The sequence below is a fragment of the Elephas maximus genome, chromosome 9 (assembly GCF_024166365.1).
Source record: "Elephas maximus indicus isolate mEleMax1 chromosome 9, mEleMax1 primary haplotype, whole genome shotgun sequence".
Classification (NCBI taxonomy): Eukaryota; Metazoa; Chordata; class Mammalia; order Proboscidea; family Elephantidae; genus Elephas; species Elephas maximus.
This window is the reverse complement of record NC_064827.1, coordinates 25496467-26073182: the sequence shown is the minus strand read 5'-3', so window position 1 is coordinate 26073182 and position 576716 is coordinate 25496467. Positions and strand designations below refer to the sequence as shown.

Sequence of the window (576716 nt, the reverse complement as noted above, 5' to 3'; positions counted from 1 at the left end):
TGTAAACCCAGCTCATTGAGGGTTTCCCTAATTTTCACTGACCCTCTGCTTTACCAAACATGATGTCCTTTCTAGTATTTAGTCTTTCCTGATGATGTGTCCAAAGTAAGCAAGTTGAAGTCTGACCATCCTCCTTTCTAAAGAACATTCTTTGGGAAGGTAGAGGCCCCACATGCAATTTGATGCCCTTTGGGAATTCATGAGTAAATGAACTTCTGGGCAGGGTCTCAGAGAGTCTATGATCTTAGAATGAATGTGCTTTTGGAGTACAATACAAAAGTAGAGAAACAACTATACTGGGTGTTGCCACTAATGCTGGGTGTACTCATTAATGCCAGTCACACACGGGTGTAAGGGATGAGAAAGGTTGAAAACTGCTGACCCAGGGGACAAAAGACAATCAACCAGACTGATACACTGTGTGTCTGACTCAACCTAGATACTCCCAGCATATATGAATGATGGAATGAACAAGAAACTCATTGATCATTACTTAACATGATACTCTTCCAAGGATAAGTGTCTTTTAATAGCATTTCTGGAACTAAAACCAGGGAGGCAGTGCAGCACAGCAATTACGAATGTGGACTCCAGAATCAAACATTGCTGAGTCTGAATCCTGGCTCTGCCGCCTACTAGTTCTGTTATTTTTGGCAATCCATGAATCCTCTCTAGTCTCAGTTTCCTTGCCTGTAAATGAGGGTTAGACTAGTGGCCACTTAACGGAGTTGTAAGAATTAAAAGTGGTCACGTATATATGAAGAACTGTGCACAATTCCTGGCACAGTATGTGCTGGGTCAAAGTTTTCTCTCATTCACGTTAATTCCTTAAACAACAAAACTTTCACGGTAGAATTCCACGTGTGTAGACAATCTAAGGTCCCTGGGAAGCATAAATGATTTGTGATCCCCCCCTAACCTAAGGAGCTCTGGTGGGGCAGTGGCTAAGAGCTCAGCTGCTAACGAAAAAGTCAGCAGTTCGAATCTACCAGCCACTCCTTAGAAACTCTTTGAGGCAATTCTATCTGTCCAATAGGGCCGCTACGAGTCAGAATTGACTGAATGGCAAAGGGTTTTTTGTTTTTGTTTTTATACTAATCTAAAGGCTGGCAATTCAAACTCATGTATTGCATTGAGCAAATCCACCGCAAAGACCTCTTTAAAGTGTTTAAAAGCGAGGGTGTCACTTTGAGGACTAAGGTGCTCCTGACACAAGCCATGATATTTTCAATTGCCTCATATGCATGGGAAAGCTGGACAGTGAATAAGAAAGACCAAAGAAGAATTGATGCCTTTGAATTATGGTCTTGGTGAAAAAGACTGAATATCACGGACTGCCAGGAGAACGAACAAATCTGTCTTGGAATAAGTACAGCCGGAGTGTTCCTTAGCAGTGAGGATGGCGAGACTTCATCTCACATACTTTAGGCGTGTTATCAGGAGCGACCAGTCCCTAGGGCAGGACATCATCCTTGGTAAAATAGAGGGACAGCGAAAAAGAGGAAGCTCCTCAAGGATATGGATTGACACAGTGGCTGCAACCATGGGCTCCAATGTAGCAATGATTGTGAGGATGGCTCAGGACCAGGCATTGTATCGTTCTATTGTACATAGGGTTGCTATGAGTCAGAAACAAGTGGATGGCACCTAAGAACAACAGCAACAACATAGTCAATCTAAGGTCCGTGGGCAGCATAAATGATTTGCACTCCAAAAAAAAAAAAAAATTTTTTTTTTTTTACTAACCTAACTCATCTCCTAAAGGTTGGCAGTTTGAATTTACCCAGTGTTACCACAGAAGAAAAGCCTGGCAATCTGCTCCCATCAAGATTACAGCCAAGAAAACCCTATGGAGCAGTTCTACTCTGTGTAACACATGGGATCATCTGTGGGGATGTCCTGCATGATTATTAACACTGTGTGTCAACTTGGCTGGGCCATGATTTTCAGTGTTTTGGCTGTTGTATGACACTGTGGTCTCCTCGCTGTTGAAATATGATATGTGATCACCCCCATGATAGAATCTGCTGAGTGGTACCAGTGGGGGCAGGGCCTGTAGCAGCTCACCACCCCCTCAGCCTTCATCTCTCCACCCTCCATGGTCTACTTCCTTCCTGCTTGCCTTGCCAAGGCTTCTGGCTTGTTCTGGATTGAGCAGCTGCCTCTTGTCATCTGACCTCTGGTTCTTGGGACTTGAACTAGCAGTTATCAACCTTGGGATTCATCAGTCTTCACAGCCTCTGAGCAAGAGTTCTGCTCCCTGACCTGCTGATCTTGGTTCACCAGCCTCTGTAGCTACATGAATCAGGAGAAAGCTTTCAGTCTTCTCTGTCCATCTTGTGATTCATTGGCCTTTGCAGCCTGTGAACAGGGGCTCTGCTCTCCAACCTGTTGATCTTGGGTTCAGCTTCTGTGGCTGCATGAATTGGCACAGGCCTCTATCCTGATCCACGGGCTTGGGATGTTCCCGCCTCTACAATCTCATGAGCTGTTTCCTTGATATAAATCTCTCTGTGTATATATTTATACACTTTACTGGTTTTGCTTCTCTAGAGATCCTGGCCTAAGACATTTGGTACCGAAAGAGTGGGGTGCTGCTTTAACAGATACCTAAAATGTGAAAGTGGTTTTGAAATTGTGAATGGCTAGAGGAGCAGCAGCAGCAAAGAACCTGCCGTGGCAGAGAACCACCAGCAGCAGAACCAGGAGACCAGCACCAGACAGCGCTGGAACCAACCCACAGAGCAAGAGACCTGAGTGTCTGTGTGCAGGAGGCTTCCTGGCAGAGTAGGGTTCTTCTAAGCACTTATCAGTGGAGCTACAGAGCTTTGAAATACTTTCCCCAGTAGGGCAGATGCAGGCATGAGGCACAAGGGCTGAGAGGCCACAGGAAGCAGAAGCTGAAGGGACAACTAACACAAGAAGCCGAGCTGCCTCAGTCTCAAAAGGTATGGCCATGACCTCTGGTGTTTCAAAGTGTGGAACCCATGGCCTCTGGTGTTTCTAAGGGTGGAGTTGCCACTCAGATGGACTAGGAGAATGGTGCGCCTAAGGCCAAGGGAGCAGAATTGCTGTCCCAGTGGGCCTGAAAAGCAGAGCTGAAGCCCAGGATCAAGGGGCCTCTACTCAGAGTCTGGAGAGTGTAGCCAATACCTAGAGTCTGAAGGGCAGGGCCATTGTGTAAATTGTCTCAAGAACAGAGGATTATTTTCAAAGCTTTGAGGGCTAATATAATATGCTTTGCTGACTTGCTTGGTGCCTGTTATGCCTTCTTTCCTCCAGTTTCTCCCATTTGTAATGGAAATGTCTAGCTTGTGCCTGTTCTGCCATTGTACCATTGGAAGCAGATAACTTGTACTCTAAATTTCACAGATGAAGAGGAATGTTTGGATTTTAGACTTGGAGTTAAGACTTTTGCTATGTTATGATGGGGTGAACATGTTTTGCATGTTGCAAGGGTGTGATTTTGGGGGGCCAAAGGGTGGAATGTCATGGATTTAATCATATCTCCCCAAAATATGTGTCAGTTTGGTTCGGCCATGACTCCCAGTATTGTGTGGTTGTCCTCCATTTTGTGATTGTAATTTGATGTTAAAGAGGATTAGGATGGGATTGTAACACCCTCACTAGGGTCACACCCCGATCCAGTGTAAAGAGAATTTACCATGGTGTGGCATACACCACCTTTTATCTCTCAAGACATAAAAAGGAAAGGGATGTTAGCAGAGAGGGGGACATTGTACCACCAAGAAAGCAGTGCCGGAACAGAGCGTGTCCTTTGGACGGAAGGTCCCTGTGCAGAGAAGCTCCTACTCCAGAGGAAGGATGATGAGAAGGCTGACAGAGAGATAAAACATTCCCCTGGACCTAACACCCTGAATTTGGACTTTTAGCCTACTTTACTGTGAGGAGATAAATTTCTCTTTGTTAAATCTATCCACTTGTGGTATTTCTTCTACAGCAGCACTGGATAACCAAGACATCGTGTCTAGCTCTCATGGAGTAAGAATCAACTCAGTGGCAACGTGTTTAGTTTTTTGGTGTTATAGGGGATCTACTTCTCAAAATCAGCCTATGAAAACCCTACGGATCACAATACTATGATCAGCAACTGATTGTGTGGATGGCACAGGAACACGAAGTGTTTCATTCTGTTGTGCATGAGGTCGCCGTGAGTCGGAGAGCGACTCCAGAGGGGCTGACAACAAAAACAATATACTAAAGAAAGTTATTAGGGGGCTGGAGATTAGGAAGAATAGGGTCCCAGCTCATCAGCCCTGGCATGCAATTTCAGTAGCTGCCAGCACTAGAAGTGGAGCAGGGCTGAAGCCTGCTGCTTTGGAGTGTGAAGACTGGGCCCATAGCCTCCAGCTCACCTAGTCCTCCCACCCTGTGGCCTTGCAGCTCCTCTGCCCTCAGCAGGGAGATGATTTGCAGCTCAGGTTCCCTTGGCAGCTGCACTGGTGGGATGCTGGCTTTTCCCTCCCCATGGCTGCAGCCCAGGCTGCAGATGTTTTCTCTTGGCCTTTCTTCTTTTAGACACCTTTCCCTCTCTGACCCAAACTCCCAGCGAGGCTTTTGGTAAGCTATGCTTTTCCTCCAGTGTCTCTTTGACTCTGTTATCATCATTAAATCATCTGAAGCATTAGCTCAGTATGGAGCCACTAACACAGGGCAGAGACCCCAAGCTCACCCTTCTCTCCCACTTCCTCCCTGGGATCACGATTACAGTCAGGGAGTTGCAGAGAGGGGGACCCTACAGTGTTAAAACCAACTACAGTGACTTACTATCCCCTGTCCCCAGCCCAAAGAAGTCTGCATTTTCTTCCTTCCTGCCCACCTGCTCTCCTTGTTTTTCTGAGAGGAACCCAGCCCTGTAACTCACCCTCAACCTTGGTTGCACTTCATTCTGAATCTCTGCTCCTCTTTCCGGCTCTCTGAGTGCAACTCCAAACACTGGCCTGTCTATGTCTAAAAAAAAAAAAAATGTCTATAGGAGTAGAAATTCCCTTGTCAGGCTCCCTCAGTCACCTCATTGCCATGATCTGGGAGACATAGTATCTGAGTGTCTGAGTCTTGATAACTCAACTGTAGCCCCTAAAGGTGACTTCAAAAGCCACAGGCCCTTTAGGGGTTTGTCATGGATTGAAATAATGCCTTCCAAAAGTGTGTGTATCAACTTGGTTAGGCCATGATTCCCAGTATTCTTTGGTGGTCCTCCATTTTGTGGTTGTAATATTATGTTAAAAGGATTAGAGTGGGATTGTAACACCCTTACTAGGTCACATCCCTAATCCAATGTAAAGGGAGTTTCCCTGGGGTGTGGCCTGCACCACCTTTTATCTCCCAAGAGACAAAAGGAAAGGGAAATAAGCAGAGAGTTGGGGATCTCATACCACCAAGAAAGCAATACCAAGGCCAAAGTGGATCCTTTGGACCCAGGGTCCCTGCGCCTGAGAAGCTTCTCGATCATGGGAAGATTGAAGACAAGGACCTTTTTCCAGAGCTAACAGAGAAAGAAAGCCTTTCCCTGGAGCCGATGCCCTGAATTTGGACTTGTAACCTACTAGAACGTGAGAAAATAAATTCTTCTTTGTTAAAGCCATCCACTTATGGTATTTCTGTTATGGCAGCACTAGATGACTAAGACAGGGCTACAGTTGAATTATCAAGCCCGATGCCTATGAGCACCTTCAAAGTCCACTCACAGACCACAGGTTTTGATGGGCTCCAGTCAATCACCTAGCCCATCCACCTCCTTTGACAGAGGCAATGGCAAATGTCTAGAGGAGGGAAGAGCCTAAGTTGTCACTGTTAACTTGGAGACAAGTAGAGCGAGAACATGGGTCTTGTAAGTCCTACCCTCGAGCCCTGTACAGACTGTCTAGAACAGGCCATGGAGACGGTATTCACCTTGGCAATGGCCCAGCTATTGTCTATGAGGGTTATTGAGAAGTTGTCCAGTCAGAAACTAGAAGACAAGGCTCTATAGGTTGCTTGTGGAATTTGTATATACAGGGAAAGGAAAAGGAGAGGGAAGACGGGAATAATAGCCCCACATAGTTCCTCCATTACATCTGTTAGTTTTTATTCATTCGTTGATTCTTTCATATAGCCCTTTTTTTATTCCACTATGGGTCTATAGGGATGCCCTGCCTAGGTCCCACCAAACCATGCCACAGTTTCTACCTTGGAGATCTCCTGGCCCCTCTCCAGGCATGGGAGTTCTGGGTTCTGAGAATAGTGACAGCCTTCATTTACACACACACACACACACACACACACACACACACACACACACACACACACCCACACACCCCAAATGAGGTTTCGGTTGCTTGGCCAAACTGAAGGTCATACCATGAAGAAGAGGACATTAGATCTGAAGGGTCTACTGAGGTGATAGGGTCTTCCTTCTTCCCACAGATCTTGGATTCAGAGGCTGCTCTCTCTTTCTCTGGCTTTTCAGTGACTGCTAACCCTCGGAGCTCACTGGCTGAAGTGGCTGTGGCTTTCAGGGATCCTGCTGGACTCTGTGGGTGGGCAACAGCCCTACATGCTTCCTCTCTCCTCAGACCCACTCCTCAAGGCCTGACTATGTGACCTCTCCTCCTCTTGGCCATGTCCCCTCACCCCCACAGCTGTGCAAACTCATCCTGCCAAGTCTCCCAGAGTCACACAGATCTCACCACCACAGTGTAGGTGGTGAGGACATGGAGATGCAGGCAGCAATGTGGGAAGGCTGCTTCCAGGAGCCAATACTCTGAGGTCCAAGCCAACCCCACCCTTGAGTGATATTCTCAACAATTCCATGAGGAGCACTGGAAAGGATATTTGGCCAAAGGACCACCGTTCTTCACAGTTCTGCCTCTCAGAAACACCTCAGGGGTTCTCTGAAGAGCCCCAAAGGTCAGCGCGCAGGCTGAAGGGAAGCAGAAGCAAGGAGAAGAAGCCAAGGGCCCTGTGGACCCTGAGGATCTGGTGTTACTTGTAGTCAGTCCCTGTAGAGCCCATCTAAACAGAGAAAAAGAAGGGAAAAAGTGTTAGGAGGCTGTGGGTTTTTGCACAAAGAGCTTAGACTTGGGAGTTAGACAGCCTCTCACTGGCCTAGCATGGGGCATTGGTGGCTCAACGATAGAATTCTCACCTTCCGTGTGGGAGACCAGGTTCGATTCCTGGCCAATGCACTTCACGTGCAGCCACCACCCATCAGTCAGAGGAGGTTTGTGTGTTGCTATGATGCTGAACACAGTTCAGCAGAGTTTCCAGACTAAGACGGACTAAGAAGAAAGGCCTGGTGATCTACTTCCAAAAATCAGGACATGAAAACACTATGGATCACAATGGTGCAATCTTCAACCAATCATGGAGATGGCACAGGACTGAGCTGCATTTTGTTCTACTGAGCGTGAGATCACCATGAGTTGGGGACCTACTCAGCTAACAAGAACAACCTGCCTAGCTATGTGACCTTGGGCAAATCACTTCTCTGAGGCGAATCTCTAAAATGGAATAATAGTACTTCTCTTGCAGGGCTGATGTAAAGATTAGTGAAAATATACGTAAGGCAACAGGACTGTCCACTACCAGTCCGACAGTTTGTCGTACTGTGGTGGCTTGTGTGTTGCTGTGATACTGGAAGCTTTGCCACAGGTATTTCAAGTAACAGCAGGGTCAACCTTGGTGGACAGGTTTCATTGGAGTTTCTGAACTGAGACAGAGTGGGAAGAAGGACCTGGCAATACACTTCTGAAAAAATTGGCCAGTGAAAATCTTATGAACAGCAGTGGAATATTGTCTGATATAGTGCCAGATGATGGGCTCTCAAAAGATGACTGGGAAAGAGATACCTCCTCAAAGTAGAGTCAACCTTAATGATGTGGATGGAGTCAAACTTTCAGGACCATCATTTGCTGATGTGGCATGACTCAAAATGAGAAGAAAGAGCTGCAAATGTCCATTAATAATCAGAACATGGAATGTATAAAATATGAATCTAGGAACATTGGAAGCCATCCAAAATGAAAAGGAACACATAAACATCAATATCCTAGGCATTAGTGAGCAGAAATGGACTGGCATTGGCCATTTTGAATCAGACTATCACATGGTCTACTATGCCAGGAATGACAAATTGAAGGGGAATGGCATCCCATTCATTGTCAAAAAGAACATCTCAAGATCTATCTTGAAGGACAATGTTATCAGTGATAGGATACTATCCATATGCCTACAAAGAATACCAGTTACTACAAATATTATTCAAATTTTCTCACCAACCACTGAGGCCAATGATGAAGAAATTGAAGATTTTAACCTATTTCTGCAGTTTAAAATTGACCAAACATGCAATCAAGATGCACTGACAATTACTGGTGATTGGAATGTGAAAGTTGGAAACAAAGAAGAAGGATCAGTAGTTGAAAAACATGCCCTTGGTTATAGAAATGACAATGGAGATTGCATGATAGAATTTGCAAAACCAACTACTTCTTCATTGCAAATATTTTTTTTCAACAACATACACACTGACCTCACCAGGTAGAATATGCAGGAATCAAACTGACTACATCTGTGGAAAGAGACAATGGAAAAGCTTGATATCATCAGCCAGAACAAGGCCAGGGGCCAACTGCAGAACAGACCATCAATTGCTCCTATGCAAGTTCAAGCTGAAGCTGAAGACAATTCGGGCAAGTCCACGACAGCAAAAATGTGATCTTGAGTATATCCTACCTGAATTTAGAGACCACCTCAGGGATAGATTTGACACATTGAACTCTAATGACCGAAGACAGATGAGTTATGGAATAACATCAAGGACATCATACATGAAGAAAGCAAGAGGTTATTAAAAGGACAGGATAGAAAGAAAAGACAGAGAATCTGGAGCAAAACCTGTCAGTACCTCTGCTCACAAGATGTGCAGAAATGAAAGAAGTCACTGAAGAGTTGTTTCCCAAGAGTTGGTAGCTTGAAATTAGTGACGGTGGGAGTGTTTACACCACAGAAATGGGCAAACACTACAAATCACAGCTTTTTTCCTCCTAGAGAAATTGTTGTTAAATATTTATGAGAACATCATTAGTTGTTCTCATAAATGAGAACAAAATGGTGTCAGAAGAGACTCTGAAACTTGCTCTTGAACATACAGTAGCTAAAGCAAAGGAAGAAATGATGAAGTAAAAGAGCTGAACTGAAGATTTCGAAAGGAGGCTCTAGAAGACAAAGCAAAGTATTATAATGAAATGTGCAAAAACCTGGAGTTAGAAAATCAAAAGGATACAACATGCTCAGCATTTCTCAAGTTGAAAGAACTGAAGAAAAAATTCAAGCCTCAAGTAACAATATTGAACGATTCTACAGGGAAAATACTGAACGATGCAAGAAGTATCAAAAGTAGATGGAAGGAATACACGGAGTCACTGTACCCAAAAGAATTAGTTGAGGTTCAACCATTTCAAGAGGTAGCATATAATCAAGAACCGATGGTAGTGAAGGAAGTAGCCCGAGCTGCACTGAAGGCATTGGCGAAAAACAAGGCTCCAGGAATTGATGGAATACCAATTGAGATGTTTCAATGAATGGGTGCAGAGCTGGAGATGTTCACTCATCTATGCCAAGAAATTTGGAGGACAGATCCACCTGGCCAACCGAGTGGAAAAGATCGATACTTGTGCCTGTTCCAAAGAAAAGTGATCCAACAGAATGCAGAAATTATTGAACAATATCATTAATATCACATACAAGTAAAATCATGCTGAAGATCATTCAAAAGTGATTGCAGCAGTACATCCACAAGGGAACTACCGGATTCAGAAGAGAACATGGAACGGGGGTATCATTGCTGATGTCAGATGGATTTTGGCTGAAAGCAGAGAATACCAGAAAGAGGTTTACATGTGTTTTATTGACTGAAAAGGTGTTCAACTGTGTGTAGCATAACAAATTATGGACAACATGAGAAGAATAGAAATCTGAAAAGACTTAACTGTGCTCATGTGGAACCTGTACATAGGCCATTACAGGTACTAACACAGTCTGGGTCTCTGGATTTTTGGTTTAGCTTTACACCTTCCTCCAGAGACCTGAGGCCCTGCCTTCTTCCCACACGGGCAAGTGACTCAGAAGAGAGGATGCCAGGACATGAGTCACCACCCCTACTGTCTCCAAGCACCTAAGTCTCCTTGGGTGGACCCTCCAGCACCCAGTGATAAGATCCAGCCCTGCTCTGCTTATGTGATCAGAAGGTGGTATGGCCGGCAGCCATGAGAGAGTTCTTCTTTTTCCAAAGTATGTTTACTGTATAAACATAATCATAAAATTAAAGCCAAGTGTCGGGTTGGTGGGGTGGGAGCAAGAGTGGGGAAAGGCAGCGTTCCTGGCAGTTCCCAATTGCGCCAAGCCCAGCCCCAGCGGTCAGCATGGAGGAGGAGAGGCCCTGCATCCCATCAAGTTGTCAGGCTGCACAGACCCTACTTTCTCCAAACTTCTCTTGGCCGGAGCAGTTTACAGAGGGTCAGGGGAGAAGGCGGCAGCTGGGAGGAGGATGAGGGGGCAGGCAGGGAGTTATGTTTAACACCTCCCTCTCTCAGGCTCCACAGCCTTGCTGGTCTCAAAAATAATACAGCTTCCATGACTTGTCACTGGGTGCTTAAGATAGCCCACTGGGGCTGCACTGGTGTGATCCAGACTCAAAAGTAGAAGCACTGCCCATGGAGATAACTCTGCTATCAAGCAGCCTTAAGGATAAGTGGGTTCTCAGAGATCCTCTGGGTCTGTCGCCATGGGTAGAATAAAGTGGAAGACTAGTACTATGATTTTAGGCAACTCAAGCCCCTGAACCTCCAAAACACAAAGTAAAATGTAAAAACTACCATAAATCAGGAGACAGTAGGCATGACAACCTGAATTATCAAAACAGCTGTCTCAACTCTCCCTGTCACTTTGGTGAAGACATTCCATCTCTTACACCCTTCGCCCTGCTGGCTAATTCTTTCCTCCCCCATTCCTATTTCTATGACTTGTGGACCTTAAGAGCCCCACAAAATCCTTTCAAATTACCACCACTTCTGGCCACCCCACATTCAACCCCAGCACCTCTCCAGCTTGCCTAGAGAATATTAGCTCTTCAAGGAAGGTGGAAAGTTGGGGGAGGGGGCGAGAGGTCTGGAAAGGGTCTGCGAGGTTCAGCATCAAGTTCAGATGTATTGTACTCTGTCTGCTCCAAAGGAAAACTTATTACTCGCAGCTGCGTTGCAACAAGCACAGGGATGAAGCCATTGAGGGCCCCCGCATATTTTCTTTGGCCTTAACACAAGCTGTTGACATCATCTCAGGCTTTGCCATTCATCCACTGCTGTTTGGAGCTTGTAGCTGTGTGAGGCAGTGTTCCAAAGTCCGGAGAAGGTCTGATTGCAAATTGGGTGGTGGTGGTGGAGGTGGGGGTGGTCCCAATGACTTTTTAAAAACAAACAAACGCACCGAGCCATGCCTTCTCCCCACCAGAATGATGACTGAAGCTAACCCCTGCTCCCTTAGCCCAGCCCTCTCCTCCAGAGCAATCAGACCTACGCCAAGGCTAGCCCATAAAAAAAAAAAAAAAAGCTTTTGTTCTGTCCGCTCTATTTTGGGGAATGATGATGAATGTTCACTACAGGTAAGAAAAGCAAGGGTTCCAGTAGCAAATTCTATCACATCATTCCAGACATTACTTGGGCCGCTCTGGGCCCATCTGCATTCTCCTGCAAATCCTGGGTAGCAGGAAAGCCCTGTTAATGGTTCCCTGGGGTCTCAGAAAAGAAAATGGCAAAAGTAGGAAATGTTAAGATTAGGAAACATGGCATGTGCATAGGTACTTGCTGTGCATGATTAAAAATTATATTTAGAAGACAGCTCCTCTATGTGGGGATGTTGTAAAGGAGATCGTCTTTTAGCTGAGCTTACCCAACTCCTCCAAATCTCCCAACTCTGGTAGGATACAGTAGAATTGGGAAAGAGATCAAGAATGGGGGAATGAGGCAGGATTAGAGAGAGCAGGTGGAGAGTGGCTCTGATCTACCAGAGTGTTGCTTCCCATGTTGAGAATGTGAGAGGTATGTTTCCCACCATGGGCAAAGCTCTGAATTTTGTCCCTCAAGCAAAGTGTGGCCCGTCAAAAAGTACATAGCCCCTAGAGGCTGGCAGACTGGATTTGAATCCTAGTAGAGGCTACTCTGTTTTATAGTAACTAGAGCCTTCTCCTCTGGAAGGGTTTAAGAATAAATAGGATCCCTTAATTTCTCGAGTATCTTTTTCCCCAAAGTGTGTGAGGAGAGAGCTAAACCCCAGAAATGCCTATAAACTTAAAGCTGGAGGCAACTGGTGATGTTCTCATAAATATTTAACAACAATTTCCCTAGAAGGAAAAAAGCTATGATTTGTAGTGTTTGCCCATTTCTGTGGTGTAAACACTTCCACCATCACCAATTTCAAGCTACCAACTTCTGGGAGACAACTATTCATTTACTTCTTGCATTTCTGCACATATTGCGAGCAGAGGTACTGACAGGTTTTGTCCTGGATTCTCTGTTCAAGGATATTTGTACAGCTACAAGCCTTGGAAGATGGTGATAAAATCTCTCTCTGGAGCAGAGGGCAGGATTGTTTGTTGTTCAGAGTAATGAAGATGATGTTTCTCTCTAGAACAAAGGTTGAGCAGATTTTTTGCAGCCCATTATAAAAGATTGGGATTTCCTAAGCTCAGGGTTCCTCAGCTTTATGCAATCCACTGCATACACAAGGTTTATCTAGGTTATGCCCCACAGCCCCTGTGGTAATTGAGGGGCTAAGGGAACCAGGGCAGCCGTGGAGCTCATGCTGCTTGCTGGGCTGTAAGTAATGAAGTCTTTTGTCTCTGACCCCATAGACTCATGTCTTCTGCTAGCATCCATAAAACGGTGGCAGGCTAATTTGTTAGTTTGCAAGTTGGATGAAATCTCAGACCCTTCAAAGTTCTTGACATTAATATGATGTCTCCAAATGTGGAAAGAAATGTGCAATAGCACACTGTCATATAGTATTTCTACTGTACTGATATAAAAGATATAAGTAACCTCAAGAGTATGAATAATAGTAAAATGTAGTCAAATAATTAGGAACTTTTGACTTCTGAATGTTTATTACCTTTGTTTTTAAGATAATTTATTTGATTCTAAGTTTATGTAATGTAATTTTTAATAATGAATATGTTTAATAACCAGCTTGAAAAATTTCTAAAGATTTAGAAATTGACTCTCAATAAGTAAGTATGAGCTAGCTCCAGCATACCACTGCATACCACAGCATACCACTGCAGGAGACTCTCAATTCTCTATATGGGCTCCTTATCTTTCTTCAAGAAATGGAGAAAGAGGCCCAGGGAAGTGATGTGGCTGGCTTTCTAAGGTCACTCAGCTTCTTAGTAGCAGAGCTGGGACTAGTTCAGGGGTCTCCAGTTTTGCATTGTAACATCTTTCTCTTTTTTCCACCCAGTTTTCAAATTCATTAGCCTCTCAATTCTTTTTCTCTCTCATGATAGAAAACATAAGCTGAAGGAAGACCTTATGTCACTGACAAGGCTGCTGGGTCTTTATACTAATCAGGATATAAGTATAATTGAGATTCACTTGCATCTATGTTGTGCTCAACAATGAGCTAAGGACTCCACCTGGATCAGGTCATTTAGCCCTCACTAAATCCCTAACATACAGTACGTTGTTTCAGACTGCTAGTAATTTCTCATATTCAGTTCTCTTCTGCCTCTTAGGTACACAACTAAACTACATTTTCTGACAGCCAACCCCACCACCCCAACCCCATGAATTCTGGCCAATAGAATGTGCACAGAAATAATATGGATTGGATTATGTCGCCCAAAATGTTATGTTGAAGTCCTAACCCCTGTACCTGTAAATATGACCTGTTTGGAAATAGAGATTTTCTTCGGTTATTTTAATGAAGTCATGCCAGAGTAAGTGGGTCTTAAACCTAATCTTTCTCTTTCCCTTGCCCCCTCCAAGTGGAGTTAGAGACATAGGGCTCCAGGTCGGTATCCCTACAAGACAGGAGATGTGCACAGTAGAAGGAGCCCTGATCTCTGATTCATGTTCCAAAAAAGAGCCATCTGGGGCAGCTGCCAACCAAAAACCCTCACATTAGACTCTGCATGCATGAGAAATCACCTTTTTTTATGTTAACATATTGAGGGAGCCCTGGTGGCTCAGTAGTTAAGAGTTCAGCTATTAACCAAAAGGTTGGGGGTTCAAACCTATCAGCCACTCTGTGGGAGAAAGATGTGGCTACCTGCTTCTATAAACATTAACGGAACCAAAACCTTTGCTGTTGAATCGATTCTCACTCATAGAGACTCTATAAACCCAGAAACCCAGTGTCGTTGAGTCAATTCCAACTCATAGCGACCCTATAACCAACCCAGTGCTGTTGAGTTGATTCTGACTCATAGCGACCCTGTAAAGCGACCCTGTAGGACAGAGTAATTGCCCTATAAGTTTTCCAAGGCTGTAATCTTTCAGACTGCCACATCTTTCTCTCACAGAGGTGCTGGTGGGTTCCAACCACGAACCTTTTGGTTAGCAGCCGAGCTTTTAACCACTGAACCACCAGGGGCAATTCTACTCTGTCCTGTAGGGTTACTATGAGTCAAAATTGACTTGACAACAATGTTTACATTAAGATACTGAGATTTAAGATTGTTGGTTGTGGTATCTAACATTACTTACTCTGACTAACGTAAACGGTTAATTTATTATCTCCATTTACTCATGAGGAAACTGAGGCTTGGAGGTAAATGGATTAGGTCTCATTACCAGTAAATGGCAGAGCCAGGATTCAAACCACAGCCTGTCTGACGCCAAAGCTTTTTACTAGGTTGTGCTGACTTTTCATGATGAAGGCCAGTGTGTGACAAGGGTTATGATGTCCACATATTTGCCCATAGTAGAAACAGGTCTCCGTACCAGAGAAAGCCAGTTATCTCTGGAAATCCAGCCCACCCCCAGAGAAGTCTGGAAGGACGTTTGACCATCTGCAGCTTCCAAGAAGATTGATTCATCATGCCCAAGCCACTGCTGTTCAGGGCAGGGCAGGGATCCTCTGAAGAACTCTTAATCTGATGAGGATTACGCATGCAGGACAGCTGGTGGACTAAATGAGGGCCCCCTACGGCCACTGAGAGACCCCCGCCACCATGGGATTGCAAACACTGCAACAATTCAGTAGGAACTCTGATCACCACAAAATTGCTGACCACCCGTCATCTATAGTCAGATGGGAGCTCCTTAGGGCTCACAGCCAGGGTGACAAGGACCCTCGAAAGCAGCTGTCTGGTTTTATTTCTCAGACTCCCATGTGATTGAAGTTATGCAGCATTCAAAGCATTTATCGAGCACCTGCTGTGTACATACAACTGCAAATATGACTACTTATGAGATCCTGTTTCAGAGACTAAGAAAAATTGGTCGCTCTGAATTCTGGATTGGTTTAAAAGAAACATCTAACAAAGGTCCTGAAATAAGATCACATTTGATTTGACCTTTAATGAATCATCTTTGGTGAAAAGGGAAAAAAAATACATAAATTTAGGGCTGTCTTGGAAAATACAGGACATGGAAGTGCTGGTAGAAGACACAAAGGAAAAAGGAGATGGGAGGCAGGGCCTTATCTGTCTTGCCTATTTCTCTGCCCCGTGCCCAGTATAGAGCCAACACTCAGAAATTACCTATTGAACAGTCAGCTTAATAAACGAGAGTCTTCTCATCTGCCTTAGTAGTTTTTACATCTTGTCTAGGCCCTCAAGAAATCACTGAGGTTACCCTGCACACTAAGTCAGGATGCCATGGGGGCATTTCTGCCACGGTCTTTTCCAGTGTATTCGAGAAACACACCTGACTGCTCAGTAGTGGTCTAGGTGACCATTCACTTTCTGAGCCTGTGCCTGTAGCTTTCTGGAGACAGAGTACCCTCAACCTTCCTCACTTGCCCCCATCAACAGGCTTCCACCTGGTCACCACTGCCTGCTGCTACTCCCAGGTTCTGGGTGCTTCTGACGCTGACCGAAGAGCACAGCCTTAGGTGTGAGGGAATGAGCATAAAATGAGTAGCTGCAAGGCTGAGGGACTGTTTGCTGAGCTCTGGAAAATGCAAAATTCATCCACCCTTTCTTGCTCTGGATCGTCACCAGCTCCTCTCAAGCCTTGGCATTGCACAGTCCCAGGGTAGTAACAGTAACTAATAATAGAAAGCATTTCCACTAGCAACACATAACCTAATCATAGAGTCAGAGGGGTTAAAAATATATTCTGTATGAAAGAAACAGCTTGTTTCACGGTTCTACCTTTGGGAAACATGGTTTCTAGATGGCCAGCAGCCTCCCTGGGCTGGTCTTTGCATACGCGGTTGGGGAATTCCAGTCTGTGAGTAACTTATGGGGGCCCCTGCCCCTAATAAAACTTGTCTTCCTGCTCCCTCCCATCCTCCACACTGCTATCGTTTACTTTCCCAAAACATACACGTGAGCTTGTTTCTCTCCTGCTCAAAAGCCTCAGATGGCTCCCCATTATTAGGTAATAAAGTCCAAACTCCTTTGGCATTAAATGCCCAAACTCTGTACAGTCTTTATGCTACTGTATTTCACTCCTATTGCCCCTTCTAGGACCCCAAGTTCTAATCAAAACTGTCCATCCATTTTTTCCTCAACACACTCTTTTCTGTTTGGTTTCCACTAAAGTAAAATTTATGTACAGTGAAATGCACAAATTGTGCATGTACAATTTGATGAGTTTTGATAAATGTATACAACCTCATAATCACCTGTTCAACATTTTTATATTTCAGAAAGTTCCCTCATGTCCCTTCCAGTCATTCCTCGGCACCATAGGCAACCACTGTCCTGGATTCTACCACCGTAGATCAGTTTGCCTGCCTTAAACTGGATAGAAAAGAATCATATAGTTTTTACTCTACTTTTTTCTCTCAACATAATGTTTTTGATATTCATTCATGTTACATGTATCGTAATTCATTCTTTTTTTATTGCTGAATAGTATACCATAGTATGACCATACCGCAATGTTTTTTATCCATTCACCTGTTAGTGGACACCTGCTATGAACACTCTAGCACATCTTTTTGTGAATATACCTTTTTATTTATCTTGGGTAAGTACTTAAGAGTAGAATTTTTTAACTTTGTTTAAAAAGCCTATGAAATTTTTCAGAGAGGTTATATGACATCCTGGTGGTGTAGTGGTTAAGTACTACGGCAGTTAACTGAGAGGTCAGCAGTTCAAACCTGCCAGGCGCTCCTTGGAAACTCCATGGGACCGTTCTACTCTGTCCTACAGGGTCACTATGAGTCGGAATTGACTCAAAGGCAGTGGGTTTATACAAACAATGTAAGAGATTGAACATATTTTTTACTTTTTTGCCTCTGAGTCTTTGTTGTTCCCTCTGCTTGGAAAGTCCTCTGGCTACTATCTGGATCTTCTCCCATTAGCCATCTCTATTATGGTGGTGGCACAGTGGTTAAGCGTTCAACTGCCTACCTAAAGGTTGGCGGTTAGAACCTACCAGCTGCTCTGAGGGAGAAAGATGTGGTAGTCAGCTTCCATCAAGATTTACAGCCTTGGAAAGAAACCCTAGGAGGTAGCTCTACTCTGTCCTATAAGGTCGCTATGAGTTGGAATTGACTCAACGAAAGCAAAATTTAGGTTTTTTTTTTTTTTTAAGATAACCAAAATGTATACCTCAGATCCAATAGACAGTAACTTCTCATTCACATAGTGTTCAAGGTAGTTCCATGTCAGCGAGGTGTTGGGGGTGGGTGGGTTTGTTCCACAGAGTCATTTAGAAATCAGCCCACTGGTTGGCATTGCTGTCATCCTCAAAATAAGACTTAGAAGGCAACCGGAGCACTTACGTTTAGCCAATGGGTGGGAAATGAGAGGATGAAGAAATAACTTTTTCTTAACTGACTTGGCCTAGAAGTAACTATCACCCTTCTGGCTAACTTCACCTTTGAGAATTAGTCACGTGTCTCATTAGATGTAAGGAAGGCCGTGAAATGAAGTCTGGCTAGACAGCTTCTGACTAGCCACAGTCCGTTTAATTGGAGGGGAACACAAGGCTTCAGTGTATGGTTAGCCACCTCCACCTCACCAGAGGTTAAAGTCTTACCCTTCTTTCAAATCTAAGTGTGTCCATTGAAACCATCCCACAATCTGTGTGGAATTAATTCGTCCTTTTCTACTACAGCTCTCTCTACTATAGCACTGGATTCCTGGTGGTGCAGTGGTTAAGAGCTTGGCTGCCACCCGAAAAATCGGCAGCTTGAATCCACCAGTTGCTCCTTGGAAACCCTATGGGCAGTTCTACTCTGCCCTATAGGGTCACTATTAGTCGGTCTTGATTCGCCAGCAAGGGGTTTGGTTTGGTTTGGTTTTTTATTACAGTTACTTATGTGTTTTTTCCCCCACTAGATGGCGCCCTCTTGGAGGGCTCTGAGGGTCATCTTGGATTCCAGCATTTGGCACACAGTAAAGTCTCCTCAAGTGTTTGCTAAACTCACTGTGGTAGAGACATGCAGAGCTCATGAGCTCCTTCTCTTGGACACACCACTTGTCTCCATTCTCTCACTCCCTGGTATCTAGGTGAGGCCATGTGACCTGTTCTCACCAATGAAACATGAGCCCCAGCAACGTGGTCACCTCCAGGCTTGTGCAGTAAGGAGTGGGTATGCTTCCCAGCATTCTAGGTCTTTCTTCCCTCACCCACCCCCTGGCTGTAGGGGCTAAGTGAAGGACCCCAAAACCCGAGAAGCTGGCAGACCCCGTACCCTGAATACTGCATGGAGCAGTACTTGGAAGGTGGGTAGTATTGGGAGGCTCTGCTGCCCCTCACTGCTGAGATTTGGGCATTGTTTGTGAAATCAGTTAGCCTAGCCTGACTAACTCACTCATCTAGTGTGAACCAAAGCAGCTAACCTCAGAGAGGGACTACCCTTGTCTTTCCATTTCCTTTCATCACTTGCCACAAGCAGCCGATTTTATACTATCAGACCCCATGGGATGCAGTGTCTAGATAAAGAGTTCTCAAGGTATAAATTTAACTGTGACTTTGTAGCTAAGCCTACTAATGATTTCTTTTTTTTTTTAATTGTGCATTAGATGAAAGTTTACAGAGCAAATTAGATTTCTATTCAATAGTTTGTACATAAAGCGTTTCATAGCCTTAGTTTCATTCGCTGCAATGTGTCAGCACTCTCCCTCCTTGATTCCCTTTGTCCTGATTTTCTACCCCTCTCTGCCTTCTCATCTTTGCTTTTGGGCAAGTATTGCCTTTTTGATCTCGTGTAATTGATTCTTCTAAAGAGCACGTATCCTCTTGGGTGTCATTGTTTACTTTATGGGCCTGTCTATGGTTTGGCTGAACTGGGGATAGCATCAGTTCCAGTCCAAAAGGGTGTCTTAGGACCATAGTCTTGAGGGTTTCTCCAATCTCTGTCAGACCAGTAAGTCTGGGTTTTTTTTGTGAGTTTGATTTTTTTGTTCTACATTTTTCTCCTGCTCTGTCTAGCACCCTCTGTAGTGATCCCAGTCAGAGTGTTCAGTAGTGGTAGCCAGGCACCCTCTAGTTCTTCTGGTCTTGGGGTCATGTAGGCTGTGGTTCACGTGGTCCATTAGTCCTTTGAACTAATTGCTCCCTTGAGTCTTTGGTTTTCTTCACTCTCCTTTGCTCCAGATGGGAAGAGACCAATTGTTGTATCTTAGATGTCTGATCACAAGCTTTTAAGACCCCAGGCTCTACCCACCAAAGTAGAATGCAGAACATTGTCTTTATGAACTATGCTGTGTTAATTGACGTAGATGTTCCCCGAGTCTATGGTCCTTTGTATTCGAGTCTAGGAACTTCATCCCTTGAGGTGTTTTGTTATGTCTAAAAGGTTTCCCTGACTGGGCCCGTGGTTTGCTTTATTGTCTGTATTAATATATAAGGAGCACCTATAGTCATGTATATAGAAATATCTACCATCAAACCAATCTGTATCTTAAAATGTTATGTATTTCTTCTGTATGCCATTTGACTATAATCTCTTAAAAACCCAGTACTAGTTACTCCTCTGTGCCATAAGCCCATTGCTATTCTTTCATTTAGGAAATATCTGTTGAGTGCCTTCTATGCATCACCATCACCCATCTGTCATCTTGTACTCTGGTGACTCGTGTGCTGCTGTGATGCCGGAAGCTATACCACTGGTATTTCAAATACCAGCAGAGTTGCTCATGGTGTACTAGTTTCAGTGTAGACTAAGACAGACTAGGAGGAAAGGCCTGGCAATCTACTTCTGAAAATTCACCAGTGAAAACCTTATAGGTTACAACAGAACACTGTCCAGCTCACTGGCTTTGGCCACATCATCAAATCAATTGCTGGAGGAGGACATCATGTTGGTAGACGGTCAGAAATGACGAGTAAGACCCTTGGTGAGATGGATTGGCACAATAGTTGCAACGATGGACTCAAATATGCTGGCAGGCATAAGGATGAAGTAGGACCAGGAGAAATTTCATTCTGTTGTATACAAGGTTGCCATGAGTCAGAGCTGACTTGACAGTAGCTATCTATCAACTGTGCATCATTCACTATTCTAAGGCACTGGAGATGGAGCAATGAATTGAACAGACCAAGTTTGTCTCCCCAGGGAACTTACATTGTAGTGGTGGCTACAGATAACAAACAGATAAATGTGAAGTGTTGAAAGGACAGGAACAAGAGAAACCCCCCACTGAGTCACTCATGGAGCATCAGGCCCTTCTTCCCCAGAACCCACTGTGGGAGCATTTGTACCTTTATTTGGATCACCCACGGAACTGTGAGATCCAGGAGCCGGGGGCACCACCATGTCCCCAGCACCTAGCACAGTGCTGGCACATAACAAACCCAGTGCCATCGAGTCGATTCCGACTCATAGCGGCTCTATAGGACAGAGTGGAACTGCCCCATAGAGTTTCCAAGGAAGCACCTGGTGGATTCGAACTGCCGACCCTTTGGTTAGCAGCCGTAGCACTTAACCACTACGCTACCAGGGTTTCCGGCACATAACAAGCACCCCATAAATATATGGTGAATCAGAAGAACGCTTCAGGATTATAATATCTACTATGTGCTGAGAGCCAATTATTTTCCAGGCTTCATCCAAAGTGTTTGCATGCATTATCTCGCTTATCCCTTACATCACCCCTGCAAAGTAGACATTATCATCCCTGTTTTATCTGCGAGGGAACTGGGGTTCAGAGAGGTTAAGTGACTGGTCCAAGGTCACATGGCAAGCAGTAAGTGGCCAAGCTGACATTAGAATTCACACATGTTTATCAGGCCACATTATGACCCATAAAGAATACTTTTTACCATTCATATATTCTTTCTCAGAGTCCCTGGGTGGTGCAAATGGCTAGTGTACTCAGCTGCCAACTGAAAGATTCGAGGTTTGAGTCCATCCAGAGGCAACTTGGAAGAAAAGCCTGGCAATCTACTTCCAAAAGATCACAGCCATTGAAAACTCTATGGAGTACAATTCTACCCTGACACACACAAGGTTGCCATGAATCAGAATTAACTCGATGGCAACTGGTGACTGGTAATATTCTTTCTCAGCAATGAGGAGCGACCACAACGGGCCACCACGCCTGTAAGCTAGACTGTTCATCCCCCTCCGCCACTTGCCTGACCAGCCTGGGCCGCCCTCCCCAACAGATGCAAGATGTGCTTGTTGTAATTACAGACTGTGTTGTCCTTTTCATTTATGTCTTCACCATCCAGCTTGACATTGAGTCATAAAAGTTTATGTACTGTGTTCTCTCCGCTCCTTACTAATATTCTCTGGCATTCTCCCTGGCCATCCAGAATCAATACCATCGCTCCTCCCAATAAAGAAGGGAGCTGTGAACAAGGCCCAAATGTGCACGATGACTATTTGTAGCAATTAGACGTCACACTGAAAAATGGCTGTGCTGAAGGCGAGTAGGCAGGATCTAAGGACAGCTCATCGCTAATGGCCCTCACCAGGGACCCTGGAAACAGTACTGCTTACAAAATATTCTCTCTCCTCCTACCCCTTCTCTTTCTCACACTCTCTGTCTCTTTCTTTGTCGTAGGAGATAAAGAGAGAGAGGTGCATTCAAATTAGGGACGCCGACAATCGATTTTTACTTGCAGTTGGTGGAGTGTAATCAATGTTAATTAACCAGATTCTTTTTCAGCAAAGGTTGGGACAGGAGAATAACTGCACAATATTTTGACCAAGACAACAGATATTAATGGGCTTTGGTCAGTCAGAGGGTGGGAGGGAGAAAGGAAGATGGGGACAAGAGGCCCGGTAGAAGAGAAATATACACAGATATCAGGAAGAGGAGAGAGAAAAAATTTTAAGATGGTCTTATTACTGGACCCAGAGTCTTTGGATAGCACAAATGGTTAATTGCTGGGCTACTAACCAAAAGGTTGCAGTTTGAACCCATGCAGAGGCACCTCAAAAGAAAGGCCTGGCAATCTGCTTCCAAAAGGTCACGGCCATGAAAACCCTGTATAGCAATTCTACTCTGAAATCACGGAGTTGCCGTAAGTTGGAATCAACTTGACCGCAATTGGTAACTGGTATCTCTGGATCCTGGTAGATTTTTTTGGAGGCTGGAGCAGGAAGGCTCAGCTGTTTGCACATCCTTCACCAAAGAAAAGGCTTTCAGTCCCTAGGAAAGTGGGCTTCCTTAGGGGAGGCTTCTTTCATTGTCATCCAGGACAGTGGCATCTACCAGCAGGGTAAGAGGTGACTCAGGTCAAGCACCCTCCCGCGATACCAATGATCTGGAAGTCACTGTGGCACAATGGAAAGACGAGGTATTTGTCAACAGAAGATTTGGGTTTGAGCTTTAGGTGGTGCTTCATGGCTGTGGAACTGTGGGCAAGTTACATATCTCAGAGCTTCAATTCACTCACCTACCATGGATGCAATTCCAACAACAGACCTCTTGAGAGTTAACATAGAAACAAATACGAGATTATGTGGAGGCACATTGTAACATGCTACAGTGATGGTAGCGGCTACCATTATTATAAATAACAAAGACAAAGCTCTAGAGCCTCTGGTCTCGACCTCCCGGCATGTGAGACAGGACCTGAGGTTTCCTTCTGATAGTCAGTGATGTAGGAGGTTGTCTGAGCAGTTACCCATGCCAATTTTTATTTGGAGAAAATATTACCAGTTGCTGTTGGGTCTACTCCAACTTGGGGCAACGCCATGTGCATCAGAGTAGAACTGTGCTCTGCAGGGTTTTCAATGGCTGTGGTCTTTCGGAAGTAGATCTGCAGGCGTTTTTCCTGAGGCATCCTGGAATAGACTTAGACTTACAACCTTGCACCACCCAGGGACTCCAGAAAAAATATTACTCATCTCTAAATGTAAGTGTAGTATTGAAGAGAGGACTCTCAAATGTGTCGCTATTACTTTTTAGTATTCCAGGAGAGGGAAAATAGTTATAAGAGTTGGAAACATAAGAGAGCTGCCAGAAAATAAAACCAAAAGTTATACCTGTTGTGAAACAGTGCAGACATCACAAATTTTTGGTCAAGATAGAAAGTAAAAACAGAGACATCTGTGGACACCATCTCCTGGAGAGACCTACAAAGGCCAGGTTCTACAGCTTCCCCCAACACCATTTTGGTCAAGCAGCACCTCTGCCTCCACGTAAGGTTCCGGAAGCCTTCAGCCAAGACAAGGACACAACCATTTATCCTGTTCTTAAAGTGCGCTGGATGTCAGGAAGCATGCTGGGGACCACCTGTAGCAGGTGATATTGCCATGCAAGGAGAAGATTCCCAATTACCCCAGATGGCCCTCTGCCTCTGGAATGTGGGCCACCCAGCTCGGGTGCTATATACCAACTCCCCTTTCCCAGTCACCTTTAGGGATTTTCCACTCAGGAAGGAGAAAGAAATTAGGGAAGGAAAGAAGAAAGAAGAAGGAAGCATGAAAGTGAGAAGCAGAGGAGAAGCAGGGATGGATTACCCAAAAAGCAAGGTACCCACGGGCTTCCTTGTGCTTATTTACTAACCTTTAGTGCCCAATTTCACCTATCATCACATCTTTAAAATCCACGTGAAACTGTGTGCTACAGGTTAGTAAGTAAACTCAATTAAGCCCGTGTGTTCCTTGTTTACTGTAAACACCCATGAGTACCTTGCTGACTGGTGAATCCAACCCTGGGACACAGTCAGAGACTCAAAATTTCCATAGCTCATACTAAGCGTCTGTGATGAGGCAGGCTCTCCATCAGGAGTGGGGACTGAGAGGCAAGTGCTGTCTCTGTGCTCACAGAATACTGGGGGCAAGATGGGAGTAGGGCTGACTAAACCAAACCTGTTGCCATCAAGTCAATTCCAACTCATGGCAACCCCATGTGTGTCGGAGTAGAACTGCCCTATAGGGTTTTCTTGGCTGTAATCTTTACGGAAACAGATTGCCAGGCCCTTCTACTGAGGTGCCACTGCGTGGGTTCAAACTGCCAACCTTTAGGTTAGTTGTCGAGTACAAACCATTTCACCACCCAGTGGCCTGGAGGGAAACAACAAATAATCACCATGCAGTGCATGGGGAGCAAAGAGGAGGGTGCCTTCCCCACCCGGGACAACAGGGGCCTGGGGAAAAGGGGAAGACATTATCGGTGAAGAGAAGGATACAAGAGCAGGGAGGGGAAGGAGCAGAGGAAACTGAGCAGGAGGGAAAATCAGGAGCCAACAGGGAAACAAATGATTACCTCACCCCAGGATTTATATACTAAGCTCATATGCAAATCTGGTTTCATTGATCTCTGACTTCAGTGAATAAAACTGCCTTTTCTGGAGTCATTGATTGTGGAGTTCTGAGAAGGCCAGGACCAGGCCTAGGGAGAGAGCGCACAGTGGGTGGGCCTTCCACTCAATTACTAACCCACTGCCATCCAGTCAATTCTTACTCATAGTGACTCTATAGGGCAGAGTAGAACTGACTCCTGGGAAACCCTAGGAGCAGCTGATGGATTTAAACAGCCGGCATTTTGGTTAGCAGCCAAGCTCTTAACCACCCGTGCCAGCAGGGTGAAGAGCAATTACTGACAGTGACCAAAGGCGCATCCTTCAGGGGCAGAGGGGGAGTTAATCTCAAGCAGAATCCCTTTAGAAAACACTATAGTTTGAGAAATGAGGCCATGTTCACCACTCCAGGTCAAACCCTAAGATTTGTGAGGTCCAGGCCAAGGGGGCAAATGGAGGCCCAGGGATGATGTATCTAAATATTTTAAAGTTCTAAATTAGGCTATCGAACCAATAAAATCCATGCTGCCATCCTTCTTTGCAAAGAAACCTTCATTATAAAAAAAATTAAAGATATTTGTAAAGGTATATTTTTCTTTATGACAGAAAATTAGCAAAAGGTAAAAGTTGAATTTAATTATTATTGTACATGTCCAGGTACTCTGTTGATGGGCAGGTGAAGTTTGGATAAATAATAAAATAAAGAGAAAATTGTTTTTTCTTGACTTGATTTCAGCAAAATTGCTAATTATATTGTTATAATCGAGATTTTCCCCCCATGCATCTGCAACCATGAAGTTGTAAAGATTTCATTTTACTTGGATTCACAATCAATGCCCATGGAAGCAGCAGTTAAGAAATCAAATGTCACATAGCATTGGGCAAATCTGCTGCAAAAGATCTCTTGAAAGTGTTAAAAAGCAAAGGTGTCGCTTTAAGGACTAAGGTGCACCTTACCCAAGCCATGGTGTTTTCAATCGCCTTATATGCATTGGAAAGCTGGACAATGAATAAGAAAGACTGAAGAAGAATTGATGCCTTCAAATTATGGTGTTGGCATTTGAATTATGGTGTTGGAGAAGAATGGTGAATATACCATGGATTGCCAAAGGAACGAACAAATCTGTCTTGGAAAAATTATAACCAGATGCTCCTTGGAAGGGAGACTGACAAGACTACGTCTCACATACTTTGGACATGGTATCAGGAGGGACCAGTCCCTGGAGAAGGGTATCATGCTTGATAGAGTAGAGGATCAACGAAAAAGAGGAAGACCCTCAATGTGGTGAATTGACACAGTGGCTGCAACAACAGGCTCAAAGCATAGCAAAGATAGTGAGGATGGCACAGGACCCGACAGTGTTTCATTCTGTTGTACATAGGATCGCCCCTATGAGTCGGAACCGACTCGATGGCACCCAACAACAACAACAATCAAGATTTTCACGTATTTTGCCTTCTATTGGTAGCATAATGGTTAAGTGCTTGGATGCTCATTGAAAGGTTGGCAGTTGGAGCCCACTTTGTGGATCCGTGGGAGAAAGACCTGGCAATCTGCTTTCATAAAGATTACAGCCAAGATAACCTATGGGGCAGTTCTACCCTGAGTGTAAGAGTCGAAATTGACTTGACAGCACCCAACAACAACAGTAACAACAATTGACAGTAGAGAGCTAGAGTAGAGGTCAGTGAGCTCTCCTGTGGCCTATTCTTATGTGGCCTTTGAGCTAAGAATGGTTTTTACTTTTTATTATGGGTTTAAAAAAAAAAAGATGAATATGCAATAGAGAGAATATGATCTGCAAAGACTAAAACATTTACTATCTGGCCTGTCTTAGTCATCTAGTGCTGCTATAACACGAAATTACCACAAGCGGATGGCTTTAACAAAGAGAAGTTTATTCTCTCACAGTCCAGTAGGCTAGAAGTCTCAATTCAGGGCGCCAGCTCCAAGAGAAGGCTTTCCCTCTCTGTTGGCTCTGGAGGAAGGTCATCATCATCAGTCTTCTCCTAGTCTGGGAGCATTTCAGCTCAGGAACCTCAGGTCCAAAGGACACGCTCTGCTTCCGGCACTGCTTTCTTGGCGGAATGAGGTCCCCATGTCTCTCTGCTTGCTTTTCTCTTTTATATCTCAAAAGAGATTGGCTTAAGACACTATCTACTCTTGTAGAGCTCATCAATATAACTGCCACTAATCCATTTTATTACATCATAGTGATAGGATTTACAACACATAGGGAAATCACTTCAGAAGACAAAATGGTAGACATTCGTGAATACTGGGAATCATGACCTAGCCAAGTTGACAGATATTTTGGGAGGACACAATTCAATCCATGACACAGCTCTTTACAGAAAAAGTTTACTGACCCCTGATCTAAAAACAAACAAACAAAATCCATTGTCATAGAGTTGATTCCAACTCATAGTAACCCTATAGGACAGAGTAAAATTGTCCCATAGGGTTATCTTGGCTGTAATCTTTATGGAAGCAGATTGCCAGGTCTTTCTACCATGGAGCCTGGTGGATTTCAACTGTCAACCTTTTGGTTAGCAGCTGTAGCTCTTAACCACTACACAGCCAGGATTTCCACCCCTGATCTAGAGGACTAAAAACAAAACATAATTGTATTTAAAGTGCACAAAATTTGAATATATTTTTATCAAAGATACGAAGTGAATATTAAAATCATTTCATTTTCAAATTTTTATTTTTCTTCTAAAAGATTCAAATTATCCATTAAAATATAATTATTGGTGAATATCAATATTTTAAACCGAAATTATTTAATAAAGCTGAACTTTTTTTTTTTTTACTTCACTTGTTTGAAAATTTTATTAAGTTTTATCTAATATTTTTTAAAAATAAATCTTTTTGGAATTCCAGTGTTCAGTGTCCACCTAGCTCCCAGTAGAAAGAATTGGTATCGCGCTCCGTGCCTGTAAGCACGTAGATAGAATTGTTTAATATCACAAAATACTCCTTAGTGCATGTGTGCTGCAGTTGTGGAAACTGTACTAATTTGTGAGTTCTTCTGAACCACAAATTAGAACATAAAGAGAAGAAATAAAATGGACACTTGGCCTACGAGGAAATAACAGGTTATTGTGCAAGAATGTATTGCCTTCATGATATCTGAGAAGGATCTGAAAAGTAAATTAATTTGTCTTTTTCCCAACTTAAGCGTCTCTGCCACTCAACATTCTCCCTGCACTCCAAAGCAGTGTCCATCTCTGATGTCAGTGAAGGCACAGCCCTTCACAGCATTGGGGTGCAGTTGCCTTCTTTTAGAGGACACAGGGCAGGAGAAGTGGAGAAGTTGCCCCTGGAGCCTGAATGGTGTTCACCACAGAGAGGATGTTTAGGGTTGGGCAGTGCTGAGTGTGAGGTCTGAAACACCAGAGGCACCTATGTGTGCTTTAATTATTTTTTGTGTTTGTCATGTAAGGGACCCTCTCTAGCATGAAGCCCCAGAGCAAGGGCTCTTCGTGCCTACAGGGAGATGAATCCCCAGAAGCTAGCGGCATTCAGCATAGCAACTATGCTGGGCCTTGAGAATGAGCAAATCGGAACAGTGGGGGAAATGGGGTGTACATGTGTCCCTGTGTGGTTCCTGCGAGCAAAGGTGAAGGAAGAGATGACAATGCAGGAGGCCCCTTCAGGGCAGGGCCAAGACAGCAGCAAAGATTCCTGGAGCTTGGTTCAGACTGAAGAAGGCTGGGGACGTCAAGCTACGCAGGGAGATATAGCCTTAACACAACAAAGGTTTTTGAGAGGGAAACATGATGATGAAAATTCTGTCATACTCCTGTCAAAAGTTTTTCAATGGGAAGCCTACATCAGTTTTCAGATAATTCTCTCTTTACTCCTAAAAAAGGAAACACCCCAATTACACCTGATATTATTAATCTTGGGTGTAGATAGCCTCTATCTCCCTACCTCCTAAGGCTGATTGATGCAGAAATGTAAAGGTGACAACCACCCAGGTTGGCCCAGGTACTCCCGGTCTTAGAACTGAAAGTTCTGTGGCTTTGGACAAGCCTCAGCCCTGGGCAAACTGGCTCAGTCAGGTGTGACCACCTAGGCCCAACTTTGGGCTCCTCTGAAGGGCTACTCTAGCTCCAGTGAGGCTGTCGTGGGCCCACTTCATGGACTGAGTCTCTCTCTGCTCTACCCTGTTCCTCCCCATCCCTTCCTCAGGAGCTGACTCCAAAGATCCTCCCTAATAAATGCCCTGACCTCTGTCTCAGAGTCTTCATCCTAGAGAACTCAACTTCAATTGCAATTAAGTAATAATTATGAAGGTAAAGGAGGAGCCCTGGTGGCTTAGTGGTTAAAATGCTCAGCTGCTAACCAAAAGGTCAGCTGTTCAACCCCACCAGCTGCTCCGTAGGAGAAAGATGTGGCAGTCTGCTTCCATAAAGATTGCAGCCTTGGAAACCCTATGGGGCAACTCCACTCTGTCCTATAGGGTAGCTATGAGCCAGAATCAACTCGATGGCAGTGGGCTTTTTTTTTTTTTTTATGAAGGGAAAGAGGAAGAAGAAGGAAAAGGGGAGGAAGAGAAAGGAGAAAGAAGAAAGTCACAGAAACAAAGCAGCAGCAACAACTCCTGCTCCTTGTTTAAGCCTGGGGTTGCAGTTCCTTTCCTGGGAATAGAAAAGTCAAGCAGTCAGCCTGGTTCAAGAGAGGAAACCGTTCCAGTAAGCAGGAAAAACACCTGGGGCAGCAGAGTATCCATCCTGGAGATGGGGACCTGGGAGTCCTCCTGCAGCTGAGTTACAGCTGTGAAGCACACAAGTGCTGTGAGGGAGACAATATGGAAAGAGGGAAGCAGAGAGCTCAGAGCTAAAGCTTAAGGAGTCCTCCCATTCAAGGGTGGGCGAGAAAGAGGAACCAAAAGATGCAGAGAAGGGGCAAGCGGAAAGTAAGAAAAGGAGATCCTGAAGGGAAATAGGAGAGGAGAGAAACTCACACACATCAGAGCAGATAAGCTGAACAAGGACCAGGTAGATTCAGTGCTAATCCTCCCTCACAGGTCATCAAACAAAAACCAAACTCATTGCCATTGAGTTGATTCTGACTCATAGTGGCCCTATAGGACAGAGTAGAACTGCTCCATAGGGCTTCCAAGGCTGTAATCTTTTTGGAAGCAGATCGCCACATCTTTCTCCCACAGAGCACCTCATGGGTTTGAACCACTGACCTTTTGGTTAGCAGGTAAGCACTTAACCACTGCACCACCAGGGCTCCCTCCCACAGGGTCATCCAAACCAAAACCAAACCCGTTCTATCAAGTCAATTCTGACTCATAGAGACCCTACAGGACAGAGTAGAACTGCCCCAAAGAGTTTCCAAGGTGCACCTGGCAGTTTCGAACTGCTGACCCTTTGGTTAACAGCTGTAGCACTTAGCCACTATGCCATCAGGGTTCCCACAGGGTCATCGGTACTTCTTTATTAGGCATTGCACTAGAACATGTGAGTACAACATAGAGCAGAGTTGAACCTGTCCTCATGACGCTTGCAGTCTTGCAGAGGAGACAGATGAATTGTGGCAGACGGGGATCCTCAAACTCTCTGTGGTTGTTGCTTTCTTTGCTATCCATCACGTCCTGTCGATATCAAGTTTCTACAAAATGTTCTAAATGCTTACATTGCTGCACTAATCTCCTTACACACTGGCACAGAACTGCCTACCACATATTGAGTAGCTTGAGTGGCAGAGACTGTGGATTGCCTATCCAATGGCCACTCTCTCCTACATTACCAAGAGCATCCAATTTTTTTTTTTCCAGAGTGTCAAAGTTGTTTTGAGCACCCTGTATTTTACCAAGCATGATGTCCTTCTTCAGGGACAGGTCCCTCCTGATAACATGCCCAAAGTATAAGAGACAAAGTCTCACCATTCTTGCTTCTAATGAGCATTCTGGCTGTACTTCTTCCAAGACAGATCTGTTGTTTCTTCTAGCAGTCCATGGTATATTCGGTATTCTTCGCCAACACCATAATTCAAAGGCATCAATTCTTCTTCAGTCATCCTTATTCACTGTCCAGCTTTCACATACATATAGAGCATCTAAAAGACCACAATTACCAGCTAAGGATAGGTGATTAGGTGTCTTTTGGTTGAGGTTATAGGAAGGTTTCCTAAAGTGTGTGGACTCATCTGGGAAACACTTCCTTTGTCCCTGCCCCTTCCATGGGTGTGATGACTCGTACTTTACCAACCATCTGCAACCATGAGGCAACACTAAGCATAATGAAGTCCCTGATGGTCATAAAGCTACCACAGCAACTCTGGATAGCCTATCTCCAAACTTCATGTTACATGCAAGAAAATTAAGCCTTTATTTTGCTTAAGCCACTGGAATTTGGGGAATATCAAGTATTTTTCCAACCACTACGTAAGTAAACAGGCTTTTATCACACGGGTTGGTATTATCACAAAGTGAAAGTAGATTGCTATGGGATCCAAAAAATTGCCTTTAACCCAGTTTGGAGAGATGAGTCAGAGAAAACTATCTGGAGAAGAAATGACTAAAGGAAACCCAAAAAGAATAATAAGTTAGCTAGGGAAAGAGATTTACTAGGGAAAAGAGTTTTTCAAGCCAAAAACAAACAAAAACCCAGTTTATGCAAATACCAGGAGGTAAGAAGGTATGGCCCATGAGAAGAACTCAGATAGTTTAGTCTGGTTGGAACAAGAGTGTGAAGAAGAAGTTGTAAGAGAGAGATAACAGTGGTCTGCCTAAGAGCGGGGGCTGCCCATGGGTGGAGGGTGATTTCCCACATGAAGGAAGTCAGGCACTTGACCTTCCTCCTTTCTCCCTCCAAACTTGAGTAGATTTCCAGCTAGAAATCACCTAGAAGACATTGGTTTTGGTCTTATCTCTGAGGAATCATGTTTGGTTTAGCAGTCATTCACTTCTTTGGTTTTCCATATCCAAATCTGCAAATCAGACCTCATGTTGTCCCATGGACCTCACAAAGAGGTTGTGACCATAGGCTATGAAATTCCATAAATAAGGAATGTAAAAGCATTACATTCAACTATCTCATTTTATTGATAAGGAAACGAAGACCAAAGGAGTTGTCTCACCTAGATGGAGAAAGAGCTGAGCCTAGAGTTTAGCCCTCCCGACTCTCAGGCTGTAATTCTTTCCCCACGAATAGCTGCATGTTATGCACTTGAAATGGATGGTTATTGTTCGGGGTGGCTGCCAAATGGAACACAGCAGAGCGAGATGATAGAGTTTCTTATTTCAAGAAACCTAGTACTTGAAGGTGCTTTGAATAACACATACTTTTGAAACTAACTAAATATTTGGAGTGTATCTTCCCATCCTTCCTTTCCTCTCTAAAAGCAAAAACAAGTCCATGTCATTTGGGGGGGGTGGTGGAGGGCTAGGGGTGAGGGGTGGGAATTGAATTAGATCAAAGGGAAAATCTAACTCAGTAACCACAGATGTGAAAGTGCCCCAAAGTATTTAGACCAGATTCACATCTTTGGTGGTAACTCTTAAGTTTCCACTGAATCACTAAGAAAAAACAGCCAACTCCCTTAGGTGACTTCACAGTTGCTGTCTAAAAAGGTCATCGTAATCCATCCTCTTTATCCCATAAACTACCAACTCTGAAAAGTCCTGTTGGGAGAACCATTATTTGAGGGACTAAAGAGAAATTTCATAGCCAAATGAAATGATATTATAGTAGTAACGGTTACTTAATGTAAGTTTGCACATTATTGTACTCAAATTCGTAATGAATCCAGGGTGTGAGAATTGTACCCATTTTATAGGTGAGGAAATTGTGCCTCTACATTCCACTGACTTCTTTCACATCCAGTGAGTCACCACACCCTGTTGAACCATCCTTCATGACGTCTCTATCATGTGTCTTAGCTTTCCCAGGAAGCCTGGTACCTTCACTCTCTGACAGTTCCCATCCACCCAACACCTTTCATTCCCAGAAGAATGCTGAATATTTCTTCTTTGGTATCATAACATCACTACAAACTCAAAATGTCTAAACCTGAACATATGTTCCCTTGCCAACTACCCTTTGATCTTAAATCCCTTATTTTTGAGTCAATTGCCCAAGATGGAGCCACACAACCTACACTGCAGCCAAAGAGGTCCATTTACAGACCTCTGAATATACCTTGTACTTTTTCATCCTTGCTTATGCCATTCCCCCCTCTAGCATCTATTAAAATTCACTGAAATCTTCCCTGATCTCACCAAGCAAATGTTGGTTCGACAACTGCACAAAAATAAGTGAGCAAGGCTGTTCACTACAACACTGTTTCCAGTGGGGTAAAAAACTTCAGAGAACTAAGTTGTCCATCAGTAGGAGACATGTTTCCTGCACACAATGGAATATTATGCAGCCAGTGAGAAACAAAATGATGATAAGATGTGTCTATATGTACTGATACGGGTTAGAGAACAGTATTATAATATGACTCTATTGCATTAAGAATGTATATTTCTATATGTATAAACCACCATTCATCTGTCAGTTTGTCATACTATGGTGGCTTGTGTGTTGCTGATCTTGGAAGCTATGCCACTGGTATTTCAAATACCAGCAGGGTCACCTATGGTGGACAGGTTTCAGCAGAGCCTCCAGACTAAGACAAACTAGGAAAATTAGCCAATGAAAACCCTATAGATCACAACAGAATATTGTGTGATATAACCCTGGAAGATGAAATCCCTTGGTGGGAAGACACTTAAAATACACAGTGGCTGCAACAATGGCCTTGAGCAAACCGACAATCCTGAAGATGATGCTGAACCAGGCAACATTTCATTCTGTTGTAAATGGGGTCACCATGAGTCAGAGCTGACACATTGGCAACTAAAAATGACAATATATGCATAAAGATCTGAAAGGCTACAACGAAATTCTTGATAATGTCTGTCTCTGAAACTAAAGATGGGGAAGTGGAAATTTTACTCTCTTTACTTGATACATTTCTATTTTATATTAATTTTTATGACAAGGAATTATTTTTGTAATAAGAAAATTTTTCATTTTGAAAACAATAAAGTCTTATTTCTTCTTTTGAATTTCTTATACCCCAGAGTATACCTGGAAGGTCTGAATACGTCTTACACATCTTTGTACCCTTGAGGCCACGGAGCACCCTGCCTTCCATGTGGAAAGTTATCTGAAATTGGAATATTTTAATTGGTTATGAAGCACTGACATAAGAGATTAAATTTAAAAGTCCTGCTTTCTGGCATTCCTTCATATGAACACACACACAATTCACTACTGCCCATTCACACACACAGGTAAAAACTGAAAAAAGGCAAAGAATGTATAGCCATTTTTCAAAAGAAAAACCTGTTCCTCAGATTTGGAGAAAGAACCCAGGCCACTTCAGATAAATAAAATAAGGAGGAGGAAATGAGGACAGATTTGTTGACTCTTACCCAATCCCTCTTTTCTCTTGGTATTAAGGCTTTAAAGTGTTGCCTCTAAGAGGTACTGTATTATAACCAGGGTCAAAATCCATCACCGAGATAGGAGAAACTTCTGTTTAAAGTGGCAGTGAAAGAATGGAAATGCATAGTCCCCTATATTTACCTCTCCCTGGTCAGTTGTTTGTTGGGAGTTTGCGTAAATAATTTAAACTGCTGAGTTGTATTCTTGAAAATCATTCATGTGTAAGGTGTGAAACATGGCTGCTGGAGCATCTTGTCAGAGGACCTTCTTAAGGACAGAATCTAGGGTGCCAAGTGCCCTTTCAGCAAATAGTAGCTGGGAGCGCATGATTCTTTGGAGACCCAGAAAGACATACCTAAGGTGTTGAGCTTTTGGAAGTTGAGATGTTTGGTAGGTTGTTACCAAAGTGGGCTCCAGAACTGCCCATATATAACATCAAAGTGGTCTCGATGGTTGGACAAGAACATCGGTGCATGGTATCACTTACAATAACAGTGCCCCCCAGCACATACACACACGAAAAAATACAAAAAAAAAAAAACTGGTTTCACCAATGCCACACCAGTCCTTAAGAGGTTTAAGGTCATCAGAAGAGCCTTGTGCGATTGTGATTTGTAGAGTAACAGTGCCTTATATTCTCACCCAGTAATCACAGAATTTTTATTCATGTTGAGTCTGTTCCTGACAGGCATATAGAATAAAGAAGAAGGTGAGAACACCATCATCAAGGAACTGAGACAAACATGCAAGCATGGCCAGCACAAGAAGAAAGCACATATTTGTGAATTTGGGTATGGATTCAGTGCTGTGCAAGGTTTTGGTAAGGTAGCTCATTAGGCAGTTATTTAGATGCCTCTTACATGAGCCCTACAAATGCAGGGAGCCATGTGGAATATCACAGAAATATAAGAAGATTCAGAAGCTGTTCTCCAGGACCTTAGCATCTTGTTGAGGAATACAAGACTTACAATGAGAAACAACCTGAGAACAAAATACAGTATAAAATACTAAGTTGTGTGGCACGGAGATAAGTGATAAATTGCAGATTAATGGAAAAAGACATCAAAATGGTTGTTTTTGTTGTTGTTGTTAGGTACCGTCCAGTCGGTTCCAACTCATAGCGACCCTATGCACAACAGAACGGTCCTGCGCCATCCTTACAATCGTTGTTATGCTTGAGTTCATTGTTGCAGCCACTGTGTCAATCCACCTCTTTGACGGTCTTCATCTTTTCCACTGATCCTGTACTCTGCCAAGCATGATGTCCTTCTCCGGGGACTCATCCCTCCTGACAACATGTCCAAAGTATGTAAGATGTAGTCTCACCATCCTTGCCTCTAAGGAGCATTCTGGTTGCACTTCTTCCAAGACAGATTTGTTCGCTCTTCTGGCAGTCCATGGTATATTCAATATTCTTCGCCAACACCACAGTTCAAAGGCATCAATTCTTCTTTGGTCTTCCTTATTCATTGTCCAGCTTTCACATGCATATGATGTGATTGAAAATACCATGGCTTGGGTCAGGTGCACCTTAGTCTTCAGGGTGAAATCTTTGCTCTTCAACACTTTGAAGAGGTCCTTTGCAGCAGATTTGCCCAATGCAATGTGTCTTTTGATTTCTTGACTGCTGCTTCCATGGCTGTTGATTGTGGATCCAAGTAAAATGAAGCCCTTGACAACTTCAGTCTTTTCTCTGTTTATCATGATGTTGCTCATTGGTCCAGTTGTGAGGGTTTTTGTTTTCTTTATGTTGAGGTGTAATCCATACTGAAGGCTGTGGTCTTTGATCTTAATTAGTAAGTGCTTCAAGTCCTCTTCACTTTCAGCAAGCAGGGTTGTATCATCTGCATAACACAGGTTGTTAATGAGCCTTCCTCCAATCCTGATGCCCCGTTCTTCTTCATATAGTCCAGCTTCTCATATTATCTGTTCAGCATACAGATTGAATAGGTATGGTGAAAGAATACAACCCTGACGCATGCCTTTCCTGACTTTAAACCAATCAGTATCCCCTTGTTCTGTCTGAACAACCGCCTCTTGATCCATGTAAAGGTTCCTCATGAGCACAATTAAGTGTTCTGGAATTCTCATTCTTCGCAGTGTTATCCATAGTTTGTTATGATCCACACAGTTGAATGCCTTTGCATAGTCAATAAAACACAGGTAAACATCCTTCTGGTATTCTCTGCTTTCAGCCAAGATCCATCTGACATCAGCAATGATATCCCTGGTTCCATGTCCTCTTCTGAAACCAACCTGAATTTCTGTCAGTGTACTGCTGCAGTCGTTTTTGAATGATCTTCAGCAAAATTTTGCTTGCGTGTGATATTAATGACGTTGTTCTATAATTTCCACTTTCGGTTGGATCGCCTTTCTTGGGAATAGGCATAAATATGAATCTCTTCCAGTCAGTTGGCCAGGAAGCTGTCTTCCATATTTCCTGGCATAGAAGAGTGAGCACCTCCAGCGCTGCATCTGTTTGTTGAAATATCTCAATTGATATTCCATCAATTCCTGAAGGCTTGTTTTTCGCCAATGCCTTCAGAGCAGCTTGGACTTCTTCCTTCAGTACCATCGGTTCCTGATCATATGCCACCTCTTGAAATGGTTGAATATCGAATAATTCTTTTTGGTATAATGACTCTGTGTATTCCTTCTATCTTCTTTTGATACTTTCTGAGTCGTTTAATATTTTCCCCATGGAATCCTTCACTATTGCAACTCGAGGCTTGAATTTTTTCTTCAGTTCTTTCAGCTTGAGAAATGCTGAGCGTGTTCTTCCCTTTTGGTTTTCCATCTGCAGCTCTTTGCACATGTCATTATAATACTTTACTTTGTCTTCTCGAGAAGCCCTTTGAAATCTTCTGTTCAGTTCTTTTACTTCATCAATTCTTCCATTTGCTTTAGCTGCTCAATGCTCAAGAGCAAGTTTCAGAGTCTCCTCTGACATCCATCTTGGTCTTTTCTTTCTTTCCTGTCTTTTCAATGACCTCTTGCTTTCTTCATGGATGATGTCCTTGATGTCATTTCACGACTCGTCTGGTCTTCGGTCACTAGTGTTCAATGCATCAAATCTGTTATTCAGATGGTCTCTAAATTCAAGTGGGATATACTCAAGGTCATATTTTGGCTCTCGTGGACTTGCTCGGATTTTCTTCAGTTTCAGCTTGAACTTGCATATGAGCAATTGATGGTCTGTTCCACAGTCGGCCCCTGGTCTTGTTCTGACTGATGATATTGAGCTTTTCCATAGCCTCTTTCCACAGATGTAGTCAATTTGATTTCGGTGTGTTCCATCTGGCGAGGTCCATGTGTATAGTCGTTTATGTTGGTGAAAGAAGGTATTTGCAATGAAGAAATCGTTGGTGTTGCAAAATTCTATCACTCAATCTCCGGCATTGTTTCCACCACCAAGGCCATATTTTCCAACTACTGATGCTTCTTCTTTATTTCCAACTTTCGCATTCCAATTGCCAGTAATTATCAATGCATCTTGATTGCATGTTCAATCAATTTCAGACTGCAGCAGCTGATTAAAATCTTCTATATCTTCATCTTTGGCCCTAGTGGTTGGTGCGTAAATTTGAATAATAGTTGTATTAACTGGTCTTCCTTGTAGGCGTATGGATATTATCCTATCACTGACGGCATTGTACTTCAGGATAGACCTTGAAACATTCTTTTTGATGATGAATGCAACACCATTCCTCTTCCAGTTGTCATTCCCAGCATAGTAGACTATATGATTGTCTGATTCAAAATGGCCAATACCAGTCCATTTCAGCTCACTAATGCCTAGGATATTGATGTTTATGTGTTCCATTTCATTTTTGATGATTTCCAATTTTCGTAGATTCATACTTTGTACATTCCAGGTTCTGATTATTAACAGATGTTTGCAGCTGTTTCTTCTCATTTTGAGTCGTGCCACATCAGCAAATGAAGGTCCCGAAAGCTCTACTCCATCCACATCATTAAGGTCAACTCTACTTTGAGGAGGCAGCTCTTCCCCAGTCATCTTTTGACTGCCTTCCAACCTGGGGGCTCATCTTCCAGCACTATATCAGACAGTGTTTCACTACTATTCATAAGGTTTTCACTGACTAATGCTTTTCAGAAGTAGACTGCCTGGTCCTTCTTCCCGGTCTGTCTTAGTTTGGAAGCTCAGCTGAAACCTGTCCTCCATGGGTGACCCTGCTGGTATCTGAATAGTGGTGGCATAGTTTCCAGCATCACAGCAACACACAAGCCCCCACAGTATGACGAACTGACAGACACGTGGGGGATCAAAGTGGTAGAAGACTTCAATTCCATTCAGTTCAATTCTAGCAACATTTATGGAACTCCTTACTACGTAGCAAGCATTGGGAGCCCTGATGGTACAGTGGTTAAGAGCTCGGCTGCTAACCAAAAGGTTGGTGGTTCAAATCCACCAGCCACTCCTTGGAAACTGTATAGGACAGTTCTACTCTATCCAATAGGGTTGCTATGAGTTGGAATCAACTCGACGGTAACAGATTTGGTTTAGTTTTGCTATGTAGCAAGCATTAACATTCAGACAAGTTTGGACACAATAGATTTTCTCCCCTCAAAAAGCCTATAGTTTTTAACAGGACAGATAAGACGTGTAAATAAATACAATTAATACCAGATGCTGTCAATTAGACTCAGGTGCTGGTCCTATGCATTCAGTCCACTGAAAGACAGTAACTGAGCTCTGAATCAGTTAGGAAGATTTGGGCAGCAAAAGAAAAAGGAGGAGGAGGAGGAAAAGAAAAGGAGACGGGGAAAAAAAGGAAAGGAGGGGAAGGGAGGAGAGGGGAGGAGACCTTTACTCAGAGTGTCTTAAATGGTAGGAAATTTGCTGTTCTCATAACTTCAAGTCCAGAGGTAGGGTGATCTCAGATGGAGGTTCCTCCCATCTCTCTGCCCTGCTGCCCTCACAACACCAGCTTCATTCTAAAGCTAGTTCCACTTGGACAGCAAGATGGCTGCAGCAGTTCCAGGGATCACTTCCAGATACAACATCTAGAGAAAATAAGGGCCAGTCACTTTTAGAGATTTCTCTCCCAAAATCCTCTGGCAGACTTTTCACATCTCATTGGCCAAAGCCAATAGTAGCAGGGAAACCACTACAGTAACCTACCTTGTACTGGGCCCTATACTAGGTGCTGGGGATAAAAATATGAGTTAGACAAAGTCCCTTCCCTCAAAAACTCATGGGTTTAGAAGGCAAATAGATAACACCCAATTATAGCACCATGTACTATTGGAGCACTCCGTTTGGGCAGGATGGGAAGGATGAAGAAGGAGATAACTCTTGGACCTGTAGAACTGGTTGGCGAAAGAGGTAAGCAGGGAGTTATAGGCAAAGAAAGAAGTAAGTTAGGGACAGAGGCAGCTCCCACAGGTCTTGATTTTATCATCTTCTAGGCAGTGCCAGGAGTGATGTATTACCAGCACCTGGTGTACTGGCTGCAATAAATAAATACCAGTTTGATATCTGAACAAATGAATGAATTAATGAGCAATTGGTATAAAGCATGGAATGTAACAAATAGGAGGAAGTTTAGTATGGCTGGTGGAATAGACAGGGGCCTATCTTGCTGTGCTAAGGAGTTTGAATTTTATTGTGAAGTCCATGAGAAGACCCTTTGCCATTAAGTCAATTTTGACTCATAGCAACCCAACAGGACAGAGTAGAACTTCCCCATAGAGTTTTCAAGGAACAGTTGGTAGCTGCCAACATTTTTTTCTTTGGTTAGGATGTTTTAAGTACAGGAGAGCATGATCAGATTTGTGCTTTTTTCAAAAATTCTTGCTGTAGAACAGTGAAAGAAAGACCAGATGCAGTGACACAGACTAGAAGAGTCTTTCACAATAATGAAGGCAAAAGAGGACTAGAGACTAATAATTGTCACCCAGTGTGAGCCTACCACATAGAAAAACTTTGAGAATCAAACACTTGGATCTTTCTTCTTGATCCATCCATTTTACAGAAAAACCTTAGAATCATCTCTCAGAGACACCTGACAGAGAATTTTTGCCCGAGGCCAATGGAACTACAATTTGGAAGAAGCAATACTTCTTATCTGGCCATTAAATTGCTTAGATGGACTTGCAATGATATTTTTACACTCATTACTTAGGATGACACAGTAGCATCCTATTCCTTGTCTTCTACACAGGAGACCTTGTTCAATTCCTGGCCAATGCACCACCCACCTGTCAGTGGAAGTCCATGTGTTGCTATGATGCTGAACAGGTTTCAGCAGAGCTTCCTGACTAAGGCAGACTGGGAAGAAAGGCCTGGTGATCTGCTTTAAGAAATAAGTCAATGAAAACCTTATGAATCACAATGGCCTGATCTGCAACCAACCACGGGGATTAGTCCTGTTGTGCCCAGGGCCGTCATGAGTGGGGTGATTTGATGGTAGCTTACAAAAAATTTTATTATTTTTTTTACAACAATATGAGTTGGAATCCACTGAGAGCAATGGGTTTTGTTTGTTTGTTTGTTTGTTTAACAACAACAAAGTAACGAACCCCTTACTAGTTAAAATAGACCAAAAAAACTATCAATTGACTAGCTGCTAGGGCAAGATATTAGATATACCAGGACTTTTAAAATTGTTGTGGTCTCTTTTGTGGCTACAGAGATTGGACATGGGGCTAGCCTAGAGTGTGTCTGCCTCAATAAAGGACTCCACCAAAGCCAGCATTCTTCTGCCTGCTTCCTGTTAACCCAGCTCAATCACAGAGACCAATTGCTCTGGGCTTTCATTTCCTCATCTACTGTGAAAAAAAAAAAAAAAAAAAAGTGGGAGGGGATCAAAATCTGACTCTGCCTGGGGGAGTTGTCGAGGGTGAAGAACATCCTGTCTGCTAGGTGCTTTGAGCTCTTCAAAAGAGCAAAGGAGGAGGTGTATTATTCATGCAAGACATTGCTTCCAGTGTGCTCGCTGGGGAGGCCGTCAGTAGGGAATGGAGAAGATGGAGCGCGGTCCCCCCACACCTTCTCCCCATGCTCTCTCCCCAAGTCTGGCTTCCGGGAGGCTCCAGGGGAGAATAAATCACCTGTAGCGCAGCCCTGGGAGAGAGAAGCAGGGCCGCAGGTGTGTGGTAGGCAGTCCTGGGAGACAGCCCGGCCCAGGGCCAGCAGGGATCTGGTACCGGCTCAGAGCTGCCTGCTCCCTCCGCCCTGCAGACCCGGCAGCCGCCGCCCTCTCCATCTTCACGCAAGCCCATCTCCAACCCCCAGTCAAAACTGGAGCCTCATGAATAATGGATCACTAGGACTTGAATTCAATTCAGCCAATGCACATTTGTCGGGGTAATAATCAAGGTTTTCATCCACCCTGCGTGCTGGCCCGTTTTCCCTTTTTGCTACAGTCACCACCTGAACAGGATTAGAGAAAGCAAAATATTGCAATTCACTGGAGATCGCATTTCCCTTTCCTCAACCTCTGCCTCCACTTGCTGCTGAAAAACAGAGAACCAGAAATGTGCTGCAGTGGAGGCGGCGGCTGACCGAGGAGGCCCGTGAGGCAGTGACAGGCCTCCACCAGGCCCAGTTCCACCTGCTCAGGCCTCAGGCATCTCTGGCTGGGCGTCTAGGCACTCCTCTGCTACATAATCCCTCACACTTAGATCAACTATCGACATGGCCGAACGAGGCTTTTCATAGTCCAAAAGGCCTGTGCAGGGCCAGAGGTGTCCATGTAAGACAGAGAACAGTGGAGTGTAAGACAGAGAACAGAGGGGCCCCCAAATCTGCAAACAAAGTAACAAGAAATGGGCCAGGGTGCAGAAACAAAGCCATTCCCCAGAATAACGGGGCAGGGTATCTAAAAATAGCCCTCAAACGTCTTTAAAGTTGCCTTTCAGAAGCAACTGGAGAAAACCAGCCCCAGGGACGTTGGCAGAACATCCACCTGTGACTGCTGTGTGACCTTCCACCAGGGGCAGTGAGGGTCTACAGCCCCAGCCAGGGAATCGAACCTGGGAAGCGAGAGACTGCGCAGGCATGACACCCCGTAATAAGTCCTGCTATGAATCCCAGAGGCCTCCGGGACAGGGGCCACCTTGGAAAGCTTCTGTGCTTGCACCTTAGTTAACATATCCCCACCTGTGTGTATGAATAAACATGAATCTTTTCCCTGCCTAAGAACTTTTAAAAACCCAGGCCCATCTTTTGTTCTGTGAGAGGAGGGTAAGCGTTGTTCTAGGCCCTCCTCGTCTCCGCTTGCAAGCCCCTTCAGTAAAGTTTTTCTCGTGTGGGAAACTCTACGTGCCTTACCTGCTCATCCTAGACCAGTGAGAGGCAAGAACCTTATCCCGGTAACACATGTTTTTACCCTGAGGTAAAGACCTCTGGCTGGAATATGCCCTTAGAGAGAACTTAGGCTGTGTCTTGTGTTTTTACAGGGGTGAGCAAAAGGTTCAAGAGTACTCACCTATTCTGATAAGGGGACAGTGGGTTCCCAGGGCCAGGATGAGCAGCTCCCCCCCTCCCCCGCCCTTTCCATCACTCTCTCTTTCCATCTCTCTCTATCGCTGTCTCTCTCACACACACACCCTATTCCCTGCCTTCCTGATTAGAGAGCGGAATTTGATGTTCTGTTTTTGTGGCCGCCCCATAACCATTTGGGGCATTTACCAGTTTGTTTCTTCTCCAGGACAATTGTTGGATCTGCTTGGTTAGGGAGCCTTGATGGGACATTCGATATCACGCATCTGTTGCTGTAAAAATACCAGTGCCCCAGCAAGAGAAGGTCATGTACTTCTTACTGGCATATGTCCCCCTGTGTGGTGTTTTCTTTGTCTTGGAGAATCATTTAGGTTTAATGGGTGTTGCATACGAAGAATGACAGGAATTCGGTGATCATTAAAATAAGAGAGAGAGAAGAGAAATCAAACAAAACAGGCATCCTCTGTGCTTGTACAGGACTCTGGAAAACCACTTGGAGAAATGCTCATCCCTCCCTCAGGAATAGCCTTTTGTGGTACCAGAGGATTTCTGGGTGCCCCACGGGAGGCATCTGGTATCACAAACCCCTTCACTAATGCGAAGGTTCTCCTTTTCTTTCCGTGGACCACATGAGTGATTTCACCCCATCTCTCCCATAGGCCCCCTTCTGCCCCTAACCAATCCCATTCCTCAGTCCTTTGAACTCTGGGAAGTGGTTTTTATGTAGTCATTTCCTGGGTAACCCCAAAAGATACAGGAATCTCATTCCGGGGTGTTTTCCCCTAATAAATCCTGGCTGATTCTCACACCTCAAGGTCCCTGGATGACGCAGTTTATACTCGATTACTCACCTAAAGGTTGGTGGTTTGAACCCACCCAGTAGCACTGTGGAAGAAAGACCTGGAGATTTGTTCCTATAAAGATTACAGACAAGAAAATCCTGTGGAACAGTTCTGCTTCTGTAACACATGGGGTTGCCATGTGTTGGAATTGACTAGGCAACAATGGGTTGGTTTTTTGGCTTTTTTTTTTCTTTTCTTTTCTTGATGTTCTCACACCTCAGTAAGTCAAATTAAATTTAAAAAACAAATAAAAAACAAAAATCAGACAAATTCTTATCTAAATAGAAGAGTAGGGTGTTCCTAATGGCCACTGATATCTTCTCCCTGAGGTAGCTTGGGTATATTTCATTGATGCCAGCTTCTGGGCATAGCCAACTGTGATGGGAGAATTCCACCCATAACTTTGAGAGAAAACCAATGACTGATCCTTAAATGCCCTGGGTATTGCACCTCTAGCTTTAATTTGCTCACGCAATCCATACTTCAACCAGAAGTTTTTTTTTTTTTTAATCATTTCTGCTGACTTTTTGAGACAGTTCTTGAGGCATACCCCTCAGCAAGATCTGAGCTCTCTAAGGGAAAGGGTCTGGTCTTGTTCACCTCTACATTTCTAGTGATTTGGCATACAGTAAACATAATAGTAGTAGCAAACATTTAGAGCCACCACCCATTTGTCAGTTTGTCATAATGTGGTGGCTTGCATGTTGCTCTCGTGTTGAAAGCTATGCCACTGGTATGTCAAGTACCGGCAGGGTCACCCACAGTGGACACGTTTTAGCAGAGCTTCCGGGCTAGCAGGAAAATAGGCCTGACGATCTACTTCTAAAAATTGTTGTTGTTCATCAAGTTGGTTCCAACTCACAGTGGCTGTATGCAAAACAGAAAGAAACGTTTCTCACTCCTGTGCCATCTTCACAATAGTAGGTATGTTTGAGCCCAGTGTTGCAGGCACTGTGTCAATCCATCTTGTCGAGGATCTTCCTCTTTTTCACTGACCCTCTACTATATCAAGTATGATGTCCTTCTCCAGGGATTGGGCCTGCCAGATAACATATCCAAAGTAAGCAAGATGAACTTGTGCCATCCTCACTTCTAAGGAGCACTATGGCTGGACTCCTTCCAAGATAGATTTGTTCGTTCTTCTGGCAGTCCCTGGTATATTCAATATTCTTCACCAGCACCATAATTCAAGTGCATCAATTCTTCTTTGGTCTTCCTTTTTCAATGCCCAGCTTTAGGATGCATATGAGGCAATTAAAAATACCATGGGTTGGCTCAGGTGCACCTTAGTTATCAAAGTGACATCTTTGCTTTATAAGGTTTTAAAGAGGTCTTGTGCAGCAGCAGGTTTGCCCAATGCAATGCATCATTTGATTTCTTGACTGCTGCTTCCATGGGTGTTGATTGTGGATCCAAGTTAAATGAAATTTTTGACAACTTCAGTATTTTGTCTGATTGCCATGATGTTGGAAACCCTGGTAGCATAGTGGTTAAGAGCTGTGGCTGCTAACCAAAAGCCCAGCAGTGTGAATCCACCAGCTGCTCCTTAGAAACTCTGTGGAGCAGTTCTACTCTATCCTATAGGGTTACTATGAGTTGGAATCCACTCAACAGCAATGGTTTGTTTTTTGTTTTTTAAATCATGATGTTGCTTACTGGTCCAGTTGTAAAGATTTTTTTTCTTTATGTTGAGGTGTAATCCATACTGAAAGCTATAGTCTTTGATCTTCATCAGTAAGTGCTTTAGTCTTCACTTTTGGCAAGCAAGGTTGTGTCATCTGTACATCACAGGTTGTTAATAAGTCTTCCTCCAATTCTGATGCCACATTCTTCTTCATATAGTCCAGCTTCTCAGATTATTTGCTCAGCACACAGATTGAATAATACAGTATGGTGAAAGGATACAACCCTGCTGCACACCTTTTACAGTTTTAAACCACACAGTATCCCCTTGTTCTTTTTGTACAGCTGCCTCTTGGTCTATGTACAGGTTCCTCATGAGCACAATTAAATGTTCTGGAATTCCCTTTTTTTTTTTTAATTTTTATTGTACTTTAAGTGAAAGTTTACAAATCAAGTCAGTCTCTCATACAAAAATTTATATATATACACCTTGCTATTTTTTTTTTATATAATCCCAGTTGCTCTCCCCCTAATGAGACAGCATGCTCCTTCCCCCCACTCTATTTTCGTGTCCATTCAGCCAGCTTCTGACCCCTTTGCCCTCACATCTTCCCTCCAAACAGGAGCTGCCCACATAGTCTCATGTGTCTACTTGATCCAAGGAGCTCATTCTTCCCCAGTATCATTTTCTACCCCATACTCCAGTCCAATCCCTGTCTTAAGAGTTGGCTTTGGAAATGGTTCCAGTCTTGGGCTAACAGAAGGTCTGGGGACCATGACTTCCGGGGTCCTTCTAGTCTCAGTCAGACTATTAAGTCTGATCTTTTTATGAGAATTTGTGGTCTGCATCCCACTGCTCTCCTGCTCCCTCGGGGGTTCTCTGTTTTGTTCCCCATCAGGGCAGTCATCAGTTGTAGCCAGGCACCATCTAGTTCTTCTGGTCTCAGGCTGATGTAGTCTCTGGTTTATGTGGCCCTTTCTGTCTCTCGGGCTCATAATTACCTTGTGTCTTTGGTGTCCTTCATTCTCCTTTGCTCCAGGTGGGTTGAGACCAGTTGATGCACCTTCGATGGCCGCTTGCTAGCATTTAAGACCCCAGATGCCACTCTCCAAAGTGGGATCCAGAATGTTTTCTTAATAGATTTTATTATGCCAATTGACTTAGTTGTCTCCTGAAACCATGGTCCACAAACCCCTGCCCCTAATACACTAGCCTTCAAAATGTTCAGTTTATTTAGGAAACTTCTTTGCTTTTGGTTTAGTCCAGTTGTGCTGTCCTCTCCTATATTGTGTGTTGTCTTTCCATTCACCTAAAATAGTTCTTATCTACTGTCTAATTAGTGAAAACCCCTCTCCCTCCCTCCCTCCCTCCCTCTCACCCCACTCTTGTAACCATCAAATAATATTTTCTTCTCTGTTTAAACTATTTTTTGATTTGTTTTAATAGTGGTCTCATACAATATTTGTCCTTTTGCAAATGACTAATTTCACTCAGTGTAATGCCTTCCAGATTCCTCCCTGTTATGAAAAGATTCACGGATTCATCATTGTTCTTTATCAATGTGTAGTATTCCATTGTGTGAATATACCATAATTATTTATCCATTCATCCATTGATGGGCACCTTGGTTGCTTCCATCTTTTTGCTATTGTAAACAGTGCTGCAATAAACATGGGTGTGCATATATCTGTTCGTGTAAAGGCTCTTATTTCTCTAGGATATATTCCGAGGAGTGGGATTGCTGGATCGTAAGGTACTTCTATTTCTAGCTTTTTAAGGAAGCACCAAATCGATTTCCAAAGTGGTTGTACCATTTTACATTCCCAGCAGCAGTGTATAAGTGTTCCAATCTCTCCACAGCCACTCCAACATTTATTATTTTGTGTTTTTGGATTAATGCCAGCCTTGTTGGAGTGAGATGGAATCTCATTTTAGTTTTGATTTGCATTTCTCTAATGGCTAATGATCGTGAGCATTTCCTCATGTATCTGTTAGCTACCTGAATGTCTTCTTTTTTTTTTTTTATTAAGCTTCAAGTGAACGTTTACAAATCCAATCAGTCTGTCACATATAAGTTTACATACATCTCACTCCCTACTCCAACTTGCTCTCCCCCTCTTGAGTCAGCCCTTTCAGTCTCTCCTTTCGTGACAATTTTGCTGGCTTCTCTCTCTCTATCCTCCAATCCCCCCTCCAGACAAGAGTTGCCAACACAATCTCAAGTGTCCACCTGATATAATTAGCTCACTCTTCATCAGCATCTCTCTCCCACCCGCTGACCAGTCCCTTTCATGTCTGATGAGTTGTCTTCGGGGATGGTTCCTGTCCTGTGCCAACAGAAGGTCTGGGGACCATGGCCGCCGGGATTCCTCTAGTCTCAGTCAGACCATTAAGTTTGGTCTTTTTATGAGAATTTGGGGTCTGTATCCCACTGATCTCCTGCTCCCTCAGGGGTCCTCTGCTGTGGTCCCTGTCAGGGCAGTCATCGATTGTGGCCGGGCACCAACTAGTTCTTCTGGTCTCAGGATGATGTAGGTCTCTGGTTCATGTGGCCCTTTCTGTCTCTTGGGCTCTTAGTTGTCGTGTGGCCTTGGTGTTCTTCATTTTCCTTTGCTCCAGGTGGGTTGAGACCAATTGATGCATCTTAGATGGCCGCTTGTTAGCATTTAAGACCCCAGACGCCACATTTCAAAGTGAGATGCAGAATGATTTCATAATAGAATTATTTGCCAATTGACTTAGAAGTCCCCGCAAACCATGTTCCCCAGACCCCCGCCCTTGCTCCGCTGACCTTTGAAGCATTCATTTCATCCCGGAAACTTCTTTGCTTTTGGTCCAGTCCAATTGAGCTGACCTTCCATGTATTGAGTGTTGTCTTTCCCTTCACCTAAAGCATTTCTTATCTACTGAATAATCAATAAAAAACCCTCTCCCACCCTCCCTCCCCCCCCTCGTAACCACAAAAGTATGTGTTCTCAGGTTTACTATTACTCAAGATCTTATAATAGTGGTCTTATACAATATTTGTCCTTTTGCCTCTGACTAATTTCGCTCAGCATAATGCCTTCCAGGTTCCTCCATGTTATGAAATGTTTCAGAGATTCATCACTGTTCTTTATCGATGCGTAGTATTCCATTGTGTGAATATACCACAATTTATTTACCCATTCATCCGTTGATGGACACCTTGGTTGCTTCCAACTTTTTGCTATTGTAAACAGAGCTGCAATAAACATGGGTGTGCACATATCTGTTTGTATGAAGGCTCTTGTATCTCTAGGGTATATTCCCAGAAGTGGGATTTCTGGGTTGTATGGTAGTTCTATTTCTAACTGTTTAAGATAACGCCAGATAGATTTCCAAAGTGGTTGTACCATTTTAAATTCCCACCAGCAGTGTATAAGAGTTCCAATCTCTCCGCAGCCTCTCCAACATTTATTATTTTGTGTTTTTTGGATTAATGCCAGCCTTGCTGGTGTGAGATGGAATCTCATCGTAGTTTTAATTTGCATTTCTCTAATGGCTAATGATCGTGAGCATTTTCTCATGTATCTGTTGGCTGCCTGAATATCTTCTTTAGTGAAATGTGTGTTCATATCCTTTGCCCACTTTTTGATTGGGTTGTTTGTCTTTTTGTGGTTGAGTTTTGACAGAATCATGTAGATTTTAGAGATCAGGCGCTGGTTGGAGGTGTCATAGCTGAAAATTCTTTCCCAGTCTGTAGGTGGTCTTTTTACTCTTTTGGTGAAGTCTTTAGATGAGCATAGGTGTTTGATTTTTAGGAGCTCCCAGTTATCGGGTTTCTCTTCATCATTTTTGGTAATGTTTTGTATCCTGTTTATGCCTTGTATTAGGGCTCCTAGGGTTGTCCCTATTTTTTCTTCCATGATCTTTATCGTTTTAGTCTTTATGTGTAGGTCTTTGATCCACTTGGAGTTAGTTTTTGTGCATGGTGTAAGGTATGGGTCCTGTTTCATTTTTTTGCAAATGAATATCCAGTTATGCCAGCACCATTTGTTAAAAAGGCTTTCTTTTCCCCAATTAATTGACACTGGTCCTTTGTCAAATATCAGCTGCTCATACGTGGATGGATCTATGTCTGGGTTCTCAATTCTGTTCCATTGGTCTATGTGCCTGTTGTTGTACCAGTACCAGGCTGTTTTGACTACTGTGGCTGTATAATAGGTTCTGAAATCAGGTAAAGTGAGGCCTCCCACTTTCTTCTTCTTTTTCAGTAGTGCTTTGCTTATCTGGGGCTTCTTTCCCTTCCATATGAAATTGGTGATTTGTTTCTCTATCCCCTTAAAATATGACATTGGAATTTGGATTGGAAGTGCGTTAAATGTATAGATGGCTTTTGGTAGAATAGACATCTTTACTATGTTAAGTCTTCCTATCCATGAGCAAGGTATGTTTTTCCACTTAAGTATGTCCTTTTGAATTTCTTGTAGTAGAGCTTTGTAGTTTTCTTTGTATAGGTCTTTTACATCCTTGGTAAGATTTATTCCTAAGTATCTTATCTTCTTGGGGGCTACTGTGAATGGTATTGATTTGGTTATTTCCTCTTCGATGTTCTTTTTGTTGATGTAGAGGAATCCAAGTGATTTTTGTATGTTTATTTTATAACCTGAGACTCTGCCAAACTCTTCTATTAGTTTCAGTAGTTTTCTGGAGGATTCCTTAGGGTTTTCTGTGTATATAATCATGTCATCTGCAAATAGTGATAACTTTACTTCTTCCTTGCCAATCCGGATACCTTTTATTTCTTTGTCTAGCCTAATTGCCCTGGCTAGGACTTCCAGCACGATGTTGAATAAGAGCGGTGATAAAGGGCATCCTTGTCTGGTTCCCGTTCTCAGGGGAAATGCTTTCAGGTTCTCTCCATTTAGAGTGATATTGGCTGTTGGCTTTGCATAGATGCCCTTTATTATGTTGAGGAATTTTCCTTCAATTCCTATTTTGGTGAGAGTTTTTATCATAAATGGGTGTTGGACTTTGTCAAATGCCTTTTCTGCATCAATTGATAAGATCCTGTGGTTTTTGTCTTTTGTTTTATTTATGTGATGGATTACATTAATGGTTTTTCTGATATTAAACCAGCCTTGCATACCTGGTATAAATCCCACTTGATCAGGGTGAGTTATTTTTTTGATGTGTTGTTGGATTCTATTGGCTAGAATTTTGTTGAGGATTTTTGCATCTATGTTCATGAGGGATATAGGTCTATAATTTTCTTTTTTTGTAATGTCTTTACCTGGTTTTGGTATCAGGGAGATGGTGGCTTCATAGAATGAGTTGGGTAGTATTCTGTCATTTTCTATGCTTTGGAATACCTTCAGAAGTAGTGGTGTTAACTCTTCTCTGAAAGTTTGGTAGAACTCTGCAGTGAAGCCGTCCGGGCCAGGGCTTTTTTTTGTTGGGAGTTTTTTGATTACCGTTTCAATCTCTTTTTTTGTTATGGGTCTATTTAGTTGTTCTACTTCTGAATGTGTTAGTTTATGTAGGTAGTGTTTTTCCAGGAATTTATCCATTTCTTCTAGGTTTTCAAATTTGTTAGAGTACAATTTTTCATAATAATCTGAAATGATTCTTTTAATTTCATTTGGTTCTGTTGTGATGTGGTCCTTCTCATTTCTTATTCGGGTTATTTGTTTCCTTTCCTGTATTTCTTTAGTCAGTCTAGCCGATGATTTATCAATTTTGTTAATTTTTTCAAAGAACCAGCTTTTGGCTTTGTTAATTCTTTCAATTGTTTTTCTGTTCTCTAATTCATTTAGTTCAGCTCTAATTTTTATTATTTGTTTTCTTCTGGTGCCTGATGGATTCTTTTGTTGCTCAGTTTCTATTTGTTCAAGTTGTAGGGACAGTTCTCTGATTTGGGCTCTTTCTTCTTTTTGTATGTGTGCATTTATCGATATAAATTGGCCTCTGAGCACTGCTTTTGCTGTGTCCCAGAGGTTTTGATAGGAAGTATTTTCATTCTCGTTGCTTTCTAAGAATTTCCTTATTCCCTCTTTGATGTCTTCTATAACCCAGTCTTTTTTCAGCAGGGTATTGTTCAGTTTCCAAGTATTTGATTTCTTTTCCCTAATTTTTCTGTTATTGATCTCTAGTTTTATTGCCTTGTGGTCTGAGAAGATGCTTTGTAATATTTCGATGTTTTGGACTCTGCAAAGGTTTCTTTTATGACCTAATATGTGGTCTATTCTAGAGAATGTTCCATGTGCGCTAGAAAAAAAAGTATATTTTGCAGCAGTTGGGTGGAGAATTCTGTATAAGTCAATGAGGTCAAGTTGGTTGATTGTTGTAATTAGATCTTCCATGTCTCTGTTGAGCTTCTTACTGGATGTCCTGTCCTTCTCTGAAAGTGGTGTGTTGAAGTCTCCTACTATAATTGTGGAGGTGTCTATCTCACTTTTCAATTCTGTTAAAATTTGATTTATGTATCTTGCAGCCCTGTCATTGGGTGCATAAATATTTAATATGGTTATGTCTTCCTGATCAATTGTCCCTTTTATCGTTATATAGTGTCCTTCTTTATCCTTTGTGGTGGATTTAAGTCTAAAGTCTATTTTGTCAGAAATTAATATTGCTACTCCTCTTCTTTTTTGCTTATTGTTTGCTTGATATACTTTTTTCCATCCTTTGAGTTTTAGTTTGTTTGTGTCTCTAAGTCTAAGGTATGTCTCTTGTAGGCAGCATATAGATGGATCGTGTTTCTTTATCCAGTCTGTGACTCTCTGTCTCTTTATTGGTGCATTTAGTCCATTTACATTCAGGGTAATTATAGATAAATAAGTTTTTAGTGCTGTCATTCTGATGCCTTTTTATGTGTGTTGTTGACAATTTCATTTTTCCACATACTTTTTTGTGCTGAGGCGTTTTTCTTAGTAAATTGTGAGATCCTCATTTTCATAGTGTTTGACTTTATGTTAGTTGAGTCGTTACATTTTTCTTGGCTTTTATCTTGAGTTATAGAGTTGTTATACCTTTTTGTGGTTACCTTATTATTTACCCCTATTTTTCTAAGTAAAAACCTAACTTGTATTGTTCTATATCGCCTTGTATCACTCTCCATATGGCAGTTCAATGCCTCCTGTATTTAGTCCCTCTTTTTGATTATTGTGATCTTTTACCTATTGACTTCCATGATTCCCTGTTATGTGTATTTTTTTGTTAATTAATCTTAATTTGTTTGTTTTTGTGATTTCCCTATTTGAGTTGATATCAGGACGTTCTGTTTTGTGACCTTGTGTTGTGCTGGTATCTGATATTATTGGTTTTCTGACCAAACAATATCCTTTAGTATTTCTTGTAGCTTTGGTTTGGTTTTTGCAAATTCTCTAAACTTGTGTTTCTCTGTAAATATCTTAATTTCGCCTTCATATTTCAGAGAGAGTTTTGCTGGCTATATGATCCTTGGTTGGCCGTTTTTCTCCTTCAGTGTTCTGTATATGTCGTCCCATTCCCTTCTTGCCTGCATGGTTTCTGCTGAGTAGTCAGAACTTATTCTTATTGATTCTCCCTTGAAGGAAACCTTTCTTTTCTCCCTGGCTGCTTTTAAAATTTTCTCTTTATCTTTGGTTTTGGCGAGTTTGATGATAATATGTTTTGGTGTTTTTCTTTTTGGATCAGTCTTAAATGGGGTTCGATGAGCATCTTGGATAGATATCCTTTCGTCTTTCATGATGTCAGGGAAGTTTTCTGTCAGGAGTTCTTCAATTATTTTCTCTGTGTTTTCTGTCCCCCCTCCCTGTTCTGGGACTCCAATCACCCGCAGGTTATCCTTCTTGATAGAGTCCCACATGATTCTTAGGGTTTCTTCATTTTTTTTAATTCTTTTATCTGATTTTTTTTTTTCAGCTATGTTGGTGTTGATTCCCTGGTCCTCCAGATGTCCCAGTCTGCATTCTAATTGCTCGAGTCTGCTCCTCTGACTTCCTATTGTGTTGTCTAATTCTGTAATTTTATTGTTAATCTTTTGGATTTCTACGTGCTGTCTCTCTATGGATTCTTGCAACTTATTAATTTTTCCACTATGTTCTTGAATAATCTTTCTGAGTTCTTCAACAGTTTTATCAGTGTGTTCCTTGGCTTTTTCTGCAGTTTGCCTTATTTCATTTGTGATGTCTTAAAGCATTCTGTAAATTAGTTTTTTATATTCTGTATCTGATAATTCCAGGATTGTATCTTCATTTGGGAAAGATTTTGATTCTTTTGTTTGGGGAGTTGGAGAAGCTGTCATGGTCTGCTTCTTTAAGTGGTTTGATATGGATTGTTGTCTCCGAGCCATCACTGGGAAACTAGTTTTTCCAGAAAATCCGCTAAAAAAAAAATGCAGTCAGATCCCTATCAGAGTTCTCCCTCTGGCTCAGGCTATTCGGATGTTAATGAAGCTGCCTGGGGAGGGTGGGGGAGGGAACAGAGAGATAGGAGAGTAGCACCTCAGAATATAGCCAGAGTTGCTTGTCTTGCTTGGAATGACTATTATATCTGAGATTCCCGCGGGGCACGTCGCCTATGTGTGCTGGCTGTGTGGAGATTGCCCCCGGGGGGTCTGGCCCACTGGAGTCACGGTCAGATCCTCCGCTTCCAGCTCCACGCCCAGCATCAAGGCTCCCCTACTGGGACGGTGCACTCTCGACTCCAAAATCAGTCGCTGCCTCCCGGGGACTTCTCGTCCCTCCAGCCGCGTTGCTGTGCTGCTCCCGCGAACCCGTTGGGCCGCCTCCCGGGGTTAGTTCAGGTGGGTGGAGCAGCTCCCCGTGCTTGTGCCGTGACCGAGTGTCCCAGCTGGGACGCTGTTCTCCCCGCTCCAATACCAGTCGCTGCCTCCCGGGGACTTCTCCTACCGGCTGCGTCCCACGCCGCCCGCGCGACCCAACTGGGCCCCCTCCCGGGGTTAGTTCAGGGGGGTGGAGCAGCTCTCCGTGTTTATGTCGTACCTGCGTCCAGTCCAAATCCCAGTGGGATGGTTCCCTGGCTGGGATGCTGCTCTCCCCGTTCCAAGACCAGTCACTGCCTCCCGGGGACTTGTCCTACCGGCTGCGTCCCACGCCGCCTGCGCGACCCAACTGGGCCCCCTCCTGGGGTTAGTTCAGGGGGGTGGAGCAGCTCTCTGTGCTTGTGCCGTACCTGACTGGTACGCTGGCTCCAGGCTCTGAAAACAATCGCTGCTTCCCCGTATTAGTTCGTTCTCCATCTCTAAATCTGTGTTTGTTGTTCAGGGTTCGTAGATTGTTATGTATGTGATCGATTCACTTGTTTTTCCGTGTCTTTGTTGTAAGAGGGATCCGAGGTAGCATCTGCCTAGTCCGCCATCTTGGCTCCGCCTCCCTGAATGTCTTCTTTAGTGAAGTACTTGTTCATATCCTTAGTCCACTTTTTAATTGGGTTATTTGTCTTTTTGTAGTTGAGCTTTTGTAGTACCACGTAGATTTAGAGATCAGACGCTGATCGGAAATGCCAGAGCTAAAAACTTTTTCCCAGTTGGTAGGTAGTCTTTTTACTCCTTTGGTGAAGTCTTTGGATGAGCATACATGTTTGATTCTTAGGAGCTCCCAGTTTTCTAGTTTCTCTACTGCGTTGTTAGCAATGGTTTGTATACTGTTTATACCATGTATCAGGGCTCCTAACATTGTCCCTATTTTTTTCTTCCATGATCTTTATCGTTTTAGATTTTATATTTAGGTCTTTGATCCATTTTGAGTTCATTTCTGTGCATGGTGTGAGGTATGGGTCTTGTTTCAGTTTTTTGCAGATGGATATCCAGTTATGCCAGCACCGTTTGTTAAAGAGACTGTCTTTTCCCCCATTTAACTGACTTTGGGCCTTTGTCAAAGATCAGCGGCTCATATGTGGATGAATTTATGTTTGGATTCTCAGTTCTGTTCCATTGGTCTATGTATCTGTTGTTGTACCAGTACCAGGCTGTTTTGAGTACTGTGGTGGTACAATAGGTTCTAAAATTAGGCAGAATGACGCCTCCCACTTTGTTCTTCTTTTTCTATAATGCTTTACCTGCCCAGGGCCTCTTTCCCTTCCATATGAAGTTGGTGATTTGTTTCTCCATCTCATTAAAAAAAATGTTGTTGGAATTTGGATCGGAATTGCATTGTATCTGTAGATGGCTTTTGGCAGAATAGACATTTTTACAATGTTAAGTCTTCCTATCCGTGAGCAAGGTATGTTTTTCCACTTATGTAGGTCTCTTCTACTTTCTTGCAGCTGTGTCTTGTAGTTTTCTATGTATAGGTCTTTTACATCTCTGGTAAGATTTATTCCTAAGTATTTTACCTTCTTGGGGGCTACTGTAAATGGTATTGATTTGGTGATTTCTTCTTTGATGTTCTTATTGTTGGTATAGAGGAATCCAACTGATTTTTGTATATTTATCTTGTATCCTGATACTTTGCAGAACTCTTCCATTCGTTTCGGTAGTTTTCTGGAGGATTCCTTAGAGTTTTCTGTGTATAATATCATGTCATCTGCAAACAGAAATATTTTTACTTCTTCCTTACCACATCTGGATGCCCTTTATTTCTTTATCTAGTCTAATTGCTCTGGCTAGGACCTCCAGCACAATGTTGAATAAGCGTGGTGGTAAAGGGCATCCTTGTGGTTCCTGATCTCAAAGGGAATGCTTTCAGGCTCGCTCCATTTAGGATGATGTTGGCTCTTGGCTTTGTATAAATGCCCTTTATTGTGTTAAGGAATTTTCCTTCTGTTCTTATTTTTCTGAGTTCTTACCATGAATCAGTGTTGAACTTTGTCAAATGCCTTTTCTGCATCAATTGATAAAGTCATGTGATTCTTGTCTTTTGTTTTATTTGCATGAGGGATTACATTAATTGTTTTTCTAATGTTGAACCATCCCTGCATGCCTGGTATGAATCCCACTTGGTCATGGTGAATTATTTTTTTGATAAGTTGTTTAATCCCATTGGCTAGAATTTTGTTGAGGATTTTTGCATCTACGTTCATGAGAGATATAGGTCTGTAATTTTCTTTTTTTGTGGTGTCTTTACCTGGTTTTGGTATCTGGGATATGCTGGCTTCATAGAATGAGTTTGGGAGTATTCTGTCCTTTTCTATGCTCTGAAATGCCTTTAGTAGTAGCGGTGTTATCTCTTCTCTAAGAGTTTGGTAGAACTTTGCTGTGAAGCCATCCAGGCCAGGGCTTTTTTTGTTGTTGTTGGGAGTTTTTCGGTAACCTTTTCAATCTCTTCTTTTCTTACGTGATTATTTAGTTGTTCTACCTCTGTTTGTGTTAGCTTAGGTAGGTAATGTGTTTCTAGTAATTCATCCATTTCTTCTAGGTTTTCAAATTTGTTGGGGTACAATTTTTCATACTAATCTAATATGATTCTTTTAATTTCAGTTGGTTCTGTTGTAATATTGCCCATCTCATTTCTTATTTGGGTTATTTGCTTCCTCTCCTGTTTTTCTTTAGTCAGTTTGGCCAATGGCTTATCGATTTTGTTAATTTTTTTCAAAGAACCAGGTTTTAGTCTTGTTAACTCAATTGTTTTTCTGTTCTCTATCTCACTTAATTCTGCTCAAATTTTTATTATTTGCTTTCTTCTGGTGCCTGAGGGTTTCTTTTGTTGCTCTCTTTTTTTTCTATTTCTTCAAGTTTTAGGGATAATTCTTTGCTTTTGGCCTTTTCTGGTTTTTGTATGTGTGCAGTTATTGCTATAATTTGACCTCTGAGCACTCCTTTTGTTGTGTCCCAAAGGTTCTGATAGGAAGTGTTTTCATTCTCATTGGATTCTATGAATTTCTTTATTCCATCCTTAATGTCTTCTATAATCCAGTCTTTTTTGAGCATGGTATTGTTCAGTTTCCAAGTGTTTGATTACTTTTCCCTGCTTTTCCTGTTACTGATGTCTTCTTTTATGGCTTTATGATCAGAGAAGATGCTTTGTAATGTTTCAGTGTTTTTGGATTCTGCTAAGGCTTGCTTTATGACCTGATATGCTGTCTATTCTAGAGAATGTTCCATGGTCACAAGGAAAGAAAGTACACTTGGCTGCTTTTGGGTGGAGTGTTCTGAATATGTCTATGAGGTCAACTTGGTTGATTGTGGCATTTAGATCTTCTGTGTCTTTATTGAGCTTCTTCCTGGGTGTTCTGTCCTTCACCAAAAATGGTGTGTTGAAGTCTCCTACTGCAATTGTGAACCTGTCTATCTCACTTTTCAATGCTGTTAGAGTTTGTTTTATGTATCTTGCAGCCCTGTCATTGGATGCATAAATATTTAATATGGTTATATCCTCCTGGTATATTGTCACTTTAATCATTATATGGCGTCCTCTATTATCCTTTGTAGTGGATTTAACTTTAAAGTCTATTTTGTCAGAAATTAATATCGCTACTCCTGCTCTTTTTTGATTGTGGTTTGCTTGATATGTTTTTTTTCTATCCTTTGAGTTTTAGTTTGTTTGTGTCTCCAAGTCCAAGATGTGTCTCTGGTAGGCAGCATATACACAGATTGTGTTTTCGTATCCATTCTGCCGCTCTCTGCCTCTTTATTGGTACATTTAGCCCATTTACATTCAATGTATTTATGGATAGGTATGAGTTTAGTGGTGTCATTTTGATATTTTTGTGTGTGTGTTGTTGACAGTTTCTTTTTCCCACTCAATTTTTTGTGCTGTGTAGTTTATATACTGTCTTTTCTTCTTATTCGTTGCTGTTCATTTTGTTTCCGCTGACTCTCTTTTTTTTTCTTTTATTTTGATGAGTAGGATTTAGTCTTCTTTGTGGTTTCCTTAATATTTACTGCTATCTTTCTAAGTTTAAACCTGACTTTTATTTCTTTATATCACCTTGTCTTCCTCTCCATATGGAAGACCTATGACTACATTTCTTAGTCCCTCTTTACTGTTTTAATGTTGTCTTCTTTTACATAATAACATCGCTGTTTCCCTGTTTTGAGCATTTTTTTTATCTTGATTTATTTTTGTGATTTCCATGTCTGGGTTGACTTCTGGTTGCTCTGCCCAGTGTTCTAGTCTTGGGTTTATACCTGATATTATTGATTTTCTAACCAAAGAACTCCCTTTAGTATTTCTTGCAGTTTTGGTTTGGTTTTTATGAATTCCCTAAATTTCTGCTTATCTGGAAATGTCCTAATTTCACCTTCATATTTGAGAGATGGTTTTGCTGGATATGCGATTCTTGGCTGGCAATATTTTTCCATCAATGCTTTATATAAGTCATCCCATTGCCTTCTTGCTGGCATAGTTTCTGCCAAGTAGTCTGAGCTTATTCTTATAGTTGCTCTTAAAATTCTCTCTTTATCTTTGGTTTTGGCAAGTTTGATTATAATATGTCTTGGTGACTTTCTTTTAACATCTACCTTATGTGGAGTTCGATGAGGATATTGGATAGATATCTTCTCATCTTTCACAATATCAGAGAAGTTTTCTGCCAACAAATCTTCAACAATTTTCTCTGTATTTTCTGTTATCCCTCCGTGTTCTGGTACCCCAGTCACTCCTAGGTTATTTCTCTTGATAGTGTCCCACTTGATTCTTAGGATTTCTTCTTTTTTTTTTATTCTTTTACCTGATTTTTCTTCAAATATGTTAGTGCCAAGTGCTTTATCTTCAATCTCACCAATTCTACCTTCCACTTGCTCAATTCTGCTCCTCTGACTTTCTATCGAGTTGTCTAATTCTGCAATTTTATTGTTAATCTTCTGAATTTCTGATTGTTGTCTGTCTATGGATTCTTGCAGCTTATTAAATTTTTCATTATATTCTTGAATAAACTTTTTAATTCCTTCAACTGTTTTATCTGTGTGTTCCTTGGCTTGTTCTTCATATTGGCTGATCTCCTTCCTGATGTCTTGAAGAGTTCTGTATATTAATCTTTTGTATTTTGCATCTGGTCATTCCGGGAAGGTACATTCATCCAGAAGATCCCTTGATTTTTTGTTTTGCAAGCTTGTTGAAGCAATCATGATCTGCTTCTTTATGTGATTTGATATTGACTGTTGTCTCCAAGCCATCTATAAGTTATTGCATTAGTTTATTTTAGATTTGCTTACTCTATCCTAGATTCTTGCTTTGTTTTCTTTTGATATGCCCAAATACATTGCTTGAGTGAGCTATCTTGATTATTTTCGTCTTTGAATTCTGACATCCTGTCACCAGATGGCTAGAGATATTATCAGGTATATCAGCCTAGAAGTCCATTCACTTTTCTTATACAGATTCAGCTCAGGTGTCCAGGTAGCTGATCATCAAATGTGTGGTACAGGCTCTGTCTTACAGTCTTCGAGGGGCAGGGGTGATTAGGGTAGGGACCGGTATCTGGTTGCAGCAGGGGGCCATGCTCTGAAGAAGGCAGGGGGCTGACAACCATCCCCCAAGTGCCTGTGAGGAAAGCGCATCCGTGTTCCCTAAAGCACACAGGTGCATGGGTTCTGCAGATGGACCCTGGGCACCCAATGCTTTTGGTTGTGAGGACTGGGAGGTACCAGTTATCCTTGGACCTCTGTCGCGGTTGGCTGGGTAACCTGAGTGGAGCCACCAGTCCTTAGGCCCTGGATGTGGGTAGGTGAGGATGCTGTTTAATAGGCAAAGTGGTGTCAAACATCAAACCCACCTCTCCACCGCACAGCTAAAACAGTTGCAGTTGCCAACAAGGGCCTATCCTCCTGAAATAGGCCCACACAAGTCCATGCGGAGGGGAGGGGAGGGGAAGTATTCAAATTCCGAGGATCATTTATGCCTGGACAGGGGCCACTTCTGTCCTGAGCTCGAGCTGGCAAATTAGCTTTTCCCCCAGTTGTGAATTTATTCCTTCTCCAAGGTGGGGAGAATGGCTCAGAGTGCTCAGTGGGACCTATCTCAGGCCCAGGGATATCAGCAGCCACTGAAACCAGCTTGAGGGTGGGGGGAGCAGTAAAATATATAGAAGTACATAGCTTTTGCCGATCGCTGTTCTTCTCTGGTTCCAGAGGTGTGAGCAGGCTGCATGGCTGGCTGTTTCTCCCTGAGGAAACTGCAGCTGCAAGCTACCACCAGCCCACCACAGCCACTCCTGGGAATGGTACCTGAGGGATCCCAGTGATTCAGGTCCGGTACCTCCTCTCCGCTTCTGAACTGTCTCTCTCTCCCACTGCTGCTCAGTCCATTTTCTAATTTTGCCTTTGATGTTCAGGACTCCTATCTTGCCATAAATATAATCATTTCACTTGTTTTTTCAGGTCTTTGTTGTAAGAGGGATCACCGGAAGCATCTGGCTACTCTGCCGTCTTGTCCCCACCTCTGGAATTCCCATTTTTTGCAATGTTATCCATAGTTTGTTATGATCCACACAGTTGAATGTCTTTGTATAGCCAATAAAACACAGTTTTTTTTTTTAAACATCTTCCTGGTATTCTCTGCTTTCAGTCAAGGTCCACCTGACATGAGCAATGACATTCCTCATTCCACATCCTCTTCTGAATCTGGTTTGAATTTCTGGCAGTTCCCTGCTGATGTACAGCTACAACTGTTTTTGAATTATCTTCAGCAAAATTTTGCTTGTATGTGATATTAATGATAGTATTTGATAATTTCTGCATTCTGTTGGATCACCTTTCTTTGGAATGGGCACAAATAAGGGCCTCTTGCAGTTGGTTAGCTAGGTAGCTATCTTCCAAATTTTTGGCATAGAACTAGTGAGTGCTTCCAGCATTACATCCATTTGTTGAAGCATCTGAATTGGTATTCTAGCAATTTCTGAAGCCTTGTTTTTTGTGAATGTCTTCAGTGCAGCTCAGACTTCTTCCTTCAGTACCTTCAGTTCTTGATTATACACTACGTCCTGAGATGGTTGAACACTGACCAATTCTTCTTGGTGCAGTGGCTCTGTGTATTCCTTCCATCTTCTCTGTGCTCTGCTCTGAAAATTATTGCCACCTTGGTCTCCTTAACCTCCGATCTCTATCTCCTTAACTCAGCGAGACTACCTTGCTCTATTTTGGTTCCTTGTTCCTTGTGCTATCATCATACAGAAATTGCCCACAGGCAAAAAGTTGGGGTTGTCATAAAGACTACCTTACTTATTTCTTTTTCCCTTAGTGATTAGTCTTGCACTGGCATTTTTCAGTTGTTGCTTCATATATTTACATGTATTCATATATTAAATATTGTTTAATATTTTGTCCAGTTTTCTAGTTGTTTATGGTGAGAAAGTAAGTCCAGAAGCAGAAGTAGCCATTATATTATTCATCAAGAAAAGCTCTGCTCTAGCTATTGACCCCTAGAGATTCAGAACACCAGTGCATTGGATATCAGATGACTGTGCTACCAGACTGCCCAGCAATGAACTGGGTAATATCTAATCCACAAAACCATATGCACAAGCATTCCAATATCAAATGAAAGTGCATATATGAGGGTAAGATCAAGCAGGATTTGGACATATCATTGCTCCTTCTTTATCCACATCTGTGTTCTTTGGGAATTTCCTATGACTAAAAGTTGACAGAAGAGACAAAACAAAAGGATGTCTAGTTGACACATGGCTCTGAGCAATATGCTTTCACCAGCTTGAAATCAGTAGCCATGATGTTATAGCTTCAATTAGGGGTGGTCCTGAAGGACAATGAAGAATCCTCCCAGAGGGCAGAAGTTTGAACAGTATATGCTGTGCTCTACTTTGACTGGAAGGATCGTCAATGGACTTAGGTGCAGAACTACACTGTTTATGAGAAGTGGCTTCAGGTTTGGCTAGGAGATTGAGGACTTGGAAGAAACAAACTATAGAATTGGTGGTGACAAGGGAGTCAGAAAAGATGAGTGGGTATGGTCTTCTCGTGAATGGTGCCAGAGTGTGAGGATGATTTTGTCCCATGTGATTGCTTCAGAGGAAGTCCTTAATCATCAGGGTGTTTTCAACAGCAGACACCATTCTGAGCCCCAAATATACAATCATACCCAAAGAGGTAGGATTGTGACAGCTTCATTACACTGGACCCTGTTTATCACAGAGAAGGAAGTGATTTCTCCTCAGCAAATGGAGACATTCTGGATGTATATTTGCCTTTCAAGTTAGGGACAGAGAATAACTGCTTGAACTTCCTGCATTTGTAGAATGCTTTATTTACTTCAGGTAAATCCACCCAAACCCTGGCCCTGGACCTACACAGTTCAGAGACATTCACTGTCTGAGGGATCATTATCTCCCTAAAATGATTGTTTGTGTCTCTCTCAAAACGGAAGAACATTCTGAGAGGTTTTAATCAGCCAGGTTCTTGGTGTCTTCTTTTGCTGTATCCTATAAATCTAAACATTTAAAATTTCAAAGAAAACTGAATTTACCACAGGGAGGATTCTTTAGAGCCATGTGCATTTTAAGTGAGTTATGGAATATTATATATGAATAGGCTAGCATTGTTATACATTATTTTATTCATTGTTATAAATTATTTTTACAATGAACCTATTGGGACCCATTTTGCCCTAAACATGAGTGGGGCTATAAGGGAGTCAGATACAGGATGGCTATCTTTCAATGGAAAGAGGGTTTGGAAAAAGCCTAAGGCACAGGACACTACTATTATTAAAAACAAACCAAACCCAGTGTCATCGAGTGGATTCCAACAGATAGTGGCCCTATATTACCCATCCCAACCCATTGCCATCGAGTTGCCCTATATTAGGAAGGTAAAAAGCCTAGTTGTGGGGGAAGAAAAGGGAGTCTGGGTATGCCATAATGGTAGTGGGCATATGGGGCCATGGAAGGGAGTATCCAAAAGGAGGCATGAAAGGAAGATAAATGCCCCACAATACTGGGCCCCCTCTATTAAGGAACAGTGTAATCTGATAGAAACTTCACAGATACCTGAGTTAGGAAAGAAGGTCCCTGCCCCAACTCTGCCGGATCTTCAAGGAGAACTCACAGAGCCACTGCTGCATTCAATTAGATACTATTTTTCTCATCATCAAAATGGGGAAATGAGAAATGGATGAGGACACCTATCCTGTTTCTTAGTCTCAAGGGTTTAATATGATACCTAGTTGGGCCCTTTGATCATCTCAAAGGTACATGAAATATTTAAATTCACGCAGAATATTTCTTTTGAAGAAGTGGAAACAAAACATATTCTTATCCCATTAACCTTCAAACTTTCTAATGAGGGAATTAAAGGGAAAAAAAAAAAAGAAGCATCTACCTCCCAGATTAGAAGGTAAACCTGGATTTTCATTTTAGCTCTGCCAGTAACTTGCACTGTGATCTTAACCAAGTCACTTCTTTTACGAAAACAAAACAAACAACAATGAAACCCACTGCCATTAAGTCAATTCCAACTCATAGCAATGCCATAGGTTTCCCAAGGCTGTAAATCTCTACAGAAGCAGACTGCCACATCTTTCTCCCAGGGTGCTACCGGTAGTTTCACACCACCGATCTTTTGGTTACCAGTTGATCGCTTTAACCACTGCGCCACCAGGGCTCCTTACTTCTATTACCAGGGACTTTATTTTTGCCGGCAAAACTACAGGATGAGATGCTAATATTTGGAGACTCCAAGTACAGGATATATAGCGTGCATTCTCCTCAGAGATAATATCACACTCAAAGGAATGAACATCGGTTCTTGGAGGCAAAAACTCACTCTTTTAATGCACAAAGCGCAGATATACGTAGAGTACATAAACAGATACAGAGTATACCCATTGCCGTCGAGTCAATTCCGACTTACAGCAACCCTATAGGACAGAGTAGAACTGCCCCATAGAGTTTCCAAGAAGCACTAGGTGGATTCAAACTGCCAACTTTTTGGTTAGGAGCCATGCACTACGCCACAAGGGTTTCCAGTATAGAGTATATCTACAGTATTAAAATTTCATGGTGAGGGGGGCAATTAGGAAAAAAATGCCTAGAAAAGCTCCTGGAGAGGGAGCACTAATGAATAAAAGGTTGGGAACACTGGCATACAGCAATTCTTTATACTCCTTTTGCAACTTTTCTTTATTTCAAAATAAAAGTTTAAAAATTGCAATGTGGCAGTGCTAGAAGGATTGCAGGCAATGCTACCCTAATTCTGCTAGGGTAGGGGAGGGTGTGCGGGGTCAAGATCTACAGACATCCTCACCAGGAAGGTGACATTTGCCCCAAGTCTTGAAGGAGAGTCGTGAGTGTGCTGGGCAGATAAGGACACGGCCTAATCCCAGTGAGCCCCAGAGGAAGATTAAATTCTGTATCATTTAGTTTTATTGGTTAGCATATTTTACCATATTCTAATGAGATTCAAATTGATAAGCCATATCTTTTCTAAAGGATGGCTCTCAAATAATAATCCTTTGTTAGGCAGAAGATCTGACTTTGAAACTTTCTAAGGAAATGGGAGCTCAAGGGAAAACTGCCTTCTTTTCTCTAGGATTCACTGTTTACCCAAACATCTTGTCCTGAAGAGAATGATGCTTCTTTTTTTGTTTTTTGTTTTTCTACAGTGTCCTCCCTTGCCTCGGTCATGTTTTGCTGACTTCCCCTGTATTGTGTATGGCCTTTCCCTTCACCAATATTAACACATGTCTTCTATTTGGTAATAGAAGGGAATGTTTCTTGACTCGTGGTTTACGGGCTTGGGGAATCCTTTGGGATTTTGGAGAGGGGAGGTTCCATCCTGTGAAAGTGGCCTTTAACTCTGACGTCTGGCTGGATCAGGAGGCCTGAGAGAGGCAGGAGGTGGCTGTAACATTGGGAGCATTCCTGCAGGCTGGAAATCCGATCCTGAGCTCTGGAAAGGCAGAGTCAGGAAGCATGCTGTGAGAAGGGGCGCAGAAAGGGGCAAACACTGGAAACATTGGACCTTTCTCCCCAGGACAGCTGCCTTTTGTTTGGGCAAATAATTTGAGGAAAGAACAAAAAGGCAGTTGTTTGCTTAATGCCAAGCCACAAAAACATAAGGCCTTTCTGGACGCCTGGGAGAAAACTCCTTGCCCCATGCGTTCCTGATGACTGGTCCTCTGGCGCTGCAGACCAAGGTGACAGAGAAATCACCCACGGTCCCCAGAGTCTCTTTCACTGGGTAGAGACCACCTTGTTCATTCTCAACTCAGTAGAGCAGGGGTACAGAGAGGCCAGAGAGCTCACTGTTAGACTGAGGCGAGCCAAAGGGTGGCTGGGGTGGGGTGAGGTGGCCTGAAAGCAAGTTGTCAATGCTCTCGATCCCCTGTCTGCCAGTTGCCTGTTTATTTGGCCAGAGCATCTGCAGAAAGAGCACAAAACCTTGTGCTCAAAAGCTTTGGAGTTTGTAACATATACAGACTCAGACACACATGCACACATGCCCAGAAATAAACAAACTGCTTGTGATACATACATTTGGTGCCAACATAAACAAGGCCTTGGCCAAAAACAGTGTTGGTTAGCGACTGGCCAATGAAGCATTTAAAGAAAGAGGCCAACAGAAAAACCCAAACACTGGTATTTTTCCTAATCTTGAAGTCATCAGTCGGTATTGCTTTTCCTTCACAGAATGATTTTCTAATGTCTTCACTCAGGAAAGATCCTGTCTGCAAAGAGGCCCGTGACAGGTTTGTTATTAGGTGAGTTCATTACCATAAACCCATCCAAGGCGAGTTCCAATAACAATTAGGAGACCATCGAGCCATGAAACCCAATGGCCGCTTTGAATTTGTGACCAGTGAGGGTGGAAGGGAGGAGGGAGGTGCTGGGCTTTTAGAACTGCCTGGTCTCCAATGTCTGTGGAAGTACCGAGGTCTCAGAGGGGGAAGGAGCAGCTTGTGGAACTAGCCAGCTGATACCTGGAAGAGAGATTGGGGGAAAGGTGTGCACTGTCTCCCCCAGCCTTCCGAGATCAACCCTTCAACAATGTAAAGTGAACACTGTCATCCTAGATGCCCAGACACCTCTAGAGATGACCCTTTCCCCACACGTCTCCTGCCTTCAAGCGTTAAATGCCTCCCCCAACCCCTAATAAGCCTGCTCCCAGGAAAGGATGGCGGTCCATTATTTACTCCTTAGTCAGACTATGGAGTCCCTGGGTAGTGCCAATGATTAAGCGCTCAACTGCTAACCAAAAGTTTGAAGGTTTGAGTCTACCCAGAAGTGTCTTGGAAGAAAGTTCTGGATTTCTACTTCTGAAAACTCAGCCACTGAAAACCCTACAGAGCACAGTTCTACTGTCACACATGGGTCACCACAAGTCAGAACTAACTCTATCGCAACTAAAAAAATGTTAAGTGCCGTCGAATCAGTGCTGTAGAGTCCGTTCGGACTCATAGCGACCCTGTGTACAGCAGAACCAAACACTGCCCGGTACTGCACCATCCTCATAATCCTCGTTATGCTTGAGCCCATTGCTGCAGCCTCTGTGTCAATCCATCTCCTTGAGGGTCTTCCTCTTTCTCACTGGCCCTCTACTTTACCAAGCATGAGTCCTTCTCCAGGGACTGATCCCTCCTGATAACATGTCTAAAGTATGTGAGACAGAGTCTCACCATCTTTGCTTCTAAGGAGCATTCTGGTTGTACTTCTTCCAAGACAGATTTGTTCCTTCTTTTGGCAGTCTATGGTATTTTCAATATTTTTCACCAATACCCACAATTCAAAGGTGTCAATTCTTCAGTCTTCCTTATTCATTGTCCAGCTTTCACATGCATATGAGGCAGTGGAAAACACCATGGCTTGGGTCAGGCACACCTTAGTCCTCAAGGTGACATCTTTGCTTTTCAACACTTTAAAGACATCTTTTCAGCAGATTTGCCCAATGCAGTGTGTCTTTTGATTTCTTGACTGCTGCTTCCCTGGGTGTTGATTATGGATCCAAGTAAAATGAAATCCTTGACAACTTCAATCTTTTCTCCATTTATCATGATGTTGCTTATTGGTCCAGTTGTGAGGATTTTTGTTTTCTTTATGTTGAGGTGTAACCCATACTGAAGACTAAAAAAAAAGTCTCAATATATTTAAATCACTGTTACATCTCACAGGATGTGTTGCTTTTAAACTCTGTGGCCTAATGGCCTAGATTTCTGCTGGAATGACTAGAGTCCTTGGCTGGCAAATGGGAGAAGATCTGGTAAGGAAGAGGAGGGGTGGACTTTCCTCGACAGCTGTGCCTGCTATCCACATGTTCTTCCCTCCCAGACAAAGATCTCAGTCTGACTGTCCCTTCCTAAGTGGGTCAAATCCCCAGATGAGATAGTCTCTTAGTACCACCTACCTCTCCTTAACACTTACTAAAGTTGCAATTTTCGTATTTTGCTATGTGATTATTTATGTTGGACTCTCCATCGGGCAGGACCCATGTCTGCATTTGATCATCATTCTCTCAAGTGCCTAGTCCAGTGCCTGGTACATAGCACATGCTCTGCAAAGGTTTGTTGAACAAATAAATCAGTGAAGGATAAATAAAGGTTGAGTGGATGAAGAGCTGGATGGATGGAGGATGGGTAGATGAAGGATGGGCGTATGGATGGGTGGATGATTGATGGATGATGGAATTGCAACACAGAGAACAGTCCACTCCATCCAGTCCGGTCCATCTTCCTAAACTCCTGCCTCCTCAAGAACTCTGTTGCTTCAGTGCAGCTCAAAGAAGCCCAGTCAATAGGTGATGGTGTTACTGGATGCTCATGATAAATTGCAGCAGTAGCAGCTGAGAAAGGCCAAGAGGGCAACCAAAGAGAAAGGTAGGGAAGATAAAAGGCAGAGAGGGGAAAATAGAGAGGTTGAGAGGTGTGCAAAAAAACAGACCATGGGCTGGAGGAGAAAGGTGGAAGCTTTGGGGCCTGAAGCCAAAACAGGGAAAAGGGACGTGGAGACTAGGGGTGAGGAGAGGGGGGTAGCTCAGAGGGGGAATCTTGGGAAGAGTCCTTTCATCAGGAAAACAAAAATGATAGGGGCTTCTCTAATAGGACTTAAGGGAGGTGAAAGTTCAAAGTAGAAGGTTTGTAAGAGGAAGAGGGAAATTTTTAACCAGAAAAAAAATTTAAGTAGCAGAGAAAGAGGGAAACAGGAAGAGAAAAAATTGGCCCCTGAAAGCTACAGAAGGGGTACCCGGAGTGAGAGCGCCAAGCCACAACTGCTGGGAGAGGAAGGAAATCTTAGGAGACCCACCCAGCCAGGATCGTGACGTCTCAGGCTTTTTCCACCTTGTGAGCTGTAAATTAATCTATTCAGTTCAAGGAACCTGGTTTTTACTGAGTAGTTTCCGCGGAACGACCTCCAGTTTTGAAAATATCCCCAAACTTCTCCGACCTTCCCCCTTTCCCAAGTCCCTGCGTCAATGCCCCGTCAATCGTGGGGAGTTAGACCCCCTGTCCCGTGGCAGTCCCCTTGACTAATCCTGATAGGGCTTGGTGCAGAGACTTCCAATCTGTGTGTGCTCGGAGTCAGTTCCCAGCATGCCCCTCGCAGGGCTTGGTGCAGAGACCCCAAATCTGTGCACACTGGGAGTCAGATCCCAGCATGCCCCTAGTAGGGCTTGGTGCAGAGACCTCAAATCTGTGTGTGCTTGGAGTCAGTTCCCAGCATGCTCCTCCCAGGGCTTGGTGCAGAGACCTCAGATCTGTGTGTGCTGGGGGTCACTTCCCAGCATGCCCGTCGGCGGAACACACCTCCCAGCAGCAGCCCCGGAGCCACCCGCCTCAGAAAGGATTTCCAGCCACGTCCTCCGCCTGGCCTCAGATATCAAGGAAATCTCCCCATTTTTCTTCTTAATCTTGAAATGGGGCCTCTTGCAAATGGAAACAAGAGGCTCTTTATGGGAAGCATCGCCCATCATTTGCTTTCACATTGCATCTTTTATGCCAGTATCCCTCAAAGCGTTTCCACAGACAAGTGCCATTGTCTTCACACTTACAGATGGCACCGAGAGGAAAATACAGAAAGTTAAGTGGTTCAACCGAGGTCGCTTGAAGTGTCAGAGCAGAGGTAGGAACAGAACCCCCAACCCCCTGCTCCCAGGCCTGTCACCTGCCCACTCCCAGGCCTTGCTATAAACAGCTGGTGTCTGTGAGCACCCTTCCCACACCCCAGCAGCTGTCAGGCCCCCCCTCATCTCTGCTACTTAATGCTCAGAACTGAAATCCCATCTTCCTAGCCAGGATTGCACAGATCTTTGGATAGAAGGGACCATTTTGTAAAATCAATTGAAGGCCGATGAACTTGCCAAGATCCAAAAGGGCGGGTGGGGGCCTGCGGGCCCCTCAGGAGGTGAGATGCAGGCGTCAGGCCCAGAGAGCAATTGCATTACCTGTGTGGCTGAGGTTTTACTGCCTGCTCAATCTGAAAGTTAGCGAAGTAGTAATCAATGAAAAGGAAATATAATTGAGAAGATTAAAAGCTGAGGGTGGCTATGGACTGGGGAGGGAAGTGATTGCTAAAGAGGTCCATTTGTATAATTCAAAGGTCGATGCCTCTCATTAAACTCGCATCTCCAGACACTCAGGGGATGAAAGAGAACCTCTTCAAGCTGACTGGCTGACACCTAAGAGTTTCCTCTGGCCACTTTCAAGGGCAGCATGAGGCCAGGGGGACAGAAGAAGCTGTTGGAAAGAGAGTTTAGGGGAATCCGTAAGTTAAAGAACACTTGAAGAATGGAAAAACAAAACCAGGTCTTCTGACCCTTTTAAAAAAGATATCCAAGTTTCTATTAGACTCTGAGGGCTTGTTTGCACGATCAGAACAAAACCTGAATCCATGCCCAGGAAAGTTCTAGACTGGCAGAGCCTCACCTTCTGTTTATATTCATACCTGTCCACCACCCCGCCCCAACACACACACACACACACACACACACACACAGGTTTATCCTTACGTGGAGCACATATGTTTCTACAACTTTGGTGCAGTATGGGCTCTGGCCAATACCACATGCTTATTTGCTGAACTAGCAACTGCATCTGTCTCCAAGACAAGCCTGCAAGCTTGTCTTCCACACTCCTCCCTGGAAAGGAAGGTGGGTAGGAGAGCATGTCCATGTGTGTGCATGTCTCCACAGGTCTAAACAGACATGTTGGGGCTCTAGGGCTTGGGAGGTGAGGTCAACCCTACCTGCCAGGAATGTGGGTGCTGGAGTAGCCAGTATTAAGATTTGCCTTCTTGTCCTTGCTGAGAGTATGTCCAGTATATCTGAGCCTCCCTTGTCCCTTCAGTTCATCTCCTGTCCTTGCCTACAGGAGGAACCCCTACAAGTGTATCTCAAATGCATAGGATACAGATAAGGCAGCTGGTTTAGCAAATGTGTTAGTTTTCTATTGCTGTGCAACCAATTTCCGCAAATTTAGCAGCTTAAAAACAATGTGTGTCTAGTGCATAGACATTGTTTATTTCAGGGTCGGGAGCTGGGCCTGCTGTGGCCGGTCAGGGTCTCACACAGTGGAAAGCAAGGTGCCAACTGGGGCTGAGATCAGAGGCTCAGAGGCTCAGAGGCTCAGAGTCCTCTATCCAGCTCATTCGGGTTGTGGGCAGAATTCAGTTCATTGTGGTGGTAGGACTGAGGTCCCTGTTCCCTTGCTGGCAGTCAGCTAGGAGCCCTTTGCAGCTCCTAGAGGGTGCTCACCATTCCCTGCCACGTGGTCCTCTCTACAACATGGAAGTTTGTTCCTTCAAGGCCAACAGAAGAATGTCTCTGCTGCTTCAAATCTCTGACTTCCACTGTGCCTGACCTCTAGACCCTTAGTGGCTCTTGTGGCTAGGACAGGTCCACCCTGATCATGTCCTTTTTTATTAACTCAAAGTCAACTGATTAGTATCCTTCCTTAATTACATCTGGAAAAATCCTTTTTTATATAATCACGGGGCAATATCCCAGCCTATTCACTCTACCCTCAGAGTCCCTAAGTAGTGCAAAATCCAGTCCACTGGTAACTGAAAGGTTGGATGTTTGAGTCTACCCAGAGGTGCCTTGGAAGAAAGGCCTGACAATCTACTTCCAAAAAATTAGCGCTTGAAAATCTTGTGGAGCACAGGTCTACTCTGAGACACATGAAGTTGCCGTGATTTGGAATGGACTCAACTGGTTTTTTTCAAGAAGGGTAGATTATACAAGGGTGAGGCTCATTGGGGCAGGCATCTTTGAATTCTGCACAAAACAGCAAAAAAATTATAGGATGCCTGGCTAGACTTGAATTTCAAATAAACAACAAATAATGTTTAGTATAATCATGTACCGTGCAAAGTTAGGGACATACTTATACTAAAAAATTACTAGTTGCTAACCTGAAATTCAGATTAACTGGGCATCCTGCATTTGATCTGGCAACATAGATGCAGAGCCCAAGGGTCTGTGCTGCCCATAAAGGCCCAGACTGGCCCCTGGTATGCGAAGGCATTTCCTTTGGAACAAAGCAGCAGTAGAACTTTCTTCAGCTGGGGCCCTTTGGTGATAAGAGAAGGCCTCTGTGGCCTCATTTCTGCAACATCACTTTCTCTGCTTCCCTCTCCAGCTCCCTTGGCCCAAGCCTGTCAACACCCTGCAAACTCATGGAGAGCTATTGCTGTCGCTCCCAAGCCCTGTGCAGAAAAGGAGCCCGGAGGTCAGCCTCAGAGTCTCACTTGCCTAGAACCTCAGAACCTGGTGGGTGGAGCAGGGAATCTGGTAAGGGGCTCTTGAAGGGTAGGGAGAGGCAGAAACCAGCCCAGGCTCTCTCCCATCTGCCCCAAGTGGGTCTCCTGCCCCAGAGGTGGGTCAGACAGGCTCTCTGGGCCAGGGAAAGCTCTCCTGAACCGGCAGGAGACTTTTCCTCAGGAGCAACGCTTGGCTGTCCTGACGGCTGCTCCCAATCCTTGCCAGCAACACTTCAAACTCTGGCCAGCCCAGTGTTACATTTTCACAGGCCAGGCCCTATTAGCCTGATTCTGGGATAGGTTATTCTTTCCAGTTTTCACTAACAAAAATCCCCCTTTTATTTGGACACTCAAGTGACCTCTAGGAACATGGCTTTCATAAGTTGCCAGATGTTCGGATGCGGCAACATTTGTGTGTGTGGCCACTTACATCTGTACCTCTGGGGCTGATCCCACAGGACTCTCAGGCAATATTCCTCCGAACTTCAGCAGACTCCCCTCCCTTTTTCCTCAGCTCTATCTGCAAGAGACAGCCCTGGGCAGCTGGAGGTAGGCTTGTGCGTGAAGTTTTAACTCTTATGAAATCAATCTAAGTGGAGAGAGTGATTTATATGAGCACTAGTCAAAGCATTATTAGAATTAATATCATTGTTGTGCTGCTTCCCTTTTTAGGTTTGTCCTCTCATAAATCAATTTGGTTCGATAAGATTGGGCTGAGTTTTGGCTGCACACAGACTAAAGTGTTCTGTGCTGTGGGAGCAAAGGACTGTTTGATGAACTGGGACAATGCCCCCATTGTTTCCTGATGTATTGAAAGCTCAGGTTTTGCTAGTATTACATGCACTCGCTGATGTTTTTTAAAGCAGGGATTAGTTAGATTTTTTTGGCCCGAAAGCTATCTCTTCACGGGGCTGGTTTCTCAGAGTTTCTAGTTGTTGTAAGTTGTCCTTTGCCTCAGCCAAGTAATGGCCACTTAGAGGGTGGGTAGGTGTTTTTATAATCTGTCTTTCCATCTCAGACTTGGCCAACACATACTAACTTCTCTCATGTCTGCTCTGAGTTTCCTAACTGCTTGCAGAAGAAAATCTGTTGAGGGAGGTGGTGGTTGTTGTTTTTTTAAACATCTTGGTTGTGCCCTCCGCCTTTCTTGTTGGTGTTATCCTATTGTCCGTCCACCAGCGCAGGCTATCGCCTCCCATGACAAGCTCACGAATACAGCCACCTTTGGCACTCTCTCGGGAGTTTTGGTGACCCCTTTCCATTCGCCTCTTCCTGCACCTCATACAAAGCTGCCCTCACTACCTGCTTCTCAGAAGCTTCTTGCAAAAGAAGTCACCAGAATTGCCAGGGATGTTTTTCTTTTGAAAAGGACAACACCAGGAATGCTTAGCAATTGGTCTGCACCAGGGGATCGGAAACAGCCGATCTATCTTCAGGTGCAGTCATGCTGAGATTGCCCTTCATCTCTTTCACCTGCCACATCTTCCCCCTTGCATTTCCACCCACCTGCTCCCTGGAGCCTTCCCAGAATTCCAAGCAATGATTTTTCCCTTCCAAGTTCATTGCCCAGGGGAGGGGAGCTTCCCCTGCCCCTATTTTCTGAAAATTAAATTTAGGAACATAAACCTCAGACAGGGGAATAGGGTGTCTCCCAGCTGGCAATGCTGGAGCTCCTGAGAGCAGTTCTGATGCTAACCCCTCTAAAGGTTGTGTTGTGTTTTATTAAATTCTTTTTTATTTGTTTTATTAAATCATGAGAACCTAACAAGAATTTGGTGTTTTAAATAAACCTTAAAGAAACGGGGTTTCCAAACCCAGATCTTACACGTAACAATCCTACACTGGACAGTTGTTGAACCAACTGGATTTGATATTGATTAGGTTTTTCTGGTTTAAGAGAAATTATTAAAAACCTCCCCCAGGAGAGGCAGGTGGCGGGGGGAAGTACTGTGCTATCTCATCAGAGGGAGAGCAATTAGGAGTGTATAGCAAGGTGTATGTAAATTTTTGTATGAGAGACTGACCTGATTTGTAAACTTTCACTTAAAGCACAGTAAAAAAAAATAATAATAATAATAAATAAATGAAATAAAAAACTTCCCCCAAATGAGAATTTTCCCAAATAAGGGTCTATTATTATATCCTAGTCGGTGTTTCAAAATGAATGCTCCCTGCCCAGTATTTGAAGCTGGGAATTCTGGGAGCAGCCTCGATTTTACGTGTAACATAACATGCCTATTACATGTGTGCACAGCAGGCTGCACTATTATTGCTCCCTCATTTCTAGTTACACACCTTCTCTGGCTAACACTTGTAAGTCTGTTCCTTCCAAGCGGGAACATTGCAAAGGAAAATGAAGCAAGAAATTGCTTTTGGGAACCGAAAAGAAGTCTTTAAAATGTTGGTTCTGAACACCCACGTTTGAGATGGCAATTGAAGGTGTCAAAAACTTGTGTTAGAAGTCAAAAACTCTCCTACTACCTTGTAATTCCATGTTCTGAGGTGCTAGGAGGTTGCCTGGGTGGTATAAATGGTTAAGTGCTCAGCTGCTAAACTGAAAGTTTGGTGGTTCAAATCCACTCAGAGGTGCCTTGGAAGAAAGGCCTAGCGATCTACTTATAAAAGATCAGCCACTCTAAACCCCATGGAGCACAATTCTACGCTGAAACACATGGGGTCGCCATGAGTCAGAAGCGATTCAATGGCAACCGATTTTTGTTTTTTTGTTTTAAGGTACTAGGTTTCATTTTATCTACTTTATTAGCCTCATTTTAGAGATGCAAAAATTGAAACTCAAGGAAATTAGATGACTTACCGTGAGACTCAAGTGTATGGATCAAAACCAGCTTTCTTTTTTTCTTTTGAGAAACAGCGTTCAAATGATAATATTTTTCTAAATAGCAGCTCTTACCCACATATCCCCCCAACTAGGTTGTGAAGTCCTTGATGACGATGACAACAACAATGGGGACTATTTATTTTGACCCACTCTATTTCAAGGACTGCCCAAAAACCTCGTTGCCAGAGGATTGTTTCTGACTCATAGTGACCCTGTAGGATAGATAAGAACTGCCCCACAGGGTTTCCAAGGCTGAAATCTTTATGGAAACAGACCGCCACATCTTTCTTCTGTGGAGCAGCTGGTGGGTTCGAACCACCAACGTTTTGGCTAGCAGCAGAGTGCTTCATCACTGCACCATCAGGACTCCTTTTAAGCTCTGTATTAAGTACTTTAAATATATGACTGAATGTAATTTAATCTTCAAAATGATCCTGTAAGTTAGGGTAATAATATTAGCCTCATTTTATTAATTAGTTGGAAAAAGGCTCAGAGATATTAACTAGTCCAAAGTCACACAACTAAAAGATGGCAAACTCGAATGTGGCTTCTGCTCTAGGTGTTCTCAGTAACTGTTGGATTGCACTGAAGAGAATACTTGATTCCAAAGGCTAGGCTGACTGTTTTCATGCCTCTTTCCCTTTAAAACTCAGACTTTCTTGCCCCTCATTTCTGACACTAGGCATTTCCAACTGCTAGCCCCATGTACCACTTTCTAATGTGAAACTGCCTGGTACCAACACACAGTTGACCATCTGGATCGCAGTGCATGGAGTACAAAGGCAGAGAAAATGCAAAGTTCTCCCTCATTCTCTTCCTCCTGCCCCTCCTTCTCACGAGCAAGGTAGATCAGGTCCACTAAAGGAGAGCCACTTATTTACTTCAGTGAGCCTCCTTGTAATTGGTGTACCTTATATATAATGCAGTCTTAGCAAGGCTTGTTCAGAAAAAACTACTGGAATATAGATAGCGTATACTAATGCCTCAACTACTGAAAATGTTCGTGGATCATTCTGGATATGGGTTCATCCTTTTTGGGGATCATACGTTTGCTTGGTGATGTCAGAAAGGCTACATTCAGTTCCTGCCTCTGAAACACACTAGCTATATAGCTTCAGGCAAATTACTTCATTTCATTGCACATGCTTCCTCCGCTATAAAATGCAGATAATGCTATAGTGCTTTCAGACTGCTATGAGATGTTTCCCTGTGTTTTATTGACTGTGCAAAGGCAGTCGACCATATGGGTCATAACAAGTTATGGATAACATTGAAAAGAATGAGAATTCCAGAACACTTAATTGTGTTCATGAGCAACCTGTACATAGACCAAGAGGCAGTCATTCAAATGGAACAACGGGATACTGTGAGGTTTAAAATCAGGAAAGGTGTGTCAGGGTTGTATCCTTTCACCATACTTCTTCAATCTGCATGCTGAGCAAATAATCCAAGAAGTGGGACTATATGAAGAAGAATGGGGCATCAGGGTTGGAGGAAGACTTATCAACAACCTGTGATATGCAGATGACACAACCTTGCTGAAAAGAGGACTTGAAGCACTTACTGATGAAGATCAAAGACTACAAGCCTTCAGTATGGATTACACCTCAACATAAAGGAAACAAAAATCCTTACAACTGGACCAATAAGCAACATCACGACAAATGGAGAAAAGATTGAAGTTGTCAAGAATTTCATTTTACTTGGATCCACAATCAACATCCACAGAAGCAGCAGTCAAGAAATCAAACAATGTATTGCATTAGGCATATCTGCTGCAAAAGACCTCTTTAAAATGTTAAAAAGCACAAGATGTCACTTTGAGAACTAAGGTGTGCCTGACACAAGGCAAGGCATTTTCAATCGCCTCATATGCATGCGAAAGTTGGACAATGAATAAGGAAGACAGAAGAAGAATGCATTTGAATTGTGGTGTTGGCAAAGAACATTGAATATACCGTGTATGTCTGGAAGAACAAACAAATCTGTCTTGGAAGAAGTGCAGCCAGAATGCTCCTTAGAAGCAAGGATAGTGAGACTTCATCTCATGTATTTTGGATCTGTTTTCAGAAGGGACCAGTCCCAGGAGAAGGACATCATGCTTGGTAAAATAGTTAGTGAAAAAGAGGATGACACTCAATGAAATCTGATGATACAGTGGCTAGAACAATGGGCTCAAACATAGCAACAGTTGTGAAGATGGCACAGGACCTGGCAATGTTTCGTTGTGTTGTACATAGGGTTGCTATGAGTCAGAACCAACTGGAGGGTACCTAACAACAACAACATGAAGATTAAATAAGATTATATACATGAAAATGCGCTTGTTTTGGCAAGTAGACCCTCAACAATATTAATTTCTCTTTTTGAAATATATGGAATATAATCTTGCCTTATTGCCAATCACTTATTGTTAGATTATATGAACTGTAACCATCAACTACTTGACTGTGTCTTAATACAGTGAAGTCCTCAGAGGTCACTAACTTAAGCTGGTGTGTGGAAGCATGATGGAGGCTCCCAGGCTACACCACATATCCACCTTGCTGATGTTACCCCATTAGGTATCTTGCATTCTCTTCTTCTCTGTTCTCCATTGATACCTTTCATTACCCTCCTGCCCCTCTTCTTTCTGATTTTCTGTTTTCTCCTTATGTCTTCCTCCCATCAGTTTTCTCAGCCTTGGGCACCAGTGAAATTTGACTGATACCACTGCTAACTATATCATTCAGGGTCCGAGCTGGAAACAGGTGGCACACTCAAATTAGAGGAGCTGTAGAAGGATTTAATAAAAGGGCTATTTACAAATGGGGGCAGAGTATACCATGCAAGGAATGTCACTGTACCCTGTTCTAAAAACAAGGGAGCTGTTAAGGGCTCTAAGCCCTAAAGGATGAGGGGAGAACCTGGAAGGAGAGTACAATGGGGAGAGACCCTACTGGAGAGGCACAGTAACCTTCACTTGAAGGAACCAAAGGAATAAATACCCCAAGCCTTCTCTCCTCCCTCCTGCCCATACCCTGCTAGGGTTTTCCAGTGGCCAAGCCCACCTAGTAGCCAAACAGCAGGCCTTTCAGGGCACAGAGAAGGGTGGAGAAGGGTAAAGGAATGTGGAGGAGTGTACCAACCAAGGAGACCTTCCTTGTTTTTACCCAGGAACCCAGCAATCACATGGTATCTTCTGTAGTCCTTCCATCTTCAACTTTCTGTCACAGATTCCATCCTCTTTTGGACTAACTATCCTCTGGACTCACCACTGTTTGAGACAGCTGGAATTCCGGGTATGTGATAATGAGGGCGTGGCTGCCATCTTATGCAGACTTACAGGCAAAGCTGTGTTTTCAAACCTCATTCCATTTTCCTTCCTCTCTTTAATCTACCATGGCCTGGCTACATTTTATGGAGGTATCTTAAGCATACACAAGAGACTTTCTTGCCATACACAGGGAACAATCAGTATTCTCATTTAATAATTCATTCTTTCATTAAATGCCCCACATAATTAAATAAAACATGGATAAATTCCACACTGATGTTTGCTGAAGTTTTGTTTCTAGAGATTTTATCTGTTGGAGTACATGCTAGGACCATTATTTCTTATGACAAACAATGAAACTGGGACACCTTCACAGTGTATAGTCACGTATTTGCTAATCTCATTATAACATTTATCAAACGCCTGCAGACATCATCTCCAAAAACGGGGAGCACTCTTTCTGGGTGTGAGCTATTACTAATCAGGCAGCCATACCAAGAGTTATCCGTTATACTTCCTGTGTTGGGAGGATGGGTTCTATGTCCACAGGTAAGGGTAGCACATAGGACCCAGGTGCCCCTGAGGTGTGTCTGACAACTGGGAGGGGCTGAGGCAGGATAACTCACCTATTGTGTAACTAACATGCTTTTCTTGCTATTTACCATACAGAAAAACATAATTCTTTGCTAGTTCTTTGTGGCTCTTGATAACTCAACCATAAGTTATCATGTACACCCTTAGAAGAGAGAGCAGAGGGTCAAAGGTGGAAATGGTAGACAACATCAGAGAAAAGAGGGACCGGAAATCAGTGCCCTTCTTGTTAAATTGCTATTCTTTTCTCCTTTCTTCACTGGAACCACCCATTAGAATACCACGTGAGATTCAAGGAGAATAGCATGTTTCAAATATTATTTAGTGGCAGAAGCCTTTCTTCAAAAGAAATTTTGGTGGCCCTATATTAAATGACTCAAGATACAAGGGGGGCTGGTTAAGGAGCAGGGGCTGAGAGCCCAGCGCTGCCTGCCCAAATCCCCCTTTGTCCCTGCCTCGCCCACCTCCAGAGCTGCCTCCGGGCACCTCCAGAGCTGGAGCACAATCTTAAAGCTCCTGGACAAGACCAGCAATGGGGAAGTTCTGCCCACCAGAGAAGAATGAATCACAACCAAATCGGAAGTACAGGCGAGGCAGGGCGAAGCAGGTCTTGTTACAACCTCAGGTTTACTTCTCCGTATTTGCTTCTCATCAAAGAATTCCAAGCAAGCTGTTTTTCTTTTACCTTTGCAGGTCCCTTATTTAAGACAAGAAAATGGCTGCACCATTTGTGGCCCGCGTGTGTTTTGTCTACTTCCCGTGGTTTGTTTTCCTGCTTTGAAAACGAAACTGTTCATGGCTCAGAGATGGAAAGCAGACCACGTTTTGTCAGCGAAGCCATTCGTCATGGCCCCCAGGAGGGGCCGTGAACTCCCGCAGCCTTGCACTCTGCCAGTGTGCCGACCACCCACATTGCGGCCTTGGAGGGCGGCCGGGCGCACAGGGCTACCCGGGCACCAGGCTCTGCTCCTCAGGTGGCCGAGGCCTCTGCCAGCTCCCACCCACCCAGGGACACAGGTCTGAAATCTGCCAGTGTGATGCTCCATGGCCCAGATTCCTCCTGGAAGTCCAGGTCTCCTGGGTGGGGGGTGGGGGCGGGGTGGGGAGGCGGGGGGAAGCTGAGAGGTGGGCCTGGGGAAACTTGCAAATGGGTCCTAAGTGAACTGAGCTGCTCAGATCAGCTTCAGAGCAGGGCCCAGTGAGGAAATCACTTTACTGCTCCGTTAAAAGTTGTTTGGCTACGTTTAAGTTGAACTCTTGTTTTTTACTGTTATGCAGAAAGCTAGTTGTAAAACGCTTTGACATAGAGCAAAGAGCTTCTGTTCACGAACGTCCGCACCTGCTGGGTGGGGGGACCTGTAGGTGGAAGTGATGCGGAGGCATTGCAAAAAGAAGGTCCCGTCGCAGCTGGCCCACGAAGGCCAGCGTTTTTCAGCAACTGTCAGACTCCCCTGGAAGCTTACTGAAGAGGCAGAGTCGGGGGCCCAGCCCAGCTTTTGGGGCTGGCAGCCTCCCAGGTGATTGTTATGTGAACTAATTGGAGAGCCAAGACACTGGGGCAATGCTGAGTACAGGACTCTGGGGAATGTCTGTGGAGTCCCTCGGTGATGCAAAATGGTACTCTGCTACTAACTGAAAGGTTGGAGGTTCCAGTCCACCTAGAGGCACCTTTGGAAGAAAGGCCTGGCAATCTACTTCCAAAAACGCAGCCATTGAGAACCCTATGGAACTCAGTTCTACTCTGACACACATGGGGTCACCATGAGTCAGAATCCACTGGAGAGCAACTGGTTTGGGGCGGAGGGTGTCAGCAATGTGTCTCCATGAGAGCCCAGAGGTTGCTCTGAACTCCAGAGAAACAGAGGTAGCCTGGGCTAGGCCCCAGAACCCATTAGCTAGGCCAAGGATGAGGATCCTGTTGGCTCTGCCAAGTTGTGTCGAGCCTGGACAGACAGAATGAACTTAGAGCTCAAGCCTTCTGAATCTATAAATGGGCTGGTATAAATATGCCACTTAGTCCAGGAACAACAGCATAAGATAGGGCCTGAGCTGACTCTAATTGGGCTCAGTGAAGAACAAGTTGATCCCAGAGCTTATATTTAAAACCATGTTCTATCTGATGTCTTTGTTCATTTTTTGTAAAAAGTGATGACTGCTTCACATTGTAATTCCAATAAAGATGTAGCTGTAATAGAAAAAGCGTATGAGGACAGAAGTGTGTGCTTTCTCACTTGCTCTCGTTTGATCCTGTTGGGCATCCTATCTTAATGTGTCTTAGGTATAAATATCCAAGATATTCTACCATTCACCCAGGGTAGACTCCAGGTGCCCAGGAAGACTCAAGAGCATCGACAGGGCTTACCTTGCAAATGCTTTCCTTTGGGTTTGGAGTCCAAACCCACAGTCAAATTGATTCTAGCCCTGAATAGATCTGACCCTTCAGGTTTCCCCCAGAACATGCTAGAAGCAGTCCCATCTCCCCAGGCTCCTCCGACTGACCCCTGCCTGGAAATGCCCTCAGACCAGGCCTGAGCTCCAGGAATTGGCTAGGTTACCAGTTGTCCCACACTGCTTTGTCAGCTCCCACACTGGATGGTGACTCCTGAGTCAGATTTCCTGACTTCATGACTTCACCATGTGTGGCCAAAGGGACTGAGTGGTCATGCTCTCCACAACATCTGGCACGTTCTACCTCTTGGGCCTCATCTTGCAAATTTCCTTAGGAAAAAATTCTAATTATCTCACTTCTTTCCCACTGGGCACAATGGTGAGTTGTGGGGAGGAGGCAGTGCTGGAGAAAAAGGCCCTTATCTCTTTCTCTGCGTTATCTGCATTTGAAATCCCAGGATAGAGATGTGTGTGGGAGGGAGTAGGGCTCTGGACGGAGGAGGCATTCCGTAACCTACTGGCCTGAGCAGTCCACCCGTCCCATGTTATCCACAGATGATTTATATTAATACAATTAGGATTCCCAGGTGGGAGATGACCATCACTGGTTATGGCCAAGTCTCCTTGGAAAAACACACAAAAGGAAGAACAAATGGCAGAAGGGGGTGAGGCGAGGAAGGGATTGGAGAGCAAGAAGTAATGAAATGAGGGTGAAAAAAAGAAATGATCAGAGGGAGAAACCAAGACATAACTCTCTACTTTCCAAAATGTGTTTTCTCTATTCCCTGATTATCCCTGTTTTACTTTAACAAAAGAAAACAAAAAGGAATTTTTCTTCCTTGTATTAATCCCCAGAAAGTACTTCACTTCACTAGACGTCTTGTGAATTGTTTCCCTTTGTATCGGAATATGGCTCCTACTCTTAGCTGATGTTTGAAACTCATCAGGCATGATAAAGGCTCAATAAGTAACTGAAATAACTAATCTGAATTTAAAAATATATATTCACCTTCATTGGTGAGAAGTTGTATGCTTTGGGGGCAGACAGGTAGATTAAAATGAGGCCATCATTGGTTTCCATCTCTCTTTATTTTTATTCCCCTACTTCTTGGCTAAATTAGCAATTTTTGATGATGATAAAGGCTACCAAATTCCAATTGCATTCACATCTGTATTTGTGATCACCTAGGAGAGCACTGAGGGTGGCACAAATGGTTTGCGCTCAACTACTAACCAAAAGGTTTCAGTTTAAACTCACCCAGAAGTACCATAGAAGAAAGGCCCGGCAAGCTGCTTCCATAGAGATTACAGCCAAGAAAACCCTATGGAGCTCAGTTCTGTTCTGTAACACATGGGGTCACCATAAGTCAGAATTGACTGGATGGCAACAGGTTTGGTTTTTGGTTTTAGAAGAGCCGTTAGGATGGAGCCTTGGTATCATTCTTTCTTGTATCTTGCAGCAGTGTTTTGCATGTAGTAAGGATTGAAACAATGTTTTAAAAATGAATATGGGCAACATCCTTGGTTATATAGGCTGATAACTGGCATCAGCACCATCTCCTACAACATTCTCCTCTGCATCACCAGGGAGGAGAACGTAAGCACATTTCTCAGAAATCTTCCCCCATGTGGTTATGGGTTAGAGTTTTTCTCTGTGAGGCCCTTGCACAAGATTTGGAAGGCAGTGTTATGCAGCATCAGTTCTAGGCAGATGTGTGGTCAGATGCTGGGGTTTCAGCAAGCTCTTGGGAATCACTGATTTCAAGGCTGAAGGTCAGTGGTATTGGCTTCCTAGAGACTCTTGAAATTCACAGTAACTCCCAAGAAAGCTTTTGAGCATTAGTCATTTCAGTGCTGCATGCAGCTGAGATCAACAGTCGGAACACCCCTAATCTTACTCCGCCAGCGCTTCCAACAGTTTGGTAAACTTCTAATTCTCTGCACTAAAACCAGTACCACATAGAGTAGTATAGTGACTTCTGTTTTCCTGACAAAACTCCGACTAATACAACAAGCCATTGGAACAGAATAAGATTGCTGCTGGTGGAAACCCCAGGTTTTGCTCAGTGCGACTTGTCACAGTCAATAAAAAGAGGCTGAGGTAGGAGATGAGAAAGGCACCCTTATTTCATTGTACAAGGAAAGGAACAGTCAGGGCTGCTGCCTCCAAGACTGTTCACAGGCAGCTTGAGGAGGGTGGCTTTTACAGAGAGTAGACAAGGAAATGTAAATTTATCATGAATATTCAGGATCAACCTTCAAGCAGGCTACAGAGTTTGGGGGTAACTATGCATTTTCTTTAGATAAAGGTTCGATTCTCTGGGATGGAGGAAGAGATTAATTTTCCTTCATTAGTATGTTAAGTATCCACCCAGAGGCAAGGTACTTATATGTATTTTGCACTTAATGAGCTAATAGGTCACTTAAAGTGCCAAGACGGCATTGAAAACCTGCTAAAACTGGTTGAGGCCAGCTAGGCCCATTCTGTGGTTATCTTGTCAGGGACAATTTCAGAAAAATGGGTGGCCTATTAAAAAAAAAAAAAAAAAAAATTTTTTTTTTTATTCTGCTCTGTGCAGGAGGATAAGCCAGAGCAGGTTATTCTAAGAAAAAGCTGAGCTCTGAGGTTGCCTGTCTCAAGATCACTTAGGGAGGGAATGTAGATGCAGAAAAGAAGAGGATCAGGGCCCAATAAGCTACTTCTTCCTATGCCAAAGAGAGCCCACCTGGCATAGTTTGACATATTATCCTCCAGCTCTGTGGGGACACTCACAGGATTCAAGTGAGGTGGCTAGTAGACTGCCATTTAACCTTAGGCCAGTTAAACAATAATAGGTGTCAGCTATTAAAACCTGCCACAGGCAGGCACGGCATACACATAGTTTTGTAGGTGTCGAGATCTTTATTTCATAACCAATGAAATAGATGCTCAAAGAGATTAAGAGACTTGGCCAAAGCCAATTTAGCTAGTTACCAGTTTGAGCCAGGACTTGAACCAGAGCTATCGTGAAATTCCATGTTTATTCTGCCGTGCTGCCTTACTTCACCAGTCCCATGTCCACCCCCTTACTCAGTTTTCCCATGTGTTAAATGAAGGTATGAAGTTAGATGACATCTGACACCATTCTTGGATCTAATTTCCTGTGACGTTGTAAATGAAATGAGTCTATGTCAAGTTTAGCTTCAGAGGCTGCCAAGGCAAGGCAGCCCTTAACATGCTCGTTGTAAATGGGCATGGGCAGTGAGAGTAGACATGGCAGATTGAAAAGAGAATAATCTGAGTTCAAACTTTGTAGTTATGTAATGGTGCGCTGATTGCAAAAATTTATGAACCTCGGTATCCTCATTAGTAGTAACACAAGGGTTTAATAAATTGATGTTGTTTTTGTTGTGTTCAAGCTTGGACTGGATATGAAGCAGAGAGGAAAACCAGGAATGCTGGGATGGGGAGCTGGGAAGGCCAAGTTGGAATAGGAAAACAAGAAAGGTAGCAAGTTATATAGGCCTGAGAGAGAGAGTTCTGGGGTGTGTAAGGTACAGAAAAGGTAGGCAGAGAGAGAGAGGGAAAGGGAAAGAAAGAGATATATATTAAATGGGTAAAGTATCCGTGGATGAGAAAAGTGAGCAGCCAGACAACAAGGCGTGCTCCTCAGAGTTAAACAAAAAATGGCACCTAGACCAAAAGATGTTCTTTCCCAATTTAAAGAAACAGACTTTACTGCTTTACAGATTTCAATAAGTTAATAACAAAACTTCTGGAATATATTCATTTGGGTCTAAAAGGAACCGCCTATACCCAACATTTACTCAATGGAAATATTCTGTAACAGCAGAGTAACTCAAGTAGAAAACCAACATTTCACTCTCTAAAATTCCACCACTTATCTTAGGAAAATTGACTTTTTGTTTCCGAATACAGTTCCTATAAATGATAACACATGATGAAGTCACTGAAGAATGGGGCTTAGTACCACCAGGATATAACAGACTCTCAAAAACTAATGAGTTCTTAAAATCACAACATGAAATTCTAGGAGATATGGTTATCAGGACAAAGTAATATCTCTTAGATGCAGAAAGAGCATTGAAACTTTTTAACTCTTTCTACATGGAGCTATTCTTTCCATGGAAAGAATATGCAGAGTAACTGTACCAAAAAGAATTGGGTGACATTCAACCATGTAAGGAGGTAGCATATGATCAAGAACTAACGATATCAAAGGGAGAAATCCAAGCTGCACTGAAGGCATGGTAAAAAAAAAAAAAAAAAAAAAAAAACAGGCTGTTGACAGAATACTAATTGAGATGTCTCAACAAACAGATGCAGCGCTGGAAGTGCTCACTCATCTATGCCAGGAAAATTGGAAGACAGCTACTTGGCCAATGGACAGGAAGAGATCCATATTTATGCCTATTCCAAAGAAAGGTGATCCAACTAAATGCAGAAATTATCAAATGATATCATTAATATCACAGGCAAGTAAACTTTTGCTGAAGATCATTCAAAAGCAGTTAGAGCATCATCAGGGAACTGCCAGAAATTCAAGCCGGATTCAGAAGAGGATGTACAACTAGGGATATCATTCCTGATATCAAATGGATCCTGGCTAAAAGCAGAGAATACCAGAAAGATGTTTACATGTGTTTTATTGACTATGCAAAGGCATTCAACTATGTGGATCATAAAAAGTTATGGATAATATTGCGAAGAATGAAAATTCCAGAATGCTTAATTGTTCTCTTGAGGAACCTGTACATGAACCAAGAGGCAGTCGTTCAAACAGCAAAGGATACTGCGTCATTTAAAATCAGGAAAGATGTGCATCAGGATTGTATCCCTCCATCATACTTATTCAGTATATATGCTGGGCAAATAATCCAAGACACTGGACTATATGAAGAAGAACAGGGCATCAGGATTGGAGGAAGACTCATTAACAACGTGCAATACGCAGATGACGCAACCTTGCTTACTGAAAGCAAAGAGGACTTGAAGCACTTACTGATGAAGATCAAAGACCACAGCCTTCAGCATGGGTTACACCTCAACATAAAGAAAACAACTGGACCAATAAACAACATCATGGTAAATGGAGAAAAGAATGAAGTTGTCAAGGATTTCATTTTACTTGGATCCACAACCAACGCCCATGGAAGCAAGAATCAAAAAATCAAATGACACATTGCATTGGGCAAATCTGATGCAAAAAAAAAAAAAAGAACAAAAAAAAAACCTCTTTAAAGTGTTGAAAAGGACAGATGTTACTTTGAGGACTAAGGTGCACCTGACCCAAGCCACAATATTTTCAATCACTTCTCATGCATGTGAAAGCTGCACAATGAATAAGGAAGACCAAAGAAGAATCAATGCCTTTGAATTATGGTGTTGGGGAAGAATATTGAATATGCCATGGACTGCCAGAAGAACGAATAAGTCTGTCTTGGAAGAAGTACAGTCAGAGTACTCCTTAGAAGTGAGGATGGCGAGACTTCGTCTCACATACTTGGGACATGTTATCAGGAGGGACCAGACCCTGGAAAAGGACATCGTGCTTGGAGAAGTAGAGGCTCAAAGAAAAAGAGGAAGACCCTCCACAAGATGGATTGACACAATGGCTGCAACAATGGGCTCAAATGTAGCAATGATTGGAGGATAGTGCAGGACTGGGCCGTGTTTTGTTCTGTTATACATAAGGTCACTATGAGTTGGAACCAACTGGATAATACCTAACAACAACAACAGGTGGAGCTAACCTAAAGAGGCTCCACCCCCACAGACTATGAATTTCTGGATCCTTAATAAGGAAAGGGATGTAAGGCTATGTCTTTCTAGAACTAGAAGTATTTAACAATACAGAATTTAACAGGCACGCCAGCCAGGATACCCAAATAAACAGTTCCATTTTCCAACAAAGGGGGCTATTTAAAATCTCCATAGAAATCTTAAACCATCAATGTCAAGAACAACAGTGGCAATATTTTGGACATGATCTCAGAGCACTGTTTCAAATTTTCAGTCTCCGCGTGGTGAAAAGAGTTAGAACTGAGAAACTCTGAGTCTGAACCCTAAGATAGGCTGCTTTTAATCGAGCAACCATGGGAAAAATCCCTTTGCTTCCTTGAGCTGCCTTTCCTCATATACAAAACGTGGCTGATGGCATGTGCCCTACTGACCCCCCCAGGATTGCTCAGATTTTAGGTTACCGCTCTTTTAATGACAAAATAAAAACCCTTGGTAGTCAATTCCTCTGCCATGAGAGTAGATAGTGATTCTACTTACTACTAAACAGTAAGTCTGCAACCACAGAAAGTTGCCATTACACACACGTACTCACGAATACAACCCTGATGCACACCTTTCCTGACTTTAAACTAATCAGTATCCCCTTGTTCTGTCTGAACAACTGCCTCTTGATCTATGTAAAGGTTCCTCATGAGCACAATTAAGTGTTCTGGAATTCCAGTTCTTAGCAATGTTATCCATAGTTTGTTATGATCCACACAGTTGAATGCCTTTGCATAGTGAATAAAACACAGGTAAACATCCTTCTGGTATTCTCTGCTTTCAGCCAGGATCCATCTGACATCAGCAATGATATCCCTGGTTCCACATCCTCTTCTGAAACCGGCCTGAATTTCTGGCAGTTCCCTGTTGATATACTGCTGCAGCCGCTTTTGAATGATCTAATGATATTGTTCTATAATTTCGACATTCGTTTGGATCACCTTTCTTGGGAATAGGCATAAATATGGATCTCTTCCAGTCAGTTGGCCAGGAAGCTGTCTTCCATATCTCTTGGCATAGACGAGTGAGCACCTCCAGCGCTGCATCTGTTTGTTGAAATATCTCAATTGATATTCCATCAATTCCTGAAGCCTTGTTTTTCACCAATGCCTTCAGAGCAGCTTGAACTTCTTCCTTCAGTACCATCGGTTCCTGATCATATGCCACCTCTTGAAATGGTTGAACATCGACCAATTCTTTTTGGTATAATGACTCTGTGTATTCCTTCTATCTTCTTTTGATACTTTCTGTGTCGTTTAATATTTTCCCATGGAATCCTTCACTACTGCAACTCGAGGCTTGAACTTTTTCTTCAGTTCTTTCAGCTTGAGAAACGCCAAGCGTGTTTTTCCCTTTTGGTTTTCCATCTCCAGCTCTTTGCACATATCATTATAATACTTTATCTTCTCGAGAAGCCCTTTGAAATCTTCTGTTCAGTTCTTTTACTTCATCAATTCTTCCTTTTGCTTTAGCTGCTTGATGCTCAAGAGCAAGTTTCAGACTCTCCTCTGACATCCGTCTTGGTCTTTTCTTTCTTTCCTGTCTTTTCAATGACCTCTTGCTTTCTTCATGGATGATGTCCTTGATGTCATTTCACGACTCGTCTGGTCTTCGGTCACTAGTGTTCAACGCATCAAATCTGTTATTCAGATGGTCTCTAAATTCAGGTGGGATGTTCTCAAGGTCATATTTTGGTTCTCATGGACTTGCTCTGATTTTCTTCAGTTTCAGCTTGAACTTGAATATGAGCAATTGATGGCCTGTTCCACAGTCGGCCCCTGGCCTTGTTCTGACGGATGATATTGAGCTTTTCCATAGTCTCTTTCCACAGATGTAGTCAATTTGATTTCTGTGTGTTCCATCTGGCAAGGTCCATGTGTTTAGTCGCCATTTATGTTGGTGAAAGAAGGTATCTGCAATGAAGTCGTTGGCCTTGCAAAATTCTATCATTCGATCTCTAGCATTGTTTCTATTACCAAGGCCATATTTTCCAACTACTGATCCTTCTTCTTTGTTTCCAACTTTTGCATTCCAATCGCCAGTAATTATCAATGCATCTTGATTGCATGTTCGATCAATTTCAGACTACAGCAGCTGATTAAAATCTTCTATTTCTTTATCTTTGGCCCTAGTGGTTGGTGGGTAAATTTGAATAATAGCCGTATTAACTGGTCTTCCTTGTAGGCGTATGGATATTATCCTATCACTGACAGCATTGTACTTCAGGATAGATCTTGAAAAATTCTTTTTGACGATGAATGCAACACAATTCCTCTTCCAGTTGTCATTCCCAGCATAGTAGACTATATGATTGTCTGATTCAAAATGGCCAATACCAGTCCATTTCAGCTCACTAATGCCTAGGATATTGATGTTTATGCATTCCATTTCATTTCTGACAATTTCCAATTTTCCTAGATTCATACTTTGTACATTCCAGGTTCTGATTATTAATGGATTTTTGCAGCTGTTTCTTCTCACTTTGAGTCGTGCCACATCAGCAAATGAAGATCCCGAAAGCTTTACTCCATCCACGTCATTAAGATCGACTCTACTTTGAGGAGGCAGCTCTTCCCCAGTCATCTTTTGAGTGCCTTCCAACCTGGGGGGCTCATCTTCCAGCACTATATCAGACAATGTTCCACTGCTATCCATAAGGTTTTCACTGACTAATGCTTTTCAGAAGTAGACTGCCTGGTCCTTCTTCCTAGTCTGTCTTAGTCTGGAAGCTCAGCTGAAACCTGTCCTCCATGGGTGAGCCTGCTGGTATCTGAATAGTGGTGGCATAGCTTCCAGCATCACAGCAACACACAAGCCCCCACAGTACGACAAACTGACAGACACGTGGGGTGCGCATCAGGGTTGTATTCTTTCACCATACCTATTTAATCTGTATGCTGAACAAATGATACGAGAAGCTGGACTATATGAAGAAGAACGGGGCATCAGGATTGGAGGAAGACTCATTAATAACCTGCATTATGCAGATGACACAACCTTGCTTGCTGAAAGTGAAGAGGACCTGAAACACTTACTAATGAAGATCAAAGACCACAGCCTTCAGTATGGATTCCACCTCAACATAAAGAAAACAAAAATCCTCACAACTGGACCAATGAGCAACATCATGATAAACAGAGAAAAGATTGAAGTTGTCAAGGATTTCATTTTACTTGGATCCACAATCAATAGCCATGGAAGCAGCAGTCAAGAAATCAAAAGACGCGTTGCATTGGGCAAATCTGCTGCAAAGGACCTTTTCAAAGTGTTGAAGAGCAAAGATGTCACCCTGAAGACTAAGGTGCGCCTGACCCAAGCCATGGTATTTTCAATCACATCACGCGCATGTGAAAGCTGGACAATGAATAAAGAAGACCAAAGAAGAGTTGACGCCTTTGAATTGTGGTGTTGGCGAAGAGTATTGAATATACCATGGACTGCCAGAAGAATGAACAAATCTGTCTTGGAAGAAGTGCGGCCAGAATGCTCCTTAGAGGCAAGGATGGCGAAACTGCATCTTACATACTTTGGACATGTTGTCAGGAGGGATGAGTCCCTGGAGAAGGACATCATGCTTGGCAGAGTACAGGGTCAGCGGAAATGAGGAAGATCATCAGTGAGGTGGATTGACACAGTGGCTGCAACAATGAGCTCAAGCATAACAATGATTGTAAGGATGGCGCAGGACCGGGCAGTGTTTGGTTCTGTTGTGCATAGGGTCTCTATAAGTCAGAACCAACTTGACGGCACCTAACAACAACAACAACAACTCACAAATAGGAAAGGCCACAGCAAAACTGGTATGGCAACAGCTGGACTGTGAATATGAGATTGGAGTGGACCATGTCCTCCCTAATAAATGTCAGCTTGATTTCAATTACTTGCTTTAGCACACCTTAGACAGAGCCAAAAAGAAAAACCAAAGCTTTCTCGATTAAATGGGATCCCAAAACATAAATAAAAAATTCCACCTGAGAAGGATGATTTATTATCTCTCACTCATGAAAGGGATGTGCAGTCCATTCTATGTGACCACATCTCTTAAGTTGTTTGTTACTGGTTTATAAAAAGCTTATGCATGTGTACACACACACGCCAAATTCATAAGCTTTGCTAAAAGAAAGCCCAGAGGTTATAGATGGGTTCCTGGAAATGAAACTAGAAAAGTTTATTCTTTTCAAGAACTGACACTTCACAGCCCTAAAAATCATATTACCCCATGACCAGGTCAGAAATATTGAAGAAGGTTTACATCTACCAAACAGAACTTGGAATTCAGGAAACCCCTGGTTACCTATTCTTTGGCATTGAAATAAGGCTGTCGAGAAGGCAAGAGAATGAATGTCATAACTAGCATGAAGACATGAATGAATGTACTCTGTATCAAACCACCATCCACCATATATGATTCACTTCCTTATCAGCAATTTGATTAGAAACACAGGAAATAATCCTTCTGCAACACAAAGCCTCTCATTCTCCAAGTTCTCCAAGTCACCAGAGATGTGACATACTACAAAGAATGTTGGCAGTTTTGTGAGAAGGACACCAAATACCTCTCCTAAGAATAGCCATCTAGAAATGAAAGGCCATAACATATTCATTCATTTCTTTCTCTCTTTCTTTTTACTTATCTAATTTTCTTTAGTCATACATCAACTAAATGTCTAGGGACCTAAATGTCCAATTATATTGGAAGTAAATTCCAATGTAATTTAGACAGTTTTACAAAATCAACAGGTTTTTTAGGGTTTCTTAAGGTTCTTACACCATGGTGGTAAAAATGGTAAGGCATCTGACTGCTAACCAAAAGGCTGGAGGCTCAAGTCCACCCAGAGGCACCTTGCAAGAAAGTCCTGGCAATCTACTTCTAAAAAATCAGCCATTGAAAACCCTATGGTGCACAGTTCTACTCTGATACACATGGGGTCACCATGAGTCCGAGTAAACTGAGCAGCAACTAGTATGGTACTAGTAAGCTTGTTATAGTTTATGTAAGTTCTTATAAGAAGTAACCAGCTTATCAAGTGATCATCCTTATCCTGTAGTTAAGATAAGTGGAATATTTAGGATAAAATATTGAATCAGTAGAGAATAAATCATTTCAGCATTCAGTGAGCATCTCTGTCTTGGATTAAAAAAAAAACTAATCAACAAAAAGCAAACATTTCAGTTGCACTATATAAACATAAAAAAAAAAACAAAAAACATAGCCCACATTTTTCAACGTTTAAAACCTAAGGGTCTTCTACAGGCAAACTCATCTCAAGAGCGCTATCATATATAGCAGACCTCCAGATTCCTATTTTCTTAAAAAAAGAAAAATTAAGGACTTGTCAATTAGGTGTAAACATTAAGAGGCATAAACAATAAAGAAATGTATTGTATACCTCACGTATCAGAAAGGCCAGGCACACCATGACCCAAGCTCTGTCACTCTCAAATTCTCTTGGCTCCACCCTCCCACATATGTTGGCTTTGTCTTTGGCCTGGCTTCCTTCAAGATTACAAGATGACTGCCAACAGCACCTTGGGCTACGTTTTTTCTTATTCATGTTCACTGAGCAAGAGAGAAAACCTCTCCCCCAAGGGGGATAAAAATTCTTCTCTTCAGTCTTATTTAGCCAATTTATGTCCCACATCCACCTCTGGATAAATAAACTGGTTCCAGAGGCAATGACCAGCAAGAAAGATGGTGCTATTATGACTGGCTTGGACAAATCGAGATCAGCCCCTTATATCAGAGACTAAGTTAACCTCCCTTGAGTTATGGGGCTATATTGGAGGTGGGGGTTGAATATCTTTTAGAAAATCAAGGTTTTGTTAGAAAGCAAGAAAGAGATAATGGATGCTAGAAAACAACCAACAACGTCTACCTTAGAACCCAATGGGCTTCGAAAGAGAAGTGGTGAGAATTTTGGCTCTGACGGTATGACTGCAATTTATGTGTGATAATTTTCCACTGTCAGTAGAAGGTGGTGTTTCTAAGTGTAACTCTGCAAGCTCTTGGTGAAACATTCGCAATCTCCTGGGAAAATGGATTCTAAGTACTCAGAGAGGGCTGTAAATAAATATAAACAGCCAGATGAAAATTCATTGGAGCCTATTATAAAAATTGGAAACCCTCGTGGCATAGTGGTTAAGTGCTATGGCTGCTAACCAAAGGGTTGGCAGCTCCAATCTACCAGGCTCTCCCGGGAAACTCTATGGGGCAGTTCTACTCTGTCCTATAGGGTTGCTATGAGTTGGAATCGACTCGATGGCACTGGATTTGTTTGTTTTTGTTTTTTTTTGGTATTGTAAAAACTAGGGGTATTGGTGGTTCAGTGGTAGAATTCTCACCTTCCATGCAAGAGATCCTGGGTTGGACTCTCAACTAATATACCTCATACACGGCCACCACTCATCTGTCAATGGAAGCTTGTGTGTTGCTACGATGCTGAAGAGGTTTCAGCAGAGCCTCCAGACTAAGACAGGCTAGGAAGAAGACCTGGTGATCTACTTCCAAAATAAGCCCATGAAAACCCTATGGATCACAACAGTCCAATCCACAACCTATCATGGGGATGGTGCACGACGAGGCAGGCTTTGATTCCATTGTGCATGAGTTTACTGTGAGTCAGGGGTCAACTTAACGGCATGTAACAACAACATAACAACAATATTATAAAAGCTGTACAATCAGGAAAAGCAAAGACATTCCCCACATCAGCAAAAGCAGAAGTAACAGCTACTGACTGGGATGGCAAGATGTGGAGTGGACAGATGTAGCAGGAGAGAGCCCAAAATTTTCAAGGAAACAGAATTCACCCACCACGGAAAAGAAGATTTGGGGAGGCTTTAGAACTCATTGTTTCTACTAGATAAGGCCTCAGAGCCAAATATATGGAGATAATTCCAGAGTCCTTGGTTAACTGCTAAGAACACCTGTTTAGTCCTCCTTTCTCTTTCAGGCTGGAGAACAATGTTTCTCATAAAGGAAGATCTTCCAAGATCTCCATAAAGGTGAGCAGCTTGGAATTCTTGATTTGCTCCATCTCCATAGAAAGGTCACAGAGAGGGAGACCTAATAGGGCTTATCTTGGATAGATAAGCCTGGAGCAAGGTATGGCCTTTTAATGAGTACGTTTCAGTATTCTATTTTGGAGACAGAAAGAAAAAGGTAGGAAACAAGACGTTTACAAAAGTCAGAGAAAACAATGGACAAATCAAGTTTTAAAATTGGAATGTAATGTATAGACAAATTATATGCACACACACATACATAACTCTTGCCTGAAATTTTCACATAATTAAGACCAAAGTACCTGCTTGGCTTCAATCCTCTTGAATTAGGTAGAAATGATAGAACTGCCAGAAGACTAGCTTGTCACAATACACCCCAATGAAGAAATCTACCATACATGATAAACGGCCATGAATTATAGAATCAAATACTCCTGACGGTCAAAATGTTAAGGAAAAAACAACAAAATGATTACAGACAAATGCAAAGTCCATTACTTAGGCTGAAAGAATCAACTGTATAGACTGGGGGTGGGGGGGAATACCTGCTTAATGGCTATGAGTGTAAAAGATTAGGACTATTAGTTGACCACAAGTTTTAATATGTGATCATTAGTGTAATGTAAGTTCTTAAAAAAAAATCAATATAATATTTAGATCAGGGAAAGTGATAACTCCACCATTTTCTAATCCAATCAGACTATATCTGAAGATCTGCTTGGTTCTAGAGAACTGTGGTCAGTTAATGGTGATATTAATAAAGTAGAGCGTGTTCAGAGAAGGGTGCCTGGGAGACTGAAGACTCTGGAAACCATAACATAAATGTAGCTGAAAGGCTGTCCTTTAGGAATGGAAATGAAGTCCTTTTGTGTTACTCCAGATGGCAGACCTGAGACAATGGCCACACAATCCAGCTCTCTACAAGAACAAGCTGACAACCATTAGAACTGCCCTACATCACATGCATGGAAGGCAAGAGCACAGACTCTGGAGCCAACCTGGGTTCTTATCCTGGCTCTGCCACATATTGACTCTGTATTCTTGGCCAGGCTATTGAACCTCTCTGGACCTCAGTTTCCTCATTTGCAAAATGGGGACATTATGAGCAGTTCTCTCATAGGTTTGCTGTGAGAATATATGAGTTAATATACGTGCCTAGAACAGTGCCTGGTGAATTGTAAGTACTGTATAAGTCTTTGCTGTTAATACAAGGAACCTGCTTTTTCATAAACATGTCACTGGGGATCTTCAAGAAGAGGCCAGATGGCCTGTGATGACAGATGTTGCTGGTTTTAGTCCTGCAATGTAGCCACTTAAAGACAGGACTTTTTAAAAATAATTATAGGTCAAATCAGGACTCCCAGTATGAAATTTAGGGCATACTAAAAAGTTCGATTTCATGTGGTAGACCTATAACCGAGGGGCCTGACTTGACCTCGCAAATTAATGTGGTACAAGGACAGAGCAATTGCTATTACCTCCTTGATCCATTTTCTTGTGGAGACCATGGGGAAAATGTCTTGTTATAATCTCTTTAAGGCTGAGCTTTGCCCTGAATTACCTTCATTGCTGCTTTAGCTTTCTTATTTGCTCCACAAATACAAAGCCCCAATACAGCAGTTGTTGAGTGCTTTTGAATCGATTCCAACTCATAGAGACCCCGTGTGACAGACTTGAATTGCCCCACAAGGTTTTCTAGGCTGTAATCTTTACAGAAGCGGATCACGTAGTCTTCCTCCCATGCAACCACTGGATAAGTTTGGACCTCCAACCTTCTGGTTAGCAGCCAAATGCTTAACTATTGCTCCACTCACCCCATTGCTGTTGAACCAATTCCAACTCATAGCGTCCCTACAGTCCAGAGTAGAACTGCCCCATAGAGTTTCCAGGGAGTGGCTGGTAGATTCGGACTGCCGAACTTTTGGTTAGCAGCTGTAGCTCTTAACTACTGCTCTACCCGGGCTCCGTTGCTCCACCAAGGCTCCTTAATACACCAGTATCTATGGGGAAATAATATTCTATCACTTCTGGAGCACTGCAGACTTTCCCCACTTTCATCTCATCCTACCTTCCCAGCAATGGTGGAGGTTAGGGAATCAAATAGTTTTCTACTGATCTCTACGTGAGGGAACTGAGAGGTTGAGGTTTTAGTCAGGGGTTGTGTAATTAATTAATGGCAGCGCTGTGATTAGGTCAAGATTTCTAGATAATCTATCAATTACAAGTCAATTTATTGAGCATCTCCTGTATGTTCAGCACTGTGCTAAATATTGAAGTATAAGACCTGGTATCAGTCAAATAAAATCACTGCAACTTGCAGCATTGAATTGGAAGTCACATCAATTGAGGCAAAGTGGACTCCTGTTCACCATTAACTAAACCATGATCACAAGAGCTTTTGGGGAGTTGGTTTTTCCTTTTTTTTTTTTTTTTCTTGGCACATTAAATAAAGATCTCCCAAATGCCTTCACTTTGACCTCCCACTGTAAGCAATATTTTGAATTGTTTTCTCCCCTGCCCTTCACTAGAACCTTCAATTCTTCTGTTACCTCAGCAGTACTGGAGACAGGGCCTCCACTCACACCTCAAGACCCCTACCTTGGAGAGGGTAGTACTGCCCTTTAGACTGGTCATCTTGCCACAGAAAACATTGAGACCACATCCACTTCTTAAAAGTCAGGTCTCAAGCTAGAAAAGAACAGGGTAGCTCTGTAAAGGTGAGTGCATCAGTCAGGTTTGCTGTACAACAAACAACCACAAAACCTCAGTGGAAATCAACAAGAAGCTTGGTGGGCTTTGTGTTTTTGTCTGCTCACACATCTGTGAGTAGACAGGAGTTTGGTTGATGACTCCAACCTGTGGATTGAGTTTACATCTCTTCCAAGTGTCCCTCATCTTCCCTGCACCAGCACTTACCTGAGGTATGTTCTTCCCGTGACAAACGGCAGGAGCACAAGAGGGCAAGCCTGATTTTTCAAGTATATTTCAAGCCTCTACGCATATCACGTCTGCTAACTTCCCATTGGCCAAAGCAAATCAAATGGCCAAGCCTAAAGCCCAAGGATGGAGAAGTATGCTCCACCCACCCTGAGGCCATGGCAAGGGTGTGTGGGTGGAATACCACTACAAAGAAGTGAAGAATCGGGATGAATAATTTGATCTACTCCTGTAAGGCAAGAGCCCAATTCCTTGGTGGCACATAGATGATGCCTAGGTACCTGCCCTGACAGTTGAGCTCTTCAGTCACCTCCTTTTCTCCCCAAATTCCAGGACACCACCTCTCCAAAGGCAGCTCCTCCCTCCTCATGCAGTTTTATTAAAAGCTTTCTCCCAAGCCGAGAAGTTGAGGAATCCCATCTGCATTTAATATACAATAACTTACTAATGTAACCCAGCACTGTTTGCTTTTTTTCTCAGTCTGTTGCCTGCCTATTGCATTGTTGTTGGCCAAGTTCCAGAAATCATAATAGAAAAAAAAAACTATTTAGAAGATGATTATCCAAATATCTGAGCCATTCTCCAGGTAATGAATCTATGTTGCCTGAGACTAGCACTTGCAACAATAATGTAAAATGGAAAGAAAAGTGAAAAATTCCCATCAGAGTAAATCGGTCCTACAAGTCTATCTTTGCAGGCCCACAATATGGAGCCTAATAGATTTAGTCGTTCATACCTCTCCCATATTTTCAGAGCCATTAACCAGGGTGGACTTGTCAGGGTTTCAACAATGTAATTGTTTAGCTATAAATTTCCCTGCTGGCTGAGGCCTGAGGTTTCCAATAATCACAGGCAAAGGCGGAAGTCAAAATAGACAGTTCATGGGGGAAGAGAGAGAAACCCAGCATGAGGATGTACTGAGGTGGAGGGTCTGGGGTAGGGTGGAGAGAGGACAAAGCCTGCCAGAGACCTAGGACGCCTGGGGCATGGCCAAGGACCCGGACCACTCCTAGTGTAGATCACAGGGAAGGTATCTGGTTCCCGACAAGATGAAAACAAACCTGGGCTGCTAGCTCCCTCCCACATAATCAACCTGGAAGAATCACAGAAGTGAGAAGGAAGGCTGGATATGGGGACTAACATAAAAACCATGGGAGCACTTTGGTGGACTAAATACACGGTGAGGGACCAACCTGGGTTGGGAAGTACTAGGTGCAGTGATGGAGAACAGGTGAAGGAAAGTTCTTAAGTCCTGCCCTTGCCCATGGTAACTTTGGAGGATAATTCCCTGCCCGATAACACGTAACCAAACCAAACCCATTCCCATCAAATTGATTCCTACTCATAGCGACCCTACAGGACAGAGTAGAACTGCCCCATAGGATTTCCAAGGAGTGGCTGGTGAATTCGAACTGCTGACCTTTTGGTTAGCAGCCAAGCTCTTAACCACTGCTCCACCAGAGCCCTACCTGCCCCATGGTCACTGTGAAAAAGATAGCAGCAGCACCAGTCAGGTGGGAGGCATGGACAGGGTAAAACCAGGGGAGTGCCAAAACCCTACAGGGCAAAGAGTTGATGAAAAAAGTAGACTGGTCACTGGCCTTGAGCATTCACCCCTTTACCTCCTCCATGTCCCTCACCCGCAGACCCTCGGAATTGGTGGATCACAGTCTAAAGCAGGACCCTACAACTGGTTTTGACCTCTACTCATAATGAGGAATACATCTTACATGGTGGCTCAATACACACAGCCCTCTATGAATGAAAGTTTCACACACACACACACACAAAAAAAACCTTAGCTAGTGTGATGCCTTCTGTATTTTTCATCCTATTCTCTTCTGTTCTTTTTTCTTCCTTTCTTTCTTATACTAGCTGACTCACTAAATGATATCATGAGTTGCCACCCAGAGCCTGAAAAACTGATCTAAAGAGATTGTTTCCTTCTCAACTTGCTTCTTGCAGAGCATTTAAAGGAAAATCCTGATCAAAGTTCTGACCTAATGAAGGAGCAAAAATTTGGGGTGGTGGGTTATAGTTCAGCAGGACCTGGAATGCTCTGCCTTGGGGCTCATCCCCATCCCTCTTTTATGGGCTGTATTTGATCAATACAGATCAATACAGATAACTGGACATGGTAGCTGATACCCGAAAGGAACCTGAGTTCAGAAGCCCAAATCCTAGCACCCAGAAAGTTCAATCACTAGAAAGGAAAGACAACAAACTAAAAATCTATATTATGTGAAACAGATTTACAAATATCCTCAAAGGGGTAAGACAATATGTTAGTAAATCAAAAGGGCAAGAAATCAGGGGACCAAAATGGCTAACTAGGTAGAAGTTTCTGCTGAACCCTCTTGCAACAAAGACACCAAAAAACAAGTGTATCAATTACGTATATGACAATCTACGAACGCTGGCCATCAAACACAGAACTAAGGAATCAACCTGAGTGACAGGGGAGTGAGAGACCGTGCAGAAGCGCAACTAGTTGTCAAGCCCGCACAGTGCCTCAGCTCTGATTCCTTGGAGCTGTTCTTTGGTGTGAATGCGGTGGGGCCGATGGTAGTTCCCTTAGACATGGCAAGCACAGGACACAGCCCTAACCCCCTGGGATGATCTCAGCGGGGACCCAGCCAGCGCACACAGGTTACGCACACCTCTGGAATCTGAGATAAAACAGCACTCTGGACACAAGATAAGTGATTTTGTCTATTTTACTGCCCTAATCTCTCCTATCTATTTAATCTCTTATCAGATCCCTCCCCTCCCTGCCCCATCCAGCTTCGTTAACATTCGAATTCCCTGGCTCTGAGATTGAAGCACCGTGCTTTTTCTGACCCACTCTTCTGGCCTGGGAGAACTACCAAATTAACAAACAGGGGAAAAATACTTTCTTGACTCCCCTAAACTGGAAGATCAGAGCAGAAGCAGCTCCAGTCCAGGCATAAGAGCTCCACAGCCTTTGGCTTTCCATCCTACATGGAACCAGGTCGCTATTATAATGCAAAGGCAAATCTGTTAGAGGTCTGACTATAATTGTTTCAGCTGAGCAGTGGAGAGGCAGGTTTTGGAGGCCTGATGCCACTCTACCTATTAAACAGAGCCCTCACCTACCCACAACAGGGACTTGAGGGCTGAGGCTCCATCCACACCACATAAAATAGCCACCCATAAAAGCGGTCTGAGGATAGTGGTTCCTACCAGTCTTTACAGGTATAAGCATTGGGCGCCTAAGGTACAGCTGCAGAGCCCACCCACCAGAGTGCTCTAGAGAACAGAGATGCTCCCTCCTCACTGGCACCTGGGGGGAGGCTGTCAGCACCCTGCTCTTCTCAGAGTGTGACTCCTTGCCGCTACCAGAAACCAGTGCATACAACCATCACGTCTACTCCTCTAAGATAGTAGGTGAGAACCTACTCCACACACTAGATGACCAACTAACAGGATACCTGAGCTGATTCTATTGAAAAATAGTAAATGGACTCACAGGCTCATATACCTGGTGACAGCTCTAACCATCTGGTAACAGGACATTAGTGCTTCAAAGACCCCAATAATCAAGTTAGCACACTGTAGTAGCCTATCTGGGTATACTAAAACAAAACAAAACAAGAAAAAATTACAATAATTTATAGATGGCTCAGAGACAGCAGTCGATATGAAATAGCATAAAGAAGCAGACCATGATTGCTTCTACAAACCTTCAAAACAGAAAATCAAGATCTCTCCCAAATGAAGATATATTCCTGGAATTTCCAGATGTAGAATACAAAAGATTAATGTACGGAACGCTTCAAGACATCAGGGACATCAAAAAGGAAATCAGGCAATGTATAGAAAAAGCCAGGGAACACACAGATAAAGGAGCTGAAGTAATTACAAAGATTATTCAAGAACACAATGAAAAATTCAATAAGTTTCAAGAATCCATAGAGAGACAGCATTCAGAAATTAAAAAGATTAACATTAAAATTACAGAGTTAGACAACTCAATAGGAAGTCGGAGGTGCAGAATTAAGGAACTGGAATGCAGAATAGGGGATATGGAGGATAAGGCAATTGTCACCAATATATTTGAAGAAAAATCAGATAAAAGAATTTTAAAAAATGAAGAAAGCCTAAGAATCATGTGGAACTCTATCAAGAAAAATAACTTGCATGTGAATGGAATTCCAGAACAAGGAGGAATAACAGAAAATACAGAGAGAATTGTTGAAGATTTGTTGGCCGAACACTTCCCTGACATTGTGAAAGATGAAAGGATATCTGTCCAAGATGCTCATTGAACACTATACAAGGTAGATCCCAAAAGAAAATCACCAAGACATGTTATCATCAAGCTTGTCAAAACCAAAGATAAAGAGAAAATTTTAAAAGCTGCCGGGGATAAATGAAAAATCACCTACAAAGGAGAATCAATAAGTACGGACTATTTGGAAGAAACCATGCAGGCAAGAAAGCAATGGGATGACATATATAGAGCACTAAAAAAAACTAAAGGAGAAAAATTTCAAGCCAAGAATCATATATCCAGCAAAACTCTCTCTCAAATGCGAAGGTGAAATTAAGTCATTTACAGATAAACACAAGCTTAGAGAAATTGCAAAAACCAAACCAAAGCTACAAGAATTACTAAAGGAAATTCTTTGATTAGGAAATCAATAATATTAGATATCAGCACAACACAGGGACACAGAACAGAGGATCCTAATATCAACTCAGGTAGGGAAATCACAAAAATAAAATAAGATTAAAAGAACAAGGAATCAAAAGAAAGAAAAGAATGGTTATTTAAGTACGAAAAATTTAACTGTTAAAATAAGAAACATCATAGAGGAGGAGGCAGAGCCAATATGGCAGAATAGACAGACCCTTCTAGTGAGCCCTCTTTACAACAAAGACCCGAAAAAACAAGTGAAACGAGTATATTTGTGACAAGCTCTGAGCTTCGAAGGCAAGCTTAGAAAATGAACTGAGGGGCAGCGGGAGGAAGAGACCGTTCAGAAGCGGAGAGGAGTTATGGGACCTGAATTGCAGGCAGCACTCAGGCACCATTACCGGAGCCACGGCGGTGGGCTTGTACTAGCATTCGGCCACAGTTTCCTCAGGGAGAAGCAGCCAGCCACACGGCCTACTCACACCTCCAGAACCTAAGAATGGCGTTCTTGGCAAAAGCTAAGTACTTGCATATATTTTACTGTGCCCCCCCCCGCCACCCCTAAGCCAGCTTCAGTGGCTGAATTCCCTGGGCCTGAGATAGGCACTATAGGGCACCTGGCCTTGGGGAAGGAAAAAATTCACAACTGGGGGAAAAGATAATTTGCTAGCTCCACTAACCAGGAGAGCTCAGGACAGAAGCGGCTCCTCTCCAGGCATAAACCATCTGTGGACTTTGAGTACATTTTCCTTCTGCATGGACCTGTGTGGGCCCATTTCGGGAGAATAGGCCCTTGCTGGTAGACTCCAACTGTTTCAGCTGTGCAGTGGAGAGGTGGGCATTTGATGTTTGACATTGCTTTGCCTATTAAACAAGGAACTCACCTACCCACATCAGGGACCTAAGGACTGGTAGATCCACTCAGGTCACCCAGCCACCCATGACAGGGGTCCAAAGATAAGTGGTACCTCCCAGTCCTTACAACCAAAAACTTTGGGTGCCCATGGTCCATCTGCAGAACCCACCCACCTGCACGCTGTAGGGAACAGGGACATGCTTTCCTTAGAGAAAATCGGGGGTCAGTTCACAGCCCCCTGCCTGGCCCTCTGCTGCAATCAGATACTGATATACATGCCAATCACCCCTCCCCCTCTAAGACTGTAGGACAGAGCCTATACCACACACTTGATATCAGCTACCTGGAAACCTTAAATGAATTCATACAAAAAACCTGAATGGACTCCTAGACTGATATACCTGATGACACCTCTAGCCAGCTGGGGACAGGACACCAGAGCTCCAAAGGCAAAAATAATCAAGATAGCTCACTCAAGCAACCCATAGGTGTATACCAAAACAAAACAAAGCAAGCAGCTACGACACAGTAAGCAAGCATAAACTAATGCAATAACTTATAGATGGCTTGGAGACAACAGTCAATATCAAGTCACATAAAGAAACAGACCATGATCACCTCGACAGGCTCTCAAAAAAAGAATCCAGGGATCTCCTAGATGAAAGTGCATTCCTGGAATTACCAGAGCCAGAATACAAAAGTTTAATATACAGAACCCTTCAAGACATCAGGAAGGAAATGAGGCAATATGCAGACCAAGCCAAGGAACACACAGATAGAGCAACTGAAGAAATTAGAAAGATGATTCAGGAACATAAAAGAAGACAACATTAGAAAAATAAAGAGGGACTAAGAAATGTAATCATACACCTTCCATATGGAGAGGAAGATAAGGCAATACAAAGAATAAAAGTTAGGTTTAAGTTTAGAAAAATAGGGGTAAATAATAAGGTAACCACAAAGGAGACAAACTATCCTACTCATCAAAATAAAATACAAGAAAAAAATAGAGACTCAGCAAAAAAAAAATCAACAACAACAAATATGAGGAAAAGACAATATATAAAGATAAGCTACTCAGCACATAAAATTAAGTGGGAAAAAGAAACTGTCAACAACACACAAAAAAAGACATCAAAATGATAGCACTGAATTCATACCTATCCATAATTACCCTGAATGTAAATGGACTAAATGTATCAATAAAGAGACAGAGTGTGGCAGAATGGGTCAAAAAACAAGATCTGTCTATATGCCTACAAGAGACACGTCTTAGACTTAGAGACAGAAACAAACTAAAACTCAAAGGATATAAAAAAATACATCAAGCAAACAATCAAAAAAGAGCAGGAGGGCAATATTAATTTCTGACAAAATAGACTTTAAAGTTAAATCCATCAAAAAGGATAAGGAAGGACACTACATAATGATTAAAGAGACAATACACCAAGAAGATATAACCATATTAAATATTTATGCACCCAGTGACAGGGCTGCAAGATACATAAAACAAACTCTATCGGCATGGAAAAGGGAGATAAACAGCTCCATAATAATAGTAGGAGACTTCAACACACCACTTCCGGTGAAGGACAGGACATCCAGAAAGAAACTCAATAAAGACACGGAAGATCTAAATGCCACTATCAACCAACTTGACCTCGTAGACATATACAGAACACTCCACCGAACAGCAGCCAAATATACTTTCTTTCTTGTGGACATGGAACATTCTCTAGAATAGACAGCATATTAGGTCATAAAGCAAGCCTTAGGAGAATCCAAAACATTGAAATATTACAAAGGATCTTCTCTGACCATAAAGCCATAAAAGTGGAAATCAGTAACAAGAAAAGCAGGGAAAAGAAATCAAACATTTGGAAACTGAACAATACCCTGCTCAAAAAAGACTGGATTATAGAAGACAGTAAGAATGGAATAAAGAAATTCATAAAATCCAATGAGAATGAAAACACTTCTAATCAGAACCTTTGGGACACAGCAAAAGCGGTGCTCAGAGGCCAATTTATATCAATAAATGCACACATACAAAAAGAAGAAAGGGCCAAAATCAAAGCATTATCCCTACAACTTCAACAAATAGAAAGAGAGCAACAAAGAAGCACCAGAAGAAAACAATTAATAAATATTAGAACTAAATGAAATAGAAAACAGACAAACAATTGAAAGAATTAACAAGACCAAAAGCTGATTTTTTGAAAAAAATCAACAAAATTGATATACCACTGGCCAAACTGACAAAACAAAAGCAGAAGGGTAAACAAATAACCTGAATAAGAAATGTGATGGGCGATATTACAACAGACCCAACTGAAATCAAAAGAAGCATATTAGATTACTAGGAAAAATTGTACTCTAACAAATTCGAAAACCTAGAAGAAATGGATGAATTCCTAGAAACACACTACCTACCTAAACTAACACAAACAGAGGTAGAACAACTAAATAGACCCATAACAAAAGAAGAGATTGAAAAGGTAATCAAAAAGCTCCCAACAAAAAAAAAGCCCTGGTCCGGACAGCTTCACTGCAGAGTTCTACCAAACTTTCTTAACATCACTACTACTAAAGGTATTTCAGAGCATAGAAAAGGACAGAATACTACCAAGCTCATTCTATGAAGCCACTATATCCCTGATACCAAAACCAGGTAAAGACACCACACAAAAAAGAAAATTATAGACCTATATCCCTCATGAATGTAGATGCAAAAATCCTCAACAAAATTCTAGCCAATAGAATTCATCAACATATCAAAAAACTAATTCACCGTGACCAAGTGGGATTCATACCAGGTCTGCAGGGATGATTCAACATTAGAAAAACAATTAATGTAATCTACCACATAAATAAAACAAAAGACAAGAATCACATGATTTTATCAATTGATGCAGAAAAGGCATTTGACAAAGCTCAACACCCATTCATGATCAAAGCTCTCAGCAAAATAGGAACAAACTGAAAATTCCTTAACATAATAAAGGGCATTTATACAAAACCAACAGCCAATATCACCCTAAATGGAGAGAGCCTGAAAGCATTCCCATTGAGATCCAGAACCAGACAAGGATGTCCTTTATCACTGTGCTTATTCAATATTGTGCTGGAGGTCCTAGCCAGAGCAATTAAACTAGATAATGAAATAAAGGGCATCCAGATTGGCCAGAAAGAAGTAAAAGTATCTCTATTTGCAGATCACATGATCTTATACACAGAAGGCCCTGAGGAATCCTCAAGAAAACTACTTAAACTAATAGAAGAGTTCAGCAGAGTATCGGGATACAAGATAAACATACAAAAATCAGTTCAATTACTCTACACCAACAAAAAGAACATCAAAGAGGAAATCACCAAATCAATACCACTTACAGTAGCCCCCAAGAAGATAAAATACTTAGGAATAAATCTTACCAGAGATATAAAAGACTTATACAAAGAAAACTACAGTACACTTCTGCAAGAAACCAAAAGAGACTTACATAATTGGAAAAACATACCTTGTTCATGGATAGGAAGGCTTAACATTATTAAAATGTCTATTCTACCAAAAGTAATCTATACATTTAAGGCAATTCCAATCCAAATCCCAATGACATTCTTTAATGAGTTGGAGAAAAAAATCACCTACTTCATATGGAAGGGAAAGAGGGCCCGGATAAATAAGGCATTACTGAAAAAGAAGAACAAAGTAGGAGGTGTCACTCTACCTGCTTTTAGAACCTATTATACTGCCACAGTTGCCAAAACAGCCTGGTACTGGTAGGACAACAGATACATAGACCAATGGAACAGAATTGAGAATCCAGACATAAATCCATCCACATATGAGCATTTGATATTTGACAAAGGCCCCGAAATAGTTAAATGGGGGAAAAGACAGTCTTTTTAACAAATGGTGCTGGCATAACTGGATAAAAAAAAATATCCATCTGCAAAAAAACGAAACAAGACCCATACCTCACTCCACACACAAAAACGAGCTCAAAATGGATCAAAGACTTAAATATAAAATCTAAAACAATAAAGATCATGGAAGAAAAAATAGGGACAATGTTAGGCGCCCTAATACATGGCATAAACAGTATACAAAACATTATTATGAATGCAGAAGAAAAACTAGATAACTGGGAGCTTCTAAAAATCAAACACCTGTACTCATCCAAAGACTTCACCAAAAGAGTAAAAAGACTACCTACAAACTGGGAAAAAGTTTTTAGCAATGACATTTCTGATCAGTGCCTGATCTACAAAATCTACATACTGCAAAAACTCAACTACAAAAAGACAAATAACCCAATTAAAAAATGGACTAAGGATATGAACAAGTACTTCACTAAAGAAGACATTCAGGTAGCTAACAGATACATGAGGAAATGTTCACGATCATTAACCATTAGAGAAATGCAAATCAGAACTACAATGAGATTCCATCTCACTCCAACAAGGCTGGCATTAATCCAAAAAACATAAAATAATAAATGTTGAAGAGGCTGTGGACAGATTGGAAGACTTATACACTGCTGGTGGGAATATCAAATAGTACAACCACTTTGGAAATCAACTTGGCGCTTCTATAAAAAGCTAGAAATAGAATTACCATACGATCCAGCAATCCCACTCCTTGGAATATATCCTAGAGAAATAAGAGCCTTTACACGAACAGATATATGCACAGACATGTTTATTGCAGCACTGTTTACAGCAGCAAAAAGATGGAAGCAACCAAGGTGCCCATCAAGAGATGAATGGATAAATAAATCATTGTATATTCACACAATGGAATATTACCCATTGATAAAGAGTAGTGAAGAATCTGTGAAACATTTCATAACATGGAGGAACCTGGGAAGCATTATGCTGAATGAAATTAGTCAGTTGCAAAAGGACAAATATTGTATAAGACCACTATTATAAAAAAACTTGAGAAATTGTTTAAACTGAGAAGAAAACATTCTTTCATGGTTATGAGATGGGGGAGGGAGGGGGGTGGGAGAGGGGTATTCACTAATTAGATAGTAGATAAGAACTACTTTAGGTGAAGGGAAAGACAACACACAATACAGGGGAGGTCAGCACAACTGGACTATACCAAAAACAATGAAGTTTCCTGAATAAACTGAAAGCTTCGAAGGCCAGTGTAGGAGGGGCAGGGGTTTGGGGACCATGGTTTCAGGGGACATCTAAGTCAATTGGCATAATAAAATCTATTAAGAGAACATCCTGCATCCCACTTTGACGAGTGGTGTCTGGGGTCTTAAACGCTAGCAAGCAGCCATCTAAGATGCATCAATTGGTCTCAACCCACCTGGATCATAGGAGAATGAAGAACACCAAGGACACAAGGTAATTACGAGCCCACGAGACAGAAAGGGCCACATGAACCAGAGACTACATTATCCTGAAACCAGAAGAACTAGATGGGGCCCAGCTACAACTGATGACTGCCCTGACAGGGAACACAACAGAAAGCCCCTGAGGGGGCAGGAGAGCAGTGGGATGCAGAGCCTAAATTCTCATGAAAAGACCAGACTTAATGGTCGGACTGAGACTGGAAGGACCCAGGTGGTCATGGCCCCCAGAACTTCTGTTGGCCCAGGACAGGAACCATTCCCGAAGCCAACTCTTCAGACAAGGTTTGGACTGGACAATGTGTTGGAGAGGGATGCTGGTGAAGAGTGAGCTTCTTGGATCAGGTGGACACTTGAGACTGTGTTGGCACCTCCTCCCTGGAAGGGAGATGAGAGGGTAGAGGGGGTTAGAGGTTGGCAAAATGGACACGAAAAGAGAGAGTGGAGGAAGAGAGCAGGCTGTCTCATCAGGGGGAGAGTAATTGGGAGTATGTAGCAAGGTGTATATAAGTTTTCATGTGAGAGACTGACTTGATTTGTAAACTTTCACTTAAAGCACAATAAAAATTATATACAAAAAAAAGAAACACCATAGATGAAAAAACAACAGAATCAATTACTGTGCTGAAATGTGAGGAATTCTCACAGAAGATAGTAGGAAGAGACAAAGAGAAAAATTACAGAAATCCTAAGAGATATGGAGGATAAAAGTAAAGTGCCCACATCTGGATAATAGTGGTGTAAGAAGAAGAGGTAAAAAGGCAGTCATTGTGGAGAAAATGTTTGAAGAAATGATGATAATGAATTTCTCATAATTAAAAATTGAAAGGACTAACAGAGTCTCAAATAAGATAGATGAGAAAAGTCAACCCTTTTACACTTTAAAATATTTTGAACATCAAAGATGAAGAAAAAAATCTAGAAGATGCCAAAGAGTAGGTAATATTCAAAGTGTCTAGAAGCATAAACCCCATCCCCTCATTCAACCCAGTCATTGCAACCAACTGACCTTTCCTACTCACAGCAGAAGATGAGAGGTTTGCTCTGTGGCTACATTGCTCCAGAAGGGCTCCTGACTCAGAGGCATCAGACAAAACAGAGAGTCAGGGTGAAATGGTAGAATGAAAACAGGAAGACTAAGAGAATTTTGAAATCCCTCTTCCCAGTCCCCTTCCCCACTTTTTTTGCCCTGCCCGAGACAGGAGATTGAAAGATTTATTTTAGCAGAAACTGAAAAATCCAATAGAAAAGACTCACACAGGGTTCCCATCAAATCAACAGCCAGATCACAATTTGGTGATGCCCACTATCTAATAGTCCCATCCATGCTCATGGATTTTCCAATTAACTTTTGGTTCCAAATTCTTAAATATAAGTACATATACATGGTTTCTACTCTTAGCATCTGAGGAAACGCACTAACATGAGAGGAAGAAATCAAAAGGAATTCACAGGAAACAGAGACAAGGTACAGCATAGAAAAAATGTCAAAACAACGTAATTAATATTCTAAAAGAATAAGAGAAAATTCTTCATCCATGAAACAAGAACAGGGTACTTGTAAAAAGAATTATCGGCAAATAAGTAAGAGCTTTTGGAATTTAAAAAATGTAATTGACAGCTTCCCTGTGGGTGGGACAGAATAATATGTATCAAAATATGCTGTCTCACCCAAAATTGTGACCTTTGTTAACCTTCACCCAGGGCTCCTGAACCAAACCTGAGCATGTAGATGCTTTTCTGTGCAAGGTGTGCCATCTGGGAGGGGAGAAGGCAACCTTGATCCTGCTCATCCACTGACCCCAGTTCCTTGTTTGTAATCTCGGTTCTATGTGCTGTCTTCAGCTTCAATCTGTGTAACCACTGATATTCCCATCAGGTCCTCAGGAAAATAGAGATAGACTATTTGTACCCATGAAACAGACCTTACTAGAAAATAATGCACAGGTTTAGAGAGGTAAAATGAGTCTCCCAAGAGTATGTGACTAAGTGGCAGAGACACTGAATCCCATGTCTCCTAATACCTCCTATTCATTCTTCCTTTCTTTCATTTAAGAAATATTATAGCAGGGAAAACAAAGATGATTAGTTCGTGTACTTGAGGCCCTCACAATCTCATGGACAGAGAGATAAGTAAGCATGTTGTTCCAATTGATGCTAAGAGGAAGTTCTACTCAGGGGGCTATGGTAGGTATGGCCAAGGAGGATATCATGACTTATTTGAGTCTTAATGAGTAAAGTGAAGAAAAGGAGGAGAGTTGGGGAGGGCATCATGTCCCAAGTCAGAGATGAGAGAGAACACTGTGCTTTGGGGGCACTACAGTGGGTCTTGAAGTTTGGATAGCAAAGATCAATGGGAGGTCACATGGAAAGTTAAGACTAAAGCATTAGGCAGGGACCAGATCGAGAAAAATCTGCTGTGCCATGGTAAGGACTTCATCCCACAACCAGACAAGAGGGAGCCATTTGAGGTATTTGAGCAAGGGAGTGACTCTAGTCTAGTATATAATCCGTTTATTGGTATGGATTCCAAAGGCTATGCAAGGTAAGAAAGGGAGAGACCACTGTGAGCTGGTGATTAAGCCTGAGAGAAGACAATGATTTGGGATGATGCAAAGGAGTAGGGAGATAGTTTGGGATATGGGAGAGTGGCATGAAAGCGTGTTGGGAATGAGACAAGGAGACAAGAAGAAGGGTAGGAAAGAGAAGGCCTGTTGAAGTAGAAACCAAATTGAGGACCGGATTCAACATGCTGGTGCTTCTTCAACTTTTTTCCTAGTGGAGGAGAAAAAGGAAGCCCAAAACTCTGGGATGGTAGCTAGAGTGAAACTCTAAAATCTCAAAACTGCTTTGAAATTTGTGTTAAATCTTTAAAATTCATATGCATTCTGCTTTACAAAAGACTGGTGTATTTTAATATAAATATATTTTTAATTTCTTTCTAGTTTAAATTTGAATACTTTCTAGTTAACGTCACATGTCTCAAGAAATATTGGAATAAACACAGTATTCCTGGAAGATGATCCTGTGGCTTCTAGTGCCTCATGAAATTCTGATATTTGAAGAGCATGAAGATGACAAAAAAAAGTGAGGAATTGTGTTTTTTTTAAGGTAAGAGTTATGGATTAATCGTGTCCCCCAAAAATACACAGTGAAGTTCTCGCTCCTGTACCTGCGGATGTGATCCTGTTTGGAAAGAGGGTTTTTGGTTTTTTGTTATGTTAATGAGGCCATGCCAGAGTAGGGTGTGTCCTAAACCTAATCACTTCTGAGTTACAAAAACAGCAGAATAGACACAGAAACACATACAGGGGGAAGAAAGATGCCTCATGAGGACCCATGTACAAGCAAAAAAACACCAACAACTGCTGGCAGACATGAGAAACTAGAAGAAAGGCTCACAGAAGGAATCGATATGGCCAAGACCCTGATTTGGACTTGTGGCCTCTAGAACCATGAAAAAATCATTTCTGTTCTTTAAAGCCACCAGCGTGTTGTATTTCTGTTATACTCAACTGTGAGGCGAAAGAGGTATTTGGGAAGTTAAATAAGTTAGAGGGTGCTAGATGGGTGGAACAATTTGAAATGGGTGTTAGAAAACCAGGTAAGAGGCTTTTGAAATGATCACGATGAGAGCTTAGACTAGAATGGTGGTAGGGAGGACGGAGATTAAAAAAACACACACAAGAGAAATATTTGAAGACTTGGTAGATGATTCAATAAGGGAGCAAGAAGGAATAGTCAACGAGATCTAAGAAACACGAATGTGAGCATAAAGGTCATTCTCACAGAGATTACAGTTGATGCCACAAGATGGATGGGAAGTCTGAGAGAGGAAGAGGAGAGAAGAAGACACAGAAGGTTGAGGACTCAACTTTGACAGAAAAACATAGATTTAGTAGCAGAAAGAGGAGAGGGGACTCCATGCAGGAAAGACAAAGAGGTGTATAGACATAACACTTTCAACTGCAGATAGCAGAAAAATTCACACTTGTTGAAGAAAAAAAGGAGGAAATTTCTTGGTTAACATAACTGAAGAGTCCAGGGGTAGATCCTGACCTCAGGTATGATTATATCTGGGTGTTCTCTACCCATCTCTTAGCTCTGCTTCCCTACCTAGTGGCTTCACTCTCAGACAGACATTTTCATCATAGAACCCCCTAGAAGCTCCAGGCTTTTATCCTCTCCTCTCATCAAGCCCAGATGAAAGAGAGCTTCTTCTTCCCAAAAGTGCCAACAGAACTTTCCAAGTGAAGTTCCAGGCTGGGCTCTGATTGCATCCACTTGGCTCACAAGCCCATCCTTAACCTAATCACCTGGCCAGTCCTGGGTCACATACCCCCAAATGTCCCCACCCAAACTTACACTAACCAAACACTGGTGAAGGGGGCTTCCTTAAGGGAAAAATGATCATGCAGTTTCCAGAAAAAAGGAAAGGAAGGCAGTCAGCGAAGCAGAGTGAGGGTCCAGTAAGAGAGAGGAAAATTTTAAGAAGTTGGAGTGGGGGATGGAGATAGGGTGGCCAACCATGTTAAATACCATAGAAAAGCCAAAGTACAGGTAATCGAGACCCCGTTGCACTTGACTGGAGAAGAAATAGGGCGTCTTCTCTCTCCTTTGTGTCTCCCTCTTGCCATAGGACAGGGAGTTTGAAGAGAGCCAAGCGCACCCCCAGCTTCCCTCTTTCCTGTATCCTCAGCCCTGGCGTGCCACTCTCTCCCTTCTCCTGTCAACACGCCCTTCCAGAGTCAGGCCAGAGCCACTTTTGCCGGGGCCCTCCTGGCCCCTCAGACAGTGAAAGTCCCTTCTGGCTCCTGAAAGCTGCCTCATAGTGTGAGAGCCAGGTCCTCCCTGGCTGGACTTCCCCATCACACACATCATACGATTCCTTCTTTCCCAGCAGGTAATTTTTCCAGTGAAAGAAGCACCCCTCCCCTGTCCTTTGCCTCTGACCCACCGATTGTTTGCTGAGGCAGGGCCAGTCCTGCTCCTTGGCTGGACTTCAGAGTTCCAGTTCAGCTGGGGGTGCGAGGCTGGGGTTTAACCGAGGCCCCCGAGGGGCTCATGTTATATGAATCATCTCCCCAGTGCGCCAAGACATCAAACCAGACTTCACCCCGCGCTCGCTCTTTCCCGGCCGCTTCAGCTCATTGGAGTTTAAAGCAACATCGCTGGCAGGAGCTCATCTGGAACGTCCTGGCGCACTCCCCTTTTCATGAGAGTGAACACCCTTTACCTCAGAGAGCGAGGCAGAGCCAGTCAGACAGACAGACAGATGGACAGGGAGAGGGGGAGCCCGGCAGCCGGACAGAATGAATATGAATTTTGTGTTTCTGCTGGGGAAAGGGAGCCATGGCAATCGCATCCAATGCTAAAATCCAGCTTGGGATGGGCCGACAGCAACTCCCCTTAGAAATCTGAGTGGGCTCTTTTTTGTGTGATTTTTTTTGAAACATGTCAGCATTCCTGGGCACTGTCAGCCTCCTCCAAATGACCTGAGTGGGGGTGTGAATAGCAAGCTCTCACTGCCTTGGGCTGTGCAGAGGGAAAGGCTGGGAATACTGTTACAGTGTTCATCTCATGGTAAAAACCAGGGCAGAAATGCCTCATCCTCAGCTCCCCAAATACCCTTGAAGATCAAGGACCAGATAAGCTAATCTATTAAAAATTCTAATGTAGCACAGTTCCCTGGCCAGAGCCTCTTCTCCTTTGGTGCCCCAAGCATCAGCCAATATTTCATCAAAACCAGCTCCCTTCCACAGGGCCACATCTGCTCCTCCCGCTCACCCGGTGAGGCTCTCACGCTGGCGCCTTCTCCATACATATGCTCTCCTCACACGCACACACAGACATACACACTCATACATACACATTCTCTCACACACACATACATGCTTACACGCATAGACACATACTCACACACGCAAAGCTGGACCCTGTCTTCTTCCTGATTTATGACACTACCTGGCCCAGCCTGGTTTCAAATGCTCATTTTTCACTCTCAGCATGTTTGAATCCCACAAAAGGATGCCCATAAACACAGAAATGGTAAGGCACACACGTACATATCATACACAACACCAAGGAGACGCAGAGCTTTTCCAGGAGATGCTTGTTTCTGAGAACTTGTCTTTTCTCCTGGATTTTGACCTAAGTGCTTGCTCCATTGCTCCTGGATTTTGACCTAAGTGCTTGCTCCATGTAAGCCTAAATCTCCAATCTAATAAAAGCATGTTTCAAGCCCAAGCAGTGACCCAGCCATTTATACAGGCTGCAGTGTCCATTTCTCAGCAGCCAGCAAGCCCACCTCAGCTGTATGGAGACCTCATGCGGGTCGCTTCAATTCCTACTGGATCTTAATCCTCCCTCCTATGAAACAGGTCTAACAACATCCCCAGGAATCAGGCTGGAGACTTGTGTGTTAACTTCTGCCAGACCTTTGGAAGCTGAAGACACTCTTATCACCATTGGGTCCCGGTGTGCTGAGCCAGGAGGAGGGCAGGGCTCAGCCTGACTGAGACCCTGTCTAGGTGAGCAATTTAAGGAGGCCTATTTTTTTTTTTTTTTTTTAGTCTACGGGAGGGTGTGAGCAAAGAAAATTCTCCCCTATCAAAACTGCGCTTCCTGAAGACTATACCAGGTTTCTATTTTTTTTTTTTTTTTTGATTGTACGTAATCAAACCACCAAAGGAGACACCACCACGGTGTTTACCTCTCCCCAGACCTGTGCTTTACATGGATCCACTTGTTTGCTTCTAGTAATGACCCTCTGAGGAAGGCACTATCAAGAAGCCCTATTTTACAGATGAGGAAATAAAGGTAGAAAAGTTAAATACGTCCAGGGTGATACACTTTGTAAGTGATGGAACCAGATTTTGAACCCAGACTGGCTCTAGAGTCTGTGCTTTTAACCAGTGTAATATACTATAGAGAGTGAGTGAGCAAGTGTGCAGAGAAAAGAGACTGGAAGAAAACACAGCACATTGTCACTCAGTTACAGGTATTACAGGCACAGGACTACAGATGATTTTTTTCTTTTGCTATAGTATCTGTGTTTTATTTTATTTTTTAAAAAATTTCTACAGTGAACCTGTATTTCTTTTATAATTATAGTTTCTTTTGAAAGAGCACCTCCCACTTCTGTTTCTAAGACCACCATGCCTTTTCACCTGAAGCAGCAGAGATAAGCAGAGGCCATGTTCATGCTATTGGGGCATTGGTGGTTCAGTGGTCAAATTCTCACCTTCCATGCAGAGGCCCGGGTTCCATTCTTGACCAACGCACAGCCACCACCTGTCTGTCAGTGGAGGCCTGTGTGTTACTACGACGCTAAGCAAGTTTCAGTGGAGCGTCCAGACTAAGGTGGTCTGGGAAGTAAGGCCTGATGACCTACTTCTGAAAATCAGCTGGTGAAAACCTTATGGACTACAGCAGTCATGAGGATGGCACAGGATGGGGCAATGTTTCATTCCACAGTGTGTGGGGTTGCCATGAGTCAGGACCCAAACTTAAAGGCAGCTAACAACAATAATGTTCACACAGTCAGGCAGGCTTAAGCCATTCGTTAGAGCCAGCCCACAACCAAGGCAGAATGACCTACAATGGGTTAGCCTGCAGTTGAGAAATCTTGTAATCGAGGAAGTGGAAGTAGCCCCATGCACTGTGAATCCACCTCTGGTCCCTATGTCCGTGGGTGTGCTACCCACATTGATGACTGAACAGCAAAGCCTGGAGCCTCAGGGAGACAGCGGGAGAGATGGAAATCACATCAGATCACAAAATGGTAGACGATCACACAATCCTGGGAATCATGGCCTAGCCAAGTTGATACATATTTTGGGGGGACACAATTCCATCCATGACAGCAGCTTCCTCACTTTTTGACCTCTGAGGACCTCCTAGATTGAAAATTGTCACTATAGATGCTGTGTGTGTGGTGGTCACTGTCCACACTCGTTACATGCCTTGTCTCATTTCACTGCAACAAAAAGCCCACGAAGTAGCTGTCTTACTCCCATTTCACAGATGAGAAAACTGAAGCTCAGAGATTAACTAACTTGATCAAGGTCACACAGCAGGTAAGCAACTGAACTCAGAAGCAAACCCACCTCTGACCCCAGATTTTGGAGTTCTTTTTGAGTTAATGATGTTGCCAGATCTCTAACTGCAACAGTCCCAAGACAAACACTTGGCCTAATCCTTTAACTCAAACAGTGTGTCAGGGTGATGCTGACATTGTAATTACTGCTTTTGGTGTTGAGTTTTAAGTAAAGTGCTCTCTAACTCTCACTCTACTTCAGCCCACCTTTACTCCCTCCAGTCCTATCCTCAAGGCTTGACAAATTCCTCCAGGGCCCCTCAAGCTTTCTAAGGTGAAGGGAGCCTGCTCATCAGAAAGAAAGCTCAGTTTGCTGGCACCCACAGAAACAACCTTGCATTAGCTCTTAGGTGCTGGTTCACAAGCTTTTCCCAGAAGGCACCAGAAGCAGCCGGGAGGAAGGGAGCCCACACTATACCTCTACAGGCAGGCAGCAATAATGGAGAACGTGATAAGCTGTCACTAGAAGCCGGCTCAGTTCTCTGAGACTTAATGGTAGAATAACACAATAGGGTCAGACTAAAAAGGTTCCCTTATGAAAATTTTATCAGCAACTTTGGTAAATGGCTATGGGAAAGGTGCTTTGCTCCCAGGCAGACCTGGGACCCGATTTTACAAGGTACAGGCAGCCTGCATTGCATCACCCCCACAAGATATTAAGGGCACTCAAATTGAATTAACACCAAATCAAGCCGGTGCACTTAACAATACAAATGCACTTAAGGGATGCCTCATGATGATTTGTGACTAAAGAAAGCAAAGAAGAAAACAGCCTGCAAGCCACAAGGGTGGTGTTGTGTGTCATATACAGGAAAGGCCATAAGTAGAACTTAGAATACCGGAAAACCATGAACTTCAGGGGCTCTCAAATACCTTAGACCCAGCTGTAAAGTAGAAGACCGCTTTTCTGGTATGCAGAAACAATTGATAAATAAATTACAGCCAATTTTCTTAGTGGCATGGTCTCCATTACCTCTGACAGCAGCGTAACTACTCTGCTAGGATGATAAGAGGCAAATAATGGCGTATCAGGTAGCGCCCCAGGAAATTCTTCGCCACTTGCCAGGCTCTTCGTGACAGCAGTGACACAGAGATCCTCAGTGAGAACTGAGTGATGGGGAGTGACAGCACGCCATGCAGACCATGACAGGTCCTAGGAGGAATCAGCTGAAATGTCCCTGGCAGACGGGACCCCGGAGTCAGGGCTGGCCCTTTGGTTTCTTTCCTTTTCCCTTCCACATTTGTCCATGCCCATTTTCTTCTCTCTCATCTTACTCCTTCCTCTCGGTCTCCCTCACCCTTTCCCCAGACCCCTCTCCTCGCCCCCTCGCCTTCTCTCACACGCACACATCCTGTCCACCGAGCTGGAAAACAATTTGGCCATCTTCATAGATGAATGGCTCTTCTGAGATAATCTGGGAAACTTGGATACGTTCTGGACTGGGGAGAATTCAGGGGGAAAAAAGGCCTCACTGGGGATTCCTTTCCATCAGCAAAAGACACACAGAAGCATGCTTTTGTTATCTGTTCAGGGAAGAGCGGCCTCCATGCAGGGTCTTATTCTGAAAATGGGTTCCATTTAGGTTAGAGGTGGCCTAATTTTGTCAGCGTTAAGGCAATTGCTCGCCAAGTCACGAGGTGGCAGGGAATCTGGGGCAGGCAGGTTCAATTTTTTACTGCAGAGAAAGGAGTTCTCAGACAGTAAGGAGGGCCGCTATTGTGTTTCAGCAGGAGCTTGCTCGCTCCAGGAAGTTGGCATTATCTTATGGAAAGACCAGGAGAGCAAGGTCTCTAAGTTTAGAATGAGCTACCTTGAGCCCTTGCTCTGCTAGAATTTAGCTGTATGACTTTGAGTGAGTCACTGATTTCTTTGAGCCTCGCTTTCCTCTTTAGTTAAACGAGACATTTGTATATTCTTTAATGTCCTCACAGGGTTGTTTTGAGAGTGCAGAGAAAGTAATTATGGAAAAAGTCTTTGGAAACTAGAAGGCATCTATGAATATTATGAAGAATATAACATACAAAATATATGTGCAGATGTACTTCATACAAACACGGCCCTAAACCCCAGTGAAGAATAACCAAACTCCCCCTGGTTTTCCATAACTTCTGCCTCCTCTCAGATAATCCGGGGAAGAGAAGAGCAAACAAGTGTGAATAACATCCATTAAAATCCCCAACTCCAGTACCACTTCTCCCATACTGAACTTTTCAACAAAAACTGTGAATTCTCTAATTCCTGGCATTCTCAATCTCATCAAATGCATCTGAAGTCTTGTGACAAGGCCTCCTGCTTCTCAGAGTGAGTCAGAGAATGGTCCCATCCTCAGATGATCCTTGGCACCACCATCCCCTACCCACACAAGAGGTGGCATTGTTTAGTATGTGCCCAGCAAGTATGAAGTGTCAAGGATATTGGGGTACAACATCCCTAACCCTAAGGAGCTTACTTTCTGCATCACTGTCCCTCTCTTGGCCCCATCTTTGCTTTCTTTGATTGACTCTAAAATGCAGAGAGCTAAGCTGAGGGTCAGTGAAAAAGAGCAAGATGCCCAATGAGATGGATTGACACAGTGGCTGCAATAATAGGCTGAAACATAGCAACGGTGGTGAGGATGGTGCTGGGCTGGACAACGTTTCATTCTGTTATACATTAGGTCACTATGAGTTGGAACCAACTCTAAGGCAGCTGAGAACACCAACAAGCTGAGCATAGCTCTCTCATGAGAAAAACCCTTCCATAAACTGGAAAGGAAGCAAAATATGCGTTGCCTGGAAGCCTCCATATATATGTGGCAAACTCTATCCTTCAAGGCTTGCTGGGCAAAATTAATTCCTCCACCTGAGTTTCCATAGATCCTTATAAATAGTTATATAACATGACATGTTCAATTATTTGTTTATATGTTTCTCTCATCCCAACACACATTGGGGTCTTTAGGTGTGGGCACCCTGCCCATCATACTCACGCCTATAGCCCAAGCACATACCATGAAGCTTGGTACCTAGCTGGTACTCAATAAGCTTTTGTGGAAAAAATGAATCAATGCACAAATGAATTTGTCACCTCCTCACTTTTCTGTCCACGATCATCTCCTCTTTTCGTTTCTTCTCTACCAGCCCCAGTCTATGATCCAGGCAGGCAGTGTACCTAGTGGTGACCAACACAGGCATTCTCTGGGGTGTGTTGGAGCTGACCCTTATTGGTTCTCATAAGCTGATATTTAAATATTCAGGAAATTTTTTTTTGAGATGGTTTTAAACTGTTGTTAGCTTAAAATCACGCATGGTGGGCATATTTACACCACAGAAATTGGCAAGTGCTAGAAATCAGGGTTTTGTTTTTTGTTTTAAAAGTCAGTTTGCCAGCACACCATTGCTCCTAGTTAGCCAGACCTGGATTTGTGGCCCAGCCCTGCCCCTCATAATTTGTGTGTCCTTGGACAAGTTGCTTGACCTCTCTAAGACTCAGTTTCCTCACTTGGACAGTGGGGATAATAACTATGGCTTCACAGAGCTATTGTGAGGATTAAGGACCTAATGTTTATAAAGTGCCTTGCACAGTTCCTCACACATAGATATTCAATAAAGCAGATTATTATTGTTAATCATTGGCTTTCGGCTAATGTATTCTTTCACCCAGTTATACTTTTTTCTTCTTCCACAAAGCATTTGTGACAATTCAAAAAACAAAAACAAAAAACCATTATACAGACAATACAAATAAAAAATCAGAATAAAATAAAAACCATAATACAAAGTCAAAATCACAGTGCTATCCCAATTGGATGGCATCTAATAGATTAGGCCTCACTGGAGTGTTAGCTGGAGATCTCGTTAAGGTGCTGCCAGCAGCCTCACAAAGTGGCAGAGCTGAAGGGGTCTCAGAGAACTTCTAGCCCAACCCTTCAGTTTACAGGTGGGACCCTGGTGTGGGCAGGCAGGAATCATTTCCTGAGCACTTACAAGCATGATGTAAGACACTTCATGGTTCCCATCCTCCCCACATCATCTCATTGTACAGGTGAAGCCACGGAGGCAAGGGAAATAGCAGGACTTGCCTAACGTCACCTGGTCGATAGCGGTAGAACTGGAACTGGAACCAGGACTTCTGTTTCCCAGTCTACTCCCTTCCTCCATTTTGTGATCATACCTTCCTAAAGATCAAAAAATCTTTCAAGACCCAGCAGAACGACTCGAATGGAGAAGCTGCTCGCCCTGTGATGGAAGGGAATTCCCAGGGAATTTTCTGGTCTAACTGTAACATGTGAAAGAGTGACAAACACAAACCCAGTTGCAAGAACAGCTGTTCTTGCATAAAACATCCTCATTTCAGGTTGGCTTTTGAGAAGAGAGCTGTTGTTAATTCACATTCATCTGTGGTTTGCTCTCAAGTTCAGGTCTTTCTCTACCATTCTTGTAACTAGAAATTTTTTTCTAATGTGTACCAACAATTTTAACTTCCTTCTCCACAAAACCTTCTGTTGGAGTGGTTAATAAGCACAGAAATCAAATCTCTTTTCCTTTGCTTTTCATCTGAAAGCAGCAGCAAAAGCGAGCCAGGGGGACCAAGAGGGAAGGGGAAGGAAGAGTTGTATAATCCAGTGAATGAATTCACCATTTACAGAGAGTTGACAGCAAAGTCTCATTTATGAGGCCACCACTCTGGTTTGGCAGCAAACAGGCCGGCGGCCCAGCCTGGGGGGTCCATTTTATGGGGATCATGTTATTGCCCTCAGAGCTGTAGCTGACCTCACACCAAATAAACACATCAGGCGGCTCCCAAGCCCCGGCTCCCAGGTGCAGCATGGGGGCATCACCCAAAGACCCTTACAGCCTTTGCTCCCTTTTCCTCCCCTCCACTCAGGAACACTGCTCACAGTCCCAGAGTCGGTGCTGACGACTCTATCCCCTCCCCCAAGTCATCTGCCGCTTCTGTCTGAGACCTCATGAGCTGGACCTGCATTGCCATGGGAGGGCAAGGTAAGCACTAACCTTCAGAGAATCACATGGCTATTAAAGGAAGCCCTGTAAAAGAGAAAAAGTAATACACATTTAAATAGAAATTGTGTATTTTATGACATGTCTAAATTAATTATGTATTATATGTACCCAGTTGCTGTCGTCTCTGACTCGTGGCGATCCCTGTGTATCAGAGTAGAACTGTGCTCTGTAGCTTTTTAATTGGTTATTTTTCCAAAGTAGATCTCCAGGCCTTTATTCTGAGGTACCTCTGGGGGGACTCAAACCTTCATCCTTTCAGTTAGCTGCAGAGCGTGTTAGCCATTTGCCCCACCCAGGGAAAGGGATGTTGAGTGTTTTTTATTATGTTTTTCTCGCCTCCCCCCCTTTTTTTTTTAAATCTGTTTTTCACACAGCAGAATTAACTGCTCCATACTTAATCCCATGTTGGCTTAACCACAAGCATACTTTTGGGTCCCCAGCACTCTGCTACCTGTTCAGGTGACATTGGGCAATACTGACTCATTTGTAAGGTTTTAAATGAGTCAGGCACGATTTTTAAAAAAGAGAGAAAGAGGGAGAGAGATCTGCTACCAAAAAGCAAACAAAAACCCCACAATCCATATGAAAGTTAGCTCTAACTATGATTTGCCTTATCCATTGTACGGAATCTCTCTCTGGAAAGTTTCTTTCTGGATATTACTGTTCTCACCTGGGGATGCCTTTAGTGGTTCCTACAGAACGTCCATGTGGAGTCCAGCTCCACTGCTCACCACCTCTGTAGCCTTAGGCAAGTCACATTGACTGTGGTCTTTAAGTGTGAAATGAGAATACTAATACCTGCCTTATGTACTTCACATAACAAATATAAATGTGCTTTTGAAACAATAATGTGTTAGAAAAACGGCAGCTGTTCTTCCTGTGATAAGATCAAAAGTGAGGACAAGCATGTGATTCATCAGATCAAACCTGGGACACTTGGATCTGGAAGCATTTCTTTTGGAGCCAGCAGTGGGGACGGCTGTGGAGACAGGAATAGACTGACCTGCCTCCATGTACATGGGGGAAAGCTCCATCTTGAGGTGGAGGGCAGTGGTGCATTGTGGGAAACCCACAGCTTGCCCATTGTCCACACAGCAGAGGTGAAACCCCACTCTTTAGAAAGTACTGCGTGCACACCCGGAACAATCAAGAACCCAAACACTTGGGCTTACTCTGGGATTATTTGTCCAGGGTCTATTTGGGTTTTTTTGGTTTTTATCCTGCCTTAGAACCTTGTTTAGGAGTTACCTTTCTCATTACTTAAGGGAAGTAAGAAGTTCAGCTGAGACCATTATAATTCCAGAGGCAAAACAGCAGCTTCAGTTTGGCCTGTGTTTTATTCCCACTTCTCCTTCAGGTTTTACCTGAAGTATCCCATGGGATACACAGCGGGGAGCTGGTATCTTTGTGGGTTTATTACATGGCCTTTCTGCTTCTGAAATTTCTGTGTCTGTAACTTGTGAAATACAACTTGCAAAGAGCCTCTTTAGGCAGTAAACCAAAACCAAGCCCATTGCCATTGAGTTGGTCCTAACTTATGGTGACCCCATGAGTTACAGAGTAAGAACTGCCCCATAGGGCAGAAGCAGGTTGCCAGGATTGTCTCTTGTGGAACCGTGGAACGATGGGTGCGTTCAAACCGCCAACCTTTATGTTAGGAGTCCAGCACAACAGTTTGCACCACCCAGGGACCTCTCTTGAGGCAGTTGTTGTGTTGTTGGGTGCCATCAAGTCAGTTCTGACTCATAGGGCCCTACAGGACAGAGTAGAATTGCCCCATAGTGTTTCCAAGGAGTGCCTGGTGGATTTGAACTGCCGACTTTTAGGTCAGCAGCCAAGCTCTTAACCACTACACCACCAGGGCTACCTTTAGGTAGCAACACCACTGACGTTCATTACCCATCCTCTGAGAACAAGAGAGAGGAGTATGCACCCACGTGGAGAAGGCCCTCACACTCTACACGCACAACTAATGCAGTGGCTCGTGAGGCCAGCCTGATGTGCCAGGGGGCTGGAAAATGGAGGGAGGAAAGAGGCCGACGAGTGTTCTCACGGTGGCCGGTGAGGGGAGAGTGGAAGGATGTGGTCATGGGGAGAGAGGAAAGAAAGATGAATGGGGCCTGAGTCAGTCATAGGCGAAAGCAAACAGGAAGGTTTTAAAGTGAGATTTGAGGAGAGGAAGTGGCTCTGAGCAAGGGAGGGAGAGAGTTCCAGAGATCTGTCTTGGAAAACAGCTACTCTTCATATTTTTGGATAGTCCTACTCATGTGAATATTTCTTGGCGGTACTGACAGACGAGTGAACCAATTTTTTATTATTATTTTTTTTAAATCACAATTGGCTCCAACCTTTCCTTAGAACTTGAACCAAAAAGGATTGGGACTTTAGGTCTGAAAACATTCAGTGGGTTCATTTGTGAGAAATTGCACTGCTGCCTGCTGCTCTTAGCAAACACTCGGGGCCACCCAGATGAAGGGAGCAAGGGGAAGCGTCTGGCCCGTTCAATCTGCGGTCCTCTTGCTAATACTGTGTCCACTGCAGTCCAGCTGACTGGGGAGCCATCCCAAGGAGGGCTCTGCGCCTTTATAAATCTTTCTAAATTGCCAGATGTGGAATTATGTAAAACCCATTGCCACTGAGTCGACCCCGACTCCTAGCAACCCTATGACTGGAATCACGTAGGGCTGGCTAATTCCAGAGTTCCTGGGTGGTACAAATAGTTGACAGGCTCAGCTGCTAACCGAAAGGCTAGAGGTTTGAGTCCATCCAGAGATGTCTTAGAAGAAAGTCCTGGAGATCTACTTCCAAAAAATCAGCAACTGAAAACCCTATGCTGTACACTTGCGTTCTGACACACATAGGGTTGCCATGAGTCAGGATCAGCTCAATGGCAGCTGGTTTGGTTTTGGATTCCCCACTTGGCAAGAAGAGTTGCAAGTGGTGAAGGGGAGGAAGGGGGATGGGCCTGTGAAGGTGGGGGTCTAGAGTAAACTTACATGAAAAGACGAGGGGTTTTTGGTTGGCATTCCCATGGAAAGCATAAAAACAGATCCAGCCAGATAAAGGGCAACCTTTGAGAGATGTGCAGCACCCTGTTTGGTGCAAATGAATCTTAAGACAGTTCTGGAAATTAAAAAAAAGAAAGAAAGAAAACCTAACAAAAGCCAGTTTCATAAAAGACTTAACCCAAAGACAATAAATCTTTCCAGTTGCTTGGGGAAGTCCCCTTCCCATGACAGCTTATCAGAAATTGTTCTTTCCATATTATGAAAGATAATAAAATCCTCTGAGCTTCAACAGCTAAGAGGCTTTGCTTTTGTTCCTTGTTGCATGACTTTGGGAACTGAACCTTCATGGCCCTCATTTTTCTCATTGGTAAAATGGAGAAGATAGGCTTTGCTCTAGCCTGAAGAGACATTACTCAAGTGGTTTGAACCCTTTGCATGAAAGTCGAGAATATTATTCAGGATAGCAAAATTTGTTGCAGACCAACTAATACAATAATACAAAGGTTATTGTTTGTTTCTTCCTAGTCGAAAACTGAACTCAGGGATGGGCAAGCTTAATGCCGGGTCACTTTTCATTGAGCTAGAAAATAAACTGTTAAAATAAAAACCCCACTGCTTTCTTGCACTGTGTCCATGTTCTCCATCATAAAGTCGAGACTAACTTCCACATCGTAATAAGATTTCAAACCTTGACATAGCAAACACATTTTATGTGCTTATGTTATTTTAGCAGCTTTATTGACATATAATTCACATTACTTTATGTTATTTTTTACACCTAAAACTGCACTGTCAAATAAGTAGTCACTAGCTTCATGTGGCTGCTGTTGTTGGGAGCCATCCAGTTGATTCCAACTCATAGCAACCCTATGTGACAGAGTAGAACTGCCCCATAGGGTGTCCTGGGCTGTAGTCTTTACAAAGAAGCCCTGGCAGCACAGTGGTTAAGAGCTATGGCTGCTAACCAAAAGCTGGCAGTTCAAATCCACCAGCTGCTCTTTGGAAACCCTGTGGGGCAGTTTTACTCTGTCCTATTATGATTGCTAAGAGTTGGAATCAACCCAACGGCAATGAGTTTGGTTTGTTTTTATTTTTTTCTTAATCTTTACAAGAGCAGATTACCGGGTCTTTTCTCCCACAGAGTGGCGGGGTGAGTTGAAGCACCAACCTTTTGGTTAGCAGCTGAGTGCTTAACCGTTGCACCACTGGGGCTCCTTCTCATGTGGCTATTGAAATTAAAATTAGTAAGATAACAATAATTTAATACAATTAAAAATTCAACTCCTCAGTCACACTAAGCACATTTCAAGTGCTCAAAGGCCATATGTGACTAGTGGCTATGGATTGGATGGTACAGATAAAGGCTATTCCCATCACTGTCTAAAGTTCTATTGGACAGCACTGACGTAAAATAATATATACACATTACAAAAATTTGGAAAATTACATAAAAGCAGGAAAAGGATAAATTTCCTATTTTCCCCCCACCCACTGAAAACTACTAATATTTTGGTAAATTCTTTACAATTTTTTTTCTGCACAGCTATTGTTTTAGACCACTTAATTACGATCTATTTAATATGCAATGCTCTAGTCTGCCTTTTTAACTTTAAAATATAAGCATTCTTCCATGTTATTATCTACTTTTCAGAAACATAGTTTTAATGGCTGCAGAGTATTTTATCAATAGAGGTACCACTACCCTATTGCTAGGCATGTAGAGAGCAGAAGTTTGAACTAAAAAATAAAAAAAGGTAAAATTTCAAATTTGATAGCATTTGCTAGGTTTAAAAAAGGCCAGCGAAATGGCTTCTTTCTACAGTAGTCTCTAATCAATTGCATTTTACTGGGAGCCGTCACAAATCCAGGGACATCAGACTAATCCCGAGGAATGATCCACTTGAACCAGTGATGGCTTCCTCTCCCCTCCTGAGCTCCTGCACATGGCAGAGGCAGCCATGTGTCATCACGCCTCATAACACCCATCCCCACGACTTTAGGGCTGTGCTTAGCAGATGCTAAGTAATGGCAACATGCTGCAAAATGAGGATAATCATCATGAAATTACACGTTTCATTTGCCAAAAGCTAAAGCAGAAGGGTTATGCTCTTGAAGAGCATTCTTTCTGCAATATTCCTTGTGCCTCACAGGGTTGATGTGAGTAGCTGATGAGATAATTTACCTGAAAGGGCCCCACACAGAGCCTGGCACACTCTCTCCAGTCAGCTTCCAGAACCTTCTCTCTGCTGGTTCTCCTTCTACCACGCTGGCTGCTCCCTCTTGGTCTCCTCAGCTAGACGCTCCTACCTTCCTGAATGCTGAATGCTGGGGATCCCAGGGCTCTGCCTTTGGACCACGCTTTCTAACATTCACTCCCCAGGTAATATCAGCAGCCTCTTAACAACCATGAAACCAAAAAAAACTGTTGCCATCCAGTCGATTCTGACTCACAGCAACCCTATAGGACAGAGTAGAACTACCCCATAGAGTTTCCAAGAAGTACCCGTTGGATTCAAACTGCTGACCTTTTGGTTAGCAGCCGTAGCTCTTAAGCACTACGCCGCCAGGGTTTCCAAAAACCATGAGGACCCCTGAATTTCTCTCTTCCTCCTGAACCTCTCTCTTGAACTCCAGACTCATGATTCCAACTCATAGTAACCCTATAGGACAGAGTGGAACTGCCCCATAGGGTTTCTAAGGCTGTAAATCTTTATAGAAGCAGACTGCCACATCTTTCTCCCTCATAGCTACTGGTGGTTCGAACCACTGACCTTTCTGTTAGCAGCCAAGCGCTTAACCCCTGTGCCACCAGGGTTCCTCCAACAATTCCTCTAGGCCTCCCAAAATTAAAATGTAACTTTTCCCCTACTTGTTAGAGAGCTCCTTGAGGCAGGGCAGTCTCCTCTCTTCATCCCCTCCAGCATTGGTTAGCTCTGTCAACGAAGCCTGTCTCAGAACCACCCTCCTCACCCAGGCTGGACCCTGGGCTCACAGGGTGGTCCCTGGAGAAGGACCACATCCCTACATGCACTTGAAGGTGCCAGGCCTCATAAGTGTACTTTGAAAAACTCCAATGGGCCCTGGAAAAAGAGGACGGGAAGTTGCAAAAGGCAGGAGAGGCCCTCAATTGACCAGGCTTCAGGTTCTGGGAACCAAGGTGACCCTCCCCTTCCATTGACTAGGATCACCTCAGCCCATGACTAAAAGAGAGTGATAACAGGGCAAGAAATTGAAAGTATCAATCTTATGAAAGGTAACCTGCCTGGGAGCGAGGAGGGGTGGGGTAGGGCAACCAGAATTACACTCATCTGTGCACCTTAGAGTAGTAGAACTGCCCCATAGGGTTTCCAAGGAGCGCCTGGTGGATTCGAACTGCTGACCTTTCCGTTAGCAGCTGTAGCATTTAACCACTACGCCACCAGGGTTGCTATGAGTCAGAATCGATTCAATGGCAACAGGTTCGGTTTTTTTTTTTTTTGCTGCACCTTAGAAGAAATACAACCGGAATGCTTAGAAGCAAAGTTGGTGAGACTTCAGTTTGCCTACTTTGAACATGTCATCAGGAAAGACCAATGCCTAGAAAAGGACTTATGTTTGGTAGAAGGCCAGCAAAAATGAGGGAAACCCTCAATGGGATGGACTGACAACAGCCGCAACAATGGACTCAAATATGTCAACCGTCGTGAAGATGGCAATGTTTTCTTCTGTTATACATAAGTTCAGGAGTCCCTGGGTGGCTCAAATGGCTAAGTGCTGAACTACTAACTAAAATGTAGGTGGTTCAAACCCACCCAGAGATACCCCAAAAGTAAGGCCTGGCCATCTGCTTCCAAAAGTTCACAGCCTTGAAAAGCCTATAGAGCAGTTCTCCTCTGACACTTGCAGTCGCCATGAGTTGGAAATGAATCAGTAGCAACTAACCACAACAACAAGGACCCCAGAGCTTACGGTGGAACAATTTGGAAACCTTGTCTTAAAAGCCGTCACTCTAAAAAGTCTGTGAAATGAAGACGCACCACCATGGTGAAGGAAGTAGCACCTCAGAGGCTGTTCAGGCGTTGAGGCCACACTAGGCGTTCTCTTGGGTCCAGCATGCTGCAGCATTGGGGATGCAGCCTTCATGACCAAGAGCTGCTGTCACAGTGGACGGTGAGAGTCTTCGTCAAGAGGGAAGCTGACTGGTGGATTGCTTTGGGGAAAGGCAAAGGAGCACGAGGGAGAGGGAAGGAGGCAATCACTTCATGACCTATATCTATACCGTGAACCTTCTAAGTCATTACGCTTTATTTCTCTTAATTCTCTAAACAAATCTATAATATGGAGAGGAAACTGAGGCTGGGACAGGTTCAGGAACTTACCCAAGGTCATAGAGCTGAGGTGTGAATGATAACTTGCCCCACCCCCCACCCCCCCACCCCCAGGTCCCTCTCTGTTCATTACATTCCTCCACGCCAGAGACTCTCAGGCAGGCACTTTGAGGAGGCAGGAAGGTGGGCAGAGATGCAAGATGCTTCAGGAAGGGGCTGGGCAAAGCCTGAGGGCCAGCAATCCTGGGTTCTGGCTCAGCTCGAGTTGGTAGGTGACTTCGCAGGACCCCTCACAGAAAATGGTGCCTATGGCAATTAGTTTTAAATTGCTGAATGATCTCTCACAGCTGGCGACGGAAACAGCAATGGCCAATAGAAACTGTTTATTAGCAGTCCCTTCTCAAGCAGTGCCCAGGACTCATGCCCTATCTGCCATACCTTAGTGACGCCTCAGACCCTGACCTCTACAGGCTTCAGGCTCCTCATCTGTCCAGGATGGAGCTGCCTGTGGGTCTCCAAGAGGCTTTCAGCTCTGAATATCTATGACCTTCGGACTTATATCCCTTGGTTAGGATTTGTCCACTTACAACTCTGAAAAGAATGATCCCCACGGATATGAGACTCAGAATGTTAAGACTTTGCAAATGTTACCCATTCAGCAACAATGTGTGCATAGAACATTCTTGGCCAGGGAGAGCGATGTTAGGGGAAGAGCGGAAGTCCGTCTGTCAGCAGTGGGCTTAAATGTGGCGGGATGGCGGGAGGAGTGATGGGAGAAGGGAATCTGGAAAGGCTCACGTTCTGTTTGAAAAGAAAAAACATTTTAATGGGACATGCTCACTCACTGTAGATCTTAACGACCTCTCATACTGTAACCGGGAGGGAAGGGGAAGAAAGAAAGAGGATTTGTGGAGTGAACAGGGAGAAGAAAGAGAAAGGGATAAAAACAGGACAAATTCCATAGTGGGGCTCCCAGAGCAGATCAAATGGGGGGCAGAGGGTACAACTGACCTAGCCTTTGGATATGAAGGCACAGAGATGACTTGAGGATACTTTAACACCAGAAAGTAGGTTAGAAAAGGAAACATTTCTTTTTTAAAATAAAACTTATTCCTTTATTTTTTTGTTGATTAGTTTATTTTGTTGCACAACTGATTTATATTTAATAGACCTTAGAGGGCACTGGGTTTACTGGGTTTATTTTTTAAAGCAGTTTTAGGTTAACAGAAACACTGCACCGAGAGGACAGAGAGCCCCCATAGATTCCCCACCGCCCCTGCAGTTTCTCCTATTATTGACGTCTTCCATTCATGTAGAACATTTGTCATATTGACGGACGGATATTGAGACTTTTAACTAAAGTCCGTAGCTTACTTTCGGGCTCACTCTTTGTGCTGTACAGTCCTATGGGTTTTGGCAAATGCATAGACTCAGGTATCCACCGTTACAGTATCACATAGTTTCACTGCCCTAAAAATGTCTAGCGCTCCACCTATTCAACCCTCTTCCCCTATCCCCTGAAAGCCCTGGCAAAATGTTTCATTTTGAAAATTAAATAGCTCTAATATACACAGTGCAGATCAGTTAGTTAACTCACTAGGCTTCGGTTTCCCCAGTCATGGTGGGAAAAAATCTCCACCTCATAAGGATTTTGTGAGAATAAAGCGAGACCACACCTGTGTAACCCAGCAGCATCCTTCATCTGGAAGTCCTGTCGCTCACTCAGTGACAGGAATCAGCCTTGAAGAGCAGAAGCCTTGTAGCAGCAGGAAACAAGGATGACACCGGACAGTGCTAGGCCAGGTCTCCACAGGGGCAGCACAGGGCGACGTGCTAGAGAAAGAGCAATGGAGTCAGGCCAGGAGAGGTCTCTGCAGAGCCTCCATTCCTCCCGGTGAGTGGTACCTGGAAGCCCACAGCCCCTCTGGACTGAGACAGCCAACCCAGAGGGATAGAGAGTGGTCAAGGGAAGCATGAGGTTTCTCTCCCAAGACTGAGGGGGCTCAGGTCAGTTGTAATCAGAAAATTAAAGGAGAAACAATGTCACTTGTATCCCAAGATGATGAGTATAGTGTAGTGGTTGAGAACTCCGGATTTGATTGCTGGGTAGGGTTTCTAGGTCCAGCATGGCAGGTTCAAGCTGGGTAAAAAGAAAAATTTAATAAAGGAATTTTTTATGAAGTTGTGGGCTGGGTTTAGGAAAGGCAACAAAGGATAGAGTGGTACTTTGGAGCCGGTCACAGCAGGGAGCTCTTGCCACCACTGGGTCTCCAGGAGCAAAAAGTGGGGTGGTAACTAGAACCACACATTGTTGTTGCTGTTCTTAGTTGTCATCGAGTCATCTCCAACTCAAGGCATCCCACATACAACAAAACAAAACATTGCCCAATCCCATGCCACCTTCAAGACTATTGGTATGTTTGAATCCATTGTTGCAGGTATTGTGTAGTACATTCCAACAAAGGGGGCTCACCATCCAGCACTTTACTGGACAATATTTTGTTATGATCCATTGGTTTTTAACTGGCTAATTTTCAGAAGTAGATCACCAGGCTTTTCTTCCTAGTCTGTCTTTATCTGGAAACTCCACTGAAACCTGTTCACCATGGGTGACCCTGCTGGTACTGGAAATACTAGCGGCATAGCTTCAACCGTTATAGCAACGCATGAGCTACCACAGTACAACAAACTGATCGAACCCATATAGAGAAAAGGAAAACCAGACCAAGTGAACCTAGACCATTGAGAAAGAAGGATGAGTGAAGACAGGAAGAAAGAGTCTTCCTGGAATAGGGGTACAGAACTGACACCTGGAACCCCCCTCCTGTAGACATATGTTGTCCAAACACTATTTGAAGGTAACAAATTGCAGTCAGAGGGGCTAAATGACATGGATAATTGGAGACACAGATGAGACCAGAGCCCAGCACTTCTCTCAGTCTAAATGCCTCCTGAATAATTGCTAATACTGCACCTACACAGCACTTCCATGTGCCAGGCACCAGTCTAAGTACCTTGCATACATTAACTCACTTAGCTCCTTATAACAACTATGTAATATACCATTATTATCCCCATTTTACAGGTGAGAAAACTGCGGCATAGAGCAATAAAGCAACTTGCCTAAGATTACACTGGCTAGTAAGTGGCAGTACTGAGGTTCAAACCCTGAAAATTTTTCTACAACATCAGTGTTCTTAATCACTAAGGGGTAAACCTCAAAGGGAGATGTTAAGGGGGACTGTCACCGTTACTAAGGAAACAGGACTCCAGATAGCCAACTGTCATTGGCCACAATATGGCATTTGCTGCCGCCACCCCCTTTCCTACCCAGTCCTTCCAGCTCACTCTCCAAGGCAGGCCCCTCCAAGAGGGCCTCCCGTTCTCCCTCTCACAGCAATCCTACTCTTCAGAGAGGCCTAGCAGAGGGGTCTGGAGCAGCACATGAGGGTACATGGAGGGATCATGTCAGCCAGCCAGCCTGTATCTTTTCCAGCCAGCCCAGCTGCCATGTGAAGTGCCATCTTTATACAATGAGGGCTCCACACATTAAATCACTCAGGCAGCGTGTCCTGGGAACACTCTAGACTCTTTAATTGTACTCCCAAAGAGGCTTACAGGACAGAGTGATGAATTCTTGGACAGGAGGCAGCTCAGGCTCAGCAGCCAATGTCAAAACTTGATAAGTCAATTGGTGCTTTGCCCAACTCATAAGAGCTCTTCACTGGACTCAGCCACAGACTCAACACTTTGTTCCTCATCTGGGTACCTTCCTCCTGTCCTTTGCCACAGGTGAACTACCTCCTGACCAACATGCCAATGCTGGCAATGTGCATATCCTTCCTGTGTCCCACTCGCTACCTAGCCCGAGCCAATGATTCTATGTCACAGATGAGGAAACCAGGATGATAATAAGTATTAAGAGGACTTATGGAGGGCTTCGCTCTTCCACAAATGCCATCTTACTTCACACCCATAACAACTTTGGAAGCCAGGCAATAATAATGACAGATAACATTTGTTGATCTCTGATTCTGTTAAAAGTGGTTTTTAGGGATTACTTATTCAAACACTGTTGATCCCTATTTTACGATAGAGGAGCTGAGGTTTAGAGAGGATAAGTCATTACCTGAAGTGCCAGAATTTGAATCCAGGTAGTACTGACTTGTAACCACCCTGATATTCTGCCACATCAGGTGACAAAGAACATGGTATCCCGACTAACCTATTTGGATTTCATCCTAAAAGTGGTGGGAATTATTAAAATATTTCAAATAGAACATGCTGCTAGTCCAATTTGCCTTTTAGAAAGAATAGGCCTAGGATGGATAATTGAAGAGTGAGGACCTGGAGACTTAGAGGCTATCATGATATTCCAAGGGATGAATAATGAAGACCCCCTGAACTAAAGCAGTAGGAGGTAGTGAAGAAGAAAGAGATCTAATGGGCATTGGAGGTAGAATGAGGCTTGTTGGGTAAGAGGTGGGCAGGAGGGTAGGGATTGAAAGGGAGAAGCTTAAGATTGCTTTCAGATTTCCAGTTTGAGAAGCTGGGTAGATAAATGGGTCACCAGTTGGAAAGAGATTACAGGAAGGGGGCAGATTTAGGGGTGCTTGAAGGGAGAATAATGGCTTCTATTTGGGACTTGTTGAGCTCAAGGTACCCACAGGACATTTCAGATGGAAAAGTCGCTCTAGCATGGTCTGAGCTATAGATCATAGTATTTGGAAGTCACTAGTCTTAAGTTCAAGAACCAAATACATTAAAGTTGTTGAGATCATCCAGGAAAATTGTGAGCGATAAAAATAAATAGCCAGGGGTTTATAGTCTTTATAGCCCAAGTTTAATGGTAAGCTGTGGGCGAAAAACCAGGCAAGGAGACCGAGAAAAAAATGGTTAGAGAAAAGAGACAGCAAGATGCCCAAGAAACCAAAGGAGATTATTTAGAGAAGGGAGTAGTTTAGTGTGTCAAATGTTAATGTCAAGTGGGAGGGTGGGAGGAAGTCAGAAATAGGTCCACTGGGCTTGGCCATTTTGAGGACCTTGGTGACCTTTGCCAGAAGTGGTATCAGTGGAATGGTGGAAATAAAAGTTATCCTACAGGAGGGCTGTTATGGATTAAATTTTGTCCCCCCAAAATGTGTGTCAATTTGGCTAGGCCCTAGTTCCTAGTATTGTGTGATTGTCCACCATTTTGTGATCTGAGGTGATTTTTCTTTGTGTTGTAAATCCTGCCTCTATGATGTTAATAAGGCAGGATTGGAGGCAGCTATGTTAATGAGCCAGGACTCAATCTACAAGATTAGGTTGTATTTTAAGCCAATCCCTTTTGAAATATAAAAGAAGCAAACAGAGAGACAAGGGGACTTCATTCACCGAGAAAACAAAGCTCGGAGAATAGTGTGTCCTTGGACCCAAGTTTCCCATGCTGAGAAGCTCCTAGATCAGGGGAAGATTGATGATAAGGACCTTTCTCCAGAGCCAACAGAGAGAGAAAGGCTTCCCCTGGAGCTGGCACCCTGAATTCAGACTTCTAGCCTCCCAGACTGTGAGAGAATAAATTTCTCTTTGTTAAAGCCATCCACCTGTGATATTTCTGTTATAGCAGCAGTAGGTAACCAAGACAAGGGCAAAGAGTAAGCAGAAAGAAAGTGAGGTCAGAGAGTGTATACATGTAATTTCCAACTGAGATCTGCTCTAGCTGAGGTCCTCAGAGTTAGTTCAAGGGTTACAAATCCATTAGTACACTAAAAATTATTCACAGATTAAATAATGTGTCTCACTTATATCATAAGCACATGCTATGATAATTCAAAAAAATTAGCAAAGTACAAATTAATTTAAAAGCATTTCTGGATTTATAGTATCTTTTGATCATTATTTCTTCAGTTGGCAGATATGAGAAGTAAAATTAATATACTGCAAGGGGCACAAAATATTTTGGTGTTAAAAAGATGTCCTCACACTATGCAAGCTTGGGAACCACAGGGATTCATTCAAAGAGCTTGGCAATAAAGAGAAGAAGAGAGCATTATCTAGAAGAGAGCTTTGGGTCAAAGGAAGGCAGTTAATTCGTTGGTTGGTTGGTTTGTTGGATGGCTGGTTTTAGCTTTTTAAGACGGGAGATTTACACCTACTCTCTAATGAGTGATGAGAGCTGGTAGAAAGTGTGAAGGTGGAGACACAGGAGAAGAAGGGGTAAATGGTGGAGGGAGGTTTCTGACAAGGCAGGAGAGTGGGATCTGGAGCCCACGTAGAAGAATTAACTTGAGAGGAGAAGGAACACCTTTTCCTCTGAGGAGAGGAATGAGTTACTCTGAGGGAAACTGCCATGTTCTCTGTGGATAAGGAGGCAATGTTGCCCCTGAGAGGGAAAAGAAGGGTGCTGGGATTAGAGGTTTGGTGAAATCTGAGATTAGAGGTCACTATTGTTGAAAACTGGTGGGGGAGAATGACTGGTGCCAAATAAAATAATTACTGCCCCCCCCACACACACACACTAATCAAGTGGCATCAATCCTCCATGTACTGATGTCGCAAAGACTTAGCTAATCCAGTGTTAGGCAAACACTTTTCCAAGGATGCAAGTTTCTCACAAATTTTTTAAGGTTTTCATCAAAAAGGGGGGGAGGGGGCAGAGTTATGGGGAAATATATTTGTGGATATTTGTATCCTTTTTTGGAAATTCATGATGCATATTAGTAGATTAAATTCTCTGAGATCTCTATTGTTGTGGGTGGGGGAGGACTTCTCAACATTGTTTAACACAGTATTTCTAAACTTAACCATGATGGCTTTTTTCCACAACCACAGAACCTGGCTTGGACCCCTGATCTCCTAATTCTGAGTCTTTGTCCCCAGGGCCGCCAGTTTCTCACTCTGCTTCCAGCAGGACCGCACCTATGCCACCCTCATTTGAGAGATATCCCCCTTTCCTTTCTATAAGACAAATATTTATTTAGCACCTGCTCTGTACCAGGAAGAAAACATGGACCCTACTCTTAAACACCTTACAGTCTAGAGGGAGAGTCAATATATAAAAGGTAATTTCCAAACAATAAGGACTTTGGCAGACAGGGACTTTATGTCTAGGGTGATAGCAGGAGAAGGATCAGTTTGACAACGATCAGTTTAAGCCCTTTCTCTGTACAATGGGAGTCCCTGGGCGATGAAATAGTTAACTCTCTTGGCTGCTGTCATGGATTGAATAGTGTCCCCCCAAAATATCTGTCAACTTGGCTAGGTCATGCTTCCCAGTATCTACTGTGATTTTCCTATGTGTTGTTAATTCTATCACTATGATGTAATGAGAGGGGTTAGTGGGAGTTATATTGATGAGATCTACAAGATTAGATAGTGTCTTAAGCCAATCTCTTTTGAGATATAAAAAAGAGAAGCAAGCAGAGAGACATGAAACCTCATACCACAAAGAAAGCAGAGCCAGGAACAAAGTGTGTCCTTTGGACCCAGGGTTTCTGCACAAAGAAGCTCCTGGATGTGGGGAGGATTGATGACAAGGACCTTCCTTCAGAGCTGACAGAGAGAAAGCCTTCCCCTGGAGCAGATGCCCTGAATTTGGACTTGTAATCCGCTAGACTGTGAAAGAATAAATTTTTCTTTGTTAAAATCATCCACTTGTGGTATTTCTGTTATAGCAGCACTAGATGACTAAGACAGCTGCTAACTAAAAGGTTAAAAGTTCAAGTCCACCAGAGACACCTCAGAAAAAGGCATGGGGATCTACTTCCAAACAATCAGCCATTGAAAACTGTACAGAGACACTTCTACTCTGACACGTATGGGGTCTCCAAGAGTCAGAATTGACTCAACAGCAACTGGTTATATACAGTGCTGGCTGCTAAACACACTGTTGTTGTTGTTGTCAAGTAGATTCGGACTTATAGCGACCTCATGTGACAGAGTAGAACTGGCCCATAGGGTTTTCTTGGCTGTAATCTTTACAGAATCCAATTGCCAGGTCTATTTCCCACAAAGTCACTGGGTGGATTTGAACTGCCAGCCTTACAGTGTCTAAATATTCTGCCCAAAGATCACATACACACACACACACACACACGCACACATCAGAATCCATCACACTATGGAGATTACAGATTAAACAGAGGACAAGACGAAAACACCTGGGAAGACTTCCTAGAGGAGGTTGGTCAGGAGATGAAGCAAGTAGGAGAGGGTGGCATACCCAGCAAAGGCACAGCCTGAGCCAAAGCCCACAGGTGGGGAGCAGCAGAGTATGTGTCAGAGGTACGCAGTGGAGTAGCTTAATATAGCCCAAGCATCCACCCGAGGCGGTGGAATGAGAGGGGACAGGCCAGCAAGGGCAGGTATAAAAGCAGTCATCCATGGTAACATCGCCTAATGCCTCCCAGCTCACTGTGCCCAACAGGAAGCTCCTGGTTGTAACGTAACCACTGCTTTCGTGATGATTCCATTTGTTCGGGCCTCAGAAGAAGGGAAAGCCACCACTGCTCCTTCCAAACCCTCAATTTCCCATGCTCAGGATCCCATTTCAACTCTCAGTTGGCTTCTTCAGCATTCATCCATGTATTGGAGCCTCCTAAAATGTTCCTCTTCAAAAATACTCTGCCCCCATCCTCACCAACACATCAGAAAAACAAACAAACAAACAAACAAAAAAAAACAGATGATCCATGTACTTTAGATGCAGGGATTGCTGAGGTGGAATCTGGACTTTGCCACTCAACAGCTATGTGACTCCAGTTGGTGATCCAGCCAGTGTGAAAAAGAACCAAATAAGACCTTTGTTGCAAGGTTGATTTGAGAATTAAACAAGATAGCCCATGGAAAACATCTCGCTCCCAACAGATTCCAGAAATATTGCTTTCCTTCAGCTCAAGTTCCCCAGGCCCTGAGGGTGCCTAGAGCCCAGTGAAGGGTGTCTAGGTTTATCTTACTTTTTCTTAGGATTTTATGGGGGTAAAGGATGAGCGGATGCCAGGTTCATGGTAGCTTAGGGAGTTAGGAAGGAGTCACCGGAAACAAATGTTTCCACCAGTTTTACCTCAGACCCACCTCGTCCCTGCAGCTGTCCACAGTCAGACACCAACACTGGGTGATGATGGCGTCTCACTCCTCGGCCTCACCAAGGCACTCTGACTCGAGAGGAGGACGCAGCAGTCATGTCTCCTCGCCTTTCCTACCTCAGTGTGCACCAGCCAGACCCCAGCAGCCAGCACCAGCCCCTTTTCCAGATTCCCCGTAGTTCTGTCACCAATGAGTTTGCCCACCAGGGGGTATCTGGCAATGTCTGGAGACATTTTTGATTGTCACAACTATGGGAGGGTGGTGGGAGGTACTACTGGCTTTTACTGAGTAGTGGGTAGGGTTGCTGCTAAACACCCTACCGTGCCCAGAACCGCTCCCACAATAGAGAATTGTCTGGCCCCAAAAGTCAGTAGTACTGAGGTTGAGAAATCTTCCCAGCAGTATTAAGATCCAGATGTCCGCAGTGAGCACTAGCTTGATGAGGCACATTTCCGTGGCCTCCTTCCCTTCCCTGTCTCACATCCCCACGCCCTACTGGGATTTCCTGGAATGCCCGCCCAAACTAACCTCTTCCACTCAAATCATTGTCTCCAGGTGTGCTTCTGGGGATTACCACAACTAGACACAACTCAAGCTATTTCTGGTCTGGTGAAACAGGTAGAACCTACCTCCTGTAGGTAAAAGTCCAAATGAATATGACACAAACAGCAGCCTCTTAGAACATACTATGTTGTTATTGTTAGCTGCCATCTAGTTGTCCCTTGCCTCATGGCAACCCCATGCACAGTGGAACAAAATGCTGCCCAGTCCTCTACTTGGTCCTGTGCCATCCCCATGACTGCTTGCAGATCAGACCGTTGTGATCCATAGAGTTTTCCCCGGCTGATTTTCAGGTAGATCACCAGGCCTTCTTCCTAGTCTGTCTTAGTCTAGAAGCTCCACTGAAACCTGTTGAGCATGATGGCAACACACAAGCCTCCACTGACAGATGGGTGGTGGCTGTACATGAAGTGCACTGGCCTGGAATTGAACCCGGGTCTCTGGCACAGAAGGCGAGAATTCTACCACTGAACCACCAGGGCCTCAGGATACACTATTTCTTAGAGAACACTAAAAGATGCACTATAGAGAACACTCAAAAGAGCAGGGACTGGGTTTGGGTAGAGACAACCCCAGCACGTCTCCTTGAGGTGGTGAGTTGGAAGCCAGGTTCAAAGTGATGAGTGGGGCAAACTGGCAGCAAGGAGAAAGGGCTTTCTGAGAAGAGAAAGTGCCCCTGTAGGTACTCCCCAGATTTCAGCCCCAGGTCGCCAGCACCCTGGGTTTCTCTCCCTTCCAAGAGAAGGCTCCCAGGACTCCCAGGGAACTGTAAAGGCAACCATGGAACATTACAGGAAGTGCATATCCTGTAATGGAGGGATATTCTGCATATCCAGAAGACCCCTCCATCATGTGCACTTCCACTCTGGGAGAGGGAACAAAATGGTTGCAAATGTCTCCAGTGTGAACGGAAATCTTTGCTGGTGTCACGGCAAGGGGATTACATCTGCCTAGAGTTACAGGATGTATCACCTGCACAGAATTCCTTCCACAACATACTCAACTCCCCCCCCAAAAAGTATTAAATAGCTGGATATATTCAATCTATATTTTTCATTCTGTTTTTTTTCTCCTGTGGTTTTTCACCAAAGTCCGCTTTGACATGCCATTAAAAGAAAACCCTATGTATATGAGCAAATAGATTTAAAAAGAAAAAAAAACTAATATATCGAACAACTGAACATACACAACTTGGAAGTAGTAACCGGATCCTCTGCTCTGGCAGGCTGTAAACTGGGCTAGGGAGGGACATTGTTTTCCTTTTGGTCATTCTGCCAAGTTAAAAAGGAAGTCGGAGATTAGAACGAAATATTTAAATCAAAAATGAATCCTTCAATGAAAGTTGCTTGATCCCCTTTGCTCACCCCCTGCCTCCCTTCCCCCTTATTGGAAGCATATTTCTCTTTGAAAAGAAGTAGTGTATTGTTGCTGAATTGAAGGGGGACAGCCCCCTGGGGAGACACATCGATCTCATCGTTTTAAAAGTGAGAGATAAATGACCTATGGTCTCTTCCCAATCAAATGCTGTTTCTGCACATTCTCAGAATAAATGGCACGGTTCTCCCTGGGGAGCAGCGAGCTTTCGCCTTAGCTGGGTTTGCCTAGGCTAACCATGTATCCTAGATCCTGGAAAGATGGTAAAATGCAACTGAAACGGACCATGCAAGTGATGCCAGGGTACCACATTGCTCTTTGAAACCCAAGCAAGACCTTGGCTTTTCCTAGTGTTGAACCTGTGGAACAGGCCTCGTATTAAGATTCAGTATTTTTGATTTCTTGCAGTCTCTCTCAAATTCACTGTAAGAGATGGGTAGATAGCTTTTGTTCTGCAAGTGAAATTGTAAAAAAAAAAAAAAAAAAAAAAGGTCCAAGCAAGGAGGAGTGAGGAACAGAGCCACATCTGGTATGTGAAGATATCCTCCAGCACTGTGCCTGCCAGGCCACTCCTCACAAGGTCTTTGAAGTGGCATGAGTAAATGGGACCCTCTTCATGCTGAGCCCACTTCACCAGGTGCTGTTGGGTCAACTCTGAATCATGGCGACCCCGGGTGTGTCAGAGTAGAACCGTGCACCACGGGGTTTTCAATGGCTGGTTTTTTGGAAGTAGGTTGCTGGGCCTTTGTTATGAGGTGCCTCTGGGTAGTTGTGAACCTTCAATCTTTCAATTAGCAGCTGAGCATGTTAACCATTTGCACCACCCAGGGACTCTTAGTCCACTTGATGCATGTGTAAAAGAACAATGCAAAACAAATAACGCGCTGGGACTTTCTGACACCAGGTCCTGCTTATTAGAAACACAGTACAAGTATCTACAGAGGAAGAAATCAGCAAGAATGTGATTCTGGGAGAGCCCAAGCCAGCAGGACAATTGAGAAAGATGTATTAAATGGGCTGTCGTCTTGGCAACTGATCTACTTCTACACATTTCAGTCCTTGCCCCAGGATTCTGCTATTCTGCTAAACCAACTTATCTATCATTCTTTAACACCGTATGTAAAAGTTGGTAATGTGGATCATCCATTTAAATCATGCTGTTGTTTTCAGATGCCGTCGAGTTGGTTCCAACTCAGCGACCCCATATACAACAGAACAAAACACTGCCCAGTCCTGCGCCATCCTCTAAATTGTTGTTATGCTTGAGCCCATTGTTGCAGTCACTGTGTCAATCCATCTTGTTGAGGGTCTTCCTCTTTTTTTGCTGACCTTCTACCAAGTATGATGTTCTTCTCCAGGGATTTCTCCCTCCTAATGACTTGTTCAAAGTATGTGAGACAAAGTCTCACCATCCTCGCTTTTTAGGAGCATTCTGGCTATACTTCTTACAAGACAGATTCGTTGGTTCTTCTGGCAGTCCACAGTATGTTCAATATTCTTCACCAACATCATAATTCAAAGGCATCAATTCTTCTTTGGTCTTCCTTATTCATTTTCTGGTTTTCACATGCATATGAGGTGATTGAAAACACCATGGCTTGGGTCAGCATATCTTAGTCCTTAAAGTGACATCTTTGTTTTTTAACACTTTAAATTATAAAAAAAAAAAAATTATAGTCACAATAAATTAACAACAGAATCAGTGCCACACCCCTAGCCATGGTGGCTTTTGTTTTGGTTGGTGGTAGTGCCATGCTTCTCTGGGACCAACATCCTCACAATCCTCTTCACAAAGGCTTTCTCTTTCTTCCTTCATTCCCAGTCATCTTGTCATCACCTCACACCGTTCTGGCTGCCACAGGCTCTCTGGTCCAATTTGGCAGTGACTATGGCTTTTTTTTTTTTTTATGGCTATACTGTCTGCTCCCCTAATCCACTGGACCCCTTGCTCTGCCAGCTCACTGTTCCAAAGACACTGCTGGATGCCCTCACACTCCCAAGAGTCCTGTTCCACCACTAACTAGCTGTGTGAGTCTGGGAAAGTCATCAAATCCTTTGATAGTTTCTTCACACTTATAATGGGCATAATAATTCCAGTCCTATCTCTGGAAGAAAACTGAAGTGGAGATCCAATGAATCTCAGGAAATGGCTTTGGGGGGCATGATTCTCATGGCAGATTTTGTTTCCAAACCCAGCGAACCAACCCAGTGCTGTTGACAGGCGCTAAATGCAAATTTTCATCCAAATTTGCCCAAAGTGTGGCAAAATCAGATTACCAATTTGTGCATGTAAATTCAATGCCAGATTTTTCCTCCAAAATGTCCCCCTCTTCTCTGCTTCCTACAAAGAATAAAAGTTGGTCAACCAACTTTTCCCTGCAAAACTTGAGTTCATAGTTAGTGTTCCAGAAGGTGTGGCTGAGGATTATATTCAGTAATAAGCTCTGCATTTCGCATCTGTGGAACCACCAGTAAGGAAACCTTTACAAGAAATCATATTTTTAGGACCCAGACCTCATGTTTAATTAATCCTAACTTCCTAGGTTGTCATATGATGACAATTCCCAGAGGTAGCTAAAGAAAACAATTAAGTTTTAGAAGCATAAAGTAGTGAAAATACTGGTTCCTAGACTGTGTGGACCAAAATAGTGACAATAATTTTCAGTGTTTCCCCTTTACCTATAAAACAGAAGCCTCCACTCGTCGGCCTGTCTTTTGCAGTCCACTCCCAGCCTCAGTCTACCTATCGCACCAGGAGTCCCTCTTTTGCTGTATGAACGAAGCATTTGCTCCAGATACTCTGGATTATTTGCATTCTTCCAGAAACCAATTCATTTTTTTCCCCTCTTTATTTTCCCTCGGACTTCGTCCCCCACTCCCTTTGACCTAGCCAAATCCAACTACAGTAAGACCTGTGAAAGCCAAAACCTATGAAAGGCAGAAACCTGTCAGAGAAGGAAAACTCAAATAGTTACCAACAAATAAGAGTGATAGAAAAGTGGTGACTGCACCCTGTCAAAGGCTGAAAACTTCGAGACCCAGAAAAACAAGGCAGTTCGTTCAAGTTCTGGCTGTCATAGTTTTCACTGTATTTTCTACTAAAACAAGCGGTGAACCAAAACCCAAACCTGTTGCTGTTGAGCCGATTCTGACTCACAGCAGCCTTATATCCATTGCCCTCAAGTTGATTTCGACTCATGACGACCCTATAGGACAGGGTAGAACTGCCCCATAGGGTTTCCAAGGAGCTGCTGGTGGATTTGAACTCCTGACCTTTTGGTTAGCAGCCTTAGCTCTATAAAACCAAAAACCAAACCCATTGCCTTCGAGTCAATTCTGACTCATAGCAACCCTATAGGACAGAGTAGAACTGCCCCATAGAGTTTCCAAGGAGCGCCTGGCGGATTTGAACTGCCGACCTTTTGGTTAGCAGCTGTAGTGCTTAACCACTACACCACCAGGGCTCCAAATGAGCGACAGAAAGGTGGTATAAGACTACAGTCTGTCAAAGGCAGAAAATTAGGGGGATCTGCAAAAACAAGGCAGTCTCATGGAGTTCCAGTTCTCACAGGTTTGTCTGTAGTTCAAACCTCTACTTCTTCCATGAAATTCATCCTGAACATCCCAGCCTGAAATGATAGCTCCCTCTGAGTACCTAAGGTGAGCTCACGTGCTAACTCAGTTGTGCTGCCTTCCCATACTTCTAGTCTCATCTTGACTAGCACTTCTTCCTATTCATATTTTAATGCTTGGTGCCCCAGTCTACTTGTTTACCCCAGTGCTAGCTTAGGTAGCATTTCACACAGAGTAGTAGCCTCTCATTGGAGCCTTGGTGGCGCAGTGGTTAAGAGCTTGGCTGCTAACCAATAGGATGACAGTTCGAATCCACCAGCAGCTCCTTGGAAACCCTACGGGGCAGTTCTACTCTGTCCGATAGGGTTGCTATGAGTCGTAGTTGACTCGATGGCAATGAGTACGGTTTGGGTTTTTCAGCCACTTATTAAAAACTTGATACTTAAATTTGACCCACATGCTTGCATAATACTCTGATGAAAAGAAAGATTCCTCATGCATAAAGCATCAGAATTATAGAAATACACTCCCATCAAATATTTTTGGCTAAAAAGGAAGGAGTATCTTTCCACAGTCTCAACAGAAACTGTGCCTGTGAATGTGTGTTTGGGGTACAGAAGTAGAGAGAGGCTTGTTAATTTTAAAGCCACATAACATGTTTGGCTAACACTGTGACTCCATTTGTGTATTTCAACCACGTAAAATACACCCTGGGATTCTGGCCTGAGAAAAATAGCCATATAAGGAGAAAACAAGGCATTCCCTATAGCTGCCCTTGTAAAACACTCCGTGATTTAACCCTCTGCTCGAGACAGATCCAAGCTCCTGCACTTTACAACTGCAAACAATCAGATTCCTGGGAGGAGCTCAGCATGTGACCTTCACCATTGGGCACCAATGATCACAAACAAAACCTGACAGGTCACACACAGGGCAGCCTGACCAAAGCGTTCCTCTCAGCGGTGGGCCATCCCAGCCAGAGCAGGCACTGAGAGGAGCTGCAGCCTAGAGACAACTCTAAGGAGCTCATCAATCCCTCTTTCCTTCAAGAACACAGGGATCTGGGGTCTGCCTCCACCATCCAGGTGACAGTTCATCAATCTGCAGAATCCCTCCACAGGGAAGGTGCAGGTGGGAGAGCGGAGATCAGGATAAAGAAAGAGGGACTCCAGGAGCAGCAGATGAGGCAAGAATTTTTGGCTGACAACCAGCACAGTGCCCATGGTCCTGTTGTGCAATATCTACCCAGCTGGGGGAACCCTGCTCTGTACAAGGGAGGAATTACAGAGCGAGGGGCCAACAGAGAGCCCTGCTGGCCCTCACTTACACTTTCTTCATCTTGATTGCTGTTAATAATGACTCTGTGAGATGCGTAAATCCTGGTGGCGTACTGGTTAAGAGCTACGGCTGCTAATCAAAAGCTTGGTAGTTCAAATCCACCAGATGTTCCTTGGAAACTCTATGGGGCAGTTCTACTCTGCCCTACAGGGTTGCTATGAGTCAGAATTGACTCGAAGGCAACTGGTTTGGCTTTGGCTTTTCTGTGAGATGTAGTTTTCTAGATGGTGAAACTGGGGTTCTGAAAGGTTCCAACATCACTCACATGTAATAAGTAGGGCCATAATTAGAAATAGTGCTTTTTTGCTGTGGTAAACACTGCTCATTTTTTCTGCTATCCAGTCAAATCTCCTTTCTTCTGGCAATGGAATGCCCTCGTCCCCCACCCTACACACACACACACACACACACACACACACACACTTTGAAGGATGAGGAAGATGGCTGCCCAGCTAGAGACAATATTTCCCAGACTCCCTTGCAGCTCAGAGTGATCATGTGACTATGTTCCGGGGAATGGCACAGGAATGGAGGTGATGGGTGCAAATTCTGTGTCACATCTTTAAGAAGGAACAGCTTACCCTTCCCACAGACCAGAATGTGGTTGTGAGAATGAAGATGAGAACAACACTCAGGGATAGTGGAGCAACAAAATAGAAGGCAGCTAGATGACCTCATGGAGCAGTGCCGCATACCTGCCCAGCACTACCAACCTATGTCTGGACTGCTGAGTGAGCCACTATATTTTTCAGTGTCTTTGCAACAGCAGTTTAGCCTGCAACCTAGCTGATACATGTAACTTTCTGCTGCTTCAGCTGTATGCAAAGAATGGTGAGGCAAGACTAGCTTGTACTAATTTAAAAAGCAGGGGGAAAATAGCGTAGCCAAGTTGTGTACCAGTCAGCAGTATTCACAAGCCAAAATTACTGCCTACTTGAGTCAAGGTTGGAATGGGCCTCATCTACACAAGCGAGTCCTGCACAGGTTTAAGTGAAGGTCACAGAATCTGGCATTCTCCTTCCCATAAAAGAGTATCCAGAGAAAAATTTGCCTCCACAAAAGAAACTCAGAGAGATGGTCCCATTGAGCTGAAACCAGAAGTATTATTTAGATGATTGTTTTCATTCCTGAAATGACTCATTCAAATCTTCTTTCTTACTAATTTTTAAAAATTTGCTTTATCTATCTGAAAGATATGTGTTAAAAGTCTCCTAGTATGATTGTATATTTGCCATTCCTCCTAGCAACTCTATTTTTCCTTTTTGTTTGAGGCTGTATTACTAGATGCATATTGAGATTGCTATATTTTTATGACAATCTTTAGCCATACTAATGAATTTTGTCCTAGAGTCTAATATGAAAGTAATTATATTCTGACATTTTTTTAAGCCTGACAAGTCTTTTTCCATTCTTTTACCTTTATTCTTTTCTCTGTCCTTATATTTTAGATGAATCTCTTCTAAACCACATAGATTTTTTTTATCCAAGTTAACAATCTTTGTCTTTTAACTGACAGGTTTAATCCATTTACATTTATTTTAGATTTATTTCTACCACCTTACTTTGTGCTTTGTACTTACCTTGCAACATATAATCTTTGCTTTCATTTTTCCTGCCTTTAATAGATTGGTCAAATTTTCTTTATTCCCTCTTTTCCTAGTCTGCTGATTTGGTAACTATACATCTCATTTCTATTCTCTCAGATGGGACCCTTAACATACTTACTAGACTTTGAAAGTATAAAATAAATCAGCATCTCTACTAACATAAAAAAAAAAAAAAAGATGTCTTCAGACCTCCAATCATCTCCCACCCTTCTTACATATTATTGTTGTCCTCTATTTCTGTTCCACATTGTTTTATACCTGTCTTAGGCTGGGGTCTCTAGAGAAGCAAAACCTGTAGTGCGTATAAATATATAGAGAGAGATGATATCAAGGAAACAGCTCACGCGATGGTAGGGGTTGGAATGTCCCAAGTCTTTGGATCAGGATAGAGTCCTTTCCCAATTCACAGAGCTGCAGAAGCTGGTGAGCCCAAGATGAGCAGATCAGAGAGCAGGACTCACACTCACAGACTGTGACGGCCGAGGAATCCTCAAGGTAGGCAGGCAAGACCACAAGGTTTCTCCTGAGTCACTTAGCTGCAGGGGCTGGCAGGTCAGGGAGCAGGACTCTTGCTGATAGGCTGTGAAGATCAGCGAATCCCAGGACGGACAGGTAAGCTGCTAGCTCAAGTCCCAAGAACCAGAGATCAGACAAGAGACAGTTGCTGGATCCAGAACAAGCCAACAACCTTTGCAAGTCAGGCAGGAAGGAAGTAGGTGGCAGAAGGTGAAGAGATGAAGGCTGAGGGGACAGTGAGCTGCCACAGGCCCCACCCACTGGTACTGCTCAGCAGATTCCATCATAAGGGTGATCACATATCAAATTTCAACAGGGAAATGATCATAACATTATACAACTGCCAAAACACTGAGGATCATGGCCCAGCCAAGTTGGCACACAATCTTAACCATCACAATACCCTTAAAATTTGTCAATATTATTAATATTTTCTACAGATAATATTTATATAGATTTAATTTCCCTTCTTGGATCTCACCCATTCCTTCTTGGTTCAATTACCTGAAATGAATCCCTTAGTAGTTCCTTCCTGAGAGTCTTTGGTAACTTTTTTAGAAAAGTCTTAATTTCATCTTTGTTGTTGAATAAGACCAGAGCCCTGGTCGCACAGTTGTTGAACACTTGGCTGCTTACCAAAAGGTTTCTCCACAGGAGAAAGATGTGGCAGTCTGCTTCTGTAAAGAATATAACCCTGGTTTTTTTTATCCCTAGGGGAGTTCTACTCTGTCCTACAGAGTCACTATGAGTTGAAATTAACTTGACAGCAATGTTTTTTTTGGGTTTGGTTTTTGAATAATTGTTAGCTGGATATAGAATTTCAGTTTGTCAGTTATTTTCTCTCAGTGTTTTGGAACTATCATTTTATTGATTTTTGGTTTCTATTTTTGCTGTTGGGAAGTCTGCGTCTATCTAGTCGTATTTCCTTTCTAGGAAATATATCTTTTCTCTGCGACTGTTTTAACAGTTTTTTGACTTTGGTGTTCTGAAATTTAGATGTAGGTTTGGACTTAAGGTTTGAATGTACATTTATTTATTCAGTTCATGGTTTGTGTGCTTCCTGAATCTTAGGACCTTTGTCTTTTAACTGTTGTAGCAAATCCCCAGGATTTTACTCCTTGATTATTTTTTCTCCTTCATCCTCTATTCCCTTTTTCTGAAATGCTTATTCTTTCTCATTCTGTCTTCTATATTTTCAATTACTCTTTCATATGATTATCTTTTTGTGATCCATTGTGAATTGGAATCAGATCTCTCTTTCAACTCACTAATTTTCTCTTTAGCTACAGCTAATCCATGAAAAAGAATGAATAAATTATTATTTCTAAAGCTGTACTTGTTTCTTCTGCAAATGTGTATTTTTCCCAAGGTATCTTATACATTTGTTATGTTTTCAGTTTCCTACTTTATGTCTCTAATCATTTTGAATATACTTATGATCTCTTACAAACGTATCTATATTATCTAAAGTTTTGGGGATCTGAACCTGATGTATGTTCTATCTATTGATTTTCTCTCATGGGGGATTGTTTCCCAATATGTTTTAAAATTTTGGACGCTGAGGTCATATTCAGTGGAACTTGATCTATGGGGATTCTGTGTGGCCTGGGTTAAGGGTATGACTCAATAGAGAGGTTTTATGTTTGGTAAGTCACGATGCTAGGACATCGTGACTTAGAGTAACATTTTTACATTACTATCTCATTTCAAATATTCCTGTGCCATATAAATAAAAAATACAGTATAAATTCAAACCCGAAACCCATTTAAGGCATTACACTCTTTGTTCAGAATTCCTGATTCATGGTTGAGAGGCATTTTTTCCTATTGAGATCCTTGGTTAAGACAGACAAATCCCCATGTTGCTTCCCTGTGCCAATGGCTTTTCTGGAAATGCCTGCATTTAGCCCATCATGGAGGCCCCAGAAAAGAGGTCTCAGCATTCACAACTACTTACTGTTCCAATTCAAGTTCCCTGGCCAACTAATGTCATCTCTGTGTCTCTAGACTAAGTATGACTGGCTCAGCTTCGTCTGGAATCCATGCCTAATGCAATCAGCTGTGGACAGGGACAGGGTCTTGTAGTACTTAGGTAATTCCCTTTTGGGCTGTGGAGAGAAATTCTTCAGCAAGAAGGTATAGAAGAAGGGAGAAAATTAATTACTATTGGAAAAAATAACATCTCTGCCACCAATTCTTTTTTCCAGCATCTCTCTTGTGTACAGAAAAGTCCTTAGTGATTGTGTGGCCCCCATTGCAGGCATGAAATCATTAGGAGAAAGAATCTGAGTAGCTGCAACCAGGGAGGAGTTTGGTAGTGTCTCACATGAAAGATCAGGGTGAGCATGTTCACGGCAAGGTGAACAGTGGAATTTATTTTCATCTCATATCAAATTTGGTAGTTACTCCTCCACACAGCACCTAGCGCTTTACCTGACATAGTAGCTATTCAATAAATATTTGTTGGAACAAAATGTAAAACACTCCCTTCACCCTGCAGTAAGGCCAGAATGCAGTGCACAGAACCAGCAGGCAGAACATGTCCAAAGAGAGACAGAAGGCTACAAGGCTATGCAAAAAGACAAGTCTCCTGGAGAAACAAGTAACTTGAAGCAGGCGGTTAGCAAAGAATGCTAGAGGAAAAGCAACCTCTTTTAAAAGTCATCTCAAAGGCTCTGGACTTTGAATTAGCACAGACACCAAGAAGGAGAGTTTTTTCAGTTCATAAATAAGAACCTTGTCACAAGGTGGTGACAGTCCACACAGCCATCACAGCAGCGGATCATCTGTGAACTTGGGTGTAACCTTAAGGTAAGGCACGCCCAACAAAAACAAAGACAATTTTCAGGCACATCTACACATCTATATAAGGGATTAAAAAAAAAAAAAGCGCCATTGAATTGACTGTGACTCATGGAGACCTGGGTGGTACAAATAATTACAAGCTCAGCTGCTAACTGAAAAGTTGGAGGTTCAAGTCACCTAGAGGAGCCTGGGATGAAAGTCCTGGTGACCTAATTCCAAAAAATCAGCCACTGAAAACCTCGTGGAGTACAGGTCTACTCTGATGCAGATGGGGTCGCCATAAAGGATTTGTTGTTGTTGTTGGGTGCTGTTGAGTCGGTTGCAACTCACAGAGACCCTCTGTACAACAGAATGCAACACTGCCTAGACCCGCTTCATCTTCACAATCATAAGAGATTTATGGACAAGAAATTAAAATTTTCTAAAGGGACCCGCATTTTAATTCTTATGTATAATAATGTCCATGTTAATTATGTATTAAAATATCTGTAGTTCAAGTCATCCTGTGGATTCTTTCTTAGTATTTTGTTTATTTTTGTTATTAAAACCCAAATTAAATGACTTCCCCGAATGCTATTATAAATAGATATTTGGATTAGCTCAGAGCTGCAGTCAAAATCTGGCAGCTAAGAAAGCAGTTTCCCTTGTAGGATCCTGCCTTACCCAGCATTGCTTTTTTCTAGAGTACCACTCATTAGATTCAGCCCACTATTGGGGTCTCCAAAATTTTTTAGAAAAGATCTCACCGTGCTCATTTGCTTGGAAGACGGAGGGTAGCAGACTTGCTTTGGAGCTGTGTTTGCATATCAGGTATGCTATATTTCCATTCAAATTGTGTATTTGTTAAGGTTGGTTTTAGGGGCAGGTTAGATCCCACTTCCCAAGCTAACTCTTGGCCCCACCATTCTGAGCCACAGAACCTGAAAATTTAAAGGTACGGTTCCACATATAAAAACTCTGAAGATTAAGAACCACAGTAAGAAAAAGATAATTGTAACACCAATTCAGGATCCAATGAAGCTTTTTCAGGCAAAGTTTCAAGGCATTTCTGACTTTTCAAAATACTGAAGCCACCTGTCGCCCAAAAGGGTGGTGTAGTTGCCATCACAATGGTGAGAATCAGACTCCCCGCCTGTTCAGATCCACAGAAGGCTTCTTTGGTGAGCGTTCAATAGAACTCAATTGTGGGACAGGCCCGGGAGCGTCTAACACCAACAATGACCTCAAAGTTGAACTCTGGGTTACATTCCCAACAGTAGCCCCTACAGTTGTTCTCAAATGAAATCAAATTACTGTGGAAAAATGTGTGAGATATATCTTGCTTCCCACAATAGGGTAAAAAAGGCAGCCTCTTGGGTTACTATCCGCTGAAAAAAAATCTCGCATGCTCACGGGTGGTGTTATTCAAGCACAAGAATGTGTGGAATGTGTCAAATGTGTGTGTCAAATTGGGTAGCCTTAAATCGTTGCATCTCGTTGTAAGGGTAGCTCACAGACTGGCTGTTGGGGAGAACCTGGCAACTTAACCACTGCTGTTGAGTGTCTTGGTGCAGATAGTGGCCCCAGGGGGTGATGGAGCCTTGTACCCGTCTGCACAGTTTACTTTCCTTTCCCAGGTAATGATTTCTGGAAATGCTACTGGGTGGCACATTTCCCCTCTTCCAGCATTCCTGAGAATGTCTAAGATGTGAGGGGAACACTCTGACTTCAAATTTACATGAAGAATTTTAATTAGCCGAAAAGACTCTATTGTGCATACACATATATATATATATTTGTTTTGTTTTGTTTTTTTAAATCAGCTGCCACCGAGTCGACTTCTACTCATGATGACCTCACGCGTGTCCGAGTAGAACTGTGCTCCATAGGGTTTTCAATAGCTGGTTTTTCAGAAGTAGATCACCAGGCCTTTCTTCCAAGGAGCCTCTGGGTGGACTCCAAACCTACAAACTTTCAGTTAGCAGCTGAGTGCGTTAACCATTTGCACCACCCAGAGGCACCATGGGTATACCAAGCATCCAGAATTCTGGGGCAGCTTCAGGGTGAAAAATGTCTTTCTGCTTCCTAACTCCCTCGAGCTCCCTGTGCGAGCCCCACAGATAACCTGGAGACACACTTGCTGTGGGTCTTAGCTCAGATGGTGAGACCAGGACAATTCACAGAACCTCTCGGTCACCTGTCTTGGGTGATTTTGAAAAGTAGATGAGATAATGTATGCAAAGTGTAAGCACAACGTCAGACACACACTAAACCCTCCGATCCTGTGACTCTGGTACCTGAGATAACACCTCATACTGGCTTTGTCAAAACCTTGTACAATGGACACTGGTGTTCTTGCTTGCCCAGCATCCATTCTTTCTTTTTTCTGATAACCAAAAAACCAAACCAAACCCACTGCTGTTGAGTTGATTCTGACTCATAGTGAGCCTAGAGGACAGAGTAGAACTGCCTTATAGGGTTTCCAAGGAGCAGCTAGTGGATTTGAACTGCCAACCTTTTAGTTAGCAGCCAAGCTCTTAACCACTGTACCACCACGGTTCCTCCCTTTTCTTCTGGGGACCTTCCTCCCATTGCTCATGGTTGCGGTGCCCTCCTCTGGCCAACTGCTGAGATGTGACCCAGGCTAGACCAACTGGAATTGCTCTGCTGGGAATGGGAATTTTGAGCAGGAGAAATACTGGGACAGACAACTTTAAGAGCTAATTAATCCTGAAATCCAGGCCCAAAATTGCCTGCCTTTTTTTGCTCCTATTTGGCTCAATCCCTGCAGCTGCCCTGATTCTCACCCCTTCCTCAGGTTTCGTATCCTTACAATAAATTCCATCTGCTTCTTGGAGCCACTATGGACTTCTGTACCTTGCAGCAATGTGTCTCTGTACATACACAATTCCCTGCACAGATGAGGAAACCAATTCCCCAGATCACATGAACTAGTGGTAGGGGTGGGACGAGAACTCAGGCCTCAGGGATGTCAGCCTGTGCTGGCTCCACTGCACTCCTCCCTGGAAATCTCTCCTTGGCTTCTTGCCAATGACTGGAGGCTCTTCTCCTCCCTGTTGGCTCTGAACATTGCTCTCTTGTGACCCATGTCATCCAGGCTTGCAAGCCCTCATCTATTTCAACTCTCAAGCCTCTTTTTCCTCTGGTACCAGGCTCTTTTCATAAATCTTTCATGTTAAAATAAATCTTGGTGTCTCTTTCACCACAACATTTCTAAAATTCATTCCTCTGCTCTAGCCCTCTGCCAGTGTGCTCATTCCAGAGGAGGGCCCTTCCCACTTGAATGTTGGCAGCCTGCTGCCCTCTTGGCTCTCTCTCCTGCCACCTTCCTCTCTCCCAGAGAGAAAATGAGGTTTGGACCTGGGCGGGTGGAAAGCCCATCCATGCATGCCGTGCATAACATTCCCTCCCCGGCACTGATGCATTAGGAGACAAAAAGGCCTTTGATAATATTTCTCTCAAATGGCCCATTTGGCGCCATTTTGTGAGTTGAGTAGCATGGGCTACATTTCCCTGCTGGAGAGGAAGGAATGATAACTGATGAAGGGCAAGCTCAGTCCCTGTCCCACTTCATGAGCTGCCTACACGGCAAGTCTTGGGAGTTGCCACATCCTCACAGAGCCAAGGGGTTGAGGGCATGGAACATGGTAGAGTATCTATTCCACCTAAACATGTTCCACTTAATTAAGTCTCATCAAAAATGGCCCTATCTGGCAGCGGGGGATCATACCCACCCATCAGGAAGTGGTTACACATTAGAATTCAGGGTACTCATTGCAGCTGGGAAACACATTCTTTGGCTGTCCTCAGGGGACCCATAAGGGATTCACACCTGTGATTAACTTAACTGGCCATCAGATTTCCCTAAAGCCCTATACAGATTCAGTTGAGAGAGCAGCTCTTTGGCAAGGAACGACTTAGGTTTTTAGAGAGAAATCAGAGTGCAACTGATTCAGGTCATTTAGCAGATCTCAATAAACACTGTGACTGTAGCTAAGCTAGATTGCTGCTGACATTTACAATGAAGAGTGGTCTGCTGATGAGTATATGTACAACCTAACACTATTAGATGTGTCTTTAATGTCTTTTTTTTTTTCAGTTTTCCTGGTGTGAAATTTTGAATTTACTATTCACTAGAAATTTCCCATGCTAAATGAGATTAATAATTGAGCTTTGTGCAGTATTTAGAAGTAGCACATTGTACAGCAGAAGGCCCACATATGTAGAACACGTGTTTGTATTCCATTTGTGAGAAATTATTTTCATGAGTGCAGGAGGAAAAACATTTTCCAATTAATGCTCATGAATTTAAAATTCATTGAAAGCTAAGCCCCTGACCACCATCGAAAAAGAACGGAACGTGGGCACAATTCAACAACTAATTTCACGGCATTAAGTGAGTTCTATAAATGATTTTGGAAACTCAAGTCTCTGGCCTCAAAACCAGTTTTGGTCCTCCTCCTCCTTGTTCCCAGTGTACCCTTCTGCCCCTGACAGCTGAGTTATGAGCAGAGGTTTCCAGTATTTTACTTCTGTCCCTGCTTTGAAGTCAATTAATCTTCATGTTGATTTTCCCTCCACCCTCTTGAAAAAATGTATGTGTCCCCAAGATGGAAAGCCAGGAGTTGGCACCCTGGGAGGGGATCACATGAAGCAGGAATGGGAGGAAAGGCAGGCTCCTTGCCAGTGTGGTGAGCCCCACCACAAACCATGGCCGGCAACTCAGGAAGGGAAGTGAGTCAGGTCCTCTGAATTCCACGGTAACCAACTCCAGAGCCTCTGTCACCCTCTTCCCTCCCTGTGGTGCACGCCTGACCAAGCCTGGGGCTTCCTGGTGTGAGGCCTAAAGGACAGATGTTCTTCTGTCCTTCACACACCCATGCCAACTGCTACTCTTGAATAGCAAGCATTGCTCATATTCTTAATCTAAACCCACTTTAAATCAGCACATTCTTTTTCCATCCAAATGTAGTCTCAATTTTTTTTTGAAGTGGCTTCAGAACAGATGAAACAACCATATACATATGAATACATAAAGAACAAACATGGAAATGACCACATATGAATCTGTGCATTTATCTATTCTTCCCAAACATTCCATCCAGATAAAAATACACACACAGGTACAACAGCCATAGAAAGTCAGTCAACCATTTCTCCTTATGTAACCAGTACCAGATGCTGTCAAGTCAATTCTGACTCATGGTGACCCCATGTGTATCAGAGTGGAACAGTGCTCCACAGGGTTTTCAATGGCTGGTTTTCCGGAAGTAGATCACTAGGCCTTTCTTCCAAGGTCGGTCTGTCTGTCTTTCTTTTGGTTAGCAGACAAGCACATTAACTATTTGCACCACCCAGGGATTCCTGCTCTTTTATGTAAAAAGCATAATGCTGGTATCTGAAGAGTAACCCCAAATACTAGTCCTGTTTGGCAAGGAGCAATAAACACACACGCACATCAGTCGTCATCCAGACCTGACATCTCAGAGTTATATCTGACTCTTCCCTCTCCTTTACCTTGTGCACTGATTGGTTCTCAAGTCTTTTTCATCCCAGCTCCAAAATCTCACTTTTACCTCCCTGTGTTTTCCTTACTCTATTTCAGTCCTTCCCGCCCCTTTCCCAGACTATGGCAATAGCCCCCTTTAGGACACAGGATGTTGTTTTTAAGAGTCAACCAAATGGGCAGGGCTGACAAATGCATGGCATTCATCCTACCACCCCTACTCTCTCAACCACAGCAGACCATGTTAGTCGATCACAGTGCTTTTTCCCCAGAGCCCAGAAAGAGTCACACGGCTTTCTAAGGTCGCTACCATTTATCAGTCCCCCTTGAAATACACTCTATTACCCAACTCCTGATCTAGCTCCTTTAAGCAATGCTCCTCAACCTGGAGTGAGCATCAGAGTCACAGATGCCTGAACAGCACCTAAGAATATAAAGCAGAATCATTGTGGGTGGACATGGTATATACATGCATTTTCTTTTAAGTACTATGCATGATTTCGATGTGCACTCTTCATTGAGGACTAAGCAAACCTAACCCAAACCAGACGAAGTTTGACCCTTTTCTCAACCTGCCCCCATCTCTTTCCTTTGGCACCTACTGACTTATAACCCTCACTGGTTCCTGTTTCATAGCTACAAATCTTGAACTTTCCCTATCTAGCTCCTGACATCTTCTATTTGGATACCAGTCGTGGTAATCCACCACCACCCATCTGTCAGTTTGTCACGGTGTGGTGGCTTGCATGTGGCTATGATGCGGAAAGCTATGCCACCAGTATTTCAAATACCAACAGATCACCCATGGTGGACAGTTTTCACTGGATCTTCCAAACTAAGACAGGTTAGGAATAAAAGCCTGGGGATCTACTTCTGAAAACTAGCCAATGAAAACCCTACAGCTCAGAACAGAATATTGTCCAATATACTGCTAGAAGATGAGCCCCCTAGCTTGGCAGGCACTCAAAACATGCAGTGGCTGCAATAATGGACTTGAACCTGACTCAAGCCATGGTGTTTTCAATTGCCTCATATGCATGTGAAAGCTGGACAATGAATAAGGAAGATGAAAGAATTGATGCCTTTGAGTTATGGCTTTGGTGAAGAATGTTGAATATACCATGGACTGCCAAAAGAATGAACAAATCTGTCTTGGAAGAAGTACAGCCAGAATGCTCCTTAGAAACGAGGATGACTTTGTCTCATGTACTTTGTACATGTTATCAGTAGGCACCAGTCCCTGGAGAAGGACATCATGCTTGGTAAAGTAGAGGGTCAGAAAAAAAAAAAAAAGGAAGATCCTCAAGTGGATAGATTGACACAGTGGCTATGACAATGGCATTAAGCATAACAATGATTGTGAGGATGGCACAGGACTGGGCAATGTTTCATTCTGTTGTACGTAGGGTCACTATGAGTTGGAAGTGACTCAACAGCACCTAACAACAACAGCAGCAGCAGTGACCCTTTCTATGACAGGCTTTATCCATGACAATCCTTCATCTTTTCAACTAGATCTGAGATTTGGCTGCAGATTCTTTAGTACTGTATTGCTGGGCAAGAGGCTAGCAGGTCTCTCCCTCCTCAGTCCTTCTCCTATCCAGTCATCCAACCTCCACATTTTTCCAGGTCAATCTACTGGAAACATTAGTCTGGTCATGCCAACCCCGTGCCCAAGAGCCTTCCAGTAGCTCCCATGGCTTTGAGAACAGATCTCAGGCTCCTCAGCTAACCTTGACAGCACCTGGGCTCCAGTCACCAACCTCCTGGTTATCAAGAGATACCCTGCAGTTCCACGCAGCCTGGTTTTGCTGATTCTGGCCCCTTCCCTGAAAGGTCCTCCCCAGAATGGCCTTCCCTCTGATCTCCACAATCACACTTGACCTAAGCTTCAGGGCTAGCTCCCACGCTATTTCCTCCCTAAAGAGAGATGCCATGCCCACCACTGCCCTGCCCAGAATCCTTTTCACCCGAAGACACAGAAAGGAGCTGAAATAATATGAAAAGATATAACTTGATATGCTTGGAATGCCGAGTTTTCTGTGAAAAGTGAATTTTAGCAAACAACGTTTTGGTAAGTTCCATGTGTGCCATTAATATCAACAGCACTTGTAAAACCAACAGGGTAAGTCTTGCTTTTAGCCCTGGTGCAGATGTTTAATTAATGAGAGCTGCCATCCTTGTCCGTCCTTGGCTGGGTTTCCATGATGATTACCCACTGGAAAACTCGGCCGTTTAATGCAAACAATGTCCTGATTAATGTTTTGTGCTAAGCAGCAGGTTTGGGGGAGCGGGTCCCTCATTAGTGAGTCAGCCCATACTCCAGTGTTCAGTCCTGAAAACTCAAACCTAATTTCACATATAATTCTTTCCATTTTCCTGTGTGTCAAACCTTTCCTTAACCCCCTTCCCTTCCTCCCAACTTGGTTGTTGCCTAAGGAAGTTTGCATCCAGTGAATATAAAATATTGAATTATTCTGACTTCAGCAAGGCTGTGGGATGACCTGGGTGCTGGAAAAGTCCTACACCAGACCACGTCACTGTCTCTCTGGAATCATGAGGTGTGCTATGTGCCTTCCTTTGCTGATGGTCACAGGCAATCCATCAGCCAGTCTCCTTCTCTCTTCCTCATGATAAAAGGGGGGAAAGTCAGAGGATGAAATGAAAACCTTTAAATAAAATATCATTCACACAAAGGAAAAGAACTTTCCTCTGGGTCATTATCGGTGGAAGCCCAGTGAAAAGATAATAAGCACAAGATTCCTGATTAATTAAACATTTGTGCTCATTGTATGCAATTATTCTGGGGAAAATCAACTCTGGGACATCTGTTTACTCAACCTTGGTCTGGGAAACCACCAAACTACCTCAGCCCTGCATCTCCAGGCACAATGTCAAGTCATAACACTGGTAGCTCTTCCATCTGAGAAATGTGCCCCTGAATTTTCTAGGTTGGAAACAGATGACCAGGTTACATAAGCAATAAATTATGAAGGCTGAGTTTACTCGTATAGGGTTAATTGGGGAAATCTAAAGTGACAACATATTAATATAATACATATTTACCAATATACATAATCATTTTAGGTTATAAAGCAATTAAATAGGGATGATAAACATTTTCATGAATGCTTCAGTGTTTACTGCTTTATACCCAGTGAAACCACATTTCTAGATTTTTCCTTTTCATCCAGTTAGGCCTCAGTTTCAATGATTTTGTGAAACCACTAACCACTTAATTGTCATCCCTATCTTCTCTCCCTCCCAGGCAGTTGGAGCCAGGTAAAGCCCATGCTCAGTTTTGTAGGAGTCCCAGGAATGGGCAGAAGGGGACACTTTTCACCTTGTCTGTTGATGAGCAACACCCAGATAATCTTCTATCTAAAGACCACATCAATATAAATCCCCTTTGCCATGTAAAGAAACATTCACAGATTCCATGGATTAGAATGTGGACATCTTTGGGGGCCATTATTCTGTCTACTACAGGCATATTTGAACACCAGTTCTCATTAGTGACAGTGATCGGGTGACCTCCACTGATACTGAGAAGGTCAGTTACTAGAACACACAAAACAACAACAACAACAAATCTGAATAAGCAGTTAGTGATGTCCAATAAACCCCAGAAATTCATGAACATCTTTGCTTGTTCTGGAGGTCTACCAGTGGAGGAGAGCTGGCTCCTTGAGGGAGTTTAGGCAAGAACATCTTGGCTGGACTGAACATGGCCCATGAATTCCATCTCTAGCTCTCTTGCCGCCAATTGTATTTCTCTGGACAAGGCCAGAGGTGGCGTTGCCCCAGTTCATGGGGAATAAATAGGACCGTCAGTGTTTCAAGGTACCTTGTTTCTCAGATGTTAATTTGCCGTAATGAAAATAGTTGATAGTTAAGTTCGAACTAATTTGAGAAAAAAACAGAATTAAGAGCCAACCTAGCTAAATCTCCTTGAGTCAAAGTGATTTTTTTCCCCCTTTGAGGACCTGTCAGAGCATTTAACATGCTAATAAGCAGTTATAATCATTGAAGGGGAAAAAGAGGATACAATGTATCCCAAAATGCTTTGACCTCAGAATCCTTAGTAACAGAGCACAAATTTATATCTTCCAGCACTTGGGCTCTGTGCAACAGAGTTTAGGAAACACTGAATTAAGTTATTAACTATTTAGATGATGATTTCCTGTCCACGGTATGATGAGGGTCCTGGTCATTAGCTGTATGGAAGGTTGTTGACCATTCATCAACCGCTGGATGTGAGTGAGATGCCAGCACCCCAAGTTTTTGCTCCACAAAAACCTATGCTACAAGGCAGGCAACTGACTCATCTGGTGGGACCAAGTGGACTCAGTGCTCTATCATTTTCCTTTTTTCACAAAGAACACATGGGCCTGGAAAGAGACACAAAGAGCCCAAAGAAGCTTTACTACAAATTCATGCCTTTCTCTTTAAAAAAGACCTCAATGTCAGGTTCACAAATGGGGTGTACTCACTTGGCAGGAAAATTGAGCAATGACTTTGTTCGAGGATCTGAAAACACTTCCAGTAGCAAATGCAGGAATGCAGACACTGGGCAGTGGTCCCTCTTTGGGGGATCCCTAGCTGAATCTGAAGAACAGAGAAGGTAAGGAGTGAGGCAGATTTCATGCATCACTCACTCATTGGTAAACCTAGTAGGCGATGACAGGGCATCCCCCAAACTGGGCACCCATGAGCAGGAGGTCTCTTCTGGCCCTCATACCAACAAGTCACCCAACCTGTGGTCCCCTCTCCACAGACATTAGCATAACATTTCCATCCGGTCAGTTTTAAGCAGAGGTAGGAGGTCTCCAGATTCCCTTAGTCTCCCTTGAGACTTTCCTGGAAATGAGCCAGCAAATTCAATACCATTGCAGATGAGTAACAATTTCCTTGTTTCAACCCCTGTTAGGATACGGGGTTCCATGCATATTTTACTGCCACTGCGAGAGTGTCCATCACCTTCCTCCTTCATGGCCACTTTGTCCCCAGCCCATGTGTTTACTTTGCCTTGGTCCAATGTATTATCCTTGAGCATCTAATTTTCTCTGGGCCTCTCCTGTGTCAGTCAGGATAGGCAGCCTATGTTGTAGTAACAAACAACCCCTACATTTCAGTGGCTTAAAATAGCCACACATTCTTATCTTGTTAGCAGAAGGCTCTAATCCATATTGTACTCACTCAGGGACTCAGGCTAAGAGAGCTATACCACCTGGAACATAGCTAGTTACATAATAGGAAGAAGGGGAAACAGCAAATCTTGCAGTGACCCTTGAAAACTCTAGCTCACATTTCATTATTAATATTTTTCATAGCAGCAGGAAATAACTTTACTGAATACATATGCTGGGTCAACCACCACCCAACTGTCAGTTTGTTACACTGTGGTGACTTACATGTTGCGATGATACTGATAGCTACACTGCTGGTATTTCAAATACCAGCAGGATCACTCATGGTGGACAGATTTCAGTGAAGCTTCCAGACCAAGACACCCTAGGAAGAAAGGCCTGGCAATATACTTCCAAAAATCAGCCAATGAAAATCCTATGGATCACACAATAGAATGTTGCCCAATATGGTACTGGAAGATGAGCTCCTGAGTTTGAAAGGCGCTCAAAATACACAATGGCCGAAACAACAGACTCAAGCATTGCAATGATCAAGAAGATAGCACAGGACAGGGCAATGTTTCATTCTATTGTACACGGGGTCACCATGAGTCAGAGCCAATGGCAACTAACAAAAACAACTCTGGGTTAAACACTTTACAAACATTAGCTCATTTAATCCCCATCACAACAAACTTATGAGATATTTATTTTCCCCATCTTTCAAATAAGAGAACTGAGTCTTAGAGACATTAAGTAACTTAACTGCACATCTAGCAAGTGGCAGTTGATTCCTGGTCCAAAAACTCCCAAAACCCTGCTTTTATCTAGCTTGCTTTCCTTGCTAGAAAATTTTCTCTGATTTCTGAACTTATTTATGTGAAAGATCTTACAAAAGCAGAACAACTAAATCATAGTTACATATTTAAAGAATTGTCATGTTAAAAAAGGAAAATTTAAATTAAAATGTAGAATACAGCAAAAAGTATGCAACAATTAGTGAAGTACTTGTACTCATCATGGTCATTCATCTACTGTTGAAGTTGCTACCACATTTCCCTACTCAGACCTATGAGAACTTCACTTGTTCAGTATTTATTTCCCTTTTTCCCCCAAAAAAACATCTCTTGACGAATCTGGGAGTGACTAATTTACATTTTAAAAGAGGTTTTTCAGTGCCAGTGCCCATCCATGACTTCTCTCATGCCCGGAAGCCACTCATCAGTGACATGGAGCTTTCCATCTGAGTTCCTTGAATTCATGCTCAAAACCAGGGGGATGAATCCACACATTTGTAATGCTTAATGACTTGATTCATTCAGTTTCCTCTTGTCAAAATATTTGCATCTTCAGAATATTTGGATGTTTTATGGGGATAATGAAAGCAAATATTTAAAATCCAGACTGTCCTAGAAAATCCAGAATGTTCAGTAACTGTGGATTGAAGCCTCTCCAAAACCACCCATAGTGCTAAAAAAGAGAGGAAGGAGAGAGAACTCCCTCCTCCTGGTATTTATCCCTTCTCAGCATAAATCAGCTGTCTTAGCATCTTCCAGGGAATTATTCCTTTTCCCACAAGAGGGATTACTTTAACCCTGTATCTCTCTCACCACCCCTTACCTAAACCGACATCAACCTTAAAGCTCAACTCATGCCCTTGGCTATAGGAAAGACGGGAAAAATACTTGAAAACACTGATAGCCTGGTGGCTTAAATTGGGAGTCCCTACCACAAGAAATTAAGGTCCCTGGTGGCACAAATTCGGCTCTATTTAGAACAGCCCCCTCATTCTATCACCTACAGAGCTCATCCAATTTACTTTCAGCAGGCACCAGATGGAAACCAATTCACCGAGATTTGCCCCCATCACCAGTGAACCAAGGGAACCTGCATTCTCGGAAGCATCTGAAGAGTGTTCATCTCAGGGACCCCCCGCTGGTTCTTAGAAAGGAGCAGCTGGAAGGAAGAGGTCAGAGCTCAGAATCTTTCCTTCAGGTGTTCAGGGCAATATGGTGCCGGTTGGTAAAAATCATGGATTAAGAGTCAGCTCCCAAAATAAAGCCTTTGGAGAGAAACTTTGAAAGGAAACTTAATTTTTGCCTCCACAATATATTTGCTCCCATTTTCTTAAATTAATCCACTACTCCCTTAGATTTAGGCAGTCTTCCAAAAAAGCCCTCAAAGTAAAAGCCTCTTATCCATAGGAACAATGGTTCAATTTTGTCTGTTAATTCAAATGACAAAAAAGGCACGATTAGAAAGGAATTTCTCTAGAGAAGAATGTTCCTGGACCTGGGTGATGCCTTTTGAGTCCACACCATTTCTGAAAAGAAGCCATTCTGGCTGAGAACCCAGCTCCTCATAACCCTCTGTAGCTCCCCTGGGGGTCAGCATCTTTCTAAATAACATTCTAAAAAGAAAGGTAGAATCAGTCCTCAAATGAATTGAGGAATTGACAGGGCCACTGCATCGGAGCACAACTCCAGGGGCACCATTCACATTACATTCCACGTGAGCGGTGATCCCTGGGGTTACGCAACAGAGCAGCCCTAGGAAGCAACCTAAGAATACGAAGCATTCTTTGATTTATTACTGATTATGCTTAAATGCTCATAATTTAGTCAGTAAAGAAACAAGTTGCTTGAGAAGCTAATGAATGAATGAATGAACGAGGTCCAAGCATTATCAGGAAGGGGAAAAATGATATTTTAATTACTATGCTGCTGCATTGAATACAAAAAAAAAAAAAAAAACTTCTTTTCCTGATGCTTAAGTATTGATATATTTACAAAGAAACTCACCCGAGCCCTCTAGAGCCCCCTGCCATGAAACAGCCAATGGAGTCATCTTCGGCCCTTTCTCCTCGCTTTTGCCTGGCCTCCAGTTTTGCCATAAACATTTTATAAATAATGACATCATGCTCTTTCTCATCACTGACAGCTTCTTTTAAAAGTTATACCAGAAAGGATACACAATTGACAATCCATTTAAGAGGAAATACAACAGGTTAACAAACATATCACAAACACATTGAACAATGGTGTGGGAATGTAGGAGACTAGCATCTAACATCCGTTCCAACCTCACTCGCTTGGGCCTGTTTTGTACTGTGTTGTTAGGAGACTTCTAGTCAGTTCTGGGAAACCCTGGTGGTGTAATGGCTAAGTGCTACGGCTGCTAACCAAAGGGTCGGCAGTTCGAATCCTCCAGGCGCTCCTTGGAAACTCTGTGGGGCAGTTCTACTCTGTCCTATAGGGTCGCTATGAGTCGGAATTGACTCGATGACACTGGGTAAGTCAGTTCTGACCCTTAGGGACCCCATATACAACAGAACAAAACACTGCCAGGTCCTGCACCATCTTCACAATCATTGTTATGCTTGAGCCCGTTGATGCAGCCACTGTGTCAGTCTATCTCATTGAGTGTCCTCCTCTCTTTTGCTGACCCTCTACTTTACCAAGCATGATGTCTTTCTCCAGGAACTAGTCCCTTCTGATAACATGTCTAAAGTATGTGAGACGAAGTGTCGCCATCCTCACTTCAAAGGCGCGTTCTGGCTATACTTCTTTCAAGACAGATTTTTCGTTCTTCTGACACTCCATGGTATATTCAATCTTCTGTCCAATACCATAATTCAAAGGCATCAATTCCTCACTGGTCTTCCTTATTCATTTTCTAGCTTTTGCATGCATGTGAAGCGATTGAAAACACCAGGGCTTGGGTCAGGAGCACTTTAGTCTTCAAGGTGACATCTTTGCTTTCTAACACTTTAAAGAGGTCATTTGCAGCAGATTTGCCCAATGAAAATCTCAAAACTATGTACATTGGATTCCTTTGCAGCTAGGATTCCAGATGTGGTTTAATTTGGAAGGTGGAAGGGAGATAAGCCCATGTTTTTTGCTCCCTCTGCCATTTCCACTGGCAAATGCTGTGATGGGCTGTCTGATTTTTCTGTAGGGACTTCCTGACTGTGGCAGGTTCCTGAGACAGGAGCAGTTCTTTCTGTGGTGCGGCTCTCAAAGTCGTATCTCAAAGCTCAGATTAGGCCTGTTTCTTTTGCAAATCATGTAATGAAATAAATCTTTGTCTCCTTAAAATAGAGCAGGTGAATTCTATTCTCCAATCCTAAGCCTGACTCATTCCAAGTCCACCCAACTTCAAATACAATCAAAGAAATGAAAATTGCCTCTTCAAGTAGCAAAATGCTTTAAAGGTAGTACTTAATATTGGTCTTGTGCAATGAAACAGGTATTCTCAATATTGCTGATTGAAAAACAAATAAATATAATCTCTTTGGAAAACAATTAGATATTAAGAATGAAGAACCTTGAAAACTTCGTTTCCTTTGGCCTATGAATCCTGCTTCTTAAAACCCCAATTTAAAAATATAGGAAAAAAACTGTGTACTATTTTTTTTATGATGTCCTCTATAGTATTGTCTATAATATTAAAAAGTAGAAACAAGCTAGAAGTACAATAATAAAAAAAAAAAAATAGGGAGTGTAAAATAATCACGGGTTGTCTATGTGATTTTACCTTTGGTATTATTTTCTCAGAGTTTATAATAACATTATAATTACATGGGGGCATGAAGTTTTAAAATCAAAATACTAAATTGTTTATGCAGTGTGATAAAAATTATGACACATAAAACAAGCAAACATACCAAGAAAACAAAGCCAGTACTGTACACCAAATGAAAATGGTATTCTCTAGGTGGGGAGTCTAGGCAGCATTTCTGTTTGTTTCTTTCACTTTTCTGGGCTTTTTCTCCCTTGAATTTCTTAAATTAAAGTATACATTTTTAAATTTAAAAATTAACTTAAACAAAAAAAGACCTCTAACCTACCAGGAAAAAACCTTCTGTAGTTAAGTTTCCACTTCTCAGATTCATTAGTTCCCCTCCGCATCATCCAATATTTATTAAGTAGGCTGTTTAACGTCACAAGACTCTAGTGCCCTGCATAGATTTTTATGATCTTACTGGAAAACTGCTAGGTGCATAGAAAGGTATTTGTGCATGGTGTCCGCACACACATCATATATCATTCCCAATTGCCAGACAGCAAAGGAAAAACACATAAACACTCATTTTTACTCCTCGATGGCTTAGTAATTTGCTAAATTTCCTTGTAATTGCTTCTAATTATTCATTACATTAGAGTAGAAGGTGGTGGCTATAAATTTTCAATGAAAACAAAACTTAAATACAATGCATCCAAAATGCCTCCACAGACCCAAGTGGCAACCTGTTTTCCTTATTAGGGAAATCTGACAGACACCAAGCAACACGTGCTGTGTCTTAACGTGACAGTGGAGACTGAGTCAAGGAAGCAACACTAAGAGTTGGATGCTAGCTGTGTGAAGCAGGCTGCAGAGGTGGCACGCCGACTTCATTCATGTCAGAAACCATTTCAGGAGCTGAGGCCTCCTGTGTGGGCAGTTTTCACTAGTCCCCTACATCCTCCCCTTGTGTGGTGTCAGCATCTCCTGCTAATTCCGAGCAAATCTGGCCGTTACTCCATCCATTCAGTCTTCCTTCTTCTCTTCCTTTCATTCATTCACAAAACACTTAATGAGCACCTGCTCTGAGTGAGGCAGTGGGGAAGCACAAAGAAGAATCTCCTGAAGGAAGAAGAAGAGGAGAGATGAACACGTGACCCGCCACAGGCAGGGGATTGTGCCCAATCATAATGCTTCAGGAGTTCTGGGGAGGAGACGTCTGTCTAGACCAGAACTTACAAGACTTCATGGAGGAGCTGACAACAGAACTGGTCCCTGGAAAACACTTTAGATTTGACAGTGTAGAGAAAAGAGGAAGAGCACTTGAGGCAGAGAAACGGCACAAGCCAAAGCACAAAGGTGGAAACGTGCGCTGTATTCAGGGAAGAGGGAGGAGACCAATTTGGCGGAAAGATATTGGAGGCAAACAATAACAGTAATAGCAACAGTAGTAACCACAAATATAACTTTTGTTGTCGTTAGCTGTGGTCAAGTTAGCCCCAACTCGTGGCAACTCCACGCCCAAGGGAACAAAGCACTGCCTGGCCATGTACCATCCCCATGATTGGTTGGGAATCAGATTAGGTTTCAGGGGGATGCACAGGCGTTTCATTGGCTGATTTTCGGAAGTAGATCACCAGCCTTTCCTCCTAATTTGTCTTAGTCTGAAAGCTTTTAAAGGGTGCTTATTATGTGCCAGGCCCAGGGCTATTTGTTTTGCAGCCATATCTTATTGAGTCTTCACAATATTCCATGAGATGGGTACTTTTATAATCCCAAAGTTAGAGCTGAGAAGTCTATGCGCTCAGAGAGGGTAAATAATTTGTAAAGCCAGGATCCGACCATGTTTGTCTGACTCCAGAGCCCAGACCATAGGCTCTGCCTCCGTAGGCAACGTGGAAGGAGAAGTGGGTTGGACCCTTGAATACCAGAGTAAGAACTTGGACCTTAATGAGTAAATAGAACAGATCCAGGAAAATGATTTTGAATAGGAGAATGACGTGATAAGAACGATGCTTTGGGAATATTAATCTGGCAGCTGAGAGTAGGAGAGACGAGATGCTGGAAGCTAGAGGGAAATGGTTGCAAATATCCAGGGAAGAAATAAATAATAATGACCTGAACTGGAGGGGCTGCAGTGGGAAGAGGGAAGACAGACAGAGACAGGGCGTATCTTCAAGGGTTTAAGAACAGGCTACATGAGGAGAATAATATCAACTCAGACATTATTCTGTGGTTTTTAAGACTGGGAAGATAGTGGAGCTATTATCAGAAATATGAAGCCTAGGGAGGAAAACAGGCTTCTGAAGGAAGAGAGTAAATTCTATTGCTGGCATATCTGACTGGTAAGATGTTCCTCAACTGTTGGAAAATGAAGGTGTCAGACTTTACCTTGAGAGCTTCAAGCACTCAAACAGGCCTGAAGCCTGAGGAGAGCTATGGCAGCTCGTGTGATGGCTGGGAGCCCAGGGCTGAAACCTACACGTTCAAGCATTTAGAGGTTCCCATAATGCTGGCTGGCCCTCTGCCTGCTCATTCTGCCAGTCAACACTCTCCATCCCACCATCAACACTTTGATCCCATCATTGTCCATGAGCAGATGGAAGGAACACCAAACCCTTGAAGAAATCCCCAAACATGCATAAGAAAGGGAAGGATACACTCACACACACACACACAAAAATGGCCCCAGAGAAACCAGAAATAATTTAGTAAACAGAAATAAATCTCATTAGTATTGTACGAGAGATTGGAGAAAAATTAATGTATCCCTGAAATGAGAACATGTTGCTATTATAAAAAAAACAACAAGCAATCCAGACAGAATTCTTTGAAATAAAAAAGTAATAGTGCTATAAAAACAAAATTTCAATAGAAAATTTGGACATAAAGTCAATGAAATATCTCAAAATGTAGACCTAGTAGTTGAGAAGATCTAGGACACTGTAAGAGAGAAGATGAGAGACCCAGGTTGCCAGTCCACGAGGGCCAACTGCTGACTAAGCAAAGAAATAGTGCAAGAATGACAGCTTCATGAGGCTACCTGTTAAATGAGTATATCAAGTTCCTAGCATAAGGAACAGAAGAACCATAGTTAGACACATCCCTGTAAAACTTTCGCACCAAGAATAAGATTCTTCTAGAATTAAAATGACAGGCCACTTTCACGGATCCATGTGGGCATGGGAGCAAAGCAAGCAGCAGGAGAGTGAGATACTCTCCAGGGGAAGTCTTCAGTTTGGAATGGCCTTCTTTGGGAAATGCAAAGGAAAGTCCCAGTCAGCTAGAATTTAATTCCCTCCTGTGCTTGCCCAACCTTCAGGAGAGGACTTCCTACTGCAGAGCAGCCTGTGTGGACACTGGCCCAATAGGGAGAAAGCTCTGAGTCACCAGGGCATCTGAGGGTCAGCAACCATGGAGATCCTGGAGAAGACAAGGAACTGAAACAGCCTTCTGATTGGGCATAATTCTAGATGAGCATGGAGAACCCCCTCCAAGAAGGGGAATACCTGAGTTTCAGCCACACTTTTCAGTCTATTGTAATTTCCGGTTAATCTGTCTCCTCAAAAAACATAGGAGAAGACCATCTTATTTAGCATTCTACTCCCTGCACTTAACCAGTCCTAGTGCATTTTTTTTTTTTTTTTTAGTGCATAGAAGTTCAACAAATGATGCTGAATGAGTGTGTGGACAGATGGAAGAATGAATGAATGTCTCCTTTTGTGACATAAGAAAGGTGACAGTGGCTGCCAGCCCTGCCTCATAAAAGTGTGCACATTCTGCTCCATTATTAAAAGAAACTGCATAATTGGGCTCTGTTGTCATGTCTAACAACAGAGAAGACCATTTTGCCTGTCATTCTTCAAAAAAAATTGTGAATAATAAGTTCATGGGCATTATTAAAACTTCATCTCTAAAAGAATTACACTGCAAAAAATTTAAAACATAGCATTTTTCATATTGCTACTATTTTTCAGGTTGCATCTTCCATTCCAACTTCCAAGACTATCTTCCTGCAACTGTTCCTCAATGTCTGCTAAAATTGCTTTCTTTGCTTGTTGCTTTTAAAATACATTGATTCGTTAAACACATTTAAAATACATTGACTCTGCTTGTGAGAGGGCTTGCTGTGAGACCCCACATGGTGACTCCTCTGACTAACTCACTTCCACCATTGTTTCGCACAGAGCCTACAATCTCACTCACCCATCCTTATTTGAAGCCCAAGATTCTGTCTATGATCCTTGCCCTAAGTCTTCTCCTCTCCTTGCCACCTCTTTTTCTAAATATGAATTAAGGTTGAGCCATTTCACAAAAAGCACCTGAAAAGATGATCAGTGTCATTAGTCATTGTGTGTGCTGTGTGCCATTGAGTAGATTTTAACTCATAGCGACCGTATAGCATAGAACTGCCCTTTAGGGTTTCCAAGGTTGTATATCTTTATGGAAGTAGACTGTCACATCTTTCTCCCTCAGAACAGCTGGTGGGTTTGGAACACTGATTTTTTGGTTACAGTTGAGCGTTTAACCACTGCCAGACCAGGGCTCCTCATTAGTCGTTAGGAAAATGTAAATCCAAACCACAATAAGATACCACTTCACACCTGCTATTATCAGACAAACAGAGAATAACAAATGTTGGCAAGAATGCAAAGAAATTGGAACGCTTATCCATTGCTGGTGGGAATGTAACATGATGCAATTGCTATGGAAAACAGTTTAGTGGTTCCTCAAAACATTAAAGATAGAATTAGAATATGACCCAGTGTGATCGTTAAGATTGTGTATCAACTTGGCTGGGCCATGAATCTCAGTGAATAGGCAGTTATGATGTAGTTTGGCAGTTGTATGATGATGTGATCACTTCCATGATGAGATCTGATATAATGTGATCACCTCCACAATGAGATCTGCTTTGAGGAGCCAATCAGTTGAAAGGGAGTTTCCTTGGGGGCGTGGCCTGCATCAAATATATAAGTGGACTTTCTAGCAAGACTTTGGATCCTGCAGCTGGCTTCTGTTCATCTGACCTCCTGTTCTTGGGACTTAAGGTAGCATCTCACCTGCCATCTTACCTGCTGATCCTGGGATTTGTCAATCTTCACAGCCTGTGAGCAAGAATTCTGCTGTCTGACCTGCCTATCTTGAGTTTGCCAGCCCCTGTGGCTATGTGAATCAAGAGAAACCTCTATCCTGACCCACACACTTAGGACATTCCAGTCTCTACAACCACATGAGCAATTTCCTTTATATAAATTTCTATATATATACTTGAAGCCCTGGTGGCACAGTGGTTAAGAGTTTGGCTTCTAACTTAAAATGTTGGCAGATCAAATCCACCAGCTATTCCTTGGGAACCCCATGGGGCAGGTCTACTCTGTCTTACAGGGTTGCTATTGGTCAGAATGGACTCAATGGCAATGGGTTTCAGTGGGTTATATATATATTTATATGCTTTACTGGTTTTGCTTCTCTAGAGAACCCAACCTAAGACACCCAGCAATTCCACTAGTAGGTATATATCCAAAAGACTTGAAAGCAGGGACTCAAACAGATACTTGTACACTAGCATTCATTGTAGCATTATTCACAACGGCCACAAGGTAGAAACAAATCAAATTGGATAAACAAAATGGAGTATATACATACAATGAAATATTAATCATAAAGAGAAATGAAGTTCTGATACATGCTACAACATGGATGAAGCTTGAAAACATTATGCTGAATCAAATGTCAGACACAAAATGACAAACATTTCATGATCTGATATGAGAAATTTCCAGAAAGGCAAATGCATAGAGACCAAAGTTTATTGCTGGCTACCAGGGTCTGAGCAGTGGAAGGAATGAGGAGTTATTGTTTAAGGTATACTGAGTTTCTGTTTAGAGTGATGGAAAACATTTGGAAATGGAAAGTGGTAATGGTTGCACAACATGGCAAATATAATTAATGTAACTGAATTGTACATTTAAAAGTGGTTAAAATGGCAAATGTCTTGTTATATATAGATTACTACATTTAAATTTCTTTCAAAGGTTGAGAAAATACAGGTGCTGTTCTCCATTTGCACTCTGTCACCTCTCCCCCCAATGCTCCTAGGAATCCCTGCTCAAGGTGAATGACATTTTGGGGGCTAGGATGCTAAGGACAGAGTAGACTCTTTCTTAGGACTCCTATCTCTCGGAAGTTTCCTTTTTTACCCAAGACCCTGGAGTAGTAAAATCGTGCAAGTGGACTAAATCAGTTCTGCTCTTAGGGGGGAAATCCTTGCTCTGTCTTGCTCTTCCTGTTACTAGCTTGGTCTAATGGCATCTTTTACATGGTCCATCCTGGATCCCTGGACTTTGAGATTAGGCTTTGATACCAAAAACAAAGTAACTTATTTGCCTTGATTTATCCTCTTTGCTTATATTCCCCTTAGGGGCCTCAAAAGGAGGTAAATGTCTAAGTAGAATTTGAATTTGAAGGTTCCATGTCTTGCTCATTCATGTCCATAGATATTCTTTGGCTTCCTATTCTCTCGTGACTTACCAACCGCTCAGGAAATTTCACCTCCTCATTCATCTGCTAGATGCGTGAACCTGCCATAACCATTCTTCCTATGTCACTCCAAATGTTATTTTCTCCTGTTTTTTTTTCCCTGCTAAAACGTACTTGTTCTTATCCATGACTTTAGCAATATATAATGAGACAAGGAATCTTTCTAGGTGGACCTCTCAGAGTTACAGCATATTTGTGGGAAGAAACCGAGAGAGTGGAGAGGGGAGATTATCACAGCCTAATCTCTGGTCCTTGGTCTGAAGATGATATTGGCTCATACAGAAATAATTGGCTGATTCACTGTCATCAAACTTGTAAAAGATTGCTGTATAAATCAGAGAGCCAGTGTATGAATATATAATGACCAGACAACTTTCTAGTGACTCAAAGGGTCATGTCTACTCTTGAGGGATCAACTTTCCCAGGACACAGTTGTCTGGAGAATCAAGGCAGGGATCAGCTGGTTGATTGAAAAGCATGTCATCAGAGCAAAGGGAGTTGGACAATCACGTGGCATATTTTGTCCCATTTCTCAAAAGGTCTGAGAGGTTATACCTGTACTTCTGAAAGAGCTTACTGATAGTGAGATGACTTGAGACCACTAAAGGCAGAGCCTCTTTCTTTCGAAGAAAACAAGATAGCACCCTCAACCTTGGGATGCCTAGGTCAATTTTTTCTGTTGTTGTTGTTGTTAGGTGCCACTGAGTTGGTTCTGACTCATAGCAATCCTACGTACAACAGAACAAAACTCCGCCCAGTTCTGCACCATCCTTAAAATCATTGTTATGTTTGAGCCCATTGTTGCAGCCACTGTATCAATCCATCTCATTGAAGAGCTTCCTCTTTTTCAATGACCCTCTACTTTACCAAGCATGATATCCTTCTCCAGGGACTGATCCCTCCTGGTAACAGGACCAAAGTAAGAGGCAAAGTCTACTATTCTCACTTCTAAGGAGCATTCTGGCTGTACTTCTTCCAAGACAGATTTGTTGGTTCTTCTGGCAGTCCATGGTGTATTCAATCTTCTTCGCCAACCCCATAATTCAAAGGCATCAATTCTTCTTCACTCTTTTCTTATTCATTGTCCAGCTCTCCCACACATGTGAAGCGATTGAAAATACCATGGCTTGGGTCAGGCACACCTTAGTCCTCAAAGTGACATCTTTGCTTTTTAACACTTTAAAGAAGTCTTTTGCGTCAGATTTGCCCACTGCGATACATCATTTGATTTCTTGACTCCTGCTTCCATGGGTGTTGATTGTGGATCCAAGTAAAATGAAATCCTTGACAACTTCGATCTTTTCTGTTTATCATGATGTTGCTTACTGGTCCAGTTGTGAGGATTTTTGTTTTCTTTATGCTGAAGTGTAATCCATACTGAAGGCTGTGGTCTTTGATCTTCATCAGTAAGTGTGTCAAGTCCTCTTCGATATCAGCAAGCTACTAGGTTGTGTCATCTGTATATCACACATTGTTAATAAGTCTTCCTCTAATTCTGATGCCACATTCTTCTTTATATAGTCCACTTTCTCAGATTATTTGCTCAGCATACAGACTAAATAAGTGTGGTGAAAGGATACAACCCTGACACACACCTTTCCTGATTTTAAACCACACAGTATCCCCTTGTTCTTTTTGAACGACTGCCTCTTGGTCCATGTACAGGCTTTGCATGAGCACAACTAAGTGTTCTGGAATTCCCACTCTTCGCAATGTGAATCATTGTTTTGATCCACACAGTCGAATGCCTTTGCATAGTCAATAAAACCCAGGTAAACATCTTTCTGACATTCTCTGCTTTCAGCTAAGATCCATCTGACATCAGCAATGATATCCCTCAGTTCAATTCTCTTCTGAATCTGCCCTGAATCTCTGGTAGTTCCCTCTCAATGTACTGCTACAACTTCTTTTGAATGATCTTCTGCAAAATTTTACTTGCATGTGATATTAATGGTTTTGTCCAATAATTTCTACATTCTATTGGATCACATATCTTTGGAATAGGCACAAATATGGATCTCTTCCAGTCAGTTGGCCAGGTAGCTGTCCTTCAAGTTTCTTGGCATAGATGAGTGAGTACATCCAACATTGCATCTGTTTGTTGAAACATCTCAGTTGGTATTCCATCAATTCCTGGAGCCTTGTTTTTTGCCAGTGTCTTCAGTGCAGCTTGGACTTCCTTCTATACCATCGGTTCTTGATTATATGGTATCTCCTGAAATGGTTGAACATCGATCAATTCTTTTTGTTACAGTGACTATGTTTATTCCTTCCATCTTCTTTTTTTTATTGTGCTTTATGAAAAAGTTTACAAATCAAGTCAGTCTCTCATATAAAAATTTATATACACCTTGCTATGCACTCCTAGCTGCTCTCCCCCTAATGAGACAGCACACTCCTACTCTCCATCCTATATTCCCCATGCCCATTCAGCCAGCTCCTGTCCCCCTCTGCCTTCTCATCTCACTTCCAGACAGGAGCTGCCCACATAGTCTCATGTGTCTACTTGAGCCAAGAAGCTCACTCACTCCTCACCAGCATCATTTTCTGTCTTATAGTCCAGTCCAATCCCTGTCTGAAGAGTTGGTTTTGGGAATGGTTCCAGTCTTGCACTAACAGAAGGTCCATGGACCATGACCTCCAGTGTCCTTCTATTCTCAGTCAGACCATTAAGTCTGGTCTTTTTATGGGAATTTGAGGTCTTCATCCCACTTTTCTCCTGCTCCATCAGGGACTCTCTGTTGTGTTCCCTGTCAGGGCAGTCATCAATTTTAGCAAGGCACCATCTAGTTCTTCTGGTCTCAGGCTGATATAGTCTCTGATTTATGTGGCCCTTTCTGTCTCTTGTGCTCATAATTACCTTGTGTCTTTGGTGTTCTTCATTCTCCTTTGCTCCAGGTAGGTTGAGACCAACTGAAGCATCTTAGATGGCTGCTTGCTAGCGTTTAAAGACCCCAGATGCCACTCACCAAAGTGGGATGCAGAATGTTTTCTTAATACATTTTGTTATGTCCCCTGAAACCACGGTCCTCAGACCCCTGCCCCTGCTACCCTGGCCTTCAAAGCATTCGGTTGTATTCAGGAAACTTCTTTGCTTTTGGTTTAGTCCAGTTGTGCTGACCTGTCCTGTATTGTTTGTTGTCTTTCCCTTCACCTAAAATAGCTCTTGTCTACTATCCCTTCCATCTTCTTTTGATGCTTCCTCCATTGTTTAGTATTTTCCCCTTAGAATCCTTCAATATTGCAACTCAAGGCTTGAATTTTTTCTACAGTTCTTCGGAACACGCTGAGCGTGTTCTTCCCTTTTGGTTTTCAAACTCCACGTCTTTGCACATTTCTTCATAATATTTTACTTTGTCTTCTCCAGCCACCCTGTGAAATCCTGTTCAGCATTTTTACTTCATCATTTCTTCCTTTCGCTTTAGCTACTTGACGTTCAAGAACAAGATTCAGAGTCTATTCTGACATCCATTTTGGTCTTTTCTTTCTTTCCTAGCTTTTTAATGACCCTTTGTTTTCTTCATGTATGATGCCCATAATGTCATCCCACACCTCGTCTGGTCCTGGGGCATTAGTGCTCAATGCATCAAATCTATTCTTGAGACGATCTCTAAATTCAGGTGGGATATACTCAAGGTCATGCTTTAGCTCTGGTGGATTTATTTTAATTTCTTCAGTTTCAAGTTGAATTTGCATATGAGCAACTGATGGTCTATTCTGCAGTCAGCCCCTGGCCTTGCTCTGACTGATGATAGGAAGCTTCTGCATAGTCTGTTTCCACAGGTGTAGTCAATTTGATTGCTGTATATTCCATCCGGCAAGGTTCACATGTATAGTTGCCATTTATGTTGTTGAAAACAGGTATTTGCAATGCAGAAGTCATTGGTCTAGCAAATTCTATCATGTGATCTCTGGCCTCATTTCCATCTCCATATTTTCCAATTACTGATCCATCTTCTTTGTTTTCAACTTTTGCATTCCAATCACCGGTAATTATCAATGCATCTTGATTGCATGTCTGATAAGTTTCAGACTGCAGAAGTTGATAAAAAGTCTTTAATTTCTTCATCTTTAGCATAATTGGTGCATAAATTTGGATAAGAGTTGTATTAACTGGTCTTCCTTGTAGGCATATAGATATTATCCTATCACTGTCGGCCTTGTATTTCAAGGTCGATCTTGAAATGTCCTTTTTGACAATGAATGCAATGCCATTCCTCTTCAATTTGTCATTCCCAACATTCTAGACTGTATGACTGTCTGATTCAAAATGACTTATAACAGTCCCTGTCAGCTCACTAATGCCTAGGATATCAATTTTTATGCATTCCATTTCATTTTTGATGATTTCCAATTTTCCTGGATTCTTATTTCATACATTCCATGTTCCGACTGTTAATGGATATTTGCAGCTGTTTCTTCTCTTTCTGAGTTGTGCCACATCAGCAAATGAAGGTCCTGAAAGCTCAACTCCATCCACGTCATTAAGGCCAACTCTACTTTGAGGAGGCAGCTTTTCCCCAGTTGTATTTTGGGTGCCTTCCAACCTGAGGGGCTCATCTTCCAGCACTATATCAATGTTCCACTGCTATTCATAAAGTTTTCACTAGCCTTTTTTTTTTTTTTTTTCAGAAGTAGACCACCAGTTCCTTCTTCCTAGTCTGCCTTAGTCTGGAAGCTCTGCTGAAACTTGTCCACCATGATTGACCTTGTTGGTATTTGAAATACTGGTGGCATAACTTCCAGCAACACAGTAATGTAAGCCACCACATTATGACAAACTGACAGGTGAGTAGTACCCTGCCCATATCACTAACCTCCTAATTACCTTAGTAAATTCATTCCTAGAGGGTTGTTTTCCTTATAGGTCCCTGGGTAGCACAAGTTGTCTGCAGCTGGCTACTAACCTAAAGGGTGGCAGTTCAAACCCATCCAGTGACACCATGGAAGAAGGGCCTAGTGATCTGCTTCCATAAAGATTACAGCCAAGGGAATTCTAGGGCAGGCAGTTCTACCCTATAACACATGGGGTCTCCATGAGCCATAATCAATTCAACAGCAGTAGGTTGTTTTTCAATAGCTAGATAAATAGTTAGACAGACATTGTGTGGAGGAGGGATGAGAGGATCTTCTATTCAATCACCTAATTCAAAGGTTTGCTAATATCTTCATATTTTACCATTTAAATGTTCATACTGCATGTTCACCACGTTCAGAAGCCCTGACATAATTTCTGTATCTGTTAGTGATTGTTAAAGAACAAAAACCTCCCAACTTCCCACATCTAGAGTTCTAGTCCTGGCTCTGACATTACTTCACTGTATGACTTTGAGTAAGTTGCATACCTTCTCGGTGTCTCCTGAATAATATCTGTGTTGAGGGTGATGGGACTACATGATTTCTAAGTCTCCTTCTAACTCTACAATTAAAGGATTTAACACCTGAGATCAGAGCTCTTCTCTTTCAAAAATCAAATGATTGCATAACACAATGGCTCCTTCATGTTTCCTGGACACACAGAAAATGGGAAATTGAAGAAGTTAGAAAAGCAGCAATGGGAAAATGTGTAAGTGTCACAGAGAGTCCTCTAGAAGAACAATTTTCTGGATTCATTTGCATTCTTACTCAGGTTCCCAGCTGATAACCTGGTGGCACAAACAGTTTGCACTCAACTACTAACCCAAAGATTGGCGGTTTGAACCCACACCATGGCCCATGGAAGAAAGACCTTGTGATCTGCTTCCATGAATATTATGGCCAAGAAAATCCTATGGAGCAGTTCTAGTCTGTAACACATGGAGTCACCAAGAGTCAGAATCAACTTGATGGCAATGAGTAACTGATAAGCTGTTGGGGAAAGGAGAGGTAAAAGTTATGAATATTGGAAAAGGCTTTAAAATACTTAGATGAAATGTACCTTACAAGGAGTAAATAATCTAACGGGGCTTTTTCTGTCTCATTATTGGACAATGAAACTAATCCTGATGCTCTCCAGATAACAGGTGAATTTAGAAATAGATTTCTACCCTCAGGGAAAATCCAAGCATTCACCCTTAAACAGCCATTGTGAGGGGCTATGTGTAGGAGAATTGGGGTGCTCCACTTTCCCTTACCAGAGAGTATCCCTTTGGAGCTCAGATTTCATCCTCAAAATGCACTTTGCTAAAATGTTTACCGAGGAATCAGGCCCTTGGGAAGGGATCTGGGGAGGTGAGGGCTGTGTGCAAACAAACAGCAGGGAGTCTGGATGGGTTTACAGTAAGCGCAAGTGCCCCACTGGGACTGCAGCCTTTTACCTCGCAGTGGGGGTTGGGGGTGTTGCCATTGACTGGGCAATGCAGCCCCAGAAATCAATTCAACACTAATGAGAGCTGCAGCTGGGAACAGAGAAGAGCAAGTGGGAGTTTGTGGATGATATAACCAGGGTATCTGAAGACATACACGAGGGAAGCACAAGAAATGATCAGCCACCATGTCTGTCCATTTTGGCTTGGAAAACTGCTCTCCCTCTCCCTGTGTTGCTGGTCCCCAGGCATAGACGCAGGACTCATCCCTGATCCCCAGAGGATAACTAAGACTATGCAGTAACCTTTAGAACAACTTTCCTGAAGACACACTGTTGGATCCTGGGTATCACTGCCCTGTGTCCCACCCACTCTACCCTTCCTTCCACGGGCAACTCCTGGATATATCCCCCTTGTGCCAGGCTAGGCAAACCTCCCCCAGATAAGCATACCCTGGACCAGTACAGGGTCCCCACTCTCCTTTTGCCTGAAAGAAATGAAAACATTTTCTTGCCCAAAGTCATCATCATTATAACTTTACAAAGATGTAACCCTGTTCGTGGCAAGGAGAACATTTTACATTATTGTGGAGAGGAATTTAGTTCATTTTTATCTGAAATGTTCAGTCCCAGAAAAAGACCTGGCTTTAACTTTGCACAAATGAACACCTCACAAAAATGTCCTTCCCTGGAGGTGGGGCCAAGATAGCAGAGTAGTCAGATGCTTCCAGTGGTCCCTCTTACAACGAAGACCCAATAAAACAAGTGAATCAATTATATACGACAAACTAGGAGCCCTGAACATGAAAGGCAAAGTTGAAGAGCCAGACTGAGTGGCAGGGGGAGGGACAGACAGTTCAGAAGCAGTGAGGGGTTGCCAGACCTGACCTGACAGGAATTGGCACCCTGCAGGCCAGAGCTGCTGGTACAAGCATGGTAGGACAAACTGTGGCATTTGGAACATGTTTTCCACATCAGGAGAGACCAAGTGGCAGAGAGTTCACTCACACCTCCAGAATTGGCAAAAAGCGGTGCTCTGGGCATAAGATAAGTACCTGTATCTAATCTACCATGTGGACCAAGAAACACCCCTTTGTAAAAAACTCACTCCCATTTAACTGACCCCTCCCCACTCTGCACCTGGTTCCGAGCTATCTTCAGTGATAGTTGTTTTCCCTGGGCTGAAGTAAGACCTGTCACATGCCCTGAACCATCCTCCCAGCCTTGGAGAATGAACAAATTAACAAATGGGGAGAAAATAATCTGTCAGCTCCCCTAAACTGCAAACTCAGGGCAGAAACAGCTCCTTTGCCTAGGCACAGGCATAAGAGGCCCACAAATTTTGAATGCCTTTCACCCCTGCATAGATCTGTGTAGGCCCATTTCAACAGCATAGGCCTTTATTAGGCACAGTACAACAGGGTATACACCTGAAGTCTAACTTCAACTGTTTCAGCTACATGGTGGAGAGGTAGCTTTGTGACATTTGATAACGCTCTGCCTGTTAAGCAGGGTCCTCACCTACCCACATTAGGGGCCTGAGGACTGGTGGCTTCACCCGTGCCATCTAGCCACCCTTGACAGGTGCCCAAAGATAAGTGGTGCCTCCCGGTCCTTACAGCCAGAAGCATTGGGTACCCATAGTTTGGCTACAAAACCCTCTCACCTAGGTGCTCGAGGGAACAGGGACATGCTTTCCTCACAGACACTCAGGGTTGGTTGTCAGTCCCCTGCTTTGCTCAGTGCATGACCCCCTACTGCAGCAAGACACCTGTGCCTATACCAATCACCTTTGCTTGTCTAAAACCGTAGGTGAGAACCTGTACCCCACACGTGGTGACTGATTACCTGGACACCTGAGCTGAATCCATACAAGAAAAGTAATTGGACTCCTGTATTCGTACACCTAATAACAGCTCTAACCACCTGGTGAAAGGACGTTAGAGCTTCAAAGGTGCCAATAATCAAACTAGCTCACTCAAGCAGCCTGTTTGGGCCTAACAAAACAAAACAAGAAGCTATTACACAGTAAGCAAACATAAAATAAATAAATAACTTATTGATGGCTCAGGAACAACAGTCAATATCAAATCACATAAAGAGGCAGACCATGATGGCTTCAGCAAGCTCCGAAAACAGAAAATCGAGAAATCTTCTAGATGAAGAAAACTTCCTGGAACTACCAGAGGTAGACTACAAAAGATTAATATACAGAACTCTTCAAGAGATCAATCAGGAAGGAGATCAGGTAAAACAAAAACCAAGCCAAGGAACACATAGACACAGCATTACAGGAACTTAAGAAGATTAGAGAAGAGCATAATGACAAATTTAATAGGTTGCATAGAGAGACAGCAAACAAAAATTCAGAAGATTAACAATAAAACTTCAGAATTAGACAACTCAATAGAAAGTCATAGAAGTGGAATTGAGGCAATGGAAGTCAGCATTAGTGAAACTGAAGATAAAGCACTTGACATCAACATATTTGAGGAAAAATCATATAAAAGAATTTTAAAAAATGAAGAAACCCTAAGAATTATGTGGCAGTCTATCAAGAGAAATAACCTACGAGTGATTGGAGTACCAGAACAGGGGGGATAACATAAAATATAGAGAGAATTGTTGAAGATTTGTTGGCAGAAAACTTCCCTGATATCATGAAAGATGAGAAGATATCTATCCAACATGCCCGTCAAACCCCACACAAGGTAGATCCCAAAAGAAAGTCACCAAGACATATTATAATCAAATTTGCCAAAACCGAAGATGAAGAGAGAATTTTAAGAGCAGCTAGGTATAAATGAAAAGTCACCTACAAAGGAGAGTCAACAAGGCTAAGCTTGGACTACTCAGCAGAAACCATGCAGGCAAGAAGGCAATGGGATGACATATATAAAGCCTTGAAGGAAAAAAATTGCCAGCTAAGAATTATATATCCAGCAAAACTGTCTCTCAAATATGAAGGCAAAATTAGGGCATTTCCAGATAAACAGAAGTTTAGGGAATTTCCAAAAACCAAACCAAAATTGTAAGAAATACTAAAGGCAGTCCTCCAGTCAGAAAATCAGTAACATCAGATAACAACCCAAGACTAGAACACAGGACAGAGCAACCAGATATCAACCCAGATAGGGAAATCACAAAAATAAATCAAATTAAAATGCTCAAAACCGGGAAACAGAGACATCATTATGTACAAGACGACAACAATAAATCAAAAAAGGGGGACTAAAAAATGTAGTCATAGATCTTTCATATGGAGATGATATAAAGAAATAAAAGTTTGATTTAAACTTAGAAAAATGGGGGTAAATATTAAGGTAACCACAAAGGAAACTAACAATCCTACACATCAAAATAAAAAACAAGAAAAGCATAAAGACTCAGCAAATAAAAAATCAACAACAATGAAAAAGAGGAAAAGACAATATATATAGAAAATTAAGTGGAAAAAAGAAACTGTCAACAACACACACACAAAAAAGACATCAAAATTACAGCACTAAACTCATAAAAAAAAAAAACTCATTCCTATCAATAATTAAGATGAATGTAAATGGACTAAATGCACCAATAAAGTAACAGAGATTGGCCAAATGGATTAAAAAAAAACACAATCTATCTATATGCTGCCTACAAGAGACACACCTTAGACTTAAAGACACAAACAAAAACTCAAAGGGTAGAAAAAAATAGATATATGCACACCCATGTTCATTACAGCACTGTTAACATTAGCAAAAAGATGGAAACAACCAAGGTGACCATCAACAGATAAATGGATAAACAAATTATGGTATATTCACACAATGAGATACCACACAATGATAAAGAACAACAATGAATCTGTGAAACAGCTCATAACGTGGAGGAATCTGGGAGGCATTATGCTGAGTGAAATTAGCTAGTCACAAAAGGACAAATATTGTATGAGACTATTGTAAGAGCTCAAGAAAAGGTTTAAACACAGAAGAAAACATTCTTTGATGGTTACGAGGGTGGGGAGGGAGGGAGAGGGATATTCACTAATTAGATAGTAAAAAAAAAGAGAGAATTATTTTAGGTGAACGGAAGGGCAACACAGAAAACAGGGGAAGTCAGCACAATGGACTAAACCAAAAGCTAAAAAGTTTCCTGAATACAGCCAAACACTTCAAGGGACAGAATAGCAGCAGTAGGGGTCTGGGAATCATGGTTTCAGGGGACATTTAGGTCAATTGGCATAACAAAGTATGTTAAGAAAACGTTCTGCATCCCACTTTGGTGAGTGGTGTCTGCAGTCTTAAAAGCTAGCAAGTGGCCATCGAAGATGCATCAATTGGTCTCAACCCACCTGGAGCAAAGAAGAATGAAGAACAACAAAGACACAAGGAAAATATGAGCCCGAGACAGAAAGAGCCACATAAACCAGAGACTACATGAGCCTGAGACTGGAAGATCTAGATGGGGCCTGGCTACCACCAATGACTGCCCTGACAGGGAAAACAACAGAGCATCCCTGATGGAGCAGGAGAAAAGTGGGATGCAGCCCTCAAATTCTAGTAAAAAGACCGGACTTAATGGTCTGATTGAGACTGGAGGGACCCCAGAGGTCATGGCCCTAGCACTCTCTGTTACCCCAAAACTAAAACCATTCCCAAAGCCAACTCTTCAGACAAAGATTAGACTGGACTATAAGACATAAAATGATACTGGTGAGGAGTGTGCTTATTAGCTCAAGTAGACACATGAAACTAAGTGGGCAGCTCCTGCCTGGATGCAAGTAGAGAAGGCAGAGGGGGACAGGAGCTGGTTGAATGCACACAGGAAAAACAGGGTGGAGAGAAGGAGTGTGCTGTCACATCATAGGGAGAGCAACTAGGGTCACATAACAATGTGTGTATAAGTTTTTGTATGAGAACCTGACGTGAATTGTAAACTTTCACTTAAAGCACACACACACACAACAATGTCCTGCCCTCACCAAAAGAGCAGTCTACCCTCAGATGGGAAGTCAGTACCAACTACTAGTTAAAAAAGAAACTTCTGCCCAGTTTGAAATTACAGATTCTCACCCTCCTATCGCTACTTTTGGACATCAGAGAGGGCATCAGTATTGGAGTATAGACTCAGGTTACCCTCTTACTGAACTTGGTATCACAATTGCTTCTACTTAGCTCTATTCTTGATTCTTCAGTTAGAAATATTCATAAAGTTTTTTTTTTTAATTGTGCTTTAGATGAAGGTTTACAGAACAAACTAGCTTCTCATTAAACAGTTAGTACATATATCGTTTTATGGCATCGGTTAACACCTCCACGACATGCTAACACTCTCCCTTCTTGACCTTGGGTTCCCTATTATCAGCTTTCCTGTCCCCTCCTGCCTTCGAGTCCTTGCCCCTGGGCTGGTGTGCCCCTTTAATCTGTTTTTGTTTGTTTGTTTTTGTTTGTTTGTTTTTGTTTTTTTGTTTTTAATGAAGAATGAGTTATATCTTATTTCCAATTTGGGCTTGAAGCAAATATGTTCTTATTTGGGGTATGTTATCTTTAAGCTTTTTGATCATTTCCCTTATGGTTCTTCCTGATAAGTAAATGAGAATCACTTTATAGTTCTTATATTGTCCTACCAAAGCAGAAAGGCAACCACATATATATCAATAGTCAAATTGGTAGGCAGTTGAGAATACCCGAATGCCCTTAACAAGAATGATGTGAGTATAAGTGACATGCATTCATTTTTTTTTTTTTAATCCAGATAAACTTCTGACTTATTTAGTCCAATATTATTTGGAAGGGAAATGGAACTAATTTTTAACAAAACACATTTTATTTGGGCTGCTATAAAAATAAATTTGAGGAAAAAAAATAAATCTTGAAAGTAGACAGTTAATGGTAATAATCTCCCAGATCTGAAACACGCATTACAGGCGAATTGAATGCTGGCAACTCTGTTAAAAATAAATAATGTTCTTTTTATTCCAAAACAAGAATTGAGCCTCCTCGTTCTTCATTATTAAAATTTAGAAAAAATAGAACTATTTCCTATTCCAAGTAATTTATATCCCTACTCCCCCAGTGCCTTAAATGAATACCCATCATAGGGTAGAAATTTAAACAAGAAATTATTGTATTAAATAGAATGGAAATTGCATATTCCCAGCTTGAGAGTGTGCATGCATGCTTTGCGGAAGGAGGAGGTTCCTGACCCCCCACCCACCCAGCTCCTCCACAGAGTAGGCCTTCATCTTCTTCCTGTTGATTTTATTTGCATGGTTCTCAGTGCCCAAACTTTATGCTATAATTCTGTAATGCTCAATAAACTAAACAACTTCTTGGACTGAATATTTTGAATACCCAGACTGCTTGCAAGATACTCCTGGCCAGCCAGGTTTTATAGAGATAGGCATGAAGATGTGTCACCAGGGAATGAATAAGAGGCAGCAAGGGCCTGTGGTGCCAGGATGGAGTCTCTCCCTGAACCAGTGAAGGAGACGGAAGCTGAGCAGCTGAGCCCTCTCACTCTCCCTCAGTGCTCCCAGACACCCAACACAGAAGCTCCCTCATAAAGGCATGGCTCCCTCTGCCCTTTTCCTGTCCATGCTTCTTCAGCCTCCCTAGCCCTGGCATTATTCTCATTCAAGCATTATTCCCTGAGCCCTGGCTCCATCCTAGGTGATGGGCACACAAACATGGACCTGCCTAGGCAAGCTTACAGTATAGGTTTCATTCAGGACGAAGGCCAACAGTCCGTCAAAAAAGCTCTGGTCAAGGAAGCATGGAGTATTGAAAAAGATGGGTTTGTAATCAGTAGTACATCATGGTATTGAAAGCCATGGACATGGGTGAATTTGCCTAAAAAGAATATAGAATGAGAAGAAAGGAAGGTTTTAGGATGCCGCCCCGAGGAACACCTATATCTGGCTGCCTTGTGGTACAGCCTGCTCATCACCCATTCTCCCTTCTTTAGTAACAGGGTCCTGACTTGTTCAGTGGAAAGACACTGTTTTCCACTTCTGTTACAGCTGGGAAGCCAATGGAATGTAAAACAATGGGTTGTATGGGGCTTACAAGAAGCTTCTTTTCTGACTCGCCTAGGAGGTGCAACATTTTTGCCCTCTGTGCCTTCCTTTTGCTGCCTTCTGGCATGTGGATGTGATGGCTTCCATTTTGGACCATAAGGTGGCCAGGAGGTGACCTTGAAGAAGCTAGGATGCTGAAACAGAAAGATAGATACTAAATCCTTGGGTGGCCTACATTTGACATCCATTGTTTATGAGAGAATTACTCTCCTATCTTATTTAAGGTGCTGTTATTTTTTGTTTCCGGTTAAATGCATCCAAATCCAATCCTGACTGAAAAAGTGAAGCAGAAAAGGATGTACCAAGAATGAAACAAATGAAGAAAAATCATTGAAGTAGAAGGGAAAACTAAGAGAGTGTTTATGTCACAGGAGCCAAAGGGGAAAAATGTTCCATGAAAGAGTAAATGTTCAAAAATGCCAAGTCCTCCTAAGAGATTAAATGAGGTAACACTAAAAAATGGCCCTAAAATTCCATTGGATTTAGTGACCTAGAAGTCACCAGTGACTTTTATGAGACTGTAGTACAGGGAGTGACTAAGGCATTCTGAAGTGGGTTGAGTAGTAAAAGGTGAGGAAAGGGAGACAATTAGTATGCACAAACCTCTTGAGAAGTTCAGCTGTGAAGGAGAGGCAAGAAATAGAGTGGTAGCTGTAAGTGGGGTTTAGAAACTATATTTTTAAGACTGGAGTAAACTTGAGCCAGTCTTAAAAGGAAGTTACTCTTAAAATCCACCACCCATCTGTCAGTTTTTTGTGCTGTGGTGGCTTGCGTGTTGCTGTGATGCTGGAAGCTACGCCATCAGTATTTCGAAAACCAGCACGGTCACCCAGAGTGGACAGGTTTTAGTGGGGTTTCCAGGCTCAGATAGAAGGGAAGAAAGGCCTGGTGATTGAGTTCGAAAAATTAGCCAGTGAAAACCTTAGGATCACAACAGAACATTGTCTGACTCACTTGCTTTGGACACATCATTAAAAAAAAAACCAAACCCAGTGCCTTCGAGTCGATTCTGACTCATAGCGACCCTGTAGGACAGAGTAAAACTGCCCCATAGAGTTTCCAAGAAGCGCCTGGCAGATTAGAACTACCGACCCTTGATTAAAAAAAAAAAAAAAAAAAGGAGGGATTAATTGCTGGAGGAGTATTTTGTGTTTAGAGAAGCAGAGGGCCAGCGAGGGCAATAGAAACCCCCAATGTGATGGATTATTGAAACAACAGACACAATGATGGACTTGAACATGTTGGTGATCATGAGGATGATGCAGGACCAGATGTTTCATTCTACTATAAGGTCTTCATGAGCTGGAGTTAATTTGATGACAGCTATCTAGCTTTCTACCCTTAAAATATATAAAGGGAGGGAGGTTATCAATCCTTGTCCAGCCTAGGTGATAAGGCCCATCATTATAATCACCTCCTCACAGACTCTCTATTCTCTTTCTGTTCTCGTCTTTTACCCTTGTATCTGGAGAAAACGCCATTCCAGAATGAACTTAACCATCTCTGTCCCTTCATTTGAGTAACTGTTGAAGAAAAATTACACAGCCGAGCTGACTGGCTTCATCTCAGAAGCATTCTTATCCACTCTCTGGGATGACTGTTTCACAAATTCTTTCCTCTCCTTAATCTCCACGCTCACTTCCCCTTCCTTGGACTGCTGATGGCTTTCACTTCAACTTTACTGGAAAATGGAAAGTACCAGACATGAATTTTGAAGTCTTAAATAATTTGTTGTTCACCCGCACTTCCTCAGCATAGACACCCATCTCATTTAGGCAAGCCAGGAGACAGGCATTGCCTCGAGGAGGGTTGTTATAGCAAAACAAAGGCAAGTAAAAAAGTCAATCCCTTGTTTTCAAAACTTATTTCAAAGTCAATAATCTCCAGAGAAAAGGCTTTTGGTTGAAGGTTTGCAGACTTTCTGAATTTCATAAATCTTAGCCATAGAACTAGTTAGATAAGTGTGTGTGCATGTTTTGAATGTCACATCATGGGGGATGAGGGGCTGGCAGGGCGTGTGAAATGACTGCCATGCAGTGAAGAATTGCCCTGCCCCAAAAGCCAATAGCATCCCTATTAAGAAGCACTTGTTTAAAGTCCTGAAGGACCAAGGGCATTATGCTTATGCCATAAATAATAGATTTTGGCAGAATAGTTACAGATCCTATCTAGCTTACCTCAACATTACATAAAAATCTCACAGGGTAGATGATGAAGAAGAGTCAGTAAAGGAGAAGAGATCTAAGATATTGGTGGATATCTGAGAAGCAGCCCTGAGCCCCTGCTACCAAGCTGAGTCTCAGGGTCTAGAGGGCATGATTAGCCACCTAAAATAAATTCTGGGATCTGAGGGCAGAGAAGAACTGTGTCTCAGTCCAGGAGGGGAGTGGGGAGCCACATAAAGAAGGAGAAGTGAGTGGAGGAGCAGTAGGCTAGAAGATGGCCACGGAGATTGCCCAGATTGAGGGGCAGAGGAGCCTCACAGACTTTCTTTGCAGCCCTGGCTGTGGGGGCAACAGAAGGATATTTTACAGTGCAGACCCTCATCAAGGCTGGCCGAGCTGGAGTGAGCTCAGGGGAAGACAAGGACTTCCCAGCATGGGGCCCATGAGTTGCAGGTACACCGCCATGCTCCAATGGCTCCATGTGAGGCCCTTTAGATGTTAGAACTCTGTGGTGGCAGAAGACCCTGAATGACAGATCAAGTTTATGTCTTTTGATGGTTAATTTTATGTGTCAGCATGGCTAGGCTATGGTGCTTTAGTCAAGCACTAGTCTAGATGTTGCTATGAAAGTACTTGTATCAGTTAACCTTAAGTAAAGCTAATAATGGTGGTAAAGAGCAAAAATGGAGGTTTCCTGAAGGAGAAGGATTCTGCCTCAAGACTAAACAGGCTTCTTGCCTACCACCGTGCCCACCAGTTTCTGACACAAGACAGCCCAGAGTTGCAAGCCAGTCAGCTGACCTACAGATTTTGGACTTGTCAACCCCCACAATCATGTAAGCCAATTCCTTAAAATAAATCTAGATAGATAGCTGATAGATAGATGGATGATAGGTGGACAGATAGATAGGCGATAGAGAGAGACAGACAGATGACATGGAGATCTTATTAGTTCTGTTTCTCTGGAGGCCCCTAAGACACAACTCATTTTAAAATAGGGCTCAAAATAGAAACTTAGTTCAGTTTCAGAAAAACAACTGTTATCTTTTGCCCACCTTGGTTTGGGGAATGAGAAATTCAAAGTTGCTGCAAAGGTCAGTGCTTTCTTTTCTCTCTCTCCTATTATGACAGCTGAAGAGTTTTGCAGAGGGGTGAGGAGTTTTGCTTCACTGCAATATGGAGGTCTGGGTGGGGGGCTTCCAGTACTGCCTTACAAACTCTTCAGTTGCTCCTCCCCATGGGAAGAGAAGTGGCTTATGTAACTTGTGAAACAGAGGGCCTCACGACAGTGCCTGTTTCTCTCTGCGCCTGTCTCTTTATCTCTCTATATATCTATGTCTCTTCCTCTGTCCCGGTCCTCCTATGTCTGTATGTCTGTCTTTCTGTCTGTCTCACTCTCTCTCTCCTGCCTGCCTCCATATCTTCCAGAGGCCCAAGGTCTTTTCTCAGCTCTCTGCGTCACAATTCGCTCCCCCCAACCGAGCTTTCCCCTCTGCAGTGGGAGCCTGGCAGCTCCCCAGTTGTAAAGTCTATGACTGGCGAGTGATTTCAGCTTCAGAGAAGGAGTATGAAGTTCCACCTTGGGTATAAGCCACATGTTATAATCAGCTTTATCATTAACAAAGGTAATCTGTTATCATCATTTGCTACTAGTTTCTTCTGTATCCCATTGACCTGACTTTAGAGAGGGTGACTTGATCTCTCATGAGCTTCTAAAATTTTCCTCTCTGTTAGAGACTAAGTCTCTCACTGTGCTCTAGGTCCTAGTCCCTCATTTTCTGCAAATGTTACTCCTTTGACAAAACTCTCTCTCCTGGATCATTACCAAGGGGTAAAGCAAAAGTGGCCCCACTTACCAGCAGGCCAATGATGGCACCTTCTGCATCCCATTGCCACACAGGGAACAAGTTAAAGGTACTGCAGGGTGGAGGTACTGATCCCCAAACGAGGCATACTCTTGCCAAAAAGCTCACAGCCAGGATGCCATTAAGCTACTAGCTATGGCTACTGCCTGGGTACTTTGAATTCCTTGTGTCCGGGGACCAGCAGGTAAGAAGAGTCACAGTCTTGGCAGGAGTGATGCTGCTGATGAGCAAAAAACCAAACCCATTGCCATCGAGTCGATCCCGACTCACAGTGACTCTATAGGACAGAGTAGAACTGCTCCATAGAGTTTCTAAGGAGCATCTCGTGGATTCGAACTGCCAACCCTTTGGTTAGCAGCTGTAGCACTTAACCACTATGCCACCAGCATTTCCCCTGATCAGCAAAGGGAGGTAGAAATTCTGTTACACAGTGGGACACATAACACCAGGGGAGGAATATATGTGGACCTCAGTGATCCTCTTGGGCACCTCTTAGAACTTCCTTGCCCTCTTTTGATCGTGAATAGACAAAGGCCTGAGAAGGGTATGGTTATCTGGAGCTCAGATCCTTCAGAAATGAGGATTTGGATAATACCAAGAGGTAAGCCACCAGGACCAGCAGAGGCGATAGCTGAGGGGCAAAGGGAATTTTAAATGGATAATGGAGAGAGGACCAGCACCATTTGCAGTCCTAAGACCGAGTGCAGAGACAGGGATTCTAGTTTGTCACACTGAGCTCCCTCTTCTAAATTTCTCCTCAGAAAGAGAGGCCCACTGGAACCCTGGAAGAGCTGCTCCCTGAATGTATTAAGTGGGTCTGGACTCAGGCAGTTAAGGAAGTGGGCCATTTGGATCTCCCTTCAAAAAAGTACTTGGAGTACAGCTAACTAACAGGTGCCACTACAGAATCTTCGGGATCCACAGCAAGGTGGAATCTGAGACATGTTCCTCTGGGCAGGCCCCAGCCAGCTGCTGAGCATAGAGGGGTCCCACCTCACACTGGGGTGGCTGAGATTTGATCTGCATTGTTACTGGAGTCTCTCTGCCCAATCCTACTTCCTTTCTTCACCTTTCACAGGTGTCAGAGCAGCGTCACAGTCTGAAGGTTTTTCCTCCCAGTCCTGCTTCCTCCCCTTGTCTTTCCCAGGCATTATTCCTCAATCAGCTCTTGTACCCCTTACTTTGTCTCCGTGTCTGCTTCCCAGAGGACCCAAACTGGCACAGCAACACACAAGCCCCTACGGTATGACAAGCTGACAGATGCATAGGGGAACCATTAGTATTCTTCCAGATTGATACACATTTTTTATATACAAATGGGATTATAGCAATATAAATGAGATTATAGTAAACAATGTTATGCAACCTGCTAGACTTTTTTTAACTTAAAATTATCATTTTGGACATATGAACATCTTTCCATATCAATATACGTTAACCTTACCTCATTCTTTTAACAGCTGTTATCATAATTTAGTTAACAAGTCACGTCATTGAAGAACATTTGTTTCCAGGATTTGGCTATTATAAACAAAGCTGCAGTGGATCTCCTTATATTTATTTTTCTGGGAATTGATATTCTATGTTCTTGTCTATTTTTTATTGGTGTGTTTATCTTTTTCATACAGATTTTAAAGAGTTCTTTAAATGTTACAGAAATTAGCTCATTTTCTGATATGTGAATTACAAATATTTTTCTTCAGTTTGTTGTTTATCTTTTGGCATTGCTTGTGCTGTTTTTATTTTAAAATTTATATTAGTCAAATTTATCAGTATTTTCTGTTATGAATTTGGGGTTTGGAGTCTTGCCTAGAAAGGCCTTCTCCATGCCAAATTAAAAAACACCAATCACCTATATAAATTTCTAGTACTTTCATAATTTTCATTTTTTTAATATCTAAATCTTTTATTTTCTGGAGTTTATTTCAGCATAAGTGACTTAGTTTTATTTTTTTTCTGAATGGCTTCCAGTAATTCTAATAAAAAAAAAAAATACCATGTATTAAATGATCCAGCTTTTCCCATTGATTTGAAATGCCACCTTTACCACACTCTAAATTCCCACAATATTTCTTAGTTACTAAGCTCCTCAGTTTTCACTGGATGGCACTGGGTGGGAAGCTCCTCAGTGCCTTAGGATCCTTACAGAACCTGTTAATCATTTACATGTAAAAACACAAATCAGATAAACAACAGAACGGAAATATTCACCTAAGTGTAAGACATAGAAAAGTTCCTCAAGGTCCTCTTTGCCTTTACAGAATGCTACTGGGGATGAGGGATGCCTAAAGTTGAATAAGATGGTCACAGCTTCTCAAGGGGATGTCAGGCAAACAACAAGAGGGCAATCTGGGTTCTTGTTGCCCTCTTAATATAAAACCCTTTCCATCAGAGTTCTTGGACTTCATGAGAGCATGGTAGGTTTTAATGAGTGCTTAACTCCAGAAAGGCTTTGCACTTCAAAGCCTGTTGCTAATACAACCACTGCATTGGGAAAGTAAGTCAGGGGATCAGGAGCACACACAGGAGCTTCAAGTGTCTTATGGTAACCCTCTGCAGCAAGACAGCCTTTCTGAAGGTGAATGCAGACAGACATGGTCTTGATCTTTGAAGTGTACTCAATGAAGAATCAATTCAGGAACTCACAGATACTGGTTACCAGCTTGTGTTTATTCACATCGCAGAGAAGGGTTTAATTAATGTAATACATATTGGTCAATTCTTTGCTTTTAAACTTTACCTTTTGCCCATCAGCAGATCAATACGTATTTTAATCTTCTTCTGTTTTAGAACTGGTTTTAAGGCTCACAGCAAAGAGGCCCCGATTTCACAATCATTAATTGCTATTATCAGTCCCTTTCATTTCCCACACATCAGCGGTTTCTGAAAATTCTGCTTTCATTCCTTTACTAAGTTATCCCTTCTTGTTCATCACTTGGTTCTGTAGTGTCTTTCAACCAAGTACAGAGTTTATAACCAGCCAATAATGCAAAGAAAAAAGAATGCCTTGAAATTCCCCATTGACCAACCAGTCTATCTGACTTCATCAACAACTGCACACAAAACAAGAAATAGTCTGGCCACTTCTTAATGGGTGCTATCAAACACTTCCAAGGATCCAGTGGGTCTGGCAGAAGCTAGAGGACACTATTATTTTTCTCTCTTTTAAATAAGTACTGAATTATCATTTTTGGGTGGTCAGTCATTCCACATATCACAGCATAACTAGTTTCTTCCTGAATTGTCAGTCTTTTCCAGAATATCAAAGGCTGTGGAGTCAAAAAGAATCTGCCATTCCTTCATGCCTAATTCAGGCAAGTCACTTAATCTCAGCCTTAATATCCTCATCTGTAAAATGGGAATACAATAGGGTATTTTTGGAAATTATATGAGCTAATCTAAATAATGTCTTTTGCACATAAGCCAGCTACCAGGACACACCAAAATGAGGGATTGTCCTTGTTAACCGTGTTGCTGTCATTTGTGTCTTATAGACTAAATAAATGGAGAAGGACGTCATGCTTGCTTGGTAAAGTAGAGGGTCAGGGAAAGACAGGAAGACCCTCAATGAGACGGACTGACACAGCGGCTGTAAGAATGGGCTCAAACACAGCAACGATGTGAGGATGGCACAGGACTGGGCGGTGTTTCGTTCTGTTGTATGTAAGGTCGCTATAAGTCAACCGACTCGATGGCACCTAACAACAACAGCTAAGTGGAAGGGAGTAATCTAAATTATCCTCTGTGCTAACACCTGAGAATGCATCTTTTACTTGGAACTTAGGAAGTAAAGGGATTTATTACAGGAAAATTAAAGCAGCATTACAGGAGAACTGCCAGATAGCTTACCCACATAAATCACAGAATGAGAGCCATAAGTGTACTACATTTAACCACCAGCTCTTAATCAATGAGAACTTTCCAAATTATTCTACCTACTATTCATTGCAAGCACAGCCTCGGTCCTCACCTTGGATATCCTTTGCATTGAGAGCATCTTTCCTTAAGAACAAGACAGACTTTAGAGAGAGATAAGGGTTCAAAGGTAGATCTGTCATTTATGAGCTGTCTTTCAGTTTCCCCTTCTGTAAAGTGGTGATGATAATACCTACCTCCTAGAGTTGTTGTGAGGCTCAAACAAGAGAATTATGCAAAGTGCCTAGTCCCCAAATCATAGTCCATGTGCAATAGATGACAGTCCTTTCTACCTTGTATTTCATCATCCTCACTACTGTCTTCTGCAGCAGTAGATGTGTCTCCAGCATCTGAGTTCCCTAGATTCCTTTGACATTCACCTTAGGGGTTTCAAAGATGCAGAGCTTTTACTTTTGCTGCTACTGTTTTTTAAAATTTTATTGTGATAAAAAAATAATAAAATTTTTCCATCTAAATCATTTCTAAGCATACAGTTCAGTGACATTAATTACACTTATTATGTTGTACTGGAAACCGTGGTAGCATAGTGGTTAAGAGCTAAAGGTCAACAGTTCAAATCCACCAGCCACTCCTTGGAAACCCTATGGGGCAGTTCTACTCTGTCCTATAGGGTCACTATGAGTCGGAACAGACTCGACAGCACCTAACAACAACCTGTTGTACTATCATCACCACTCTCCATTCCAAAAGCTTTTCATCACCCCAAAGAGAACTCAATACCCCTGGTAGCCAGGTTCTGTGCAAAATATATTAATAAGATTATCTCATATAACTTCCAAAAATACCTTACTGCTATTCCCACTTTACAGATGGGAATATTAAGACTCGGAGAGATTAACTGACTTGCCCCAGCCTCTGGTAACCACTAATAAACTTTGGTCTCTGTGCATTTGCCTATTCTAGATATTTCATTTAAGTGGGATCATACAATATTTGTCATTTTGTGTCTGACTTTTTTCACTCAATATAATGTTTTCAAGGTTCATCCATGTTGTAGCATGTATCAGAACTTCATTTCTCCTATAAAACCAAACAAACCAAACCCAGTGCCGTCAAGTCGATTCCAACTCATAGTGACCCTATAGGACAGGGTAGAACTGCCCCATAGAGTTTCCAAGGACCGCCTGGCGGACTCAAATTGCCAACCCTTTGGTTAGCAGCCGTAACACTTAACCACTACACCACCAGGAGGGTTCTCCTATAGATTAGTAATATTCTATTGTATGGATATTTTTTTATATACCACATTTTGTTTATCCATTCATCTATTGATAGGCACTTGGGTTGTTTCCATCTTTTGGCTACTGTGAATAATGCTGCAGTGAACATTGCTGTACAGTCCGTGGTTTCAAGACTCTTGAGTATATACCTAGGAGAAGTCATATGGTAATTCTATGTTTAACTTTTTTTTTTTAAATAATTTTTATTGTGCTTTAAGTGAAAGTTTACAAATCAAGTCAGTCTCTCACACAAAAACCCATACACAACTTTTACATACTCCCAATTACTTCCCCCCCATGGGACAGCCCACTCCCTCCTTCCGCTCTCTCTTTTCGTGACCATTTTGCCAGCTTCTGAGCCCCTCTACCCTTGCATCTCTCCTCCAGACAGCAGATGCCAACATTGTCTCAAGTGTCCACTCGAACCAAGTAGCTCACGCCTCGCCAGCATCTCTCTCCAACCTGTCGTCCAGTCCAATCCATGTCTGACGGGCTGGCTTAGGGGATGGCTCCTGTAGTGGGCCAACAGAAGGTCTGGGGGCCATGATCATTGGGACCCTTCCAGTCTCAGTCGGACCATTAAGTCTGGTCTTTTTATGAGAATTTGGGGTCTGCATCCCACTGCTCTCTTGTTCCCTCAGGGGTTCTCTGTTGTGTTCCCTGTCAGGGCAGTCATCGGTTGTGGCCGGGCACCATCTAGTTACTCTGGTCTCAGGACGACGTAGTCTCTGGTTCAAGTAGACCTTTCTGTCTCTTGGGCTCGTTATTATATTGTGTTCTTGGTGTTCTTCATTCTCCTTTGATCCAAGTGGGTTGAGACTCATTGATGCATCTTAGATGGCTGCTTGCTAGCATTTAAGACCCCAGATGCCACTCTTCAAAGTGGGATGCAGAGTGTTTTCTTAATAGATTTTATTATGCCAATTGACTTAGATGTCCCCTGAAACCATGGTCCCCAAACCCCTGCCCCTGCTTCACTGACCTTCGAAGCGTTCAGTTTATTCAGGAAACTGCTTTGCTTTGGTTTAGTCCAGTTGTGCTGACTTCCACTGTGTTGAGTGTTGTCCTTCCCTTCACCCAAAGCAGTTCTTGTTTACTATCTATTTATCTATTTAGTAAATACCCCTCTCTCACCCTCCCTCCCTCCCCCATCTCGTAACCACAAAAGAGTATGTTCTTCTCAGTTTAAACTATTTCCCAAGATCTTATAATAGTGGTCTTATACAATATTTGTCCTTTTGCAATTGACTAATTTCACTCAGCATAATGCCTTCCAGGTTTCTCCATGTTATGAAATGTTTCACCAATTAATCACTGTTCTTTATCGATGCATAGTATTCCATTGTATGGATATACCATAATTTATTTATCCATTCCTATGTTTAACTTTTTGTGGAACAACCAAGCTGTTTTCCAGAGTGGCTGCATCATTTTACATTCCCGCCAGCAATGCATGAGGGGTTTCAATTTGTCCACATCCTAGCTAACACTTGTAATTTTCCATTTTTCTGTTATTAGCCATTCTAGTGGGTGTCAAGTGCTATCTCATTGTGGTTTTAATTTGCATTTCCCTGATGACTAACGACATTGAGCAGCTTTTCATGTGCTATTTGTATACTTTCCTTGGAGAAATGTCTATTCAAGACAGTTGCTCATTTTTAAATTAGATTGTTTGTCTTTTCATTGTTGAGTTGTAGGATTTCTTTATACATTCTGTATATTAAGCCCTTAGCAAATATATAGTTCCCAATATTTTCTCCCATTCTGTAGGCTATCTTTTCTTTCTTGAGAAAGTCGTTTGATGTACAGAAATTGTTTTTATTTTGATGAAGTCCAATTTGTCTATTTTTTTTTTTCTTTTGTTACTTGTGCTTTTGGTGTCGTATCTAAGAATGCATTGTCAAAAAATAAGGTCTTGAGGCTTTACTCCTATGTTTTCTTCTCAGAGTTTTATGATTTTGGTTCTTATATTTAGGTCATTGATCCATTTTGAGTCTATTTTTGTATTTGGTATAAGATAGTGGTCCAACTTCATTCTTTTGTATGTGGAGATCCAGTTATCCCAGTATCATTTGTCTTTGAACTGACCCTCTGCACGATCAGTCGAGAAAAAGAAAAGTGTTTTTACTTGATGTATGGCATGAGTTCATGTAGACTATTTCCATTTACCACATAATTATGGAGCCTCCCTTCTTGTGTTGCACTTTGTACCCGCAAGGCAATGTTTCTGTATTATTTTTATTGTTCATTTTATTCTAAACCTAAAATCATACATGTTCATTGTAGAAATTGTGGAAACATATAAAGGTATGATGAAGAAAATATGAATTATCCACAATTCTATCACTGGTTATATTTTGGTGAGTTTTCTCCCCAATAGATACCAGTGTAGATATTTACATTATATGTAGAAACAAATCAAAATCATTTTGCATACAGAAGTACTTCTACTTATGAACAGATTTTGTTCCAAAATGCAAACCCATTTGTTTCTAATTTCATAGTGACTTTAAACTCAGCACAACATTTAATGGTGGTGGGCAAAATCAACCCCTTTTTGCTCTATTATGTGGCTTAGTACAGACCTGTGAAAATCAGTGAGTGGAAATTTCCTTAGGAAAGATTCCTTGATGGATCAAACTAATGAACTTATTTAAGAATTATGATATATATGACCAAGTGCTTTTCCAGAAAGATTGCTTTTATTTACATACCTACCAACATTGGCACCACCACTGGTACAAAAAGTTATGATTATTCTTAAAATCCTCTCTAATGTGACAGGCAGGAAGCTGGATCCATCCATTGTGTTGTGCTTTCTGAGCCCTGGAAGTTTGCACTTCTCATCGACCATGGCAGTTTTTAGGACTACAAATTAGCCCTAGTACTCACAGCTGAGGGTCCATGCTTCACTGACTTTATTTCTTTCTGGTTTTGTTGCCCACCTTGGCTCTATCTCAAAGCGACACTAACTAGTTCGTCATATGAGACAACAGTCTTTTTTAATCCAGAGGACAATCCAGAGGACTACAGATCCCCCCTGGTCTACACTCTACAGCATATTGGAAAGGGCTATTTATTCTGCTTCACTAGTTTTGGAAGAAATGGTTTCTGAGCAAAGTTTTCTGATTTCCCTACTTCGAATTTTCTCTTTAACCTTCAGTCGGAAGTAAAGTTGACACAGTAGTGCTTAGTTTCCAAAAACCAACACACACACACACACACACATTTTAGTTCTTGTCTGCCTACCTTGGGATGAATAAACATAAATAAAGTGATTATTACAGACTATTCTCATCTCAGACAACTGTATCCATCCCAAAGAGCAGATTATCATAACTCCTTACACAATTATCTGGCATCAGCCGAAGAGATTTCTCAAACAGTATTAAACACTCTTGCTTATCCTGGAACAATTGCCTGTGGGACTTTGGGAGCAGAACTAAGCATCCCTTAAAAAGGTGTTAAGTGCCCAGTAGTCACCTTCCTAGAAATTCCATATATACTTCAGAGATTCACACGCACACCAACATTTAGCACAAAATTCACAATACAAACTATATAGTATATAGGAAATATTGCTAGGTCTTGAAATGTAAAAAGAGAGTCTGGGAAATAAGCTTTTTAGAAAGAAAAGACACCTATTACTAGAAAATATAAGAGAAAAAAAGGAGAGGGTAAAAGGATTGTCATTCAGTAGGCAACTATTGTGTTCCAGGTACTTTGAGGTTAAGCTCACCAAGGGATACAAAAACGGGGAAAAGGCAGTAGACATGAAGATACAACTTTAAAAAGTGTTCAGTCTTTAAGCAGAAGGAAGATGAGGAATTAGAAAAGATGCTCGAGAAGAATCTATCAAACAAGTAGGAGGAGAACTAGGATCGTGTGTTTTTGTGGAAGCTAGAACAGAAATTTAGAGAAGCAGAGACAAGTCCATAGTTAAATGGTACATAGAAGTTGAGGATAAGAATTTATATAAGTTGGATTTACCAATAGGAGGTACCTTTCAAGAGAGAATAGAAGATAAAATTTCTTGAGTGACTTTTTATGGAACTGCCTATTATTTCCTCCTCACCCCATACCACCTTCTTATAAAACCTACCCAATATGCCCTCAGTGTGCTCCCATTGTGCCTGCTGAGAGGGTAGCAGCCCACAGGCCTCTAGCGCTCTGGACACAGCTGATTGCAGGGAGGTGGAGCACGAAGATTTAAGTGTCTCTTGCTAAGCTCTTTTAGGTTCTTAAACTGGAATAGTATGTGAATCAGAGCTATGGTAGCCATGCCTGGGGCAGGTGGAAATGGAGCTGAGAAAGCCAGTCTGAAGAGGGAAAGGAGAGGAAGTGGAAGCGCAGAGAGCAGCAGAGGTGAGAGAACAGGCAGCCCCAGAAACAGAGGAGAAAGATGCTGCTTTGCGAGAAACGGACTCTTTTCTCCCTCTGAAGACTCAGCTGTACTCCTTGCCCTTGGGTTCCATGAATTATCCCTCTTTGCTTCCAATAATTTTGAGTAGGATTTGGTCCCTCATAATCAAATTACCCCTGTCTGAGACAGTGACTACTATGTGCCATTTAACTGTGTGCTAAATAGTCTCTTACGCAATGCTCAGAAGAGCCCAGCAAAGACAATGTCATTATCTCCCTTTGCCCCCAGAGGAATCTGAAGTTCCTAGAGGTCAAATAACTTGCCTAAGCTCGCACAGCTGGTAAGTGAATTTGGTCATAAATTCTCACACCCCTCCCCTGTGCCACAAACACATTGCCAGTTCGATTATTGCTGATTGATGAAGCATCCTCGAAAGTATGGGAAGGCTATGTCTGTGCTATAATCTCTCCGCTTATATTATATTATGAATATTATCACCTTAATTTGCATTACTCAGACATCAGCATGCGGTATGCTCCACAAGAGAGGAAGAGTGTCAGAGAAAGCCAGAAGCTTCTCAAAAGAAGTTGGCGTTCTCCCAGTTCATGAAATAAACTACAACTACAATGTGAACTTTATCACAAGTTCTTAGAGACTCTAACAGAAGTATAAGCTTTTTCAGTTATTAAAAGAATTGAAAGCTTTTTATTGTGCATGAAAAAGACAAACTCCTCCCTTTCAAATTATTCCACTTTATAGTACAATTCCTTCTGGCTGGGAGGAGAACTTCAGACACTTTTTCAAATAACCCCAACCATTTAATCTGTACCTTTAGGAAGTCATGCTGAGAGTATATGGAAAAGAGACAGAAAGAGCGAGAAAGAGGAGGGTGGAGAAGGGAGGGGGTTAGGGAGAAGAAAAGGTAAGACATTGTTTCTGAAGTAATAAGAATCTCCTGGTTTTTCTGGCCTATTTTAAAATGAGCTGGGTATTTCTAACCACAAAGATCACCTAGCATTGTTTAGGTAGCTACAACTTAAAAACCTTCCACTTTTCTGCTCCAGACAGATCTTTCCACTAATTAGTCATCCCCATCATACATAAATCAGAACTAATTAAATACTTCACTAGAAATTAGGATGCTTTGAGCTATGATTATATATATACACATATACTACAACCAAGAATATCAGCCATACCATTATACAGGGTAAATATGCCTGCCCAAGTAGAATGATACATCTCAGACAAAGGCCAAGGACCTTCTAGAGTTTGGGAAATTCACAGAAAAGATCACTGGAGAATCCATTCTGGAAAGCATGGGTGTGGGGAATAGTGGTCTTACATGTTGCCTACTGTATTTGGAAAAGAATCTGAGACACTGAGGATGCTAAGAGGGAATGGGGAGATGAGTAGCTGCAACCCCTGGCAGGGCCATGTGCTAGGGAGACTGCTGGGGTAGGGGTAGCCCACGAGCCTCTTTGTCTTGAGTTTATTAAGAACTGGTTCTGGAACCTTTAAAATCTTGAAAATAACATCTAATTTTAGGAGTTGCTTATCCTTGTTTTTGGAAAACTACTTCAATAAATATTTTGGTCTACAAAGGTAAAGCCAAGATCTTAATTTGGAATAGAAAACTTCCAGAAAACATTAACTGCTTTGTATAATTATATCTAGACTTCTATTATGTGTGTGGCTTCACTTCAGTAGACTCTGGCTAAGAGGTAGATTGGGAGGAAAGCTGAGACTTTTTAAAATTTTCCTTCTTTGTAGGACTTGTTATATGATAGCATACCAGGCTCTGAGTAAAGGAGACATATGACAGAGCACACTTATTGTGAAGAGGTAAGTTGGCCTCTAAAACATGGCAGTAGGCCAGGAGAGTACCTGTGGAAGGGCTTCGCCTAAGGACATTGGGAGTGTTCATATTATTATCATTACTCAGGTTTAAAATTTTTCTTTTCTGTGACAAAATCCTGACCATTTATTCTCAAGTCTTCAGTAAGCTGTTCCCAAACACTACAACCTCTACTTAGCTAAACTTAGGGAATTAAGGCAAGGGCCAATGCCCATACTTTAAGCAGTAGGGGTAGTGTGGTAGCAAACTTATGGGTCATTAATGAGGTCCAGAACTGTGTGGCTGTGGCTTGGCACTAGGTGGCTGCCTAAAGTGACAAGCAATATCCAAGACGGATTTATGAAATATGTAAAACATTCATTAGGAAGCTACAGTAATACCTAGGAAGAGAAATCATGAAAATGACTGGATTTCCTGCAGTCAAATGGCATGGGGTATTACACTAATCCTTTCTGCAGTTATTAAAGGGAATTGTGACCCATAGAGGCTGCAAAAATCTTTTCAAGAAACGTGAGAGTGGAAGAAAGGCACAAAATGGTGGTAGTTTTGGGGAAAGTTATTTTTTTAGGCTACAGGAAAACCGAAGGCAAGAAAAATATTTTAAAAGTACAAGTGAGAAAACTTAATTGAGTTAGTAGAGTTTTGAAGGAGAAAGGAAAGGTTCAAGGCTACAGAAGGGATAGCCAGAGAAATAAAGAAAGAGAGTGAAAAAATAAGGGATTTTGAGGTTAAAGGAAAGAAACTAGAAAACTCACTTCAGGTAATATTGATTTTTTCCAGGAAAGTAAAAGATGGGGTCAAGTAGGAGGTTGGCTACTCTACCAAAACTAATGGGAACAAAAGAGGTGCTGAATTAATTTTCAGGGAGCCTGATTTAGAATCAGTAAGAGAAAGGGAAAAGGATGTTAAATAGTAGTGCCAACCAGCTCAAGTCTCTGACTTGTGCCAGTAAGTGTTCAATAAATTAGGAACACAGAAATCAGCCGGAGGCTTTTAACCAGGACTTGGGTTTGGCAGGTGGCAATAGTGATCAGTGAAGAGGGCAGAATCAGGCTTCAGAGGTGCAAGAATGGGGGTGATAAATTGTGGAGAGAAGATTTAATACCCTAATTTAGAATGACTAGCTGATTCTGTAGGCAAAAAAAGTGTGGGAGAGGGAGAAGAGAAAAGGATAGTAGAACTAGATTCTTTCCTGTGCTTACCATCAAAAATAGTAATGATATCTAGGTTTATACTTTCCTTGCCAAATAAAAGTATAGCTACATCTGCCTAGCTATATCATATGCATCTAAAAACCACTCAGCAGTCATTGTGCTTGATAATATTTGCTGGATAGGGAAGAGAAAGGAAATAAGATTTATTGAACTCCTCCTATATATAAGTTATGGCTCCTCCTTCAAAGAGCTTAGAATTCAGAAGGGGAGATATTAAGAGATAATTTGAAAACATCATAAAGGAAAGCACAGGGTGCTTGAGTGGACATCGGGGGAGCTACCTCAGACAGCCAGGGAGGGCTTCCGGGAAAGGGTGATCCCTGAACCAAGTCTGGAAGGATGGGTAAGAATGAGCCAGGCAAATATCATAGAAAAGATATTCAAAGCCCCGGAGTATAATGTGCAAAGCGACAAAGGAAAGAAAAAGCAATTTGAGTTCTAGAAGCTCAGGCTGTATAACTTCAACATGCCATGCTTATGACTTTTTAGTCTTGTTTCTCAGTACATAAAACTGGTTTTCTTTCTTGCAGTCAGAAATATGCATGTTAACCAAAAGTTGGTTGTTTTAAAAGATTAACAAAATTGACAAACTTTTAGCCAAATCCAAGAAAAACGGGAGAAGATCCAAATTACTAAAATCAGGAGGAAGGACATACTGACCTCACAGAAATAAAAAGGATTATTGTGTGCTGAAAATTAATGTAGATGAAATGGACAAATTCCTAGAAAGACATAAACTACTAAAATTGACTCGAGAAGAAACAAAAGATCTGAATAGACTTATTTGTAACCTGACCCTACAAATGCCAATATATTTCCATTAGTCCTTAGACTAGCCCAAGCCAGGTTTGGCCTGCCCCGTACGCGCAAAACAGCCAGCTAAGACCACTAATTGACTTCAACAGAGGACGAAGCAACAGGTGGAATGAATCAGAAGGAAATCATCACTTGGATCATGTCACCATCACAAGAATCATGTCACCTCCTGTTTCCTGGCTACCTTCTAGAATTTTCCATCCCCAGTACACGTGCGCCGCCACTATCTTGCTGCCCAAATCACATATAAACCCTGCTTCCCCATAACTCAGGGAGCCGGATCTGAGGAACTTCTCCTGGCTCCTTGCTCTGCACATTGCAATAAAGTTAGTTTCTCTTTCCCAAAGACCAGTGTCCAGATAATTGGCAAATCTGAGTGTGCCAGATAAGGACCCACCTTTCAGGATTCGGTAACATATTCAATAAAGAAACTGAATTAGTAAACAAAAAACAGCCCAAGAGAAAAGCCCAAGCCCAGATGGCTTTACTTGTAAATTCTACCAAACATTTAAAGAATTCACGCCGATCCTCACCAACTCCTGCAAAAAATAGAGGAGGAAGTAACTCTTCCCAATTCAGCTTATGAAGCCAGAATTATCCCGAGACAAAGTCATCACAAGAAAGAAAATTTTAGACCAATACAGACACAAAAATCTTCAACAGGACTTCCTGCCAGCATGGCACCATAGAAGCACCATGCCGTCCCTCTACAGCAAAGACCAGAAAAACTAAGTAAAACAGAGACAAACGTCATTCCTGGAACCTGAACTGTCAAATGAAGAGATAAAGAACTCAGCCAAGCACCGAATGGAATAAGAAACTGACAGAGGACAGAGAGTGAGGAGAGATACATGTGGAAGGCCCCACTGTTAATGCAGCATGCATCTGCCATCTTGGACTCCTGTTGGGGATCGGCAGACTGAACGCTTTCTCCTAAAATCAGGAACAAGGTAAGGATGTCCACTCTCATTACTTCTGTTCAACAGTGTACTAGAGGTTCTGGCCAAGGCAACTGGCAAGAAAGAGAAATAAAGGCTTTCAGAATGGAAAGAAAAGGATAAAACTGTCTCTATTTGTAGCTGACATGGTCTTATATATAGAAAACCATAATGAATCCACCAAAAAACTATTATAACTAAAAAATACGTTCAGCAAGATTACAGGATATAAGGTTAACATATAAAAGTCAATAATATTTCTAAACACTAGCAATGAACTAACCAAAAACGAAATTAAGAATACCATTCCATTTACAATAGCATCAAAGAGTAAAATACTAAGGAATACATTTAACGAAAAAGTACAAGACCTGTATACTGAAAATTATAAAACATCATTGAGAAGATTAAAGAAGACCTAAATAAATGGAAAGACGTATCATGTTCAAGACATAATATTGTCAAGATGGCAATACTCCCCAAATTGATCTAAAATTTTAAGCAATCCCTATCAAAATTGCAAATATTTTGCAGAAATTCATAAGCTGATCCTAAGATTCACATGGAAGTACAAGCATCCAAAAATAGCCAAAACAATCTTCAAAAGAACAAAGTTGTAGAATTCACACTTCTCAATTTCAAAACTTACTTCAAAGTGACAGTAATCAAGAGTGTTATACTGGCGTAAGGGTAAACATATAGATCAAAGGAAAAGGATTGAGAACTCAAAAATAAATTCCTACATTTATATTCAATTGATTTTGACAAGATTGCCAAGACAACTCAATGGAGAAAGAATTGTCTTTTCAATAAATGGTGCTGGAACAACTGAAAAACCACATGCAAAAGAATAAAGTTGGGGGAGGCGGAGCCAAGATGGCAGAATAGACAGACGCTTCCCTCGAGCCCTCTTTACAACAAAGACCCCAAAAAACAAGTGAAACGAGTGTATTTGTGACAAGCTGGGAGCCGTGAGCATCAAAGGCAAGTTTAGACAATGAACTGAAAGGCAGGGGAAGGAAGAGGCCGTTCAGAAGTGGAGAGGAGTTGCTGGCCCTGAATCACAGGGAACCCTCAGGCACCATTCCTGGAGCAGTGGCAGCAGCTGTGGGCTGGTACTAGCATTCGGCTGCAGTTTCCTCAGGGAGAAGCAGCCAGCCACACAGCCCCCTACACCTCTGGAGCCTGAGGAGAACGGTGCTGTCAGCAAAAGCTAAGTACTAGTGTATATTTTACCCTGCCCCCCCACCCCCATCCACAAGCTGCCTTCAGCGGCTGAATCCCTGGGCCTGAGATAGACCCTGGTGAGCACCTAGAGCCATCCTCCCAGCATTGGGGAAGGAAAAAATTCGCAACTTGGGGGAAAAGATAATTTGCTAGCTCCACTAACCGGGGAAGCTCAGGACAGAAGCGGCTCCTGTCTAGGCATAAACCATCCGTGGATCTTGAGCACCTTCCCTTCTGCATGGACCTGTGTGGGCCTATTTTGGGAGAATAGGCCCTTGTTGGCAAACTCCAACCATTTCAGCTGTGTGGTGGAGAGGTTGGTGTTTGACGTTTGACATTGGTTTGCCTATTAAACAAGGTCCTTACCTACCCACATCAGGGACCTAAGGACTGGTAGCTCCACTCACGTCACCCAGCCACCTGCGAAAGGGGTCCAAGGAGAACTGGTACCTCAAAGTCCTTACAACCAAAAACTTTGGATGCCCATGGTCCCTCTGCAGAACTCACCCACCAGCACACTTTAGGGAACAGAGGCACGTTTTCCTCAGAGACACTTGGGGCTTGGTTCTCAGCCCCCTGCCTTGTTCAGAGCATGACCACTGCTGCAATCAGATACTGGTATATACACCAATCACCCCTGCCCCTCTAAGACTGTAGGACAGAGCCTGTACCACACACTTGATATCAGCTACCTGGAAACCTGAGCTGAATTCACACAAGAAAACTGAATGGACTTCTAGACTGATATACCTGATAACAGCTCTAGCCAGGTGGGGACAGGACCCCAGAGCTCCAAAGGCAAAAATAATCAAGCTAGCTCACTCAAGCAACCCATAGGGGTATACCAAAACAAAACAAAGCAAGCAGCTACGACACAGTAAGCAAGCATAAACTAATACAATAACTTACATAGATGGCTCAGAGACAACAGTCAATATCAAGTCACATAAAGAAACAGACCGTGATCACCTCAACAGGCTCTCAAAACAAAGAATCCAGGGATCTTCTAGATGAAAGTGCATTCCTGGAATTACCAGATGCAGAATACAAAAGTTTAATATACAAGACCCTTCAAGACATCAGGAAGGAAATGAGGCAATATGCACAACAAGCCAAGGAACACACAGATAAAGCAACTGAAGAAATTAGGAAGATTATTCAGGAACAAAATGAAAAGTGTAATAAGCTGGAAAAAATCGTACACAGACAACAATCAGGAATTCAGAAGATTAACAATAAAATTACAGAATTAGATAACTCATTAGAAAGTCAGAGGAGCAGAACTGAGCAAGTAGAAGCTAGAATTTCTGAACTTGAAGATAAATCACTTGGCACTAATATATTTGAAGAAAAATCAGATAAAAGAATTTTAAAAAATTAAGAAACCTTAAGAATCATGTGGGACGCTATCAAGAGAAATAACCTACGAGTGACTGGAGTACCAGAAGAGGGAGGGATAACAGAAAATACAGAGAAAATTGTTGAAGATTTGTTGGCAGAAAACTTTCCTGATATTGTGAAAGATGAGAGGATATCTATCCAAAATGCTCATCAAACTCCAAATAAGCTGGATTTTAAAAAAAGAAAGTCACCAAGACATATTATAATCAAGCTTGCCAAAACCAAAGATAAAGAGACAATTATAAGAGCAGCGAGGGATAAAAGAAAAGTCACCTACAAAGGACAGCCAATAAAAGTAAGCTTGAACTACTTGGCAGAAACCATGCAGGCAAGAAGGCAATGGGATGACATATTTAAAAAATTGAAGGAAAAAAATTGCCTGCCAAGAATCATATAACCAGCAAAACTGTCTCTTAAATAAGAAGGTGAAATTAAGACATTTCCAGATAAACACAAGTTGAGGGAATTTGTAAAAACCAAACCAAAACTACAAGAAATACTAAAGGGAGTTCTTTGGTTAGAAAGTCAATAATATCGGGTATCAACCGAAGATTAGAACACTGGGCAGAACAACCAAAAGTCAACCCAGACAAGGAAATACAAAAAAACAAAGCAAGATTTTAAAAAAAAAAGCCCAACACAGGGTAACGGCGATGTTATTAGGGATTAAGAAATGCAATCATACACCTTCCATATGGAGAGGAAGATATGGTGATACAAAGAAATAAAAGTTAGGTTTAAATTTAGAAAAATGGGGGTAAATAATAAGGTAACCACAAAGGAGGCAAACTATCCTACTCATCAAAATAAAATACAAGGGAAAAATACAGACTCAGCAGAAACAAAATCAACAACAACAAATATGAGGAAAGGACAATATATACAGAAAATCTACTCAGCACGTGAAATCAAGTGGGAAAAAGAAACTGTCAACACACACAAAAAGACACCAAAATCATAGTACTAAATTCATACCTATCCATAATTACCTTGAATGTCAATGGACTAAATGCACCAATAAAGAGACAGAGAGTGGCAGAATGGATTAAAAAACAAGATCCATCTATATGCTCCCTAAAAGAGACACATCTTAGACTTAGAGACACAAACAAACTAAAACTCAAAGGATGGAAAAAAATATATCAAGCAAACAACAATCAAAAAAGAGCAGGAGTGGCAATATTAATTTCTGACAAAATAGACTTTAAAGTTAAATCCATCAAAAAGGATAAGGAAGGACACTATATAATGATTAAAGGGACAATACACCAAGAAGATATAACCATATTAAATATTTATGCACCCAATGACAGGGCTGTAAGACACATACAACAAACTCTATCAGCATTGAAAAGTGAGATAGACAGCTCCACAATACTAGTAGGAGACTTCAACACACCACTTTCAGTGAAGGACAGGACATCCAGAAAGAAGCTCAATAAGGACACGGAAGATCTAAATGCCACAATCAACCAACTTGACCTAGTAGACATATACAGAATACTCCACCCAACAGCAACCAAGTATACTTTCTTTTCTAGTGCACATGGAACATTCTCTAGAATAGACAGCATATTAGGTCATAAAGCAAGCCTTAGCAGAATCCAAAACATTGAAATATTACAAAGCATCTTCTCTGACCATAAGGCCATAAAAGTGGAAATCAATAACAGGAAAAGCAGGGAAAAGAAATCAAACACTTGGAAACTGAACATTACCATGCTCAAAAAAGACTGGATTATAGAAGACATTAAGGATGGAATAAAGAAATTCAGAGAATCCAATGGGAATGAAAACACTTCCTATCAGAACCTTTGAGACACAGCAAAAGCGGTGCTCAGAGGCCAATTTATATCAATAAATGCACACATCCAAAAAGAAGAAAGGGCTAAAATCAAATAATTATCCCTACAACTTGAGCAAATAGAAAGAGAGCAACAAAAGAAACCCACAGGCACCAGAAGGAAACAAGTAATAAGAATTAGAGCTGAACTAAATGAAATAGAAAACAGAAAAACAATTGAAAGAATTAACAAGACCAAAAGCTGTTTTTTTTAAAAAATCAACAAAATTGATAAACCACTGGCCAATCTGACAAAAGAAAAACAGGAGAGGAAGCAAATAACCTGAATAAGAAATGAGAGGGGCGATATTACAACAGACCCAACTGAAATTAAAAGAATCATATCAGATTACAATGAAAAATTATACTCAAATTTGACAACCTAGAAGAAATGGATAAATTCCTAGAAACAGACTGCCTACCTAAACTAACACAAACAGAGGTAGAACAACTAAATAGACCCATAACAAAAGAAGAGATTAAAAAGGTAATCAAAAAACTCCCAACAACTAAAAAAAAGCCCTGGTCCGGACAGCTTCACTGCAGAGTTCTACCAAACTTTCAGAGAAGAGTTAACATCACTACTACTAAGGGTATTTCAGAACACAGAAAAGGATGCAATACTGCCAAACTCATTCTATGAAGCCACCATATCCCTGATACCAAAACCAGGTAAAGACACCACAAGAAAAGAAAATTATAGACCTATATCCCTCATGAATGTAGATGCAAAAATCCTCAACAAAATTCTAGCCAATAGAATTCAACAAATTATCAAAAAAATAATTCACCATGACCAAGAGGGATTCACACCAGGTATGCAGAGATGGCTCAACATTAGAAAAACAATTAATGTACTCCACCACATAAATAAAACAAAAGACAAGAACCACATGATTTTATCAATTGATGCAGAAAAGGCATTTGACAAAGTTCAACACTTTCATGATAAAAACTCTCAGCAAAATAGGAATAGAAGGAAAATTCCTCAACATAATAAAAGGCATTTATATAATGCCAACAGCCAACAGCCAACATCACCCTAAATGGAGAAAGCCTGAAAACATTCCCACTGAGATCGGGAACCAGACAAGGATGCCCTTTATCACCGCTCTTATTCAACATTGCGCTGGAAGTCCTAGCCAGAGCAATTAGGCTAGATAAAGAAATAAATGGCATCCAGATTGGCAAGGAAGAAGTAAAAGTATCTCTATTTGCAGATCACATGATCTTATACACAGAAAGCCCTAAGGAATCCTCAAGAAAACTACTTAAACTAATAGACGAGTTCAGCAGAGTATTGGGATACAGGATAAACATAAAAAATCACTTGGATTCCTCTACACCAACAAAAAGAACATCGAAGACGAAATCACCAAATCAATGCCATTTACAGTAGCCCACGAGAAGATAAAATACTTAAGAATAAATCTTACCAGAGATGTAAAAGACTTATACAAAGAAAGCTACAGTACACTTCTCCAAGAAACCAAAAGAGGCTTACATAAGTGGAAGAACATACCTTGCTTGTGGATAGGAAGACAACATTATAAAAATGTCTATTCTACCAAAAGCGATCTATACATTTAATGCAATTCCAATCAAAATCCCAAGGACATTCTTTAAGGGGATAGAGAAACAAACCTTCAATTTCATATGGAAGGGAAAGAGGCCCCAAATAAGTAAGGCATTACTGAAAAAGAAGAACAAAGTGGGAGGCCTTACTTTACCTGATTTTAGAACCTATTATACCGCCACAGCCTGGTACTGGTACAACAACAGATACATGGACCAATGGAACAGAATTGAGAATCCAGACATAAATCCATCCACATATGAGCAGTTGATATTTGACAAAGGCCCCAAAACAGTTAAATGGGGAAAAGACAGCCTTTTTAACAAATGGTGCTGGCATAACTGGATATCCATCTGCAAAAAAATGAAACAAGACCCATGACTCACTCCATGCACAAAAACTAACTCAAAATGGATCAAAGACCTAAATATAAAATCTAAAATGATAAAGAGCATGGAAGAAAATAGGGACAATGTTAGGAGCCCTAATACATGGCATAAACAGTATACAAAACATTATTAAGAATGCGGAAGAAAAACTAGATAACTGGGAGCTCCTAAAAATCACACACCTATGCTCATCCAAAGACTTCACCAAAAGAGTAAAAAGACTACCTACAGACTGGGAAAAAGTTTTTAGCTATGACATTTCTGATCAGCACCTCATCTCTAAAATCTACATGATACTGCAAGAACTCAACTGCAAAAAGACAAATAACCCAATGAAAAAATGGGCAAAAGATATGAATAGACACTTCGCTAAAGAAGACATTCAGGTAGCTAACAGATACATGAGGAAATGTTCACGATCATTAGCCATTAGAGAAATGCAGATCAAAACTACAATGAAATTTCATCTCACTCCAACAAGGCTGGCATTAATCCAAAAAACACAAAATAATAAATGTTGGAGAGGCTGTGGAGAGATTGGAACACTTATACACTGCTGGTGGGAATGTCAAATGGTACAACCACTTTGGAAATCGATTTGGTGCTCCCTTAAAAAGCTAGAAATAGAACTACCATATGATCCAGCAATCCCACTCCTCGGAATATATCCTAGAGAAATAAGAGCCTTCACACGAACAGATATATGCACACCCACGTTTATTGCATCACTGTTTACAATAGCAAAAAGATGGAAGCAACCAAGGTGCCCATCAAGAGATGAATGGATAAATAAATTATGGTATATTCACACAATGGAATACTATGCATCGATAAAGAACAGTGGGGAATCTGTGAAACATTTCATAACATGGAGGAACCTGGAAGGCAGTATGGTGAGTGAAATTAGTCAGTTGCAAAAGGACAAATATTGTATAAAACCACTATTACAAGAACTTGAAAAACAGTTTAAACTGAGAAGAAAACATTCTTTCGTGGTTACGAGAAGGGGGAGGGAGGGAGGGTGGGAGAGGGGCATTACTAATTAGATAGTAGATAAGAACTACTTTAGTTGAAGGGAAAGACAGCACACAATACAGGGGAGGTCAGCACAATTGGACTAAACCAAAGGCAAAGAAGTTTCCTGAATAAACTGAATGCTTCGAAGGCCAGCATAGCAGGGGCAGGGGTCTGGGGACCATGGTTTCAGGGGACATCTAAGTCAATTGGCATAATAAAATCTATTAAGAAAACATTCTGCATCCCACTTTGAAGAGTGGTGTCTGGGGTCTTAAATGCTAGCAAGCAGCCATCTAAGATGCATCAATGGGTTTCAACCCACCTGGATCAAAGGAGAATAAAGAACACCAAGGACACAAGGTAATTATGAGCCCAAGAGACAGAAAGGGCCACATGAACCAGTGACTACATCATCCTGAGACCAGAAGAACTAGATGGTGCCCGGCTACAATCGATGACAGCCCTGACAGGGAACACAACAGAGAACCCCTGAGGGAGCAGGAGAGCAGTGGGATGCAAACCCCAAATTCTCTTAAGACCAGACTTAATGGTCTGACTGAGACTAGAAGGACCCCAGTGGTCATGGCCTCCAGACCTTCTGTTGGCCCAGGACAGGAACCATTCCCAAAGCCAACTCTTCAGACATGGATTGGACTGGACAATGGGTTGGACAGGGATGCTGGTGGACACTTGAGACTATGTTGGAATCTCCTGCCTGGAGGGGAGATGAGAGGGTGGAGGGGGTTAGAAGCTGGCAAAATGGACACGAAAAGAGAGAGGGGAGAGAGAGAGAGCGGGTTGTCTCATTAGGGGGAGAGTAATTGGGAGTGTGTAGCAAGGTGTATATGGGTTTTTGTGTGAGAGACTGACTTGATTTGTAAACTTTCACTTAAAGCACAATAAAAATTATTTTAAAAAAAGAAGAAAGCTGGACCCCCTATCTCACACAACACATAAAAACAAACTCAGAATGCATCACTGGCCTAAATGTAAGAGCTAAAACTATAAAATTCTTAGAAGAAAACAAAGGATAAATCTTTGTGACCTTGGGTTAAGCAACATTGTTGTTAGGTGCCATCACATCAGCTGTGACTCATAGTGAACTTATGGATAACAGAATGAAACTTTGCCAAGTCCTGCACCTTCCTCACAATTGTTCCTGTGTTTGAGCACATTGTTGCAGCCTTGTATGACGCCAAACGCACAAGCAACAAAAGAAAAACATAGATAAATTGGACTTCATCAAAATTATTATTTTTTTATTATCAAAGGACATGATGAAGTAAGTAAAAAGACAATCCGCATAACTGGAAAAATATTTGCAAATTATATATCTCATAAGAGTCCAATATCCAGAATACAGAAAGAATTCTTGTAACTCAAGAAAACAAACAAAAAAGGCAAAGGACATGAATAGGTATTTCTCCAAAAAAAGATATAAAAATGGCCAATAAATACATGAAAAGATGTTCAACATCATTAGTGACCGTGGAAATGCAAATCAAAGCCACAAGGAGATGTCATTTCACACCCACTAAGATAGCTAGAATCAAAAAGTCAGATAATAATAAGTGTTGGCAAGAATGTAGAGGAATTGGAACCCGCATATATTGCTGGTGGGAATGTAAAATGGTGCCATAGCTTTTGGCAGTTCTTCAAAAAGTTAAAAGCGGAGTTAACATATGATCCAGCAATTCTGCTTCTAGAAATGAAAATATACATCCCACACAAAACCTCGTACACCAGTGCTCATGACAGCACTATTTCCAATAGCCAAAAGGTGACAAAACCCAAATGTGCATCAACTGATTCAATAGGATATTAAACTAAATTACTAACCCCTTGCCATCGAGTTGATTCCAACTCATAGCAACCCTATAGGACAAAGTAGAACTGCCCCTACAGGGTTTCCAAGGAGTGGCTGGTGGATTCGAACTGCTGACCTTCTCCTTAGCAGCACTATTTCCAATAGCCAAAAGGTGACAAAACCCAAATGTGCATCAACTGATTCAATAGGATATTAAACTAAATTACTAACCCCTTGCCATCGAGTTGATTCCAACTCATAGCAACCCTATAGGACAAAGTAGAACTGCCCCTACAGGGTTTCCAAGGAGTGGCTGGTGGATTCGAACTGCTGACCTTCTCCTTAGCAGCCAAAAGATTAACCACTGCGCCGTCACCTAAATATTATTATTATTCAGTGATTAAAAAGGAATGAAGTACTGATACCTGCTTACAACTTAGATAAACTCTAAAAACATCATACATGATTCTATTTATAAGAAATGTCCATAATAGGGAAATCTATACAGATAGAAAGTAGATCAGTGGTTATCAAGGACTGGTTTGTGATGGGGTGGAAATGACTGCTAATGTGTAAGGAGTTTCTCTCTGGAGCGATAAAAATATTCTGGAATTAGATAGTGCTAATTTTTTTTTAATGAGTGCAGCCCCCATCCATCTGTCGGTTTGTTGTACTGTGGGGCTGGGGTATTGCTGTGAAACTGGAATCTATGTCACAAGTATTCAAATACCAGCAGTGTCACCCATGGCAGACAGGTTTCAGCTGAGCTTGCAGACTAAGACAGACTAGGAAGAAGGACCTGGTGTTCTACTTCTGAAAAGAATTAGCCAGTGAAAACCTTATGAATAGCAGCGGAACACTGTCTGATACAGTGCCAGAAGCTGAGCCCCTCAGGTTGGAAGGCCCTCAAAATATGACTGGGGAAGTGCTGCCTCCTCAAAGTAGAGTCGACCTTAATGACGTGAATGAAATCAAGCTTTCAGGACCTTCATGTGCTGATGTGGCATGACTCAAAATGAGAAGAAACAGCTGCAAACATCCATTAATAATCAGAACCTGGAATGTATGAAGTATGAATCTAGGAAAACTGGAAATCATCAAAAATGAAATGGAACACATAAAGATCGATATCCTAGGCATTAGCGAGCTGAAATGGACTGGTACTGGACATTTTGAATCAGATAATCATATGGTCTACTATGCCGGGAATGACAACTTGAAGAGGAATGGTGTTACATTCATCACCAAAAAGAACATTTCAAGATCTATCCTGAACTACAACGCTGTCAGTGATAAGATAATATCCATATGCCTAAAAGGAAGACCAGTTAATACGACTATTATTCAAATTTATCCACCAATCACTAAGGCCAAAGATGAAGAAACTGAAGATTTTTACTGACTTCTGCAGTCTGAAATTGATTGAACGTGTCATCAGGATGCAGTGATAATTACGGGGGATTGGAATGTGAAAGCTGGAAACAAAGAAGAAGGATTGGTTGTTGGAAAATTTGGCCTTGGTGATAGAAACAATGCTGGAGATCGCATGATAGAACTTAGCAAGACCAATGACTTTTTCATTGCAAATACCTTTCTCAGCAACGTAAATGGCAACTATACACATGGACCTCGCCAGATGGGATACACAAGAATCAAATCGACTATACCTTGGAAAGAGACAATGGAAAAGTTCAATATAATCAGTCAGAACAAGGCCTGGGGCCAACTGTGAAACAGGCCATCAATTGCTCATATACACGTTCAAGTTGAAACTGAAGAAAATTAAAACAAGTCCAGGAGAGCCTAAGTACAACTTTGAGTATATTCCACCTGAATTTAGAGACCATCTAAAGAATAGATTTACACGTTGAACACTAAAGACTGAAGACCAGACGAGTTGCAGAATGACATCAAGGACATGATACATGAAGAAAGCAAGAGGTCATTAAAAAGACAGGAGAGAAAGAAAAGACCTAAGTGGATATCATAAGAAACTCTGAAACTTGCTTTTGGACATTGAGTAGCTAAAGCTAAAGGAAGAAATGATGAAGTAAAAGAGCTGAACAGAAGATTTCAAAGGTTGGCTCGAGAAGACACAGTAAAGTATTACGGTGACATGTGCAAAGACTTGGAGTTAGAAAGCCAAAAGGGAAGAACACACTCAGCATTTCTCAACTGAAAGAACTGAAGAAAGAAATTTAAGCCTCAGGTTGCAATGTTGGAGATTCTATGAGGAAAATATTAAATGACTCAGGAAGCATCAAAAGAAGATGGAAGGAATACACAGAGTCACTATACCAAAAAGAGCTGGTCAACATTCAACCATTTCAGTGAGTAATATATGATCAGGAACCGATGGTACTGAAGGAAGAAGTCTAAGTTGTGCTGAGGCATTGGCAAAAAACAAAGGTATGGGAATTGACAGAACACCAACAAAGATGTTTCGACAAATGGATGCAGCACTGGAAGTGCTCACTCGTCTATGCCAAGAAATTTGGAAGACACCTACCTGGCCAATCGAATGGAAGAGATCCAAATTTGTGCCTATTCCCAAGAAAGGTGATCCAACCAAGTGGTGAAATTATTGAACAATATCATTATTACATGCAAGCAAAATTTTGCTGAAGATCATTCAAAAGAGGCTGCAGCAGTTTATTGACAGGGAACTGCCAGAAATTCAAGTGGGATTTAGAAGAGGACATGGAACCAGGGATATCATTGGTGATGTCAGATGGATCTTGGCTGAAAGTAGAGAATACCAGAAAGATGTTTACCAGTGTTTTATTACTATGCGAAGGCATTCGACTGTGTAGATCATAATAAATTATGGATAGCATTGTAGAGAATGGGAATTCCGGAATACTTAATTGTGCTCATGAGGAATCTGTACACAGATCAAGAGGCAGCCATTTGAACAGAACAAACTGATATTGCATGGTTTAAGGTCAGGAAAGGTGTGTGTCAGGGTTGTATCCTTTCACCATGCCTACTCAATCCGTATGCTGAGCAAATAATATGAGAAGCTGGACTCCTTCATCAGGATCGGAGGAAGACTCATTAACAACCTGCGTTATGCAGATGACACAACCTTGCTGGCTGAATGTGAAGAAGACTTACAGCACCTACTACTGAAGATCGAAAACCACAGTCTTCCGTATGGATTACACCTCAACATAAAGAAAACAAAAATGCTCACAACTGGACCAGTAAGTAACATCATGATAAACTGAGAACGGATTGAGGTTGTCAACGATTTCATTTAACTTGGTTTCACAATCAATGACCATGGAACCAGCAGTTAAGAAATCAAAAGACTAATGGAACCTCCATCCAAAAAAAGACCAACCTCATTGCCATTGAGTCTATTCTGACTCATAGCAACTCATAGCTCCATAGACCAATCCACACTCCCTGAGGGATCGAATTGCTGGGCTGAGGGCTGTGGTATCACCATGGTCTCGGGGAACATCTAGCTCAACTGGCATAATATAGTTTATAAAGAAAATGTTCTACATTCTACTTAGGTGAGTAGCATCTGGGGTCTTAAAAGCCTGTGAGCAGCCATCTAAGATACTCCACTAATCTCACCCCTTTGGGAGCAGGAAACAATGAAGAAAACTAAACATACAAGGGAAAAATTAGTCCAAAGTACTAATGGACCACATCTACCATGGCCTCCACCAGACTGAGTCCAGTACACCTAGATGGTGCCCAGCTTCCACCACTGACTGCTCTGACAGAGATCACAATAGAAGGTCCTGGACAGAGCCGGAGAAAATGTAGAATAAAATTCTAACTCACAAAAAAAAGCCAGATTTACTGGCCTGACAAAGACTGGTAAAACCCTGAGAGTATGGCCCACAGACACCCTTTTAGGTCAGTTATGAAGTCACTCCTGAGGTTTACCCTTCAGCTAAAGATTAGACAGTCCCATAAAACAAAACGAGACTAAAGGAGCACACCAGCCCAGCGTCAAGAACTAGAAAGCAAGATGGGACAGGAAAGCTCGTAACAGGGAACCCAAGGTCGAGAAGGGAGGGTGTTGACATGTTGTAGGGTTCTTAACCAATGTCATAAAACAATATGTGTACTAACTGTTCAATGAGAAATTTGTTTGTAAACCTTCATCTAAAGTTCAATAAAAAAGAAATCAAAAGATGTATTGCATTGAGCAAACTGGCTGCAAAAGCCCTCTCTGAAGTGTTGAAAGGCAAAGATATCACCTTGAGAACTAAGGTGTGCCTGATAAAAGCCATGTTGTTTTCACTCACCTCATACACATGCGAAAGATGGACTATGAATAAGGAAGACCAAAGAAGAATTGACACCTTTCCATTGTGGTGTTGGCAAAGAATATTGAATACACCACGGACTGCCAAAAGAAGGAACAAGTCTGGCTTGGAAGAAGTGCAGCTAGAATGCTCCTTAGGAACATGGATGGCGAGACTACATCTCACATACTTCAGACATGTTATCAGAAGGGATCAGTCCCTGGAGAAGCACATGCTTGGCAAAGTAGAGTGTCATTGAAAAAGGGGAAGACCCTCAGTGAGATGGATTGACACAGTGGCTGCAACAATGGGCTCAAGCATAGCAGCGATTGTGAGGATGGCACAGGACAAGGCACTGTTTTGTTCTGTTGTGCATAGCATTGCTATAAGTCGCAACTGACTCAATGGCACCTAAAAACAACAACAAGAATGAATATATTAAATATTCATGAATATATTAAAAACCATGGAATTGTACACTTTAAAAGCAATAATTGTATGGAATGTGAATTATATCTCAATAATGGTTTTTTTTTTTTTGAAGATATGTATGTGCTCTTATTTAGGTGTCTGAATTCTTATTCGATTGTTGTAAAGTAAATAAACCTAGGCAACGGTGACTGTCAATTGCCAAAACTATTTAGTGACAAGGTGACACAGGTTTTCTACTCTAACTTAGCGTTCAAGGAAGATTGTGTTGTATTTCCTCAGGTCTATTTTTATCTCTTAGGGTAAATGGGAATTCTGCCTCTCCATAGATTAAAAATAATAAATCCTACAGATTATTAAATGACATTGAAGCTGATAATAGCATCCCTGTGCCAGGACTGGTATGTGCAGCCCTACAGGTTGAACCAGTAATTAATCAGTAACTATTAATGAATCCTGATTGCATGTTTGATTAATTTCAGATCGAAGAAGTTGGTAAAAATCTTCAGTTTCTTCATCTTTGGCTTTAGTGTTTGGCACATAAATTTGAATAATAGTCATATTAACTGATCTTCCTTATAGGGTTATGGATATTATCCTATCACTGACAGCACTGTACTTCAGGATAGATCTTGAAATGTTCTTTTTGATGATGAATGCAGTGCCATTCCTCTTCAATGTGTCATTCCCCACATAGTAGACCATATGATTGTCTAGTTCAAAATGGCCAATACCAGTCCATACCAGCTCACTAATGCCTAGGATATCGATTTTTATGGGTTCCATTTCATTTTTCACGTTTTCCAATTTTCCTAGATTCATACTTTGTACATTCCATGTTTAAACATGCAATCAGGATGCACTGATAATTACTGGGGGTTGGAATCTGAAAGTTGGAAACAAAGAAGGATTGGTAGTTGGAAAATATGGCCATGGTGATAGAAAAGTTGTCAGAGATAGCATGATTGAATTTTGCAAGACCAATGACTTCTTCATTATAAATACCTTTTTTCAACAACTATACACGTGGACCTTGCCAAATGAAACACCCAGGAATCAAATCTACTACACCTGTGGGAAGAGACAATGGAAATGCTCAATATCATCAGTCAGAACAAGGCCAGGGGCCAACTGTGAAACAGGTCATCAATTGCTCATATACAAGTTCAGGTTGAAACTGAAGAAAATCAGAACAAATCCAGGAAAGCCAAAGTACAACCTTGAGTATATCCCACCTGAATTTAGAGACTATTTAAAGAATAGATTACATGTTGAACACTAATGACTGAAGACCAGACAAGTTGCAGAATGACATCAAGGACATGATACATGAAGAAAGCAAAAAAAAAAAAAAGAGCAAGAGGCCATTAAAAAGACAGGAAAGAAAGGGCCTAAATGGATGTCATAAGAGACTCTGAAACTTGCTCTTGAACATAGAGTAGCTAAACGAAAGGAAGGAATGATGAAGTAAAAGAGCTGAACAGAAGATTTAAAGGGCAGCTAGAGAAGACACAGTAAAGTATTACAATGAAATGTGCAAAGACCTGGAGTTAGAAAACCAAAACAGAAGACACATTCAGCATTTCTCAAGCTGAAAGAACTGAAGAAAAAATTCAAGCCTCGAGTTTCAATAGTGAAGGATTCTACAGGAAAAATATTAAGTGACGCAGAAAGCATCAAAAAAAAGATGGAAGGAATACATAGAGTCACTATACCAAAAAGAGTAGGTCGACATTCAACCATTTCAGGAGGTAGCACATGATCAGCAACCGATGGTACTGAAGGAAGAAGCTCAAGCTGCACTAAAGGCATTGGCAAGAAACAAGGCTCCAGGAATTGACAGAATACCAATTGAGATGTTTCAACAAAAGGATGCAGCACTGGAAGTGTTCATTCATCCATGCCAAGAAATTTGGAAGACAGCTACCTGGCCAACTGAATGGAAGAGATCCATATTTATGCCTATTCCCAAGAAAGGTGATCCAACTAAATGCTGAAATTATCAAACAATATCATTAATATCACATGCAAGTAAACTTTTACTGAAGATCATTCAAAAGAGGCTGCAGCAGTATATCGACAGGGAACTGCCAGAAATTCAAGCCAGATTCAGAGGAGGACCTGGAATCAGGGATGTCATTGCTGATGTCAGATGGATCTTGGCTGAAAGCAGAGAATACCAGAAAGATGTTTACCTGTGTTTTATTGACTATGCAAAGGCATTCGACTGTGTGGATCATAATAAATTATGGATAACATTGTGAAGAATGGGAATTCCAGAACACTTAATTGTGCTCATGAGGAACTTTTACATAGATCAAGAGGCAGTTGTTCAGACAGAACAAGGGGATATTGATTGGTTTAAAATCAGGAAAGGTGTGTGTCAGGGTTGTATTCTTTCACCATACCTATTCGATCTGTATGCGGAGCAAATAATCCAAGAAGCTGGACTATATGTAGAAGAACAGGGCATCAGGATTGGAGGAAGACTCATTAACAATCTGTGTTGTGCAGATAACACAACCTTGCTTGCTGAATGTGAAGAGGACTTGAAGCACTTACTGATGAAGATCAAAGACCACAGCCTTCAGTATGAATTACACCTTAACATAAAGAAAACAAAAATCCTCACAACTGGACCAATAACCAACATCATAATAAATGGAGAAAAGATTGAAGTTGTCAAGGATTTCATTTTACTTGGTTCCACAATCAATATCCATGGAAGCACCCAGTCAAGAAATTAAAAGATGCATTGCATTGGGCAAATCTGTTGCAAAAGACCTCTTTAAAGTGTTGAAGAGCAAAGATGTCACCTTGAATACTAAGGTGTGTCTGACCCAAGCCATGGTGTTTTCAATCACCTCTTATGCATGTGAAAGCTGGATGGTGAATAAGGAAGACCAAAGAAGAACTGATGCCTTTGAATTATGGTGTTGGTAAAGAATATTGAATATACCATGAACTGCCAAAAGGAGGAACAAAGCTGTCTTGGAAAAAGTACAACCGGAATGCTCCTTAGAAACAAGGATAGGGAGCCTTTGTCTCACATTGGACATGTTATCAGGAGGGATCAGTCCCTGCAGAAGGATATCATGCTTGGTAGAGGGTCAGCAAAAAAGAGGAAGACCCTCAACGAGATGGATTAACATAATGCCTGTAACAATGGGCTCAAGCATAACGATTGTGAGGATGGCACAGGACAGGCAGTGTTTCTTTCCATTGTACACGGGCTCACTATGAGTTGGAACCAACTCGATGGCACATGACAACACAGGTTGTACACTGCAAATAGGAGGGCAGTACCATCACATAGATGATGATGTTGATGGTGCCCTTTGTAGTTGCTCTTGGTGGAAGCCCTCCTCTGTGCTTCAAGGAGACCTGAACTCATGAACAGTTCAGTGTAACACCACCAGCATCATTTATTACCCGAGAGCATCTTAACTGTGACTGTGAATGTGAACTCAACTTCACAGGGATCTCTCTCTCTGGTCTTCAAAGCACATATTTAGAGTATTTCTCCTCTACCCAGGGAAAACATAAGTATATTCACATGTGGTACTTCTGTCACCATAAAAGCACTTACAATGAGTCCAATAGTCAGCTGTGCATCAAGGTCACTAAAGTGCACTATTGCCTTTAGTGATTTGCAGGAATGTCCAAGTTCCAGAGCTTCCTAAATGATTTGCAGGGATGTCCAAGTTCCAGAGCTTTTCTTTGCACAGTTTTCTTGTGGAAGCCTTTATTCTTAGGCCAGAAGTGAGCTAAGAAAAATACATTTTGTTTGATGTCTAAAGAAGAAGGACACTAGTGAGACTGACCTATTATGTATTCTATATTTATTTCTTTTACAGTGCTATTAGGCACCCAATAGAATTCCATTTGTTCTGGATTCCATTTAAGATTTTTCTCTTCTCAGGCAGATACCACAAAATATAGAAGGGATTCTATTGAGGACAGTTAGCTCACCTTACATTCTTGTCATTAGTGAATATGTATGAATATCTGATCCCTCTTAACCTGTCAGATGAGCCTTCTCCAGATCTGAATAAAACTTTTTATTTTACTTATTTTCCTATAGCAGCACAGCCTTCCTGGGGCCGCTTCACTGGGAGGACTCTGTCAACAGTCAGCGTTTCACTGGCATTAACACTCAATAAAAGACAACGACGCATGACTCAATTAAACCACAAAACACTATCTTCAGATAACACTAACACAGTCATTTTCAAAGCCTTTTGTGGGACTCCTGGTGCACGACTAACAGGAAGGTCAGTGCTTTGTAAACATGCCTGACCATCTAAAAAACCCACACACAAAATGATGTAGAGGAAAGAGCAAAACTCTGTTTGGATTCCTCTCCTTCCCACAGGGTGTCCAGATATTACAATTCACAGTATGCAGCATCAGTTAGTCTCACACCTGCAAAGATTAAGAACAAACTTTCCCATCGAGATGTCAATACAAATTTAATTTACACACAAGGTACAGGTTAGGAGACCTTCACAGTCAGATCTACTTAAAACAACAACAAAAAGATTACGCAGGGTGTGATTCAGAAAAAAATACAGAAGCATTCAAATATGAACTCAATGGGACATCTGATATCTGCGTATGCCAATCAACACATTCCACAACGAGAAAAGGGTCTTAGGGTAAAAGTACCCAGGTTTCAGAGGAAAGAGGACACTCTTTCCCACACGCGTAAGTTTGCACATTTCTGTCTCACTTTACTAGAAGGGCTGGACAGCTTGCTCATAGAACCACAGGTTTTTTTTTTCTTTCTTTCTTGTACTTAAAATTTTAATATTCTAGGTTTCAACCTTTCATATTTTAGGTTTGATTATATTGAACACTTAGTCATTTCAGTTAAAATGGCTCACATTGAATTAAACTGTTAGAAAAAACTGTATGATTTTCCCAAAAGTAATGGTAAATGGATTCAAATATACAACAAAATTTTTAGATTTCCTTGTTTGGAGAAATTATTAAAATTCTTTCAGCTTATCTGTAACAAAAAAAAAAATTTTTTTTTTTTTTTTAAAGGCATGGATAAATGGCCATGGATATATATTGAACTCATGGATAAAAGAAATGTTCTGGTACATGTAAGATTACGATTTATGAATTCCAAATCATTATTTTAAGCTATAATTAATACTAATTCTCTCAAGAAAGAAGGCAATAAAAACATGTCACTCAAAGCAGAATCAAGTAAAAACAATCATTTAAAGTAGACTTTTAAGATAAATTCAATAAACTTGAAGCATGCTGCCTTTTTAAAACTATGAAATTAAAATACACATTGAAAGTAAAGGTTAATCAAAGAATTATCAAAAACTATGGCAATTAAGGAAACTTCGGTGGCGTAGTAGTTAAGTGCTACAGCTGTTAACTAGAAGGTCAGCAGTTCGAATCTACCAGGCACTCCTTGGAAACCCTGTGGGGCAGTTCTACTCTGTCCTATAGGGTTGCTATGAGTAGGAATCGACTCGACGACAACGGGTTTGGTACGGGTTTGGTATGGCAATTAAGTGTAAGTAAGTGCTGGCCCAATGTAGGCAATCAGTGTTTATTATATTTAGAAGGCAGGAACATGCAATGAAAAGTGAAAATTTGGGGGAATTCAGGTTACAAAGGCAGCTGATCTGGATAATTTAACAGAATGAACAATGTTTCTGTTTGACAGTATTGAAAGACTAATTTATTAATCTTAAAAAAAGTTTGTAAACTGGTTGCTATGTTGTTAGTTTCCCACGGTTGCTGCAACAAATAACTGCCAATTTTTGGACTTAACACAAAAGTTTATTACCTTATACTTCTGGAGGCTCAGAGGGGAAGACCTATTTCCTTGCCCTTTTCAGCTTCTGGCAGCCACCTGTATTCCTTGGCTTGCGGCCCCTTCCTCCATCTTCAAAGCACATCACTCCAAGATCTGCTTCCATCTTCACGTCATCTTCTCATCCCTATACTCAAATATTTCCCCACCTCCCTCTTTAAGGACACTTGCGATAACAGTTAGGGCCCACCCAATAATCCACAATAATCTCTTCCATCTCAGGATCCATAGCTTAATCATATCTGCAAAGTCTTTTTGCCACATATATTAAGAGCCCTGGTATCACAGTGTTTAAGAGCTACAGCTGCTAGACAAAAAAGGTGGGCAGTTCAAATGCACCATCTGCTCCTTGGAAACCCTCTGGGGAAGTTCTGCTCTGTCCTATAAGGTCACTATGAGTCAGAATTGACTCAAACACAATGTGTTTAGTTTTTTGGTCTTATAGTAATATTCACAGGTTCCAAGGGTTAGGGTGTAGATACCTTTGGGGCTGTTGTTGTTAGGTGCCATCGAGTCAATTCAGACTCATAGCGGCCCTATGCACAACAGAACGAAACACTGCCCAGTCCTGCGCCATCCTTACAATCATTGTTATGCTTGAGCCCATTGTTGCAGCCACTGTGTCAATCCACCTCATTGAGGGTCTTCCTCTTTTCCGCTGACCCTGTACTTTGCCAAGCATAATGTCCTTCTCCAGAGACTGATCCTTCCTGACAACATGTCCAAAGTATGTAAGATGCAGTCTCGCTATCCTTGCTTCTAAGGAGCATTCTGGTTGTACATCTTCCAAGACAGATTTTATTCATTCTTCTGGCAGTCCACAGTACAGTCAATATTCTTCACCAACACAATTTAAAGGCGTCAATTCTTCTTCCATCTTCCTTATTCATTGTCCAGCTTTCACATGCATATGATGCGATTAAAAATACCATGGCTTGGGTCTGGCGCACCTTAGTCTTCAAGGTGACATCTTTGCTCTTCAACACTTCAAAGAGGTCCTTTGCAGCAGATTTACCCAATGCAATGCTTCTTTTGATTTCTTGACTGCTGCTTCCATGGCTGTTGATTGTGGATCCAAGTAAAATGAAATCCTTGACAACTTCAGTCTTTTCTCCGTTTATGATGTTGTTGCTCATTGGTCCAGTTGTGAGGATTTTTGTTTTCTTTATGTTGAGGTGTAATTCATACTGAAGGCTGTGGTCTTTGATCCTCATTAGTAAGTGCTTCAAGTCCTCTTCACATTCAGCAAGCAAGGCTGTGTCATCTGCATAACGCAGATTGTTATTTAGTCTTCCTCCAATCTTTCTGCCCCGTTCTTCTTCATACAGTCCAGCTTCTTGGATTATTTGCTCAGCATACAGATTAAATAGGTATGGTGAAAGAATACAACCCTGACACACAGCTTCCCTGACTTTAACCAATCAGTATCCCCTTGTTCTGTCTGAACAACTGCCTCTTGATCTATGTAAAGGTTCCTCATGAGCACAATTAAGTGTTCTGGAATTCCCATTCTTTGCAATGTTATCCATAATTTATTATAATCCACACAGTCGAATGCCTTTGCATAGTCAATAAAACACGGGTAAACATCTTTCTGGTATTCTCTGCTTTCAGCCAGGATCCATCTGACATCAGCAATGGATGGATCCACATCCTCTTCTGAAATTTGCCTGAATTTCTGGCAGTTCCCTGTTGATATACTGCTGCAGCCGTTTTTGAACGATCTTCAGCAAAATTTTGCTTGCATGTAATAATGATATTGCTCAATAATTTCACCATTCGGTTGGATCACTTTTCTTGGGAATAGGCATAAATATGGATCTCTTCCATTCAGTTGGCAAGGAAGCTGTCTTCCATATTTCTTGGCATAGACGAGTGAGCACCTCCAGCACTGCATCCGTTTGTTGAAACATCTCAATTGATATTCCATCAATTCCTGGAGACTTGTTTTTTGCCAGTGCCTTCAGAGCAGCTTGGACTTCTTCCTTCAGTACCATCGGTTCCTGATCATACGCTACCTCTTAAAATGGTTGAACGTTGACTAATTCTTTTTGGTATAATGACTCTGTATTCCTTTCATCTTCTTTTGATGCTTCCTGCATCATTTAATATTTTCCCCACAGAATCCTTCACTATTGCAACTCGAGGCTTCAATTTTTACTTCAGTTCTTTCAGCTTGAGAAATACCGAGCACATTCTTCCCTTTTGGTTTTCCATTTCCAGCTCTTTGCACGTGTCATTGTAATACTTTACTTTGTCTTCTCGAGCCGCCCTTCCAAATCTTCCGTTCAGATCTTTTACTTCGTCAATTCTTCCTTTTGCTTTAGCTGCTCGATGTTCAAGAGCAAGTTTCAGAGTCTCCTCCAACATCCATCTTGGTCTTTTCTTTCTTTCCTGTCTTTTCAATGACCTCTTGCTTTCCTCATGTATGATGTCCTTGATGTCATTCCACAACACGTCTGGTCTTCGGTCACCAGTGTTCAATGCATCAAATCTATTCTTCAGATAGCCTCTAAATTCAGGTGGGATATACTCAAGGTCATATTTTGGCTCTCGTGGACTTGCTCTGATTTTCTTCAGTTTCAGCTTGAACTTGCATATGAGCAATTGATGGTCTGTTCCACAGTCGGCCCCTGGCCTTGCTCTGACTGATGATATTGAACTTTTCCATCGTCTCTTTCCACAGATGTAGTCAATTTGATTTAGCTGTGTTCCATCTGGTGAGGTCCATGTATATAGTCGCTGTTTATGTTGGTGAAAGAAGGTATTTGCAATGAAGAAGTTGTTGGTCTTGCAAAATTCTGTCATTTGATCTCCAGCATTGTTTCTATCACCAAGGCCACATTTTCCAACTACTGATCCTTCTTCTTTGTTTCCAACTTCTGCATTAAAATCCTCAGTAATTATCAATGCATCTCGATTGCATGTTCGATCAATTTCAGACTTTAGCAGCTGATAAAAATCTTCCATTTCGTCTTCTTTGGCCCTAGTGGTTGCTGCATAAATTTGAATAATCATCGTATTAACTGGTCTTCCTTGTAGGCGTATGGGTATTATCCTATCACTGACAGCATTGTACTTCAGAATAGATCTTGAAATGTTCTTTTTGACGATGAATGCAACACCATTCCTCTTGAAGTTGTCATTCCTAGCATAGTAGGCTATATGATTGTCTGATTCAAAATGGCCAATACTATCAGTTTAAAAAATGTATTTTAAAGTCACCATCCTCTTTCTAACAGTTATACAAGATGCTTTATACAAATTATACTAAATGCTTCCTTGATCAGCTTTACTCAACATATGGTAAGAAATTAGACAAATTAAAGGGATCTTTCTATTTTTTTTTAATTTTCATTGTGCTTTAAGTGAAAGTTTACAAATCAAGTCAGTCTCTCATACAAAAATTTATATACACCTTGCTATATACTCCTAGTTGCTCTCCCCCACAATGAGACATCACACTCCCTCTCTCCACTCTCTATTTTTGTATCCATTCAGCCAGCTTCTGACCCCCTCTCCCCTCTCATCTCCCCTTCAGACAGGAGCTGCCCAAAGAGTTTCATGTGCCCACTTGAACCATGAAGCCCACTCCTCACCAGTATCATTTTCTATCCCATTGTCCAGTTCAATCCCTGTCTGAAATTTTGGCTTGAGGAATGGTTTCTGCCTTGGGCTAACAGAAGATCTAGGGACCATTACCTCCAGGGTCCCGCTAGTCTCAGTCAGACCATTAAATCTGGTCTTTTTATGAGAATTTGTGGTCTGCATCCTACTGCTCTCTTGTTCCCTCAGAGGTTCTCTGTTGTGTTCCCTGCCAGGGCAGTGATCAGTTGTAGCTAGGCACCGTCTAGTTCTTCTGGTCTCAGGATGATGTGGTCTCTGATTTGTGTGGCCCTTTCTGTCTCCTGTGCTCATAATTACCCTGTGTCTTAGGTGTTCTTCATTCTCCTTTGCTCCTGGTGGTTTGAGAACAATTGATCCATCTTACATGGCTGCTTGCTAGCGTTTAAGACTCCAGATGCCCCTCTCCAAAGTGGGATGCAGAATGTTTACTTAATAGATTTTATTATGCCAGTTGACCTAGATGTCCCCTGAAACCATGGTCCCCAAACTCCTGCCCCTGCTACACTGGCCTTCAAAGCATTCAGTTTATCCAGGAACTTCTTTGCTTTTGGTATAGTCCAGTTGTGCTGATCTCTCTTGTATTGTGTGTTGTCTTTCCCTTCACCTAAAATAGTTGCTGTATATTTTCTAATTTGTCAGCGGAAAAGAGGAAGGCCCTCAGTGAGGTGGACTGACACAGTGGCTGCAACAATGAGCTCAAGCATAACAATGATTGTAAGGATGGCACAGGACCAGGCAGTGTTTCGTTCTGTTGTGCATAGTGTCGCTATGAGTCGGAACTGACTCGACGGCACCTAACAACAACAACAACAACAACAACAACACCACTTTCTAATTAGTGAATACCCCCCCCTTTTCTCCCTTCCCAGTCTGGTAACCATCAAAGAATATTTTCTTCTCTCTTTAAACTACATCTCGAGTTCTTATAACAGTGCTCTCATACAACATGTGTCCTTTTGCAACTGATTCATTTCACTCAGCATAATACCTTCCAGATTCCTCCATGATATGAAATGTTTCACAGGTTCATCGTTGTTCTTTATCGATGCATAGTATTATATACCATAATTTATTTATCCATTCATCTGTTGATGGGCACCTTGTTTTTTTCCATCTTTTTGCTATTGTAGACAGTGCTGCAACAAACATGGGTGTGCATATATCTGCTCCTGTAAAGGCTCTTATTTCTCTAGGATATATTCCAAGGAGTGGGATTGCTGGATCCTATGGTAGTTCTATTTCTAGCTTTTTAAGGTAGCACCAAATCTATTTCCAAAGTGGTTGTACCGTTTGACATTCCCACCAGCAGTGTATAAGTGTTCCAGTCTCTCCACAACCTCTCCAACATTGATTATTTTATGTTTTCTGGATTAATGCCAGCCTTGTTGAAGACGGAATCTCATTGTAGTTTTGATTTGCATTTCTCTAATGGCTAATGATCATGAGCATTTCCTCATGTATCTGTTAGCTACCTGAAAGTTTTCTTTGGTGAAGTACCCTATTCATATCCTTTGCCCATTTTCTACTTGGGTTATTTGTTTTTTTGTAGCTGAGTTTTGGCACTATCATGTAGATTTTAGAGATCAGACACTGATCAGAAATGTCATAGCTAAAAACTTTTTCCCAACTTTTTTTCTGTAGGTAATCTTTTTACTCTTTTGGTGAAGTCTTTGGATGAGCATACCTGTTTGATTTTGAGGATCTCCCAGTTATCTAGTTTCTCTATTCACGTTTGTACATTGTTAGCAATGTTTTGTATACTGTTTATGCCATGTATTAGGGCTCCTAGCATTGTCCCTATTTTTTCTTCCATGATCTTTATCCTTTAAGATTTTATATTTAGGTCTTTGATCCATTTTGAGTTAGTTTTTGTGCATGGTGTGAGGTATGGGTCTTGTTTCTTTTTTTTTTGCAGATGGATATCTAGTTATGCCAGCACCATTTGTTAAAGAGACTGTCTTTTCCCCCATTTAACTGACTTTGGGTCTTTGTCAAATATCAGCTGCTTATATGTGGATGGATTTATATCTGGATTCTCAAATCTGTTCCACTGGTCTACGTGTCTGTTGTTGTACCAGTACCAGACTGTTCTGACTCCTGTAGAGGTATAATAAATTCTAAAATCAGGTAGCGTGAGGCCTCCCAACTTGTTCTTCTTTTTTCAGTAATGCTTTGCTTATCCGGGCCTCTTTCCCTTCCATATGAAGTTGGTGATTTCTTTCTCCATCTCATTAAAAAAAGTCGTTGCATTTGGATCGGAATTGCATTGTATCTATAGGACGCTTTTGGTAGAATAGACATATCCTCAATGTTAAGTCTTCCTATCCATGAGCAAGGTATGCTTTTCCACTTATGTAGGTCTCTTTTAGTTTCTTGCAGCAGTGTCTTGTAATTTCTTTGTATAAGTCTTTTACATCTCTGGTAAGATTTATTCGTAAGTATTTTATCTTCTTGTGGGCTACTGTAAATGGTACTGATTTGGTGATTGCCTCTTCGATGTTTTTTTTGTTGGTGTAGAGGAATCCAACTGATTTTTGTATGTTTATCTTGTATCCTGATACTCTGCTGAATGCTTCTATTCGTTTCAGTAGTTTTCTTGTGGATTCCTTAGGGTTTTTTGTGTATAAGAGCATGTCATCTGCAAGTAGAGATAATTTTACTTCTTCCTTACCGATCTGGATGCTCTTTATTTCTTTATCTAGCCTAATTGCTCTGGCTAGGACCTCCATCACAATGTTGAATAGGAGTGGTGATAAAGGGCATCCTTGTCTGGTTCCCGATTTCAAAGGGAATACTTTTAGACTCTCTCCATTTAGGATGATGTTGGCTGTTGGCTTTGTATAAATGCCATTTATTATGTTGAGGAATTTTCCTTCTATTCCTATTTTGCTGAGAGTTTTTTTATCATGAATGAGTGTTGAATGTTGTCAAATGGCTTTTCTGAATCAGTTGATAAGATCATGTGGTTCTTGTTTTTGTTTTATTTATATGATGGATTACATTGTTTTTCTAATGTTGAACCATCCCTGCATATCTGGTATGAATCCCGCTTGGTCATGGTGAATCATTTTTTTGATTTGTTGTTGAATTCTCTTGACTAGAATTTTGTTGAGGATTTTTGCATCCAAGTTCATGAGGGATATAAGTCTGTAATTTTCTTTTTCTGTGTTGTGTCTACCTGGTTTTGGTGTCAGTGTTATGGTGGCTTCATAGAATAAGTTTGGGAGTATTTTCTATGCTCTGAAATACCTTTAGTAGTAGTCGTGTTAACTCGTCTATGAAAGTTTGGTAGAACTCTGCAGTGAAGCCATCCGGGCCAGGGCCTTTTTGGGGGAGAGTTTTTAAATTACCTTTTCAATCTCTTTTTTTTGTTGTGGGTTTATTTAGTTGTTCTACCTCTGTTTGTATTAGTTTAGGTAGGTAGTGTGTTTCTAGAAAGTCTTCCTTCCATTTCCTCTAGGTTTTCAAATTTGTTAGAGTACAATTTTTTGTAGTAATCCGATATGATTCTTTTAATTTCAGTTTGTTCTGTTGTGATAACGCTCATCTCATTTCCTATTCGGTTTATTTGCTTCCTCTCCTGTTTTTCTTTTGTCCGTTTGGCCAATGGTTTATCAATTTTGTTAATTTTTCAAAGGACCAGCTTTTCGTCTTGTTAACTCAATTGTTTTTCTGTTTTCTATTTCATTTAATTCTGCACTAATTTTTATTATTTGCTTTCTTCTGATGCCTGAGGGTTTCTTTTGTTGTTCTATTTGTTGAAGTTGTAGGGATAATTCTTTGATTTGGGCCCCTTTTTTGTATGTGGGCATTTATTGATATAAATTGACCTCTGAGCACTGCTTTTGCTGTGTCCCAAAAGTTCTGATAGGAAGTGTTTTCATTCTCATTGGATTCTATGAATTTCTTTGTTCCATCCTTAATATCTTCTATAACTCAGTCATTTTCGAGCAGGGTATTGTTCAGTTTCCAAGTGTTTGATTTCTTTTCCCTGCTTTTTCTGTTATTGATTTCCACTTTTATGGTCTTATGGTCAGAGAATATGCTTTGTAATATTTCAATGTGTTGGATTCTGCTAAGGCTTGCTTTATGACCTAATATGTGGTCTATTCTAGAGAATGTTCCATGTGGTCTGGAAAAGTATACTTGTCTGCTTTTGGGTAGAGTGTTCTGTATATGTCTGTGAGGTCAACTTGGTTTTTGTGGCATTTAGATCTTCCATGTCCTTATTGAGCTTCTTTCTGGATGTTCTTTCCTTCACCTAAAGTGGTGTATTGAAGTCCTATTGTAATTGTGGACCTATCTCACTTTTCAGTGCTGTTAGAGTTTGTTTTATGTATCTTGCATCCCTGTCATTGGGTGCATAATTATTTAATATGGTTGTATACCCCTGGTATATTGTTCCTTTAATCATTAAATAATTTCCGTCTTTGTCCTTTGTGGTGGATTTAAATTTAAAGTCTATTTTGTCAGAAATTAATATTGCCACTCCTGCTCTTTTTTGTCATTTGCTTGACATATATATTTTTCATCCTTTTAGTTTTAGTTTGTTTGTGTCTCTAAGGTGTGCCTCTTTTAGGCAACATATAGATGGATCATGTTTTTTTGTCCATTCTGCCACTCTCTGTCTCTATATTGGTGCATTTAGTCCATTTACTTTCAGCATAATTATGGATAGGTATGCGTCTAGTGCTGTCATTTTGGTGCCTCTTTTTTGTGTGTTGTTGACAGTTTCTTTTTCCCACTTAATTTTTGTGCTGAGTAGTTTATATATTGTCTTTTCCTCTTAGTTGTTGTTGTTGATTTTGTTTCTGCTGAGTCTCTATTTTTTTCTTGTATTTTATTTTGATGAGTAGGATTGTTAGTTTCCTTTGTGGTTACCTTAATATTTACCCCTATTTTTTAAAAAAAGTTTAAACCTAACATTTATTTCTTTATTCGCCTTCTCTTTCTCTGCATATGAAAGATCTATGACTACATTTCTTAATCCCCCTGTTTTAACATTATTTTCTTTTACATAATAACATCGCTCTTTCCCTGTTTTGAGCATTTTTTTATCTTGATTCATTTTTGTGATTTTTCTATCTGAGTTGATATCTGGTTTCTCTGTTCTGTGTTTTAGTCTTAGGTTGATATCTGATATTATTGATCTTCTAACCATAGAACTCCCTTTAGTATTTCTTGTAGTTTTTGTTTGGTTTTTATGAATTCCCTAAACTTCTGTTTATCTGGAAATGTCCTAATTTCACCTTCATATTTGAGAGACAGTTTTGCTGGATATATGATTCTTGGCTGGCATTTTTTTTCCTTCAATGCTTTATAGATGTCATCCCATTGCCTTCTTGCCTGCATGGTTTCTGCCGAGTAGTCCAAGCTTATTCTTATTGACTCTCCTTTGTCGGTGACTTTTCATTTATCCCTAGCTGCTCTTAAAATTCTCTATCTTTGGTTTTAGCAAGTTAGATCATAACACGTCTTGATGACTTTTTTTTTAATAATTTTTACTGAGCTTTAAGTGAACGTTTACAAATCAAGTCAGTCAGTCACATATAAGCTTATACACACCTTACTTCATACTCCCACTTAATCTCCCCCTAATGAGTCAGCCCTTCCAGTCTATCCTTTTGTGACAATTTTGCCAGTTTCTAACCCTCTCTACCCTCCTATCACCCCTCCAGACAGGAGATGCCAACACAGTCTCAAGTGTCCACCTAATACAAGTAGCTCACCCTTCAGCAGCAACTCTCTCCAACCCATTGTCCAGTCCCTCCCATGTCTGAAGAGTTGTCTTCAGGAATGGTTCCTGTCCTGGGCCAACAGAAGTTCTGGGGACCATGACCACCGGGATTCCTCTAGTCTCAGTCAGACCATTAAGTCTGGTCTCTTTATGAGAATTTGGGGTCTGCATCCCACTGATCTCCTGCTCCCTCAGAGGTTCTCTGTTGTGCTCCCTGTTAGGGCAGTCATCGGTTGTGGCTGGGCACCATCTAGTTCTTCTGGTCTCAGGATGATGTAAGACTCTGGTTCATGTGGCCCTTTCTGTCTCTTGGGCTCATAGTTGTCGTGTGACCTTGGTGTTCTTGTTCTTCATTCTCCTTTGATCCAGGTGGGTTGAGACCAATTGATGCATCTAGATGGCCGCTTGTTAGCATTTAAGACCCCAGATGCCACATTTCAAAGTAGGATGCAGAATGTTTTCATAATAGTATTGTTTTGCCAATTGACTTAGAAGTCCCCTTAAGCCATAGTCCCCAAACCCCCACCCTTGCTCCGCTGACCTTTGAAGCATTCAGTTTATCTCGGAAACTTCTTTGCTTTTGGTCCAGTCCATTTGAGCTGACCTTCCATGTATTGAGTATTGTCCTTCCCTTCACCTAAAATAGTTCTTTTCTACTAACTACTCAATAAATAACCCACTCCCACCCTCCCTCCCTCCCCCGCTCGTAACCACAAAAGTATGTGTTCTTCTCAGTTTATACTATTTCTCAACATCTTATAATAGTGGTCTTATACAATATTTGTCCTTTTGTCTCTAATTTCACTCAGCATAATGCCTTCCAGGTTCCTCAATGTTATGAAATGTTTCACAGATTAGTCACTGTTCCTTTATCGATGCATAGTATTCCACTGTGCGAATATACCACAATTTATTTAACCATTCACCCGTTGATGGACACCTTGGTTGCTTCCAGCTTTTTGCTATTGTAAACAGAGCTACAATAAACATGGGTGTGCATATATCTGTTCGTGTGAAGGCTCTTATTTCTCTAGGGTATATTCCGAGGAGTGGGATTTCTGGGTTGTATGGTAGTTCTATTTCTAACTTTTTAAGAAAATGCCAGATAGATTTCCAAAGTGGTTGTACCATTTTACATTCCCACCAGCAGTGTATAAGAGTTCCAATCTCTCCACAGCCTCTCCAACATCTATTATTTTGTGCTTTTTAGATTAATGCCAGCCTTGTTGGAGTGAGATGGAATCTCATCATAGTTTTAATTGGCATTTCTCTAATGGCTAATGATCGAGAGCATTTTCTCATGTATCTGTTAGCTGCCTGAATACCTTCTTTAGTGAAATGCGTGTTCATATCCTTTGCCCACTTCTTGATTGGGTTGTTTGTCTTTTTGTGGTTGAGTTTTAACAGAATCATATAGATTTTAGAGATCAGGCGCTGGTCGGAGATGTCATAACTGAAAATTCTTTCCCAATCTGTAGGTGGTCTTTTTACTCTTTTGGTGAAGTCTTTAGATGAGCATAGGTGTTTGATTTTTAGGAGCTCCCAGTTATCGGGTTTCTCTTCGTCATTTTTGGTAATATTTTGTATTCTGTTTATTCCTTGAATTAGGGCTCCTAACATTGTCCCTATTTTTTCTTCCATGATCTTTATCGTTTTAGTCTTTATGTTTAGGTCTTTGATCCAAATGGAGTTAGTTTTTGTGCACGGTGTGAGGTATGGGTCCTGTTTCATTTTTTTGCAAATGGATATCCAGTTATGCCAGCACCATTTGTTAAAAAGACTATCTTTTCTTCAATTAACTGACACTGGGCCTTTGTCAAATATCAGCTGTTCATTTGTGGATGGATTTATATCTGGGTTCTCAATTCTGTTCCATTGGTCTATGTGCCTGTTGTGGTACCAGTACCAGGCTGTTTTGACTACTGGGGTTGTATAATAGGTTCTAAAATCAGGTAGAGTGAGGCCTCCCACTTTCTTCTTCTTTTTCAGTAATGCTTTACTTATCCGAGGCTTCTTTCCCTTCCATATGAAGTTGGTGATTTGTTTCTCCATCACATTAAAAAATGTCATTGGAATTTGGATTGGAAGTACATTGTATGTATAGATGGCTTTTGGTAGAATAGACTTTTTACTATGTTAAGTCTTCCTATCCATGAGCCAGGTATGTTTTTCCACTTAAATAGGTCCTTTTTACTTTCTTGCAGTAGTACTTTGTAGTTTTCTTTGTATGGGTCTTTTACATCTTTGGTAAGATTTATTCATAAGTATTTTATCTTCTTGGGGGCTACTGTGAATGGTATGGATTTGGTGATTTCCTCTTCGATGTTCTTTTTGTTGATGTAGAGGAATCCAAGTGATTTTTGTATGTTTATCTTATAACCTGAGACTCTGACAAACTCTTCTATTAGTTTCAGTAGTTTTCTGGAGGATTCCTTAGGGCTTTCTGTGTATATAGAGATAATTTTACTTCTTCCTTGCCAATCCGGATGCCATTTATTTCTTTGTCTAGCCTAATTGCTCTGGCTAGGACCTCTAGCAGAATGTTGAATAAGAGCGGTGATAAAGGGCATCCTTGTCTGGTTCCCGTTCTCAAGGGAAATGCTTTCAGGCTCTCTCCATTCAGAGTGATGTTGGCTGTTGGCTTTGTATAGATGCCGTTTATTATGTTGAGGAATTTTCCTTCAGTTCCGACTTTGGTGAGAGTTTTTATCATGAATGGGTGTTGGACTTTGTCAAATGCCTTTTCTGCATCAATTGATAAGATCCTGTGGTTTTTGTCTTTTGTTTTATTTATATGGTGGATTACATTAATGGTTTTTCTAATATTAAACCAGCCTTGCATACCTGGTATAAATCCCACTTGGTTGTGGTGGATTATTTTTTTGATATGTTGTTGAATTCTATTGGCTAGAATTTTGTTGAGGATTTTTGTATCTATGTTTCTGAGGGATATAGGTCTGTAATTTTCTTTTTTTGTGATGTCTTTACCTGGTTTTGGTATCATGGATATGGTGGCTTCAAAGAATGAGTTAGGTAGTATTCCGTCATTTTCTATGCTTTGAAATGCCTTTAGTAGTAGTGGTGTTAACTCTTCTCTGAAAGTTTGGTAGAACTCTGCAGTAAAGGCGTCTGGGCCAGGGCTTTTTTTTGTTGGGAGTTTTTTGATTACTGTTTCAATCTTTTTTTGTTATGGGTCTATTTAGTTGTTCTACTTCTGATTGTGTTAGTTTAGGTAGGTAGTGTTTTTCTAGGAATTCATCCATTTCTTCAAGGTTTGCAAATTTGTTAGAGTACAATTTTTCATAATAATCTGATATGATTCTTTTAATTTCATTTGGGTCTGTTGTGATGTGGCCCATCTCGTTTCTTATTCGGGTTATTTGTTTCCTTTCCTGTATTTCTTTAGTCAGTCTGGCCAATGGTTTATCAATTTTGTTAATTTTTTCAAAGAACCAGCTTTTGGCTTTGTTAATTCTTTTAATTGTTTTTCTGTTCTCTAATTCATTTAGTTCAGCTCTAATTTTTATGATTTGTTTTCTTCTGGTGCCTGATGGATTGTTTTGTTGCTCACTTTCTATTTGTTCAAGTTGTAGGGACAGTTCTCTGATTTTGGCTCTTTCTTCTTCTTGTATGTGTGCATTTATCAAAATAAATTGACCTCTGGGCACTGCTTTTGCTGTGTCCCAGAGGTTTTGATAGGAAGTGTTTTCATTCTCGTTGCATTCTATGAATTTCTTTATTCCCTCCTTAATGTCTTCTATAACCCAGTCTTTTTTCAGCAGGGTATTGTTCAGTTTCCAAGTATTTGATTTCTTTTCCCTAATTTTTCTGTTATTGATTTCCACTTTTATGACCTTATGGTCTGAGAAGATGTTTTGTAATATTTTGATGTTTTGGATTCTGCAAAGGCTTGCTTTATGACCTAATATGTGGTCTATTCTAGAGAATGTTCCATGTGCACTAGAAAAAAAAGTATACTTTGCAGCAGTTGGGTGGAGTGTTCTGTATAAGTCAGTGAGGTCAAGTCAGTTGATTGTAGCAATTAGGTCTTCCGTGTCTCTATTGAGCTTCTTACTGGATGTCCTGTCCTTCTCCAAAAGTGGTGTGTTGAAGTCTCCTACTATAATTGTGGAGGTGTCTATCTCACTTTTCAGTTCTGTTAAAGTTTGTTTTGTGTATCTTGCAACCCTGTCATTGGGTGCATAAATATTTAATATGGTTATATCTTCCTGGTCAATTGTCCCTTTAATCATTATGTAGTGTCCTTCTTTATCCTTTGTGGTGGATTTAACTTTAAATTCTATTTTGTCAGAAATTAATATTGCTACTCCTACTCTTTTTTGCTTATTGTTTGCTTGATATTTTTTTCCATCCTTTGAGTTTTAGTTTGTTTGTGTCTCTAAGTCTAAGGTGTGTCTCTTGTAGGCTGCATATAGACGGATTGTGTTTCTTTATCCAGTCTGAGACTCTCTATCTCTTTATTGGTGCGTTTAGTCCATTTACATTCAGCGTAATTATAGATAAGTATGTGTTCAGTGCTGTCATTTTGATGCCTTTTTATGTGTGTTGTTGACAATTTCATTTTTCCACTTATTTTTTGTGCTGAGACTTTTTCTTTGTAAATTGTGTGTTCCTCATTTTCATAGTATTTGACTTTACGTTTGCTGAGTCGTTATGTTTTTCTTGGTTTTTATTTTGAGTTATGGAGTTGTTATACCTCTTTGTGGTTACCTTAATATTTACCCCTATTTTTCTAAGTAAAAACCTAACTTGTATTGTCCTATATCGCCTTGTATCTCTCTCCATATGGCAGTTCTATGCCACCTGTATTTAGTCCCTCTTTTTGATTATTGTGATCTTTTACATATTGACTTCAATGATTCCCTGTTTTGAGCGTTTTTTTTCTTTTTAAAATTAATCTTAATTTGTTTTGTGATTTCCCTATTTGAGTCGGTATCAGGATGTTCTGTTCTGTGACCTTGTGTTGTGCTGGTATCTGATATTATCGCTTTTCTGACCAAAAAATTTCCTTTAGTATTTCTTGTAGCTCTGGTTTGGTTTTTGCAAGTTCTCTAAGCTTGTGTTTATCTGTAAATATTTTAATTTCGCCTTTGTATTTTAGAGAGAGTTTTGCTGAATATATGATCCTTGGCTGGCAATTTTTCTCCTTCAGTGCTCTACATATGTCATCCCATTGCCTTCTTGACTGCATGGTTTCTGCTGAGTAGTCTGAACTTATTCTTATTCATTCCCCTTTGTAGGAGACCTTTCTTTTATCCCCGGCTGCTTTTAAAATTTTCTCTTTATCTTTGGTTTTGGCAAGTTTGATGATAATATGTCTTGGTGATTTTCTTTTTGGATCAAACTTAAATGGGGTTCGATGAGCATCTTGGATAGATGTCCTTTCATCTTTCATGATGCCAGGGAAGTTTTCTGCCAATAGATCTTCAACTATTCTCTCTATGTTTTCTGTTATTCCTCCCTGTTCTGGGACTCCAATCACATGCAAGTTATTCTTCTTGATAGAGTCCCACATGATTCTCAGGGTTTCTTCATTTTTTTAAATTCTTTTATCTGATTTTTTGTCGATTCCCTGGTCCTCCAGATTTCCCACTCTGCACTCCAATTGCTCGAGTCTGCTCCTGTCACTTCCTATTGCGTTGTCTAATTCTGTAATTTTATTGTTAATCTTTTGGATTTCTGAATGCTGTCTCTCTATGGATTCTTGCAGCTTATTAATTTTTCCACTATGTTCTTGAATAATCTTTTTGAGTTCTTCAACTGCTTTATCAGTGTGTTCCTTGGCTTTTTCGGTAGATTGCCTTATTTCATTTCTGAGGTCATCCCTGATGTCTTGAAGCATTCTGTAAATTAGTGTTTTATATTCTGCATCTGGCAATTCCAGGATTGTATCTTCATTTGGGAAAGATTTTGATTCTTTAGTTTGGGGAGTTGTAGAAGCAATCATGGTCTGCTTCTTTATGTGGTTTGATATCGACTGCTGTCTATGAGCCATCACTAAGATATTGTAGTGATTTATTCTATATTTGCTCACTGAGTCTTATCTTGTTTTGTTTTCTTTCAATATACGTAGATGGTCTACTATATTGAGCTGTCTTGATTGTTGTAGCCCTTGACTCACTTATGTCCTATTACCCGCTGGTTTGAGCTGTTACCAGATATATCAGCCTAAGAGTCCATTCACTATTCTTGAGTAGAATCTGATTTTGGGTCATCAAGTGTGTGGTGCAGACTGTCACCTATCCACCTAGAGAAGTAGTGGTGATAGTTGTGTGTACCAGATTCCAGTAGCAGCAGGGGTTCACACTCTGGGGGGGGGACAGGATGCTGACAGGCTTCCCCCAAGTGCCAGTGAGGTAGGTGTGTCTCTATTCCTAAAGGACTTTGGTGGGTGGGCTCTGCAGCTGTACCTTAGGTCCCCACTGCAAGTACCTCTACAGATTGGTAAGTGTCACCCTCCTTAGACCCCTAAGGCAGGAGGCTAGGTGGTCTGGGAGGATCTTCAGCCCTCAGTTCCCTGTTGTGGGTCAGTGAGGGCTCTGTTGAATACGCAGAGGTATCAGACCTGGGAAACTTGTCTTTCCAGTAATCCGCTAAATCAATTACAGTCAGATTCCTATCAAAAATGCCTTTGCATTATAATAGCCACCTTATTCCCTGTAGGAATGAAAGCCCAAGACTGTGGATCACATATGCTTGGCTGGAGCTGGTTCTGTGTTTTTAGTCCAATTAGGGAATGATTTTTGGTCCCTGGGTTTTTTGTAGCTGCTTCTCTCAGGCCGGGAGAATGGGTTAGGAAAAGACAAAAAAAAAAAAGGAAAGAAAGAAAGGAAAACCGCAGAGCAGTTTACTCTCTGGCTCAGGAAATTCCAATGTTAATGAAGTCGCCTGGGAAGGGGAGGGGAGGGTTCAGATAAATAGGACAGAGTAGCACCCCGGAATATAGACAAAGTTACTTATCTTGCTTGGGATGGCTCTTTTATCTGAGATCCCCGAGGGGCGCGTCAACTGTGTGCGCTGGCTGGGTACAGATTGCCCCCAAGGGTCAGGCCTGCGTCCCGTGCTTGCACTGTCTCAGAAGCCGTGGTCAGTTCCTCCACTCCCAGTCCAAAGCCCAGCGTCAAAGTTCCCCGGCTGGGACGCCACACTCCCAGCTCCAAAACCAGTCGCTGCCTCCCGGTGACTTCTCCTGTCAGCCATGTCACTGCGCTGCCTGCGTGCACTGGCTGGGCTTCCCCCAAGGTCAGTTCAGGGGGCTAGGGCTGCGCCCCATGTTTGTGCTGTCTCAGGATGCCGTGCTCAGCTCCCCAGCGCCCAGTCCAAAGCCCGGCGCCAAGGTTTCCTGACTGGGATGCTGGCTCCAGGCTCCAAAAACAGTCGCTGCTTCCCTGTGGTTGTTCGTTCTCAGTCTCTGTCACTCAGGTCAACTCTTTAGGTCTGTGTTTGATGGTCAGGGTTCATAGATTGTCATGTATGTGATCGATTCACTTGTTTTTCCGAGTCTTTGTTGCAAGAGGGATCCGAGGTACCTTCTACCTAGTCAGCCATCTTGGCCCCGCCTCCGATGACTTTCTTTTGAGATCTACCTTATGTGGAGTTCAATGAGCATCATGGATAGATACCTTCTCATCTTTCACTATATCAGGGAAGTTTTCTGCCAACAAATCTTCAACAATTTTCTCTGTATTTTCTGTTATCCTTCCCTGTTCTGGTACTCCAATTACTCTGGACTCTCTTGATAGAGTCCCACATGATTCTTAGGGTTTCTTCATTTTTAAAAATTCTTTTACATGATTTTTTCTTCAAATATATTAGTGCCAAATGTTTTATCTTCAATCTCACTAGTTCTGCCTTACGCTTCCTCAATTCTGCTCGTCTTTCTGTTGAGTTGTATAATTCGGTAATTTTATTGTTCATCTTCTGGATTTCTGATTGCTGTCTCACTATTGATTCTTGCAGCTCATTAAATTTTTCATTATATTTTTGAATAACCTTTTCATTTCCTCAACTGCTTTATCTGTGTGTTCCTTGGCCTGCTCTGCATATTGCCTATCTCCTTTCTGATCTCATTCCTGATGTGTTGAAGAGTTCTGTATATTAATCTCTTGTATCCTGCATCTGGTAATTTCAGGAGGCACCTTCATCCAGAAGGTCCCTTGATTCTTTGTTTTGAGAGTTTGTTGAAGCAATCATGGTCTGCCTCTTTATGTGATTTGATACTATTTTCTCTGAGCCATCTATAAGTTATTGTAATAGTTTGTTTGCTTACTCTATCCTAGCTTCTTCGTCTGTTTTGTTTTGATATGTCCAGATAGGTTGCTTGAGTGAGCTATCTTGATTATTTTCGCCTTTGAAGCTCTAACGTCCTGTCACCACATGGCTAGCGCTATTATCAGGTATATGAGCCTAGGAGTCCATTCACTTCTCTTGTACGGATTCAACTCAGGTGTCTAGGTAGTTGGTCATCAAGTGTGTGGTACAGGCTCTGTTCTACAGTCTTAGAGGGGCAGTGGTAATTGGTGTACATACAGGTATCTGGCTGCAGCAGGGGGTCTCGCTCTGAACAAGGCAGAGGGGGCTGACAACCATTCCTCAAGTGTCTGTGAGGAAAGTGCATCCCTGTTCCCTAGAGTGCACAGGTGGGTGGGCTCTGCAGATGGACCAAGGGCACCCAATGCTTTTGGTTGTAAGGACTGGGAGGTATCAGTTATCCTTGGACCCGTCATGGGTGGCTGGGTGACATGGGTGGAGCCACCAGTCCTTAGGCCCCTGACTGGGTAGGTGATGACCCTGTTTAATAGGCAAAGTGGTGTCAAATATCAAACACCTATCCACCACACAGCTCAAACAGCTGCAGTCTGTCAACAAGGGCCTATTCTCCTGAAATAGGCCCATGCATTTCCATGAAGGGGGGAAAGGTGTTCAAAGTCCATGGACCACTTATGCCTGGACAGGAGCTGCTTCTGTCCTGAGCTCCCCAGGTTAGTGGAGCTAGCAGATTATCTTTTACCCCAATTGTGAATTTATTACTTCTCCAAGGCTGGGAGAATGGCTCAGAGTGCTCAGTGGACCCTATTTCAGCCCAGGGAAATTTACAGCCACTGAAGCCAGCTTGGGGGCTGGGGGCACAGTAAAATATATGCAAGTACTTAGCTTTTGCCAAGAGCGCCATTCTTCTCTGGTTCTGGAGGTGCGAGTAGGCTATGCAGCTCGATGTCTCTCCCAGAGGAAACTGTAGCCTGAACGCTACTGCCAGCCCACCACAGTTGCTCTGGGAATGGTCCCTGAGAGTTCCTGTGATTCAGATCTGGCAACTCCTCTCTGCTTCTGAACCATCTCTCCCTCCTTCTCCCACTCGGTTTGTTTTCTAACTTTGCCTTTGATGTTCAGAGCTCCTAGTTTGTCATAAATATAACTGTTTCACTTGTTTTTCAGGTCTTTGTTGTAAGAGGGGTCACTAGAAGCTTCTGACTACTCTGCCATCTTGGCCCCACCTCCAATTGTTCTATTATTTAAAAAGACATTTACTAATGTCATTAAATTATCATTGAGTTGGCAATTCTTGCAATTTCCTAAATTCCTTTCATGTGTTATGTCCCACCAAAACATTGATATTGAAAATGATGGCAAACTTCCCAATAAGTAAGTTGATTAGGTATAAGAATAATTAATTTAAGAATCCCTTTGGCCAGCTCACCTGGAGGAAGAAGAATGAAGAACACCAAAGACACAAAGAAAATAGCCCAAGAGACAGAAAGGGCCACATAAACCAGAGGCTCCATCAGCCAGAGACCAGAAGAACTAGACGGTGCCAGTTCCCACCAATGACTACCTTATCAGGGAACATAACAGAGAGCTCCTGAGTCCCTGACGGAGTAGGAGAGAAGTGGGGTGCAGAACTCAAATTCTAGTAAAAAGACCAGACATAATGGTCTGACTGAGACCAGAGGGACCCCTGAAGACATGGCCCCCGGACTCTATGTTAGCCCAGAACTGAAACCATTCCCAAAGCCAACTCTTCAGACAAAGATTAGACAGGACAATAAGACATAAAATGATACTTGTGAAGGGAGTACTTCTTAGCTCAAGTAGATACATGAGACTTAATGGGCAGCTCCTGTCTGAGGCAAGATGAGAAGGCAAAAAAGGAACAGAAGCTGGTTAAATGGACACGGAAAATGTGCAGTGGAAAGGAGGAGTGTGCTGTCATATTACAGGGAGAGCAAATAGGGTCACATAACAATGTGTGTATAAATTTTTGTATGAAAACTAACGAACTGTAAACTTTCACTTAGAGCACAATAAAAAAGAAGGAAAAAAAAAGGGAATCCCTTTGGTAGAGAGAGTATTTTTCCAGATCATAGAAGATTAGTAAAAAAAAATCTACATACTGGAGTATAAAGTAAAGCTTCCTTTTCCCTACAAAATCATGTGCAGTTATTCTCCTTAGAAATGCCTACTTTATACATCATTCTTAAAGAGGGAAAGAAGCAGATAGAGTAACTGCCCTTTCCAACACAACACACATTTCAAATATGCAGCAATTGGTCACTAAGGTGCTCAGAAGCAATCTAAAGTTTCTCAGATCTCCATAGGATATGTCATTAAATCTTCTCCTCCTGCTGGGTCTGACTTCTGGGAAAAAAGCATATGGTATAAATATTAGTATATTTGGTAGTGAATACTAATGATCACTCAGGAGGCTCATCGTTCAGTGTGGCCTTTGGCATCTAGTTGGCTATAAGTGTGACATGCTTTAATTTGATTCAATCATATTTTTTAATTTATCGTTCGGAATTTATTGTATAAAATATAACTGTATAATTAGACATCCATATATGTGGAGAGACATAGCACACATTTACATGTGGTATTATCCCATTAACAGATTGCAAAATTATGGCAAGAAGACCAAAACCTGTCCAAGGCAAAGTTTAAAAGGTGCTTATTCCTTTTAAATTGATAGAATCTGGGAAAAGATTCAACACAAACGCACACCCACAAACAGGCACAGGCATCTAAGTTATATAGGATAACATGGTTTTTCTATAGTGCGAAGCTTAGAAGCTCAACAATAGCACATAAACTATATAAATTTCTCTATGGACAACATCCTAATCATCACATGGAAAGGCAGAAGAAACTATTTTCAAATGCAATGAAATTATCCTATGATATGTGTAGTAACGATTAATAGCACTTTGTGTTATAATAAATTTTCAAGTTGAATTTCCTATACATGACATTATACAGGTATAGTCTATAATACTGAAAACCTAGAATGGTTAATAAAAAGACTTCCAATGAAAGAAGAGAAATTTGATTAAAGACGTAATTTTTTTCTGCATAAAAACTTTCTAAAGTTTTATATCATCTAGTTCTATTGACTCAGTATGATAAGAAAACAGTACTGTGTCACACAGTATGACGGTAACAGGGCTGTGTTACTTCAGAGGGCATAAATCACTCAGCTAAGTGGGCTAATAACATCGTTAGAATATCATTTTATTTATCAAGGCCAATAAAAAATTATCAGAAGTTGGGTATATTTGAATCAAATGCCACTGTAAAGATAATATGACTACAGATTCCACGACACATACTGTTATTTTCTAATGTATCACTACTCTATAATGAAAACAATATAAAACATGGGTTTTGTATCAAAATTATTTGTCAAAAACCATATAGTTCACATCAGAAGTTAATATCACTGGGGAGTTAAATGATTAATACAAAATCAAATAGATACTACAAATATTCCTTTGTTCTTCACTTTTCAAGATGCAAACTTCAAGGATTTAACCTTTAAGGGTTAAAGAGTTTAATCAATGTCAATGTCTGATCTTCTGAAGACGATAAAGAACAGTCTGTCTAGCGAGACCCAACAGAACATCACTTTGTCAAGCCACAAAGCGCCCAAAAGCTTGTCAAGTAAGTTACCAGAAACCTCTTTGTGGTTAGAACTCGGCTCCTTCCTGCTTGACCTATTATTTGATATTTGACCACTTGGTTGCAAGACACTTGCTCTTTCTAGCTGAAATGTCACTGGGGCATCTTGTCAGATTCCCGACATCTCGGCCTGACATACAATTTTACTTTTGTGTGCTACAAGGCAGAAAATGCAGGGCAATGGCCTTGTTTTAAATTCTGTCAGCGTCAAAGATGGGCGTCACTCTTGCGTCCTACCAACAACAAAAACAAAAAAGGAGTCTATTTTGAAGGTCAAAACAGCCATTACCTTGAAGTTTTTCAGCTTACACTAAATATATTACCTGCTATACTGGCATGGGAACTGTCCTTAGGAAGGACCTAAGCATACCACAGAAATCTTCCCAGTGCAATTGCTCTACTTTCTTATCAAATGCAGCCTTGATAAAAGGATGAGTTTTCAATGCCTGCAGGGACTGGATGCAGCAGTTAACTTGTTCAAATGGGCAAGTGGTATCATGTAGCTTTACAAGGAGCAACCTGACCTTCTCACATTGACCAGGAGTGACATTATTGTGCAGGAGGAGAAGCAGTCACATCATTTCTGTTTTGCACAACCTGCTTAAAGTTTGCAACTAAATGCTTGTCTTCAGTTGAGCTGACAAGAGAGAAGAGGGGGCTCAGTGAACCATAGCAGGGCTGCCATGAAATGACAGGAATCATTGGCATACATTTCAAATAGCTCTCTCAATCCTATTAAAGTATTGCAGTCCTGCTTTAAAATAGACAAGTATGAAACAACTTTGATAGATAGAGACTAAAATGGCTTATTGATTTTTTTAAGTCTGAGGGAAATTACTCAAAATGTGTCATTCTTTAACATTTAAAAATATGCTACATAAAAATGAGCAACTGTGATAATAAATAAAACTTAGGGGGAGAAAAGCTTGGCTATTTAGTTATTCAAGGAGACATAGATACCCGTACACATCAAGATATCACACAATTTTGTTTTAAAAAAAGAAAAAACCCCACTGCCACTTGTGCTGAAACAAAATTCAACTAATAAGATTCCCCCTTCAAAGCAAATTTAATCGTACTGTTAACTCTTCCTCCATTTTTTATTGCATAAAGTCATAATCCAATTTGAGTTGGTCTTTTGGCATTAGCAGACATAGTCACTGGAGAGGAGTGAGATGATGTCAGAACATGGGGCACAGTATTCATAAATGTCTCCTTTAAGAAAGTGTAAGTTGTATCAAGTTCAGCTTTCAGTGGCAAAAAATCCCCAACAACAATTGTGTCAGCAGGAAGAGTAGCTCTTGAAGGAATGGAGAGATTTGAATGGTCTCGTGATCCTGCCTGTGACATAAAAAAGAAAAATATAATAAGCATAGGCTAAAACTCTATAAACAGAGCCTAAAACCATAAATGGAGAAGTGGACTAATAGTCATTATAGTATAAAATGAAGGTATTGCCATTTAAGTAAGGAGCCCTGGTGGCACAGTGGTCAGGAGCTTGGCTGCTAACCAAAAGGTTGGCAGTTTGAACCTCCAAGCCACTCCACAAGAGAAAGATGTGGCAGTCTGCTTCCATAAAGGTTACAGCCTTCAAACCCCATGGGGCAGTTCTACTCTGTCGTATAGGGTCACTACCAGTCGGAATCAACTCGACAGCAGTTGGTTTGGTTTTGGGTTTGATCTGACAATACGTAAATAATAAATAATTTTCCAGGTGTGACTGAATCATAAACTTTTCAGGACAACGGGAGTTGGCTTAAGCACTAAAACTTTTTATAAAATCTTTTATAAAGTTATTGCATCAGAGTCAATACTAATCAGGCCTTTTCACCCCTGCTTCAATCCACTGGCAATTTACAGAAGCCAGTGCTGATAGTATTTATTCTATTATGCTATACAACATATGCTATATAATATACACTATATAATATGGAAGATCAGACTGCTTAGAAAATGAACTACAAACATTTATGTTTTAAAACCTATCAGCCTGAGTTATTGAATTGACATAGAACAAAGAAAAATCAATCAATTCTAGTAACCTCTAGAAAATAGTACACTGAGATATAAAATGCTAGTGAGATGAACTTTCTGCCTGTAGCTTTAGCAGTATCGCCATCACCCAGTTCTGATAGAGACTGTTCTAAGAATTTGGATATCATGAATCAAAATATGTGACTGTAACATGAAAACAATTTGTCATATATTTTAAAACATTACTGGTACCCAGAAACTATTGGAAATCAAACTCAAATGCCACATACTCATAAAGTACTTGAGAACAGAATTAACGTTTTGATGAAGCTGTACAGTTAAGCCTTAAGTAACACATCCATAATTAGTAGTTAACATTTAACATGAACAAAATCTTAGCAATGAAGCAGCCAAGTATTATATTTATAGACAGCAGAAAAATAGTAACCAATTATATGTCAGAATTATCCAGATTCCCAGCAAATGAAAGTTACTGAGATAATATTAACACTAGTCTAGGGTTTTGGGTTAGTTATTAAGTACCTCCACTAAGTACCATATTCTATGGTACACTGTCTGTTTGTTTGTGTTTTAAATCTTTTTGGCAGATTATTTAACAGTTTGATGGCAAAATAGTGTGTAGTGTAGGGTCTGCTTGATTATGTCTTAAGTGTTAAACAAAACCATTTCTATAAGTGAAAACAATAGGGACACTATCGGCTTTAGGAAATTATTAGAAATTCAGCTGTCGTGCTACCGTTTTTGTGGATTTTATTAAACATACACCCAGAGAAAAATCAATGGCTGCATCCAACACCTAGTTCAGCAATTTTCTTTGATCTTGGTTCTTTTGATTTCGTGATACTCCACTGCAAGCCTGTAGCTGACAGAAATCATCTCCTTTTATGCTGGAAGTTAAAAACCACCAAAAATGGCTAACTGAACGGCCCTGTGAAGGAGAGGGTTTTCATCCCCATGGAAGGAAAAGAACTCCTGAGCTCACACACTGAGTTACTTACCAGCACTGAGGAGGTTTTGCTCACAGAACCATAATACTGGGATAACGACACACCAAACCAAAAAACCAAACCCACTGCCGTCAAGTCGATTCTGACTCGTAGACACCCTCTAGGACACAGAAGAACTGCCCCATAGGGTTTCCGAGGGCCAGGCCTGAGCATATCAGTTCAGAACGCGAACAGAGGCATCTCATTACATCAGAGGCTGAAGGTGTGGCTCCTGCACTTTTACTGCTATGAGAACCTCCTTTTCTGATTCCTTGGGCGGTGTGTATGAACTCGTATAATCGTTAGCTGTTACTGATTTTGCTACTGTAAAGACCATACAGTGTCAGCTACTAACTTCTCTTTCTGTCAGACCCAGGGGCTAGGGGAATTCTGGAAAAGCAGGAGATGGTGGGGCCTTATTTACTTCTTAACAGAAAATAGGCAAGCCTTCAAAAGTTTGTTGTTATACCTTTATACTTCAAGTTCTGCTCTGACAAAATTGTATATGAAAAGAGGGGAGTGTATACAACCAGGCCAAGGAATGTCAGGTATTCTCAGAGGGTATTTTCTTCTTGATGGTTTAGAACAGTAAAAGGGAACTGAGCCAAACAGACCAATCACTCCTGTTTTGTCAGTACTGGAGATACACATAATTTACTTGAACTTTCCTTTTTTGTTATGATTCCATCAATCTAGCACATTACAAATTAGGAAGGCAGTCCTTTAGAGAAGGACTATTTGCTCATTTCTCCTTAACGTTCTGTGGATCTTGGCACTCTACAAAGGGGCCCATCTTTTACCCTTTCTAGTTTTACTTTATCACCATTCATCTGTTAGTTTGTCCTACTGTGATGGATTTCACGCTGCTATGATACTGGAAGCTATACCACCAGCATTTCAAATACCAGCAGGATCATCCATGGTGGACAGGTTTCAGCAGAGCTTCCAGACTCAGACTGAGAAGGAGGACCTGGTAATCTACTCCTGAAAAAAAATGGCCATTGAAAACCCTATGGATAGCAGTGGAACATTGTCTGATATAGTGCTGGAAGAAGAGCTCCTCTGATTGGAAGACACTCAAAATACAACTGAGGAAGAGCTGCCTCTGCCAAGCAAAATTGACCTTAATGACGTGGATGGAGTAAAGCTTTGCTGATGTGCCATGACTCAAAATGAGAAGAAACAGCTACAAACATCCATTAATCACAATGTGAAATATATGAATTATGAATCTGGGAAAACTGGAAGTTGTCAAAAATGAAATGGAATGCTTAAAGATCAGTACCTTAGGCATTAGTGAACTGAAATGGATTGGTATTGGCCATTTTGGATCAGACAATCGTATGAACTACTATGCCAGGAATGACAAATTAAAGAGCAACAAGGTTAAATTCATTATCAAAAAGAACGTTTCAAGATCTATCCTGAAATACAACACTGTCAGTGATAGGATAATATCCACATGCCTACAAGGAAGGCCAGCTAATACGACTACTATTCAAATTTGCTGACCAACCACTAACGCCAAAGATAAGGAAACTGAAAATTTTTACCACCTTCTGCAGTCTGAAATTGTCAAACATGTAATCAAGATGCCTTGATAATTACTGGTGATTGGAAAACAAATGTTGGAAACAAATAAGGATAAGTAATTAGAAAATATGGCCTTGGTAACAGAAATGACACTGGAGCTTGCATGACAGAATTTTGCAAGACCAAAAACTTAGTCACTGTAAATACTTTTTTCAAAAACAAACAGTGACTATACACGTGGACCTTACCAGGTGGTATACACATGAATCATATAAACTGTATCTGTGTAAGGAGACAATAAAGAAGCTCAGTATCACCAGTCAGAACAAGGCCAGGCGCCAATTGCAGAACAGACCATCAATTGCTCATATGCAAGTTCAACATGAAGCCGAAGAAAATTAGAACAAGTCCATGAGAGCCAAAGTACAGCCCTGAGTATATCCCACTGGAATTCAGAGACCATTTCAAGAACAGATTTTACGTAAAGAACATTAACAACCAAAGATCACATGAGTTGTGGGAAGACATAATGGTCATCATACATGCAGAAAGCAAAAGGTCATTAAAAAAGACAGGAAAAAAAGAAAAGACCAAAATGGATGTCAGAAGAAAAAACTCTGAAATTTGCTCTTGAACATCGACTAGCTAAAATGAATGGAAGAAATGATGAAGTAAAAGAACTGAACAGAAGATTTCAAAGGATGGCTCAAGAAGACAAAGAAAAGTATTAGAGTGAGTGTGCAAAGACCTGGAGTTGGGAAACCAAAAGGGAAGAACACACTTGACATTTCTCAAGCTGAAAGAACTGAAGAAAAAATTCAAGCCTCAAGTTGCAATATTGAAGGATTCTATGGCCAAAATACTGAATGACACAGGAAGCATGCAAAGAAAATGAAAGGAATACACAGGGGCACTGTACCAAAAAGAATTGGTGGGCATTCAACCATTTCAGGAGGTAGCATATGATCAAGAACCTATGGTACTGAAAGAAGTCTAAGCTGCACTAAAGGCATTGGCAAAAAACAAGGCTCCAGGAACTGACAGAATACTAATTGGGATGTTTTGAGAAACAGATGCAGCACTGGAGGTACTCACTCATCTATGCCAAGAAATTTGAAACACAGCTACCTGGCCAACCGACTGGAAGAGATCCAAAGAAAGGTGATCCAACGGAATGTGGAAATTATAATAAATATCACATGCAAGTAAAATTATGTGGAAAATAATTTAAAAATCGCTGCATCAGTATATCGACAAGGAACTGCCAAAGATTCAGGCCAGATTCAGAAGAGGACATGGAACAAGGGATATCATTGCTGATGTCAGATGGATCATGGCTAAAAGCAGAGAATACCAGAAAGATGTTTACCTGTGTTTTACTGACCATGCAAAGGCATTCAACTGCATAGATCATAACAAATTATGGATAACATTGTGAAGAACAGGAATTCCAGAACCCTTAATTCTGCTCATAAGGAACCTGTACATAGACCAAGAGGAAGTTATTTGAACAAAACAAGGGGATACTGCATGGTTTAAAATCAGGAAAGGTTTGCATCAGGGTTGTATCCTTTCATCATACTTATTCAATCTTATGCTGAGCAAATAATCTGAAAAACTAGACTGTATGAAGAACATGGCATCAGAATTGGAGGACTAACAACCTGCAATATATAGATGACACAGCCTTACTTGCTGAAAGCAAAGAGGAGTTGAAGCACTTACTCAGGAAGATCAAAGACTCCAGCCTTCAGTATGGATTACTCCTTAACATAAAGAAAACAAAAATCCTCACAACTGGACCAAAAAGCAACACCATGATAAACAGAGAAAAGATTGAAGTTGTCAAGGATTTTATTTTACTTGGATTCACAGTCAATGCCCACGGAAGCAGCAGTCAAGAAATCAAAAGACGTATTGCCTTGGGCAAATCTGCTGCAAAAGACCTCTTTAAAGTGTTAAAAAAGCATATACATCACCTTGAGGACTAAGGTGCACCCATCTCAAGCCATGGTGCCTTTAATCACCTCATATGCATGTGAAAGCTGGACAATGAATAAGGAAGACCAAAGAAGAATTGATGCATTTGAATTATGGTGTTGGCAAAAAATATTGAATACAACACGGACTGCCAGAAGAATGAACAAATCTGTTTTGGAAGCAGTACAGCCAGAATGTTCCTTAGAAGCAAAGATGGCAAGACAGTCTCACATACTTAGGGCATGTTATCAGGGGGGACCAGTCCCTGGAGAAGTATATCATGCTCGGTAAAGGAGAGAGTCAGCGAAAAAGAAGAAGACCCTCAATAAGATGGATTGACACAGTGGCTGCAACAATGGGCTAAAATTTTGTAATGATTGTGAGGATGGTGAAGGACCAGGAAGTGTTTCATTCTGTTGTACAGAGGGTCTCTCTTGAGTCAGAACTGACTCGACGGTACGCAACAACAGTCTTACTTTTTCATATCTATTTTCCACCATGCTGTCTGAAAGCATCCTTTTAACTAATAAAACATTTTTTCACTAAATAACCTTGAAATAGGGAGTTGAGTATTTCTCTGGTATTTCAAATCAGAGTCTCACCTTTTGCCTACTATCTTTTGAACCTATGTCCTAGACATGGAAAATAACCTCAAAACCTCAGGAGATGGAACACAAAAAGATAGAGATTTCCCTAAAGACTTGCACCCCTACAATAGTTTTGACCTCCAGCAAGTAAACAATCTTTTGTGTAAATGAGAACAAATGACTGCTTTTGTTACTTGGGTCATTTGCTACACTCCATATACTGAGAGAAAATGGTTTTTATTTTTTATGAAATGGGGAAAAAATCTGATTTTAAGTCACTGTAATAGCTTAAACATAAGCCAGCAAAAATTCTGATATCTTGATTTGAGAATGTGATGTTAAAATAACAAATAAATATGAATTATTTTCCTTGTTACAAAAAATATGCAGAAATATATCACACCACTTTTAACATAACACAGAGGGTAACAGACTGTTAAATAATGTTTTATTAGAGACTTTTAAAAGTTAATATTCAGCACCTGATCTTACATTTTAAATCTGTAAAGTCCACGGTCATTTAAACTACTTTTTAAACTGCTGAGGTGTTCTGGTAGTCTCTCATGTAAATCTAAATTTAAGCGATTTTTCAAAAGGAAATTAGTTACCTGAAATAAAAGCTAGGTGTCATGTGAATCTTTATAGAAGCATTTTTATTTTCTCAATAAGCTGTAAATGATTCTATTTGAACTGTTACAGTCCATCAGCTAAATACATATTCACAATACAAAATGTGTCGACCCAAATTCTGCAATTTAAATATAGTAATTGGACATGTCCAACAGCCATTTTTCAAGGCTTTAATATCTTCATTTTCTAAGAGTGTTTTCCCAACCAATAAATAAATAAATAAATAAAACATTAGTCTGATAATAAAATAATCACTCAATAAATTGTCTATAAATCAAAGCTTTTTTGTAGGCCAAGGCTTCTGAAACAGTGACACTATGACATTTGTCTCTTGTGTAGCATTTATGACCAAGTTAAGTCTTCTAGAATTTAGTATTATGAAAAGTGAGAGGGAACAGGATTGAGTAAGCCTGAATAGTATTGCATAGAGATTATACTAGGCACATAGTATGGTAAAAAGAATACTAGACTGGATATCAGAAGACTACAGTTTCTTGTCCCAGTTCTGTGACACCTAGCTGGGTCATTTTGAGCAGGTGATTTAGTTCATCTAGGTCTCACTTCCCTTGGCTATAAAATGAGGAAGATGAAGTTCTCCAAGTCTGTCATAATTCTACATGTGATAGCAGATGATATAATGTTAACACTTAACTTTTGTGGATGGCATTAACTCAGAAATCAGAGTCTTCCAAACAGAATATTTAAGATTTTGAGAGGATACACATAGGCCATTCTTAAGGAGAAGGAATGCACATCGTACATGGTTCTAAAAAGGAGCCTTGGTGGCACAATGATTAAGTACTTGGCTGCTAACCAAAAGGTTGGTGGTTCTAACTCACCAGCCATTCTAAGGAAAAAAAAGACCTGGCTATCTGCTTCTGTAAAAATTGCAGCCTAGAACACCCTACAGGGGCAGTTCTACTCTGTCACACGTGGTCACTGTGAGTCGGAATCACCTTGACACCACCTAGCAACAACAACTTGGTTCTAAAAGTAAAAGAGACAACAAGATTAGCCATGGTTTGGCTAAAGTTAGATGATACGTCTTCATTCAATTAAATTCTGTAGTCCACTTTTCATTACTTCAACCTCCATAATAGTGTTTGAAGCCCTGTAAATTACTGATCTTTAAGTAGAGTGCACAGCTCTATATAAACTGATAGGAAGTCAAACACTCACAAAAGGGCCTTAAAAGGAGGCTCCTTCACCATTTCTAGTTTACTTCTAATGTGTACTTACAGTCTCAATACTCAGTATCACAAAGTTTTTTTCCTTCCAAATACTTCAAGTTAGTTAACCAAATACTTCCTGTCCATTTACAGTTCTGCCACACTAGTATCACAGGACACTGCAGTTCACACAGACAACCGGGACTGGCAATAAGTACTGTTCTCTTGCGGAAAGCTCAACTATATGTCTGAGATATATACATGCATGCACACACACATATACACACACCTCAAAGATACACACTTGTATACATATAATCAAGTCTTGTTTTTCACTGAATTAGTAAATACTGAACCACTGCTGCTAGGAGAAATACAGGGTTAGGTTCCTGCGAGCCTTGGGTCACAACATTTTCATCAACTAATCAATACACAACCTTGTCTTATGTGTGTTTCTGTTTAAAGACACGTCATTTAATATATATTGTTGATTAACACTGAACTCATGGCCAACAGCACTGTAACTCACTCCTTATCAAAGCTTACATAACACTTGTACTTTCTCGGTAAGATATACCACTGCCTTCCTGTGCTTTGGAACCACTAAGTGGTAGATAGCACTTCAGTCCTCTACTTGGAGGCCATTTTAAGCAGCAGAGTCACGAATAAAAAGCTTGAAAATGTAAAAAAGTGGCATTCAATAGATTGCAAATAAGGCACTTGTTTACAGTATGACAGCTGACACACTAAGGCAGAACATCGCCTTATTGGACCTCAGCTGAGTACCTGGATGTTGGATGACTCAAGTTTTTTGCCACTCTGTGCATATGTGCAAATGACCACAAAAGCACTGCAAGTATTGATTTTTGAGGTTCTAAATAAATTTTAGTGTATAAGCAAATTTTCAAATACAGAATCCACAAATAATGACTACACACACACACCTATCACACCACTAATTTTCTTTTTTTCCCTTTTAGTTGCCAATTCTAAGTTTTGGTTACAATACCTAACCTATAGAAATATTTTATGTATTAGTCCCTACAAGTCATTCAAACCCTAGTACAGACCACTCTGAGGCATGGGGGAATGTGAGTTAATTGAGCATTGTAAAGGTGTCCCTAGGTGGATAGGAAACACTCTAAGAGCCCTGGATAACTAGAGATTAAGGAAAAAAAGCAATTACAGAGAAACAAATCAGAAAAAACAGTGGAAGATACTAAAAACAAATCTTGATTCATACTACAATTTTGTTCTCAAGCAGACATTCAGCACTGGTCTATGAGCCCAAACTCTTAGATCAATCTGGTTCAAATTCAGTCTTTACTACTAGACTGACTGGATTAATGGCCTCAATTCTTCATGTTTCCCTACAACCATACCCTTTGCCATGTGACTTTGCAGCTCCTTGCAGTCTGGCTCAGAAGCTTTTTGCTTCCCTATCCAGCCTCACCTACCATTTCCTCACTTGTACTCTGCAATTCAGTCACATGGAACTTTCTGTGTTCCTAAACATGACCTGTTCATAATCCACACCCACATCCTGTCTGTCTACTGTCTAAGATATCCTTCTTTCTTCTGTAGGTGAATACCTTTTCTGCCTTTCATACTCTGCTCGGCCAAGAATTTTTGATAAGCCTTCCCAGATCCTCTCCCCACCCTTCCGCAACTACAGCTGTCTGCAACACCCAATGGCACTTTGACACTCCTTCATGTGCATTATTTCACTATTTGTAATTATCTTATACCCATATATCTCCCCTATGAAACTATAAGCACCTAGTGTGATTAAATCATGACTTTGTATTCCTAGCACTTAGCAGAGTATCTGGGACTGAATAAGATTCATAATTGTTGAATGACTGATAACGAACAAACCACTCATGTTATTACTTCATGGTTTTGAGCTTATATTGCTATTTGATTATCTCACACATATACAGATTATGTCCCAGTTTAGAAGCAGCACAGTATAGTGGAAAGGAACTTCAGGTTTCAAACTTGATTCTGCCATTTATTAACTATGTGCTCTCTGACGAGCTACTTAACCTGTGTTAGCCTGTGCCTTATCTGTAACGTAGGAAGGATAATCCCTCCCAGGGCTGTTATAAGGATTAAATAGAATGATAAACATAAAAATGTGTAACATACAGGAGCTCCCCTTCTTCACTTCTTCTCCTACCCCCTTCTCAAGTGATAATAAAATCCAATTATAGTTATACCTAATAATATAATTATAGCTAACATGTATTGATCATATGTGTCAGGCACTGTGCTAGGTTTAGCTTTATAGGCATTATTTCAATTAATGTCACAACTCAGTGAGAAAGTATCACTAATTACTCTCATTTTACAGTTGAGGAAATTATGGCTCAGAAGAGCAGAAAAACTTGGCCAGGTTGCACACCTTCATGTGTGGTAGAAAAGAATGTGAATCTTGAGCCATCTGATTCTCATACCTATTCGCTTGACCACTATCCTGACCTGTCGCTCAAAGAAGACAAAGCCTCGGGCTTATTTTATAACCAGAGCAGTTTTGTAAACATAGTAAGGGCTCAACAAATCTTTGTGGAGCTGGGAAATAAAAGACTAGGTTAGGTTTTAGATTATACTTCTACCCATTTACCCGTTGCCACCGAGTCAATTCCAATTCACAGTGACCATACAGGACAGAGTAGAACTGCCCCATAGGATCTCCAAAGAGTGGCTGGTGGATTTGAACTGCTAACCTTTTGGTCAGCAGCCAAGCTCTTAACCCTGTGCCACCAGGACTCCTAGATTGTACTAAAAAAACAACAAAAAAAACCCACTGTCGTCGAGTCGATTCCGACTCACAGCGACCCTATAGGACAAAGTAGAACTGCCCCATAGAGTTTACAAGTAGCACCTGGCGGATTTGAACTGCTGACCCTTTGGTTAGCAGCTGTAGCACTTAACCACTACACTACCAGGGTTTCCGTAGATTGTACTAAAGGCTAAAAATGCATGTTTATGTTTTTACAGCATATCTTATCATAGCCCAACATTTAAATACCCATGGTGGTGGAGTAATAAATTTGATGGCATTTACACAAAATAAAAGTTCTAGCCCTTTCACCAGTGGAGCTTATATGTTGTTATATTCTGAGATAAAATTCAGCACTGAAGTTTTAAATTACACTGGAAAATTTAAACTTTAATTTGAGATTACTTTAAAGGTGTCTTGTGCCTGACAAGATAACAATTCCCATTTTCTTTTCTTGGATGTTTAGATTCCCTGACGCGGTTAAGGTTGGAAAAAGAGATGAAGGATTTTCCCAGATGGCCTTCGTTCTTTCTTTTCCTAGTTTTAGTCTCTTCCTTCACACCCCTGTGCTCTCAGTCTGCTCCTGCCCTGGCAACCCTGACATGCCTGATGGTAGAGAATGCTTGAAATGGTCAGAAAAGGCAAAGGAGGCACTTTCCCCGTCTTGGAAATATATATACCCAAACAACTCAGAGATAATTTGAGGTGTAGATATACCCATGCCTCAAATACATAAAAGGTACAAAAATTGAATAAATAAGATTTAGGTGTTTTGGATACAGAAAAATGTCATTAAAAAATTGAAATGATAAGCAGGTAAAAATATTTGCAGCACATGACAGCCATGGTGTGACTTTTTTAATTTACAAAAAGCTCATACAAATCATGAAAAAGAAAAACCTAATTAGAAAACAGGCCAAGAACACTGTGTTCATTGATTTTGGTTGTAACAAAAAAAATTTAAATTGTCAGTGACATGAATAAAACTTTATTTCTCTCTGATACGGCTGTATGAAGCCACCAGGAATCTAGGATGTTTCTACCTTACTGCTCCACATCCTCAGTGGGTGACTTTGGCCTCATGGTTCAAAATGGCTGCTCAGTATGTGTCAATATATGCTATAATGTCTGCATTCCAGCCAGAAGAAAGGAGGACGGAGCAAAGAAGGATGCAGCCCTTCCATTTAAAGGCACTTCCTAAAATTGCAACACTTTCGCTTACATCCCTTTGGCTGGAAGTTAGGTCACACTGCTAACTTGAGGGAGTCTGGAAAATGCAGCGTTTTTTTGTCTGTTCATCTGTTTTCCTGAGTGATTACACGCCCAGGTGAAAATCAAAGGCTCTACTGCCCTAGTGGTGCAGTAGTTAGGAGCTTGGCTGCTAACCGAAAGGTTGGCAGTTCGAATCCACCAACTACTCCATAGAAACCCTCTGGAGCAGTTCTACTCTGTTCAATAAGGTCACTATGAGGCAATTTCCACTTGGCCGCCACGGGTTTGGTTTTTTTGTTACTAAGAAAGAAAGAAAACAGACATCAGGAAACTACTAGCCTTTGCCCCATATACAAATGGCTACTTGGGGGTAGAGGGGAAGGGGTGTGTCTAAAACAGACAAACATATGAAAACATGCTGAACTTATAAATAAAAAATGCAAAACAGAACATGTCAATGAAAGATTACTTTTCAGCTGAATACCTTTGGTTTTACTTATTTATTTATTGTGCTTTAGGTGAAAGTTTACAAGTCAGTCTCTCATACAAAAAGTTATACACACCTTGTTATGTACTCCTAACTGCTCTCCTCCTAATGAGACAGCATATTCCTCCTCTCCTCGTGTCCATTCAACCATCTCCTGTTCCCCTCTTCCTTCTCATCTCACCACCAGACAGGAGTCGACAACACAGTCTCACGTGTCTACTTGAGCCAAGAAGCTCACTCCTCACCAGTATCATTATCTTATAGTCCAGCCCAATCCCTGTCTGGAAAGCTGACTTCGGGAATGGTTCCAATCTTGGCCTAACAAAGGGTCTGGGGACCATGGCCGTCAGAGTCCCTCCAGTCTCAGTCAAATCATTAAGTCTGGTCTTTTTATAAGAATTTGAGATCTGCACCCCCACTGTTCTCCTGCTCCATCAGGGGTTCTCTGTTGTGTTCCCTGATAGGGCAGTTATTGGTGATAGCCGGGCACCAACTAGTTCTTCCAGTCTCAGGCTGATGGGGTCTCTGGCTTATGTGGCCCTTTCTGTCTCGTGGGCTCATCTTTACCATATGTCTTTGGTGGTCTTCATTCTCCTTTGCTCCGGGTAGGTTGAGACCAATTGATGCATCTTAGATGGCAGCTTGCTAGTGTTTAAGACCCCAGATACCTCTTGCCAAAGTGGGATGCAGAATGTTTTCTTAATACATTTTGTTATGCCAGTTGACCTGGATGTCCCCTGATGCCATGGTTCCCAGGCCCCCGTGGGAGACAAATTTTAAATGCACATTCCTTTGATTCAGCAATTCCACTGCCAGGTATTTTTCCTATAGCTAGGCTCCGAAAAGCTCACCAAGCTATACATACAGATGTGTTCATTGAAGCATTTTTTTATAGAGAAAAATGTTAAGTGTTCATCAATACAGGGCTATTTAAGTGAAGTATGACACAACCATATCATACAATCATTCAAAAAAATAAGGAAAATATGTAAGCGATGATAGAGAAATATGTTTAAGTGAAAAAAGAAGGTTCAGGACAGTATACACAGTACTCTTATATTAAAAAAAGAGGAATCACAAGAAGCTGTCAATTATCTTTGGAAAGAAAGGACTAAATTTTTAAATTGGAGTGTGGGTTAGGTGAAAAAGTTTAGAAAGTTTAAAATTTTCTTTCCATGAGTTTTCATAGTTTTTTTTTTTTTAATCTTAAAAACTATTTGAATCATGAGCAAAGGCTATGAGTTAGCATTTTACAAAAGTAAAAATATAGCTGGTTAGCAAATGAATGGGAAAAAATGGTAACCTTCAGTAGTAACCATAAATTAAAAGTAAAATGAGATATTTATTCCCAGTCAAAACTGAATTTTAAAAAGTATGACACTAAACGTTACTCAAGTGACATTGTCACTAGTGAAATAGGCACTCATAAGTGCTAGTGATTATACAAATTGACAGAACCATTTAGAATAACTGAGCAGCTACCTTAAATAGACAATGCCATTTGATACAACAATTTCATTTATGATTTAAAAACAAAAAAACAACCCATTGCCACTGAGTCAGTTTCAACTCATAGCGACCCTAAAGGACAGAGTAGAACTGCCTCATGGGGTTTCTAGGGAGTAGCCAGTAGATTCGAACAGCTAACCTTTCAGTTAGCAGCTGAACACTTAACTACTGTGCCACCAGGGTTCCCTATTTATGATTAAAAAAAAAAAAATTTCTTTTTTTTATGATTAGGTTACTTATATTAATAAGAGCTGACAAAAACTATAAATAATCCAATATTCAACAACAGAAGTATTGTTAAGTAAACTAGGTTATCATCACTTGATAGGATATTATATAGCTATAAAAGTTCCATTTGTAAACCTTTGGATAACACAGACAAATTCTTAGGCTAGACCAGGGTCAGTAAACTTTTTCTATAAAGGGCCAGATGGTAAATATTTTAGGTTTTGCAGGCCCTATTCGACTCTGGTACTGTAGCACGAAAGTAGCTATAGACTACTGAATGAGCAAAGCTATGTTCCAATAAAACTTTATTTATGGACACTGAAATTTGAATTTCATATAATTTTCACTGTCATGAAATATTATTCTTTTGTTTTTCCCCCAACCATTTAAAAATATAAAAGCCATTCTTAGCTCACAGGTCATACAAAATCAGGCACAGTTAGGTCTGGCCCAGAAGCTGCACTGTGCTGACCCTGCGTTAGACCATTAAGTGAAACAGCGATGCACAAAATTACATATAGTGCTTGTTTTGAGATATTAGAACTGTTAGGCTTTTTTCTTTTTTATGTTCATCTGTATTTTCCAAATTATCTACTATAAGCATACTTTACTTTTATAACTAAAAACCCTTTATTAAAAAAGACTGATTTTATATACACCAAAACCTGTATTTTAGTGTAGTTATGACTCTGAAATGTGTGGTCAAAAGAAAAATGTAACTGGTTAGTTAAAGGTCTCAGAAGGTGGGTCTTTAACCAAATGTTTTGCAAGTTTTGAAAAGGTTTTCATTTAGCAGAGAACACTCTCTTACTTCAACTTTTTCAGTTATCTAATTCATAGTCACAAGCTGACCTTGAGTAAACACACACACACGGAGAATCACACAGAGTAATTTGTACCTTTACGCTGCACGAATGCAGCTTCTTATGTACAGAGCTACTTACAATTCGTATGCATTCATTTTACTCCAAATGGCACTTCCAGCTGCCAAATTACAACTTCTGTGGTCAAAATGTACACATGTCACACTCTCTCTGGGAACTATTAGGCAAGGGTGTTCTGACCACTTTTTCATTACTGAAGAATTTCCTCTTAAAGTTATAAAACTTTTTTTATGCAATGTCAAAAACTGAGTAATAATCTGGAAGCTATAAACTTCGACCTTTTAGCAGTACATTTTTCTCTGAGTGGGATAACTGACCATGTACTCAAGTAAAGAGGCGCAGGCGAGGGCGGAATCACCTAGAATTTAAAGTTACCTGAAAGAGATGACTTTCCTAAACCTTACCAACAATATATCAATCACACACCTCAACAAAATTGGAAAGAAATACACACTTCAAAATTTGACACCCATTTTTTCTTCCAGGTCTCCCTCCCACTGCTGTTTCGGGCCAAGTTCTCTCAATATCACACTTTGTCACACCTAAAATCCCTAACAATTCTTTCTGGGATGCTACAAACAGTCTTTATCCCACCACAGCCCATCCAAGGCATAAGTCCTATATTCCCCAGGAGAGTGGACCCTTTGATCTGTTCCATAGCTGGACCTTTCCAGAGGAACTATCTTCAGTAGGAGACAGGCACTTCAGAGGTAAGGCAAGTCATGCGATCTGGGGTTCACATCTGTGAAATGCCCTCAAATCACAACATACACTGGGGAGTATGTTCCAAGACAAATCACTTAGCTGGCAATGACATTTCCTTTACAAGACAGGGAGGAATGCTATTTCTGATAGAATAGGGGCCATTTCCAGTGATCTCAAACCAAACCCCTCCCTAGGGAGAACATCCTACAAAACTGGGAGAATAATGTAGCAGCCACAAAATTCCAAAATAATGAACCTACAGGTTATGTTTCAGGAATCTGTTCCCTACATTATCAATTCCGTATGACAGATTTTCCCAATGTTTGAATAATGCATAAAGCACATCTAAACCCAAATCCACCGTCAGTATCCTAAATTAGCCCTGTTCATTAATTGTTTCAATAAATCTCTATTGATTGAGTACCTACAATGTGCCAGATACTGTTTTAAGCACTGGGATACAGCAGTGAATAAAACACATAAAAAACCCCATCCTCAGGGAGTTCACACTGTCCTCAACTAATCTGCCAGTTCTTCTTAAATTATAATTTGCTGAAATACCACGGAACCGCAACATCTGCTGTTTTTGTAGTACTAGCTTTGACGTACAACGGCGCTGGGAGTTTCCTAGTCTCTTGTTCCATGGATACAGACAAGGTCCAGTAATGAGTCAAATTTTCCTGGTCCTTCCCTGACCAGCCCACACAGCGCCTCAAGTGCCCCATCCAGTGACCCTTCAAGAATTGCTGGAGGCCCCAGACGTCTCCACCAGGTCCTGCCTCCAGTGTAAGAGAGGGTTCACTATGCTCCACACAGAGTGCGCCTTATGCTTATCCTCCCTCTGTGTCACCTGAGAACCGTGGCAACTCTGACTGGAACCTGGTGTTTCAGAGTGTTTGTCATTTCTTTCAAGAATCTTCTAGCTGTAGGTCGTCTTCCTAAGAACCCAGATGCCAGTCCTTTCACCTGCACTTGGCAGTTCTCTCCACTTTCCATCTCCTACGCTGGGCACCTGCACACAGAACCACCACTCATCCTACTCACCAATCACCAAAGCCCCATTCAAACCAACTCCCTTAGAGCCTTCACACTGTACTTTACAAAAGGCCTAGACTTGTTTGAAATGCAGTTTAGGCTTAGAGTAGGGAACCCACTAGATGACGATGCTGACATAGGTTTCAAGGATCCTTAGTAAAAGATTTTCCATCAGTTATTTATTTGTCTCTTCACCTTCTCTGGCCTAAATTCACTTTTAATTTTTATAAACAAGTCATCCCTTTGGACTTATCTGTATTTCCTACTTTATCCCTTATTTGTTATATATTTGCTGCTTTTTTTTTTTTAAGAATATTCAATTTTTCTATCAAAAATAAGAAAAACTAGAATAGATGAAACTCATAAGTGTTAAGCATGACAATGAATCAGCAAGTAGTTTGTGAGACATAGATTGTAAATTAGTACCCCAGATATCATAAGGTAGAGATACGCTGACAGTTATGTCATCCCTAAATTGCCCTAGAAATGCAGATAAAACCCAAGGCAGTTTTTCAGGCTAAGTAGTGAGCTCTAGCTATTGGCCAGGTATATTTGTCCCCTGCAACTCTCCTAGAAAGCTAAAGTGTGTAAGTGGTCCCAGGCACCTCTTGTGTGCCAAGCCTCCTTTCTCAAACCTCAACCCTGGCACTCATAACCTCACAGAGTGCAGAAGGTGAATGCAATGGAGAAGAAAACAGGCCACGTGTGCACTACATAAGCAAGGAGTCAAAATGGCCCTTCCACCCACTTGCACCCAACCACATCTCTTTTGCTTCTCGCTGTGTGTTTTGAATTGAATCAATAAACTATGTGATTTGAGTATTTTAATTTGGTCTGTGAGACCATCTGTTTTGTGAGCGCTGGGTTAATGTGTACTTGGAGGTTACTATTATAGCAAGGTAACGTCCCATAGAACACCTTTGCTCCCTGGTCAAAATGCTGACCCTGATGTGTGCCCTCCTTGCTCCTATCTTGGAGCTTTTTTTGCACTCTGTTCTTTCAGTTTAGAAAGAGGCTTCTTCATCAGGTTGACTCCTACTGTTTCATAAGACTCACCTTAGGTATCATCTTTCCCCAAACCTGCCCTGCCATCCGTCGGCTTTCCCACACATTTGAGTTAGATGCCACTCCTCTGGACTCTCCTAACATCCCATGCATACATGCACAACAGCACAGTATCACATGCTCTGTTTGCTTAGACCTGCACTGCTCAATACAGTAAACACTAGCCGCATGTAAACCCACCCAATGTGGCTACGCAATTTTAAATTAATTAAAATTAAAAATTAAAGTTCAGTTCCTCAGTGGCACCAGCCACATGCCAACTGCTTAACAGCCACATTTTCATCATTACATGAAGTTCAAATGCACAGTGCTGGCTTAGAGTGGTCATTCCTGAAGGCACAGGCTATTTGTTTCTGTATTACCAGTTACTGTCACACAGCAGATATTCTCTGTTTGCCTAATGCTGAATGAATGAGTAGACTTATTTTGATCCATCTCCTAAAGAAAGCCAACAAGTAAGGCATGTTTTGTTATTAAACTTCCCTCTTTTCTGAAAGTGTTTCTATTTCACAAAGTTTAATTTTCATTTTCTTTAATTCCAGTTTTCTTCTATTCCTCTTTTCTAGAGTATCTGACACTTCAGAACATCACTGTTCCTTTCTGTGTTTATATTTCTTGACCTTCTGGTCGCTATCATTAAAGCATTTTACTTTAAGCCAGTGGGGAAAGAAGGAAAAAAGCCAGTGACAAAAGACAAAAGGAAAGTTTTCACGGCAAGTGTCCATTCTCAAGGCATCTGTGCAGGAATCCTGGCTCCCTAAAAGCTAGACTTTCTTTATTAAGAGAAAAATGCATTGCTTATTCCTCTGCTTTGTCAATTTTCATACTCTCTGGAGAAAAGGATTCTATTATAAGCTAAATTTAGAGGCAGTCTAATTGTTTGATGTAAACCTTCAAAGTTTCCTTTGAGTTGAAAGTCTATCTGCTTGGGCAGAAAGGGGGAAAAGAGGGAATTTACATGCATTTTGCTAAACATTAGCATCTTTTGTTCAATCATTTGAATGCAGGACAGTTAGGGGGAAACAGCTTACAGAACAAGAGTTGACACATACAGTGTAAAATCTTTTAAGGTGCTTGGATTCAATGAGGGAGAAAGTGAGACGGAACCATATTTCAGCTTCCTAACTGTGCTCCAGTCTGGGGGAACTTTGTGACAGGTCTCTGTCTCTCAGCTACACTTGACTGGCTTTTGCTGACATTCAGCTGTCAGACAGCAACCCTTTACCAGGCCCTTACCATGCTCCACAGCTTCACCCAATTAACTCGCTTTCACTTGACATGGCAGCAAAAAGCTTCATAATAGGTGGTCAAGGTGCACGGTGTCTGCCTGCCCTCGAACTGCTCATACACGGCAAGATGTTTAACTACTTTTCTTCTTGCCCATGTGCTCAGAGCTAGTATGACTACAATTTAGTCATTCCATATATTGAACTGGACAGGAATCTAGGAAATATTACAGTGATGCATTAAGTTACTCAAAAACAGTCTTCTAGATGACTAAGTTAAATTTCCAATCAGTTCTTAAGCCCTACTGAGAGGCATATTTGATTTTTAGATTATCAAGATTTAATATAGACTAGCAATCAATTTAGAGTCTGTTTCGCCACTGTATCATTAATAAGAGTATTGTAGAAAGATGACCTGGAGTAGAAAAAGAGCATGTGACAAGTAAGGGAAGAACAACCTCGGCACAAAGAAAGAGTATGGAATTTACCCTTTGATCTTAAAAATACACTTTTAACAAGCTCAACAATAATTGTTCTGTAATTTTTGTCATGCTACTTAGCTTTTCAGGTGAAATGCATTATATTTAAAAATATGTTTGGCTAAGAAATATAATTTGTTACAATTATTTTGAAAAATGACCTGAGTCATCGGCACATTTTCTCTCACCTCCCAATATTTTCCGACCTAAATATATAATTAGTTTTATTTGTACTCTGAAAATCTGAAATACTGTGAAAAAAATCAATGTTACATAAAGTGAAAGAAAAGTAATGTAAACTGCATTCCCTTTGGAAACAGACACTTGTAAAGCTAAGTGCTGAACAGACCACAGAAAAAGTTACTTTATGGTAAAACCTGTTGCCATTGAGTCGGTTCCGACTCATAGCGACCTTGTAGGACAGAGTAGAACTGCCCCACAGAGTTCCCAAGAAGCGCCTGGTGGATTAGAACTGCTGACTTTTTGGTTAGCAGCTATAGCTCTTAACCACTATGCTACCAGGATTTCCTACTTTATGGTAGCGCTTGTTTGTTCCTGACATCCAAATGATGATCCTTACAGGTCATGACTAGATCCTTACAGAAATCCATATAGAGATTGTTAAGACAGAGTTATAATTTCGACTCCAAGTATCCTATCGGTAACCAAAGCTGAAAATCTAATTACAGAAATGGTGAATTCTAGCCTCCAAGCAGGGATTTACCACTACTTACTCTCTAGGAGTCTAAGAAGACTCTAAGCTTCCAGAATCAGGTCTTCAAGTAGCAGTGCTTTTGTGGTGTGCCTTCAAATTGAAGGAAATATTTCTCTACATAAGATGAAAATTTGTTGATTCAACCCTGTGCATTTTTTACCAGAAGCTCAAGGCAGGGGTAGATCTTGAGTGAATTGCTGGACAGTTGTAAAACCATCCTGTCTCCTACTCATATTCCTCTTTCCACACTATCAGTGATTGAAATGACAACTGTTTATTTTAATTCATCCTAAGAGCAGCTGTATTACCTAAAATATCAGTAATGTGTGCATGAAAGCATTATCATTACTAAAAGCTCATATTTATTAATCATATGAAATATTTAATAAACATGTACCAAAGATGTATAATTTGGCTTTCTCTATTTTTTATGTCATGCCATTGAAGAACTGTCACAAAGGCCATAAATGATCTCCATTGTCAACTCAATGGGCATTTCTCAGGTCTTATTTAATTTCCTTATAACACCGTTGGCATCAGTGTTGGATAATGGACCTCGACAGCCTGTATGACATAACTCACTTCTGATTTTCTTTCTACTCCTTAATCATTTCATCTCAGCTTCAGGCCTATTCTTTTGCCTGACCTCTAAACTTTGGTGCTCCCGTTCTATCTTCAACTGCTATATATATACTCTGTCTTCTACTCCAACCACTTGACTTACATCTTTTTTTCAAAATATTTTTTGTGCTTTAAGTGAAAGTTTACAAATCGTCAGTCTCTCATACAAAAATTTATATACACCTTGCTATAAACTCCTAGTTGCTCTCCCCCTGACGAGACAGCACACTCCTTCTCTCCACTCTCTATTTTTATGTCCATTCAGCCAGCTTCTGACCCCCTCTGCCCTCTCATCTCCCCTCCAGACAGGAGCTGCCCACATAGTCTCATGTGTCTACCTGATCCAAGAAGCTCACTCTTCACCAGTATCATTTTCTATCCCATAGTCAGTCCAATCCCTGTCTGAAGAGTTGGCTTTGGAAGTGGTTCCTGCACTTGACTTACATCTTAATGACACCTGCATCCTAATCACTCCCCAAGTTCTATTCTCACACCTTTTTCTCCTGAGCTCCTGATATTTACTTAACTGCCGTTTTCACTCTACCACTGAATTTTTACCAGCAATTAAATTCCATTAGTTCAAAACTGAACTCACTGTTCTTCTCTATCCTTTCCCAGCCCATGTGCCTTCTGTATTACCAGTATCCATGGACAGCACCACCATTTATCCAGATGATCATGACTACGAAACTAGGAGAGACTCTTCGTTCTCACCTCCCATATCCATTTATTGTTGTTGTTGTTGTTAGGTTATGTCGAGTCGGTTCCGACTCATAGCGACCCTATGCACAACAGAACGAAACACTGCCCAGTCCTGCGCCATCCTTACAATCGTTGTTATGCTTGAGCTCATTGTTGTAGCCACTGTGTCAATCCACCTCGTTGAGGGTCTTCCTCTTTTCTGCTGACCCTGTACTCTGCCAAGCATGATGTCCTTCTCCAGAGACTGATCCCTCCTGATAACAAGTCCAAAGTATGTAAGACCCAGTCTTGCCATCTTTGCTTCTAAGGAGCATTCTGGCCGCACTTCTTCCAAGACAGATTTGTTCATTCTTTTGGCAATCCATGGTACATTCAATATTCTTCGCCAACACCACAATTCAAAGGCGTCAACTCTTCTTCGGTCTTCCTTATTCATTGTCCAGCTTTCACATGCATATGATGTGATTGAAAATACCATGACTTGGGTCAGGCGCACCTTAGTCTTCAGGGTGACATCTTTGCTCTTCAACACTTTAAAGAGGTCCTTTGCAGCAGATTTGCCCAATGCAATGTGTCTTTTGATTTCTTGACTGCTGCTTCCATGGCTGTTGATTGTGGGTCCAAGTAAAATGAAATCCTTGACAACTTCAATCTCTTCTCCGTTTATCATGATGTTGCTCATTGGTCTACTTGTGAGATTTTTGTTTTCTTTATGTTGAGGTGTAATCCATACTGAAGGCTGTGGTCTTTGATCTTCATTAGCAAGTGCTTCAAGTCCCCTTCACTTTGAGCAAGCAAGGTTGTGTCATCTGCATAATGCAGGTTGTTAATGAGTCTTTCTCCAATCCTGATGCCCGGTTCTTCTTCATATAGTCCAGCTTCTCGAATTATTTGTTCAGCATACAGATTAAATAGGCATGGTGAAAGAATACAACCCTGATGCACACCTTTCCTGACTTTAAACCAATCAGTATCCCCTTGTTCTGTCTGAACAACTGCCTCTTGATCTATGTAAAGGTTCCTCATGAGCACAATTAAGTGTTCTGGAATTCCCACTCTTCGCAATGTGAATCATAGTTTGTTATGATCCACACAGTCGAATGCCTTTGCATAGTCAATAAAACACAGGTAAACATCCTTCTGGTATTCTCTGCTTTCAGCCAGGATCCATCTGACATCAGCAATGATATCCCTGGTTCCATGTCCTCTTCTGAAACCGGCCTGAATTTCTGGCAGTTTCCTGTCGATATACTGCTGCAGCCATTTTTGAATGATCTTCAGCAAAATTTTGCTTGCGTGTGATATTAATGACATTGTTCTATAATTTCCACATTCGGTTGGATCACCTTTCTTGGGAATAGGCATAAATATGGATCTCTTCCAGTCAGTTGGCCAGGAAGCCGTCTTCCAGATTTCTTGGCATAGACGAGTGAGCACCTCCAGCACTGCATCTGTTTGTTGAAACATCTCAATCGATATTCCATCAATTCCTGGGGCCTTGTTTTTCGCCAATGCCTTCAGAGCAGCTTGGACTTCTTCCTTTGGTACCATCGGTTCCTGATCATATGCCACCTCTTGAAATGGCTGAATATCGATTAATTCTTTTTGATATAATGCCTCTGTGTATTCCTTCCATCTTCTTTTGATGCTTCCTGCGTCGTTTAATATTTTCCCCATGGAATCCTTCACTATTGCAACTTGAGGCTTGAATTTTTTCTTCAGTTCTTTCAGCTTGAGAAACGCAGAGCGTGTTCTTCCCTTTTGGTTTTCTATCTCCAGCTCTTTGCACATGTGAATCTTACCATCTGTCTCGAATCTCATCCTCTTCCATCTCTACTCTTACTACCCTCACACAAATACTTATCACTCTCACTTGGACTTCTTTAATATTACTTACCACAATTTACTATAAGTATCCACATATATGTCTGACTCCTCACAAAAACAGGTAGATCCCCAAGAGAAAGCACCTTATCTCAACCTATTGGATATAACGTGATGTAGGGTTTTAGAGTGAGGACTCTGGGGACACTCACGTAAGTTCAAATCTGATTCTACATTTTATAGTTTCTTCACCTGAACCAAAAAAAAAAAAAAAAAACCTGTTGCTGTCAAGTTGATTCCAACTCATAGTGACCCTAAAGGACAGAGTAGAACTGCCCCATAGGGTTTCTCCAAAGAGTGCCTGGTGGATTCGAACTGCCAACCCTTTGGTTAGCAGCCATAGCTCTTAACCACTATGCCACCAGGTTTTCACTTCATCTGAAAGGAGCGAATAAGCTACCTTAAAAAAAAAAAATCTGTTGCTGTCAAGTCGATCCTGACTCATAGTGGCCCTAGGGGACAGACTGGAACTGCCCAAGGAGCGTCTTGTGGATTCTAACTGCTGACCTCTTGGTTAGCAGATGTAGCACTTAACTACTACGCCATCAGAGTTTCCACAACCTACCTTAGGTAGGATTAATGAGGATTAAATGAGATTAATATATGTAAAGTGCTCAGCATAGTGCCTGGTACAGATTAAGCACTCAATAAATATTACTTGTTGCTATTCTTATTCTTACTATTACATCCTTACCACTTGGCAAAGTACACAGCACATGTACATGCTCAATAAATATTTGATTAAGGAATAATTAGGGTTTGATTATTACTTAAGTTTAATATAATATAAAGAATAAAAATTGTCCATGAAGAATATGAGTGATGGATTGAAAACCCTGAGTTCTGGTGATACCTTTTTTCTCCTTTTAGATATAAATAAGATGAATTGAAAATGCTTAAATAAAAAAAGTAGTAAGATTTTGGGAGGTTTCTTAGGTATTTTTTTTCTGAACAGAAAATAGAGCCAGCATAAAGCAAAAAGCAGTTTTTTATTGTTTCATAGTCATTTTCTATGTATCCTCCTAATATAAAGACTAGAGGCTTACTTAATTTAATTTGAGGAAGAACTCATATTTTAAGGAATGTGAATATATAATTGATTTGAAATGAAGATCTTATCTTTTTTTACTTCAAAAGTTTAAAAAAAAAATTTTCCCCTGAAAATAGCTTTAAAATTACTATCACAAAGCTACTCAATCAGACTACAAAACTGGATTGATAAAATATAGGAGTGCTTTCCAGAACTGAAATATACCCAAAATGGCAGGCCCCAGTAAGTTAATACATTTTATGTCCTTTAAAGAAATACAAACCAGAAAACATAAATTATCCTTTAGAACCAATAAAAATTACTAATGAATATTTGGAGTATAACATAAAAATCTGCCAAATTTTTAATTCCATTTTAGGTTATAGCTGCCCCAAATAGTGCCCCGCATCAAACTTATCAACTATTACCAACGTGAGAGGGTTATTATTCTTACAGTTTGGGGTCCAGGACATCCATATAATTCTAAAACTTCAGGCTGTATTCATAATAGGTTAACTATTAGTTCCTGAAAACCTTGTAGACTTCCTAAACCCAATCAACTTTTAAAGATTATTGTTGGTAAACATTATTTCCATTGAAGGTATACATTTAGTCTTCATATGTGACTAAGCAAATGAAACAAGTATTTTTTGAGGTCTAGTCACATCTTAAACAAGCTTTTTTTCCTTCATTTCCATTTGCTGAATATTTTACTTTGATTATAAACCAAATACGTTCAGAAAGCAGTAGGGTGTATTTCAAGTGTATAAAATGATATCATGATAAACATAAATTTTTATCCAAAAATTCCACAAATACCTTATAAAAGAAATTTTGAATTCTATGAATGTTAAGGTCTAGGAATTTCTATATGTACAACAATAATTTTCTAATAAAAATATGCACAAATGATTGATAGGTACAGTGATACACGTCATCTGTTGTTCCATTATCCCAATTCGTGTTATAACAATTTGTTCTCTCTCCCAAATCCCAAAAAGTATCTTGATTTGTTAGGATTATGTATTTTACTTTTTAAAGAAACATAATTTTATTATAATAGATTTTTATTTATATAACAAAACTGAGGCAGATTAAAACGTTATTTTTGCAACCTGAAAAACAAAACCCCTAAATTCAGACCAAAAGTATTAATGTATAAAGACACTATCTCTTTTGCCATCAGTAAGTCAAGCATTTAACAACAGATCTTGAACCTAACTAAGTAGCATGTACTTAGGCAAAGCTCCAAAAATGCCAACCAGAATGCCACTAATGCCAACCACAACGCTCTGCCTAGAATGGGTGGTTACTCTGAGGCCTTGGCAGTTCCTTCCAACTTTGAAAACGAATTTAAAATCATAATTCTATTAGAACTCTATTAGCATATAATGGAAGTGGCAATAATAATAATAGCAGGAACTATATATGTATTACTTCATTTTATCTTTATAGAAACTTAGAGATAGAAGCTATTATTATCCTTATTTTTACAAGGTAGCTAAAGCATTCCCAGGGCACAGTGGTGCTTCAGAGGCAGAATTCTTGCCTTCCGTGTGGGACTCCTGGGCTTGCGTCCCAGCCAATGTATCTCAAGTACAGCCGCCACCCAACTGTCAGTGGGGGCTTGTGTGCTGCTTGATGCTGAACTAGTTTTATCAGAGTGTCCAGACTAGGAAGAAAGGACTGGCAATCTACTTCCAAAAAACCAGCTAATGAAAATCCTATGGATCACAACAGTCTGATCTTGTTGTGCATGGTGACCGGCTCCCTTGCAGCTAACAACAACAAAGCATTCTCAGTGAGATTGTTAATTGGACCAGGATCACGTGGTTAGCAAAAGGTGAAGCCAGGATTTGAATAATCTCACTCTAGAGTCCACACACCTAACCACTAGGAATGGGCTCTTGAGCGCAAATGCCTGTGTTCAATGCCTGGCTTCACTACCTGTAAGCTATGTAATATGAAAACAATAATAGTACCTAAGAATAACAACTACGCATAGGAGTGTTGGAAATATTAAATAAGTTAACACATTTAAGACTCTGAGAATGTTGCCTTATACATGGAAAGAACTGGATAAATGTTAGTTATACATTCTTCTCCTCTTCTATACCAACTCTCTGGTTCAAAGAACATATAAACCAGCAATCCCTGCTCCATTTCACGGTCACAGGCTGTGCCTTTACCTGGAAGATAGTTTCCCTTGGTCATAAGGAAGTTTCAGTAAAAAAAGTATAGATGACTTAGGCAAAAAAAAAAAAAGTGGTAGCCATGATGGTTTGCAAAGAACCAGCAGTCTCAGCTGTCTGGCTTACTAGCTTGGTGATGCTGAGAAAATCACCCAACCTTTCAGAATCTCACAAATGAAGCCCTTCTCACAAAAAGTTGTGAGGTTATATACGTGGACATATTTTGAAAGCTGTGAAGAATAACAAAAATTTTTTTTAAACTATCATCATTAGTGCAAAAAAAGACAACTCACGGCTTGACCTTGGTAGCTTGTAGGCCAGTAGCATCCTGCTCAGCTCACAGAGTTCTCCCTGCCTGGAATCCCTTGTTCAAAGCTTACCATTCTTTCCAAATCAAGCTCAAAGGCAACTTCTTGAAAATATTCCCTAACCACTCCAGTCCAAATAAGTCTATCTTTTCCAATCCCACAAGAATTTATCATCTTACTGTACTATGTGAGTCTGTCCTGACTCACCAAGTAACTATAAATTCCAACAAATCGACGACTCTTCATCACGCCTTTTTGTATTCAATTGATGCGAGGACACGACTATCTTTCATGCATAAAAGATGGGAAGATAAAGAGCTCTAAAAGATAACAGTATTTTTCAAAAGGCAACAGAATTCATTGAATGATTCCATAAATCTCTGTTGAGCACACAGTAATGAGTCAGGTACAGTTTAGCTATAAGGATGAATAGACTCCAAGCTTAACAAAATCAAAATATACTTAGGCCTGCAGATCTTGATCTTGATCTTGACCTAGTTCTAGATGTACAGATCTGGTCTAAATGGGTAGCAATGATCTGGTACACCCACTGACAATAGTAAGGTGAATCTGGACACCTTGTTTTTTTTATCTCTTGTCCTAAGCCAATAGGAATCACTAAAGAAACAAACAAAAAACCCACTGCCATCAAGTCAGTTCTGACTCATAGGGACCCTACAGGACAGAGCAGAGCTGCCCCATAGGGCTTCCAAGGCTGTAAATCTTCATGGAAGCAAACTGTCACATGTTTCTCCTGTGATGCGGTTGGTGAGTTCGAACCACTGACCTTTTTATTAGCAGCTGAGTGCTTTAACCAGTGTGCCACCAATGCTTCCAAGACCTCTTGAAAACCCAGAACAGTCCATGGACCAGGCTAGAACCTCTGAAGCAGTTGGAATAGAAGTAGTATAGATAGTCTGATAACTCAAAAATGAATTTATATCCCCAAGGGCATAATAAATCTGATCAGAATTAATTTTGGTAACAGATCTTAATTCTCTTATATGATCCCAAAATGAACAGATGATTTTTTTAAAGCTGGGATTCATTCATTCATTCAATAAATATTAACTCATTGCCATTATATGCTAAAGTATTTTATGATTTCATATCAACGAGCCTGGTCTTTTTAAACATACAGTGCTGTCACCATTGCAGAAATACAAGTAAGGACAATTTCTTATCATCTCTGTATGATATACCTCTTATGTATCTCAGAAATAGGTGTTTGTTCCTGGCACTGACCTAAAAGATCTTCCTACATTCCCTCTCAAAGATTTCTGCTCTTCTCTTTCTTAAACTGATGGAATTGCCCTACTGCCATCATGCCAGTTCTAGAGTCACTGAATTAAATGCATCAGTGACAACGGTGACAAAGCTGTTAACTGCTGAGAAACACACGTGTAGTATAGGATCATTACAATGCTACCGCTAACTTGATATGAAACAGGAAACCTTCAAAGCAGATAGAGCTGACACCACAGCCAGCAGTTTAAGAATCCCCTTCCTTACACAGTTTGGGTAGGGTTCAGCAGCTGAAGTTCAGGGTTCAGGGCTGTACTCAGGTGGGCTGACATTCTTGCCACCACGCTCTTGAGCTGTTTTGTTTTTTTTTTTAACTTGCCTTTGACATTGCTGTTAATGTTCTAGGGGCTCTTGTCACTTATTCCTGAATTTATTTTTATCAACTCAAAAACGGATCCTAAAGCACTCTTTTGGCCTGAACTTATAACTTAAAAGAATATTTCTTCTATTTTTTGAATTATTCTTAAGGGCTTTCTATGTTCTACTAATGTATTCCTCACTAGCACCATTATTACTTATTTATTGTGCTCCAATGGTATGCTAGGCAATAAATAAGATATAAACAAAGACACCATCCCTGATCTCAGGTAAACAATTCAAACACAACCACACACCAGACAGTTCTTTCCTGTTTCCTTTAGAAAGAGGCTGGGGGAGATATGGAAACATGACATTTTCAATAATAATCTGACAAGACAGATAATCTTAATAATAAAGAAATTCTGTACCCACAGAGATCAATTTCAGCCACAAGTTTGGCTTTTTGATATCTGAACTCCCAAATATGAATTTTAACTTGGATCATATAATTTGGAATTTGTAAGGGGATTTTTAACAAACATTTCTCCTGTATCAGATATTCTGTTAACATCTAGAAATAGAACAATCCCATACTCACACGGCATTTATAGTCTAATGGGGTTAGTTAATTAACAACCAATTACAATGAGGTATGATAAATATTACGGCAACATATTATGGTGTTTTAGGAGAGACTTGGGATTTAAAACTCGGGGAAAAGTTAGCCTCAGATGTGAGAAAGAACCCGGTACATTTACGAACAGAAAGAATTCAATACGGCTGAACATGTTAAAAAGCAACTAGGTATGTGTGTATACTTTTTTAAGTAATAAAAACTAATAAAAATTTGACTCTCTAGCCCAGTGTGCTTTCTGCTGCACTGAATTAGGAGTATATGCCTTTATCTCCTCTCTGCCTCAGTAACAATGAGTATGTATGAGTTTTACTGAGAGAGGTAGAAAGGGAAAGCTAGTAAAATGTTTGATAGATTGGCATCTTTTTACATCCTTGTTGGTTCCCAAATTCAGCCTGCAAGGCTGTTTTTATGCAAAGGATCCCAACCTTTTACTGATAAGGAATTACTCTGAGCACTCCTATTGACGAGGAAGTTGAGGAGTCAAGACAGTTACCATTGTACTTCCTTCCCCTTGTAAATTCCCTTCAGTCACTGAAAAGAGAAATGACTATACATGACTTAACAATCAATTAGGTAAGACTTCAAAATCTACAGGCAGATCAAAGACTGTGAATAGGAAAGCCATGTTTCAGTGTATTACTCTGAAAAGTCTTCATTCATTAAGTTTATATAATTCACGTATAAGATCTAGACTGCAAAATGTAATGGGCTAATACAGGATTTAATTTTACTATAGGTTAACTTTAAGCTTTTATCAAAAATATGTATATTACTATTCTCCCCAAAACAAATAATACAAAGTTATATATTTAATGACAAAAATCAGAATTAGCAGTCAAAATCTTATACCAAATAGTGCACCCAAAAGCATATGCATAGAGTAAAGCAAAAATATTTGTTGGAAGAAATATTAAGTCTTAGTTTTAGGCTTTCAAGCAGCCACGAAGCCAGTAAGCATGGTTTATCTTAAAACCAGAAAAGCCAAACCCATTTCCATCGAGTCAATTCCTACTCACAGCTACCTTAAAGGACAGAATAGAACTGCCCCATAGGGTTTCCGAGGAGTGCCTGGTAGATTTGAACTTTTGGTTAGCAGCCCTAGCAATCAAACCACTATGCCACCAGGATTTCCAGTTTATCTTAAGACATGCTTAAATAACTAATTAACAAGGCACTGTTCCTAGGAACTTTCTTGATATGACAGGGGCTTTCAAACCTTCTAATAGCAGAATCCTTTTGTTAAATGAATCTTATTCAGAAATTTAACTTCTAAATGGGATGAAAGTAAAGGCACATTTTGGAGCAGAGGTGCGGAGTGAAAATCCATTCTCTAGGCTTCCCTTGCTTCCACCCTGAGGCATCCACATGAGATGGGGACAAGTAAGACTTCATGAGATTTACTAAATGGGTGTTTCTAGTAAATGATAAACCCCATTTACAAAGTTATATATTTAATGAAAATTCATCTTTTCTTAGTATTGAAAATGGTGACCAATTTGAATCATTGCTAAAAAGCCTTACTGCATACCTGATACCCTTTATTCATAGCGCCACTAAAAGAATAAACTATGTGATTATGGAAGTAGAATTATTTTAACAACTTACTTTGAACTTCCAGTTTTTTTTTCCCCCTTGCTTAGGAAAAACACTTAGCATATTTTAAAGATTTAGAAGATTTTATATTCAAATAAATACGAATCAGAAAATTAAGTACGTGAACCAAGATATTAAAAAAAGATCACTCATAACCAAAATATTACAATACCCCCAAAATAATAAGAATAGAAATATATCTTCAAAACCCCTTATTAGACTTTTTTTCTCCTCAAAAAAATGATTATATAATCAAGAAAAGGCAAAATCTATCAGGGTACACATAATTATAAGAATTTTATAATATCCAACGTGTTAATGTTTTTTAAAACGAAGTCATAAGCCATCAGAAAGGATTAACTAAATAATTTATCAAAACAATCAATTTATACTTAATATAATCTATAGGGCACTTTTTTTTCAATCATATTCATATTTTCAGTTAGAGCTCATCAGAAATAAGATAGCGGAGACTAGAAAAATAAAGCCCTGTAACCTTAGCTGGCCCCTTACATTCTGGGAGAGTATCTTTCCAATTGGTGTCAGGCAAACATTGAGAACAAAGGGACATCCAAAAGAATAACGCGAATTCAGATTCTATCAAAGTATGCCCTAAGCCAAAGTCTGGGCAACTAAGACAGCTATTTCTTCCCCCTTTCTCAGCTAACACAAAATCTGAAGAACAAAAGCAGTATATCTAAACTTCAAACCAGCATAACATGGAAGGACGTACACTTTCAATTTCTGTGCATAAAGTAACTTCAAAAGGAAAAAGGAAGGTCCTTTTGTTCTAGGCAAAAGGCCTTAACTATAGACCTTGTGAATTTGTCAGTCTTTGTACGCAGTCGTTTTTTACCAAAAGGAAAAAAAAAAGGTTTTCTTTGCACAGAAAACTGTAAAACTTTTATCCAAGTTTAAATGCTCTTGTCTTTTAACAGCATAAAGGCACACGGAATGTAAACTTGGCCACTTATAATACTTCCCTACTCTTTCATACCCCAGAATTCATTTTCCAAGAAAAATATCTGGCTGATTTCATCACCAGTTTAGAGCATCGGCTTTGGACACATAGACACAGGTTCTAAACTAAACCCCAAACAGTATGATCATGGACAAATTATTTACCCCTCTGGGAATGAACTGCCTCGTCTGCAATATGAGGAAATATTATTTTTATCTTAAGATTGATATGCGGACTATATTAAATGAGATAATAGATGGAGTAAAGAATAAAGTGTCTCTATTGTTTCTGACACTTAGAAGGTACTACTGGCATTATTTAGATAGTGGGATTACTAACAACTCAATTTTGAATCAGTTGCCCAGCTTTCTCTTTGAAGACCCACAAAGTGTATTATCCACTTACCCATTCACCCATCTATTCCTCACAATTAATTACGCATGCATTAGCTCTTAATTCAGCTTGGACGAAAACTTCCCTGGCCATATGCAGTTCAATGAGTCTGACCAGCAGGAAAAGATGTGCCTTGGCCACCCACATCGTTGGATTTAATGTGTTGGGTGTGGGAGATTTCATTTTAAAGAAATCATTTAGCTTTCTCTTGGGTATTCGGTTTGGCATCAATCATGAATTTTCTAGCAAAAGTTTCTTCCAACATGACTCTGAGAACTGTGACCCTTTATGTTTGTTGTTGAGCTGCCCACCTTGCTTTCTTGGTCTTGCTTTCTATTTAATGTCCACTTTTAAAACGTATTGACAAATAAAGAAACTATTTATAGCATATACGGAGAATTTTAGAGGTCTAAAATAAAGTGGAACTGGGATTCTTCAAATACGTAGTTACACTATTTATGATGTCAGCAACTATTGTACTGAAAAGTACAAAGTCCTGGAACCATCTAATTATTAAGGTTTTTACTTCCCCTGCTGGTGTAAATACTTGAGGATAACAAGCTTTCTCACGATGAAAAAACTCACATTAAAATATTAAACATTATTTAATGAGGTTCTTTTCCTTCCAAAAGTAAACAGAGGTTGTACCTGAACCAGCATGAGGCAAGGGAAGTTTCAAATGGAACGTATTTAAAACTACCCATTATTTCCCATGCTGAAGAAAATTGCCATTTTATTTCCTAACAGCAAATGAAACTGTCAGGAAAATTTAGGTGTAATAAAATTGGGTGGTTAAAACAACATGCTGGATTTGAAATAAAACTGAATTAAAGGAATTAAAATTAATTCTTATGTCAGTCAACCTTTAAAAAATACTATTCAAAGCTCACTGTTTTTACAAACAGAACTTCCTTGTTCTTGATAAAGTGTAAAGTTAACTATCTCCTTAATGACCACTGATGGTGTTGCTGTTGAAATTGTGCATCGAACAACATTTTGCACAAAATGTGTTGCTTCTGGCAACTTTTCTGCCTAAATAAAAAGTTGTCAAGCAGGGTGACTTTAGTGGTACAGAGTCTTAAAATGGTGGATGCAGTCCAAGGTTAGCTAATAACGGCTGACATGCCCTGGAATCTTGAGGCCTAAATCAACATTGTTTTCACAGCTGTAATTAAGCCACCTAATCAGAAGCACATTTTGACGGGACGGTTTCTGGAAGCCAGACATTACAATTTCTTATGCCTGGAGCGCGGTGGCTCACGAGAGGTCCTCATTTAATTTCAGGTTAAAGGGAGAGGGAAGAGGCAGTAAAATAAAAGACTTTTTTTTTTTTTTTTTAAGCAACACACAACTGTTGAAATGAAGCAGGCCTATGTGTTCATGCCTTGACCAGCCTTGTACCCCACCCTGCTCCAGCTCTCCGCTGAGTCCCCCAACTCTCAAGTGGCAGCTGCTCACAGTGAGATGAAGGGCCTCAGCCAAGATCAACAGATGAGCTGGTCTGAACTAGCTCTCTGTGTGTTCTGATTGTAAATTGTGCTGGTGATGATTAGAGAACTCTAACACAGGATGTCGACTCTTAAAACTGTCCAGAGAAAATAATTTTTTTTTTTAAGTTCGGGGAAAAAAAATTTTTTAGCTTTTTTTGTGGCTTGGTGCATAGTGTTGTGTCTATAACTTTCATATGATTCAAATGAATTCACCCAAATTAAGCAACTCTGTTATTAAAAAAAAGAAAAAAAGAGGCCATGGCTTGGCTCGTGGCAGGAACCTTCATCTCAGGCTGTGTCTGTAACAGTGCCACAGAGGCCCTTCCACTGCCACGCCACTCATGCGCTTCCACCACCTGCCAACAGATGATATTCCTAAAGTGACATAAATCTACGATGTGATATTCACATCTTATCAAGTAATTGTGCTGATGTCTTTAAAACAGCTAAACTGCCAGCTTCAGTTGTTTTCTGTGGTGGTGTTGCATTCTGTAACATTTAAACTTTCAACCCCAGAGGCCGTAGTAAAACTATCAATATGAAGGCACTAGTCACTGGAGTCTGATTACATTTAGTTCTGCATTTTAATTGCATATGGATTCTATTAACTAAAACTTTTGCCTTATAGGCAACATTTTAATCAAATTACCGTAATTTTCAAATATGTTACAATACTCTGACGAGTTAAAAGTTCACATTCCTAGCTATTGAATAACAAAAAAAAAACTTTGCATAAAAAAGGAAATACTCCTTACAAATACACTAATACATTTTCAGATTACTTGGGAACTTTCTGACTACCTAGTTACAAGTAATATTGTGAGACATATAATTGCTAAACATTTGTAGATGTGTTATTGGTGCTGAACATAACCAAATTCAATATAAAATTATATTATAAATATAGAAGCACCTACTCATTTTATCATTGCAAACTGAATAAAGCTATGCCCTGACCATATCTGTGTTTTGGAACGATAACCTGGCAACAATGTGGCAGACAGGATAGAAAGTGAGAGACTAGATACAGGAGGAACTCATTTCAGGATCATCGGAAAAGCCTGAGGAAAAGGTATTATGATCACAAGGGTAGAAAGCAAAGAACGGATCTAAGAGATTTGTGGTAGTAGAAACAACATGACTTAGCGGTCGATCAAATTATTGGTAGTAGAAGGAAAGTGGGACAAAATGGTAAGGGTTCTACCTTTGGCTGCAAGGTAGACAGTTACGGCATTAGTCAGAGAATGTAGGCAGAGAAGAACTCAGAAAGACAGAGCATAGTAGAGTTGGCACTGCAGTGAGTTTGAGGTATTGGCAGAAAACGGAGGCACAGATATCTAGCAGGCAATTGAAGCCCTTACAGAATCCAATTTGGTCAGAAAGAGAAAATACCAGGAGAGATACTCAGAAGCATATTCAGTTGCCGCCACACTTTAAACAACTGCAAGGGATAACCAGAATATCAGATTGCCAAAATACCACCTATATTTTTCTACAACTTAATTACTGAGTACTCAGAATTGATTACATTTATCAGGAAATTTTCCACTCTTGCCACTCCTTGCTTCACCCTTTTAACACTTCATCACTGAAGAACAGAAGCATCCATCAATATAAAATTTTAATATCATGCCCCCAAAGTCATTATCCATATATCCTCCATCTTGAAGGCGGCTCCTCTTAAAGTGTACCTTACTAAAAGGCTCGAAAGAAGGTATGAGGCCATTGGAATATACGTTACCACCTCCAGACACCTGCTTACTAATACAACAAAAGCTTGAATTTCTGGAATCTGAGAAACTGTTAAAAGTTTAGAAATGTATGCCATGGATCAAGGAAGATGTTTGTTTACATGTTGACTGGGATAGTCTACCTTTTGATATTTTATGTTTCCTTCATTCAGCTCTGTTAGTATGCAAAAGCTAGAGCTGGCACTCAGGATCAAAATGTGGAGAATTTGAAGAGCTTCTAAGAAAGCAGCGAAGCCCTGGTGGTGTAGTGGTTAAGCGCCCAGCTGCTAACCAAAAGGTCAGCAGTTTGAATCCACCAGCCACTCCTTGGAAACCCTATGGGGCAGTTCTCCTCTGTTCTATAGGGTCGCTATGAGTCGGAATTGACTTGATGGCAACCAGTTTGGTTTTAAGAAAGCAGTATGTAGCGAAAGGGTAAAATCAATGTTGTAGCAAAAAATGAGGATGAATTTTGAGACTAAATGTAAAAAATGAAATTTGGGGCTGGGGAAAGTAAATACATACAGCAAAAGGGAGTAGACCTGGAAGCAGATGTTTTACATGTGGCTGTGACGGCGACCTCAGTCAGGGAATTTCCTAGCTGGAAATCGCGGCTTACAGGCCACACTGATCTGGCCCCTGCTCTCCCAGCCTCCTCTCTCCCAGTTCTCCCTCCCATTTGCTCCACTCCCATCAGACTGGGCACGTTTGGGTTTCCTGAGCATGCTGTGCTTCCTCGTGTCAACTCCTGCTTAATTTTCATTTTATTCGACAAAGATTTCAATTCCTCACACCAGCCTTTCCAAGCCCCAAGTCTAAATCAGTTCCCCCTGTTAGGTGCTCTCATGGCAGGCTGTGCCTCCCCTTTGGCAACACTCTGTACTTATTTATAGAAGGATGAGTTCTCCGCTCTACTGGAAGCCCCATGATGGTGAGATGTGTCTTATTCTCCACTGCAGTCTCAAGAGGAAAGCAAGAGACAGGGAATTGGAGGCCTTGGGTTGTACTCTAACTGGGTTCTAATTAAAACCCAGGGAGGGCTATAAACTTCAATAATAAATATCATGAATCAACTATGATAAAGTATTGGAAAGTGTACAAAAGCAACTTACTTGGAGTAAGTTACTTAAATTCTGTGTCTCAGTTTCTTCATACACTAATACCAACAAATGATCTTTACTCTCTCAAGAAAGTGTAATAAAAACAAAGGCAGCAAAATATTATTTGAGAAGTTAGAAGAAAGCGGATTCTCATATTTTTATTTTTACCTTAACTGAACGAAATATCTAAACATTTCACTGCCATTAACACTTGACAGTTACCAAATGAATTAATATCACTTGACAGCTATCAAATCTGACATTATCTGAACAATGATACAAAGATAGCACTCCTGCAAGGACAGTAAACGGAATGCTCCTCTGATTTGTAATTTATTACTTTCTCACAAATAAAGTACTACAGAATTAAAAATGTACTCCTTAAACATACAGTAGAAATGAGGCAAATCAATACTATACCTTACAGTATCATAACTCACAGCAAAGTATTTGGGTTTGGCATTCTATGTTTCACAAATTGAAATATCGTGTATTTTTCCACAGCTATGGGTGTGCCGGCCTCCAAACACCCACAAGTAATTGGTTCTGACTGCTGTACTGTTCTCTGCTGGGCTGTATGGGACTCAAAAGCTCTTTACTCAAAGTCCTTTCTGATTACTATAACTCAAGATAAAAGCTCTAGAGCTGCACTGAGTTAATGGATCAAAGACCAACATACCGGAAATGTTAAAGTACTGGCAAGTGCACAATTGATGAGCGACATTAGATGAACTCTGGCATTATTATTGTATGCTGCTGAACAAGAGATGAAAATATCACCCAAAGAGGGATAAAGTTTTTAAAGATGACTTATTCATATCTACAATATGATCAATCTCTTTACAGGCATTACAACACCACAATACATAAAGTTTTTTATTAACGATTGTTTATTATTTATTCTTGTCCAGTGAAATGGCTGGCTAAGAGAATAATCAGATAGTAATAGGCACAGACTGCCTGTCCTCAGTTCATTAAATAAGTGCTAATAACAACAAGTAACATTAATGCTGTACTTACCATGTGCTAAAAGCACTGATTTAAGGGTTGTTTCAGTTCTTTTGGCTACACGTAAAAAGATTTCCTCATAATTACATATATTTCTTAAAACTGTATTTCCTACAGGTAAGCTATCTCTGTATAGTTTTAAGAAATATATGTAATTATGAGGAAATCTTTTTATGTGTAGGCAAGAGAGCTAATATTTATTGAAAGCAAGAAAATCAGTATTTATTGTACACCTGTTAGTATGCCAGACGCTGTACTAGATATGTATTTGTTTAGTCCTTACAACAACATTAAAATGAAGGCATTTACATCCATATATTACAAATATGTAAATTAATGCTTAGTGTCTTTGTATAACTAATGAATACCAGCCAGAAATCACACCCAGGCCAGCCTGATTCAAAGGCTTTGTCTTAGTTACCTAGTGCTGCTGTAATAGCATGAGTATTTCTACATAAAGAAGAGAAAATTGATTTTTTCACACTTCTGAAGATTAGAAGTCTAACTTCAGAGTGTGACTTGAACGAAGGGGCAGTTCTTCCTTGTCTATTTCAACCTCTACTAGCTGCTAGCAAACCTTGGTATTGCTGGGCCTATAGATAAACCTGTCTCCTTCCTCGTGTGTGTGTCTCTGTATCTATTCTGGTCTTTTTATAACTCAGAAGTGATTAGGTTTAGGACTGACCCTACCTGGGTATGGGCTAATTAACATAAAACCCTATTTCTGTAAAGGATCACATCCACAGGTTTTGGGGTTAGGATCTCAAGACATAGTTTTAGGGGACACAATTCCATCCATAACACTATAAAAGATGGTTTTTCTCTTCTTAAATTTTCACAATATGTATAGCTGTTAAAAGCAAGAAAAAGTAACATTGATTGATGGAGTTTTCAATGTATGTAGATGTAATACACATGACAATTATATATTACATAAACCTACGTGATTGTAAGGCCTTTACACTTTTCTTAACGTGATAAGTTACACACACATATGCACATACGAAATATATATATATACATACGTGTGTGTGTAGCTGTATATACACATTTACCCCTAGAGCAGCCACTAAAGCAATAATACTAAGAGATACATCCAAAAAGCAAATAGATAAATAAAAATAGAATGCTACAATAAGTTCAAATAATCAAAAGAAGGCAAGAGAGGGAACACAGAGGGGAAAAAACAAAAAATAGAAGGGACAAATATAAATGATGAACCAAAATCCTAACATATCAACAAATTATGTTAATTTAAATGTTCTAAACACCTAATTAAAAAAGGCAGAGATTGTAATAATGGATAAATAAAGTAAAAGCAAACTGTGTCTTTCTACAGGTTCAAGCACCAGTGAAGGCACTGGCCAAAAACAAGGCTCCAGGAATTGACAGAATATCAACTGAGATGTTTCAACAAACAAATGCAGCACTGGACGTGCTCACCTGCCAATGCCAAGAAATTTGGAAGACAGTCACCAGGGCAACATACCGGAAGAGATCCATATCTGTACCCATTCCAAAGAAAGGTGATACAAGAGAATGTGGAAATTATTGAACAGTAGTCATTAATATCATACGCAAGTAAAATCTTGCTGAAGATAATTCAAAAGCGGTTGCAGCAGTACATCAACAGAGAACTGCCAGAAATCAAGCTGCATTCAGAAAAGGAACGTGAAACAAGGGATACCATTTCTGATATCAGATGGATCCCGGCTGAAAGCAGAGAATACCAGAAAGACGGTTACCTATGTTTATTGACTATGCAAAGGCATTTGACTGTGTGGACCATAGCAAATTATGGATAACACTGCGAAGAATGGGAATTCCAGAACACTTAATTGTGCTCATAAGGAACCTATACTTTGACCAAGGGGCAGTCATTCAAACCGAAGAAGGGGGTACTGCATGGTTTAAAGTCAAGAAAGGTATGCATTAGAGTTGTATCCTTTCACCATACTTATTCAATCTGTATGCTGAGCAAATAATACGAGAAGGTAGACTATATGAAGAAGAATGGGGCATCAGGATTGGAGGAAGACTCAACAGCCTGCATGATGCAGCTGACATAACCTTTCTTGCTGCAAGTGAAGAGGACTTAAAGCACTTACTGATGAAGATCAAGGAGTACAGCCTTCAGTATGGATTACACCCTAACATAAAGAAAACAAAAATCCTCACAACTGGACCAATAAGCAACATCATGACAAATGGAGAAAAGACTTAAGTTGTCAAGTAGTTCATTTTACTTGGATCCACAATTAACACCCACGAAAGCTGTAGTCAAGAAATCAAACAACCCATTGCATTGGGAAAATCTGCTGAAAAAGGCCTTTTCAAACTGTTAAAAAGCAAAGATGTCACCTTGAAGACTAAGGTGCACCTGACCCAAGCCATGGTGTTTTCAATCACCTAACATGCATATGAAAGCTGGACAATGAATAAGGAAGACTGAAAAATAACTGATGCCTTTGAATTATGATGCTGGCAAAGAATATTGAATATACCATGGACTATGTGTGACCAGACGAACGAATAAACCTGCCTTAGAAGAAGTACAGCCAGAATGCTCCTTAGAAGCAAAGATGCTCACATACTCTCACATACTTTGGACACATTATCAGGAGGAACCAGTTCCTAGAGAAGGACATTATGCTTGGTAAAGTAGAGGGTCAGCAAAAAGAGGAAGACCCTCAACAAGATGGATTGACAGAATGGCTGCAACAATCAGCTCAAGCATAGTGATTATTAGGATGGAGCAGGAGCAGGCAGTGTTTTGTTCTTTTGTACATACGGTCTCTATGAGTCAGAATGGACTTGACGACACCTAACAACAACATGTCTTTCTATAAGAAACCCATTGCAAATACTAAAAAATAGGTAAGTTAAAAGAAAAGCATGGAAAAAGATATATCGTGCAAACACTAATCAAAAGAAAGATGAAGCAGCTATATTAATATTGAAGAAGATTTTAGAACAAAGAATATTACCAGGAATAAAGAGGGAATTTACATAATAATAAAAGGATCAATTCACCAAGAATACATAAAATCCTAAATGTATATACTTAACAATAGATCTTCAAATATATAAAACAAAAACTGATAGAAATGAAAGAAGAAACAAATTTACAATTATATTGGTAGACTTCAACACTGTTCTTTCAGTAATCAATAAACAAGGACATAGAAAAATCAATAAGAAGATATAACATCTGAACAAGACTATCATCTGACTTGACGTAACTGACACATGAGAGCATCCCACCCATCAAAAAAAGAGTATGCACTGTTTTTGAGCACATGTGTAACATTCAAAATAAATCACATTCTGGGCCATAAAACAAAATTTAAAAATTTTTAAAGAATAGAAATCAAACAAAGCATTATTCAAATTATATGGAAATAAATCAGAAAATGTCAGCTACCTGAAAAATGCCCAAATACTTGGAAATGAAACAACACACTTCTCAATAACATAAGAATCAAAGAGGCAGTCACAAGGGAAATTATAAAATATTTAGAACTGAATGAAAATGAATATACAAAGTATTAAAATTTGTGAGGTACAGGTAAATCAACATTTAGAGGGAAATTTATAGCATTAAACGTTTATGTTGGACAAGAAAGGTCCCAAAGCTTCCACATTAAGAAATCAGAAAAAAGAAGAACAATTTAAACCCAAAATAAGCTGAAAAAATAAATAATAAAGATAACAGTAAATTCAATAAAATTGGAAACAGAAAACAATTAATCTTTGAAAAGATCATTATAATTGATAAACCACTAGCTAGGCTGACCAAGAAAAAAGAGACAAGGCACAAATAAACAAATCGCTACCAATCTTACAGACATTAAAAAAATAATAAGGGAATATTTCAAACAATTTTATGCCTGTATATTCAGCAATTTATATTAAATGAACCAATTTTCTGAAAGACAAAAACTGACACATCTCACTCCAGAGAAAATAGGTAATCTGAACAACCTAATATTTATTAAAGAAATAAAATTTGTAGTTCAAAACCTTCCCACAAAGAAAACACCAGGCCCAAATGGCTTCGCAAGCAAATTTTACCACACATTTATGAAAAAAATAATACCAATTCTACACAATCCTTTCCAGAAATAAAAGAGGAGGAAACACTTCCCAACTAATTTTATGAGGCCAGTATTACCCTGATATAAAAACCATCCAAAGATATTACGAGAAAACAAAACTACAGACCAATGCCCATTAGGAACACAGATGCAAAAATCTCAACAAAACATTAGGGAATCAAATGTAGCAATGTTTGAAAAGAATAATTAATCATGAACATGTGTGTTGGGTTTATCCCTGAAATGCAAAGTTGGTTCAACATTTGAAAATCATTATCATTCACCCTAAAACAGACTAAAGAAAAAAAATAATTATCTCAAGAGGAGCAAAATAAATAAATAAATAATTTAGGAAAATTCAACATTCATCAATAACTTAAAACTCTCTGAACAAACTGAAAACAGAAAAGAACTTCTTAGATGATAAAGAACATCTACAACTAATGTACTTAATGATCAAAAACTGAATTTTTTCCCCCTAAGACTGACAAAAAGACAAAGATGTCCACTCTCATCACTCCTGTAGTTCATACTGCAGTTTTAGGCAGTGCAATAAGGCAAAAAAACAAAAAGTATCAGTATTGGAAAGAAAGAAATAAAACTGTCTCTGTTTACAGATAGAGTATCTATATAGAAATGCCCAAGGAGTGTACAAAAAAAAAAAATCCTAGAAATAAAGTTTAGCAAGAGGTGGGACGCAAGGACAATATATAAAAAACAACTGTATTTCTACATGCTAGTAATGAACAATTGGAAACAACAAAAAAAAATACCGCCAAAAAACAATGAAATATCAAAGTATATGTCTAAGAAAATACAGGTTCACTATGCTGGAAAGTACAAAACACTGATGAAAGAAATTAAAGAAGATCTAGCTAAATAGAAACATGACATTATCAAGATCATGCACTGGAAGACTTAACTAACAACTTATATACTGTATAATTCTCACATGGATCTCAAATGCATTATTCTAAGTGAAAGAAGCTGGATTCAAAACAATACACGCTGTATGATCCTATTTATAAGACATCAGAAAAAGGGGAAATTATAAACAAAGCAGTGGTTGCCAAAGGTTGGAACTGGGGGTAGAAATGTGTTTTGGGAGGAGAGAGAAGGGAATTCTGAGGTGATGGAACTGTTCTGTATCTTAAGTGTGGTGGTAGTTACATAGCTATATGCATCTATCTAAACTCACAGAACTATATAACACCAAAAATGAATTTTACCATCAGTAAATTAAAAAATAAAATTTAAAAGCCTAAAAATGTAGACAGAATTATACTTTAAATTTGAGGTTAGTAATTATCTTTCATGAAGGTAATGAATGTGAAGAGCAGTGCAAGAGCTTCTCGGTGCCAGGGATGTTCTAATCTCTTGATCTGAGTATAGTTGGCTTGCTGTGCTCATTTTGTTAGCATTTATCATCTGTACACTTACTAATTATATACATTTCTATATGCATGTTATATTTCATTAAGAAAAATTTACATTAAAAATAAAGAAAATGAATGAACACAAGTTTTTAAATTTTTGCTGAAGATGAAAATGTCTTGTTTCAAAAACAAGAGTACAAACAATTGCTACTGGAATTTGTAAATGAGAAACACCACTTTGCGCTGGGATGATCAGGGAAGGGTTAACACAGAAAATTAAAGCTGAGCTGAGTCTTCCAAGAGCGTAGAATTTAAACAGGTGCAAAGGAGGGCACAGCAGCATGTTGCAAGCAAAAGCACAGAGGTAGGAATGCACATGGTGCATTCAGTCAGGCAGACTAGGAGCTTAAACTTAGAAATAATTTGCTCTGTGGCACATGAGTCCAAAAAGAAGATACCAAAATTGGGAAGATAACTTTTTGGTAGGCAGGACCAAGTAAGAAAAGAGACCCTAGGCATCAGTTTAGGTAGCAATGGAGAATGCAACAGGTACAGGTTCAGGCTTTGTTGTTAGGTGCTGTCGAGTCGGTTCTGACTCATAGCGACTCTATGCACAACAGAACGAAGCATTGCCCAGTCCTGCGCCATCCTCACAATCGTTGTTATGCTTGAGCTTGTTGTCGCCACTGTGTCAATCCACCTTGTTGAGGTTCTTCCCCTTTTCCGCTGATCCTATACTTTGCCAAGCACAATGTCCTTCTCCAGGGACTGATCCCTCCTGACAACATGTCCAAAGTATGTGAGACAGAGTCTCGCCATCTTTGCTTCCAAGGAGCATTCTGGTTGCACTTCTTCTAAGACAGATTTGTTCATTCTTTTGGCAGTCCATGGTATATTTAATATTCTTCACCAACACCACAATTCAAAGGCATCAGTTCTTCTTTGGTCTTCCTTATTCATTGTCCAGCTTTCACATGCATATGATGTGATTGAAAATACCATGGATTGGGTCAGGCACACCTTAGTCTTCAAGGTGACATCCTTGCTCTTCAACACTTTAAAGAGGTCCTTTGCAGCAGATTTACCCAACGCAATGCTTCTTTTGATTTCTTGAGTGCTGCTTCTATGGCTCTTGATTGTGGATCCAAAATGAAATCCCGGACAACTTCAATCTTTTCTGTTTATCATGATGCTGCTCATTGGTCCACTTGTGAGGATTTTTGTTTTCTTTACGTTCAGGTGTAATCCATACTGAAGGCTGTGGTCTTTGATCTTCATTAGTAAGTGCTTCAAGTCCTTTTCACTTTCAGCAAGCAAGGTTGTGTCACCTGCATAATGCAAGTTGTTAATGAGTCTTCCTCCAATCCTGATGCCCCGTTCTTCTTCATATAGTCCAGCTTCTTGGATTATTTGCTCAGCATACAGATCAAATAGGTATGGTGAAAGAATTCAACCCTGATGCACACCTTTCCTGACTTTAACCAGTCAGTATCCCCTTGTTCTGTCTGAACAACTGCTTCTTGATCTATATGAAGGTTCCTCATGAGCACAATTAAGTGTTATGGAATTTCCACTCTTTGCAATGTTATTTATAATTTATTATGATCCACATAGTTGAATGCCTCTGCATAGTCAATAAAACACAGGTAAACATCCTTCTGGTATTCTCTGCTTTCAGCCAGGATCCATCTGACATTAGCAATGATGTCCCTGGTTCCACGTCCTCTTCTGAAACTGGCCCATGTGTCTATCAGTTTGTCATACTCTGGGGGCTTGTGTGTTGCTGTGATGCTGAAAGCTATGCCACTGGTATTCAGATACCAGCAGGGTCACCCATGGAGAACAGGTTTCAGCTGAGCTTCCAGACTAAGACTAGGAAGAAGGACCCGGCAGTCTACTTCTGAAAAGCATTGGCCAGTGAAAACCTTATGAATAGCAACGGAACACTATCTGATATAGTGCTGGAAAATGAGCCCCCCAGGTTGGAAGGCACTCAAAAGATGACTGGGGAAGAGCTGCCTCCTCAAAGTAGAGTCGACCTTAATGACGTGGATGGAGTAAAGCTTTCAGGACCTTCATTTGCTGATTTGGCAAGACTCAAAATGAGAAGAAACAGCTGCAAACATCTGTTAATAATCAGGACCTGGAATGTACGAAGTATGAATCTAGGGAAATTGGAAATCGTCAAAAATGAAATGGAATGCATAAACATCAATACCCTAGGCATTAGTGAGCTGAAATGGACTGGTATTGGCCATTTTGATTTGGACAATCATACAGTCTACTATGCTGGGAATGACAACTTGAAGAAGAATGGTGTTGCATTCATCGTCAAAAAGAACATTTCAGGATTTATCTTGAAGCACAATGCCATCAGTGATAGGGTAATATCCATATGCCTACAAGGAAGACCAGTTAATACAACTATTATTCAAATTTACCCACCAACCACTAGGGCCAAAGATGAACAGAAGATTTTTATCAGCTGCTGCAGTCTGAAATTGATCAAACATGCAATCGAGATGCATTGATAATTACTGGGGATTGGAATGTGAAAGTTGGAAACAAAGAAGAAGGATCGGTAGTTGGAAAATATGGCCTTGGTGACAGAAGCAATGCCAGAGATCAAATGACAGAATTTTGCAAGACCAACGACTTCTTCATTGCAAATACCTTCTTTCACCAACATAAACAGCAACTATACACATGGACCTTGCCAGATGGAACATGCAGAAATCAAACTGACTATATCTGTGGAAAGAGACAATGGAAAAGTTCAATATCATCAGTCAGAACAAGGCCAGGGCCAGCTGTGGAACAGACCATCAATTGCTCATATACAAGTTCAAGCTGAAACTGAAGAAAATCAGAGCAAGTCCACGAGAGCCAAAATATGGCCTTGAGTATATCCCACCTGAATTTAGAGACTATCTGAAGAAGAGATTTGACGCATTGAAAACTAGTGACCGAAGACCGGACAAGTTGTGGAATGACATCAAGGACATCATCCATGAAGAAAGCAAGAGGTCACTGAAAAGACAGCAAAGAAAGAAAAGACCAAGAGGGATTTCAGAGGAGACTCTGAAACTTGCTCTTGAACATCGAGCAGCTAAAGCAAAGGAAGAATTGATGAAGTAAAAGAACTGAACAGAAGATTTCGAAGGCCAACTTGAGAAGACAAAGTATTATAATGACATGTGCAAAGGGTTGAAGATGGAAAACCAAAAAGTTAAGAACACACTCGGCGTTACTCAAGCTGAAAGAACTGAAGAAAAAATTCAAGCCTCGAGTTGCAATTGCAATAGTGAAGGATTCTATGGGGAAAATATTAAACGACACAGGAAGCATCAAAAGAAGATGGAAGGAATACACAGATTTATTATACCAAAAACAATTAGTTGATGTTCAACCATTTCAAGAGGTAGCATATAATCAGGAACTGACGGTAATGAAGGAAGAAGTCCAAGCTGCTCTGAAGGCACTGGCAAAAAACAAGGCTCCAAGAATTGACGGAATATCAATTGAGATGTTTCAACAAACACATGCAGCGCTGGAGGTGCTCACTCGTCTATGCCAAGAAATATGGAAGACAGCTTCCTGGCCAACTGACTGTAAGAGATCCATTTTATGCCTATTCCCAAGAAAGGTGATCCAAACAAATGTGGAAATTATAGAACAATATCATTAATATCACACGTAAGCAAAATTTTGCTGAAGATCATTCAAAAACGGCTGCAGCAGTATATCAACAGGGAACTGCCAGAAATTCAGGCCGGTTTCAGAAGAGGAGGTTCAGATAGCCAGGATAAAGATTTGGCAGAAAATACCAAGGTTTCAAGGAGCCCTGGTGGTGCAGTAGTTAAAGCACTCAGCAGCTAATGAAAAAGTCAGTGGTCCAAACCCACTAGAACCCACCAGCTGCTCCTCGGGAGAAAGACGTGGCAGTCAGCTTCCATAATGATTTAGAGCCTTGGAAACCCTATAGGACAGAGTAGAACCCTATGAGCAGTTCTGCTCTGTCCTACAGCGTTGGTATGAGTCAGAATCGACTTGACAGCAATGGGTTTGGTTTGACCAAGACTTCAGCTCCCATGATATTACAATGTAAGGCTGGAAAATCCATCACTGAGAAAGGGGGCTACTCAGTTATTGAGCACTTGAGTGTACCAGAAGACCAACTTGGCAAGCTAGTAAATTATTTAACCAGAGTCTTCCTATTCCCCTCTGTCTAGAGCCAAAACTGTTCCTGGAATCGGGAATAAACCAGATTCTAGATATGAAGTTAAGGAAATCTAGAAGCCAGAGTCAGATGGTGGAGCAAGAGGAGTCAGTGTGGCCAATACAATGGCTACACCACTGGCGGCGGCATTAACAGAGGGAAGAAATCCAGTGGAAAAGACAGCTTCTCCAGAAAGCTAGAAAGGTTGGTTATCATCAGTTGAAGTACTGCTATTCCAAACACGTAGAAATAGGAAACATGGTAGGATTGAACCTTCCTTGGGAGATAAAGGAACTATTTGAAATTTAGTTATAGAAGTAATCATTTTATACCAATTAGTTCGATTACATAAAAAATGATTACTTCCACTACTGGTTTCAAATCCATGAGAACAAGCTTTGTTTTGGTTCACACTATATCCCTAGAACATAGCACAATGCTTGCCATAGAAAGGTGCTCAATAAATACTGGATTAGAAGATGTTAAGTTAGTAAATAATCTTTTCCCAAGTGCAATTCAATTACTTTTTATCAAGATAATAAACCAAAAAACTGTTGTCATCAAGTCAATTCTGACTCACAGCAACCTATAGAACAGAGTAGAACTTCCCCATATGGTTTCCAAGGAGTGGCTGGTGGATTCAAACTGCTGATCTTTTGGTTAGCAGCCAACCTCCTAACCACTCTGCCACCAGGGCTCCATCAAGATAATAGTGATAGGAATAAGAGCAAACACTTTTTTGGGGGAGGGAGGGCTACTCACTAAGCGCAAATCAAAGTTCCAAGTAATTTAACACTCCTCATTAGACCTCCTAATATCTCTATTAGATAATAATATCATTATCCCCATTTTACAGATGAAAAACCTGAGCTCCAAGCCACACAGTTAACCACTGACAGAACAACCCAGATCTATTTCACATCTACGGCATACACCACTAGTTGGCTAATCCAATACCCATTATTCCTAACTCCCTTTTCCCTTGACTCATTATAGCTTGGGGGGGCCACATGACCCATTTCCAACAAATGGGATATAAGTGGAAGTTGTTTGGAACATCCTTGGAAGGCATTCCCTTTTTAAATACACACACACACACACACATCTCGATATCAGATATAGCTGGGGCCATTCCATTCCCTTGACTTAAATGTGACTGCAAATCCTAGAGCTGAGCTTTATCTTATGACAATGAGAAGAGGCATGGAAATTACAGAGAAGTTGAGTCACTAAACTTGGCAATGGCTACCTACTTCTAACTTCTTGTTATGTGAGAGAGAGAGAAAAAGAAACTATTTTAAGCCATGCTTGTCAGGCTTTCTGTTATTTACACTTGGTAGCATTCCTGATGAATACAACTCCACAGCTCATACTCTTATCCACCAAACTATATTGCCTGTCATCTGTAAAATACAGAGACTAAGACCTGCTCTTCTACTTCCCCCACAGAAGATTTGTACACAAATTCATTGAAAAATAAAAATTATTATACAAACTCATTACTGTTTTAAAAATAGTGATTCTTCACTAAGGGAAGAGATCAGAGCATGCACAACTCATAGGGACATGGGACTGGGCGGCATTCTCCTAGGAGGACATATCAGAATCACCTGGTGGAATTTTTCACATTACATATGTCTCCTCTTAAGAATCACTGCCACGGTGAACCACCTCTTACAAATGAGATAATGAACATGCCCTGCAGATGTATCCAGAAAGGAAAAAAAGGATGAGAAGCAGAGTTTTAGTGTAGTAGTAGGGTAAATTAAGCACAACACCATTAAGATAGCAGTAGCATAATAATGTTGGCGCTTTGGTGGTGCAGTGGTTAAGAGCTTGGCTGCTAACCAAAAGGTCAGCAGTTCGAATCCATCTGCTCTTGGTAAACTCTATGGGGCAGTTCTGCTCTGTCCTACAGGGTCGCTGTAAGTTGGAATTGACTCGACAGCAATGGGCTTGGTTTGGTTTTTGGCATAATAATTGGTAAAAATTTTTTGAACCTATAAACAATCTAATATTATCAACTTTGATGTTTCTTAAAAGTAATTTTTATATTAATAACCGTAACAAACAATAAACAAAAGTACAACCCAACAAAGCTGATACAACCTAAACCGTATAATATTAACCAATAGGATTAGTGAGTTAGCAGGAAAAAACTTCAATATGTTTCAAAGAAAGACTAGAAAATTCTAAATATTTATTCAAATTTTTTAAAAATTTCCTCCTCAAAAAAATCAAATTCATTAAAAAAAAAAAAAAAAAAGACCAGATTTACTGGTCTGATAGAGACTGGAGGAACCTCCGAGACTATGGCCCTAAGATAACTCTCTGATGGAACGGCAGCCATTCCCAGAAACCACCTTCCAGCCAAGCGATAGGCCTGTAAAATAAACAGTAACACCCGAAAAGAACATGCTTCATAGAACAATTATACGAGACTAAACGGGCAACATCTGTCCAAAAGCAAAATGAGAAAGCAGGAAGGGGTAGGAAAACCAGACAAAAGGAAACGGAGGACCCAGGGCAGAAACGGGGAGGAGTGTTGACAGCGTGGTGATTGCAATCAATGTCATGGGACACTTGTGTACAATTTGTTAAATGGAAAACTAATTTGGTCTGTAAGCTTTCACCTAAAACACAATAATTTTTTTTTTTTTAATTAAGCATTGGACCTCTAATAACTTAATATGTTATTAGGCCTGATAGTCATAAGGGATCATGGATAAGGGACAGATAGATAGATTGGGGAAGGGTCATACAGTGAATAAGCAGTGGGCTCCAGAGATCAGCTGTTTGGCCTTGGGCAAGTTACTTAACCTCTCTGTCTCAATTTTCTCATATGTGAAAATGAATAATAATAAATGTACCTACCTCACAGGAAAAAAAAACAAATTCCTCCTCATTTTAATCTCTCATAATGGAGGTCATTACTACTCTCTCGTTAAGAAATCAACAGTTCTTTAAACTGTTGAACTCAAATTAACTCACATCTCAGGTCCTAAATAATTGATTTTTTGCATTTATTGGATTTATTGCTAGCATTTTTCATTCAATAAATACTTGTTGAGGGCCTACAGCGTGCCAGGCATTATTTTAGGCACTGGTATACAGCACTGAAGAAAACACTCTTATTGCTTATCTTTATGGAGTCTATATTCTATTGAAGGTAGGGAGCAGATGGACAATAAGCAAATAAATATATGTCAGCTGATGATAAGTGCTGTAGTTAAAAAAAAAAAAACAGCGAGAAAGGTAGAGGTGGATAGGCAATATGGGGCAGGAGAGACAATTTGTGTGTGTGCGTGTGTGTGTGTGGTAGAGGGGTGTGCAGAATGCTGCATTTTAAATATCGTGATCAGAAAAGGCTGCACTGAGATGCTGACGCTTATACTGTGATCCGAAAGAACTGAGGAACCAAACCACAGCCATGCACCTATTTGTTCTAATGCTAACTCCTTTTCTGTTGAATACATCATTTGAAATGGGTCAACACAGGACGATAAAGTGGATGCCGTTTTCCCTTATGAGTTAATCTTTTCCAACGTTACCAAATCAAACAAGGAAAAAAGATTTTCCAATCACTGGTAGCCCTGTTAATCTATCTCACTGTTGCCATATCTGCCTTTTGACAAAAAAAGTTTATTTATTTCTTTATATTACAAATATGTCTTTTTAAAACTCCCCAAATACATATTTTTCAAACATAGAAATTTTTTTTAGTCTTAAATGAGCCCAAGTTTCATCACAGGCTAAAATTTTAAGATATAAAATGCCTGCTGAAACTGAATTTTAATCATATAGATGAATCACAACATGCATCTTTAGCTAGGCATGTATTATGGATAAGTCTAGTTTTCTACAGAGAATAATCACATGTTCTAATTACCATTTTGGTTATACACATAATTAATAATATTCTGTCTTAATGGGACACACTGACTCTTCAGACAGTTGCGAAGCTCTAACTATGCATACTGCCAAAGCCAACTGTCAGCTGCACTGCCAAACACAAAGGAATCTTGATGCAGTGCTTTAGCACTGGTAACAACATGCATATCTTTATATGTGATACAATGCAAAAATTAATTGCTTTTCTTCCTTCAAAAATTTCTCCACACTAATAATTTTATGCCGCTTGATTAATCATTTACCCTAAATTATATATACTGGCCAACAATCTTGTGAGCAGTAAAAACATAAATATAAATGTGACCTAAGGTTAAAAGAAGAGGAAAATACTGTAGGGCAAGGACTTACTGATTGTAAACTTTCATTTTCCCGTAAACAAGCTGTATGAAGTTCTGATTTCAAGGTTGCGATGTGATTTCGATGAGATGTCATTTCCTTCTCTAATGTAGCAATTCTAGCGCTTGCAAGCTGGTAGACATCCATGAAACTTTTAATCATAGCCTTAAGAAATAAAAATAATGTCACATACAATTCAAGTAAAGCTGTCCCCAAAGGAGAATTTTCATAATTAGAAAGCAAAATCATTAAAATTTTAAAATAAACAACTTTTCATCTTTCTTTAAAATAATAAAGATAACCTCAAATTTTACATTCAGAACAGTAACTATTTTAGGAAAGTTTTGGGAAAAAATAATTGAGACTTCTTTTTCAGAGTATTTATTTAAATAAGATATACTTTGATCTATTGTGCTCAAAATTTAGAATGCAGTTTTTAAAGACAGCACACTTATTTTCTTTACTATAGTTAAATTCAAGTTACAATTTGACCTAAATTTCAATCTTAAGAGACACACAACAGATGGATAGGTAAACAGGCTATTCCAAAATGAGCTGACTTAGTAAAACCTTCAATCCACCTAAAAAGCAAGTGTTTTAAAACAAAAGGAGCTGAAACAATCTTGTGAATTTTTAAGAGTAAATAACATAATTCTTACATTGTAAAAGCACAATTACGTTCATTCATATATCAGAGGAATACCCTCACATTATACTATTTATAATAAATGATGCAAATGTTGGTAACTTTTTATCTCTCCTAAAAATCATAATATTTTGGGGATTGTGAGACCTCCTTATTACTGTCTAATGACATTTTATAGACTTTCTTCTAAAGCACCTGTAGTAAACTTTAGTACGGCTTTTAAAAACAGTCTTTCAGAATACCTCAAACATAGCAAAATAAAATCAAACGTTATATTATTGACAAGAAAAAATGTTCCAACCACAGCTACAACTTAGTACTATGGTAGACAGTCTGAGAATTAAATCGCATACAATCTCACGGGTCTGATTAGGGAAAGCTTTGGGAAACAAGACATTGGAGCATTTCTGAATGCATGTGAAGTAATAATCTGGTGAACAAAGAGTAAGAATAGTGTACACAATGCCTGGGAAACAGAAGTATATTAATTATTCATAGGTAAGAGTAAGAAAATCTACACTTTTGTACCTAATAAGTCACTATTTGCCCTCAAAAATCCAGTTCACACACCTCCTCCTTCAAGAAGCCTATTTTGAGCCTTAGCCGAAAGGCAGAGTAAACTTCTACCCAGGTTCGCTGTGGGTCCCTTATGCCTTTTTCTACTATTGCATTTATTCACATAGCAGAAATTTATTAGTTTACCTGCTTATCTTCTTTACTACACTGAGGAGCTCCTTACGGCCAGGACTGTACCTTACACATCTCTGTATCTTCAGGGATAACAATGCCCCACAGTGGGTATTTGTTTGAATGACTGATGACTAAATTAATGACTGGCTGAATGAATGAATGACTAAATGAATGAAAGAAAAATTGGAAAAGACAAAAAACCTCAAGCTGAATATTAGCATATAATACCTTATAGGAAAGGATGAAGATAGTTGGGAAAGTGCAATCACAACACTCAGTCTAATGAATTATCAATATACTTTGTTCAAGCTGAAAAAGAAGCAGAAGCATAGCTGCTAGCATAAAATAATGGTGTAAACAGAAGTACATTCTATTAAAAAACCCATTGCCGTCAAGTAGATTTTGACTTACAGCGACCTATAGGGCTGCCCCATAGGGTTTCCAAAGCTGTAATCTTTACAGAAGCAGACTGCAACATCTTTCTTCTGTGGAGCTGTTGGAGGATTCAAACCACCAACCCTTCAGTTAGCAGCCAAGCACTTAACCACTGCATCACCCGCCAACCAAAACCCATACCAAACCCATTGCCGTCAAGTTGATTCCAACTCATAGTGACCCTATAGGGCAGGGTAGAACTGCCCCATAGAGTTTCCAGGAAGCACCTGGTGAATCTGAACTGCCAACCTTTTGGTTAGCAGCTGTAGCACTTCACCACTACACCAGCAGGGTTTCCACCACTTGCCAAAGGGCTCCTAAATTCTATTATGCAACACTAAATACGCACAGTCCTAACCCACCTGATGTTCAGTCATTTCAAGGTAAGTTTATAGCTAATGTTTTTAGTTGCCATTGAGTCAATTTTGACTCATGGCGACTCCATTTGTTACAGAGTAGAACTGCTCCATAGGGTTTTCCTGGTTGTAATCTTAACAGAAGCAGATCGCCAGGCCTTTTTTTATGTCTCTGGGTTTGAAAAGTATGCAAAAATCTGAAACTAAACAGTATCTGTATGTTCCTATGCCAAGTCCCTCTCTACTCTTATAAATTTATTGTCTTCTCCACTGAGAGAGTGGACCAGGTATCACAAGTCCTGCTTTTCTCTGATCCTCATGCTGTCACTTACATAGCTTTATGTTGTTAAGCAATGCCACTCAATCTCTGAGCTACCATCTCCTCAACTATAAAATGGGAAGAAGAGTCATTTTTTTCTTGCCTACTTCTGAAAGTTGTAAGGTTCAGATAATTAAAATAGCTAACATTTATTAAGTGTATATTGCAGGCCAGGAAACTCTGTAAGCCTATTACATGCTTTATTTCATTTATCCTTACAATAGCCATCAGAATAAACAGTATTTTTAACCTAGTTTTCCAGAGTAAAAATCAGGGTCTTGGAGAAATTAAGTAACTTGCCCAGGATCACAATTAGTTATATGGCAGTCAGGATTCAAACTCAAGTGTATCCAGTGCAAAGCTATTTTCTTAACCATTCAACTATATTGTGTCTAAGGAAGTCCTCTAAAAACTACAAATTCCTGAATTTCATTGCAGTATTACTATAGCTCTATTTTTAAATTCTCTACTAAAACCTAACAAGACAATCGCCATTTCATAGAAAAGTCATTTCTGTGATAGGTGAGACATATGCTTGGTAAAGTAGAGAGTCAACGAAAAAGAGGAAAACCCTTAACCAGATGGATTGACACAGTGGCTGCAACAATGGGCTTAAGCATAAAAACAATTGTAAGGATAGTGCAGGACCAGGCAATGTTTTGTTCTGTGATACATGAGTCAAAACCAACTTGACAGCACCTAACAACAATAACCATATCTATATACATAATATTGAGATGTAATATAATGAAATGTACAAAGACTTGGAGTTATAAAATCAAAAGAAAGAAGCTTCTCAGCGCAGGGAACCTGGATCCAAAGGATGGGTTATTCTCCTGGCTCTTGTTTCTTGGTGATATGAGGTCTCCCTGTCTCTCTGCTTATTTCTCTCCTTTATATCGCAAAAGAGATTGACCTAAGACACAACCCAATCTTGTAGCCTGAGCCCTGCTTTATTAACATAAGTGCCGATAATCCCACCTCATTAACATCATAAAGGTAGGATTTACAACACATAGGAAAATCACACGATATGAGAAATGGTGGACAATCACACAATACTGGGAATCATGACCTAGCCAAGTTGACACATATTTTTGGGGGACACAATTCAACCCACGACAGGCTCAAGCATTGTAACAATTGTAAAGATGGCGCAGGACTGGATAATGTTTCTTTCTGTTGTATACAGGGTCTCTACGAGTCGGAACTGACTCGACAGCACCAAACAACAACACTCATATATGTAAATATATAGCCAAGAAAACCCAAACTCGTTGCCATTGAGTGGATTCTGACTCATAGTGACCCTATAGATATGTATATATATAAAACCAGAGGGCAAGGCCAAGGTGGCGGAATATACAGATGCTTCCAGTGAGCCCTCTCACAACAAAGACCTGAAAAAACAAGTGAAACCATTATATTTATGACAAGCTAGGAACCTTGAACATCAAAGGCAAAGTTAGAAAGTGAACTGAGCAGCAGAGGGAGGAAGAGACGGTTCAGAAGCAGAGAGGAGTTACCGGAACTAAATCGCCAGAAGCACTCAGGCAACATTTCCGGGAGCGGCCGTGGTGGGCTGGTACTAGCATTCAGCTGCAGTATCATCAGGGAGAAGCAGCCAGCCACACAGCCTACTCACACCTCCAGAACCAGAGGAGAACGGCGCTCTCGGCAAAAGCTAAGTACTTACATATATTTTACTGCACCCCCACCCCAAGCCAGTTTCAGTGGCCGTTGATTTCCCTGGACTTGAGACAGGCCCTGTTGTGCCTAGAGCCATCCTCCCGGCCTTGGAGAAGGAATAAACCTGCAATTAAGGGAAAAGATAATTTGCCAGCTCCACTAACCTTGGGAGCTCTGGACAGAAGCAGCTCCTATCCAGGCATAAAAGGTCCGTGGACTTTGAATACCTTTTCCCCTTGCATAGACCTGTGTGGGACTATTTCAGAATAGGCCCTTGTTGGCAGACTACAACTGTTTCAGCTGTGCAGTGGAAAGGTGAGTGTTTGATGTTTGACACCACTTTGTCTGTTAAACAGGGTACTCATCTACCCACATCAGGGGCCTAAGGACTGCTGGCTGCAATCAGGTCAACCAGCCACCCCTGACAGGGGTCCAAGGATAACCCGTACCTCCCAGTCCTTACAACCAAAAACTTTCTGTGCCCATAGTCCGTCTGCAGAACCCACCCACCTGTATGCTTTAGGGAACAGGGATGTGCTTTCCTCAGAGACACTTTGGGGACGATTCTAAGCCTCCTACCTTGTTCAGAGCATGACCCCCTGCTGCAACCAGATACCAGTACCTACACCAATCACCCCTGCCTCTCTAAGACTGTAGAACAGAGCCTCTACCACACACTTGATAAGCGGCTACCTGGACACCTGAGCTAAATTCATACAAGAAAAGTGAATGGACTCATAGACTGATATATCTGATAACAGTTCTAGCCATCTGGTGACAGGACGTCAGAGCTTCAAAGGTGAAAATAATCAAGCTAGCTTGCTCAAGCTACCCATTTGGGCATATCAAAACAAAACAGAGCAAGAAGCTAGGTTACAGTAAGCAAACACAAAATAAACTAATACAATAACTTACAGATGGCTTGGGGACAAGTCAATATCAAATCACATAAAGAAACAGACTACAATCACTTCAACAAGCTCTCAAAACAAAGAATCAAGTGATCTTCTAGACGAAAGTGCATTCCTGTAATTACCAGAGGCAGACTACAAAAGATTAATATACAGAACCCTTCAAGACATCAGGAAGGAGGTCAGGCAATATCCAGAACAAGCCAAGAAACACAAAGATAAAGCAATGGAAGAAATTAAAAAGGTTATTCAGGAACATAATGAAAAATTTAATAAGCTGGAAGAATCCATAGAGACAGCAATCAGAAATTCAGAAGATGAACAATAAAATTACAGAATTAGACAACTCAATAGAAAGTCAGAGGAGCAGAATTGAGCAAGTAGAAGGCAGAATTGGTCAGAGTGAAGATAAAGCAATTGGCACCAGTGAATTTGAAGAAAAATCAGATAAAAGAATAAAAAAATGAAGAATCCCTAAGAATCATGTGGGACTCTATCAAGAGAAATAATCTACAAGTGGTTGGAGTACCAGAACAGGGAGGGATAACAGAAAATACAGAGAAAATTGTTGAAGATTTGCTGGCACAAAAGTTCTCTGATATTGTGAAAGATGAGAGGGTATCTATCCAAGATGCTCATCGAACTCCACATAAGGTAGATATTAAAAGAAAGTCACCACGGCATATTATAATCAAACTTGCCAAAACCAAACACAGAGAATTTTAAGAGCAGCAGGGGATAAACGAAAAGTCACCTACAAAGAAGTATCAATAAGAACATGCTCAGACTACTCGGCAGAAACCATGCATTCAAGAAGGCAACGGGATGACTTATATAAAGCTTTGAAGGAAAAAAACTGCCAGCCAAGAATCATATATCCAGCAAAACTGTCTCTCATATACGAAGGTGAAATTCAGACATTTCCAGATAAACAGAAGTTTAGGGAATTTGTAAAAACCAAATGAAAACTACAAGAAATACTAAAGGGAGTTCTCTGGATAAAAAAAATCAATGACATCAGGTATCAACCCAAGACTAGAACACTGGACAGGGAGATCAGATGTCTACCCAGACAGACAAATTACAAAAATAAATCAAGATTTAAAAAAAGCTCAAAATAGGGAAACAGCAATGTTATTATGTAAAAGAAGACAACATTAAAACAATAAAGAGGGACTAAGAAAGGTAGTCATACATCTTTCATATGGAGAGGAAGACAAGGAGATATAAGAAATAAAAGTTAGGTTTAAATTCAGAAAAATAGGGGTAAATATTAAGGTAACCACAAAGGAGACAAAGTATCCTACACATCAAAATAAAATACAAGAAAAAAATAGAGACTCAGCAGAAACAAAATCAACTACAGTGAATAAGAGGAAAAGACAATACATAAACTGCTCAGCACAAAAAATTAAGTGGGAAAAAGAAACTGTCAACAACACACAAAGACATCAAAATGACAGCACTAAATTCATACCTATCCATAATTACACTGCATGTAAACAGACTAAATGCACCAATAAAGAGAGAGTGACAGGATGAATTAAAAAACACAATCCGTCTACACGCTGCCAACAAGAGACACATCTTAGACTTAGAGACACAAATAAATGAAAGCTAAAAGGATATATCAAGCAAACAACAATCAAAAAAGAGCAGGAATGGCAATATTAATTTCTGACAAAATAGACTTTAAAGTTAAATCCACCACAAAGGATAAGAAAGGACAGCATATAATGATTAAATGGACAACATACGAGGAGGATATAACCATACTAAATACTTATGCACCCAATGACAGGGCTCCAAGATACATAAAGCAAACTTTAACTGCACTGAAAAGTGAGATAGACAGCTCCACAATTATCGTAGGAAACTCCAACACACAACTTTAGGTGAAGGACAGGACATTCAGAATGAAACTCAATAAAGACAATGAAGATCTAAATGCCACAATCAACCAACTTGACCTCAAAGACATACACAGGACACTCCACCCAAAAGCAGTCAAGTATACTTTTTTTTCTAGTGCACATGGGACATTCTCTAAAACAGGTCACATATTAGCTCATAACGCAAGCCTTCGCAGAATCCAAACATTGAAATGTTACAAAGCATCTTCTCTGACCATAAGGCCATAAAAACAGAAATCAATAACGGAAAAAGCAGGAAAAAGAAACCAAAAACTTGGAAACTGAAAGAAACCCTGCTCAAAAAAGACTGGGTTATAGAAGACATTAAGGATGGAATAAAGAAATTCAGAGAATCCAATGAGAATGAAAACACTTCCTAGCAGAACCGTTGGGACACAGTGAAAGCAGTGCTCAGAGGTCAAATTATACCAAATTTAATTGTACAAAAAGAAGAAAGGGACAAATTCAAAAAATTATCCCTACAACTGAACAAATAGAAAGAGAGGAACAAAAGAAACCCTCAGGCACCAAAAGAAAGCAAATAATAAAAATTAGAGCAGAAAAAATGAACTAGAGAACAGAAAAACAATTGAAAGAGTTAACAAGACCAAAAGCTGGTTCTTTGAAAAAATTAACAAAATTGATAAACCATTGGTCAAACTGACAAAAGAAAAACAGGTGAGGATGCAAATAACCTGAATAAGAAATGAGATGGGCGATATTACAACAGAACCAACTGAAATTAAAAGAATCGTATCAGGTTACCATGAAAAATTGTACTCTAACAAATTTGAAAACCTAGAAGAAATGGATGAATTCCTAGATACATACTGTCTACCTAAACTAACACAAACAGAGGCAAAACAACTAAATAGACCCATAACAAAAGAAGAGATTAAAAAGGTAATCAAAAAACTCCCCCAAAAAAAAAGTCCTGGCCTGGACGGCTTTACTGCACAGTTCTACCAAACTTTCAGAGAAGAGTTAACACCACTACTACTAGAAGTATTTCAGAGCATAGAAAAGAACGGAATACTACTGAATTCATTCTATGAAGCCAGCATATCCCTGATACCCAAACCAGCTAAAGACGCCACAAAAAAAAGAAAATTACAGACCTATATCCTTCATGAACTTAGATGCAAAAATCCTCAATAAAATTCTAGCCAGTAGAATTCAACCACATATCAAAAAAATAATTCAACATGACCAAGTGGGATTCATACCAGGTATGCAAGGATGGCTCAACATTAAAAGACAAGAATCACATGATTTTATCAATTGATGCAGAAAAGGCATTTGACAAAGTTCAACACCCATTCATGATAAAAACTCTCAGCAAAATTGGAATAGAAGGAAAATTCTTCAGCATAATAAAGGGCATTTATACAAAGCCAACAGCCAATGTCATCCTAAATGGGGTGAATCTCAAAGCATTCCCACTGAGATCGGGAACCAGACAAGGATGCCCTTTATCACCATTCTTATTCAACACTGTGCTGGAAGTCCTAGCCAGAGCAATTAGGCTAGATAAAGAAATAAAGGGCATCCAGTTTGGTAAGGAAGAAGTAAAAGTATCTCTATTTGCAGATGACATGATCCTATACACAGAAAACCCAAAAGAATCCTCAAGAAAACTACTGAAACTAATAGAAGAGTTCAGCAGAGTATCGGGATACAAGATAAACATACAAAAATCAGTTGGATCCTCTACACCAACAAAAAGAACATGGAAGAGGAAATCACCAAATCAATACCATTTACAGTAGCCCCCAAGAAGATAAACTACTTACAAATAAATCTTACCAGAGATGTAAAAGGCTTATACAAAGAAAATTACAAGACACTACTACAAGAAACTTTTGTGGGAAAACATACCTTGCTCATGGATAGGAAGACTTAACATTGTAAAAATGTCTGTTCTACCAAAAGTGAGCTATAGATGCAATGCAATTCCAATCTGAATTCCAATGACATTTTTTAACGAGATGGGGAAACAATCACCAACTTCATATGGAAGGGAAAGAGGCCCCGGATAAGTAAAGCATTACTGAAAAAGAACAACACAGTGGGAGGCCTCACTCTACCTGATTTTGGAACCTATTATACTGCCACAGTAGTCAAAACAGCCTGGTGCTGGTACAACAACAGATACAGAGAACAATGGAACACAATTGAGAATCCAGACACAAATCCAATCACATATGAGCAGCTGATGCTATTTGACAAAGGCCCAAAGTCAGTTAAATGGGGAAAAGACAGTCTTTTTAACTAACGGCGCTGGCATAACTGGATATCCATCTGTTAAAAAAATGAAACAAGACCCATATGTCACACCATGCACAGAAACTAACTCAAAATGGATCAAAGACCTAAATACAAAATCTAAAACAATAAAGATCATGGAAGAAAAAATAGGGACAACGTTAGGAGCCCTAAAATATGGCATAAACAGTAAACAACACATTACTAACAATGCAGAATCAAAACTAGATAACTGGGAGCTCCTAAAAATCAAACACCTATGCTTATCCAAAGACTTCACCAAAAGAGTAAAAAGATTACCTACAGATTGGGAAAAAGTTTTCAGCTATGACATTTCCGATCAGCGCCTGATCTCTAAAATCTACATGATAGTGCAAAAACTCAATTACAAAAAGACAAATTACCCAATTTAAAAAATGGGCAAAAGATATGAACAGCCTCTTCACAAAAGAAGACATTCAGGTAGCTAACAGATACATGAGGAAATGCTCATGATCATTAGCCATTCTAAAAACCCACTGCCGTCCAGCCGATTCCAACTCATAGCGACCCTATAGAACTGAGTAGAGCTGCCCCATAGAATTTCCAAGGAGTGCCTGGCGGATTTGAACTGCCGACCTTTTGGTTAGCAGCCGTAGCACTTAACCAGTACACCACCAAGGCTATTAGCCATTAGAGAAATGCAAATCAAAACTACAATGAGATTCCTTCTAACTCCAACAAGGTTGGCATTAGTCCAAAAAACACAAAATAATCAATGTTGGAGAGGTTGTGGAGAGACTGGAACATTTACACACTGCTGGTGGGAATGTAAAATGATACAACCACTTTGGAAATCGATTTGGCGCTTCCTTAAAAAGCTAGAAATAGAACTACCATATGATCCAGCAATCCCATTCCTTGTAACATATCCTAGAGAAATAAGAACCTTTACACAAACAGATATATGCACACCCATGTTCACAGCAGCACTGTTTACAATAGCAAAAAGATCGAAACAACCAAGGTGCCCATCAGCAGATGAATGGATAAACAAATTATGGTATATTCACACAATGGAATACTATACATCGATAAAGAACAGTGAAGAATCTGTGAAACATTTCATAACATGGAGGAATCTGGAAGGCATTGTGCTGAGTGAAATTAGTCAATTGCAAAAGGGCAAATATTGTATAAGACCACTATTGTAAGAACCTGAGAAATCATTTAAACAGAGAATATTCTTTCATGGTTACAAGAGGGGGGAGGGAGGGACGGAGGGAGGGAGATGAGTATTCACTAATTAGATAGTAGGTAAGAACTATTTTAGATGAAGGGAAAGAACACACAGTACAGGAGAGATCAGCACAACTGGACTAAACCAAAAGCAAAGAAGTTTCCTGAATAAACTGAATGCTTCAAATGCCAGCGTAATAGGGGCAGAGGTTTGAGGACCATGGTTTTGGGGGGGAACATCTAAGTCAATTGGCATAATAAAATCCATTAAGAAAACATTCTGCATCCCACTTTGGAGAGTGGTGTCTGGGGTCTTAAACGCTAGCAAGCAGCCATCTAAGACACATCAATTGGTCTCAACCCACCGGGAGCAAAGGAGAATGAAGAACACCAAAGACACAAGGTAATTATGAGCCCAAGAGACAGAAAGGGCCACATAAACCAGAGGCTACACCAGCCTCAGACCAGAAGAACTAGATGGTGCCCAGCTACAACGCATGACTGCCCTGACAGGGAACACAACCAGGAACCCCTGACGGAGCGGGAGAGCAGTGGGATGCAGACCCCAAATTCACGTAAAAAGACCAGACTTAATGATCTGACTAAGACTAGAAGGACCCTGGTGGTCATGGTCCCCAGACCTTCTGTTAGCCCAAGACAGGAACCATTCCCAAAGCCAACTCTTCAGACAGGGGTTGGACTGGAGTATGGGATAGAAAATGATATTGGTGAAGAATGAGCTTCTTGGATCAAGTAGACACATGAGGCTATGTTGGCATCTCCTGTCTGGAGGGGAGATGAGAGGGCAGAGGGGGTCAAAAGCTGGCCAAATGGACGAGAAAAGAGAGAGTGGAGGGAAGGTGCATGCTGTCTTATTAGGGGGAGAGCAATTAGGAGTATATAGCAAGGTGTATATAAATTTTTGCATGAGAGACTAACTTGGTTTGCAAACTTTTACTTATAGCACATTAAAAAAAAAAAAAAAAAACTCATCACTGTTAAGTTGAATCCAATTCATAGTGACCGTACAAGACAGAGCAGAACTGCCCCATAGCGTTTCCAAGGATCAGCTAGTGGATTTGAACTGTTGACATTTTGGTTAGCAGCCCGAGTCTTAACCACTGTGCCACCAAGGGTCCGTATATACATGTGTAACCTAAAAACCAAACCCATTGCCGTCGAGTCAATTCTGACTCATAGCGACCCTATAGTCCAGAGTAGAACTGCCCCATAGGTTTTCCAAGGTGCGCCTGGTGGATCTGAACTGCCGACCTTTTGGCTAGCAACCGTAGCACTTAACCACTGCCTCACCAGGGTTTCCATATATATGTATACATACATACATATGTCTCTGTGTGGATAGAGAGAGATAGATAGATATGTTGTATAAGCACCTAAAATGTATAAAAGGAATGAAGAACTTGCTTACTGAATGAAAAATAAAAAAGAAAGTCCTTTCTATCAGTAATAGGATCCTAGATTATTATTTCACTATAAATCAAAATAGAATTGGTGTTTAATATTTTAGAACAAAAAAGTTAAAAACTATCCTATTTCTTAAATTTGGATAAATGCATTTCTTGAATTCTTACGTACCTAATATTCTAAAAGGAATTCCTTAATAATATAAATGATATTCCCTCAAACTTATTTTTAAAAACAGAATGTATTTTTGAGAAATACTGTCAGAATTTTATTGGTTGTACGGAACAAAAGTCATAATTATTTTGGCTCCTTCTTTGATCTACTTTTAATAGCTAAATTCTAATATTCAGTTAAATATTAGCAGAAAACACATATTACTTCTTTAAAACACTGAAAAACTATAAGAACAATTCACTTTTTGCTTGGGACTTAGAATCTTCAACATTTAAAATCTTTCAAAGCAGTGTTTCATCTGATAGACTCAAGCAATTTTGTCTAATACTGGATATAATATTTTCAGAGGAGTGAGACACAGTGATCAATACAGTAAGCAGGATTCATGGTTTAAGAATGTGTAAAATACATTGCACTCCTCTAAAGTGAAAACCTCCTTCACAACTGGAAGGTACAGAGGAGCGCCAGTGAAGTAGCAAAGTCAGCCAAAGAAAAAGCAGATCTATCGAGGAACAGAGAATGTTAACTCCTTGTATTAACAAATCATTCAAACTATGTGTTATGTATTGTATTGTGTCCCCCAAAATTGTGTGGTGTTGATTTTGGCCCCTACACCACCCCTACACCCCTGTGGCTGTAATCCCATTTGGAAATGGGTTTTCTTTGTTATGTTAATGTGGTAGTATCAGTGTAGGGTGTGTCTTAAATCAGTCACACCATTTTTGAGACATAAAAAGGGCAGATTGAGCAAGCAAGCATGCAGAGATGGGGGAAGATAGATGCCAAGCCACATGAAGATCACCATGCTCCCCAAGTGATAGAAGCTGAAGAGACAAGGACCTTCCCCCAGAGCCAACAAAGAGAGAACCCTCCCCTAGAGCCGGTGCCCTGAATTTGGACTTCTAGCCTCTCGAATTGTGAAAAAATTAATTTCTGTTTTGTTCAAGCCATCCACCTGTGTTATTTCTTTTATAGCGGCACTAGCTAACTAAGACACTATGTAATAATGAATTTCAGTAAAAAAAATCCAGGTCTTTAATATAAAAGAAAGGTGCCAAATTGGTAAAAGAAAAGGAAATAACAGTCCAAATCAACTGAGGGGGTGGAGGAAAGAGGTAGTAAGTATCTGATGACCTGTGCATCAGTCTCCTAAAGTCTAACCCTTCACAATATACTTTGTTCCCATATTAAAATATCACATCTCTTCTACATTAAGAAACAATGACAGCATGCCCAGCACTTGCGAACTCATCCCCTGCCATCTTTGGCCCTAGGGATTTGACTAGACCATGCAGCACAGTATGTATCTCGGTGGAACGAGCCTAGGTATGTGATTGTTAAGAAACAGAACAAAAGACAGTTTCTGGACAAGAACAGCCTTTTGTTTTAGAAATAATCTATAGTGTTCATAATCGGCAGTAAAAAGAGAATCCAAACATATATAAAATTCCACATCCTATCCATTTTAAGGAAAAGTGATGTTTTAGAATATAAAAAAAATTCTGAAATACAAATAGGTGGATATCACTTGAGGAGTAAAATATTGCTCATATAATTCGTTATGTACATATTGTTACATAGTTTGCACTGACTTCAAAATTGGACTTTAGAGAAAATGGAGGCCTGGGGGAGCTCATGACAGGAGAAGGGGAAATGAGTGGAAAACGGGATAAGGCCTAGATATCAAAATAGTATATACCTTTGATTTACATTTTTGAGTAATTGGGAAGCAAAAACTCCTGGCATTTCACTTTAAATTATAATAGTATAGATAATACTTCATTTCTATATGCTACATAAAATAAGTATAAAACCAAAAAACCAAACCTATTGCCATCAAGTCCATTCCAACTCATAGCAACCCTACAGGGCAGAGTAGAACTGCCCCATAGAGTTTCCAAGGAGTGCCTGGTGGATTCAAACTGCTGACCTTTTGGTTAGTAGTGGTAGCTCTTAACCACTGCCCCACCAGGGTTTCCAAAATAAGTATACCATGTAAAATAGATGTAGCAAATATACTAAATACGTGAAGGATAATAAACCCCCATCATATGAGAATAATAATAATTCTTTTATCAAGTTTTTGTGGGAATTAACTAAGTGTTAATACATGAAAAGACCTTAAACTATCTGGCTCATAGTAAATGCTCAGATAAGGGTTAGTTATAAATAATGCTAATGACACAAAATTAGGAAAATTACCATTTTAACTCATAAAAGAAAGATTCCTTGTATTTCAGGGTATTATAAGACATAATATGAAATATTTTAAGTATAAGATATTCTATACATATTGAATACTGACTATATTAAAAACTCTTAAAATATAAAAAAATTTGGGAAGCTAATAAATAATTCAGTTCCTACAATAAAACTTCCCATTGATAATAAAACAGTTGCCATTTATGACATCATTCCTATAGAAGAAAGTCTCACAATGATTACATGCTAGTAGTTTTTAGTATTAAAATGCTATTTTGTTCCTTGGCACTAGTAATTAAAGGAAAATTCACTATTTTCTTCATTATCGAAAAGTTACTATGAGAAAGTTGCTTATTCAATAGACTTATTTCATTCCACTATTTTGTAAACATAGGGGTACAGCACTGGGGGAAACTGGGTAAAGGATATACAGGGACCTCTCTGTACTATTTTTGTAATGTCATATTAATCTATAATCATTTTGAAATAAGAAGGTAAAAAATAAAAGCATAACAAATTGTATACAGTATACTAACATTTACCTAGATACAAATTTATAAATATATCTACATGTATTTTAGAGACAAGCAGAGGATAAAAAAGTTAAAGAAAAGATTTAATAGTACCTATTGAGCTGGTGAGGCCCTGGTGGCGCAGTGGTTAAGAGCTCGGCTGCTAACCAAAAGGTTGACAGTTCAAATCCACCAGCCATTCCTTGGAAACTCTACGAGGCAGTTTTACTCTGTCCTATTTTTTTTTTTTTTATAGGGTTGCGTAGTGGGTAAGTGCTATGGCTGCTGACCAAGAGGTTGGCAGTTCAAATCCACCAGGCGCTCCTTGGAAACTCTATGGGGCAGTTCTACTTTGTCCTATAGGGTCGCTATGAGTCAGAATTGACTCAACAGCAGTGGGTTTGGTTTGGTTTTGGTTTATAGGGTTGCTATGAGTTAGAATCGACTCAACAGCAACAGGTTTTGGTTTTTTAGATTTAACTGGTAGCTCAACCCAACAGGATATCAGAAACCTGTCTATATTTTCTCACTGTTACAGCAATGCTGGCTCTTCTAGGGGCTCAGCACAGCTCAAAGCAGGGGATTCAACAGAGTCAATGCAATCCATGGGGCATATGTACTCAGCTCAATTCTCTACTCAAAGTCAAACCCTTATCTGCCCCAAGGTATGTGGAAAAAGGAGGTAAAACCCACAATCTATCCCCAGAAATTACCAAATGACTTGGCATACATGGGTGTGAATAAAACCTAGGCATGGCCAAAGATGTTCTGCTTCCTAAATAGTTCCCATGCTCCAGGGCTTGCCTAGATCCCAGTTCTAACAACACTTACTATGTGCCAAGGCTTTCCAAGTTTCATAAAATTGTACAGCTAGTCTATCATAACGTTCATATAATGTCAATTTAATCCATGTTCTCTCCTCTATTCACTGAAAAAAATGCAAAAGCAAATCTATCTTGAAGTTTGCTACGAAACCAAGTTTTCTCAAGCTCATTAATAACTATTACACTACATTGGCTTTGAGTCACCAATCTATCTAATGAAAATAAATACATATTTCAAATAAAAGAACTGCAGATGATACTTTTCTTGAAAACTTCATTCATTCTGTATAAAGTGCTCATTAATTGGATAGCCCACTTCCAGGCTCAGATGTACTAGAGTTTGTGTACATGTACTAGAATTATTATGTCTCCTTTATAGGAGTTTTTAGATTTGATTCCTTTATAGGTTGGTCTGGGCCACTGCTGTCCACTTAAGTTCGTGTATTTCTATTTAGCACAGGGCATGGTCAAAACCATGTATAACTAGATACTTAATGTAGCATGCACATAGATATTGAAATCCTTTTATGTGGTGATGATGACAATGAGAAGGACAATCAATGTTTCAAGTTACTAGAAAAATATTTGTTCCAAATGCACAAACTCCCCAGTCAAGCACAACTGAAGACAAAAAGCACGTATTGACTTGATGTGATGTTGCATATACTTCAGGCTATGTTTTTGTTGGTGTTACTTCCTATAAAAAAGGAGAATCAAAGTTCATTTTCCCCTTTTTTGGCATTTAAAATGGCCCTGGACTTGACTATCCCATCACTCAAAATTTACACTGGCACCATCTTTGAAGGATATAAATATAGTAGCTTTTCAGGTATGAGAAGGAGCCTCACTGGGAGCCATAGTCAGCACAGTTGCAGAATACTTTTGCAGCAGACTTCTAAAAAATGATATTTTCTTTGTATCTTGTTTAGACTCTAACTTTTTTCTGGCCTCCACTCAACCATGGCATAGTCAACTTAAACGTGCCAAAAATAAAACCAATCCTTTTTCAAATACATTATTTTCAACCAGAATTGAAACACAGTCGATCTTGGGGGTAAGTGCATCTTCTATATTGATGGGTGATTGCTGGTCTTATTATGTTAAAAGTTACTGTTAAGAAAGACCAAAAGGATAAATGCATACATAAAAGAAATAACACATCGGTTTCTTACAAGAATATGGAAAAGGGAGCATCAATATCATCATCAATTGGAAAAAAAAAGAAAGCTCCATTGCATATGAATATGAAAGCCATAAAAAGCAACAATGATCTTAGAAAAACTATAAGAGAAATGAGTTTCTCAGAGGATATTTGTAGATTAATAATAAAAATAGTAGAATGCCTTGCTTTAGGGACTTAAATATTTAAGCGGACCACAAAATGCTTATCATATAGGTACATTATAGAATTGCCACTCGGTTTATTAATATGCTGCTAACCAAGGCCTGGTAAGGTGAGAATAATTTAGTCAATGAGTAACAACACAATTAATTGCAGGTCATAGGAATTCATGAGGAAGCTAAATCTCATTACTTTAGTTCAGCATCAGAAAAAAAAATAGTTGCCATTTCTAGAACATCTACTATGCCTCAGCATTGTTGGGAATTTTGCAATGGTGAAGGTTATTAGAGCTGCTCTGGATTCTCAGGACATACACATAAAACTTGGTATGGTGGGAATGTTTAAGGAATTTTGAGATTCGATTGTGACAATGAGAGCTGGAATTCAGGCAGTCTAACTCTAACTCTGTCCAAAAGTCAAAATAATAACATTTGGCATTGATATATGGGCATGTTTGAATCAACTTTTGATACATAAGAGGACACTCCCTTGGATATCACAGTTGTCTGACTAGTCTCTAACTTCTTACAAGTAATAGATACACCTGTGCAGGGTGTTTTCACCTCCTCACCCAAAACAGGGTCATTTCCTTGCTATACTAAATAAAGCCAAAACAATACATATGTAAATCTGAACACAGTCTGTTTTCTGTGACAACACGCATAATCTGTAATCCTCGGACAGTCCTTACAAAGTCCGAATTATTTAGCATCACTACACATATAAAGGAGCCCAGGTGGCATAGTGGTTAGGAATTCAACTGCTAAAAAAAGGTCAGTAGTTCAAATCCACCTGCTGCTCCTTGGAAACCCTATGGGGCAGTTCTACTCTGTCCTATAGGGTTGTTAAGAGTCAGAACCGACTCGACGGCACCTAACAACAACAACACACATATAAAGCTATTGAGGCTCAGCGTCCATTAACAACTTTCTTCAGGCCCAAAAAAGAGACACTGCTAATAAGTTGGCAGAGCTGGAAGTCAGGGGTCCATCTGATTCCAAACCCCTTGCACCTTTCCTTAACATGCAGGCAGTTCTGGCTCTCAAAGACCACAGTAGAGAAAACTTCTGTTCATTCACTAATGTATTCAACAAATATTACTGACCAACTACTATGTTCTAGGTGCTGAAGATACAGTGGTAAAGAAGACAAAGCCTTGCCTTGATGGGTCTTACATTCTAAAAAAAACAAACCAAACCCACTGCCGTCGAGTTGATTCCGACACACAGTGACCCTACAGGACAGAGTAGAACTGCCCCACAGGGTTTCCAAGGAGCGGCTGATGGATTCAAACTACCAACCTTCTGGTTAGTAGCTGAACTCTGAAACACTATGTCAGCAGGGCTCCTCTTACCTTCCAGTGAGAGATAATAGACAAATACGTGTACTAGGTCATGTGCTATGAAGGAAAATACAGCAGGGTTAGGGCTAGAAAGTGTGAAGGGGGAAGGGAGATGATTTTAGTTAAGGTGATCAGGGAAGGCTTCTCTGAGGTAAAACATTTAAGCAGGCATGAAGTGAAGGAGTAAGCCTCATGGAGATCTGGGGGAAAGGCATACCAGGTAAGAGACCAGCAAGCACTAGCCCTCTGAGATGAGAGTCGCTTGGCATATTCAAGTTACAGCACAAAGGTCAGTGTTGCTATAGATCAGTGAATGAGGCAAAGAGTATTAGGAGGTAAAGCTAAAGAGAGGCAAAGGCCAGATCATAAAGAGCCAAAGGTCTCAATGAAAAGTTTGGAGTTTATTTTAAATGTAGTAGGAAGCCATTTAGCTGTATGTGAAAAGAGGAATGGTAAGTTTTGATTTATATTTAAGTTGGGAAAATAATATTAAATTTCATGTTGAAACTTAGTAGATAGAACACTTCTAGGTTCATTATCTCCTCAAAAAAGCCAAAGGCCTCTTTTTGTTTTAAGGGGAAACAAAAAACAAAACTTTTTTGGAGGGGAATGTTAGTGATACATTCAGGACCTTTCTGATCTTTACATTTCTGGAAGGCCCACAGCATATAATGTTGACACTTGATGGTACCCATCTTAGTGCTTGTTTTGTTCCTCTTGTATCAGGAACTATAACAGTTGAGGTTCTTGTTTTTAGTTTCTCCTCCCCTCATGCTCATTCATCCTCGGTTTTCTCACCCAATCATCTTCCAAGCACAGAGACGGACACAGAGCAGGAGCTCCATAGAAACTTGTTCAGCTTTGCTCAGCTTGATAAAGTTAGGAATCTAGAATATTGACACAGTTTTCCATTTAAGAGTTAGTGAGACTTTCAATTTCAATAATAATGTGAACTATATTGAGAGTATCTATTTATGCCTGTCAAAAGCTATCTGGGGCTTAACAGAGGACTCTTTAACCAAAAAAACCAAACCCATTGCCATCGAGTCAACTCCAACTCATATCAACCCTGTAGGAGAGATTAGAGTGGCCCCGTAGGCTTCCAAGGCTGTAAATCTTTACAGAAGCAGACTGCCACATCCTTCTCCTGTGGAGCAGCTTGTGGGTTCAAACTGCCAGCCCTTCAGTTAGCAGTTGAGTGTTTTTACCACCGCACTGCCAGTGCTCCTTATACCCCAATAATCTGCTTCTGGTTTATACTTTATAGAGACTGAACAAAATGATACCCAGCACTTTCCAGCTGTCTGTTCCATAATCAACTACTAGATGGAATTCCTTCAATCAAATTTGATAGCGCACCAAAGACACATCCTAATTTTGATCTTTAAGGGGGTTTGGTATGCAAATTTTCTTACGGTGGTGTTAATGCAAAGAGAGAAACCACAGACTTAAATGGCTTGCAGGGCTGAGAGCCAGCTGTTCGCTACCAAAGAAAACTGCTCAACCCATTGTGGGAAAGCTTACAACTTCGCAAAAAGTGCACTTGATCCAAGCTACTGATGCACACACGCATACAGTGTTGAATGTTTCATCACTTCTCTTCTCACATGAAACTGTTAGTTTTATTTATGAATCTCGGTAAAGAACATCCTTAATTGGTGTCTTTACATTAATTTGGCCTAAGGTGCTAAGGAGTCATTTAGTTGAAAATGATAAGAACTTGATGAACTTGCTGGTGGTTTAGTTAATCCAATATGAATAATTTTCAATATACCTGAATAAAAACAAATTGGCAAAGAGAGAGGGAACATTTTATGCCTTTAACAAGAGCCAATCTTCTCATTAGCATGATTCCATTCTGATTCTGACATAATATATCAAACTGGCTCAGGAATCTACATGTTTCAATCAGGGTCGTAATCTACATCTATAGCCCTTAAAATCGCTACTCCATAAAAAAAATCATTAAAATGTATTAAACAATATCACTCTGAAAAATATGTTGTTATCATTTTGTTTTAAGGACAAATTGGCTCTGATGTACTTTCTGATATTGAACAAAATCAAGGAATTTACTTTTTGTATAGTAGGAAGGAACTAATAATAAGATCGCCATGAAATCCTACAGATATCATAACTCATTCACCGTATCACAGAGTTTCAATGGCTGAAAAGGACCTTACCAATCATTGAGTTCAAACCCCATTTTACAGATGAAATGGTCCCACATATTTTAGTGCTGCAGGGCTACCTAGCAGCTAAGGCAGACTCAAACTCTAGACACATCCAGAAATCTGTATTTCCTGACAATAACATTGTATAGTTATTGTACTAAATCTACAGTAAAAGGAGATTTTTAGCCACATAACCTTCATGGTCAACTCAGGTGCCACCTCCTCTATGAAGCCTCTGCTAGTCTTCCCCACTGAGCACTAATTTCATTTTCCTCTAAAGAGCAGGCAATGGTACTTTATCCATGCCTCTCCTAGAGCACCATGCTTTCCATCTTGTAACACTCTTCAATTTTATATCCTCAATCGGATTGTTTGAGTCACCTCTGCATCCCAGAGAACAGCACAATACCTTGTACTTGGTAAGTGCTCAGTACATCATTGAATGATGTTAGCCATATCCAAAAGTATAGAATCAAGAGAGCTGCCTATTTTATTTTTTTAAAGCCAACTTCCTGTTTCACACGGGTCTCTAAATATTCTCAAATATATATCCGTTTCCCCTCTAGAATAAGTACAGAATTTTGAAGCAAAGGTCATTCTGGCTTCTGATGAGTCTCATTTTAACAAAATGCCTTCCAAAATAGTATCTTCTTTAAATATAACTATTTAATAAAGGCTTTTTCACACATTATTTTTTCAGTACACATCTTTAAGCATGCTATTTTTTATTTCCCAGATCTATATGTAACAAGCAATGCATCCATACCTGAACCATATTCAAAGTACTTAAAATAAGGAACCATAGTGCAACAGCCCTCGACATGTACAGTTTTGGATGGAGCTCAAACAATTCAAAGACATGTACATAACATTCTGTACGAATTCCATTAGCTTCCATCCTGGCCATTCATTACCAATTATGCAATAACACATTGGAGTCTATTTCTTTTGGGTGCAGATGGTGGGGTGGTGAAATAGAACCAACTGGCCAAACAAAAGTCAGCTAAACCATGAGTGAAACTTCAGGAAAGGTTTCAGGCTAAAGTTTGCTTAGAAAACAACTCATACCATTCCAGTGGCCCAAGCCACTGGACTCCCAAGTGACCTTGTTTTCCTTAACGGCAGCAACTTCTTGGGTACCAGAAAAATCTGCCTTCTCCAGATACTTTAAAAGTCTGTATTACCTTACCCAGTGGGAACAAATCAGAATGATGAGTTAAGAAAAGTTAAGCAGGTTATTTGACAAGTCACTTCATCGACTCTGCTTTCAGGATATAAAATGGGAATAGATTTCTACTCACGTGGAACAGAAATGTTCCGTTAATTTGCAAACAGATATGAGAAAAACAGTCTATTAAAGCTATATCTAATTTGCATATAAAACAATTGTTGAAGTTTCTTTGTATTTTCAAGTGGTACACACGATTACACAATTCCTTTATGATTCAAAACAAGGAGCAAGAGATACTAGATGCTAAATTTAAATCTCACTCAAGCATACCATCCCACAGGCTGAATGTGCTTAGCTATAAGAAAAACAAGAAGCTTGCACTGAAACAATAATGTGCACTATTTGTGTGGAACTTCTTTTGTAATGCCGGCACAAGCCCCACAAGCCCTTATCTGAAACTGTTGGAACCAGCTGTGTTTTGAAGTTGAGGATTTTTCAGATTTTAAAATAATGTGCATATACAAAAAAAAACTAAACTTGCTGCTGTCCAGTCGATTCCACTCAGAGTTGACCCCACAGTACACAGTAGAACTGCCTCATAGGGTTTCCAAGGAGCAGCTTAAGGATTTGAACTGTCAAGACCTTTTGGTTAGCAGCTGAGCACTAGATATTAAGTATCACCTCCAGTGGAGTCTGGGGCAGCACCCTCTAATACAAAAAATATTCTACAGCAAGACATTTGAGTAATTATACTGAGGAGGCTAAACTGAAACTATAAAGAACCTCATATCAGTTCTTTTCAGGTTTTGCCCCAAAACTAGATAAGGTCAGGTTTTGCCTCTAAGTTACCAGTTTTCAGAGTTTTTTGGTGTTTGGGATTTCAGATGTGGAAATGTAGCCCTGAATGATGAAAAATAACTCCTGTGTTATAAGAAAATCATATAATTTGGAATTCTTGCTATGTTGCTTAAATTTATGTCGTTGTTGTTGTTGGGTGCCCTCAAGTTGCTTACAACTTATAAGCAACCCTATGTACAACAGAACAAAACACTGTCTGGTTCTGCACCATCCTCATGATCTTGTTATGCTTAAGCCCATTGTTGCAGCCACTGTGTCAATCCATCTTGTCGAGGGTCTTCCTCTTTTTCGCTGACCTTCAGCTTTACTAAGCACAATGTCCTTCTCCAGGGACTGGTCCCTCCTTCTGGCTGTACTTCTTCCAAAAGGGATTTGTTTGTACTTCTGGCAATCCATGGCATATTCAATATTCTTCATCAACACTACAATTTAAAGAAATCAATTATTCTCAGTCTTCCTTATTCATTGCCCAGCATCCGCATGCATATGAGGTCACTGAAAACACCATGGCTTCGGTTAGGCACACCTTAGTCCTTAAAGTGACATCTTTGCTTTTTAACACTTTAAAGAAGTCTTTTGCAGCACGTTTGCCCAATGCAATGCGTTGTTTGATTTCTTGACTCCTGGTTCCATGGGTGTTGATTGTGGAGCCAAGTAAAATGAAATCCTGGACAACTTCAATCTTTTCTCTGTTTATCATGATATTGCTCATTGGTCTAGCTGTAAGGATTTTTGTTTTATGTTGAGGTGTAATCCATACTGAAGGCTGTGGTCTTTGATCTTTATTAGTAAGTGTTTCAAGTCCTCTTCACTTTCAGCAAGCAAAGTTGTGTCATCTGCATACCGCAGGTTGTTAATAAATCTTTCTCCAATCCTGATGCCCCATTCTTCTTCATACAGTCCAGCTACTCAGATTATGTGCTCAGCATACAGATTGAAAAGGTATGGTGAAAGGATACAGCCCTGACATACACTTTCCTGACTTTAAACCACGCAGTATCCCTTGTTCTGTTCAAACGACTGCCTCTTGATCTCGGTACAGGCTCCTCAAAAGCACAATTAAGTGTCCTGGAATGCTATCCATAATTTGTTATGATCCACACAGTTGAATGCCTTTGCATAGTCAATAAAACACAGGTAAACATCTTTCTGGTATTCTCTGCTTTCAACCAGGATCCATCTAACATCAGCAATGATATCCCTGGTTCCACGTCCTCTTCTGAATCCAGCTTAAATTTCTGGCAACTCCCTGTCAGTGTAACGCTGCAGCTACTTTTGAATGATCTTCAGCAAAATTTTACTTGCATATGATATCAATGACATTGTTCAATAATTTCCACATTCGGTTGAATCTCCTTTCTTTGGAATAGGCATAAATATGGATCTCTTCCAGTCAGTTGGCCAGGCAGCTGTCTTCCAAATTTCTTGGCATAGATGAATGAGCACTTTCAGCACTGCATCTGTTTGTTGAAACATCTCAATTCGTATTCCATCAATTCCTGGAGTCTTGTTTTTTGACAATGTCTTCAGTATAGCTTAGACTTCTTCCTTCAGTACCATCGATCCTTGATCATATGCTACCTCCTGAAATGGTTGAACGTTGATCAATTCTTTTTGGCATGGTGACTCTATGTATTTCTTCCATTTTCTTTTGATGCTTCCTGTGTTGTTCAGTTTTCTGCCCATAGAATTTTTCAATACTACAATTTCAAGGCTTGAATTTTTTCTTCAGTTCTTTCAGCTTGAGAAATGTCAACTGTGTTCTCTTTTGGTTTTCTAACTTCAAGTCTTTGCACATTTCTTTATAATACTTTACTATGTCTTCTCAAGCGACCCTTGGAAATCTTCTGTTCAGCTCTTTTACTTCACCATTTCTTCCATTTGCTTTAGTTACTTGATGTTCAAGAGCAAGTTTCAGAGTCTCTTCTGACATCCATTTTGGTCTTTTCTTTCTTTCCTATATTTTTAATGACCTTTTGCTTTCTTCATGTATTATGTCTTTGATGTCTTCCACAACTCATCTTTGGTCATTAGTGTTCAATGCATCAAAACTATTCTTGAGATTGTCTCTAAATTCAGATGGAATATACTCAAGGTCATACTTTGGCTCTCATGGACTAGTTCTAACTTTCTTCAGCTTTAATTTGAACTTGCATACGAGCAACTGATGGTCTGTTCCACAGTTGGCCCCTGGCCTTGTTCTAACTGATGATATTGAGCTTTTCCATCATCTCTTTCCACAGATGTAGTCGATTTGATTCCTGTGTACGCATCTGGTCAGGTCAACGTGGATAGTCACCATTTATGTTGTTGAAAAAAGGTATTTGCAATGAAGAAATCATTGCTTTTGCGAAAATCTTATCATGCGCTCTCTGGCTTCATTTCTATCACCAATGCCATATTTTCCAACTATGAATCCCTCTTCCTTTCCAACTTTCACATTCCAATCACCAGTAATTATCAATGCATCCTGATTGTATTTTTGATCAATTCCAGACTGCAGAAGTTGGTAAAAATCTTCAATTTCTTCATCTTTGGCCTTAGTGATTGGTGCATTAATTTGAATAATAGTTGTATTAACTGGTCTTCCTTGTAGACGTATGGATATTATCCCATCACTGACAGCAATGTACTTCAAGATAGATTTTCAAATGGTCTTTTTGATGATGAATGCAATGCCATTCCTCTTCAATTTGTCATTCCTGGCATAGAAGACCATATGATTGTCCAATTTAAATGCCCAATAGCTCACTAATGCCTAAGCTAGTGATGATTATGTATTTCCAATTTTCCTAGATTCATACTTTGTACATTCACATTTCAATTATTAATGGATGATTGCAGCTGTTTATCCTCATTTTGGGTTGTACCACAACAGTAAGCAAAGGTCCTGAAAGCTTGACTCCATCCATGTCATTAAGGTTGACTCTACTTCGAGGAGGCAGCTCTTCCTCAGTCATCTTTTGAGTGCCTTTCAACCTGAGGGGCTTATCTTCCGGCACTATATCAGACAATGGTCTGCTGCTATTTATAAGGTTTTCACTGGCTAATTGTTTTCCAGAAGTAGACTGCCAGGTTCTTCTTCCTAGTCTGTCTCAGTCTAGAAGCTCAGCTGAAACCTGTCTACCATGGGTGACCCTGCTGGTATCTGAATATTGGTGGCATAGCTTCCAGCATCACAGCAACATGCAAGCCCCCACAGTACAACAAACTGACAGATGCTATGCTTAGTGTCATAATTTTACTAGAGTGTATAAAAATTCATATAATGAGCAAAAGAATTCTACTAAATTGTTAAACAACTCATTGCGTAAATTTCTCGTGTAGTATTCTGCTGACTTAGAAATCAGCACATTCACACACACGCGTGTGGTTTCCAATTAATCTGCTAATTATCACACACACACAAAAAAGCCAGGATGTTAAACTCAAAGTTTAAAAGCTAAGTAGTACTACAAGTAGTACTACTTTATCTTGTCTGATTTTTTAGTTATTTAAGTGATCAGCAAGAAAAGGATGGAATCTTTCAGAGTTAATGTCTCTACAGAAGTGAGTATTTCTACCTGGAAATGAGCTTGGCATAATGCTGGGAGGACAGCCATTCTCTTGCACAGTCTCCCAGTTCACCTCATCAGGCCTTTAGTCAGGATCTGAAGGGATATGCGACTAGTACCCCTCGAGAGGCCTCTCCCCTCTCCACTGGGGCTGAATGAACCAGAAAAGGAAGAGAGCAGAGGATGAGGGGATAGTGAACAGGTTCCCAAAAGTGCCCTACACTGGCTTAGACACTAACTGCTGTTTTCTAAAATTAAAAGGATTTATTGGCTAGGACTCGGAGCTTTAAAAAAAAATGGTGCTTTCTTAAGAGAAATAATATTCTTTCTAAAGAAAGTTATATGAGGAAACAATTTCTTATAATACTTTCTTTCTATGTTTCCTTTTCCTTTGAAAATAAATGGATTAAGCAAGAACCTTATATTCAGATAAGAGTTGACTTGGGCTTCGACTCAGTGCCTACAAGAGTACAAAAATTTGAGTGTGAGCAGTATAATGAAATGCTTATAATAAATGTCAGAGGATGTCCTATGCTTTTGATAATAACAGTGATGTGCATGTGTGTGTATATATATCTGATACACGCTGCAACACCGATGAACCTTAAAAACATTATGCTGAGTAAAATAAGACAATCACAAAAGGATAAATACTTTATAATCCCACTTACATGAAACAAGTAGTGGTTACCAGAGGTATAAGAAAGGAAAAGAGGGAGTCGTTGCCCAAGAGGCACGGAGTTTCTGTTGACAGTGGTGGAATAATTTGGAAAGGGACAGTGGTCGTGGTTGCAAACACAATGAACATAAATTAATGCCACTGAATTATATATTTTTACCACAATAAAAAAAATGAAAAAAAGAAATCATTTTACCTCTTATTATTTAGTAATAATTTTAATTACCAAATAATTTGAAACTTGGTAATAACATGGCATACCCAAGAGTATCAGAGAATCCCTTCTTACTTGATGAAGAACTGTAACTTCCCCCAACCTCTGCTCAGACACACTGTACCAGTAACAATCGTCATCACTGCTATCTGCTCAGAGCTTTGTGCAGTACCTAAGCTGTTTCAAAAAGATTCATTTTTTTTCTATTTTATCCTATGACATAATTTAGTAAGTGTAGAAGGTGAAACTGTATACATCCATTATTTTAGAAAGATGAAAAACACAATGCTGCTTTTTTTAGATTTTAAGTTTTGTGGGGAAATTATTCTACTAGCGTGTCATTCAACCAAAGATCTAAGGTCTGAGGATTTTTCTAAGTCTTATTTGCAAATATAGAACTCTTTTAAATAGATCACAGATATCACTTAGGCTTCTTCAACGTCGATTTGCTAAGCCACCCCCACATTCACAGAACCCAAGTGCTTTCTTTATCTTGGTGCTCTATGTTCTCCTTTTAATCCTAATGAAGTTAAACCAGACTGGATTCACACTGATTAATAAGCTTTATAAAATACACTCCAGACGAAATATTGCCCTGCAATACTAAGCAATGCCATACGTTCCACAGAGAAAAGCTACTTACTGGGTGTGAGTTAAAAAAGCTCTCACCCGGAAAAAAATTAGGATATTAATATTTCATGTTTTCTTCAGTGAGTTACTACATAAATTAGTCTTCCCAAAAAAGTTATGCCTCTTTTTAGTCAATACTACGAGACTTCTGGCCATTGAAAGGGGAAAAAACAAAAAAACAAAAAGCTATTACTGTTACTAGAAGACTCAGAAACTAAAATGCATTTTCTAAAAGCTTCGAAGCTACTCACCCTACATTTCATTGGTTACTTAACATGCAGCACCTCTGCAACCTCAAATAAAATATTTTTTAAACTGTGATTCTGACAACTCCAAGTTTAAATAAGTGGGGCGAGAAAGATTTACTCTAATTTGAAAAGATTTAGGGTCCTTTTAGCTCTCTTCTTCACTTCAACTAGATATATATGCTTGAGAGTAATAATTGTCTCTTTAATAAAACCTAAGGCATCTGTGGAATTATTATAAGAAATTGTCTTTATATCTACTGAATGATTTACTGCATTTCCCCTAATCCTTAAGTTGCATATTCATTGCTGTATTTTCCTCTAACTGCTGTCACTTAAATTGTCATGCAGAATAGGGCAAATCAGGGTCAGTTTATATAAGCGGCATCAATCTGAAGAACTTCATCAGTCTTTATTTCAAGGCATTAAGCAAAGGAAACTGACGTTAAGAGAGCCTTAACTGACAGCAAATGAAATCAATCAGCAAATCACTAAGCCATAATAAACTCACTCAATTTGTAGATAACCCTTCTTTTTCCAGGTCTTCACCTAGGCAGTCCATCAAACACCAGTTTTTGTCCAAGTAGCAAAATGCATAGTAATTCTGGTTGTAGCACTTGAAAGTTCAAGTGCTCACAGGCTTTAGTCTCTCAGTGATAAGCATTAAAAGGTAGTATCTAGTAGGGTTATACTTAAAAATAGGCTTCAAAATGAAAAAAAAGTAAAAAGGTCAAGTTTAGGATTTAGTTTTTGCCTCTTAACGTTAATGACAAAGAAATTATGTTCATAGCAGTTTTTCTATTTATGGCTACCTAGAACTGAAAATTGCAACAACAATAATAACAAAATGCTCTGTACTTTCATAAATTTTGTTTTATTTAACTAAGTGTATCTCAAATATTTCACATATAGGCAAATCTTGTCACCATTTAGCAGAGTTGGAATTTGAAGTCCAAAAAGAATTAAATTGTGGAAATAAAAGTGACAAAATGAGTTAAAAGATGAAAACAGTAGTAATTCTTGAATTACTTTCTATAACAACATTTCAAATAGAAGTATAAGGTAGGCATTCACCACCTAAGTGTTTGCATGGCCTATATAGGATTGCTATGAGTCGGAATCGACTCAACTGCAAGGGGTTTGGTTTTGGTTTGGTTATAGTGAACTATAATGAAACACTAAAGTTGTCCAACATTTTATTCTTTTGACTATGTGTGTGCTACTACTAAGTAAAACCTGTATCAAGCAGGGCATCAGTCAAATACCTCCAAGAGTCCATACAACAAAAATTTCTCAACTTACATAGATCATACTTCCTGCACCCAGGCCTGTTTGCAGTTCAGTCCAACATAGCTTGTATTAATACAGCATTTTATAACATAAAAAGAACACTCACATGCACATTATCTCATCTGATCTCCCCACAATCCTGTGAGTGAAAGCAAGACAGGCTTCACTGTCACCATTTAAAGATGAGGAAATGGGGCTCAGTGCTCCTGAGTGACTTGCCAAGGTGGTTAAATTACAGAGCCAGGACTTCACTCCAGGCATTCAGACTCTCCACATAGGCTTTCTCCAATACTGCATCGCTTGCTTCTTTCCCCAGCAAATAGAATTATTTTATCTCTTCCAAATAGTATGCAGTTAAGAAAGCAATTCCCATTTTGATCAACACGATGTTTCTAACAAACTCAATGACATAGAGAAGATTGCATAGATTCATGGTTGCCAATTTCCTATAATCTGATTTATTTGTTTGTCTTTTAGAAGGGTAAAAATCTCAACCTGAAATTGAAAACTAGGCAGTCTTACACCTGACCAAGGAACCTGTATATGCCAAATACAAGAGAAAACAATTCTATAAATATCTATTGTTGTTGTTGTATGCTGTCGAGTCGATTTCGACTCATAAGGACCTTATAGGACAGAGTAGAACTGCCCCATAGGGTTTGCAAGGCTGTAATCTTTGTGGAAGCAGACTGCCACATCTTTCTCCGTGGAGCAGCTGTGGGTTTGAACCACCAACCTTACAGCAAGCAGATGAGTACTTAGCCACTGCGCCATCGGGGCTCCTTCAGTATCCGTTCCAAAAAAAACAAAACCAAACCAGTATCTGTTACTGCCTTTTAATTTACAAAGCTTTTTCATACTTGTCATATGATCCTCACAATTGCCCCAAGATGCAGCAGGACAGATACTATCATCTCCATTTTATACAGGAGGAAACTGATGTGAAAAGTTAAAGGCCAAGAGCTCACAGAAAATAGCAACTCTAGAATAGAACTCCAGTGGCATTTTCAGCACCAGGAGGATGATTACCTGTACTTACCCTTCATAAGAAAGGACAATGCCATTTCCATGAGAAAAGACAACAACTGGATAAAATGATGAGAAGTCTTTCCGCCCTTCTAACCCATGTCTACAGGGCAAAAGATTTCATCTGGTCTACAGCCAGTCCTATTACTTTCTGGCAGTTGTATAACCGTATAACTTCTTCAACCTTCTGTGATACTGACTCTGTGATAATTTTATTTTCTTCCTAATTGTTCTTCCTTGTTGTAAACAAAGAAATAAATTATAAACAAAGACAAAACTGGAAAAAGGGCTTTATGAATCATGACTAGTTTCAAAATAATTCAGATCAGATCACTGATACCAGATCGTTCACAGAAAATAATTCATGGGTATTTTCAGCTGTATAAGGTGTAGGGAGTTATGAGAGTCTTCCCAACTGCAGCAGCAGCTTCACACAGATGCATCTCCTTGCCCTCATATGTCATACCATTCTCTTCAAAAGGCAAAGAGAGATAAAAGTTCCAACAAGCAAAAAAAAAAAAACAACAATAAAAAAAACTTACCCACCACTGATCTCAACCACACAGTCTATGATGCAAGATATAAAATGTCACATCTACTAAATATTACAAAGACTTTTCAGAACTCCTAGCTTTAGTACGTATGTCTTACAAATCTTAGCTCTCAGTTAATGGCCAAGACTATGTTTTAACAACAGATATGAAGAAAAACATTTTTCTATAATGAATCTTTCAAAGTAAAATATGGGGGCTAAGAAACGAATGAATGGTAACACGTATCATTTGGTAAAAGATTTGGACCAAAAAGGCATAATGTTTTCTGTGCCAATATTATGCCATAAAATACCATTTCTTCCTGGTATCAACACACACACACAAAAAAACTCACTAATTCTTACATTCATCCTCAAGTTGGGCCTCAAACCTAGAACACTAAGATTTTTCATTGGCAAAATTTAGGCTACAGCTGTCAGATAGCCAGATGAGACAAAGGATGGCATTACTTCCATCAAAATTCATTTATTCTCAGATGAACTACATGGCTTCATCAGCTGATTGTTTCCCCTGTATAACCCAAAAAACCCAATGCCGTCGAGTCAATTCCAACTCATAGCGACCCTATAGGACAGAGTAGAACTGCCCGGAGTATAATAAATAACTCTCTTCTTGGTAGTACTTTCGAAACTTTCAAGAAGATGACATTTTGATATTATGTTTGATTTCACAACCAATTCTAAAAAACATTTTGTATTTTTTCAAATTACAAGATATTTCCATTTTAGAATTTAAAGAGAATTACACAAGCTCTCATACATAACAATCTTCCGATAACCCCAAATCTTCTTGTACCTTTTTACTGAAATGATTCTATTTACCAAAAAGGTCAGACTTTTAACAATCTCCAACATTCAAAGCACAGTCAGGAACCCAGAAAGAAAGTAAAAAGAAATTTTGTGAGACACAGCTGTCACAAGATATCTGCTCTTTACCACAGAGAATCTCTTATACCCGAACCCTGATGACTCTGTGTAAAATAAGAACACAGTGAGAATGGACATCTGAAAATTCAGAGGAGACAAAATTATAAAAAGAGAACTTTTATAATCTGAAAATAAAGAACCATATTTTTTAAAGGAAATTAAAGAGCTAACAGAGGCCATTTAAAAGTAAACTAGAACAGCCTTTCCAGGGGCAACTGGGAAATTCGTATCAAAAACCTTGGAAAGCGCATAACCTTTGATGCAGCAATTACACTAATTTATTCTAGAGAAAAAGTAAGAGAAGTATGCAAATGTTTATGTGAAAGGATATTCATTGCCACCTGTTATGGATTGAACTGTGTCCCCCCAAAAATGTGTGTCAACATGGCTAGGGCATAATTCCCAGTGACTATCCACCATTTTGTCATCTGATGTGATTTTCCTATGTGTTGTAAATCCCACCTCTATGATGTTAATGAGGTGGGGTTAGCGGCAGTTATGTTACTGAGGCAGGACTCAATCTATAAGATTAGGTAGTGTCTTAAATCAATCTCTTTTGAGATATAAAAAACGAGCAGAGAGACAGGGGGACCTCATACTACCAAGAGACAAGAGCCAGGAGAATAGCATGTCTTTTGGACCTGGGGTCCCTGAGCTGAGAAGCTCCTCGACTGGCGAAGACTGCTGACAAAGACCTTCCCCTACAGGCAACAGAGAGAGAATGCCTTCCCGTGGAGCTGCCACCCTGAATTCGGATTTCTAGCATCCTAGATAGACTATGAGAGAATAAATTTCTCTTTGTTAAAACCATTCACTTGTGGTATTTCTGTTTTAGCACCACTACATGACTAACATACCACCTTATTCATGGTAACCAAATAACTGGAAACAGCTCAAATATCCATCAGTAGAAAACTGATTATATTGTGATAGATGCATGGAGGTGAATACAACTCAGTCATGAAAAGTGATTACGTAAATTTATAGTTACTGACAAAAAAGGTATCTACGTTATTAGGTGAAAAAAGTGCTTACAAAACAGTATAACCCTATTTATGGGTAACATAAAAATATATGTTACACATAAATGATATGTTAATGAGTGCTTACATTTATGACTAAAAAATAGCTCTAAGTATATACACCAAAGTTGTGACATCACTTATCTCTTGACGGTAGAACTGCCATGATCTTTATTTTCCTTTATACTTTTCTCGGAGTCTGATTTTTTTTTATTGTCATGATCATGTACAACTTTTGTAACTTTTAAAGCTAAATTTTAATATTAGCAAAATTTCTACTATTATTTAGAGGTAAATAGTATTAAAGATTTGAATACATTATTCCATTGTTTTAATATTACAATTTGTACGTGTAATATTGAAGCAGAGTAATAAAAATTTTTAATCAGGTATATCATATTCTCTTTATAAAAAAATGTTTGACATATGTAGCAAAATTTTCATTCAATTTGACTGATTTTTATGTTTAAAGATAGAATTAGCTCTCTGAAAATTCACTTACATGGATAGGATAGCCTGAAAAAGAAAGAATCTAGGTGGTACAAACTTTCAAGTGAAAATTGCCTTTTTCCACATCTCTTTAGTCTCTAAACACGTCAAAATGCAAAAAGTTCTTGTGGAGCAAGTAGAAGGCTGCTTGCTGCATCATGTGGTGTAACAGAACACAGGTTAAAAAATGACCAACAGGGATTCTTGATATTTTTAGACTTTGACATTTTAGGCATAGATATAATTTACTTCATCTTTCTGCTCCTAAAAAAATTCCCTTCAATATGCTTTCTAAGATTTAGCTATATAAATATAATAAAATAGCTCAAAGAAATTCCTACGCCTGGAAAATAAGTATAAATGTTAAAGAAAAAAAAAAAAAACCCAAGACCATGGTATCCACAAACCATGTGTATAACACATAACTAAAAACCATTCCAAGTAAGGGCCGTGTAATGACATGGTGGGTTAGAGGTGATTAAAGGATTACTGTATTTATGGTGAAGGCTCTGTTGTTTAAAATGTTCGTAAATAAGTGGTTTCACAATGAAGCCTCTCTAATTGCTTATAAACACATATTTACAAAATACGCCACATTTCCAGAGGTGTGTTATTATTCACTAAGCCTTACACAGTTTTATAAGGTGGCTGGGGTGGCGGGGGGTTCTTTTAAATTCAGTGGGCTTAGAAGCAAAAAATGGATAGCAAGCCCCTTTAGGTCATGCACAGGTTGGGCAAAAGCGGCTTCCTGAGCCACCTTGTCAAGTGTGAACTCGCGCGTTCATTCACCCCTGTATCCTGTGTGTCTCCTCCGCGTGAGGCACACTCCTGAGCACTGAGGATGAAGCAGTGAACAAACCCAACTTCCTGGCTTCATGAAGCTTTCGTGCTAGAGGACAGCTAATGTTTACCAAGCGTTTACAATGTACCTGTCACTACTCCAGGCACTTCAGAAGTGTTAACTAATTTAATCATCACACTAACACTGCGAGTTAGGAACTTGCATTATCTTCATTTTACAGATGAAGAGGCTGAGACACAGACCAGTTAAGTAACTTGCCCAGTTAACACTCTTTTGGATCTCTATCCTCCCCATTATTTCCACACAAATGAAAGTGAATTCTATAGACTCAGCCTTTAACCTTTTTCCCTGTCAGCCTTCTTAAAAGAAACCAAAATCAGTAAGACACAGTTTACAGAAGGCAGAATGGCAGGACTCAAAACTTGAATGGAGCCCAATACTGGTTCTCCTACTCACAGTTCAAAAAACACACTTCAAAATATAAGATTACGAGGAATAAGCATTATCTTTTTTTTTTTTTTTATAAAGATGGGCAGAATATTTTCTACTACAAAGTCCTCTGCATTCATGTTATACTGGCCTTTTCAGCTGCAGCTAACTGGTCTGATCTGGGTGTTTTTTTTTTTCCCCTCCAGTATTCTAGTGAAAGTCTGATATTCAATTACTTGGGAGATAAAATTAGGAGGGTAATAGTCCTAAACATGGCATAGGCACTTAGACTATAGCAAAGAAGCATCTGGAACCCTAGGGGGAAAAAAGAAAAGAAAACGTTTCACTGGAGCGATGGCCTCGTTGGAACATTAAGTGACATGCAAAAGCAAAGAAGTTAAAATAGGCTAATCTTGATTGAGATTATTAAAGCTTTTGAAGAAAGAAGGGAGAGTGAAGGAACCAAATAGGAAGAAATGGAGAAAAAGACCCTAAAGAACCATTCCTCAAAGTAAAAATAAACACACAGACACACACCTTAAAAGTAATGAGAACAAGCTACCACTGCCTACCTCTGCTTTACGGTGGGTGGCGTCGTGGCCCCGATAATAACCGTCGTCAAGCATGGCCTGCTTTCTCTGCACTAGACATGGTGCTCTCTACTTTATGTGCATTGCCTCATTTCACCCCACTACAAGCCTGAGAAGGAGCCTTGGTGGTGCAGCATATAAGCACTTGGCTGCTAACCTAAAGGTCGGAGGTTGGAACTCACCAGCCTCTTGGCAGGAGAAAGACGTGGCAATCTGCTTCTGTAAAGATTTACAGCCTCAGAAACCCTGTGGAGCAGTTCTACTCTGTCCCATGGGTCACTATGAGTTGAAATCTACTTGACAGCAATGGGTTTAGTTGGGTTTTTTTGGATAAGCCTGAGAATTGGAGGTGTTACCTTTTTTTGCAGGTAAGGAAATTGTGGCTAAAAGCTAGCAGATCTCAGAGGCAAGCTGGACTGAATTTCCTCATGTAGGAAAGCATCAGCTGTGTGCTCTTTTGGGTGCAGACAGAATAAGTAATCCACTTATTCTCTTAGACTGTCAATAGTGCCCACTGGTCTCCTTTCTATCCAGGACAGACAGTGGTTGTCTAGGAGAACTTCAGCTTCCACTGCTCTGAATGATAGCTGGGCAGGTTTGCCAAATGGTTCATGTACTGCCGCACCCTGCACAGTGACCCTCTCCTCATAATCAAAAGTCATGCACTCTTTAAACAGTCTGCTTCATCGGCACAGAATCAGAGCACAAAGCTACACAGATACTGAACTCCACAGTATGTATCCATATTTTTATACTCCAAAAAGGGGAAAAGTAGAGTTCCATAACATTCTGTCATTAACCTGTCAAACGGTTACATGGGAACAAAGTTTCTTATCTACAGTAGAGCATAAATTATGACCTACATCATACATAGATGTATAATTAATATCTAGTAAATGGAAGAAAAACTCCATTACAGATTTCTAAGGTTTTATTCCTACCATTATAACACAGATGTTTAGATTTTTATTGCGTCCCATTTACCAGTTCAGGCTTTGCAGTCAAATACACTTAGAATTAAATCCAGGTTCTGGGCTCTGCCGTTTACTTGCCATTGATCTGAGGAGAGTAATTAACCTCTCTACCTGTTGCTATTGTTCGTGTTGTTTTTCAGTTGTAAAATGGAGATAATGTCATCTATTTGACAGGTCCATTGTGAGAATTAAATGAGATCATGCATCCAAAGAGCTAAACATGGTGCCTGGTACATGGTGAGTGCTTACTCAAATGGTAGCTATTATTAGTTTAACTAATGTCCTCAATTTATATTAAAAAAAAAATTAACTAATGTCCTCAATTTATATAGTACCTTTCTTTTCAAAGTATATTACCAATTGTGTGTTGGTGTGTGTACACTAAGCCCTGTTAGATTCTGAATTAAGATAGTCAAGTAAAGGGTTATTTTATAACCATCAGAAAAGGCTCAAATCATATTGTACTAATGGTTACAATGAATTTATAAATACTGATAATTAAATTTAAAACATACATCTCAATCTTTTACTAAAAAGCAGTACAGTATGCTGGCCTGTAACCTAAAAATATTTTATGCCTAGTTTTACATATATATTTTAAATATACTGGTGGACAATCTAATGAAAGAAACGAGTACTTTTTCTTTGTAGGTTATTAATTTGGGTATTAAGTTAAATGAGGGTGTGGAGTATGTAGAAGAAATTAACACGGCCCTACTAGGACTGACATTAATTCTGTGCAAAAATTAAAATTTCATAAGACAGAAACTGCAAAAGTATATTTAAAAAAAAAAAAAAGCTTTATTTTAAACCTCAAAATGTGAAACAGTGAGTTTTAAGGAATGTTTCTCTTTTAAGTACACTGAAAAATCTAAAGTCCTCCTGAACAAGGGCAATCTCTTTCAGAATACCAGGCTCCTTAAAATTTACATAATGCTAACGCATTTTTCTAATGAAGACATGGGTATTAAAAGGAGAAAAAAGCATACAGTGAAATTTGTTTTGTCCAATTAAAAAATAATTCCACCCTAAGGAAAAAAAAATTTTTTTTTTTTTTTAAGGAAAAAAATGATCACAATGCTAAAACAGTGACATAGAATACAAAGATAACTATAAAAAAAATCTGAAAATAAATATGTTTCTCAAAGGAAGTTTCTTGATTAAGTTTACTTAAAAGTTATTTGGAGTATTATGATTTGGAGTTTTGAACTTTATAAATAGCCCAATCTGTACATATTACAATATTCATTTAAACTAAACAGTAAAGGGTAAAATATCCTTCAATGTTAAGTACAGTTAGGTTCCAGGTTTGCTGAAATTAAATGACCACATAAGAAATGTTGGCTATACAATGGAATTAACATTTTAAAATTCCAGGTATTTCTTCTGATAATTTTATCTGAAGTGATTTATTTTAAAACAACAAGAACAACAAATTGAGACTAGATTAGAGAGATAACAGCCTAGTATCTTATTGTTCTCTGCTGATAGAAAACTATGTTCTTTTCACACTGACTTAGCTATTAAACATGTAATTTTTTTCCTAAGTAAAATACTCTTCTGGATTATTTAATAGGTTAGTTTTCGGTTTTAAAGGGAAAAAAAATTATCTGTGAAATACAGCATTATTTTATTTTTTTTATGTAGTAAAAGGAAAATGAAGAAAAATGTATTTGCATCTCCTTTAAGTTGTTATTCACAATTACTTTGAGGCTTTCATTCTCTCCAGTTAGTGCAATTTATTTTTCTACACGTCTCAGTAGCAAACAATGTTATTTAGGCTCTAACCTGGCACGCTACAACCTCTGGCCCGCCCTTGAGCCCCTCCATTGCAAAGGTCTCCAGGTGCAGTTTGGGTAGCTGCAGGGTGAAGTCATTCCTACTTGCTGCAGTCCGTGACAGTGAGATCTGATCTCTGACCTAAAGGGAAAAAAACAGCATCAATGGTAATTCCCCTTCAGACACATTAACTGGGATGAACTGGGTCCCCTTGAGCTCACTGAGTGGACTTGCATTGATCGCTGGACCTGAAATCCATGAATAAATTTAGGACTAATTGATTTTTCGTTGCAAATAAATCTCTAATTCAGAGTGCTGGGGGAGAATATTAAGAAGAAAAAGCATCCTCCTGCTTGCAATGAGGGAGGGGAAGAAGAGTCACTAGAGCTCTTCTGATCAAGAGGTTTCGAATCATTTTTTCACAGTTCCACCCTCAAAATAAAAAGGGAAGGAGGAAAAAATATTCACGAAATTAAAAAAGACAGCAGTCCCCAAATTATTATCATTTTCCTATTAACACTCTTAATTTAACTGATGTTAATTGATACATATTGGATAAGACTGTAATTAGGCATTAGTCTTTGAAAAGAACAGTCAATAACCTGAACCCTGGAATAAAAACAAATATACACATCACAAAAGGATACTTTTGAAATATAAGAGGTTTGTTCACCTTTTTTACTCTTCTTAAATTACAATAGTTTTTTCAAACTCGAGTATTAACGATTATATACATATAAACCAACTCAGTCACATAACTTCTAAGTAAGACAACATTGAGATAAAATCAGTAGCATTTGTACTATATCGTAAGTATTGGGAAAGGTAACAATACAAACACATCACAGATGTAGACGAAATACCAATTCTCTAGCCACTAAAGGAATCACATGCGGTTGATATCACACTGCCACCTTCTGGACAAACGAGAAAATGCTCCCTAAAGAGTACAAACGGATATGAGGAAAGGTTCAGAAACAGGTAGTTTAGTTATTAATTTCCAAACTTAGTAAAAGCCTTAAAATTCCACAGTTTAGTTTGAATTTAAGATCAGTAGGCTCTCATTTACAATCACATAATTTAATCACAGGAGTTTTCATACACATATTTTCTAATTTTCTTTATTCTCAAATAAATTTTTAATAATTTATCTCTTTGATAAAGAAAATGATAGCATATATTTATTTGATAAATATTATGCAACTAGTTCAAAGACACAGGATATAAAGAGTTTTTCCAAGGTAGAAAGGTCAAAAGTGGGAGAACAAAAAAATAACACCAATTGCCTAAATAAATGTGTTTATATCTCCAGTTTCATCCGAGCAATTTTCAAATGCAACTTGGCATTAAAACAAGAGAGAAAACCTCCCCTCCATTTTCCTATTCTACTTGGGCAAGCTTATAAAACTGTTTGGGTTCTTCCTTGGTATGTGAATGAACTGTATATGAAATTCACACATCCCACAAAAGTACCATGCTCCATGGGGCTTCCTTTAACTAGCAAACACACACAAACGTACAGTGACATCTTTAACTGTGCATGCCAATCTATGGGCGTATGAATCCTTGTATTTCCCAAGTCAATCTGAAGAATTTCTATCAATACCAACAGCTGCAAAAACATACATTATAATGCAATTTTTGTAACAGTGTAAGTACTATAAGCACGTAGTCATAATTTATAACATATATTTAGCCATAGCAAACACTCACTGAAGTCTTCAGTCAGCATGGGAATGCTATTAAACTTATTTAACATAACAGGATAAATCATATTTTACAAATATATTTGCTTTAGGTTTTATATTTTATATGTATGGTACCTTCTCTTGCTTTTTTTGCCACTGATGTGCACACAGATAAAAGAAAACATTAATGTGGGTTAAGGTACTGAGAATTTATCAACATCAAATCACTAGTGTTTTGCCTTCTACCCTTCTGAACCATAGTCAATAGATCTAAATATTTTACTGCACCCTGGCCAATTCATTGTTTGATGTTTAAAAACTCACCCAGAATCAAAGAAAATTTATTAAATTTGAGCCCCCAAATGAGATACTATTAGCTTTGAAAGTCAAGTTTAACTGCGATATTGATGATTCTCTTTTTTCTGTGACAAAATTCACTAGGGAAACCCTGGATGTCAAAGTACAAAAGCAGATTGCTAATACGGACAAAGGGGGGAAAAAAAAACCTACAAGCAATGTAGGTATAAGGTACAACCCAGCTCGAGCACTGAAGGCCCTTTAACACAATTCCTACCAGGCCTCATACTTCATCTCTGAAGCTGGACATACAGCGAACAATGTTTTATATTCCCTAAATAAACTTTATGAACAATATTACCCTGGGACATTTGTCATTTAAAACTTGGATTTGTCAAATTAACCTTTTTACTACAGCATTATTTAACTTACTTTATTAAATAATTTTTTAGACAGACAAAAAAACTCAAAATGCAGCTGTCTTTGCTAAATCTAATAACGGACATCATAATTACAGCATTATTTGCAAAATATGCATGTGTTAATATTTTCATTTCATTATAAATTATCTGTTGAATGTAGACAATATCAGCAAGAGACAGTATCCCATGATATATAATAGAACCGATATCGCAAATATCTCTACTAAAATTTTAAATTTCCTCCATGTTTAAATTAAACTGAAACCTTGAGAGTAGGTAGTAAAATGTTCTCAAAATATTCAGAAGAAAAGTTGTTTTTTTTTTTCAAGTCCTAAAAAAAGATTAGCTAGGAATTTTTTTCTTTTACTGGAAAAAGGGAGTAAAAGTATCATGTCGAGAGAACACAAAACAGTGAGAGAATGCAAAAAAGGAAAGCCATCACAAAGCCGCAAGGAACAGGAAGAAATAAGAGGCGAGAGAGGAAGAAGGCTGGCCAGAAAGAATGGAGAAGGCAAGTATGAATTTCAGGGTGTGAACAAGGATAAACACGAAGAACAGTAAGAAAGATGACTCAACTTAGGGCATTAAATTTGTTCATAAGAAAAAGAGGACAGGCTGAGAACCAAGTAACCAAAATCATAAAAGACAGAACGCGGAATTTCTTTAGGAAATACTGGTTATTGCATTCAAGATGATTCTTTTCAAGATTTGGAACACTGAGCAAATTTCCTTACTGTCAAAAGATCTTTGAAGTTACAATGTTAGAATAGTAAAATTCTTTTTTTTTTTTTTTTTAAAGTAGATTCATCTCCTACAGAACAAATTTTCAGGTGAATTAGGATTAAAACAACCATCAGACACCTATTTATGGATTGAATTATAATTTCAAATTACAATTTCAAAAGTTGGTCTTTTATTCTGTTTATAAAAATAAAAAAAATTTTTATAGCACATCATTATTCATCATATAATTAAATTCTATTTTCTGAAAAACACACAAAGTTTTTCTACTTGAAAGTGGCTAACACTTCATTATTAAATACAATTAATTTTTTGTAAAATTTCCCCATATAAATCTCAATTGTCAAACCATATATATATATTTTCAATAAACCTGTACAATTACATATTTTGACAAAGAATAAAGAAAAATGACTATATTACTGCATTCTAAAATTTTTACTTTTAGAAATACCAAAACACATTCTCCCTATCCTACTATGTATTTTCAGAGAGCAAGCCCTTCTAGTATATGTGCCATAAGAAACGAGAAATATAGAGAGAAAAAGAAGTTAAACTTTCTAAAAATTCAGGGTTACAAAGTATACATTTACTTTATTATGACAATCTAGTTCCAGATTTAAGTGAGTCTTAAGACTAGTGTTGTATTCTTCCTATCCCTCTAAATAGCCTTTCCTCACAAACCACCATTCTTTTATGAATTTTTTGTACTTCTACTGTACCACCGAAAAGCTATTTCTGCTAGATATATCAGCTATGAAACTTAAATACGTCATTTTTAAAGAAAACTCGTTCAACTCTCAAAACGAGGACCTATATGTTTTATCATAAAACATATATAAATTTATATATATATAAATATATATAAACAGCTATAAATCTCTCTGGGCCTAATGCTCCAATTGAAAAAAAAAAAAGAACTCATGAAATGTGGTACCAGTCGTGATTTTATCAATAGGATACCAAAAACCAAACCAAACCCAGTGCTGTCGAGTCGATTCCGATTCATAGCGACCCTATAGGACAGGGTAGAACTGCCCCATAGAGTTTCCAAGGAGCGCCTGGAGGATTCGAACTGCTGACCCTTTGTTAGCAGCCATAGCACTTAACCACTACGCCACCAGGGTTTCCAAAACAGAAGTAAAGGGTGTAGGTAAAAAAAACTAGGATAAATTTAAGAACACATAAATGAAGATACATGGGGTATCTAATTCTAAATGCTTGGGAAAAGCAACTGATACTAGGTCATCACTTCATACTCTTAATCTGTCCAAAATTTTATTTACTCCAATCTACTATTTTATTTTATTTACTCCAACCTACTATGGCCATGTTACTTTGTACACGTTGTCAGGAGGGATCAGTCACTGGAGAAGGAAATAATGCTTGGTAAAGTAGAGGGTCAGCGAAAAAGAGGGAGACCCCCAAGGGGATGGATTGAGCAACAATGGGCACAAGCACAACAATGGCTGTGAGGATGGCACTGGACTGGGCAGTGCTTCGTTCTGTTGTACACAGAGTTGCTATGAATCAGAACTGACTCAACGGCACCTAAAAACGACAACAACTATGGCCTCCAATTCTTCAAAATGAACCTTCTTATCAGAGACATGACCAGAAAAATACGGGCCTCTACAATGTTTCCTATAAATTCCATTTTTACCCTATGTTCATATTTTACTTTGCCTCCATTCTCCTGCCTTCCTCTGCCCCACTTTTGCACACACTTCCACTTCCATTCATTCCTCGTTGCTTTCCTTTCTCCCTTTTATCTTCTTTTTCATCCTATGCACTAGAGCAAGGGTCAGCGCACTACAGCCCAGGATCCAAATCCAGCCTACCATCTGTTATTATAAATAAAGTTTTACTGGAACATAGCCACACCCATTCATTTATTTATTGTCTATAGAGACAGAGATTTTATGGTTCACAAAGCCTAAAATATTTACGATCCGGGCCTTCACAGAGAAAGTATGCCAACTCCTGCCCTAGAGATACAGAAGGAAAGGCTATCAATGTTTCACAATCCATAAAGTTTTTTTAAAATGACCACCTGTCACCAGAAAACTGATAAATGATTCCTCATGAATCAATCTTATATCCACCAACACAGAGTACCAACTCACAGACACTTTTTGACTCCTTTTTTCTAGCGTTTCATAAAATAAGTGCACTATTTTTTTATCTCCTGGTGTATTTTCGCATCTCACACAGTCTAGTGTACAACTTGACTGGGGCTAACCTAGAGCGAATTTCTTTCTGTTGTAACTACTGGCCACCCAGTGCCATACCTAATCAATGGAATATTTGGGTAAGGAAGTGGAATAGGCACACTGCACAGTGTTGTGAATGGATTGAGACGGGAGCCAGCCTGCGTTAAGTACATGCTCTGTAATAGCACTGGTAGCAAGAAAACCATTACGCACACAGAGGCTGCTAGTAAGTATGCAAGCAAATAAGAATGTCATTCCATATTTGCAAATTCTACAGGGTGGAAGAAAGAAAGGATAATTTTTAAAAGATACTTAGACAGTTCCTAGACTCTGATATGTACCCAGTCATTGAAGCAGGGATCAGAGTGTTTCAGTGCAGTGGAAATGACAAGCACGAGTCTGATCCAAATACCTGTTGCTGTGAAGTCGATTCCCATTCATACTGACCCTATAGGACAGAGTAGAACTGCCCCATAGGGTTTCCAAGGCTATAACCTATACAGAAGCAGACTGCCACATCTTTCTTCCACAGAGCAGCTGTGGGTTTGAACCACCAACCTTTCAGTTAGCAGCCAGGAGTTTTAACCACTGTGCCACCAGGGCTTCTTCCAAGAACCTGATAAACCAAACCCAAACCAAACTGTTGCCACAGAGTTAATTCTGACTCCTAGGAACCCTACAGGACAGCGTAGAACTGCCCCATAGGATTTCCAAGGAGCAGCTGGTGGATTCAAACTGTCAACCTTTTGGTTAGCGGCCAAGCCCTTTACTAAGAATCTGGTAGTCACATCTAAATGGATATTTGCCATCTTCTCTTACACTTCCTTTTCTATTAATGAAACAGATAGACGGATTACAGCACTACTGGTATCAGTAATAATGCTGGTAATACTTTCAAGAGTACTTTATACTTTGCAAAGAACTAGCCCCGCTGCCTCACTTGATTCGCCATCCACCTTGTGAAATAGCTATTGCCATAGCTAATACGAAGATACTGACTCCAGTGCTCTCAGCACCAAGCAATAACACGTCTTAACAGCTACCTACAGACGGTTAATAAGTGGGGAAATTGGTTAACGTTTTGGTAATTCTTCCATTTCCTGAACTTAAAAACAAAACAAAACATTTTTTCCCTTTCTTTGCCCTTGTCTGGCAATCACAGGAAAAATGTAAGTTCCATGAAGTAGTTTTAGGGATAAGCACTAAAAAAAAAAAAAAAAAGCACTAGAGAATATTATTTAAACATCCTAATTTTCCTCACTAGTTTTACTGAACTTCTGGGTATTGTCATTCATATTCATTCATTCCCTGTCACTCTCTTCCTCCCTCCCTCCGTCCTCCCCCATCTCTCTCTCTCTCTCTCACACACACACACACACACAATTATACTGAGAGGCTTGTTACCTGCATAGCAATCACCCTCATACTACAATGGCTACAATCTCTCATGGAAGATCCCCAAACTACAAGGTCCCAGGATATATGCTGTGTTCCACACCTGCTGGAATGAGCCCTTGGCCCTCTCTCAGCAGAAGCAGGTGCTATAGTAACACTGTAGCAAGCACCCAACCAAGTGAAACCCATTGCCATCCAGTCGATTCCAACTGGTAGTGATCCCATAGGACAGAGTAGAACTGCCCATAGGGTTTTCAAGGAGCAGCTGGTGGATCTGAACTGCCGACCTTTTGGTTAGCAGCTGAGCTCTTAACCACTGTGCCACAAGGGCTCCATAGCAAGCACAACCTACATTTCTGGAGCTGAGCCAGACCTTCCAATGACTACCAGCTGCTGTCACCAGAAAAGAGGGCAAAATCCACCACCATCATCCTACAAATCATAGTTACAACCCAATTATGGAACTGAAAAAAACTGATCTCCCGAATCGAATTATCAAGCTGGTTACACTCCAATTAAGGATCTGAAAAACTGACCCCTCGAATCAAATTATGGAGCTGGGAAATAGGGTAATTTAATCGTGGACATCTTATAAAGACACCAGCCAGCATGATAAATCTGTGGTATAGGCTATCTATCATAGAACGCACCCCACAAACAGATTACTGTGACCTTGAGCTATGTAAACAAACACAAAAACCCTCAGTTGAGAATACAGAAATAAATTTACTAATTTTTATAGTCCTCACAGAGATATTTTCTTTCCTAGGGTAAGTTATTTCAAAGGATAAAAACAGATGCACGCCAAAATCAGTTAGTTAGATGGGTTTAAGCTAAGAACAGTTAAGCCCACGGACATGACATTCTGCAGTGTCTCATCTTTACTTTGTCAAGGGTTTTCAATCCCTCTTGAGCGGGAGTACCATTTTTAGCTTGGCTAGGTCAGAGCGACACTGAACAGTATGAATGATGACACACAAGACAGCTATATGGACAGAGTTGTCATCAGCAAGCCAGCTGTGCTAACACCTGTATGTCCTGTGCAGCTGACCTTCAGGAGCCAGGACCAAGAAAGCAGGAATGGAGAGGAGTTCAAACCACAAAAAACACTGGAGAGGCATTAATGAACCACTAAAAATTGGGGCTTTAGGGGCAGAAGATCAGGTTTCAACTTTTAAAATACTATCAGTTTCATAAATTAAAATTTATTATATGGGCCTTCTACTCCTTATAATGCTCTGAAAAGTAAAAATCAAAGATGACTAAGATTATTATTCCAGTTAACCTTTTTTAAGGTAAAATTATAAAATCACATTTAAAGCCTTGACTGTCTTCACCTGTCATGTCCTGTTTATTCTATTCCACAAACCACTCTAGGAAGAGAAGTAATCACCTTTCCCTCTATTTCACAGGAATGGAACTGGCCATTCTCTGCAAATTCTCTGTTAGCACACTTCTCTTTCCTGGAGACATTTTTATAATTGAATTTAGGCTCTGGTTTAGCTCTTGATTGGGCAAAGTAAACACAGATGCTATTTTTAGCAATCAAATAATAAATGAAGCAGGCGACAATATCAGCAAGACTTCCATTGGAATCTAGACATAGCTTTAGTTATGTCCAGAGACTATGTCATGGTAAAAATATTGAAAGTATTGAAAACAAGTATTCATTAAGTGCCTACTGGGCACCAGGTACTGCGATGAATGCAGAGGACATAAAAATTAAGGAGACAGAATTCCATCCCTCAAGGGCCTCAAACTCTAGTGGCCTAATTAATCTTTCAAAATGTATTTTCTAGCCTCACATTTACCTATAATGCCTTGTTTCTCCCGTCAATTCACTATACCACCTTCTCTCTTTGCCAAAAATTATTACGTTAATCATTCTCAAACCTCACTTTCCCCATGAGGTTTAGACACACATCCTGCTAATTATCCCATATTGCCTTAAGCTTGGTAACTCCAAAACAAAACTCGTCATTGTCTTCCTTTTTTTCTCTACTAAACAAGTCCCTCCTTTTATTTTTTTTGTATTCCCAACATCAGTTAATGACATTTCCCCATCATGGGAATCATCCTCCCCTGGCCCTTTTCTCGACCATATGCAATTTTACTAAAAAAAAGTTTCCTGTTCTTCCCTACTGACACCTCCTAGCATCACTATTCTGGTTCAAACTTTCACCAGCCCTCATCTAGCTTAATGCTATAGTCTCCTAATGTTGTTGTTAGCTGCCCTTTACTCAGCCCCACGCACAACCAGATCAGACTCTTGTGATCCACAGGGTTTTCACTGCTGATTTTTTGGAAGCAGATCACCAGGCTTTCTTCCTAGTCTGTCTTGGTCCAGAAGCACCACTGAAACCTGTTCACCATCATAGCAACATGCAAGCCTCCGCAGACAGGCAAGGGTGGCAGCTGGATCTGAGGTGCATTTTGCTCCCTGCTAGGATGCCTTTCCCATATCTCCTCCCTCTTCAAGATCCCCCTCAGGCATTATTTTCTTCTAAGGAACTTTCACCCAACAACCACTGAAACAAACTTTCACCCAGCCTCTGCATTTTCTAAGTATGCCTCACAGATGAATAGCTTTATCTAAATAATGTAGAACTTCATCTTATAGAAATATACTTACCATGGTATGCTGAAATTATGTTTCCCTCTCTTCCTGAAGGAAATGGACTATATTTTTTTATATATGTCTTTGTTTCCCCAGAGGCTAGTACAGTGCTTGGCACATAGTATGCACTCAAAAAGCATTTATTGAACTAAATTGTCTACAGTTAAATGTTGTGTTTTATGATGGATTAGCATTTTTAAGTAATTTTACTGAAGGAATAAATTCAAAACAGTGTCAACAAAGCTCTTGTGACTTTCTAGTTCTCTCTCTGGTGCCATTTCAGCCTGATATGTTTAAAGGATTTGTAGATGCAAGGTCTTCTAGAGTCTAGGCTTCTGGATTATGATTTCCTGTTTTAGCTTTTAAATGATTTACTTAACACTTGTCAATGAGGGTTTTCAGGTACTTTATAAGTTCATAAAACACTAAGATCACACATAGGAAGCACTTTAGTTAATCCTTCCAAACTTGTAGGGCCCAAGCAATCTCTAAATCCCTTAAGAACCCAGCCATCCGCCCAATTAAACAAAAAGTTACTACAGAAAATTCTCAGATTCTTCACTACATTCCAATTTTACTTAAATCTTCTCTCATTTTCACTTCCAGTTGCATAAGCCAAGACATCTCTCTCTTAGGCATTTGGTTAAACCCATTGCCACTGAGTCAATTCTGACTCATACCAACCCTACAGGGCAGAGTAAAACTGCACCATAGGGTTTCCAAGGAGCAGGTGGAGGATTCGAACAGCCAACCTTTAGATCAGCAGCCAAGCTCTTAACCACTGCATCATCCAATAAATAATTATTTCCATTTAATTTTCTCATATATAATCCTAAATAGCCCAAACACCAACAATTATCTTGGCCGAAAATTATTTTCATATAATTATTCTACCTTCTCTTTTTCATACATAATGTAAGAATTTAAGCACGTTTGAGGGAGCTCTTTATTTAAAGAAAGCCTTAATTCCTGAGAGTCTATACTATCAGTAATACTGGAGGTATGCTGAAAGGTGCAGGTCCACCAGTCTTTCATGTCAGAGTTTGCTGGTTTATTTTATATGTTTTTAGGAGCTTGTATCCAGAATACATAAAGAACTCTAACAACTCAATAACGAAAAAACAAATGACCCAATTAAAAAGGGCAAAGTATCTGAACAGACATTTCTCCAAGAAAGATACACAAATGACCAGTAAGCACATGAAAATATATCATTAGTCATCAGGGAAATGCAAAACAAAACCACAATGATACCACTTTACACCCACTAGGATTGGTTCTTTGAAAAGATCAACAAATCTTTAGCTAGACTGACAAAAAAAGAAAGGGAGAAGACTAAATCACTAAAACCAGGAATGAAAGTGGGGACGTTACTCTCAGCCATACAGAAATATAAAAGGTTTATAACAGAATATTATGAACAAATAAGAAAAGCTTGATGAAATAGAAAAATTCCTAGGAACATACAAATTACCAAAACTGATTCAAGAAGAAATAGATTTTAATAAACCTATAACAAGTAGAAATTGGATTAGTAATCCAAAAACTAGGGCCCAGGACCAGAAGTTTCCACTGATGAGTTCTACACATTTAAAGAATAACACCAATGTTCTCAAAATCTTCCAAAAACTAGAAAAAGTGGGAACATTTCTTAATTCACCCTGTGAGGCCAGTATTACCAATACCAAAGACATCACAAGAAAAGAAAACTACAGATAAATGTTTCTTATAAATATAGATGCAAAAATCCTAAGCAAAATACTAGTAAGCCAGATACAGCAGCATGTTAAAAGGATTATATATCATGACCAAGTGGGATTTATCCCAGGAAAGCAAGAGTGGTTTGATATATAAAAAGCAATCAATGTAACATATTAATAGAATAAAGGAAAAAAAAAAAAATACATGGTCATCTCAACTGATGCGGAAAAAACATTTGACAAAATCCAAAACATTTTCATGATAAAAACATTCAACATGCTAGGAATAGACTAGAATTCCTCAACCTGATAAAGGGTAACATCACAATGGTTAAAGATCAGGAACAAGATAAGGATGTCTACTCTCACCACTTCTATTCAACATTGTCCTAGAAGTTCTAGCAAGAGCAGTTAGACATGAAAAAGAAATAAAAGCCATCCAAATTAGAAAAGAGTAAAATTATCTCCATATGCAGATGACATGATCAATGGAATAGAACTGAGAGTCCAGAATTAAAGCCATCTCTCTATGGTCAACTGATTTTCAACCAGGGTGTCAAGACCATATTAAATGGGGAAAGAATGTTCTGTTCAACAAATAGTGCTGGGAAAACTGGTTAGCCAAAATGCACAAGAATGAAGTTAGATCCCCTATCATACATCATATATAAAAATTAACTCAAAGAGGATAAAGGACCTACATCTTAGAGCTAAAGCCACAAACACATAAAAGAAAATATAGGAGTTAGTCTTCCTGATCTTGGATTAGGAATTGTTTCTTAGCTATGACATCAAAAACACAAGCAACAACAACAAAAAGACAAATTGGACTTCACCGAAGGAAAAAAAAAAACAGAAAAACTTTTGTGCATCAAAGGACATTATGAAGGCAGTGAAAAGACAACCTACAGATGGTAGAAGATACTTGCAAAGCACATTATGTGTTAAAGGTTTAGTATCCAGAATAAAGAAGCCCTGGTGGGTGTGGTCAGGAGCATTGAGGATGCAGTGGTTAAAGAACTTGACTGCTAACCGAAAGGTCGGCTGTTGGAACCCATCAGCCACTCCACTGGAGAAAGATGTGGCAATCTGCTTCCACAGAGATTCACAGCCTCGGAAACCCTATGGGGGCAGTTCTACTCCGTCTTATAGAGTTACTACAAGTTGGAATCAATTTGACGACAGTGGGTTTGGTTTTTGGATTTGGTGGCACAGTGGTTAAGCCTTGGCTGTTAACTGAAAGGTCAGCAGTGCAAACTCAACAGTCACTCTGCGGAAGAAAGATGTGGCAGTTGGCTTCCATAAAGATTACAGCCTTGGAAACCCTATGGGGCAGTTATACCCTGTTCTACAGAGTTACTCTGAGTCAGAATCAACTTGATGGCATTAGGTTTTTCGATCCAAAGTATAAAGACTCTTAAACTCAACAATAAAAAGACAAACAACCCAATTTTAAAATGGGCAAAGATCTTAGATACACATTTCTCTTAAAAAAGATATGCAATTTGCCAACAAACAAATAATAAATGCTCAACATTATTAGTCATTAAAAAAATGCAAATCAAACCCACAATGAGATACCATGTCACTCTACCAGGATGGCCATAATCAAAACAACAGAAAATAAGTTTGGCAAGGGTGTGCAGAAACCAGAACACTCATATACTGCAGGTAGAAATATAAAATGGTACAACAGCTATGGAAAAGAGTTTGGTGGTTTCTCCAAAAGTTAAACTTAAAACTACCATAAAAAAAAAACTACCATATGACCCAGTAATTCCATTCCTAGGTATGTATACCCGAGAGAACTGAAAAAAGTATCCAAATAAAAATTTGCACACAAGTGTTCATAGAAGCGATATTTATAATAATCACAAAGTAGAAACCACTCTAATGTCTATCAATGGATAAACAGATAAACAAAATATAGCATAGTCATACAATGGAATATATTATTCAGCTATAAAAAAGAATTAACTACAGATACATGCTACAACATGGATGAACCTTAAAAACATTATGCTTACGACAGAAGCCGGACACACAAGTACTAATATTGTATGAGTCCCTGTATATGAAATATTCAGAATAGGAAAATCCATAGAGACAGCGTATTAGCTGTGTTTGCCAGGGATGGGAGGGAGTGGAGAAAGATGGGAGTGACTGCTTAATGGAGATAGGGTTTCTTTTTAGGGTGACGAAATGTTCTGGAATTAGATAGTGGTGATGGCTGCACGACATTATGAATGTACTAAAAGCCACTGAATAGAACACTTTAAGATGGTTTATATACTTAAGTACAATTAAAATAAAAATTCCACTACTTCGAAAAAAGAATTTTATCCTTTTTAGAAATAATTTATTCTATTTTTGTTGTTGTTGAGAATATACACAGCACAACATATACCAATTTGACAATTTCTGTATGTACAGTTCAGGGACACTGATGACATTCTTTGAGTTGTACAAGCATTCTCACCCTCCTTTTCTGAGTTGTTCCTCCCCCTAAGTTGCCTACCTAATCTTTCAAGCTGCTGTTGTCAATTTGATCCCATGTAGACAGATCTTAAGAACCATGTGCTTTTAAATGAAAAAGTTGGGCTTTCCTTGTTAAATGCTATTATAAGTCCCAAATGAGATTTAAAAAATAATAATATCTAGTCAACCTCTTTGCATAATACAGTTTTAGGGTTCTAAGAGTTGAATTTAATGTGTCAAGTTTAGAAATTAATAAATCTCAACAAAACCTAATTGCTTTTCCTAAAAATATTTTTAATTTAAGATCTCTAAAATTCAAGAGAGGATATAATGTCTACATAAAAACAAGTCTATTTGATTATTTTGTCAAAAGTTAGTATTAACATACAGTTCAGCATATAAAGACAAGTTTTATTTTTGGACAACTAGTGCCTTGAAAATGCATGCGTTGAAGTAAGAAATATAAATAGCTATGCTACTTAACTATTTACAGTTAGCTTTTTACTAAAGAGTTTAACCACAACCATCTTTACTGTACCATAAAGGGCCTGGACTCTCCATCGTACTACACTAACTTTTTCCAAGACGGCAAAATGCCACTAGAAAGTCCAAGGTGGTCAGAAAAATAAACCTGCAAACTCTGGCATGAAGACTTGTAGGCCCGCACGCCCCAGACAGCTTGAGAGGGATTCTCTGGGCCACTTTCTTCTAAGCCACTCGTCCTCACCCACTCTTGGTAGGAAAAAGAATTAGCCCCAATGGTCAATTAGCCTTTTCTGAATTCACTTCAAACCTGAAAAGCAATTGGTAATTTCAAACTACTACACAACAAAAATTTCTGAAGACATAAATGCAAATAAAGTAGCTATTAAATTCTTAAGGGAAAAAGTTATAAATCGAAAGTAAATCTACACTGGCTGTGGACCAGTTTCACAGACACCTTTCCATATAACGCTAAAATCAAAAGATAAACTGTAACTGAAAAACTGTATGATTATAACTGTCCAGTTGTAATCAGTCTTTATTATAGTTAAAACATACATTTTACTATTCTTATAAAGAAAGAAGTCACAACATTTACATTTCATATTGATCATGGTTCTTCCCTGACATGGGAAGTCCATTCCCCAAGACAGCTGCTATCCAACATTTTTCTTCCTCCAGCTGGGAAGACGAACAAACAATTGGATGTTAAAGCCAACGCTATCTGTATAAAAGGGTAATGCCATATACAGGAGTGCCTGGGTGGCACAATGGTTAAGCCCTTGACTACTAGTTGAAACGCTGGCATTTCGAACCCACCCAGGGGTGCCTTGCAAGACAGGCCTAGCAATCTGCTTCCAAAAGGTCACAGCCTTGAAAGCCCTATGGAGCAGCTCTACTCTGCACACAGGGGGTGGCCATGAGTCAGAATCGACTCCATGGCAACTAACAACGATAACAATCCAAAGTCCCACCAAGCAGAATAATCTCCCCACAAATCTCTTTCCCTACAAACCTAAATTTCAGATAGCATACATGGATTTGACGTGATTTTTTAAATACACTGACAGGGCAAACTTTTTTACAATGAGGGGAGGGAGAAATCATAGTTTCAAACAATTATTACTTAAAAATAAACAGCACCCAGAATATTAGATTTTTTCCAAACGTTTTGGTGACATGAAATAATGCCAGACACTTTTAACATCTAAAAGAATACAGAGGCCCAGGGCTTTCCACTGCTCATATATTAAATGTTAGTTTGCTAATATTTATCTAATATCTCTTTAAAAGGGTTCATTTTGGGGGTATTTTTTAAGTAAAATACTAAATTACATAATAAATCTATATTATATAATATATAATAATATATATTATATACATAATAAACTATGTTATATAATAAATCTGATTCACAAAATTATTCTAAATATGATTAACTCATAAATTCCACATATCTAGAAACTGCTAGGTGTTTGCATTTCCAACAAAATTTCTATTAGATAATAACAGAAACATATACATAATATTTCCTACTTTTAAATAACGAAAAATTGAACATATCCTTGACGCTGGAGTGCTAACAAAATATACAGATAGTTAATGTACTGTTTTTATTAATACCGTAATATTCTTATTATGCTATTAATCATTACATTAAAAGTCCAAGTTTATCATACCAAAAACCAAAACCAACCCCACTGCCGCCAAGTCGATTCTGACTCATAGCGACCCTAGAGGACAGGGTAGAACTGCCCCACAGAGTTTCCAAGGAGCGCCTGGTGGATTTGAACTGCCGACCTTTTGGTTAGCAGCCATAGCAACTATGCCACCGGGGTTTCCAACAGAGGTAATTAAATCTGAAAAATAATAAAATATTCCAATATTACAAATTTCTACGTTAATACATCTGTTATGGGTTGAATTGCGCCCCCTAAATGTGTTTTAAATCCTAACTTCTATGCCTGTGGTAAGGAGCCCTGGTGGTGCAGTGGTTAAGAGCTTGACTGCTAACAGAAAGGTCCGTGATTCAAACTCACAAGCTGTTCTGGGGGAGAAAGATGTAGCAGTCTGCTTCTGTAAAGATTACACCCATGGAAACCCTATATGGCAGTTCTACCCCAACCTATAGAGTGGGAATCAACTGGATGGCACACAACAACAATGCCCATGGTTATAATCCCATTTGGGAATGGGTTGTCTTTGTTACGTTAATGAGGCAGGATTAGTGTAGGGTGTATCTTGAGTCAATCTCTTTCGAGCTATAAAAGAGATTAAAAAAAAGCAAGCAGGGCAGAGATGGGGGAAGAGCAATGCCCAGCCACATGAAGGTCACCCAGGAAGAGAAACTCAAAGAGACCAGGACCTTCCTCCAGAGCCAGCAGAGAGAGAAGCCTTCCCCTAGAGTTGGCACCTTGAATTCGGACTTCTAGCCCACTAAATCGTGAGAAAATAAATTTGTTTGTTAAAGTCACTCACTTCTGACATTTCTGTTACAGCAGCACTAGATAACTAAGACAGAATCTGGTACCAGGAGTGGGCTGATGCTCTAACAGATACCTAAAATGTGGAAGCGGTTTTGGAACTGGGTAATGGGTAGAGGATGGAAGAGTTTTAAAATACCTAATGGTAAAAGCCTAGATTGCCTTGAAGAGACTGCTGGTAGAATTATGGACGTCAAAGGCAATTAGTGAGGGCTCAGAAGGAAGTGAGAAGAGCTGTAACACCAGAGATGGCACAGGTAGCAAGAAGCAGCAGCAGAGAAACAGTAGCAGCAGAACCAGGAAACCAGTATAAGATGGCGTGGGAGCTGACCTAAAGCAAGAGAGCTGAGTGCCTTGGACAGGAGACTTCCTGGTGGAGTGGGGTGCCTCCAGGCACTTGTTGGCAGAGCTAGGCTTGCTGACCCAAGTGGCTTTGGGCCAAGAGGCCAAGGAACTTGGAAGCAGAACCTGAAGAGACAAGGAGCACAGGAAGCAGAGCTGCCTCGGTGTCAAAGGGTAGGGTCACAACCTCTGGGGCTTCATGGGGCCACGGCCTCTTGGGTTTCAAAGAGTGGGACGCAGCCTCCTAGGTTTCAAAGAGTCAGATCTTCACAACTGAGTTCCAGAATGTGGGGGCTGCCATTCACAAGTGCCAGGCGGATGGGGCCAGATCCATTGCCCAAAGATGAGGGGGGAGGACCGCCATGCCCAAGGGGCAGAAGAACAGGACCTGCCAGGGCCAAGGGGGTGGGGTTGCCACTCAGTTGGACTAGGAGAATGAGGCTACCCAAATTCAAGGGAACAGCGTTACCATCCCAGTGGGCTTGGAAGGCGGAGCTGAAGCCCAGGGCCGAGGGGCCTCCACCCAGCATCCAGAGGGCATGCCCAACACCTAGAGTTGGAGGGCAGAGCTATTGTCTAGATGGTCTCAGAGAAAAGAGGATTATTTTCAAGCCTTAAAAGCTAATGTAAATTGTTCTGCTGGATTTTTGACTTGATTCCCCTTTATTCCTTCTTTCCCTCCAATTTCTCCCATTTATAATGGAAATGTCTGCCTTGTGCCTGTTCCACCATTGTACTTTAAAGTAGATAACTTGTATTCCAGATTTCACAGGTTCACAGTTGAAAAGGAATTTTGCCCCAGGTTGGAATTTACACTTGGAGCTGATTTCAGACTTTTGGGATGATATGATGGGTGGAAGTGTTTTACATGTGGCAAGGATATGAATTTTTGGGGACCAAAGTGTTGAATGTCATGGATTGAACTGTGTCCCCCAAAAATACGAGTCAGCTTGGTTAGGCCGTGATTCCCATTATTGTGTGGTTGTCCTCCATTTTGTGATCTCAGGTAATTATTCTATGTATTGTAAATCCTAATCTCTGTCTGTGGTTAATGAGACAAGATTAGGTTATTTAAGAAGGATTAAGGTGGGATACAACAATATTCAGGTCACAGCCCCAATCTGATGTAACTGGAGTTTCCCTGCGGTATGGCCTGCATCACCTTTTATCTTACAAGAGATAAAAGGAGAGAGAAGCATACAGAGAGAGAAAGAGAGAGAGACCTACTGCCACCAAGAAAGAAGAGCCAGGAGCAGAGTGCATCCTTTGGACTCAGAGTCCCTGCACTGAAAACTTCCTAGGCCCAGGAGAAGATTGCTAAGGACTTACCCCCACAGTGGACAGAGACAGAAAGCCTTCCCCTAGAGCTAGCACCCTGATTTTGGACTTTTAGCCTCCTAAACCATGAGAAAATAAATTTCTGTTTGTTAAAGCCATCCACTTGTGGTATTTCTGTTATAGTAGCATTAGATAACTAAGACGACATTCTTAAATGTTTTGTTCTATTTTACTTCATTTTTATAAAGGAGGAAAGTAAATTAAAATTTAAATAACATTACTGCTAGTTAAGGTATACAAGTACTGCCAAGACAACACATTAGCATGTGCGCATTGCATGCATGCGCACCCTCTTCTGTCTATATACACATGCACACACATACGCAAGACAGTGGGTTTAAGAGTGGTAAGAGGTTAAACAGTGTGGTCAAATATTTTATGATTATGAGACATGTGAGAAGCTTAAATGACCTCTGGTTTATTCAGCAAAGACCACAAATAATTTAAGTGCAATTATACTGGTTTGGAGAAACTACTATTTTGGTAATTTTATCAAGTATATAAGTGAACTCTATGTAAAAGGTTTAAAATACAGCATTGTATTATGTAAATTTTCAGTCGAGAAAAGCAGTGTATTTTTGTTGATTTATTTTTACAGAAAGTTACAAAATAAAGTACTTTGCATAACTTGAATAAAAATAATGATTAAGTCAAGAGAATAGGTCATCATACAAGTTGATTAATATTAAAGAACAATTACACTACCTTATGAAGCATATTTTCTACTGTTCTCATGTGATGAGCAACACATTCTTTGTCTCTAGAAAAGATAAAGGAAAGATTAGGTGTTACTAAAACCCAAGCCTTACTAAGCCTTGTTAAAAAAAAAAAAAAATTAAGGGTTGGTTATCATTGTTCTCCTCTTAAAAATGTAACACTTGATTGTATTAACCAGTATACTTCCCCATTTAATCCTATCCTGTTATGTTACTGTCCTAAACTGGAGGAGGAAAAATGTTGAAAGGTATCTTTTAAAGTTAAAAAAGAAAGAAAAAAGAAATCGCAATTTACATTACTGATAATGAAAAACATGCTGAGGAAAGTAAAACCTTTATTCTTTTGATTTCTAATGAAAAAAACTTTTAAAATCTCAGGAATGGGGATATATTATAAACGACCATACAAAATATGCACAAGGATATTTTCCTTTCTACATAGGCTACTTGTGCTATAAAAACTGCACAAAAAAAACCTCTAGAACTATGCAATATTTCTAGCTTTTTCTATCAGTCTGTACCTTTAATTTGGCTTTAATAATGAAACTAAAAGTTTAAATGAAAATGCTGGAGACAAAAATTTAATGGAAATTATAAATTGAAAGCCGCAAACAATGCATTAGCTCTCCAAGTTTCGAATTAGCTTTCTTTAGTTTTAAAAGAACCCGTGCCCACTGTTACAGTTTCCTGAATACCAAATAAGCAGCACAAAATACAAATCTAGAGGTTTTATAATCCTGTTTCATTGACGTCAGAATTTTTAGAGCTAGCTATAAGGTACGCTGGAAATTACGTAAGCTAAGCCCCTCATTTGACATGAGGAAACTGAGTCTCAACAATGACAGTAAAAAACAGATTTAGTCAAACATATTTTATAAGCTGACAATGACATATACTAGTACAATGCAATATTATATAGCTTCACAACCTTCCAAAAAACTATTGGTTTAAACACACCAATATTTTGGTCTTGGTCAATTTAGTCTTTCATTTTGTGTGAGCAATTTCCCAAGACCACTGATAAAGTTTATGGGTATCCTAAAGTTGCAGAGTTCCCATTCTGTGATCTAGTTTATGGGCTACATTCATATTTCACGAGATTTTATTCTTGACAAGGGAGTTTCTCTCAAAAAAAAAAAAACTTTTAATTGATGTATAAATTTTTGCAAGTACAGGAATCCAGAATTCCAAATTCCGTTAACTTTGAGAATATTAAAATTAAGTGTTTCTATAATCTTTAGATTTTCTTCTAGCCGTGCTATCGTACTAAGGACTATCTTAATGTAGCCCATGAAATTTGATGTGGAGAACAAAAAGACACTGCCCAAGAGAGCCACTGAATTTGAACTTCATAGTGTATGTTGACTTGATCACCTGGTAAAAGGAAAAACACTCTCATCATATTTACATAGTAGTTCACACTGACGACTCGATAGCACTATTTATTTTTTCACACTGAAACTGTATATTTTTTCTATTTAATATATTCGTATATACGGCTATGAAATTAAAATGAATTTTCCATTTCCAATGTTTTTATTGCATTTAAAGAGATGCCGATACACATGCTGATTGTATACTGACATTTCTTTATTAAAATATTACTTGCAATATTAGAATATTATAATAAATGAAGAGCAAAATTTTGGAGGTGGTGAGGCGAGCGGGATGAGGAATACATGAGACAAGACACTATGCAAAATGTTTAAATAAAGAATCTTACATTACATATTAATAAAAACTGGGATTCAAAGATGTAACACTACCACAAAGCCCAAAACACATGTAATTCTCAGCTATATAGCAACTTAGACTTCTCTGTGGTTTCTCAATAAGATATACATTTAGTATGTTGAGTTAAGAGTTTTCTTTTTTGAGGATGTATCAGAGAATTTCAAAGAGAGACAGCTGTACTTTTGTTTTCTAACACTGTATTATCCAGGGCTAAAACCCAGAGCATGAAAGTAAGAATTGATCTTTTGTCTGTTTTAAGTGATCTCCCCAAGGTCCAAATGCTCACTTGGCTGCCATGCGGAGGGCACTCTCTGCATCGTGGATGTTCTCCTCCAGCCGACGCTTGTCCTGCTCCAGCTGGGTAAGATGTCTATTGAGCTGACGCAGAGATTGATCTTTTCTTCTCAGCTCCATCTTTGCCTCGGAGAGACTCTGCAAGCAGGCAGAAAACAGAGTTACTTGTCAGCCCTGATAATTAACTTCAATTTATGCCATAGGCTATTAAACAAAGCAGAATACAGACTGACTGAGAAATAGAGTTCGGTCATTACGCATCAAGGTTTAACAAATTCTGTGCAAAAATTTTACGTACTTACTAATTAGAGTGGTAGAACTGGTAAGATTTTGAAAGATGTTTGGCTATAATACAACTCTTTTATTTTTTAAAATACTGCAAGGGAAATAACTTTTCTTACTAAAAATATCTGATGATTAGAATCTCAAGTTGTGTTTGTTTTAAAGATGGACAAATAAAGATTTCAAGGGGAAAAAGGCACATGAAACTTAAGAGTCCATTTGAAATAACAGCTATTATGTTCCTAAAGTGTGTGTGTGTGTTTCTGTGTGTGTGTGCGTGACAGAGAGAGATTGGAAAGAAGGTGAATAAGAACAAGGGAGTAGGGAACACAAGATTTAAAAGTACCACTACTTTCTTTTAAATGCATGTATAATAGACTGTTAAAAACACCTCAGTGGACAAAGTGGCTCCAAAACAAAATTCCCGGGCTTCTAAAGAAATAGCTCATGTCAAGAACAGCAACAGAAACGCCATCAAAAAGTTTCAACTAATAGAAAGGTATGAGTAATACGTGCACTGAGAACTATTTATGTGCCATAAATATTTTCCCAGTCACAGAAGCATAAAATTTGTTGATCAATATTTGCTTTCCTCTGAAATAACCATTTAGTACTAAAATTTAAAGATGCAATTGTGCAACTTTCTCTTGAAAGGTCAGAGTTTAAGGTCTTAGAAACTCATAATTTAAAGGAGTATTTTCTAGACCTCGTTTAAATTCTAGGATCCAAAGTAGTATAGGGAACCGGATTTTCTCTCAGCACTAAAAATCTGCTCATTCCTTTGCCTATGAAATTTCTAGAAAAGGAGCTTACCAGTTTTTCAACTAAATTTGTTGGACAGTGAGCTAAAACAATTGATTGCATATACATGTTTTTTTCTTCTTGCTCCGAGTTTAGTCACATATTAATGTCCACAGTTGTACTTCAAAACTAGTAAGGAATAACCAAAATGCTATGTTTTCATGCTTAAAACTCCTCTAACAGTATTCTTTTAATGCCTTCACAATGGCTAGTATAAAACACTCAAGCTGTCTTACACGAAGCTAAAACTATTAATTCACTCTAAATGCTGGCGAACTGAAAGCAATCATCAGTCAAACCAGGTAGTTAAAAATGTTAAAAGTTCTTAAATTCTGTAGCTCACTTTTCAAACAGAAAAATACAAGTCAAAAAATTAAAAATAAGCAAACTGTCGTTGCTTATTGTATATCATATTTTATTTTAAATCTTTAGTATTAACAGGTCTTTAGGAACATCTCACCATGGGACTAGTCACTGATTCAAAGCAACTTTTAAAAAAGACAAAGAACAGAATTAAAAAAAAAAAAAAGTCATGCTAAGCCCACTTATTTTTGCCAATGTTAAGACATTTAAAGGCACTGAAGTATCATGAGATTTCTTTATTTAAAAAAATAAAACCTACTTTAGTCTTTTTAAAGCCGGTATTTCTGACATCTCTCAGGCAATAAAAAATGCTATTTTTCAGACATGAAGATAAAACTAATGATCCACCACCAGTTATGTATAAAGCTTGAATTCTTTTTCCAACAGAAATAATAAATTTGTACCAATCTATTCAGATTCTCTTGCTCAGTAACTCTTATGACTAGAGGTATAAATTTGTGTGGGCTACACAGGGTTCAGGCTATTGTCTGCAGCCTTGTCCAGATTGAAGCTCGCTGGCCCAGTATGAGAGAACCCACAACCTTCGAGTCATTCTAAAGCCACATTTGGCTTTTCAGCAATTCTATGATACCTGTCACAGAATATACAACACAGCATTAAGATTTCTACTATATATCTAAATCTTCTTGTTTCCACTGTTTTTCATCTCTCAGGAGCAATGACAGGGAGGCATCAAACTCTACTATGCCAGTATGTCAGAGGTACAGCTGAAAAGCCTATCCTAGTGCTGTGGAATTACAGAAAAGGAACAAAAATGCTGTAAATGAACTGATATAAATCACACTTCTTTATGAATATCAAAGACAATATGGTTTTTGAATAAAGAATGATATAGTTGTATAACTTGTAAATGAAGAATTCTCATTTTAAAAGAGTTTAGAGATACCATGAAGGAATCTATATACATCAATAGGCCCTAATGGGTCTGTGTACAATATATCAAGACATAAAAAGTGATTCAAGGATATATCTTTTTCCTAATATTCATCTATTTTGTTTTTGACGACAAAAGTAGAATCTTTAAAGATCCTAACACCTAACTTTAAAGACAGAATATATTTATATTATGTGTATACATCATATATATTTATATATATACCTGTCATATATATGTATATAAAACACACATATATACAGTTTTAAGTTCACCTTTTTTTTTCCTCCTGTTCAGATTGATCTAATTAAAACCCACGATAAACTTTATGGACTCTAATATTTCCAACCAAATGACTGAAACCAAGAGGGTGTGCCTCCAGGCAGCAAGGCAACAATGATAAGCAGCAGGTTAGCCACTAATTTCTCAACCAGGGTAGATTGTGAAAGTGTGATGTTCTGATATCCAAGAAACTGTTCAGGAGAGAATAGGATAAATCAAGTTTAATAACTCTGCTCCTAATTGTTCCCCCAATGCTCAACTCTAATTACTTGGAGAACTCTCCCGACTGTCACCTGATATTAAGTTGTTGGAGGCTGAGCCTGGAACAGCGAGATAATCAATAAACATTTAGTGGGGAGAAGAATGAAGATCCTGTTAAGCAGTGGGAACCTGCAGCACCCAAAGCCCTTCTGCTCATGAGAAAACCTGTGGGACAGCCCTAGTGATTGCAAAGCAATAATCCAAAGCACTGTTTTTAGGCCTTGAGACCTTTAGGCAACAGTACATTTGAGGAAAAAAGGTTAACTCGGTCACCCTAATTACAGCCCACTTTCACATACTTCATATATAAGCGAAGACAAGCCAATTAGGTAGAAAGGAAGATAAGGGAAGTTTTATTTGTATACTAATTAAACCCCTGATGAAATTAAAGGAAAAACATACAGCTCTGTAATTGTGTCTGAGAAAGGTCACTTCAGGTTCAGTTATCAGAACAGCACAGCCTTGAGATATTTCACTTAATCCACAATACAGCCCTCATTTTGTACTCAGGTCTTAATATTTACCAGGAAAAAAAAAAAATCAAAGCCTGATAGTGCATTTATCTTTAAACATTGTTGTGAACAATTTTAACTGTTAGAAAGTTAATGCCAAATATGATAACAAGAGTCTTTAGAAAGCAGGATAACACCGTACCTATACAAGAACCAATACCACAATATTACTTATCAAAGATGCTGAGTTTTCACTTCAAATCTAAAATGTTTTTAAGGCAATTTTTACAACCAAATTCCAAAGTGACTGTATTTTAAAAAGCTATTATGCAGTATATTTACTGGTTTTTGTTTTTGGTTTTTAAGATAATGATATCATTGCTCACCTTCAGGTACACCACTCATAGTCCAAGAAATTCCAGCCAATGCTTTCACTAAATCACTCATATAAGAAGATATTCACATCTGGTTGTTTTTCTAAGATGGTTATGAAAAGCTATTTACTACTAGTGAAAGCTGAGCAGAAAAGAAGTATGGATACAAAGGAAGTAGTTAAGCGTAGAAAAAGTTTAGGGGCAGAATATATGGAAGATGTGACTATTAAAAGATGCCCACATTTTTAAATGTCTCTTTTCTTAACTGTAGTTTCTGAAGTTCCTAGAAAAAAACATGTTCTTATATAATATTTCTATAAGAAATATTGAATGAATGCAACTTATTTTTTACAAAAAGAGTCATGTAGAATTTTATATTTGCAAAGCTTAAAATGTTTATTAAGGCTAATAATTTTAAAAAAACAAGCTGTGAATATAAATTGAAATCCCATCTACTGTCTTTCATTTGTGAAAATACTTTGTGTAATGGGATTTTTTTTTTTAATAACAGTTTTACAATTTACCTTTTTAAAGCGTACAATTTCGTGGTTTTTAGAATATTCACAGAGCTGTGCAACCATCACCAGTGGAAGCCTTTTTGGAAGTTAACTTCTTTAAAAAAAAAAAATTTATCAAAATAACATGGCTATTTAATACAGAATGCCTTATTATTTCAGCAAACTCTAATTAAAAACTACACAAGATACACAAAGTTTATAATTCTGTTAGATAATAATTTTAAAATTATAAACAAATTCCCTGGAACGGAATATTTGATTAATAAATGTGCTACAGTACAAAAGTTATCTGAAAGGATGTGCACATCTTTCCAACTAATATTTCTGGATGTCAGGAGAATCCTCCAAACACAGTTCTTTCTCATGAGGGTGCAGTATAGCAGTGCTTCAGACCATTAGGCCAGGTAGGAAGACTGCACCCCAGGGGACATCCCTTTCATAGATTTTCTTTTGTCTAATGGGAAATATCTATGGATCCACATTCCTGCAGACTAAAAGCTAATGGCTTATTCAATGTGGTATAAAAAGTTAGTCATACAAAATGGAAGGCAAGACAACACAAGTGTTACAGAGAACTAAGCAACATTTCCTAGATCAGGGGAAAAAAATCTATCATTTTTTAAAATAATGGCACAGAGTTTAAAGTTCTGCTAACCAAAAGGTCAGTGGTTCGAGCCCCGCCAGTGACTCTGTGGGAGAAAGATGTGGCAGTCTGCTTCCGTAAAGATTACAGCCTTGAACACCGTACAGGGTCACTGAGTCAGAAACAGCTTGATCACAGCGAGTTTTGGTTTGGTTTTTTGACTGCAACTTTTGAATAAAGTTTCCTAGGTTGAGATAAGTTAGAGAAAACATCTCAAAGCACTAAAATTAATATCGGAAAAGGAAATCGTTTTGTCTTCAGCCCTACTATTATAATGTGATAACTAGAAAATTGTATTTAATCCAGAATTAACTGAATGGCTGTTAGGTAGATCAGACTATGCAGGGTGCACAGACAGTATAAAGTTAAAAAGACATAACCACCAAGTTACAACAGAGTTGAATAAATAAGTTAGGGGTGAAACTCAGGAATAACATTTCTTAAAGAAAGCTTGAAAATTTGTGAGATAAGCAATTAGAGAATTTATTATAAATAGTAAGTTGCTAGTGGGTGGTACAATTAATGTGAATAAATTTTAATCTTGGCATTCTAGGTTTTAGATGGAGAATCTGAATAAAACATTTTGCAATTCTGTTATCTTCTTTAGGGGCACTATCTTTTTCTTGTTTTCTAATAATAGCCCTATGCAGAAGATAGGTGTCATATTTATAAACCCAAGTTGAAGATCAAATAACTTGCCCCCTTTTTCAGGGAATGAATAAATGACAGTCCAAGTTAGAACTCAAATGTCTAGTAAGACACGGATGTGAAAGTGTCCTATAAACCGTAAAAGGCCACACAAATTTACTGTGCATAATACAATAATTACACTCCTACATGTGGTGTCATTAGATATTCTTCTCTAAATCTCCACCTACACGTGGCAACTGAAGAGTTTCTATATTATTTCTGCCTCATCATTTTTATAATATATGACTTTTTTAAATAACCATTTCTATCACACTTGAAAAAGATAACAAAAGGAAGCTAACAAAGAAAGTGTAAAATAAGTTACTTTTATAAAGATGCCATATGGCAGATGATTAACAAGATGGAGCAAATGAGCAATGAAAATTCACCTTTAAAATTTCAAAGTATGCTATAAGATTCTGCTGTATAATGTCTTCTGATTACTGGTACCATATTCCTGACATATTTCTTTGAAAATGTTCTCCTAAATTTCATTAATATAAATGGAAAAGCTAATCCTTCCCAGTAAAATCACTGAGAGTGATCAATAATAAAATATAATAAAAGGAAAAAGATCCTCATAGACGTGTTCAAAATACAACTGAATGCCGGTTGTTCTAAGCCTTACATATACATCACAAAACTTCTTCTGGTAGATAATAACAGAGTAAGATTGAGAGAGAAATACTTAAAATACATTTTAAATGACACTGAAGGAGGCTAGTAAAGAGAATGTGAGAGGCCTTTCAACTGGAAAATACACTCAGAAAAGTAGAGAATAGATAAATGGTAGCTAGATTTATTGTGACACATGGCATGTGAGCAGTAATGTGGCAGTAATGTTTTCTCAGAGTATAAAGCAAAACGCACTTGGCTGCACTACAGGCCTCACAAGACAGAAACACCCTGTGGGTGACAACCATCATGGTGCTGCTATAATAAAATTAGCTCGGATATGACCTCTGCATCCTATCAGCAAAACACCTAAGACAAACAAGGGATAGAAGACACATAGGCTCTTCCATTGGGCCTTAGCAGCTACAGACTAGTCAGCAGGTTCTAAAAACTTCACACAGTTGACAACCCCAGCTATGTGGCAGTCCAAAAAGATGTTAATTCTCTGGCAGCATTTGAAATGAGTCAATCTGTGAATGAAGTTGTAGAAAGCTATCATTTAGAACTTAAACGTTGTTTTGAAATCCTCTGAGAATTACCTAAAACATGTGTCTAAGCAGAATTTGAAGAAATATGAATAACTTATGAAGGACTTCATACATTGGGTTCCCAACATTTAAATAAGAAGAAGTTATTGTTGGAAGAATCTTTCAAGAAATTTTGTGATATAATTGAATTATAGAGTAGGTAAGCCTTAAAACACCCTCACATTAGTATTTTTCATTATAATATGGAATTTAAATGATTATCTTAAATACGCTACATATTAATTAATATTACTAAAAATGAACCAAATACTAGCTGAGTAAATGTGTATTAAGAGAATCTGAAGGTCAAATTTAAATTAGAAAAATTAATTTAGGTCCTTTCAAACTTAAATGTAAATAAAGCAAATTTTGGTTTTTTTCTTAGAAGTTCATTCATTGAATGAATTTTGTACCTTAAGTATTTTACCAGTGATTTCTGTCTTGATTTTAGTGGTTTATTGGCCGGGGCGGCGGGGGGGAGGAGACCGGAACACCAAACTTTTACTAACTTTTACTATTCGGAGTGATCCACCTTTGTATGACGACTTGTCTTGCACAGCTCTTAGAACAATGCCCGGCGTACTGTAAGGGGCCCTGGTGGTGCAACGGTTAAGCGCTGGGCTGCTAACTGAAAGGCTGGCGGTTTAAACACATCGGCAGCTCTACGGGTGAAAAAAACCTGACCATCTGCTCCCATAAACATTACCGCCTAGGAAACCCCATGGAGCAGTTCTACCCTGGCCTATAGGGTCCCTAGGAGTCAGAATCAACTCGATGGCACACAACAACATTATTATTATTGTTATTTTTCCCACAATCCCTGGAAAAAAAATTACTTGAATGACAAATAGTATCATTATCATAACACCATCATACATGCACGTTACAGTTACATTAAGTCATTTGATTCTTCAATAATCCAGGGAAGTAGAGATTGTTATCATTCCTACTTTACACACGAGGAAACTAAGAACCAGAGAAGCAATTCGTCCAAAGTTATGTAGCTAGTAAATAGGTTTGTGCCAAAACATGAACCCAAAAAAGTCTTCTAAATCCAAGAGCCTATTCTTTACTCTAGAAGCCCTGGTTGCACAATGGTTAAGCACTCAGCTGCTAACTGAAAGGTCAGTGGTTGGAACCCACCAGCAGCTCCACAGGAGAAAAGACCTGGTGATCTGATCCCATAAAGATTACAGCCTAGGAAAGCCTACGGGGCAGTTCTACTCTATCATCTGGGGTCACTATGAGCCAGAACCTACTACTCAGCACACCACCACAACATTCTTTACCCTGTGAACCACAGTGGTAACCATCTCTCCAGATTTTCCATAAAATCCACTAACTGAAAAATCTCTACAAAAATGTAAAATCAATACTTCATTTATTTATCAAATTCTCGGTTAAGTCAGTAAGGTATTTTGATCTCTTTTAATGGCTGCTTTCTGTTTATATTGGAATGAAGTTCGATAAAATCTTTAGTACTATTTAATGATGTATTTTCAACATCAAAGTTGAAGCATGCACAATTCAAGATCCCGTGTGAAAGTAGGATCACTATGATCATTTATTAAATGTATAATTAAGTAAAAAATACATATTAGCCACATAAGGATGAACTCTACAGCACTCCATTATAGTACAGAACTTTATGGAGTTCAATGCCACACTGGGCTGCCACTTTTTCTAAAATTTCAAAAAAGCAATGGGCTTCTCTCTTTTTCAAGTTACTAACAATAGCAATGATGATTACCCACAGATCTGCCTAGTATAACCTCAACTTTTAAAATAATTATAACAGAAACTCCACATTACCACAACAGTATTTCAAGATATCAGACTCTATAATGTCAACACCTATAGTTTCCTCCACTTAAGATAAAGAGGTCCTTTGTGAGGTAACATATTTCCCTGATAAGATCTTATTTACCATGTAAAAAGGCATCTATGTACTAATTTAATCCAAAAATGCCATCCTTAAAGAACTGATACCATAAGACTACTTTATGATGTTACAGTAGCAGAAGAATTAGTTTCTAAATTTTTAATCAAAGATAAGCAAGTAGTGTTGCATTTGACTTAAGAGAATTCTACTCTGCTATCCTGAAGGGGATAAGGGTAGCGGAGAGAGAGATGGGAGAAAATGGAAAGAGAGAGCAGCAATTCAAATTTAGCAGCTCCTGGTGCCATTCCAAGTGTTATGGATTGAGCTGTGTCTCCCAAAAATCTGTTTTGTAAATCTTAACCTCTATGCCTATGGTTATAATTCCATTTGGGAATGGGTTGTCTTTGTTATGTTAATGAGACAGGATTAGTGTAGGATGTATCTTCAGTCAATCTTCTCTGAGATATAAAAGAGATTAAATAAGCAAGCAGAGCAGAGACCGGGGAAGAGAGAAGCCAAGCCACATGAAGATAACCCAGGAAAAGAAGCTCAAAGAGACAAGTTATCTTCCTCCAGAGCCAACAGAAAGCCTTTCCCTAGAGCTAGTACCCTGAATTCAGACTTCTAGTTGAGAAAATTAATTTCTGTTTGTTAAAGTCACCCACTTGTGGTATTTCTGTGATACCAGCACTAGATAACTAAAACAAAGATAGCAAGTAGTGTTGCATTTGACTTAAGAGAATTCGGGTTTTTTTTTTTAATCCTGAATAGGATGAAGGATAGGGGAGAAAGAGCTGGGAGAAAATGGAAAGAAAGGTCAACAATTCAAATATAGTAGCACTGGCGCCATTCCAGGTCATAAACACTTACTTACCTGCAGTAAGCCTGTGACAAAAGATGAAAAAAGCAAATAGTAACAACAATAAAACTTGCCTGATCAAAGATTCTATAGAAGAGTCCTGATTAAAAGGGAGAAGATACAGAACAGAATTTTGAATTCTCATGGAATCCAGGAATTTCTGGAGCCATGGAGGCTGGATAAACCCCGGAAACTATTATCCTGGGATAATCTTTCAATCTTAAACCTTAAACCAAAATATTCTCTGAAGTCTTAAAACCAAACAGTATTTAGCTTAACTAGTGAGCACTGCCTGCCTTAAGCATTGTGCTCTTTTAAAATCTATCTATATGGAATCAAATTGACAACAGCAACTAGAAAGATTGATAGGAAACTTAGAAGATAGTGAGTTTATGTTAATGGGGGAGGAACAACTCAGAAAATGAGGGAGAATGGTTGCACAACTTGAAAAATATAATCAATGTCACTGAATTGTACATGTAAAAATTGTTGTACTGATGTATGCTGTGCTGTGTATATTCTCAATAACTAAAACAAATCATTAAAAAAAAAAAACAAACCTTGCTGTTTTGTTCAGTTGCTCACACATATTTCTGATACTTCAAACATCCTAACGCAGACGTGAAAATGTGAGTGATTCTCCTATACAGAAAATGTGTTTTCAACAGACTTGGCCCCTGAATGCAAACCAACCTCTTCATTTGATGCCCAACCAAAGAAATGGCAATATATTCCAATACACACACACAAAAAAACTGACTGTTTTGGATTTCTTGAGAATATATTATCTCTAATTTGATTCCTCCCAAAGGGACTTTTTAACAGAACAAAAATGTAAAGAGTTTATTGAAGTGGACAGGCTGAGGGATGTACAAAAAAATGAAATGGCTTAATCATTTTTCCACTAATAACTTCAAATAATTCTGTTAGATCTTTCTAAGGAATTCTTAAAGATTATTTTGACTATACAAGATTTTGGCTTATATGCTAATCCTAAAACCTAACCTCAACATAAGATGTGACTTTACTGTATTTATTTATTCGTTCACCATATATATACTGTATATTCCAAAGCCATAAATAATAATAATATCTGGTACTTCCTGAGTACTTATTTTTTGCTGACAATTGACCCAATTAGTCCACATAACAAGACTATTAGATAAGTACTACTGTTACCCCAGTTTTACAAATGAGGAAACTGAGGCGTTTCAAATAGGTTGCCAGAGTTGAAAACCAGGCAGTCTGACACGTAAACAAATAAATACATAAGTACAAAAAATATAATCCTTTTGGAGACTCTTATCTGGGATGTTTGGGTTTTTAAAGCAGCTGGTATTAAAGGTAAGTGTTCAGTGCTGTAAAGAGCATTCTCAGCAGAAAATATGGCATGTTTAGAGAAATACAAGAGGTAAGATACAGCTGGAGAAAAAGGTACTGTTGAGAACGGCAGAAGAGACTACAAAGAACATGTAGGCCAGACGTGGTCAGGAAACCAGACACTTAACCTCCAGATGACTTTTATATAGTGCTCTATTGCATCAGGATATCTCAGGGAGGGGAGTGATGGTTGGGGGGAAGCAGATAGTTGAATTAATGGACTCCCAACTCCCATCCTTCTTTCAATCAGAGTTCGCTTTAATGTTTTCTATGAGCTTTTGTATAAGGTTTTGTTCAAAGAAAGGGTTGTACAGGCTAAGATACTTGCCAACTATTGTTAGGGAAGCCATGGGAAGCTGTTGACGGATTCTGGGCCGTGGAGTCCCATTCTCTGACCTCTGTCTTAGTGATCATACATACAAACCGTGACTGCCAAATCAGAGCGATACAAGAGGTTCTTCTGCATCTAATGTAACAGCTCACTTAAATCTTAGTGAGGTTCTAACCAAGGTTTGTAAGATTTCACCTTAGAGCAAAAAGACTCAGTGATATACTAAATTAAAAAAAGATTTTAAAAAGAACTGGCTTGTAATAGATAATTTTCCTTAGTGTGATAAAGAGCATTACATCAAAGTTTACTTTTACATTACTTAGGCAGAGAGTATATATGAAATACTTTTCTAAATATGCAGCATCCTAGACTTCTATTTCTACAAATAACTACCTGAAATCATAAGTTATTTGAATCACATGACAGGCAGCCACAAACTCTTGAGTCACAGCATATATAATAATGTATATATTTGTTTTAGGAGCACCAAAAATGAGTTAACAATTGAACTTTGTTCTTATTTTCTAAGAGCTATAAAAAAATTTTTTTTTTTTATACTCTTTGGTCTCCAGTTTTAAAAATGTTTTTGGTTATTATGTTAAATAGAGTTACCACTCATAATAACCATCAAGCAAGGTTTCTAAATAACTAAAAGGGTTGGCACTAGCTTTCCCAGTATATGCTAAATTAGCCTTGAAAGTTATTTTTAACATATCTGAGTGAAATATACAATTTGTAATCCCTCTTCACTTCTATTAATTACAGACAGATCCTGCAACTGAGTAAGACAGAGGTTGTTAAAACAAAGATGAAGGCTCACCCCTTAAACAACCACAGTTTCAGCAACAGCAAATTCAAACCAAAGTGCTGAGAAAAGACAGAGGGATAGATCAAAGCCTCATTGCAACTTCTTAAGAAACCGGGCTTAGGAAAACTGTATTTGTTCAGGCAGCAGCAGTTGGGGAAGTGATATAATATAGCAAAACACATTCTTTTATAGCTTTGCTTCAAATGGAATGTCCCTGTGTGTGTGTGTGTGTACACATGCATACATACAAACTCAGTAAATAGCACCATTTTGGTTACAAAGAGCTTACCATAAAATTAGTTTGGTTTACATTTCTGATCCCTCTGTAACCAACCCATTCACCTGAAGAAAACACACAGCTGTTCTATCCTTCCAAATAAGCGAGATCACCATCTAGTGGTGACTCCTTGAAATGTCAGGCATATGGCTTCTGGACCCTAGAAAATGCTCTATGGGGTGTGGTTTACAGAGTCTATATACTTTAAAACATAAGTTTATTTAAAGAAAAAATATTAGCATAACACAGTGAAAGAAGAATCTTTTCTTTGTATAGTAAGAAAAACTCTAATAAGAGAGAAAAGTGTCAACTATCCATATATCAGTTATCCCTGAGATAAATGTTCTTAACCCTCCTAACAAATCAGGGAAGAGAGTAAAAAGAATAAAGCTACAGATATTAGTATGTAAAGTTATACCCAATTTAGTCAATATGGCTAGCTGGAAAACATATTCTTAATCCTTTCTGTATTTTATAGTTATTTAACCTCCTGGGGAAAAATTATAGTCCTCCGTCCCACTGATACCAGGTTTGACTATGTAATTGGTAGTGTCTCTCCTGGTGTCATGGATTGCATTGTGTCCCCCCAAAATATGTGTCAACTTGGCTAGGCCATGATTCCTAGTACTATGTGGCTGTCCTCCATTTTGTGTTCTCAGATAACTGTCCTATGTGCTATAAATCTTAATCTCTGCCTGTGGTTAATGAAGCAAGATTAGGTTATGTTAAAGAGGATTAGGGTGAGATACAACACCCTTACTCAGGTCACAGCTCTGATATGATGTAAGAGGAGTTTCCCTGGGATGTGGCCTGCATCACCCTTTATCTTACAAGGGATATAAGGAGAGGGAAGCGAACAGAGAGAGAGGGACCTACTACCACCAAGAAAGAAGAGCCGGGACCAGAGGGCATTCTTTGGACCTCGGGTCTCTGTGCTGAGAACCTCCTAGACTCAGTGGAAGACTGATGCTAAGGCACATGGAGATTTCCAAGGAACACTGGGCCCAGAGACCTTGAAAAGAGACAAGGACCTTCTCCCAGAGCCGGCAGAGAGAGAAAGCCTTGCCCTAGAGCTGGCACCCTGAATTCATACTTCTAGCCTCCTAAATTGTGAAAGAATAAATTTCTGCTCATTAAAGCCATCCACTTGCGGTATTTCTGTTATAGCAGCACTAGATAACTAAGATAACTACCTGGCAAGAGGATTATATATTACCTGTCCTATCGAAATGCTATAACTTGCTTTGGCCAATAAAATATGGACCAAAACCAAACCCCGTTCCAACTCACAGCAACCCTATAGGACAGAGTTGAACTGCGCCATAGGGTTTCCAAGGCTGAAATCTTTATGGAAACAGAATACCATATCTTTCTCCCGTGAAGCAGCTGGTGGGTTTACACCACCGACTTTTCGGTTAGCACCTGAGCACTTAACCACTGCACAACCAGGACTCCTTGAAATATAGACAGAAGCAAAATCTGTCACTTTCTAGAAGACATGAGATTGGCAATGGCCCATTATAGAGACCTTTACCAGGAGACCAGCAGTATCTCATATAGGGGCTCCTTTATCAGCCCTATTCCTGGAGTGAGGACCACATGGAACAGAACCACAGTGACCCATACCAAATAAGTATAGCATGTGAGATACCACTTCTTGTTGTAATGGCACTAAAATTTTGGAGGATTTGTTACACAAGGTATCCTGCCTGATACAATTATATTCCCACAGATGGCAATTTTCTTTAGAATTCATATACCTATGAAATCATCAATGTAGACTTCAGAAAATCAGCTTCTATCCTGATTTAATGCTGGATCATCAAAAGAAGAAATGAATTTAATTAAATATTTAAAACTACAGCAAGTCATCTGAGACGCAGATCAGTATAAAGATACGATGAAAGTATATCACTATCTCACAGAAAAGCACTGAGTTTCCACTCTATGAATTAAAATAAATTAAAAAGGGTATGCTATTCCAAAGCCTTCCCTAACTTACATTTATTATATACATGTTTTAACTTAATTTTTCCATTTAAAAAGATCTAGTGAGGAGAAACATTATAAGCATTATAAGCAACCTTTATTCTCTTTATTGCCCTTCTTAGAAACAAATTGTATGGCCATGATACATTTCTAATCTGAAAAGGGAGTAACTTAAACACTGTAAAATATGATACCATATCTTAAATACATAAATGATATGTACATTACATGTAAATACATACATGTACACATTTAAAAGTCTGAAAGGTATGTACCAAAATGACAACAGAAATACTCTTTTTTCTTATTTTTCATTATATTCTACAATGATATATATGATTCATGTAACGGAAAAATGTAATTGACAGTTTTCATAAGCTCAACTTTGATCACAATATCTTAAATTAAATTTACATACAGGGTATCGCAGCAATAGCTACTGAAATTGATCCAAAAAAATGTGCTCGACTAAACAATGGTGAGGAATTACTCAGGTATGTATAAACTTTTATCGAATGGTGAATATATATATGTGATATTGTGCAGTTAAACTCGATGACTATCATTTATCCAACCCTTGGAGGAAAGAAGTTTCAGTGATTTGCTTCCCTTCCAGAGGATAAACAGCATGGGATTTAGTATTTCTATTTCTTAAGCTAGGAATCACATCACAATACATACCTATCTGATTCAGGAGATTTTGTCCAACCCCCTTCCCAATTTAAAGTTACTTCCTTTTAAGACTTTCAGCCATGACACGACATAAAACCAAAAAACCAAACCCACTGCCATCGAGTCGATTCCAATAGGTATGTGTTATGATGTGACTGTTCGCTTAAGAAACAGAAATACTAAATCCCTTACTGTTTATTCTAGGAAGGGAAACAGATCACTGACACAACATAGAAACTTAAAATCCACATTCTTTACAGAGAAATGATCTTCTGAATTCCACAAGGACTCCAAGCCTGTTCTGCGTCACAGGACTTAGATCAGGGAAACAGATGAATTCCCTCTCTCACAGAAGTGCTCTTGATGATTTTGGTCTGCTTTGATACTCTGAGTTTACTCCTGAAACAAGATAAAACCACTATAAGGTACTTCCTGTTCCATCGATCACAGAGATATTCCTTCTTGGTACTCTTAACAATAATCCTTGTAGAGAGCAGATACCTCCCTTATGGCATTTTGGCATTTAGCCAGGTTTTGCTATGAGAAGACGAAGCTGACAAATACATTTCACGCTTTACTGTTTCACGAATTCTAGTTTTAAAGAAGTTAATACTACCCTATGCGTTTTTCCAGAATTAAAAAATAGGACATAATACTTGTCAGCCTTCCATAAGAAGATCAAAGCGCTACAGGTCATATTCATTGAGTAATCCCCTTAATTGTGAAAACGCTAAAGTGCAATTCCTTAAGATTAGTAAATACTGGGGTTTCCTGAAATAGCTTGTCATATAGTGAGATAAGAGCACAATATTACTAAATTTTCAAATAAAACATGAACATGTTAATTAAATGTTTCCCATAAACAGAATAGGATAATGACTTAAAATATATAGCCCTACCAAAAAAAAAAAAAAACCAAACCCATTGTTCTGGAGTCATTCCAACTCATAGCAACCCCATAGGACAGAGTAGAACTGCCCCATAGGGTTTCTAAGGCTGTAACCTTTACACTCCTGTGGAGCAGCTGGTGGGTTTAAGCCCCCAACCTTTTGGTTAGCAGCCGAGCACTTAACCAGTATGCCATCAGGGCTCCTTCATAGTCCCCACGTGGGGTAAAATTCCTCTAAAATGAATTAAACATCACAACTAATCATGTTAGAAATATGAACATATAATTAATTACTTCCAAAGTCTCAGGCATTTAAATCTATGCTCATTCCATTACAAACATAATATTCTAAAGTTGTTCACTATAATTGACTACAAATTAAATATTTCTGAAATAAAACTATCACTGAGTCTCTGATTAATGAAAACTAAAACAAAGACATTCAGAGTTTCCACTACTGAAAGGGTATAAATAAGTTTTGGTTGGCCCTTTAAGTTATAATGCACTATTCACTGCTCTTAAAATGGACTCATTGAAATAACAAATGAAAGTATTTTCATAGTTAACTGTGGAATCTTTGTAATTAAACCATTCATTATACAATTTCGGTCATTACTGCAATGCATTCAAAGGAGGTAACTTTTCTAATAGAGAAAAGTCTTGCTATTATCACCATCATCTCTGGGTTCAGTTCCTGGCTCCACTAATTACTAGTTTTGTGACCCAGAACAAGTCAAAATCTCTGTGCCTCTGCTTCCTCATCTGCAAACTATGGATAATAATATTTACCTCAAAAATCATTTTAAAGATTAGATATTACCTACAAATTACCTAGCAGAGCACTGAGAAAATAAATTGTAGCTTTTTATCTAATGCAAGGACAGTCACTAGCAAAGTTTACACAGCCTCTGAAGCCTCCAAAATGGAGGCTGATGAAATTCAGAGCACTTCCTCTGAAAAGTTAATAATATAAAACAAACCCCTGAGCAAATACAAGTGATAGATTACAAAACTGAATATTCATATTACATAATGTATTTTAGCAAATTATCAATTCAAATAATCAAAAAAGAAAATCTTTAAAGAATATAAAAACTTATCTAACAGCCAAAATTAATTTCGATCATTACAGATTTATGTGACATCATACAAATGAATATCATTTACAAAGTTCTAAAATAGTTTCCACATACTTGAAAACTCAGACTGAAATGTAACTTCATTTAAGGATGGAGCCCCAAGTGAGCAAATGATGACTACAGCTGAATAAGGTCAAATTAAAGGAAAAAGGAATTTGACTTACATATCACTTAGAAGTGGATTCAATATTTGAATACCCACTGTAGACTTTTGGCCTTTTCTAAGGCTGAAAGCACAGAATACAAGAAAGATAGTTTACCTGTGTTTTATTGACCATGCAAAGGCATTTGACTGTGTGGATCATAAAAATTACAGATAACATTTTGAAGAATGGAAATTCAGGAACACTTAATTACACTCGTGAGGAACCAGTACTTACTCCGAGAGGTAGTCATTCAAATAAAACAAGGGGATACTGCGTGGTTTAAAGTCAAGAAAGGTGTGCATCAGGGTTGTATTCTTTCACCATACTTACTCAATCTGTATGCTGAGCACATAATATAAGAAGCTGTACTATATAAAGAAGAAGGGAAAGACAGCACACAATACAGGGGAGGTCAGCACAACTGGACTAAACCAAAACCAAAGAAGTTTCCTGAATAAACCAAATGCTTCAAAGGCCAGCGTAGCAGGGGCAGGTGTCTGGGGACATCTAAGTCAATTGGCATAATAAAATCTATTAAGAAAACAACTGCATCCCACTTTGAAGAGTGGCGTCTGGTGTCTTAAACGCTGGCAAGCAGCCATCTAAGATGCATCAATTGGTCTCAACCCACCTGGGTCAAAGGAGAATGAAGAACACCAAGGACACAAGGCAATTATGAGCACAAGAGACAGAAAGGGCCACATGAACCAGAGACTACATCATCCTGAGACCAGAAGAACTAGATGGCGCCCAGCTACAACTGATGACTGCCCTGACAGGGAACACAACAGAGAACCCCTGAGGGAGCAGGAGACCAGTGGGATGCAGACCCCAAATTCTCATAAGACCAGACTTAATGGTCTAACTGAGACTTGAAGGACCCCAGTGGTAACAGCCCCCAGACCTTCTGTTGGCCCAGGACAGGAACCATTCCCAAAGCCAACAATTCAGACATGGATTGGACTGGACAATGGGTTGGAGAGGGATGCTGGTGAGGAGCGAGCTTCTTGACTATGTCGGCATCTCCTTCCTGGAGGGCAGATGAGAGGGTGGAGGGGGTTAGAAGGTGGCGAAATGGACACGAAAAGAGAGTGGAGGGAGAGAGCGGGCTGTCTCATTGGGGGGAGAATAATTGGGAGTGTGTAGCAAGGTGTATATGGGTTTTTGTGTGAGAGACTGACTTGATTTGTGAACTTTCACTTAAAGCACAATAAAAATTATAAAAAGAAGAAGGTCGCACCAAGATTGGAGCAAGACTCATTAACAACCTGCGACATGCAGATGACACAACCTTGCTTGCTGAAAGTGAAGACGACTTGAAGCACTTATTGATGAAGATAAAGACTACAGCCTTCAGTATGGATTACGCCTCGACATAAAGAAAACAAAAATCCTCACAACTGGACCAATAAGCAACATCATCATAAATGGAGAAAGCATCAAAGTTGTCAACGATTTCATTTTACTTGGATCCACAATCAACACCCATGGAAGCAGCAGCCAAGAAAACAAACAACACATTGCATTGGGCAAATCTGCTGCAAAAGACCTCTTGAAAGTGTCCAAAAGCAAAGATGTCACTCTGAGGACAGAGGTGTGCCTGACCCAAGCCATGGTGTCTTCAATTGCCTTATATGCATGTGAAAGCTGGACAATGAATAAGGAAGATCAATGAAGAATTGATGCCTTTGAATTATGGTGTTAGTGAAGAATATTGACTATACCTTGGACTGCCAGAAGAATGAACAAATCTATCTTGGAAGAAGTTCAGCCAGAATGCTCATTAGAAACAAGGATGGCAAGGCTTCGTCTCATATACTTTGGGCATGTTATCGGGAGGGACCAGTCCTTGCAGAAGAACATCACACTTGGTAAAGTAGAGGGTCAGCAAAAAAGTGGAAGAACCTCAACGAGATGGGCTAACACAGTGGCTACAACAGGCTCAAGCATAACAACGATCATGAGGATGGTGCAGGACTGGGCAGTGTTTCGTTCTGTTGTACATAGGGTCTCTATGAATTGGGGGAACCAACTCAACGGCACCTAACAACAACAGCAAGGTGTTTCATAACCAAAAGTTTTGGGTTTTTAAAATCTTTTTAGATGTAAACTTTAGTGAAAAGGAAAAGGAGATCATGGGAAAAGTTGATTAAGGTAAAAAGACACCCTAAGGAAAATTTGGTCTAAGTACCAAAAAATAAAAACCACACCCATCGCCACCGAGTGGATTCTGACTCACAGCAACCCTATAGGGCAGAGGAGAACTGCCATATGGTTTCCAAGGGGCACCTGGTAGATTCAAACTGCGCACCTTTTGGTTAAGCAGCCGTAGCTCTTAACCACTACACCATCAGGGTTTCCAGTTTAAGTATAAAAAAAAAAATTTACAAAAAGCAAGGCAAACAACTGAGAGAGTGGGGCAGGGGACAAAAAGAGATGAAAACCAAAATATCCAAACACCCTATAACTATAAGAGATTTTAATATTGCAACAACAAAAAAAAGAATAAAAGAAATCTAAAAAGCCATATACATTGATATTCAGGCTACCAGAAAAATATGATTTCAAATATTTTTTGAAAAGGCAGTTTTGTAGGCCTATTGATTCTTTTTGCATATTTCAAGGCAAAGTAGTTACTTTGTAGTTGACTCATAATATAACAAAGATCTCTCAGGAATCTGGACTTAGCAAGAACTCTATTTTTTAATGAAAACCTAAAGCCAAGTTAAAGCTCAAAACTAACTAGAATAAATGGTATGCAAGTATATTTGCTTAACATGCTATCTACTTATGCAATAATCCCATTTTTCTTCCAAAGTATAAGTCAATAAATCTTTCCTCCTGCACTGTAAATTCCAAGGTCACGGACAAAGGTGTTTATTAGGATAATTACAATGTAGAAATAATACCATTAAGCCTCCAGTTCCAGGTTTCATGAGTTAATAGAAATGGAAGATTAAGAAAGTGTCAAGTATGGTTTTGATTCTTAGACACTAAAAAAAATTCCTAGTGTACCTCTCTTCTCTTACATGATCTATAGCTTCTAGTTTCATTTCCATTTGATCTTTGAAGTTGCTGACTTTTAAAAGTACTTGCAAAGTACAGTTTTGTGATCATAAAAATTAAGATATGGCCCTAAGACAAGAAAAGAGGGGAAAAAAAGCAAAAATTGCTAAACGGCTGAAAGGAACTCATTTATAATAAATGGAATCACCCAACTTTAAAGAAATTCTTCAGTAAGGTTTCTATGTTCAATTTCTAAATACTTAAGACTACACAATTCTCCAAGAGTGTCCATGCAACTATAAAGATACCCAATACCAATATACCAATAGGGTTTTTTATATTTTAAATATGTACAGTTTATTATATGTTAATTATACCTTAATACAGCTGTTACAAGTCATTAACACTACTATCAATGTAATATTTCAAACTGATAGACTCTTGATTTCCTTCTAATATCCAATAGATTCACTTTCCATTCCCAATAATGATATTCAGAGAATCATTATTTCAGAGAGAGTTTTCCTCCCTCCTTTTTTTGGGATAAAGGCTGAAGATGGGGTGAATTGCTCCACAAAAGGAAAAGAACTGCATTTAAAGAGAATAACTAATAACCAGTGCTCAAACTCCCCGTTATTAGGGACTTGACCGTCATTAGAATTGACTGAAAAGGCCAGAGGGTTGTTTTCGGGTTTTGTTTGTTTTTTTGAGGGAAGGCTCTTTTTAAATATGCTTTACTTCTTTTTTACTTCTAATAAGCAGCAAACAGTAGTGAAGAACTTAGAAAACAAATACTCTTCCTACCTTCTATCCCTGGAAGAATCTATGAATTATAACATTACAAAGGTCATTTACAAACCTTCTGGTTATAGCATATCCAAAATGTTGAAAGCTGAAGTCTCAATAGGTCATCTTGATCCACTGGATTTTTCACATCTTACTTCTCAGAACTCCTTTTACCATTGTAGAAATAAACAAACACAACCACTTTCTTGTAGAGGTATTTAGTCTAAGTTAAATGTTCAGTTAATGCCTTAGTAACTTATGAAAATATAAAAACTGTCCCAAACAGCATTCCAACAGGTATTTTTCTAGATACTACTAGTTTTATTACTGCTTGGAAACTACTGGCCTACTCAAATCTAAAAGGCTTCTAGGAAAGCCAACTGCTCTATCAAGGAAGGCAGATGATTTTAAGTATTATCCTTAAAAGTGTTCACACATTTCCCCAATCTCACTCATTCGGTAGAGAGATTCTTTTGATATTTGCTACCAGTATGACACAGTTGGGTATGGGGATAGCTGGTCTTCTAGTTAATAGGTTGCCATACTATGAGAAGCTACATCTGGACCTGATAGAAAGGACTGAGTATGACTAGATGGATGCAATAACTGGATGGAAGTTTCAATTGTCCTTTTTGGGGAGAAAGTGTGCAAAGAAAGGTAGGAGAAACAGTAAAATGGATATCTGGAGACCAAAAGGGTAGGCTGTGGCTGACACTGGCTAACTGTTCCTTAACCTGTTTCCTGTCCATAAGCCATATGCAAATGTGTGTGTGTGTATTTTAACACAGATGACCTATGTGTTATTGTTTCTTTTTTCACTCTAGAACATCTTTTTAATTGTCACAAGAAATTTCATGTTATAAATAAGTAATCCTTTATTTAGCTATTCATCTGGTGAGAGGCATTAGGTTTGTGTCAATTTTTTTTTAATATTATAGATTGGAGTAAGGAGGCCAAGTTCCTGACAGGCCATGGTAGCTCTGGTCATGGAACATACCCGAAACTGAATGATACGATCCAATGGCTTTCCTGAAAGGACAATGCTTATGTGAATATTTTTTTCATTTTGCTCTCTCTTTAGTAAATATGAGACTAAGAATGACTGAATCACTTAGGGTTAGAGGAAAAGTAGCGCTGTAGTTGTTCCTTAATTTTTCCCCCCAAAAGTTAGGTATCTATTAAATTTTTACAATTTTAAAATACATCTGAAACTCACTAGATGTGCTTCTTACTTACAGAAAAGTTTAAAAAGACATTTTTAAATTCATAGGATCGTTTAATAAAGGAACAAATTTTTTTGTAATATTAAAAAAAAAAAACCCACCTCCTGATGCATAAAATCTTAAAAAATAAATTCTGATCACCTAATTAATTAATACATATATTTAAGCTTTTACTGCAAGGAAAGTACCATACATGGCTCTGTCGAGAACAGATATTGAACAGAATTTAAAGGAACATCTACATCCTAATGGTTGATGGGATTTTGATATGACAATGGATGAGAGCTTCTGAAGAGCTTTTGTATTATAAAATCTTACATTCCCTGAATGGTCACAGTTTTGTAATTCTGTTTATGAAAAATTTTAGACATTGATTGAAAGACTAGCTTGGGGAAGAAACAAAGATTTATACACAGTAAGCTTCTCAAGGAGTTCCTTAGTCTAATCCTGGACCAACTCTTATTTACATGCCCTTTTTCATCATTGTTTTCTGTCCTCTGTGAACTCCTATTGTCTTGTACCCCATCAAGCTGTTAGCATCTTAGAGACTTGTTCCTCTGCCTATCTCCCCACATCATTCCTTGCCTTCCTGCAACTGCTTTGGTTCTTTCTTGCCATGTTTCAACTTTTTTTAGAAAGCAAACTCTTTTTTTTTTTTTTTTTTTTTCCTTCCATTCTCCAAACTTAATTACACTAAGTCTGAGGATAGGAAAGAAAAAGTAATGTAATAAGAAAAAAGGATGTATTTTTCCAAATTTCAAATGGAATACCCTGCAATGATATTTTGGAGCCATTGCAGTAATTGTGCAAAGGGTCACATTTTAAAAATATTTACCTTCTTTTTACTTAAAAAATGTCTAACTTTTGCAACACACAATACAGGGGAGGTCAGCACAACTGGACTAAACCAAAAGCAAAGAAGTTTCCTGAATAAAATAAACTGAATGCTTTGAAGGCCAGCATACAGGGGCGGGGGTTTGGGGATCATGGTTTCAGGGGACGTCTAAGTCAACTGGCATAATAAAATCTATTAAGATAACATTCTGCATCCCACTTTGGAGAGTGGCGTCTGGGGTCCTAAACACTAGCGAGCAGCCATCTAAGTTGCATCAATTGGTCTCAACCCACCTGGAACAAAGGAGAATAAAGAACACCAAAGACACAAGGTAATTATGAACCCAACAGACAGAAACAGCCACATAAACCAGAGACTGCACCAGCCTGAGACCAGAAGAACTAGATGGTGTCCAGCTAAACCGATGACTGCTCTGACAGGGAAAACAACAGAGAACCCCTGAAGGAGCAGGAAAGCAGTGGGGCGCAGACCCCAAATTCATGTAAAATGACCAGACTTAATGGTCTGACTGAGACTAGAAGTACCCCGGTGGTCATGGTCCCCAGATCTTCTGTTAGCCCAATATAGGAACCATTCCCAAAGCCAACTCCTCAGACAGGGGTTGGACTGGACAATGGGATAGAAAATGATACTGGTGAAGAGTGAGCTTCTTGGATGAAGTAGACACATGAGACTATGTGGGTATCTCCTGTCTGGAGGGGCGATGGGAGGGTGGAGGGGGTCAGAAGCTGGCCGAATGGACTAGAAAAGAGAGAGTGGAGGGAAGGGGTGTACTGTCTCATTGGGGGAGAGCAATTAGGAGTATATAGCAAGATGTGTATAAATTTTTGTATGAGAGACTGACTTGATTTGCAAACTTTCACTTAAAGCACAATAAAATTTTTTTTTAAAAAGCCACACTTTCCCTAGTAAACTTAAACAAAATTCATTTTCTTTTAAAAACTACACTTTTTTTAGTTAATAAGCCATGGTTATGATAACAATTAACATCTACTGTATAACCCATTTTCATAAAGTAGGGTTGTTAATGTCATTACTTAATTTAAAAGTCTTATCATTTTTTAGTTTAATCTCATATATTTTGATCTTCCTAATGACTTATACTATTGAGGCGTAGAGGGCAGTCAATTATATTTCAAGGTCAGAGAAAAAGATTTAAGAAAACAACAGCTCTCAAATCACTCTCTAAAACTAATAATTTAAAAGACAAAGTTCAAGCTAGAAGCTAGGTGATTCATAAAAAGTTATGTTCATTTTTATTAGACTAAACAACAGAGAAAATATGTAGCAAAATACTTACCTTATTATGATGTGATAATTTCCATTTTTAAAAGTGTATGTTCCCATATATAGTTTTTAAATACTTTTTTCATGGTTAAACTTGTCTTCAATGGACAGTAATGTAGAATTAGCATTATCATGTTTCTTAATTGATACTAACTTTTGATTAGATATTTCATAAAAATTAGAAAATTTTTAATCACAGTTCAATTTACTTTGTATAAAAATGTTTACAGATAGTAAACATATTTTTCTGATTAAACATGCTCATTGTGAAAAAAACACACACATGCACATATACAGAAAAAAAATTATTTGTATGTAATCCCATTATCATCCAGATATAGGCATTATTAATATTTTGGCAAATAAAACTGAAGTATGCTATAGCTTTTTTTCTAAATTCTATTTATTTTGTTGTTTTGAGAATATACACAGCAAAACATTCACCAATTCAACAGTTTCTATATGTACAATTTAGTAACACTGATTACATTCTTCAAGTTGTACAAACATTCTCACTTTCCTTCTCTGAGTTGTCCTTCTGTCATTAACATAAACTCGGTACCCCACTATATAGAGTTTTGTACCCTGTTTTGAGGCAGGAGAGTGATATTATTTACATTTTCAAAATCATTCTGTTAGAATATAAATTACAGGTATGCAAAAGTTGAAGCAGAGAGACCAGTAGGAGGCTAACAGTGTAATCTGGACTAGAGTTGATAGTGGTTCAGGTAAGGGTAGCTGGAGTAAAAAGTGCTAAGATTCTGGATATATGTGCATTGTGAAATTAAAGTTTCGGATGTAGATCCCTGTAGTCCAGCAATCTATTAGCTAAAAGTGCAGTTATACCAATCCCCACCCCAATATACACAATAGAATGGGATAAGGTAATCATAAAAAATATTCCCACTCAGAAAGAGAAAGGATGGACAACATGCCGCAGTTCCTGGTCCACAGCAATGACAGAATTTGAGATATTCTATCTTGGCACAAGTTTCTTAATTAGACACTGATTCTGAAAGAGATCTGTGGTTCACTCCCTTGCTCCAAACTCTGGGAGGTTCTTCTTTGTCCATTATCCTCCACGGCCACATATGAAATGGATATCGGGGAGGGTGCCCTTTTGTGGGTTATAAAACTCTTACAGTCCTTTTCTTGCTTTTAAAGGTTTAAGGGCCCAAACGTTGATTTAAGGCTAAAGAGTGTAAGGCTCTGAGGTTTATTTTGCTCTTCTTCTTCTAAGGAGCCTGAGTTAGTTGAAAGGCACAGTGCAAAGTTCTTGATGGCAAAAACTAAATAAATAGAAAAATAAATCCTGAATTTCAGCTTAGGTTCTCCTTGTGTCTTTGTTTGAACCCTAAGATGTGTACATGTAAAGTGAAAATCCACAAAGTAAGGAACAGAGCAACTAGGGAGTTCAGCAATGAGTGGCTCTCAGGGATAAACAAGGCTGGGAATCATTCAAGTTTTCTGCAGCCAAGTGGAGAGGCTACACTGATTATTCTGGTCTTTCAACAGAGACCCAAAAAGGGCCAAGCCATACTTCAGTAGTGGACTAAACTATCCCTAAAGTAAAGGTTATTCTATATCTATCCTTATAAGTTTCGAAAGGATTAAACTAAGCCAAAAATAACTGCCTGTCTGAAAAAGGCCAGCACTCTATAAAGGAAGCAGCACAATGCCCAGAACTCAATAAAAAACTAGAAGACATGACAAGAATCAGGAAAATGTGATTCATAACCAGATAAAAAATTTGTTTATAGAAATAGACCAATAGGTTATAGAAATGGTGAAATTAGAAGACAAGAACATTATAAGCAGATAACAACTATTATAATTATCTTCAAGTATTTAAAGGAAAACATGAACATTGTGAGGAGAAAACTTGAAAGATATAAGAAAGAATCAAATTGAAACTCCCAGAGATGAAAAGTATACCTGAATTGAAAATTTTGCTAGATAGCTTGACACTGGATTAGATACTACAGTAAAAAGATTACCGGACTGGAAGACTTAGCACTCAAAACTGCAAAATGAAGTACAGAAAGAAAAAAAGCTGAAAAAATGAACAGAGTCTCAATAACTTGTGGCACAAAATCAGAGAGTCCAACATAGTTTATGTGTAGTAGGAAAGGGCAGATAAAAAAAATTTTGAAAAAATAATGGCTGAAATTTTCAAACTTGATGAAAACTATAAATCCACAGACTGAAGAAGCTTAATGAGCCCCAAGCAGGAAAAACATAAAGAAACCACACCAAGACCCATCATAATTAAATTCCTGAAAACCAATGATAAAAAGAAAATCCTGAAAGCAGCTCAGGGAGAAAAAAAACACATTACATTCAGAAAAACAAAGATAAGATCAACATACATTTCTCAACAGAAATTATGCAAGACAGAAGGAAAAGAAATATTTTTTTATTATACGTTAGATGAAGGTTTACAGAACAAACTAGTTTCTCATTAAACATTTAGTACACATATTGTTTTCTGACATTGGTTAACAACGCCACGACATGTCAACACTTTCCCTTCTCAACCTTGAGTTCCCTATAACCAGCTTTCCTGCCCCCTCCTGCCTTCTAGTCCCTGACCCTGGGCTGGTGTGCCCCTTTAGTCTCGTTTTGTTTTATGGGCCTGTCCAATCTTTGGCTGAAGGGTGAACCTCAGAAATAATCTCATTACTGAGCTGAAAGGATGTCCAGGGGCCATACTCTCAGGGTTTCTCCAGTCTCTGTCAGGCCAGGAAGTCTGGTCTTTTCTTTTTGAGTTAGGATTTTGTTCTACATTTTTCTTCAGCTGTCCGGGACCCTCAATTGTGATCCCTGTCAGAACAGTCAGTGGTGGTAGCCGGGCACCATATAGTTGTAATGGACTCAGTCTGGTGGAGGCTGTGGTAGATGTGGTCCATCAGTCCTTTGGACTATTATCTTTCCCTTTTATGTTTTGTTTTCTTCATTATTCCTTGCTCCCAAAGGGGTGAGACCAGTGGTGTATCCTAGATGGCCACTCACAGGCTTTTAAGATCCCAGACACTATTCACCAAAGTAGAATGTAGAACATTTTCTTTATAAACTATGTTATGCCAACTAAGCTAGATGTTTCCCGAGACACGGTACCCACACCTCTCAGCCCAGCAATTTGGTCCCTCAGGGAGCTTGGATGTGTCTATGGAGCTTCCATGACCTTGCCTTATACAAGTTCTGCTGGCTTCCCCAGTACTGTGTATTGCCTTACCCTTCACCAAATTTACCACTTATCTACTGTTTAATTAGTGAGAAACAACATTTTTAACGTGTGTTCAGAGAAACTGTCAACCTAGATATTTATACTGAATATCTTTCAAAAATAAAGACATGTACTACAAAAAATGTTAAAGTGCTTCAAGGAGAAGGAAATGATGCTAGATGGAAATCTGGGTCCAAATAAAGCAATAAAGGTCAAAAATGCTAAGTATGTAGACAACAATAAAAGCCTGTGTTTTCCTTTGTTTTTAAATTTCTTTATAATTGAATTTACTGTATGAAACAAAAATAATAACAATGTATTGCAGACTTTATAACATATGTTAAAGCAAAATCTATTGCAACAACAACAAAGAGAACTGGAGGGAAGAAATCAAAGTATATCACTGTAAGATTCTTACTTTATGCCTCAAGTGCTGTACTATTATTTGAAAACAGACTGTGATGGGCTAAAGAAGCATATTGTAAAAAATAAAACAAAGAGAAATACCTAATAAGCCAATAGTGGAGATCTTAAAAACTTCTAAAAACCACTCAATACCTGATAAAGGGCTAGATAGTAAATATTTTAGGTGTTATAGGCCACACAGTCTCTGTTTAATTACTCTGCCATGGTAGTACAAAAGCATCCATAGATAATACATAAATAAATGAGCATAGCTATATTCCAGTGAAACTTTATATACACACACAGAGCAAGCTACAATTGACCCATGGGTCATAGTTTGTTGAACCCTGATCTAATAAGCTTACCCGTTAAGTAATTAGAAAAAGAAAAGCAAAATAAACCTAAAGTATATAGAAAATGGAAATAATAAAGATAACAAAAAAAGTCATAGAAAAGAATGAGAATAACTTAACAAGTGAAAACTTAATTTTTTTTTTAAACTGATAAAATAGAGAAGAGAAAAGAGAACACAAATTACCAGTATCATGAATCAAAGAAAGATTATCACAACAGATCCTACAAACATTACAAGGATAATAATGAAATATTATGAACAGACCAAATGGGCAACACCTGCCCAAAAGCAAAGATGAGAAGGCAGGAAGGGGCAGGAAAATTGGATGAATTGGCAGGGAGAACCCAGCATGTAAAGGGAAAAGGGGAGAGTGCTGACACATTGCAGGGACTATAACCAATGTCACAAAGCAATTTGTGTGTAAATTTTTTAATGAGAAATTAATTTGTACTATAAACTTTCACCCAAAGCACAATAAAGTTAAATTTAAAAATACATATTATGAACAACTTTATGGCAATAATTTTGATGGCTGAGTACTAAATGAAGTATTAACAAATTGTGTGTATCAGTGCATCGAAAAACAAATCATCACAGCTAACGGGTTTATTTCAGGAATGCAAGGCTGGTTCAATATTGAAATACTGAATAATGTAATTCAGGGGTAAGAAAACTTTAGATGGTAAATATTTGGATTTTGTGGACCACATATGGTCTCTCTGTCACATATTCTTGTTTTTTTTTTTCCCCCCAAGCTTTTAAAAATGTAAAAACTATCCTTAGCTTACAGGCTGTACAAACACAGACTGTGAGCCACAGTTAGTTAAACCCTGAGGTAATTCAACATACTAAGAGTAAGGGAGAGAAAATTATATGATCCTCTCTATAGATGCATAAAAAAGTATTTGACAATATCCACCTTTCATTCATGATTGAACGAGCAAACAATACATACACCAGAAAAAAATTTTTTTACTAATCTAGGAGGATTATTCCCTTAACCTGATGAAGATTAGCAACCAAAATCCTATAACAAACTTCCCTATTTATAGAGAAACATTAGAAGGGTTATCTTTAAGATTGGGAACAAGACAAAAATGTCTACCATCTCTACTTCTACTCAACGTTGTATCCCAGCAAGGCAGAAAAAAAATTAAAGTCATAAGGTTTGGGAAGGAAAACAAAAAAAGGTATCATTATAGAACAAAAAATATTATTTATGTAGAAAATACTAGAATACACAGATAAAGTATTAGAATTGATAAGCAAGTTTAGCAAGGTAACTGAATTTAAGCTTAAAATATTTATCTATTCATGTGCCAGTGACTTGGTTGATCTTAATCTGGGAAGATCCTGAAGGACTAAATTAGGCAAGATTTCTTCCAGAGAGGAGTTTGCATTTGCTTCTGCCAGGACCTGGGATTATCCCATTCAGGTGATTAGGCAATTCCTTAATGTAGGCATCTCAGGTTCAACCCGCTACCTGCTGGTGTGGCCCAGATCTTAGTCTCCTGCTCCCAGCAGTGATGTCCGCATTCACCTCCAGAGCAAACCCAGCACCTGATCACGGTACTAGCTTTGCTTTCAGCTCCCCGGGGTTTGCCTGTGTTATGTTTTTGTCCTTGGAGACTTCCGTTATTTATTAATGCGCTGCTGGACTACAGGAAGTTTCTTATCCAAGATCTTGCTGTATTATAATGGGAAGGCCCTTCTGAGCATCTAGTCCAAGGCATGATTTATAAAAGTTATTAGATATAGAAAACTGACTAAAAACAAAACCCCCAAAATGTAAACAGTCATTGTTGTCAGGTGATAAACCATGGGTAACTTGTCCTTATTGTATTTTACATATTTTCTATCCACGATCTCATTTTGTTTTCATAACGAATAAAAAATGATAAACTTATTTTAAAGAAGTTATATGCAGGGTTCAATTTTAAAAAATAGCTATTTTTAAAGAAGTATTATTGGGAAACACAAAAGAATACTCATCAAGCATGTATTTGCTTTTCAAACAGTACCTTAATTAATTCTCATAAAAATCCCGTAACTTAATTATCATTATCTCTATTTTTTCAGAAGAGGAAACTGAGGCTCAGAGAGGTTAAGTAATTTGCCCAAGTGACAGAACTGGGATTTGAATTCAGGAAAATTTGTTTCAAGGCTAGTGTTTTTTCCACTGAACCATGCTGCCTCCCACAAGAGAGCGTTTTTGAATTACCACCTGCTAGTTCTAATTAAGAGATAGTAATTAAACAATTTTCCACTCTTGACAACAATATTTAAGCTACTGCCATTTTTAAGAAATTAATATGAACAGCTCTGCATCTTCTGGAAGATGCCATACCTAAACAAAGTACAAACCATTAGAGAAAAAGGCCAGAATGACACAGTCGTATGCTTTCTCAAAGCATAATTACATTATCCATTAATGAAACATGAAGCATAAAAAAGTCTCTTAATGACCAATATATTTTTTTTAATGTTCAGCTTGACTAGTAATCAAAGAAATAGAAATTAAAGTAACAATGACACATCCCTCAAATTGGCAAAAATTTTTAAAATAACAATAGCCAGGTTTGGGAAAAAAGTGCAATTCTCTCATATTTTAAGAGAAAATGTAATTGGTAAAAACTTTTGTAGGTCAAATGATAATACGTATACTTTTAAAATGCATGTGGCTTTTGGTCTAGTAATTCCTGGTCTAGGAATTTAACCTGAGGAAATAATTACGGATATTTACATAAAGATTTAGCTACAGGGTTATTTATCATAGAATTACTTATAAACCCATTGCTGCTGAGTCAATTCCAACTCATAGCAATCTCACAGGAAAAAAAAGAACTGCCTCATAGGGTTGCCAAGGCTGTCGTCTTTACAGAAGTAGACTGCCACATCTTCCTCCAGCAGAAGAGCTGGTGAGTTTGAACTGCCAACATTTCAGTTACCAGTCAAGTGCTTAACCACTGCACCACCAGGGCTCCTTGGAATTACTTATAATAGCAAAAAATAAAAGAATCAAATAAACACACACACAAACCTAGAATCAATCAAAATATACGATAAGAAGAAACTATGGTACGTTCAAAAGGAATTCCATCGGCTATTAACAACTATGACACCACCATATTTATTAACATCTTGACAAGATATTTTTAAAAAGTAAGAAAACAATACGTATAGTATGATTGTATTTTCATTAACCTATATTTGAGGTTTTTTATATTTATTTATACCACTGTATTTTCAAAATATAAGGTCTGGAATATATACATCAAAATTTTAACAGTAGATATGTCTTTCAGATGTAATCTGAAATTATTCTAATTTTTTAGCTATATTTCTTATTTTTCCACAATGAATATTACTTATATTAAAGCAGAGAAAAAAGAAAAATTGATATTATAGTATCATAGCAGTTGATATACAAAAATTTTCATAATCTATAATTAAGTTGGAAACCCTGGTGGCATAGTGGTTAAGTGCTACGGCTGCTAACCAAAGGGACAGCAGTTCAAATCTGCCAGGTGCTCCTTGGAAACTCTATGGGGCAGTTCTACTCTGTCCTATAGGGTTGCTATGAGTAGGAACGGACTCGGCGGCACTGGGTTTGGATTTTTTTTTTTTTTTTTTTTGGTTTTATAATTAAGTTACACAAACAAGTTACAAAACAGTATATAATTATGTACTCATTTATGGAAGAAAAACTGTCTATATTAGGCTTAACTATATGAAATTGTTGACATTTGTCTGTTTTGACTTACAAAAATAGCAATTTCAAAAGGTTGAACTTAATACACTTATCTAAAAAAAATACCCAAAATGTTAATAGTGTTTATCTTGGTATGATGGGGGATTTTCTTCACCTTTAAAGTCATCTATATTTTCTTTAAATTCACCTGTATTTTCTTCTTGTAGTTTTCAATGTTTTCTAATCTTTCTAAAACTAAATCCTAGTTTCAACAGTTATAGGCCAGAAAACCCTGGGCAAGCCTATTGAACTATTTTTAAGCCTCAGTTTCCCCAAAAAACAATGAAAATAGTAACAGTCACCCATCTCACAGGGTTAGCTTAAGACTGAAATAAGATAATTTGTGTAGAGACTGTAGCATAGAGCCTGGCACACGTATGCTGCCAATAAATAGTATCTTTTTTATAATGTAATGTGGTCATTAGGAAAGGCAGATGTGAATCTGATACTGAGCAACGGTTGTTCAAGTTGTTTAATCTCTCTGTATCTCCGTTTTCTCACCTATAAAATGGGAATAATCCCACAGAGTTTTTGTGAAGACTACATGAGATAACTGTAAAGTATTTAGCACAATGGCAAACAGTAAGCTCTCAATAATTTAGGAATTTTATTTTTATTGTTGTTAGCTATTAGAATAAACATATTATTTGTATAATATATACCAACTCTGAGTTGCTTAACTGTATGAGGAATGATACTCAATACAGTGTTTATATTTAGTTGTTCCATCCAATGCATATAACCATACTAGTGGAAAATCCACAGTATCATAATCATAAACTAGAATTCTATTCTACCATACAGTCACCATTTCCCAAAGGTGTCACAGTCCTAAATTCATTAATCAAAGTTTCAAAATTACAACTACTATACTGTAACTTCTCTATTGCTTTCTAAATACCCACAAACATGTGGCAGGAAAAACATATTCTTCTTAACCAAACCTCCCTCCCTGTCATACACACATAAACTTCTATAAGAACCAAATAGACCCAGACCCAAACTCGTCCAATATCCAAAAGATACCTAGAGTTTCAATGTCCAGAGGGAATAAAACAAGAAAATGAAAAGAACTAAACGCTGGGAGAATCAAGGGAAAAAAAGGAATAAATATGAAAATTATTACTGGAAAATCACCACTTTGTTTTAAACCAACAAATAAAGCCAACTTTTATGTTTTCAATACATGTGAATGCATGCTTACAATTGATGACTCATAACTATCTTTCATTCCATGCTTATCAGCTCTTATAAAATAAAATGTCACGTCTTGGAATCTAGTCCCCATTCAGTAGATACACCATTTCCTCAAAGAATCACACAGAGAACAGACCCTTATGCAAGGAACACTCTCCTACCTTAACAGCTTCTCCAAGGGTCTGGTTTTTGTCAGCTTCCTCACTCGAGTGCAATTCAAGTCTATAATTCAGCTCTTGTAGTTGTTGTGCCTGTTCATTCAGTAGCATCTGTGCCTGCTGCTCCCGAAGTAAGGCATTATTCAGTTCTTCACAGGCACTTTCAAACTTCTCATGGGTGATCAATTTCTGAAAAAAGGAAAAAGTAATTACTTGGTTCTAAGTAACTGCATTGTTGCACCATTTAATCTTCAGAATTATATTTGCTAACATAAAGAATATAACGCAAACATTCCTAAGGGTCTGATACATGACAAAAAAGATACAGTTTGTTTTTCTTAATTTCTTAAGTCAAGATCATATCTCCCCCCATTCCCAGGCTTCACACTATCGTATCAATCTGTTTTGTTTTCTTTACAGCCATTATTATTATCTATATTCATCTCATAGAGTTGTCCACTTTTTCATCGTGTATCCACACCCTCCTATCAACCACACAAATATAAGGATGTGAGCACCACTGAGCAGGGACCTCATTTAGCTTGTTCACCCAACACACAGAAGAAAGCCTGGAACTCAGCAAATTCTCAAAAGATATTAGCTGAATTAAAAAACTCATATATAAAATCTGCCAATAACACAATAACCATATTGTACCATAACATATGATATGGTTTTTACAATATCATGACTGCTTTGGAGAGGAGAGCACTCTCTTCTGCAATAACTAATGACAGTTCTAGACTGGGGACTATCCCTTACTGTGTGTGGAACCCAAAGCAAGACACACATGTTTTATCTCCTGTTCAAAACATTTAAACAAATGAAAATTACAACAAACCATGAGAGATGTCTTGATCTTGAAGAAGAAAGAACAAGAATGCTTCACAAAATGTAGGTAACGTGAAAAATGTAGGTGGAAAACTAATGGCGGACCATGCAGGCCACTTCATCATACTAAGCATATATATACCCATTTAGGATTTATATGGTTCCCATTTCTAAGAATTTGAGGTGGATTAATGCAATTAACCACAAATATAAGGCAAGTTGATTTAAAATTTTTAAGGAATCTAGAGGGTAAAAGAGCAAAATAAAAATCCTGTTACTTCTAGGCATCTGGAATGCATAAATTACTGCAACTGAATGCAGACTTCATCTCTGAGTTTTCTGACAAATAAGAAAAAACAGGAAGGTGCTGAATTATAGTTTCCTCAAGGCCAATAACAGCAAGCATGCAAACTCATCTATAGAAAAATTTTTGCTGGAATAGGTTGGAAGACAAATTTATCATATAGGCCTTTCTATAGTATGTATAATAAGGACTCCATTTTATTTTGGCATCAGATACCTTGCCTGCTACCTCCCTGAAGCAATTGTTATTTTTTACTATTACTTGCCTTTTCAAGGGTATTTATCATGTATTTCTCAACATGGATAAAATCTTAAAAGGCAACAGTACCATATAAAAATAGATGTCTAATTACTTCCTCAAGATAATAGAATGATCACAGGGCACACATGAAAGCTGCCTCATTTCCTGAGAATCACCGAGCAGAGATATCTAATAAATACATTACCAATACTTGTATAGTGTTTAGATTTTACAGAATACCCTCTTTGTCCTCCCTCTTAATAGCTGCCTCACTCTCTATATTGTCTATTAAAAAACCAAACCCCCACTTCTATAACGTCAGCTGTAACAGTCTCTTTTCCACACTCAAGCTCCATTTCTACTTCTTAACATCCCTCTATTCCCTGACACCACAGAATATCATAGTATTCTTCTGAGTCTCAGGAACAAGATATTTTTGTACCTTTTCTATCTTTTGTTTGTTGTGTGTTTTTTTTTAAAACACCCATTGCCACCAGACCATTCTGCTCTTTGCAATTCACTTGACCTCTATAAATCATGATCCCCACCATTTTACAGAACTTCTTTTATTTTAACAGAATTTGTGTGCCCTTCCCACTCCTTCAAAATATCTCCTTTACATGAAAATGTAGCTGATTTTAGAAGAAGAGAGTAATACAGAATAAGAAAGAGATGGTATGTGAAAGCATTTATAAGGAGCTAATAAACCATTATGATATGGAAGTTAGCTGTTAAAGAACAGCTATCAATAGGTAAATATGGTATTCCAAAAAAATGGAAGAACTGAGTAGCTTTTGGCCAGCAGGATGTTCCCCTTTATGTTGTAATTTTAGATCAACTATAAAGAAGTTGTTTTATTTTCTACTACATACTTTACCTGAAATCACTGAAAGCTGATCAGTTGTAGGCAGACTCCCCAATTTTTTTAAGAGGAAAATAGTCTTTTTTAGTCTATTGTTTTTTTAACAATCTTTTGTTAACACAGCCAGATATAGAAATTAACCACAAAATGAAGTGATTAAAAATATGAGTTCTGAAGCCAGACTACTTCAGTTCAAATCTTGTTATTTCCACTTGCTGTGTGACTATGGGCAAGTTACTTAGCTGCTCTGTACCTCAGATTCCTCATTTGTTAAATAAGGATAATAATAAGCCTGTAAAGTGCTTATGATCAGCACCTGATACATAGTCAATATCGTCAATAAATGTTAGAAATCATCACTGTTATTATTATAACTTACAATCGTATGCCAAAATATAAAAAATTACATGTCTCATTCCCTCAATTATTAATTCAACTAGTCCTATTTTTATTTCTACACTTCTGAGAAGCTGGACTATATGAAAAAGAAGGTCGAAGCAGGATTGGAGGAAGATTCATTAACAACCTGTGTTATGTAGATGACACAACCTCGCTTGCTGAAAGTGAAGAGGACTTGAAGCAATTACCGATAAAGATAAAAGAGTACAGCCTTCAGAATGAATCACACCTCAACATAAAGGAAACAAAAATCCTCACAACTGGACCAATAAGCAACATCTTGATAAATGGAGAAAAGACTGAAGTTATCAAGGACTTCGTTTTACTTGGATCTACAATCAACACTCTTTCAACACTCATGGAAGGAGCAGTCAAGAAATCAAATGACATTGCATTGGGTAAATGTGCTGCAAAAGACCTCTTAAAGTGTTAAAAAGCAAAGATGTCACCTTGAAACTAAGGTACACCTGACCCAAGCCATGGTGTTTTTCAGTTGCCTCATATGCATGCAAAAGGTGGACAATGAATAAGGAAGACTGAAGGAGAACTGACTGACGCCTTTGAATTATGGTATTAGTGAAGAATATTGAATATACCATGGGCTGCCAAAAGAACGAACAAATCTGTCTTGGAAGTACAGTCAGAATGCTCCTTAGAAGCAAGGATGGCGAGACTTCGTCTCACATACTTTGGACATGTTATCAGGAGAGATCAGTCCCTGGAGAAGGACATCACACGTGGTAAAGTAGAGGGTCAGTGAGAAAGAGGAGGACCCTCAATGAGATGGACTGGCACAGTGGCTGCTACAATAGGCTCATGCATAACAAGGATTGTGAGGATGGCGCAGGACCAAGCAGTGTTTGGTTCTATTGTACACGGGGTCACTATGAGTCAGAATCAACTCAGTGACACCTAACAACAACAGCGGAGGAAATTCATACTAAACATTTCCTGGACTGTATTCCTAGCTTTTACCGCAAGCTAGTTATTCAACCAAAGCCCTAAGAAGAATACTCTGTCACCTTTCAGCACTTTCTTTCAAATACTCCCTTATCTCTAGATTCTAGAAACTGAGTCATGACTACTTCTAACTACTCAAAGATAAGATGTTAGCTTGTTTTCCTAATACTTAAACAATGTTCTCGGCAATCAAATTTTGTAGAATACTTGAATTCTTCATAGATATTCTGGGAAGCAACATATGTAAAGAATCTTCTAATTTTCAAGAAAGCTACTATTACCTAAACCTCTATTTCCAAGTTGACTAAATTCTAAATCTCAAAATTGGATCAATGGCTGTCTCTTTCCATCTTGGCAGATGATCTCAGATCCCATTTTTAACTTGTATACATGCTAGGATGCAGGTCAAAAGCAGGCAGAGACATACTCAAAGGAACTTACTGGTTTTTAAAAGTACAAACAGCTCTTTACAATTTACTTATAATGGCAAAAAAAAAAAACTGGAAACAAATTAAATGTCTGAATGAATAGAAGAGTCAGATAAATTTTTATACATCCATATGATAGAATATTATTTGTCTATCTAAAATATTTTTCATAATTAATGATACAGGAAAATGCTTACAGTACTTTCAATTAAAAAGTAGTAGAATGCAAACCTCACATACAAAATTATTCTAAACTACATCTGAAGAAAAATGTGGAGAATGAATGTATTCACATTTCAACAGTGATTGGTTCTGGGCTGTAAGATTATAGTGATCTAAACTTTCTTCTTCATAGTATTTGTATTTTTAATCCATGTCTATCATATATTACCTTTATAATCAGAAATAAAAATGTTAAAACAGCTTATAAATTTTCCAACTCTGGGCAAAAAAACTAAGAAAGCAGGGAAGAAACTGTGATGTCTTTAAACCTTTGCTAGGAAAACAAAAAACTATTGTTTATCTCTAACCAGAAGGATAATGAGCAATTACTTGTCTAATTTACAGGAACTCTTTACCTTCTGAAGGTATAGCTATTTAATAATTAACATCAGCAGTTTGCATATCATAGGATTAAGAATTAAACCCGCTATTGCCATTATTACCACAAATGTTATGAATGCAAATTTCAAATTAACCAAAAGATATATCTAAAAGTACATTTAAACTAAAGTTAAACTTGTAAAACTTGAGTACCGCCACAGCAGAGGGTACTTAAAAGTAGCTCACTGTTAGGTTTAAGAAACAAACTTTGTATTCATATTTATATTAGCTGTCATGTGTTATATACAGGTTTGAAGACAGTATAAACTTTTCACTCCGTTCCTACAACAGCATTAAGAACAGTAGTGTTAATAACTAATCCCAACACAAATGAAAAAAAAAAAACCACAAATAGAATATGTATAAAAAACTTATTGCCATAGAGTCAATTCCAACTCATTGCGACCCTACAGGACAGAGCAGAACTGCCCCAAGTAGGTGGGTTACCATGGAGTGGCTGGTGGATTCGAATGGCCAACCTTATGGTTAGCAGTTGAACTCTTAACCACTGTGCCACCAGTGCTCCAGAATACGTATATCTACATTTCATTGTGCTTTACATGTTCACACATTTTGATCTTGATCTAATGCTATTTGGCAAATAGCCTTTTTTTTTTTTAAGTTATCCTCTGCCTTTTAAAATAATACACATAAATCCGTGATGAAAGTTAGACAAATTAAACATTTCTTTGGAAAAGCAACTTGATTTCATAAATAACCTCATTTATTCAAAATACTCAATACACCTACTCCTCATCTATGGACAGGTCTTGTTATCTCACATTTCACGTTTAGACAATGGTAAGAAATCTACTACCCAACTATTTCGCATATTAACAACCTCCTGGAGCACAGCTCTTCCAGCAGGTAGTGTCACCCCCTGGGTTGTTTGACTCCACTCTGGAACCTACAGGGCGCCTGATGCTCTAGCTCATACCTCCTCTCCCACCTCCCAGCTCTTTCCCAGTTAGCTGGCTAGCAGGTGCCAGGACTGGGGCACGGGAGGCCAGTGGTGATCACCTCAGCATACTGCCCACCCCGCGCCAACCCACTTCCTGCACCAAGTGCACAGTGAGCCCAAGCTGGGACACTGGGCGGCTGAGGACACCCAGCCAGCTGCCTGCAGCATGGATTCAGATGCCTGCGAGTAGAGCAAAGGTGAGCCTGCGCCCACCAGGACTGCTGCAAAGGTATAGAGGGGCTGTGTCCACCCAGCTGGGAGAATTGGGGCCAGGGAGGAGGGGAGGCCAGGCAGGAAATCACAAGTATTTTGCATAACACCCGTTTTTCACATAATGCCCTAGTCTTTGGAGCCTAAACATGTGGATAAGTGAGGAGTGCGTGTACAAGAAGAGAAGAAAGAAAATCTCACTCCCTACGCCAAACATCAGGCTCCTCGACTGGAAGCCTTTCACAAGGAAAGTATTCTGAAGAAAAAAGAAATCCTCTTAAAGAGACTTTGAATCATTTTTAAAAAAACAAGTATAATTAAAAGCTGAAGGAAAAAATATATATTATATGTAAGTATATATATATAACATATTTATATATACACACACACACAAGAGCTCAACAAAGCTATATTTTTATAAGTCAAATATACTTACGGACTGCTTAAATTCATTTAATTGCATTTGGAGACTCTGGGCTTTGTCAAGTTCCTTTTTCATTTCATTCACATTTCGTTTGAATTCTGTGACCTCTAAGCGCAGTGAGCGGCGCTCCACTTCGGCTGCATGCAGTCTTTGTGTAAATCCAAATATCTGCTTCTGTAATGACGCTGTGCTTTTCTGTCGGTAAGCAAAACCATACGGTTAACTACAGATTTACCGAGAAATCAATAGCAATGATCATCTCTCCAAATTAAATGTAACTTAGGTTATACAGAAAACAAAATCAGCTATTACTGAAACTCAGGAATGAAAGTTTTATTTATTTATGAAACAATACTTTGACTTAACACAAAATGAACAACTAAAGAAATCACCTAAACGGCTAGAAAATGGACTTGCCGGTTGTTTATGCCTCATATAATTTCGCTGCAGTTCCCTTATTAAAAAAAAAAAAAAAAAAAATCCCTTATAGAGAACAGTAAATTCAGATCTAATGCCAGAACTTTTATACTTTGATATTTTAGACATTTATTCGGAAGTGCTTTTATTTATTTCATTAAAAGTTTTCTGGAAATCTAAATACATTCACGTACAACTTACTTAAATTACAAATAAGTTTGATTCAAAATTTCCTTGATAATCCTCAGGTCACTATTACATCAAACTGCATACATACCATAATGGGCACGTGGCCACGCAGGCCATACTTCAGGGCCAGTGTGTTTACTTTATGAAGTCCTCGGGCCAGCCTCTGAACCAGGGAATCTTTTTCTACGTATGTAATGCTCCTACTATGCAGAGGTATACTCTCCATTGCCAGGCTAATTTTATCCATGAGTTTTGCAAAAGAATTCTTGGCTGCACCTATGAGTAAATGTCCACAAATTCTGGAATTTGGATCTTCAAAGAAAATTTTAAAAAAAGATGGACAAAAATGTGAATTGTTTCTTGTTCATTTCACAACAATGCCAATCACAATAAAAAATTTTAAATTTCCCATTCACCTGTGGTAATTCATTTAAAAATGTCCCCTACCATATTAATTTTCACTATGAATAAAGAAATGCAAAAAATGGCTCACCTACTAAACAATCAATGTAAAGAAATCTGCATGTATTAACAGTACATCACTCACCCTGAACACTAAAAAGTCATCACACTTTTCTTTGTTTTAGAGTCTAATACAAATTCATTTTCTGTTTACTACTACTGAAGCCTGTTACCTTAATGCCATACGATTTATATTCTCAGACAAGAAAATATAATTTGCCTTATTCCGAGGCAATTAAAATTTTACAACTACAATTACTTATTTCCCAACAGGATTTTGGTAATCATCCCTCTCATATAACGGACTTAAGATCCCAGCATATCCAACATGGCCTGCTTACTGCTAGATTCATCAGGTCTGTAATTAATAACTGTGTTTAATGTTGGTAAATAAAATTGTCAGTGCTCTTTCTACTAATTGGTATTCCAGATAACAGTTAATAGGTTTATTTATGCCTTAATAAAAGTTGTGTAATTTAGTTTTCCCTCTGCTAGACAGGTCTTGATCTGTCGTTACTTCGTTATTCGTGTAAAAGGACAAGTATGGAGAGATTATTTAAATTCAGTAACATACCATTTTACATTTCAAGAGCTTCTGCTGTTAATTTAAACCTTTCTTTACATCATATGCACAAAAAGCAAATTTGACCAGTGGAAAAATATTTTATAATTTTAAGAATATATATGGTTTAACACTAAACAGCAACATAGGCTGAGAACGTGATCAATCCATGGTTTTCTATGTCGTAAAGAATCTTCTCACAGAGGCCTTCTGTTCTAAAATTTGAGCTTCATTCTATCTCCTTTATTCCTCAATGTATAAAAGAAAGGTAAATTTTAAAATTTATGCAGCAGTCAGAATTTGAAAACCACACTACTAGGAGTTATACATAAAACAGAAATTATTATTGGATAAAAGTATGATATCCTCTACCTAAGAATTATTTCTATCAGCTATTGATGCACTGAGTTCTAAAAATAATACATAAGATAATAAAGTTTAATTTTTCTCACCAGTCATCATAAACATACTCACTAAGAATCCCATGGCCAGAGGCATACAATAATAATAATAATTAAAATACACAGTCCTTTAGGAGTCCCTGGCTGGCACAAACAGTTAAGTGCCCTACTACTGGCCAAAAGACAGCCCTGACGACCTGTTTCCCAAAGGTAACAGCCTTGAAAACTCTGTGGAGTAGTTCTACTCTGCACACATGGGGTCGCCATGAGTCACAACTGACTCAATGGCAAGTGACAATAACACAGACCTTTTGTTAACAATCATATTCCTTAAATAAATCATAAAATTAAAAAACTTAGCAGTTTTAACATATTTAATGTAAATAACGCACACCTTCTATGTTCGTTTTCCAACTGCTCCTCCCTACCCCATGAGGTATTTTCATAAGCATACTCTGCTAATTTTTTTACAGCAACATGTAAAAAAATTAGCATAGCAGCACTTACGAAAATACCTATGGGGGGAGGGAGTGGTTGGCAAATAAGCATGGGGGCAAGCGTTATCTGTATAAAGATAGGGGATATACCGATCAACATGTAGTGCAGAACACTGAGTTTAAAGAATTTCTAAACTATAGTATGCATTGAATAGGTTGCAGTTAAATGAATCAAGAAACAATAAAATTTATTTTGTCTATAACCTTTAACATCTCATTCCAATACCTAATTTAGGTATTCTGCGTTTTCCCAACTAGCTTTGGCAAATCCTTAACTATGTCTTTTTCATCTTAGTATACTTTTTTTTTACCTTCACTGTGCCAGCTTAGCATATATGGATATTTTGAAATGTTGTTGGATTAATTACGTTTCTTTACTCCCATAGCAGCTACAACAATCCTGAATACATGAATCTACTCAATAATACCAAGAGAAATTGATTAATAGTAACTATTAAAAAAAGTCAAGTTATTCTTTTTAAATAAACAACATAAAAAGCTCATTGTTTTAGGAAATTTGCAGGAATATGAAAGTAATAAAAATTTCACAGGTAAAAAGCCTTTAAAAGCAAATAATGACAATTAAATTTTAATGAAGAGTGTTTTTTTGGTTTTTTTTAACTATACCACAGAAATGTGTTTGCATAGACAATGACCACTCTGCAAGGTGAAATGAAGGAACAATATAATTCCACAAGGCATTCTTCTGAATTCTTAAGAAGTAGGAAAGAGACATAGACTAAGTTCCTGAATGCTGACTATCAATGAGTTACACTAAATAATTTATGCTCTGATGAGTACGAAAAGTTTTTACAATATAGTCCACATTACACAGTACAGAATGCAATTAATTCTATATTAAATAAAAGAAGAAACAACAAAACCACCATTGACGTAGCTGTGGAATTATTTGAATAATGACACAGAAATGAGAGAAATGAATAAGGTATCCAAATTTCCTCATGTTTAAACACATCTAGGATGTTTTAAATGTTTAGTTTGCTAATTTAACAAATTCTTGGTTTTGTTAAATACATTTGTTCATCACTCTCCTCCTATTTAATAGCATGTTTTCTTCCATGAAATAAACAGGCTCTATGTACTGAAATTACTTTCTCAATCAAGGGGCAAATTTCACATGCAGAATTAAAATCTTCAAAACGAGCTGACAGAGAATTACTTTGACCAGTAGTCCTAAATCTGTCAGCTACAGATGTGACGGAAGGGGAGGGGTTTTGAAAAGCTATTGCAAAGGTTTCATTTTTAACTGCAGTAACCTTTTCATTTTGATACTTATTTTGCCAAAAAAAAAAAAAAGAGAGCATGAATAATGTTTGCTTACGGCACTGTTAATAATAAAATTAAAAGTCCTTTAATAATATTACAGAATTCAACTGCTACTAAAAATACAATTATCAGGTAGGGAGAGAGTAGTCTACAATATTTTTTCTTACTAAGGAGTAGTCCTCACACTCAGAAAGATGAGAAACACTCCCTTAACCAAAAAGGGAACACTAACTATACTCCTAAACGAGCAATGGCAGTCCCTGGGTGGCGCAATGGTTAAGTGCTGAGCTACTATATGAAAGGCCGGCAGCTCAAACCCACCCAGAGGCACCTCGAAAGCAAGGCCTGGTCATCTGCTTCCAAAAGGTCACAGCCTTGAAAACCCTATGGAGCAGTGCTACTCTGCACACATGAGGTCCCCATGAGTCACGATCAACTCCGCGGCAACGAACAACAAATGAGTGACGTTAACTGCATTAAATCCTGACCCAGTTCTACAGACTTGGTAACGTTTTGTCGTCCTGGACATCTCCACGTCCTTTAAATTCTCCCCTGCCTCCTGTCCTTAGCATCTTTCCAGTCTTCTCTGCTACCACAGCCATATCTTACCTACATTATCACAACCATCTCCCTACTCTTCTCCAGTCCTGACCCTCTTCAATCCATCCTTCACATTGTACACAGAGTGACTTCCAAAACACAAATAGGATCTTGTCACACTGCCTGCTTTTCAGCTTCAATGTCTCCCTTCGAATCCAGGAATAGACTTCAAACGCCTTAAAACATGCTTCAGAAGGCCCCACATAATCTGGCGCCTGTATATGTTCCCGGGAACATCTGTCGCCATTATCCCCTTTATACTCCCCTTAAGTGATTCTAATACATCACAATTTCAAAGCATTCTTCTCAGTACAATTACACTTGTGTGTCCAAGCTGCTAATAATTCGGGAAACGTGAATGCAGACATCAATTTTCGAACTTGAGAGCAAACCACTATAATAAGATGTTTGCATCAAAGCAGTGCTCTATCTTAAAAAACAGTGAAAACAGCCCAGAAAACTATAAAAAAAAAAAAAAAAAGTAATGAGCTAGAACCTGCCTTACCATATTTTAAAACATACTTCAAAGATATACTCATGAAAAGAGCAGTATGATACAGGTACAAGCAGAGACAGGGAAACTAACGGAGTAGAGTGAAGAGACAGAAAATAGATCCAAGTACTTGTAGCAATTTAATATATGATAAATGCCATATTTTAACTCAATGATGAAAAAGGTGGATTTACTGAATAAAAAGTGCTGAGGCTAGCTGGTCATCTGGACACTAATAAAAATGAACCATTTCCATACTGCTCACATCAAAAAAAAAAAAAAAGCACAAGATATAATGTAAAAATTGAAAGTATAAGACTAATATATGAGCTATACAACCTTGAAGTATGGCTACACGTTCTAAGAAAATTATCAAAAGAAAAAATAAAGTAAATGAGTAACCATTTTAACTATATAAAAATAGTATGTACAAAATTAAAACACAAGCTAGAAAATTTATATATGACATCAATATCCATATCCATCAACAGTAAACTCACTGAGTAAATTACTGGAACATTCATATAGTGAAATAGTATGTAACCAGATACAGTTAATGATACAGACCTATCTTGTTGACATGGAAGTATGTCCATTGTCCACTGAGTAGAAAAGCAAATTACAAGAAGCCATGATTATATGATTTTCTCATGTAAAACTATGTGCGTTTACATCTGTATATAGGTTTATATATATGTATACAATAATGGGTTTTATACAATATTTGTAGAAATCATCTAAATGTTAAGAATAGATGGAACCCTTTGGGTGATTTTTACTTTCTTTTCTGAAGGATCCTGAACCATGTGAAGCTTTTACAGTGAGTGTGAGCATTTTTTACAAAAATAACAAAACTACTTTAAAAAGCACCATGTATCACCTTCTTCATTCATTACTTAAACAGCTGGCTATAGAGGAGCTCATATGTATAAGGCACTGTGTTAGGCAATGGGAACAGGGGGCCCATAACAGTGATTAAGAATCAATAGCTCTTGTTTCTATCAGTATTATTTATAACAGGAAATAATACAATAGATAAAAAATTCCCAATAAAATAGGACTATACAAAAACATTAAAGTATTTATTTCCAAGCAATAAAAGAGGTAAGTGAACCTCTGTCTTAACTTAGATGAATGATATTTGGGGATGATTATCTAAAGTAAACCAAAAAACCAAACCTGTTGCCGTCGAGTTGATTCTGACTTATAGTAACCTTAAAGGACAGAGCAGAACTTCTCCATAGGGTTTCCAAGGAGCGCCTGGTGGATTCAAACTGCCAACCTTCTGGTTAGCAGCTGTAGCTCTTAACTACTGCGCCACTAGGGTCTCCCAAAACCTGTTGCTGTCAAGTCAATTCTGACTCATAGCAACCCTGTAGGACAGACCAGAGCTGTCCCCATAGGGTTTCCAAGGCTGTAATCTTTGCAGACGCAGACTGCCATATTTGTCTCCCGTGGAGCCGCTTGTGGGTTTGAACCACCGACTTCTTAGTTAACATCCAAGCACTCAGACACCGCACCATCAGGGCTCATCTAAAATAGGTATTCCTAATTGTTTTGTTCTGTGGACAACCTTTGGCAGTGTGGTGATGCCTATGGACCCCCTTCTCAGAAAAATCACTTTAAATGCATAAATTAAAATATGAAGGATTACAAGGCAAACAAATTTTGTTGATTATACTTATCAAAATATTTTATGTTTGATTACTAATGCATCAAATATAAGACATTACATTTAAGACATAGAAAACTAAAAGTTAATTTTTTAAAGACATATCATGGTGAAAGTTATTGCTCAGCAGAATAAAAACATTGACTTATGGGGTGGTCTTCAATAATGCAACAGACCTACTATGTCTAGCATCAAATTATTTTCTATTTTTATAAGTGAGGAAAACCCTGATTCACAAAAATATACTGCTGCAAATACAAGTAAGGCTTTCTAGTTCACTCTACAAGGAGAGGTAAATTTCTCTCACAAAATATCAGAATTCCAACAGCTCTAACAGGGATCACAGTAGACGGTCCTGGACAAAGTGAGAGAAAAATGTAGAAGAAAGCTCAAATTCACAAAAAAAAAAAAGACCAGATTACTGGTCTGACAGAGGCTGGAGGAACCCCCAAGACTATGGCCCCTGGACACCCTGCTAACTCCACCTTTCAGCCAAAGATCAGACAGACCTATGAAACAAACAATAACACATGTGAGATACGTGCTTCTTAGTTCGATAAAGTATACAAGACCAAATGGACAACATCTGCCCAAAAGCAAGGAAAAGAAGGCAGGAAGGGACAGGAAAACTGGATGAATGGACGGGGGGAAACTGGGATGGAAAGGGAAAGGGGGAGACTGCTGACAAAATGTGGAGATCGCAACCAATGTCACAAAAAAAGTACATATAAATTTTTAAATGAGAAATTAGCACTGTAAATCTTCACCTAAAGCACAATAAAATAAAATTTTAAAAAATCAGAATTCTCCAAGGCTTTTTTAATTAACCATCAACAGTAGTAAATTTTTTGTCCTAAAGTCAATGAATTTATCTTTGGCTAGGTCAATACAGTCAATACAATTTACATCACAGAGGAAAGGATTGCAAATCTACGGTCCAAATTAAACACCATCTGGATAGAAGTAACTTTTACAGAGTTGTGACATGCTTCCAGGCAGAGTGCTCTTCTCAAACAAAGTCACAGAGAATTTTGTATTTAGGGAACACTGGAAAGCAAAATAGACAAGAACAACATAGAACCTCATTTTGATAAATAAGCAACTACTGGGAGCAGAGTTGTCCTAATAATTAGTCAGCTATATCATACTAGCTGCTGTTTATAAGGTTTTCACTGGCTAATTCTTTTCAGAAGTAGACACCCGTGTCCTTCCTATTCTGTCTTAGACTGGAAGCTCATTTGAAACCTGTTCATTACGGATGACCCTGCTGGTATTAGAATACCGGTGGCATGGCTTCCAGCATCACAGCAATACGTAAACCCCCCACAGAATGACAAACGGACAGACACATGGGGGTGATGAAATGGAACTCATAAAGATCAATATCCTAGGCATTAGTGATCTGAAATGGACTGGTATTGGTCATTTTGAATTGGACAATCCTGTGGTCTACTATGTCTGAACAACAACTTGAGGAGAAATGGCATTGCATTCATCACCAAAAAGAACATTTCAAGACCTATCCTGAAGTACAACACTGGGGGCCAAGACGGCTGACTAGGTAGAAGCTACCTCGGATCCCTCTTGCAACAAAGACTCGGAAAAACAAGTGAATCGATCACATACACGACAATCTACGAACCCCGACCATCAGACACAGATCTAAAGAGTTGACCTGAGTGACAGAGACTGAGAATGAACAACCATGGGGAAGCAGCGACTGTTTTTGGAGCCTGGAGCCAGCATCCCAGTCAGGAAACCTTGGCGCCAAGCTTTGGACTGGGCGCAGGGGAGCAGAGCACAGCATCCTGAGACGGCGCAAACATGGGATGCAGCCCTAGCCCCCAGAAATGACCTCAGGGGAAGCCCAGCCAGTGCACGCAGGCAGCACAGCGACACGGCTGACAGGAGGAGAAGTCACCGGGAGGCAGTGACTGGTTTTGGAGCCTGAAGTGCGGCGTCCCAGCCGGGGAACTGGGAGTGGAGGAACTGACCATGGCTTCTGAGACAGTGCGAGCACGGGATGTGGGCCTGACCCTCAAGGGCAATCTCTACCCAGCCAGTGCACACAGTCCACGTGCCCCTCGGGACTCTCAGATAAAACAGCCATCCCAAGCAAGGTAAGTAACTCTGTCTATATTCCAGGGTGTTACTCTCTCCTATTTATCTGAACCCTCCCCTCCCCTTCCCAGGCAGCTTCATTAACATTGGAATTTCCTGAGCCAGAGAGTGAAGTACGCTGCAGTTTTTCTTTCTTCCTTTTTTTTTTTTTTTGGTCTTTTCCTAACTCATTCTCCTGACCTGAGAGAAGCAGCTACAAAAACCCCAGGGACCAAAAATCCTTCCCTAATTGGACTAAAAACACAGAACCAGCTCCAGCCAAACATATGTGATCCACGATCTTGGGCTTTTATCCCTACAGGGAACAAGGTGGCTATTATAATGCAAAGGCAATTCTGATAGGGATCTAACTGTAATTGTTTTAGCAGATTACTGCAAAGACAAGTTTCCCAGGTCTGAAACCTCTGCGTATTCAACAGAGCCCTCACTGACCCACAACAGGGAACTGAGGGATGAAGATCCTCCCAGACCACCTAGCCTCCTGCCTTAGGGGTCTAAGGAGGGTGACACTTACCAATCTGTAGAGGTACTTGCAGTGGGGGCCTAAGGTACAGCTGCAGAGCCCACCCACCAAAGTCCTTTAGGAATAGAGACACACCTACCTCACTGGCACTTGGGGGAAGCCTGTCAGCATCCTGTCCCCCCTCCCCCGGAGTGTGAAACCCTGCTGCTACTAGAATCTGGTACACACAACTATCACCACTACTTCTCTAGGTGGATAGGTGACACTCTGCACCACACACTTGATGACCCAAAATCAGATTCTACTCAAGAATAGTGAATGGACTCTTAGGCTGATATATCTGGTAACAGCCCAAACCAGCGGGTAATAGGACACAAGTGATTCAAGGGCTACAACAATCAAGACAGTGCAATCTAGTAGCCCATTTATGTATATTGAAAGAAAACAAAACAAGATAAGACTCAGTGAGCAAATATAGAATAAATCACTACAATATCTAAGAGATGGCTCGGAGACAGCAGTCGATATCAAACCACATAAAGAAGCAGACCATGACTGCTTCTACAACTCCCCAAACTAAAGAATCAAAATCTTTCCCAAATGAAAACACAATCCTGGAATTGCCAGATGCAGAATATAAAAAACTAATTTACAGAATGCTTCAGGACATCAGGGATGACCTCAGAAACGAAATAAGCCAATCTACAGAAAAAGCCAAGGAACACACTGATAAAGCAGTTGAAGAACTCAAAAAGATTATTCAAGAACATAGTGGAAAAATTAATAAGCTGCAAGAATCCATAGAGAGACAGCATTCAGAAACCCAAAAGATTAACAATAAAATTACAGAATTAGACAACGCAATAGGAAGTCAGAGGAGCAGACTCAAGCAATTGGAATGCAGGGTGGGGGATCTGGAGGACCAGGGAATTGACACCAATATAGCTGAAAAAAAATCAGATAAAAGAATTTAAAAAAATGAAGAAACCCTAAGAATCATGTGGGACTCTATCAAGAAAAATAACTTGCAGGTGATTGGAGTTCCAGAACAGGGAGGAATAACAGAAAATACAGAGAGAATAGTTGAAGATCTGTTGGCAGAAAACTTCCCTGACATCATGAAAGACGAAAGGATATCTATCCAAGATGCTCATCGAACCCCATTTAAGATTGATCCAAAAAGAAAATCACCAAGACATATTATCATTAAACTTGCCAAAACCAAAGATAAAGAGAAAATTTTAAAAGCAGCCGGGGATAAAAGAAAGGTCTCCTACAAAGGAGAATCAATAAGAATAAGTTCAGACTACTCAGCAGAAACCATGCAGTCAAGAAGGCAATGGGATGACATATATAGAGCACTGAAGGAGAAAAACTGCCAGCCAAGGATCATATATCCAGCAAAACTCTCTCTAAAATATGAAGGTGAAATTAAAACATTTACAGATAAACACAAGCTTATAGAATTTGCAAAAACCAAACCAGAGCTACAAGAAATACTAAAGGAAATTTTTTGGTCAGAAAACTGATAATATCAGGTACCAGCACAACACAAGGTCACAGAACAGAACATCCTGATATCAACTCAAATAGGGAAATCACAAAAACAAATTAAGATTAATTTTAAAAAGAAAAAAACGCTCAAAACAGGGAATCATTGAAGTCAATATGTAAAAGATCACAATAATCAAAAAGAGGGACTAAATAACAGGTGGCATAGAACTGCCATATGGAGAGAGATACAAGGCAATATAGGACAATACAACTTAGGTTTTTACTTAGAAAAATAGGGGTAAATATTAAGGTAACCACAAAGAGGTATAACAACTCCATAACTCAAAATAAAAACCAAGAAAAACATAACGACTCAGCAAACATAAAGTCAAATACTATGAAAATGAGGAACACACAATTTACAAAGAAAAAGTCTCAGCACAAAAAAGTGGAAAAATGAAATTGTCAACAACACACATAAAAAGGCATCAAAATGACAGCACTAAACACATACTTATCCATAATTACGCTGAATGTAAATGAACTAAATGCACCAATAAAGAGACAGAGAGTCTCAGACTGAATAAAGAAACACGATCCGTCTATATGCTGCCCACAAGAGACACACCTTAGACTTAGAGACACAAACAAACTAAAACTGAAGTACAACACTATCAGTGATAGGATAATATCCATATGCCTACAAGGAAGACCAGTTAATACGACTATTATTCAAATTTATCCACCAACCACTAAGGCCAAAGATGAAGAAATTGAAGATTTTTATTAGCTTCTGCAGTCTGAAATTGATCAAACATGCAATCAGGATGCACTAATAATTACTGGTGATTGGAATGCAAAAACTGGAAACAAAGAAGAAGAATTGGTAGTTGGAAAATATGGCCTTAGTGATAGAAACAATGCTGGAGAGCGCATGACTGAATTTTGCAAAACCAACTTCATTGCAAATACCTTTTTTCACCAACATAAATGGCGTCTATACACATGGACCTCACCAGAAGGAAAACACAGGAATCCAAGCAACTACATCTGTGGAAAGAGAAGATGGAAAAGCTCAGTATCATCAGCCAGAACAAGGCCAGGGGCCTACTACAGATCAGACCATCAATTACTTATATGCAAGCTCAAGTTGAAACTGAAGAAAATTAGAACAAGTCCACAGGAGCCAAATAATGACCCTGACTGAGTATATCTCAACTGAATTTAGAGACCACCTCAAGAATAGATTTGATGCACTTAACACTAATGACCAAAGACCAGACAAGCTGTGGAATGACATCAAAGATATCATACATGAAGAAAGCAAGAGATCATTAAAAAGACATGGAGAGAAAGAAAAGACGTAAATGGATGTCAGAAGAGACTCTGAAACTTGCCTTGAAAGTCAAGTAGCTAAAGCAAAAGGAAAAAATGATGAAGCAAAAGAGCGGAACAGATAATTTCAAAGGGTGGCTTGCGAAGACAAAGTAAAGTGCTATGATGACATGTGCAAAGACCTGGAAATTGAAAACCAAAGGGGAACAATATGCTCAGCATCTCTCAAGCTGAAAAAACTGAAGAAAAATTCAAGGCTCAAATTGCAATACTGAAGGATTCTAAAGGGAAAATATTAAAAGATGCAGGAAGTATCAAAAGAAGATGTCAGGAATACATGGAGTCACCCTGCCGAAAAGAACTGGTTAACATTCAACCATTTCAGGAGGTAACATACGGTCAGGAACCAAAGATATTGAGGAAGAAATCTAAGCTGCACTGAAGGCACTGAAAAAAAACAAGGCTCTGGGAGTTGACAGAATACCAACTGATACTTTTCAACAAATGAATCCTTGACAACCTCAGTGTTTTCTCCATTTATCATGATGTTACTTATTGGTCCAGTTGTATTTCTGTGTTCTTTATGTCTAGGTGTGTAATCCATACTGAAGGCTGTGGTCTTTGATCTTCATCAGTAAGTGCTTCAAGTCCTCTTCACTTTCAGCAATCAAGGCTGTGTCATCTGCATAACGCAGGTTGTTAATGAGTCTTCCTCCAATCCTGATGCCCAGTTCTTCTTCATACAGTCTAACTTCTCAGAGTATGTGCCCAGCATACAGACTGAATATGTACAGCGAATGGATACAGCCCTGACACACACCTTTTCTTATTTTAAACCATGCGGTATCCCCTTGTTCTGTTCGAACGATTGCCTCTTGATCTATGTATAGATTCCTCATGAGCACAATTAAGTGTTCCGAATTTCTATTCTCCGCAATGTTATCTATAATTTGTTGTGCTCCACACAGTCAAGTGCCTTAGCATAGTCAAAAAAACACATGTAAACTTCTTCCTGGTATTCTCTGCTTTCAGCCAGGAGCCATGTGACATCAGCAACGATATCCCTGGCTCCATGCCCTCTTCTACATCCAGCCTGAATTTCTGGCTGTTCCCTGTCAATATACTGCTGCAGCCGCTTTTGAATGATCTTCAGCAAAATTTTGCTTGCATGTGATATTAATGATATTGTTCGATAATTTCTGCATTCGGTTGCATTACCTCTCTTGGGAACAGGCATTTTATTTGGATCACATTTCTTTGAAATGGGCACATATATGGATCTCTTCCAGTTGGCTGGCCAGGTAGCTGTCTTCCAAATTTCTTCGCATAGACAAATGAGCACTTTCAACATTGCATCTGTTTGTTGAAACTTCTCAAGTGGTATTTCGTCAATTCCTGGGGCCCTTTTTTTTCACCAATGCCTTCAGTGCAGCTTCAACTTCTTCCTTCAGTACCATTGGTTCTTGATCATATGCTACCTTCTGAAATAGTTGAATGTCAACCAATTCGTTTTGGTACAATGACTCTGTGTATTCCTTCCACCTTCTTTTGATGCTTCCTGCATCAGTCAATATTTTGTCCATAGAATCTTTCAATACGGCAACTCGAGGATTGTAATTTTTCTTCAGTTCTTTCAGCTTGAGAAATGCCAAGCACAGTCTTCCCTTTTGGTTTTCTAACTCCAGGTATTTGTACATTTCATTATAATACTTTACTTTGTCTTCCTGAGCCACCCTTTAAATTCTTCTGTTCAGCTCCTTTACTTCATCATTTCCTCCATTTGCTTTAGCTGCTGTACGTTCAAGGGCAAGTTTCAGTGTCTCTTCTGGCACCCATTTAGGGTTTTTCTCTCTTTCCTGTCTTTTTAATGAGCTTTCACTTTCTTCATGTATGATGTCCTTGATATCATCCCACAACTGGTCTGGCATTCTGTCATTAGTGTTCAATGTGTTTAATCTGTTCTCAAGATGGTCTCTAAATTCAGGTGGCATATACTCAAGGTGGTACTCTGGCTCTTTTGGACTTTTTTTAATTCTCTTCAGCTTTAACTTCAACTTGCATATGAGCAATTGATGGTCTGTTCCACAGTTGGCCCCGGGCCTTTTTCTGACTGATGATTTTACTTGGATCTACAATCAACACCCATAGAAGCAGGAGTCAAGAAATCAAAAGATGCACTGCAGTGGGCAAATCAGCTCCAAGAGATCTCTTTCCACAGATGTAGGCAATTTGATTCCTGTGTATTCCATCTGGCCACATCCACATGTATAGTCACCAATTATGTTGTTGAAAAATGTATTTCCAATGAATAAGTCATTGATCTTGTAAAATTCTATCATTTGATCTCCAGCATTGTTTCTATCACCAAGGCCATATTTTCCAACTACTTTGTTTCCAACTTTCCCATTCCAATTACCAATAATTATCAATGCATCTTGATTACACGTTTGATCAATTTCCACTACTGAAGTTGGTAAAAAAATCTTCAATTTCCTCATTTTTGGCCTTAATGGTTGGTGCATAAATTTGAATAATAGTCATATTAACTGGTCTTCCTTGTAGGCATATGGATATTATACTATCAAAGACAGTGTTGTACTTCAGGATAGATGTTGAAATGTTCTTTATGCAGATGAATGTGACACGGTTCCACTTCAATTTGTGATTCCCGGCATAGTAGACCATATGATTGTCCAATTCAAAATGGCCAATACCAGTCCATTTCAGCTCACGAATGCCTAGGAAATCAATCTTGAAGCATTCCATTTCACTTTTGACAACTTCCAATTTTCCTAGATTCATACTTCACACAATTCATGTTCTAATTATTAATGGATGTTTGCAGCTGTTTCTTCTCACTTTGAGTTGTGCCATATCAGCAAATGAAGGTCTCAAAAGCTTTACTCCATCTATGTCATTAAGGTTGACTCTACTTTGAGGAGGCAGCTCTTCTCCAGCCATATTTTGAGTGCCTGACAACCTGGAGGGGCTCTTCTTCTGGCTCTATATCAGACAATGTTCCACTGCTATTCATAAGGTTTTTACTGGCCAATTTTTTAGAAGTCGTTTGCCATGTCCTTCTTCCTAATCTATTAGTGACAAGATTTCTATTAGTGTCAAAGTCACTATACTGCTAATATTATTGTAGTCTGTCATCACCACTCATAATCGAAGGAATGTTAGTGATTAGTGAAACAAGATAAAATTTTTTTCTTTCAAATCCACAGAACTCCCCCCACTTCTTATTTCTATCTATGGACCTTTTTGGGTGATGAGCTCTCTGAACCCCAGATTAAGTGATCCCTTATCTAAGGCATGTACTAATAAATTAAAACCTGTATTGTTGAGCCTTTGTCTCCAAGCCAACTTAGATAACAAGAAAGCTACATGCCTGAACTACTTCAGAGAAATACAATATTATGCTCTCACTTTCCAGTGACAAAAAAATTCTGCATCTTTTATGAAGTTGCTTTTAAAGATAGAAATTGTGATGTTATTCAATTTTTCCAACATAAGAATCCATCTAATAAATTCCTCTTAAAGTTTAGTCTCAGCAAGGCCATTATGAGCCCAAGAGACAGAAAGGGCCACATGAACCAGAGACTACATCAGCCTGAGACCAGAAGAACTAGATGGTGCCCAGCTACAATCGATGACTGCCCTGACAGGGAGCACAACGGAGAACCCCTGAGGGAGCAGGAAAGCAGTGGGATGCAGACCCCAAATTCTCATAAGAGCAGACTTAATGGTCTGACTGAGACTGGAGGGACCCTGGTGGTCATGGCCCCCAGACCTTCTGTTGGCCCAGGACAGGAACCATTCCTGAAGCCAACTCTTCAGACATGGATTGGACTGAACAATGGGTTGGAGAGGGATGATGGTGAGGAGTGAGCTTCTTGGATCAGGTAGACACTTGAGACTATGCTGGCATCTCCTGCCTGGAAGGGAGATGAGAGGGTAGAGGGAGTTATAAGTTGGTGAAATGGACACGAAAAGAGAGAGTGGAGGGAGAGAGCAGGCTGTCTCATTAGGGGGAGAGTAATTGGGAGTGTGTAGCAAGGTGTATATGGGTTTTTGTGTGAAAGACTGACTTGATTTGTAAACTTGCACTTAAAGCACAATAAAAATTATTAAAAAAAAAAAGTTTAGTGTCAGAAAAAAAGTTTGTTCCATATGCTTGGAGACACAAGACAGCATCTCACGTAGCTTTATTAGTCAGAGCATTGGGAAGTGAGATAGTACAGAGAGGTGAGAATCAGGTCAGGAAGGGTCTTGTATATGTAGCTAAAGAGCTTGAAATTCGTAAAAAATGGAGAACAATACTGCTGCTGATATTGAAGACAAAGACATATGACAGCCCAAGCATGGCTTACATAGATAAACTCATTTAACCCTCACACCAACCCAGTGAGACGGGTATTATTATTATAGTCATTTAAAATGATTTTAAGGAAAAAAGAACAATACAAAGCAGTGTCTACAGAATGACCAATTATATTGAAAAACCTACAAAGCAACTTGAAAGAAATACTCAAAAATATTAATCATATCCTTGGATAGGGAGATTATAAAATATAAAATTTACTTCCTTATACTCTTCAATACTTTGTAAATGTTCTACAATAAGTTGTTGTTACTTCTATAACCCTCCTCTGTATTGTTGCTTTGCTAAATGCACTGTATTCAGAGTGGCACAGTGTGCAGAACGTGCTGAAAGAATCCAGGAGTGGAAGTGGAGAGGCCCATTAGGAGACTAAGAAAGTAACATGTGCAAAAAATAATAAACTAAGAAAACAGCAATGGAGGAAAAATTAGACCAATAAGAAACAGAGAATAAAGAGTAAGAATAAGCGCACATTACGGTGACTCACTCCCTGATTTCTGTTTGAGGTATTACTTGATGGATGGTCACGCCAATTACAGAGACCAACCCAAGCCAGGCCATTGCCATCAAGTCCATTCTGGCTCACAGCAACTGTACAGGACAGAGCAGAACTGCCCCATAAGGTTTCCAAGGAGTGGCTGGTGGATTCGAACTGCCGATATTTTGGTTTGATGTCGCAGTTCTTAACCACTGTGCCACCAAGGCTCCAATTATAAAGACAGAAAATTCAAAAGAAGGTTTTGGGACAAAGATGAGTAAAAATTTGAACATGCTGAGTTTGACGTGTATTCAGGATACTCATAGAGGACTAGGTACCTATGCTTAAAGTTTAGGAATGAGGTCTGGGATAAAGATAAGATTTGGGAGTCATCAACATATAGGTGGGAAATAAAGCCCTGGCTATAAATGGGACTCCTTGGGAGTACAAGGAGTAAAAAGATGGCTAAAGAAAGAGCCATAGGACACACACACACTGAAGGGACAGATACAAAAACAGCCCATGAAGGACACTAAGTAAATGGAAGGAAAAGAAACAGGAGTGGTACCATCAGCATCAAAGGAGTCCAGAATAAGGACATGACCAATAATGTCAAACGCCACAGAGAGGACAAGCAGGACAGTGATCTTCAAACTCGTTCACTAATGTATCCCATAATTTAAAAAAAGAAACCACGTATGCTGTGGTAAGCAGAACAATGGACTAATCCCCGTAACCTGTGAAAATGTTATTTTACATGGTAAGTGGGCGACAAGGTTGCAGATGGAATTAAAGCTGCTAATGAACTGATCTTAAAATAGGGAGATTATTCTGGATTGTTTGGGTGGGCCCAATATAATCACAAGCAGGAAAGAGAGACAGATGATGAGATCAGAGTCAGAGACAGATCAGAAGATATTCTGCTGCTTGGCTTTGAAGATGGAAGAAGGGGTTACAAGCCAAGGAATGCAGATGGCTGCTAGAACCTGGGAATGGCAAGGAAAGAGATTCTCCCCCAGAGCCTCCAGAAGGAATACCTTGATATTAGCACAATGAGACCCATTTCAGACCTCTGACCTCCAGAAGTGACAGATAATAAATATGGGTTGTTTTAAGTCATTAAGATTGTGGTGGACTGTTACAGCAACATTAGGGAACTAACACATATGCAACATTTTTAAGTTGACATCTAAAATTTTTTATCATATGTTTAATCAATTGTAAATCACATCATTTCTGGAATATTATAAATATTAACTTTGTTTTTAACTGTTACATTACTCCTTCAAATCTATTCAATAGAATCTAAATACCATGGATATTTGGCACCTACCACCATCAATTTTAAAATTATATGAACAAGCTGTTCTTTAATAGTCATAAATTTTACCTTATTCGTTTTCTCCATGATCTCATAATTTGACCCCCTTCCTCTACATGGAGCCTTGGTGCACAGTGGTTAAGAGCTCGGCTGCTAACCAAAAAAGGTTGGCAGTTCGAATCCACCAGCCACTCCTTGGAAACCCTACAGGGCAGTTCTGCTCTGCCCTATAGGGTCACTATGAGTGGAAATCAACCTGATGGAATGGGCTTGGATTTTTTTTCCCTCTACATATTATACAACCTAGAGCTAATTACCCTATCACAATTTTCTGTAATAAAAATATACACATAAATGAAAATATTTTCATTCCTGTGACCATAAGGCTGTATATGTTAAACCTAAGTCATTATATTTGTTAGTTGTATACAACTGATCTAAACAGCATGGATGTATTAATTTTGATACATAATTATTAAACATAAATAAATCTTTATTTTCAATGAACCTCTTAATAAGATAGATATGGCTATATTTTTCCTAATTAATTCAAGTAACCATGGATTACTTATTGCAGGAATGAGATAGGTTTAGCCTCAATTCTCTACCTATTTTTGCATTTTATAAGTGTAAGCACAAAATACAATGTTTACACGAAAAAGCAGATAGAAATAGAAGGCGTATTTTTATACCGACATCACTTAATTTCTTGAACTCCATTAGAGTTATGTGCTAAAATTCACTGATGATCTAACATCAAAAATTATTTTTAATGCCCTCTCTGCTGAGACCTCAATTAGTTTCTTTTCAATTTTGCTGAAAGCAAAGAACTAAAACCACAAACTTCCAAAAGGACTTGTTACACACTCATTAGAGTCATTCATTTCCTCAACTGGCATATAGCAGTCAGGGTTCCAGGAGGCAACAGATGGTACATTCACATTAGAACAATTTGAGGAGGGTTTAATAAATGAACCATTTGCAAAGATGTGGGTGGAGTACAGGAAAAACAATATGGATAGTAACATACCACTAGTACCTGTGGGGTTAACAATCCCTAGGCCTGAAGTAGAGAGGGAGGAAGCTGTTCTGGAAAAGAAAGGAGGAGTCCCGAGGAGAGGGCTGCCTTCAGAAGCAACCCTGCAGGGAGAGACCCTGTGAATGTGTATACTGGTCTCACTTGACTCCTTCCCTTTGGTGTCCTGGAAGTCAGAGGGCACGGGAGCCCATCAGAGTGATATACACAGGTTAGCTTCTCCCGGGCTGGAATATGATGGAAAACAGATCTGGAGAGACAGAGGAAAGACATTTGGCCCTGTTTGGTCCCCTGGGAATTTTTACACCCTAAAGAAGTTGCACAGTAAATGGATGTAGAGAATGGACTTGTAGCCAGGTTGCCTGGGTTCAAATTCTAGCTGTGCAACTCAAGGCAAGTTGCTTATATTCTTTGTGCCTCATTTTCCTCATTTATAAAATGGGGTTAAAAATAACACATTCAAAAGGTTATTGTGCAACTTAAATAAATGAGTTATTATCCATAAAATGCTTAGAACAATACTTAAGAGTCAATACCAACTCTACACGACAGAGTAGAACTGCCCCATAGGGTTTCTAAGGAGTGGCTAGTGGATTCAAACTGCCAACATTTTGGTTAGCAGTTGAGCTCTTAACCACTATGCCACTAGAGCTCCAGAACAATACTTAGGACATAGTAAATGCTTGTTAAATAAAAATAAATAAATAATGTATCTAAGTAAGATCTACAATAAAGAGGTTTCGATAAACAGGAAGACAACTGAAAGATAGGAAGGAAGACAACCAAAACGAGACCTAAGAACAGACATGGCAACTGTACTGCATCCTCAGGTAGATTAGTTTTAGGAGAAAATAATTATCAAATCTGAGGATTTAGAATTTTATTTCCTTAAAATTATCTGTAGCTTCAAGAGTCTTTGCATCCCCTAGTTTGAATATCACTGAAGTTGGACATGTACTAAAAGTCATAACAGATCTACTCTCATAATACTTTACATTCCTGATTATCTCAGTCATCAGAAGACAAAACTCATCCAATTTTACAGAAAAAATGTATATATTTTACTGCATGTAAATTATACCCAATATATTTTACTTAAAAAGAAAAGTCCTAAGTCTGATATTATTAAGAATTTATTCATTCTATCACATAATGCCCCTTTTTATTGACAGCTGCAGAAGAAATGCTTATGTAATCTTAGTCCAAGGATGTCTGGATTTCTTCTAAGCTTTTGGGTTTTCTTTTATGGACATCATTGGCAATTGAATCCTGACCCCCAAATCTGAACACAAGTTGGCAGGCCATCATAGTCGGCTTTTTCAGCTTCATTTCTAGCTCAAACTTGCTCCCACCTCCAATTGCTTAAGTTTTAGTGGATACAGAACAGTTATATTTTACAAATACCTGTAACCAAAGAAAAACCAAACTCGTTGCCGTCGAGTCAATTCCGACTCAAAGCAACCCTATAGGACAGAGTAGAACTGCCCCATAGAGTTTCCAAGGAGCACCTGGTGGGTGCGAACTGCCAACCCTTTGGTTAGCAGCTGTAGCACTTAACCACCATGCCACCAAGGTTTCTGAAATACCTATAAGTTTCCATAATTTTTTTTCCTGGAACAAAGTGGGGTAAAAGCAATATTTCTAAATACACATATAATGTTTTAATGAAGAGTTGAGAAAATTTTTTCTTTTATTCTTTTACAAAAACCTGGAAAAGTGCAGAAACATGAAAGACTCATGGAGAACGTTCTCCCAATAATTATAACTATTCCCTTAATACACATTTAACTGCCTTGCCTATCTTTCCCCTCCATGGTATACCAGCCAGCTTTCTCAGATGATTTCCAGATATTCAATGTGTCTTACTAAGAAAAGGTTTCAGGCTCTTCGAAGGTTCCCAGAAACTACTCATAAATTGCAAAATGTGTTATAGCCCTATTTAAGGTTCCTACAAATTTTTTTTAATTTTGTACGTTATTTTAGATCTGCATTAACAAATTTATTCTATAAAAGCTGTGCACTAAAATTTTACAGTCATGAACAATCACTTCAAAAAGGCTAAATTATGCTTTCAAAATTTCAAAAATTGTTCTTAAAAACTATGTTTATAAATATTTATTTAAAAAAACAAAACACCTGTTCACTATAAAATTTTTTTACCTTTTCTATATATTTGAGTTTTTCACAATGTTCAAAAAAAAGGGAACAATATAAAAATAATAACAAAACCAGAAAATTTTAAAACATCAATAAGTTAAAATGTGGTTCCCTAAAACAGATACTAGTAGCTGAAGTACCAGAAATAACACATTGTCAGATTACACTTGTTTAATTCCAGATGTGAGTAAAGTTATGTACATAACAAAATGCTCTAAATCACTGCTTCATAAACTTCACTGGGCATATGAATCACCTAAGGATCTCTAACGATCTCAGTAGGTCTGGGTGGTATGTGAGAGCCTGCATTTTAACAGATTTCCAGTTGATGCTGACGCTGCTGGTCCACAGACCACATTTAGAGCAGCAAGGCTCTTGGTGGTTTTCAATATTTTTTATATTTATTCAATTTTTAAAATACATACCAATAACTGCTTAGTAATACAAATATCTTTACTTTTTGCTTTGAAATTCCTACATATGAAACCTCAAATGATATGTTGAACACAACCTAGCCTTCTGAGTTTTGCCTCAAAGAGCTGCAATGACCTCTAGAAAGTTAACTCAAAGTATACGGTGAAATAAAGAGTTCTGAGTAGTACTAGGAGGGGCATATTTTGGTCATCTATCTTCTAGAAAATTAAGATTCAAATAGAGAGGGAATATGAAACAAAATGTATGTAAATTCTACTCATATGCATCTACTCCTGTATTTGTTTATAGCTATTTCAAAGCAAATTGGCACATTTGTTTCTATCTTGAGAAATTCTGTCTGGACCAGTCATATCAAATGCTTCAGCTATGTAAAGGGTTCTTTAGTCCATACCCATAATGATTGATAACCCAGCCCTTCAGTGGAAGTAACAGTCTCCCCTGTTTGAGGTAAATGATCTCTTGCAGGCACACCATTTGGATACCTGGAAGAGGTAATTTATCTCAAGTGGGCAAACATTTTAATGAAAGCAAGAAGGTTGCCACCTGTCCAGTATTTCCAGAGGCAACATGGAAACTGGGGTCTTTGCCCACTGCCTATAAATTCCATCAATAAAGTTTAAAAAGGTAACAGGGGCAGCCACCTTCACCATTTTCTGAGCAGTGGATTCAAGGTACCATTATTGAACCTGCATTTAATGAAAAATTAAAAATTAGTGCATAAGAAATAAAATATTTATTGTACATTTATATATATATATACACACACACATACATATATATACATATAAAGGGACTTGGTTAAGCGGGCTACATTTATCCTTCATAATAAGCCCATGAACCAGAAACTTCTATTGGTCAAAATTTTACAGACAAGGATACTGAGGCTGAAGAGGGATTAAGCAAACCGTACAAATTAATAAACAATGGAGCCCAGATTCAAATTTAGAGTCCAAGTTCTTGATCATATCCAACATATTTAAGAGTAAATTCTCTCTCCCAGAAAGTTGTTAGTGTGCATATAATTCAGAATTTAAATAGATACACACCTATTTTTTTAAAAGTAACTTACAATATTTATTTTTTAGCTTAGAACAAAGATAATACAAGAAGCAATCCAGTTACTATTTAATATATTAAAAGCTACTACCCAGTATTGGCATACATGCATCACAGTTTTCCTGAGGCTAAAAAGAAAATATGACAATGATGCAATAGACATGAAGTATTCATATCTAAAATTTAGGTTTAAATTTTCAACAAGTTCTTCAAAAAGAAAAGAAAAACTTCATTAAAAGTAACTCCTCACTTCAGAATTTTCAGATTATTTCCTAAAAAGACTTTGCCAAGATCTTGCTATTTTAGTTTCCCACTAACTAAAAGAATTAAGATACTGCCCACAATCCTAAATGATTCAAAAATAAACTAATCGATTTACAAATTAGAGCTGAGCTGATATTCCTGATGAAAGCAATCCATTATAAGATAGTGAAGCAAATTACGAAATACCTAAATGACAGAAAATTACCCAGACATTAAAAATCATGTTGTAAAAGAATATTAATAGAAATGGGACAAATCCTCAAAAACTAAGACTTTTATTAAAAATCCGACTATCATAAAATGCCACAAGGAAAGTACAGCACCTCTTCTGTGATGTTCTTGCCAAAGATGCATAACCTGAAACTAATCATGAGGAAACACCCAATACACCAAAATTGACAGATATTCTATAAATAACTGCTCTGTAATTTTAAGAGTGTCAAAATCATGATGGTCAAGAAAAGACTGAGGAACTATTCCACACTGAGAGAAACTAAAGAAACATGACAAAAAATACAACACATAATTCTGAATTGGATCTGTTTGCTATCAAGGACACAGCTGGGACAACTAGTGAGAGCTGAATGGGCTCTGGAGATAAGATGGTAGTAATGTATCGGTGTTGATTTCCTGATGTTGACGGTTGTATTGTGGCTATATAGGAGGAAGTCCTTGTATGAAATTCCACTAAAACACGACGGGGTGATGGGGCATTAAGTCAGCAACTTGTTCTCAGATGGTTTAGCTGAAAAGAGAACTCTACTCTGTTCTTGCAACATTTCTGTAAGTTTTAGGTTATTTCAAAATAATTTTTAAATGAGAAAATAAAACAGTATGTACACTATGATATCACTGGTTAGTCTATGAGTGGATGGATGGATGCATGCATAAACAGATTAAAGAGATGAAAGAACATATACAAATGTTAACAGTAATTATTCCCACATGATGAAAAAATACTTTTTGTTTTGGTTATTGTTGTTCTTTCCTGATCGATTTTGTTTTTGGATTTTCTGAACTGACCATTTTTCTTTTATAATGGTGATAAGGAGATGTGAAGGCAAAAAAATAATATATGTTTTATATAAAAATGAATCTTCCCTGTTGGAGACATTGTGGATTAAAAAACTGACCCCAAACACCCATAATTCTGTCCTTCTCTCTTGCCAACATCCAGCTATCAAGCTAGGAATAATTACATGACCCAGTTCAGGCCAAGGAAACAAGAGCAGAAGCCTGCTAGGGAGGGTTTTGGGAAAGCTTTTTCCTTCCATATAAACAGAGAGATTCAGCAACTACATGCCTTCACGTTTTTTAACAGCTTTTTTGAGGAAGAATTCATATATCTTATATTCACCGATTAAAAGTATACAAATCAATGGTTTTTAGTCTAGTCACAGAGTTGTGCAACCATCACCACAGTTGATTTTTATATTTTCACCACCCCCAAAATAAATCCTTTACCAGTCACTTTCTATCACCTGCAACCCCTTCATGAGTCCTTGGTAACCACAAATAGATGTCCGTCTCTATAGATTTGTCTAGACATTTTAATGTAAGGGGAATTACATAACATGTGATCTTCTGTGACTGGCTTGTTTTCACTTAGCATAAACTATAACACCAAAATTCTTAAAATACACTGAATTTAGACTTTTATTTCAGATTCCAAACTAAGTCTGTTGAGGTCTTGATACATTAAATATGCATATTGTTTATCAACATCAATGGCTAGCTACAACCTAAATATAATCTTTAAATCATCAGTTTCCTACAAGAGCCTAGATCTAGATCTTATTATATTATTTGAAATCACAACAAATTATCAATATTTGCATATCAGAGTTCTCTAAATTATTGTGTCATTAATGCTTACAACATTTCACTAAGGAGGAAAGTTTAACAAGTTCATTATACCATTTTTACTATTAATGTATCTAGAGGGATGATAACTAGTCCAATGACACAGCTTTACCAGTAAGTAACTATGTCAACATTTCTTCCAGTATACAGAAAACCGTTTTCACTGAAACTTTCATACATAGTATGTAATCTAAGATAAGTCACTGGAAAAAAAAACTTAAATCTTGGGCCTTTGGAAGTCTCTGATTACAGGTGGCTGCACACCTGGTAGAAGGAGCAGGCTATTCAAATTAACTCTGTCTAAACGGAATTAGGATAAATAAAAAATACATCACCAGATGAAAGAAAAAAAAAATCCTACTGGCTCAGTTATTACTCAAACCTCTGAAATTTAGAGTCAGAAGAAGAAAGGAAGGAAGGGCAAAACATCTGAAAGAACACTGCCAGTAGTACTTAATAAAAAAGCTACCAATGAGCTTTCCATAAGGAAAACCAGATCACAAGTGACAAAAAAAATAAGGTAGATAGGATACATTCACCATGTAATGTCAGTTGATTTCCCCATAAACAAAGAGAAAATTACCCATCAAAATTTATATATTAATTCACTACATCATTAAATATACATTTTAACTATCTCTCTGCATCTGAATAAAAGAAAGATGAGAACAAATACATTTTCTTTTAGATGGTTTATTAGAATTTGCACTAAAAGCATTTCTGGACATTTGCTTTTAAGTATATTCTGCAAGGATAATAAAGAAGAAATTGTACCTGTTTTACTAATAACTTCCTGTAATTCAACCATAGAACTGATTATTGCAGCAAGAAGGTCAGAACTGGTGAGCCAGCTGAGCGCCTGTACACTACGTAACTGCTCCTTTTGATGTTCTGCAAAAAAGAGAAAAATTCATTATGAAATGCTACAAAATTTTATTAAAACTCATAGCAGTGTTTAGCTGTTTAAGAAACAGATCAAAACTTATACACAGAATTCTCACCTGGTGCAGAAAAGTCTATAAGAAATGTTAGATTTGATTGGCCTACTCCATATATATGCCTTAACTGTTAAATGACAACCAAAAAAGAGAAAGAGAAAGAAATTTGCTTTAATTCTGTCTTAGTTATCCAGTGCTGGCTGCTGTAACAGAAATACCACAAGGGTATGGCTTTAATAAACAGAAATGTATTCTCTCACAGGTTAGGAGACTAGAAGCCCAAATTCGGGGCGCCAGGCTTTCTCTCTGTGCTCACTCTGGGGAAAGGTCCTTGCTACCAATATTCCTTGGGTCTAGAGGGTTCTCAGCACAGGGACCCCAGGTCCAAATGATGCGCTCCACTCTTGGCTCTTCTCACTTGGTGGTAATGAAGTCTCTATTTGTCTGCTCACCTCTCTCTCCTTTTATCTCTTGCAAGATAAAAGGTGATGCAGTCCACACCCCAAGGTTAGGGAGTTTCCCTTACATTTGATCAGGGTTTTTTTTTATGAGCTAAGTAAGAGTGTTGCATCCTATCATAATCCTCTTTAACATAAACTAATCTTGTCTCATTAACCACAGGCAGAGATTAGGATTTACAACGTATAGGAAAATCACATCAGATCACAAAATGGAGGACAACCACACAATACTGGGAATCATGGCCTAGTCAAGTTGACATATATTTTTGGGGGACACAATTCAATCCAAGTTCAATCCACATGACAAGTTCTAACTTATATTAATTAATAGCCTCCTTTCTAAAAGTTAAAAACTGAATTCATCGTTTACTCAGAAGAGTCAAATAGTCAAAAAAAAATGTTCGTAGGAAAATTTACATTTGTGTCATTTTAATCTAACTCTTTAATAGATTTTTAACTCACCATTGTATACTGATGCACAGAAAGTGAAAATAAATTGCAATGATAATAAATTTTAAATAGGGTAGAATCTCTGGATTAATTTAAATGAAAAATCACCTCTACTGTGAAAAGAGGATTCAAATATAATAAAGCTAGATGAAGTTTTACATATATATACATATATACATACATTTGCTACTTTCTTTATATTTTAATCTGTTTCTAGTTAAAAATCAAGGCCTAATTTAGATATAAAGATACATTTATACATATATATTTATATACATATGAGACTATGTTACATAATTTTTTAAAGCTTTTGCATAACAGCCAAGCATATTCAACATTGTATTTCACTTAAGTACAACTTAGATAAAATAAGGTACAAATTGTCTTACTTGGAAATTTATGCTTATCTTTCGGTTCTCCTGTACACACTAACATGCCTATGCCTTCTTTGAAATTCTCCATCCAGGTAAAAAGAGAGGCACATGACTGGCCCAAAATCTTCAGTCTGTTTGCAGCCAAAACTGCAATAACACCCTTCCGGAATACACGTATCAGTCCTTTAAAGGGTTTTTTCTTCATCTTGGCTTCCTCTTGCTTCTTTTCCTCTACGGTTGACAAAGCCTGGGCTATAGTCTTAATTTCCAATTTGAACAACTCAAAGGTGTTGACTTGGTCCTGGAGAAAATCTCTCTGTGTAGATAAGGCACATGATCGGCTATAGAGGGGATACAAGGCACCAGCCATCAGTGCACAGGCTGCCAGCAAGGATGTTTGTTCCCTATGAGTCCGTGATAACACGTTTTTGAAGTGTGAATTTTCAAGAACCAGCTGTTCACGTGACTTCTCAATAAGGTTTGATTTTTCCATATTTTTTTCAGCAATTTCTTGAAATTTCTATATGAAGAGAAGTCAAATAATATGACATTTGACCATTAAGCAAACATTTGATTAATTTCTCTTTATGCAAAAAACTTTTTTTTTTTTTTGCTGACAGTTACTTCTTCCTCTTCCAAAGACCCATGTAGTAAAGTATCCAAAACATACAACAGGAGTAGACCAAACAGCTTAGATCTGAATGTGGGCATTGATTTTTAAATCTTCTTACATAGAAGCTTTACATAAATTAGAACACATAAATTTAAAAGTACTTCATGAATTTTCTGCATGTCCATGCATAAATATACATATTTAGAAAAAAAAAAATATGCTTGCTCTACAGAATTTCTTGTCTTCCATTCCTCACGTTTACTTCCTGCTTTTTTTTTAAATGAAACTACACTGTCAAAGAGGCTTTCTTATACATAAAAAAGACTTTGCTTTTTGCCAAAATAAGCAAAGAGTTAAACCAATGATACAACAAATAGTATCTGACTGTCAACAATTCATTAGATAGGATGGGACTGCCTCTCAGAGCAGGCCCTCTTTCTTACACCCCCTTGTGAACTAGGCCTCAGCAGCTGTCTGATCCTTCTTTCTCATCCAATGTGCATATAATCCAAAACTTAATTTAAGTTGAATAGAAATTTTAACTGCAAGTACATTTTAATCATGAGAAAATAAAATGGCTGTCTATGAAATCATATGCCTAATAACTGAAGAACTGCTAAGGTAAAGAGTAAATTTTATGACACCAAAAGCATGAGCAACAAAAGAAAAAGTAGATAAAATGGATCAAAATTAAGGTCTTTTGGCATCAATGTTCTTTAACAAGAAAGTAAACAGACAACAACAACATACATAATGGGAGAAAACATTGGGAACCATATATCTGAAAAGGCTTTAAATTCCAGAATACATAAAGAGCTCCTACACTTTAAATTCCAGAATACATAAAGAGCTCCTACAACTCAACAACAAAAAAAATAAACCACCTAATTAAAACACGGCCAAGGAGGATGGAAGGGGAAGGAATACGGCCAAAGGACTTGAATAGACATTTCTCCAAAGAAGATGTACAAATGGCCAATAAGCAAGTGTTTACCAGAGGCTGGGAGTAGAGGAGGAAAAGGAGTTTTTTGCTCCAAGAGTACTGAGCTTCTGTTTGGGTTGATAAAAAAATCTTTTACTTAGATAACAATGACAGTTGTACAACACAGTGGCTGTAATTAATGTCACTGAATTGTATACTTAAAAATGATTAAAATGGCAAATTTTTCATTATATATATATTTTACCATAGTAATTTTAACTTTAGACATAATAGATCCCAATTTCCTCTATTAATGATTCAGTTATCATTCAATAAACATTGATTGATTATTCACCAAATGCTAGGTGCTAGGAAAACAAACAAGTCAATTACTGTGGTATAATGCTATGACAGAGACTGTCAAGTTGCCAGAGAGGCATGAAAGGGCATTTAAATTAAATGATGCTGACAGGCTTTTGGGAGCACGTGGCAATTAAAAAACAAGTGGGAGTGAAGTATGTAATAGAAAAATATATAAGCCCACTTCACCGATAAGGAGGACAGCAATAGCTATGCTACAGTAATTTAATCTAGCCCTTATTAAACAATAGTGATTTAACAGCTTCAGATGAATCTTTATTCAGCAGCTGAGCTGCCATGACTGCTATGGACTTGTTTCCTTTGAAAAGCAAGCCAAGAGTTTTCAACTTAATAGCAGGATCAGTGGGAGACAGAGGGATATCATGTTCTGTATCTGTGTGTTTATGTGAAGCACTGTCTTCATTACGACAGAATCTTCTGTGGGGGATTTAGGAAAATATTCCTGGTAGCACAGTGGTTAAGAGCTACGGCTGCTAACCAACAGGTTGGCAATTCGAATCCATCAGGTGCTCCTTGGAAACTCTATGGGGCAGTTCTACTCTGTCCTATAAGGTTGCTATGAGTCAGAATTGACTCCACAGCAGTGGGTTTGGTTTTGGTATGTCTAAAATTGGGTGTTTATCATTGGGAGATTCAACGATACTCAAGAGATACTCACTGAACAACTAGAAGAATAAAAAAAAAAAGAAAAAAAAACCCTTGCCGTCAATTAGATTCCAACTCATAGTGACCCTATAGGACAAAGTAAAACTGCCCCACAGGGCTTCTAAGGAGTAACTGGTGGATTTAAATTGCTGACCTTTCAGTTAGCAGCCAAGCTCTTAACCACCGCACCACCAGGGCTCAAAAGGCATTTAGAAAATTCACATTGGCAGGAAGACCACAAAGGAGACCAGACGTGGAGCATATCATACAAACTCTTGACTACCCTGCAAGATTTGTGTGCCAAAGGCTACCCTACACAATGCTGGTGGGCAGCAGCCAAAAGACGTACTTGTAGAAATAAATGTACTGCTGAGGAAAAGAGATTCTGGGCAAAACCAACCAAGCGTAGGGACAAGGTTTCCCAAAGATGGACAGTTAGTAGAAGGAAGCACTCAGAAGCACAGAACTGAGGATAAAAAAAGTAAGGGAAGTATACAGGGGCCATTCACTGAAGGCTTCAACTTCTTCACACATGTTTTCTTTTCCCCAAGGGAAAAGTTGTATTTTAGACATGGTTTTAAATGTTTCCATCCTATACTTCAATTCCCTCTATTTATTCTAACTCCTCCCTGAAGTCTGAGTCAGCCAGAACTGTGGTGGTGCTGTAAGAAATAAAAGAATGAGAAAATAAAGAATTGTGGCCCGCCCCCAATCACATCTCCACTGATGGCCAAGCTATGGCAGCAGTATTCTACCAACGGGACTACGTCCAAGAAGTCTAAACAAAGACCACTAGTAAAGTAAGTGATGTCCCACCAGGAGAAGTTAAAAGGAGCAGGAAACGATGAGAAGCTCCAGCCAGGTGGACTGTTTGGCAGTAGATGTGAGACAGCCCTCTTAAGGGAGGCAACCTTTAAGAAAAGAGGAAATTGTCACTTTGGTTATAGCTAGATCAGCAGGAAGACTAGCATGTGGAAAAGTAAGAGCCAGAAAAACAGGATCAAGTGTCCCAAAGAAGTGCAAATAATTCAGAATGATTGAAGAGAAAAAATGACGGAAATTTGAGAAGTAGGTAGATAATAGATGATGTCTTATGTGCTAAGGTAAGGAATTTTAACTTTATCCAGAAAGTTATGGGAAGCTCTAAAATCCTAGAACAGTCACTATTCCTTAGTAAATGGATGTGAGAACCTGCAACATTAATAACAACTGCCAGGGTAGCAGTAGAGTTGCAGGGTTAGGGGTAAAATAAGGGGACCAAGTGGAAATCACAAAGGCTAATATCATGTTCTCTCCAAAATCAAATTCTACTTGTTCAGTTAGAGAGAAAAAGGAAAATTATAGAAAAATACAAGAAGATAAAGGAGGCAGACTGACAACTGCTAGATAAGCAGAAATAATAGTGAACTTGCTGGTGTTCCAGGTGGCTGCCTATTTTACATACTCACAAATCTCAGTGTCTCAGGCAGAAGTGTGTTTTCAACAAAAACTACCTTTTTGTGAACAACCAAAAAAAAACTGTGAAAGGATGTGTTTTGTAATGATACTTTAAATATTTCAAGATAATATTCAAAGCCATTAGTTAAAACCCAATGGATTGTTGAAGTAAAATAACCCCACTGTGGAAAAGATTTGGTTAATTTTAACACGTGATTGAGTGCCAACTCCTCTACAATACACAGCTGGTCCACTTCCACACCACCTGGTTAAAGCTAAAAGCGTTAGCCAGAAACAGTCCTGGAAGGAGTTTCTGTTTGGGCTAGTGGAAAGGTTTTAGAGATGGATAGCAGTTATGGTAAGACAACATGGTGAATGTAATTAATGTCACTGAATTGTATACTTAGAAACCAACCAAACCCATTGCCATCAAGTCGATTCCAACTCAGAGCTACCCTATAGGAGAGAGTAGAATTGCCCCATAGGGTTTCCAAGTGGCAGCTGGTGGATTTGAACTGCCGACCTTTGGGTTAGCAGCCAAGCTCTTAACCATTGTGCCACTTAAAAATGGTTAAAACGGCAAACATTTTGTTACATATATTTTACCACAATAAATTAAAAGAATCACTTGAAAATGTGAGTTCAAGAAATACGAAACTTAAATGTCATTAGACCTACATGCAGATATTACTTTACATATATAAATAGCATATATTTCTAAGAGAAACAGTCTAGTAGTATAATGCAAAAATCACTGGAAGGTAAGGATGACGAGATAATGTATTAAAATAGTAGATAGCACTCACTCTGTAATTTCTAAATGCCAAGCCATGTGTTAAATATTTTGCCTCTGTTATGTCCACTCTAATCCTATCCCTAGAACATCTTTGCTGTACAAATAACTGGCATCAGGTCTCTGATCCTTAGTTTCCTCATATGTAAAATAGAAATGATGCCTAAATAACCCATCTCACAGAGTTGTTGTGGAGTTCAAGCAAGAAGAGCCATGCAAAGGCATGCAAAAGCAGTGAAAAATCTATCAAACGACGCAAATTTCATTGTAGCATTATTACTAAGAAAAATAATTTCTGTTCTCTTGGAATCCAGACTTTCTGGAGTTATGAAGCTGGATGAACCCCTGAAACTATTGCTCTGAGATAACCTTTAAACCTTAAACCAAAAATATCCCCTTAAGTCTGCTTAAAATGAAACAATAGTTTAGCTTAACTAGTAAAAAAGGTCTGCCTTGAGCATTATGCTCTTTTAAGATCTACATGGGATCAAACTAACAACAGCAAATCGAAAAGTTAGACAGGAACCTTAGGGGGCACTGAGTTTACGGGAATGGGGGAGGGACAACTCGGAAAAGGAGGGTGAGAATGGTTCCATAATTCAAGGAATGTAATCCATGTCACTGACTTATACATGTAGAAACTGTTTAACTGGTGTATGTTCTTCTGTGCATATTCTCAACAACAAACAAAAATAAATTATTTTTTTAAATAAAAACAAAAAACTATTTCTAAAGCATTTACTTGAAAAGTCATCAGAGGACTTTCCTTTCATGAGAAAGCCTGCCCACTCAGACAGACTCACAGTCCACCAGAACATGGATGCACAAGATTGTGTCTGGTTCCCCGTGAATCAATCATTACAGGCAGGCATGTACACCTTAAGGAGCTATCACTTCCAACAATATAAATGAGTTCCACTTTACCCTTGAACATTTTTGAAAGTTCAATTAAAAAAAAAAAGTTTCAACATCTAATAACACTTTTATGGCTAGCCCAGATTTCTTGCTAAATGTACTCTTAATACCAAGATATACAAACCCATTGCCATCGAGTTGATTCTGACTCATAGCGACTCTATGAGTAGACATAGTAGAACCACCCCATAGGGTTTCAAAGGCTGTGGTGAAGAACATTGAATATACCATGGACTGCCAAAAGAACGAACAAATCTGTCTTGGAAGAAGTACAACCAGAATGCTCTTTAGAAGCAAGGATGGAGAGATTACATCTCACATACTTTGGACATGTTGTCAGGAGGGATCAGTCCCTGGAGAAAGACATCATACTCGGTAAAGTAGAGGGTCACCAAAAAAGAGGAAGACTCTCAACGTGATGGACTGACACAGTGGCTGTAACAATGGGCTTAAGCATAACAATTGTGAGGATGGCGCAGGACCAGGCACTGTTTCATTCTGTTGTACATAGGATCCCTATGAGTGGGAACCGACTCGAGGGCACCTAACAACAATAACATAGGTAGTCAGAACTTTCACTAACTACTTCTTCACAATGAACAACCATTACACACAGAGTTCGGTAGATAAGTCACTTCTGTTTCCTAGCAGATGGGCCTACCGAACATCCTCCAGACATCAATACTATGCAGCAAACACGTTTCCTCCCCGTCATGTCCTTTCCTCATCAACATAATTTTTAAAAATGCATTATGTAATGTAAAATAAAAGTATCTTTCTTTTAATTGTAGCTTTGGAGGAAAAAAACTGAGTTATAAAATTAATCATAGGCCTCTAACGTGTATTATCAAAAATAGGGTCAAGAAAATGTAAAATATTGAAAAATAAGAAAGTCACAAAGTAAAGTGCAACAGCAGCAACTGGCTTGGAGATTAATGGAGTGCTATGACGAGCCATGATCTTGAGAACGAAAAGTCAAGTTTAGGGCTTGGTCTTTCGAGATGTGTGTTGGGAATGGAAAGAAATGTTTTTATTTCCCAAAGAGTAGGCTGTAGAGGATCCTATGATTAAATCTAATCACGTTATTAGAAAGATTTGGAGAAAAAGAAAATGGTTTAGAAAACTCATTAGCAATACTCTGAAATAACTAGGTAAAATAGTTATTTTCAGCATCTATCTCCTTTTAATAGTGTTCTAGATATTGGTCCTTCTCCTCACAAAGTATATATAAAGAAAAATAAACAGTAAGATGCTAGCATCAACTATTATATGACAACTGAAATAGAATCACACTATTCTTCTTTTATAGAAAGCACAAAACTGGCAGTTGTCTCTAGATCTTACACAGATTGTTCCAGTCCAGACCAAATCTGTGCTGATGAACTTTGTGGTTTCTAAATGCCTTTCTAAGAATGCCTTCAAGGACCTAAACGTACATGGAGGTATATGAAGAGTATAATTTTTAACAAAGGCAGCCTACACAGATACAGCTCAAATCCCTATAAAACAGCTACAACAGTGCTATTAGGAGGCTCACACAATTCAAAGTCTCTAAACCCCCAACCAGGATCACAGTAACAAAATACTGAGCCTCTCCAATCCCTGAAATCTAAGCTTCAGTATTGAGAACACGTTTTTACAAGCCCTTAACAGTAAGAGGAAAAATATAACTAAAGCAGTATTTTGAAGAAAAAAATTAAGGTAGCAGGTAGGTGAAAAACAATAAGTACAGTAAGTAATATTAATAATAATAGTAGTCAGGATATGATACATAATTCTCAAGATATAAAATAAATCACACTATCCTAAAAAGATTAGAAAACAAGATTTGGCATAGAAAAACAAGCCAAAAATAAATCTCAAAAACCACTCCCGAAGCCCACTTTTCAGACAAAGATTAGACAGGCTTATAAAACAAAAATAACACACATGAGGAACGCGCTTCTTAATTCAATCGAATATATGAGACTTAACGGGCAACTCCTGTCCAAAAGCAAGATGAGACAGCAGAAAGGGACAGGAACTGGATGAATGGCCATGGGGAACACGGGTTGGCAAGGGGGAGTGTTCTATCACACTGTGGGAATTTCAACCAATGTCACAAAACAATAGGTGTATAAATTTTTGAGTGATAAATTAACCTCAGCTGTAAACTTTCACCCAAAGCACAATAAATTAGAGAATAATAATAAATAAAACCAAAAAAAAAAAAAACCAAACCCGTTGCCATTGAGTCAAAACTGACTCATAGCAATCCTACAGGACAGAGTACAACTGCCTTGTAGGGTTTTCAAGGAGCAGCTGGTGGGTTTGAACTGCTGACCTTTTGATTAGCAGCCTAAGTTCTTAACCACTGTGCCATCAGGGCTCCTTCAAGCCTCTACAGTGGTTATTATGGAAAAAAGGAATGATTTAATTTTAAACCATTCCTTTTTTCCAAAATTAAGAGTTCCTTTTATATATAGGGTCGCTATGTGTTGGAATCGACTGGGTGGCAGTGGGTTTGGTTTGGATTTTTATAGAGGCTTGGCAAATCTCCTGCAAAAGACCTCTTTAAAGTGTTAAAAAGCAAACATTTCACTTTGAGGACTAAGGTGTGCCTGACCTAAGCCATGGTATTTTCAACCACTTCATATGCATGTGAACATGACAATGAACATGGAAGACCAAAGAAGAATTGATGCCTCTGAATCATGGTGTTGGTGAAGAATACTGAATATACCATGGACTGCCAGAAGAATGATCAAATTTGTCTTGGAAGGAGTACAGCCAGGATGCTCCTGAGAAGCAAGGATAGCGAGACTTCGTCTCAGGTATTTTGAACATGTTATCAAGAGGAACCAATCCCTGGAGAAGAACATAATGACTGGTGAAACAGAGGGTCAGCAAAAGAGAGGAAGACCCTCAGTGAGATGGACTGACACAGTGGCTGCAATGATGGACTCAAGCATAGCAACAGTTATGAGGGTGGAGCAGGACTGGGCACTGTTTCATTCTGTTATACATAGGGTCGCTAGGAGGCGGAACTGACTTGATGGCACCTAACAACAACAATGGAGGCTTGAATTTAAAAATTAAAATATTTTTTTAATCAGACTTGCCAATATAAGCATGAATGGACCAAATAAAGAGGTTAGATATTGAATCAATCAAATATTGAATCAACCACGGAAAGAATATGCAACCTTCTGATTCTTAACCTACTTTGGGAACAAAAGTGACCATTTATTAAATTCAACACAAAAAAATTATGCTACCATTACGTTATTATGAATTTGGCAAAAATGACAGTTAACAATATAAATAATGTTGACAATAATTTACAATAAAAAATATGTTTATATTAACTGGCCATAACTTCTGATTTCAATCAAATCCAAAAGAAGACATAGTTCACCTCATGGTCAATTATTTTGCTACAGGGCCTCCAACTGTAACTCTAGTTCTTATATAACGTTTAACAGATATGCCAAATTTCAACCCCAAATGAATTAAATAGTGGTTCATATAAAATGGAATAAACTGGATAAAAGGATACCTACACAAAAACTGACAATATTTTACTATATATCTGAAATTTTTATTTTAAAAATGAATAAAGGCAATACAATTTTACCATTTAATTGGGCAATGCAGTCTGAAATATTTTAACCAGAAACTCATCTACTTCAAAACTTAAGTGAAGACAATCCTTAATATATACACACACATGCGTGCATGCACACACACATAAATCTATGTATATGTGTTTGTGTGTTCATGTGTGTATGTCTAAACAAGCTCTCAAGTAGTTTTAAACAGATTTGGTATTAGTGCTGAAAGAAAGCACCTGAAATATCTAGACTGAGTGGCCCTGTTTTATAAAGCTCTTCGTAGAAGTAACATACCTGCGCCCTCTTCTGCACCTCCAAGAGGAGTTCAGAATACTGCAGCTCCAGTTCCTTCTTTTGTTTATGCCAGCAGCTCTCCTGGGCTTTGATCTGCTCTGCCACTTTGTTAAAAGTGTCTTCCTGGGTCTGCTGAAGCTCTCTCATTGTGTCAGACTTGTTCTTACAAATATACTCTAGGTGACTTATCTATAGGAAGGAATGCAGCGAAGAGTGAGCTATGCTCATAAACCATTTCTCTGCATCACCTCCCGAAAAAAGAAACCAAAATTTTTATACTATATCTTAATCCTTGAGATCATATAAAAATTTCAAGTTATAATGTAAAAAAAGAAAATAAGGGAAAAAAATTAGCAGGGTAAATTATCATATTTTAGCAAGGAATGGTGTCATGTGTATACTCCAACAACAAATTTTTGTTTTTCTCTTTCTAATAAAAGTACTCATTTCACAATCGATTTTGCTGAGATGGTTAAAAAGAATATTCTTATTCCTGGAACCAAAGCTCAGGCTCAATGGGAAAGGAATTATTTAAGTCGAAAGTACAAATCTGCAAACATTTGGCATATAATAAAACATACTGTTCCAATCACCCTTCATCTTACATTCAAAACACTGGAAGCAATATCCTCACCTTCTAACATATGTGACAATTAATGATGTTCTGAGACTATGAAAAACTATTAAAAATGTAATACCATCTTAGAGGGCTAAACACACACGCTTTAATTATGAGTAATTTTCAAACCCATTACACACACATTCACAATTATGAACAGCATCTGTGCTTCTCACAAATCATGCTCTCATTTCCTCAATCCTGCTTCTCAGCATCCGTGGTGTGTTTACCAATAAGACCAAGGTAAGATGCTCAGTAATGAGAAACCTCCTCCTGAAATTGGACCAAGATGCTGTTTCACACTTTAACAAATGAAAAACTCTTCGGAAACAGTGTTCTCTTTTTATCCCTTAGGGGTAAATGCCAATGCAACCAAGACCTGGAAACTAGACCGCATAAACATAGTTCCAACCAGTTCAATAAATCCAGGATAAGAATCAATATCTTTAATGGTGGCATATGTTAGTCTGCTATGCCAGTTTAATTTTCTGTAAGCAAAAGAAGGCCTTTTTTTTTTTGGAAAGACTAAATTCCTAGGCTTGTGAAATGGCAGAGTAACCATAAAAGGCTACTGTTTTCTCCTGAAACATGTATTTCTTACATTCTAAAACATGGAGTGAGTTTTGTGATGTATAGTTTGTTACATCTCAAGAAACAAGTCATAAACATAATTTAAAATTTTTAAGTACTTTTTAAAATAACACCTCGTATTTCCCAAAGAATATTAAAAATCATGTTTTTGAATAACTGTATCTTGTTTCTATTTTATGCTAAGATAAAGAGTTGGTTTATTAATGTAAATGACTAAGTTCTTTGAATTGCTTCATCAGTAAGATTAATTTATTTTCTTTTAATTAGGTCCCTGTGGCTAATACTGGCTAGTAGTATTAGCATGTCCTGCACAGAAAGTGGAGCTTAGAGACTTCATACAGACTTCAGTCACATTTACATGCCCACAGCAATGGCATCAAACTGAGTTGTAGACAAGCCATAATTAATGGTATTGAATTATTAACATACAAATTCTTTTTGAAATAAGATGAATGTCAGCCCCTCTTAATGATACTGTGATGTGGACAAATGTCACTGAATTTAATAGAGGTATCTGGTGCCTGAGGACAGTTACCTTCTCATTAGCCCTGTTGAGGTCTGCAATCAGGGCATCAACATTCTCTTGCAAGACTGCACAAAGCTCAGACCAGGAGAATTTATCCAGCATGCCTTCTGGTTGTTTTATGAGCACACAGCCTGCTACCAAGTGCTGATACAAGGTATGAAGAAAGGTTAGCTTCTCCTGTGAGAAAATGAAGAGACATGAATTTCAGTATATAAATATTGTAAGAAGTACAACACACAATACACATAGTGAAGAATTTATGACCAAAATCTAGAAAGGAATTAAAATACTCAGGTCTGAATATTTTCATTTTGATGACTTTCTTTTTTTACAGTCAAAACTACACATCAGATAGACTACATGTAATCCCCCAACTTGCAACATATTCAAATTACAACAAACTGCACTTACGACCATCTGGGTTTTTTTTTATTCATCTTATCGTTAGTAAAGTGTACTACATATGATATTGCAGCACGTAATTTGCTGGTGTTATTGTTCTCAGATGTTCACTTGCAGATGTGATAATAATATAAAGATAGTGATAATAAAAGGCAGTAATAACGAAAACTAAAAAAAAAAAGAGGTCTTCGAGTTATATCAGAACTGACTTACGACCAAGTTGTTGGAACAGAATTCCATCAAAAGTTGGGAACTATCTGTGCTTGGAATTGTTTACATATAATATTTAAAACAAAGTCTGAAGACTAGAAGGCAGAGCACTAGGGCTCTGACCTCAGATTCGCCCCTGATGATGTGTGATCTTTGGGGGCACCTGCTCAGGCCTCAGCTTCCTCGTCTGTAACACAAGGTATCTGGACCATTTGCTTCTAACCCCTTCTAACTGTCAGTCAGCATGGTGATTCTATAATTTCGCATTTACATTTGCCAAAACAAACATTATGTCCAAAAAGCCACACGGAGAAAGAGAGTTATTCAACTCTGTCAAAGAAAAAGTTATACCAATCTCTGTACTTTACATGTACATAATTACTCAGCTTTCGTTCTCCTCCAGAGATTGCAGTCTGCTCACCACTTATAGAAAATCTATCCCCTGCCCCTTAGGCGAAGAAGACAGTGATATGAAAGATAGGGAAGACAGGCTCATTTGTTTTTTCCACTTATAAGTTCATATAGTATTTGGCACACTGGGCATTTGTAGGTATTTAAGCATTACAAAGTAACAGGAAAAATAAATAAATGCACATTACTGACATACTTTCAAAGCTGTCTAATTAGAAAAATATTTTTTATATCCTTTTAAATTATACTGTCATTGCAGTAGCTAAGCTATTCATTGCTGAATGAAATGATCTAGAAATACTATGCTGCAGAATTCAGTATAAAGCTGATCTGTCTTGAACACAAAAGAAGGGTTTATTTACTAAGATGCCAAATGGCTCTCTTTATCAGGTGTTTCATCTTTAATAAAGCTCCAAAGCATAGACCCCAAAGACAAGGTAAATGTAAAGCTGCAAAGTGAATATTTTGTGTAGATAAAATAAATTCCCTCAAAAATTTTAATAGATCATTAGGAAAGAAAGCTTTTGAAGGGAAAAATTTTAAGAAAAGCAAATAGAAATTATAATCTAGATTTAAAAAACTGAATATAGTCTATGTAAAAGTTTAAGTAGAAATTCTGGGGAAAATTTTCATATATATATATATGTAAATGTGTATCTTTCATTCGACCTATATGCCACCTTACTTTTTTCCAAATACAATGATTTGAAAACCAAGGAATATCGACGTTCAGTTACAACCACAAACCTGAGTTAGGAAATCAGACAACTTCGTAAATATGCTAGGTCTTCGCCTTTTATAAGCAGTTAAAGATGGCTTTTGCATTTTCTCAACTGGTTTTAGATGTTTAAAAACCTTATTAACTCCAACTAACCAAATGTAATATTCCGGCACTAAAATATCTCCCTCCCACATTTCACCAAGTGATGGATTTCAACCTCAAGGATGATTCACTGAGTCGCCATTATGTTCCTTTTGCTCGGGCTGTGATAAGCCAAGCATGATTATCATCCATTTGGTGTGAAAAAGGAATCCCAAGACCCAAGATCACTTCACACATGTTGAACCCAACCACAATGCTGTAGACATGCTGACTTTACAATACAGTCAGGCTTCTAGTTTCCTTTATTTTAATCGTTATCTGATGTGTAGAACAATTCCAATCCCTTCATGTGGACACAATTCAAATCCCAGCCTGTAAGAAGGGTGGAAAGAATGTTTCCTTTTTACTCTCTTGGCATTCATGTTCGTATTCGTTGGAGTAATGAACTCAATATGCAGGATGACTCAGATAAACCAGTTCCACACTAGCTAGACTAGTTCTATACCCCAAGGGTAAAAGAAAATATAAGCTAACCATTCCATTCACATAGGATCATATGGATAATGAAAGGTTCATCCTAATATTTTAGGAGTCATTAATAAATAAAAATGGATAAGCAACCCTCCAAAGCATCCAAATTAATGTTTTACTTTTATGAGACTTCTATGTTTCTAAATTTTTATGAATACCCTATCATCATAAAGAGTAAGGAGATTGGCTATTAAAGTGGACACTATTCCTGTTTTATAATAAGGAAACTAAAACTTGAAGAGACTGAAGCTCTGTGGCTTGGCCATGGTCACACAATTTGTAAAGAGAAGCACCAGAACTGAAGTCCAGGTCCTTCTGATCACAAAAACCATATTCTTTCCACCATACCAAGCTACTGAACTACTGAAATTTAAAAAAAAAATTTTTTGTCTTTGGAAAACTGACAAATCTTGAAAGGGCTGTTCAGAGCACAGCTGCTAAAATAGTCAAAGAAAATTAGTTGTACAAGTGATAGGAGGGTTAAGCTACCTTATTTCTCTCACAAAATAGGGTGACACAAGAGTAATGAAGTGACCAATTTTGCAGCTGTCACGAAAATTTCAAAATACCCAGCTTAGAACAATTTTTTCAATTAAATCAAATGAAAGTGAAAACAGTCACTTGATTTATGTAAATGTGTAAAACCAAGGTTAGTTGAAAGGCCTTTCGTGGCAGTTCTCTTGTCTCAGTTAATACCTCAGTATCCTTATGGAAAGCCTGGGAAAGCTTCTGGAGTTCACTTTCAGATTGGGCTGCCCGTGCCTTTTCTTTCTCCCAACAGTGCAGCACATTTTGGAGTTCCATTTTTAAAGTGCTAATTAAAGCATCTCTGTCTGCACATTTAGTGTGTAAATGACTTAACTCTTTGTTGACATCAGCCAGTTTCTCCTGAAGATCCTGTTGGAGATAAACCAACTAAAGACACTGTAGCAAGGATGGCCAATGGGGAGCGGGGGCACAAATACAAAATACATAATAAAGAGTTTCAGAGCTTAGGAATCTTAAGAAAAGTATTGGTTTATAATGCTAAACATTAAGGTATTTTATGGAATTGAATTTTCTGATATTTTAGCTCAAAAATTAGGAAATTTGGTATGTTTTAACATTTACATAAAACGTTAATAAGACGCCTTATTCCAAAAAGGTCTTTGAAAAGGAGTTTTCCTTTCCCAAACCATTAAAAAAAAAAAAAAAAACTTGGTAGTTCAGCATTTTTTAAACATTCATATAACACTTTTAAAATAAATGCCTTACATTTAACATAAGAACATTTACTTTCTAACTGCATTCCAAATACTAATAGAAATCTCAATTAAGTGGTATAAAATTCTGTTGAACTGTTTATTTCTTAGGCTTAACAAGTCCACTGAAGTGTTCCCATGACAAACTCAACATGAACCAACACAATAAAATTCCAACAATACTGACCAACTCTGAGAGTTGCCACAGTATAATTATGCAAAGATGTAGTACATAGAACCATTACAGAAAATAAACTCTTGTCCTGGACCTTGGCCAGGTATAGTCTCAGCCCATTTATTACCAGGCATGATGTGCTAAAAACAATGGCTCCACCCTAAAATGATGAAAACTGACTCCAAATCCTGACGTGCTTATATAAGCTATTTTTAAGATGAGTTAGAACTGACTCAACGGCAACGGGTTTGGTTTTTGGGTATAATGCTGGCTATTAAATCTGAAATCATTTTTTGATTTTATGGTATTACAATTATCTGGAAAACAAATTTTTTCTTTAAACAAAACACTTCCAAGTTTTTTTTTAATGAAAAACATTATTGTTACTTTGATCTACAATTAAAAAAAAAAAAAAAAAATTGTACCCAAATACATTGAATTTAAAAAAAGATTTATCTTCAGATATCTCCAGTTAAAAATATACCTTAAGTAATTAAATTTCTTAATACATAAAATTATTCTGCATCATAATACCTTTATATTTTTAGTGTGAGACTCTATCTTCTGTTTGGTAGAATCAAGTTCATTAGATATCTTTTCCTTAGCATCATTCACGTTGTTTAGCTGAAGAGGGAAAATGTAACTTTTTAGCATTTTTTAAAGATGGGTGTGACTCAAAAGCTAACCTTTAAATGTTTTCCACGCAATTACTTAAACACAATTTTTTCAATAATAATTAAAAAGTCTTAAACAATATTTCTTTAGTTTAAGCACTGTGTAGCTTCTGTCACAAGTTCACATGTAAAAAGAAAAGAAAGCATTCAAGCTTAAAATGTCCGTGATGTTACTGTACTGTTACTAGATGTCTGGATAAAGAATTTCATTCTTACTGTAAACAAATATAACTGTATTCTTTAAATCCTACTGGACCGAAATGCCAGAAGCAGTGGCCTCTATGAGGAAAGAAAAAAGGACAGAGCAGAAGACTGTTCTTCCTATACATCATGAGAGTATTCACTGGTCTCTCACTCCACATGACAGACAACTTCAGGGTCGGTCACATGCAGTCCTACTGGGAAGGCTTGTGGCAGGTCATCAGTTGGTCCTGCACCGCTTGTGATTTATTTTCTTTGACAGTTCATTCTTCTTTCTGTCAGACTGCTCTCTTTGCTTTCTTTGCAGCCGCCCCCTTGGTCTCCCCACTGCTGTCTCTGGCACTGGTTCACAACAAAGCACATTACTAAGCCAAAGCCTGCTGAGTCGACTTTTCAACTGTGCTGAGGATCATGTGACATTCATCCTCCCAAATAACAATTCGCTGTGGGTACTATGTTCCTAGTTACCCTGCAGCTTCCAGGCCCAGGCCTCAGAAGACTTTCCTAAACTACTAACAATCCAGATTGTCTTGGCTTACTGGGAAAGACTTAGAAATATTTGTTTTTTATAGGAATTGAGTTATTTCGATAGTCACTTTCTTTCGTGACTTTTGAACAATTACAGAAGGTGTTAAGAAGACCCACTTTTCCTTCTTTGTTCACCCTAGTAAACTAAAGTAAAACAGCCCCGTTTTCAAATGTGAAATGTAATGGTTTCATGGCTTTTGTATTATACCAAAAAGATAATAAACAGAAGACTAAACATTAAATTCCATGCTATGTAGTTTGTCTTTGGTTCAAACAATCTGCTCATTATTTCACTAACAGTATTTAATGCCATTACTTTATATGCTCTAATTCGACAAAAAGTAACTAAACAAACTCTTCAATTTTTAAAGCATGAATTCATAAAACATTTTAATACCCAAGAAAATTATGAACCCACACATTGAACAATACAAATGAGATGATAAATAGAAGCATGAGATTTTTCAATCAGCAAAGTAAAAGCTCCGAGGCTACATCAAATGAGTATTTGATTTTAAAAATGTCTAACAACACTATACTCCCCTTAGAGTAAAAACTAATTTCTTTTTTTAAGCTTTTTTTATTTTTTATTAAGACTTCCACAATTTATATAAATCTTAAACTTAAAACAGTAACAAAACCTAAATTTCCACTAGCTATTCCAAATGTCATAAAAACACATTAACATTTAAATTCAACTTAATATTAACTTACTCATTTAAATAGTTTGTGTAGCTTTTTTTATATAATTAAAATTGATTAATTATGAAGACCAAGAAATGACACAGTATTTTTAACTCTGAAAACAACATTGTGACTGAAGAGTTACAAAAACTTAAGGGAGACACGACTTTAGGCTACACTTAAAAAAAGAAAGAACAATGACAAAAAATTTATTATTTTTTATATCTGTGAAGCTGTCAATTCAATATTCCCAATCTTTTGACCTTTGTAACAAGCAAGGGATACGTACTGCTGCAGGCCGAAGGCTCTAAGTGTGGAGCCAAACAGTGCAAGCGTTACCTCATTAGATGCGTCTTCCAGCTTGTTCTGGTAATCTGTCAAGGTACGCCTCAAAGTCTCAAGGACAGCAGAGAAGCTGGGAGGTTTATCTTTGTCCTTGTGGATGCCTAGAGAAAAATAAAGGATGAAAATAAAGCCTTGAAGTCACAGAGACAAAAGCTAAGCAAACAGTAACAGAGACCTTACAATTAAAGGCAGAGCTAAAAAGATTTTATGGAACACTGAGTAGAGTCTTATTTTCCAAAGCATGCTGCTGTCTAGCCTTTCTAAACAAGTGGTCAAATTCAAGTTACAATACATCAAGTTCAAATTTATGACTTTTTTCTATGTTAATGAAGCCCACATTGTAGCTAGTAGTTAGTTCTCTCTTTTTTTCGTATTTACAAAATATCTGAAATGTTCACATACACCTGTTATCCCACAATTAACCAAACAATCTAACAAACTAACATTGTTTTGAGGAGTTACCTATACTTACTTTGGTCCTTGCGTTTCTAATCAGTCAGGCCTTTTATAAGGTACTATCTTACTTAATAATTTCTGAAACCAAGAGCACATAATTTTGTTATGTCTGGAACTATTATTCTTCAATCCTTAAAATTTTCAAGTTACAATTTGAAATAAATAATAAAAATGCTATTATCTACATAAGCCCACATCATGTTTCAATTAAAACCCTTAAAGTTGATACTTATTGTAAAAATATGTGTATTTCCATAGCATGCCCTCAAAGTATTTTAATTTAGTTGGGCCATAATTTAAGTGAGTTGAACTAATCAAGGTCACATGGTCAAATATAGTTAAGATATTAATCCAAAATTATCAAAACTTCAGTTTAAAAATCATTTTAAATTGACTGTTTATTGTACTACTCTTCAAGTATTAGAAAAGGAGCTAATTTAACTTTTAAAATTTCTTACTAAAAACATTTTCCTTTTTCTATTATGTTTTCTCCTGACATATTTTACAACCTAAATATTTCAACAGACAAGAAAGGCATTCTCAAGAAACATATTTAGAAAAAGAAGCATTCACAGATGTTTTATTATTCATTCATTCAACAAATTCAGCTGAATTCCTACCAGGCACTCATCCTAGGCATTAAGCATAGGGAGGTAAACAAGACAGGTATAGTCTCCATCCTCATGGAACTTACAGTTTAATGGAAGAAAGGGAGGCACTAAACAAGTAAGTGGAGCCCTGGTGGCACAGTGGTTAACCAAAAGCTCAGCAGTTCAAATCCACCAGTCACTCCCTGGAAACCCTATGGGACGGTTCTACTCTATCCTATGGGGTCTCTGAGAGTCGGAATTAACTCAACAGCAATGGGTTTTTTGTTTGTTTGTTTAAACAAATAATTACATGGATCATTCACCTGTTCTTTAAGTATTCAACTACTAGAACTTTTGGGGCATCGGAGGAAGAAAGCACTAATAAAGGGAAAGAAAGGGACAGAAAAAAGCTACTCAGTTAATGATGGACCAGTTTTATTCATCTCAGAATACAGGTGATAGCATTTTATTCTCAGGCCAAGTGTCATTAATGCATTTATGACATTTATCAAGATATAATTTCAGCACAGTCATAAGTATGGGTACAACGTACACATTCTTACACAGAAAAAGAGTAACTTAAAAAACAAAAGTAATGTGGAAACGACATACACCCAAGGTAGGAAAAAAAGAAGGCAGTGCTCTGAGCCATGAGAATGGAGGAGACAGCATTCTTGTAAATGACTACGAGTTAGAAAGACAACTCATTAAAATTTTTATTAAGGGTCTTACCAAATATATGTTTAAAAAATTGCTTCCTTCCACAAGATAAAAAATGTAATGTATAATTCTTTTCTTTTGCTGCTACACAAGGAGGCTATGAATAAATCATTCAAGGACACTCGGGAAATACGCTGGCTTTTACAATAAGGGAGAAAACTTCCTCTTGGAAATTCAGAAGAATGAAATCACCTTAATGTGAGTGTTGAGGGGTGGGGGACAAAATGCCCTCTCCTTACTGACCGATGCACATTCTAATGTTCTATACAAAACAAGTTTTCTTGCCTGAAAGTACTTATACAACAAAGTTTAGTTGTAGTACAAAGTATGCCTTATGTCCCACGCACATCTATTATAGAAAGAAATATTTCCTGGTCCTCTAACATGACAAAAGGTTTTAAAATAAAAATTAAAAAGTCACTCTAGACCCAGGACCTTACTGACTGATTTGATTTAACTTAATAATATTCTAATCACTGCACTAAAAAAAAAGCACTATGGCCCCCAAAATAATGAACTATTAAAGCTATCCTTTCAGAGGAAGATTTAAAAGCTCCCAGATAAAGAGCAATAAAAGAGATTTGAACAGTAAGTCACAATTGGCTTCCCAAAGGTCAAAGTCCAAATGAAGAACAGACTATGCCAGGGCTCTCTTACACTCCAGTAACACAAACTCACAATCGTTGCAGCTTCTCTCTTCCTTTCCTTATACACGTGTTTCTGTGCGTGATTATCAGCCTATACGGTCACGGTCCCACCACCACGGCCTGTTTCTACCTCGCCTTCTCGTTCTTCAGTAGGTGTCAACTCTGGGTATATCCTGGCAAATCTTTTCTTTGAGTTAGTAGCCTACAGGAAAAAGGAGGGTAAAAGAAAAGGTTCCAAGCCCTCTTTTATATGTTTCCTTTTAGACAATCTCAAAACTATAGTGAAATCAGTGAGAGCAGGAACAAGATGGAACTGCTTTGTTTTTCCTGATCTCTAAGCCTTTCTGCCTTTGACAGGGTGCAGTCTTACCACTTTTCTATCACTTGTTTTAGTTGAAAATATTTGCATTTTCCTTCTCTGACAGGTTTCTGCCTTACACAGATTCCATCTTTTGCAGGTTTTACTGTAATAATTTTCACTTGGCTCATATACCACTATTGTTCGAGCTGCTGTTATAAACTCCATAACCTACAGTTCCACAGTAGAAAATGAGTTGCGATGAATGAGGGGAGTCTATCTCCTCCACCTTCTCAACCATCCACTTATCTACTTCAATCTCCGCAAAAGGGAGAATTGTTAACAAATACAGAAAGATAGTATAAGACAAAAGAGTAGGCTATTTTTTTTAAGTATCTGTTATTGAATATGAGGAGTCATTACGCCCCCTGAACAGAGAGAAACAACAAGTCATTGTTTAATGTCGATTTCTGATCACCTAGTAAAAAATGGAAGACAACACCCAAATGGGTTTTATTTTCACCTGATGAAATCCAAACATTTAATATACATTGCACTGATGACTAAGAAAACTCCTTTTTCTTTCTAAAAGCATTAAATATAAACATTTTTTGGCAGTTACACTTTTCAAGCTCAGACTACATTCTGTATGCTAATGTCTCTTATTCACTGAGGTAATAAATAAACATCTTCATTACGGTTCAAACATGGGTGCCCATTCTGGGGTTTTTAAGGAAGATGGCGTATAACTTTTCTAACATATGTAAAGGATTTATTATTAAGTCCTCCTCACTCATGCCCTAACGATGTACCCGGGAGGGTCCAAAAAAACACTCCTTTCACCAAGGCTTGAGAAACACATTGATGAAGGGAGCCCCAACATCCTTAACGAGCTCTTTGTGGTTTGATAAACTCTGTATGGCTAGAAGACCAAGAATAACAGTGGGAAATGGTGTCATCATCCTGGGTTGCCTGAATTCAAGGGGGATGATGGGATCTTGGGTGGCACAGGCCAAGTGACTACACTTGAATTCCCAAGCCAAAGTAGAAGAAATGTAATTTAAAAGAAATTCAAACCTCTAGGCCAAGTTTTCATCAAGCCTCTGGTTCTGCACCATCAATACGGTAGCTACCAGTGACATGTGATTGTTTAAACCCACATTTAAATAATTTTAAAATTTCAGTTTCTCAGTCACTCTAGCCACATTTCAAGTACTTTAACAGCCACATGTGGTTATCAGCTACTGTATTAGACAGCACAGATCAAGAATATTTCCATCATTGCAGATCCAATTACTAATTTACAGAAAATCTACAGAACAAAGAAAGAAGCTAAGCTATCCCATGGTGATACCATCAGAAAAATCCAGACTATGAAACTCTTCAGACCAATGACATAGTTTTTAACAAATAAATTTCATGGGAAAAAAAAAATGAACAAGATACAGTAGGAGGGAGGAACTAATAGATTTTTTAAATTAGTAGCATATTTTAAAACTTTAAGATAAATGAGAATCCATACCTTATTTCTTGGGAAGCCTATGAAATTGAAGTACAACTATAAAGTAAGAAAGGGAGAAATTTGGTGTCTTAGTGAACTAGTGCTGCTGTAACAGAAAGACCACAAGCAGATGGCTTTAACAAAGGCAGGTTAAGCTCCTCACAGGGAAGTACGATAGAAGTCCACATTCAGGGCTTCAGCTCCAGGGGAAGGCTTTTTTTCTCTGTCATCCTTCTCATCAATCTTCCCCACCCCCCCCACCCCCACCGCCACCAGACTTCCAGGAGCTTCTCTGCACAGAGACCCTGGGTCCAAAGGACTTGCTCTGCTCCCAGCACTGCTTTCTCAGTGGTAGGAGGTCCCCTACTCTCTGTTTTCTTCCCTTTCTTTTTACTTCTTGTAACATAAAAGGTGATGCAGGTACAATATAAAGGGAAACTCCCTTTTCCTTGAATCAGGGATGTGACCTTAGTAACAGTGTTACAATCCCACCCTAATCCTCTTTAACATAAAATTACAATCACAAAATGGAGGACGACCACACAATACTGGGAATCATGGCCCAGCCAAATTGATACAAACATTACTGGGGGGACATAACTTGATCTATGACACTTGGTAAATAAAAATAAGACAAAAAATCCAAAGAAAAGAGGACAATAAGTGTAAAAGATAGTTAAAAATGACTAGCAATTAGCACAAAATAAAATAAAGCATGTTCTCACTTTATTCTCACTATCAGCTATCTTTAACATACTCTGAATAAGTGAAGCAAAATAGAAAAGAACTTGGATTTCGACCAAATTTGAACCAAAGTAGAAATACCTAAAACAACATATTCTGACGTTTATCAGCATTGCTTGTATTAAGAAAAGGCAGTAAATAGCATGTGTTGGCATATACTCATGATCCCATTACAGAATGTCGAGCACTCTTAGTGAAGCCACTCCCTTGGATTTCAAAAACTGAAGCTATGAGCACAATGAAGTAGGGCATGTTTGGTTTGCAAACCTCAGTGAAGTGGAAGGTAAAGGAAGGAAAAGAGGAGAAACAGGCAAATGACACCAGTAGAGGCATGTGTGCTGCTCCTATATCCATTCTCAGCTTCTCAGTAACCGCGGCTCCCTAGTTAGAAGATCCTAGCCATGAGGATCACAAGAGCAAATAAAATTCTCAGGAGGACACTAGGTCCGGGCAATAGTCATTTATGAATGAGGTACAGGTGGAGACAGAAGAGAATAAGTCCAATTAGTTGTCCTGATATTCCTGAAGATCGGTCCCTAAGGCAGTCTAATTCTTGGGTCACCTATACATGCCTAAAGGCAACAAATGACCTCACTCCCTCCTAAGGTCCTTCAGCCTCTCCAGATATATATATATATATACACACATACACACATATATACACACACATACATATATTCCCATTGCTGTCAAGTTGACTCCAACTCATAGCAACCCTACAGGACAGAGTGGAACTGTCCCATAGGGTTTCCAAGGCTATAATCTTTACTGGAGCAGATCACCAGATCTTTCTCCCTCAGAGCGGCTAGTGGGTGTGAACTACCAAACTTTTGGTTAGCAGCCGAGTGCTTAGCCACTGTGCCACCAGAGATACAGATGTAGATATACACACACACAACACAGACACAAATTATTTCCTCAAGGAAAGGCTAAAGGTTGGAGGACTCTATCAAAGACCCTGAGGAAGATCCAAGGATGAACCACAAGAAAAACTTTATTTCATGAACCTGTGAAGGAAAAGTCACGTTCTCGATATTTGCTAACACTCTCAGGCAGAGACGAAACTGTGTTAAAAGAAATGATTAAGGCAGAAAGGCTACATGGCTTCAAAGTGGAAAAGGTTTTACACACACATGCTCTACTATAAGAATTTCCACCAGAAAAAAAATTAGATATAAGCAGCTGAAGTGCTTCAATTCTGATGGAAACTAGAGAGCAAAAAGAGCCTGGGGGGCCAGAAGGATGCTTGGCGTGTTCAAGAAACAGCAGGAGAGTCCTAAAAAAAGTTAAACACAGAATTACTATGTGACTTAGCAATTCTATTCCTAGGTATATGCCCAAAAAATGAAAGCAGGAACTCAAATTGATACTCGGACACCAACGTTCATTGAGCGTTATTCACAATAGCCAAAAGACAGTTACATCCTGAATGTCTTATCAACATACAAATGAATAAACGAAATGTGTCATATATGTACAATGGAATATTTTTTCACCATAAAAATAAATGAAGTTCTAATACATGCTATGACACGGATGAACCTTGAAAACATTATGCTAAGTGAAACCAAGCCAGCCACAAAGGGCAAATACTGTATGAGCCCATTTAGATGAAAAGTCTAGAATGGATAAAAGCATAGAGACAGAAAGTTGATTACTGGTTACCATGGGCTGAGGGGAGAGAGAAATGGGGATTTATTGTTTAAAGGGTACAGAGTTTCTGTGTGGAGTGATGAAAAAGTTTTGGAAACAAACACTGGTAATGGCTGCACAAAACTGTGAGTGTGATTCACACCACTGGGTTGTACACTTGAAAATAGTGAAAATGGTAAATTTATGTTGTGTGTATATATATATATATAAACACAATAAAAAAGAAATGGCAGAGGCCAGAGACAGATGGAGGAAGAAGGACAGTAGGAGAAGGTGAGGTCAAAGGAGTAGTAAGGATAGAGGCAGACTACATAGGGTCTTGGAAACCCTTGTTCACTCTGACTTCTACTCTGAGTGAAATGCAGAGCACAGGCAAGGTTTAGAGCAAAGCAATGATGAGCGCTGACTTAGGTTTTTAAATGATCACCCTGTGGTTATAGAGAAAACAGATCAAAGGGAGCAAGGCTGGTAGCAGGAAGACCAGGTAGTAAGAGGCGAATGAGGTGTTGGGGGCAACAGAAAATAAGGTATAAAAGGTCACATGGATCACAGGTGAGGAGATCAAGTTAAATCCTCTAAATAAATAAATGTCTGAATGTCTTGGACTAACTGAAACTTCGTCTTACTTGTTATATGAAGATAAGCTGATGGGTTATACTTGTTTCAGAAAGGTTTCTTAATTTAGAAGACCAGAAAATTCAAAAAAGACAAGGAACAGAACACCTGTGAACTACTGCCAACTCAGAACTAAGATTAAGCCAAAGAAAATAATTTGTATTCATTCTGTCTTAGTTATCTAGTGCTGCTATAACAGAAATACCACAAGCGGATGGCTTTAACGAAGAGAAATTTATTTTTTCACAGTCCAGGAGGCTAAAAGACCAAATTCAGGGTGCCAGCTCCAGAGATAGGTTTTCTCTCACTGTAGACTCTAGGGGAAGGTCCTTGTCATCAATCTACCCCATTCAAGGAGCTTCTCAGTGCAGGGTCCCTGGCTCTAAAGGACACGCTATTCTCCTAGCTCTTGTTTCTTGGTGGTATGAGGTTCCCGTGTCTCTCTGCTCACTTCTCTTTATATATTTCAAAAGAGACTGGCTTAAGGCACAACCTAATCTTGTAGATTGCATCCTGCCTCATTCATATAACTGCCTCTAATCCTGCCTCATTAACATGATAGAGGTAGGATTTACAACACACAGGAAAATCATATCACATGACAAAATGGTGGACAATCACACAATACCGGGAATCATTGCCTAGCCCAGGTGACAAATATTTTTGGGGGGATACAATTCATGACACATTCCAATTTAAAGAACAAGTCGAAAGAAGCAGTTTTGGAATTGTCCCTCTAAATTTCTACATAGGCTAACTTCCCTGAAATAGGGGATAGGTACAGAGTATGTATTGGACCAAATGGTATATGTTATTGTTAGGTGCCGTTGAGTCAGTTCAAACTCATAGCAACCCTATGTATGACAGACTGAAACAATGCCCAGTCCTGCACCATCCTCACAATTGTTGCAGCCACTGTGTCAATCCATCTCATTGAGGATGTTCCTCTTTTTCACTGACCCTCTACTTTACCAAGCATGATGTCCTTCTCCAGGGACTGATCCCTCCTGATAACATGTTCAAAACACGTGAGTCGAAGTCTCCTTACCCTTGTTTCTAAGGAGCCCTCTGGCTGTACTTCTTCCAAGACAGATTCGTTCGTTCTTCTGGCAATCCATGGTATATTCAAAATTCTTCACCAACACCATAATTCAACAACATCAATTCTTCTTCAGTCTTCTTTATTCACTGTCCCTTTCATATGCATATATGGCGATTGAAAATACCGTGGCTTGGGTCAGGTGCAGTTTAGTCCTCAAAGTGACATCTTTTCATTTTAACACTTTAAAGAGGTCTTTTGCAACAGATTTGCCCAATGCAATGAAGGGTACATGAGTGAGTGACATAGAGGTAATAAAAGAGAGTAAAGCACAATTGCCTGCTTTCCATAACTGCAAAACAAAGGATTTCTCTGGAAAACCTTTCCCAAGAAAACTGAATTAATTTAACAAATTCTAAAGGTGTGCGATCATTATAGGGTAAGAATATGTCCCCATCTGAAATAGACTTTCTCTTGAAAATATATATTATATATATACACACACACACATACACTTTGAGATATATAAATGTTTATCTCATACACACACACACGTATATCCTTGCATTAGCCTAGGGTAAGTTTTTAAATTACTTCATTTAGAAGATATGAAATACTTGGTCACCTTTTTGGTGTAGCTGAAGCCAGGCCTGATGCAGGCAGCAATCTTAATTGGTCAGAATCTGCCATAAAATACTGAGTTTATTAGTTACATTCCTTTTGGTTAAGTAGGAAAAACCCAACCTGAGCTGGCAAAAGCAGAAAGGGAGTCCATTATAGCAATGCAGGGCTGTTTCATGGAAGCCAAAAGCAGGAATGAAGTCAGGTCCCAAACAGGTATGTGAATCAATCAGGGTGCCAACAAGAAAAGAGACGGCTGCCTTAGTCATCTAGTGCTGCTATAACAGAAATACCACAAGTGGATGGTTTTAACAAAGAGAAACTTATTCTCTCACAGTCTAGTAGGCTAGAAGTCCAAATTCAGGGTGCCAGCTCCGAGGGAAGGCTGTCTCTCTCTGCTGGCTCTGGAGAAAGGTCCCTGTCATCAAGCTTCCTGTGGTCTAGGAGCTTCTCCGAGCAGAAACCTGGGTCCAAAGGATGCACTCTGCTCCCTGCACCGCTTTCTTGGTGGTATGAGGCCCCTGTCTCTCTGTTCACTTCTCTTTTTTATATCTCAAAAGAGAATGGCTTAAGACACTATCTAATCTTGTAGATCTCATCAGTATAACTACCGCTAATCCATTTCATTAACATCACAGTGATAGGATTTACAACACACAGGGAAATCACATCAGATGACAAAATGGTAGACAATCATACAATACTGGGAATCATGACCTAGCTGACAGCTATCTTTGGAAGGCAAATTTAATCCATGGAAATGGTACACCCAGAAGAGTCCATCTGAAGAAATTTTAATGAAGGACTATTTACAGAAGTGTGGACAAGTTAAGAGAACAAAAAAGATAACAATGAGGTACCCAAAATAAGCAAGAGCAGAAAACCAAGCCTAAAGGGTCAAGCAGAGGGAACAGGGCCATCCTAGTCCAATAAAATCCACAGCTATAGAAGAGGACCCACCTGGCAAGAGCTTCAGCTACTGAGAAATGCAGCCACTGCCAAGAATGCACTGGGGCAGGAGGGGGCAGGAAAAATAAATAACTGGACTTCTTTCTCCTCTAATCTCTAATCTCCTAGTGTACTCACTGTCCAAATCCAACCAGGAGCCAGAGGGCAAGGGAACCCAAATCATGCAGTCCATAGAGGTCAGCATCTCAAGGCACAGGGCAAAACAGAGAACAGAGGAGAATGGATGCAGGGGATAAAAGAGGGAATAACCACCCCAAGTGGAAACAAGAACCACGCTAGGAAAAAAAAAAAAAAAAAGCCCCCAAAAAGCACTAATTCAGCACACAGTGCCTTTTCCAGGAATACAATCCTTGTAGTACATAGGAAACTAGGACATTAAAAAAGGCTGGTTACTAAAGGGTAAGAATGAAAAGAAAAACTAATAGAAGACCATTCTTATTCTAGAGACTTAGTAATAACTTGTGAGTTGCTTTGTTTAAAAAAAAAAAAAATTTTTTTTTTTACTATTATATCTTAAAACTCAAAGGAGACATAACCTCATCATTTGTAGATTTCTAACCCAACTCTAAAATAAATAATATTGAGGCATAAGATATACTATGAAAATACTTAGTAGTTTTTAAAGATCCTGTCACCATTAAACAATGATACAGCTCAATAATAAAATAGTACTGTTACAGAATTAAAGTTATCCTACAAAGTTTTATCAAATAAAATTGAAAATTGGCCATCTATATTTTTATGTCACTTTTATCCATCTTGATTTGTCCATAGTAACAAACCATGAAACAATAATGCTTTCTGGAAAAGTTTAAATGAAAATAAAGTCACACATTAATTTCATAAAATTACAGCAAAAAAAAAAAAAAGGATAAAAGCAGACTAAGAAATATAGGCAGTAGCAAAGCACACTAAATTTCCAACAGTTTACCAATTGAGAGATCTGCAGATCCTTAACGTAAAATATAGACTTTAATCATAGTCTCCTGCTTTTTGTGAACAACAAACTTTCCTGAGCTTCCATCCCAGTCATTTCAAAATGAGTTTCTTAGGAAACGCATTTGTGAAATTATGGTTTGATTCCTTTAAAAAGGAACCAGTCCTGTGGCTAAAAGCTACAGAGTAAGAAATTTAATTTTACATGCCTTTTGAAGAATATAATTGAGTCAGAGGACAACTAAATAATTCAAAATGACAGTATGGCAAAAGAAAACTGAGGTAGAAGAGTAAAAGTCAGTCAAAGCCACTGTAACATACAAAATGACATAGACATGAAAAATTAAGAAAATACTAATCACGGATAGCATTCATTACCAACTAATGCTTTGCTGGTTCCCAAAATATGTCTCTCTAATGCACAACTTTTATAATTATTTACTACATTAAAAGGGTTAATACTAAAATCAAAACATTTCACCTAAGCACTCTTATCTAGAGAGTATATGCATGTGGTAATGGGAAACGGACACGAAAGCAACAGTATAGACTACGCACTATGTTACAGCCTGTGTCCTACATAACCTTTTGAATGCATGACCTTTAAGTTGCTGAAGGTTGCCTCAGAATTTGGCTCAGTTTGATCGAAACATCTGTTCCCCTTGCAGGTATACTGTAAGGACTTTTTTCTCAGTTGGATTCAGAACACAGCAAGTGAGCCCTTGTCTGTCCAATCATACAGACCCCAACCCTTGTAAATCAAGTTCTGGGAGGACAACAGCAGGTCCACATTCCATCACCCTTTCTCAGCCAGCTAGGCCAACTGACTGCTGTGAGAACTGCTCTTATCATGTCATCAAATCAAACCATGTTGAGAAGAGGGACTGTAAGAGGCATCTGCAGAATTCCCCAAATGTAGTGACTTTGGAACATTGACAGATGCATCTGTCAATTTGTACCTTCAACTAACCTGATGTCCACTGGCCCGACACAGAAAAGCTGTCCAAGATCGACTCCAATTCTTTCACATTATTTTCACATGTCTCTACTAGGAAGGCCTGGTGCTTCTTAGCCTTTTTAATCAAGAAAAAAAAATTATACATAATAAGGTCAGGTATTATAAGAGCTACAGATTCTTTGTGTGGACATTATTCAAACCTAATATTAATAAACCCTCTTTCTGTCTTAATCACACCTTTTACTTAGCTTAACGTAACACTGTACAAAGTCTCATTAGCAATTTAATGAGGGCTTACCTAGTGCCCGTAATTATTTGAAGTATTTTATATATAGTAATTCTTTTTATCCTCACAACAACCCTATGGGGGGAGGGCTATTATTATCATCCTGATTTTATAGATAAGAAAACAGACACAAGATGAATTGAAGAACACATTAAAAGACAATGCTTTCAGTTGTGCGGCAAATTGTCAGATGGCAGTCAAAAGTGAAGGCAGCAGGACCAACTAGAAGGTACTGCAGCAGTCTACTCAAGAGGTGACTGTATTACTAGGGAAAAGGGAAGAAAAATGGATGTAGTGGAAAGACACCTAGAAAGCAGACTGGCCAGACCTTGGTAATTAATGTTGCATTGGGTTAGCCTACTTGGATTGGATTGGGTTGGGTTGGGTTGGGTTGGGTTGGGTTGGGTTGGGTTGGGTTGGGTTGGGTTGGGTTGGCTTGGGTTGGGTTGGCTTGGGTTGGGTTGGCTTGGGTTGGGTTGGCTTGGGTTGGGTTGGCTTGGGTTGGTTTGGATTGGCTTGAATTGGGTTGGGGTGGGTTGGGTTGGCTTGGGTTGGATTGGGTTGGGTTGGGTTGGGTGGGATTGGAATGGAATAGGTTGGATTAGATTGAATTGTATCGCATGGTGTTAGGGAAAGTGGTCAGACAAAGGGAGGAGTCAAGACTGATTCAAAGGTTTTAGGCTAGAAGTACTCGGTGAGCTTCAGTAGTTGAATGAAAACAATGGAGGCAGAGGTCTTGTTTTAGCTATTTTTATTTACTCGCTTGTTTGCTTTTGGCAGGGGCTATGAAATATGAATTCCACTTTGATCATATTCCATTAGAGATACTTATAAGGCATTCCCAGAACCAGCACAACGACTGGTAAAAAAAACAGGCCCTCAGAAGATATCTTCGTATGAACAAACAACAAATAAAGTAGATAAATATGGGATGCATACTCGGAACTAGCTTAATATAAAGGATTGACTAAATTCCTATTTCAGTAATAATTCTCTTTCAATATAGGACCCAATCCTGACTAAATTATTAGCTGGTACATGGGATTGGAGCTGTTCGTTACACCATGTGATCTATGGTTTTTCTAATTCACTCCTCCCATTAACTCATAGTCAGGGTTTATAAGTATATAAACATGGGCACACTGGTTCAGCCCTGAACCTGAATCATCTAGTCATTCCAAAAATCCCATTCTTTCAAATCCAAGCAAACAATGAAATATATGTATTTGGATTTGGGGCCAGAGACACAGCCAGTCACTATTGGCCAGAAGAATAAAATGGACTAATCAGTATCTATAATAAGATATCACATGTTTTCAATCATAACTTATAGCATCATATCTAAGCCAAACTGTTAGACAACATTTTGGTTCTAGAATTCCTGAGGTCCAGTACAAATAATGCTAAATAGGTCTTTGAAAACTTGACCAACTAGACAGCATTAAAACTATCACTGGACTCCTTACTGAACCAACAGAGTGCCTAATTATTTGCTCTAATCCTGAATCAGTTACATAGGGGGGATGTATTTCTAGTTGTTTCCCAAGATTTCCAAATATATAAGAGCATTCTGAAAGGAGTTGACTAAACAAACCCTTCACTCTCCCACCCTCTATTCTCAATTAAAAGAGACCTACTCACCTGTTCCTCCTAGAGAGCAGTTACTTGGGATGATAGGAGGCCTCATACTATGGCTGTAAACCAAGTGAATCATCAAAAGAAGCCAAGAATGTACTGCCAAATGAGCTGGCACCAACATTTAAATAGCAAGACATGCTTAATCTTACCTTTTAAAAAATCATTTGCCACTTACAACTGTGGTAAGGAGTGCAAAATGGGGTCAAGTTTTAATATAAAATGTCTGTACTATTATAGTTTAAAATCAAATTTAATGTCATAATAGCCAGAGAACATTGGCTAGTATAAAAATTTTTTAAAGAACAAAGAAGTAGTTTGATCATTCTTAAGGCTTAAAAAAAAAAGGTTAATTATGCCTGAAAGGTACTCTTAAGTTTATAATTAGCAGTAGTATAATTTTCAGGTCATTCTATAGAGATAAAATCCATTCCAAACCCACTGTCGTCAAGTTGATTTCAACCCGATAGGACACAGTACAACTGCCCCAAAGTTAACTGGCTAATATTCTTGAAATACAGCCAAAAAATTTTTACTTATATTTAATAATTAGTTTTATAAGCAAGTCAATGGCCAGAAAAACTGTCCTTGTTTTAAAGTCAATAATTTTTCCTAATAAACTGGATTACTGTTATAAATGAAGCTGTCACTCTTCATTAGTAGCAAAATTGTTTTGAGTTTGTTTTTTAAGTGCTGCATTGTGCTTATATTTAAATTTTGTTTCTAAAGTTATTATTCTCCTAATAGCTTTTTCATGCATAAGGAATTCTCAAAGACAAAATCTATCTTTATTGCTTTTGTTCTACTTCCTAGTTCCTTGTGTAGTGCCTGGGGTCTTAAAAGCTTGCACACAGCCGTCCAAGGAACAACAATTGGTCTCTAATTGCCTTGAGCAACAGGGGAAGAAAGAGAGTCAGGACTAGGAGGAGAATACGCAATGTGTGGCTAACCGGCTCCATGAACAACTGCCATGAGACCAGAAGAACTGGATGGTGCCTGGTGACCATTACTGAGCATTTTGATCAAAGATGCTATACAAGGATCTGATCAAATGGGAGAAAATGCAAAACAAAATTTCAAATTCTCATGGTCTCCAGGCTTCCTGGAGCCATGAAGGCTAGATGAACCCCTGAAGCTACTGCCTTGGGATAATCTTTAAAGCTTAAACCAAAAATTAAAACCAAACAACAGTTTAGCTTAACTAGTAAAAAATGTCTGCCTTGAGCATTATGCTCTTTTATGAACTATCTGTATGGGATCAAATTGGTAACAGCCAACTTCAAAGACTAGATAGGAACCTTAGGGGTCAGTAAATTTATGTTAATGGGGAAGAAACAACTCAGAACAGGAGGATGAGAATGGTTGCACAGCTCTAAGAATGTAATCACCATCAGGAATGATACACATAGAAACTGTTGGTCTGTTGTATGTTTTGCTGTGTATACTCTCAATAACAATGAAATAAATAAAATTTTTAAAAGACAATGTATCAGCTAAATAAACAAAACCTTGAATGTTAAATTGTTGATTCAACAATTCTGTAATTCTAAACATTTCTAGGAGTTGAAAAGGTAAAACTGAAGAATAAAAGGGTTTGTTTATTCACTGAGACATAATTCATATAAAGAGCTTGCTACTCTTGGAATAAAAGTCCCTCAGTGCTATGCTCATCCATGCATCTGTCAGTTTGTCATACTGTGGGGGCATGTTGACATGATACTAGAAGCTATGCAGCCAGTATTTCAAATACCAGCAGGGTCATCCAAGGTGCACAGGTTTTACCCGAACTTCCGAACTAAAATAGACTTGGAAGAAGGACCTGGCAGTCTACTTCTGAAAAAACTGGCTGGTGAAAACCTTATGAATAGCAGCAGAACACTGCTTGGTGTAGTGCCAGAAGATGAGTTCCTCAGGTTGGAAGGCACTCAAAATATGACTAAGGAAGAGCAGCCTCCTCAAAGTAGAATCAACCTCAATGACATGGATGGAGTCAAGCTTTCAGATCCTCCATTTGCTGAGGTGGTACAACTCAAAATAAGAAGGAACAGCTACAAATATCGATTAATAATTGGAACACAGAATGCACAAACTATGAATCTAGAAAAATTGGAAGTCATCAAAAACGGACTGCACAAAGATTGACATCCTAGACATTAGTAAGCTGAAATGCACATTTAATTGCCATTCTGTATTGGACAATCGTATGGTCTTCTATGTTGGGAATGACAAATTGAAGAAGAATGGTGTCACATTCATTATTAAAACATAACATTTCAAGATCTATCCTGAAGTAAAATACTGTCAGTGATAATATCCACATGCCTAAAAAGACCAGTTGATATGACTATTATACAAAGACCAAACATGAAGAAACTGAAGATTTTTACCAATTTCTACAGTCTGAAATTGATCAAACATATAATCAAGATACATTGATAATTACTGATGATTGGAACGTGAAAGTTGGAAATGAATAAGGAACAGTACCTGGAAAACATGGCCATAGTAATAGAAACAACTCTGGATATCACTTCACAGAATGTTGCAAGACAATGACTTCTTCACTGCAACTATCTTTTTTCAACAACATAAACGGCAACTACTCACATGGACCTCGCTGGATGGAACATATAGTAATCAAATCAACTTCATTTGTTGAAAGAGATGATGGAGAAGCTCAATATCATCAGTCAGAACAAGGCCAGGGGCTGACTGTGAAATAGAGCATCAGTTGCTCATATGGAAGTTCAAGTTAAAGCTGAAGAAAATTAGAATAACTCCATAAGTTCCAAAATAGGACCTTGAGTATATCCCACCTGAACTTAGAAATTATCTCAAGAATAGATCTGCCACACTGAACACTAATGACCGAAGACCAGACAAGTTATGGAATGACATCAAGGATATCATACATGAAGAAAACAGAAGATAATTAAAAAAAACAGGAAAGATAGGCGGGTCCAAAGTGGCGGAGTACTCAGACACTGCAGGTGATCCCTCTTACAACAAAGACCCAAAAAAACAAGTGAAACAATTATATATATGCCAAGCTACGAGCCCTGAATAACAAAGGCAAAGTTAGAAAACACTGAGCGGCAGGAGGAGGGACAGACGGTTCAAAAGCGGCAAGCAGTTGCCGGACCCGAGTTGTAGGGAACCCTCAGGCACCATTCCCTGGAGTGACCAAGGCGGGGCTGGTGGTAGCAGCCCGGACACAGTTTCCTCAGGGACAGGCAACCAACTGCACAGCCTACTCACACCTCCAGAACCAGAGAAGAACAGTGCTTTCGACAAAAGCTAAGAACTTGCATTTATTTTACTGTGCCCCCAGCGCCCAGGCTGGCTTCAGTGGCTGTCAATTTTCCTGGCCTGAGATAGGTCCTGCTGCACTCCCTGAGCCATTCTCCTGGCCTTGGAGAAGGAATAAATTAACAATTGGGGGAAAAGATAATATGGAACTCCACTACGCTGGGGAGCTCAGGACAGAAGTAGCTCCTGTCCAGGCACAAATGGCCCACAGACTCTGAATAGCTTTCACCCCTGCATGAACCTATGTGTGCCCATTTCAGGAGAATAGGCCCTTGTTGGCAGGCTACAACTGTTTTGGCTGTGCAGTGGAGAGGCGGGTATTTGGTATTTCACACTGCTTTGCCTATTAAACAGGGTCCTCACCTACACACATCAGGGGCCTAAAGACTGGTGGCTCCACCCATGTTACAGGTCCAAGGATAAGTGGTACCTCCCAGTCCAGACAGCCAAAACCAATGGGTGCCCATGGTCTGGCTGCAGAACCCACCCACCTCTGTGCTCTAGGGAACAGGGACGCACTTTCCTACAGACACTTGGGGGACAGTTGTTAGCTCCCTGCCTTGTTCAGAGAGGGACCCTCTGCTGTAACCAGATACCTGTACCTACGCCAATCACCCCTGCCCCTCTAAGACTGTAGGAGAGAGCCTGTAACACACACTTGATGATGAACTACTTGGACACCTAAGCTGAATCCATACAAGAAAAGTGAATGGACACCTAGGCTCAGATACCTGGTAACAGCTCTAAGAATCTGGTGACAGAAGTTAGAGTTTTAAAGGTGAAAATAATCAGGCTAGCTCACTCAAGCAACCTATTTGGGCATATCAAAACAAAACAAAGCAAGAAGCTAGGATACAGTAAGTAAACATAAAATAAACTAATACAATAACATACATGGATCGGAGACAACAGTCAATATCAAATCACATAAAGAAGCAGACCATGATCACTTCAACAAGCTCTCAAAACAAAGAAACAAGGAATCTTCTGGATGAAGGTCTATTCCTGGAATTACCAGATGCAGAATACCAAAGATTAATATACAGAACTCTTCAAGACATCAGAAATGAGATCAGGCAAAAGACAGAACAAGCCAAGGAACACACAGATAAAGCAGGTGAAGAATTTAAAAAGTTTATTCAAGAACATACTGAAAAATTTAATAAACTGCAAGAATCCATAGAAAGACAACAATCAGAAATTCAGAAGATTAACAATGAAATTACAGAATTAGACAACTCAATAGAAAGTCAGAGGAGCAGAACTGAGCAAATAGAAGGCAAAATTAGTGAGACTGAAGATAAAACACTTGGCACCAATATATTCCAAGAAAAATCAGATAAAAGAATTTTAAAAAATGAAGGGAACTTAAGAATCATACGGGACTCTATCAAGGGAAATAATCTACAAGCGACTGGAACACAAGAACAGGGAGGGATAACAGAAAATACAGAGAGAATTGTTGAAGATTTCTTGACAGAAAATTTCCCTGATATTGTGAAAGATGAGAAGATAGCTAGCCAAGATGCTCATCAAACTCCACATAAGGTAGATCTCAAAAGAAAGTCACCAAGACATATTATAATCAAACATGCCCAAAGCAAACATAAAGACAGAAGTTTAAGAGTGGCTAGGGATAAATGAAAAGTCACCTACAAAGAACAGTCAATAAGAATAAGCACGTACTATTCGGCAGAAACCATGGAGGCAAGAAGGCAATGGGATGACTTATATAAAACATTTAAGGAAAAAAATTGCCAGCCAAGAATCATATATCCAGCAAAACTGTCTCTCAAATATGAAGGTGAAATTAGGACATTTCCAGATAAGCAGAAGTTTAGGGAATTTGTAAAAACCAACCCAAAACTAGAAGAAGAAATACTAAAGGGAACCCTCTGACTAGAAAGTTAACAATATCAGATATCAACCCAAAACTAGAAAACAGGACAGAGTAATCATATATCAACCCAGACAGGGAAATAACTCAAGATAAAAAAAAAACACTCAAAACAGGGAAACAGCGATGTCATTACGTAAAAGAAGACAACATTAAAACAATAAAGAGGGGTTTTTAAGAAATATACTCATAGATCTTTCATACGGAGAGGAAGTCAAGGCGATATAAAAAAATAAAAGATAGGTTTAAACTTAGAAAAAGAGGTGTAAATATTAAGGTAACCACAAAGGAGACTAACTATCCTACTCATCAAAATAAAATACAGGAAAAAAATAGACTCAGCAAAAACAAAATAATCAACAATGAATAAGAGGAAAAGACAATATATAAAAATACACTACTCAGCCCAAAAATTAAATGGGAAAAAGAAACCATCAACAACATACAAAAACAGACATGAAAACGGCAGCACTAAACTCATCACTATCCATAATTACACAGAATGTAAACTGAAAAATGCACCAATAAGGAGACAGAGAGTGGCAGAATGGACGAAAAAACACTATCTGTTTATATGCTTTCTACAAGAGACATACCTTAGACTTAGAGACCCAAACAAACTAAAACGTAAAGGATAGAAAAAAATATAACAAGCAAACAACAATCAAAAAAGACCAGGAGTGGCAATATTAATTTCCAACAAAATAGACGTTAAAGCTAAATCCACCATAAAGGATGAGGAAGAATACTATGTAATGATTAAAGGGACAATACACCAGGAGGATATAACCATATATTTATGCACCCGATGACAGGGCTGCAAGATACATAAAACAAACTCTAACGGCAATGAAAATTGAGAAAGACAGCTCTACAATAAAAGTAGGAGACTTCGACACACTACTTTCGGCAAAAGACTAAATATCTGAAACGAAGCTCAACGAAGATCTAAATGCCGCAATCAACAAACCTAACCCCATAGACACATCACATACAGAACACTCCACCAACAGCAGTCAAGTATACTTTCTTTTCCAGCCCACATGGAACATTCTCTAGAATAGACCATGTATTACGTGATAAAGCAAGCCTTAGCAGAACCCAAAACATCAAAACATTACAAAGTATCTTCTCTGACCATAAGGCCATAAAAGTAGAAATCAATAACAGAAAAAGCAGGGAAAAGAAATCAAACACTTGGAAACTGAACAATACCCTGCTCAAAAATGACTGGGTTATAGACACCATCAAGGATGGAAAAAAGAAATTCACATAATCCAATGAGAATGAAAACACTTCCTATCAGAACCTTTGGGACACAGCTAAAGCAGGGCTCGGAGGTCAATTTACATCAGCAAATGCACACATACAAAAAGAAGAAAGGGCCAAAATCAAAGAATTATCCTTACAACTTGAACAAATAGAGAGCAACGAAAAAAGCCCTCAGACACCAAAAGAAAGTAAATAATAAAAATTAGAGCAAAATGAAATAGAGAACAGAAAAAAAAAATCGAAAGAGTTAACAAGACGAAAAGCTGGTTCTTTGAAAATATTAACAAAATTGATAAACCACTGGTCAAACTGACAAAAGAGAAACAGGAGAGGAAGCAAATAACGTGAATATGAAATGAGATGGGTAAAATTACAACAGACCCAACTGAAATTAAACAAATCATATCAGATTACTATGAAAAACCTAGAAGAAATGGATGAATTTCTAGAAACACACTACTTACCTAAACTAATACAAATAGAGGTAGGACAACTAAATAAACCCGTAACAAAAGATGAGATTGAAAAGGTAATTAAAAAACTCCCAACAAAAAAAAAAAAAGCCCTGGCCTGGGCAGCCTAACTGGAGAGTTCTACCAAATTTTCAGAGAAGAGTTAACACCGCTACTAACCCAAACCCAGTGCCGTCGAGTCAATCCCGACTCATAGTGACCCTACACCGCTACTACTAAAGGTATTTCAGAGCATAGAAAAGGATGGAATACTCTCAAACTCATGCTATGAAGCCAGCATATCCCTGATAGCAAAACCAGGTAAAGGCACCATGAAAAAAGAAAATGACAAACCTATATCCCTCATGAACTTAGATGTAAAAATCCTCAACAAAATTCTAGTCAACAGAATTCAAAAACATATCAAAAATATAATTTGCCATGACCAAGTAGGATTTCTACCAGGTATACAGAGATGGTTCAACATTAAAAAAACAATTAATGTAATACATCATATAAATAAAATGACAAGAACCACATGATCTTATCAATTGATGCAGAAAAAGCACTTGACAAAGTCCAACAGCCATTCATGATAAAAACTCTCAGCAAAATAGGAACAAAAGGAAAATTCCTCAGCATAATAAAGGGCATTTACACAAAGCCAACATCCTAAATGGAGAGAGCCTGAAAGCATTCCCCTTGAGATCGGGAACCAGACAAGGATGCCCTTTATTGCCACTCTTCTTCAACAAGTGCTGGAGGTCCTAGCCAGAGCAATTAGGCAAGATAAAGAAATAAGGGGCATCCACATTGGTAAAGAGGAAGTCAAAGGATCTCTATTTGCAGATGACATGATCTTATACACAGAAAACCCTAAGAATCCTCAAGAAAACTACTGAAACTAATAGAAGAGTTCAGTAGAGTATCAGAAGACAAGATAAACGTAAAAAATCAGTTGGATTCCTCTACACCAACCAAAAGAACATCGAAGAGGAAATCACCAAATCAATGCCATTTACAGTAGCCCCCCAAAAGATAAAATACTCAGGAATAAATCTTACCAGAGACATAAAAGACCTATACAAAGAAAACTACAAGACAAAACTACAAGAAATCAAGAGACGACATAAGTGGAAAACCATGCCTTGCTCATGGATAGGAAGACTCAACATTATAAAAATGTCTATTCTACCAAAAGTGATCTGTAGATACAACACATTTCCGATCCAAATTTCAACAACGTTTTTTAATGAGATGGAAAGACGAATCACCAACTTCGTATGGAAGGGAAAGAGGCCTCAGAAAAGGAGAGTTTTACCGACAAAGAAGAGCAAAATAGGAGGCCTCACTCTACCTGATTTTAGAACATATTATACTGCCACAATAGTCAAAACAGCCTGGTACTGGTACAACAAAAGATACATACGCCAGTAGAACAGAATTGAGAATCCAGACATAAATCCACCCACATATGAGCAGCTGATATTTAACAAAGGCCCAAAGTCAGTTAAATGGGGAAAAGAGTATCTTTAACAAATGGTGCTGGCATAACTGGATATCCATTTGCAAAAAAAATGAAAACAAGACCCATACCTGACACCACGTACAAAAACTAACTCAAAATCGATCAAAGACCTAAATATAAAATCTAAAATGATAAAGATCATGGAAGAAAAAATAGGGACAATGCTAGGAGCCCTAATACATGGCATAAACAGTACACAAAACATTACTAACAATGCACAAACACCAGAAGAGTAACTAGATAACTGGGAGCTCCTAAAAGTCAAACACCTATGCTCATCCAAAGGCTTCACCAAAAGATTACCTATAGCCTGGGAAAAAGTTTTTAGCTTTGACATTTCCAACAAGCGCCTGGTCTCTAAAATCTACATGGTACTGCAAAAACTCAACAACAAAAAGACAAATAGCTCAATGAAAAAATGGGCAAAGGATATGAACAGATACTTCACTAAAGAAGACATTCAGGTAGCTAGCAGATACATGAGGAAATGCTCACAGTCATTAGCCATTAGAGAAATGCACATCAAAACTACAATGAGATTCCATCTCACTCCAACAAGACGGGCATTAATCCAAAAGGCACAAAATAATAAATGTTGGAGAGGTTGTGGACAGACTAGAATGCTTACACACTGCTGGTAGGAATGTAAAATGGTACAACCACTTTAGAAATCGATTTGGCGCTTCCTTAAAAAACTAGAAATAAAACTACCATACAATCCAACAATCCCACTCCTTAGAATATGTCCTAGAGAAATAAGAGCCTTTACACGAACAGATATATGCACACTCATGTTTACTGCAGCACTGTTTACAATAGCAAAAAGATGGAACCAACCAAGGTGCCCATCAATGGATGAATGGATAAATAAATTACAGTATATTCACACAATGGAATACTATGCATCAATAAAGAACAATGATGAATCCGTGAAACATTTCATAACATGGAGGAATGTGGAAGGCATTATGCTGAGTGAAATTAGTCAGCTGCAAAAGGACAAATATTGTATTAGACCACTAATATAAGAACTCAAGAAATAGTTTAAACAGAGAAGAAAATATTCTTTGATGGTTACAGGAGTGGGGAGGGAGGGAGAGGGGTATTCACTAATTAGATGGTAGACAAGAACTACTTTAGGTGAAGGAAAAGACAATACACAATACAGAAGAGGTCAGCACCACTGGGCTAAACGAAAGGCAAAGAAGTTTCCTGAACAAACTGAATGCTTCAAAGGCCAGTGTACCAGGGGCAGGAGCTTGGGGACCATGGTTTCAGGGTACATCTAGGTCAACTGGCATAATAAAATCTACTAAGAAAACATTCTACATCACACTTTGGAAAGTGGCGTCTGGGGTCTTAAACACTAGCAACTGGCCATCTAAGGTGCATCAGCTGGTCTCAACCCACCTAGAGCAAAGGAGAATGAAGAACACCAAAGACACAAGGTAATTATGAGCCCAAGAGAAAGAAAGGGCCCTGTAAATCAGAGACTATATCAGCCTGAGACCAGAAGAACTCGATGGTGCCCAGCTACAACCAATGACTTCCCTGACAGGGAACACAACAGAGACCCCCTGAGGGAGCAGGAGAGAAGCAGGATGTAGACCTCAAATTCTTGTAAAAAGACCAGACTTAATGGTCTGACTGAGATTAGAAGGACCCCAGAGGTCATGGTCCCCAGGCCTTCTGTTTGCCCAAGATGGGAACCATTCCCAAAGCCAACTCTTCAGACAAGGATTGGACTGGACTATAAAACAGAAAATGATACTGGTGAGGAGTGAGATTCCTGGATCAAGTAGACACATGAAACTATGTGGGCAGCTCCTGTCTGGAGAGGAGATGAGAACACAGCGGGGGACAGAAGCTGGCTGAATCTACACGGAAATACACGGTGGAGAGACGGAATGTGCTATCTCATTAAGGGGAGAACAATAGGAGTATATAGCAAGGTGTATATAAATTTTTGTATGAAAGACTGACTTGATTCGTTAACTTTCACTTAAAGCACAATAAAAATTAGGAAAAAAAAAAAAAGACAGGAAAGAAAGAAAAGACCAAAATAGATGTTAGGAGAGACTCTGAAACTCACTCTTGAATACAGAGTAGCTAAAGAGAAATGAAGAAATGATGAAGTAAAAGAGCTGAACAGAAGACTTCAAAGGGCAGCTCAAGAAGACAGAGTAGAGTATTAAAATGAAATATGCAAAGACCTGGAGTTAGAAAACCAAAAGGGAAGAACATGCTCTGCATTTCTCAACATGAAAGAACTGAAGAAGAAATTCAAGCCTCAAGTTGCAACACTGAAGGATTCCAAGGGGAAAAATAGCAAATGATGCAGGAAGCATCAAAAGAAGATGGAAGGAATACAAAGAGTCACTGTACCAAAAAGAATTGGCTGATGTTCAACCACGTCAGGAAGTAGCATATGATCAAGAACCGATGGTACTGAAGGAAGAAGTCCAAGCTGCACTGAAGGGAATAGCAAAAACAAGGCTCCAGGAATTCATGGAATATCAATTGAGGTGTTTCAACAAACAGATATAGTGCTGAAGGTGCTGACTCATCCATGTCAAGAAATCTGGAAGACACCTTCCTGGCCAACCACCTGGAAGAGATCCATATTTTTGCCCATCCCAAAGAAAGGTAATCCAAGAGAATGCAGAAATTATTGAACAATATCATTAATATCACACACAAATAAAATTTTGCTCAAGAGAATAAAAAGATTCCTAAAATCAAACAAGAATGAAAAAACATTATACCAAAACCTTTAGGACACAGCAAAGGCAGTGTTCAGAGGTCAATTTATAGCAATAGGTGTACACATCAAAAAAGAAGGGACAAAATCAAAGCATTAGCTATACAACTTGAACAAACAGAAAAAAGCAAAAGAAGCCCACAGCCACCAGAAGCAAGGAAATAATAAAGATCACAGCAGAAATAAATGAAATAGAGAATAGAAAAACAACAGAAAGAATGAACAACACCAAAAGTTGGTTCTCTGAAAGGATCAACAAAATCAACAAACCACTGGCCAAATTGACAAAAGAAAAACAGGAGAAGACACAAAAAACCCAAAAAGAAATGAAATGGGGAACATTACAACAGACCCAACTGAAATAAGAAGGATCGTAACAGAGTATTATGAAAAACTATACTCCAACAAATTTGAAAGCCCAGAGGAAATGGACAAATTTCTAGAAACACACTACCTACCCAAACTAACACAAAATGACATTGGAAATCTGAACAGACCCATAACAAGAGAAGAGATTGAAAAGGTAATAAAAAAAAAAAATCCCAAAAATAAAAAGCCTGGTCCAGATGGCTTCATTGGAGAATTCTACCAAACATTCAGAGAAGAGCTTACACCAGTACTACTCAAACTATTTCAGAACATAGAAAAGTAAGGGATACTTCTGAATTTACTCTATGAAACCAGCTTAACCCTGACACCAAAACCAGCCAAAGACACCACAAAAAAACAAAATTATAGACCAATCATCTCTCATGAATATAGATGCAAAAATTCTCAATAGAATTCAGCACCATATCAAAAAAATAATACACCACAACCAAGTGGGATACCAAGTATGCAAGAGTAAGAAGAGAAGCTACAGACTGAGAAAAAATATTTGGCTCTGATGAATCCGACAAAGGTCTAATCTCTAAAATCTATAGGAAAATCCAAGACCGCTACAACAAAAAGACAAATAATGCAGTTTAAAAATGGGCAAAGGAAATGAACAAAGACACTTCACCAAAGAAGACATTCAAGCAGCTAACAGACACAAGAAAATGCTTGCAACCCTTAGAGAAATGCAAATCAAAATCACAATGAAATACCAACTTACTCTGGCATTACTGGCACAAATAAAAAAAAACAGAATATAACAAATATTGGGGAGGCTGTGGGGAGACTGGAACTCTTATGCACTCCTGGTAGGAATGCAAAATGGTACAAGCATTTTGGAAAACAATATGGTGTTTCCTTAAAAAAAAAAAAAAAAAAAAATTCCTTAGAAAGCCGGAAATAAAATACCATATGATCCAGCAATCCCACTCCTAGGAATATATCTCGGAAAAATAAGAGCAGTCATACGGATAGGCATATGCATACCCATGCTCACTGCAGCATTGGTCACAATAGCAAAAAGATGGAAACAACCCAGATACTCATCAACAGATGAATGGATAAACAAACTTTGATACATACACACAATGGAGTATTACACAATGATAAAGAACAATGATGAATCTGTGAAGCATATCACAACTTGGATGAATCTGGAGGGTGTTAGGCTCAGTGAAATAAATCAATCACAAAAGGACAAATATTGTATGAAAACACTTACATAAAGACTCATGAAAAGGTTTACACAACAAAAGAAACAATTTTTGATAGTTACAAGGGAGGGGAGTAGCAGGGATGGAAAAAAACTAAATAGACAATAGATAAGTGGTAACTTCGGTAAAGAGTACTACAGTAATACAGTACACAGTGCTCGGGAAGCCAGCGCATCTTGTCCAAGGCAGGGTCGCAGAGGATCCATGAACACATCCAGACTCCCAGAGGTATGGAGTTGCTGAGCTGAGCAATGTGGGGGCCATGGTCTCAGGGAACATCTAGCTCAATTGGCATAACAGTTTATAAAGAAAATGTTCTACGTTCTGCTTTGGTGAGTAGTGTCTGGGGTCTTAAAAGCTTGTGAGCAGCCATCTAAGGTACTTGTCTTAGGCTGGGTTTTCTAGAGAAGCAAAACCAGTAATGCATATAAATATACATAGAGAGATTTATGTTAAGGAAATAGCTCATGCGATTGTAGGGGTTGGAATGTCTCAAGTCTTTGGTTCAGGATAGAGTCCTTTCCCAATTCACAGAGCCGCAGAAGCTGGTGAACCCAAGATGAGCAGGTTGGAGAGCAGGGATCCCACTCGCAGGTTTTGACGGCCAAGGAATCCCCAAGGCCAGCAGGCAAGAGACCGCAAGGCTTCTCCTGAGTCACTTAGCTGCAGAGGCTGACAAGCCCAAGATAGACAGGTCAGGAAACGGGACTCTTGCTCGCAGGCCACGAAGATCGGCGAATCCCAAGATAGACAGGTAAGCTGCTAGCTCAAGTCCCAAGAACCAAAGGTCAGACAAGAGACAGCTGCTGGATCCAGAACAGGCCAACAACCTTTGCAAGGAGAGCAGGAAAGAAGCAGGTGGCCAAAGGCAAAGAGATGAAGGCTGAGGGGGCAGTGAGCCACCACAGGCCCCACCCCGACGAGTACCACTCAGCAGATTCCATCATGAGGGTGATCACATAGCAAATTTCAACAAGAAAGTGATCATAACATTATACAACTGCCAAAACACTGAAAATCATGGCCCGGGCAAGTTGATACACAATCTTAACCATCACAATACTGCACTGGTCTCACTCTGTCGGGAACAGGAGAGAATGAAGAAAGCCAAAGACAAAAGGGAAGGATTAGTCCAAAGGATTAAGGGACCACAACTACCACTGCCCCCACGAGACTGGGCCCAGCACAGCTGGATGATGCATGGCTGCCACCACTAACTGCTCTGACAGGGATCACAGTGGACAAAGCTGGAAAAAAATGTAGAACAAAATTCTAACTCACAAAAAAGACCAGGCTCATGGCCTGACAGAGGCTGGAGAAACTCTGAGAATATGGCCTCTGGACACCCTTTTAGCTCAGTAATGATGTCACTCCTGGGGTTCACCCTTCAGCCAAAGATTAGACAGGCCCATAAAACAAAAGGAGTGTAAAGGGGCACACCAGCCCAAAGGCAACAGGAAGGCAGGAGGGGACAGGAAAGCTGGTAACAGGGAACCCAAGGTCGAGAAGGGAGAGTGTTGACATTTCATGGGGTTGGTAACCAATGTCGGAAGACAATATGTATACTAATTCTCTAAAGGTTAGCTAGTTTGTTCTGTACGCCTTCATCTAACGCACACATAAAAAAAAATTTTTTTTGATCATTCAAAAGTGGTTGCAGCAATACATTGACAGGGAACTGCCAGAAATTCAAGGCAGATTCAGAAAAGGTCATGAAACAAGGGATACCATTGCTTATGTCAGATAGATCTTGGCCAAAAGCAGATAACTCCAGAAAGATGTTTACCTATGCTTCACTGACTATACAAAAGCATTCGACTGTGTGAACCATAACAAATTACGGATAGCAATGCGAAGAATGGGAATTCCAGAACACTTAATTGTGTTCATGAGGAACCTACACAGAGACCAAGAGATAGTCGTTCAAACAGAACATAGGATACTGCATGGTTTAAAATCAGGAAACACGTGTGTCAGGATTGTATCCTTTCAACATACTTACTCAATCTGCATGCTAAGCAAATAATACGAGAAGCAAGACTATATGAAGAAGAATGGGGCATCAGGATTGGAGGAAGGCTCATTAACGACCTGTGTTATGCAGATGATACCACCCTGCTTGCTGAAAGTGAAGAGGACTTGAAGCACTTACATGATGATCAAAGACCACAGCCTTCAGTACGGATTGCACCTCAACATAAAGAAAACAAAAATCCTCACAACTGGACCGATAAGCGGTATCATGATAAACAGAGAAAATATTGATGTTGTCAAGGATTTCATTTTACTTGGACCCACAATCAACACCCACAGAAGCAGCAGTTAAGAAATCAAATGATGCATTGCATTGGGCAAATCTGCTGCAAAAGATCTCTTTAAATATTAAAAAGCAAAGATGTCACTTTGGGGACTAAGGTATGCCTGACCCAAGCCATGGTATTTTCAATTGCCTCATATGCATGCAAAAGTTGGACAATGAGTAAGGAAGATGAAAGAAGGACTGACGCCTTTGAATTATGGTACTGGTGAAGAATAATAAATATACCATGGACCACCAGAAGAACAACAAATCTGTCTTAGAAGAAGTATAGCCAGAATGCTCCTTAGAAGCAAGGAAGGTGAGACATTGTCTCACATACTTTGGACATGTTATCAAGCAGGGACCAGTCCCTGAAGAAGGACATCATGCTTGGTGAGGTAGACAGTCAATGAAGAAGAGGAAGACCCTCAAAGAGATGAACTGACACAGTGGCCGCAACAACTGGCTCAAGCGTAACGATTGTGAGGACAGTCCAGGACTGGGCAGTGTTTCATTCTGTTGTACATAGGGTCGCTATGAGTCAGAACCTACTTGATGGCACCTAATGACAAGAAAAAATGCTATGCCGGGTAACCAGATGATGGTAAGATGGACATTTACTGATCACCTACCATGAACCAAGGACTATTATAGATGCTACAATGCATCTCTGATCAATACAAACAGTGAGCTGAAAATATCAGAATATTCAAAGAACCAAAAAAAAAAAACCTATTCCTGTCGAGTCAATTCCGACTCATAACAACACTATCAGACAGAGTAGAACCACTCCCTAGGTATTTCAAGGAGCAGCTGGTGGATTCAAACTGCTGACTTTTTGGTTAGCTGCTAAACACTTAACCACTGCATCACCAGGGCCCCTATTCAAAGAAAGTTCAGAAAAATTTATGACCAAAAGACCTTAATGTATTATTAAAGAGGAGTCGGGGTGGGTATAAAATAGCTTTAACCAAAAAGAACAAAGAGATGGCAAAGAACTACCTTATATTTCCACAAAATACACATTGGTATATTTTATCTCACATACTGCTAAATGGAATGAATTTCTGGTTTAATCTAACATGTAATTCTTTTGTTTCCTTAATAATCATCTTATCTTTCTTTGTGCCTGCCAAAACTCAGCCTTCACTTTTTTGCTCGCAAAGCATAAATGACATCATAAATGGATAAGCAGGTAAATAAAAACTTCTAATGTAGGCTCTCAAAAAAATAGAAGTATATGTAAACATTTATATCTAAAAATCAGCAAATGGGCCCTGCTGTTCTGCAATGGAAAGGTTGATTCAAGGCATAAAATGAAATGAAAGTAATTAAGGGACGCTTTTAATAAAGTCAGAAATACCAAAACTCAAACCCATTGCCATCAAGTCAATTCCAACTCATAGTGACCCTACAGGACAGAGTAGAACTGCCCCATAGGGTTTCCAAGGAGCACCTGATGGATTTGAGCTGCTGACCTTTTGGTTAGTAGCCGAACTCTTAACCACTATACCACCAGTTAGAAACAGTGGGAAGAAAATAGACGAAAAAGAAAATTAAATACCTTTATTTAGTCAATAAGTTTTTTAATTAAATTAGCATTTTAAACATGGGATGAACTTTTGACACAGTGATACATGCTGCTCATAATTTCTGAACACTTACACACTCAAGTGAGCTTTTAATTTTTTAATTTAAATATATGTCAAGCCATGATAAGGGAATTCTCCCAAGTCAAAAGAGGTGATTATCAGAATTGAAAATCAACATCACATACTTTTACCCCCACAGCTCACTCTTTCATCATATGTTCCACCTAGTTACCATCACATACCCGGTTCATTTCTAAGGACTCAAGGAGAGCTTGCTGAGCTGTACTGAATTTATCCAGTTAGCATTCATACTTATCACCATCTGCAGCTTTTCCTTGATCATATCGGTAGCTAAAATCTCTTACTTTTTCATAAAACAGCTCACCATATTTTTCCCTCTTTGCTTGCCTATGCTGTTTCCAAGGATGTGAGCATTCTATGATCCCAACTGATCATCTCATACGATGAAATGTAACCCTTCCTTATGTAGCTTTATAATTAGTTTATTTTTCAGTAAATGCTACCTTCCAATCTGAATATGGGCCTTAACATACAAAGATATCTTTCTTTCTCTCTGGCTTTCTCTCTCTTTCTCTGTGTCTCTCTGTCACACACACACAAGTACCATATTATTTTTTTTAGGTTAAAAAAAGAAGTTTGGATTTTCAAATTTTACTAATTTGTATAGGAATAAATTTCAAAAAGCTGAATGAAAAAGCTTTATACCTATATTATAAATCCCTTGCCATCTTTTTCACAAATTTTAGGAAAATGTTCAACCAAAAATACCAATGGATTTTTTTTTTTTTTTCATCTCAAGCTGCCCAGAATTACTTAGGAAGCCAGTCCTACATAACAAACATTTAAATGTACATACAGAAACACACACACACATTCAGTCAATACTTTTTAATAGTATGAAATTTTAACGGTCACTAAGAGTGACAGAAAATGGTGTTTATATTAGCAAAAACAATGCTCATATAGAAACACTACTATGATTCTGGGTGAAAAACAGGAATCAAAAATTTTAATAAAAATGCAGAATACAATATTTATTAGCCCAATCGTTTTCAAAACCTTCTACAAAATCAGAAACACGTCTCTCTAAAGCAAACCTAATAAATCATTTGAAACGAAAATATTATCAAGAAACATTAACTTCACTATAAAGCACTGCAATCAAACACGTTCAAAAATCCTATCTAATGCTAGCAATCATCATTCTTATATAATCAGCTAAGCCCCCAAAGTAAAGGGAAGAAATATACACTTGACCATTTTCAATCACAAGTTCTTTAGAGACTAAAACATTCTTCAAGCAAAACCTCATGAGAACTAGAATTCCCTTTTCAATATGTGCTCTCTCCTAGAGCTGTACCTAAATATTACTGAGTGGCAGAAAAACAAATCTCAAGAAATGATGAACTTAAAAATTTTTCATTGAAGAAGGCACAAAGCAAGTCCTAATAATACCAATTTGACAATAATCGCTCCCCTGCTTCAAGAGAAGCACATATAAAAAGTCACAGTAAAGTCTGAAAAGCCCCACCTGGATCTGTTGAGCCGCTAACGGACTTTAATAAGCACAATCACTAAGTGGCTTAAACTATGAATTCATTTTTATTTAGTAGTTGATTAACTCATTATTAAATTCACAGATCTTGAAATTAATAGCTCAATTCTTAATAACTTTTTAAGTGAAATTCAATAGTATACAACACAGAACGTGAAACTAATTTTATTAAATTCCTAGTTGTCCTATGTTGAAATTCTACTAATTATATGAAATTTAAAATAATAATAATATACTATTTGTTCTACCAATCACTTTTTTTAAATCCATACATTGAATAGAAGTAATCTCATTAATATAAAAGCACAGCTAAAAGTCTTCTGGGTTTATATTTGGTAAATGCCCACAGAAGACTCAACATGCTCAGTTTGGACTTCTCCAAAATTACAGTCTATCTTTGTATTCCTATCTCCTGAAACAGGGGAGCTATCACTTTCCAATGGGTTTATTAACACTTTATGTATCCTGGGCTAGGTATCTCTAAGGTCCCTCCCAGATCTGAGAGGCTATGCTATACTAAATTGTAGAGCTGCTATTTTTAAGTTTCAAATTTTCCTAAGGTCTCTGTATATTATTAATAACACCTTTATCTCACTAGTAAACATACTGAGAAAAGCAGCTTTAATGTTCTCTTTCAAAGCAACAGAGAGAATAAAAGACCAAGGCTTGAATAACGGCCATGAACATGACCTCAACTACCAAACAAGCTGTTTCCTCAAAGGAAGAGAAAAATAACTTGTAGGTAATTTACGCTTCCCATCTATATTCTATAAAATAACAAAACTATGTATTATGCTCAAAAGAAATATCACTTTGGGAAAGACACACTAGGGTACATGACATCATAGGATGACATTAGAGCAAAGTTTCATTTCCAAAAGCTGAAGGCAAAAGCTTCTTCTTAAGTCATTTTCTGTTCGGTCAACAATAATCATGACTTCAAACCACAAATAACAAGCAGACTTTAGGGATGCTTAAACTAGAAAAACTCCATTTTTTATTGCTTTACAATTTTAATTTGTTAGATATTTAGAGAGGAATTTAACAAAAAAGAAAGAAAACAACTTTTCCCCCCAAGGGCCATTAATCTATTTTTTAAAAAATCAATAAAGGAATGTATACAAGAAAAATGTATTTAGGGAAATGAAAGACTTAATTTTTTACAAAAATTAAAACATTGCACTTACTATTTAAATTACAGTATTTTCCTTAATATGACAAATAATTTTTAAATTTCATATTATAATCAGGTAAGGAGATAGAGAGCAACAGTTCTAATAAGCATAAAAGAGAAAAGAAAAAGAAAAAAATAATATAGAAGGAAAAAACAGGATGAAAAGAAGAGAAAGATGGAAGAAAACAAGACATTAAGCAAGGGTTTAAGAGAATAAAAAAATAAAGGGAACATATTAAGAGCTAAGATGGAATCACATAAATTGCAGCTTACTTAGGTTGCAACATGAATAAGATTTCTGAGCACCCCATTTTCAATTCAGCAAGGAACTATTATTCACAGATCTTCAACTGCTTTTAGCAATCCATCAAGCTTTGAAGATGGAACAGTCTACAAGTTCAGCACCATGATCAAAACAATTGTGTTTTATAAAATGTCCACAAAAGACCCAACCAAGCAAACAAAGGTTGCTGGTGAGCTGCAACACGCCTTATTTTAGATCATCCATCGAATTGTGAAAGTTTCAAAAAGGAAGAAAGCTGCTGGCACCTAGTAAATTTTTTTCTTATAAAGCACCAATATTCTCTGTGGTAAATTAAATCGGTCTCCTTTTATTTCCTATTTAGCCACTGAAGTGGTTGTTCTTAGGCATCGTTAAGTTGATCTTGACCCATAGTGACCCACTGGACAGAGGAGGGCCTATCCCATAAGGTTTTCTAGGCTGTCATCTTTATGGGAGCAGATCACCAGGTCTTTCTCCTGTGGAGCTGCTGGGTGGGTTCAAACTGCCAACTCTTCAGTTAGCAGCTGAGCACTTAACTGTTGCACCACCAGCGTTCCCACACTGAAGTGCTAAAGGACACAATTGGGAGAATTCATACAATTTATGTTGGTGACAATGTTTTAACTATTACACTCTTAGTTACAACTCCGGCTGACTTTCCAAACTGTTGAGGACAGTATCTAATAAACAAGCAAATCAAATACAGGACTCAGCTCAAAGATACTGACATGTTTTTCTCCACCACTGATTCACCCTGTTGAACTAACTCCTGCTGAACCAGGCATTAAGGAGTGGGACATGCCATGGAATTGAAGGTCACACAGAACAGTAAACAGACACCAGAATATGCTACACAGAGAGCTCTGAACTTTCTTAGACCCCACGTCCAAACTACCCAACTACAAATTCAAGCATAGAACAAGTGATGAGATCAATCCCTGAACTACAGCACACTGAATACCATGAGCTGACTGGAGACTTACATAATACAACTTAATACTAGATAATCTGAATACACTGAAAAGTTTAAATATTACTCCATAATTGCCTTTCTGCCTGAGCAGCACTGATTTGGCCAACACTTCTTAGAATAATCCGGGCTCCACCTTTTTTGACAAGGAGAAATAATTTTTCTTCCTCGGTAAGAAGAACTAAGAGTTATGGGGCATATTTGAAAGTGAAGTAGCCATGTCTCGGAACAAGGTATGGATGTGGGGAATGAGATAAAGAGGGCAGAGAATATCACTCTAAACTTTATGCCCTCCCTGTTGGAGTTCCCAGCAAACTGCAGAGTAAGAGTATGCCGCATCTACCAAACAAATCCATTCAACAAATGTTTATTGAGGCAAGTTCTATGGTGGAATGTGGGTATGTAAAATTGATACCTCTGAATTATGGTGTTGGTAAAGAATACTGAATATACCATGGACTGCCAAAAGAACACACAAATCCGTCTTGGAAGAAATACAACCAGAATGCTCCTTAGAAGCAAGGATGGCAAGACTATGTCTCACATACTTTGGACATGTTATCAACAGGGATCAATCCCTGGAGAAAGATACCATGCTTGGTAAAGGGTCAGCAAAAAAGAGGGAGACCCTCAATGAGATGGACTGACACGCTGGCTGTAAAAATGGGCTCAAGCATAGCAATGATTGTGACAATGGCACAGAACTGGGCAGTGTTTTGTTCTGCTGTATACAGTGTCACTATGAGTCGGAACCAACACAACGGCACCTAACAACAACAGCAACAAATGCATTTACAATCTCTTATCTCTTGGGAGAGGTCATATCAGATTTTACTAAGTGTTAGAATGAAGATGCTAAACTAAATGCTAAAGAAACACAAGACTGAGGAGGGGCAACATTCTGACTTAAGGTGGATGGGAGAGTAAGAAAAAAGATGAACTGGTGAAAAGCTTCACAGATAGCAAGATAACAGAGGTGGGCCTTCCAGGATTTTTAGGAATTTGCTGGTAGAAAAGAAGAGGAAGAGCATTTCAATCAATGTCACCCCAAAAATGAACAGCTTGAACACAGGAAAGAAGCTATAAGAATATATAATGTGTTTGGGAGGCTAGGAGTATTCTAAGGGGGCTGAAGCAAAATGGAGGGCAATGGTAAAAGAAGCTGGAAAAGTAACACGGAGGTAAAATAAAAAGGTCCTTAGATTGCACAACAGACAATAAGCTGGGTTTTATTCTGAAGGCAACAAGACCTCGACGGTTTTTGAAAAAAGGGAGGTTGACAAGATCAGATCAGTATTTTAGAAAGATGAAGCTGGCGATGGTATGAAACCTAGATTACTGGGGAGTGGAGAGAGAAAGATCCGGTACAAAGCGACTATAAAAGAGAGCCGCTGGAATCTGTCATTAGATCTACTGATTATAAATCCTGAGTTTCTCACCCCAGGTAACATTGTTTTATGTACTTTAAAAAAAAAGAAAGAAAAACTCCTGAACACATTTTAAAACATTCTATAATTTAGAGTTTTTACTAATTCAGTTAGTTCCCCCAATCATTCCAAATCAGAGGCTTTATTCTATACATGTTTGTTAGTAATCAGCATCTCTAATTTTGAAATTTTGTATCCACATGTCACTAAAGTTATTTTCACACTACTATCTCATGAGCTTCAGTGAGGGAAAAACTTGCCACACATCAAGCCTGACCAATAAAGTAATTGCCGTAGGGTGTTCTTTTTCATCCTTACCATTACCAGTTCTTCCTGTAATTCACTGCAACTTTTTTCATTATACTGGAGTCTCTTTGAAAGGTCCATAATTACTTTCTTCTGTTCCTCTATCTCTTCGTTTAGTTTCTTGTTTTTAGAGAAATATTCTCTTTCCAATCTGAAAAGTTAAAGTGTCAGAGCAGGTTTTACAAATATATTTTTGTCAACTGCTATTATATACCTTTAGCACAAGTGACAGATGCACTGTATATATCATGTTTTCATGCCAACAGGCCACCCTTACCTTTTTTCTAAGAAAAAAAGATCACGTATTCTTAAATGAAAGGCTTTAGGAGGGTAACACTTCCCTTTTTGATAACAGGTATTTGTACTATGATCCAGGTTATAGGCAAAACAGGTTTGGTTAGTATTGATTTTACCGTAAACACTTACATGTTTAGTTTTGCAAAGCTCTCTTGTGCATTATGCTTTTCTCTCTCATACGCAATTTCAACTTCTTTGAATTCATTTTTTATCATTTCCAAATCAGCAACAGCTTCTGCCTGGCTGGCCTTTTCTACTTGTAAAGCTCCTTCGAGGTCTCGAATCCGTAACTACCAGATGACAGTATAGAAATTAAAGCGACCTAAGAAATACTAGCATCAATCTTAAATTGAGTAGACTACTTTCTTAACAGCAGATAATCATTCATCCAAACACGTTTTTTTCTGCTTTGGTTTAAAAAAGGAAAACAAACAAAAGCCAGTTTATTCCCTTTCTCAATATGTTTACTGGAAGGGAGGAAAAATGAAAGAATGAAGAGTTACCTGTATTATGAAAAAAGATAGGCTGATACTATATAACCTATCCTACCAAAGTGCCCAATTTTGACCTACTAATCCACTCAAATACTTCTTTTATAAAATATGATCAATTAAGTGGTTTTAAAAACCAAGGAAGTATTCTTCTCTTATGAGACCCATCATTACCTAAACATATTTGTAAATCTAAAAAAGCTAACATCTTTTTATTCTCAGAGATTACTGACTATAGAAAAGTAGAATTTTTATTATCAAAAAATACTATTTGACTGAAAAAGTCAATACTTATAGTGTAAGGATATGATATCTGGGACTTGCTTCAAAACAATCGGGGACCAGGGACGTAGTATATCAAACAAGACTGACCAGAGTTAACTGCTGAAACTGGGTGATGGATACAGCAAGGGTTTCTTTTACTCTTCTCTCCACTTTTGCATATGCTTGAAATTTTACATAATAAAACATTTTACAAAATGAATTGTCTGTGTCCACCAATGGTAGAATAGCAAACTAATGCATATTTCCACAAAATAATAATATGTAACTATTAAAAAAATCTATAAAACAATTTTTAAATGGCGGTTCTCTATGTAGTGGTATGCTGTTGCTGTTAGATGCCATCCAGCCAGTTCCAACTGTTAGCGACCCTAAGTACAACAGAACAAAACACCGCCCAATCCTGCACCATCCTCACAGTCGTTGTTATGCTTGAGCCCACTGTTGCAGCCACTCTGTCAATCCATCTCGTTGAGGGTCTTCCTCTTTTTTGCTGACCCTCTACTTTAGCAAGCATGATGTCCTTCTCCAGGGACAGATCACTCCTGATAACATATCCAAAGGACGTGAGACGCAGTCTCGCTATCCTTGCTTCTAAGGAGCATTCTGCTTGTACTTCTCCAAAACAGATTTGTTCATTCTTTTGGCAGTCCAAGATATACTCAAGAATCTTCGCCAACATCACAATTCAAAGGCATCAATTCTTCTTCTTTCTTCCTTACCTATTGTCCAGCTTTTGCATGCATACGAGGTGACTTAAAATACCATGGCTTGAGTCAGGTGCACCTTAGTCTTCAAGATGACATCTTTGCTTTTTAACACCATAAAGAGATCTTTTGAGCAGATTTGCCAAATGCAATGTGTTATTTGATTTCTTGACTGCTGCTTCCATGGATGTTGATTGTGGATCCAAGTAAAATGAAATCCTTGACAACTTCAATCTTTTCTCCATTTATCATGATGTCGCTTATTGGTCCAGTTTTGATGATTTTTCTTTTCTTTATGTTGAGGTACAATCCATATTGAAGGCTGTGGTCTTTGATCTTCAACAGTTAAGTGCTTCAAGTTCTCTTCACTCTCAGCAAGCAGCATTGTGTCATCTGCATAAAGCAGGTTGTTAATGAGTCTTCCTCCAATCCTGATGACACATTCTTCTTCATATAGTCCAGCTTCTCGTATTATTTGCTCAGCATACAGATTAAGTATGGTGAAACGATACAATCCTGATGCTACCTTTCCTGACTTTAAACCAATCAGCATCCCCTTGTTCTCTTCAAACAACTGTCTCTTGATCTAAGGACAGGTTCCTCATGAACATAATTAAGTGTTCTGGAATTCCCATTCTTCACAATGTTATCCATAATTTGTTAAGATGCACACAGTTGAATGCTTTTGTACAGTCCATAAAACTCAGGTAAACATCCTTCTGGTATTCTCTGCTTTCATCCAGGATCCATCTGACATCAGCAATGACATCCCTGATTCCACGTCCATTTCTGAAATCCAGCTTGAATATCTGGCAGTTCCCTGCCAATACACTGCTGCAGCCACTTTTGAATAATCTTCAGCAAAATTTTACATTGCATGTGATATTAATGATATTGTTGGATAATTTCCGCAGTTGATTGGATCACCTTTCTTGGGAATAGGCACAAATATGGATCTCTTTCAGTCGGTTGGCCAGGCAGCTGTCTTCCAAATTTCTTGGCATAGACAAGTGAGCATTTTCAGCACTGCATCTCATTGAGGCCCTTCCTCTTTTTTGCTGACCCTCTACCTTACCAAGGATGATGTCTCCAGAGACTGGACCCTCCTGATTACATGTCAAAATTATGTGAGACAAAGTCTCGCCATCCTCACTTCTAAGGAGCATTCTGGCTGTACTTCTTCCAAGACAGACTTGTTCATTCTTCTGGCAGTCCATGGTATATTCAATATTCTTCACCAACACCATAGTTCAAAGGCATCAATCTTCTTCAGTCTTCCTTATTCATTGCCCAGCTTTCACATGCATATGAGGCAACTGAAAACACCATGGCTTGACTTGGGCACACCTCAGACCTAAAAGTGACATCTGTGCTTTTTAACATTTTAAAGAGGTCTTTTACAGCAGATTTGCCCAATGCAATATGTCATTTGATATCTTGCCTGCTGCTTCCATGGGTGTTGACTGTGGATTCAAGTAAAATGAAATCCTGGACAACTTCAATCTTTTCTCCATTTATTGTGATGTTGATTATTTGCCCAGTTATGAAGAATAGATACAACTCAATTTAAATTTTCAATTTGTAGCCTTTTAAGTTCTATTTATCTTCCTTATTTTTGCCTAAATGCACTGTTAACAAGTCAAATAACAAATCTAGGAAATATTTTCTTCTGACTACATTGCTATCTTCTTTCTCTTTCAAAAAACGGCAAATATTTTAAGCACACTCATTCACAAATGGTAAACCAAACCAACTGAAAGAAGGTTAAAACTTCAAATTAACAATTTTGAGTCAAGTCTTTTGCTTTTGATTCTACTTTCTCATTTTTCTTTTTTTTGCCACAGCATCCAAACAAACTTGATAATAGAATACTTCAAACACATATTTAACAATAGTTTATGACAACATGGTGATGAATTAAAACTACTTAACGGTCTTATTTGCTTTGAACTAGTCTGAGACTTTACTAGATACACCTCATTCGGAATACTTGCCAATATTTAGAGGTTTATGGTTCACGTATAAACTTTTGCTTTTTTTCTAAATCTGAGCACTAAGTTAGATATCAAATATTAATTTTAAATTATATGAGTAGCTAATATATAGTTAATAATTTTACATATAGACTTAACCCACAGGCAGTAGTTTGTTACCCTCTGGTTAGAATGCTATACCCTCACTTCTCGTAGAAATTCCCCCTCATTCTCCAAAACCTAGCAAAAAGTATACTTTCCTTAGAATGCCTTTCTTTAATTTTCCCTTCCATATTCAATTCTTCTCTTTATTATGCCCCCATAGTTTATTAGAATTTTGTGTTTCTACCTATACATCTGTATCTATTGATCAATATACATATACATATGGACATATAGATTTCTCACAATAGATGCAAAGTCCAAAAGGGAACTCATTTGCCTTTATATTTCAACTCTTAATACAGTAATGGGGTATGCACAGGATAGACACTCAATAAATGAAGGTGCATTTTTAGATGTTCACAAAAGAAATTCATCCCATGGCTGTTGATAAAAAGAACACTAATCAGCGAACTTTTTCTGTAAAGGGCCTGATCGCAAATATTTTAAGCTTCATAGGCCATAAGATCTCTGTCACAGCTACTCCACTCTGCCACTGCAGCACAAACACAGCCACAGACAAAAGGAAACTTTACCGGAACAGGCAATAGGCAGGATCTGGCCCATGGACAACAGTGTGCCAATCCCTCCTTAAAGCAGTCAACACTGTGCTCAACTATATCCTCATAGTATATACGAGTGTCCTATGTTACGCATTCTAATTGCACACCTTAGTTTTCCGAACATAATGCTGTTTTTCCCAGATGATATAACACAACCTAAGAAAATCCATTACAAAAATTATTTACATTTTACCTGGATAATTTCAGAGTTAAATTTTGATTCTAAATGTGCTGCTCTTTCTGCTTCAATGTTTTCTTCTAATTTTCTCACTCTTAGAGTAGTTGCCTGAAAAACAAATACATTGGTATTTAAAGTAGACACAGATCAGTACATGTCAGAACTGTAATTAACACTTTAAATTACTCTAACCACTTTTTTTTTACTTTGTAGGAGTGCAGTGTAGAAATAATGCTCAAGATGAATGTTCCAGAACTCACTTGGTTATTACTGCAGTATAATTTACATATAATAAACCACACATATTTAAAGTATCCAATTTGATAAGTTTTGACATATACATACATCCATGAAACTATTGCCACAATCAAGGTAGGGAACACTTCCATCACCTCAAAAAGTTTCCTTGTGTCCCTTTGCTATCCCTTCCTCCAGCCCCTCATTATCTCACCCCCATCCCAAGTAACCACTGATCTATTTTTTGTCACCATAGCTTAGTCTGTATTTTCAGGCATTTCATATAAATTGAATTATACTGTATGTACTATCTTTTGTCTGGCTTCTTTCACCCACCATAATTATTCTGAGATTCATCCACATGGCTGTATGAATCAATAGTTCATTCTTTCTCATTGTTAAATAGTGTTTCATTCTACAAATACACCACAACCAATACACACATCCGCCTCTTGATGGACATTTGAGTTGTTTCTAGTTTAGGCTACTACAAATAAAGCTGTTATGAGTATTTGTATACAAGTCTTTGTGTAGACATACAATTTAATTTCTCTGGGGTAAAAAGCAAAAGGTAAAATGACAGGGTCAACTGATTTAATGTTTTAAGAAACTACTAAATTGTTTTCCAAGGTGGCTGTATCAATTCACATTCCTAACAGTAAAGTAAGAAATTTCCAATGTTTCCAAATACTCACCAACACTGAGCATGGCCAATTTTTTCAAGTTTTAGACATTTAAATAGGCATGTAGTAGTACCTCAATTTAGTTTTAATTTGTATTTCCTAGTGACTCATGACACTGAGCATCTTTTCATGTGCTCGTTTACCATCTAATACCTTCTCTGAAGAAGTACCTGCTAAAATCTTTTCCCCATTTTTTAATCAGTTTGTTTGTTACTATTGCATTTTGGGAGTTTGTTATATATAATCTGGATATGTCTCTTTGTTGAACATATTACATGCAAATATTTTCTTCCATTCTACAGCTTGTCTTCTCATTCTCTTAGCAGTATTTCACAAAGCAAAAGTTTTCATTTTGATGAAGTCTAATTTTTCAGGCAGGAGGGTTAATCCAGTCCCTGTTATTCCATCTTGACTAGAAGAAAAGTCAAAAGCTTTAATTTTGAATGCCGTCTTTTTGAGAAAATGCCAGTCTGGGAAGCACTGGATTTCTAGTCCCAAAGAAGAAAGTGATCACTACCAAAAGCCTGTCAGGCGCAGGGTAAGTAGTGCAATGGGTGCACCCAGCTGCATAGGTCTCAAGATAACCGTAGCAAAGAAAAGTCATGTCTAGAGTCTTCTCTGTTGAATATAGATAGTTCAGTCGTCATAGAGAAAGCATTACTAATTTGAATTTTCCTCACTAGATAAAATTTAGGCAACAAGTAAGTCACTATCTCCTATATTTACTCAACTATTTAGCCTAAGCTAAAAGCCTTTTAAAAATGTTCAGCTTGATGAATTTGATTTTTCCTTTCTCCCCCTACTTCTTTTTGTTTACAGAGGATAATGGATCACAAGAGAAGGGGCATAAAACAACAGACTGGATAATCCAATCAAGCAGTCTGAATAATTAAAAAAAGACTATACTTTTCTTTTAGCAAAGCATATTCCTGTAATGTCTGCTAAAGAGCAAAGCGTAAACACAAGCATGCCCTCCTCTCTAGGGGCCTTTTTCAGACACTTGCTGCTGATGGCCTGTGCAGTCGACAAGCACTTCTGCTTTCACTGGGGATTTAATCACTTACGGTTGCACACACAGAAACTCACAAAATATTTGTTACACTGAACTATTAGCTACACTCAGGTTTTGCAACCCTGTTAGTAATATTTCTTAATGAGTTATCACACTAGAAGAGAGATTTTTTTCAGAGAGTAGATAAAGCAGTAAGTCCAAATATGATGCTTCATGTCTAAAGATAATTTAAATCCAAAAGGATGAAATAATACTTGAAATTAGTAGCAAATAAGCTCTTTCAAAGCAAAATCTAATTTTTAAATCTGTATGCCATAAAGGGCCAACTAAAGTATTTCAACTTATAGGCATTCCATTGAAAGACAAAACTAGTAAATATTCAATTTAATCTAAAGACTCAAGGTATTCCATAAAACCAGAAATGGTGCTGGTATCATTATTTATCTAATTGTCAAAATTATATTTTGAAAAGATTAGATAGGCTCATAAAACAAAATGACACTAAAGGGGCACACCAGCCCAGGGGCAAGGCATAGAAGGCAGGAGGGGACAGGAAAGCTGGTAATAGGGAACCCAAGGTCAAGAACAGAGAGCGTTGACACGTCATTGGGTTTTTAATGTCATAAAAACAATACGTGTACTAACTGTTTAATGAAAAGTTAGTTTGTTCTGTAAGCCTCATCTACAATAAAAAAAAATTATATGTTGACAACCACTGCAAAAAGATCATTAGAGTTAGGTAGTAATCCATTCATGCCTAAACAGAAAAGGTAAATGGGAACGGAAAGTTTAACTCAATCAATTCCTATCTATAAAAAAAAAAAAAAATACTGCTGTAATATTAAGGTAAATCAAAAAGTATTCCCTTCAATGGCATACATAAAACCTTGAAAGAAAAAAAAATGCCAACAAAGAATAATACATCCTGTAAAACTCTCACTCAAATATGATGGTGAAATTAAAACATTTCTAGAAAAACAGTAATTAAGGGAATATGTAAAAACCAAACCAAACTTACAAGAATTATTAAACGGAGTCCTCTAGTCTGAGAACAAACAATATCAGACCACAGCCTGAATCTAGGACACAAGATCGTACCAGCCAGATACCAACCTAGGGACTGAACACTCAAGGACTGTCCAAAACCAAAAGAATTACAACAGGAAACCAGAGGAGTTAATTTCTAAATGACAACAATGTCAGAACAATAAAAGAGGGAATAAATGATGTAGGTATAGAACTTTTAATGGAGAGGGAGGCAAGGCAATACCAAGTAATAATAGACTGGTTCAAACCTAGGAAGACAAGGGTAAATTTCCAGGTAATCACAAAGAAAGATAACAAACCTACTCATCAATAAAACAAAATCTACAAAAACAAAAGAAATCCACAAACAAAAGGAATTCAGCACAGGAGAGTAAGAGGAACAAACAAAATGTCAGCACTACAAAAAAAAAAAAAAATGACAGCAATAAACTCACATCATTCAATAATTACACTGAATGTAAATGGCCTAAATGCACCCATAAAGAAACAGAGAGTGACAGAATGTATTTTAAAAAAGTGTCCATCAATACGCTGTCTACAAGAGACACACTTTAGAAAAAAAAAAAAAGAAGTAAATATATTAAAAATCAAAGGATAGAAAAAAAATATCAAGCAAATAACTACCAAAAAAGAGCAGGAGTGGCAATACTAATCTTAGATAAACCTTAAAACAAAATCCACCATAAAGGACTAAGAAGGGCACTATATAATGATTAAAGGGATGATCCATCATGAAGACTTAACCATAATAAACATCGATGCACCCAATGACAGGGCTCCAAAATACATAAAACAAACTCTAACAGCACTGAAAAGAGAAATTGACAGTTCCACCATAATAGCAGGAGACTTCTACATGCCACTCTCAGTAAAGGACAGAACAGCTAGAAAGAAACACCTAGAAAGAACTAAAGGGCACAATTAGTCAACTTGACCTCATAGACACATACAGAACACTCCACCCAACAGCTGCAAAGTACACATTCTTTTCCAGTGCACATGGAACGTTCTTCAGAATAGACCCCATCTTAGGCCACAGAGCAACGCTCAAGAAAATCAAAACACTGAGATAATACAAAGTATCTACTCTGACCACAACGTCATCAAAGGAGAAATTACCAACAGGAAGAGCAAGGAAAAAAAATCAATTACATGGAAACTGAGTAACACTCTGCTTAAAAGCCACTGGATAAAAGAAGAAATCAGAGATGAAATAAAAAAACTCCTAGACTCAAACAAGAATGATAACACATCATACCAAAACCTTTGGGACACAGAGGTCAATTTATAGCAATAGATGCACACATCAAAAAAGGGAAAAAATCAAAACATTAGCTATACAACTTGAACAAATAGAGAAAAGCAAAAGAAGCCCACAGCCATCAGAAGATAGGAACCAATAAAGAGCACAGCAGAAATAAATGGAATAGAGAATAGAAAAATAGAGGCAACAAAACCAAAAGTTGGTTCTTTGAAAGGATCAACAAAATCAACAAACTACTGGCCAAATAGACAAAAGAAAAACAGGAGAGGATGAAAATAGCCCAAATGAGAAATGAAACTGGGGACATTACAACAGACCCAACTGAAATAAAAAGGATCATAACAGAGTATTATGAAAAACTATACTCCAATAAATTTGAAAGCCCAGAGGAAATGGACAGATTTATAGAAACGCACTACCTACCCAAACGAACACAAAATGATGTTGAAAATTTGGACAGACTCATAACAAGAGAAGAGACTGAAAAGGCAATTGAAAAAAAAAAAAAACCCAACAAGCAAAACCCCTGGCCCAGATGGCTTCACTGGAGAATTCCACCAAACATTCAGAGAAGAGATTACGCCAGTACTACTCAAACTATTTCAGAACATAGAAAAAGAAGTGATACGTCTGAATTCATTCTATGAAGCCAGCATAAACCTAATACCAAAACCAGGCAAAGATATCACAAAAAAAAGAAAATTACAGACCAGTATCTCTCACGAATATAGATACAAATATTATGAACAAAACTCTAGCCAATAGAATTCATCATGATATCAAAAAAATTACACACAACAACCAAGTAGGGTTCATACCAGCTATGCAAAGATGGTTCAACATTAGAAAATCAATCAACGTAATCCATCACATAAATAAAAGAAAAGAATCACATGATCATCTCAATTGACACAGAAAGGGCATTCAACAAAGCCCAACACCCATTCCTGATAAAAACTCTCAATAAAATAGGTATAGAAGGGAAATTCCTCAATATAATAAAGGGCATCTATGCAAAGCCAACAGCCAACACCATTCTTAACAGAGAGAAGCTCAAAACACTCCCCTTGAGAAGGGAAAAAGACCAAAAAAAGGATGCCCTTTATCACCATTTCTATTTAACATTGTGCTGGAAGTTCTAGCTAAAGCATTAAGGTAAGAAAAAGAAATACACGGCATCCAAATTGGTAACAAAGAAGTTAAACTGTCCCCATTTGCAGATGATATGATACTATACATAGAAAACCCAAAAGACTCCACAAGAAATCTACTGGAACTAATAAAAAGCTTCAGCAGAGTGGCAGGATACAAGATATACATATATGAAAATCATTTGGATTCCTATATATGAATAAAGAGAGCTATGAAAAGGAAATCAAGACAACAGTACCATTTATAACAGCCCCTAAAAAAATAAAATACTTGGGAATAAATCCAACCAGGGATGTAAAGGACCTATACAAAGAAAACTATAAAACACTACTGCAAGAAACCAAAAGAAATCTACATGAATGGAAAAACATACCATGCTCATGGATAGTAGACTCAACATTGGGAAAATGACAGCTCTACCCAGAGCTACTTACAAATACAATGTAATCCCGATCCAAATACCAACAACATTCCTTAAAGAGATGGAAAAATGTATCATTAACTTTATATGGAAAGGGAAGAAGCCCTGGATAAGTAAAGCACTACTGAAGAAGAAGGCTAAAGTAGGAAGACTCGCACTACCATGACAGTTGTCAAAACAGCCTGGTACTGGTACAATGACAGATATAATGACCAATGGAACAGAACTGAGAAGCCAGACGTAAATCTACCTATGGTCACCTGATCTTCGACAAGGGCCCAGAGTCCATCAAATGGGGAAAAGACAGTCTTTTTAACAAATGGTGCTGGACAAACTGGATGTCCATCTGCAAAAAAATGAAACAGAACTCATACTTCACACCATATACAAAAACTAATTCAAAATGGCACAAAGACCTAATATAAAGCCAAAAACTATGAAATTCATAGAAGAAAAAATAGAGTCAACGCTAGAGGCCCTAATACACAGCATTAACAGGATACAAACCACAGCCAACAACACACAAACTCCAGAAGATAAGCTAGATAACCGGGATCTACTAAAAATTAAACACTTATGCTCATCAAAAGATTTCACTAAAAGAATAAAAAGAGAACCTACAGACTGGGACAAAAATTTTGGCTATTTCTAATCAGACAAAGGTCTAATCTCTAAAATCTACACGAAAATCCAACACCTCTACAACAAAAAGACAATCCAATTAAAAAATGAGCCAAAGAAATGAACAGACATTTCACCAAAGAAGACATTCAAGCAGCCAACAGACACATGAGGGAATGCTCACAATCACTAGCCATTAAAGAGATGCAAATCAAAACCACAGTGAGATACCATCTCACCCCAGCATTACTGGCATGAATCAAAAAAACAGGAAATAAGAAATGTTGGAGAGGTTGCGGGGAGATTGGAACTCTTATGCTGGTGGGAATGCAAAATGATACAACCATTTTGGAAAACGATAGGATACTTCCTCAGAAAGCTAGAAACAGAAATATCACATGATTCAGCAATCTCACTCCTAGGAATATATCCTAGAGAAATAAGAGTCATCACACAAATAGACATATGCACGCCCATGTTCATTGCAGCACTGGTCACAATAGCAAAAAGATGGAAACAACCTATATGCCCATCAACAGATGAATGGATAAACTGTGGTACACACACACAATGGAGTATTATGCAACAATAAAGAATATGATGAATGATGAATATGGGAAGCATCTCATAACGTGGATGAATCTGTAGGGCATTATGCTGAGTGAAATAAGTAAATCGCAAAAGGAAAAATATCGTATGAGATCACTACTGTAAAATCTCCTTAAAAGGTTTACACACAAAAAGAAACAATCTGATGGTTACGAGGGAGGGGACAGGTAGGGATGGAAAAACACTAAATAGACAATAGATAAGTACTAACTTTAGTGAAAGGTAAGACAGCACACAATGCTGGGGAAGCCAGGACAACTTGTACAAGGCAAGGTCATGGAAGCTCCATAGACACATCGAAGCTCCCTGAGGAACTGAATTGCTGGGCTGAGGGCTGTGGGGACCATGGTCTTGAGGAATATCTAGCTCAAATGGCATAACATAGTTTATAAAGAAAATGTTTTACATTCTACTTTGGTGAGTAGTGTCTGGGGTCTTAAAAGCCTGTGAGTGGCCATCTAAGATACTCCACTGGTCTCACCCCTTTGGAAGCAAAGAAAAATGAAGAAAACTAAAGATACAAGGGAAAGATTAGTCCGAAGGGCTGATGGACCACATCTACCACGGCCTCTATCAGGCTGAGTCCATTACAACTAGATGGTGCCCGGCTACCATCACTGACTGCTCTGACAGGGATCGCAATAGAGGGTCCCAGACGGAGTTGGACAAAAACATAGAACAAAATTCTAACTCAAAATGAAAGACTAGACTTCCTGGCCTGACAGAGACTGAAGAAACCCTGAGAGTATGGCCCCTGGACACCCTTTCAGCTCACTAATGAGGTCACTCCTGAGGATCACCCTACAGCTGAAGATTGAACAGGCCCATAAAACAAAACGAGACTAAAGGGGCACACCAGCCCAATGGCAAGGACTAGAAGGCAAGAGGGAACCGGAAAGTTGCTAATATGAAACCCAAAGTTAAGAAGGAAGACTGCTGACATGTTGTGGGGTTGTTACCCAATGTCATAAAACAATATGTGTACTAAATGTTTAAAGAGAAACTAGTTTGTTTGTAAACCTTCATCTGAAGTACTATATATATATAGACATATATATATATGTCTATATATATATATGTATATATATATGTTCATTTCATACTCACTTCTCTTTTACCCTTTCCAAAACATGTTCCACAGAGACCACTGGTCCCATAGGATGTTATTAGCTATTATATAAAAAGCAATTTCATCATCTGAGAATATGACAAAAACAAGATTAACCCTAAACAATTTTCTTTACTAAAGAACTTATAAAAAGGTAACGTGCCCTTTGACTAAGAGAAGGCCAGGGTATACTGCATTTACCAAACTGACTTAATCACAACATCCTTCTTTTAACTGTAGAGCCCTTCTTTCACAGACTAACTTGAGGGACTACAGTTACACAGAACACATTCTGGGAAATGCTGACAGACACAGGTTTCACAGAAAATCTCCAAGGTTTTGGTTTCAAATTTACCTGAAAAAGGATACATACTGTCTTTGTTTATGTAGCACTGCTGCTCAGGTATGTAGAAGTGTATGCAAGCAGATCAAGGAAGAAAAACACAGTGAAGACAGAAGGGTTATTTTTGTTAATGGTTTGCCCTCAGTGTAAGGAGTCTTGGCAAATGCTGAACCAAGGTGCAAAATATTAGTGAAGCCCCACTGGACATTTTCAGTTCTAGATCAATTTGATTTGGTTGCTTTCAGTAACAAGCATCTGAAAGAGAAATTCCATTTTGTACAAAGTGACACTAATAGAGATTTTATTATCCTTCCAAGCACAGAAGTTGGATACATCCAAATCGGTAGTCCTGGTTCTTATAAAGATACAACAAAACTGCATTTTTTTTTCCCTTCAAACAACATCTGTTGAGTAGCATTCCCAGTTTTCTGGCAACTGAGAAGCATGTGGTATGAAAGACATATTTTTCATGTGTTTTCTTTTGATATCACCAGAAGTCTTTATTTCAAATTACAAAAATGGCAGGAAAAAAATGAACATTTCAAGTAGTATTTTATTGAAAATACAGCATCAGTAACACAGAAGTTTCAATAATCCATGTTCCTATCTGAAATTATAAAGAGAGTAATATTTAAAAAGTATAAGGAAATACAAGGGAATGATAATAACAAATTCAGAATACTGATTACCTTTCAGGGAAGCAGGGAGTGGAGCGAGGAATGCAATTATACAAGGGAGCAAAAACTTTAATTTCTTAAACTGAATGGTAGATTCTCAAGAGTGTACTATATTATTCTTTATATATCTTAAATGTTGCCTCATAAGTTCATAAAAACTAAAATAATGAAAATAAATCCCAAAAGAGCAGTGAGAAAACCTTCCCAGATTCTTGAGGGTAACCACAGTAATGAAACCATTCACTCACTTAACTCGACAAGTAAACAATGAGCTCCAAATATGTTCAAAGTATATTAAGAGTTTTGGAAGATACCAAATGAATCCAAATGAGATTCTTCCTTCAAGGAGCTTAGAGTCTAGAAGGAGATCAAACTGAATAAATCCATAATACAGAATGTTTGCTCATAAACACTCTGAAGATCTAATGAGAGCTATGGATGCTCTTACGAGAAAACAAAGCATAAATGTATACATACATAATATTTTACATACAATTTCTAGGAGTTTCCTAGCCAAATCCCATTCAGGAACCTTAGGGTAAGAATTTCTGCATCATAGCCATCAACTGATGAATGGATAAACAAAATTACTTACATGGGAATATTATTCGACAATAAGAAGAAATAAAGTACATGCTACAGCATGGATGAATCTTGAAAACATTACAGTAAGTGAAAGAAGACAGACATAAAAGGCCTAGGTGATTTCATTTATGAAATGGTCAGAATATAAACTAAAAGCAGATTAGATGTTGCCAGGGGCTAAAGGGAGGGGGAAATTGGGAATGACTGTAATGGGTATGGGAAACCCTCATGGTGTAGTGGTTAAGAGCCACGGTTGCTAAGCAAAAGGTCAGCAGTTTGAATCCACCAGGTGCTCCTTGAAAACCCTATGGGGCAGTTCTACTCTGTCCTATTGGGTCACTATGGATTGGAGTTGACTCGATGGCAATGGTTTTTTTGGGGGGGGGAGTAATGGGTATGAGGTTCCTTACCACAGTGATAAAAATGTTTTGGAATTAGATAGCGGTGATGGCTGCATAACCTCATGAAAAGACTAAAAACCACTGAATTGTACACTTTAAAATGGCGGATTTATGGTATGTGAATTATACCTCAAGAAAAAAAAAAGAATCCTTGAGTGGAACAACTAAGGACAATGTCAAAGAAATAACAGCTACCTAAATCAAGCTTCTGATTCCCACTCTTGAAAAAAGTCTCTTCTAAATGCTGACTTTGAAACTTTAGGACAAGGGACTCTCAGGCAATGGAGGCATAAAGCATGGTACATATTACCCACCCACTGCCATCGAGTCAACTCTGACTCATAGCGACCCTATAGGACAGAGTAGAACCACCCCCATAGAGTTTCCAAGGAGCACCTGGTGGATTCGAACTGCCAACCTTTTGGTTAACAGCTGTAGCACTTGACCACTATGCCACCAGAGTTTCCACAGTACACACTACAGTACAGAAATTCTTACATTCAGCACATACTGAAATGACCATTGCCCTAGATAGGCCCCACTGCTAGTAAAAATTAAGAAAATAATAATAATAAATAAGCCTGCAGAATAACACTGCTGCCCTTAAAGAATAAAACCTGCTTTCTTAGTACCCAGCATGCTCCTTTTAGATTCTGTAAGTCCAAACAGGTCTGGTGAGCCACCATGTCCATGGCATTGAGGATAAAGCATTAGAATAAGTAAAAAGCTATAAACAGGCAGACAGAGAGAAGGAACCAGTCTATCAACGTTAAAATATTTTCAAGTTCCAAAAATCATATACGTAAGTTTCTCTATCAAAACAGCTGTCTTCTATTTTATTAAAATACTCAAGTGATTCCATGATAAAAGAACAATTAAATCCTTTCATTTCTCACGTAGAAGTTATATTATTTATCTGGTTTTCATTCTAAAAATCAAGAAGAGGTTCTGTTTTTTTCTGCCTAGACCAAAAACAAAGCAAAGGGGCTGAAATAATAAACCAGAGCTCACATCTTTATTTTCACACCTCCCTGTTTTGAATGAAATGTCCAGGAGAAAGCATAAACTTATAAGCTGTTTGTTATTACAAAAACAATCTGCAAGGACAGCAAGAAATCTTCAAATCTTAAAACAAACTCTTTTCAGGAGGGGGCCTTACTTACATAATTAAATTAAAGCCCTTCTAATTTTTTTTTTTTTTTTTTTTAATTCTCTAGCCTGGTGAATTAATTCCTATATCCAGCAGAGGGTGCTAAAGGAGCATCAACATGCCATTCAAAAATTCTTTTCCAATAATACTACCTAGAGAACTAGTATGCTTATACATTGTATCACTGGCATTCAATCCTAATATGATCAACAAAACTAAGGCAGAAAGCAAAACAGAACTCAAGATTAAAATTACAAAATCCAACACAAGATCACATATACTCCGGATCAATTTCACTACCTACAGCTTTGTCTGTAATATAAGTATCATGGTCTATTCTCTAACACTATAAACAATAGAGTTCTTTACAGAACAGAAGATAATCACATATTTTTTCATTTATTATCTGGCTGACATGTCCTTTCCTACTGCAATACACTGCCATGAGATTTTTATTTTAGTAAGTACTGTGTGTTAATCCCAACACTTTATTTTATGACCTATATCTCACGAAATCACATTAAGCCTAATTAGATAATCTAACAGGAAAGTAATTTATCAATCTTCGAAGAAGGCAATCTAGAGAAGGATGCCTCCTATCTAATCCTTTGGCACAGGTTACTTTATCATAATGCTGGGCATGAGCTGCCGACTCCAACTCAGCAGCAGAACTAACCAAACATACCCAGACGTTCTCCACACATTTGCTCCTACAGCTTCCACGGGCCCATTCCAAAAGTTTCATAAAAGTTATGAAAACATATGGATACAATGAAATTGCTGGAAGGCTGTGCTTAAAAACGACACCTACAACATTCTCCCCTCTTTATATAGAATACATACAGCTTCAACTTTGAACAAGAAGGAATTAAGCAAGCAGAAAAACTTTGTTATATAAAATTTAGCCCACCTAAAGTAAAACCTGTTGCCATCGAGTCATTTCCGAGTCATAGTGACCCTACCCGCTGCCGTTGAGTTGATTCCAACTCATAGCAGCCCTACAGACCCTAATATAGACATCAAGAAAAACAGGGGAGGAAATATCACACAAGTACACATTATCTAGGTAAATATTTCTCAGTAGTGTGTTACGTAGCCCTGCTTCATAACAGTTACACAAAGTTCACTCCAGAATGTAAACATTCGTCAACAACTTGTGGAAATGGAAAGTGGTTGTTTATATGACTATTTTCCCATATTCTTTCATCTGATAATTCCCATGAATAGACACTTCAACAAGTAACCAAATAACGAATATAGTAATAAACCGTCTTCAAAAACATGATTCTAAAGGAATAAATGATCTCAAAGGGAATGTTAAAACACCCAAGACTGATAAATTCTGTAAATGATTCGTTTTAACGGTAAGCATATCTTATTTTGTTATATTTAAATGGCTGTAATTAATTTATTATATGTGTATTAGCAATTAACTATAATATTTATTCCTTCGCTATTGGAAAAAAAAGAAGTTATAGTACTTTATGGCCTTGAATCTCTCAAGCATTTATTATTACAAAAAGATACTTCAAAGAGTCAAAGTCTCCAAGTATTTAAATATCAGAGGCACTATAACATCACACCACTTAACCAAAGACATATGTTGGAGGTAATAACTAAGAAGAATCTATGAATCCTTTTTACATTCTTTTTCTAATCAAAGAATTTGAAAATCGATAATATTTTTCAATTAGTCTGACCTAATATAGGGTCTATTTTTTTTTTAAACATTTACATTGCTAAGTGTCATTTCTACATAAGTGCACTTACATTACAGTCATTGGCGAAAAAAATCCTACAGTTCAATATAATATTATACAGTTTCCAAAGATTTCGCATATATTTTCTTATTCGGCTTTTACAACATGGTATGTTTTATAAAAGAGGCCTACGCAATACCGTACGTAATATTTTAAATCTAATTATCTTAACAAAGCATTCTTTTCAGAAGTTTTGTTTTCAGGTTGTTGGTTTTCTTTTGCTTTTAGTAGCTCTCTTACTTTCCAAATTCTAGTCAGAGTCAAAATCAACAGGGCTTTCTGACTGAAACATGGGAGTGTCCTATAAAAGTGAATAGCTGACCTCCTAGTCAGAGAAGTTCACTGAGTGCACTGAAATCTATTCTCAGGGTACATCGAACATGTCATATTTGTTTCCAATTTCATTAAGGTAATAATATTGTATAAAAGCACTTAAGAGATTCGTTAAAACAAATGAAAAGGTTTATACATTTTAAGATCATCTCACCGATGTTTATTTTACTATACATGGAACATTTACAAAACACTATGTGCCAGATACCCTGCTGGGTTCTATCCATTATACCCAAGCCCAAGGGAGTTCTGACACATCTATAAGCATTTCCATTGTAAGTAGCCAAGGAAAGAACTGTGTTATGGATGAAAACTGATTTGCCTCTAACGGACCCTACCGACATTTCTCTACGGTGAATTACAACTTATTTGTAGCTTATTTTTAATGGTCAAATCATACTCGTCTTCAGAATCCTCTAGATTATCTTATACAAACAGGCCCACTTAATACAGTCTTACTCTAAAACTAAACAAGGAATAGCCAAACACATAAATCTTAAAAGCTCTGGGTGTAGTAATCTTGACTGTGGTTAACAAGGTTGATCGTGCAATTCTGAGGGTGGGAACCTTCATGTTAAAGTCACAGAGGATGCCAAGAATTAGACTCTTACCAGCTTCAGAACTGACATATGAACACAACAGGATAACTACAGGAATAGCTGGAGGGACACAGAATTATTTTTTTTATTCAGCAAGGAATGACTAATGAGGTATATCACGCAGATTGTAAATTAGGTTAATTTTTTTAAAAAGGTTTTATTACTTTCAGGTATAACAAAAGAAACCATAGATAATAAAAATTGGAAATTTCAAGAATAGAATTCATAGGCCACAAATCTGAAAAGCACGGTAATAAATTAATTTAGTTTCTTTAAAAATCATCTTTACTTTTTCTCATAACAAAACGTTATGTATTTAACCATTTTAAATGAATTCCAAATTTTAAAATGCATTATGAACATAAAAGTTTACATTTAAATATAAATTCTCCATAAAATATAAACCATGTGATTTTATCATTACCTGCTTTATAATTAGTAACCCATGCAAATGGGAATTTAAAAATGATTTCTACAAACACATTATAGCTAGAAAGGATTAATCATATGAGGTTGTCTTCACAAACAATTACAAAAGGTAAGAAACATTTTTCTTTTCTTTATTCACTTGAGCTAGCATACATTTAGACAAAAAAAATTACATTCTACTACCCTTTATATTACTATAACAAAGAATATGACTGACAGAAGCAATTCAGAATTTATTTGCAAAGGCTGTTCTCCCTCCACCATAATCTTCATGAGTTTCTTCAGTTCCCTCAGAATTAGGTTTGCATCTTCTCTTTTCTCTTTTCTTATTGAGTTAAGCTTATTTCCCATGATAATAAACTCCCCTAGTTGTAAAGAGGTTTATAATAGCCATGGATATTTCTTTTTCCAGTTCACTTTTCCCTTGGTTATGTGGTATCCAGCACCACATTTATAAAATTGGGTTGGGTAGTGTCGTCCTTTTTTTTTTTTAATCTAAGAGACCATTGATTCGTGTTAAGATGGTTACGCTACACAATAGAGTACAGTATAGAGTTTATCAGATAAAAATATATATATGTATATATACATTAACCCCTTTGGCTAGGTATGTAAAGAAATCACCTTTTCATGAAATACAACTGTTAAAAAGCTTCACTAAAATTTAAAACATTTATAAGGCTAAACGGCTATTAGTTGTTTACTCTGGTGTTACTGATATAAAATAATATATGGTACTATTATAAAAATTCAGCAATTTTCCTCTTTATTATTATCCCATCTGAACTTAATCCTTTAAAAAAATACCAGTGACAATTACTCTTAAATACCTAGAATTACAGGTAGTTAATGGCTCCACAATGGAATGTAAAACTAACATAATATGCCCTATGGAGATTTAACTAATCATTCATTATGTCACCATCTGGTCAAATAGTCAATACAAAATATACTCATTTAAAAACAAAGTTTAAAGTTATCTAAATACGAAGACTCGTAGATTAGTCAGAGGATTATAGCTGTCTATAAAATTCTTAGAAATAGAACAAAAAGATATATTACTGAAGCTTTATAATACATATTAACTTCTGGCGGGATAAATTCTCCTCATTACTTTTCTTTAATAAAAATTCCCAGAACAACATTAAATGACAGCAGCGAGTTTAAAGAGTACCTCTAGCATTTTCTCATTAAATACTCTCTCTAAAAAAAAAAAAATTTTATATAAATGTTTATTTACCTAATAACAATTATAAACTGTTTAAGATAGAAATCTGCTTGACCTGTTGAAATATTTCATTTTTCAGTAAAGCACAAGGAAGTTTTCAAAAGGAAAAAAATTAACTAAGAAATTAGATGGCTCTCAAGTGTAAGGTTACTATCAGTTTATCATTCACTCATAAAAATCATATTTTCATTTATAAACTAATGCTCTTTTCACATCTCAAGTCTTACCTAGAAAGTGTTCCACAAAACCAAAAGTAGGCATGAGTCAAATAACAAAATTAGAATTTAATATTATTTTTGTCACTTATGACCTATGTACACCAAATATTTTCCTGTGTTGCTTCCTCAACCTGAAAATGTAAACAACTAACCTCAATGTTCCCAAAAAGTCCATGAGAATTAACTGTTAAAAATGCATACTTTAAAAAATAAGGAAGTAAAACACAAAATAATTCCGAAGTTTTCAAAGAAGTCAAATGCTCAATATAAGTACATGCCCCCCAAAATTAGTTTTATATTTTTGCCTCAAAATGAAACTTTCCCTAATCTTAAATCACTGACCCGGTAACACATATATGCTATTAAAGGGATGGAGAAAACGCACCTCGAATTCTTTTCTAAGACGTTCTTCTCGCTGGGTACTAAATTCAAGTTCACTGGTTTGTCGCCGTAAAAGGTCAGAGCACTCCATGTGTTCTCCTTCTAATTTTTCTACTTTCTTGTGCATATTTTGTACAGCATTATCTTGCTCCTGGAAAATAATTTATTTTTGCATCAATAAAGTTTATATAAGGTGTAATGACTAAACATTTTCCTACATAAGGCAGTGAGTAAATCTGTGCTTTAATGGGTTAATTTAATAGGTTAATTTATATAAGCAAAATGTTTGCAAAGATATAAGCCAAAAAAATGCTCCAGCAATGCTTCAGAACAGATGTGTGTTAAAAAAGCACTACAGAGGTTTTATGAGTTAAAAAATCTGACTAATCCACATTACAACTGAAAAGATGTATAGCATACTATGACTATATGACTTCAACTGACCTCTGAGGACATTTACATCACGAGTCAGTACATAACACCTATAATGATTTCCCCTCTCATTAAAATTTTAAAGTATTTAGCAATCCAAATGTATGTTGCTACTTTGCGTGATGAGGAATGAGCAGCATGGCTGCCTAGTAATGGCCGTGAAGTGCTCATGGCTACAGTTCTTAAAATTGCATCCACTAGATGGCTGTGTTTCATTTCCTCTTCACTTTTCAAAATGTTTTCAAATCTTTGCTGAACTATTGGGGGAGAAAGAAAAACTTCAGGTATCTTCTACGTAGTTCTATCTCCTCCTTTCCCACCTAAACTCAGAAATCAGGGTTGGATTTTATGTAAAGTTCAAACATGAAGTTAACATATATATCACAGGTATTTTCCACAGAAACTAATCTAGATTCACCATTCACACTGGAAACCCTGAACAAAGTCCTCTTCTTCTTCCCTCACCTGCAAAACCCTACTCACGGACATACACGCACATGGATTCATACATGCCTCCAAGTATCAGGAGCCACTCAAAAGTATCATCCGAATCGGGGTGAGTATGTTGCAACCACCAAATATAATTCTCTATGAAAGAGTTTAGTTTGGGAAGTACCCAGCACTATAGTCCACAGTTCAGGGATGAGGGACAAATTTTAATTCCTTCTCTCTATTACCACTTCATTCATAAGACTACTATTCTGTAGTTGACTACATGTAAACTCTTAAGAACTATTTTCTTCAGGTGGGAACTTCTTAATATACACAAGCTCACCTACTTGTACACAGTCAATCATTAAACTGTCATAGATAAGAACAAAGCTGGGCACCAGAGCAAAAGTATGTCAACTCTGCCCACAATCAGCAGATAGCAGTCAGAAGATTTTATTAGATGCTCTGGGTTAAGGAACAAATAGTATTGTGAAAAGCCTTATGTAACCTAACCTCACGTAAGAGTTGCTGCATATATGAAAGCACTTTTAAGACCATCAAGCTCTATACAAGTTATTCGCCTACGTGACAGGACCCCTCCTGTAGGCGCTCAATAGTACCAGTATTTATCCAAGTTCGCTGTTAAGTCATATGCTCTCTCAACTTACAACACATAGTCTCCAACTTTCAATCATCCACGTAGAGTACTTTGTATACTTTAAAATGAATAAATAACAATTTGCAAGGTTAAACACAAAATAAACCCAATACTTTGGGGAAATAAAAACAAAAACAGAGTCTATAACCAAAAGTTCCTTATATCCTACTTGATGGCAATTATTTCAAACAATGTTTATTAAATAAAGTAAAAGAAATTATTCAGGAAGTCTCATGAGATTTATTTAGAACAAAATGAGTCTTGTAGTTTCCATTCTACTCATAAATGGTACAGAAAGACAACATATAATCATTCCAAATTCCACTACACTAAATAACAAGCATGTCCCTAATTCCATGCAAGTTTGAACTTAATCTTTTTTTTTTTTAACCGGAAAATCATCGGCCCAGGAGTTAGGGCTTATTATGTTTATTTTAGTAAGACTTTAACTTTATAATACTTGATCTATATTAAATATTACTTACCAAGAGTGTAGATGAAAATCTGACCTAAAACCACAATTTTAATGCAGAGATCTAACGGCTACTTGACATTATGTGATAATGTCTATATGTTCATCGATGGAATATACACACACATTTCTACATAAAAAGCACATTCTCCCCTTAAATAGTAGTGATTTTTAGGAATTCTATTCACATATCTAAGAAAACATATATTAATTAATTAAAATTAACTGATTACATTAAGTAATCAATCATATTAATTGATTTTCAAATGTGAAACATACCTTGAATCTACTGTATAAAACCTATCTATATTTTGTCTTCTTATATTTTACAGCATTTGGTTGGCTAACATTTTGTATAGTATTTTTGCATCTATACTCATGAGTGAGATTGGTTTATAACTATCCTTTTTTATATTCTTGTCCATTAGGTGTCAAAATGATGCTATCAAGATTTTTCCATTCTCTAGAGGAGTTTCTGTGAAGACCTGGTGGCATCATGGTTAAGCGCTGGGCTTCTAACCACCCAGTGGTTCTATGGGAGAAAGACCTGGCAATCTGCTTTAGTAGATATTATAGCCTAGAAAATCCTATGGGTCAGTTCTACTTTGTTGAATGGGGTTGCTATGAGTCAAAATTGACTCAACAGCATACAACAGAGGAATTTATATATTATTGGAATGATTTCCTCCATGAATGAATCTTATTAGTCAAGTGAAATAATATGGGACATGAATTTTAACATTGATTCAATTTATTCAATGGTTATAAAACTATTCAGGCATTTTCTACCTCTTAAGTTAGTTTGAGACAAAAGCATATGTGCATGTGTGTGTGTGTGCGCACGCACGTTTCTGTTTGAAATATTCAGCCAGATCATCCTATAGTAAAGACTATGGCTGAAAACCTCCCAATCACAGCATCGATAACCTCAAAGAAGAATTTCAAATCAAATGGAGAGAAAAAGCAACCCTAGAGAAACGGAAATGTAAGGAGAAGAAAACTACAAAATATCCTCAGACAACCTAAGCACTTCTCGAACAACAGAGAGAGGAGCACCAAAAATCTACTCCTCGATAAAAGCAACGAGAACACTGGCAAAAACTGTCAAAATCAAATTTTTCATAACTCCAGAAATTAACCAAGGACTTGGAGTTGCAACAATACAAGAGGCACTTACTCAAGAAGAACAGCTGAATCTCAGGAATAAGAGCAAGTTTTGTCCGTGTTTTAACTTGTTCTATTCCCATCCCCCCCCTCCCCAGCACCCAGGCGACCTTGAAAATCAACAGCTTCAGGACTACTGTAGCTAGGAAAACCAGCAGCAGCCTGATGCCACTGAAGGAGGTACAAAGGGTTTAAAACCCACTTTTGTTGAGCGGATTCCAATTCACAGCGACCCTATAGCACTAAGTAGAACTGCCCCATAGGGTTTCCAAGGCTGTAATCTTTACAGAAGCAGGCTGCCTCATCTTTCTCCCAAGGAGCGGCTAGTAAGTTCAAACCATCGACCTTCCAGTTAGCAGCTGAGCGCTTAACCACTGTGCCACCAGAGCTCCTAGAACAAATTTAGAGCTCTCCAAAAGCCCCATCCACAGAGAACTGTCACTATTTCACCCATCTGGCAGCGCCCTGACAAGCTCCATCCTCAGGATTTGTCTTTATTTGACCTGACTCAGACATAGCTCTGTGTGAATAATGTCAACTGTTTAAGATCACAGGTGTCTGAGACAGAGATACCAATTGGGGCTAACAAGAAGCTGATCAATAAAAGTATGACGAAAAATTAAGGAAGTAAGACGTCCATAGAAGCTTTGAAAAGAAACTCTGGTGGCGTAGTGGTTAAGAGCTACGGCTACTAACCAAAAGGTCTGCGGTTCAAATCCACCAGGAACTCTTTGGAAACCCTGTGGGGCAGTTCTACCCTGTCCTATAGGGTCGCTATGAGTCAGAATCAACTCGAGGGCAACGGGTTTGGGTTTTTTTTAGGAGCTTTGAAAAGCTCTGGCATACTCCCGGGAAGCTAGAAGGCCAGGTAAGTTGCCGTGCGTGCCCACAGTGAAGGCTAAAGCAGAGTGTTAATCCGCTTGCAAGAGCCCTGAACACACGTCCCAACACACAGAGACAACCGCAGCAGAGGCTAGGAGGCTCTCCCGTCTGAAGCATTTAAGGGAATCGCTGTGCGGTTATGAGCAGACCACTTGCAAATTGAGCAAAGATTTTAGGCGTCATACATAAGAAAGAAGGAATGCAGATTTTATATAATTAATGAACAATGTTGCCATCAGCAACGTAAAAAGCACATGTGAAGATACTCAACATCATGTAGTTTATGTCAAGATTAATTTGCCTTCCTCCAATAAATTGTACTTTAAAATTTTTGTCACAGAGTTTATTTTCTAATCAAAGCAAAAGCTGTCTGAATCCGTGCAATAAAAAGTATGTGTGAGAGAGAAAGACATTATGTTTGTGTATGGTTTTTTTTATAATAAATAAAACCATATTTCAGACATTGGAAATCAGAGTTTCTTCCTTTTCTCCACCAGAGGGAGATATTGAGCTTAAAAATATTTTTAAATAAGGCTTGTTTCTGAGCTGACATTTAACATCACAGGAAACCACATTGTGCTGTTATAAAATAAGCTTGCTTGCTTTCTACATATTCCAGAAACAGCCCAAAAAGTACGATTCTTTATATGTACACATGTAAACAACATTTCTCAGAATCCAAAATACGGCTCTAATTCTAAAGAATTATACATGTACAGCTAGAAAAGTTATCAGGGCTAAAATACTCATCTTTTCTATCTTATGAAATACATCAATACAGCTACAACGAGACCTTAATCTTTTACACGGCTAACTCCTGAAACCAGAAGAAGCTCCCCTTCTCAATCTCCAAAGCACAATTCTCCAATTAAAAACAGTATTTGTTGTCGAAGAGTATAAACTGATACTTTTTGTAATACCTACCATAACTGTAAATCCATAAGCTTTCAGACCCATCAGTTACAGTTCTAGGTATCTACACAGCAAAATCACTTGTGTAAGTGCTCAAAAATAGGGACAGGAGTGTTAAGTAGAGCAAAAAATTTGAAATAATAAAATGTTCATCAATAAAGGATTGCTTAAATATATTTAGAACATCCATATTACAGAATACCCCACAAACACTGAAAGAATAATGTACTGACATCGAAAGATGAACATAAAATATTACTGAGATATATAAATTTCATTTATTTGAATATATTAATACAGGTTTATGTATCTATCAACAACCTGAGATACGCAGATGACACAGCCTTGCTTGCTGAAAGTGAAGAAAACTTGAAGCACTTACTGATGAAAATCAAAGACCATAGCCTTCAGTATGGATTACACCTCAATATAAAGAAAACAGAAATCCTCACAACTGGGCCAATGAGTAACATCATGATAAACGGAGAAAAGACTGAAGTTGTCAAAGAGTTCATTTTACTTGGATCCACAATCAACACCCATGGAATCAACAGTCAAAATATCAAAAGATGCATTACATTGGGCAAATCTGCTGCAAAAGACCTCTTTAAGGTATTGAAAAGCAAAGATGTCACTTTGAGGACTAAGGTCCGCTTGACCCAAGCCACGGTGTTTTTAATTGCCTTTTTTTTTACAAACCCGGACAATGAATAAGGAAGGACGCAGGAGAATTGGTGCCTTTGAACTGTGGTGGTGGTCAAGAACACTGAATGTACCATGGACTGAGAGAAGAACAAACAAATCTGTCTTGGAAGAAGTGTTGCCAGAATGCTCATTAGAAGTAAGGATGGTAAGACTTTGTCTCACATACTTAGGACATGTTATCAAGAGGGATCCGTCCCTGGAGAAAGACATCATGCTTGGTAAAACAGGGGGTCAGCAAAAAAGAGGAAGACTCTCAATGAGATGGATTGACACAGTGGCTGCAACAGTGGACTCGAGCATAACAAGGATCATGAGGATGGCGTAGAACTACCAAGTAGTGTCTGGTTCTGTTGTACATGGGGTCATTATGATCGGAACCGACTCAATGGTACCTACAATAACATATATCCATAGGTAAGGAGTGGGATTGCAAGTGAAGAAAGATCTGCTTTAAATTTGCCTAAATTATGGACATTTCTGCAATTTAATTTATAAATTAAGTACTAAAATATTTACTGATTGGAAAAATCAGGCAATACCAGCATCAGAGTCACTTTCTATGCCATTTGTTTATACAGAGAATCAACAGACAGTTTCCCTGGAAACTACAAAGAAATGCTCCTTGCAGCCTGAGATCATTTGAGGCAAACTTCTTAAACGCTTCCTTTTCCTGTAACTTTCTCCAAGTTGTTCCTAGATCACAATTGTGTTTACAGTGTCAGTCTTTTACAAGTCCCACGCCAAGCCCTAATCGCTGTCTTCTCACACAGCCGACGGATGCTAAGCTTCATCTGATGCCTTTCTTCACTGCCTCTCCTGCTTCCCCCTCTTCTTTTAGCTCATGGTATTATATTCATTCCACATTTCCCATGCTCTTTACCATCATAAATTCCCTCACTCCTTGTCACTAGATATATACACCAAATTTAGCCAATTAGTGAAGAGATCATTTTAGTGCGTAGTTGAGCTGTAGTATTTTGGAAATGAGAAAATATTTGTCTTCTAAATGTTTTCAATTCTACTTTATAATGATAAATTCTGTATTTCAATGAAATGGGAAAATGACAAAGGGGGAACATGGTGGTTTAAAAACAAAGTTTAACCACTGTCTGCCCCACACTGCACACAATAGAAAAGCTTATGACAAGTAAGCATCCACAAAGCTCACAGTGCTACTGCAAGAATAAAAAAATAGATAAACATTAATTGTTTGAAATAAAAAATTAAAATTTTAAAATAAATAAAGATCAAAAATAAAATAATATATATTTTTTGAGATCCACAGAAAATACTTTCTTCCAAAATTACCACGGCTTTGATTTGTTTTGAAATTTCAAAGACCATTAAAGAAAAACTTTTACATTTTACATTTATCAAAAGAGGGCATGGCTTTAAAAAAAAGAAAAAGAAATACTATCTTAAACTGAAGAAATATTTGAACTCCAGTAAAACTTTGCAGAGAAGTATACCTCTATTTAATTCTTTCCTCCGGGAAAGAAAAGGAACATGGCATAAAATTAAGATTTTCTGTTTGGGTTCGAATTCAAAAGCCTAAATGAGAGAAACATTACACCGGCTTTGTTAAAGATGGAGTTTCACTAAGCAGTTAAAAAAAAAAAAAAAAAAATTATTTATAAAATTGAATTCCCTTAGAGGGTTACACAAAGAGAAAACTACACACTAAGACCTAATTATAGGATGGAAACCTAACCCATCAACAGCCAGTAGAGAGAAGGCAGAATTTTCCTCTATCCCTCTAGTTGTTTAAAAAAAAGACTTACAGAAAGTCAGGTAATCATTTCTTATGCTTGCTTTATTAGAGGAAAAGCAGTTTTCTTTTGTTAATATTAAATGGACAAGAAATTGAGAGAGCTCTGTCAGTTACAAAACATAATAAAATTTACCTTACAAAACAGCAAAGCAAGAGATCTAGTAACTAGGGAGTATATTCCCCAATTCTTCTTCACACAAAATAAAGACTGGCACAGAATTTTTAATTATTTTAATACCATATAATACAAAGTCTGGCATAAGCACATATACTTTACCTGGGGTTTCTAAGATTGATCAGGAGCCTGATTCAAGTCACATCACTCACACATTTAAATACACGTCTCCGAACTGTATGCTACAAGTTTCAGGCACCTACCTAGGGGTTCTGCAGATTTCTGAGTGTTTAGGAATGAAGGGGTTATTTTTATTTATTTATGTTTGTTTGTTTATTGCAGGTAGCCTTTAAGAAAATTACCAACAATAGCTCAAATGTCATCTGCCCTACGAAGGTTTTCCCAAGTCTCCCAGGCAGCAGTTAATCAATTTCTTTTATGGTCCCTTAACATTTTGTTCATAATTTTATTGTATTACTATATACTTTCTCTCTTTACACATTGGCTTCCCCACTATGAAAGATCTTCCTGAAAGATCTTCCAGGGCAGGAACCATATCCTGACCTGTTTTACGTCATCAGTGCCTCTCATACTTCCTGACACACAGCAGGGACTCAATAAGTACTTGGGGAATGAATGAATAAATGAATGAATGAACTAATGAACTACACAAATTACAAGCAGATGCTTAGAATATCATGAAGTCTAAAGAGATAAAGAGAGGTCAAGGAGCCACAGGGATGCAATGGTTAAATGCTGACCAAAAGATCAGCAGTTAGAACTCACCCAGCAGCTCCTCTGTGTAGAAAAGACCTGGCAATCTGCTTCCATAAAGATTACAGCCAAGAAAACCCTATGGGGCAGCTCTATTCTGTCACATGGGGATGCTATGAGTTGAAATCGACTCCATGGCACCTAACAACTGTCTTTCCCAGATTTTATGGGGTAGGAAGCTGAGCACTGCAACCAAAAGGTTTGGGAAAAGCTGTGATTTTCTTGGTATTCTGAATATGTACATACACAACAAATTCAGCATTTCTACCAACCACTGCCAGCTTTCACTCTTAAAGAAATAAGGTGCTCCCTTAAAAAAAAAATTTTTTTTTTTTTTATTCTTATGCCTTCTTTTATTTTATGCCTCATTATTATGCCTCTACATTTTTGGTCAGCTTCTGTCTTGCAAAGTTGAGTTTCTAACACAAAGTTATTACAAAAATTTATTTTAGATTTTTTTTTTTCATTTTTGTGATAATACATGTCTTTCTTTGACATCTATAAGAGACTTTCAATTTGTCATTTGGGTTAAAAGAAAAGTCCTATATAAGACATATTGTTTGACTTACCGCAAAATAACAGAAGAAGAGACAGAAACTTATATAAGATGTTAAGTTAGTTTTTTTTTTTTCTTAAAGGGGGTTAACTGCAAATTTCCTTTAAAATATACAGTAACATAATTAGCAATTTGAATTTCTCCTATGTCTCTTTCAAAATAACATATATAATCAAAGTACACTGGAGTGAGAATCTGGGGACTCGTAGTCTTTTTCTACATTCGTCACTCAACAGTCTATAATCTGAATACATCAGTAACTTCTAAGCGATCAGTGATTTTCAAACTAGACTCTTTGAAGTCTTGGGAGTTCCACAAGCATGTCTGAGAAAGGGGGGATGAAGGATGAGTAAGAATTTGCACCTCCCCTCAAAAGAGTTCAAAAACCACTATACTACATGATTTATAAGAATCCTTTAATATCTCAAATCCTATTTTTCCATCTCTTTGCCCTATTAAAGGCTGTTATTAGTTTCACATTTTCACATCTTAAATTGGAAAAATAAAATACCAAATGTATACATGGCCTCCTCAAAATCACATAATGTATGCAACGGAAGTCACCCAACTGTAACACAAATGGTATCTGTTGGTAACAGTTGCCCCGCTTGTCAAGTAACTACAGATGAAACATGGCTTTCCTGACATCAAAGACCAGGAATTATTTTCCCCTTGAGCGAGCTAGGCAATAAGTCCATTAATGTAATTTTTAACATCATAAGCACTAAAACGACATATTTAAGAAACTGAATCATTATTTTTAAGATACCTGTACTATAAACTGTAACTCCATTCTTTCCGCTTCCCATTGTTCTGCTTGTAATCTAAACTCCTCCAGTGCTGTCTCCCTGATACGAGACTCCATCTCATTCTTCTCCTGCTGATGTTTTTCCAATGCTTCCTTTGTATGAATAAAATCTTGCTTTACTATTAGATCAATAAAAGTTACCATTCTTCCTTCATCCCCAGTTTAAATACATAAAGAGGCTTTCCTTACCTACCGAATGTTAAAACTCATTATAATTCATGTTAAAATAACTAATAAAACTACCATATTTTGATTATCGGGATATAGATATGAATAAGAAGCTATGGTTACCCATTTAATTTAAGCAACATAACCCTGGTGGCGTAGTGGTTAAGCGCTACGGCTGCTAACCAAAGGGTCAGCAGTCCGAATCCACCAGGTGCTCCTTGGAAACTCTATGGGGCAGTTCTACTCTGTCCTACAGGGTCACTATGAGTCGGAATTGACTCGACGGCACTGGGTTTGGTTTGTTTTTTTTTGTTTTGTTTTTTTGGTTTAATATATATAGGCATATATTTTGACCCGGTTCTGAAAAATTTGTTTAACATCAGAGGATTGAACAAAAAGCACTGTGTGATAAAGAGACAAAAACAAAGCAGATTCCAGGTAATATGGCAATCTTTAACCATGAACAAGCGGTTTGGATTATCCCTTTAGTTTATATATAAATGTGACAGAGAACAATGTATTTCCAAAAAGAGAAAAAGAAGGACTTGCATGCAACAAATCAGGATAAGGAAACTCTAGAGTGTTAAAAATTTGGGAAAAAAATTATTTTTAAGTTCGGAACATAACTACTTTTTAGTTCTACAGATAAACAATATTTGCAAAAGGCTTTTTTCCTTTCGGGTTTTCTTAGTCATGCTGTATTTATAAGATCTAATTTGGTTCAAAATCTTTAAAATGTAAAAGGCAGGTTTCCTGAGAAGCCCAATTTTCTAACCTATATGGTTTAAAACTAAGTCCCTGATAACACCAGGAGAAAAATTCTGTGGTTTATATGAAAGAGAAAGAAAGCCTTCCATGTCCATATAACAGCAGAAAGGAACTTCGCAGTAAAGACTGCTTTCATAACTCATTAATGGAAAGTCATCTCAAATAGCCTTGAGTTTTTTTTCTCCCAAAGGCTACAAATCCATTGTCATCCAGTCGATTCCAACTCGTAGTGACCCCAAAAAAGAAAGAGGAGAACTGCCCCACAGGGCTTCTCAGGAGCAGCTGGTGGATTCAAACTGCAGACCTTTTGGTTAGCTGCTGTAGCTTTTAACCACTGTGCCACCAGGGCTCCTATTCAACCACGAGAGTCCCTGGGTAGCGCAAACAGTTAAGCGTATGACTACTAGCTGAATGATTGGCAATTCAAACCCACCTGAGACACCTCAGAAGCCAGGCCTGGTAATCTGCTTCTAAAAGGTCACAGCCTTGAAAACCCTATGGAGCAGTTCTACTCTGCACACATGGGGTTGCCATGGGTAGGAATCAACTTGATGGCAACTAACAATAACAATTCAACCCCAAGTTCCCCAAAGGTCTCTGTGCAGATCAGAGTAAAAACCAATAGCCTAATATCAAAGCTGAGCTCTCCTAAGTAGCTGATCAAGATCATATCAAGATCTTTCTATCCTGAGTGAAGACTAACTCATTGTAAGGAATACTGTTATCGTCATGCTCCTTCCCCCACAGTGCGAAGTCCTTCTATATGGGGAAGGTTATATAGGGCCCCCACAACCAGAGATCTGTAATACCAGCCTCCACCTAAACTTCACCCATTCAAATATATATGCCAGGCACTATTTTAGGGCCTGGGAATACATCAGTAAACAAAAGAGACCAACTAGTGACCCAGGGAAAATGAAAAGTAGATATGCTGAGAATGTCTGGGAGCCCTTCTGCCAAAGCTTTTACAGTTATTTTTTTAGTGAAGATATATTTCCAGAATTCTGAAAAGCTATTTACACAAGCGGTAAATGGATAGCATTATTATCAGGGTTTTTTTTTTTTTTTTTTAATTTAAACTGGTACTTCAAAAAAAAAGCAAACATACAGAATTCAAAATCTTTCTTCTACTTTAGGGAGTAAAAAGGAAAAAAAATGGAATAAATAACTCAAAATAATTTTAGTAAACATTCATTAAATATTTTACACATCATATATATCTATATAGAATGTGCTCTTCAGAGATAATGGGTTTACATCAGATATAAAAGTATTTTTCTATATTTATTTTATATTCAGACCAAAACCTATGACCCATACATATAAAATTCTAATTTCCATATTGCTGGACCAAAAGGACTATATATAGGTTTTTATCTTCTTACAATATGCTCATATAAGTTTTTTTTTCCTTTTTTATCTCAAACTGTTTTCATGAAAGAACTATGCACATTAGCATATTGCTAAAGCATATTACAAAAGAGATGGGCAAGAACACCCTTAAGAAGGAGAGAGGGAGGGAAGGAGGAGAAAGGAAAGAAGGAAGGAAGGAAAAAAAGAGGGGATAAAAAGAAAAAGAGAGAAAGAACAAAATCAGATTTTATTCCTCTCTGGTAGTTATCTTCCTTTCCAGGGATAACTTTAAGTAATTGCTAACCCATCTCAAAGAATATTATACATAGTAAAGTTCCTTCATAAAGACTACTTTACCTGTAGAGTTTTCTCTAGTCTGCTTTTTTCTTTCATAAGTAAATCATATTCTCTATTGCAGTTTTGAATTATATTGTCTCTTTCCTCCAAATCACGTTCAAATCTTCTACATTCTTCTTTCCATTTCTGCTGGGAAGTCTGAAATGCTTTCTCCATCTCATTTGCCTTTCCTTGAAGTTCTGAATTCTGAGCTATTAAAAATACAAAAGAATAATGGTATATTTACAGCCATGAGTTAAATCACTAGGAGTCCAAAAACTTAGGCATTGGAGCTGATTTCACCATTTACAGTGTGATTTTAGGACAAAAATTTAACCTCATCATATCAGTAAACTTTTGAAAAGCTCAGTATCACTGAACCAATGTATTCTAGTATTTTCTCAATCAATTCTTCCACTTCATACAAAGATAAGTTTGCAGTTCAATGGTGTGACATATTCCTAAACCGTCTTCCAAGTTCCCACATGGAATGTAAGAATTTGGTGCTAGCTTTTGGGGAAGTTAGTAGATAAATCAAGCTGGCAGGAATGGTTCCCATATTTGGCATTTAGTATTTTTTTTTTTTATGCTACCTTCCTGTTTTGCCAGGATAGCAGTTTTTTTTTTTTTTTTTTGGCCTGGTTGGTGATCCTCTATTTTACCATCTACAGAGATTAAGCCTCCTGACTACAACTAGGAGGTGGAAGCAGCCCCACAGCAGGGTGCTCTTGGGAAGGGAACCTATGGTACTCACTGCCTCTAAACAGCTTTCATCTAACCCTCCCTTATTTTACTCTTCCACTGCTACTTCCATGGTGGCATAGTGGTTAAGAGCTTGGCTGCTAACCAAAAGGTTGGCAGTTCAAATTCACTATGTGCTCCTTAGAAACCTTATGGGGCAGTTCTACCCTGTCCTATAGGGTCACTATGAGTCAGAATCAACTTGACAGCAATGTGTTTTGGGCTACTCCCACACCCAATTCCAAACTTATCTGATACTGTCAGTTCATGAGCCTTCTGACTAAGAAGTGTCTGCCAGTTCTCCTCACTCCTGGCTTAGGACTCTGATGTTTCAGGTCTGCTAAATGAGTTATCCCTCATCCATTTGCTTCCTAGCTTCCAAAATTTTCTCTCTTGTCACTTCTCCTATTCCTTCAATCAATGTGAAATTATCTTTGTTTAATACTCTGAAACTCTGTTAGTTTGTTTTTAACTCCATCTTCTAATTTTTATTATACAAATGTTTGAAATTACAGAACATTGGAATTATTTTACAGTGAACACCCATATACCCACCACTTAGATTCTACAATTGTTAACACCGTGCTTTATCACACATCATCCAACTATTCGTGCATCAATTCATCTATCCATCTATCACTCCATCACACTTTTTGATGCATTTCAAAGCAAGCTACTAACATCAGTACACTTCACTCCTAAATAATTCAGCATGCACAGCATTAAACAGAGTTTTTAATTCTTTTGCAGGTAAAATTTACATACAGTAAAATGCATACAAATATTAAGTCTACCATTCAGAGAGACTGACAGGGATCCAGAGACTTGCCAAGTACACACACTCCAATAACTCAACCAAAAACCAAACCCAGGGCTCTTTGGTCAATTCCTACTCATAGCAACTCTATAGGAGAGAGCGGAACTGTCCCACGGGGTTTCCAAGGAGCATCTGGTTGATTTGAACTGAAGACCTTTTGGTTAGCAGCCAGCTCTTACCCACTGTGTTACCAGGGCTCTCATGTAACTCGAGCCCCTATCAAAATACATTTCCATCAACCCAAAAAGAGGACTCATGACTTTTCCTGGTCAGTACCAACTGTCAACCCAGCCCAGACACAATCACTTTTGTGAATTTTTTTCATCAAAAATAAGTTTTTCCTACCAAAACTTCATATAAATGTAATTGTACAGGACATCCTCTTGTGTATAAAATTTCTTTAACTTTGTGTAATTTTTTCCCAATTCATCCAAGTTGTTACAAGTAACAGTGGTTGGTTCCTCTTTACTGCTTTTGAGTATTTCACTGTTTGAATATAACAAATTATTTCTAAATTCTCATATTAATGGACATCGGTTTTTTCCAATTTAGGACTATTATGAATGGATTTGCTATGAAATTCTTAGCTGTTTTTCTTTCTCATAGGGAAATACCAAAGAGTAAAATTGTTAGTTCATAGGATAAATGTATACTTAGTTCACAAGAAACTACCAGGCTGTATTTCAAAGTGGCTATACCATTTTACACTCCCAATAAAAAAGTACAAGAGTTCAGATTATTCTTCATTCTCATCGACATCTGGTATTGACCGTCTTTTCAATTAGAGCCATCCGATAAGAGTGTGTAATTGGTGTGTACTGGTAGTCACGGTGGTTTACATTTGCATTTCCCTAATGACAAGTGACGATAAGCATTTTTACAGGCGGTTAATGGCCATTCCTATTTTTTCCTCTGTAAAGTATTTGTTAAAATCTTTTGACTTAAGACAATTAACTACCCATCTTCCTTGGACTTCAATTTCCTCATAGTAAATGAAGGTTATTACTTTTATAAATGTTGTTCCTTGATGCCACCAAGTCGCTTCTGACTCATAGTAGGCCTACATACGACAGAACGAAACACTGCCCGATCCTGCACCATTCTTACGATCATTCCCACGCTTAAGACCATTTTGCAGCCACTGTGTCAATTTATCCCATTGACAGTCTTCCTTTTTTTCACTGACCCTCTACTTTACCAAGCATGATGCCCTTCTCCACGGATTTATCCTCCTAATAACTTGTCCAAAGTACATGAAATGAAGTCTCAACACCCTTGCTTCTAATGAGCATTCTCGCTGTACCTCATCCCAGATAGAACTATTCGTTCTTTTGGCAGACACAGACACCATAATTCAAAGGCATCAATTCTTGTTCGGTCTTCCTGATTCACCGTCCAGCTTTCACATGCATATGATGCAAATGAAAACACCATGCCTTGGGTCAGGTGAATCTCAGTCCTTAAAGTAACATCTTTGCTTTCTAACACTTTAAAGAGATCTTTTGCAGCAGATTTGCCCAATGCAATGCATTCTTTGATTTCTTGACTGCTGCTTCCATTGGCATTGATTGTGGATCCAAGTAAAATGAAACCCTTGACAACTTCAATCTTTTCTCCATTTATCATGATGTTGCTTATTGGTCTAGTTGTGAGGAATTTTTGCTTTCTTTATGTTGGATATAATCTATACTGAAAGCTGTAGTCTTTCATCTTCATCAGTAAGTACTTCAAGTTCTCTTCACTTTCAGCAAGAAAGGGTGTATCATCTGCATATTGAAGGTTGTTAATGAGTCTTCCTCCAATCCTGATGCCATGTTCTTTTTCATAAAGTCCAGCTTCTTGGATTATCTGTTCAGCATACAAATTGAATTAGTATGGTTAAAGGATACAACCCTGACATATACCTTTTTTGACTTTAAACCACGCAGTATCCCCTTGGTCTGTTCGAACAACTGACTCTTGATCTATGTACAGGTTCTACATGAGCACAATTAAGTGTTCTGGAATTCCCGTTCTTTGAAATGTTATCCATAGTTTGTTATGATCCACACAGTTGAATGCCTTTGCATAGTCGATAAAACACAGGTAAGCATCTTTCTGGTATTCTCTGCTTTCGAGGATCCATCTGACATCAGCAATGATATCCCTTGTTCCACATCTTCTTCTGAATCCAGCTTGAACTTCTGGCAGTTCCTTGTTGATGTTCTGTTGCAACTGCTTTTGAATGAACTTCAGCAAAATTTTACTTGTGTGTGACGGTAATGATATTGTTTGACAATTTCTGCATTCTGTTAGATCACCTTTCTTTGGAATGGGCACATGTAGATCTCCTCCAGTCAGTTGGCCAGGTAGCTGTCTTCCAAATTTCTTGGCACAGACGAGTGAGCGCTTCCAGCGGTACACCCATTTGTTGAAACATCTCAGTTGGTACTCTGTCAATTCCTGAAGCCCTGTTTTTCACCAATGCCTTCAGTGCAACTTGGACTTCTTCCTTCAGTACCATCAGTTTCTGATCATATGCTACCTCCTGAAATAACTGTCAACTAATTCGTTTTGGTACGGTGACTCTGTATATTCTGTCCATCTTCTTTTGATGTTTCCTGTATCATTTAATATTTTGCCCATAGAATCCTTCAATATTGCAACTAAATGCTTGAATTTTTTCTTCAAATGCTGAGCATGAATATATATTTACATACATATTTAGACTATGCATTTAAAACAAAATTCCATTGTATTAAAAAAAAAAATCCTATGCAATTCTGCTGACCATTCATGGAGCAAGTGCTCTAAAAAAAGTGATTAACAGAAAAGAGGCCCTGTATAAGCAAAGCATTACTGAAAAAAAAAAAAAGAACAAAGTAGGAGCCTTCACACTACTTGATCTCAGAACCCACTACACAGCCACGGTACTCAAAACAGCCTGGTACCAGTGCAATGACAGACATACAGACCAAAAGAACAGAACTGAGAACCCAGACATAAATCCATCCACCTATGGTCAGCTGATTTTTGACAAAGGCCCAAAGTCTATTAAATGGGGAAAAGACAGTCTTTTGAACAAACGGTACCGGCAAAAATGAATGCTCATATGTAAAAAAATGAAACAGAACCCCATACTTCACACCATACACAATAACTAACTCTAAATGGATCAAAGACTAAATATAAAACCTAAAATGATAAGATCATGGAAGAAAAAATAGGGACAACGCTAATACATGGCATAAATACAATACAAACCATAATTAACAATGCACAAACACCAGAATATAAACTAGATAACTGGGAGCTCCTAAAAATTAAACACCTTTGCTCATCAAAAGACTTCACCAAAAAAGTAAAACGCCAACCTACAGATGGGGAAAAAAAAAATGTGACTATAATATATCTGACAAAGGTCTAATCTCTAAAATCTATAGTTCAACAATTCATCAACAATTAAATCCATTTAAAAAATGGGCAAAGGATATGAACAGGCACTTCACCAAAGAAGACCTTCAGCTGGCTAACAGACACATGAGGAAATGCTTGCAGTCATTAGCTATTAGAGAAATGGAAATCAAAACTACAATGAGCTACCATCTCACCCCAACATTACTGGCACTACGAAAAAAGACAAAATAACAAATACTGGAGAGGGTGCAAGGAGACTGGAACTCTTATGCACTGCTGGCGGGAGTGTAAAATGTTACAACCACTGTGGAAAATGATATGGCACCTCCTTAAAATGCTAGAAGTAGAAACACCATAATATTCAGCAGTCCCACCCCAGGAATATATCCTAAGGAAATAAGTGCTGTCACATGAATAGACATATGCACACCCGTGTTCACTGCTTTATTTGCAATAGCAAAACAGTGGAAACAACCTAAGTGCCCATCAACAGGTGAATGGATAAACAAATTATGTTATATACACACAATGGAATACTATGCAAAGATAAAGAACAATGATGAATCCACGAAACATCTCATGACAGGGATGAATCTGGAGGGTATTGGAGGATATTAGGCTGAGTGAAATAAGTCAATCACAAAAGGACAAATATAGTATAACACCACTATTATAAAAACTCCAGAAAAGGTTTATACACAGAAAAAAAAACCAATCTGTGATGGTTATAAGGGATGGGAGAAGCAGAGAGGGGAAATCACTAACTAGATAGTAGACAAGTGTTAACTTTGATTAACAACAAACCAAAAACCCTTTGCCATCGAGTCGATTCAGACTCATAGCGATCTTATAGGACAGAATACAACTGCCCCATAGAGTTTCCAAGGAGTGCCTGGCAGATTCGAACTGCTGACACATTGATTAGCAACCATAGCACTTAACCACTGTGCCACTTTGATTAAGAGAAAGATAATATATGATATAGGGGAAGTCCGCACAACTTGACCAAGACAAAATCATCGAAGCTTCCTAGACACATTCAAACACCTTGAGGGATCAAGTTACTGGGGCGGAGGGCTGGAGATCATTGTCTCAGGGGACATCCAGGTCAAATGGCATAACACTGTAGATAAAGAAAATGTTCTACATTCTACTTTGGTGAGTAGCATTCAGGGGTCTTAAAAGCTTGCGACTGGCCATCTAAGATACATTTATTGGTTCCATCCCGTCCAGAGCAAAAGAGAACAAAGAAAACCAAAGACACAAGGAAAATATTAGTACAAAGGACTAACAGACCACATGAACCACAGCTTCCACCAGCCTGAGCCCAGAAGAACTAGATGGTGCCTGGCTACCACCATGCTCTGATAGGGATGTTAACAGAGGGTCCCAGACAGAGTGGGAGAAAAATGTAGAACAAAATTCAAATTAAAAAAAAAAAAAAAATGACCAGACTGACTGGTCTGACAGACTGGAAGAACCCCAGAACACCCTACTAACTCAGAACTGAAGCCATTCCTGATGCCCACCTTTCAGCCAAAGATTGAACAGATCTATAAAACAAACAATACCACATCCAAGGAATGTGGTTCTTAGTTCAGTCAAGTACACAAGACCAAATGGGCAACACCTGCCCAAAAGCAAAGACAAGAAGGTACAAAGGAACAGGAAAACTGGATGAATGATCATGGGAAACCCTGCATGGAAAGGGAAAGGGGGAGAGTGCTGACAGAAATCAGGGATTGCAACCAATGTCACAAGATGATTTGTGCACAAATTTTTGAATAAGAAACTAATTTGCACTGTAAACTTTCACCTAAAGCATAATACAGTTAAAAAAGAAAAATATATATATACCTTTGGCCAGGGCAGTGATTAACAGAATTTAGAGTCCCTTTTCCCATACCTGCACAACACTAAAATAAATTAATATGAAGTAGATAGATGTTCACATAATTGCCAGAATACTTTACACGCCAAGTAAAGTCTATCAAAGGCCAGTCAGTGAATCAAAATTCTACCTCTGATCCTGTATGTATACACAACAGTGACAGTGATATACAATGATGTTACAACCCCAAACATGAGAAGAAATAGAAATAGTCTTACCACAGAGTTTTTCTTGGATCCTATGTGCCTCAGCTAATTTTTCTTCAGCAGCCCGTCTAGCGAGACCAGCTTCCTTTCTAGCGACAGCCAGGTCATATTCCAAGCTTTGTCGCAACGCCTCTCCTTTTTCAACCTCGGATCGCAGCTTGGCAATCTGGCCCTCATAGCTTGCCAGCTAAAAACAGATTTCTGATATCAGAAACCAATATTAAAATATGCCTCCAGTATTACGATATCATGCACTCAACACTTAAATTTTTTAGAGGAACTTGTTTCCATAATATTTACAAAATAAGCCAAGAATTTATAAACTTATACTTTCTGAAAAACCGCAAAAGAAGCACTAGTCTTATTCATCAGTTGACACTCATCATCTTATGTGAGAGAATCCACTAAAAAAAAATTCTTATATGAACTTCTTATTAAAGAGAAATCTAAAGTTTTAATCAGAAATAGTTATACCTACCACACCATACCCACTTGTTGTTGTTGTGTGCTGTCAAGTTGATTCTGACTCAGAGCAACCCTACAGGACAGAGCAGAACTGCCCCATAGGGGTTCCAAAGAGCAGCTGGTGGATTTGAACTGTTCACCTTTTGTTTAGCAGCCTGGACTCTAAACCACTTTGCCACCAGGGCTCCTATCATACCCATTAGGATGGCTATTATCAGAAAAACAGAAAATAACAAGTATTGGCAGGATGTGCAGAAACTGGAACCCTCATCCATTGCTGGTGGGAACGTACAACGGTGCAATCATTGTAGAAAACATTTTGGTGGTTCCTAAAAAAGTTAAACAATACAACTAACATATGACCCAGCAACCTCAAAAGGCGTGAATGAAGGGACTCAAACAGATACCTGTACACTAATGTTCACTGCAGCTTTATTCACAATAGCCAAAAAGTGGAAACAACCCAAGTGTTCATCAACAGATGCAGGAATAAACAAAATCTGGTATATACATACAATGGAACATTATCGAGCCATAAACAGAAATGAAGTTCTACTACATGCTACAACACGAATGAGCCTTAAAAGCATTATATGCTGAGTGAAATGAGTCAGTTACGAAAGGACGTATACTGCAGGATCCCACTTACATGAAATATCTAGAATAGGCAAATACACACAGCCCAAAGTTTATCAGTGGCTACCAGGGATGGGTAGGAAGGAGAAGTCGGGAGTTACTGCCTAGGAGGTGTTGAGTTTCTGTTTGGTGTGACGAAAATTTTTTAGAAATCAATAGTGATGAAAATGTAATTAGTCACTGAGTTGTATGCTTAAAAATGGTTAAAATGGCATTTTATCACAATATGAAAAACCTTTATTTAAAGAATATAATGATTTCCAATAATAAAAAAATTTACGTAAGTGAATGTCTTCAAAACACTTGTGGTTACAAAATAAGAACTTACAAATACCTGTTAATAGTTAAATTTTTAAAGAAAAGCACAGAACTACCTTAACGACAAATTCAAAGTAACTCCAGTGTTTGCTCCAGAACCACTCCGGCCCCCCGCCATGCGCCCGTTCCCTCTCCCCTAATAAAAATAAAGTTAACCCTGAGCATTCTCAGATGTGCCAGTCATTCCGTATTATAGGAACTACATCTCCCAGGTTTCCTTAACAACTGGCTCCTCAGTAAGTTTAGACAACAGGAAAGACCTATGGAGTACTTCAGGCAGGAGAAGAAGAGAAGCCAGGGTATTTCTACCTCAAGCATCTCTGTTTTCTTTGTGGCTGCAGATCCTTCCAGGTAATCCCTTCTTCTGTGGCCCTAGCTCTCTCCAAAAGATTCTGGCTTTCATAAACCTCAGAAGTAGAAGCACCTTCCCAACGCCATTACTCTCTGGGGTGCCTTGTTGTTTGGTGCCATCCTGTCAGTTTCAACTCGCAGCAACCCCATGTGACAGAGCAGAACTGCCCCATAGGGTTTTCTCGTAATCTTTATGGGAGCAGATCACTAGGTCTTTCCCCACAGACCCGCTGAATGAGTTCAAAGTGCCAACTTTTCGGTTAGCAGCCGAACACTTAACCATTGTGCCACCAGGGCTCCTTCTGGGTTGCCTTAACACACTTTGTCTTTTCAGCTCTTCTACTCATTAAACCCACTGCCACTGAGTAGATTCTGACTCATAGCTAGCAACCCATAAGAGAGAGCAGAACTGCCCCACTGCATTTCCAAAGCTATAATCTTTATAGAACCAGACCGACACATCTTTCTCCTGCAGAGCAGCTGATGGGTTTGAGCGGCTGACCTTTCAGCTGGCAGCTGAGCACTTAACCACTGCACCAGCAGGGCTCTGTTCAGCTCTTTTAGTGCCTGTATAACTAATTACCTCTATTAATGTCCCTTTATTGAAAGACTTAGAGTGGTGTCTGTTTTCCTGGCTCAACACTAATATTGCTCTTGCAATCAGAACCGGTCTCAAGAAGGGTTTCTGATACTGGGTGGCTAACCTAGTTGAGCCTTAACAGAGTGAAGACCTCCTTGCAGATAGAAATGGGATACTAGTGGTTTGTGGTATACGATAAATCACAATTGCTTAAGTTATTATGTGCAATTGTTTATGATGAAATACCAGTTGAAGGCAAACCTTTGGGAAATGAAGTAACCCTTGCACTTGACCGGTTATGTCAGTAGTGTTTACTATAAGGCTTGTGGAGTAGGAAGGCTAAATCTGACAATACCACGGATTTTGCAAAAACAAAATGATAATCTCAGGGCTTTAGAATCTCAGCTCAAGACAATAGAAAACCAGGGAACTTCTACAGCAACCTGAAAAGAATCTCATGTTTCTTATAGCCGCAGGGCAGACAAGGCTAGGGACCAGAACCATAATTTAATTATGGGGAATGCAGAATTAGAACACAAATTGAAAGAAGAGCCTTACCAAGTTTCTGATGTTAAGATAGTATTGGCTGGGCATTAGGCAGGAAGGAAGGACAAGGGATGAGGGCTTTTGGACTTAGACAAGTCTGAAAACCTTGAAGCCTAAATCTTGCCTGAACATCCTTTACCAACAAAAGCTGGCTCTCCTCTCTGTCTGAAGTAACTTGCCTTCCTTTGCTGGAAGACTTAGTAATGAACCATGCCTGAAGCAGCTGCCTTGCAGGAGGATTTGTAAAACCCATCTCCACCGCTGTCACTATAGACAGACTCAGATCTCAGTACGCCATGGGAGAAGAAATGCATAGTCTACTCCAGGAGAAAACAGCTTACGTAGCAAAACTATTGAAATATCTTGCAACTCTTATATTAGCAGGAACCTGGAGAACAGGTGTAGGCCTGATTTGGATTTAATAAGCTAGCTCTAAATGTTTGCTTAAGGAGTACCTGAGTAGTGCAAATAGAAGTGCTGGACAATTAACCACAAGGTTGGCAGTTCATACCTACCCAGAGGCACCTCAGAAGTAAGGCCTGACAGTCTGCTTCTGAAAGGTCATCACTGACTTGAAAACCCTATAGAGTTCAGTCTACTCTGCACACCTAGGGTTGCCATGAGTCAGGGTCAACTAGACAGCAATGAACAACAACAACAAACGTTTGCTTGGATAGATGACTGCAAATTCAAGTCAACATTTGGCCTACAACCATTTAATGAGGTCAAAATGCCAGTACTTTCCTTACACAATTTGGACATTTAAAGAGATGAGAGTAGTTTTATTATGTGCAACCACCTCCCTTTTTCCCAACTATACCCTCTTCTGGGGCAAAAGAACAATACTTTCCGTCATTAAAATGCTGCAAAATGCATCAGAGTGGGCAGTACACTAAAAATACAAATAAAACTGTCATATAACATTTCTTGTTATTTTAATCAGCAATTTTACTGCTCCTTAGATACCCTGAAAGAAATCATTTTATCATACATTTTTGATACACAGCCACTGAAGGCCTCACAATGTCTTATGTCTATGCGCCGATAAACACTGTGAGAGATAATAGTAGACAGTGAAGATAATGATGGGATATGTCACCAATGAGATGGGCTCCCCAATTTCAATGGCAATGATAGAATTTCAGAGCAGCAAAGGCCAAGTGGCGGGACTTAACCATTACAGACATGGTGAGCACAGTTACTGTACTGGGCAGCAGGAGTACAGGAACAATCATAGCATTTTGATCTCTAGGTATTTCTGGTGATGTTTCACTGATCATGGTATACCTACAAATTAAATAGATGGACAGCCTTCAAAAGCAGCACAGTATGATAGAAATATAATGCAAATCTTGTATGTCACAACAATAGATTTGAAGCACAGAACAATAATGACCGAAAAAGAGCAGAGGAGTTGTGGGATGATATAAAGGACATCGTACATGAAAAAAGCAGAAGGCCATTAAAAAGACAGGAAAGAAAGTAAAGATCAGAATGGATGTAAGCAGACTCAGAAACTTGCTCTTAAATGTCGTCTAGCTAAAGCGAGTGGAAAAATGATGAAGTCAAAGAGCTGAACAGAAGATTTCAAAGGGCAGCATGGGAAGAAAAAGTAGTATAATGAATGTGCAAAGACCTGGAGACAGAAAACCAAAAGCAAACAACACGCTTGGCATTTCTCAAGCGGGAAGAACTGAAGAAAAAATTCAAGCCTTGAGTTGCAATACTGAAGAATTCTATGGACAAAATATTGAATGATGCAGGAAGCATCAAAAGAAGATGGAATAGAGTTGCTGTACAAAAAAGAATTCATCAACATTCAACAATTTAAGGAAATAACATACGATCAAGAACAAATACTAATAAAAAGAAGTCCAAACTGCACTGGTAAAGAACAAAGCTCAAGGAAATGACAGAAGACAAATTAAGCTTGTTTTTTTACCTGTATTGAGCTTTAAGTGAAAGCTTACAAATCAAGTCAGTCTCTCATACAAAAATTTATATACACCTTGCTATATACTCCTAGTTGCTCTCTGCCTAATGACATAGCACACCCTCGCCACCCTCTATTTTCATGTCCATTCAGCCAGCTTCTGACCTCCTCTGCCTTCTCATCTCCCCCCGACAGGAGCTGCCCACATGGTCCCATGTGTCTACTTGATCCAAGAAACTCACTCCTCACCAGTATCATTTTCTATCCCATAGTCAGTCCAATCCCTGTCTGAAGAGTTGGCTTTGGGAACAGTTCCTGTCTTGGGCTACCAGAAGGTCTGGAGACCAAGACCTCTGGGGTCCTGCTAGTCCCAGTCAGTCCATTAAGTCTAGTCTTTTTACGAGAATTTGACGTCTGCATCTCACTGTTCTCCTGCTCCCTCAGGGGTTCTCTGTTGTGTTCCCAGTCAGGGCAGTCATCGATTGTAGCCAGGCACCATCTAGTTCTGGTCTCAGGCTGATGTAGTCTCTGGTTTATATGGCCCTTTCTGTACCTTGGGCTCATAATTACCTTGTGTCTTTGGTGTTCTTCATTCCCCTTTGCTCCAGGTAGGTTGAGACCAGTTGATGCATCTCAGATGGCTGCTTCCTTGCATTTAAGGCCCCAGACGCAACTCTCCAAAGCATGATGCAGAATGTTTTCTTAACAGATTTTATTATGCCAGTTGACCTAAATGTCCCCTAAAACCATGGTCCCCAAACCCCCACCCTGACTAAACTGGCCTTCGAAGCATTCAATTTATTCAGGAAACGTCTTTGTTTTTGGTTTAGTACAGTTGTGCTGACCTCTCCTGTATCGTCTGTTGTATTTCCCTCCACTTAAAATAGTTCTGGTCTACTATCTAATTAGTGAATGCACCTATCCCTCCCTCCATCCTGACTCTGATAACCATCAAAAAATATTTTCTTCTCTATGTAAACTATTTCTTGAGTTCTTATAATAGTGGTCTTATACAATATTTGTCCTTCTACAACTAACTAATTTCACTCAGCATAATGCGTTCCAAATTTCTCCATGTTATGAAATGTTTCACAGATTCATCATTGTTCTTTATCAATGCATAGTATTCCACTGTGTAAATATACCATAAATTATTTATCCATTTAGCTATAGATGGGCACCTTCGTTGCTTCCATCTTTTTGCTATTGTAAACAGTGCTGCAGTGAACATGGGTGTGCATATACCTATTTGTGTAAAGGCTCTTAATTCTCTAGGATATATACCAAGGAGTGGGATAGCTGGATGCTATGCTAGTTCTATTTTTTAGCTTTTTAAGAAAGCACCAAATAGATTTCCAAAGTGGTTGTACCATTTTACATTTCCACCAGCAGTATATAAATGTTCCAGTCTCTCCACAACCTTTCCAACATTTATTATTTTGTATTTTTTGGATTAACACCTGCCTTTTTTGTTGTTGTTGTTGGAATGAGATGAACTCTCATTGTAGTTTTGATTTGCATTTCTCTAATGGCTAATGTTCATGAGCATTTCCTCATGTATCTGTTAGCTACCTAAATGTCTTCTTTAGTGAAGTGTCAATTCACATCTTTTGCCCATTTTTTAATTGGGTTATTTGTCTTTTTGTGGTTGAGTTTTTGCAGTAACATGTAGATTTTAGAGATCAGGTGCTGATCGGAAATGTCATAGCTAAAAAATTTTTCCCAGTCCGTACGTAATCTTTTTACTCTTTGGTGAAGTCTTTGGATGAGCATAGGTGTTTGATTTTTAGGAGCTCCCAGTTATCTGGTCCCTCTTCTGCATTGTTAGTAATGTTTTGTATACTGTTTATGCCATGTATTAGGGCTCCTAACATTGTCCCTACTTTTTCTTCCATGATCTTTATCATTTTGGATTTTATATTTAGGTCTTTAATCCATTTTAAGTTAGTTTTTGTGCATGATGTGAGGTATGGGTATTGTTTCATTTTTTTGCAGATGGATATCCATTTATGCCAGCACCATTTGTTAAAGATATTCTTTTCCCCATTTAACTGACCTTGGGCCTTTGTCAAATATCAGCTGTTCATATGTGGATGGATCTATGTCTGGATTCTCAATTCTGTTCCATTGGACTATGTATCTGTTGTTGTACAGTACCAGGACGTTTTGAGTACTGTGGCGGTATAACAGGTTCTCAAATCAAGTAGTGTGAGGCCTCCCACTTTGTTCTTCTTTCTCAATAATGCTTTACTTATCTGAGGCCAATTTCCCTTCCATATGAAGTTGGTGATTTGTTTCTCCATCTCATTAAAAAATGTCATTGGAATTTGGATCAGAATCGCGTTGTATCTATAGATTACTTTTAGTAGAATAGACCTTTTTACAATGTTAAGTCTTCCTATCCATAAGCAAGGCATGTTTTTCTACTCATGTAGGTCTCTTTGGAAACCCTGGTGGCGTAGTGGTTAGCTGCCACGGCTGCTAACCAAGACGTCAGCAGTTCGAATTCACCAGGCGCTCCCTGGAAACTCTATCAGGCAGTTCTACTCTGTCCTATAGGGTCTCTATGAGTCGGAATCAACTCGACGGCAGTGGGTTTGGTTTTTTTTGTGGTAAGTCTCTTTTGGTTTCTTGCAGTAGCGTCTTGTAGTTTTCTTCGTATAGGTCTTTTATGTTTCTGGTAAGATTTATTCATAAGTATTTTATCTTCTTGGGGGCTACTGTAAATGCTATTGATTTGGTGATTTCCTCTTCAATGTCCATTTTGTTGGTGTAGAGGAATCCAACTGATTTTTTTATGTTTATCTTGTATCCTGATGCTCTACTGAACATTTCTATTAGTTTCAGTAGTTTTCTTGAGGATTCTTTAGGGTTTTCTGCGTATAAGATCACGTCATCTGCAAATAGAGATACTTTTACTTCTCCCTTACCAATGTGGATGCCCCTTGTTTCTTTATCTAGACTAACTGCTTTGGCTAGGACCTCCAGCACAGTGTTGAATAAGAGTGATGATAAAGGGCATCCATGTCTGGTTCCTGATCTCAAGGGGAATGCTTTCAGACTCTCTCCATTTAGGATTATGTTGGCTGTTGGCTGTTGGCTGTCTATAAATTGCCTCTATTATGTTGAGGAATTTTCCTTCTATTCCTATTTTGCTGAGAGTTTGTGTCATGAATGGGTGTTGAACTCTGTCAAATACCTTTTCTGCATCAGCTGATAAGATCATGTGGTTCTTCTTTTGTTTTATTTCTATGGTGGGTTACATTAACTGTTTTTCTAATGTTGAACCATCCCTGCATACCTAGTATAAATCCCACCTGGTCAGGGTGGATTATTTTTTTTATATGTTGTTGAATTCTATTGGCTAGAATTTTGTTGAGGATTTTTGCATCTGAGTTCATAAAGGATATAGGTCTGTCATTTTCTTTTTTGTGGTGTCTTTACCTGGTTTTGGTATCAGGGGTATGCTGGCTTCATAGAATGAGTTTGGGAGTATTCCATCCTTTTCTATGATCTGAAATACCTTTAGTAGTAGTGCTGTTAACTCTTCTCTGAAAGTTGATAGAACTCTCCAGTGAAGCTGTCCGGGCCAGGGCTTTCTTTTGTTGTGAGTTTTTAAATTACCTTTTCAATCTCTTCTTTTGTTATAGGTTTATTTAGTTGTTCTACATCTATTTGTGTTAGTTTAGGTAGGTAGTGTGTTTCCAGAAATTCATCCATTCTTCTAGGTTTTCAAATTTATTAGAGTACAATTTTTCGTAGTAATCTGATATGATTCTTTTAATTTCAGTTGGGTCTGTTGTGATCTCGCCCATCTCATTTCTTATTCCAGTTATTTGCTTCCTCTCCTGTTTTTCCTTTGTCAATCTGGCCAATAGTTCATCAATTTTGTTAATTTTCTCAAAGAACCAGCTTTTGATGTTGTTAACTCTTTCAGTTGTTTTTCAGTTCGCAGTTTCATTTAACTCTGCTATAATTTTTATTATTTGCTTTCTTCTGGTGCCTGAGGGTTTCCTTTGTTGCTCTCCTTGTATTTGTTCACATTGTAGGACTAATTCTTTGATTTTGGCCTGTTCTTCTTTTTGTATGCATGCATTTATTCATATAAACTGACCTCTGAACACAGTTTTTGCTGTGTCCCAAAGGTTCTGATAGGGAGTGTTTTCATTCTCATTGGATTCTATGAATTTCTTTATTCCATCCTTGATGTTGTCTATAACCCAGTCATTTTTGAGGAGGGTATTGTTCAGTTTCCAAGTGTTTGATTTCTCTTCCCTGCTTTTTCTGTTACTGATTTTTACTTTTACGGCCTTATCGTCAGAGAAGATGCTTTGTAATATTTCGATGTTTTGGATTCTGCTAAGGCTTGCTTTGTAACCAGATACGTGGTCTACTCTGGAGAATGTTCCATGTACACTACAAAAGAAAGTATAGTTGGCTGCTGTTGGGTGGACTGTTCTAAACATGTCTATGAGGTCAAGTTGATTGGTTGTGGCATTTAGATCTTCCGAGTCTTTATGGAGCTTCTTTCTGGATGTCCTGTCCTTCACCAAAAGTGGTGTGTTCAAGCCTCCTACTATAATTTTGGAGCTGTCGATCTCACTTTTTAGTTCTGTTAGAGTTTGTTTTATGTATCTTGCAGCCCTATCACTGGGTGCATAAATATTTAATATGGTTATGTCCTCCTGGTACATTGTCACGTTAATCATTACATAGTGACCTCCCTTATCCTTTGTGGTGGATTTAACTTTAAAGTCTGTTATGTCAGAAATTAATATTGCCACTCCTGATCTTTTTTGATTGTTGTCTGCTTGCTATATTTGTTTCTATCCTTTGAGTTTCAGTTTGTTTGTGTCTCTAAGTCTGTGTGTGTGTCTCTTGTAGGTAGCATATAGATGGAATGTATTTTTTATCCATTAGCCACTCTCTTTATTGGTGCATTTAGTTCATTCACACTCAGTGTATTACGGATAGGTATGAGCTTACTGCTGTCATTTTGATGTCTTCTTTTGTGTGTTGTTGACAGTTTCTTTTTCACACTTAATTTTTCGTGCTGAGTAGTTTATATATTGTCTTTTCCTTTTATTGTTTTTGATTTTGTTTCTGCTGAGTCTTTTTTTTCTTGTATTTTATTTTGATGAGTAGAAATATTAGTCTCCTTTATGGTTACCTTAATATTTACCTCTATTTTCCAAAGTTTAAACCTACCTTTTATTTCTTTATATCGCCTTGACTTCCTCTCCATATGAAAAATCTATGCAATTTCTTTGTTCCTCTTTATTGTTTTAATGTTGCCTTCTTTTACATTATGATATAGCTGTTTCCCTGTTTTGAGCATTTCTTTATCTTGATTTATTTTTGTGATTTCCCTAGCTGGGCAGATATCTGATTGCTGTTTCCTGTATTCTAGTCTTGGCTTGATATCTAATATTATTGGTTTTCTAACCAGAGAACTCCCTCTAGTATTTATTGTAGCTCTGGTTTGGTTTTTACGAATTCCCTAAACTTCGGTTTATTTGGAAATGTCCTAATTTCGCCTTCATATTTGAGAGACAGTTTTGCTGGATATATGATTCTCGGTTGGCAATTTTTTTCCTTCAGTGCTTTATATAAGTCATCCCATTGCCTTCTTGCCTGCATGGTTTCTACCGAGTAGTCTGAGCTTATTCTTATTGACTCTGCTTTGTAGGTGACTTTTCACTTATCCCTAGCCGTTCTTAAAATTCTCTTTATCTTTGGTTTTGCCAAGTTTGATTATGTCATGGAGACTTTCTTTTGAGAACTACCTTATGTGGAGTTTGATGAGCATCTTGGATAATTATCTTCTCATCTTTCACGATATCAGGAAAGTTTTCTGTCAACAAATCTTCAACAATTCTCTCTGTACTCTGTGTTATCCCTCCCTGTTCTGGTACTCCAATCACTTATAGGTTATTTCTCTTGATACAGTCCCACATGATTCTCAGGGTTTCTTCATTTTTTTTTAATTCTTGATTTTTCTTTGAATATTTTGGTGCCAAGTGTTTTATCTTCAATCTCACCAATTCTGCCTCCTACTTCCTCAGTTCTACTCCTTTGTCTCTCTATACCCACTGCCATCGAGTCAATTCTGACTCATAGTGACCCTATGAGAGAGACTACAACTGCTCGATGGAGTTTCCTAGGAGCAGCTGGCAGATTTGAACTGCCAACCTCTTGTTTAGCTGACTCTCTACAGAGTTGTCTAATTCTGTAATTTTATTGTTAATCTTCTGAATTTCTGATTGCTGTGTCTCTATGAATTCTTGGAGCTTATTAAATTTTTCATTATGTTCTTGAATAACCTTTTTTAATTCTTCAACCGTTTTATCTTTGCATTTCTTGGCTTTTTCTGCATTTTGACTGATCTTCCCGATCTCGTTCCTGATGTCTTGAAGAGTTCTGTATATTAATCTTTTGTATCCTGCATCTGGTAATTCCAGGAAGGTACCTTCATCCAGAATATCCCTTGCTTCTTTGTATTCAGAGCTTGTTGAAGTGATCACGATCTGCTTCTTTATGTGATTTGATATTGACTGTTGCCTCCAAGCCATCTATGTTATCATATTTATTTTAGGTTTGCTTACTGTATCCTAGCTTCTTGCTTTATTTTGTTTTGATATGCCCAAATAGGCTACTTGAATGAGCTAGCTTGATTATTTTCACCTTTGAAGCTCTAACGTCTTGTCACCAGATGGCTAGAGCCATTACCAGGTATATGAGCCTAGGAGTCCATTCACTTTTCTTGTATGGATTCAGTTCAGGTGTCCGGGTAGTTGGTCATCAAGTATGTGGTACAGGCTCTGTCCTACAGTCTTAGAGGGGTAGGGGGGATTGGTGTAGGTACAGGTATCTGGTTCCAGCAGGGGGTCACGTTCTGAACAAGGCAGGGGGCTGACAACTGTCCCCCAAGTGTCTGTGAGGAAAGTTCATCCCTGTTCCCTAAAGCACCCAGATGGGTGGGTTATGCAGGCAGCCTATAGGCACCCAGTGTTTTTTGCTTTAAGGACTGGGAGGTACCCATTATCCTTGGACCCCTGTCACAGGTGGATAGCTGACATGGGTAGAGCCACCAGTCTTTAGGCCCTTGATGTGTGTAGGTGAGGACCTTGTTTAATAGGCAAAACAGTGTCAAACATCAAACACCCACCTCTCCACCGCACAGCTGAAACAGTTGCAGTCGGCCAACAAAGGCCCATTCTCCTAAAATAGGCCCACACAGGTCCTTGCAAGGGAGAAAGGTATTCAAAGACCCCAGACCATTTATGCCTGGACAGGATCCGCTTCTGTCTTGAGCTCCCCAGCTTAGTGGAGGCAGCAGATTATCTTTTCCCCCAGTTGTGAATTTATTCCTTCTCCAAGGCCAAGAGAATGGCTCAGAGCTCTCACCAGGACCTATCTCAGGCCCAGGAAAATCAACAGCCACTGAAGCCAGCTTGGGGGCTGGGGGCGCAGCAAAATACACGCAAGTACTTAGCTTTTGCCAAGAGTGCCTTTCTTCTCTGTTTTCGGAGGTGTGAGTAGGCTGTGTGACTGGCTGTCTCTCACTGAGGAAACCACGTTCAGAATGCTACCACCAGCCCCACTGTGGTAGCTCCAGGGAATGGTGCCTGAGGGTTCTCTGCAATTCAGGTCTGGCAACTCCTCTCTGCTTTTGAGCTGCCTCTCCCTCTCCCTGATGCTCAGTCTGTGTTCTAACTTTGCCTTTGATGTTCAGGGCTCCTAACTTGTCATAAATATAATTGTTTCACTTGTTTTTTTCAGGTGTTTGTTGTAAAAGGGATCACCAGAAGCATCTGACTACTCCGCCATCTTGGCCCCGCCTCCCCAATTAAACTTTTTCAACAAATGGATGCAGTGATGGAGGTACTCACTCGTCTATGCCAAGAAATTTGGAAGACAACTACCTGGCCAACTGACTGGAAGAGATCCATACCTGTACCCATTCCAAAGAAAGGTGATCCAACAGAATGTGGAAATTAATATCAGACCTAAGTAAAATGTTGCTGAAGATTATTCAAAAACAGTTGCAGCAGTACATTGACGGGGATCTGCCAGAAATTAAAGCTGGATTCATAAGAGGATGTGGAATGAGAAATATCATTGCTGATGTCAGATGGATATTGACTGAAAGCAGAAAATACCAGAAAGATGAGTACCTGTGTTTTATTGATTATACAAAGGCATCTGACTGCGTGGATCATAAGAAATTATGGATAATATTGTAAAGAATGGGAATTCCAGAACACTTAATTGTACTCATGCAGAACCTATATATAGATCAAGAGGTAGTCATTCAAACAGAACAGGGGATGCTGTTTGGTTTAAAATCAGGATAGGTGTGCGTCAGAGTTATATCCTTTCATATTTATTCAGTCTGTTTGCTGAGCAAATAATTCCACAAGTTGGACTATATGAAGAAGAAAAGGACATCAGGATTAGAGGAAGACTCATCAACAACCTGCGATATGCAGATGACACAACCTTGTTTGCTGAAAGTGAAGAGGACTTGAAGCACTTACTAATAAAGATCAAAGACTACAGATGTCAGTGTGGATTACACCTCAACACAAAGAAAACAAAAATCCTCACAACTGGACCAACAAGCAACATCATGATAAATGGAGAAAATGCTGAAGTTGTCGTAGATTTCATTTTACTTGGACTAAGAATCAACTCCCATGGAAGCAGCAGTACAAAACCAAATGACACACTGCATTGGGCAAACCTGCTGCAAAAGATCTCTTTAAAGTGTTAAAAAGCAAAGATGTTACTTTAAAGACTAAGGTGCCTGACCCAAGCCACAGTATTTTCAATCACCTCATATGCATGGAAAGGTGGACAATGAATAAGAAGACTGAATTGCTGCCTTCGAATTATAGTGCTGCTGAACAATATTGAATATACCAGGGACTGCCAAAAGAACGAACAAATCTGCTTTGGAAGAATTATAGCCAGAATGCTCCCTGGAAGCAAAGATGGCAAGACTCCGTCTCACCTACTTTGGACATATTATCAGGTGGGATCAGTCCCTGGAGAAGGACATCATACTTGGTAAGACAGAAGACCCTCGCCGAGATGGACTGATGCAGCGGCTGCAACGATGGGCTCAAATGTAACAATTGTAAGGATGGCACAGGACTGGGCTGTGTTCCGTTCTGTTGCTGAGTCAGAATCCACTGGACAGCACCTAACAACAACGGCAGCTACAGGAATCTATTAGTTCTATTACTCTCAAAGGAAACTGAGGCTCAGAAAGATTAGTAACTTGTCCACGAACCCATGACAATAAAATTCCCAGAGAAATCATGTTAAATATATTTTGTACCAATCACCCAACATAATGTATGTTAACATTAGGTTTATCTGATAAGGCAAAATATTTGGCCTTAGTTTTTTTTAAATCATTTCATCTCTTTCTGTCTTGCTTTGTGAAGGGCATATTTGAAGATTATATAGCTAAAAAAAATTACTACATGAGTAAAATTATCAATACAAAAAATTGAGACAATAAGAATGATTAGTCAAACAATAAACTATGAGTGGATACAATGGTAGATATATGTAAGCTGAACAGATGTGGGATGGTGTATTGGAGTACGCACACGAGCACACTGTATATAGGTTTGGCACAGGATATTTCAAAATATGCATTTGTATTTGCTACAAATATATCCATGTATACAGTAGAGCACACAGTAGAGCACACAGTGGGCACAGTTATGAAAACCTCCTAGCCATAACCAAACACCTTGAGGGACAGAGTTGTTGGGCTTGTGGGCTTAGGACATCTAGGTTAACTGGCATAACACAGTCCACAAAAACAATGTTCTACATCCTACTTTGGTGAGTAGTGACTGGGGTCTTAAAAGCTTGCAAGCGATCATCTAAGATACAGCTGTTGGTCTCTTCCTGTCCAGAGCAATGATGAGTGAAGAAAATCAAAGTCTCAAGGAAACAACAGTCCAAAGGACTAACAGACTACATGAGCCACAGTCTCCACTAGCCTGACCAGAAGAACTAGATGGTGCCCAGCTATCAATACCACTCTGATCAGGATCACAATAGAAGGTCCTGGACACAGTGGGAGAAAAATGTAGAACAAAATTCAAATTCATAAAAAAGATCAGGCTGACTGGTCTAATAGAGACCGGTAGAACCCCTGAGACTAGGACTCTAAGACATTCTTCAAACCTAGAACTGAACCCACTCCAGAGATCACATTTCAACCAAACAACAGACAGGCCTATAAAGTGAACAATAACATCCATGAGGAGCATGCTCGTCAGAACAATCAACCATACCTGATCCAAAGGGTAGCACTTGCCCAAAAACAAAGTTCAGAAGGCAAGAAGGGAAAGGAAAGGTGGGCAAATGGAAACAGGGAACTCAGGGAGAAAGTGGGTAGAGTGCTGTCACATTGAGGGGATTCTAAATAATGTCACACAACAAAATGTGTACAGACTGTTGAATGGAGAACTAATTTGCTCTGTAAACTTTCACCCAAACCACAATAAAATGTTAAAAAAAAATACAGAATTACTAGTAAAATATAAACCTGGAGTTGAGAATATTCTTTTCCTTCCCTGAGATAATTTCGTATCTATTTAATGTGAGCACATACTTCAAAACATTTTGATCAAATAGTGTGTTCTGCTAAGACAAATCCAATCACAATGACAAATATATACGAGAGAATATATTTAATAGATGAATGATTGGCATGACACTAATACTCTCAAGTGAAATGTACATTTTCTTTTAAAAAATGAGTTTTAGAGTTTATAAGCAATTACACATTTAATAAATACCACTTTATACTCATTATGTAATATTACAATAAAAATAGAAGCAATTTCTTCAATTACAACTAAAAAATTACCTTGAGTGTCACTAAAAAATACATATAAAACTGTCATATATTCATTTCTCAGAAACCCTGGTGGCACAGTGGTAAAGGGCTATGGCTGCTAACCAAAAGTTCGGCAGTTTGAATCCACCAGGCACTCCTTCAAACTCTATTTTAGTCCTAAAATAGCTATAACAGCCAAGTGTTACCGGAGAACAAAGAAAGGAGTAATTAGATTAATTTAGGGAGACTTTAAAAAAGTTTCCCAAAAGTACAGCATCAGAACTTAGCAAAAAGGAAAGAAAACACATTACTTATGTTTACTTTTCAATATATTACAGCTACTGTTACAGTGCACAGACTCCTTACAAACATTATTTCACTTAATCATCACAACAACCTTTTGGGACCAGCACTTCACAATGAGAAGCCAATAATTTATAATATAAATAACTAGCCCAAAGTTACACATCTTATAAATGGAATGGCCAGAAATTGAGTCCAGGTCTGTGTAACTCCATATATTCTTTCCACTCTACTAGGCTACCTAACCTGAGGTTAAGAATAATCAAGATTTCAGTAGAAAAAAGGGAGAAAGAACAGAACACACCAAAGAAATATGAACATATAATTCATGAATTATCTCAGAGAAAAGGTAACTGTTGTACTTGGAATATACGTGCATACACACATGGAAAAAAATACACACGCATACACAGTAAATCCAAACAAAACATACACTGTTTTTTTTTTACACAGTAAACCCAAACAAAACATACACGGTAGTAAAGAAAAAATCTAACGATATAATAAAACAAAAGGAAATTAAGATAATTTATTAATTGCACTATGATTAAAAATTCTATAATCGAATTACTTATTTAAAAAGATTTTTTTTTAATTTTTTAGAGATTATTCTGTGATTGAGGCTAGAAAGGAACCTATGCTACAATTTCAAAAATATGCAATTTGCAAATCCTTCAGTAATCGAACACATTCACCAATTAATATTTATTACCAAGTTGGACCCATAATTAAAAGAAATCTAAGGCAACATATAAATACACATAACAATTTGTTAAATTTGTACTTTACCACTCCTACACATATTCCATTGTACAAAAAAATCATGTTTACTATTCCCTTTTTTAAACACAAGAATCCTATGATGATAAAGCTAAATCTGGTGTCTATAATATCAAAGGAACCTAATATAATCAAACTCTACTTCCAACATTTGAAAGGAAAAATAAATTCTACCTCTGCATTGTGCTTAGTTGTTATTTCTAATTTTTCTTTCTTAGCTCGATGGAGTTTCTTTCGGAGATCAGCAGTAATATCCAAGTCTGATTCACTTTTAAGCATTTGTTTTACATCAGATGAAGCAATCTTCGATCTATAAAATGAGAACATAATAAAATATAATTCTTATTAAGTACATTTCAAAGTATTTCTGATATATCTAACTAGCAAGGCGGAAAAAGAACTAAAAACGTTAAGGGTAGCAGTTCTCCAGCAAAACAGCCTAACCAGATTGCCCTACAGGGGATGTCACAACACAAAGCCTCATATAAAGCTTCCAGTTGTCCTTTCTAGGCCCTTACTATTAAATATAAGGAGGCTTGTCGGCACAGTTGTTAAGCACTAGGTCGTTAACCAAAAGGTTGGCGTTTTGAACCCACCAGTCGCTTAATGGGAAAAAACTGCAGCAGTCTGCTTCTGTACTCAAGAATACAGCCTTGGAAACCCTATGGGGAAGTTCTACTCTGCCGTATAAGGTTGCTATGAGTCAGAATCAACAAGATAGCATTGGGTTTTACTACCAAATACAAGCACAGAGCAAAGGGATCACCAGACATTTAAGAAGCATAATATGAAAGACCAAAGCCAAAAATAATGAAACACAGGGAAGGAGACCTCGAAGACTAGACAGGGAGAAGATAACGTTTAAAAAAAAAAAAGAAGAAAACCACCATTAATATCCTTAAAACAAACAGGAGAAGATAATAACATCCATAAAAAAAACTGGATGCCATTAAAAAAATGAAATATTCAACACACCCCTGGAAACTACTGCTGAGACAATCTTTAAACCTTAAACCAAAAACATCCCCTCAAGCCTTCTTAAAACCAAACAATAATTTAGCTTAAGTAGTAAAAAAAAAAAATGTCTGCCTTGAGCATTATGCTCTTTTAAGAACTACCTATATGGGATCAAATTGACAACAGCAACTTGAAAGATTAGACAGGATTCTTAGGGGGCAGTAAATTTATGTTAAAGGAGGATAACAACTCACAAAAAGAGCAAGAGAATGATTGTACAACTTGAAGAATGTAATCATTATCACTAAATGGTACATATAAAAACTGATGAATTGGTATATGCTTTCCTGTATACTCGGCAACAACAAAAGAAAGTTTTTTAAAAAATGAAATATTCAGAGAACAAGAAAAATGAAAAAAAAACTATTGGAAACAAAAAATGAAAACTTAAATAAAGAAAAACCTCCCAGAAAGTAGAAAGACGAAAAACAGAAAATACAAAAAAACTAGATGCCTAAGGTCTAACAGCTAAATAGAGTTGCAGAATGAGAAAATAAAAATGTCTAATAAAAAATAGCCTTATTATTTTGCAAGCATTGTTCTAAAGCATTTTACTTATTTAATCTTAAAGCAATAACAAGTGTTGGTAAGGATGTGGAGAAAGCAGAACTCTCATACATTGGGGTGGGAAAGAAAAATGATCCACCCATTTTAAAATACAATTGGGAGTTCCTCAAAGATTTTAACATAAATTTACAGCAACGTGAGGCGGGGCCAAGATGACGGAATAGCCAGACGCTTCTGGTGATACCTCGTACAACAAAGATCCGAAAAGTCAAGTGAAACGATTATATTTATGAAAAGCTAGGAGCCCTGAATATCAAAGGCAAAATTAGAAAACGGTCTCTGCGGCAAGGGGAGAGAGAGGCAGTTCAGAAGCATAAAGGAGTTGCCAGACCTGAATCGCTGGGATCCCTCAGGCACCATTCCCGGGAATGGCTGTGGAGGGCCAGTAGTAGTGTTCAACCACAGTTCCCTCTGGGAGAAAGTGCCAGCTGCACAGCCTACTCACACCTCCAAAACCAGAAAAGAATGGCACTCTTGGCAAAAGCTAGGTACTTGCGTATATTTTACCGCACGTCCCACCCACAAGCCAGCTTCAGTGGCTGTTGATTTCCCTTGGCTTGAGATAGGCTCATTTGAACTCCCTGAGCCATGCTCCCAGCCTTGCAGAAGGAATAAATTCACAATTGGGGAAAGTATAACTTCCCAGCTCCACTAACCAGGGGGGCTCAGGACAGAAGCGGCTCCTGTCCAGGCATAAACAGCCCGTGGACTTTGAATACCTTTGCCCCCTTCATGGACCTGTGTGCACGTATTTCAGGAGAATAGGCCCTTGCTGGCAGACTACAACTGTTTGAGCTGTGCAGTGGCAAGGTGGATGTTTAATATTTTACACCACTTTGCCTGTTAAACAGGGTCCTCCCCTACCCACATCAGGGGCCTAAGGACTGGTGGCTCCATTCTGGTCACCCAGCCACCCACAACAGGAGTCCAAGGATAACCGGTACCTCCAACCCCTTACAACCAAAAGCATTGGGTGCCCATGGTCCATCTGCAGAACCCAGCCATCTGTACACTCTAGGGAACAGGGAGGAATTTTCCTCAGAGACACCTAGGGGACGGTTCTTAGCTCATGTCTTGTTCAGAGTGTGACCCCTTGCTGCAATCAGATACCGGTACGTACACCAAACACCCCTGTCCCTCTAAGACTATATGACAGAGACTGTATCACACACTTGATGACCAGCTACCTGGACACCTGAGCTGAAGACACACAAGAAAAGTGAATGAACTCATAAGCTCATATACCTGATAACAGCTCTAGCCACCTGGTGACAGGACGTCACAGCTCCAAAAGCAAAAATAATCAAGCTAGCTCACTACAGCAACTCACTTGAGCAAATCAAAACAAGAAGCTAGGACACAGTAAGCAAATATAAAATAAACTAATATGACAACTTATATATGACTGAAAAACAACAGTCAATATCAAACACATAAAGAAACTGACCATGATCACTTCAATAAGCTCTCAACACAGAGAATCAGGGGATCTTCTGGATGAAGGTGGCTTCCTGGAATTACCAGATGCAGAATTCAAAAGATTAATATACAGAACTTTTCAAGACATCAGAAAGGAGATCAGGCAACATGCAGAACAAGCCAAGGAACACAAAGATAAAACAGTTGAAATTAAAAAGGTTATTCAAGAACATGAGGAAAAACTTAATGAGCTGCAAGAATCAATAGAGACACAGCAATCAGAAATTCAGGAGATTAACAATAAAATTACAGAATTGGGCAACTCAATAGAAAGTCAGGGGAACAGAATCGAGCAAGTGGAAGGCAGAATTGATGACCTTGAAGATAAAGCACTTGGCACCAATATATTTAAAGAAAAATCACATAAAAGAATTAAAAAAAAAAAAAAACTTAAGAATCATTTGGGATTCTATCAAAAGAAATAACCTATGAGTGACTGGAGTGCCAGAGCAGGGTGGGTTACCATAAAATACAGACAGAATTGTTGGAGATTTGTTGGAATAGTGAAAGATGAGAAGATATCTATCTAAGATGCTCATCAAACTCCACATAAGGTAGATTTTAAAAGACAGTCACTAAGACATACTCTAATGAAACTTGCTAAAACCAAAGATACAGAGAGAATTTTAAGAGCACCTAGGGATAAAAAAAAAGTCACCTACAGAGTCAATAAGAATAACCTCAGACTACTCGGCAGAAACTATCCAGGCAAGAAGGCAATGGGATAACTTACATAAAGCATTGAATGAAAAAAATTGCCAACCAAGAATATATATCCAGCAAAACCGTCTCTCAAATATGAAAATTTAGACATTTCCATATAAACAGAAGTTTAGGGAATTCATAAACACCAAATGAAAACTACAAGAAATACTAAAGGGAGTTCTTTGGTTAAAAAATCAATAATATCAGGTATCAACCCAAGACTAGAACACTGGACAGAGCAATCACATGTTAACCCAAACAGGGAAACCACAAAAATAAGTCAATATAAAAAAATGCTCAAAACAGGGAAACAGCAATGTCATTATGTAAAAAAAGACAACATTAAAATAATAGAAAAGATAGAGACTAAGAAATGTAGTCACAGATTTTCCACATGGACAGGAAGACAAGGAGATATAAAAAAATAAAAGTTAGGTTTAAACTTAAAAATATAGGGGTAAATATTAAGGTAACCACAAAGGAGACTGACTATCCTACTCAACAAAATAAAATACAAGAAAAAAATACAGACTCAGCAGAAACAAAATCAAGAACGAATAATAGGAAAAGACAATACAAAAAGATAAACTACTCAGCACAAAAAATTATGCTGGAAAAAGAAACGGTCAACAACACACAAAAGAAGACATTAAAATGATAGCACTAAATTCATACCTATCCATAATTACCCTGAATGTAAATGGACTAAATGCACCAATAAAGAGACAGAGAGTGACAGAATGGATTAAAAAACACCATCCATCCATATGTTGCCAAGAAGAGACACCCCTTAGAGACACAAACAAAATAATACTCAAAAGATGGAAAAAATATATCAAGCAAATAACAATCAAAAAAGACCAGGAGTGGCAATATTAATTTCTGACAAAACAGACTTTGAAGTTAAAACCACCACAAAAGATGAGGAAGGACACTATATAATGATTAAAGGGACAATATACCAGGAGGATATAACGATATTAAATATGAACCCAATGACAGGGCTACGAGATACATAAAACAAACTCTAACGGCATTGAAAAGTGAGATAAACAGCTCCACAATAATAGTAGAAGACTTCAACACACCACTTTCAGTGAAGGACAGGGTATCCACAAAAAAGCTCAATAAAGACATGGAAGATCTAAATGCCGCAATCATCCAACTTGACCTTATAGACATATACAGAACAATCCACCCAACAGCAACCAAGTATACTTTCTTTTCTAGTGCACATGGAACATTCTCTAGAATAGACCACGTATCAGGTCATAAGGCAAGCCTCAGCAGAATCCAAAACATCGCAATATTACAAAGCATCTTCTCTGACCATAAGGCCAAAAAAGTAAGAATCAATAACAGAATAAGCAGGGAAGAGAAATCAAACACTTGGAAACTGAACAATACCCTCCTCAAAAAAGACTGGGTTATAGAAGACATTAAGGATGGAATAAGGAAATTCATAGAATCCAATGAGAATGAAAATACTTCCTATCAGAACCTTTGGGACACAACCAAAGCAGTGCTCAGAGGTCAATTCAATTTATATCAATGAACACACACATCCAAAAAGAAGAAAGGGCTAAAGAATTATCCCTACAACTTGAACAAATAGAAAGACAGCAACAAAAGAAACCTTCATGCGCTAGAAGAAAGGAAATAATAAAAATGACAGCAGAACTAAATGAAACAAAAAACAGAAAAACTGGCAGAGTTAACAAGACCAAAAGCTGGTCCTTTGAGAAAATTAACAAAATTGATAAACCATTGGCCAAATCAACAAAAGAAAAACAGGAGAGGAAGCAAATAACCCAAATAAGAAATGAGATGGGCGATATTACAACAGGCCCAACTGAAATTAAAAGAATCATATCACATTACTATGAAAAATTGTACTCCAACAAATTTGAAAACGTAGAAGAAATGGATGAATTCCTAGAAACACACTACTTACCTAAACTAACACAACAAACGAAGAACAACTAAATGGACCCATAACAAAAGAAGAGATTGAAAAGGTAATCAAAAAGCTCCCAACAACAAAAAACCTCACCCAGACGTCTTCACTGCAGGGTTCTACCAGACTTTCAGAGAAGAGTTAACACCACTAGTGTTAAAGATATTTCAGAACATAGAAAAGGACGGAACACTCCCAAACACATTCTATGAAGCCAGCATAACCCTGATACCAAAATCAGGTAAAGACACCACAAAAAAAAGAAAATTACAGACCTATATCTCTCATGAACTTAGATGCAAAAATCCTCAACAAAATTCTAGCCAATAGAATTTAACAACATTATCAAAAAAATACTTCACCATGACCAAGTGGGATTCATACCAGGGTATGCAGGGATGGTTCAACATTAGAAAAACAATTAATGTAACCCACTGTATAAATAAAACAAAAGACAAGAACCACATGATTTTATCAATCAATGCAGAAAAGACATCTGACAAAGTTCAACTTCCATTCATGATAAAAACTCTCAGCAAAATAGGAATAGAAAGAAAATTTCTCAAACATAATAAAGGGCATTATACAAAGCCAACAGCCAACATCATCCTAAATGGAGAGAGCCTGAAGGCATTTCCCTTGAGACCAGGAATCAGACAAGGATACCCTTTATCACCACTCTCATTCAACACTGTGCAGGAGGTCCTAGCCAGAGCAATTCGGCTAGATAAAGAAATAAAGGGCATCCAGATGGGTAAGGAAGAAATAAAAGTATCTCTATGTGCAGATGACATGATCTTATATGCAGAAAACCGTAAAGAATCCTTAAGAAAACTACTAAAACTAATAGTTCAGCACAGTATCAAGATATAAGATAAACATACAAAAATCGGTTGGATTCCTCTACACCAATAAAAAGAACATTGAGGAGGAAATCACCAAATCAATACCATTTACAGTAGCCCCCAAGAAGATAAAATACTTACGAATAAATCTTACCAGAGACATAAAAGACATATGCAAAGGAAACTATAGGACACTACTGCAAGAAACCAAAAAAGACCTACTTAAGTGGAAAAACATACCTTGCTCACGGATAGGAAGACTTAACATTGTAAAAATGTCTTTTCTACCAAAAGCCATCTATAGGTACAATGCAATTCCAACCCAAATTTCAATAACATTTTTTAATGACATGGAGAAACAAATCACTAACTTCATATGGAAAGAAAAGAGGCCCCAGATAAGTAAAGCATTAATGAAAAAGAAGAACAATGTGGGAGGCCTCACTCTGATTTTGGAACCTATTATACCACCACAGGAGCTAAAACAGCCTGGTACTGGTACAACAACAGATACATAGACCAATGGTACAGAATTGAGATTCCAGACATAAATTCATCCACATATGAGCAGCTGATATTTGACAAAGGCCCAAAGTCAGTTAAGTGGGGAAAAGACAGTCTCTTTAACAAATGGTGCTGGCATAACTGGATATCCATCTGCAAAAAAATGAAACAAGACCCATACCTCACACAGTGCACAAAAACTAACTCAAAATGAATCAAAGACCTAAACATAAAATCTGAAATGATAAACATCATGGAAGAAAAAATAGGGACGTTAGGAGCCCTAATACATGGCATAAACAGTATATAAAACATTAACAATGCAGAAGAGAAACCGGATAACTGGGAGCTCCTAAAAATCAAACACCTATGCTCATCCAAAGACTTCACCAAAAGAGTAAAAAGACTACCTACAGTCTGGGAAAAAGTTTTTAGCTATGATATTTCCGATCAGCAACTGATCTCTAAAATCTACATGTTACTGCAAAAACTCAACCACAGAAAGACAAACAACCCAATTTAAAAATGAGCAAAGGATATGAACAGACACTTCACTAAAGAAGACATTCAGGTAGCTAACAGATACATGAGGAAATGCTCACGATCATTAGCCATTAGAGAAATGCAAATCAAAACTAAAATGAGATTCCATCTCACTCCAACAAGGCAGGCATCAATCCAAAAAACACAAACTAATAAATGTTGGAGAGGTTGTGGAGAGATGGGAACACTTATACACTGCTGGTCAGAATGCAAAATGGTACAACCACTTTCGACATCGATTTGGTCCTTCCTTAAAAAGCCAGAAACAGAACTACCATAGAATCCAGCAATCCCATTCCTTGGTATATACCCTAGAAAAATAAGAGCCTTTTACACAAACAGATGTGTGCATGCCCATGTTTGTTGCAGCACTGTTTACAATAGCAAAAAGATGGGAGCAACCAAGGTGCCCATCAATGGATGAATGGATAAATAAATGGTGGGGTATTCACACAACGGAATATTACGGATCAATAAAGAACAATGATGATTCCGTGAAACATTTCATAACATGGAGGAATCTGGAAGGCATTATGCTGAGTGAAATTAGTCAGTTGCAAAAGGACAGATATTGTATAAGACCACCATTATAAGAACTCAAGAAACAGTTATACAAAGAAGAGAATATTCTTTGATGGTTATGAGATGGGGGAGGGAGGGAGGGAGGCAGATGGTTTTCACTAATTAGATAGTAGACAAGAACTACTTTAGGTGAAGAGAAAGACAATATACAATACAGGAGAGATCAGCAAAACTGTACTAAATCAAAAGCAAGGAAGTTTCCTGAATAAACTGAACACTTCAAAGGCCAGCGTAGTAAGGGCAGGGGTTTGGGGACCATGGTTTCAGGAGATATTTAAGTCAATCGGAATCATAAAATCTATTAAGAAAGCATTTTGCATCCCACTTTGGAGAGTGGCATCTGGGATCTTAAACTCTAGCAAGCAGCCATCTAGGATGCATCAATTGGTCTCAACCCACCTGAATCAAAGGAGAATGAAGAACACCAAAGACACAAGGTAATTATGAGCGCAAGAGGCAAAAAAAGCCACATAAAGCAGAGACTACATTAGCCTGAGACCAGAAGAACTAGATTGTAACTGGCTACAACCGAAGACTACCCTGACAGGGGACACAACAGAGAACCCCTGAAGGAGCAGGAGAGTAGTGGGATGCAGACCCCAAATTCTCATAAAAAGACCAGACTTAATGCTCTGACTGAAACTAGAAGGATCCGGGAGGTCATGGTCCCCAGACCTTCTGTTTGCACAAGACAGGAACCATTTCCAAAGACAACTTTTCAGACAAGGATTGGGCTGGACTATTAGATAGAAAATGATACTGGGGAGGAATGAGCTTCTTGGATCAACTAGACACGTGAGACTATGTTGGCATTTCCTGTCTGAAGGGGAGATGAGAGGGTAGAGTGGGTCAGAAGCTGTCCGAAGGGACAAGAAAAGAGAGAGTGGAGGAGAGGAGTGTGCTGTCTCGTTAGGGGGAGAGCAATTAGGGGTATACAGCAAGGTGTTTATAAATTTTTGTATGAGAGTCTGACTTGATTTGTAAACTTTCACTTAAAGCACAATAAAAATAAAAATTCACAGCAACGCTACTCCTAGTAATCTGCCCCAAAAAATGAAAACATAGTCCACACAAAAACTTACATGCAAATATTCATAGCATTTTTCATAATAGCCAAAAAGTACAAACTATCAAAATGTCTATTAACTGGTGAACTGGTAATCAAAATGCCCTATATCTATACAGTGTAATACTATTAGGCAATAAAAAGAAACAAAGTACCAATGCATGCTACGACATAATAAACCTCAGAAAAACACTCAGTGAAAGAAACACCATACAACAGACCACATATTGTATGATTCCATTGACGTGAATTGTTCAGAAAGGGCAAATCTATAGAAATAGAAAATAGATTAGTGGTAGACAACAGAGTTTAAATAAATTAATTTATTCAAATTCTACATTTCTAAAAAGTAATTTAGTCATTAAAAATTATGACATGTATATTGATGTGGTAAGAAGAGGTTCCCCTAAAATTGACAAAAGCAGGATACTAAATAATGCGACATATTACTCTAATTTTTAAAATTGTTTTTGTGAGGTGCTATCGAGTCAATTCCAACTCATAGTGACCCTGTGTACAACAGAACAAAACACTTCTTGGTCCTGTGTCATCCTCACAATCCTTGCTATGTTTGAGCCCACTGTTGCAGTCACTGTGTCAATCCACCTCACTGAGAGTATTTCTCTTTTTTGCTGACCCTCTATTTTACCAAGTATGATGTTGTTCTCCAGCTACTGATCCCTCCTGATAACATGTCCAAAGTATGTGAGACAAACTCTTGCCACCCTTGCTTCTAATGAGCATTCTGGCTGTACTTCTTCCAAGACAGATGTATTCGTGCTTCTGGCAGTCCATGTTATAATCAATATTCTTCACCAACACCGTAATTCAAAGGCATCAATTCTTCTTTGGTCTTCCTAATTCATTGTCCAGCCTTTACTTGCATATGTGGTGACTGAAAACACCATGGCTTGGGTCAGGCCCACCTTAGTCCTTAAAGTGACATCTTTGTTTTTTTTAACACTTTAAAGAGATCTGCTGTAGCAGATTTCCCAAGGTTGTCTGATTTCTTGGACTGCTGCTTTCATGGGAGTTGATTGTGGATCCAAGTAAAATGAAATCCTTGACAACTTCAACATTTTCTCCATTTATTTATTTATTTGCTTACTGGTCCAGTTTTGAGGATTTTTGTTTTCTTTATGTTGAGGTGTAATCCATAATGAGGGCAGTAAGTGCTTCAAATCCTCTTTACTTTCAGCAAGCAAAGTTGTGTCATCTGCATAGCGCAGGTTGTTAATGAGTCTTCCTCCATTCCTGATGTCCTGTTCTTCTTCATATAGTCCAGGTTCTTGGATTATTTGCTCAGCATACAGACTGAGTAAGTATGGTTAAAGGAGACAACCCTGATGCCCATCTTTTCTGACTTTAAACCATGCAGTATCCCCTTGTTCTGTTGGACGACAACCTCTTATTCTATGTACAGGTTCCTCATGAGCACGATTAAGTATCTGGAATTCCCATTCTTCGCAATGTTATCCATAATTTGTTATGATCCACAAATCCAATGCCTTTGCACAGTCAATAAAACACAGGTAAACATCTTCCTGGTATTCTCTGCTTTGACATCAGCAATGATATCCCTCCTTTATGCTCTTCTGAATCCAGCTTGAGTTTCTGGCACTTCCCTGTCTCTGTATTGCTGCAACTGTTTTTGAATGATCTTCAGCAAAATTTTACTTGCGTGTGATATTAACGACTTTGTTCGATAATTTCCACATTCTACTGGATCACCTTTCTCTCATACAAGTATGGATCTCTTCTAGTCGGTTGGCCAGGTAGCTGTCTTCCAAATTTCTTGGCATAGACGAGTGCTGCACTGTTTGCTGAAATATCTCAACTAGTATCCTATCAATTCCTGGAACCTTGTTTTTGGCCAACGCCTTCAGTGCAGCTTGGACCTCTTCCTTCAGTACCACCGATTCTTGATCATATGCCACCTCCTGAAATGTTGGAATGTCGACCAGTTCTTTTTGGTACAGTTACTCTGTATTCCTTCCATCTTCGTTTGATGCTTCCTGCGTCACTTAACATTTTTTCTGTGGAATCCTTCAATATTGTAAGTTGAGGCCTGAATTCTTTCTTCAGTTCTTTCAGCTTGAGAAATGCCAACCATGTTCTTCCCTTTTGGTTTTCTATCTGTAGGTCTTTGCACATGTCATTATTAACACCTTACTTTGTCTTTTCAAGCCACCTTCTGAAATCTTCTGTTCAGCTCTTTTACTTAAAATATATACTTATACAGTGATATTTCCATAAGAAAAAGCCTGGATAAATATATATCTAAATGTTATCTATAGTTAAGTGATAGGATTATAAGCTTTTGTTTTGCTCATTTGTATTTTTTGATTTTTCTAAAAACACATGTATTATTTGTATTTAAAAGAAAAAATATATATATATACACATATAGAATTGATGCCTTTGAATTTTTGTATTGGTAAAGAACACTGAATATACCATGAGCTGCCAGAAATACAAACAAATCTGTCTTAGAAGAAGTACAGCTAGAATGCTCCTTACAAGCAAGGATGGCAAGACTATGTCTCACGTATTTTGGACATGTTATCAGGAGGGACTCGTCCCTGGAGAAGACATCATGCTTCATAAAATAGAGGGTCAGTGAAAAAGAGGAAGACCCTAGACGAGATGGACTGACACAGTGGCTGCAACCATGGGCTCAAACACAGTAACAATTTTAAGAATGGTACAGGACCAGGTAGTATTTCTTTCTGTTGTACACAGGGTCACTATGAATCAGAACTGACTGGATGGCACCCAACAACAACACATACAGTATATGTCAGAGCAAGACAGAATCTTGAAGATTCTCTACTCAGCAGGTTTTGAACCATGTTCTTCAAGGTGATAGTGTAGGCCAAGCTGATGAGGCCTCCCTCTGCCCCTTTAAAAACTGAAAGAAAAGGCTTACGCACATTTAAGATGAAATTTCAGAAAGAAATAATTTATATTTTATTTATTTCTTCCCTACCTTGATCCAGAAAGAATTAAGGTAGCTTCAAAAGATACGTGGGAAAGGTTTATTTAGCAAACTCTATTTACAGGTGAAGTACATATTAGTCATGGTACTTGCCCACCCACAGATCCCTATTGAAAAGGCAGCCCCAATCAGTGCTTCTCAAACTATACAAAACCAAAAACCAAACCCACTGCTGTCGAGTCAATTCCAACTCGTTGCGACCCTATTTACCCTGACACGTTCATAAAATATAATAAAAGTGGGTTACTAAGAAATGAATTTAAAATATGAACTCGAATGCTTTGTTATTACATTAACAAACATAAAACAATTCTGTTACATGAATATAAAATCTCTAAACACTTACGTTTAATTTCTGTATTTATTTCTTTGTAAACTTTGAGATGCACTCTCCTAAATGATCCAGTTTTATATCATGGACTGCACCTACCGGAGGTGACTGAACCAAAGGTAGGCATCTCACCCAACAGCAAAAATAAATGGCGCAAAAAGATAAGCAATAGTAATTAGATGCTCCCTCTTGGAATGTAAACTGAGAGATGGCAAGTAAAAGACCAGTTAGCGAACTAAAAGAATGTTTAAACAGAAGCCATGAATTAGACTTGGAGGGGTGAGGAAAGAAGAGGGATAAAGAGCCACAGAGGTTATGGCAAGCCAAAGTAATAACCGCTGGAAATGTGAATAGGCAGCAATATGGGAAAGATTTAGAATGGCAGAAAAGAAAAAGCCAGGCTCTAGTGACAAAAGAAAGAACAGACACAGGGACTTTTGTACTCCAAGTTAACAAAGAAGCACAAAACATCCCACAAAGTCTCTAGATCCAGTTGCAATTCCGATGAGGCATTGTTCCTGCCCCAAAACCTAAAAAAAAACTGTTGCTGTCCAGTCAATTCTGACTCATCCAACCCCATAAGACAGAGTAGAACTAACTGCCCCATAGGGTTTCCAAGGAGTGCCTGATGGATTCCAACTGCCGGACCTTTTGGTTAGCAGCCAAGATCTTAACAACTGCACCACCAGGACTCCATTCCTGCCCCAGTCCCATTAAATTTCTACCTCTCTTACCATCCCATAATTCTTACAATCAGCCCCACCACCCACTTAGGTAAATCTGGAGGCTTACCTTTGGGTTTCACCAGTGGAATTACTTGAAGGACTTAAATTCATGATAAGTCGCCCAACTCTTTCAAAACACCTCTGTTTCTTAATGATATACTTTGTTATTGATGGTTAAAATTGTCCAAGATGCCTGTGTCTCACAGGTTAGAAGGACTGAAATCTGTTAAAATAGTGAACAATTAAACAGTGGTTATATATTTGAGTTCTAAGATTAAGAGTGATTTTCCTTTTGTTCCTTGTAACAATATGCAATAAATGAAAAAAAAAAAAAAACCCCAAACCTGTTGCGGTTGAGTCGATTCCAACGCATAGCAAATCCTACAGGACAGAGTAGAACTGCTCCACAGGGTTTCCAAGGAGCAGCTGGTGGATTCAAACAGCCAACCTTTTGGTTAACAGCCGAGCTCTTAACCACTATGCCACCAGGGCTCCAACAATATGTAATACCTAAATTTAAAAAGTGGTTTTATTTCTTCTAAAAAGGACTGGGGAAAAACAAAAATTTTTTTAGAAAAACATGTTCCTTCATGTAAGAACAGAAACCCTGGTGGCACAGTGGTTAAGCACTATGGCTGCTAACCAAAAGATTCGAATCCACCAGGCGCTCCCTGGAAACCCTATGGGGCAGTTCTACTCTGTTCTGTAGGGTCGCTATGAGTCGGAATCTACTTGATGGTAATGAGTTTGGTCTTGGGTTTTTCATGTAAGAACAAGAAAATGATTATTAAATTCTCTAAAGAAAAAAAGAAAAACATCACAAAAATAAACTGTTGTTGTTCGTTGCCATAGAGTCAATTCCGGCTCATGGAGACCCCAAGTGTGCAGAATAAAACCACCCCACAGGGTTTTCAAGGCTGTGACCTTTCAGAAGCAGATCATCAGGCCTGTTTTCCAAGGCACCACTGGCTGGGTTCGAACCGCCAACTTTTCAGCTAATAGTCAAGAGCTTAACTGTTTATACCACCCACAGACTCCTTCAAAAATAAAAGTGACAAAGTATTCTTAAACTTGAAAAAGCTATATGTAGTGCTAATCTCCAGGGCATAGAATTCAGTCTGAAAGAAAGCAAAGTACAGGGACATTAGGTCCTCAAAGCTATTTATGAGATATTTTTAACGTGATGTTGCAATCAAAGAAGCCAAAGTACCAAACAGAAGACCCTATGGTAACTCAAATTTTCTATGTGCCAAGGGATAGAAGAGGAAGAAATAAGGAAAAGAAGAATATCTGGCATTTACACTGGCAATCATCTGAACATTCTGAGTGGAAGTACCAGCCAGAAAGATAAGTCCACTTTCGATTTCAGAGCCAATAATGGTACAGTTTTCCTACCACCTAGTGAATCATCCAGAAAGTACTTGTTTCTCAGTGTGTCTGCACAGATCAGGGCAAAAGGGAAGGAGAGGGGATGAAAAGATAGAAACTTCTATTACTGAGCGCTTACTATACGCAGACACTAGGCATCACATACATGATCTCATTCAATCCTCCCAAAGACCTTATGAGATTATTGTACCTATTTCACAGATGAGAAAACAGAGGCTTGGAGAAGTTGAATAACTTGTGTAAAGATATTTAGTGACAGAGTCAGATTTCTAAAGTCCATCCTCTTTTCACAACACAGCACTGCCTTTGGAAACCCGGGTGGCATAGTGGTTAAGTGCTACAGCTGCTAACCAAAAGGTCGGCAGTTCAAATCCACCACGTGCTCCTTGGAAACCCTATGGGACAGTTCTACTGTGTCCTATAGGGTCACTGTGAGTCAGAATTGACTCGATGGCAAAGGGTTTGGTTTGGGTTTGGTGCTGCCTTCAATAATAACCACACTTGTGTTGGAGATGTGTATCAGCAGAGTTAACAGGTGCATTTGGCTCTTTCATTAAAAGAAGGCCAATAAAGAGCTGTGACACAGAATCACAGAATTTTTTTTTATATGCATATAATTAGATAGAACCAAGTCCATCCTTTTTATCTGGCAGCTAAAGAACCTACCGCCTAGAAAGGTTAGATGTGCAAAGCTCCTGGCTACTTCCTTCATCTTTCCTCCTCACAAGTTGCACTGCTTTTGCTTCCCCTGTATTTCATGGGAAACCAGTTCACTTCCTGCTCTAAGACTGACTGTTTTGCTGTTACTAGGCACCAACTATTAAATAAGTGACAAAACGGTGGGTTTTTTTCTCCAGCGTTATGAGAAGAGCTATAAAACATCCAAGTGGAAGGTATTTGAAAGAGTTGGCCCAATTTGAATAGCTTTTTCAAGTGAAGTTATGCAGCATATGTGAAATCCTCCTAAAGCAACAAACATGGATGTATCCAGGATAAATACCAAAATGGAACAGAGAACATTCAAGAACAGCTGTCCATTTCTGCAGAAAATTTACAGCCTCGGAAAAACGCACAGCAGACTTTGCTAAGTCTCTTAGAGTCCTGAAGAGCAAGGCAGTAAAAGCTGCAGAAGACACCAGATCAAACAAACAAAACAAAAAAAAAAGGACGAAAACGACGTGGTTTTGGCCTCGAGCGGCTCACTGATCCTCGGGAGAGAAAGAGCCTCGCAGCCTGTAGTTGTTAACCTTGAGAGCGCGAAGCCTGGGCCCCCTGGGTCCTGTCCTCTCGTTACAGCTCTAGGTGCTGCGGCCGCGGTCTCTGGCTAGGATGCTCAAGGAGATGTCCATCCAGGTGGGCGGAGAGGCCCAGCCCTGGGAGCTGGAGGCGTGTCCCCAAATGCAACAGGAACCGCTTCAGGGCAGCCCCAAACTAACTCGGGGTCCCCGTAACTCTCACCGCCGCCCCCAAGCCTGTGCCTCTCAGCACCTCCCCGCGCAAGTCGTTCACTTCAAAGCCCCCAGAGCCCGCTGTTACCTCAGCGGCCTCATGTGCTCCAGACCGCATATCCCAGACCCCGGGGGCAGCTTCGAGTCCCCGGGGTGGGAGGCTAGCCCGCGGGAAAAAGAGCAGAAACTGTTGGAACCCCACGGACTCTAGGACCCGGGGAAGGAGGGCAAGTAGCAAAGGACGACTGAAGGGGGCAAGCCCCAGGGAACTGAAGTTTACAACGGCCACTTCCGGAGGCTGGGAAGGCTCGGCTTCCCCCGCAGACTTTCGCAGACCTTCGCAGGCCTCCCAGCCCCGCCCCGGCCCACCCCTTTCCTCCCGCGGTCCGCAGCCCTCAGCTCCAGGATACGCACTCCGAGAATGCCGGGCTCCGATTGGAAGAGCGGGCCCGCGAGCCAGCGCGGCTTCGCCGAGGGGGGTCCGGCGCATGCGCCGTTGCTGGGGAGCGGCGCGCTCGCGGCCGCGCGCGTTCCCGTTCCAGGCGCTCCCCCGCCCCGCGCGAGAACGCCCCTGCCCCCGCTGCAGCTTCGTGCTTTCTGCGTGAGGGTGGGAGTCATCATCTCAGAATTCCCGGAAAGCAGACTGAAAATGCAGGTTTTCAGTACTTAACCCCTCTCCCCCGCTAATGAATAACAATCTGAGAGGTCGGATCCCAGATGCCGCGTTTTTAAACAATCTCCCCTACTGATCCTTAGGCCCAGAGCTGCCCCCCGATCCGCGGGCTGGTGCCAGGGCCCGGGGGAAATTCTCAGGGCTCCGCTTCTGCAGGTGTGTCAAGGAGCCCTGGTGGGGCAAGGTTAAACGCAGTTGGAACCCACCAGTGGCTCCGCGGGAGAAAGACCTGGCAATCTTCTCCCTTAAAGATCACAGCCTAGGAAACCCTATGGCTCTACTCTGTCACATGGGCTCGCTAAGAGAAATCGACTCCATGGCACTCAACCACAAACCTCTTTGCGCCTGCCCGGCGCTTCTTGTCCCTTCCCTTCCCCCATCGTATCCGATTTAGAACTGTAAATAGGCCTGGGGAACGCGCGCCTATCGGCGATGCCATTGCAGTGCTTTTTATTATAAATATTACGTAACGATGTACCTCGTGAAAAAGTCCCTGGAGTGTAATCTAAGAAAAGGCACTGCTTGGAATAGAACCTTGTGTGTATGTGTGCGCGCGTGTGTGTGTCACATACACGCGCTCGCGCGCACACACATGCTCACACACGCCTTCTTCTTGTTGATAATTTATACTTTGGTTTCTCCTGGTAGCTTCACAATCTACTGCCGCCTCGGGGAGACTGGAAAACCAAATCCTCTTTTGTTCCCTAGCTTTTGAGAAACTATTCCCCGAAGAACGATGCAGACTGGCGGGATTTTGTTTAAAGATTTTCTCTGCATCACCACCACCTTCTCCCCCACCAAAAAGGTGTTTAATACAAAATGAGCCTTGTATGCTAAAATCGTCCAATGTTGATTGCAGTCAACCTGAAACCAGGTGTAGAGGCCGTCTGTCTCCATCTCTCCCTGGGGAGAAACAACGGCCCCGAATGCAAATATAAATTGAGATTAAACCTCCTTGAGTCATGGGCACTGAAACCCTGAAACCGTAATTGGCTTGAGTTGAGTCATTTAGATTAAATGCGGGGAACCATCTCCACTTTTTAATACTTTGGCCAGAAAGAAGATAATTGCTTCAAAGGAAAGGGCCTAAGGAAAGGAAAAAATAGCCCACGCTAACATTTAGAAATGAAATGGAAAATTACAACAGGCTAATGACATTATGGCTTTTTTGTTTTACAAATTTTAAATCATGTTTTTTAATTATCTTTTTTATGTTTTAGGAGGATCACAAAAGTAAATACTGTATGACAAGAAAAAAATGCCAAACCTTTTTAAAATGAAAAATAGGTGGAACATAAAGACCTGCAATTTTCATTTATTTGTTCATTTAACATTTATTGATTACAGACTATATACCCAGCATGGAACTAGGTGATAGAAATACAGGATATATAATATAGGTACAGTGAGGACCAGAGAAGGGAAAAGTTCATGTTAACCTCAAGCACCCCAAAAGGCTTTATAGAGAAGAGCTTAGCTCTGTCTGGTGAAATGATTACAAATTTACCAAGACAACAAGGAATTGGAAAACATGCAAGCTGCAAACAGGAACACAAAAAACAGCATGAGACATTTGGAAAACTGGAAGAAGCTCTGTGTGCTGTCTGAGGGGAAGCAAGGTAGGGGATGAGGCTGGAGAAGTAACAACTGAGATCTGAGAGGGACTTCTAGGTTATACTTAGGAGTTTATCATGCGATGAAGCAAAGGAAGGGGTTTTTTTGGTTTTGTTTTAAGGAAGGGTTTTTAGCAGAGAAGTGATAATAATTACACAATAAATCAGACTGTTCTAAAATACTTGCAGGTTTTCTAAGTGTTTTTGGTAGTTACAAGGTCGATTCTCTGTTGCTTCTCATTTGCCTAATAATCTCTTTACCAGTTGCCATGCAGTTGACTCTGACTCATGGTGACCCCAAGTGTTACAGATTATAACTGCTCCATAGGATTTTCTTGGCTGTAATCATTCTTAACAGAAGCAGATCGCCAGACCATTTCTTCTGAGGTACTGCTGGGTAGGTTCATACTCCAACCTTGAGTGGACCTTAAGACACTACTAGACCCATTGCTGTCAAGTCGGTTTGGACTCACAGCGACCATATAGGACAGAGCAGAACTGCCCCAGAGGGTTTCCAAGGAGTGTGTGGTGGATTCCAACACCTACCGTTTGGTTAGCAGCAGAACTCTTAACCCCTACGCCACCAGGGTTTCCAACATGCTACAGCTACTTAAGGTAAGCGGTATGTAAAGAGACTCTCGCCAATCCATGCCCCTTTTGGCCTCATCTCATTCCTCTCTCTTCTTTCTACCAATTCTGCCTGAGAGATAGAACCAGCCCCATCACTCCACCAAAACAGCTTCTAAAGTCAGCAATGGCTTCATTGACAAATCCCAGAGCGCTTGACACATTAATTCTCCTTAGATTTCTCTCCATCACAGGTGAGACTCTGCACTCCTTAGTTTCTCAGACTCGGACCGTTTGCTGCTGCTCAGGGAACCTTTTTCCCCTTCTTCCCCTCAATGTGCTGTTTTTCTCAGTCTCTGCCCTCTGTCTTCACATTTTACCATGCAAGCTTCCTCACTGATGTCATCCATTCATGCAATTGTGAACTCTAGGTTCATGGTTTTCACTTCTTCATATCTACCTCTGACATCTCCTGAGCTCTGGTTTTGAATTTTTAACTTCTAATTGAACAGTGCCACTGAATTCAGATATCTGAAACTTATCTTTTTCAACTTCTCTCTGGAGCCCCCCAAGCTATCCTCTACCTGTTTATAAAACTTCTAAACACCAAGTGAGAAAAGCCCACAGAATCTTTGTTTCTTTTCAAGGTCTCAGTTCCTACTTCCAAGAATCACTAAATCCTGCTTAGTTTGTCTCTGTCTCATGTCTTCCTTCTATTCTTTTTCCAGTTGCCATGGAGTCAGCTCCAGCCCAGGGTGACCCCATGTGTGTCAGAGTTGAACTGTGTTCCATAGGTTTTTCAATGGCTCATTTTTTTTAAGTAGATTGCCAGGACTTTGTTCTGACGTGCCACTGGACGGACACAGACCTGCAACCTTTGGGTTTCCAGCGGAGAGCTAACCATTCTCACCACACTGGAACTTACTTCTTTCTATGCCTACTGCCAATCACCTCCATTTTTTTTCTTATTGCTACATATCCAGACTCTTGTAATCATGGCCATCCCTTTATCCTTCTCTTTCTGGGCAACTTCTCAACATTTTTATAAGTTCACAATTAATGTCTAGGGCATTTTTAAACTGGAAAGTATGAGAGGAGAGGATCAAAAAGTAGAAAAAATCAAAAGCAGGCCTAAGGCCATATGTGTAACTGATGGCATTGAGGGAGTGTTATGAGCTGATTGTATGTATGTGAGCCTTCAGGGTTTTTTAAGCACGAGATGAGCCACATCCTTTTGACCCTTCAGTAACCCCCCTAGAATGTTCAAACACCAGGTGCTTGCTTATTATGCTGCTTTGGCTTCAGTTCTTGGAACTGAAAGGCCTTGCCTTCATTGTTGTTCTCAGTGGCTCTGGTCCTTTGCTCCTTCAACTCCGATTCTATATACTACAATAGAATCGATCGTTCTAAAGTATAACTCTGATTATGTTACCCCCTCGATTAATTCTTTTGGTGGCTCCTCATTGCTTACAAGTAAAACCCAAATGTTTCCCCTGTCAATCAAGGGTCCCTACAACCTAGTCCTTCTCTAGATTGCCTTTTAGCCTTGCCTCCTCCTATTTCACAATAAATCTCTCTCAACAGGGAACACAACAGAGTCCCTGATGGAGCAGGAAAAAAGTGGGGTGCAGAACTCAAATTCTAGTAAAAAGACCAGATTTAATGGTCTGGCTGAGACCGGAGGGACCCCAGAAGACATGGCCCACAGACTCTCTGTTAATCCAGAACTAAAACCATTCCCAAAGCCAACTATTCAAAGATTAGACTGTACTATAAGACATAAGGAAACCCTGGTGGCTTAGTAGTCGAGAGCTACGGCTGCTAACCGAGAGGTCTGCGGTTCAAATCCACCAGGCACTCCTTGGAAACCCTATGGGGCAGTTTTACTCTGCCCTGAAGGGTCACTATGAGTCAGAATCGACTTGACAGCGGTGGGTTGGTTTTGTTGGTTAATAAGACATAAAATGATACCTGTGAAGAGTGTACTTCTTAGTTCAAGTAGATACAGAAGACAATGGGCTGCTCTGTCCAGAGGCGAAAAGAGCAGGCAGAAAGGGATAGGAGGTGGTTGAATGGACACAGGAAATCCAGGGTGGAAAGGAGGAGGGTGCTGTCACATTATACGGATAGCAACTAGGGTCATATAACAATGTGTGTATAAATTTTTGCATGAGAAACTAACTTGAGCTGTAAACTTTCACTTAAAGCACAATTAAAAACAAAATCTTCACTCTCATTCACAGCAGTAACAAAGTACTTGAGAGTAAAGGTAATAAGAGGTAGGCAGTGCTTATATTAAAAGCTTTAAAATGTATGTTAATACTAAAACTTTAAATCCAGATTACATTATTTATTAAGCATACACTATGTGCTAGGCACTATACTAACTGGTTTCACATTTATTCTAATTTTTTTCAAAATGCAAATATCTTTATTACTTGTTCCAATAGTACATGGTCACTTAAAAAACTGGGGTGATTACAGAAGAGTAAAAGTCTCCACAAAGTCCTACCTCCCTACCCTAGATATAAAAACCGTTAAGAGGTGGTGTATTTCCTTACAGATTTTTAAATGCATATATAGATATTTTTTAAAGGACCATTTATCTATTTATGTTATTCTTTATGTATACATGTGAACACCTGTGGATGTACACATATACACATGCATGCACACACTAGTAGCAGACACTGTTAGTGGCTTATCCATTCCCTACCTCATCCCTTGCTGCTAAACCCCATTTCATTTATGGCAGTATAGTTACAACTCCAAGGTAACCAAGGCTGAGTGACCAGTCCTGGACGGTGAAATGGACGGTCACATCTACTGACATGAGAATAAAAAGAGCCTTCACCCTTTATGACACTATTCCTGGGCTGCTTACTGTCTGATCTTCTTGCAAGTAAACTGCATAAATGACCTTAGAGTTGAAATATGTGATGGTCCTGTTTTCTGTTACTTGAAGTCAGTGGTTTGCTGGTAAACCAATACTGGAGGAGGAAGAGGAGGGGGAGCCTGGATTTGTAGTGTTTGCAGATATCCTAGATGAAAATACTCTCACCGTGGCCAATTTCCAGTGAGGTCTCTGAGAAGAAACTACATTTGGCCCTCCAGAGTTTCGTGCTCTCTCAAGCCTACATGAGCCAGCCCTATGAAGCCAACAAATGCTGATGCATTATAATTCTTTTTTTCTTTTAACTTAACAGTATAACATAGACACATTTCTATGTCAATATGAAATATATACATACATATGTGCGTATATATATTTATATCTTTCTTATGGCTGCACTGAAATCTATTTCATGAATGCCCTTAATTTATCCAGTCATTTACAATGTTTCTAATTTGTCCCTTTTTATTAAAAAATAAAAACACTGTCCTTGTAGGTATATCTTAACATATTTGTCTCTTTAAAGCCATAGTATAAATTCGTAGAATGGAAATTGATGGATAAAAGGGTAAGCACTGAAAACTAAAAACAATGTAATTACTTTGGTGGTTTAGTGGTAGAATTCTCCCATTCCATGCGGGAGACCTGGGTTCTATTCCCAGCCAGTACAGGTCACGTACAGCTACAACCCATCTGTCGGTGGAAGCTTGCATGTTGCTATGATGTGTCATTTTCAGCAGAGCTTCCAGACTAAGATGGACTAGGAAGAAAGGCCTGATGATCTACTTCCAAAATTCAGCCAGTGAAAACCCTATGACTCACAATGGTCCAATCTGCAATGACTGAGTGAATCATCCAATAACATGGATAAATTTCACAGACATATGTGGATTAAAGGAAGCTAGACACAAAATAATGCATACTGCATGATGCCATCTCAGTAAAGATCAAAAATAAGGAAAACAAATCTATACTGAGGTCAGGATAGTGGCTGAATTTAAAGTAAGGGTAGTGACTGAGAGGTGGTACCAGTTAAAGAATGTAATGGGAAAAATCTCTTCTCGAACTGCAAAATGAACAAAAAGCTTTCAATACTTAGTAGTAAACAATAATATAAAAGACTCATGACAAAAGCTATTCAGATTTACCGGAAAATATAAAAGAAAGTCTAGAGTAAATGGAGAGGCATAACATATCCTTGGATGGGAAGACACAATATCATTAAAATGTCAAGTATGCCCCAGTTAATCTAAAAATTTCTGTAATTCCCCGATAAATTGATCCTAAAGTTCACCTAGATGGTTTACCATCTCAGAGAAAAAAGGCAGAGACTTACAAGGGCCAATGAGGCCCTGCTCAATCTGTTTCCCTCCGTATTCCGTCTCATTTCTCATGCCCAGTTCTCTGCTTCTCACTCTTTTCTCTAGCCATACTGCTACTCCTTGCTACTTCGACATGCCAGACAAGCTCCTGCCGCATAGCCTCTGCAATAATTTTTATTCTCTTTCTGTAATGCTTTCCCTAAATAGTTGCATGCTTGCTCCCTCACCACCTACAGTTTTTTTTTTTTTTTCTGTCAAATATTATCTTCTCAGGGAGGCCTTCCCTCACTACCCAATCTAAAATGGCAACACCCCACCTCCCCCACCACCACCCACATGCACTTACTTTCCCACTTCTTTCCTCTGTTTTTCTTTATAGCACTTACTGTATCAGGCATACTATATTTTTTCTTACAGTCAGTTCTTATTATTCATGGAATTCTGTATTTGTGAATTCACCTACTCACTAAAGTTTATTTGTAACCCCCAAAGCAGTACAAATGGCACTCTTCTGGTTATTTGCAGACAAGTGCAGAGCAGGGAAAATTTGAGTCACCTGACATGCATATCCCCAGTTGAGGTCCAACAAGGTGATCTCTGCTCTCTTGTTTGAGCTTCCCATACTATAAACAAATGTCCTTTTGCAGTCTATTTAGTGCCATGTTTTTTTGCACTTTTGTGCTTTTTGTTGATGATTTCAATGTTTAAAATAGTGATGAAGTACTGTCCTGTGTTCTAAGGACAAGAAGGCTGTGCTATGTCCTACAGAGAAAATACCTGTATTAGATGACTGTTGTTCAAGCACGAGATGTGAGCTCAGTGTTCGTGAATCAACAACATATACAGGTTGTCTCCAGGTTACAAATGAGATCCATTCCTAATTGTGTCTTTTAAGTCTTTAAGTCGAATTTGTAGGTAAGTCGGAATAGGTCCGTAAGGTTCTTATTTAGCCTTAGTTTTTAGTGCAAGGAAAGGCTCAAAGCCTTTTCAGTGATTTACCAGCTGCACATGCAGCAAGTGAAGGTGACTGGAATGAAGACTTTGTTGCAAATAGGGGTTGGTTCAATCATGTCAAAGCGAGGGCAATTTTACGTAACATTAAAGGGCAAGTATGAGTTTCTGTAAGTCAGACATTCATAACCTGAGGACTGTCTATATATTAAAAGAAAAAAAAAAAATTGCCATCAAGTCATTTCACACTCAAGGCAACTCCGTGTGCTTCAGAGCAGGGTTTCCTCAGAGTAGAGTTTTGTTATGAAAGTAGATCTCCAGATCTTTCTTCCATGGCACTACTGGGTACATTCAAACCACCAACCTTTTGGTTAGTGGCAGACAGCAAACCATTTACATCATCCCAGGTTCTATATATTAAATAAGGTGTATTTAAAAAGAAACGTGCATAAAAAATGGTCATGTACTTGGTGGTAGATGAAAATGTTGTGACCAGAGGCTTGCAGGAACTTAATCCTGTATTTTCCCTAGGACCAATGATTCACTGTTTATTAATTCAGTGTTCACAGAAACTTTATAGAACATAGCTACCATGAGTAACGAGAACTCACTGTACTTGTTTATTGCCTATATCATCTGTTGCCTGCCCCCCCCACACATAACACACACACACCAAAAAAGAAAACAAAAACGTATTGACAGAGTCTAAGAGATAGCTCAAAATGAGGAAATTAGGGAAGCATGTTTATAAAGATTTAGGATCTGGGATCTGGGATTTTAAGCCAGGTCTTGCAATGTTGGGAACTAGTTGGGAATGAGCAGAGTTTATAATACAACAGCTTTGAATTGGTGGGCTTAGTGAAGCAAGAATTTTGAAGTAGGAAGAGAAATATTTTCATATTAGCCCACAATTTGCCGGAGCACCACTATTCATGTTAGAGTAATTACTGCACATTGTTGTACAGACCAATTTTATTTCATTTCTTCCATCATTTCCCTCACCCCCACCCTTACTTTTCTGCTTTCAAATTGTGCTCCTTATAAACCTACCCATAATAATAATAAATGAGCTCAATACTGAATAATATCCTTCTTTAAAGAACGTTATCTTACCTACAAAGGTTTGGCTAGAGCTTTATAATTACTCATCATAAGGTTATAAGTTAAGTTCTCAGACTTGGCACTATTCTCTTCAATTTCTGATGGTGGTGGTAGTAGTATAGTAGCGGATTCATGGGTCTAGTTACATAAAAGTGATATTTCTAGATGTTACTAAACTTCATTAATAATCAGATAAATGCAAATTGAAAGAACAATAGAATAATGGTATATCACTTTTTGCCTATCAGATTGGAAAAATTTCAAAAGCTGCAAAAATATGTACTACTGGCAAGAGCAGAGGGAAATAGATACTCTCACACAGTGTTGTTAGTTCTTTTGATTGACCCATTCTTCCTGGAAGGTAAACATGCACAATGTATAAAAAAATAAAATATGCTGTCAAATATTGACTTCTCAAAAGAGCATTGTAAAAACTGTTGATTAAGTAAAACCAAAACTGCTAGATTCACTGCAATAAGAAAGAGCATCGCCTTGACTGAGTCTCCGTCGTGTCTTAAAATGGAAAGTTGAAGCTGTTTATTTTTAGCATTTTAGGGTTTGGGCTGGGTAATTTTAAGGAGGGTCTTGCAAGGCAGAAAAATGATTGAGATTATGCAGAGTTTATGATATAATAGCTTTAGATTGGTGGGCACATCAAGGCAGGAGCTTTGAAGCAATTCTTGGTAAGTAAACTGTAATTCCTGAAGAGGAATCTGTTTAATAAGTTCACAGTCTTATTTTCTAGGACCAAGTATTTTCTAGAGCAAGTAACCAAATTATTTTGCTTAGTCCTGAATTGTATAGCATAGTTACAGGAAGTATATTCAGTCACAGTATGGTTTAACATGTTGTTTTTTGAAACACTGCCCGGTCCTCTGCCATTCCCATGATCAGTTACAATTGTACCTTGTGATCCACAAGGTTTTCATTGGCTGGTTTTCAGAAGTAGATCGTCAGCCTTTCTTCCTGGTCCATCTTAGTCTGTAAGCTTCACTGAAACCTGTTGAGCATCATAGCAACATGAAGCCTACACTGACGGATGGGTGGTGGCTGCACTGGAGGTGCACTGGCAAGAATCAAAGCCAGGTCTCTTGCATATTATTGTTAGATGCTGTCAAGCCATTTCTAACTCATTGCGACCCATGTACAACAGAACGAAAGGCTGCCCGGTCCTGTGCCATCCTCACAATTGTTGTTACGTTCGAGCCCATTGATGCAGTGACGGTCCATCTCACTGAGGGTCTTCCTCTTTTTTCCTGACTCTCTACTTTACCAAGCATGATGTCCTTCTCCAGGGGCTGAACCCTCCTAATAACATGTCCAAAGTATGGGAGACATAGTCTCGCCATCCTTACTTCTAAGGAGCATTCTGGCTGCACTTCTTCCAAGACAGATTTGTTTATTCTTTCGGCAGTCCATGGTATATTCAATATTCTTCGCCAACAGCACAATTCAAAGGCATCAATTCTTCTTCAGTCTTCCTTACTGGTTATGCAGCTTTCGCATGCGTATGAGGTGACTGAAAACACCACAGTGTGGGTCAGGCACACCTTAGTCTTCAAAGTGACATCTTTGCTTTTTAACACTTTAAAGAGAGTTTTTTGCCCCAGATTTGGTGAGTGCAACGCGTCATTTGATTTCTTGACTGCTGCTTCTGTGGGAGTTAATTGTGGATCCAAGTAAAAAGAAATCTTTGACAACTTCGATATTTTCTCTGATAATCATGATGTTACTTATTGGTTCAGTTGTGATGATTTTTGTTTTCTTTATGTTGAGGTGCAATCCATACTGAAGGCTGTGGTCTTGATCTTCATCAGTAAGTGCTTCAAGTCCTCTTCAATTTCAGCGAGCAAGGTTGTGTCATCTGTATATCACAGGTTATTAATGATTCTTCCTGCAATCTTGATGCCCTGTTCTTCTTTATGTAGTCCAGCTTCTAGTATTATTTGCTCAGCGTACAGATTGAATAAGTACGGCGAAAGGGAACAACACTGACGCATACCTTTCCTGACTTTAAACCATGCAGTATCCCCTTGTTCTGTTCAAAAGACTGCCTCTTGATCTATGTACAGGTTACTCTTGAGCACAATTAATTGTTCCGGAATTCCCATTCTTCCCAATGTTATCCATAATTTGTTATGATCCACACAGTTGAATGCCTTTGCATAGCCAATAAAACACAGGTAAACACCTTTCTGGTATTCTCTGCTTTCAGCCAGGATCCATCTGACATCAACAGTGATATCTCTGGGTCCACGTCCTCTTCCAAATCTGGTTTGAACTTCTCGCAATTCCCTGTCGATACACTATTGCAACCACTTTCAAATGATCTTCAGCAAAATTTTACTTGTGTGTGACATTAATGATATTGTTCAATAATTTCCACATTCAGTTGGGTCACCTTTCCTTGGAAAAGGCATAAATATGGATATCTTCCAGTCTGTTGGCCAGGTAGCTGTCTTCCAAATTTCTTGACATAGATGAGTGAACACAAGTGTCTCGTATGGAAGGCAAGAATTCTACCACTGAACCATCAATAGTCTCTGTTGTTCAACATGCTTTTGTTGTTACCTGCCATCAAGCTGGCCCCCAACTCATGGGGACCCCATGCACAACTGAATAAAATGCTGCCCCGTCCTGTGCTACCATCACTATGTTTGGTTGCAGAAAGGACCGTCATGATTCATAGGGTTTTTATTGGTTGGTTTTCAGAAGTAGATCTTGAGGCCATTCTTCCTAGTCCATCTTAGTCTGGAAGCTCCACTGAAAACTGTTGAGCATCACAGCAACACAGAAGCCTCCTCAGGAGTGGTGATTAAAAAAAAAAATGTTGAGAAGCAAAAGAAAAGAAAACAATTTTTAAAAAAGAAGAAGAAAGAAACAGCTTTTGAACCCTATGGGAAAAAAACTTTCAGACTATACCATAGAATTGATAGGAAACCTACCACCACCACTTAGAAACACGCTAGCTGCTCCTGTGCTGGCGTATCTGCCAGAAGAATGGCTCCTTTGCTCCCGACCCATTTCCTCACCTCTGAATCAAAGGTTCATGCAATTGCTTTTGATTGATAGAACTGAAGTCACAAGTCTAGGAAAAAGGGAGACTGAGAAATTGAGGGTTTTTATTTGAGAAAGTAGGACTCATCTTGTGGAGAGTAATCAAAATTTGAAGACGTTGTTCAGAAAGGTCGACACAGCCAAAAGTTCTTTACTCCTGAAGCACTATCCTAAGAAATCAAAGAGTTTGGTGGAAATGCTCAAGGCCCTTATTTTCATTTCTCTTATATATGTTAGTTTGTTGTACTGTGGTGGCTCATATATTGCTGTGATACTGGAAGCTATGCCACCAGTAATTCAAATACCATCAGAGTCTTACATGGTGGGCAGGTTTCAGCGGAACCACAAGACCAAGACAGACTAGAAAGAGGGACTTGGCAGTCTACCTTTGCAAACTGACCAGTGAAAACCTTATGAATAGTGGTGGAACATTGTCTGATATAGTACAGGAAGATGAGCCCCTCAGAATGGAAGGCACTCAAAAGATGACGGGGGAAGAGCTGCCTCCTCAAAGTAGAGTTGACCTTAATGACTTGGATGGAGTCAAGCTTTCACGACCTTCATTTGCCGATGTGGCACAACTCGAAATAAGAATAAACAGCTGCAAACATCTATTAATAATCAGAACGTGGAATGTACAAAGTCTGAATCTAAGAAAACTGGAAATCATCAAAAATGAAATGAAGTGCATAAAGATCAATATCCTAGGCATTAGTGAGCTGAAATGGACTGGTATTGGCCATTTTGAATCAGAAAATCATATGTCTACTATGCCGGGAATGACAAAATGAAGAGGAATGGTGTCTCATTCATCCTCAAAAAAACATTTCAAAATCTATCCTGAAGTCCAAGCCATCAGTGACAGGATAATGTCCATATGCCTACAAGGAAGACCACTTAATACCACTATTATTCAAATTTAGGCACCAATCACTAATGTCAAAGATAAGAAAATTGAAGATTTTTACTAACCTCTGCATTCTGAAGTTGATCAAACATGCAATCAAGATGCATTGATAATTACTAGTGATTACAATGAGAACATTGGAAACAAAGAAGGGTCTAGTAGTTGGAAAATAGGGTCTTGGTGATAGAAACAAAGCCAGAGATCACATGATAGAATTTTTACAAGACCTACGATTTGTTCATTACAAATACTTTTTATCAATCACATGAATGGCAACCATACACATGGACCTCATCTGATGGAAAACACAAGAACCAAATCAACTACATCTGTGGAAAAAGGCTATGGAAAAGCTCAGTATCATCAGTCAGAATGAGGCCAGGGACCGACTGCAGAACAGACCATCAATTGCTGACATGCAAGCTCATGGTGAAGTTGAAGAAAGGTAAAACAAGTCCGCGAGAGCCAAAGTATGACCTTGAGTGTATACCAACTGAATTTGGAAACCATCTCAAGAATAGATTTGTTGCCTGAACACTAATGACACAAGGACATTATACCTGAAGAAAGCATCAGGTCATTAAAAGGACAGGAAAGAAAGAGAAGACCAAAAGGGATGCCAGAAGAGACTCTGAAAAGTGCTCTTGAACATAGAATAACTAAAGAAAAAGGAAAAAAGGATGAAGTAAAAGCGCTGAACAGAAGATTTCCAAGAGTGGCTCTAGAAGACAAAGTAAAGCATTATAACGAAATGTGCAAAGATCTGGAGTTAGAATACCGAAGGGGAAAAACACACTCTGCATTTCTTAAGCTGAAAGAACTGAAGAAAAAATTCAAGCCTTGAGTGGCAATTTTGAAGAATTCTACTGGCAAAATATTTAAAGACACAGGAAGCATCAAAAGAAGATAGAAGGAATACACAGAGTCACTGTACCAAAAAGAATTGGTCAACGTTCAGCCATTTCAGGAGGGTAGCATATAATCAAGAATCAATTGTATTGAAGGAAGAAGTCAAAACTGCACCTAAGGCATTGGTGGAAAACAATGTTCCAGGAATTGACGGAATACCAATTACGATGTTTCAGCAAATGGATGCACCACTGAAGGTGCTCACTGGTCTATGCCAAAAATTTTGGAAGGCAGCTACCTGGCCAACCAACTGGAAGAGATCCATATTTGTGTCTATTCCAAAGAAAAGTGATCCAACAGAATGCAGGAATTACCAAACAATATCATGAGTGAGTATCACATGCAATTAAAATTTTGCTGAAGATCATTCAAAAATGGTTGCATCAGTATGTCAACAGGAAACTTCCCGAAATTCAAGCCAAATTCAGAGGAGGATGTGGAATGATGGCTATTGTCTTAGCATCTAGTGCTGCTATAACAGAAATACCACAAGTGGATGACTATAACAAACAGAAATTTAATCTCTCACAGTCTAGTAGGCTAGAAGTTCGAATTCAGGGTGCCAGCTCCAGGGAAGGCTTTCTGTCTCTGTCAGCTCTGGAGGAAGGTCCTTGTCATCTTTTCCTCTGGTCTAGGATCTTCCCAGTGCAGGGACCCTGGATCTGAAGGACGAGCTCAGCTCCTGGCACTATATTCTTGGTGGTATGAGGTCCCCAAGTCTCTCTGCTCACTTCTCTCTTTTCTGTGTCAAAAGAGATTGGCTTAAGATACAACCAAATCTTGTAGATTGAGACTTCCCTCATTAACATAACTACCACTAATCCTAACTCATTAACATCATAGAGTTAGGATTTACAACACATAGGAAAATCACATCAGATGACAAAATGGCGGACAGTCACACAATACTGGAAATCATGGACTAGCCAAGTTGACTCATTTTTTGGGGGGGCACAATTCAATCAATAACAACTATCATTGTTGATATCAGATGGATCCTGGCTGAAAGCAGAAAATACCAGAAAGATGTTGACCAGTGTTCGATTGACTATGCAACTGTATTCGACAGTGTGGATCATAACAAATTATGAATGACATTGAGAAGAATGAGAATTCCAGAACAATTAATTGTGCTCATGGGGAACCTGTATATAGACCAAGAGGCAGTTGTTCAAATACAACAAGGGGATACTGCCATGATTTAAAACCAGGAAAAGTGAGCATCAGGGTTGTGTCCTTCACCATACTTATTCAGTCTGTATGCTGAGCAAATAATCTGAGAAGCTGGACTATATGGAGAACAACTCAACACTAGGATTGGTGGAAGACTCATTAACCTTCGTGCAACATGCAGATGACACAACCTGGCTTGCTGAAAGTGAAAAGAACTTGGAGCACTTACTGATGAAGATCAAAGACTACAGCCTTTAGTATGGATTACACCTCAACATAAAGAAAACAAAATCCTCTCAATTGGACCAATAAGTAATATCATCATTAGTGGAGAAGAGACTGAAGTTGTCAAGGGTTTCATTTTACTTGGATCCACAATCAACACCTATGAAAGCAGCAGTAAGAAATCAAATGACATTTTGCATTGAGCAAATCTGCCCCAAAAAGACCTTTTTAAAGTATTGAAAAGCAAAGATGTCACTTTGAGGACTAAGGAGCGCCTGACTCAAGATGAGATATTTTCAATTGCCTCATATGCATGTGAAAGCTGGACAAGAATAAGGAAGACAAAAGAAGAATTGATACCTTTGAATTACGGTATTGGCGGAGAATATTGAATATACCATGGACTGCCAGAAGAACAAACAAGTCTGTCTTAGAAGAAGTATAGCCAGGGTACTCCTTGGAAGTGAAGAAGGCAAGACTTCACCTCACATATTTTGGACACGTTCTCAGAAGGGATCAGTCCCTAGAGAAGGACATCACACTTGGTAAAATAGAAGGTCAGCGAAAAAGAGGAATACCCTCAATGAGATGGACTAACACAGTGGCTGCAGCAATGGGCTCAAACATAGCAAAAATTGTGAGGATGGCACAGGACTGGGTAGTGGTTTTGATCTGCCGTACATAGGGTTGCTGTGAGTCAGAATCAACTCAACAGCACCTAAGAACAAAAACAACATAGTTTATTTATTATTTTAGTTTATAATTAATAGTTTACTAGTCTTATATCTTGCGCATACTCCCAACCCACCTCTTATTCTAGCACTTTTTATTAGATTCATCTTCCTGAGCTTCTTTTCAACTCCAGAGAAGTTATCATGGCCCTTAGGAGTGGGCCAAGTTTGGCCTGTCTGTAGTGGAGGTTTGAGGATATTGAGGCAAAAATACCGAAAAAAAATCCCAAATCTAAGATCATATGAGTTACAACCAAGCACAAAAGATCCAGGATCTAATGTCATAAGGTTATAGTGACGAGCAGTGTGCATTCTTCTGAGCTGTTCTCTCTGCATATCTCTTTCACGGTCCTTGGTGGTAAATAACCAAGGTCAAGACTCTCCTGCTTGCTCTCTCTTTGCATTAGAGATATAACCAACACATAAAATATGATACTTTGTCTAAATTCCTCTCCATTCCAGTGACCCTACTCTCCTTCCACTAGTAAGCTAGGACAAGAAGTATTCTTTTAATACACCTACCCGCAGTTATCATAAGGCATCCTGAAATAGGAAATTCCCTTGAAACCTTTATTGTGCCGTTACCGGTTGCCTTCTAGTTGGTTCTGACTTATGACGAGCCCACGTGTCTCAGAGTAGAACCGTGATCTGTAGCATTTTCAGTTGCTGACTTTCCAGAAGTAGACCTGCAGGGCTTTCTTCTGAGAAGCCTATGGATGGACTCGAACCTCAGTAGCAGTTGAGAGTGTTAACCAGTTGCACCACCCAGGGACTCCTTATGGTGCCATGTTGATAGTAAATTAGAACAGGAGACAAAAATAAAAATTCCGTATATATCCTTTCCTCCTTCTTCTTCTACCCTATCCAGTAGGCAAGAGTAGGTAACGAAATACTAAACTGAACTTGAAAGACTCAGCCAATCTAAGCTGGATTTTAGACACTAGACTGAATGAAAAGCTGAGTTTTGCATCCTTCAGAGCTAATTCTATGTCTTAGTTGTCTCCTTACCTAGAGTGTCAGAGAAGAAAACCCATGACAGTTTCTCAGCTCTGCTGCTGTATAACATTTATGACCACCTCCTCAGCACTGCAGCTCTTTGGACTACTTTATCTCATGTATATTTAAATCTACACTTGAACTTCATTATGTTCTTGGTCATATTTACTCCCTTCTATTCCTACATACTAGTGTGAAATTACAACTACAGTCTAAGTAGTTTATGGTATTTAATGTTATACCAGGAGGAAATGTATAGCTGCAATGAAAAGATAAAGTTCTACGTATCTGCATAGTCCTGAAAAAACCATTCTGGTGTACATCAATAATGATGTTGTGTACTAAGAAAATGCTCGAAAACCACTGCCAGTCTTTTGCTTAATCATGCCATTAAATTACAAATTTTATGATGAAAAAAGTAATCCTGAGTGAATACAGGCAGCTATAAATAATTCTGGGTCGCTGAAGTCCATGTCACTGAAACATTGCAAAAAGGAAAATAATTTCTGAATAAAGTCAGTGGAAATAAAAATTACAGTCTAGTTTCCTTAGCTCTGGATTTATGTTTTCACAATCTGTGTATCTTCCATCTATCTGTGGTTTAACGTTATAATTTATATCTTCCTTTACAAACATATTTTGAGCCCTGGTGGTGCAGTGGTTAAGTGCTTGGCTGCTAACCAAAAGGTCAGGGGTTTGAACCTACCAGCTGCTCCACGGGAGAAAGGTGTTACAGTCTGCTTCCGTAAAGATGTTTTCACAATCCGCATACCTTCTGTATTTTTGTGGTTTAACATTACTATTTATATCTTCCTTTACAAACAGGGAGCCCTGGTGACCCAGTGGTTAAGAGCTCAGCTGCTAACCAAAAGGTTAGCAGTTCAAATCTACCAGCCACTCCTTAGAAACCCTATAGGGCAATTGTACTCTGTCCTGTCAGCTCACTATGAGTTGGAATAGACTCAACAGCAATGGGTTTGGTTTTGGGTTGGTTACAAAGATATTTACACAGCTTTTTCAACACTGTTTAATTATTATTGCTTAAATTCTTTATATTAAAACAACTACTTTTTACTGCCTACAGCTAATTTATAATATAAATACTAGGGGAATATTATGAAGATTTGGAAATCTTATACAAAGCTCCCTAATTGGAAAAGGTATATAAAGGTCCCATAGGGAGGCCCTGCAATTCCCTTCTCTATCCCCTGGGTATTCTTTATTTGTTATTCTATATTGGTATTTTTTATTTCTTCTCTAGCTTTACAGTTATTTTTTGTATTTTGAGCTCAGGTAGAATGTAGAGATGATATCTTAGGTGCTCAGTAAATATCTGCAGTTGAATATATATTGGTTAGGTAAAATAATAACGGGGAAACTGCGTTGCACAAAGATAAGTTGCCAAGCAGAAGTAATGGTTTATGAACATGCTTAGGCAGGAGAAAAGAAGCTGGATACACTAGAGAAGGCACAGAACAGAGAAACAGGAGAGGAGAGCCAACAGCAATGTAAGAACCAAAAGCAAGAATAATGGCAAATAAAATTTGAAAAACAAGACTTCCTAAGCACCATGGTATAGCCTAACTCCAAAGAAGGGAACCTTTTTCCTTCTGGGAGATAGGTACCCAGCCAGAGGAAAGCTAGCTTGCACAGTGAGATCAATGAGGACAATATATAATTTAAGAATCAAATTGTTGACCAGGACAGAAAGGCAGACGAAATGGACTAAGACATAACCCTAGCCCTCTAGGCAACAGAACTATTTTTAACTCTCTAGTTTGATTAGATATTTGGCATATTTGTATAGTTTACTTAGTATGGTGGTTTATTCTATGTCAGCTTGATTAAATTGGATTACATTTGCCAGGATCCCCTTCCCTGAAGGGTTCAGAATTAGAGTTGGCTGAAAGAGGAATCTGGGTGAGATTTGGACGATAGAAGTGAAGCAACAGCCGCTTCTGAAAGTCTTTATGGTTAGATGCAGGATGAGACAGATGTAGAGGTACCAGCAGATTCCATCTTGTCCTCATTCTCCTCCAATTCACATCCAGCTCTTCCTCCCACCTTCTGACCCTGTCAACCGACAATGGTCCCAGGCCCAATATCAGATGCTTGACAGCAGACCCACAGAGGTAGTGGCAGAACAGAGATCTCCCATAGATCTCCCTATAACCTTTCCTATACAGGCCAGTTTTCGCAGTGGGCATGCTTGGCCTCTCAGAATGACTCGTCACTGCTCTCTGTAAACTTCCAACATACCGGTTGGACCTTTACTTCTCCAGTTCCTCCCACAATTCTGTAAGGTATACTTCCTATTGAAAAAGAAAAGAAAAAAACCCTTATCCGGTAACTCATAGTGGTTCTGCTTCCCTCATTGAAAGAGTTAATTTCAGGAGTAGGGTACTGTGGCGTCAGCTTTGGACTGGACAATGTGGAGTGGTCAGAGGGCTGCAAAGAGACTGTTACTGGAGACTGGAAGCACAGCAAGTATTTGCCTTTCGAGGCAGAATAAATTTATGTAGGGACAAAAGACTTGGCAACATTGTTAACTAAATTAATGGTGAATAGAGAAAATCTACCTAAGTAGTTTGTTGCTGTGGTTAAGGAGATTTCCACACAGAATGCTGAAAGTGACAATTTTGGCTTTTTTTATTCCATTATGATAAGACACTGAGAAAGTATTGAAAGAACTGTTTAGTTTTCCAGCAGAATTTTGAGCAAATATTTGCAATCCAGAACTTGCTGAGCTGAAAAATAAGAATTTTAAAGGCATTGTCCAATAAAACCCTGACTTGAAGGCCAAAGTAGAGAAGGACCTATCTAGACAACATTTGTGGGCATGGCTTTTGTCTAAGGGAGTATTGTTGTTGTTGTTAGGTGCCATCAAGTTGGTTCCAACTCATATTGATCCTATGTACAACAGAATGAAACACTGCCCAGTCCTGTGCCATCCTCACAATTGTTGTTATGCTTGAGCCCATTGTTGCTGCTGCTGTGTCAGTATATCTCCTTGAGGGTCTTCCTCTTTTTCGATGACCCTGTACTTTACCAAGCATGAAGTCCTTCTCCAGGGACTGACCCCTCCTGATAACATGTACAGTGTGTGAGATATAGTCTCACCATCCTTGCTTCTAAGAAGCATTATGGTTATACTTGTTCCAAGATGGATTTGTTTGTTCTTTTCACAGTCCATGTTAAATTCAATATTCTTCCCCAACACCGCAATTCAAAGGAGCCAATTCTTCTTCTGTCGTCCTTATTTACCGTCCAGTTTTTGTATGTATATGACGTGACTGAAAGCACCATGGCTTGGGTCAGGCACACCTTAGCCTTCAAGGTGACATCTTTGCTTTTTAACAACTTAAAGAGGTCCCTTGCAACAGATTTGCCCAATGTAATTCATATTTTGATTTCTTGACTGCTGCTTCCATGGGTGTTGATTGTGGATCCAAGTAAAATGAAATCCTTGATAACTTCAGTATTTTCTCCGTTTGTCATGATGTTGCTTATTGGTCCAATTGTGAGGATTTGTGTTTTCTTTATGTTGAGGTGTACCATGGATTGATTTGTGTCCCCTCAAAATGTGTGTATCAATTTGGCTAGGCTGTGATTTCCAATATTGTGTGATTGTCCACCCTTTTGTCATCTGGCGTGATACTCCTATGTGTTGTAAATCCTATCACTATGTTGTTAACGAGATGGATTAGCAGCCATTAAGGAAAGATTAAATCTTTCCTTAAGCCAGTCTCTTGAGATATAAAAGAGAGAAGCAAGCAGAGAGATAGTGGGATCTCATACCAGCGAGAAAGCAACACCAGGAGCATGTCCTTTGGACCCAGGGTTCCTCCTATGCAAAGAAGCTCCTAGTCCAGGGGAAGATTGATGATAAGAAACTTCCTTCAGAGCTGAGAGAAAAGAGAAAGGGTTTGCCTGGAGCTCAAACCCTGAATTTGGATTTATAACCTACTAGATTGTGAGAGAATAAATTTCTCTTTGTTAAAGCCATCCATTTGTGGTATTTCTGTTATAGCAGCACTAGATGACTAAGACAAGGTGTAATCTATACTGAAGGCTGTAGTCTTTGATCTTTATCAATAAGTGCTTCAAGTCCTCTTCATTTTCAGCAAGCAAGGTTGTGTCATCTGCATAACACAGGTTGTTAATAAGTTTTCTCCAATCCTGATGCCTTGTTCTTCTTTATACAGTCTATCTTCTCCAATCATTTGCTAAGCATACAGATTGAATAAGTATGGTGAAAGGACACAACCCTGACACGCACCTTTCCTGACTTTAAGCCACACAGTATCCTCTTGTTCTGTCCGAATGACTGCCTCTTGATCTACGTACAGGTTCCTCATGAGTACAGTTAAGTGTTTCAATTCCCATTCTTCTCAACTTTATCTATAATTTGTTATGACCCACACAGTCAAATGCCTTTGGATAGTCAATAAAACACAGGTAAACATCCTTCTGGTATTCTCTGCTTTCAGCCAGAATCCATCTGACATCACCAATGATGTCCCTGGTTCCATGTCCTCTTCTGAATCTGGCTTAAATTTCTGGCAGTTCTCTGTAGATATACTACTACAGCCACTTTTGCATGATCTTCAGAAAAATTTTACTTGTGTATGATATTAATGATATTATTCCATAATTTCTGTATTCAATTGGATTGCCTTTCTTGGGAATAGGCATAAATATGGAACTCTTCCAGTCGATTGGCAAGGTAGCTGTCTTCCAAATTTCTTGGCATAGACGAGGGAGCACTTTCAGCACTGCATCCGTTTGTTGAAACATCTCAATTGGTATTCTGTCAATTCCTGGAGCTTTGTTTTTTGCCAATGCTTTCAGTGCAGCTTGGACCTCTTCTTTCAGTACTGTAGGTTTCTCATCATAGGCTACCTCCTGAAATGGTTGACTGTAGACCAATTCTTTTTGGTGTAGTGAGTCTGTGTATTTCTTCCATCTTCTTTTGATATTTCCTACGTTGTTTAATAGTTTTGTGTAGAATCCTTCAGTGAGTACCCCAGAAAAATCCAGTGCCGTCGAGTCATTTCTGACTAATAGCGACCCTATAGGATGGTGTGGAGTAGACCCCAATAAAATTGACGGGAATCCCAACAAAGTTCTTTAAAGAATTGTATCAGCAGAAACACAGTCAGATTGAACAAAAAGGATCAGAAGAGACACAAAATGAAAAGAAGCCTCTAGGAGCATGAAAACAGGCTGAAAAAACTATTCGCTTGCAAACAAGAGCTATTTCTTATGGAAAAGGAAGAATAACTTAAAGGGCAGAAGCAAGAACCCAGAGGGTGGAGCCAAGAGCTACAGACAACAACTCACAGGAGGAACTGGGCCCTAACCAAGGAACTTTGCCAGGCACAGAGCAGGGGGAACTGGCAACCTGTGTCTGGTTGGATTTCAGAAATGCTACAAATCAGTGAGTAGCTATATGCCTCCCACTCCTCCCCATGGGCAGTGGGTAGGCTGGGTTTCCTCCCCCTTTTTAAAAAGGAGTGACTTTTGCAGTTATCCTGTTGAGCATATTGGGTACAGATAACCTCTCTGAAGGAGCCTAATCCCTCTGCAGTTGGACCTGATTTAGAGGATGAGGTGCGGAATTTTCAGCAATGTGGTAATATGAGGAGGCTTGGTTTTTTTTTTGGTTTTCTGGGGGAAGGGGAGAATGTGTTTTGTATGCAGAAAGGAAATAAATTGTGGCTAGAGGAAAGCCTAGGGAAGATAGTCAGAAAAGATGGCTGCCACTAATTCCTTCCCTCCCTGAACACACATGCCATTCCTCACATTAAGAAGTAGAGTAGACTTTTCATTCCCTTGAATGTGAGCTGGTCTTATAACTTGCTTTTAACAATAGAATATGACAGAAGTGACATTCTTATACTTCTGAGCCTACATGTTAATTGCACTGGCAGTTTCTGCTTCATTGTTCTTGGAATCCAGTCACCGTATAAGAAGTCCAACTACCTTGAAACCACCACGCAGTGAGGAACCCCAAGCTAAACATATGCACAGACCATGTGAAAGAGCACCAAGGTGCCAGGCAGGTGAGTGAAGCCTTTGTAGACCTTCTACTCCAGATTCGCTCTGCCACCAGAGCTGAGTGACCCTAGTCAGTACTACATGGAGAATCAATCGGGTGGGCCCTGCCCAGATTCCTGATCCATATAATTGTTCTTTGAAGTCATTAAATTTGGGGGTAATCGTTTCACAGCAGTAGAAAACTGAAAACATTTTAAGTGTTTATAGTTAATTTTAAAGATATAGCATAACTGGTATTGGTTTTAGTAATGACTAGAAAATCTGTAATTCTTTTTGTTTTCACTGCTGAGCTTACTGACTCATTTTCAAGTAATTATTTTTAAAGTCCCAATTTAAGAACTCTGTTGTTTATAGCAGAAATATACAAAATCAGGAGGGCCCTTACAAACATCTGAAATGAAGAATAAAATAGCTAGTTCTGATTGAGTCTCTGATCTCAAAGATCTTCCAGGGAGACAGAAGATTCACATAAACAGGTATTTATGCATATGTCTATCAGACACCATTGCTTGGCTATCATACTGGTAGTCACAACTCATTCTCATTTGTACTTTCAGTGACATAAGCAAAAGTCTCCTGGGCCAAGCTTTTGGGAGAGCTTCTGTTTTTTTAATAAAACTGAGTGAACCGTTTAGCCTATCCCTTCACCCAAGTCCTTTCTTTCTACCTGAAATTGAGATGTGCTGCCTGGAGGAGTAGCCATCTTCTGATCATGAGGAGTGGAGCATGAGGAAAAGGTCAAGTGCACAGAAGAGACACAGGACCTGCAGTCATCCAGCTGCAATGCCAGCATCTGCCAATCCCTTAATTTCTTTTGCGTAAGCACTAGAGTGCAGTTTCCTGTTAATTATAGCTGAAATATTTCTTAACTGAGACAATGTGTTAATTTAAAAATGAGTACTACAGAAGGTAGTGCATAGGATGAGGATGCTATGAAGAAAAGACCTAAGAGGTATAACCAGGTTTGGGCCTTTAAGAGAAGGAGAAAAAAAAAAAAAAAAAAACCAGGGAGTAATTAAAGGCCATTTCAGGTAGGGATGCCGGTGTGAAGAAAGACACAGGAAGAAAAGCATACAAATAAAACCAATGTCTTAACCCATGCATGAGCAATGAACTTCTATACTAGGGTGGTAGTCCTGAGACTATAAAGAAAAGAAAGTTATTAGGATAAAGTAGTGACAGGAAATACTTACCAAAGGCCTGTCCCAATTTAAGAACTCTATTTGTTGTTCTCCCACACGTGCCTGTCGGTTTGTCTTACTGTGGGGGCTTTCCTATTGCAGTGATGCTATGAGCCATGCCACCTGTATTCAAATATCAGTAGGGTTACCCATGGTGAACAGGTTTCAGCTGAGCTTCTGGACTAAGACAGACTGGGATGAAGGACCTGGTGGTCTACTTCTGAAAGAAATTAGCCAGTGAAAACCTTATGAATAACATCAGAACATTGTCTAATATTGTGTGGGAAGATGAGCCCCTCAGGTTGGAAGGCACTCAAAAGATGACTGGGGAAGAACCTTAATGACATGGATGGAGTCAAGCTTTTGGGATCTTTATTTGCTGATGAGACATGACACAAAATGAGAAGAAACAGCTTCAAACATCCATTAATAATTGGAATGTGGAATGTATGAAGTATGAATCTAGGAAAATTGGAAATCATCATAAATGAAATGGAATGCATAAACATCGATATCCTAGGCATTAGTGACCTGAAATGGACTGGTATTGGACATTTTGAATTGGACAATCATATGGTCAACTATGCCAGGAATGACAAATTAAAGACAAGTGGCATCACATTCATTGTCGAAAAGAAAGTTTCAAGATCTATCCTGAAGAACAACACTGTCAGTGACAGGAAAATATCCATACACCTACAAGGAAGACCAGTTAATATGGCTATTAATCAAATTTATCCACAAACCACCAAGGCCAAAGATGAAGAAAATGAAGATTTTTACCAACTTCTGCAGTCTGAAATTGATCAAACAGGCAATCAAGATGTGTTGATAATTACTGGGGAATAGAATGCAAAAATCGGAACAAAAGAAGGATAGGTAGTTGGAAAATATGGCCTTGGTGATAGAAATGACCCTGGTAATCAAATGATAGAATTTTGCAAGACCAATGACTTCTTCATTGCAAATAGTTTTTTTCAACAATGTAAATGGCGACTATCCACATGGAGGAAACCCTGGTGGCATAGTATTTAAAAGCTATGGCTGCTAACCAAAAGGTCAGCAGTTTGAATCCACCAGGCACTCCTTGGAAACTCTATGGGGCACTTCTACTCTGTTTTACAGGGTCGCTATGTGTTGGAATCGATTCCATGGCAATGAGTGTTTTATACACATGGACCTCACCAGATGCAATACACAGGAATCAGATCAACTACATCTGGGAAAAGAGATGATGAGAAGTTCAATGTCGTCAGTCAGAACAAGGCCAGGGACCCACTGTGGAACAGACCATGAATTGCTTATATGCAAGTTCAAGGTGAAACTGAAGAAAATTAGAACAACTCCACGAGAGCCAAACTATGCCCTTGAGTATATCCCACCTGAATTTAGAGACCATCTCAAGAACAGATTTGACACGTTGAACACTAATGACCCAAAGACCAAAGGAGTTGTGGAATGACATGAAGAAAGCAAAAAACAAAACAAAAACAAAACCTAGACCCATTGCCGTCAAGTCAATTCCGACTCATAGCAACCCTATAGGACAGAGTAAAGCTGCCCCACAGAGTTTCCAAGGAGCGTCCGGTGGGTTCAAACGGCAGACCTTTTGGTTAGCAACCGCAGCATTTAACAGCTACGCCACAAGGGATTCTGAAGAAAACAAAAGGGCATTTAAAAGATAGGAAAAAAAAGGCCAAACTAGATGTCAAAATAGACTCTGAAAGTTGCTCTTGAACATAGAGTAGCTAAAACGAAAGGAAGAGATGCTGAAGTAAAAGAGCTGAACAGAAGATTTCCCAGGGTGACTCCAGAAGGCAAAGTAAAGTATTATAATGGTATATGCAAAGACCTGGAGATAGAAAACCAAAAGGGAAGAAGACACTCAGCACTTCTCAAGCTGAAAGAACTGGAGAAACAATTCAAGCCTCAAGTTGCAATATTGAAGGATTCTACAGGGAAAACACTAAACGATGCAGGAAGCATCAAAAGCAGATGGAAGGAAAACACAGAGACACAGTACCTAAAAGAATTGATCCATACTCAAACACTCCTGGAGGTAGCATATGATCAAGAAATGATGGTATTGAAGGAAGAGATCCAAGCTGCACTGAAAGCACTGGAGAAAAACAAGGCTTCAGGATTTGATGGAATACCAATTGAGATGTTTCAACAAACAATGCAGCACTGGAGGTGCTCACTCATCTATGCCAAGAAATTTGGAAGACAGCTACCTGTCCAACCGACTGGAAGAGATCCACATTTATACCCATTCCAAAGAAAAGTCATCCAACAGGTGCAGAAATTATTGAACAATATCATTAATATCACATACAAGTAAAATTTTGATAAAGACCATTCAAAAGCAGCTACAGTAGTACATCTACAGGGAACTGCCAGAAATTCAAGGTAGATTTAGAAGAGGGCATGGAACAAGGGATATGATTGCTGATGTCAGATGAATCATAGTGAAGAGCAGAGAATACCAGAAAGATGTTCACCTGTGTTTTCTTGACTATGCAAAGGCATTCGACTGTGTGCATCATAACAAATTATGGGTAACATTGCAAAGAATGGGAATTCCAGAACACTTAATTATGCTCATGAGGAACCTGTACTTAAATCAAGACGCAGTCGTTCAGACGGAACAAGGGGATACTGCATGGTTTAAAGTCAGGAAAGGTGTTCATCAGGATTGTATCCTTTCACCATAGTTATTCAATCTGTACGCTGTGCAAATAATCCCAGAAGCTGGACTGTATGAAAAAGAACACAGCAGCAGGATTGGAGAAAGACTCATTAACAACTTGCAATATGCAGATGACACAACCCTGCATGCTGAAAGTGAAGAGGACTTGAAGCATTACTGATGAAGATCAAAGACTGCAGCCTTCAGTATGGATTACACATCAACATAAAGAAAACAAAAATCCTCATAACTGGACCTATGAACAACAACATGATAAACAGAGAAAGTATTGAAGTTGTCATGGATTTTATTTTACTTGCATCCACAATCAATGCCCATGGAAGCAGCAGTCAAGAAATCAAATTATGCATTGCATTGGGCAAATCTGGCACGGCATACTGGGTGCAAATCTGCTGCAAAAGACTTCTTTAAAGTATTAAAAAGCAAGGATGTCACTTTAAGGACTAAGGTGTGCCTGACCTAAGCCATGGTGTTTTCAATCACCTTATATGCATGTGAAAGCTGGACAATGAATAAGGAAGACCAAAGAAGAATTGATGCCTTTTAATTATGGTGTTGGCGAAGAATATTTAATATACCATGGACTGCCAGAATGCTCATTAAAAGCGGGGATGGTGAGACTTTGTCTTACACAATTTGAACACGGTATCAGGAGAAACCAGTCCCTGGAGAAGGACATCAAGCTTGGTTGAGTAGAGGGTCAGCAAAAAAGAGGAAGACCCTCAGTGAGATGGATTGACACAGTGGTTTCAACAATGGGCTCAAGTGTAACAACGATTGTGAGGATGGTGCAGGACTGGGCAGTGTTTCATTCTGTTGCACATAGGGTCAGTATGAGTCAGAACAGACTCAATGGCACCTAACAACAATTTGTTGTTCTAGGCGTTGGGATATAGTCATAAACAAAACTGCTCTCGTGAAGTTAAATTCCACTGGCAATGAATGTCGAGATGTGAATAATGAAAGGGAGGCACAGAATGTAAACTATTTTTTAAAGAAGCACGGTGATAAAAGGAAGGAGAAACATAGGTCTACTGGACATTATAAATAAAATAAATATGAGAAGTCTCTTAAAGGCCTCTTAAAGGTGGATTGAAGACAGACTAGGAAAAAAGGCCTGATGATTTACTTCCCCCCCGCCCCCCCAAAAATGAAAATCCTATTGATCCCGTAATTGTCTGATTCACAACCCTTCATGGGGGCGGTGGAGGACCGGGCGTTGTTTCTTTCCATTGTTCATGGGGTCACGGTGAGTCAGAATCTGACTGGTTGGCAGGTAACAACAGACAAATCCAAGAAAAGTCTGCTCTCTCTAGGGCAAGGATTAGGGCATCTTGGGAAGATACAAGATTTAGATAATTACCATCCTACTTTTACTCTAGCCAACAGCATGGAAAAACCTGTAGCCTCGCCCGCAACTCTATCAGCAAAGGCCCAGTAGAGAATCTAGACATCTGCCGTTCCAAAAAACCCACTGCTATCGAGTGAATTCTGACTCATAGTGACCCTACAGGACAGTGTAGAACTGCCATACAGGGTTTCCAAGGAGCGGCCGGTGGATTCGAACTGCCAACATTTTGGTTAGCAGCTGAGATCTTAACCACTACACCTCCAGGGCTCTGCATCAGGAATGCAAATGAAGACCACTCCTA

The 576716-nt window shown here is 39.3% G+C and overlaps 1 protein-coding gene and 1 non-coding gene across 8 annotated transcripts; both read right to left on the bottom strand.

The window, feature by feature from the left end:
• Positions 1-128628: 128628 nt before the first annotated feature.
• CCDC171 (coiled-coil domain containing 171) lies at positions 128629-548472 on the bottom strand. Of its 7 annotated transcripts, none has more exons than XR_007518562.1 (28): positions 548084-548346; positions 545226-545381; positions 532014-532149; positions 515070-515244; positions 508028-508218; positions 505343-505474; positions 495705-495851; positions 479458-479550; positions 475216-475376; positions 474802-474940; positions 450446-450548; positions 438681-438787; positions 436789-436878; positions 435535-435735; positions 432471-432638; positions 430726-430914; positions 421148-421652; positions 419684-419800; positions 394617-394840; positions 393935-394117; positions 387704-387889; positions 354308-354453; positions 352277-352331; positions 333384-333515; positions 295718-295870; positions 158760-158874; positions 129597-129753; positions 128629-128721 (listed from the first exon to the last, which is right to left on the bottom strand). XR_007518562.1 is itself a non-coding variant. In XM_049894821.1 (28 exons), exons 2-28 carry the CDS (start codon positions 545267-545269, stop codon positions 129715-129717), a joined length of 4050 nt encoding a protein of 1349 aa, XP_049750778.1. In that variant the 5' UTR covers positions 545270-545381; positions 548410-548472; the 3' UTR covers positions 129700-129714. The 7 variants fall into 7 exon arrangements, 6 of the variants coding, with proteins under 6 accessions (XP_049750778.1, XP_049750777.1, XP_049750779.1 ...); XM_049894821.1 differs by lacking the exons at positions 128629-128721; positions 548084-548346 and adding exons at positions 145901-146019; positions 548410-548472 and having other exon boundaries at positions 129700-129753; XM_049894820.1 differs by lacking the exon at positions 128629-128721 and adding an exon at positions 145901-146019 and having other exon boundaries at positions 129700-129753.
• On the bottom strand, positions 137959-138029 carry TRNAR-UCU (transfer RNA arginine (anticodon UCU)). Its single transcript has one exon. It is a non-coding gene; the product is annotated as a tRNA-Arg (tRNA).
• Positions 548473-576716: the final 28244 nt, after the last annotated feature.

What these genes read in the sequence shown, in the direction of transcription:
- CCDC171 (XM_049894821.1), bottom strand. Translation starts at nt 545,269, where the DNA reads ATGAATTTAAGTCCTTCAAGTAATTCCACTGGTGAAACCCAAAG. An exon ending in GACTAGAGAAAACTCTACAG is followed by an intron (nt 505,475 to 508,027) that starts GTAAAGTAGTCT and finishes ATTCATACAAAG; the next exon opens with GAAGCATTGGAAAAACATCA. An exon ending in GTCTTAGAAAAGAATTCGAG is followed by an intron (nt 479,551 to 495,704) that starts GTGCGTTTTCTC and finishes TTTGTTTTTCAG; the next exon opens with GCAACTACTCTAAGAGTGAG.